Source organism: Podarcis muralis, chromosome 14 (assembly GCF_964188315.1).
Source record: "Podarcis muralis chromosome 14, rPodMur119.hap1.1, whole genome shotgun sequence".
NCBI classification, from domain to species: domain Eukaryota; kingdom Metazoa; phylum Chordata; class Lepidosauria; order Squamata; family Lacertidae; genus Podarcis; species Podarcis muralis.
Genome location: NC_135668.1, coordinates 7,151,310 through 7,674,744, shown reverse-complemented (window position 1 = coordinate 7,674,744; position 523,435 = coordinate 7,151,310). Strand labels below are relative to the sequence as shown.

Here is a 523,435-nt window from a genome sequence, read left to right as displayed (position 1 = left end):
TCAAAAAAATTGTCCTGATTAAATAACTGAATCAAAACTGAAGAGAAAATGATAACAAGCATAAACATTGAAGAATGGCATACAAAACTTCGCCTCATTCCAAGCAATGCCTTTGTTTCCAACGGTTAGATTTTGAGACTCATCTTTTCCAACATATATGTGAAGTTAGGCTTTTTGGAATGAGACCCAGTGGCATTTACTTCTCAGTAGACAGGCACACCACTTATTTTTATATTGCTCATTCAGCACAGTCATCTGAGCAGTTTACAACACTGTATAAAAGCACAATCAAGCCACATCACAAATGCATACTTCAAGCACATTAATACATAAAAATAAAACTGAAATCAGCAGAAAAGCAAGTCAATGTCCTTGTAAAAACTAGCACAGAAACAACATAAAATGAGCAGAGAACCAGCCTTAATCCAGTATAGGAGAATAGTGCCAAATTCTAGATGCAGGAAACTTTATAAATAAAAATGGTCTTTCTCTGGTGCTGAAAAGTCTGCAACATAGGAAACCAGGCAAGTCTGTCGTGAGAGAGGGTATTCTAGGGCTGCTAATAAAAACCTTAAATTTTCTTGCAAGACGGCATGGAGCAAAACATTCATAGTCATCAGGTTGTCTGACTAAGTTCATGTGATTGCCCTTCCCAACAAACACACACTTTGAGGGTCAATTGCTAACTGCTATTAAATGACTCTTCCCTTTTTTAAAAGAACAAAACAAGCAGTCCACTGTAGATAAATACAGGGCACAAAGTATGAATCAAAAAGACAACAAGGAAAAGCAGTAAGCATATGCTGTGTGGACTGTGAGGGAATGCATTTTGTGGCTTGACAGCAATTAATGTCTTTAAAAAGCAATACTAACGCACAGGTCCACTGAGAAACCAGTGACCTGGAAACATCTGACCTGGGAAGTGCTGTTTTCTCTGATCCTCGCTTTTGGAGGACTGGCTTTTGCTACTCATTAGTAAAGCAAAGTACCCAGCACATGCCCAGAGTAACTCTCTTCTTGGTGATGGCATCACACATGAGAGTTCAGCCTCAGACAGCTTCCTCTAAGCTCTTTGTGTCCACTCCATCTTTTTTATTATAAGTAAAAACCTATTAAGAATTTAAAATAACAAAACTACTACAACAATGGTTAATACCAAAATCAGAAAAATCATAGGGTATTCCAGATGCCCATAAATAAGTGAAGATTTATACCATTCATACTGATGTACCTGAAATTAACAGTAAAAGATTCCAGAAGCATTGCCAGGGATTCCAGATTTTGCATGATGTTGTTGCCACTGCAAGTCTTTACATATGGAATAAAGTTCCACTGAAAAGTCTCTGGGTCTTTCTGTACCTTTCAAAACATCAGTCGTGCTTATTAGAAATAGCAATGTTCCATATCCCATATGCTTCATATGTGATGCTTCCCCTTTCTGTGTGATGGAGAGTTTGGCTGCGGTACAGCCAACAGAAATTTTTTTAAAGCCTGTACATTTGATATTCATGTTTACCACCTCAAAGAGGGTAAATATAATCATAACAGGGCCTCTAATTATATTAAAATTCATGACATACCTTTGATCAAAACTCCTGCACAGGCATTCCCACCAAAGGTGTAAGTAGATGCCTTTTTTGCCCCAGCCACAAATCTGGGGTGAAGCCAGGTATTCCAGTTGTATCCACTGCTTCTGCAATGGGACTTGACTTACCGGTAACATATATTCTCTCCTGATTGCATGTACTACTTACCTGCTTTCAAAACTACAAAAACATAATTGCAGAAGTAAAAAAACTTCATAGTAAAAAACAATGTTCAGAATTTCCTCTCTGGTCTGCGTTGTCAGATACCTACACTTCACTTCTCTGCAATCAAACCCAACCTAGATTGGCATAGTGGTTAGACAACTTGGGAAACCCTAATGAAAAACCCCATTCAGTAAACCATTAATTTGTAACAAGACACTGGCCAGTCATTGCCTCTCAACCTAACCTACCTCACAGGGGTATTGTGAGAATAAAATTGGGGTGGAGAAAAAACCATGTTTGCCCTTTTAAACTCTTTCAGAATGCCCTCCTGCAAGAGATGCATCTGGTGCCACCAACATAGTCTTTTAAAATCCTGGTTGACTTTCCTGTTTGCCCAGGCATTTTTAGATGACATTTTAGTTGGAACAGCCTTTACTCTGCTCTTTTTTAGCCTGCCTCTTGTTGCTTATGATTAAAGTTATTCGTTGCTGTTTTCTCTATTCCGCTTACATGATTGTGAATAATTTTGGTAATACTTTGGTACACCACCTTAAAACTTTTAAATGAGCAGCATTTAAGAAATACTTTAAACAAAGTATTTAAACTAAGGGAAAAAAACATAATTTATTTATTCATTAAAATATTTATAAACCACAATTTCATAAATCAGTTATAGGCACCACAATTTAAGAAGGATATTGACAAGCTGGAAAATGTCCAGAGGAGGGCAACCAAGATAATTAAGGGTCTGGAAACCAAGACTGAGGTAGCTGGGTATGTTTAGCCTGGAAAAAAAGGAGACTGAGAGGAGATAGCCATCTTCAAATATCTAAATATCTAAAAGGCTGCTACGTGAAAGATGGAGCAAGCTCTGGAGGCTAGGACCCAAAACAATGGATTCAATTTACAAGAAAGGAGATTCTGACGAAACTTCACGAAGAACTGAGCTGTTCAACAGTGGAACGGACTCCCTCAGAAGGTGGTAGACTCTCCTTCCTTGGAGGTTTTTAAGCAGAGGTTGGATGGCCATCTGTCAGGGATGCTTTAGTTGACATTCCTGTTCAGTTTCTGTTAATTGATTCTCATGAAAACTTACAGATTCTGGCTTCACACAATTAACTCAAGGCAGTGTCAATTTACTCTTGGCAGAAAGCCAAGGTCTGCTTGACCTAGAAACTACTTACTCTGATTGGTTAACGACCAGCACTCAACTCTGTTATCTAGGAATGCTAGCACAGTTTGGTGTTAGGTGTGTTAGGAGTAGGAGTGCTGTGTATGGTTAAGAGAGAGAGAGAGAGAGAAAGAAAGGATTTATTTTGCTTTGTTTTGTATGCAGAAACTCTGCTGGTTTCATTTTTCCTTTTAATAAATCCTGTAAATAGTTATTCTGAGTCTAGCTGACTAGTCATTTCCACCTCAACTAGCTTCTTCGCTGTGCAGGAAAACTCCGCTACGTTTGGGCTAAAGCCATTAGAGCTATGCCTGACACTTCAAAGTTCCATGAATTCCTGCGTTGCAGGAGGTTGGACTTGATAAGCCTGGGGGTCCCTTCCAACTCTACAGTTCTATGATTCTACGAAAATATATCAAAAGTTTACTAGTACATAAAACCATACAGTAAAAAACCATATAAAACTATTTAAATCGAGCATCAATTAACCATTTTGGAAAGACATGTTATTAATTGCCTGAATAGGCCTGGTAGAAGGAGTTAAGTATAAATAAGTTTTAGGGTTTTAATGGTAAGATAAGGTTAAAGTAAATTAAGACAATTAAATGACAGAAAACAGTGAAAGATGGAAAGGATTTGCTGAAATAATTAATAACTAGAATACAAAAAAGGGAGGTGTGAGGAGGTCGATGAAACAAGTTAATGAATGATAAAGATATGGAAATATTTAATGTGTTTTTAATTGTTTTTGCTTTTGTTTTTGTTCTGATGTATTGTGACTTTTGTTTGTTTGTTTTTTATATATGTATTGTAATGTATTGAATTGTATTGTTTACTTTTTCTCTTTCTTTTTTACTTCTTTCTGTAACCTTAAACTTTTAATAAATATTATTTTTTTAAAAAATATGAATAGGCCTGGTAGGATAGAAAAGAATTCAGCAGGCGTTTAAAAGTTGAAACAGAAGAAACCTGCTGAATTGGGCATGATAGAAATATAAGGAGCAAACTTTGTATAGCATCAAGTTGCAAATTAGTATAAGATTTTAAAGACTCATTATGCTTTATTCCAGCTCCCAAGAGACTGTGATCTACTCACAGTATAAAAAAAAACAACTGGCAGTGATCTACCCAGAGTTGTTCAGCTTTTTTTAGGGAGCCAGAGTTATTGAGCTTTTTTTGGGGGGGGGGCAGGCTTTTCCCCCTCTTGGGTGGAGATCACAAAGGACATCCCACTATCAACCAGTATATCGTGGTTGACCTGTTGGACATGCCTGTAATAACGTAATTAATGTTTGTGGCAGCTCCACTAAACAAGATTCATAACTCTTAATGCAATTATTATAGCCCTCATAATGGGATCATCAATGCCTTCGTTATCTTTGTTTGTAAATTATATTTTATTGAGTTTTATGTGTGTATACAAACTCCACACAAACAATAACTGAGCACAATACAAAACATTTATAATAATTAGTCATGGTGCCAGCCAGGTCAGGAAAAAGAAGAAAGATTTGGAAAGATTAAGTCTTGTCACCTGTTTTTCTTACCAAGTCTCTCCAGAAGGAAACACCAGTCTTGCGGGTAGGGCAGGCGGGCAGAGTTCTAGTTACAAAAGATTAGGAAAGGGAAGCATCCAGAGTCAAATTTGTTCCTGTGAGATAACCCATGTACTACTTATGCCACACTCATTTCCAAATAGAGAGCTACGCCACAAAACCACCCAACCATCCTTTTGCTGAGAGATCAAAAAAACCTCCCTAACTCTTAACACTTAGGCAAGGCAACTCTTCTCTCCCTGCAGGGAAACCACCTAAGGCAGAGGGCTTCTCAAAGGCATCTATTTGGTGACTGGTTGGACTACATATGGACTTTGGTACTATCCAGCAAGTCTTTTCGTACACTGAAAGAGAAATAGATCCAAGATCTCCCGTATTCGGTTTGTACCTTTTGCTTGGACTACGTAGCTAATCGCCAGTCCCTAACTGCATAACCAGTACTTCATGTGACTTTCTTCTTCTTCTTCTTCTTCTTCTTCTTCTTCTTCTTCTTCTTCTTCTTCTTCTTCTTCTTCTTCTTCTTATTTCATCTATTCAATATCCTGCCAGTCCCCAAGGAGCCCTGGTTAGCAAACAAGTGATAAAACTCTCTCTCTAATATATAAAACATACTAGAATCAGATGGACAACAGTACAACAGTATTTTATCAAAAGCTTTATTTGGCTGTTATTTCAATAAATAGACAATACAATGCAGTTGTGAGGGGGTGTTTTTTAGAGGGGAGGTTAGTCTGTATGAGTCCCTTCTAATCCCTGGGGTCCTGGATCTAGCAATGGTTGCTCTATGCTAGAAGGCAAATGGGTGGGGCAAAGACAAAATCGAGAGATGTGTGTGAGAACTGGGCTGGAAGCAGGTAGAAGTCAGAGTGGGAGAGCCATGCTTGACTTCTGCTTGAATCCAGCATCCTGTCAGGGGCCTGACTTCGCCTTCCCAAAGCCCAGGAAGCTTCTGCCTGGTTTAGGGAGGGAGGCACAATACTTACCTGTGGGATGTTGTGACACCCCACCCACAAACCACCACCCTACCCCGACCGTCCTCTCAAGCTGATGCTTCTGTCTCTAACTGTTCCCCTATGGAAAATTTCACCGCACGCCACTGAGCGATCATCAGATCATACCAGTAAGAGTCATAGAATTGGAAGGAACCAGGATCCCTTCAGTGCTTCAAGCCGTATTGTAGCCTTATGAGGCTTTGCCCTTGGGTGGGAAAAATATTGCGCCCGGGAAAGGGAGAATGGGAGTCAACAGACACTCAAGGAATAGTTTCGGAGAAAAAGCTTTTATTTCTACCATCCATGGTAGAAGGAGCAAGTGTGATAACTCACAAAAACATGCACGAGTTCACAGTCATGTGCACAGAGTATATATTCCCCTTCTAGTTCCCTCCCCTTTCTCCTCCCTCAGGAGTCCTGCCCCATGAGTTCCTCTGAGCATGAACAGAAAGCTGTCTTGGGACTATTGTGGACTCTTGGCATCCTTCCTAGAAAAGGGGTGAGAAGCCAAAGGGGGGTGGGTCGAGGAGCCTTGTGGTTCAGCGTGTCCAAAGATGTTGCAACTAGAGTGAGATAAGATTCAGTTCTCAGGCCTGAATATTCTTGGCATTGACAGAATCTATTAATTAGCCTTTAAAAGTACAGTAACATTTTGCCTTGCAACAGCATCTTGTGAGAATAAGCAGAGGAAAGCTTTAGCTGTGGATTTTTAGAAGACAAAACAAATTTTGGACCGTTTTGAGGCCTGGTTGGGGGGGGGACTTCGGGCCTAGGTGGGGTCACCTGTCCTCACCTCCTACAGTATGAGGAGCAGTTGAAGGAGCTGGGTGTATTTAGCCTGGAAAAGAGGAGAGTGAGAGGAGATATGATATGATATGATATATTATATGATATGATATGATAAAGGTAAAGGTACCCCTGCCCGTACGGGCCAGTCTTGCCAGACTCTAGGGTTGTGCGCTCATCTCACTCTAGAGGCCGGGAGCCAGCGCTGTCCACAGACACTTCCGGGTCACGTGGCCAGCGTGACAAAGCTGCATCTGGCGAGCCAGCGCAGCACACAGAAACGCCGTTTACCTTCCCGCTAGTAAGCGGTCCCTATTTATCTACTTGCACCCGGGGGTGCTTTCGAACTGCTAGGTTGGCAGGCGCTGGGACCGAACAACGGGAGCGCACCCCGCCACAGGGATTCAAACCGCCGACCATGCGATCGGCAAGTCCTAGGCGCTGAGGTTTTACCCACAGCGCCACCCGCGTCCCTATATGATATGATAGCCACCTTCAAATATCTCAAGGGCTGTCACATGGAAGAGGGAGCAAGCTTGTTTTATTCTGCTCTAGAGCAGGGGTCCCCAAACTAAGGTACGCAGGCCGGACTATATTTTGAAAAGGGAAAAAAATGAACAAATTCCTATGCCCCACAAATAACCCAGAGATACATTTTAAATAAAAGTACACATTCGATAGAAGAATGGCAGATGAAGATGATGGATTTTTTGGAGCTAGCCGACCTAACCGGAAGAGTCCACGACCAGAAGGAGGAGGAGTATCAGGAAGATTGGATCAAATTTAATGATTACTTAGTTAAACATGTTAAGTTAAACTAAATGAAAACAGCTTGCAGATACTTAATTGGCTTAGGATTTTATTTAAGGTAAATGATGAATTAATATGTTTAATTTCATAATGTGAAGATCTAAGGATGTTAATGTTTAAGTTAAATTATTTTAAGAACTATGATTTGGAAAACCGTTAAAAGGACATGCAATGAAATTCAACGAAGGGGAAGTAAGTCACTTAACAATGTTAATAAGCGTAATTTTTAATAAGATTGTGATTTATGTTTGTTTGTTTTATGTGTTTGTTTGTTTATAATGTTGTGAAAACCAATTTTAAAAAAATGGAAAAAAATTAAATAAAAGCACACATTCTACTCATGTAAAAACACACTTGATTCCCGTACCTACCGCAGGCCGGATTTAGAAGGCGATTGGGCCGGATCCGGCCCCCGGGCCTTAGTTTGCCTACCCCTGACTTACATCATCGGAGCCTACACAACACAAAACACTGTTGCTGTATGTAGGTTTTATTTTATTTGGTTCTTATAATTTGGAAATGTACATCCAGTTTGTTTTTTCCTTTAATTGTTGGGCAGGCTCTCATGAGAGTGGGGCCCTAAGCTATAGCTTGTTTAGTTTTAGACGTAAATCCGGCGCTGGTTGCAGGCGGAGAGGGGGCTGCAAACCCCTCGTCCTCTCCCCCCCAGGCTCGTTTGCACGGGCGGCTCCCCGACTCCGCCTTGTCCCCGGGGCACCACCCGCTTCCCCTCCGACCGGTTTTTTTGCACGGTCACATGACCCGCCCACCCCTCCCGCTGCGCCGCATCCTCCGCTCGGTGGCGCTTCTCCGCGCGCTCGGCTGGCGACCATGGCGGCGCTCCGTTGCGCGCTGCTCTCCCTGCTCGCCGCCGCCGCCGCTGCCGTGTGGCCGCAGCCGCAGTCGCTGCTCCAGGCTGCCCAGGGCGGCTGCCGCCTCCGAGCCGGGAGCTTCCGCTTCGGCTATGCCGACTCGTCGGCCGTGGGGCCCGGCTGCTCGGTGCTGGACGAGGCGTTCCGACGTTACTGGGCACTGCTTTTCCTTCCCGGACTGGAAGACGCAGGTCAGGCGGGGTTGGGGGGCTAAGGGTGATTTTCAAGGAGAAGCAGCGCTCTTCTTTCATATCTGCACGCTTTGCCTTCCCGGACGGGGCTTGCGGGATTTGATCGCCGAGGGGAACTCTGCGCATGCCCAGAGACACGCCGCTTCCTCCCTTCCAAGCTGGGGAACTGAAAGCTCCGAGCGTGGCCGAGTCTGACCCCTGTTTGTAGAAAGCATTGCATCCAGCGGTTTTATTTCAGTTTTAAAACTGTGAAAAGTATGCAAAGGATTTTATTTGTACTCATTCTGATAAACTAAATATTATGGTACGAGGTGCTGCTGCTGTTTGGGATGTGTGTATGTGTAGGGGGAAAAAGTATCAACACAGTCATGTGCATTATTTTAAAATGTACCACTACACTAATAATGCTGTTGTCCAAAATAATGCAAGTAATGTTTATTTAGTTGCATTTCTAATACCTTTTATCTTATTTTTTATTTTATTATTTTATTATTTATATTATTATTTTATTATTTATTATTTTATTTTATTTTTAATACCCAGGACCCTCTGTAGGCCACGCCCCTTCACAGTCCCTGCTTTGCACCCTCCTTGCATTGTTGTTGCTGTTTGACTCAAATGAGTCCTTGAACTCTGGTTGCACCTCTTGCAATAAATTGGGTGTATGTGTGTAGCAACTAGCCTGGTATACAAAGGTCAATTTTATATTTCTTGCTCTTCCTGCATTAGCCTCTAGCCCAGCTAGAACGTGGATCATTATTTGCCTTCTGAACAACCTCAGGGCAATGTACCCTAAAGATAATGCAAAACAGTTAAAAGCACAAAAACAGCAAAGGTGATTCAAATAGAAGTAGAGCCATACAAAGCAGTCATTCGTAGTAAAGACCCATGTATGCAGTGGGGGAAACTTGTTGGAACAAAAATACCTCCAGTTGTTTCTGGAATGTATGCAGGTAGTAGTGGACACCTGTCATATCATTTGACAATGACACCTGCCAGAAGATCTCAGGATGTTTGAACGAGCAGCATCAAACGCCACGGACAGGAGGTTTCTTTTATTTCAGATAATAAATTGCATGGACAAGCAAAAGAAAAATGTGAATTAAAAACTCATAAATCTATGCCTAATGCCCATAGTCTTTATTATCTTATTGCAATTCAGTTTTATATTGTATCATCATCGGGAGAGGTTTCCTTCCTCTCTTTGCTCCCCTTCAGAAAGGGAGTGGTTGGGCGCCTCCATCTTGGGTGTGGCAAAAGGGGTTTGGGGGCAAGTAGCGCGCGGTTTGTGGCAAGAGTTTGCTAGAGAAGAATAACAATTAATTTCTCTTACCTGCGCATCTATCACTATTTTTTAAAAAAATCTTAAAATTTCTTGCAAGACTGCATGGAGCAAAACATTCATAGTCATCAGTTTGTCTGACTAAGTTCATGTGATTTCCCTTCCCAACAAACACACACTTTGAGGGCCAATTACTAACTGCTATTAAATGCTCCAACTACCACACAATTGCACTCATTTCACACGCTAGCAAGGTTATGCTTAAAATTCTACAAGGAAGGCTCAAGCAGTATGTGGACCGAGAACTCCCAGAAGTGCAAGCTGGATTTAGAAGAGGCAGAGGAACCAAATTGCAAACATGCGCTGGATTATGGAGAAAGCTAGAGAGTTCCAGAAAGACATCTACTTCTGCTTCATGGACTATGCAAAAGCCTTTTGACTGTGTCGACCACAGCAAACTATGACTGTAGCCTTATGAGGCTTTGCCCTCGGGTGAGAAAAATATTGCGCCCGGGAAAGGGAGAATGGGAGTCAACAGACACTCAAGGAATAGTTTCGGAGAAAAGCTTTATTTCTACCATCCATGAACTGGTAGAAGGAGCAAGTGTGATAGTTCACAAACAAGCACGGGTTCACAGTCATTTGCACAGAGCATATATTCCCCTTCCAGTTCCCTCCCCTTTCTCCTCCTTTTCAAAAGTCCTGCCCCATGTGTTTCCTGAGCATGTACCGAAAGCTCCTATCTTTGGGACTATTGGACTCTTCCCAGAAAGGGGGTGAGAACGGTTCAGTGTGTCCAACATATGTTTCTTTTCTCTTGATACAATGGTCACCATATTCTCAGCCCTAACAATAATTTTCATAATATTATAGGGGGGGGGGGAATAAGTGTAATCGTTCCCCAAATTCATTGACAGGTGCTTCCTGTGCTAGCAGAGACAATGATTTATCTTTCATTTGTTCTTTCTTTCTTGCTTCAATTGTGTTTCGCAGGGAACGCCCACTCTGAGGACCCCTGTAATGAGCTTCTTGTGAGTGTCGCCGAGCCAGGGTGTGATGGCTACCCTTCGCTGGACTCCTCAGAGAGCTGTAAGTGTCTTAGCACCACCTCCAGAGCTGTGGGGGCTACTGTGTTTGGGCAACTGTGCTCGAGAGCTGCTTCAGTGCAGCTGGAAAGTATTGCAAGCAGGTATTGGTGGCGCTGTGGTCTAAACCACTGAGCCTCTTGTGCTTGCCGATCAGAAGGTCAGCAGTTCAAATCCCCGCCACAGGGTGTGCTCCCGTTGCTCTGTCCCTGCTCCTGCCAACCTAGCAGTTCGAAAGCATGCCAGTGCAAGTAGATAAATAGGTGTCGCTGTGGTGGGAAGGTAAATGGCGTTTCTGTACTCTCTGGTTTCCGTCACGGTGTTCCGTTGCGCCAGAAGCAGTTCAGTCCTGTTGGCCGCGTGACTCGGAAAGCTGTCTGTGGACAAACACCGTCTCCCTCAGCCTGAAAGCGAGATGAGCAACCCCATAGTCACCACTGACTGGACTTAACCCCACCTTTACCTTTTGTAACAGGCATCGCTCACTGAATGCTGAATTAGGGTATGTTTGTTTATTTCAGAGACTGCCCTATGTACTTTAGGAAGAATAAGAGCAGGGGAGGTCAAACGGAGACCCTCTAGATATGACTGAACTTTTCATCTCATTGCTGACCTCTGGCCATGCGGGTTGGGGTGAATAGGAGCTGAAGTGCCAGACACCTCAAGGGCACCAGGTTGGGGAAGGCTGGCCAAATTGATGGGAGTGAATTTTTGTTGCTGCTGCTGAACATTTGGGAGTCAGGAACCCTTTCTAGGCTGCTGATAATCACATTATAGATCCCTTATTTGCCTTCTGCTGACCCCTGCTATAAACCTAGAAGAACAGACTTGTTATCTATCCGAGGTTCCCTATATCAGCGGCGTAGCGTGGGTTGTCAGCACCCGGGGCAAGGCAAGTAATTTGCGCCCCCTAACCCCTAACCTGCCGCCGCTGCCAGCTTCTTCTTGCTGCTGCCTGGGCTGGGGTATTTACGGTAAGGTAGCCATGGCGGCGGCAGCGGGTCCGTGTCAGGTGATCTGAGGCGAGTTGCCGCTGGCGCTGCCGCCCAAACGACGCCGCTTGCCCAGAGGAGGAGGAGGGCAGAGAGGCAAGGAAAATGCAACATGGCCCAGCAGCTGCAGCGGCGGCGGCGGCAGCAGCAGCAGCGGGGCTGTGAGGAGGGCTGCCTGGCGCGCCCTCCGCGGCCCTGACGCGCGGGGACCGCGGCGAGCGCTGAGAGCCGCTGCCAGCTCGTCGGTTCCGTGGCACATGGGGCTCTGCTACAGCCTGTGCCCGAGGCTCTTCGGCGACTCCGGAGGCGGCGAGCGCCCCCCCCCCCGATGTTGCGCCCGGTGCGGCCGCCCCCCCTGCACCCCGACGCTACACCACTGCCCTATATACAGTCATACCTTGGGTTACAGCTGCTTCAGGTTGCGTTTTTTCAGGTTGCGCACCACCAAAACCCAGAAGTACCGGAACAGGTTACTTCCGAGTTTTGGCAGTCGCACATGCGCAGAAGTGGCGGATTGCAACCCGCGTGTGCGCAGACGTGGGTTGCGAATGCTGCCGGTTGCGAACATGCATCTCAACACGGATCACGTTCGCAACCCGAGCGTCCACTGTACTGGCATAATTCTGAGAGAGGCTACATTTTAAGAAGTCCTAACAACTCTTTTGTTTGATGCTCTTTCAGATAAGCTGACCGTTTCAGAAGAGCAGATGCTTCTGACAGCACAAACTGTATGGGGAGCTCTCAGGGGTAAGGCAACTGAGCTTTCCCACGGTCCCTCTTCCTGGGTCTGTATAAGCAGAAGGTCCATAGCTCAGTAGCTGAGCATTTGCTTTGCATGCTGCAGGTCACAGGTTCAATCCCTGGCTTCTTCAGGTAGAGAGAGAGACTCCCTGCTTGAAATCCTGGAGAGCCACTCCCAGCTGGCTGAGCTCAATGGGCAAATGGGTCGACGCAGTAGAAGACAACTTTCTACGCTCCCATGTTTTGTTTTTAAACCATGTACATTTAAGTTGATCTTGCCTTGTTCCACAGGGCTGGAGACCTTCAGCCAACTCGCCTGGCGAGACGATTATGGGGCGGTGAGTGAATATGGATCTTCCGTGGTTGGTGATGTTGACGTAATGCATCTGGTTGGCCACTGTGAAAACATGAAGGACCACTGGCCTGATCCTGCAGGCTCTCCTTTCTCTGCACTGGAATCACAGAACATCTGAATTACAGCCCATGGGATATTCTTCCCCACCTCTACCCACAGTGAGGCTCAGCAGGGCCAGCTGAAAAAACGGCTGCAGAGGCTAAGTTCAAGAATGCCCAGTTCCTGAGTAAAAAGGGTTGCATTTCACTCCCACCATGCCCTCTGCCAGCTGTCATTCTTTCCCTCAGCCAAGGGATTTGAGATGACAGGGCAGAGGAAGTAGCTGCTAACTTCTGCTTTTGGGGTGTTTGATTGGACTAATCCAGCAAATACCATTTATTTTCAGGGCATGCCTGTCAGACTTGCAAACCTGGAGCAGCTGCCCCATACCAGGCAGAAGGCCCATGCTCAGATGTGATGAGAGATGTGAACCAAAAACATTGGGTGGGGGTGGAAGGAAGCATCAGGTTTGGGGAAGGCTGCAGTAGTAAAAACTGGCCTGGGCCCTGGGGGTGCTCTGTGCCATCGAAGGGTTTTGGAGACTCTCCTGACTGTCGTTCATCTTCTCCCCTGCACAGTTCCACATAAACAAGACAGATGTAGTCGACTTTCCCCGCTTTCCTCACCGAGGTCTGCTGCTTGATACGTCACGCCATTACTTGCCTTTGAGAGCAATTCTGGAGACACTGGTATGTGAATTTGGCTTAGTGTCGCTAGTCTTTCTGGAAAACTCACGAGTCTGGTTCAGATGATCATCCGAATCAGAAGTGTAGAAACTGTGGTCCTCCAGATTTTTCTGCTCTATTGCTGACATTTATTAGCAATAATCAGAAAACCCTTTTTGGACTTTTTTATGTGTGTAGCTTGTCCACTTCTCCCAGAGCTTCTCGGGGGAGCACCCCCCCCAGCCCCAAAGAGCAAAGAAGCCAAGACAGCGAGCGGGATCCATTCCGCTCGCTGTCTTGGCTTCTGCCATAGCCACGCAACCTCTCCAGCTGGGAGCTAAACCTCTTCTAAAGAAGAAGCCAAGGCAGCGAGCACAATCCATCCCGCTCGCTGCCTTGGCTTCCTCTTTAGCCTTGCACAGCGGGATGGATCGCGCCCGCTACCCACCGGGGCTGGACTAGATGACTCCTGGGGTTCCCTTCCAATCCTGCAATTCTATGACCTCAGAAGGTGTTGGGGGTCTCCACCACGAGGCTTTTAAGCAGTGGTTGGGGGACCATCTGCCTGGCGTTCTTTAGCTGTGATTCCTACATTGTGAGGGGGCTGGGCTAGATGACCCTCGGGTGGCCCTCCCAACTCTTTACAGTCCTACAATTCTGCAGCAGGAGATCCACAGCCACTTCATGCAATGTCCACTCCCAATTTTCATTGGAGAGACATGTGGCTTCAGTGTCTAGGTAGGTACCCCGCTACCTGCCACTCTTCCCCCACCCCACTTAAGCCGAGGGAATACCTGCCCAGAGAAGCTCCCAGGTGAGGCAAGGGTTAAGATCTACCTCTGGTAAATGGCTTTGTATCCTCCCCTCTTTCCCTTTTCTCTTCTTCTTCTATGCTATTTCCTTCTTTTGTGTTTTGTTTAATCTGTTTTTATTGTATACTAAAATAAAAGCTGCAAAGTTTCCTTTTTTATAATATCCCCCCCTCCAAACTAAAACGTTAATCTAGATAAAAACACTGATCCAGAGGAAAAGAAGGGGGTGGAGAAAGGAAGAAAAAAGAAAAAGAGGTAGAGATAGAGAGATTTTTAAAAAGTTGGCTTCTTTAGCCTTGCGCAGCCTCCCACGGCTGGAGAGGCTGCGCAAGGCTAAAGAGGAAGCCAAGGAAGTGAGCGGGATGGATCGCGCTCGCTGCCTTGGCTTCCTCTTTAGCCTTGCGCAGCCTCCCCCGGCTGGAAAGGTTGCGCAAGGCTTTTCTACGAGGAGGGAGAAGGGACTGACTGGCCACGTCAGTCCCTTCTCCCTCCTGGGGAAAAGCCCACAAGAGCTGCGCGAAACTTGTGTGCGGCTCTTGGGGGCTTTTCCTGCCTGCCTCCCCCCCTACATTCGCTTCATAGGGGGACGCACAGACTTTTCCCCTTAGTTTTTAAGACGGAAAAAGTGCGTCCTATGGAGCGAAAAATCCGGTACTCCTGAAACGGGCCGAGATCCACTTGCCATGATCTCTGCAGGCCTAATATAGTGCAACAGGGTCCTGCAATTCCGCAGTAATCCCAGTTTTAGCCTGAAGAATGAGAAGGGGTTAAAACTGGGAGGAAATGCACATGGACTGGAATGACCCCATCAGGGCAGGAAGTGGATCTGCTTTTTAAAAAAAGTGCAGAACCCTGCTATCTCTCTTTAGAAATCTGCTTCTGACTGCTGTGACTGTTGACTCCTCCCTCACCCACAGGCACTGCTGCATTTATACATGTTGTGTCTGGCAGCAAATTGTCTTGTGACGTAGCGCTCAGCACCAGAGGAAAAGGTCTAGGATGTTCCTTTTCTGCAATGTTTAGGATTAATTGCATCCAGGGGTTTATATATGGCATAAAACGTAAAAAGGAAGGGAGGGAGGATTAACAAACGAAACAGAACCCCTGAGAAAGCCTGGGCAAACTAAAGCAGTTTTGCGTGGTCCTGAAAAGAAAATGCAGGTTTCGCCAGGCAAACCTGCCTGCGAAGGGAATTCCAGTGGCAGGGGCCACAACTGAATAGGCTCTGGCTTTAGCTGCCTGCTTCGCTTTGGAAGACTTGTGGGACTGGATAAAGCATAACGTGGAGCCTCTGAAATCTCTCTGAATAATCTTAGTAATTGTAATAATTTATATATGAATGTGGGACGTGGGTGGCGCTGTGGGTTAAACCACAGAGCCTAGGACTTGCCGATCAGAAGGTTGGCGGTTCGAATCCCCACGACGGGGTGAGCTCCCTTTGCTCGGTCCCTGCTCCTGCCCGCCTAGCAGTTCGAAAGCACGTCAAAGTGCAAGTAGATAAATAGGTACCACTCCGGCGGGAAGGCAAATGGCGTTTCCGTGCGCTGCTGTGGTTCGCCAGAAGCGGCTTAGTCATGCTGCCCACATGACCCGGAAGCTGTACGCCGGCTCCCTCGGCCAGTAAAGCGAGATGAGCGTCACAACCCCAGAGTTGGCCACGACTGGACCTAATGGTCAGGGGTCCCTTTACCTTTACCTTTTATATATGAATGTAGACCATGTTGGAGTAGAAAGGTGATTTCAGGCATGGTTCATGCAGGGATGGGGAACCTGTCGCCTTCCAGATTTCGCTGAACTCCCATCTCCTGTTGGTCCTTGCCAGCATGCCCTTTGGTCAGGGGTGATGGGTACTTCGGTCCAACCCCATCTGGAGGGATCCGGGTTCTCCCCATCCCTAGATTTGTGGGTGGGGAAGACGTCCAGTGACAAACAGCACCCAGGGTACATCTCATTTTGGGACCCCATGTGAGCTCTGCAGGGCTGCTTCTTGAGAAAGCCAGCCAGCAGCTGTTGCTAATAAATTTCTCAGGACTGTGTGTGCTGCTCTCCAATTCCCTAGGATGCCATGGCCTATAACAAATTCAACGTGTTCCACTGGCACATTGTGGACGACCCATCCTTTCCGTACGAGAGCGTGACATTCCCAGATCTCAGCCAAAAGGTAAGTCAGCACAAGGAGTTTACCAAATAATCCCTTAAGGACTTGGCAAGGGATTTGTACATGACCTCCCTCCTCACCCCTGCTTTTGTTTAGGAAATTCCTGGGAATACAGTGTTTGTGTTGAAACCTAATGCTTGTGCCCTTCTGGAAAACTGCAGCGTTGCATGCATCTGAAGTATACAGTGGTACCTCGGGTTACATACGCTTCAGGTTACATACGCTTCAGGGTACAGACTCCGCTAACCCAGAAATACTACCTCGGGTTAAGAACTTTGCTTCAGGCTGAGAACAGAAATCGTGCTCCAGTGGTGCGGCGGCAGTGGGAGGCCCCATTAGCTAAAGTGGTGCTTCAGGTTAAGAACAGTTTCAGTTTAAGAACAGACCCCCAGAATGAATTAAGTACTTAACCTGAGGTACCACTGTATTTCCTATCTTGTCCTGGTGTTGTTTGCTCATTGGGAAACTGCCTTTCTGGGGCTGGGGTCAAGGTTCGGCTTGGTCAAGCATGTGTTGTGTGTCCATATCTTAGCAGGAGACCCATGGATGAGCTCCCTGGACCTGCTCCTCCTCCTATAGAAGCATGGGATCATAGTTGGAAGGGACCCTGGGGGTCATGTAGTTCCAACAATCTGCAGTGCAGGAGTCTCATCCAAAGCATCCATGACAGATGGCCATCCAAACTCTGCTTAAAAACCTCTAATGAAGGAGAGTCCACAACCTCCTGAGGGAGAGCGTTCCACTGTCAAACAACTCTGTCACCCCATTGAAACAGGCTTGTCCACCTGCCTTTTATCTGGACCTCCTAAATCATGGTGGCAATCAGGAGGAGTGGTAGATGCCACTGCCTCCTTGCTTACTGGCTCTCTGCCTGACAAGGAAAGCAAGTGGTAGACAAAATCTAAAGGTGAAGGACCCCTGGACGGTTAAGTCCAGTCCAAGGCAACTATGGGGTGTGGCGCTCATCTCGCTTCGGGCTGAGAGAGCTGGCGCTTGTCCACAGATAGCTTTCTGGGCCATGTGGCCAGCATGACTAAACCGCTTCTGGCACAACGGAACACTGTGACGGCACATGGAATGCCGTTTACTTTCCTGCCATAGCGGTACCTATTTATCTACTTGCACTGGCGTGCTTTCGAACTGCTAGGTTGTCAGGAGCTGGGACAGAGCAACAGGAGCTCGCCCTGTCCCGGGGATTTGAACTGCCAACCTTCCGATCAGCAAGCCCAAGAGGCTCAGTGGTTTAGACCACAGCACCACCGGCACCCCTTTTTTAAAAGTAGGTGGTAGCAATGAGGAAGAGGAGCAGCCTGAACAGCTGGTGAAAATGGCAGTGAAGGTACAGACTCCTAGAAGGAGGGTGTCTTTCCCAAAGAGTCTCCAAAGCCCGGAGTTGGCGCTATGCTTGTCTTTCTTTAAACTTTTGAGGGTGAGCAATATCTCTGCCAGGCTGAAGGCCCCATCTGCACTATACATTTATAGTGGCATCATACCACTTTAAACAGTACTGCCCCCCCCAAACATGGGAACTGTAGTTTTTCCAGGGTGCAGAGAATTGTTGGGAGACTCACATTATCTTCACAGAGCTACAGTTCCCAAAGTTCTCTGGGAAAGAGGGATTGTTTGCTAAACCACTCTAGGAATTGTAGCTCCGAGAGGGGACTAGGGGGTCTCCTAGGAATTCTTAGCACACTTAACAAACTACACATCCCAGGATCCTTTGGGGGAAGCCATGACTCTTTAAAGTTGCATGATACTGCTTTAAATGTATAGTGCAGATGGACTAGGTGAGAATTTTGAATAATCCACTTCTCTTAGGGACTCCAGTCTAGACACAATTTTAACAAGACTTGTAGGGCAGTAAGATGTTGTGACTTTGTGCCTTTCCAGGGAGCCTTCCACCCTACCACCCATGTGTACACCGCCAGAGATGTGAAGACAGTGATTGAGTATGCCCGGCTGCGTGGGATCAGGGTGATTTCCGAATTTGACACGCCTGGCCATACTCTCTCGTGGGGTCCAGGTAAGAGCTGGCCTGGAGCGACCAGCTGAATGGCGTACTTAGTGGTTCCTGGAGCCAATGTATATTCTGAGTCTAGAGTTAGGACCTGAACACAAACGAAAACCACCTGGCTGAAAGAGGTGTGCTACATGTGTAGCTCTTTGAGCCAGGTGCTTATATGACTCTTTCAGTGTGTAAATCTAATGTATTTAACATTATATGTAACATCTACAGTGGTGCCTCGCAAGACGAAATTAATCTGTTCTGTGAGTCTCTTCATCTTGCGGTTTTTTCGTCTTGCAAAGCGCGGCTATTAGTGGCTATTAGCGGCTATTAACGGCTTAGCAGCTTTAAGAAAAAGGAAACAAACTCACAAGCACTCGCAAGACGTTTCGTCTTGCGAAGCAAGCCCATAGAGAAATTCGTCTTGCGGAACGACTCAAAAAACGGAAAACCCTTTCGTCTAGGGAGTTTTTCGTCTTGCGAGGCATTCGTCTTGCGGGGCACCACTGTAATTCCTTAAAAATCAGCATTGGCACACCACAGGGATGTGTGCTAAGTCCCTACCTGTATTCATTGTATACATACGATTGTGTATCATCTGACCCGTCTACTGCAATTATTAAGTTTGCAGATGACACCACCATAATGAGTTTAATAACAGGTGGAGATGAATCAGTGTATAGAGGGGAGGTCCAAAAAAATCTACATGGTGCCTAGGGAACAACTTGCACCTTAATATCAGCAAGACAAAGGAGATGGTGTTGGACTTTCAGAGGAAGAGAGGAGAACTAGCCCCGCTGTACATCGGGGAGGGCTGTGTGGAGAGAGTCTCTTCCTTTAAATTCCTAGGAGTTTATCTCAGTGAAGACCTTACTTGGAAAATCAATACAACCCAGGTGGTTAAGAAAGCCCAACAGAGACTGCATCTCCTCTGAGTATTGCGAAAGAACGATGTCAATCAACATTTGATGATCTCCTTCTACTGGTCCACAATAGAAAGTGTCCATTCATACTGCATCAGGGTGTGGTACGCTGGTTTGACATCATCTGATAGGAAGTGCCTACAGAGGGTGTTGAATACAGCACAGGATATTATGGGCTGTCCCGTGAATCCGCTGGATGAAATAGCGGAAGAACGTTGCCTCAGGAGAGTAAGGAAAATTTTCAGGGATCATTCACACCCTGGCTGGCACTTTCTTGATCTCCTGCCCTCAGGCAGAAGATTTAGAAGCATGATTAGTTGCACCAACAGGGTAAAGAACAGCTTCTATCCGTGGGCTGTTAGGCTGCTGAATGAAAAGATAACAACAGGGCAACTGACTTTTGGGTTTGGTGGGTGTGCGTCAGTAAACGAGGGGAATTAAGACTAAGAGAGCTGAGTGGGGGGTGCTTGTGTAATCTCACTGTATACAAGTTGTACAAGTGACAATAAAGTATTTCAATTTCAATTAAATGTTCAGCAGTTAACAGGCAAGCTGCCCAGCGGGATGATGGTCCTTCCAAGGTGCCTTGATTTGTGTGTTCCATGCGTACTTGGGAAGCAGGAAGAACTTTCTTCCATATTGCTAGAATGCATGAATGTAGGGATAGGAAACCTGTGATGCCTCAAATGCTGGACTCTGAATGCCCACCAGCTTCGTGCAGCGTGGCCAGGGGGCAGGTCTGATGGGAGCTGCGTATCATTGTGGTTTGACCCACTTGTTTGTCATGTAGAGCAGGGCTAAGGGATACCGTATTTTTCACTCTATAAGACGCACCAGACCACAAGACACACCTAGTTTTTGGAGGAGGAAAACAAGAAAAAAAAATATTCTGAATCTCAGAAGCCAGAACAGCAAGAGGGATTGCTGCGCAGTGAAAGCAGCAATCCCTCTTGCTGTTCTGGTTTTCTGGGATAGCTGTGCAGCCTGCATTCGCTCCATAAGACGCACACACATTTCCCCTTACTTTTTAGGAGGGAAAAAGTGAGTCTTATAGAGCAAAAAATACGGTATATTTTGGCTATGTAGATCAGCTCCTAGTCTCCCAGGCCAAATTTGAAAGTTGGGCCAAGCCACTCACCTGTCGATCACCTGACGACACAACAAAGCCCTGAAGTCAGGAGTTCGGAGCAGCACTCAGAACTTCCAGAAAGGCCATTGTGGAGTTTCAGAGCACTTGAGGCCTCAGCTTTGCCACCTGCCAGCTGATGGGCAGTAGAGCTGCTGCCCACTTTCCCTTGCCAATGCACAACCAAGAGTGCACTTTAAGGCTCCAGATCAAACACTGGCAACCTCACATAGGAAATCAGGTGTGAAAGAGGATGGGCACAGTTTGGGGTTAACAGCCCCGCGGGTCAAATTTGAACCCCTGGTGGGCCAGGTTTAGCCTGTGGACCAGAGTTCCCCAACCCTGCAGTAGAACACTGAATGTTTTAGGCTGCCATCCTAACCCCATTCCTGGGAGCAGGCCCCATTGAATTCAATAGGGCTTCCTTCTGAGTATCATCAAAACAGAATCATAGAGTTAGATGGGACCCCATGGATCATCTAGTCCAACACTCTGCGATGCAGGAATATGCAGCTGGCCCATACAGGGATCAAACGCGCAACCAACTGAGCTAACTGGCAGGTATATAGATTCAGGTAGGTAGCCGTGTTGGTCTGACGCAGTCGAAATAAAAATAAAAAATTGTCCAGTAGCACCTTAGGGACCAACTACGTTTGTACTGGGTACTGTATAAGCTTTCGTGTGCATGCACACTTCTTCAGATATATAAACATGGTTAGGATTGGGCTGTTAGTGAATTGTAACTTTCTGCATGCTATTCTTAGCTTTACAAGTCTTTCCATTGGGTCCCTTTTGGCAAAGGGGACCAGTGCGTCATCTTCTAGGGCCACCCATGCAGAGCTTGCTTTTTTCTTTTGTCCACTGCTCCATGTGTTTAAGCAGACTCCCTGCCACCCCAATCCAACCCCTGCCTTTGTTTGTTTTTTCCTCATCTTAGGCATCCCAGGCTTGTTGACTCCCTGCTATGTGGGCCCAAATCCCTCCGGAAGCTACGGGCCAGTCAACCCCATCCTCAATAGTACTTACCAGTTCATGGCCAAGTTTTTTGCCGAAGTCAGTTCTGTGTTTCCAGACTTCTACATTCACCTGGGAGGAGATGAGGTTGACTTCACATGCTGGCAAGTCTTGATTTCTTGGAGGGATCTGGAGTGGGAGTGACAGGGAGGTGGGGGAAGGAGAGAAGCTGGCTAGTTTCAGTGACCTGTGTCTTCTGGGATAATAGTTTTGTTGTACATGTACAGCTTTCTTGTTGTGAACCATAAGTGTTTCTTCTCTTCTCTCCTCTGCGCGCGCTCTCTCTCTCTCTCTCTCTCTCTCACTCACTCACACACACACACACACACACACACACACACAGTTTTCTTGGGAGATGTTGTGAATCTTTCAAAAACTCCTCCACCCATCGTCAGAATTGCTGAAACTCTGTTTGGTCCTCCCTTTCTGACCTCCCTATCCCATAAAATTGACTAGATAAATGCATCCATGCAAGCAACAAATCAATGACTCATATTTTTAATATGTAATTGGCTGATTGTGTTATGCCAAAAGAACAACAAGTCATAAAACAAGCGCAATATATTTACATGTGTATCAGATACAGTCTCCCTTTCCATCTCTGTTACTTTCCATCAGACTACATATCCGGAGCATTTTAATTATAGATATCCACAAGAAAGGCAGATTTTCCTGACCAGTAGGCATGCTCTGCCCATTGTTTTCAGGTTTCTTCCTGTCATCTGGAGTGGCTAGAATCACAGAGAGATATAGTTGGCAGGGACCCCAAGTGTCATCCAGTCCAACCCCCTGCAATGCAGGAATCTCAACGAAAGCATCCATGACAGGTGGCCACCCAACCTCTGCTTAGAAATCTCCAAGGAAGGAGAGTCCACAACCTCCTAGGGGAGTCCGTTCCACTGTCAAATAGCTCATACTGTCAGAAAGTTCTTCCTGATGTTTCATCAGAAACTCCTTTCTTGTAACTTGAAGCTGTCCTACCCTCTGGAGCAAATCATGCTTGCTTAAAAAAGAAATCAAAATCAAAAGGGATTCTGCTAAAAGAAAGGGAGGATTCTACTTTGTATACTGCAGTTCATTGTGATTATGTAGTAAATCACCCGATGTGTGCAGGATGAGAGGCCCGTTCTTGTTTTTATTTTTGTTGAGCCTCGGAGAAAGCCATCATTCAGAGCCTTTGGTGGGTGCTACCTGTTCTGTGGTTCTAATCTGGCTCATCTCCTTACCATACAGGAAGTCCAATCCAGATGTCCAGGCGTTTATGCAGAAGATGGGGTTTGGCGAAGACTATACCAAGCTGGAATCATTCTACATCCAGAGGTAAGGACCGTTGCTCTCAGTTGCTCAGGGGCTTTCACAGAGCAAGAGCTGTAGGGACTGCTGCCAGATGTTGGAAGATCACCCCAGTCTTCCAGGTGATGCTTCTTGTACAGGTGCATTCCTCTGCTTTTAGCCTGCCCAGGGAAACGTAAATAAAAAAATACTTGCAGAGACTATCAAAACTCTGATCTTCCACCACCTCTCCAAATCTCAAGATATTTACAGGGAAAGTCCTTTTTGGTTTTGCCCCTTTCTTGAACTGTTTGGAGAACTGTACCAAGTTAGGTTGCAATTCTATACACGCTTATCTGGGAGTAAGCCCCACTGAAGTCAGTGGAAGCTACTTCTGAGTATCTGGGACTGGCTAGTAGCACTTGAGCCTCTTCTTTCTCTCTCCCCCAGTTGCTTTGGCTTTCGGTACAGTCCCTGGAATGTAACCCCCATGTAAGTTGTGGGCTTACTGTGTAGTTCTCCAATAGGAGACTATGGTTACCACTTTTAGAACAAACCATGGTTTGAAGTTAATAGCCTGACATGTTCCAAAGCTGGCGATTACAGTTTTTCAGTTGGATCAGGTGGGCAACCTGTTAATTAATTGCAGCTCATGCAAAATAAGGAGCAAAGGTGCTCTGTGGACTCATTCATATCTTGGTTTATTAAGCTAAGATATGACTATCCAAGCCAGCTTTTTGAGTTGGGAGTGCAAATGAAGGAACACAGGAAGGTGCCTTATCCTGGGCCAGTGTTCCGTTGAGCGTCCATCAAGGCTGCGAACAGCTGCACTGTTGTGGCGTCCAGTCTGCTTCTACTGTGCCAATCTGCTTCTCCCAGTTAGTGCAGAGTATCTTGAGCAGCAGTGTGCCTGTGCGGAAGGAATCTCAGCCATGCAGTAAAACTCTCGTACAGCAGCTTCCTCTATTCTACGAAGCTTTATTGTACAGCATCAAAACAACAAATCAGCCAGGAGAGAGCGGAGACATGATGCTTCGCCTATCGCAGCCAAAACAGAAAGTAAAAATGTTCACATCACAAAGTACAATACCCGTATGCAAACACACCCCCAGTGACAGGACGTCATTCCCCTTGAGCTGTTAACTCTGTAAGCTCTGGGTATCCTCCCAGTCAGACCATTGGTCCATCTAGCTCAGTGCTGTCTTACACTGACTGGCAGCAGCTCTCCAGGTTTTCAGAGAAGAACCATTCCTCGCCCTACCTGCAGAAGCTGAGGACCTTCTGCATGGAAAACAGATGCTCTGGCACTGAGCTATGGCCCTTCCAGGTACTTTGCCTGGAATATAGGCAAAGTAGGAATAAATGGGAAGGATGGGAAACACCTCCTTTTTTCAGTAGTTCTTTCTCTTTACTCAGGCTGCTGGATATAGTCTCCTCCTACAACAAAGGCTACGCGGTATGGCAGGAAGTTTTTGATAACGAAGTGAAGGTGAGAAGGCCTTTAGGTGAATTTCCAGGTGCTGTGTCCTATTCACAACTTTTTCTCCCCTCCACCAACCAATATATGGATCTGCTTCTTGCATGGTGCAGCAGAAATTCTTCTCCCCCCCCTCGCCCCCCACTCCTGCCTTCTCTTTTATGTGGACAGCTGGGCAAAAGTCATGGTAGCAAGATCTGTTAGCGGAGCAATTGCAATGTAGGAAGAACGTTTGCGTAACAGTGGATCCCTATGCCCCTCTCCCCACCAAATGCTGCTGAGCAGGAGTGTCGTTGAATTTGCAACCTTCCCACATACAGTGGTACCTCTGGTTGCGAGTGGGATCTGTGCCGGAGCCCCGTTTGCAACATGAGCAGAACGCAACCTGCATCTGCGTGTTCGTGGGTTGCAATTCGCTGCTTCTGTGCATGTATGTGACATCATTTTGCACATCTGCACATGCGTGAGTAGCGAAACCCAGAAGTAACCCTTTCCGGTACTTCTGGGTCGCCGCGGGACGTGTCCTGAAAGAACCTAACATGAAGCGGATGTAACAAGAGTTATGACTGTATTCCTTCTCAAGGCAAAGTACCTGGAAGGGCCGTAGCTCAATGGTAGAGCATCTGATTTGCATGCAGAAGGTCCCAAGGTCTATCCTCAGCATCTACAGGTGGGAAAGGGTGTAGCTTGGAGGGGTGTGTGGCCTGGGGAGGGTCCCAAGGGCAAGGTAGAGGGGCCTGGAGGGCTGCATTTGACCCCTGGATCAGAGGTTCCTTACCTCTGGGCTGGGTCAAGGTCGCAAAATTAAGTTCCTGAGAGGCCAGAATAAGAGCCATTTCCCCATTGGCGCATCCCCACTGTGGCTGCACCAAGCCTGGGCTTCTGGCTGGACTGCTGTATCAAAGTGCATCACTTAGGGATGAATGAATCTTTCATCACCTACAAGTCTCATCTTGGCCTTGCTGCCTGGGACCAATGGCACCTAGAGGGGCACTGATTCCTTAACCCAGGGCCTGCATGAGTTGGCAGCCAGCAGAGCTGAGAGAATATCACAAAAGGTGTGCTTGATCTCATGCGCTGCTTGGCTCTTTCTAGCTGCTACTCGTCTGCAATGCTCTTCTCTTCCTCCCCTCTTCCAAAGCCGCTTTGCATTTCTGACCCACCTTTTGTTCTCTTTAAGCACTAAGCTGTTCTGCTCTTGCTCTAAAGAGGAATAGGTTGCCACTCTCTTTCCCGTTCAGGCTGTTCCTGTATCACAAGAGTGCCTGGAACATTGAGCTTTGCATGTAGCCTGTGTGTGTTTGGTCCCTTTGGCTCGCCGCCTTCTTGTTTTGTGTTCTCATTTTGTATTTTTCTGTGGTGAACTGCCCTGGGATCTCTGGATGAAGGACAGCATGCAAATATTAATATTAGGAATATTAGTAATACAGTGGTACCTCTGGATGCAAACAGGATCCGTTCCGGAGCCCTGTCCGCATCCTGAAGCAAATGTAACACGCGACTGCACGGGTCGCGTTTCGCCGCTTCCGCGCATGTGCATGACGTCATTTTGAGCGTCTGCGCATGCGCGAGCAGCGCAACCCGGAAGTAACATGTTCCGTTACTTCCGGGTCACCGCGGAGCGCAACCCGAAAACGCTCAACCTGAAGCGTATTCATCCCGAGGTATGACTGTAATAATAATAATAATAATAATAATTCATACATCTGAGCAAATCAATGTAAGCATATCAATCACATGGTACGTCTGATTAAGCACATGCTACACATCTGATGAATGGTGGTCCTGGGATGTCCTGGGGTGTGCGTGAGGGTTGGGGTGGGGATTTAGTCAGAATCATGGTGGTGGGGAAAGGGTTATCCCCTCTCTGGTTTCCTTATTTTTTCCCCTAATTTATTACTATTATCATTTTAATTTATGCATTGCTTCCCATGGAACATGTCAAAGTGATTTACAATACAATAAAGACATATATAAAACACAAAAAAATAAGACATTGTCCAGTAGCACCTATAGACTTAAGTTTGTTCTGGTATAAGCTTTCGTGTGCATGCACACTTCTTCAGATACGGATGGACTTCCATTTCATGCAGCTCAATGTGGTGCCCTCCATGATTCTAGATTCAGGCAGGTAGCCGTGTTGGTCTGACACAGTCGGAATAAAAATTAAAAATTGTCCAGTAGCACCTTATAGACCAACTAAATTTGTTCTGGTAATAAGCTTTCGTGTGCGTGCACACTTCTTCAGATACCACATATATAAAATATATATAAACATATCAGATACATAAAACAGTTGCAGATATAAAAAGTGGTCGAAACCATTGCATATAAAAAGCAACAAGAAAGAAAGCAACTCTGCAGGTTGGAACAACAACAGCACCTGCTCATAAATTCAGTTCCAAGTCCGGTGCAGATACCAGCTGGGATAAAGATCTCCATTTAGAATGGCTGTAATTCACGTGGCGTCACTGTTGCGGCTTCCCATGATTCCATGGCCGCCCTGCTGTCTTAACTGAACACTGGGCCCTTCCCTGGTCTCTGGTCTCTGATGTGCTTACTTGCTTCTCTTTTGGGCAGGTGAAGCCTGATACCCTAATACACGTGTGGAGAGAGAATGCGGGGACATACCAAGCAGAGATGGCTCGCGTCACCAAAGCCGGCTACCGGGCTCTTCTTTCTGCCCCCTGGTATCTTAACCACATCTCTTATGGACAGGATTGGATGGCGGTTCACCAGGTGGAGCCATTGGCATTTGAAGGTACGTTCTTGGTGTTGGCTTTCCTGCCATCTCGGGTGCTGTGAGGCAGAGAGGTTGTGAGTCACCAGGCCCGCAGGGTGTCAGCCCTTGCATGTGAAGCCCTAAATGGCTTGTGACCCAACCACCTAAGAGCGCTTCCCTGAGTCTTGACCCCCTCAGGCCCTATGATTGGCAGGGGAGGCCTCCTAGTGGTGGCACGACTTGGTGTTGCCTTATTGGCACAGAACTGGGGCAGGGCCTTCTTGGTGGTGGCTCCCCATTTGTGGAATGCCCTCCCTCATGTGGTGCATCTCTCTCATCATCAGGAGGTAGTTAAAGGTATTCTGGTTCACCCAGGCAATTTCTTCTTATTATTATTTATTAAAGATTTTATTGATTTACAAAAGTGTGTGCAATGTCTCTCTCTCGTATTTTTTTTCCATGTAACATTTTTACAAATCAGTTTCATTTGTTGAGACATTAGGAAGAAAAGGGGGAAAGAGGTGGAGGGGCGGGAGATGGGTGGGGGTGCGGTCGGGTGGCGATGTTTCTATTTTACTTACTATATGTAGGGTCTGGTGTCAGCGTCGCTTTTGCAGGTTCTCTGCTGTTCACTTGTGTTCCTTTGGTGGTGAGAGAGGTTGGGGTTGGCCTAGGGTGTGGCTGTTCATTTGGGGTTGGCTGCGATGGTCTTTGTTTTCATATCTGAGAGGGGTGGGTGGGAGGTTCACCCAGGCAATTGAAATTAATGGTTGTGAGAGTATGTGACTGTTTTTAGATGTTGTTAATGTTTTAGATGTTACTGTTTTAAATACATTCTTTTGAAGAATACATCTTGTTGACAGGCAGCCCAGAACAGAAGAAGCTGGTGATTGGAGGAGAGGCCTGCATGTGGGGGGAATATGTGGATGTGACAAACTTAACCCCAAGACTCTGGTAAGATCAGCGGTCACTAAACCAGGCCACACCTTGTCTTGTAGGGGCACATTTTCTGACGGAGGTCCTCCTTGAGCTCATTTGCCTGGTTGGAATGTGTCCTTGACGCCTCTGGCTTCCCAGGAGGAGAGAGGTTTGCCGACGATACTAAGTTGGTTCACAGTTGTTAAAATACCAAAAAAAGAGATAGCGACGAGATGCAAAAGGACCTCTCCAAACACGTTTGGGCATTAAAATGGCAAATGTAATTCAGTGTAAACAAGTGTAAGGTAAAGGTAAAGGGACCCCTGATTGTTAGGTCCAGCCACGGACGACTCTGGGGTTGAGGCGCTCATCTCGCTTTATTGGCTGAGGGAGCCGGCGTACAGCTTCTGGGTCATGTGGGCAGCATGACTAAGCCGCTTCTGGCGAACCAGAGCAGCGCACGGTAACACCATTTACTCTGGCCTATCCCCCCTAAAAAAAGCTTTACAACTCTTGGCAATCTCTCCCCCCCCCCATTTTCTTAATTTTGAGTCCCCCAAAACAGGGGGCATCTTATACATGGGTGTGTGTGTGTGTGTGTGTGTGTGTGTGTGTGTTATACATGGAAAAATTTGTTAAGTCTCCTCCTGCCCTGCCCACATGACTAGGCCTTTGCAATTAAGCCCCTGCAGAGGATTTTTTTCCATTTGCTCTTAATATGTGTAGAGGAGATTCTTTTCTTGCCATTATATCTTGTCTGCCTATTTCTATTTTTATTTTACTTCTGGATTGTGGTGGCCTCTGGCTTTAAGGCTTAAATGCCGTGATTGCAATGGAGGAGGCGGCCTCCTTCGTGCTACCAGATCCATCATTGTGTTCGCTGGATTGATTTCTGTCCTGGACACGGAATGAAGAAGCAAATAGTGACAATTTCCGCTCCTGTTTCCGTTTTGGTCAGAATTCTCACGTTCCAAGCAAGCGTGCCATTCCTTAAGCTTAACCCAGGAGCCTCTCTCGCCAGGTTTCAGTGCTTGCTCCTCAGCTGTGACTTATTTTCACCAGCCCTGTCATAGTTTCTGACATGAGGGCTGTGCTGTTTTATTTCCTCAAGGCCTAGAGCTGGGGCTGTAGCAGAGAGACTCTGGAGCAACGCAACGGTCCGAGACCTGCAGGATGCATATAGGAGGCTGGGAGACTTCCGGTGCACCCTCCTCAGGTAAAACTCTCTGCTGGGTCCTCTGAAAAGTTTCGTTTGTACCCGTGGCTCTCAAGAACGGACGTGCAATGTGACCGTTGCATTAGCCATGGAGAGTGAAAAGGGCCAGACGAACCTGTGAGCTGTAGCTGGATATGCAAAGGCCTTTGTGCTTGATGTCCTGAGATTTCCATGCACCTCAGGCAGCAATCCTGCACCCTGGGGTGGGGAACTGGATCTGGCCATCTGTCAGTCACCGACTATGACACCAGGCAACCTGCTTTGGTCCCTGCACTGTTTGAAATCAAACCGTGTGGGTAAAAGCACAGTACATTGCAAACCTTAGCAACCAGCTGATTGTCAACGCTTGCAGAGCATAGATCAGTGGTGCCAGCAAACCTGCTTTGGGCCAAGCCCCACCTGTAACTGCCTTGCTCCTCGTATTTTATGCCAGGCGCAGGGCAGGTGGGCATGGCTTGGCCGATAAGGTTGGCGCAGTCTTGTGTGCCAGTTAGTGAGACTGGGCAGACCTTGTTAAGCTGCTGTCCATTCTTGACTGGGATTGATAGAATTACAGAGTTGGAAGGGACCTGAGGATCCTCTAGTCCAGGGGTCGGCAACCTAAGGCCCATGGGCCACAAGCGGCCCACGGGGGTCGTTTAACCGGCCTATGAGCCACCCCCCAAACCGAGCCACCCGCTCGGCGAGTCCCCATGCACTGCACTAGACCAGTACAGCACAGCGCGGGGACTCGCTTCCACGTCACTGGAAATTGAATCTGCGCATGCGCATACACCAAAAATCACATCTGCGCAGACACAGACGCTGGAAATTGCAGGCATGTGGGCACGATCCAGCCCACAGAGGGATCTGCGCTGGAGTGAACTGGCCCAGGCGAGGTAAACCTTGCCGATCCCTACTCTAGTCCAACCCCCTGCAATGCAGGAATATGCAGCTGTCCCATACGGGGATCGAACCTGCAACCTTGGCGTTATTAGCACCAACTGAGCTATTCAAACTTAAAAATGGGAAGCGTAATGCTGGTGGTCAACAAAAGCGGTTTAAAGACTCTCTCAAGGCAAATGTTTAAAAATGTAGTATAAACACCGACAACTGGGAAACACTGGCCTGCGAACGCTCCAGTTGGAGAACAGCCTTTTCCAAAGGTGTTATGGACTTTGAAGATGCTTGAACTCAGGACGCAAGGGAGAAGCGTGCTAAGAGGAAGGCATGCTTGGCACATCCACACCATTATCAACTCCCACCCAGAAACCTATGTCCCCACTGTGGAAGGACGTGTGGATCCAGAATTGGCCTCCACAGTCACTTACAGACTCACCGTTAAGACCATGTTCATGGAAAACAATCTTACTCAGCTACAAGGGATCGCCAAAGAAGAAGCAGCAGCTCTAACCAACTGAGCTACCCAGGGAGTAAGTCCCATTCATTTAAGTGGGACTTACTTCTGAGCAAGCGGGCATAGTGCAGTGTTACCATGGTTCCCGAACTCTCTTTGCACAGTGAAAGAAAACTAGAGATTTGCTAGAACAGAGCAAAGGCTCACATAATCAGTTTCCAGCTAATTGCCTCCGGGAAGCCCACAATATCATTCAATATTTGGACATGTAGGCTCAATTTATTTATCAGCCACAACTAATAAGAACATAAGAGCAGATAAGAAATTGCAAGAGGGGAGAGTGGCTCCTTTGCTCGGATCCTACTCGCAGGTTTCCCACAGGTATCTGGGAATGTTGTGCTTTCTGACAGCGGCCAACGAGATGCTTCTAGGATACCCCCAAGCTAGGGCGTGAAAGCTCCTTGCCCCCATATCGATTGGTTTTCAGAGTAGGCTGCCTCTGAACTTTCCCCCTCTTAACGCAAGCAGCTGTCAGTTGCTAAAAGGAGATCTCCATGTACCAAGGAATGGCTGCTGTTAGTTTAGAGCAGCTGTGGCTCTGCAGCTGTGGCTGGACTCCTGATCCCATCTTCCCTGGTCCTTGGCTATTCTGGCCAGGAGCTGATGGGACCAGGAGTCCAACAACATCCGAGGAGCCCCAGTCCTTCCCACCCTTGCTTTTCAGAGACTGGAGCAATAAAAGATAGACAAAATTAAAGCTCAGTTGGTTAGAGCATGGTGCAAGGTTGCAGGTTCAGTCCCCGTAAGGGACAGCTGCATATTCCTCCTGCATTGCAGGGGGTTGGACTAGATGACCCTCAGGGTCCCTTTCAGCTTTACAGTTCTGTGATTCAGTGACTCACCGGAATCCAAGTAAGGCATGTTTTCCGGCACATGTTCTCAGAATTCCCTCATCTCTCTGTGGATTGACAGATGGTTTAAAAAAGGCGTGAGGGGTGTCTTCAGAACGCTGTTAGTATGCAGTATGCTGACGTGTTTTAATTTCTTTTTGCACAGTGTTGATTGCATTTGTCCTTTGAATGTTTTTCGATCTCTTTGACGCTTATGGATCATTTTAAATGTTCTTAATTTTTTGGTAAACTGCTTAGAAGCTACAGTGGTACCTCGGGTTAAGTACTTACCGTATTTTTCGCTCTATAACACGCACCTGACCATAACACGCACATTGTTTTTAGAGGAGGAAAACAAGGGAAAAAACATTCTGAATGAAACAGTGGATGTATCATTTTTGTGCTTCATGCTGTGGCCACAGACATGTGATCTGATGGTGAATTTGGGGTGACCCAATGCAAAAATCCTGAGAATTCCTGTGGATCCATGCTTTGTAACCACGTTTTTGCACCATTGTGGCCCCAGGCAACAGTGGGTGCGTGATTTTTTGGGTGCAGGCTGTAGCCATGGACATGCTATGTGATCTGATGGTGAATTTGGGGTGACCCAATGCAAAGAGCCTGAGGATCCATGTGGATCCATGCTTTTTAACCACGTTTTTGCACCATTGCAGCCCCAGGCAACAGTGGGTGCGTGATTTTTTTGGTGCAGGCTGTAGCCATGGACATGCTATGTGATCTGATGGTGAATTTGGGGTGACCCAATGCAAAGATCCTGAGGATCTATGTGGATCCATGCTTTTTAACCACGTTTTTGCACCATTGCAGCCCCAGGCAACAGTGGGTGCGTGATTTTTTTGGTGCAGGCTGTAGCCATGGACATGCTATGTGATCTGATGGTGAATTTGGGGTGACCCAATGCAAAGATCCTGAGGATCCATGTGGATCCATGCTTTGTAACCACATTTTAAGTGGGGAGCGAAGGAAAAACAAAGAAGGGACATGAGAGGGGTGTGCAGAGAAGCAGCTGGCTAAGAATGCTGGAGAGGGATAACGGGTGGGAGGAAAGAAAGGCAAAAGTCCCCCCCCAAGCCAGCCATCTCTCTCTCTCTCTCTCTCTCTCTCTCTCTCCCTCCCTCCCTCCCCCCTCTCTCTCCCTCCCCCCCTCTCTCCCTCTCCCTCCCCCCCCTCTCCCTCTCCCTCCCCCACTCTCTCTCCCTCTCCCCCAGCAGCACCGGAGCACAGAGAGGAATTAGAAAGAACGACACTCTGCTTGCCTGGAGGGGAGGGGCTTTCCCTGCTCTTTGTTCCGTTTGAGCAAACACAGCAACGAAACAGAGGAGGGTGGGCAGTAAGACCCTGAGGCAGAATGCAGGAAAGCAACCACTTCCTCTTTTCAGGTTTCCCTTCTCCGTGACTCGCGATTTGACTTTTGCTTGATTTTTTGGCTCCAGGGACCACACATTCGCTCTATAACACGCACAGACATTTCCCCTTCCTTTTTAGGAGAAAAAATCTGCGTGTTATAGAGGGAAAAATACGGTAATTCGTTCTGGAGGTCTGTTCTTAATCTGAAACTGTTCTTAACCTGAAGCAACACTTTAGCTAATGGGGCCTCCTGCTGCCGCTGCACGATTTCTGTTCTCATCCTGAAGCAAAGTTCTTAACCCAAGGTACTATTTCTGGGTTAGTGGAGTCTAACCTGAAGCGTATGTAACCCGAGGTACCACTGTATATGTAAATATTGTGAAATGAAAAAACAAAAGCACATCTTCATTGAACATACTTAATTTTTGTTCTGTTTGTAAAGCAGTGTGATCTTCCATTGATATGCTTTTTCTTCTTCTTTGTTGCAGACGAGGAATCCGGGCAGAGCCACTGTTTACAGGATACTGTGACTATGAATACAATGCCTTTTGACTTCTACACCCTCGTCCTGTTCTCTGCCATATCAGTATGACCATTGTAGGCATGGAGAGGGTAGCACTGATTTAGTACTATTTTCAATAAAAGGGGAAATCAATCCACCATTGATCTTGGGTCTTAGCAAAAAAGCCACACCACTTAAAATAAGAATGATAATAAAAATCAGTTAAACAGACCTAGAGGTCTACTGGACTCTATGCATATTATGTGTGAATGTTGTGGGGGGGGGGGTCTGAACACCCTCCACCAACCCCCCCAAAAAACAACAACCCCCCTGCCCAAGAATGATGGCAGAGGCAAGGATGGCCCACAGGGGATATCTGCCCAAGCCCCCACCAAAAATAATAATTCTAGAGCTGTCACATCACAAAGAGAGCATCCCTATCTTTACAACAGGCACTGAGTCCCCCTACAGTTCTTTGTACTTTTTCCAGGGCCTAAAAAACACTGTTATACTCTGGGTTTTTGGCTACGTCACAAGTCAATGGTGGTTGTTCCTCGCTGCCCTCCGCGGGCAGCGGGGAGGTTCAGGCAGGGGAAAGCCAGGATTTATGAGGTAAAAATCCTGACACTGTTCCCCAGTGGGGTCTGCGGAGCTCACTGCACCCTGCTCAAGCCCATGTATGCCAACTTGAAAGGCAGAACAGGTGCGACCTGGGAGTGTGTCCCTGCCATAGACGAGCCTCCATCTCCGACATGATTTCCGGTTGGTTCTTCCATAATTTGGACAATTGGCATTAATTAAGAGGCACTCCTGGACGGATATATGCTAATAGGCTGCAGTCAGCTGCCAAAAGGACTATACTTACCTGGCAGGGGAGATACCATGATCACAAAAGGACTGGGCTTGGCTCTTTGAAGGTACAGTGGTGCCCCGCAAGACGAATGCCTCGCAAGACGAAAAACTCGCTAGACGAAAGGGTTTTCTGTTTTTTGAGTCGTTCCGCAAGACGAATTTCCCTATGGGCTTGCTTCGCAAGACGAAACGTCTTGCGAGTTTGTTTCCTTTTTCTTAAAGCCACTAAGCCGTTAATAGCCGCTAAGCCGCTAATAGTCGTGCTACGCAAGATAAAAAAACCGCAAGACGAAGAGACTCGCGGAACGGATTAATTTCGTCTTGCGAGGCACCACTGTATCTGAATGTTTTCTTTGAAGCTTGAGAACCCTTACAACAGCCGGGAAAGGAAGGGGGAAGACAAGGTGCTTTGTGCTTTCATTTGGTTTTCTCTCTTCTTGTCCTCCCCTGCAAAATGAAAGAGACTTGTGTAGCCACGACTATGTTATTCTGTCTGTCACCGTGGAAAAGAGGGGAGAGGCTTTAGATTTATGCTCAGCAAGGAATTTAACAATGTTTTGTTATGCCCTTCTCCCTCGACCGAGGTGGAATGGACTTTATTTAAAATTATATTTGGATTGAACCAGGAGTGTTATGGAGCAATGCAGAGCAAGGAGAATGAATGGCTGCCGAATACAGTCATATCTCAGGTTACGAACGCTGCGGGTTGCGGACCGCGCTGAACCTGGAAGTACCAGAACGGGCATGTGCGCAGAAGCACAAAATGACATCATGCACAGAAGTGCTGAATTGCGTCATGCGCAAATGCAGACGCGGTGCTCCAGGCTACGAATGCTGCGGGTTGCAAACGTGCCTCCCGCACAGATCACATTCGCAACCGGAGGTATGACTGTAGATCCAGCAAGAGGCTGAATTTGAGAAAAGATTATGTTTATAACTGTGTCGCAAGGAAGAACTCCAGAGCAGAATTTTAATGGCAGAGACTGGACATGTTTCTCTGTGAGTTATTTATGGCCGTAGCCCATATGCTAGTTGGTGAACAGTGGAAGGAATGGAATGAGACTTTGTACCATCCAGATAAACACTGCAAATAACTGAATAATGGAAGATAGTAATTAATTATCCCAGCACACCAGGTCCAAAACAGCAATGTATATGAAGGACTACACACGTGAAATGGATTTTATATTTATAAGATGTAGCAGAGGAGCTGTTTGTAAGGTGGTAAAATGCAGTCACCTGCAAGAATGATGTAACGGCTGTTACCGGAAAAATCCGAGGGCTCCCTTGGACAAAAAGTAAAGACACCAACCAGAGTAAATTGGAGCAAATCAGCAGCTTGTAGGCTTGGCCTTTATTGAACTGTTGCAACAGGGTGTTCCCCTCACTTGCAGGAGAGAGGAAAAGACACAGAAAATGGTGTGCAAGACCTTATAAAAGCTTTTGAAATTCCCATCCTCTAGGTCAAGCCCACCCCCAGAAACATCATGCATACATTACAGAAAGGAGGGGTTGAGGGAGGAGTTGTGGTGGTAACCTGAGTGTCCTGTCACCTGGCTGGTTCCCTTCTACCCCTCCCCATGAGTCATTTTGTGAAGACGAAAGGTAGTCACAGTTTCCTGCCCCCTGAGGGAAGATCTGATCATTGTCCTTTGTTTCAGTCCATGCTGAATCCACTCCCATATGCAAGTTCTTTGTGATCTTGATTGTCTTCTGTCTGGGATCATCAGGGTTGGCATAGCAACTGGGCAGGGCTCCTATGGATGTGCTGGTATGGTGAAGGGATTATGGTGCCCTGTATCAAACCTTCCCCATTTTGTGGTCTTTCCTTCATGGAGTAAAATAAAAGTGGAACAGTGCAAATCCGATGTATGGTTGATTTTCTATGAATTTATAACAGGTGTAGCGTATGTAGTGTGTTGAGTGTGAGTGTGTGTGTGAAGTTTGTACAAACTGAATGATGGGGGGGGGGTTTCCTGCTACACGGCAAATGAAGGTTGACAACTGGACACTAAATAAGATGGTGCAGCTATGGGAGGAAATGATTGACATATGTTTGCAACAGGAGCGGGAAACCTGATTTTAAGAAATTGTATTAAATGTAAGTAATTTGGTTTGATTTTTAATAATTTGGAAAAGTAATAAAAATAACCTGGAAAAGAAAAGAAACGAAAAAGAAAACACTGTTATACTCCTTTATGCAGTCCTGATATCTTGCATCATACCTTTCCCAGCGGACCTTAATTACTGCAAGCCCTCAGCCCCTTAACCCGCAGGGTCACAGTTTTGCCAAAAACCTGACGTCCAGTTCACTCGAAAGTGATGCCAAACCCCAGCAAAGGGCCAGTGCAAACCCCACATTTCATGGTACATTGTAAAATGAGCCCTCGGCACCCTAACCTGCAGGGTCACAATTTCGCCAAAATCCTGATGTCGGATTCACTCGAGAACAACACCAAACACCTGGCAAATTGCACCCTGCAATGTTTGGCAGTGTAAACCCCACATTTCATGGTAGGCCATAAAATGAGCCCTCAGCACCCTAATCCACAGGGTCGTGGTTTTGCCAAAAACATGGTATCCGATTCACTTGAGAGCAACACCAAACAACGGCAAATGGTCCCCTGCAATGTTTGCCAGTGCAAACCCCATGTTTTAACTTGCTCATAAATACAAGGAAGACAAAGGAGCTTGTGGTGGACTTCAGGAGACAGAAGAGCAATGTCCAGCCACTTTTGATTGATGGGGTCTGTGTGGAGAGGGTAACAACGTTCAGATTTTTGGGCATTGAATTACAAGAGGATCTGTCCTGGAGTGTCAACACAAGGGGGCTTGTGAAGAAGGCGCAGCAGAGACTGTACTTTTTGAGAATTCTAAGGAAAAACCATCTTCCGCAGAAACTGCTGCTTGCCTTCTATCACTGTGCCATTGAGAGCGTGCTCACTTATGGCTTATGTGTGTGGTACGGAAGCTGTACTACCCAGGACAGGATGGGGTTGTGCAGAGTTGTTAAGGCAGCAGAGAGCATTGTTGGCTGCCCACTCTCCACCTTAGAGCAGATTTATGCCACAAGGTGCCATAGGAAGGCACTGGACATAGTAAAAGATCCATCGCATCCTGGTCACTGTCTCTTCGAGCTCCTGCCGTCGGGACGGAGATACAGGACGATGAAGACAAGAACGAGCCGTCTTAAGAACAGCTTCTTCTCCAGAGCGATCTCGGCCCTGAATGGGAAGCCTGGACTTTGAAAGTCATCTAATCTTCCTTGCTGTATTATACTGTATTGTTTTAATTAGTGTTTTTATAGTTGTTTTGATTTTGTGTGGAGTGCCCTACCTGGGTGGATGGAGCAGCCAAGTAATTTCGTTGTCCCCGAGAGGGGGCAATGACAATAAAGATATTATTATTATTATTATATTATTTATGATAGGTCATAAAATGAGCTGTAACCTGTGGGGTCACGGTTTCACAAAAAACCTGACATCTGATTCACTCGAAAACAGTGCCAAACACCGTCAAATGACCCCCTGCAACATTTGGCGGTGCAAACCCCACGTTTCACAGTAGGCTCGGGACAATAAATATTTTGGGGAATAAATAAGTGTTTCCTTACCATCCTGACAGTCTGGCGGCTTTCTTCACAATGGGCAAATGCTGGAAACTCTTAGCATTCCTTGTCCTATATGCAGGTTTCCCCCAAGCCGTCTGAGATGGCTTTCTTCCTTGCACAAACCTGGTCTCAAATGCAGGCCACGATTTCCACTTGCAGAAAATGCAGCCAAGAGTATTGAGGCACGCAGGGACCACAGACATCATTCAGACCCTCATGCAAATTCATCATTACCCACGCAGGCAGAACTGTTATAAGACCTACCAATTCGGGGCTGTATGCCATCTCCTGAACCGAATTGGGCCGATTCAGGTTGATCTAGCTGAGGATAACTGTTCATGTATGTATCTGTCTGTGGTGCCCACCACCCACCCCCAGTTTATATACGTCTGCCCTTGGTATTGACATAATATAGGCCGTAGGTCTTCAACCAGAGGGTAGGTTTAAAGCCCCAAACGGCCTCGGTCCGGTATACATGAAGGAGCATCTCCACCCCCATCGTTCAGCCCGGACACTGAGATCCAGCGCCGAGGGCCTTCTGGCGGTTCCCTCATTGAGAGAAGTGAGGCTACAGGGAACCAGACAGAGGGCCTTTTCGGTAGTGGCGCCCGCCCTGTGGAACACCCTCCCAACAGATGTCAAAGAGATAAACAACTACCTGACATTCAGAAGACATCTTAAGGCAGCCCTGTTCAGGGAAGTTTTTAATATGTAAGGCTGTATTGTTTTTAACACTTGATTGGGAGCCGCCCAGAGTGGCTGGGGAAACTCAGCCAGATGGGCCGGGTATAAATAATAAATTATTATTATTATTATTATTATTATTATTATTATTATTATTATTATTATTATTATTATTATTATTATCATGGGACCTACTCATGAGTTTTGAGGCCATCCAGGTGTATTGCAGCAAAGCTGTTGCTGTTTCACTGGATTCTAGTTCAGGCTGACCAGACCAAAGGAGCACAGCCTGTGTGTCTGGACTAAGACGTGCTATTCTGATGAGATGCTCTTTTATTAGTTTCAGTGGGTGGTGCAATGTAGAAGAAAGCCACGAGCCATTTTATAAATAAGATATAGATTTCTGGCCAGTCGTATCCTCATGCTTCTGCCACATTGCAGGACTGGTTTTCCTTTAACAGTAATGCTAAGGTAACACGAAGTATATGAAGCTCTGTATTTCCATTTTTAGATTAAATAATGTGCATTATTAGCACTGTTAAGTGTAAATCAAAAGCGAAAAATGGGTTCCTTTTTAAAAAATAAACTTTATTGGATTTTACAATATTCAACCAAATAACACAATACAACATTTGCCATATAGACAAAAAAGAAAAAAACCCTCCCTATGACTTCCCTCAACTTCCCTTTCTGGTTCTTTAAACATTTATTACTTCTGCTTAATTTTTGTCTTATTTTTATGATCTTATACCTCAATACACTTAAATTCTTATCATTTTTATACCAAATTTTCTTTCATAATTACATCTTGCACTCAATTACATTTCATATTATTATTTCTTGACCTTTAAACATTTTCTTGTAAGTGTTCAATCAAACCCTGCTGGTGAGTCCATTTCTTTACAGTATTTCTGTAAGTACGGCATAAAAGGTTCCTTGTCTTTTTAAAAATCTTCATTGCCATTGTTTCTGATTCTTTCTGTAAGTTTTGCCATTTCTGCATATTCCATAAGTTTGGCTTCCCATTCTTCTTTCGTTGGCATCTTGTCCTCTTTCCATTTTGGGCTAGGATAGAAAAATGGGTCCCTTGTTACAGCTTGGGAGTCAGGAATCGCTAAATCGCAAAAATCCTTACAATATTTATGGGATACTCCCTGTAAAAAAAGATAAAGGACCCCTGGATGGTTAAGTCCAGTCAAAGGCGACTATGGGGTGCAGCGCTCATCTTGCTTTCAGGCTGAGGGAGCTGGCGTTTGTCCACAAACAGCTTTTCAGGTCATGTAGCCAGCATGACTAAACCACTTTTGGCACAAGGGAACACCATGATGGAAACCAGAGCGCATGGAAATGCTGTTTACCTTCCTGCCACAGCGGCACATATTTATCTACTTGCACTGGCATGGTTCCAAACTGCTAGGTTGGCAGGAGCTGGGACAGAGCCATGGGAGCTCACTCTGTTGCACGGATTTGAACAGGTGACCTTCTGATCGGCAAGCCCAAAAGGCTCAGTGGTCTAGACCAGGGTTTCCCAAACTTGTGCCTCCAGCTGTTTTCGGACTACAATTCCCACCATCCCTGACCGCTGGTCCTGCTAGCTAGGGATCATGGGAGTTGTAGTGCAAAAACAGCTGAAGACCCAAGTTTGGGGAACTCTGGTCTAGACCACAGCGCCCCCTGCTCTTGCCCTCTGCAAGAGAAGCTGTATTAACTTGCCTTGACGGAGCTGAAATCTGAGTCTGGTGTTTCTGTTTTTATCTTGCTGGCCTCATTCCACCTGGCCTTTGGCTAGGAATCAATTTGATTCCCTCCCCCTCTTTCTTTTTCCCTTTCTCCTTCTGTGTTGGAACTCCTATTTGGGGACTTCCCTGGCTTTTTTCTGGCCCATGTAGGACCAGTCTGGGTAGTTAGCCTTGGTGAAGACTTGATGTTTTTATCCCCAAAAAAGTTTTTTGATTGAGTTTTCACTGAAATGAGGCTGCATTCTAATGTTCTAATGTTGTATTTTAATCTTGTTTTTTAAGCTGTATTTCAATTAATTGTTTTTATATTTGGTGTTAGCCCGGTCTTGGCTGGGGAGGGCAGGGTATAAATAAAATTTATTATTATTTTATTATTCCAACGTTACCCCACCCACTGTTCTGTCACACACAAAAAATGCAGCAATCGGTTTTCCAACTCCATGCTTGCTACTTCTGCAGCTGCCTCAGGAAGCCTGGGTAGTTTATCTAAAACGCCAGCAGGTGGCAACGCTGAGCTGGGGATAGGATCCCACTTCCTCCCCTGGTAGAGCTGCTCACTGGGTTCCTATGGGGGCAGGAGGGATAATTATTCTGCCTTCTTCCTATACTTAAAAGTTGCTGTCACTTTCCCATGCAGTGTAAATTAGTACCTTTTAGTGTGCCTGCTTTTGTTCCAAATGCAGAGCTGGCAGGAGCCTGCAAAAGCTGAGCAGTGCCAGGAATACAGTGTGCCTGCTGTGGATTAACTGCAGGGCACCAAGGCAGGTTTTGCTGGATTCACAAGACCACTTGAATACAGGAATGTCTGCTTGCCCATTTCTGTGGCCGCTAATGCTTCTACTATATTGAGGCAGTAAACCCCCCCCCCCAAAAAAGACAAAAAACCCAGCAAACTTTGAAGGATGCTTTCTCACATTATGATTCTAAAGGGGGCTTTCAGACTGTTGCTATTTTTGGGTGGGATTAAACTGCCTATCTTCAAATTCAGGTTGCATAATTAAAGTTTGATTGGTAGGCTTGTGCAACAACAGTCCGTCCTGAATTCAGACTTTTCGCCATAAAGAAAGAGGCCAGAAAGTGCAGCAAAAGTATAACAGTTCTTTGATGCAACATTTTATGACCCCCATGCAAATTTTGGTCACTGAAAATTTTGGACTGGCAATATTTTGGTGGAGGGATTTAAGCGCATTCAGGAATTTTAGGTTTGCACAATTAAAGTGGATTAATGGGATGCCCTGGTGCAACAAATCCAATGTGTAAAAACAAGCCACAGTCTTTTTGCAGTTAGGAAAGTGATGGGGAAAAGTGTGGAGGAATGAGCGATTAACAGGAAGATGTGTAAACCCCCTGCCAATCAGAATGAATGCATGATGAATTCTCTCTGTCGTATGACCTCCGCACAAACAAATTGGAATGAATGTTCTGTAAGCCAGATATCGTCTAAGGATGGTGGGGAAATTTGGGTGGGAAGAAAGAGAGGTGGGTAACCTCTGGAAAGAGCAATGCAGAGCTCTTTGCAAGAGGGCTTTCAAGCAGCCCCACACTGTGCTGTGGCTGCATGTGCATGTTCCCAGTAATGGAACACATATTCATATGCAGTCAAAGTGAGCCAAACCAAACCATGGCTTAGCATGAACAAACAAGTGTGCTAGGTGCACATTTTTAAAACAGAAGCTGCTTTGCTCTACCCTCTTAGTTCCTAAGTGAAGGTTTGACTTGGCATTATGTGCAAATCCAGACTTGTGTAGCTAAGAATGAACCTAGATTACAGTTTGTGGTTTGTTTGGAGTGAGACAAACTGTGAGCCTGGAATCGGACATGACGCTAAATCAAATCAAGGTTTGTTCTTAGTTCCTGGCAGAGGTGCCAACTTGAATAAAATATTGTGGGGGCCCAGGTAAGTCCTGCCACGCACAATTGATCACATGATGCAGTGCACACCCCATTTGAAGGGGAATGCCCACCAACTTTGTGGGGGCCCAGCCCCCTCACATATTTTATTGTGGGAGCCAAAGGTCCCACAGCCCCTAGGAATTGGCTCCTATGGTTCCTGGTGGGGAGCAGGAGAGAGCAAAGTGTCTGCAATTTTCATACTATGCACTAGCATGCTTGTTCATTCATGCTAAACCAGGCATAGGCAAACTCGGCCCTCCAGATGTTTTGGGACTACAACTCCCATCATCCCTGACCACTGGTCCTGTTAGCTAGGGATGATGGAAGTTGTAGTCCCAAAACATCTGGAGGGCTGAGTTTGCCTATGCCTTGGTGCTAAACCATGGTTTGGCTTAGTGTTGCATGCAAACCAGAGTAGCATGGTGTTGGCCACTGGCTTATTTTCTTATTACTAACATGGGTGGCTCTGTGGGTTAAACCACAGAGCCTAGGGCTTGCTGAACGGAAGGTTGGCGGTTCGAATCCCATAACGGGGTGAGCTCCCATTGCTCGGTTCCTGCTCCTGCCAACCTAGCAGTTTGAAAGCGCGTCAAAGTGCAAGTAGATAAATAGGTACCGCTCCGGCGGGAAGGTAAACGGCATTTCCGTGCGCTGCTCTGGTTCACCAGAAGTGGTTTAGTCATGCTGGCCACATGACTCAGAAGCTGTACGCCGGCTCCCTCGGCCAATAAAGCGAGATGAGCGCTGCAACCCCAGAGTCGGTCACAACTGGACTTAATGGTCAGGGGTCCCTTTACCTTTATATCCCACCCCTCACACTATGGTTACAGAGCTGGCTATAACATCAGGTAATTAAATAAAATTGGTGGATAGAAAATTAAATCACTAAAACATCTAAAACCAGACTCAATAACCTCACATCCACAATATTTTTCATCTCTGATGAGCAGAATAATTATTAACATCTGCTGCCCTGCCTGAAGGCCTGATGAAATAAAACAGGCTCCAGCTGCGGTTAATATTCATTCTGGTGGGAGCTCCTTCCAGAGCTTGGGTGCAACTGCTGAGAAAACCCTGCTCCAGGTTTCAGTAAACCAGATCTCCCTTGGTGTTGGAACAATTAACAGGAATTGCTTGGCTGATCTCAGATCGCAAGGAGGAGAGTATTGGGAGAGGCATCTTTTCATGCAGCTGAACTCCAAGCCATTTAGGGCTTTGCATGCCATAGCCAGATATTTGCTGGATATTTGCTAATGACCTCATAGATTGAGTGGTTCCTCGACACCAATCATCAAAACTTCTGGGTTACCTTACTGAGAACAAGTAACATCATGGATGAGTCAGGGGAAGCAGGAAGAAGAGGGTCCATTAGTGCCAATTTGGGATTCTTTGTTCTAGAGGAGATCTGAAGGGAAGGGAAATTAGAACCACAACAAATGTAAACGAATCATGAACTAGCCCAGTCTGGCGAATGCAGTTTGCAGCACTGGCTTCAGCATCATTTCCTTATGTACAGGTGGGGGACCTTTGGTCCTTCAGGAGGTGTTGCTGGATGCTGTGGTCCACAATGGTTGGGGCTGGTGGGAATTGGAGTCCCAAAAACACCTGGCATGTCGTCGGCTCCCCATCCCTGCCCGTTGGGCAAGAAAAGTGCCAAAACAAATATACAGAACAAGGATAGGTTTATTTGTCTGGCCAGATCTACATCTCCAAAAACAATAAAAACTAAGGGACCTTCCTGCCATTTGCTCTGCACATCCTTTCCCTGAAGCTCATGCACTGATCCTTACCCATTAGGCTGTGGGGCCTGGTAGGGTAGGAGGCAGTGAGCCCCAAAAGTAGGTGGAGTCCAAGCCAATGACAGGCAGAGCCAACTCATTCTACTTTTGTCCCCCTCCTTCCTCCTGTTTCATTTTACAACAGGCAACGGAGAGGCTGTTTTCATGGACTGGCTGGATGCTGGGGGCGGGGGACCAACTCAGAAACCCCCATGGGAAAAAGACTCGGAGTCCAGGGGTTGATGGTGGGACGATGATGAGTGTTCAGAGGGAGAAGACAAGGAAGAGGAGGTGTCAGAAGCTGAAGAGGTAACAGGGTTTAGTGAGCAGGAAGAGGATGTGGCAGAGAGCAGTCAAAACCAGAGGTAGAAGTGGAGGCTGCAGGGGAGGGAGCCAAGAGGCAGAGATGAGTCAGGGTGTCTCCCTCTCTGGCTCTGACAAGTTCCCCTCCCTGCTGGTTTCCCAGAACCAGAAGTGGTATGAAGAGGGAGGAACAATGGCAGGCATGGTGAAGGAGTCTCAGATTGCTTGGGAAGGACCCGGTGGAGGAGAAGACTTAGACAATTGTAGGATGGCAGAGACTCTCAGTCCCCACAACTGTCTCATAGGGGCAAGATCTACCAGGACAAGTTGCTGTGCTCACTAAGCCTGGCCATGTTTTCTTGAATAGAGAGTTAGCTGCACTAACACCGTGTGATTTATTGCTGGCCTATTCCTGACACTCGTTCCTGACAGCAGTGGCTTCGCTTGGCAGGCAGATAGGGACTGGCAGACAAAAGCAGGTGGGGCAGTGCACCACTCACCCTAGCAGACCAGCTCCCACTGCCATCAGAACTGCCTTCCCCTGTGCAGGCATGAGAACGGGAACATCGGAAGGGAGCCTTGCGCTGCTTTTGACATATTCCGCACTTCTCAGTGTGCATGGAGGAGACGGGGGGAATAGTTCTTCAACTCTCATCCAAATGGGTGCCAGATCTCTCTGGCGACACATTATCTCATCATCCACACAGGCTAGTTGGAGATGGTACCGAGAGATGCTGAGAGTGGATGCAGAAAGGTCAAGTTGGTTTCTTAGCAACTGTTTGCCAATTGGACTAGCGGAGGACTCTCCTGGTTGCTATGACGGTTGCTGTGATACAGCTAGTATTAGCGAGCTGAGATAAGTGGCTGGAAAAGAAGGGAGGAGTAGAAGCAGCAGGTTTGTGTGTGGGTCTGCATGTGTGTGCGCGTGTGGCTATGGGTGTGAACGCAGATGAACAGATTAGGCTGCTACAGGTGTCGTGTTGATCCATCTCTGCCAGAATCTGGTTGCTATGTCCATACTTCCAGAATCTCTCAGATTAGAATCCTCATTATTGTCTATAACATCTAGAAATGCCAGACAGTAGCCACCCATCACTGCCCCTTAACTACAATCTCTCTCTCTCTCTCTCTCTCTCTCTCTCTCTCTCTCTCTCTCTCTCTCTGTCTCTCTCTCTGTTGCTGCATTAAGCAATCTCAAATATATGCCTCAAGAATGGAGGAGCAGCCAAGCTGTTCCATTCTTGACCCACCAACTTTCGGAAAGATTGAAAAGAAACCAAACTCAGTTCTAAATATTCTAGTTAATCTCTGGGGATACATACTTTAATACCCAAACCTTTGTTACCATATGAAATTTATTTTTAACATTACCAACAGTCCAGAATGAGGGGCTGGTTTCTCAAATTTATCTTACACTTTTGACTTATTTATATCCCCTGCTGCTGAGCTTGAAATCCCCCTGGGAGCGGGACTTGAGGAGGAAATTGAGATAAGTAGAATAGGACTCGGCTATTTTTTGTTTCATTTCAGAAACCATTAGAGAAAACTCTATGGAAACTATCCATAGGTGGTTTCTTACGCCTGTGGCGACACTGTCGAACTGCGGGGGCAAATTGGCACCTCCGGAGGTCCTGCTAATCAGTCCACACTTTCTGGCTCCCTGCGATTGCAGAAATTAGGACTGCAGAGGAGAGGCAGACTTGGCCTTGTTCCTTCTGTCCATTTTAAAAGGTGACAAATCTTCCACTCGGCTCAAGTCACTTATCGTCTTTACATGTTGGTGTCTGCTCAACTGCTTGTGACCTTGGTGTGGAAGGATGCTCTGCACATTGCAGTCATGGAAGAACTCACCCACTACCTGAGAGTTTTACATGGCAATGGAGAGGATGCTATAGAGGTGAACCGCCCTGAGGCCTCCGAGTATAGGGCGGTATATAAATTCAATAAATAAAAATAAATAAGAATAGAGGTGGCATGGTGGGGAGGAGGGCTGCTGAAGAGGCAGAAGATCTGGCCTTCAAGTAGCCCACTGCGGCTATTGCTATCACTTCAGCAGCAGCAGTGAGCCATGTACAGTGGTACCTTGATTTAAGACTGGAATCCGTTCCGGAAGTCCGGTCTTAAAGCAAAGTGGACTTAAAACAAGGAGTACTTTCCCATAGAAAGTAATTGAAAATGGATTGATCCGTTCTAGACAATGAAAAACACCCCCTGAAACAGCAATTTAACATAAATTTTACTGTCTAACAAGACCATTGATCCATAAAATGAAGACAATAATCAATGTATTGTACTATAAAATAAAAAGGACAATATTGTAGATGAAAAAAATTAACATTTTTTCCCTTACGTGCACTGATCATTGTTTGGATGGGGGGCTTTTATCCATTTCTGCAGTCACACAATCAACCAGTAGCTGAACTGGGTTCCACACAGTCACAAAAACGGAGTCACAAGCCACAGTCACAGGTCAGTCCCATAAAACGAAGTCACAGTCAAAAAAGCCACACAAACCAAAACGCAAATAAAATAGCAAAAACGAAACCTCCAAATATCACCTCTGTGTTGCGTGGGTGCTTGGGACTCCACAGCCGACAGACGCAACAGGAAGCCTCTGATTCGCAGCGAGGGACTCAATTAACAAATGAAACACACTCAACAGGAACCAGACGATGAAAAGTGACCCCTAAAACAGCAGCCGGGCCCTACTTATATATAAAAAAAGACAGCCTGGAGCACTCATTTCAGGGTTGCTATTGGACTTAGTCCAAAATGGACTTATAATAGACTGGACTTTAGTCAAGGTACAGCTATATTCCTTGGAGGCTGGGTCTCCTGCCCTGTGTGTATGCAATTTTGTTTAGCATCAGAAAAGCCCAATGGATCGGGCCTGTTGGCCATTCTATTCCTCTGCTGAAGCAAACTGGGACAGCTCCGTCAGTAGAGCATGGCACTCTTAATCTCAGGATTGGGTGTTTCAGCCCCACATTGGGCAAAAGATTCCACACTGCAGGCGGTTGGACTAGATGCCATTTCTAACTCTATGATTCTGTGACTATAGGCTTCTTTTTCTGCAAGCAATCTTTCCCTAACGCAATGCAGCTTTGTATGGAATGTTTATGAATATATGCATTTATATTCACACTTCCTCTAATAGAAACGTGTGTTTTTTTTGTCAGTACTGTATGCTTTTATTTGGGGTGTCTGAGGTATTGGAGAGTTGCATTGTAAAATTGGGAGAAGTGCAAGTTTCCAAGGAGAGCTGCAATTCGGTTTGTGTATTGTTATGGGAAACCTGAGGGCTACAGCAGAGGTTAAATGTGTGGATGCATGACCTCCAATATTTCCCCAATGAAAACAGAAACATCCTATACAGGAAACATTCAATACAGGATCTCAAAGCAGCTGTCCTATTACAAAATAATTTCAGAAACAGACTTGAAAGAGAAATTGCTGAATTACAACCTATCTTAAACTATGGAGAGACCTGGTCTTAATAGAGATATTGGATTCCTGTCTCATTCCATATACTAATCATCTGCATACTATCCCTTGCTTTTTCCTGTAGGACTAATTGCAGTCATTAACAGTCGTCAACAGGTTTACCATACCCATTGAATCAATCACCCATCTCCTACTACCCTCCCCAGAAAAACCCCACCCCACCCTCCCATTATATATTGTCAGGAGTTCAGCCTACACTCGAGTAGGACTCTGGCAGAGACACATGCCCGACTGGCATGTTCCGTCCCTCCTGGTCAATCGTTTGGGAGCTTCATAAGCTTTCTTCAGCCCAAACATCACAGCGACCGATGCCAACCGACACACTTAGGGATCCGCAGAGTTTGCGCACCTTGCGTGACAGCCCTCAGCAACTCAGCATTTTGGCTAATCTACTTTATTTACATATAAACACACACGGAGCACTGCAACATGGCTCCCTCTCTCTGTAGCATCAGACAGCAAAGAGAAAAAACCCCAAAGGACAATAGTCCCACTTCACGGAACACAGTAACACAAACATACTGTTTCCGTCACTTCCCACTCTGTGGAGTCAAAACATATACTGTCATGTGAAAGACAATAATCCCATGACTACAATCATGGACCAGGAATTCTAACATATATAAGGGTCTGGTGACTTCTGTTTCAGTGTATCTGAAGAAGTGTGCATGCACACGAAAGCTTAGAACAAGAACAAACTTAGTTGGTCTCTAAGGTGCTACTGGACCATTTTTTAATATATTTCGACTGCGTCAGACCAACACGGCTACCTACCTGAATCTAGAACCCTGCTCATCTGATTGGGTTGCCCCAGCCACTCTGGGCAGCTTCCAACATATATAAACACAACAAAACATTAAACATTAAAAAAATTCTCTATACAGGGCTGCCTGCAGATGTCTTCTAAAGGTTTATGGTTACTTATCTCCTTGGCTTGGGGGGTTGCATAACTCCATGCCGTCCAACATTTCTGTGATGAAAATAGGGGCATCATAAAGAAAAGCAGGACATTCCGGGATCAAATCGGCAACGGTGACAGCTTCTGTAAATCTGGGACTGTCCCTGAAAAATAGGGATACTTGGGGGGCTGGTGAATGCATTTAACATATCTGTTTCTGGAAGTGTAAGGAAAAGGAGGCAACATTTTACCATATGTGGTGGGATTGTAATGAAATTTAAAAAAATTGGGAAATGATATACAATGAATTGAAGAAAATGTTCCATTTAACATTTGTTTAAAAATCTAAAGCATTTTTGCTAGGGATTGTAGGAAAAGACCTGCCAAAGAAGTTGAAAAATATCTTCATGTATGCGACAACGGCGGCGAGAGTCTTAATAGCACAAGGATGGAAGAACAAGGAAATCCCGACTAAAGAATTATGGCAAGAGAAACTGATGGACTATGCAGAACTGGCAAAACTGACACATAAATTACGGGGCAAGGATAACTGTGACTTTAAAGATGAATGGGAACCTTTTACAAAGTATCTCAAGATCCAACAAAGTGAATTGGACTCTTTGGCAGGCTTGAATAAACATTCACAAACTTTTTATTGATAATAACCAGTTAGACAAATTAAGGATTTATACAATTCTGTAACATGCAGAGAACAGCATTTATAGAGAAACCAGAGATTGGAACTGAGGGAAGTCAGGGGGGGAGGGGGGTTGTTTTATGGGGGGGAGGGAAAAAAGGGGGGGATTTAAGGATGATATGTTTTAAGATAATATGTTTGGTTTAAATTCCTAATTAAACAACAACAACAACAACAACAACAACAACAACATATCTGTTTCTGCCCCCTTAACCATATCAGTTCCTGGGAATCACAAGTAGGGAGAGTGTGAGAACAGGACACTGGCTCCAGCAGGGCCTTCTGAAGTTCTTACTAACAGTTTGTGGGGGGCATGAGAGATTGAAATATGGGGAAGCACGGGGACAGGGCAAGCATGATTCTGATCCAGTGCCCCCACCCCCTGCTTTGTTGGGAGTGTGAATCCTGGACCTCCCTTGTCTCATTGAGTTTGACCCTCCCTGTGGGCCATTTTTCCAGACACCGTTTCACTGCCTAATTCCAGCTGCAAATGGGTCTTTACTATTGTAGTTATGGCTCCCAGCTTTTGTTTCTTGTTTGCATTTCCCTGCTAAATTAAATTATATGCACAATTAATGTTTATTAAGAAAATGTTAGGAAGATACACACGCCTGCATGCTGTCTCCTGTCTCCCACCCCATTTAAAAGTAGGAGCAGAAGGACAAACTAGGTCTAAATATGCACTGCAAATTGACTTATTCGGGGAGCAATACTTAGGCCTTTCAATTAGAACTCTATTTTTACACTCTCTGAACCTTTCTGCTTTGACCGCCTCAAGGAGCTGGAGTTGAAGAGCAGCTTGTTGTTACTGTCAATGTTAGACGTCAAATGTATTGATGAATCAATCAATGGGTCTATCTCCCAAGCTGCTTCCTAGCCATTTTGGACCCTGAGCTTTTCATGCACAGAGAAGTCTTTTGTGTCTTATTTTTCTCTCCTTTGCAGGCAAATCCTTTGTTCCAAATTGTGGTACCCTGGTTATTTTCTTGTCCTGATTTTTTTTTTAAAGCACCCACACTGGTGCTTCAGACCCTCTGTTATTTTCATTTTTAGCAGATGTTTAGCTCAGTTTGTTATATTTTTCTTTAAGCTCAGATGAACACCTCTGTTTCGTTGTGTGGTTCAGATATCTTATTGTTGTTTCATCCCATCCTTTCTTTTGGTGTGTCTGTGTTTAAATAATGAAAAGTTGAAAATATATTGGGGGGGGTGGAACAATGTGTTTTGTTAGATGTGATTACATACATAATCACCTTACCACATCGTTGTTGTTGTTGTTGTTTAGTCGTTTAGTTGTGTCCGACTCTTCATGACCCCATGGACCAGAGCACGCCAGGCACTCCTGTCTTCCACTGCCTCCTGCAGTTTGGTCAAACTCATGCTGGTAGCTTCAAGAACACTGTCCAACCATCTCGTCCTCTGTCGTCCCCTTCTCCTTGATCTTTCCCAACATCAGGGTCTTTTCCAGGGAGTCTTCTCTTCTCATGAGGTGGCCAAAGTATTGGAGCCTCAGCTTCAGGATCTGTCCTTCCAGTGAGCACTCAGGGCTGATTTCCTTCAAAATAGAGAGGTTTGATCTTCTTGCAGTCCATGGGACTCTCAAGAGTCTCCTCCAGCACCATCACTGCCTTGTCATGGCGAAGTGACTTGAATAACTCGGAGAAGCTATGAACTATGGCGTGCAGGGAACCCAAGATGGACAGGTCATAGTGGAGAGTTTTGACCAAACGTGATCCACCTGGAGCAGGAACCACATCTATGTACCAAACCCCATTCCAAGGTGGGGATCCACTAGGTGTAGCAAGAATTGATGGTGCCAACTGATTCTAAATGGCAAAGGAACATGCAAATACTTTTATTTAAAAGCTGAAAGACAGCATTATATTCACTGCCTTGAGTGACAGGAGACATTTCTGTGGTTCATTTCCCCCCTCCCTTGAAAGGTACATAAAGCTGACAGATGAGGCTGGAAGAGTTCCAGTCTTTCGCACTTTCTCTTTCAACTCTCTGTGCTTTCCAAGGCTCCTATTAATTTTACTGGGTAAAACCTTTGTCCAGATCTCTTGGAAAAATGAAGTCTGTATGTAGGGCTGTTTCCTCCCCCCTTCCTGCCTTTTGTGTGCTTGTGGCTGGGCAGGGAATAGAAGAGACCGTGACACAGCCCTTGCTCAAACATCCAAATGCACCCATGAGCCTGATATAATATACAGTGAGTTGAAAAAGATTTTCAAATATAATTTTAGTAAAAAACCAGAGGCATTTCTGTTAGGGCTAATTGGAGAGGAAATTCAGAAAAATGGCATAAATTTGTTTATGTATGCCACAACAGCTGCAAGAATACTCCTGGCCCAGAAATGGAAGCAGCAGGAACTTCCTCCATTGGTGGAATGGCGGATAAAGATGGTAGAATATGGGGAGATGGCAAAGCTGACGGGGAAGATCTGGAATCGGTGAAGCGGACTGTTTCAGAAGAACTGGAGCAAATTTATATTTTATATGAAAGAAAATTGTAAACATTTGAAAACGTTTGTAGGCTTGAATTGAAATGCTTTGTAATGAGAAAATATGGAACTGATTTTCATATAAGGAGATGTTTTAAAAAATAATAAGAAGATAATAAGAAGATTTAAGGTAAAAAAGTGGCTATGGAAATGCGAAGAATTTGTTAATAGATGTTGGGAAGTCAGATAGAGGGAGGGAGGGAAGTTGATGCTCTTGTTGGAGCAATGATTTATGTTATAGATCTGTGCAATGAATTGTAATTAAATATGGAAAACTCAATAAAAATTATTTTTAAAAACCACCAAATGCACCTGTAATGAGTATTGGGTTGCTCGTGCGTAAGCTGCCGCCTCTCCAGGCCGAATTGCCTTGTTAAACCTTTCTGTCTGGACAGCCCTTCTCTTCGTGGCTGCCTCAGTCGCTAGCAGAATCCGTCAGTGGGCGTTTCTTAAACCTTTTCCAACATAAAAGTTGTTTGACGCCCAGTCTCCTCCTACTCTCCCTGCGCGGAAGTCTTCTGCGCAGGGAGGGCGTGGGTAGCGGAGGACCTGTGCTCTCCCCACTGGTGTCCGGTGAAGAGTCCTGGAGCCCTCTCACCGATTCCCCCATCTGCCCCCCTTTATCCCTGGTGTTGCGCTGATTTGCTTCCCCCTCTGCTGAGCTGCCTCTCTCCCTGCTGGGCCCTTCTCCAGCATCATTTGAGAGCCTTCCCTCCGCCTCTAGCTCCGATGTCAGTTCCCTGACAGCACCCATGAGCCTAAAGAGGTTGATGACCCCTGCGCTAACCATAGCAGCGTAGCTAGCTGCTCGGGTGCCCGGTGTGGGGGTGTGTCCTGCAGCCGGGGGCGGGGTGAGCTGCGCCCATGGGGGTGGGGTGATTCGACCATGAGGACGGGGCGAGCCTCTCCTTCCTGTGAAGCCTCTCTGCCACCTCCCCCTCAGCTGTAGGGCGGCTGAGGGAGAGGCAGTAGGCAGACGCAAGCCCCACGCTGCTGTTTCAGGCAGCGCAGAACCTGCAGGCGCCTAAGCCACCACGTCACTCCTAAAAAGTTTCGTTCTTTATTTTTATTTTTTAGCTCATTTTGTCACCCCCTCAGTGATGACACCCGGAGCAGACCGCAACCCCCTTCCTCCGCCACTGCCTAACCCAAGAAGTTATTAGTGTTTGTTGTCATGATGAAAAAGCCAAGAAACAATGGAAGAGGAGGAGGAGGAGGAGGAGGAGAAGGGAATCAGCAACTTTATCGGTTGCGCTCCAAAATGCAAAGAAATTGCTAAGTTAGCAGAGGGACCGGCCATGTTGCCCCACTGCAGCCCACCTTAAGCTGTCTACAAATAAAGAGAGATCCCATCCCCACCACCGCCTGCAAATATTAAATGAACAGGAAGCTTCTTTAAAAAAAAATCAACCTGGACAGGCCTATAATGAAGAACAGAAGGATAACAGGTGCAGAAAGGAAATGCCAGATCAATACCCACAATCCAATTCATTAGCTGGCTTTTAAAGAGACACAACCTGTCAATACCCCGGTACTCATCCGAAGCCCATTTACTCTTAACTGATGGTCATTTGGCTGCCTTTGACCGGCAGGAATTGGATTTCTAGGGCCCTTGCCCTAAACGCCTTTTCAATAAGGGTTGTGGGGGCAGAGAGATCTGGTATGCTGAAGATCTGCAACTAGGGGAAGCGATAAGCAGAGATGCGGAAGCCTATACGAAATATTCTCACCCCAGAAATAAATTTTAAAAATAGGGGTCTAATACCATTGGCTTTCTAAGAGCTGTATGAAAAGAGATATTCAATCCAGGAAACTCTTCTCAAAGTCAAATGTGAGAAAAAACTACAATTCTGCCCTCACATACATTCGAACCCTAAGCCTGTATTAAAGGTAAAGGTAAAGGTAAAGGGACCCCTGACCATTAGGTCCAGTCGCGGACGACTCTGGGGTTGCTGCGCTCATCTCACTCTTTAGGCCGAGGGAGCCGGTGTACAGCTTCCGGGTCATGTGGCCAGCAGGACTAAGCCGCTTCTGGAGAACCAGAGCAGCGCACGGAAACACCATTTACCTTCCCGCCGGAGTGGTACCTATTTATCTACTTGCACTTTGACATGCTTTCGAACTGCTAGGTTGGCAGGAACAGGGAACAAGCAACGGGAGCTCACCCTGTCGCGGGGATTCGAACCGCCGACCTTCTGATCGGCAAGTCCTAGGCTCTGTGGTTTAACCCAAACCTGTATTAGCAGTGGATTAATATCTTTCATTACAACAATGCCAGTAGAAATGATAGAAATGGAAGAGAATAAGGTTTTTCATTTAAAAATCAATCAATTGAGACATTCTGAAAAATTGATATCTTGTACAGAAGTGTATTACGGTCTTGGGGCCAATTCTAGTAGTTGTTGGGTCAACGGTAGGCAACCTGTTCCAGCCTGAGGGCCAGGTTCACTCACAGACTTCTGGGGGCTGTATGTAAGGGATGGGCGGGGCCAGATACGAAAGTGGGTGGAGCAACAGATGAGTCTTCCTCCTTAGTATAGAAAAAAACGTTCCAGCGATGCAAAAGACACAGGTCTCTAAAGAGAGAGAGCACAAGTACAGTGGTACCTCGGGTTACATACGCTTCAGGTTACAGACTCCGGTAACCCAGAAATATTGCTTCAGGTTAAGAACTTTGCTTCAGAATGAGAACAGAAATCGTGCTCCGGCGGCGCGGCAGCAGCAGGAGGCCCCATTAGCTAAAGTGGTGCTTCAGGTTAAGAACAGTTTCAGGTTAAGAACGGACCTCTGGAACGAATTAAGTACTTAACCTGAGGTACCACTGTATTTGAAAATCTTTTTCAATTCATTGTATATTACCGGTATATCAGGCTCATGGGTGCATTTGGATGTTTGAGCAAGGGCTGTGTCACGGTCTCTTCTATTCCCTGCCCAGCCACAAGCACCCAAAAGACAGGAAGGAGGGGGGGGGGGACAGCAGCAGGAGGCCCCATTTGCTAAAGTGGTGCTTCAGGTTAAGAACAGTTTCAGGTTAAGAATGGACCTCCGGAATGAATTAAGTACTTAACCCGAGGTACCACTGTATAGACACACAAGCAAGAGGCATTACCACAGATCAAGGACACATTCCAGCCATGCAAAAAGCACTGAAAGAGGGCTGGTGAGAGCCAGATGGAGAGAGCTGGAGGGCCACATCCAGCCCCTGAGCATGAGGTTCTCTGTCTCTGTTGAAGAGCAGCAGAAGAAAAAAGTATGTCGTGGGGGATGCAAGAAAAGCACAAAAGGAGCTACAGACTCTTAGACTGGAAGAAACTTTCCAAAACAATAGGATACGAGAAGCTCGAATTATGACAACCATTTATGCATCACCAGAAAAAAGAATGCAAACAGGGACATAGGTTTGCATAGTATTTGCATACCCTAATTTATAGGTATAGATGCAAATGTAGAAATGATTACTATAATTTGAAGGGAAGATGGTGATCAAGCGGCTCGTGTGTGGGCTCAGTCTCTCCCCCAGGTGCCACTGTCCTCCTTTGCATGTGGCTATCCTAGAAGCCACGTCTTCAAGGCCAGTCCTGATGACTCCACTATGCTGCATGCGCTCAGCCTGCCCAGCTATTGACCCCAGTTAGCAAATAGGAGCTGAGAGCACGATAAAAATCACTGATCCTTCCCAATGCCTTAACCCGTTTCCTATAATCTTGTTATGCTGATTGACACGGGATTGGCAGGCAACTGACTCCCCTCTGTACGCTTTGCAGCAACGCCAATTCCCAGCTCACAAACACAACACTATTAACGATGCTATTGATTGGGCTCTGGCCGCCGCTTGGTGGTAATTGAAAACTCCTCCAGGCTTCAGGAGAGCAGGCAAAGTGCTCCTCTGAATGTAGCCCTTGGCCCATGACAGGCAATGGTTCAGAAGGAGGCAGTACTCACCTTCTGGCCTTGGCGAGGATGAAGTTCTGGGCACCCTTGTGGGTTTCATCTCTGCCGCATTATTATTATCACCTGACTGCTAGACAGCATGCTACTGCAGTGTCAGGGAGAGCACCCCTGCCCCACCTGGAGAATTCCTAAGGGCTCTTCTGGATAGAAAGGAATGTAGGTGGCGCTGTGGGTTAAACCACAGAGCCTAGGACTTGCCGATCAGAAGGTTGGTGGTTTGAATCCCCGTGGCGGGGGGAGCTCCCGTTGCTCGGTCCCTGCTCCTGCCAACCTAGCAGTTCGAAAGCACGTCAAAGTGCAAGTAGATAAATAGGTACCACTCCGGCGGGAAGGTAAACGGCGTTTCCGTGCACTGCTCTGGTTCGCCAGAAGCGGCTTAGTCATGCTGGCCACATGACCCAGAAGCTGTACACCAGCTCCCTCGGCCAATAAAGCGAGATGAGTGCCGCAACCCCAGAGTCGGTCACGACTGGACCTAATGGTCAGGGGTCCCTTTACCTTTACCTTCTGGATAGAGATAGTCTTGCCACAGTTGCCCACACCCTGGTATTAATTCTGTTGGGTTTACCAGCTTCCCATCTGCTGCTGGGTGCAATTCCAGGATGGAAGAATCATTTGAACTGAGGTTGCTCAGATATGGAAGCGGCCCTTTTCAAACCAGAGAACACCCCCCCCCCAATTTAAGGCAAGCATAGCTCCTCTTCAAACATTGCAGGAAGAGTGACAGGGCGGAAGGGTCTGGGTCTGTTAACCCCAGTGGCAAGCCAGAGAAAGGGAGAGGGGAGAAAAGGCAGGAAAAGGAGCTGCTTTAGGGAAGAGCGGGGAGGAATGATATGCAAGATAAGGGACATGGAAAGAGGAAGAGAGGAGGGGGGAAACAAGGGAGAAAACATTGTTGTTTAGTCGTTTAGTCGTGTCCGACTCTTCGTGACCCCATGGACCAGAGCACGCCAGGCACTCCTGTCTTCCACTGCCTCCCACAGTTTGGTCAGGCTCATGTTTGTAGCTTTGAGAACACTGTCCAACCATCTTATCCTCTGTCGTCCCCTTCTCCTTGTGCCCTCAACCTTTCCCAACATCAGGGTCTTTTCCAGGGAGTCTTCTCTTCTCATGAGGTGGCCAAAGCTTCAGGATCGGTCCTTCCAGTGAGCACTCAGGGCTGATTTCCTTAAGAATGGATAGGTTTGATCTTCTTGCAGTCCATGGGACTCTCAAGAGTCTCCTCCAGCACCATAATTCAAAAGCATCAATTCTTCGGCGATCAGCCTTCCTTATGGTCCAGCTCTCACTTCCATACATCACTACTGGAGAAAACATGTTGTTGTTTAGTCGTTTAGTCATGTCCGACTCTTTGTGACCCCATGGACCAGAGCACGCCAGGCACTCCTGTCTTCCACTGCCTCCCGCAGTTTGGTCAAACTCATGCTGGTAGCTTTGAGAACACTGTCCAACCATCTCGTCCTCTGTCTTCCCCTTCTCCTTGTGCCCTCCATCTTTCCCAACATCAGGGTCTTTTCCAGGGAGTCTTCTCTTCTCATGAGGTGGCCAAAGTATTGGAGCCTCAGCTTCAGGATCTGTCCTTCCAGTGAGCACTCAGGGCTGATTTCCTTAAGAATGGATAGATTTGATCTTCTTGCAGTCCATGGGACTCTCAAGAGTCTCCTCCAGCACCATAATTCAAAAGCATCCATTCTTCGGTGATCAGCCTTCTAGATGGTCCAGCTCTCTCTTCCATACATCACTACTGGAGAAAACATGCATAAAACAAAACAAGCAGAGTGGCATTCTGTGATGGAAGGGGGAACCAGTTTCTTTGAACAAGGTCTGCCCCAGGGAGGTGTCCTAGGACAAGGGACTACCTGAGGTTCTGAGCACTCCAGGGACCTGAGACAAGGATAGAGTTGGCCATATATAATACAATTCATTGTTGTGTTATAAAAAAATCTGTATCATATTAGCTGCCTTGGAAGCGTTGGCTGGAAATGGGCCTAGGAATCATGTGTGTGTTTGTGTGTGTATAATCTGTCCTCTTATTACCTGCTGAGTACCTCCAGCAGTTCTCTGCCGATGCCATTATTAGAATTGCAAAAATGCTCTGGCGCTCTGCCTTCCCCCAGTAGAGAGAGGCTTGGCTTGCTGGGGTGAGTCATTCTGACTCTTATAAAACCCGCAAAATACCTTTCCTGCAGCACACCTGCTCTTTGTTTGAGGCAGATGGATGCCTGGATTGTGTAGGCTGATTTTTGGTGTGGAGCTGACAAGAGGGTTGCCATGCCAAGAGGGGAGGCTTTGGGGTCTTCCTCTGTCTCTTAACAACCTGAGCAGTGGATTCGGGGCAGACCCACCTTGATTTGTGTGCCAGGTTTTCAATCTGGAGGCAAAGCCATAGTGAGGGCCGGGCTGGATGATATATAATGAATTGAAAAAGATGTTTAAAATAATGTTTGTAAAAAACAACACCCCAAAGCTTTCCTTTTGGGAATTATAGGGACAGAACTACTCAAACTGTATAGGAATTTATTCATGTATGTGACTACAGCAGCAAGAATGTTACTTGCCCAAATATGGAAAGAAGAAGTCCCAGCAAAAGAAGAATGGATACAAAAACTTCTGGAATATGCAGAAATGGCAAAACTTAGCAGAAAAATAAGAAATCAAGATAACAATTTTTAAAATAAAAGAATGGAAATGGTTTATTGAATATTTACAATTAAATTGTAAGCAGATAAGAACACCGGCAGGATTATTGTAATATCCTGCAGTTTTATAAGAGTATATGTTCATAGTAGATGAATAAATGAGCAAATTAAGTTAATTTGGAATATGCAGAAAATATTAAAAATAAATTTAAGGAACCACAGAAAGAGTGAAGTTTTGAAATGTTAAAATGATTGTAAAACGATTGAAATGTATAAAACTGAAAATCATAAATTATATATCAGAAAAGGGACAGTTGGTGTGTGTGTTCTTAAAGAGGAGGGAATTGTTGTTCGCAGAGCTCCTGGTAACTGTCCAACACAAAATGGAGGATTCTAGACTAGAGGACTATAGCCTAGGACAGGGGTGGCTACCTGTATCTTTCCAGATGTTGTTGGACTACCACTCACTGATCACGTGTTCCCAGTACATTTAAAGAACACATATAGTAGTTTAACAGTCATGGATTCCATCAAAGGATCCTGGGAACTGTAGTTTGTGAGTGGAGCTGGGAATCACATTTCTATGAGGCAGGGATAGCCAGATGTGGGTGGACTACAACTCCCATCAGCCCTAGCCAGCATGGCCAATGGTCAGAGATGGTGAGAGTTTTAGTTCAGTAACCTCTGGAAGGCACCACAGATGTGAGAGGTCTCCAAAGAACTCTCCACGACCTTCACAAACTGCAAGTTCTGGGATTATTTTTTGGGGGGTGGGGAGCCACTGCTATTAAATGCTTATAGGAGTGCATTAGATATATTGTTTATGTGACCACCTTTGGTTATGCTGGTTGGAGCTGATGTAGTCCAATAAGAGCTGGAAGCTAGTCCCCCCGGCCTTGGAGATCTCTCTCCTCTTTGAAGGACCTGCAGGTCTTGAGCGCCTCCCAGAATCTTGTGGGATTGATTGGCTCCATAATAAAATGCTCTTAAAATCAAGGGGTTGCAAGGAAGAAAGGGCTGGATGAGTGGGCTGCGGAGACGTGAGTAATTGGCTCTTCTTGTTCTTCCTCTTCGCCAGGGCCTTTGGCCTCCCTCTCCAAAGAGCTCTGCATTGCCATTAAGCTAACAAGGGCAAATTCTCCTGCTGTTGACCTTTAAGACTGCAGTAATTTATCTGGTGTTTACCCATAGTGACATGCGATCCCTGCTGGGGATTTAATTATTAACCCAGATTGCTCCAATAAAGCTGCAGGGTGGCAATTACTAGGTGGTATTTATGATCAGGTACAAACATCTTTCTCATCTCATTTGTTTGCTTTCTTTGCTTCTTCCTGGTTTGCCCTAGTGCTCACTCTCTCTTGCTCTCTGTGGCCAGATGGAGATGGCAAGTTGAGCATGAAGAGGCTTTCTGGGTGCGCGCTAGCCAAAAAAACTTTGAGTGAGAAAGAGCTGTTTGCTGTTGCTAGGGGTTGCCAACTGACCAGAAGAAGGTCATCCAGCCTTCTTATTCCCAAAAATAAAAACCAGCAACGGATGATTCATTACTGATCCAATGAACAGCTACAGGAGCCAATTCAACAGCTGGCAACCTCATTGGTTGCATCAACAAATGTTTCAAACTCCAAAAGACAAGAAGGACCTGCAAGAAATGGCAGCTCCTTGCTTGGGATATATTGACTACAGCTGTGCATTCATTGGCAACATCAAGGTTGGATTTCTTCAATGTGTTCTACGTGACACAACCTTGAGGCTGGTGTGGAGGCTACAGCTAGTGCAGAACAAGACAGCTAGGATATGAAGATAAATGCTCTTTCAAGCATTTGTGACTTAGCTCACTCCGGGCTTCAAACACCATGGCAATGGACCCAGCAGCAAATAGACATTTATCAGTGTGGAGATTTGACAGGTATGGCTCCTGACCGGGCTGAGACAACTACCTAAGGTGGGCCACAGACCAGGAGTCAGAGCAATGGGACAAAGCAGGGGACAGAACATAGAAGAAAGTCTAAGCTAAGGAACAAACAAGAACCAAAGGAACCCACAGAAGCATATCAGAGTTAGGACCATTGATACTGTAAGTTCATTGGTCTATCTATCTCAGTATTGTGTACTCTAGCAGTATGGAATCTTGGGTCCTCTAGCTGTTGGTGGGCTCCAATTCCCATCAGCTCTAGGCAGCATTTTCTTCTCACTTTCCTAACTGCAAAAAGTCCAGGCTTATTCACACTTTCCTTTCCTCGACTCTTTTCAGGCACAGGTCTGCAGTTTAAGGCTTCATGTCTAAGTACCCCCCCCCCTTTTGCCCCAAAGCTTTCCCCTTAAAATTCTACTCTTTAAAGCTCAATTGGAGCAAATATCAATTTGCGGAAAACCCAAATTTACAGTTGCTCCGATTCAGCTTTAAAGAGTGGGTCTCTGCAGGAAAAGCTCAGGGCAAAAACAACACTCAGGCATGGAGCGTGAATCAGTGAGGATAAGCCTTCCCTTTCTTAAAAAGTGGATTTGTTGTACTCGGTCAACTGAATGCACTTTAACTGCACAAACTTAAATTTCCAGTATGTGCTTGAATCCTATCTGTAAAATAATTATCACCCAGTGGCACCCTTAGTAGCTACTAGGCCTCACTAAACTACAAACTCCAGTGTGTCTCTGTGCTTGTGGGTATACAATCGGAAAAAGAAAAGCCACAGGTATTGCTCTAAATGGCTTACTGTCCAAGAAACAAGTCTCCAATCTGTTTCAAGCAGAGCCCTTAATTGGGGGCGGAATCCATAGCCTCATTCTTGCACAGCAAACAGAGAAGTTATCCGGGGCCTACAGTGCAGATAACGTCTGCAGTTGTCTTGAAGACTCGGAGACCTGCTACAGATAACTTCTCCCGTCGCTGCCTTGCGAATGTCACTGCAGATTCTGCCCCAATAAAGATCACTGCTTGAAATGTGCAGGAGGACTTTTGTGTCTTGGACATAAACCATGGATGGTACTGGTGTCCACCCCTCGTCTTTTGCCCCCCCCCCCAAGAGTAAATGCCCCACCAAGCAGGAGTCCCAAAGGATGCAGATCAATATAAAGATTGTGTAGGCTATAAAAAGGTAGAGGTAAAGGGACCCCTGACCATTAGGTCCAGTCATGGCCTACTCTGGGGTGCGGCGCTCATCTTCCTTTACTGGCCAAGGGAGCCAGCGTACATCTTCTGGGTCATGTGGCTAGCATGACTAAGCCACTTCTGGCAAACCAGAGCAGCGCACGGAAACGCTGTTTACTTTCCTGCCAGAGTGGTACCTGTTTATTTACTTGCACTCTGACGTGCTTTTGAACTGCTAGGTTGGCAGGAGCAGGGACCGAGCAACGGGAGCTCACCCCGCCGTGGGGATTCAAACCGCTGACCTTCTGATCGGCAAGCCTTAGGCTCAGTGGTTTAACCCACAGCGCCACCCGCGTCTCCTGTGTAGGCTATAGATGTACGTAAAACAGGAGACTTCCGGGTTGGCGCCATCGCCGAATGGCGGACTCCCTCCGAGCTCCGGAGGGAGCCTGCTCGGCAGGGGTTGGGTCCTCCCGCGCCGGCGACGCGGGGACCCTCAAAAACCATGGGCGCTGAAACCCATGGGCATGGTGACTCGGCTGGCACCTTTTAAGCCCCCCCTCGACCCGCGAAGGAGCCTTTTTAAAGGCTACGGAACGGGTGACAGGGGGGGTGGTGGTGCTTTGAGTACTCCGCTTCCCCTGCCGAGCGAAGCCACATGCCATTCGACGGAGAGCGCTGACTTCTTCCATTGGAAATTCGGACCTAAAGTATAACCCGTGAGTAATTGGAACTTGGATTAAAAAGGACAAAATTTATAAAAAATTTGGAACGAGCGGGGAGGGCGTAAAAAGGAAGTCAGCCCCCCCCCCTGTTGTAGAGGAGTTAAAGCAAAGGACTTAACATCTAAGATCGAGTGCAACCCTATTTTGAAAAAGTTATTAAATTTCGCGATGGAAAATTATAAGACTGAGCTGGAGGAGAATAGTGGAAGTGAATTAAAAAGCAACCCCCCCCCCACGGAACCTGGGAGCATTTTAGCTAGAGCGCCTGGAGAAGACAAGGAGAGGTTTTGACAGCTGTCAAAGAGCTGTCAAAGCAGAAGAACAAAAAAGAACTTTGTTGCAAGGACTTTACCGGTTACATTTGTTATAATTTGGATTTAGAATGTTTAAAACAAGGAATACTAAGTTACTATGATTGCTGGTTGTGATCTGGAAGGGAGCTGAGTTATTGCAAGTCACCTAGAGGAGCTGAGGGATATTACAAGTTGTCAGCACTGAATTTGAACAGAACTCTTTATCTCCTGGGAAACTGCAGAAATGGAACACTATTTTGGCTACAGAGGCTTACATATGTAAAGCAGACAATGGATTTTTCTACCGATGTTTGGTTCCTGAATAACAGAGCCTTTGCAGAGGAATTCAGAGACTTTTTGAATTGGAACATCTGTGCAGGAAAATAGGAAAAGAAAAGGATGGGAAAAAGAGGAGACAGATCAACAAGAACAACAAGAACAATCGACAATTGGATAAAGCTGGAAGCGGGAACATTTGGAACATCCAGAAAAAGTATAAAGAAGTAAAACTGGAGTTTTCACTCCCAAGTATAAAAAAGTCTGGATGGGAAAAATGGGCCCTTTCGAGATAGACTCCTTCCAAGATTGGATATACAAAATTAAAAATGACTGGTAAAGGACTATGGTTTTAAAAAAAATGTGGGAGCTACAGGAAGACATCAGATTCGAGAAATATTGGGGACGCAACCGGGGAAAGGGGGAGGGAAATTTGGAATCCAAAGGGTGTAAAACTACATTTTATTTTATTATATTTTAATCTATTATGTATATTAAAGGGGAGAACGCGTGGAAGGGACTAAGTCGATTTTAGGAGGTGGGCTAATATTTTTAAATTGGGATAATGACACTAAGTTTAAAATCTGGGATAAAAAATTGCTGAACCTATTTGTAAGAATTGGAATGCAAGAGGGGGAGGGGAGGGGAAGTCCTGGAAAGATGATATGGAAAATAAGATTCTAAATTGGGATGTTTTGTTTTTGATATTGTTATAATTGGAAATGCCTAATAAATATTATTAAAAAATATATATATATAGATGTACGTAAAACATTGTTACTATATTGTAAAGAGAAATGCAGAACATCTCACTATGGCAGGGAAGTCTGCGACTAGGTGACCTGCTCAGCCGGCTGTCTGGGACGGGCAGCTTCAAAGCCCTTGTTCTCTTTTCTTAATAGAGGGCATCTTTAGAGAAAAGACTGTCCACACAGTCATTTGAACAGAAGACTGCCCCTTGTAAAATAGGAGACTTGGACACTTCAGTACAGGCAGCTGGAAGCTTTTTCTCTCTGTGTATGTGTTCCTATGGGGGCAGTGAGGGACAGCAGTTGCTGCGTAGGCCACCTAGGACCTCCTGGATTTGTGACCAGATCTCCCAATGCTTTCATTTTTATCTAAAGGCAGCCATGGCAAAGGGCTCAGGGTTTCATTAGAGTAGGGGCTGCCAGTGTGGTGCCTCTGAGTGTGATGGTGCCCCTGAGGTCTTCTCCAGGTGCCCTCAAAGCCGTCTCACTGCCTCACCTGTGAGGTTTGTGGTTACCTTTCTCTCCCTTGAGATGTGCATAAGGCCGAAGAAGGAAGTTGGTAGAGTAATGATCTATCCAACTTCTTTCTGCTCTATGTGCCTTTGAAGATGCAGATTAATTCTACTAGGTCAGACTTTGATCCAGATCTCCTGGGGAAATGAAGTTTGTGGGCATGTGCTGCCTGTATTGGGTGTGTGCATGTAATGTAGAGTGGGTGGCACCTATGGCGCTTCCTTAAAAATACACCTGTGCCCATGGGCCTAAAATGATTGACAGCCCCTGTGTTCTGGGGGGAGGGTTCCACCTTTTCCCCTGTGCCATTTCCATGATCTAAATTGTCTCCTTTCCCTATTATTGCTGCAGGAGCAGGGGAGATGTTATTATCCCTTTGCAGAAAGGGCACCATTCCTCTCCCTTCTCCTGCACTGTTGCTCCAAATTTGGAGCTCCCCCATATCTGCTTTTAAGTGAAACTGAAAATGTTGAGAAGTCTGGTGAGAGGTCTCATCTAATCTGGCCTTGACTGGACAAAAAACCAAACAGTCTTCAATCAGCTTCAAAAGAGGTACATAAGAATGAAAAAATTAATTACTTTTCGTGACTGGAGTCACTTGCCAAGTCTAAAAGGCCCTAATCCTGTGCTAAACATGGATTCAAATCCTGTAAGGAATAACCTTTGGAGTTGTGTATAAACTTTGATTTCTCTGTGTCATGGAATAAACCTTGATCTGGGGTTGCCAACTTTTTCTGGCAAGGCATTTGTGCTTTTAAAACTCTACGATGAGCATGAATATTGCAAGATGAGCTTCCTTCTGTCATGGCAAGATCAGATGAACTTTGTTGGCTACAATTCCCACCCTCCCAGAAGTTGGTCATCCTACAGTGTGGGACCCAAAGCTTTGAGTTGAGACCTTTGGGACTCGTTCTCCTAGGGGTAACTATTTCTAGCCAAATGTGGAGGAAAGAGGTTGGTTATAAAGCTGCAAAACAATGCAATAATTGTGTAAAAAGAGAAAGGGGGGAGAAACAGCTGCATGAAGAACAACAAATAAAGAGATGTTCACATTTTTACTTCACTTAATGTATTCCACCCTAAAATATGCCTGATGCATTTAGATTCTGCAGACTCCTTTGTTCAAGGACAATTTCAAACAATCCAGTCTTACATTTTCAGCCCTTTCTCTTCCAAAGCTTTGTCATATTGATCTTGAATAGTATCAGCCTTCCCCGTTTGAGTTCTGCCTACATAGGAACTACAATATCTAGCTGCTGCTGGGAGTCACTGCAACTGGTTCCCCTTCCGTGGCTCCATTGGGGTTCTGCTTTGGACTAGCAATGGGGTGCCTATGGAATTTAGGATTTGAGTTACAGCTGAGTGACAGATCGTATAATTAGAATATCAATTATTTCACACATATTTATATATCTGCTCATTGTGCATATCACAGCAAGGAACAGAGGAGGAACTAGAGATGGACCAAACTCTCCCCCCAGCCTCACTCAGAAATGGCTTGGGAGCAGGCTTGGGAGAATCCATCAATTTGTCCTTGGTGTAATAATGGGATGTGCCCATTTCTCCATACCAGGCAGGCCTGCCTGGGAATGTGAAATTCTGCAGCGAGCCAAGCCTGCGTGGCAGTCATTACTCAGCTCCGCACTGCAATGACGGCTGAACTTTTGAGAAGGAGCCATCCTCTTCCAGATGGCGCCTGCTAAATATGCATGCCCACACCGTGTGGCACAGCGGCCAGCATGCTTCCAGCTGCCTTGCTCTTTGGCTCAGCAGGTTCACATGGGGAAACAGAGCGCTTCTACACACACCCCGCCCCCTCCGTCTCCCTTCCAACTTTGGCTTCCTTCAAGAATGTCTATTTTTAATTTGTATTTCTCATGTAGGGCTTGTCTGGATAATGTGCGAACATACAGCGTGTGAATCACTGAGGGCCCATGTGCTTAAAAATAGACCGAGGCTTCATTAAGGAACATCTGATGCTTAATGTGCGACATGGAAAAGGCAGCCTATTTAGGAGTAATTACACCCTTCCCTCTCATCTCTGCTGCGACAGGTTCTTTCTTTTTTGAGGAGAGGGATCTGTTGGCAGAGTGTGGTTTTGGAGTCTTAAAAAAAATAAAGCACCCTTTAGCAAGGACAGAGGCAATGCGAAAAGGCACAAGCAGTGCTCATTGGCACATGTGAGTTCACCCTCATCCTTTTTTAATATTATTTGTTTGCAACATTTGCACATCAGATCAGTCAAGGTGATTTTAATGTTGAAATAAGAATGGATGACATTCTTAAGAGAACGGGGCTGGGTTGAAGAATATTCCCCTGCTGCTTTGTTTATTTCGGGCTGTACCTAACGCTCTCTATCTGCTAGTGCAAAGGCTATTTTGCTAGCAGATGGGTGAGTTTTAATGCTGCCCGACAGAGGAGTCCAATGCAACAATTGTGTTAGTGCAAACTCATTGTATAATAGATAGTATAATTGGTTGTGAATGCTGTGAGGAATGAGTGGTAAGCCCTTTGGGGAAGGAGCAAAGGGCAGTCTTTGCTTTGCCACAAAGTTTGGTATTTCAGCATGAGATTCATCAGCATCTTAGTGCAAAATTATCCCAATTTACACGTTTTTAATGCAATTTCCCCTAATGCTCTGGCTCTTCGGTCATTAGATGCTGGTATAAACTATCCCCTTTTACCCTAGGATCTAACTCTTGTGCTGTTTACTTCTGCCCAGTTAGAGATTGCCTCCCATCGGAAAAAACACACCAAGGGGCCATCTCTAATGAGATGGCAAGAGAAAGTTTGGGATCTTGGCTCTTTCTGAGCATCTAACACACTCGGAAGGGTTGTTAGAGACCAAACTAAGAACAATCCTTTTGATATGGCACGGTCCCCATATTTCAGCTATGTAAATAGGAGTGATGTTAATCTAAAACCTCCAACCATTCGTGCCTACTTATGTCATGGATAGTTGAAGCCTTCCGGTGTATTCAATGGCTCAGTTATTTGACAGTGTCCCCACTCAGGTTTTCTTTTCATTATATGTGACTGATATAAACATGTAAAACCCAGCATGTCTTGTTGGAACTGAGCAGAGTCATGTTGCTATAAAATTTTAAATGATTGGTGTGGATGTGTTCCAAGTGATTTGTACGTCATGTATTCATTCAAACATTCCATTCTTGCAGGGGGTCAGGGCCAGAAATCTTTGCAGATGCAATCCCATGTCTGTTAACATGCCCCCTCCCTTTTTAAATGTATTTTTATTAAAGATTTCTTGATTTACAAAAGTATGTGCAATATCACTTTTTTTCCACGTTACGTTTTGTACAGATCAGTTTCATTTGTTGAGACATTAGTGTTACATTCAGAAGAAAAGGGGGAAAGAGGTGGAGCGGGGAATGGTGAGTGGGGGTGGGGCCGGGTGGCGATGTTTCTATTTTTCTTAATGTATGTCTGGGGTTTTTTATCAGCGTCGCTTGTGCAGGTTCTCTTTGCTATTTGTTTGTGTTCCTTTGGTGGTGAGAGAGGTTGGGGTTGGCCTAGGGCAGGGGTCAGCAACCTTTTTCAGGGGGACCTGACTATATTTTGAAGGAAAAAAAAGAACGAATTCCTATGCCCCACAAATAGCCCAGAGATGCATTTTAAATAAAAGGACACATTCTACTCATGTAAAAACACACTGATTCCCAGACTGTCGGATCTGGCTCCTGGGCCTTAGTTTGCCTACGCATGATCTAGTCCAGGGGTCAGCAACCTTTTTCAGCCGTGGGCCGGTCCATTGTCCCTCAGACCATGTGGTGGGCCGGACTATATTTTGAAAAAAAACATGAACGAATTCCTATGCCCCATAAATAACCCAGAGATGCATTTTAAATAAAAGGACACATTCTACTCATGTAAAAACACCAGGCAGGCCCCACAAATAACCCAGAGATGCATTTTAAATAAAAGGACACCTTCTACTCATGTGAAAACACGCTGATTCCTGGACCGTCCGTGGGCCAGATTTAGAAGATGATTGGGCTGGATCCATCCCCCGGGCCTTAGGTTGCCTACGCCTGGCCTAGGGTGTGGTTGATTGGCTGTGGTGAACTTTGTTTTCATGTGTGAGTGGGGTGGGCAGATGTTTTGGATGTTAACATGGTCCTTTGAGAACAGGCAGCGGCTCTTACATTCTGGTGAGTTCCTGTTGCTCTCTTGTTACTCAGTTGGGGAGTGGGGAGGCATCTATTCTTCTCTCCTTCTGCTGAGGTCTCCATCCCCCCCCCCCCAATCTGGAGACCCAAGGGCAGGTGACATTTTTTAAAAAAGCAAAGACTTCGCATTTTCAGATGGAGATTTTTTATTTAAAAAATATGGGGGAAATTATTGGATTTTTGAAAACAAAACAGCAAACCATGCTAATCATTATATTTATATATAGAGAGCTACCAATAAAATCAATGCAGAATGATTGATTATTATAAAAGGAAGAGGAAGAATTTACTCTTACAGAGTACACCCCACCCCCTGCAAAACCACATGGAACAATGTTCTTCCATGCTTATTCTGGAAGTCTCCTTGCATCCCTTTTGGCTGTTGCATAGCAACATGTCTCCTCTCTACACTGCCAGTTACTCCACTTGGTGATTTGCTGCCAATGGCACAATGCCCTGTGGCTTATTCAAAGGGTATATAAACTAGTGAAAACAGCCAAGTTGTCCAATTGCCCCACTGGGGGCTGTATTCAACGTGAACTGAAATGATGCTTAATAAGACTTTGCCGGGCTGCTTGTTTATAGCTCTTAACAGCCCCCTGGGAAGGTGAATCCATATCTTTGTAACCATGGCATAAAATCCATAACCATACATCAGTTTAAAGTGCCCCCTTCTGCTCCACTAATGCATTTATTAATTATCAACTGGGGTTCTCCACTCCATTGCAAACCAAGAGTCAGACCACCGTTGTCAAAGGCTGGATCTGACCTCCTCTCACTTTCCTCTGACTCCGACCCCCTTCCACGTTTGTCTGTGTAGGAGAGTATGAGATAGCTTTCAAACAAGGGTCTTTTGCTGTTGTTGAGAGAGGCTCAAACAGCAGGCTGCCAGTGCAACTGTTGTGAAAGCGTCCAAAGGATTGCTTGCTTGATTGTAGCCTGAATCACCAGATGGCGCTGTTAGACTATTTGGATCTGCTCTTGCCATACAGACAAACCCCATCATCATCTTGTAAGAAATGCTGTAATGCTCTCCCCCTTCCTTACAGAGACATTGATGGGGCGGCTGTGGGGGGAGAGTTTTCTCTTTGGTGGATGGCTTTCCAAGTGTCAATTTAAGTTTACTTCATTTCTCATTTTTCCAGTTTTAAATTCATTCCACGTACATACAGCAGTTTGTGGATCCTCATGAAAATTCGGCAACACCTTAGTGCAGATTTCTCCAAATTAATACATTTTGTGTGCACAGATTTGACTAATATGCCCCTTTCCCCACATGCAATGCATTTTGAGAAAATTCACTAATAAATTTCATTTGTGTGCAAATTCCCCCAATGTATGCATCTGTGTACACATTGTTTGGTTGGAGATTTGCATTGCAAAATTCAGAGACCTGCAAATTTCAGAAGATGGTTGTGTTTCAGTTCAAGTCTATGTTCAATAAGTGCAAAATAGATACTCTTTCATTAAAATGCAAATGAATTTGAATTTCATTCCTATCCCTAAAGTGAAGCCTGTCTCCAATTAAGTGTTTGTGAATAGGCTGTCCATCTGATTAGGAGTGCTCCATGGGCTTCCAGGTTGTATGAAAAGCACCCCTTTTAGGAACTGGGCTGTGTTCCACTCTGTAGACCCACTGAAATTAATGGACCTATGTTAGATATGTCAATTAATTTCAGTGGGTCTCCTGTGAGTTGGACTAGGACTAGATGTAAGTAAGCCATTGTGCTGAACGTGCAGGCAGTGGGCATAAACATGCAACACTTTCTGTGTGTTAAAGGTAAAAGTAAAGGTACCCCTGCCCGTTCGGGCCAGTCTTGCCAGACTCTAGGGTTGTGCGCCCATCTCACTCTATAGGCCGGGAGCCAGCGCTGTCCGCAAACACTTCCGGGTCACGTGGCCAGCATGAAAAGCTGCATCTGGCGAGCCAGCGCAGTACACGGAAACGCCGTTTACCTTCCCGCTAGTAAGCGGTCCCTATTTATCTACCTGCACCTGGGGTGCTTTCGAACTGCTAGGTTGGCAGGCGCTGGGACCGAGCAACGGGAGCGCACCCCGCCGCGGGGATTCGAACCGCCGACCTGACGATTGGCAAGTCCTAGGCGCTGAGGTTTTACCCACAGCGCCACCCGCGTTCATCTGTGTGTTAGATGAACCCTAAGGCAAAAGAGCCAACACCCTCTTGTGTTTTGAACACAGCTGGAGCAGAAGCCCATGACATGAGAATTAGGGCTTCACAATTTTTAGAAAACCCAAATTAAATGTAAACTCTCGCCTCCAAATTGACTCACGGCTGTTTCCAGGTTGGATGTTTCCATGTCAACCTGAGCCAGGTCAGGAATGATCTGGAGCTCTGCGTTTTGGTCTGCGCAGCCCTAATGCTTATTTATCTCCTCATTAATCATTTGTTTACCTGATACTTGAATCATCACTTTCCCAACCTCAAAAGTCCGCTTTTTAAAAAGGTGTACTTGTTGTGCCAGGGCCACAGAGTGCTTTAACCGGGCAAATCTAATTTCCCAGCCTTCGCTTGGACTCCTGCCACAGAATACAGAGAAGTCTGAAGGCGACATTATGAGCAAGTAAACATGGATAGATGCATGGCTGAAAAAACTCAGAGCCTACTAGCTGGGCTACAGGTGGTAGCCTGGTAGTGATCGGATGCTGCAGCCGTGAACAGGAGGACTCTCATTGGATGTTGCTATGGTGACATGCAACTGGTGCTGCTCCTGTTGCTGTGAATGGAATCTGAGGTTTTGTCTGCTGTTTCCAGGGTGGCTTGAAACAAGGGAAGATGACAGATACTGCCCTGTAGATGCGGGAAACTTCATCACTGTGCTGCAAGGTGGGGCTGCAGAGATATACTCCTCATTTTTGAAATGTCATTCTGGTATTTTGGTATTTCATTCATTTAAAATATGCACAACCCTCCCTTCTGTCACATATAAGGATGGGGGAGAAAGGCAATTTGGTTCACATGTAAAGGTGAGCCTAACTCATTTGTACTTTTGAAAACAATGCATGGGCCCTCCCTTGAAATCTTCACTTCTCTGAATTTTGCAGTTCCCCAGCCAAATCATATGTACTAAAATACTCCGGAGCGTATACTGGAGTAAAGTGTGCATGAAAAGGTGTATATATTGGTGAAAATAACATGCAAAAGTGCAAAGATGTGTATATTAGGCAAAAGTGTGTGGAGATGCTGGTAACTTTTATAAGAATTTTTAAAAATAATAATCTGCAAACTGTTGCAGAAATGCGGAGAGCTGAATTTAAGATGGGGAAAATGAGAGAAACCTCCATTGATGGATTTGTCCATACCTAGTCACGTACTAGTCCACTAGTCCAGAAGCTAGTGAGGTTTGTATATGCCACATGAGCATAGACACTGCAAGATTTTGTACCAGCTGAAGTTTTCTAACCCCCTAGAAGGGTATCCCTTTACAGCGTATAGCAGTAATCCAATCTTGATGCTACTAAGGCAGTTCTATGGCTTTGACTAACTCCATAAACAGGTGCAGTTTGTCATCAGCCGAAGGTGTGCACTAGCACTCCTGGCCTCAGATGTCACCTAAATCTCCAGGAGACCAATTCTAGAATCTGATTCTTCAAAGAGAGTGCAGCCCTAACCAAAATAGCCTGTTTCCCTATATCTGGATCCAACAGTCCTACTGTTGGAAGCCCTTCTGCCTTGTCTGGATTAAGTCTTAATTTTCCTGCCTACATCCTATCCAATCACTTAGAACAGGGCTGGGGAGCCTCAGGTCTAGAGGCTGAATGTGCCTCTCCAGCTTCTCTGTCTGGCCTTTGTAACTCTATTCACAGCTGGAGTGATTTGGCCTGGCTGGAACGCAGTGCTTTTTTGAAAGGGGGTACTCAAGGGTACTCAATACCAGCACCTCTTTTTTGTTGTTGTTGTAAAAAGATTTGAACTTACTGTAACAACTTCATAGCGAGTACCGACACCTATTTTTCTGGAAAAAAGCACTGTTGAAACGAGTCCATGGACTCTGATCATGACTTTTGCTTGCCTGGAAGGCGGATAGAGAAGGGTACCTGACTGTGTGTAGAAAGTAGCCTATAGAACAAAAGTAAAGTTTATTCATTGTCCCACCCACTTTTGCCCTCCGGCCCCGCCCACCAGGGGTGTAGCAAGGGGGGTGCGGTAGGTGTGTGTTCGCCCTGGGTGTCCCCACTGAGGGGGTGACAAAATGGTGGGCGGCACTCACCACGGGGCCTGCAGCGCACCTGAGCCATGCGCCTCTCCTGGGAGTGACATGGTGGCTCCAAGCTGCCCCAAATGGTCCGTCCACCGCCTCCCCCTCAGCTGTAGGGCAGCTGAGTGGGAGAAGGCAGGCAGACTCACCGGCTGGCCCCACACCCATGCGTGCCACCCCAGGCGCCTGATTGGCTTCCTCCACCTCTGCCACCCACCACTGGCATACGGCCCTTGGAAAGTTGCCCAGAAGGGAATGTTGCCCTTGGATTGAAAAAGGCCCTGTCTCCCTGTGATTTAGAAGCTTCACAATATTGCAGGTATGGCCTGATGGAAAGGAAAGAGAGAGGAGCTGCAGATCATCGGCATGTGGGTGATGCCGCCACACAAGACACTCCCAACAATTGTATGGTTGCGAACTATTTCATACTGGACAGGATGACACAGATCCACAACAGCATCTGAGTTGCGTCCATGCTGGCTCCAGTTTTGGGGGCAGGGATTTGGGCAAGTTGTATTCCGTGTCCCCTACCCTCCTCCCTGCTGTGACCACTGCCCATTCAGTCTGGAATCTCTGGGCCCAATTCCCAGAGAGGGATGGGTAAAAACATAAGGAGAGTGTGATGGCCTGGGATTCCAGTTCAGATGCTGGGGCATGAGCCTGAAGGGGCCTCACCTGTGCTGGATCCTCAGATACAGGCACCAGCTGAGTCTGTTCTGGCTCCTGAGGTGATGGAGGACCCATTGCCTGCAGGTGCTCCACTCTCAGCCCCGTCAGAGGAAGCTGAGGTTGCCTCTGGGTCCGGTAACCCTCCAGCCTCTCCTGAGCTGCAGAAGCTCAGGGCAGAGAGGCGGAGGGAACTAAGTTCCCTCAGGAGGAGTGCTCGCCTCCAGGCCAGGAGGGGCGAGTCAACTGCGGATCAGGGCCGCCCTATGCCTTGGGACAGATAAAAGCCAGCCAGCCGCAGTCCCAAGTTGTAGGAGCAACTTTGTAGGTTGCCAGTTCCTGCCTGAACCCTGTCCTGCTCTCCTGCCAGTGCTCCTGACTTCACCAGACTCCTTGCCCTGCACCCAGCTTCAGCTTTTACAGACTGCCTCCATATTGCTCCTTCGACCTTGGACTGGACTCGGACCTCACCTCTTGATTGACCCACAGGACTAGCACAGAGAGCCTGGCCAGATCATCTAGTCCAGCATTGTGTTCTCAAAGCAGCCAACCAGGTGCCCATGGGGACCCCACAAGCAGAGCACAAGCATTCTCCCCCCCTTGCATTTCTTGGCAACCTGCATTCAGAGGCACACTGCCTCCAACCGTGGAGGGAGAAGATGGCCAGTAGTCATGGAGAGCCTTATCCTCCATGAATTCATCTAATCCTCTTTTACAGCCGTCCAAGTTGGTGGCTATCACAGCTGCTTATGTGACGGAGGTCCACAGTTTGCTACAGAACTTATCTTTTCTCTGTCCTGAATCTTCCAGCACTCTGCTTCATTGGATGGACCTGAGTGCTAGCATTATGAGAAAGAGGGCAGAGGGGGACTTTCCACTGTGCTAAGGCATGCTGACTGGGTTGCTCCTTGCTCTTCTCACACTTGCTCATGCTGAGAAGGCAGGTGGACTGGAAGCAATGGCAAGGAGAAGGAGCCACAGGGCCAAGGGCTCCAGGGATTGGCAGGGGGCCCTTTCCTGGTGTGGCCCTCGACAGATGCCTGGCAATGCCAACTTCCGAGACCCCCTCCCAAAGTCTGTGCCTTCGGATCTTTCACTTCAAGCAGTCTCCTTTCACCCTTCTGATGATATTACTGAACGCTTCCAACAAGTTTGATTGGAGCCCATGGTCCGTCCATTTTGGAGCTCCCCAGCCATGGAGAAAGGTCAGCTGCCAGGGAAGCCATTAATTCTCAATGTCTTCCTTTTGCGCTCAAATAACTTAAAAATTGCTTTTTAAAGGCAGCAAATTTGACTGTGGTTGGCTGTCCAATGAGGCATGTGCAAAGGCATTTGGGTTAGAGATAAAATCACAGGCAGGCAGGATTATGGAGTGTGGTTTGCAACGTCCATCCGCCCGATGGATCATACCCAGGGACGTGCAAGCAGTTCCTGCCCAGTGACTGTGACTCCAGCTCTATACACCAATGGTGACCAGCAAAGCATAAAAGACAGTGAGGCAGGCTGAGGACCCCCGCAGGAAGGAACCTTGATCTGGATCTGTTGGGGGCACCACCGCATTTCACGGGCTGGATATTTAGGTTGTGTTGTGCCTTTGTTTGGCCTCTGGCGTAAGTTCCTCTCCTGTGCTTGGAAAGCAGTATTTGAACGCAATGCTGTGATTTTGAGAGAGAAGCTGCTCAGAACAAAATGCAGGAACCTCACACCTGTACCCAGAGGGCACACAGGACATCTTCAACTTTAGCTTAACTTGCTTCTAGGTGAGAGACTTACCTCATTGGCAATCGGAGCAGAGCTATGGCACTTAATTACAAGAGAATGACCTGCTTTTCCCGATAAGGCATTGCCGTGTCCTGACACCATGCAGGGCGGGTTGCGCATTGTATGACAATGCTTTCTCCAAAGTCCAAGCCAATGTCAGCATCGTGGACAGAGAGCAACATCTGACGCGCTTCATCATTTCAAAGATGAAACTAGAGACATGCTTGCAACGCTCCCTTTTCTCAGAGGACCACTCAAGGACCACTGCCAAAGTGCCACGCAGCCCTGCCACAGGTTAAGGAAACAAAAGCACAAGTAGGATCTGCAAGAAGATGTTGCCCCAAGGAGTGGTGGCTGTGGGCCAGTCTGTTCCATTCTCCCTCCCATCCCTGAGTTTTCAAATTTGTTCCCCTTCACAGTCAATCAGCATTCGGCTGCCAATGAGCATGTTGTGAGAAGGGCCATAGCTCAGTGCTACAGAACATGCTTTCCATGCCAAAAGGTCCCAGGTTCTATTCCTGGTATCTCCAGGAAGGACTGGGAAAGACCTATGTTTGAAACTCGGAAGAGCTGCTACCAGCCAGTGTTGACAATACTGATAAAAATGGACCAATGGTCTGATCTGGTGTAAGGCTTATGCCATAATAAATTCATTAAGGTTGTAGCCAATTTAAGCATTTAGGGACACGGGTGGTGCTGTGGTCTAAACCACTGTGCCTCTTGGGCTTGCCTATTGGAAGGTAGGCAGTTTGAATCTGCGCAACGGGGTGAGCTCCCGTCGCTCTGTCCCAGCTCCTGCCAACCTAGCAGTTCAAAAACATACTAGTGCGAGTAGATAAATAGGTGACGCTGCTGTGGGAAGGTAATTGGTGTTCCATGTGCTCTGGTTTCTGTCACAGTGTCCCATTGCGCCAGAAGTATTGTAGTCACACTGGCCACATGACCCAGAAAGTTATCTGTGGACAAACGCTGGCTCCCTCAGCCTGAAAGCGAATGAGCGCTGCAACCCCATAGACGCCTTTGACTGGACTTAACTGTCCAGGCGTCCTTGACCTTTTACCTTTACCAATTAAATCCTACTTTGAGTAGACCTATTGAAGTGAATGGTCCTGAGGCTACATCTACACCACATTTTAAAGCATTATTATCCCTCAAAGAATGCTGGAATTGTAGTTTATTAGGGGTGCCGAGAGTTGTTAGGAGATCCCTACTCCCCTGAAAACTACAAGTGCCAGAATTCCCAGGGAAGAGGGATTGATTTTGAAACCCCTATGGGAATTGTAGCTCTGTGAGGGGAATGGCTCTCAGCACCCTTAAGAAACTACAGTTCCCAGGATCCATTGGGAGAAAGCCATGATTATTTAAAGTGACATGATACTGCTTTAAACGAGGACTAGTTAGATGTGTCTCTTAATTTCAGGAGCTCTACTCTGAGACTGGAGGGACACGGGTGGCGCTGTGGGTAAAACCTCAGTGCCTAGGACTTGCCGATCGTATGGTCGGTGGTTCGAATCCCTGTGGCGGGATGAGCTCCCGTCTTTCGGTCCCAGCTCCTGCCCACCTAGCAGTTCGAAAGCACCCCTAAGTGCAAGTAGATAAATAGGTACCGCTTTATAGCGGGAAGGTAAACGGTGTTTCCGTGTGCTGCACTGGTGCTGGCTCGCCAGAGCAGCTTCGTCACACTGGCCACGTGACCCGGAAGTGTCTCCGGACAGCGCTGGCTCCCGGCCTCTTAAGTGAGAGTCGGACACGACTGGCCCGTATGGGCAGGGGTACCTTTACCTTTTACTCTGAGACTGAGTAGGACTAACATTGGCTACAACCCTTAGTCTTTAAGACTTTAAGTCACTTGACTTTGTATTTTCTGGAATATCCGGCTTCCATTCTGTCCTTTGCTGTGCAGAGATAAACCTTTTACATCTAGTAGCAGCAGTGGCAGATCATACTCTTGTGTCCTTGGATCTCTGTCTGGAGCTTGTTGGAGGAATGAAGCCAGTGGGTTGAATCTGGCGCAGCCGTCTTATTCACTGGAATCTGATTTTGGAGAGCTGCCCGTGTACACCAGGTGATGATGATGATGATGATGATGATGCGTTGCTTTTTCTGCCCACCTGCACAATGACTTTGTCTTGCCCACTCCAGTTTTAAGTTGCAAAAGAAAATCACACCGCCAGAATTTTATCTCTGGTTCTGTTCAGAAGCCGCTATTGATTTTCCTGCTTTCCTGTATGGTGCAGGTTGATACAAGGCCAGCTGATGTGATCTGATTTCACTCGGCAGTGGGTGGCTATCTGTGTGACTGACAGATGTACCGAGCAGGGGATTACACGTACTGCTCTGATTGCAACAATCGCCCAACCTGCAGATGTATCCTTTGGGACAGAGCTGTGAGCAGGCTGGCTGAGGACGCAGCCGTCTCCCATCCATCAGTTGACTGGGAAAGCTTTCAAGGAGCAAGTGAGGACGAGGGAGAGGCCTGTGTGGCAAAAGGCTGGGCCACTGTGACAGATTCAGGGGGCAGCTGGGGGCATGCCAAAACCCTCTCGTGACCTCCCATTCACAAGAGAGTCTACTCTTACCTTTGGAGATGTCAGGATTGGTTGGTTTCAGTTGGGTGGTCTTTGTTTAACCCATGGATAGGCAACCTAAGGTCCGGGGGCCGGATCCAGCCCACGGACGGTCTGGGAATCAGCGTGTTTTTACATGAGTAGAATCTGTGCTTTTATTTAAAATGCATCTCTGGGTTATTTGACTGCCTCGCAGAGGACCTTAAGGTCCATGAATAACCATAGTTTAGAGGTCCCAGGCTATACTCAGTCAGACTATACTCCACCAAGGCCAGGGCCTTTTCAGTGATGGCTCCGACCTGGTGGAATGCTCTGTTCCATGAGAATAGGACCCTTCAGGATTTAACCTCCTTCCACCAGGTCTGTAAGAGCTATTCCGCCTGGCCTTTAATTTGAACCCAGCCTGATCTTTTATTTCCCTTCCCTTCCCTCCTCCTCCACTTTTTATAAACCTGCTCTGAGACCCCACAGCTAATTCTCCCCTGGCCTCCTCACTGGCCCAAGTAGGACTAATTCAGCTAGCTGGTGACTATCTAATGCTTATTAGATGGATTTCCCCTAAATTGATTGCTGAATTTTGAATTTTATTGCTTTTAGACTGTATTTTATGCTGCTTTTACAACTGTTTTAAATTTGTTGTTAGCCGCCCTGATTCTGGTTTTTGAACCGGGAAGGGCGGGGTATAAAGAAAAAATTATTATTTATAATTTATTCTTACTGATAGGCCTAGGCAAGTTGTTTATAATTTTATTGCATAGCCGCTCATTTTAAGGATTGTTTTGTGTTATTCTAAATTTCCCCCCCATGTTGTTGCACACTTTCCTGATGTTTTTATGAGAGGTGGAGTATATAAATATTTTTATAAGTACCTATAGACACGATGCAAGCATACCTACAGGTATACGTACACATTTGCACATGGGAGACCTGACAGCTTCATTAGAGAAAAGAAGGCCATCAGCAGAGACAGACATCTGGCTAGCCAGGAACCCAGCCAGGTGCCCCCTTTAGGTGTATACCTGGGCATGTGTGTCACCATGTGCAACCTCCAGCGGGGAATGACACAGGGAATAAGAGTGGAAGGAGAGCAGAGGATGACAATGTTTGCACAAAACATCTTGTGTCCAAAAACGAGATTAAAAAAGTAATTACCGATGTGTGGAATGAAGGACAAATGTATTTCTTTTTTTTTTTTTTTTTTTCAATAAATTTTTATTGAGTTTTCAAATTTTTAAAAAGCAGACAAACTTATAAAAACAAGACAAAAACATACATAATTGCATAACATTGACTTCACCGCACCCTCCTTCCCACATTCCAGTTTCATTAATTATCTCAGCAAATTATTTGCTCTCCTCCCTTAAGTGTCTCATCCTTTCTTAAAATTTGTCACTTATGCTTAACCCAATTTGAACTTATCCAGTTTTACACAATAAATCTTTTCTCTAAGGACGGCCTAAATTCTTCTCCCATGAATTCCTTCCTTCACATATTGCATCAAAAAATCATAATATAGCAGTTCTAAATCTCAGATTTTAACTATTCTCCTCTCCCCTCCTGCCCTGCCCCGGTTTCTGTCCCTTCCCAAACCAATGTCCCAATAGATTGGCTGCTTTAGCCCGGGTTTCTCACATCAGAGGCTCTTAAGCCCCAGTTAGTCTCTCTCCACCAATTTTGTTGGTAATCCATTTTGTTGGCCCTCTCTTCTTGAAGAGGTTCTGTCACCAGCCTCTCATTTTTTCCTCCTTCCAATTCAATAAGTTTCAGTTTCTGCTCAGGACCACTCAGTCTCTCATACTCCTGCTTGATGAAAAAGCCCCAATCATACTTGTTTACTCTTATATAGTCCAATATTCCAGTTATTCTGGGGACTTCTTCCTTTGTCTTTCTCTCCTTTTGCAGATTTGTAATCCACTTGTCGTTTTCTTTGTTTCCTTTGTTCCCAGAGGTTGCAGGCTTTTGGTTGGTTTTTTCCACCTGAGGTTCCTCTCCTTCTTCTTCTTCTTTTTCCCCCCGCTCCAAAGTTATCTCCTTCTCTGCAGCTGCAGAATTTCTTTCCATCAACTTTGTATCATTGGCAGAGTTGCTCAGTTCCAAACCGAAAGTCTCCAGTTGTTTACTTATTGTGGTACTTTGCTCTTGTAAAGTTCCCACGAGAAAAAACATCCTTTCAATCTCTGCCCATAGTTTCCCTTCTGCAGCCATTGCAATGTCTTTAGTTCCCTCCAGGGGGATTTCCATCATGATTCTATTCCAACAATCAGTTTCTTTGTAGCTCCCAGCCACTTTGTTATTCCCAGTCACTTTGTTTCAAAAAGATCAATTTTAATGTAGCTTTTTTAGTCCGAAAAAGTACCAATAACACAGTCCCAAGTCTTTGCCTCCCGTTTGACAGCTCTTTTGACAGCTGTCAAACTCTTTATTCTTTTTCCTCGGGCTCTCACACAGGGCGCTCCCGGGTCCAAGGGGGGGGATTACCAGGAGAAAAGGAAACTTTCAAAATTCTCTCTTTTCCACTCCAGCACAATAACTTTGTCATCCAATTCGTGAGAGTTATCTTTTTAAAGCCAAAGTCTTTCCGCCTTAGTACTCCTCTCTTTGCTTTGAATCTTTCTGTGGGGGGGGGGGGGTGCGGACTTCCTTTTAACACACCCCCGATCGTACTCAATTTTAGGTATAAAAACTTTTAATGCCAAAATTCCCTTCTACTCACGGGTTATTTGTTTCAGTCCAAATTTCAGGAAGAAAGATAGCGCTCTCCGGTCATGGCTCGCGGCTTCGCTCCGCCAAGGCAGCGATCGACTCTCAGCACCACGCCACTCTCCGGTCCACTCCGTAGCCTTTAAAAAGGCTCTTCGCGGGTCAGGGAGGGCGATTAAGGTGCCCACCGAGTCACCATGTCCGCAGGCTTCCGCGCCTGCGGTTTCTAAGGGTCCCCGTGTCGCCGGCACGGCAAGACCCGTCCTTAGCGGAGCCGATTCCCTCCGGAGCTCGGAGGGAATCCGCCATTACCCGTTCGCGCTATCCCGGAAGTCGACAAATGTATTTCTCAGTGCAACAAGCGCTGGGGATCAATAATTCCCTGCTTAGGTTAAGATGATAAAAGATAAGCATGCTTTCCCTTTGGGTTTCGTTGTGAGTTAAATGGAGATTCGTGATGTATAAATTATTTTTATACATCTCCCTCCATCAAATTATTGCTCTGTCAATGCCTTTCATGAATTCCCACACATGCGCACTTGAGCATGCACACATTCTACCTTCCTGGGCAGCCAAAGACTCCTACTAACATACAGGGGTACCTCAGGTTAAGAACTTAATTCATTCCGGAGGTCTGTTTTTAACCTGAAACTGTGCTTAACCTGAGGTACCACTTTAGCTAATGGGGCCTCCCGCTGCTGCCACACCGCTGCCGTGCGATTTCTGTTCTCATCCTGAAGCAAAGTTCTTAACCTGAGATACTATTTCTGGGTTAGCGGAGTCTGTAACCTGAAGCATCTGTAATCTGAAGTGTCTGTAACCCGAGGTACCACTGTATGTGAATGGGACAGGCACATGGCCATTACAGGGGTACCTCAGGTTAAGAACTTAATTCGTTCTGGAGGTCCGTTCTTAACCTGAAACTGTTCTTAACCTGAGGTACCACTTTAGCTAATGGGGCCTCCCGCTGCTGCCACACCGCCGCCGTGCGATTTCTGTTCTCATCCTGAAGCAAAGTTCTTAACCTGAGATACTATTTCTGGGTTAGCGGAGTCTGTAACCTGAAGCATCTGTAACCTGAGGTACCACTGTATATTCTCAGTGGCAGAGCATGTGTTTCATAGGCAGGAGGCTAAACTGACTGGCTGTGGGTTTCTGGTGTTGCAGACCAGGGTTTCTCTCAGCCCTATCTGAAGACGCCAGGGATTCATCCAGGGACCTTTGGCATGCAGGCCAATGCTCTGCTATGGACCTATTATCCTTCCCCTTACTAACTCTGCACATCCCAGGACTGGCACTAGACATTTCATTTATGGCATAAGGCTGAGCTCTGGCTCCTTCTGCCCACTTGGTCTTCTACTGCTTCAGCTTCCACAGATGACCAATGTCACTCTTCCAACCCTGGAAGGAAGTTCTAGGCCCATGCGCCAGAGACCATAGAGACTGAGCTGGACCCTGCTAGGCGGCATCCATTGGTGGGGCATGGCTTTTGTCCAACCACCCTGACAGCACAGCACTGCGAGCGCCTGCCAGTGATTTCGGGAAGAGATGGCAGCTGAACTAAGCCACTATCTTTGGAGAAGTGGGAGGTGTCTGGCCACTTAAGAGGGAAACCATGCCAGTTCCTCCAGAGCCTGCAGGACTTGGCCAGGGAGAGGAAGCGAGGCCTCCATCTGCTCTGCTGGCCTCTGAGTTTTGAAGATGCAGTGAAACAAACAATCCCTTGACTTGAGCACTTGGCACAAATGGTGCTTGGCACAGCTGTCCAGTGCAGTCCCATGGACTGTAATTAAGTGGGATAAATGTGTTCTCTTGGACAAGGCTTTCCTGCAACTTGGGACCGCTCCTTGCTTAAGGTTGCCCAGTCGCAGAATGGCATCCGGCAACTAGGGCTTCTACTAGTCCCTGATGCCAACAATGCCTTTGAAAGTGGGCCAAAAGGCAAACAGGAGCCCGCAGCGTTGGCAAGGATGTGGCCTTGAAATGGTGATATCAGTGTCAATGCACACGGGCAGCCCGTTGAACCTTTATGCTACTTATTTTGAGTTTTTAGTGCTCCCTAACCCCCAAAACGTGGGTGGCGCTGTGGGTTAAACCACAGAGCCTAGGGCTTGCTGATCAGAAGGTCAGCAGTTCGAATCCCCGCCACGGGGTGAGCTCCCATTGCTTGGTCCCTGCTCCTGCCAACCTAGCAGTTCGAAAGCACATCAAAGTGCAAGTAAATAAATAGGTACCACTCCAGCGGGAAGGTAAACGGTGCTTCCATGCGCTGCTCTGGTTCACCAGAAGCGGTTTAGTCATGCTGGCCACATGACCCGGAAGCTGTACGCTGGCTACCTCGGCCAATAAAGCAAGATGAGCGCCACAACCCCAGAGTCGGCCATGACTGGACCTAACGGTCAGGGGTCCCTTTACCTTTACCTAATCCCCAAAAGCTTATCTTATCTACCTGGGCTTCAGTGATGGTCCCTCTAAAGCAGTGTTTCCCAACCTTGGGCCTCCAGCTGTTTTTGAACTACAATTCCCATCATCCCTGACCACTGGTCTTGCTAGCTAGGGATGATGGGAGTTGTAGTCCAAAAACAGCTGGAGGCCCAAGGTTGGGAAACACTGCTCTAAAGTATCCCTTATGCATCACCCCAAAAGAGAAAAGGTGTCATCTGAGAGGACAAAAGACAGATTTGTACAGAATTTCCATATGCTAACTTATGCATATACAATTATTATTATTATTATTATTATTATTATTATTATTATTATTATTATTATTATTGATCTAGCTTTCACCATAAGGTCCCAGGGCAGGCTACGATAGTGTAAAAATGCAATATTAAAATCATTTAAAGCCATTTCAAGTCAAAAGAATAGGGTAGGTAATATATTAGAGGCTGGGATAAAGAGGTGCCTCCTCAGCATGCAATGAAAACTATGCCATGAAGACACCAGACACACCACTATGAGGAATTACTCCTGTCAATAGAAATATACTCCATTTCACCATAGTGCAAAAGACCAGGTGACCTTTCAGCCTGCTCAGTCTCCTGCCCAGGTGTCCATTGCTGCTGGGCAGCTTCCAAATGCCTCCACCTGTTCTTTGTTATTGGGGGCTTCCTGCTCTCCCTCCTTATGGTTAATTTATTTATTTAACAAAATGTATATACCGCTTTGATCGTCGAAAACCTCTAAGTGGTATACAAGAATGTAAGAAGAGCCTGCTGGGTCAATAGCCCATCTAGTTCCAGCATCCTATTGTGTGTGACATAGGCCCATTCTCCCGTTCTTTTAAGGACATTTCATGCATTGGGTACAGCTAGGTAGGGGTAACCAATCCAGTGCCCTCGAGATATTTTGGACTACAACTCACATCATCCTTGACCATTGGCCATGCTGGCTAAGGTTGATGGGCATTGGAGTCGACCTGGAGGGCACATCATCAGCTACCCTTGTGGTTACGGTTGCTAAATTTTTGATTGCTCCTGCAACAGCAACTGGGCATACATGGTGAGATTATCAGACCACACATCTGAAGAAGTGGATTCTGGCTCGCAGAAGCTGATAAGAATACAGTGGTACCTTGGGTTACGGGTACCTCAGGATACAGGTGGTACCTTGGGACATGGGTGGCGCGGTGGGTTAAACCACAGAGCTTAGGACTTGGCGATCGGAAGGTCTGCGGTTCAAATTCCCTGGACGGGGTGAGCTTCCATTGCTTGGTCCCTGCTCCTGCCAACCTAGCAGTTCGAAAGCCCGTCAAAGTGCAAGTAGATAAATAGGAACCGCTCCGGCGGGAAGGTAAACAGCGTTTCCGTGCGCTGCTCTGGTTTGCCAGAAGCAGCTTAATCATGCTGGCCACACGACCCGGAAGCTGTACGCCGGCTCCCTCTGCCAGTAAAGTGAGATGAGCGCCACAACCCCAGAGTCGTCTACGACTGGACCTAAAGGTCAGGGGTCCCTTTACCTTTACGTTACCTCGGGTTAAGAACTTAATTCATTCTGGACGTCCGTTCTTAACCTGAAACTGTTCTTAACCTGAAGCACCACTTTAGCTAATGGGGCCTCCTGCTGTTCCTGCGTCTCTGCCACATGATTTCTGTTCTCATCCTGAAGCAAAGTTCTTAACCTGAGGTACTATTTCTGGGTTAGCAGAGTCTGTAACCTGAAGCGTCTTTAACCTGAAGCGTCTGTAACCCGAGGTACCACTGTAATAATCATTTATTATTTGTACCCCACCTATCTGGCTGGGTTTCCCCAGCCACTCTGGGTGGTTTCCAACAAAGATTAAAAATACATAAAAATGCCACACATTAAAAACCTCCCTAAACAGGGCTGCCTTCAAATGTCTTCTAAATGTCAGGTAGTTGTTTATCTCTTTGACATCTGGTGGGAGGGCGTTCCACAGGGCGGGTACCACTACCGAGAAGTCCCTCTGCCTGGTTCCCTGTAACTTGGCTTCTTGCAGTGAGGGAACCGCCAGAAGGCCCTCGGCGTTGGACCTCAGTGTCAGGGCAGAACGATGGGGGTGGAGACGCTCCTTCAGGTATACAGGGCTGAGTTGTTGCAAGAGGCTTGTTAGTCTTTAAAGGTACCACAAAGCTCTTCATTGTTTTTCAGCAAGTGACTTCTTTTCCCCCTGGAATGGAAAATTCCTAATCAAGCCACCACCAGCAGCCTAATTCACAAACAGCATCCCTTAAACGTCCAACATAGACCATTTTTTCAGACTATTGTAAGCCTACCTCAGACCTTGCCAAACTAATTGAACTCCCTGGGGCTTATCCTCTCTGAATTCCCTGGAGCACCACAGGGCTCCTAAGAGGCTAATTTCCTACGGAGCTCCACCCACAGCCTAAAACTGGTGGATGCGTCAGCTGGTTTCAGTGAAACTTTACCATGTAATGGTCTAGGCCTGTGCTATTCTGCTCTGCCAAGTGAAGAGATGGTCCTTTCCCCCCTCCCAGGTTCTTTTATATCCCGCTGATAGATGCTGAACAACAGATGTGTTCTTGATGGCCACTAATAGCTTGGCCCACTCATCTGTCTAAAGGCTTTTTATGGATGGCACCTGAAGCTATACCCACCTGCAGGGTGGAGAGGCTAAAAGGAACTGTGTGTGCTGCTTGCAGTGAGGAAAATGACTGCAGTTTGGAGCCCCTGGAAATGGGCCTCAGGGCTGCAGCTCTTTGGGCCTACCAAGCACAGTCCCTGAGAAGGCAGAGTGGGTGACTCAGGCATCTTCTGCTTTCCAGATGGGCGGCATGATTTTCTAACTCACTCTCCTTGCTTCTGAGTGCCAGGGAGCAGCCAGGGAGAGAAAGAGAGCCCTAGAAACTGCTGACTGCCAAGAAGGGATAATGGGCCAAGTGCCCTGAGAATGCCAGCAGTGGTGGTGCTATCTCCACGCATTGCAGAGACAGACACTGAGGCCTGGTTCATACATAGCTGCAGTTTATTAAACCACGGCTTAGCATTATGTGTGAACCCAGCCCAGCAGCTTAGTGTTGTTTATGAACTACATTTAAAGGTCACTTGTTAACCAAGGCAAGTGTGCCAGTTTGCCCTCACAATTGAGGGGGCTGGTGCCATGTGACATATGCACGCCGCTCAACATGCCAGTGTCATGTGTGCATGATGTGCATGATGTGCTTGCATTGTGCGCGCACACCATGCAACATGCTAACGCCATGTGTGCACGCAACAGGCTGACATGTCGCATGCATGCCACGTAAGAGCGTGCCACACAGCATGCGCAAGTGACGTGAGCACATTGCACTGCGTGCATGCACATAGTTGCCACAGAATTTGGGGGGCCCTTGGCCCTGCAGCCCTCCTAGATGGCACCCCTGAATCAAGGTTTGTAGCTAGTTTATAAGCCTTAGATAACGTTAAGCAGTGCTTAGTGTTACATGGGAAACTAGACCTCTTCATTAGTGATGGTTAAGGAGCTGTCTCTGTAGGAAAGCTGCAGTGGATAAGTCATTTCTTCTTGAAACTCCATCAGAAGAGCCCTGCTGGATCAAACCAAAAGTCTGTCTAGTCCAGTAGCCTGTTTACATGGACTCCAGATACCCATGGACAGCCTACAAGCAGGGCATGAGTACAACAACCCTCTCCTACTTATGACTGGCCAAGCTGGGTGGTGCTGATGAGACCTCAAAGACAACATCACTTGCTAGGACCCAAGATTTACCTGCTGCTGTCTGAAAGAGTCTCTGGCCCTTGGGGAAGGGCTGTAGCTCAGTGGCAGAACATCTGCTTGGCATGCGAAAAGGTCCCAGGTTCTATCCCTGGTGTCTCCAGCAAGGACTGGGAAGGACCTATGTTTGAAACTCTGAAGAGCTGCTACCAGCCAGTGTTGACAATACAGAGCTAGGTGGAATAATGGCCTGACTTGGTATAAGGCAGTTTCGTATGTCCAGGTGATGTGGCAAGGCCATTGGGAGGCAGAGCTCGGGGTGAAGGAAGCAAGTCAAGCATTCCCCACTCTGGGAGCCGACACAATGCCTCGGTGGCCATGCCGTACACATTCTTTCCAAAGATGCCAGCTATTTCTGGAGAGTCTGGTTTTCTTAATTAAATTCCTAATTATCTGGTTGCTTGTTAATTAGGATTGTAAGGATAACTGGCAGCAAGAGGCTGCTAAAGAGGCAATTACCCAGGAAGAAGCCATCTCACTATGGTTTTTCACTTGTGAGAGCTGGTTTGCTAAGGATCTCCACCAGCTGGGGACCTTCACTCGCTTCTTCCAGTCCCTTCTTGGCTCTGGGTTGCTTGCAGCTGGGGCTCTTCAAAGATGCAACTCTGCTCAGCTCCTCCAGCTGAGCCTGGGCGTTTGACAATAGTTTCTGGGCTGCAGCAGCTGACAGAAGCCCCATACCAGAGTTGGCGGTTGGAACAAGCCTGCTGCTGCTGCTTTTGCTCTCAGGAGGGAATCTGGAGAGCTGCAATCCAAATGGGGGAGGAAAAACTTACAGTGGCAAGAAAATGTGCATTTGATTTTTAAAAACTGGCTCTTTTCTGCTTTCGATCCCACCTGACCAGCATTCACACTGTGTACAAATAGCATGAAAGAGGCTCAGAAGTGCTTTTTGGGAATGGTTACACAGCACATTTCAGCCAGCCAAGAGCCTGCCAGGGAGCTGCAGTTCTGTGAGGGGACAAGGAATCTCCAGGAAAAAACAAACAAACTTCCAAAGGCTACAGATTGCTGTTGTCTTGCACGGGGGGGGGGGGGGGGGGCGGTAGCTCAGTGGTGGAACACCTGCTTCACATTCAGAAGGTCACAGGTTCAGTCCCTGGCATCCTTGCAGCCTAGGATGCATGTACCTATGGGACCGCCTCTCCTGGTATCCCCCACGGACGACCTTAAGGTCCACAAATGACAACATTTTGGAGGTCCCAAGCCGCAAGGTGGTTAGATTGGTCTCAACTAGGGCCAGGGCCTTTTCAGTACTGGCCCCAGCTTGGTGGAACGCTCTGTCACAAGAGACTAGGGCCCTGCGGGACTTGACATCTTTCCACAGGGCCTGCAAGGCAGAGCTGTTCCGCCTGGCCTTTGGTTTGGACTCAGTCTGACCCTTATGTTTTCCCTCCCCTTATGGTTTTGATTTATGGGCTACTATTAAAATGAGGCTGCATTTTAAATTGCATTTTAACCTGTATTTTAAATTGTCCCCGCCATTATGTTTTTACTGTAATTTTACTGGTGTTAGCTGCCCTGAGCCCGGCTCTGGCTGGGGAGGGCGGGGTATAAATAAAAATTATTATTATTATTATTATTATTATTATTATTATTACTATCACCTCTGGGTAGGGCTGGGAGGGAACCCTGCCTGGAACCCCAAAGAGCTTCTGTTAGTGAAGACGGTTCTGGACTACAGGGATCAATGGTCTAACTTGCTTGAAGGCAGCTTCCTATGTTCTCAAATCATACTAGTTCTTTCCAGCCAGATGCTGTAGATGTGTTCTTAATACTAGCAGTCACAGAACAAAGCAATGAATACACAATAAGTCCTGAGGCAAGTTAAAAGACCAACAGAGTCATTATGGTATAAGCTTTCATGGGCTAAAGCAGCCTTTCTCAACCTGTGGGTCCCCAGATGTTGTTGAACTACAACTCCCATCACCCCTAGCTAGCAAGGCCAGAGCTCAGGGATGATGGGAGTTGTAGTCCAACAACATCTGGGGACCCACAGGTTGAGAAAGGCTGGGCTAAGGTCAGTTTCAATCAGCTGCATGACTGTGGAGTAATAATAAGGAGAAGAACGGTTTGGATTTGATATCCCACTTTATCACTACCCGAAGGAGTCTCAAAGTGGCTCACAATCTCCTTTCCCTTCCTCCCCCACAACAAACACTCTGTGAGGTGAGTGATGCTGAGAGACTTCAGAGAAGTGTGACTGGCCCAAGGTCACCCAGCAGCTGCATGTGGAGGAGCGGAGATGCGAACCTGGTTCACCAGATTATGAGTCCACCACTCTTAACCACTACACCACACTGGCTCTCAAAAGGACACATTCTACTCATGTAAAAACACGCTGATTCCTGGACCGTCCGCAGGCCAGATTTAGAAGGCGAATGGGCCGGATCCAGCCCCTGGGCTTTAGTTTGCCTACCCATGCACTAACATGTCACGACACACAGTTTGGAAAGCTCTGCCTTAGAAGATCAATCAGTGGCTCCCCCCCCACTGCCCAAATAAGAACAAGATGGCATAGTGGAACGGCTGTTGGTTTTGCAAGAAAAGCTTTCAGTGCCTAGGAAATCTCCACTACTTCCTCTATCCGCACTGAATCCCGATGCTCAGGAGGTGTGACCATCTAAGCCTCCAAGGATCTATGGTCTCTAGAGTGTTTGCCAGCTGGGGGAAATTATGAACAAAAGGATTGCCTGGTGCAAATTATAATACCTGCAAATTAGGCTCTTTGTAGCATCCTCACATATGTGTAATGAAAGAAAAAGAGACTTGATGAGGTTTGAGTTCCTTTCAAGGCCCCTATAGTTTGGTCTGAAGCTGCAATCATCTACACAGTTACCTGGAATGAACACACTAGGACTTTCTTCTGAGTGGACATAGAAAGGGCTTGATTTTATTGGTTTACAAGACTTTATTGCTAGACCCATTCTTCAAAAAAGAAACGAGAAGAAAATGAAGTATATATTGAACTTGTATTTTAATGCATGTATGTCATTAATATTAGAGGAGAGAAATATAAAGCTCATCACATCAAAATCAGGTAATCAAAGTGTGTGTTACGCATGTGTGTTTCTGCTGATATGCAATTTAAAACTGAAACCTAATATGTTCCTTACAACTTTGATATTGTCATGATATTTCATAGGCCGTAACAAGCAAGAGCTGCATATATATATATATATATATATATATATATATATATATATAATGTATATTTCTGTGTGTGTCCCCACCCACTGCATTTTTAAAATCGTGTTTTATTAGCATTTCCTAAGAAACAAAATGTACAAAACTGCAACCTAAGAAAAACAATATGTTTTACATGATATTTTGAGCCTGACGATACCACCCTGAAGGGGCCATTTTCACTACAAAATGAATGAAAACCAGAGAATGAGATTACCATTATTAGTACATAGGAGGTTTTATTAAAAAACAAACAAACACCAGAATACCAGCCAGAATACCAAAAATCATAATAATGGGAGACCTGAATGGAGTGCCCTCATCGGAAATGGATAGGACCATTAGAAGAAAGAGACAAAGGGAGGGAAACTTCCAAAAAACTTTTTTTGTTATGGCCCAAACTTTGAATCTGGTAGACATCTGGAGAGTAAGGCATTTAATGGATGAGCAGTTCACGTATTATTCTCATATCTATGAGAGCAGTGTGAGAATAGATGTCATTTGGCTCACTAAAGAGTTGGAAATAAAAGTGAGGAAAATTGAGATAAATCCGAGGTTTTTATTGGACCATAACCCAATGTTTATTGAAATGCAAAAGGAAGAACAGTCAACTTTTAGATGGAGACTTAATGATGATTTATTGGATGATCAAATATAGTAGACAATGCAAAAACAAATAAATTAGAAGAATATTTCAAATTAAATTTAAATAAAGAAACTAAAATCCAAATGGTATGGGAGGCAAGCAAAGCAGTCACGAGAGGTCTTTTTATACAACAAAATACTGCAAAAAAAAAAAAAAAATCTAGGGAAACAAAGAAAAAAGATATTTTGGATGCCATATCAAAGAAAGAAAAAGATTTAGGAAGAAATCCAAACAATAAATAAAACAGGCCATAAAATTATTACAATCTCAATATTCAATGATAATTAATGAGGAAATAGCATGGAAGGTAAAAAAAAAAAAATGAAATTAATTTTTTTGAACATGCAAATAAGCCAGGAAAGTTGTTAGCATGGCAACTAAGGAGAAGTCAACTGATGTACCATATAGGAAAAATTAATTCCAATGGGAAAATTATAGAAAAAAGCAAAAGAAATAAGAGAGACTTTTAAAAAATATTTTCAGAATTTATATAAAAGAGGAAACGAAAAAATAATGGGCATTCAGGAATATATAAAAAAGAGTCATCTGCCAAAGATAAAACAAGAAGAGATAGTATCTTTAAATACGCAAAAAACAGACCAAGAAATTTTTGATGCAATAAATAAACCAAATAAAGGTGGGTAAATCACCAGGACCAGATGGATTATCAGCAAAGTATTATTAAAAAACTTAAAGAACAGCTTGTAAACCCATTAAAAGATATTATGAATGAAGTATTAACAAAAGGAAAAATTCCGGAAACATGGAAGGAAGCATACATTACTTTGATTCCAAAGCAGGCTACAGACCTGACCTTGGTCAAAAATTATAGACCTATTTCATTATTGAACAATGATTACAAGATATTTGCTAATATTTTAGCCAATAGATTGAAAAAGGTCTTAAAAGCTTATATGCATTCAGACCAAGCAGGATTCCTTCCAGATAGACAGTTGAAAGATAATATAAGAAATATTTTAAATATAATAGAATATTTAGTAGTAAGAAATGAGAAAAAAGCAGCAATGATGTTTATAGACGCGGAAAAAGCATTTGATAATATATCTTGGGATTTTATGAAGAAAGTGATGGAAGAAATGGAATTTAGAGAGAGGTTCACAAAAAGGATACAAGCTGTATACACAGAGCAGAATGCAAATTGATTATTAATAAGGTGATAACGAACCAATTCAAAATAGAAGAAAGAATGAGGCAAGGATGTCCGCTATCACCTTTATTATTCATCTTGGTCCTGGAGGTTTTGAATAGAAATATGTAAGAGAAGATAAACAGATTATGGGAATAAGAGCAAGGGGGGAATGAATTTAAGTTGAAAGCATTTGCAGATGATTTGGTAATTACAGAAGAAGAACCAAAAACATGTCTCTCTAAAGTCTTAGGAAAAATACAAGAGTTTGGGCAAGTGGTGGGGTTTAAATTAAATAAATTAAAGACAAAAAAATTAACAAAAAAATGTGACCGAAGTGGAGAAAAAGGAGTTGCAGGAGATCACAAAGATAGAAATTCATTAAAAAGTCAAATACCTAGGAATCTGGCTTACCAATAAAAAATTGAATTTTTATAAAGACAGCTATGAGGAAGTTTGGAATGAGATCAAGAAAAATTACTTTAAAAGTCATATATTCTCCTGCTATATGGGGAAACATTGGATGAGATGGCAAAGTCAGCCCAAATAAAGCAGGCTCAAGATTTAGGTCGTAATATACAATATACAAAATCCGGCTCAAAGGACAATCTGTTTAAGGGACGTGGGTGGCGCTGTGGGTTAAAGCCTCAGCGCCTAGGACTTGCCGATCGAAAGGTCGGCGGTTCGAATCCCCGCGGCGGGGTGCGCTCCCGCCGTTCGGTCCCAGCGCCTGCCAACCTAGCAGTTCGAAAGCACCTTCGGGTGCAAGTAGATAAATAGGGACCGCTTACCAGCGGGAAGGTAAACGGCGTTTCGTGTGCTGCGCTGGCTCGCCAGATGCAGCTTGTCACGCTGGCCACGTGACCCGGAAGTTTCTCCGGACAGCGCTGGCTCCCGGCCTATAGAGTGAGATGAGCGCACAACCCTAGAGTCTGGCAAGACTGGCCCGTATGGGCAGGGGTACCTTTACCTTTACCTTTTATACAATTTGAAGATTGGGAAAGGATGTGGAAGGTGAATTTAAAATTCACAGACTGTATTTTATTGAAAGAAAATTATATGAAAATGATGTATAGATGGTACATTGCACCAGAGAAAGGGGCTAAAATGTATAAGGGGATTAGAAATATTCTACAGTGACCAAGTGTCAGCTGACTGCTGTGCCTCTGTCTCCCTCCCTCCTTCTCCTAGAACTTCCCAAATTTTCTCTTTGTCTCTGAGCTGTGACCTTCCTCAAACTCCTGCTGTAAATCAATGCTGCATTCCTCTTCTCCTGCAGCGTCAGGAGGATGGGTCTGTGTGTGTGTGTTTCGATTTTGATTTATACATTTTTGCCAATTTATTCAGTGTTAGATACCATCAATAATATAACATTTTCACATTATTTTCTCTTAAACCACAGCATGCTGTAAATTTTATATCCACTTTCCTGGCCCCCTCAAGTCCCCATCAATGTTTGCAGTAGTTGAAAAATAAGTAAAGTTGAGCCCAGAGCCCAGATGGGGAGGTCAGTCTCTCATGGCTCCCCAGTCATCAGACCAATTATTTGATGAGCAGGCAACAACCTCCTATATTTATGCATTGATTCATTGTTTCATTCATTTACTGCTTTTACTGTGTGTCCCACCTGTTTCTCCAAGGAGCTCAAAGTGGTGCGCATGATTCTCCTCATTCTCATTTAAACTCCACAAGTAATCTCACAAATAGGTTAGGCTGAGAGGCAGTGACTGGTCCCAGGTTACGGAGAAAGCTTCTTAGGCCATGTGCCAAGGCTTCCGGAATTCTATTTCTTCCCCGTGGTGGCAAAGAGCAAAGAAAACAAGGAAGAGAACTTTTTAATGAGTTTATTCATTCCTAATTGCAAGAGACAACAGAACTCAGCGAGCCCTAACAATGGTGTTGCTCCAACTGGGCTCCTCCTCTGTCCTTCCTAGAAACAGCATCTCCCCTCACGGTGGCCACTCATGGCCAATTGTCAGTTGTTTACTGCACCCTTAATGAACACCGAGTTCTGCGAGAAGGGGGATCAGAAATATTCTCCCGTGACAATGTGTCATCTGACTGCTCTGCCTCTGTCTCCCCCCTCCTTCTTCTAACACTTCCCAACTTTTCTGTTCGTCTTTCTCTGAGCTGTGACCTTCCTCAAACTCCTGCTGTAAATCTATGCTGCATTCCTCTTCTCCTGCAGCGTCACGAGAACGGGTGGGTGGGTGTGGGTGTGATCTCCACCATTCCTCCTCCATCTCATCCCCTTGAGTCTGACAATCCCTGACACCAAGCGGGGATTTGAACCCCTGTCTACCAGGCCCCACTCTGATGCTTTATCCACTATGCCACAATGGCTCTCATAGATTATCTAGGGAGTGGGTCAGGGTACCTGTGCATGTGCCTGCTTCCGTGTGTGCATCTGCACATCCATGAAGGGGTGTGCATGTGAGAAAGCGTGTGGGGTGGCATGCAGCCCGTGGAAGGCTGCTCAAAGTTGGGCTTTGCCCTTGAGTCCAAAGATAATGAGCCACCCTTGTACTAATGTCTATTTATAAATGCCAAGTGAGGAATATGCAATCCCTCTCACTTTAGTGTTTACTGCACTCTTAACGAACACCGAGTTCTGGGAGAAGAGGGATCAAAAATATTCTCTATTTTAATAATAATAATAATAATAATAATAATAATAATAATAATTTTTATTGGTTTTTCAATAAATACATCCTTTATGATATATCTCTCTAACAATTTTCCATTTTTTCCTGCCGCCCTCCCCTGGACTTCCCTCATACTTCCACTTTGTTTTACTTTCAATTTATTCATCCTGCATATTATTTCCCCAGTTAATTCCTAATACATTTACAGCTATTTTTTATTGTATACATTTGTGAATGTTTACTCAAGCCCTGCCAATGAGTCCAACTCTTCATGTTGTCTCTTCATATATATTGTAAGTGGTTCCCATTCTCTTTTGAAGTCTTTGTTGTCCCTTTCATGTAATTTATCTGTTAATTTTGCTAATTCTGCATATTCCATAAGTTTCTCTTTCCATTGTTCTTTCGTTGAGATTTCTTCTGTCTAGTAGAATTGTTGCTTCTGTTGTTGCATACATAAATAATTTCCAGTTGTCTTTTCATATTTCTTGATCTAAAATCCCTAGGAGGAATGCTTCTGGTATCTTAACATACCGTATTTTTCGTTCCATAAGACACACTTTTTTCTTCCTCAAAAGTAAGGGGAAATGTTTGTGCGTCTTATGGAGCAAATGTGTGGTCCCTGGAGCCAAATTGCACAGGGGTGAACAGCAGATCATACTTCTTCTTCTTTTTTTTTTTAAAAAAAGAGGGAAGTGGGTGTTGAAACAAAGCCGCTAATCTGCAAGCGATCAGAGAGGGAGATAAGGGACGCTAGCAATAAAGGAGGCTGCCTGGGAAGAAGGAGGTAAAGACAGCAAACTTGCAAGGAGAGGAGACAGGAAGACTAAAGCAATGAGGAGAGAAATTAGAAGAAAAGGAGGAGCAAAAAACTGCTCCAGCTAAGGAAAAGACACTTTTCCTAAGTACTTTCAGTCCCCAACTTCAACCTTTGCTGTCCAGTATTTAGCAAAAATTAGCAGAGATGCATTTTGCGCATAAAATAGAGACTCCCTTAGGCAGTCCTATATTTAAACTAGGGCCCAATGGGTCTGGCCAGACATGGGAGCTTCCCATAGAGCTCTTGGTGGCCACTGTGAGAGCAGGCTGGTAAATTCAGGTTGCAACGGTCAATTTTTTGGAAGTGCATCCTTCAACGATTCATTGATGCAATGATAGTGCAATAGTGCTGAATTTATACTGGACTGGCCACACATCATTCCACATGTACCTCTAATGCTTCCCCGAAGTTACTGCATTATTGCTATCTGGAGGGTCACTCTTGCACTGTAGCGCAACAAAAGAAGGAACTCAAAACAAAAACAAACAACCTGCCCTGAACATTTCTGGTAAAGGAATTTATAGGATTTCAGCAGAAGGTTATGGGACATGCATGACCTGAAATGAAGCAATATGTCCACCCTAAAACTTTTGTAGGTGCAACAGTATCAAAAGGGATGGTGTGCAACTGCCATTGTACCATCATGCGCACAAATCATGAGTCTCCTAGGATGCTGACTGACTCCCTGCAGATCTGATATGGGAGCAATGGGCTTTCGCTGTCTGTTTTAAGCCCTTTGCCTCTACCTATGCTCAATGAATGTTAGCTGCTTTGAGACTCCTTTGGGTAGTGATAAAGCGGGATATCAAATCCAAACTCTTCTTCTTCTTCTTGCAAATAAACATAAATCTTACAAATTGTCAGTAAACCTCCAGAAACTTCCTTCTAAGTGCAATATCCCTAGATCTTCTCAGTGCTCACAGAAATGGTGGGAGTGTAACAATATTGATCAGACAACCACATATGTTTTTTTTTTAAAAAGCTTCCCCCTCCATAGTTTTCACCAAACCCTTTTAAAATTTGCGTTCCATTCAGGCAAGTGTTGCATGCCATCTGCTCAAAAACTTATCATCAACTTCCCCAAGAAAAATACCTAGAGAAATGGCTGCATTATTCTGCTCTACATCTGTTCTTCCCTTCTTAGAAAATGGTTTTAAGATGCCCCATGTCGCAGCATCTGGAAACTTTTTAAGGCTGCAATCCAAGCACACCTGGGGCATTTCCAGCTGACCCGTTTATTGAACATTCATCCTGATTTGTTTGCAGGGAGATTAGGTGATGTTGGCTATCGAATGAGGATTCATTCTGGTTTGTTTGATCCTGCAGTCTCCGGTGCATTTTCACCATCACTTTCCTCATCACAAAAAAGTCCGGTCTTTGGGGAGAAGCAAGCTTGTTGCTCACAACCTCCTGTTTACCTATGTGTGCAGCCATCTTCACATGCCATCTACAAATGTAGTTGCATGGGCAAAGGTCATTGTTCAAGGGCAAATAGGACCATATGCCCTAGCAGGGGTTTGCCAAATGTAAAAGAATTGGGTGGGTTGGAATAGCAGAATGAACAAGCACCACAATCATTGGTTTCACAAGACTGCCTGTGAAACAGGGCTGTAGGGAGAGGAGTCTGAGACTATTTCTTAAGAACTTATATCCATTATTTTTTAATTTCCTTCCAATTAAGCTTTATTAAACTTGTTAAATATTTCATTCTCTATTGCAGTAATAAACTGTTGCTGACTATTGTAATATTTGCCTGTGTTTAATATCCTGTTTAATGGGCTTTGATTGTTGGCCAAAAATAATAATTTAAAAAGTCCAGCTCTGATCTTAGGCCCAAATGAATGAATGGGCTGATCTTTCTATTCTACCCTGACACTGGTTCAGTGGCGTAGCGTGGGTTGTCAGCACCCGGGGCAAGGCAGTGTGGTGTAGTGCTTAAGAGCAGTAGTCTTGTAATCTGGGGAACTGGGTTCGCGTCTCCGCTCCTCCACATGCAGCTGCTGGGTGACCTTGGGCCAGTCACACTTCTCTGAAGTCTCTCAGCCCAACTCACCTCACAGAGTGTTTGTTGTGGGGGAGGAAGGGAAAAGGAGATTGCTAGCCGCTTTGAGACTCCTTAAAGGGAGTGAAAGGCGGGATATCAAATCCAAACTCTTCTTCTTCTTCTAATTTGCGCCCCCTAACCCATGGTAGGCTACTCTGCCAGGTAGGGGCAGAGAGTGCGCGCCCCCAGATGTTGCGCTCGGTGCGGCCGGCCCCCCCTGCACCCCCCACGCTATGCCACTGCACTGGTTCACAAATGTAATCTCTGATTCTGACATGGAATTAGGGTTAGCCCTGTATTCCAGAGGATGGCCCTCTATTTGAAAGATTTGAAACTACAACTCCCATAATCTCTGACTGGTCATGCATGCTGGGGCTGATGCAAGTTGTAGTTCAGCAACCTCTGGAGGGCCAAGGTTCTCCACACCTCTTTTACCTGAAGAGTCCCCTGGTTCAAGACGAGCTTAAAGATAAAGAAGCAAAATGTTTAGCCTGGTAAAGATATTCTTCAACTATCTCAAGGGCTGTCACATGGAGGATGGAGCAATATAGGTTTCTCCTACTTCAGAGGCGAGGACCCAAACCAATGCAATCAAGTTACAAGAAAGGAGATTCCGGCTAAACACGAGGAAGAACTTTTTGGCAATAAGAGTTGCTTGACAGTGGAATGGACTCTTTCGGGAGGTTGTTGCCTCTCCTTCATTGGAGGTTTCTAGCAGAGGATCATCTGTCGTGTATGATCTGGTTGAGATTCCTGCATTGCAGGGAGTCAGACTAGATGACCCTCAGATCCCTTCCAACTCTACAATTCTATGATTCTAGAATGAAGAGAGAGCAGGAGGGGCCTTGAATTTGCTTGTCAACACTTAGCATCTGAACCTTGGCTGACTGGGCACACAGATCACCTGGTTGTTGTCTTCCTCCCCACTAAAGTGAGAGGGGTTGAATTTCCATTTAAAAAATAGCCATTATTCCTCACTTGGCATTTATAAATAGACATTAGCACAAGGGTGGCAAATTATCTTTGGGCTCAAGGGCAAAGCCCACCTTTGAGCAGCCTTCCACCGGCTGCATGCCACCCCACACGCTTTCTCACATGCACACTTCTTCATGGATGTGCGGATGCACACACGGAAGCAGGCACATGCACAGGTACCCAGACCTGCTTCCTAGATATGAGAGCCATTGTGGCATAGTGGATAAAGCATCAGAATGGGGCCTGGTAGACAGGAGTTCAAATCCCCGCTTGGTGTCAGGGATTGTCGGACTCAAGGGGACGAGATGGAGGAGGAGGAATGGTGGAGATCACACCCACACCCACCCACCCGTTCTCGTGACGCTGCAGGAGAAGAGGAATGCAGCATGGATTTACAGCAGGAGTTTGAGGAAGGTCACAGAGACAGAGGAACAGAAAAGTTTGGAAGTGTTAGAAGAAGGAGGGGGGAGACAGAGGCAGAGCAGTCAGATGACACATTGTCACGGGAGAATATTTCTGATCCCCCTTCTCGCAGAACTCGGTGTTCATTAAGGGTGCAGTAAACAACTGACAATTGGCCATGAGTGGCCACCGTGAGGGGAGATGCTGTTTCTAGGAAGGACAGAGGAGGAGCCCAGTTGGAGCAACACCATTGTTAGGGCTCGCTGAGTTCTGTTGTCTCTTGCAATTAGGAATGAATAAACTCATTAAAAAGTTCTCTTCCTTGTTTTCTTTGCTCTTTGCCACCACGGGGAAGAAATAGAATTCCAGAGGCCTTGGCACACAACCTAAGAAGCTTTCTCCGTAACCTGGGACCAGTCACTGCCTCTCAGCCTAACCTATTTGTGAGATTACTTGTGGAGTTTAAATGAGGATGAGGAGAATCATGCGCACCACTTTGAGCTCCTTGGAGAAACAGGTGGGACACACAGTAAAAGCAGTAAATGAATGAATCAATGCATCAATGCATAAATATAGGAGGCTGTTGCCTGCTCATCAAATAATTGGTCTGATGACTGGGGAGCCATGAGAGACTGACCTCCCCATCCGGGCTCTGGGCTCAACTTTACTTATTTTTCAACTACTGCAAACATTGATGGGGACTTGAGGGGGCCAGGAAAGTGGATGTAAAATTTACAGCATGCTATGGTTTAAGAGGGGAAGCGGGTGGTGCTGTGGGTAAAACCTCAGTGCCTAGGACTTGCTGATCGTAAGGTCGGCGGTTCGAATCCCCGCGGCGGGGTGAGCTCCCATCGTTTGGTCCCAGCTCCTGCCCACCTAGCAGTTCGAAAGCACCCCTAAGTGCAAGTAGATAAATAGGGACCGCTTTATAGCTGGAAGGTAAACGGTGTTTCCGTGTACGGCACTGGTGCTGGCTCACCAGTGCAGCTTCGTCATGCTGGCCACGTGACCCTGAAGTGTCTTCGGACGGCGCCGGCTCCTGGCCTCTTGAGTGAGATGTGCGCACAACCCCAGAGTCGGTCATGACTGGCCCGTACGGGCAGGGGTACCTTTACCTTTTTATGGTTTAAGAGAAAATAATGTGAAAATGTTATATTATTGATGGTATTTAACACTGAATAAATTGGCAAAAATGTATAAATCGAAATCAAATAAGTTTTGGAAATGTAAAGAGAAATAAGGTTCTATGTCAAAGGTGTCCAAACATTTTTCAAAGAGGGCCAGATTTGATGAAGTGAACATGCATGAGGGCCAAAGTTGTTGACCTTTTTTAGGGTTAAAGTGTTGCAGGGGCCAGATTAACTGGATTAGGCCCCTGGGCCAGACTTTGGACATGACTGTTCTATGTGGTGGTCTGATAGTAAGGTTAAAGCCTACTGGGAAATGATATATAATGAATTGAAAAAGATTTTAAAAATAATTTGTAAAAAAAACCCCAGTAGCTTTCCTTTTGGGAATTAGGGGGCAGAATTACTCAAACTGTATAGAAATTTATTTATGTATGCAACTACAGCAGCAAGAATGTTACTTGCCCAAAAATGGAAAGTAGAAGTCCCAGAAAAAGAAGAATGCATACAAAAACTTACTTAATATGCAGAAATGGTGAAACATACTGGAAAAGTAAGAAATCAAGATAACAACTTTTTTTATATAAAAGAATGGAAATGGTTTGTTGAATATTTACAAATAAACTGTAAACAGATAAGAAAATTGGCAGGATTATTGCAGCAACCTGCAATTTTTAAAGAATATATATATAAAGTAAATTAATAAATGAGCAAATTAAGTTAATTTGGATTATGCATAAAATATTAAAAATAAATTTAAGGAACCGCAGAAAGAGGAGGAAGGCAGTTGAGTTTCAATATGCTAAAATGATTGTAAAATTATTGAAATGTATAAAATTAAAAATCATAAATAAATAAAAAATAAAAAGGGGGGCCAGGAAAAAATGCTGGTGGGCTGCATTAGCTCCCTCGGAAAAAAACAAGGGGTGTATAGACTCATATTAACAGACTCATATTTTATGCCAACTGATAATGCATGGAGCATGGCCAGCGATGGATCTGAGCTGGGATGGTGTGACCTAATGAGAGTGCCCAGGACCAGACAGAGAGGCCTAGATGGCTGCCTCTTGAGCTCAGACCTGAGCTTCCCTCCAAGGAATGCAGCCTCCAGGTTTTATGAATGCCTCCACCCAAAGAGTTAAAGAAGACTAAAACCTGAGCAGCTGTTGAGGCCTTCAGCCAAGGGAAGAAAGGGAACTCCACCTTCTCCCCATTGCTCATTTTTAATGGGTTCAATGTTCTGTGTAGGAACATTAAATTCCAAGCAAGCCATGCATGCCGGTTCATGGACACGCACATGGGCAGAGCCTTTGAGAAATGAGCAGTTCCTTCACCCAGCGTGCACACACATGAAATAAAATGAGGAGAGGGTCCTGGAGAATTTAGTTGGCACGGAGGTAACCACCATGCAGATCTTTTGGGATCTTATCGGTGGGCTTTTTTTGTGGGGAGGGGAGATGACCACGGCTGCTGCTCTTGGAATACTGACTAGATGGGCCATAGATGAGTTTTTCCTATGAAGACCACCCAAAAATGGCAAGGACTTGCTCTTCAGGCCAGAATGAGTGACCATTTTTTGAGTCATCCAAATGACATTTCAAACAAAGGGATCCTTTGGCAGGGAATTGGCCTTTTGAGGTAGTCCTCTTCGAAGTCTTGTGACCTCCTGTCCCTGCATCTCTCTAGGGCAGAAGTGGCAAATCTGTGGCCTTCTGGATACTACTGGACTACAACTCCCTTCATCCATGACCATTGGCCATGATGGGAGTTGGAGTCCAATAGCATCTGCAGGGCCATGGGGTCCCCATGACTGTTTTAGAGGCACCTGACACATCACATTAAATTGTGGCTCTTTGTAGGCCATTATTCAGCATGAAGCACTCAGGACAATAAGCTAGTCCCACCCTCACCATTCTGATGCCCTTCATATGTTTGGGACTCCAGCTGTTATCAGTCCAGAGCTGGCGGTTCTTATAGTCCAAACATCTTGAAGTTGGAAATCCTAAAGGTAAAGGTACCCCTGCCCGTACGGGCCAGTCGTGTCCGACTCTGGGGTTGTGCGCCCATCTCACTTAAGAGGCCGGGGGCCAGCGCTGTCCGAAGACACTTCCGGGTCATGTCGCCAGCATGACAAGCTGCATCTGGCGAGCCAGCGCAGCACACGGAAACGGCGTTTACCTTCCCGCTTGTAAGCGGTCCCTATTTATCTACTTGCACCCGGGGGTGCTTTCGAACTGCTAGGTTGACAGGCGCTGGGACTGAGCAACGGGAGCGCCCCCCGCTGCGGGGATTCGAACTGCTGACCTGACGATCAGCAAGTCCTGACGATCGGGAAATCCTAGACTAGTCAAACAAATGGGGAGAAGGAACTGAGGCACTCCTGAGCCTGCTGAGTGTGCCTATCCATGCACCCACCTTTTTGATCAAAACAAAGCAAACAAACAGAAAGCTAATTTTTCTAAACATTTATATCATTTCCTTTGAACATCACACAAGCAAACAGTTCAAAAAATGGGAGTGCAAGATAATAGCAACTAGGTAGGGTGGTCCCAGCTTTTAAAATAACTAGGCATGTAACCATCCCATCCATTGCTGATCCCCAAATTCCACCTCTGGTGTCTCCTCTGCCATGTATCTCAGCTGTTCCTTTTCCAGGCAGAAATGGCAAAATGTGGCCTAGGCACGACAGGGTGTCAATCTTGTTCTCTCCTGCGGTGGACAAATCTCTCTGCAGAGCCCTTTGGCTGGCTTAGAACTCTCCTATTGAATTATTGACTGCCTGGATTCACTTAATGAGCTAACCAGCTTTGCTGGAGGCAAGAGCCTGTCCTGTTACCCTCCCAACTGCGAGGGCACACAGCACGCTTATTTGCCTCTTGGGTTCCCAGGAGGACATGCTGAATCTATACAGAAGAAAAACACAAGTCAGACAACCTGGCCGTGTCCTGTTACCTGAGCCAAGGCACTTTAGCCACAACTCAGGTCTATTGCCTAGAGTCCTTCAGCAACTGATCACAAGGACCAACCCCCAGCTTCTAGGGGGAAGGTGGGGAAACTTTCAGCTTGAGGACCCACTTGTCAAAGAGATGAGAGAGTTCAGGATCTGACCCTCTGCCTGGATCCATTCCCCACTACTACTCGTACTTTGATCCTTAGAATTTCATTTCATTGTTGTTGAGTCAAGAGGAGTTAAAAATACTCATGGTTTTTAATCTTTTAATGTGTTAAACAGCTTTTAAACACTGTGATTACCATTATAATTTAGATTAGACCTGCTTTCCTCAATATGGAGCCCTCAAGGTGTTTTGGACTACAACATTCATCAGCCCCAGCTAGTATGTCTGTGTTGACTGGGCCTGATGGGAGTTGTAGTCAAAACATCTGGAAGGCACCAGCTTAGGGACAGTTGATGGGGACAGTGCCCTAGTTCACCCGTGTTTTTGTTTTCCTACACCAGGGATATAGAGCTACAGCTCCCATAATTCCTGACCATTGCTTATGCTGGCTGGGGGTCATGGGAGATGGTCTCCAACAAAACACCAGGAGGGCACCAGGTTCATCACCTGCCATATACAATGATGGCTAAAATGCACTGATTTTGTTGGCCTCAGAGGTTGCCAGTCCAGCTCTAGTAGCTCTTGTCTGTGTTATCAATAGTGGGTCAGCATTGTTGCTTACTTGGCTTCCCAATGTGGAGCAACTGAGAAAGTAATTGAGAAGGAGAAGGGGATGAGTGAAGCGGCAGGGTGGTCTGTGCAGTGCAAGTGCAGCAGAGGAGCCAATCCAATGGTCCTGCTGCTGCACCGTCACCGTGCTGACCTGCCCACTGTCTTGCCCCTCCCCTCTCTGTTTCCCACTGCTCTGCCCTGCCTGCTGCTACTGCATGTTGTATAAACTACCAATCACATAACCAGCAGATTATGTACGTTGAACTCCTGCTGTGTCCTCCTCCTGCCCAGTGCTAGATCATGCCATTGCCAGCTGCAGTGTCCAAAGAATCCCTTGACCTTGCCAAAGCAAGCCCTCCCCATTAAAGACCACTCCACTATAAGCAGCCCCAGCAACCTACCGGACTGCTTCTCTGGACATATTTTTCTCTCTATAAAAACGTTTCCATTATGTGAGATGGGGGGGAGCTGTCAAAGACCCGAGTATAGTAATTATGATGTCTTTTATTAGACTTGCCAAAGAAGATGAAGATTATACAGCCCTGGAGACCTCATGTGAGTACTTTGAGGTCTGGAAATCTCCTGTGCATTTGTCCTTTCTTTAGACTAATAGGAGATGTCGTGATTGCATTTCCCACATTCCCCTTAATTTTACAAGGCAGCATGTGTCTTGAATCCTGAAGAAAATTGGCATGCGGATCGGCACATCACCTCCAGTAGCTGGAGGACTAAGCAAAGGCAATGATGGCTGTGAAGACTGGAATGTTTTGAGGGCAGGTGGGAAGGGTGTTGTTTCAAGGTCCATGGTAGGAGTTTCCAAGCCCCAAGTTCATCTTGTTCCATCCCTCACCAGAACTCTACCACTATTGGCTGAGCCTGTATACAAATTTACACCAAGCATATGTGGCTCCCCCACCCCTGCCATCCACGACAAATAACACACTGTTCTCATATTTTTAAGATGGAAATATTAATGTGAAATGCACAGTCATGGGACTGAGGATTAACCCTCCAAGTGCCTTCCAGCTTTGCGGTTGATTGTGAGATTGTGGCTTGGCAAGAGAAGGTTTAGTGGAACCCTAAGAATTGGGGGCAGTTATCTCAATGGTGCTGGCAGGGTGGACAAATGCCTTTCTTTTGTTAAGGAGATTTCGTTAAGGGATGGGGAATTTTTTTCAACTGAAGAGCTGTATTCTCCATTCTGTGCAATCTTTTGGAGACCACACACCATTAGATAGCAGTGCCTGAGGCAAAAATGGGTGGAGCATTGAAAAATGGGTGGGGCAATGAATGTAAATTCCACCTTTCTACATTAGGCTGGTTTTCACCCACACTCACAAAGCCCTGTCTATCCAGACTCTCCAAGTGTCCCTATTTTCCAGGGACAGTCCCTGATTTACAGAAGCCATCCTGGTTTCTGATTTGATCCTGAAATGTCCCATTTTGCTTTTGGATGTCCCTATTTTGATTGGAGAAATGTTGGAGGGTCTAACTATGCCCTGTCCAGACAAGTGAGATGCATCCCTGGTGGACAGTTTCCAACCACCAGGGAGAAATAGCTGGGGGAGAAGGAGGGCCAGTGAGTGGTGTGGCTCTGAGGAAAGGGGCTGTGGCCTGGGAAGAGCTCTGAGGGCCAGAGAGAGGGAGGCCTGGGGGGCTGTGTCTGGCCTGAGGTTCTCCGCTCCTGTTCTGGATGGAGGGAACTCTTTGGGAACCAAGGCTTTGCCATCATCCCAGCAGAGAAATGAGTCCAGCCTGTCTTTGGCAAAAACACAAGCAGCCTGTAGTTTGAGACTGGTGCAGGCTGAGGATCAGAAAGCTTAGCTGGAGCTGGTAAGAGTTTGGGGCTGCCTGCTGTCAAGAGGCGCATTTAAGGAAGTACAGCCAGTTCTGTTGCACTGGGTGCGAAACCTTGGGTTTAAGGCAGCTTCTGATGTTCCTGTTCCGATTTGTAAATCAATGCAATATTTGTAAAATGTCAGAAGGCTCCAGTGACCTCATTAAAAGGAAAACAAGCCAGGCGAGCACTGCCCACCTGAAATTTATGCACTTGGAGAATAAGGACTAGTGTAACAATAGCATATTTCTGTTTTAGAAATCAGACATGTGGGCAAATCTTAAATCTGGAGATTCCCTTGCCGCCAGTAAGAAGCTCAAGCTCATGATCTCCTGTGCAAACCACCCACTTGCTGTCAGCTATGGCCAGGAAAGTTACTGTTAAAAAGTTAAAAAGTTATAATTAGGGTCGTCAGCACGATAACATCTGTCTGAGGATGCACATGTTGTTTCAAATGAGATGTGACTTTAAGCACATGATTCAGAAACACAAACTGGCCACATATTTCCATTTACCCAAAGGCAGCTATGATCTAAATTGGGAGAGCAGCACGGAGCAGAAGGAGTTCAACCCATCTCCTACTGCACCTCAGACCTGATTTGGGTTGGGGCTCCTGTGCTGCTTTTTGTAGAGAAAGAGATGTGACAAGTCCAAGCACATTTTTATAGAAAATGTTGTGCTTTAAAAAGCCACCTGTAAAATGGATTAAATGTCCTGGAGAGATTGCAGTTCTTTTGTGGCAACGGGAATATGTGAGGAGTGAGGGTGCTCTCTTTTCCAGAGGCCCAGCTTTTGGTGTGTGGAAATTTAGAACTGAAGAAGCTTTTCCCCTCATGGATATGAATGGTGGGGGAAAACTTCACCTGCCTGAAGTTAATGTGAAGGAATACCGGTACTCCTCAATACTCAAGGTCCTGCCAGGGTGGAACTCAGATAGACTGAAACAAAGATACACTATGTCCACAGCATTCCCTTGATCCACCAAGCTTGTAACTCCATCAACAAATGAAATGAGATTTGTCTGGCATGACTTGTCTTTGAGAAACCCATGCTGGGCTGCTGCTGCGCCACTCTTGGGACAAGGGGGGTTTGGGAGGGTGGGATGGGGTGGCCCCTTCTCTTGCAGAGAGGGTGGGGACTGCCCCCTATCTTGGGTTGGGGGGACTGGGCAGCAGGCTGCTCCTTCTCTTGGTGTGAGGAGGGTTTGGGGGGCTGCCCTTTCTATTGGGGTGACATGAGTGCTGCTCCTTCTGTTGGGGGCGAGTTCCTGGTAGAAGCTGCCCCCTTCTCCCCTGAGGGGGGGGGCTGTGTTGTTAGCTGCCCCCTTCCCTTGTGGGGGGGACCTGGGAAGGGGAGGGAGTCGGGAGGAGCTGCCTGGCCTCAGGGTCTTCCAGGCACATTCTGGGCTGAAAGGGAGAGAAAAAGAGAGAGACACTCCATTCATTCATGAAATTATTTCTGTACTGCTTTGTCTCTCTCACACACATTCATTCTTGGAAGCTGTTTACAGCAATCCAAGCCATAGAAGGATTAAAGACAGGCATGCATTAACCCTTTGTGGAGGGCTGTGTCATCCTCTTGTCATGAATATAATGCAGGGGGGGAAGTGCATGCTTACAAGTATACAGAAGCACAAACACAGCCCCATGCCCCAAAAGAAAGTGCTACAGAAAAATGGCGGTTGCCCTTTGCATTTTAAACTCCCTTAGGAAACAGCCTCTTCTATAGGAAAAACAGTGTAAGTAGCAGGCCGGGCTCTGCAAAAGGACTTGTCCACCCCTCAGCCATCAAGCAGCAGGGGGCAAAGCAGAGACACACACCTTGTGGAAGTTGTTATTATTAAATGTATTTATTAAAGGTATATACTGCCCTTAATCCACAGATCACAGGGCGTTGAGGGCATAAAAATGCAACATAAAAACACAAACTACATGAGAACAGCAAGAACAAAAAAAATAAACCCACCCCCATATAATAATGTTATTAATTAAGGCCTATAAACTCTCTTTTATGAATAAAAAAACACTGTAAATGTTTGAATAAAATGTTTTTATAACAAAAGACCTAAAGAAGGTTCTCTACCCATAAATATAGGACTATGTGAACAGAAACTAATTGCAATTGCAAAGAGAGATACTAATGTTGTATATGAGACGCGGGTGGCGCTGTGGGTAAATCCTCAGTGCCTAGGACTTGCTGATCGCATGGTCGGCGGTTCGAATCCCCACGGCGGGGTGAGCTCCTGTCATTCGGTCCCAGCTCCTGCCCACCTAGCAGTTTGAAAGCACCCTTAAGTGCAAGTAGATAAATAGGTACCGCTTTATAGCGGGAAGGTAAACGGCGTTCTGTGCGCTGTGCTGGTGCCGGCTCGCCAGAGCAGCTTTGTCATGCTGGCCACGTGACCCAGAAGTGTCTTCGGACAGCGCTGGCTCCCGGCCTCTTAACTGGGTTGAGCGCACAACCCTAGAGTCTGTCAAGACTGGCCTGTACGGGCAGGGGTACCTTTACCTTTACCTTTAATGTTGGCCCCAGAGGTGGAAGAGGCGCTTTGACTGGTCAGGGGCTTGAACTAGTCTAGAAAGTTGTGATTCCCCACTGGCACTTTAAAAATACTCTACTAAGGTCTTCACATCTTCCTTTTGAACAGCAGCAAAGATCTATCACAAACTCAGGAGGAGAGGAAGAGTCAGATAAGGCTAATCAGGGTGATGCTTTAACCCAAGAGAAGCAGAACAACCAGAAAAATTTGATGGAGTCTACTCAAGCGATTCAAGTGACTCCCTGCCAATCCACAAACAGCTGGACCCAGACCCATTTGACTGGGTGGAGCCAGCAGTAGAAGAATTGATATCCTCCTTCCTCAAAACCCCTGATGAAGAACAACACAGGATTATGGACAAATTAGACAAGCTACCATGAGACATTTACGGACATGTACCCAGCCCAATCTTGAAGGAACAGATGCAACGGAATCCCTTTGTGACAACACAAAAATTGATTCTAAGATCACTGTTGAGGCAGAGGTTGAAAATATCCCTGCTAGACACAGAATACCTAAATATCCTTGCTCTGGCAAGGAATGACTAGCCAGATATCTAGAACCACACAAACTGGGTAGCCCATTGGAATCAGCACAAGACACGGATGCTGAAGAGCATGAGAAGATGCAAATTGCCCAATTTCACACTAGCAGCATTTTTGGGGCACCACAGGTTGTTCAGATCCGATAGATTAGAAGTAAAGCACTCTGAGCGTTCTCTACATATCTTGTCGTGGAACATGGCAGGGTGGATGAACAAATTTGTTGATCCTGCATTTATTACTTATAGGCAATCATTTGATTTACTGGGCCTACAAGAAACTTGGCTAACAGATACCACCAGCATCCATTAAAATAGTTTCCCGCCCAGCTGTTAAAACAGGTCAATACAGATGTGGAAGTGGTAGTGTGGCTGTCCTCCTCTCTTGCGACACACAAATGGATATAAAGGAGCTGAAATTAACAAATAATGGTTGTATCCAGATTGTATTAGTAAACCTCCTTAAAATGAATTCATGTATCTGCTTAAGTGTATATAACTATCCTAAACACATAAGCCATTATGCAAAACAAGTCTGGCAGACCAAATTTATTTGGCGGGAGAAAAAACCCAGGGTGAAACTTAAATACCTGATGGATTCCAGGGAAAGAGGTGGTTTTGGGGTACCAAATCTAAGGCTTTACTACGAGGCGGCATGCCTACTTTGGATAAAAGAATGGGCCATTTTGAAGGACACAGATCTATTAGATCTGGAAGGATTTGATTTAAGATTTGGGTGGCATGCCTACCTCTGGCAGGAGAAGGATAAAGTTCATAGAGGTTTCCATAATCATATAGTTAGAGGGTCCCTTCTAGAAGTCTGGAAAAGGAAGAAAAACTTGATTGAACATAGTACTCCTTGGTGGCTCTCACCCGTAGACATTATTAAGATAAAGAAATTAAATATGATAGGCAAAAGATGGACGTATGAGGATCTGCTAATTAAATCGGAAGAAGGGTGGAAGCTAAGATCGTTAGATGAATTGAAAGAGGAAATTAAGGACTGGTTTTACCTTCAACAAATCAATGCAGTATGGAGTGAACATAAGAAAATAGGTATGGGGGCAAATAAATCTAGATTTCAAGTGGAGATTCTGGAGAGTAACAATAAATTACTCTCCAAAATGTATAAACAATTACTAGAAAATGAAAATAAGGAAGAGATGATTAAAGATGTAATGATCAAATGGAATAAAGACTTAGGATATGAGTTAGGATACGATAAATGGCAAATTTTGTGGAAGAAGGGTATGAGATTTACTGCGTGTGCAGATCTATGTGAGAACCTATATAAGATGATGTATCGTTGGTACCTGACTCCGGCAAGAATAGGTAGAATGTATAGAACAGCAGATAATACTTGCTGGAGGTGTAAAGACAAGGTAGGGACCTTCCTCCATATTTGGTGGACCTGTGAGGAAGTGAAGGGCTTCTGGGGACAGATTTATGAGGAGTTAAAGAAAATTCTGAAGTATAATTTCCCCAAGAAACCAGAAGCGCTTCTCCTAGGGGTGATTGGGGAGGAAATAAAAAAGACAGACCAGACCTTCTTCCAATATGCCACCACTGCAGCGAGGATCTTAATAGCAAAGAAATGGAAGTCTGATGAAACACCCACAATGAGAGAATGGCAGGTAAAATTGTATCAATACTTGGAATTGGCAAGACTTACACAGCATATCAGGAGGGATAATCCCGTTAAAAAGAAAGAGGATTGGTCCAAATTTTTAAGGTATCTTGAGATCAATTTGGGAATTAATAACTTAACAGTAGATGAGGCTTAACTCCTACGACATGTAAAGATAAAATGAAAATCACTGCAGAAGATTTATGTAGAATATCTAATCCAAAGCTGAGGTTAATGGAAGTCAAAGGTATGTAAGGGAATGATTGGAAATGTTGCTTTTTGGTATTGTTTCTTTTTTTGTTTCTTTCTTTTTCTTTCTTTTTTTTTTTAGATGTATGTGTCTTTTTAATGTATGCTTTGTATTTTCGACTGTACAATTTTTCTTTTCTATGTGTGGAAATTTTATGTGCTTGTAATAAATAAAATTAAAAAATTAAAAAAACAAAAAAAAAAACAAAACAAGTCTGGCAGGATCTAGAACAAGCGCTACAATGTATTGAGGTTTTGTTATGCGGGTGTTTCAATGCGAGAAGTGGGGTGGGATAATGATGAAATAAGTAAAGCTATTGCCCTAGATGATGACAATATTCACACGGCAGACAGATTCTCACAAAATAGGATTATCTGTAAATATGGGCAAATATACTTTTATATCCCAGAATGCCCCAACCTGCTTCAGAAGCGCCTCCTGCTGAGGAGCCAATGCAAATAGGGTGAAATCGCCCTCATCTGACACTGGCTGAGAATGAAAGGAGACACAGAGAGCTCCAGGAACGCTCTCTCTGCCAGGCCCATGGCACCACTGGACGACTTCAGGAAGCTGCCAAGCATCTAGCCCAGTCCTGCATTTACCCCCAGGCAGAAGGCTCAGGCAGCTGGATCTAGGCTCTCCTTAAGAGTTTCCCCAAACCCTCCCAGCTTGGCATCCCTCTGGATAATCGAGAAAATAAGGCAGGCCAGGACTGTGGTCCAGTTTCTGGCACCTCCTTAAAACTCACCTGTTTCCCCAGGTGTTGGCTGGCTAGTGGTCCATCATTTGGTCACGGTGTATTATAGTATTTTACATTTGCACACCTATGGATTTTTCTATGCCATTCCAACCAACCAATGTGTACAGATACGTATCACCTTTGGGGAAATTGCTTGCAAAAAATCTGTATATTTGTCAAAACTGCATCTAAAGATGAGTTTATGAGATGAAATTTAAACAAAAATTCTGATGAATTTTTATGAGTACAGACGTACTTTGGAAGTCGAACGGAATCTATTCCAGAAGTCCGTTCAACTTCTGTAAAGTTCAGAAACCAAGGCGCAGCTTCCGATTGGGCAGGCACGGAAGCTGTGCCAGACGTTTGGCTTCCAAAAAACGTTCAAAAACCAGAGCACTCACTTCTGGTTTTTGATCATTCAGGAGCCAGAACGTTCGACTCCCAAGGCATTTGGGAGCCAAGGTATGACTGTTTTGTTGTTTTGTGGTGAGGAAGCAAAATGTTATGGATATGTGGAAAACAGAATTGAAGATTGGAAAAAGGAGGAAGTGGGAGAAATTGGACCTGACAGATTCTTCAGACCACAAACCTTTTTCCCAACTCCACCTTTTCTGAGTAGCTTTTGACTAATTCCTTAATTGTCCTTCCCAACTGTAGCCCACAAGCCATTTTAAAACTAATTTCAACCCAATGTCCACAGAGCTGCCATGTTTTCTAATTTTCCTAAAATCAGGGGAAAGATTTTTATCATGTTAAAATATCGCTTTTCAAGGAAAAACCCAACGAGTTTTTCATCAAAATAATAAATGTCCTAGGTTGCCCTGTTAGATTGTAAGGTCATTGCATGGCACATATCTATTTTGCCTATGACTATGAGCTGATGGGACTGTATAAGTAAATTTACATTAGCTTTCTGCAGGGAAATTGCTGGAGGAATGAAAACACCACATTCCCCAGGCTGGCTAGACTAGTTATGCATTTTTTTTTTCCTGGAGAGCAATCAGTTTCTTTTCATCTTTAAGTACTGGCCATTGTATTGATATCTTGTAGACACTTCCCATTAAGGCCTCTTATTTTCATATCCACATGTCTTGTTTCCCCTGCACTTATGCATGTCAAAAGGTATCAGGGAGCTATTATTTAAAATTAGGAGCCAAGAATGGTTCATTTAAATCTTACCTGCCACTCAGGTGTCCTGATAAGATGGGTCTTGAAGCAGCCTCCCCCAACTTGATGCTCTCCAGATCTTTTGGATTACAACGTCCATCAACCCTGACCACTGGTTGATGAGAGTTGAAGCCCCAGGTATCTGGAAGGCACCAGGTTGCTGAAGGCTGGTCCCCCCCCTCCAAAGTCCTTCCGCTGCCCTTCCCAAAGGCTGGTAAGGAGGCACCTGGTTTTGAGAAAGAGGCGTGAGGGCTCTGGCAGGGTCCTAGATCTCCCCCAGCTCCTTCCCAAAGCTGGGAAAGCACTAACTAGGCTCTGGGAAGGAGGCAGGAGGACTCTCAGAGCCTGTCAGAACCTCACACCTTCTTCTGGGAGCCCAGCACCTCATTTACCAGGCTTTGAGAAGGCGCCCCCTCAGCTCAGTGCCCAGTTCCTGCACATCTCTTGCACAGGCCTAAATCCACCCCTGCAATGAGGAAGAATGAGTAAATCAGGTGGTTCTTTCTCCGAATTCTCAGCCTACATACAGTGAATGCTGACACCCAGATCTGATTCTGAGCTGAAGAGAAGGGAACAGAAGAGCTGCAACCTGGTTCTGTGTTGGAGAGCAAATGGGGTTTCAAGAAATGGCAGAGTGAAGGGTCTTCTGACTTCACGATCCACTACACCAGGGATAGGGAAACTCTGGGCCTCTCCACCTGACCCTTGCTCTCTTTCCAGGCCACCCCCCACCTCCAAGCCCTGCTTTCCACCATCCTTCAGTGTTGGCTTTGGTTGGCTGCAATGAATCATTGTACTTTGGTGGTGCTTCTTGCCTGCTTGGATAGAGGACATAGAGGGGTGGTTCAAGTGTGTATGGAAACCAGCCTACTGTAGAAATGTAAATTTATTTATTTTATTTTTATTTTTAAAACTTCTATACCACTTTATATTTTTAAGAAAAACCTCAAAGCGGTTTACAGCATTTTAAGTCAATAAAACATAAATAAAACAATCTGAAGACAGTAAAATATAGAATATACAGTCAAAGCAACGTAACAGAAAACTAAAATATTATCTTACAAATTTCAAAATAAAACATTACAAAGGAGGTCAACTACAGAATACATATTTAACATAGTAGGGCTGGTGAGTGTGGGCCCTGCCCCCTAGGCCACGTGGAAAGGGCCTTGCAGGGAGCAGCCTTCAGGCCCCACAGCTGGGCGATGTTCCTCTGGCCTCATAAGGAGCCTATAAAACTGTGCAAATAAAACTCGTATTTACTGCCCTGCCCACTTTTGCCTTGCCCACCACTGGCATGGGGCTCCTGGAAAGTTGCCCAGAATGGTAACCAGCTCTTGGGCTGAAATATGTGCCCTACACATGGGCTAAATACACTCTGCAGGAAAGGAAGTAGAACAGACACACTCCTATTCATACTGATGCATAAAGGAACATGCTTGAGGCTTCTCCTAAGGCTTTGTGAGCATTTTCTGTGTCAGTTAACCTCACCTTCTTTTTCACCAGCCCTGTGGATAGAGTCCAAAGGGGGCTCTCATCCGTGCACCCTTCCCTGGGGCTTGCTTTGGACTGGTCTAAGATGCCTGTCACATCCATCTTCGGGATGTGTGCGTAAGCTGCTCTATCCCCGCCCCCTCCACCAGCTGCCAGCTGAGCGCCAGTTTGGCTTCCCCACTGGGGACCTTTGTGAAACTGTGATTTGGAGGATTCCCACTAAATCAGGTCATGACACAATCCCTCAGCCACACTTTGGTGCTGGCATTTGCTATTCATGGAGTCTGTATTTATAGAGACGTGGGTGTGTGGCCTGCATGGGCACAAGTGATGCTGGGGCTGCAGATGCAGTTCTGCTGGCACAAGAACTGGCATGCTTGCCTTGGTGCAGGGAGAACCCGTTTCATCCCACTGAGGGTCAGGAGCTACTGTGGCTGAGAGAGGGGACCCTCAATTCTCTGTGCAGCCACCCTGTGTAAGCCTTCAAAGCTACCAGAATGGAGCAAATGTTGTTGTTGTTGTTTAGTCGTTCAGTCGTGTCCAACTCTTCGTGACCCCATGCACCAGAGCACGCAGGCACTCCTGTCTTCCACTGCCTCCCACAGTTTGGTCAAACTCATGCTGGTAGCTTCGAGAACACTGTCCAACCATCTCGTCCTCTGTCGTCTCCCTTTGGAGCAAATACCACTCTCTAAATCTTGCCTTTGGGAGCCTCAAACCTCTTGCTTTTCTAAATGGAGAAAGGAGAGGGGCACACGAGTCTACTGTGCAAAGGTAAAGTTTGCGTCCATTGCTGCTCTCACTTTTGCCTCAGGCCTTGCCTACTAGCAGCACATGAACATGCATGCACTTGTGTGTGCATGCATGTACTGTACACAGAATCCCAGAGGAGGAGTTCACATATTCCTGAAATGAATGTGCACGCATGTCACTTTCTGAGCAGGAAAATATACTCCTGAAATCAAGTCATTAATTTGTACTCCTCAAATGAATTCAGCCTGAAACTAATCTGAAACACGCATTCATATTTAACTGACTGAGTGTGGTTTGGTTGCGTGCGGTCCTCTTGCTGCTTCTCCTGCAAGCAGGTGAGTGAGCAGAGACAGAGAGCTCACTTCCTGCCCCCCCCATGGTGAAGGCAACTCCCTCCTGGTCTGTGTGACATGAAGAGGAAGCTCCTCTGGAACCTTGGAGACGAAGGATGAGGGCACAGCATTTAAAAGGAGAGAGAGAGAGAAAAAAACCCCATCCATATTTATAATGTGATTGGCTGAAACTGAGAAAAATAGTTTGTGTGCTTGGTCTGCTGCATTTTTAGAATACATAAAACCCTGCATAGACTGAAACCCATTCATCCCATCTCTTGTTGTTCACTTTGCATCTATAAGAAGAGCCCTTATTTCACTTAGTCCAGCATTCTACCCCCTTCCCTCTGGGCCCACCTGATGCTACTGGAAAGCCCACAAGCAGGATCTAAAAGCAATGACCCTCTTCTGCTGGTACTCCCAGCATCTGATAGTCAGTGGTATACTTCTTCTGAACCTGGAGGATCCATTGAGCCGTCATAACTAGGATCAGTTGATAGGCTCACCCATTGTAGATCTGCTTAATCTCTTTTTAAAGCCACCCAAGCTTGTGACCTTGATCACACTGCAATTTTGAATTGTGAGAAGAAGTACTTTCTTTTGTCAATCCACTGGATGTCCTAAAGTTCCAATATTAATTCGTTCCACTTCCTGGCATCACTGCATCACCCTCTATCTAGGATCAGGCAAGTATGTCAATTTCAGCTTCTTTCAGTCTCATATTTTTTCCAACCTTAAGTTCAGTTCTCCATGTTTCCACATTAGTTTGTAATTATTACCACTGTTGTTATTTTAAGAAGTCCTTGGAAAACCCATGAGCATGTTGGTGCAAATTTCCCATAATAAGAAATTTTTTTGCAAAGCATTCCCCCCCTACAGTTCTGTATGTTATTTTCACTAATGTACCTTACTAGGTGCATTTTTGTACATTTTATTTGTCTGGAGAACTGGAGAATTCAGAAAAAATGTGAATTTCAAAGGATGGCTGTGTTTTGGTTCAGGATGAGTGAATTAGGTGGGTTTGCCTTTGAATGTTAACCAAACTGAATCTCTCTCCCATAGTCAAATCATGTCCACATTTTCTACACTAAAAAGCCCCAAAGATGCAAGCTTGTGGTGGGGAATCTGTGGCACTCCAGATGTTGGACTCTACCAGCCCCAGGCAGCAAGGCCAACAGCCAGGCATTATGGGAATTGTAGTATAGCAACCTTGGGAACACCACACATTCTGCAGTCCTGATGTAGCCTTCCTGCAAAGGGAAAGGTGCTCCAGCCTCCCCATCAATCTTGGTTTCCCATTTCTTCAACATTTCCAGCTCTCACAACATCTCATCCACTGACAGGAAAATGCTTTTCATGGGGAGCAACCTGATTAGGCGAGCTCTCAAGCAGTATTTCATGCAGATGATGGATGGAAAGACACAGAATCAACATTCTCTTTATTATACAGGCATCACTACATACTAATAACAAGATAAGGCCCTCCCTGTTTCTTTTAACTATCTAGTATTAATTGTATTTTTGTGTGTGTGGCTTTACTGTAGCTGTACGTGGGCATTTTCCTTGTGCATAAGACCTACACATGAACAGGACAGAATGGTGGGTGAATGCCCTGATCTGCTCCTAAATAGTGAGGGGCAGCTCCATGAAGAGGCTTTCCATTTCCACAAGTTAGAGCAGGCCTAGGGAACCTCTTTGAGTTCAGGGTTAGCCTCCCAGGGACCAGAGATGGGTCAGGCCAGAGGCAAAAGTGGGTCTAGGGCTTGCCGATCTGAAGGTCGGCGGTTCAAATGAAGGATCTGAAGGTCGTCTCCACCCCCATCATTCTGCCCGGACGCTGAGGTCCAGCGCCGAGGGCCTTCTGGCGGTTCCCTCATTGCGAGAAGCAAAGCTACAGGGAACCAGGCAGAGGGCCTTCTCGGTAGTGGCGCCCGCCCTGTGGAACGCCCTTCCAGCAGATGTCAAAGTGATAAATAACTACCTGACATTCAAGAGACATCTTAAGGCAGCCCTGTTCAGGGAAGTTTTTAACATGTGATATTTTATTGTATTTTTGGTTTTTATGGAAGCCGCCCAGAGTGGCTGGGGAGGCCCAGCCAGATAGGCGGGGTATAAATAATAAATTATTATTATTATTATTATTATTCAAATCCCCATGACGGGGTGAGCTCTCGTTGCTCAGTCCCTGCTCCTGCCTACCTAGCAGTTTGAAAGCACATCAAAGAGCAAGTAGATAAATAGGTACCGCTCTGGTGGGAAGGTAAACGGTGTTTCCGTGTGCTGCTCTGGTTCGCCAGAAGCGGCTTAGTCATGCTGGCCACATGACCCGGAAGCTGTATGCCAACTCCCTTGGCCAATAAAGAAAGATGAGCGCCGCAACTCCGGAGTCATTCACAACTGGACCTAACAGCCAGGGGTTCCTTTACCTTTACTTGTTCCTACACACACGCACACCTCATCTCCATTCGCACGACCATGAGCATCATCCCAAGGTGGTGGGATGCACTCTGTACATGCTCATTTCCCAGGCTGAGTTTGTGCATGGAAAAAAAAGTCATTTGACTGCTTCGATTGGGGTTGGCACTACTACAGTGCTACATAATACCCATTCTGTGTCTGTCAGTATTCAGTCCTTTAGTGTGGCCACACCTGCACTTTGGAACTCCCTGCCTATTGAGATCAAGTAGGCACCTTCAGGGTACTGGTTTTGGCTGTTTAGGCATGTGTACCCAGGTGCTTTGAAAGTTAAGGACATTCTTTCGCACGTGGGTTGCGAATTCTTATTTCCTTGTTTTACATTTTTTGCAAACTGCTTCAGAGGTTGTTTTTTTTGTGTGTGTGTTTTTTCCAATCAAGCTGTGCGTAAATTTTATGACATATATTAATATTAATAATAATTTCCCAAGCCAAATCCTCCATGAATCCTGTCTCTGGGGAAGAACCCCTGCTCGCTTAGCCCGACTGCAAGTGGTCCTTCAGAGCTCCCCCCCACCCGCAGCCACACACCTTGCAACTTGAGGAGGGCCGGGCTTCCTTAGCAACCCTCCTTTCCCTCCCCTATAGCGGGAGGCGAGCCCTCTCTCTCCCGCCTTCCGCGACCGCCGGGCTCCGTGGGGGCTCCCTCTCCTCCTGACTCTGTCTCCCTTCCTCCCAGCGCTCGCCTGCCTGCCTGGCCAGCCCTGCCCCTCTCCCTCCCTCGCGCCCTGATTGGCTGCGGCTCCCCCCCCCCCAGCTCCGCTATGCTAATCTTATGCGAGTAGTTCGGGGGCCAGTCAGCTGACGTCATCCGGCCCAGTGGCAGCCGCCGAGGGAGGGAGGAGGGAGGGAGGGCGTGCGCGCAAAGCGAGGCGAAGCCCCAGCCAAGCCAAGCCAGGCGAAGGGAGGAGAAGGGAAGCGGCGGAGGAGGAGGAGGAGGGCGGGAAGGGGGGGTGGAGGGCGAGATCTGGGCTGAGCGCGGAGAGGGGGAGCCCGGGCTGGGCAGCCCCCCTCCCCCTGCTCCCGCGCGGCGCAAGCAGGCAGGAGCCGGGGCGGGGCGGGCGGGGCGGGGCAGAGCCGGCTGGGAACATCATGGCTACTCTGGCCAACGGGCTAGCGCAGCAACAACCTCCCCCCGGGCCCCCGCCCCCGCCGCCGCCGCCTCCTCCTCCGCCTCCGCCGCCGCAGGCGGAGAGCACTGCCTTCAGCACCACGAACAGCTCCGGGAGGATGAACGGGCTGACGACGCCGACGCACGGCCCGGGCGGCACCATCGCCATGAAGGACCACGATGCCATCAAGCTCTTCATCGGGCAGATCCCGCGCAACCTGGAGGAGAGCGACCTCAAGCCGCTCTTCGAGGAGTTCGGCAAGATCTACGAGCTCACCGTGCTCAAGGACCGCTTCACCGGCATGCACAAAGGTAGGGAGCCCCGCCGCGCGCCGCCCTCCTCCTCCTCCTGCCGCGCGCCGGGTGGATCCCTTTCTCCTCCTCCCGATGCCGATGCCGCCTCGGCTACTCCCACCACGCCTGCACCCCCCCCCCCCCCGCTTCCCGGCCAGGCGAAAGGGCCAACAAAGGGATGGAGAGGAGATGCTGGCCGCCGCCGAAAGCCGCGTTGTGTGTGTGAGGCTGAGGGCGGGTGGGGGGCGCGCGGAGAGGAGTAAGTGGACGAAGCATGCCCCTCTGGGCAGATTCACTCGAGAACCAGTCCCACAAAGCTCGGTAGGACTTGCTGCCATGTGTAAGAGTGGATATGGGATTTGTAGTGTGTGTGTGTGTTTGGGGGGGGATCCGTAAACAAGGAGGGGATTACACATCCTCTAAGAGAGGGAGAAGCGTACCCCCCCTTCTCCAGTACCGTCTCCCCCCTCTCTGAACATGCACACACACACGTAATGTGTATAAAGTTGGGTCACGTGTAATGACTGGATGAGAGAGAGAGATCAGTGGAAGGATGTGCACGCATGTGCAGGAGGAAAAGGAAGACAAACACAGACACTCCCTCCCCCCCCCGAAGAAAAGATCATATTTTGCATCAGGAGGAGATTAGGACTTCTGCCAATGGCCCCTCTCTCTGCTACTTTGTTCTTCTCATTTTAAGTTATTGTGGCTACAGTCCTAAGTGCCCGTTGCTGGGAGCAAGCCCCTTTGAGCGCAGGTGGGGTGCGGGGTGGGGGGCTTTTCCCCTGACTTAGCATGCATCGGATCACACAGCATGTGAAAAGTTGGGCTGGGTGGGAGAAAAAGTAAGTGTGCATGTGCGTGTCTACATGCAGGAGAGTGTAAGGCGGAGAGATGTGTGTCACAGTGTGAGAGAGTAAGTGTGGGAGGTGGAGACAGTGGAGGGAGATTTGTAAACAGAGACAGGAAACAGACATCTTCTGAATGGTGCTATGGTGGGGGGAGGATATGGCTGAAAGAGGCCCCAGCTCCCTGCAAACTTGTGTTACATACAAGAGACCAAGGAAAGCTGTATATACGTGATGGGGCTTCTATGCCATCGGAGAGGCAGATGGCACAGAAGCACTCATTAGACAGGGGTGGGGAACTGGTGGTTCTCCAGATGTTGCTTGACTCCAACTCCCGGCATGGGCAATGGTCAGGGATTATTATTATTTATTGAATTTATATATGATGGGGTGATGGGAGCTGGAGTCCAACAACATCTGGAGGGCCACAGGTTTTCCCACCCCTGGATTAGGAAATAGGTCTCAGCCTTGGCTGGATCTAGAGGAGTTAGCATGCCTATAAAGGAGCTCCCTGTTTCCTTAACCCTTTGCTGAGTTAGTTGGTGTGCAAAGTTGAACTGGATGAAAAGTGTGTGTAGGTGTGTGAGTAACAATGGGGTGACAGTGCCGATGTTGCCAGTAACAAGGAATATTATAGTGCTGGCACCTTGATAATGAATTTTACCAGTTGCTGGTAGTTGGACAGTTGAGCAAAAAGATCTGTGATGTAGTGGTAGACTCTGTATGGAGAGTCCATCTTGGCTTCCAGAATCAGTGTCTGTATCGTGAATCTTTAACCCAACTGCCTAGTTACCTGAAACATGCAGAATTAACATCAAGATCCTGGCCTTATAATATTCATTGTTACTGGCAACGTAACTGACAACCTCATATATCCTTCACAGATATGTATTTTATTAGCCAAGACATGTTATTCATGTACTCCAACTCAGAGTAGACCCACTGAACTTAATGGACACAGGCAACTTAGGTGCATTAATTTCACTGGTCTGCACTGAGTAGGGCTTAGTTAAATACAACCCAAGAGGGTGTTTTGTGCTATTGTATTCCATACCCCATACTGATATGCCTGGCCCAAGAAGAACAATTCTTTGTGCCTTCAAAGTTAGAAAATGATCAAGATGGTAAAAAGTGCTCATAAAACATCACATGTGCTAATATAAATCATAAAATTATTATAGGCTCAGTATCTTGATGTTAATTTAACTTTAAGGATAGAAGTTGACAGCCATGTAGATAGAGGAAATACCATGTATTTCCACACAAATATATGTGTATACACACACACACACACACACCTCTGTTGGTGAGTTCTAGTAACAGTTGCACATATGGGGCAGGCAAGAAATGAATGAGTGAATTCGCAGAGGAAGCAAGTTTGCATCTGGATGGATGCTTCCACTTCACATTTTTTTCATATGGTAGGTTGTTCTATACTATGTTTAGCCAACTTTTTAGAACCTAATAGTTGAAGGCTCTCTCATTCTTTAAGTACTGAGATAAAACAGTGTGCCATGTGTATGCCTAACATTTCTTTTGATATTAATCCCCGAGGCTGCATGCAATTAAATCTGACATCCCATACGCACTTACCTGTGAGTAAGCCCCATTAAGTGGCACTTAACTTCTGAGTAAGCATGCATAGGACTTACTCCCAATAACTGTGCATTGGATTTTACTCTAAAGTGGTGACACCCCACATATCTAAGGCACACCGACTAAATTCATTGCCTTCAGGTAGTTATATTTAGGGCTATTGGTTCCCTGTGAAATACAGTTTCCAGCTTTTCAGGTCGGTTGCCTTCTGGTGAGTGGCATCTGGTGGTATATAAATTGTTAAGTTTCAATGCAGGCTAGAGTTGGGATTTTAGATCACATCTTGTACCAGGGCATACCATTCTCTTAACAACAAAACAACACGCACAAAAACCTCCCTGCTTTTGCAACTTTCCCCAGGCTGCCTATTTTGAAATGTGTCCTTTCTGAATGGAAAGCAACAGCCTGGTAATGGATCATTTTTTCTGTGGTGCAGAAAAAGGAGAATGCAATACGTAGTCCACATGAAGATTATATCTTAATTTCTAACATTTCCTAGGTAGATTCTTGGAAATGACCTTTAAAAACTGCAGGCCTTCAGTTCAAATGTATAGACAAGATGATGGAAGCAGGCAAAGATGTAGGTTAGGGCAATGAAAGACTGAAATAATATTAACATTTGGAGAGAGCTTTTCTCTCCCCCCCCCCCCCCGCTCACCCCACCCCAAAGCAAGCAACCCAGTAGTCAGGCCAGTTTATCTCTGCTGCTTAACAGCAATGGAACAGGAGGTTCTTTGTCATTACAATAAACAAATACGACTATAACATTTCAAATATCAGACCTTGAGATTGATGGAGGAAGCTGAGTTGGATGCGAGAGTTTCTAGGAAGCGACATGAAATTTGACTTAAATATGATGGGAAGTCACTCGTGAAAATTGTCAGGTGCACCAATATTCTTTATGCATTAGCATGTTGAAAAGTCTCCAACGCTTCTTGCATTGCTGCTTAACTCTTCCGACACTCTCTAATCCAGTACCCTATGGAAGGATAGCAGTTGTGTATCTTCTCCCAGTTCCATTTATACCTTTACTGAAGTCTATACTTCACACTGCTTGAATTATTTTCTTTTTTAACCTCCTTAGCCCTGCCCTACATATTCGAAACTGTGCAGGCCAAAAAGAAAATTAAAACTCCCTTCTCCTTTTAAATACATAGACTGATCAACACAATTAAATGCCACCCTTCATCTAATTAAGGTCCTCATTAATTTTGCTCCTCTGTCCAAATATGCGTCTTCTGTGACTTTTTTGTTCACAAAGGCAAGTCAGTGGAATGGAAGTTTGAGGATTGTTTTGAATGAAGCACGGCTGCTGCAGCCAGGAGCAAGTGTCTGCCTGCTGATGGGTCAGTCTGCATTCTCCTGGCTACGAGGCTGGCTTCCTCTCGCTCGTGAATTGCTTCTATTTGAAGGCAAGATGGTTGCACTTATTAAGAGTTATTAATACTTAATCATCTGGCAGATTTAATTGTGCCAATATTAAAAATGCATCAATGTCAAATTTTGTTCATTAAATATTTACATTTTTGAAGGGAAACTGTTTTGCTGCTGTTTTAATATCGTTTTAGGAAGATTTATATAGGATCTATTATTTAAAAAACAAAACAAAGGGAAAAACACACCTAATAATGTGGATCGTATGCTGCAGACCGAGTGGAATTGTTGTTGCTCCTGTATTAGAAAAAGGCTAGCAAAGTACCCACGCTTGGATTTGTTTCCGTCAACAAGAGGGGCAGCTAGAGTTCCTGCCTGGGCTGCTACATTTCCACAGCAGCTTTGCAAAGCCGCGCCATGAATAGTACGGGCAAGAAAGCAAAACAAAATCTGTGCAAACCTTATATTCGTGGCAATGCGGACTTGCAAACCTTTAATCGAGCTCCTCCTGGGAGTAAGAGCTCATGAGGGTGAGTCAGTGCTGAGCAGTCTTCCACTCCAAGCCTTTTGATTCACAGCCTGCAGTGTGTGCAAAGGAGGGAGAGCATTTAGGAGTGTAACACACACACACACACACACACACACACACACACACACACCTCAGCAGTCCCATGAAAATTCCACAGAACTACTCACAGCATAAGGTGCTAGTAGACACCTCTGATTCAACCGAGGAGAGATTAGGACAAACGATAGTTCCATGCCAGCTGTGGATGGAAGAGAAATTTGATTCAGTTTGCATTTAATTCACACTTTTCTGAAACAATATGTAAGCTGAAACACAGCCATCCCTTGAAACTCACGCGTCTAATTTTGCAGTGTGGTTTTCCACCTAAGTAACATGTACAAAAATAAATTTACTAGCGTAAAACATGCATATTAATGCATATTTTAGTGAAAATAACATTTAAAAAAATGAATGGCATTAGGTAAAATTGCTTTGCAAAACGTTAGGCAAAAATGCATGTGCATTTTAGGAGAAATTTGTACCAAAACGCTAATGATTTTTCATGAGAAGCTTTTCAAAAAAAGATTTATTTTTTTAAAATCACAAACTGGTGGGGAAATGTGGAGAACTGAAGATTGTAAAAATGAGAAGCTGAGAGCAACAACAAAAATCCGCATTTGTCCATCTCAAGTGGTAGCTCCATGTTTTTGTTTTGTTTTGAGGGCTGGGGTACCATCCTGCAAGATGCTTCCAACTGGCCTCATCCTTCTCCTCCTCTCTCATCACCCACTTAGTCTCCCTCTGCCTCTGGGCCCAATTCCTACCACTACCTTAAGGGAAAGGAAAGTGAATTCGCAGGCAGCGGCTGATGCTGTTCCCAGCCCCCTTTGCTGCCAAAGGCCAGAGGCTGGTTTGCAAGCCAGACTCCAGCAATGGCAGGAAAAGTAGCGGCAAAGCCTTGAAAGGGGACCCTGGGGGGGGGGGTCAGCTGGGGGCGCATGCCCTGCCTGGCCTGTTGAAATAAAGAGTGTGTTAGTTCATTTCCATATGCATTTCTAGAATTTCTCCTTATATTGCTTGATAAATTTGTCTGTACATGCTTAGGCGCATGCAACACTTAAAAAAGAAAGTTATCTTGCCATCATGCAGATTGGGGGTGTGTGACCTACATTTCACTGCTGGGAGCAGAGCCCAGAAGGTGGCTTGACTTTATAAAGTCTTGCAGGACCATTCAGACACCAATTCTTTCTTTCATCAATTGCTGTCCACCAGTTGTGGTGTGTGATACAGGTTGTTTCATCATGCTGTATGGTGGGTGGTGGGCTCTGGAGATGTATAAGGTTAAGATTTCATTTTCAAGTCATTATGATTATTATTATTAATCCTCCCTTCATCTGTAGATCTTAGGGCGGTTCACAGCATAAAAATACAAGATTGAAGCACAAAATGCATAGTAAGAACAAGAACAAAACAATAGCCCCCAGCCCTCCCACAAATGCATTTTAAATTATATGGGCCAAAAGCCTGGTTAAAGGGGAACATTTTCCTTCCTCCTTCTGAATGCTGAACAGTGCAGGGCTTTGGGAAGAGATATCTCCCAGCATGTTCCTCTTGACATGCAATGCAAGTGGTATTGCCCAGGTGAGTTCCTCTGTGCAGTCTTTGGCAAAGTAGCTGGCCCACACTGCTTTTCTCCTTGCAGGTCATAGGAGCCAACTCCTAGGGGCCAAGCTCCCTTCAGCACACCCCCCATGAAAAATTTGAGGGGGCCAGCCCCCACAAAGTTGATGAAAATTATCATTCAAATGGTGTGCATGACCATGTTAGCCTCGGTAAATTTCATTGTACACAGGTTGTACATTGACAATAAAGGTGGTATTATTATTATTATTATTATTATTATTATTATTATTATTTGCTTATACAATACAATACATTTTTATTTATACCCCGCCCTTTTTGGTTCAGAAAACCGGGCTCAGGGCAGCTAACAACAAATTTAAAACACTTAATTGTGGGACTTAAAAATGGGACTTGCTTACATATTCCCTCTCTTTTATGCAGGTCAGGGCTTACCAGCCCCCCCCCCCATATTTATTGAAGTTGGCACCCCTGTTACAGGTCCTTGATATTAAAAAGAAAGTTGTGACTTTTACTCCCAAATAGCATCATCAGTGCTCATTTTCGGTGTGGGGGACAAGTAAAATGTATTAAATTAGTTTCAACTGGTTTTAATATTTTCACTTTTAAATTGTTGGAACCTCATGGTGAAGGATGGATGAGTAAACTACAGTGCTGCCCTGCAAGACGAACGCCTCGGAAGACGAAAAACTCGCTAGACGAAGGAGTTTTTCATTTTCTTAGCCGCTTCGCAAGACGCATTTTCCTATGGGCTTGCTTCGCAAAACGAAGCTTGCCCCGCAAGCTCCGGGGATAGCGGGGAAGCGCAGCGCGTCTTCCCCGCTGTCCCCGGACCTCTTTTGAAGCAAGGGGCGGCGGGGAGAAGATCGCTTCTCCCCGTTGCCAGCCCCGCAATCTCCGGGGACAGAGGGGAAGGCGCGCGTGCCTTCCCCTCTCTCCTCAGACCCCTTTTGAACCAAGGGGCGGCAACGGGGAGAAGCAATTCTCCCTGCTGCCCCTTCCCTTGCTTTAAAACAGGTCCGGGGACAGAGGGGAAGGCACGCGCGCCTTCCCCTCTGTCCCCGGAGATTGCGGGGCAGGCAACGGGGAGAAGCAATCTTCTCCCCGCTGCCCCTTGCTTTAAAACAGGTCCGGGGACAGAGGGGAAGGCGCACGGCGCTTCCCCTCTGTCCCCGGACGGTCTCCATAGGAACGCATTGATTGATTTTCAATGCATTCCTATGGGAAACCGTGCTTCGCAAGACGAAAAACTCGCAAGAAGAAAAAACTTGCGGAACGAATTAATTTCGTCTTGCGAGGCACCACTGTAATAAATAGTGAGTTGTCTGCAACCAACTAAGTTAGTCCCATTAATTTCAGTGGGTCTACTCTGAGTACGATTAACACTGGATGCACAACAACAACAACAACAACAACAACAACAACAACAACAACAACAACAACATAGATCAGAGAGTATCATAGGCAGTGAGTGCTGAACTTGTCCATTGAAGTATGTTGGACACCTGTCAATTCCTTTTGCAGTGGGTGATCAAGGCTGGACTTTGGGATTTCACTTACGCCTTGTTCCCTAAGGAGTTCTGGGCTAGTTGGGGTGGTCTGTCCTTGAAGGCTGATGAGCCCAGATAGCTTCCAGACTGGTTGGGCTAGCTGTCTTATTACAGGGGCTGCCTGCTGGTTGCGGGAGTGACCAGAGCGGCAAATGCGAATTCTTCCTTTGCCCCGTAGGCTAGTCTCCACCTGTCTCTATCCTTCATCCAGGCAGTGGTCCAGGAGGCATTATCACAGCTCAAGGACACATTCCAGCCAGGCAAAAACACTCAGGGTGAGGTTCAGTTCAGATGACAGTATCCTTTCGGATCAGCTCTGTGGATTGATGGTGGTGAGCAAGGAGTGCCGAGAAGCTTCTCTCACTGAGTGGTGTCAGAATGGGGCGATGGGTTCTTGCTTTTCCCCATGGGAATTATTCCACGGGGTTCTGTGCTTGTTCCATGGCTTTATGGTGGTAAGAAGAAATGCTGAGATTGGCCACAAGTGCCCCTCGTATGCCAATGATGCCCAGCTCTATTTCTCCTTTCTCCCCCTAGCCAGGTGAGGCAACTAGGTCTCTGAGTGACTACTCGAACTGTTCCAGAAAGTGGCAGCTCATTTGTTGCCTGCAGCTAGCCATGTGGAACGTAGAGAATCACTTCTAAAAGACCTTCACTTGATCTCATTTCGTTTCCAGGTTGAATTCAAAGTGCCAGTGTGGATCTTTATAGCCAAAAGCCTAGTACCAAGGGTGAGACCCTTCGGATGTTGAACTCCAAATTCCATCAGCTCCAGCCAGCATGGCCAGTGGTCAGGGATGGTGGAAGTTGGCTACCAATGGCATCTGGCGGGAACTATTCTGGTCATCCTTGCTTTTGGAGGGGGGAAGGGCCATGGCTCAGTGGTAGATCACCTGCTTTGCATGCAGAAGGTCCCAGGTTCAGTCCTAGCATCTCAAGGCTGGACTGGGAGAGACTCTCTTCCTAGACCCTGGAGAGTGACTGCCAGGGTAGCAAAACTGAGCTAGATGGACCAGGGTCTGTATCAGTAGAATGCAGCTTCCTGTATTCCTATTCATATAGGTCCCATCACAGGGATGGGGAAGTAGTGGCCCTCCAGATGTTGTTGGATTCCAACTCACATCAGCCCCAGCCAGCATGGCCAATGTCAGGGGCTGGCCGGAAGAAGACGAGTGGTGGGAGCACCCCAGGGAGGACACAGAAGATGGCAACTTAGATCCTGGATGGTGGTTGTGGGACACTGAAGAGCAGTCTGGGGAAGAGAAGAGCTGTGAGGTCTTAGAAGCAGGGGGTTGAGTGATCAAGGGGATCAGAAGGAGGAGGGCCTTTCGGCACAGGGTTAGAGGCTGGGAGTCACAGTGTGAGTGCAAACTCAGACAGAGGGGAGTCAGGGTTTGTCCCAGCTACCCAACCGCAGGGCAGTCCCAGTCCTCCTGGCTCTCCTTCCCCTTGGACACCCCGCTTGAGGAGAGTTAGGCCCAGAGAAGGAGCTCACCCCCTTGACACAGCCTTCATCTGCTTGGGAACGATCCATAGTGAGAGGCTAGGGCGGCGAGGGGTGGTTTTGGTCAGTTTCAGCAACGTCTGAGCTCGATTAAGGTGAACCAGAGGACTCTATTGTGTTTTTACTTTGTGTTAATTAAAAGCTTATTGCGTCCTGGGCCTCCCGTGCTTGACCTGGGCACGCTTGGCAGCTCCTTGACAGCCAATAGCCAGGGATGATGGGAACTGTAGTTTAACAGGATCTGGAGGGTACCAGATTGGCCACCCTTGCATTGCCGGGTTGTCTTATTACAGCTAGATAATGCATGTGAATGGCTTTGAACTCTTGAAAGTGTTATACAAATGTAAGGTGGTAGTAATAATAATGATAACTATTCTTAGCAAAGATGTGAGGAAATGTCGCTCTCAATAGTTACAACAGGAATGCACGCACATGTTTGAGAGCATGAGAGACAGTATGTACTTTCTTGCAGGGGGTTGAGCCAAATGGCCATCGTGGTACCTTCCAACTCTTTAATTCTATGCCTAAATGTGGCTGAAACCATCACCGAGAGAATTTTTATTTAATCAATGGATCTCTGCCCCCAACATTCTATCAATTGGTCTTCAGAGGAGTTTATGGACGAGTGTTCATGGCTTGAGCATTAAGTCAGGACAAAGATCAAAAGGAAGCCACAAGCACCAAGGACACAACAAGTGACAACAAGCTTGACAGCCAGCTATTAGCAATAATCAAGCAATTCCATATTGTATCCCATTGAAAGCTCAGGAAAACGGGATAGATTTCATGTACAGCTTAAAGAAAATAGCAGAGTAGGTACTGCCAAATGCATTTGGGGAGGGTATGCCATATTCAAGGTCTCACCACAGAAAAGGCCCTGCCCTCTGTTGGCCACCCACTATTTCTGGGGGTGAAGGCAAACAACATAGCACCCTGACTGATGATCTCAGCAAATGGGCATGTTCACATGTGAGAAGGTGGTGTTCAGAACCCATACCTGCTTGTGTATTCCAGTTTAAGGAGCAAAAGGGATGCGCAGGTGACAAATGCTTCAGCTTCCTGCCAGCAGCTTGCCACCCAAGATGATATTGAGCAAAAACAGAAGAAGCTGCCTTAAACTGAGTTAGACCATTGGTCCATCTTGTTTACCATTGTCTACCTTGACTGGCAGTGGCTTTCTAGCATTTCCCTGGCTGAACTAAAGAGGCTGTGGATTGAGCCTGGGACCTTCTGTATGTAAGGCAGATGCCCTGCCACAGAGGTACACTGAGCTATGTGTGTTATCATCATTCAAAGACACATAATTCCAGCCAGGCAAAAAGCACTTGATGAAAGCGTGGAACCATCTGCTGAGGTATGTGGCCTGGGGAGAGTCTAAAGGGCCAGGTAAAGAGGTATGAGTGGAAGCTTTTGGCCCCGGTCACTGGAGGTCCTCCACCCTTGCTGTAGACCCTCACATAATATGCTCCTCCAACCACAGCAACAAAACCCCTATAGCTGCTGGCATGGCAGGATGAAGATCTGATGTGCTAATCTGGAGGGCTTTTGCACTAATCCCAGTGTGTTTGCCTCTGCCTGCCGATTCCAATTAACCAGGCCCTGCTAATCCATACGAATTGCCTTAAATCAAATCCCCGCTGGGCTGCGGACTGACCTGCTGCTGGATTCCGCTCATCTCTTTGAGGCTAGGCACAGCTTCCCTGGAAAGGGAGTATCCAGCTGCTTTGCAGAGCAAGGGACATCGCAGGCGGTATTCCAGCTGTGCTGTGTAAGCTTTGCCTTTCTCTCTCCACTGCAAATGAAGGTGTGGACTGGGCAAAGCCGTCCCTTGCTGAGCGTGACTGTACTCGCACATGACTTTATGCAATAACACTTTCCCCTCCCTTCTTCTCTCCAGGCTGTGCCTTTCTTACATACTGTGCCCGGGATTCAGCCCTCAAAGCCCAGAGTGCCCTGCATGAGCAGAAGACATTGCCTGGGGTAAGTGATGGTGTTCTTCTCTGGTGCAGGCACGACTCACCTCCTTTGGCTCAGAGTCCTGGGCTAGAATTCAGCAAGTGTTGCTCAGTGTCCATTTGTGACAACAAGAACCCATTGCAACCGAGGGCAATCCACACTTACCTTTCCTCTATGCTTCCCAGAAATGGTCTGCACTTTAAAGCTCTGTATCCAAGCAGGGGCAAAGGAAGGCGTCGTGACACCCAGGGCGGGCATCACTACATAGAGCGCATGTGCGGTGACGACGCATGCGCCGTATGTAGTGACCCTGCACATGCACTGCATAGCGGTTTGCCGCCACCACCGCTCCAGTGCCGTACGGACAGTGCCGGGATCCCTCCGTTGCCGCTACAGCCACGACCAGAGGATCCTCCACATGCGGATGTGGTGGCGCGATGGCTGCTCGTGCTGCCATGAGCCCCTGCGGGGTGACTTCTTGTCATTCCTGCAGAAATGGTACCCGGGGTGCAACGCCCCCCCCCCCCGTCCCCCATTGTGACGCCACTGTATCCAAGCACCCGCCTTTTTTTTTGCTCCGGAGCTTTCCCTGCAGAAACCCACTCTTTAAATTTCAATGGCAATCCATAGGAAGACCGTTCTGCTGTTTGTTCTGATTCAGCTTTGAAGAGTGGGTTTTCATGGGGAAGCTCCTGAATGGTGGGGAAGGGTGCTTGGACATGAAGCATTAAAATGTGGGCCAATTCCTGGAAAGAGCGGGCAGAAAGTAAGTGTCATTAAGCCCCTAGTGAGTCCTGTAGCTTTCAATATGGAGGGTGCCATCCTAAGTATGTTTTGGGCTGGATGGATCAGTCCTCCTCTGCTCTGTGTCAGTTCCACACATGCTCAGCCACGTCTATTAAACTGCACCCAAACCAACTGTGTTTAAATGTTTGTATGCACTTTTTGTAAGATGCATTTTGCATGCATTGCGTCCAAATGCATGCATTTTATTCAATGTCTTTCTATGCTTTCCCCCCTAAAATATGCATTTCCCCTATAAGATACTCACATTTTTGGAACCAAAACAGCATTCTGAAATTCAGAGCAGTGCCCAGTGCCACTGTTACCCTCATTCCGATCTGCATATAAATCTAAGAGCTGCAAATAAGGTCAATTTGCTTTAAAATGCGGACTCAATGAAACTCTCCTCCATCGCTCACAGGGAGTACACCCTCTTGAGTGTAATAGGACTTACTTCTGAGTAGCGCTTAGGATTTTGCTGTAAGAGCTTTAAGGGGGCATAAGCTTCCATGAAGGCACAAAATTATGCATTTTGAACCCACAAAAGCTTATGCCACCATAAATGTTCATCATTAAGAGGCCTTTGGGTTGTCTACATTCCACTGACAAAATGTTTTGTACCAGCAGTACATTGTGTTGCTGGTAACTTTGCTGTGCAAATCTGTTGTGCAATGAGTTGCCACTAGCACCACTACTATGTTGGGTTTCTCTGCGGGGCATCATTAAAACTCACTTGTCCATGAGCATCAGAGCTCTTGCCCTGGTCGGAAGAGAACATTGGGCACAGCCATTTCTTTCTCTTTATTCTACGGGAGTATTGCATATTTTGAGAAATGGATAAGGAATAATTTTAAGGAAAAAGATTTCCCTTTGGATGGTTTTTGAGGAAGCAACATCAAACTTCCATTTTTTAGGTTTTCATAATCTCCCTGTGAACAGATTCTTCCTTATCGAAAACAAACTGATCAGTTTAATTGTTTAATCAGGTGTGGGACATCTGTCAGCAGGGCCTTATAGAACTAGCAGGCTTGCTTAGTTGGGTTTTGATGCTCCATGTCCTCTCTGAGTTGTTTGGGGATAACGTGCTGTTCACTCTTAGAGTTTTGGAGTGGCAGTAAGCAGATGGGCATCAGTTCCCAAACCTCTTCCTGAAATGTAGTGTTGGTAGGGATTTGTTTAATGTAGATGGGTGACCTTCTCCCTAAAGGCACATTTCCACATGTCTGCCTCCGGAGATCAAAATATGCATTCCATGCTCATCGAATCTCCTACCACACACAGTGCCTGCTTGCTGCTGCTTCTTTTCCACACAGTTAGGGATGTAAGAAGGCTTCAATTTCCATCCACTCCGTATTCGTCACATATAGCGCTGTTTCCGTTCCACTGCAGTTTGGCTTTTGACAAAAACGACATTCTTAAACTCGCTGTGGCAGAATTTTATGTAGCGGATTATATAATTAATGGTGTCATCGTCACATTATTCCACACCATTCATTTCAATGCAAAGGAAATGCAGTGCAAATGTCTGTGTGTGTAAGGGGCAGGTAATCGGTTCCGTATCATTTAAAAGAAGAAGAAGAGTTTGGACTTGATATCCCGCCTTTCACTCTCCTTAAGGAATCTCAAAGCGGCTAACAATCTCCTTTCCCTTCCTTCCCCACAACAAACACTCTGTGAGGTGAGTGGGGCTGAGAGACTTCAAAGAAGTGTGACTGGCCCAAGGTCACCCAGCAGCTGCATGTGGAGGAGCGGAGACGCGAACCCAGTTCCCCAGATTACGAATCTACCACTCTTAACCACTACACCACATTTTAGAGACCGAAAACAGCAGCAGCAATTGTGGATCAAACTGTTCTGGACTTGCGACAAATGAGTGAACATTGGCAATATTTGCTCTCATTTATGCCAGAATTCTCTAGCATCCTTCACTACAGATGTTGTGAGTTCTTAGTTCCTAGTTCCAACAACATTGCCAAAGGCTTTGCCTGTACTAGTACTGTAGTGTCGTTGCTTGAAGCGTATGTAACCCGAGGTACCACTGTATCTGGTTGCCTAGGAAGCTGCTAACAAACAAAGTAAAATACAGTGGTACCTCGGGTTAACATACGCTTCAGGTTACATACGCTTCAGGTTACAGACTCTGCTAACCCAGAAATAGTGCTTCAGGTTAAGAACTTTGCTTCAGGATGAGAACAGAAATTGCACAGTGGTGGTGCGGCGGCAGCAGGAGGCCCCATAAAGTGGTGCTTCAGGTTAAGAACAGTTTCAGGTTAAGAACGGACCTCCAGAATGAATTAAGTGCGTAACCAGAGGTACCACTGTACCTTAAAAGAGTATATTGATAGCCATCTAGCATTTTTGGTCTATTTAACTTGAAAGGACATTGAAAAGTGTGAGGCCAGATGAATCCAAGACCACAGGGCCAGGTTGGTTGCAGTAAGTGATTTAGAGATAGGACGATCCATTCAGAAGAAGGAGATAGGGTTCCCACTCCTCTAGTAGATTGGTAGTAGAGGGTAAAGTCAGATGAACCCAAAATGGCAAGGGCAGATTGGTTGGAGTCAGCGACCCAGAGACATGGTGACCTGATGGAAAAGAAGACTCCTGCACCTTTAATAGTTTAGCAGAAGAAAGTATTTTAGCAAGTGTGGCAGGTTTTGTAATGGTGCAATGATAATACTGTTGGAAGGGCCATGTAGTTCAAATCCCTTTGCAATGCATGATGGGAGTTGTAGTCCAGCAACATCTGGAGTGACACAAATCAGCTGCCCACCCCTTATCTGATTTTTACTGCCACCCAAATGCTCCAAGCCTGTGTCCTGTGAAACAGCTTTGGCCAGAAAGGGTAGGTTCGGACGTTCAAAGCAAGCACAGAGAAAGCACGGAATTTGACAAAGAATCTACATTCCTGGGAATCTCGGCTTTCTTATTGTCAAGCTTTTTTAAAGGAAACCACTGAAATTGTGGAGCTTTTTTTTAAACAAAACCCCCACAATTTTCCGATTGACTTGCCTAAGATCCAGACAACGCGCCACCTTTCGGAAGTTTTCCCCGGATGTCAGTTTCACCTTTGAAACCCCAGTAATGTCCGGGAAAATCTGGCTGTACGGCAAGCCCTGTTTACAGACCCAGGAAACACACAATGCTTCTACATATTTTTCTCTTATAATATTAAAATTTTGGCCCATATTATGCAGCTGATGATTCAGGGCACACAAAGGAGGTTACTTCTTCACACAGTAAGTTAAACGATGAGATTTGTTCCTTCAAGATGTGTCAGCGGCTATAAATTTGGGTGGGTTTGAAAGAGGATTAAAGATATTCATGGAGGAGAAGACTACCAGTGGCTCTTAGCCACAGTGTCTACGATCTGCCTCCGCGATTCGAGGCAGTATGCCTCTGAATACGAATTGCTGGAAATCACAGCTGGGTAGAGAACTGTTTTGCTCATGTCTTATCTGCATCTGGCTGGCCACTGGAAGAACAGGAAGCTGGAATAGATGGGACTTTGACCTGGGCTGTTCTTATGTTCTCTTCCAGAAGCAAAACAATATGCAAATTTGCTTCATTTGCATAATTTACTCAGATAGCATAATCCAGTTTTTCTGTTTCTTTTAAATCAGCTTTCTTTGGGGTGTTGCTTGGATTATGTTGGTGCATAATTCTGATTTGATCATTTTTCTTTTGGGGAGGGTACACAGCACTGACAATGGCACCTGCGTATATGTTTCTGTAGGTGTATATCGATGACACCCTTCAGGTTTTAGAATCTGCCAATGAGGTATCATGTCCTAGGTTTTGCCCCCTAGATCCAATTGCTCTCTCTTTCTCCAGTTGACCAAGCAAATGCTGGCAGTGGGGAATGCAACTTATGTAGCCAGAATGACACATGGGGAGAAGGTGATGGAAACATGTTCTTCTCTCCCACAACAACTCGCTTCCTCCCATCCAGTTCTTTTCTGAACTCAGAGTTGTATACCTCTTCAGGGGCACCCTGCATGGTTTGTTTGTGTTTAATTTTAGTATGAGAAGGAAGATCTCGGCTAGAATATTGTTTGGATAGCTGACTTAAGTTCCCTGGCATCCATACCTGCTGTTCTCCTCCCAGGCCTTCTGTCATCTCTCTAACCCACCAACATGCTATCCCCACCATCAAAATTGTGCTATAAAATTCAGCGGTGGTAAAACAAAATCAGGTCTGGGAATTTTAAAAAAAAACACACACACACACCGTATTTTGTTTTGCGATAAAAATACAACAGCCAAAAGGAAGAAACCGCAAGTAACATAAGGACCAAACAAGATCAATAATGAGGGGGGAAAGAGGAACGTCCATCATCGCCCACAGATTATGAGCCTCGTGTATATCATGCGGACAGTTAGAGTAAAACAGCCTGAGGAGCAGAATGCTGGCCATTGAGAGAGTTTGGATGTTAGTTATGTAACTGAATCGAAGTCAGACAAAATGCAAGCATTTGCATGCAGCTGGAATATGGTTAGAAGACACACCCTCCAACTACCCCCAAAATACAGGAATCATAATCAAAACCCTGAGCCATCACAGCTTCTCACTTTTTCACGCAGAGTCCCAAATTCCAGAGGGACCTTCCCTGCAGTACAGTATTTCAACGTGTTACAGGACGTTCAGATCCATTCGTCCCTCTAACACACTTCTTAGATCTGTGCCTCCTGCTCCCTTCCTCGCCCCACTCAATATGGCGCCACTTCCTGTTTTTACGAAAACAAGTTCTGGATCACTTGGATGCCCACAGCATGTTTTTCGCTGTTTCCATGCTCCTCAGTTGGTTGGTCTCCCACAAAGAAAGTGGTGGGTGGGGGAGCGAGGGGAATAGGGCCCGTCTGCAAGACAGCTGCCATGGCTGCGAGGGGTGCTGAGGGGTTGTGGGCGCAGAAGAGTGGCCATTATGATCACTTGGCTCTGTCTTGCTTCGTTCAGTCACTGTGTCTCCCCACCCTCCCCACCCTCAGAGGAGAACATGTAGAGAGGGGGGACACTGATGTAGAACAGGCATCCCTCAAAACTCTCCAGATGTTTTGGGACTACAACTCCCATCATCCCTAACCAACAGGATCAGTGGGCAGGGATGATGGGAGTTGTAGTCCCAAAACATCTGGAGGGCCGAGGTTGGGAATGCCTGGCGTAGAATATGTCTTTCGCAAGACGAAATTAATCCGTTCCGCGAGTCTCTTCGTCTTGCGGTTTTTTCATCTTGCGAAGCACAGCTATTAGAGGCTTAGCGGCTTAGCGGCTTTAAGAAAAAGGAAACAAACTCGCAAGAACTCGCAAGACGTTTCGTCTTGCGAAGCAAGCCCATAGGGAAATTTGTCTTGCAGAACGACTCAAAAAACGGAAAACCCTTTCGTCTAGCGAGTTTTTCGTCTTGCGAGGCATTCGTCTTGCGGGGCACCACTGTATTTTCATCTGAGGAAGGTTGGAGAGTGTGAGAAGCTTGAAGGAGTTCTACGTAGGAGAGAAGCAGAAACTATTGCACAGAGCTGGGGAAGCCTTTTGGGCCTGCATTCCTTCCTGAGCCATCTTCCAGGGGTCATATGCCAGTGGTGGTGGTGGGGGGGGGCAGATGCAAAAGTGGGTGGAGCAATGAATGCAGTGTTTCGTTTTCGTTTTTACCTTTGTACAGCAGCTTGGTTTCTACACGGTGTTAGAAATTAGCCAGGAGTGCATTCCTCCTGGTTTGGGTCCAGTTGCAACTATGTGGAGATTTCTGGGCACTGGGTTGGCGACCACAGTTTAAAAACCTCTGCCTTAGTCCATAGTTAATGCCATTTCCATTTCCACTGCGTGTGTTTCTCCTTCTTGCATACTGGGACAAGTGAATTGTTCTAAGAGGCAAGTTACAGTCAAGCAATGTGGTTGAGATCACAGAATCATAGAATTGTAGCATTGGAAGGGACCCCGGGGGTTGTCTAGTCCAACCCCCTGGCAAATAGACATTCCTCTGTGGTGGCCGTAACCTAGATTTAGCACCTAGCTCATATATCTGAATTTCTAATGTACCTCTCTGTCCTTTGTCTGGGCAAGAGGCATTTCTGAGTTCTGGGACATATTCCAGCTCAGCAGAAATACTCCAGCAGGGTGCAAAGCAGGGCTGGTGAAAATTCTAAGCTTAAGAAAATCTTTTCTGGCCACCACGGTATCAGCACAGGCATTCTCCTGGCCTCCTCATCCAGAAGGACCCCTTCTTTTGTTCTTTCTTAGAGCCCAGAGGTGGCAAAGAAACTTGCCAGGGCTACCACAATTGTGGTGCAAAGCAAGAGGATAGCACGGCTGCTGCAAGGAGGACCATGTCATGGGGTGGTGGGGAGTCCAAACGCTGGTGAGCGTGGCAGCTGGGGATGGTGGCGCTGGCAGCAGAGACATTGGCAAGGGGTGCCCATTGGCTAGACTATGCCAAGGGCATGGTACTGTGGAGTCAGGGACTGCAGAATGAAGATGCCAGATCAATAAGCAAGCCAACTATCGTGAGCCTTTCCATTAAGCTACACCCAGGGAGTAAAAGAGGCTTGAGTTAGAAGAAATAGTAAGATACCCAGATTGATTGAAGGAAGCTTGGGCCATGCATCTTGGATGCCCTGCATCTTTACGCCAGTTTAACTGTTAATGCTGTCCTTCAGTGTGGTGTAGTGGTTAAGAGTGGTAGACTCGTAATCTGGGGAACCGGGTTCGCTTCCCTGCTCCTCCACATGCAGCTGCTGGGTGACCTTGGGCCAGTCACACTTCTCTGAAGTCTCTCAGTCCCACTCACCTCACAGAGTGTTTGTTGTGGGGGAGGAAGGGAAAGGAGAATGTTAGCCGCTTTGAGACTCCTTCAGGTAGTGATAAAGCGGGATATCAAATCCAAACTCTTCTTCTTCTTCTTCTCCAAATAAGCTCTTGGGAAATGTCGCTGCATTAAGGGGTAGGGATCATTAACATATACCATTTTCTGCACTTTTGCAGAACTATGATTCCCAAGGTTGCTAAGGAAAATCCATGCAATTAAATCAATTTAGAACTAATTTGTGCTTGTAGCATAGCTCGGATCTCCCAGCTTTCTCATTGGACGCGTAGTACATTATTATTAGTTGTATTTCTAGTCTCATAATTATCATTATTAATGTACGTGCGTAAAGCCTTAAATGTCCCCAGATACCTGAAGGACCGCCTCCTTCCCAAGAGACTCTCCTGGGCGTCCGTCTTGGTTCTTCCAGCACCCTCAGAAGCTCAAGGCATGGAGGCCCAGGGGAGGGCATTCTCTGCGACAGTCCCTAAGTCCTTCCCCACAGAGGTACATCTGGCATTTCCACAATACAGCTTTCAGCAAATACTCTTTACCTTGGCTTTTGACGCTTGAGAGAGATATTTTTAGCACACACTTTATTTCTGTGGCGCTCAAGTACTTTAAAACTGTTTTTAATATTATGTTTTAGTTGCTGTAACCTCCCCTGCAACCTTAGGGCAAAGGGCGTGTAATAAATTGCCACCACCATCATAGCAGCATTGGGTGCCTAGTTGCTGAACAGTGATAACAGACTTCTTCCAACCATTGCCTCTTAAGAGGACATCAGGCATAAGAAGGAGCCTTATAATGAGTCAGGCCATTGGTTTGCCTTAGTTTGGTATTGTTGAACCGACTGGCAGCGGCTGTCCTGGGTTTTAAAATCACTGAGTTGGAAGGGACCATGAGGGTCCTCTAATCCAACCCACTGCAATGCGGGAATCTTTTGCCCCATGTGGGGCTCGAACCCCTGAACCTGAGATTAACAGTCTGGTGCTCTACCAACAGAACTATCTCAGTTCCTAGTCCTTAGCCCTTTCTGGAGATGTTGGGGGTTACAGTCATACTTCTTGTTACGTTTGCTTCAGGTTACGTCTTTTCAGGTTGGGTCCCGTGGCGACCCAGAAGTCCCGGAAAGGGTTACTTCCAGGTCTTGCCGCTCATGCATGCGCAGATGTACAAAATGACATCACACGCTTGCACAGAAGCGGCGAATTGTGACCCGCGTGTGCGCAGATGTGGGTTGCCTTCCTTTCAGGTTGCGAACGGGGCTCTGGAATGGATCCTGTTTGCATCCAGAGGTTGCTGTTGTTGTTTAGTCATTTAGTCGTGTCCAACTCTTCGTGACCCCCTGGACCAGAGCACACCAGGCACTCCTGCCTTCCACTGCCTCCTGCAGTTTGGTCAAACTCATGCTGGTAGCTTCGAGAACACTGTCCAACCATTTCGTCCTCTGTCGTCCCCTTCTCCTTGGGCCCTCCATCTTTCCCAACATCAGGGTCTTTTCCAGGGAGTCTTCTCTTCTCATGAGGTGGCCAAAGTATTGGAGCCTCAGCTTCACGAACTGTCCTTCCAGTGAGCACTCAGGGTTCATTTCTTTAAGAATGGATAGGTTTGATCATCTTGCAGTCCATGGGACTCTCAAGAGTCTCCTCCAGCACCATAATTCAAAAGCATCAATTCTTCAGCAATCAGCCTTCTTTATGGTCCAGCTCTCACTTCCATACATCACTACTGGGAAAACCATAGCTTTAACTATACGGACCTTTGTTGGCAAGGTGATGTCTCTACTTTTTAAGATGCTGGAAGAGGTACCACTGTATTATTATTTATTAAATGTGTATACTGCCCTTCATCTGAAGATCGCAGGACAGTTTACAACACAAAATACATAACATCATCATCATCATCAAGCAATACTCCCACCCCCAAGAGCCCCAGGCTTGAACATTGGACCTTCTGCAGGCAAAGCAGATCCTCTGTGTCGGGGCACAAGTTCCCCACCCCTGCTCTACACTAGGAGCACCTCTCCGGGGTTTCAGAAACCTGTCTTTCGCAGTCTTACCAGGAGATGCCCAGGGAGCAAGCCTTGGGGACAGTCTTTATGTCAAAGCTGTGTTCTGTCATTAAGCTACTTCCCCTAAGCTATCTATGAATTGCTTTTCCTTTCACTTTCATCCCCACTCTTCCCCCAAAGAAAGGGTACACACTCACCCCCTTCCCATTTGCCCCGCACAACAACCTTGCAAGAGTAGGTTTATTTGTTTATCAAAGTATTTCTATACCGCCAAATCACAAAACCCAACAAAGCGGTTTACACCATTAAATCAAGTTAAGATGAAAGGTGGTGATTTGCAGGGATCACCCAGCAGGGATCTGGTCACATTGTACTCATGTACTCATGTTGGTGCTTTGTTGCCAGTCGCTTCCAGAACAGAATGGTAGTTGGGGAACTTGTAACACTGGTACAGATGCAAGATGTTAACTAGTTATCCATTGGTAAGATTGACCATTGCGTTAAGATCTCAGGAAGAAAGAGAACTTGCAGCAGGGCCCCCCAGCCCCTTCATTCAGCCTTCAAGGAAGTTCACGACTGCTGCTAGCCTACAAAAAATTATATTAGCCAACCCTCCCAGTTTTATTAGTCACATGTGCCACATAAAGGCAAGCGGTGTTAGGGAAGAATCAAACTTTGTTCTACTAATTCCATTGACTTTAGAATTCCAGTTCTAATTCTGCCTTGCTTCCCTGACATAGCCAATGACAGCTAAAGGAACTCAGATGTGTCTACCTGCAAAGCTCCAGGGTAACATCAGAGGCCAGCTATTTCCAGTCATATGGTCTGTAGGCCCTGGATGTACTACTGAAATATATCCCAAACAGAGACTGAGATGCGTATTTTATGGATTCAAAAAGCCCGTTTCTATTACTCATGTGATACAGTTACTTTTTTAATGGGTTTCATGCTGGCTTTATTGCATTTATTTTTGTAAGCGGCTCAGATCTCTGGCAGGTAGAATGAAGCAAAATTTCAGAATGCCATGCTAATAGTTCAGTCCTACAGCTATGAACTCAGAAGTAAGCACCACTGAACTGAATAGGACTCACTCCCATGCAGAGCTGGAAGGGCCTGTCAATTTTTGTTCTCTGTTTCTCTCCTTTTCCATTCTTAAATTCAGTTTTTAACATTTCTGTATTAATTTGCAATCTTTGGGTTTTTGCTTTTTGTTTTTAAAAAACCTCATGAAAATTAACCAGCATTTTTGTTTGTTATTTTCAGTAATACATTAATTGTTATGCACAATTTGCCCTTAATAGATGTGATTCTCTAATTTTTTGGAAGCATTGATTGGAGAACTGCGCTGCAGAATTTGGATAAGTGTAACTTTCAAATCGTGGCTGGTTCTCATATTGGTTCAGATAGTGCGAATTTAATAGATGTGCCTTTAAGTGAGTTGACCCCCCCCCCATCTCTACTCCCACGTAAGCCTAAGATGCACACACACATGCACCAGTGGTTTACTTCTGAATAGGCATACATAGGATTGCACTGTGAGAGAGTTTTTGACAGGTATGGGCACCTGGGCTACTGGCTATATGTTTTTTAAAAAAATATTTTATTAAGGGTTTTCTTGTTTTACAGAAGTGTAGTGCCTCGTATTTTTTTTTTTCATGTAACATTTTTACAAATCCGTTTCATTTGTTGAGGCATTAGGGGGAGAAGAAAAAAAAGAAAAAAGAAAGGGGGGGTGGAGAGAGGGAAGATGGATGGGGTGGGGTCAGGTGGCGGTGTTTCTATTATGTTTAATGTATGTAGAGTTTGGTGTCAGCGTTGCTTGTGTTGTTCACTTGTGTTCCTTTGGTGGTGAGAGAGGAATGGTACCAAATAGTATGGGAAACAGCCCTACTAGAAAAATTAACTAATAAACTGAAACTGACACGGGGACAAACAGAAGAAGACGCCTTCACCCCGGTATGGCTCCCCTTTATCACACACACAGCCCAACAGGACAATCACAATAATCCACCAACAGCATACAAATCAATATGGCTAACCTGATCCAAAACACCCACCCACCTCACTCACACACGAAAACAAAGATCACCACAGCCAATCACAAGCAAACAATCACACCCTAGGCTACTGGCTATATGTGAAACTGGGGCTTCAGTGTGATTACCTGGCAATTATTCAGCTATTTACTAAATTCCTAACTTCCCAGGTGGCAAACAACAAAACCAGGCAAGTTTTAAGAAGCAGTGGAAAGGTTTTTAAACATCTGAAAGCATTTCTCAGACCCTTGCAGCTAATACGATGCCAGTAACAGTATCTTTCAGCCATCAAACGCCTGGGTGAACAGGAATGTTTTGACATTCCTGCTGAATGTTAACCATGTGGGAGATGGATGCACCTCAACCGAGAGGGCCTTCCACAAACAGGGAACCACTGCCGAGAAGTCCTGTCATGAGTCAGCACGCAGTGGCAGCATCAAGGACCAAGATGGTTATTCAAATCGAACCTCTTCTCCCTTTTACATAGCTCCTCAGTGTGGCCAAAAACCAAACAAACCAGAAATGACAGGTTCGAAATGATAGAATTTCGGTCTGTATGACAGTTTTTGGAAGGTGAGCCCACCGTGAAGGTGAAGCAAAGCCTCAAACTCCAAGAAAGGGCTGGCTTCTGTTTGGAGCCAAACTCTCCTCAAGGTGCCTATCAGTAAGTTCCCTCCTGCGCCACCACACGTAGTTTGACTGGATCCCAGAAGCCACCTGCCCTCTACAGTTCCCACAATGCCCTGGAGCAGCACTTTGTTTGGTGCCCCAAGGCATTCTGGGATATTGGCCGGCAGACTTCCAGCCCCAGCCCTACTGCTGCTTCGAATGGCAAGGGGAACAGGCAAGAAGGAGGGACAGGAACACAGGAAGCTGCCTTATACAGAGTCAGCATACTGGTCCTTCTAGCTCCCTATTGTCTACACCAGGCATAGGCAAACTCGGTCCTCCAGTTGTTTTGAGACTGCAATTCCCATCATCCCTGACCACTGGCCCTGTTAGCTAGGGGTGATGGGAGTTGTAGTCCCAAAACAGCTGGAGGGCCAAGTTTGCCTATGCCTGGTCTACACTGACCAGCAGTAGCTCTCCAGGATTTCAGGCAGGAATCTCTTCCATCCCTTCCTGGATATGCCAGCGGGGATTGAATCTGGGACCTCCTGCTTGCAAGGCAGACATTGCTCAGTGGTAAAGCTATGGCCAAAGTGGGTGTCAAGGCCTGGGGCCCCAAAGGGGGCATCTCTACTGGTGGGTCAAGTTTGGGTCCCCAGGGTAATATGGATGGGTGAGAGAACCATTGCGGTGTGCAAATAATAGTACTCAGGGGGAATACATTTCACTCCTTTCGTACCCAAACTGGTAAATCATTCTGTGCCGCTCAAATGATGTCATCCATTTAGCTCGGTTTATTGTTCAGATATCCTTTTAATCTGGCTGTTTTATATGATGGTGCTTTGCCGTCAATGAGGTTTCCAGGCACATACGGATTCCCAGAAGATGTCCCACAATGCACCAGAGAGAAAAACCTGGCAGTGACTCCTATACGTTTTTATGGGGGACTGTCAACTTCTTTGTGATTAAGGATCTACTTATTTAACCACGGCAGTGGTTTTCGACACTGATAGGCCCATATTAACACCTCAGACTGGTAGCAATTTCCTTCAAAATATCAGCCTGAGGTCATAGCCAGCTCTGGAACTTAACTACCATAAGTGGGGATGTTGGAGTTTGAACCTGTGGTCATAAACCTCGGTATGCAGATATGATAACAAACTTGGCAATAAATAAAACAAGAAGAGATATATTTCATGGATCTTTATGGTGTTGGGGATAAAGGTAAAGGGACCCCTGACGTTTAAGTCCAGTTGCAAACAACTCTGGGGTTGCGGGCGCTCATCTTGCTTTACAGGCCAAGGGAGCTGGCGTTCGTCTGCCACAGTTTTTCTGGGTCATGTGGCCAGCATGAATAAGCCACTTCTAGTGAAGCCAGAGCAGCACACAGCAACGCCGTTTACCTTCCTGTCACAACTGTACCTATTTATCTACTTGCACTGGCATGCTTTCAAACTGCTAGGTTGGCAGGAGCTGGGACCAAACAACGGGAGCTCACCCAGTCGTGGGGCCTTGAACCGCTGACCTTCTGATCAGCAAGCCACCCGCATCCCTATGGTATTGGGGATGGAAGAGGTTAAATCAGGATGGCCTGCAGATCTCTTGGTACTTTGCAATAGGTCAGGAAAGTTTTTTGTTGTTGTGCCCAGGGTGAAGAGTGTCTTGCCCACACAACCTTCCATGCTACGTTCTGCAGTGTTGCCAAGCTATGTGACTTGTGCAATATTGCAACAGGCAGGGCTGGCATCAAGGACTGGAACACATGGGCATCTGCTGAGAGCCCCACACGCCAGCACTGATCCAGTTCTGAATTTGACCTCTTGCCATGCACACCTTTTGGATCCTTTCCCTTAATTATTTATGGTGCTGATAGCATTTGCAGAATCTGTCGTGCTTATCGTGCTTGGTTAGGACAGCCTCTGAAGTGAAGCCGTCCTCTGCTGATTTTTATCTAGAACAAATGGCATCAAATTGGAAACCGGGAAGAGAAACACAGCCTTAAAGCTAATGGATGGAAATTCATTTTGTAATGGGTACCCAAGCAGCCTGCAGGACTTTGAAAAAAGTTCAAAGACGTTGACTGCTGGGTTTGTTTCTCTTTTTGCTCTATCCCAGTGCAGCATAAACTCAACAGATACTGAGCTACTGAGCTCAGTTTTAAGCCCCATTCAATTTCATGCCAACCAGTAGAGGCAGTTCCATTAGGGTAAATGGGACACTGGTCCACCAACCTTAACCTGCACTCAGCCAGTCCTCCCACCTGCTTGCTGTCTTACAATCAATCAGGGAGCAGCTCCACTTTCCATAGACTCTGGCTCTGCCTGTCATTGCCTTTGGCTCCACCTACTGTTGGCCTCCCAATTTTCTGCCCTACCACGGCCAGTGGACACTCGCCACCACTGCTGCTGAGTGTGAGTGCCCACTTCAGCCCAGCCAATCTTCTAGGTGCTAGTAGTGGTAGTGCTTTGTCAAACTATGGAGTCTGTGGCCCTCCCATTGTCTCTAACCATTGGTCATGCTGGCTGGGACTGATGGGAGTTGAAGGCCAGCAATCTTCTGGAGGGTCACATATTCCCCACCCCTGCTGGATGACATTTCTTGCCCCAGCCCCATGTTCAAATTGGCTCTGAGCATTGGCAGTTTTTAGGTCACTTTTTGTATCGAGAATAATTACTGTGTCACTCACGACTGCAAACTCAAGGAGCAAATGCCATGTCTCAAATGCAAGCAGCAATGGGCTCAGCCTCAGAGGAGCTCAATAGCCCTTCTACTCCTCTCGGTTTGTTGCTCCCACCAGGCACCTTAGGGTGCCCCTGCCCCTGGTTGGAGCTTGCTGGAGGAAGCTTACACCCTGCCTTAAAAGAGGTTACATGGAAAGCGATTGACCTGCTGTTCTAATTGCCTGACATTCTGTTTAGTAAACCCTAATTACTGGAGCGAGGAGTTAAATGGGAGGCTGTTAAATGAGGATTGACAGCTGTGGCCGTGGATCTAATTACAGGCATTCCTGATGCAGGGAGTGAGCCTGTGCTGCTTCTGTTGCCGTGGAAACACACAGGCTGAGCGAAGGAAACCATCAGCACCAGGCAGCCAGGCATGCGCCATGCCACACAGACTCATGTGACTCTCTGGTTTCTTGCTAATGCAAGCCTAAGGCCCAGAGTATGATGTCCAGTGAGTAACACCAACCCCGAGTAAGGGTGAATAAAATGCTACCATGGTGAAGGATGACTCAGAAGGCATTGTTTGCCCATGTCCACACATTGCACTCAGCACACTGGTTGTGCATAAATGCACAGTGCTATGATGTTTTGGCCTCCTCGCGAGGAGCTGAGACAGGTTGCTGGAGCCTTGGATTGTCACGCAATGCTTATAACACTTTTGTGGAAGACAAGATCATTGTTTTTTTCCTTCGTCTTCAAGAACATCTCAGATGACCTTTGCACAATTACAGCTTGGTGCAAGCCATACATTCAAAGCACATTTAAAACACATACTGCCCCTTGAGAATCCTGGAAACTGTAGATTACCCATCACAGAGATACAATTCCCAGCACCCCTAAACTACAGTTCCAAGGATTATTTTGGGGGGGAGTCATAGAATCATAGAAATGTGGACTTGGAAGGGACCCCAGGGTCATCTTGTTGAGCCCCCTGCAATGCAGGAATCTCAACATGTGCTTGGGTGCTTTAAATGTATGGTGTGCTTGCAGTCTTACATCTCTTGGGTCATGGCTGAGATGCCTGCAACCTCTCTTGTGTGGGGTAAGTCCACAGGAGGCAAGGCAATGGGAAGTCCAACAAGCTCTGATGTTCTACCTAGATATTCTTCAGCTGAAGGTTTTGCTGGTACCTCCCCCCACTGCAGCTCCAAAGGAAGGGCAGGAAAAGGTCTCCTCAAGAGCAAGGAGGGCTGGCTGGAAAGAAAGTCTTCTCCTCTCTCCAGTTCTTAACCTGACCTTTGCATTTGTCCTGTCATGCTCCCTATTCATCTGAGAACCACAATATGGAAACTGTAAATCGTTGTTTTAAGAACTAAATAAGAGAGTTGGGGTGTTTGGGGCTGGAGGGGGCATTTACTCAGCAACACAAAGGGAAGATGCAGACAGAGGGAACGGCAACCAGGAAGTGATTCAGCACAATAGGAGAGCAAAGGAGCAGGAGTGAAAGACTGAAGCATGTTCAGCAGACTTGAATATAATAATAATAATAATAATAATAATAATAATAATAATAATAATAATAATAATAATATAACCAGCAGCCTGCTGAACTTCCATCACCATAGCTGATGTTATTCCCAGTGGACTCTTATTGAATGAGTGTATTACAGAGGGTGAAAGCTATGCAAATATAGGAAAACAGAACCATAGAATTGTAGAGCTTGAAGGGAACCCAAGGGTCATCTAGTCCAACCCCCTATATCTTTCTAAATATCTCTTTAAAGGAGGGTGCATCTAAAATAAGTAAGTATCACATAACCCTGTGTATATTGATCAACACATTTCTCTCTCTCGCCTTCTCCAGATTTTTCCACAGAGCCCTCCTTTAAACGGTTAATGGCAGCTTCTGCCATTTGTTCTTTAGTAGGACTTAAAATTCTCAAAGTGCTTAATGCATGGGGTTTGTTTATCTTGTTTATCTTCACACCAGCCCTGTGTTGTGAGTCACTCTTGTTCCCGTTTTACTGGTAGAAAACTGAGCCAGTGCCTTGCCCCAGGCCAGAGCCTGTGCCTGTGGCGGCAGCTAATTCTCTAGCACTGGACTGTGGAGAAATGTCCCCAAATGAATAATAAATTATAGAAGTGTAGCAGCCTGTTGCGTCACCCCCACAGCTTAAAGAAGAGGGCAGGTGCATGTATTAAGAAACATCAGTTTGGAGAAAGAGAGAGAGGTGAGTTTAGCAAAGGTATTTTGGGGTGCAGGTCCTTGCCAGAAATCCAGTGTACGGTAGTAGTTCTCCTATCTAGTAGGAGCATCTTCTGTTTGATTCCATATATGCTCTACTCGTATATTACAAATAAAGGGGAAACACCATAACTCTGGAGGATGTGCTGTAGCTCAGTGACAGAGCATCTATTTTGCATGGAGAAGGGCTTGGATTCAATCCCTTACATTCCCAGGTAGTGCAAGGATAGACCTCTGCTTGGAGCCCCAAGAGAGCTGCTTCCAGAGGTGTACTGTCAGTTAAGTTTATTTGCTAAAAACCGGTGGTCACACAAATCAGTTGTGTTGCTCAGTATAAGGAGCTTTCTATGTTCCTCTATTATTCCATCTTTTAAAGAAAAGTGAACTCACAGAAGCAGTGCCTGTGGAACTTCTCCTCCTTCCAGACCTTCAGCACCAGTATGAGGTGGGGCTTTGCTTCCTTAGAGAGAAATAGCGAGCCTCTTCTGGACATCCTTGTTATTGTGCCTTCATGATGACTTGTGTCCATGATGGTATAGGTGCGCTTGAATGCGATCCTGCTTTCATTGTGCCTGCGAAAGTTATAGAGCAGACATACAGCTTCATGCCCAACTGGGGCATGCTCCATAGCTTCCTGCTGAAGTCCTGTACCTTCTTTTTTTGGCCACAGATGTTCCAGTTTATTTTTTTGTCCTGCTTTTCTTGCGCTATAGTGCAAGGGTGCCTCTCCAGATTGCAGTTGCACAAGGGGTCCAGGAGAAGGCATGTGGCAATATTTTTGGAGTAGCTTTTTGGACTGGCTTTGTGGCTTTTCCTAGACATTTCTTCCTTATGGTTTACATTTTAGGCTTCTGCAATTGATTTTGGGTGTTTGCTTCATCAACCAGCCCTTTCTTTTTTATGGGGGTGGGATAGTGATGGAATAAATGGGAACATTTCCACAAATAAAACCAGCATAAACCAAGTGGAAAAGAAGAACGCTTTATATTTTAAAAAAGAAATGTGCCTTCTATGGTGTAAACATAAATGTTTTCCCAAATTATCTAATGATTTTTTAAAAATGCATTTTCAATAGAAGGGTAGGAATGCTTCGCCCAAGTGCTAAGAATAGTATTCCCCTTCCTCAATGAGAACCAGAAATAGTAAACAGCAGCAAGGGAATGTTATGGGTTGGAGAAGATCTGAAATTGTTGGAAGGTCTTCTGTTCCTCAGCCACACCACAAGTTATTTTCACAGCAACCCTATGAGGTAGGTTAGGCTGAGGGAAGGAAACTGGGCCAAGAACTACATTCTGAATGAGGATTTGAAACCAGGGCTTCTCCTTGGTTTGTGGCTGATGCTATGATCTTGTAATTGCCTCCCAAGCTCAGCTGGAAAAAGCTGAATTCTGCCATGTTGGCATTCTGTTTCCCTGCTAGTGGGCGTGTTTTTCCCCAGGACCTGACAAACCCGACACGTTGGTGGTTCAGCTACATTGTTGCACATTCCCTTTAAGTGTGGGCGTGTGATGTGAGCATGTGCAAAGCCGAGGTTTCGATGAGGATGGCAGAGCAGCTTGGCATCCAGGCTAAATGCATGCCAGTCTGAGGCTGACAAAGATGCAGGAACAAAGGTAGGGATGAGGGATGACTGACTGTATGCGTGAAACTTGGATCTGCTTTGCCAAAGCTGAGGTGCAGTTCCAATAAGGAACTGTTCCAATAAGGTTTTCTGCCCTTGGCAGTTGAGGAGTGAAGTTTGTGCCTTGGAAATCTCTGGTCTTCTTCCTCCAGTGAGGCATTTTATTAACTCTCCCGATGTTTTGGTTGCACTGAAACTGACTCTGGTAAAGAGACGCAGATCTTTGATTAGCTTGCCCTCCGCTATGGCATTTTCCCTTCATACGATCCCTTTCAGAAGGGCCCATTTCAGAAGACTTTAATGAGGTGGGGGAGGTGGCAGAAGAAAAAGGGGGGCAGTTGCACTTGTGAGCATGCTCTTCCTTGCGCACAGGACTGTAATTTGTGCTTTTGCTTCTTGGTTTTCCCTGCTGAGTCTCACAGGGAGCTGTTCTTCAGCACTCTTGCCTGATCCATTCACTCCCCACCAGCAGCTCCAAGAATTACAATCCGCTCAAGTGGTTGCAAGGTGGGGAGGGAAGCCTCCTGCTGGTTTCAATAGAGATTTGGATGGGAGCCCAGTTCTCTGTGTGTGTGTGTGCATGCACACACGTGTGCGTGGGAGGGATTAGGCATAGCTGGGAAGGAGGTGGGGCAGGGGAAATAGCCAACCTCCCTCTGCCGAGGAACAGAGCTGCAGTTAGCTTGAAGAGCAGAGAGCTGAGCTGGAGGATGCGATGGTTTAAATGGAGCTCCCTGTAGGCAGACCCAAGTCTGCCAGGCTGTTTTCTGATGTGATTTGCCTGACACAAGGCCATTTGGCTGGGTGAAGAAGTAGCGTATTTCTTGCTCTGAATGTCTCAGCCGACTGGACCTAAGCAATTTCTTGCCCTCTGATCTATGGCATGGGTGAGCCCAATTGTCACAGGTCAGTGGTGGGCAGGACCAGAGACCAAAGGGGGCGGATCAACAAATGGAAATGTTAGTTTTGTACACCAGGATGTTTCCATGGACACTCATGTCTGTCTGCCTAACCAGGCAAGCAAAAGGCATCATTGGAGTTAAGGACACATTCTAACCAGGCCAAAACACTCAAGAAGAGTGCAGACAGGGTTGACGAGGGATATAGGCTGAGGAGAGTCCAGAGGGCCAGATAATGAAGCCTAGAGGGTTGCATATGGCCCCTGGTGTTGAGGCTCCCCACCATTGATCTACATAGTGTGTGGCGTGGCTTTTATTTTCTGGTGCCAGCTACATTTTTTAATGAGGAGGAAGTGGCAGTGCAGCCACTTGTTTTGGTTGTACAACTGAGAAGGCCAGTCAGCTGCATACCAGCTTTTACAGCCATGGTTGGGACCCTGTGACCCTCCAGATGGCGTTGGACTACAAACACCCATCACCCTTGACTATTGGCCATGCTGGTTGGTGCTGATGGGAGTTGGAGGCCATCAACTCCTGGAGGGCCACAGGTTGCCATTCCTGCTCTACTGAAAGGCTGCTCTTCCCTGGCAGTAGAAAGAAAAAGGAGGTTGCTTGCTTTCTCCAGTATCTAATGTTTTGTAAGTTGTAGGCACCTTGAAATAAAGGTTGGGCATGAGGATGGGGCAAACTCTGTTGGCTGTTTCATGCAATCTGTCTATTTTTGAGCCCCTTCTCTGATTCCCACCCTATTAGAATTCTCTGGGTTCACTAATGTTGGTCTTCCCAACTCAACTGCTGGGGTGAGCAGGTGTGTGTGTGTGTGTGTGTAGGGGGTCTCTTTGCAAGAGGCTCATTGGCCTTGGAGGCAAAAAGCTAATGGCTTTTACACATACTAGATGCAGCACACTGACAGATGGTAGCTTTATGGAATGAAAGAACTGTCCATAAATTACCAGTGGAACATCTCTCTGTTGCCACCCCCCCCACCGCCCCAGGTTAAGGCTCCAAGCAGAGAGCATCTGCAGCTGCGCTTGGTTCCATGCTGGGAATTGTTCCCCTTTGCTGCTTTCCAGATTCCTCTGGTGCAGGTACCCAAAGGATAATACACAACCACCTTTTGTGTGTGTGTGTTATAACTCAAGGGCAGAGTGCATGCCCTGCTTGCAGAAGGAAGTCCTGGCTTCAGTCTCCACCCAAAAATATTCCTGGGCAATGGAGATTCCTGGGCAATGACTGATTCCTAGGAAGTGCCACAGCTCAGTGGTAGAGCATTTGCTTGGAATGCAGAAGGTCCTGGGTTCAGTTCTTGGCATCTGCAGGTAGGACAGGTAATGTCTCCTTTCTGAAACCTTGGAGAGCCACTGCCAGTGCAGACAATACTGAGCTTGATGGTATAAGGCAGCTTCTTATCTTCTGAGAGGAACTACAGCCAGCTAAGCCAATGGTTTGATTCAACATGTTCTCTATCTTGCTCCAAAGGGCAGGGCTAGAACCAATGGGTAGAGAAATGGTAGGGAGGCAGGAACCAGGCTAAATAGTCTGAGAAACTTCCTAACTGTAAAAGTTACTCAATAATGGAGCCAGGTGCCTTGGATCTTTGTTGGAGATACTTTAGAATCTGGGCATCCATTTTTCACGGATGCTGTATTTTCCCACTGGCTGTTCGAAAGGATCTGATGCATAACCTCCTCCAGCAGATCCCATTTTATATCACAGTTCATTGGTTTGGTATGCTGGGACCAGCCATATATCCAACACAAAGAAGGCTGCCCTGTAACTTGCTGTGGGATTTCACCAAGTGTAATGAAGCACAGTTCATTCAACTATGATCCAACTGGTGGTCTGTGGCCAGTTGCTTATACCCACCCATGGGAAAACCAACCAGGAAGGTGATCCCAGCTGCTTTGCTCTGGGGAGACTTGGCCAAGCCACCTGTGTGAGGTCTGGACGAGGTCAAATATTCCCCAAACCACAAGCCATTGATCTTGCCTTGCTTGTGCACTGTTCTGCTTTATGTGGGCTTCGACCTCCTGAGCTTAACAAAGTGAAAATAAATATTTAATTATTCTCCTAAATAAAAATCAATAGAGCTGCTGGTTGGCTAAGTAAATCAGGGGGCCCATAAATTTTCCCCATGCGCTGCTTGGAGTTCTTCCATTAATGGCTGTTCTGCTGCGCAGAAGCAATAATTAAAAGGTGGGAGGGAGAACTGGCAGGGGGCACGCAAGGAAATGTGAGGCTGAACTGGAGATTCCTGCCCCTGCAGGATCAGGGTATCCTGGGATTGGATCCAAAAGGAATCTGTCGATGATGCTTGATCTGCTGCACCATCTGTTGAAATATGATGGAGTGAGCAAAGCGAAGAGTGAGCAGGGGAAAGTGTGACTCACACTAAGCAGAAACACCACTAAGCAAAGGTAGAAACACACCTAACTTGGTCCAACCTGGATAAGGTCCATTGCTTGGTGGCAGAGTGCATCCTTTGCATATAGGTGGTCCATTCAAAAATGTTTAGGTAGAAGGTGATTGGAGAGGCTTAGATCTTTGAGATCTACTGGCAGCCAGAGGAGACCTTACTAGGATAGGCAGCTAAGCAGTTTGACTACTAAACAGCTAAAAAGTTGGACACAGAAGCTTTCTATGTTCTTGTGCAAACTGGACATAGCAATGCCCAGTTCAGTTTATGCACTTAAAAACAACTATCTTCAAAAAGAGTTAAACACATACAACGTTAGGAATAACTTTTTGCATAGCCTTAAAAACCTTTCCATTGTACAAGGGTACCCATTTGCACAGTGTTTGCAAAGCACCAACATGAGTGGCCCCACATAGAGCTAATGTGGCACAATGGCTGGAGTGTTGACTAGGACCTGGGAGAGCAGGGTTCAAATCCCACACTCAGCCATGAAGCTCAGTGGATGACTTTGGGCCAGTGGCTGCCTCTCAGCCTTATCAACCTCCAAGGGTTGTTGTGTGAATAAAACAGAGGGGGGGAGGGATGTATTCTGCCTTGAGCTTCATGGAAGAAAGGTGGGGTAGCAATGTAAAAATCATTCTATGGAAATTCTCCTAAGAGCCATCTTGGATTTAGTTTTCTAGTGTGAGGTACAAATTCGCTCTTCTATCAGCAGACATTCTCTGTGCTTTGCATCCAAATCCCTAATAAAGTAAAAACTTTCCTTGGAGAAATGTTTGCATGCCTGGGTATGCGTTGTTTTTAAAGAAACAGCTGCTAAGAAAACCAAGTATTCTGGAAGTATTCTGTATCTGCTTGTATGGACATTATCAGCCTTTTTGCTCTGTCACAAGCCTAGCACAAAACCTCCAACATCTGGGCACCACTTACCGTATTTTTCGCTCTATAACACGCACCTGACCATAACACGCACCTAGTTTTTAGAGGAGGAAAACAAGGGAAAAAACATTCTGAATGAAACAGTGGATGTATCATTTTTGTGCTTCATGCTGTGGCCACAGACATGTGATCTGATGGTGAATTTGGGGTGACCCAATGCAAAAATCCTGAGGATCCATGTGGATCCATGCTTTGTAACCACGTTTTTGCACCATTGCAGCCCCAGGCAACAGTGGGTGCGTGATTTTTTTGGTGCAGGCTGTAGCCATGGACATGCTATGTGATCTGATGGTGAATTTGGGGTGACCCAATGCAAAGATCCTGAGGATCCATGTGGATCCATGCTTTTTAACCACATTTTAAGTGGGGAGCAAAGGAAAAACAAAGAAGGGACATGAGAGGGGTGTGCAGAGAAGCAGCTGGCTAAGAATGCTGGAGAGGGATTTAACGGGTGGGAGGCAAAAGTTCCCCCCCAAGCCAGCCATCTCTCTCTCTCTCTCTCTCTCTCTCTCTCTCTCTCTCTCTCTCTCTCTCCCTCTCCCTCCCCCCTCTCCCTCTCCCTCCCCCACTCTCTCTCCCTCTCCCCCAGCAGCACCGGAGCACAGAGACGACACTTTCCCCTCTGCTTGCCTGGAGGGGAGGGGCTTTCCCTGCTCTTTGTTCCGTTTCAGCAATCACAGCAACGAAACAGAGGAGGGTGGGCAGTAAGACCCTGAGGCAGAATACAGGAAAGCTGCCACTTCCTCTTTTCAGGTTTCCCTTCTCCGTGAAGAGCGATTTGACTTTTGCTTGATTTTTTGGCTCCAGGGACCACACATTCGCTCCATAACACGCACAGACATTTCCCCTTCCTTTTTAGGAGAAAAAATCTGCGTGTTATAGAGGGGAAAATACGGTACTTATCCTTTGACTGCTTATCAGGCTTTTGTTGTAAACCAACCAAACCAGCCACTTTTCCAGTAGTCTTGCCTCCTGCATATATTTCATGCATCCACCACAGTTGCAGTCAATGCATCTTTAATGCTTTGTGAATGTGGGCCGTAATTGAATGCAGAGACCTACTTCAGCTCTCAGCATTTGAGCTGGAGTGCTGCAAGGTAAATAGAGTCATAATGAAACTCGTGACTCTAAACATGTAAAAATATAAATTTTACTGTTTGATATCCTTAATATATGCAACTTTTGAAAACCACAGTGTTGCAAGAGCACAATAAGAGAGAAATGATTTGTTGTTTTTGTTGGTGGTTTTTTTAAAATGACTCCTAACTTGCTTTCACAGTCTTTTTTGTAAAATCTCTATCCTTCGTACACTCAGTGTTTACAGAGAAATCCAATCATGTTGCTGCCAGCCCATTGCTTTCTGTGTTGTCTTCCTCCTGTTGTTGTTTTTAGATTTGATTTGTGATGATTTCAATTTTTTAAAAAAACTTAAAATGCAGTTTTTAAGTGCCAATTGCCAGGTGTGAATTGACAAAGTGCTACTGAGACTCTTCAGAAATGCTGTTAGTTTATTTTAAAAGGGCTTCTGGCCTTGTAATTAATTGCTTCCTGTTCACTTGTGTGACCACAGCTTACTTGTAAGTGCTGTGCTTCTGTCCCTCTGCAAAAAGAAAGTAGAACTTTAATTACAGGCTTCCATTATGCAGCAGATTTTGATGTTGTATGGCAGGCATAGGCAAACTCAGCCCTCCTGATGTTTTGAGACTACAATTCCCATCATCCCTGACCACTGGCCCTGTTAGGTAGGGATGATGGGAGTTGTAGTCCCAAAACATCTGGAGGGCCGAGTTTGCCTGTGCCTGTTGTGTGGTCAAATAAATCCGTTATGTCCCCACAGGTAAAAGCAGCCGACATATTCAAATAACCAGCAGAGGAATGTCACAGCTATGCAAACAACCGGGAAGCAACTAATTACAAGTGTACAAGGGGCTTTAAAAGAAAAGGATAAGGAGGGGCGCACTAATTAAAGGGAGAGTGTCAAGGAGAAGCAGCAGCTTTCATGTAAAGGACCTGCTTACAACTAATTACAGGAACCTAATAATTAAAGGAGAGAAGCAAGGCTTTTCTTGGAAAGGGACCATCTTCTGAGAAAACTTACAGCAGGTTATTGCACATGGAGATGGGCACTGCTAGATTTTTATGGGGGATAGAACAGTACAGTAAGTGCCATGTTTTTACTTCGTCTTCCAGCTGAGTGTGTCAGGGTTTTTTAAAAACCTTTCTTCTGTTTTAGGTGTTTTCGTCCTGCAATATTGTATCCAGTGCTTGTTTTTGTTTTGTTTTTTGAAAAAAAAAGGTGCTGGAAGTCACCATGAACTAGTTACATTAAGTGCTACACTTTAAACATTTTGGGGGGAAAGGTGCCGTACTGCATACCCCTGAGTACTTCCAGAAAAAAGCACTGGTTGTATAACATATTATGTTATATTTTACATAAAAGGGATTACCGGTATGTATCTTCCATGACTACAGGTATGGGTGTATCTTTGCAGAGAGGGTGAGTGTGGGGAATTGAGATGCATTCCATGTGTTGGGTTGGGTTGCAAAGGGAATATACAAGGTGGAGGCTTAGTTAGGACTTAAATCCTACTGAAACTGTGTAAGTTTTTGTTGCTGTTGCAACAGAGACTGACATGGACTAACATCAGTACACAAATGCATGCAAACTAAAAAAACCACAAAAAATTGTATAGACCTTCAGTTTGTCTTCCAGTTTTGAACTTCACGGCAAAAACTAGATTTTGAGTCTTGGAGACTGAGAGCAGCTTCTTGAGTTTTGAACTACCACACACACAGATCCAGATTTATTTATTTTTTCATTTTTTCATTTGCAATGTCTGAATGGCTTTACCAAGAGACATTTGAGGTTAGCTGCATCTGTGTGAACGTAGCTGTTTTGAAACTGTGTGTAGCCTTAGCTTTTGGCCCAGTATTGATTATTAGAATTTAGAGTTTAGTTTTATGTGTCTCTTGCGTTTTAAAATTGCATGGCAACCTTCAGTGTCTGTGTTTGTGTGTGTGTGTTTGATCAGCTGGTGTGTGCATGCACCTGAGCAACAAATATTAAGTATGTGAATTGGGGGGGGGGGAGGTACAACAGGGAAGGAGAGAATAGAAGCTTCTGGGATAAAATATGTATAAATATGAAATATGAATTTAGGAAACGAACTCTGAGTATAGTACAATTCCTGGCCCTTATTCCTTAACCCAGGGGTGAACTACTTCCAGCACATCATTTCAATTAAGCCTCCCAGGCCTCCCGTTTGGTCCATGATGCAATTTTGGCCAAGGTGTGCCCATCTACCCTACACCTGGCATCATATATGACACCAGGTGTGGGGCAGGTAAAGACAAAGGGACCTTTGCTAAGTCCTGCCCAAAGCCCTGAGCACATTGTCATACCAGTTCTGGCACTCAGTTGAACAGCAGGGCTTGCCCTGTGCTTTACTCTTGGAGAAGGTCCTGTCTTAACTGGGTCATTTTCTCTCTTTTTTCTCCCTTCCCAGTTGGCATCATCAGACTTGGTAGGTAAGGCTAAAGGTAAAGGTAAAGGGACCCCTGACCATTAGGTCTAGTCATGGCCGACTCTGGGATTGCGGCGCTCATCTCGCTTTATTGGCCGAGGGAGCCGGCGTACAGCTTCCAGGTCATGTGGCCAGCATGACTAAGCCACTTCTGGCGAACCAGAGCAGTGCACGGAAATGCCGTTTACCTTCCCGCCAGAGTGGTACCTATTTATCTACTTGCACTTTGACGTGCTTTCGAACTGCTAGGTTGGCAGGAGCAGGGACAAAGCAACGGGAGCCCACCCCGTCGTGGGGATTCGAGCCGCCAACCTTCTGATTGGCAAGTCCTAGGCTCTGTGGTTTAACCCACAGCACCACTGCGTAGGTAAGGCTAGCAGTACCCAAATTTCCAGAGCTAGAAGGGGCTGGTTTGCAGAAGTGGGGATGCCATCCTCCAGGCTGTTGAAAAGGAATGCCCTTCCTCTTAAAAACTTAATGAGTACCTGTTCTCTTGGTACTGAAATTGGGGGCTTTGCAGTGCAACTGGCCAGGCCTGGAGAGTGGGCTTTCAAGTTTTTGCTTTGAAAAGAATTGAATCTGCTTTCTCTCCCCATTGTTTTCCTTCTTCTTCTTTCTCTTCTTGAAGTTTGTCCGTTTGCAACTGTCAGGGGTTCAGGAGCAGAGGCGAGGGCAAGGGAGGAAACAGAGAGCGAGGGGGAGGAGTCCGAAGAAAGGATGAGTGATGACGACGACCCGAGATCTCTGAGTCTTTCCAGTGAATCTGAAGATTCACAGAAAGGAGTGCCAGTGGCCAGAGCAAAGGGGGGGGGCCTAGGGGGACACCCCAGGAGGAAGGGACCAGCGGGGGTTCAGAGGGTAGCAGTTGGAAATCGGGGCCAGCGTCCCCACCAGAGCGCAGTGGAGAGGAAGGACGTCAGGGATCGAGCCCTGGCAGCTCGCAGCAGGGAGGAGGGCATGAGTCAGGAGTGACCACACCCCCATCGGGGAGCGAAGAAACGGTCAAGCGGAAAGTGGAAGGCTGGGCGCGCGCGCCAAGTTCAAATGCACGGGAAGGCGGCGCAGTAGGCAGCCCGGAAAGGGAGCCAGGTCCTAAAGCCCGACGCAAGGAGACAGGAGGGTCCGGGGGGTCAGCGTCAGAGGAGTCCCGGAGGGAGGAGACCACGGGGGGCAGAGGGACCCAGAGAAGGACGGTCAGGCGGAAAAGGTGGAGTAAGGCGAGGATATTAAGTTGGTGTACGAGGGGCGGAGATTCAGACGGAGCTTCGCCGGTCTAGCCATAAGACGTAGAGTTGCACGCAGCAGCTTGGAAATGGAAACTGTAACTCAATAAAGACTTTTATAAAGCGAACGCTGGCTAGCGTGATCCTCTGTGAGCTGGGATCGGGGAGCAGCTCTGACAGTAAGCTCCGTCTCCGTTCCTGTGGGCATCGAAAGCCTAGCGGAGAGGAGAGAAGGCTGGTGCCTACTCGAGAGCTCACGAACGGCAGAAAAGATGACGGCCGAACAACAGATAGCGGATCTCAGAGAAGCAGTGACACAACTGAATGCTGAGGTACTTGCATCCAGGAAGAGAGAGGAGGACGCAGCTGCCGCCTACAGAGATCTCCAGGTCAGATTGGAAATGCTTACGAAGCAAGGGCAACTGACACCCAGACCGGAGGGGATTGGGTTGGGGAGACGAGCAGGCGGTCTAGTCTCTCACTTCGATGGGAATTTGCAACAGTACCCCAACTTTAGAGCAGATGTAAAGTGTGCACTGCAACTGCTGGAAAATGACTTTAGAGATGAGCAAGAGAAGGTGGGGTTTATCATGTCCCATTTGCATGGAGATGCTAAATCATGGCTGCGCAATTTGTGGAGAGATAAGGATCCGGCTCTCCAAAATGCGGATGCCTTCATTAAAGCGATGGATGGGTGCTTCTTATCAAGCATAGACGTGGATCTTGCCCGGAAGGAGGTGCATGGACTTAAGCAGGGGAGGGCCAGTGTACGGCAGTATCATGCCCGCTTTTTTGCATTGGTCAGTGCCCTGGAATGGGACAGAGATTCGGCGCCTGTCAGAGACCTGTTTTGGGAAGGCTTGAGCGGCCCGGTTAAGGACGAAATTGCGAGGGGGGAGAGACCCCGGAGCACGCAGATCGTTCAGAGGGCGCTTGCAGTTGGGGTCCGTCTGGAGGAACGTCCTTGGGGCAAGGACGAAGGGCGCGGAGGGCGCGAACCAGCCAGAGGCTACTCCTTCGTTCCCAGAGAAGCAGCGCGTGCGCAATCCACGCCTCCGCCAGGAGGAGGAGCGGAACCTATGGAGGTTGGCGGTGCAAGGGCTCAGTCAGCAACCAGAGCCCTAGCACCGGGAGCAGTGAAAGCAAAGCCTCCTAGAGGGAACCGGAAGTGCTACATCTGCGACAATCCCCAGCACATGGCGAAAGAGTGTCCCCAGAGGCTCCACAAGCACACCGCAGCCTCAGCAATGGTAACTGCAGCGACTCAGCAAGGAGAACCACAGCAGGGAAACGAAGGAGTCTGGCTGGAGACAGAGGCACTGGGGCCCAGCCAGACGTGTCAGTGAAGCAGTCCCCAGAGATGTTGCAACCCACGGACCCCCTCCCGCCCAAACCAGTAGTACGGCTCACCGCATCGCTCCAACTACCCAATGGACTCACCATGGACGTGCCAATCACTATTGACTCCGGAAGCAATGCGGACTTTATAGGGCAAGACTTTGTCGAACAGCACGATATACAGTTGCTGCCTGCCACACTGCCCCTGCAGGTAGTCACGGTGGATGGCAGGGAGCTGCTCGGGGGGCAAGTCGTGAAGCAAACGCCACCAATGGTGATGCGACTTGGGAACCACAGGGAAGTCATCAGCTTCAATGTCACTCAATTATCGGACACGCCCATTGTACTGGGCATGAGTTGGCTGGACAAGCACAGCCCGGCGATGGCGTGGAATCAGAGGCAGCTGACTTTCGGCTCTTCCTATTGTGCTGAACACTGCATCCTGCCCCAGCAGGAGGGAGAGGAAGAGGAGTCACAGCTGCAGCTTGGGACGCTGCAAGCTGTTCCCCACAAGTACGCAGACTTTTTGGAGGTTTTCTGCGAGAAGGAGGCGGACAAGCTACCCCCCCACAGACCATACGACTGCAAGATCGAGCTCCTACCAGGGGCGGCGTTGCCAAAGGGGAAACTGTACTCCATGTCTGAGGACGAGCTACAGGACCTCAAAGAGTTCATAGATCACAATCTGGAGCGCGGTTTCATCCGAGAGTCCAAGGCAGTGGGGGGCAGTCCGGTATTCTTTGTCAAGAAGAAAAACACGCCCCAAAAAAGGCTCGTGGTGGACTATCGGATTTTGAACGCTGTGACCAAGCCATCGGACTTCCCCATGCCCAGGATCGACGACCTCCTCGCGACGGTGCGCAAAGGACGCGTCTTCACCAAGTTGGACCTCCGAGGGGCGTACAACCTCATTCGTATGCGGGAGGGCGACTGTAGGAATGAAAAATCACAGGAAACAAGAGAGGCGGGTTAACATGAGGCGTCTGGCCAGGGCGGACCCTGGGAGCCTGTTTTATTGAATATTACAAGCATTGCCACAGGTGTGCTTGTCGCTGATTGGTTGATACATACATACACAAAGAAACTTGTTGCTGATTGGTTAACGTAAGTACTAAGGCGGGAATTACATGTGAGAAATGGGGGTTACGTATGATCATTTATTATCGGTGGATTAAAGGCTGGGAATCGAAGGTAGAACTAGACAGGCATGAAGCCTCCTAATTAGATTGTAATGATGGATCATGGCATGAAACAATATAACAATCAAGTTCTGTAGATGTGGTCAGCTAGGCATGAAGAGCGGGTCATGTTGTTTTCCATGAGCTTAGGATGACTGAACAAGGAAAAGAATGTCCTGGTGTTTAGAACAGATCTGTACAGTGTGTGCAAAAGCAGGGAGAAGATTATAAACAAGACTTCCCAGAATGCAAGAGGAAAGGTGCAAGGCTTCCCCAAAATGCAGCAGTTTTGTGCAGTTTTGTGCAGAAGGAGAACTAGCAGTTATATGCAGAAAGAGGACTTCCCTTTATCTCCCCCTTTCTTTTCTTGTTTGCGAGGCATTCTGGGTAAATAAGGCAAAAATATTTCAGGATTAGTGGTGTGCCAGCAAATGCCCAAAATAAGTTCGCCAGGGTCGATGGGACAGAAATATTTCAGGATACGTGGTTTGCCAGCGCATGCCCAAAATAAGCCCATCCACATCTCACCTTAGGTTTACTGTTGGTGTTGCCATTTCGCAAAGTAGGCAGCAAGGAGTTTATTAGGTGGTTGAGGGGGAGAGAGAAGCCGAGAGAAAAGACTTATGAGGCCAGGAACGCATTGGAGGAAGCAACATAACAAAATTAAGATGCATATAATGACAAGGGCATATTGAAAGAGATTACGAAGCCAAGTAAGATTAGGTAGCCATGCAGTAAGCCACTGGGTGAAGGAACCCCAGAGGCCAGAAAGTCCAACATCTTGTGTAATGTGGTGTGTAAGATTTTGCAAATGATAAATCTGGCTTTGAATGGCTTTAGAATTATCTGTGATTTTAAAACAACACGTCGGCCACTTGTTCACAGCCATAATGATGAAACATGAATAAATAATCGATAGCACGATTTTTTTAAAAGTCCATTATATAGTCCACTCTGTTCTTTATTCAGAAGATGAAGAACTTGAGAAGTAAAATTCAGGGCTTTTGCTGCAGAACAAGCTGAAGAATTAATGTTTCTACTGTTGCGTACAGCCAATCCAGGAACTCCTAGGAGAGAAAAAGCTGAAGAGATATATTCAGACCTACTGAGAAGAGAAACAAAAGCATCACAATCGTTAGTCAATTTTTCAGAGCGGCGATTTCGAGAGCGGGATAAATGATGCTTCTTGGGTAAAATGATGGACAAACGGCTTAAACAGCAAGGTGTTCCATGGCTGATGTTTGCTGGAATGTAATTAAATGTATAGCCGGGACACGACCAGAACCAGCCTTCAGGCAGCTCTGTGAAATATTTACATAATCAGAGCAATTAAAATTATCCTTGCCCATTTGCACACAGTTGGGTTTTGTGCAATTCATCATACGGGCACAAGTGACATTAAATGAAGCCACGTATGGGGTTGATAAGTCAATGGCCAGAGGTGGGCGTCGGCGCACTTGGTTACCCCAGTTATGGTAACCATAATAACCAAGGGTGCGGAGAGAATCATTTTTGGGTAGGGATGAGTAAAACCAGGTATCATCTTGCATATCTAAAGGGTCATGGCAAACAGGGATAAGGCAGGAGCCAAGGATTTCACCAATTGATACCTGTTGGGTTAGACAAAAGGAAGAGACATTGAGTGTTTTTGCAAATGATTCCCACACATTCATTGATGTGTGGGTATTGCTAATAGGAGTGGAGGCCGAGAGAGGCAGAAACAAAACACTGAGAATGATTACTACCATTGAATTAAGGCAAGAAATAATGCACAGAAGCAAATGATCATTTCCCACTTTTTTTCTTTTTTCTTTCTTTCTTCTTTTTGACAAATATGGGGGTATTATCCGTCAGGGGGTCTGCATTGTTTAGCAAAATGACCTGGGCTGCAGTTGAAGCAATTGCCTGTTTGCTTATTGCCAGCTTGGATGGCACTGGCAAGCAAGGAAGGCTCTCGTACAACACCTGTTGTTGCGCAGTGCCTGGGTTTACATAAGAAATAGGGAAAGCAGATGGCAACACCCCAGCCCACTCAGACTCTTCCTCCAAGGAAAGAAGACCTTTCTGCCTTGCCTGAGAAAGTGCAACACAGACAGCTCCCGTGAAACAGGCAGGAGCTGAGGCAGGCAAGGGAGGGGTGGAAGGAGGGAGGGAAGAAGGAGGGGGGGAAGTGGATGTGGGCTGAGACATAGCTTCTGGAGAACCAGGCAAAGGAGACACAGAAGGGAGGGAATGGGGGGTGTTGGAAGCAGGCTGAAGCACAGGTTTTGAAGGCAGCAGTTTGGGATAAGGAGGAGGGGGATTGTCAGCAATAGTTAGAAGTGCAGGGGCCGTGGGAGACGCCTGGGACGCCTGAGGTCCTAATTTTGCCACGGCATCTGCACAAGTCTGCCAAGTTAGCAGACAATGAATAGGAGCCCTGGGTTCTTCAAAAAGAGTTTTTCCAATCTTTTGCCAAGCCTCTACCCCCAAGGAGCCTGCCTCAGGGTACCAGGGACATTGGAATGCGATCTCACCTAGCAATTGTTCAATCTCTTTTAAAGAAATATGTACACCCACCCCTCTTTGCCTAACCAGCTGCAGTAATTCTCTAGCATGCAATTTTTGAAGCTTACTCAATTCCCCCCCCATACTCACGAAACAGCGCGCTTGAGACTTCTCCAGTCGGGTGAAGTATGAGGGCTGGCAGGCTGCTCGGCTGCGCAAGGGATCTGGCACGTTGTGGGTCACCAGATGTAGGAATGAAAAATCACAGGAAACAAGAGAGGCGGGTTAACATGAGGCGTCTGGCCAGGGCGGACCCTGGGAGCCTGTTTTATTGAATATTACAAGCATTGCCACAGGTGTGCTTGTCGCTGATTGGTTGATACATACATACACAAAGAAACTTGTTGCTGATTGGTTAACGTAAGTACTAAGGCGGGAATTACATGTGAGAAATGGGGGTTACGTATGATCATTTACTTCCCTTTAGGCGACGAGTGGAAGACGGCCATGTTCACGCCCCTGGGCACCTACGAATACAGAGTTATGCCTTTTGGATTACAAAATGGCTCCCACTGCTTTCAAGCTTTTATGCATCACGTCTTGGCAGGGCTGCTCTACAAGAAGTGTGTCTGTTTCCTGGATGACATACTCATCTTTTCTGAATCGCAGCACGATCACGACAGAGACGTCAAAGAAGTGCTGAGCAGACTACAGCAGCATAGGCTCTACGCCAAGCTGGAAAAATGCCAGTTTGACGTGTCGGAGGTGGACTTCCTGGGCTACAGGTTGTCAGACAAAGGGCTCGCAATGGACAGCGCCAAGGTTCGCGCAGTTTTGGATTGGAAAAGTCCGCGTAACCGGAAGGAGGTCCAGCGGTTTGTGGGCTTTGCGAACTTCTATCGCAAGTTCATCAAGGGGTTCGCGATGCAGACGGCGGCCATCACGGACACGCTCAGCTCCAAGAAGAAGAAATTCATCTGGACGGCGCAAGCAGAGCAGTCTTTTCAGGCACTCAAGCGTCTCTTTGCGTCGGAGGAGCAGCTACTACACGTCAACCCCAGCAGACCAATGAGGGTGGAGACGGACGCTTCAGACAGAGCCGTAGGAGCAGTTCTGTTGCAGCAAGACCCGCAGGGGGCTTGGAGGCCGGGAGCGTTCTACTCCAGGAAGCTCACCAAGTCAGAACAGAACTACACCATCTGGGACAGAGAGTTGTTAGCCATTCATGCAGCCTTCAAGGCGTGGAGGCACTTCCTGATCGGAGCCAAGCACACAGTGCAGGTCCACACGGACCACAAGAATCTGGAGCACTGGCGCACGGCGAGGTTCCTGAACCAGAGGCAAATACGTTGGGCAGAGTTCTTTGCGGACTTCGACTTCCGTATAGAGTATGTCCCGGGGGACACCAACATCATGGCGGACGCCCTCTCCCATAAACCGCAGTACCTCGAAGAGGCGACGCCAGCGGCGGCCATGCATATCTTCGCACCGACAGCGTGGGCGTGCGCTTCGGCGACTGTTGACCTGGAGGCGGTACGACGTGCATTGCGGGACGACTCTTTCGCGCGAGCAAAGATGGCAGAGGCGCACAGGGGCAAGGCGGCGACTGACGAGTTCCAGGTTCGCGATGGATTACTCCTCCGTAAAGGGGCCATCTACGTGCCAGGGGACGATCTTCGCGCCAAGGTACTGCAGCAGTTGCACGACGCGCCCACTGCCGGGCACTTTGGCACAGAGAAGACGATAGAATTAGTCGCCAGAGACTTCTGGTGGCCCAGAATGAGAGGGGAAGTCGCGGACTACGTGGCGAGGTGCGACACCTGCCAGAGGGCCAAACCAGTACACAGACCGCTGGCGGGACTGCTGGAACCTCTGCAAACCCCGTTCGAACCATGGGAGAGAGTGGCTCTGGACTTTGTCACGGATCTGCCCAGCTCGAGGGGCAAAACGGCAGTGCTAGTGGTGGTGGACTTGTTCTCCAAGATGGCACATTTCATTCCGTGTGCGAAGGTGGCCACGGCGGAACAAACCGCCAAACTGTTCATAGATCACGTGTTCAAGGTTCACGGTCTGCCGCGGTCTATACTGTCTGACAGGGGGCGGCAGTTCATCTCGAACTTCTGGCAGAAACTGATGGGCTTCCTGAACGTCAAGATCAACCTGGCTTCGGCTAGACACCCGCAGACCAACGGGCAAGCGGAGCGGGTCAATGCCATCATGCAGCAGTACCTGAGATGCTACGCAAATCAACAGCCTGCGACGTGGGTGGACTACCTGCCGCTCGCCGAGTTCGCCTACAACAACACGAAACACGTGTCCACAGGGGTGACGCCGTTCTTCGCCAACAACGGAAGGCACCCCAGAACCTTCCCGGGACTGGAAAGAATGGGGGAGGGGGAGCCGCAGACAGCAGACGCGTTCGCGTCAGAGTTGCAAGAGGTCCACGACCAACTTCGGCGGCACCTGGAGCTGGCTAAACACGCATACAAGGTGCAAGCGGACAAACACAGGAGAGTCGGCGAAGAGATCCAGGTGGGAGACTGGGTCTGGTTGGCAGCCCAAGCAGTGCCGGCCAGGTCATTAGCGAAGAAGAAACTAGGGCATAAACAACTAGGGCCCTACCAAGTCGAAGAACAGGTCAACCCGGTGGCTTTCAGGCTGATGCTTCCGGAGGGTTCCAGAATGCATCCGGTGTTCCACAGGTCGGTACTCACTCCCTACAAGACACCTCACAGGTTTCAGGAACCAGGAACGGATCCGAGTACGCTACGAGAGGGAACCGAACAAGGGGGAGTGACACAAGAGGAGTCCATCAACGAGGTCACAGAGATTTTGGACTCTAGATGGGGAGAAGAGGGAGTAGAATACCTCCTCGCCAAGGAGGGCTTCCCAGCCAGTGCCAACAGCTGGGTGCCAGGCTACGCCTTGGAGGAACCTCTGCTCAAGGACGAGTTTCACGCCCTTTTCCCACACAGGCCCATGCCAGCAGACTTTTTCGACGATTGGCTTTTCACACCGACGCTTTCAGCCAGCACTTTCCACGGGTTCGACTCGGACGAGGAACCGACAATGGACACGTGTTCCCTGGAGGGGTCGCCCTCGGGATCTGCCTCAGAGCCCTCGTATTGGTGGGACGATAGACCAGAGGAGCAGTGGCGCAGGAAGTGGCTGGAGGTTCCAGGTCGAGCGACGGACCCGGGAACGACTGAGGCGGAGACGGACGTGGACATGTTCGGGGAGGACCTGGGCTTCGAGCACGGCGGCACAGAGATGGAAGCGGAGGTGACCTCTGTCGACGAGCGCAGGGAGGAAGAATCAGAAGTCTTCAGTTGGAGGCCCGCCAAGGGAAGCGAACTGTATCCGGCATTCGTCCCCATGACTCGGCAGCACCCAGCTCCCGCACCGGAAGGAGGGGAGGGGGGAAAGGGGGGCTTCGAGGGGGGGATGGATGTCAGGGGTTCAGGAGCAGAGGCGAGGGCAAGGGAGGAAACAGAGAGCGAGGGGGAGGAGTCCGAAGAAAGGATGAGTGATGACGACGACCCGAGATCTCTGAGTCTTTCCAGTGAATCGGAAGATTCACAGAAAGGAGCGCCAGTGGCCAGAGCAAAGGGGGGGCCTAGGGGGACACCCCAGGAGGAAGGGACCAGCGGGGGTTCAGAGGGTAGCAGTTGGAAATCGGGGCCAGCGTCCCCACCAGAGCGCAGTGGAGAGGAAGGACGTCAGGGATCGAGCCCTGGCAGCTCGCAGCAGGGAGGAGGGCATGAGTCAGGAGTGACCACACCCCCATCAGGGAGCGAAGAAACGGTCAAGCGGAAAGTGGAAGGCTGGGCGCGCGCGCCAAGTTCAAATGCACGGGAAGGCGGTGCAGTAGGCAGCCCGGAAAGGGAGCCAGGTCCTAAAGCCCGACGCAAGGAGACAGGAGGGTCGGGGGGGTCAGCGTCAGAGGAGTCCCGGAGGGAGGAGACCACGGGGGGCAGAGGGACCCAGAGAAGGACGGTCAGGCAGAAAAGGTGGAGTAAGGCGAGGATATTAAGTTGGTGTACGAGGGGCGGAGATTCAGACGGAGCTTCGCCGGTCTAGCCATAAGACGTAGAGTTGCACGCAGCAGCTTGGAAATGGAAACTGTAACTCAATAAAGACTTTTATAAAGTGAAAGCTGGCTAGCGTGATCCTCTGTGAGCTGGGATCGGGGAGCAGCTCTGACAGCAACAAATGCATTTTACTGAGCCAATAGCTCTCCGTGATCCTTTCGTTTGAAGTTGAGCCCTGGCTGAAGGGGAAAGGAGGAATATTTGTGTTAGTGCCCCCCTCGCTTGAGCTGCGCTTTCTCTCTGCCACCCCTGGCCTCTCCTCTCTGCCTTCTTTCTCCTTCATGTCTTTCTCTGAGAAATTCAAGAATACTCCACCTCTGCTGGAAAACCTGGCCCCCAAATCAGATGGCAATGTGGCAGATCTGAGCTGAAGGGAAATGGGACTTTCTTCCCATGGAAAGCCAAACAGGGGCACTGGCTCTTTGATATTCATGACATGCTGTGATCGGATTTGTAATAGCCCTGAGCAGCAGAACCTTAAATGCCCCTTGCCGCATTGCTCTATCTGTGACAACCACCATTTCCCCCTCTACGTGATTGTTATTGGCAACTTCCAAGTTGTTTGAGGTTTGTCACCTTTGATATTTTTCAGAGTGAGGACTTACTGTATCCCTCATCCTTCAACACAAGCCCCATTTTTTACTTTGGCTCCCTATTTGTCTTGTCTCTAATGTGTTCAGATGTAAAGGAGGAGCTCCTGCCTTTCTTAGTAAAAAGGTAAAGGGATCCCTGACAATTAGGTCCAGTCGTGGCTGACTCTGGGGTTGCGGCGCTCATCTCGCTCTATAGGCCGAGGGAGCCGGCGTACAGCTTCTGGGTCATGTGGCCAGCATGACTAAGCCGCTTCTGGCGAACCAGAGCAGTGCACAGAAACGCCATTTACCTTCCCGCTGGAGTGGTACCTATTTATCTACTTGCACTTTGATGTGCTTTCAAACTGCTAGGTTGGCAGGAGCAGGGACCGAGCAACGGGAGCTCACCCCGTCGCGGGGATTCGCACCGCCGACGTTCTGATCAGCAAGTCCTAGGCTCTGTGGTTTAACCCACGGTGCCACCCGCATCCCGATCTGCCTTTCTTAGTACTACCCAAATAGAGGATTTTGGAATAGGAAACTTTGGGTAACTTGCTGCAGGGGCCACAATGGCCTCTTCTGCAAAAAGTGCTAAGGCAACCTCTCCCCAAGTTGGTGCCTTCCAGATGTTTTGAATTAAGCCCCCATCAGTTCCTGTCAGGGATGATGGGAGTTGTAGTCCAGAATATCTGGAGGGCACCAGGTAGATGAGGGCAGCTATTAAAAGTACAGGAGCTCCACCCTCTTTTATATCAGATCTCTCACTGTCTTTCTGTTTCTGGTTTTAAAAAATAAAGGGGGGAAATAAATAGGTAAAAATGGTAGTGATTAATGATGTCACTTTTGCCACTGATTTTTGCTCTGGAAGGAAAGTATTTTGCTTTCACCAAGGTCCCAGTGTGGATCAGGGGTTCATATCTGCTGTTCTGTTCTTTTTAAAATAAAAAACCCCTAACCCAGGCATAGGAAAACTCCGGCCCTCCAGATATTTGGGACTACAATTCCCATCATCCGTCACTGGTCCTGTTAGCTAGGAATCATGGGAATTGTAGTCTCAAACATCTGGAGGGCTGGAGTTTGCCTATGCCTGCCTTAACCATCCACACTATTGAATTGTATGAAATGGTATCCTGTCTAGTTTGGCCCACAGTAATTGAGACATTTGAATAGCATTGACAGCTTACATGTCTCCTAAAGCTCTGATTTCAGAGTTGTTTTGTACAACCCAAATTGGTAAATAGGATCCATGCATAATTCACCACTGGAGGAAGAGGCTATGTAACTGTTTTGGGTCTGTGCCCACCGCTTCTCAGTTCTGTGCTGGTGGGGAAGATATGGATTGAGCTGCTTGCTGTCCTCATCCATTGTGATCTTGGCCACTGAGAGGAGGTGACTGCCCAAACAAGGTGGAGAAAAGCAGAACTGGAATTCTGAAGCTTGATTTGGTAAAGTCAGCATTCCTGACTGGATCAAAGACGCCAGTTCAGAGTCCTGTACCTAGAGTTCAGGACCATGGACAGCAATCTTGAAGCTAGGACAGAAGGAACTGACTGGAAGAGATGTTGATGGTCATTTCGTCCAGGAATAGCAAGAGAGGATCCCTGACAGATGGCCAACCAGTGAATGCATTGCTTCTCAATACCAACTATTCCAACTCTTACTGTTAGAAGTTTTTCCTATAGTTTAACCAAAATCTACTTACCTGCAATTTCCACCTGTTGGTTCTAATCCTGCTCTCTGGAGCAACAGGTAACAAGTCTGCTTCATGTTCTACACAACAGCCCTCCAGACAGATGTAGACAGCTTTTTTTGTCTCCCTTTAATCTTTTCCACTCTGGGCAAAACACACCCAGTTCTTTCCACCACTCCTCATACGACTTGCATTTCCAGACCCCTTAGTATCCTGGCCACACACACACACACACAGAGAGAGAGAGAGAGAGAGAGAGAGAGAGAGAGAATGGTCTCCAGTTTGTCAGTGTCCTTAAAATGTGTTCCCTAAGTGGTCTTCTAGTCTGCCATGGTTTCAGCAAAGTTGCTATCTTGTGGGTCTTCAAGCCAGACTCAGACTTCTAGAGGTTTTCTAGACTGCAGGATTGTTGCTGTTGTTTTTGAAGAGCGGTAATTCAGGCCTGACTCCACTTTAAACCCTTTTGCTCTCAATTCTTCATACACAAACAACTGGAAGTGAACACATGCCAAAGTGTTTTAAAAGCAACCCCTTTGTGTAAACACAGCCGAAGCTGAGCTGTGCTGAGCACCTCCTTAAATTGGACCTGTATTCCAGTCACTCATGGGTTTTGATTCATTTCTGTTTACCTGGTGATAAGGAGCCAGCTGCTCAGTTGCACTTTATTCTAGCATCTTTTTTGCATGCTTTGTAGAGAAAGGAAGAAGAACAGTGGTAGGGAAGGACAAAGCCAAGGCTAGGTGTGGAGATGATTGGGGAAGGCAGGGGTAACATTCCTGATCCTCATTGGTAGGGAAATCCTTTATCCTGGATTTCCTGTGCAAATCCTAGGTCATGGCATAACTCCTGAGGAATAAACTTGTGGTTTTCTAGATGCTCTTAGGTTCCAACTCTCATCAGCTCCAAACAGCATGACAAGTGGCCAAGGGTGATGCACGCTGTAGATCAACAATATCTGGAGAGCTGCAGGTTCCCCACCCTTGGAGTATCTGACCTGTGCTGTTCCATGCATAGTTTTGCACTGCCACTCTCATTGCATTGCTCACTGCCAACCCGGAATGCCTCTTACCCTTAAGGGGGACACTAGAGTAGATGAAACCATAGAGATCGCTTTGTGCCTGTAGCCGAGTAGTTCCATGGAGGTGATAGAAGAACAATAGACAGGCAGGCAGGCAGATAGACAACTAGCTCCATTTGGGGTGGTGTTAATGAGAAATCAGATCAGGACACAGCACTGAGCAAGTGGTGTTTGTACTTTTTTGCTATGCCATTTCCCCAGTTTAAGTGCTTCTCTCACCTGAAATTGCTATTTTTTGGGGGTGGGCGTGGTACAGTGATAGTACAGATATCTAAAATTGCATCTAGCTCGTACCTTAATAGGGTCAAGAGTTGCAATCCGCATGGATGCAAGGTTGCTCCAAAGTCCATCCATGCAGTTGAGATATTTCATAATATTCTAAATAAATTTCTTATGAATTTAAGCACCAAGGCACTTGGGACAATTTTGCAGTCATGTTGCTAGACCTTGATGTATATAGTTATATGCTTACTTGTATTTGTCTTTCGTTGTCATTTCAGTTGTCATTCATCCTTGCTTATTATCTATTATCATCATCAATGGGTTTTGTTTTTCTAATTATGTTGTGGCAACACTGTTTTGCCTTACACTTATTAGCTTCTAGTACATTTGCAGGGGAGGGTGTGTGTGTTGAATTTTCTTGTATGCACTTCCAGTTTGCTTTTGAGTTTCATCCTTCTCTTTTTCTCTTGCTTTGGGGATCATATATCTAAGCAACTTTGTGAACCATACGAAGAGGCAAAAATTGTGGTCCAGTAGCTGTGAGAGAGGGAGCCAGAGTAGAGTATCAGTACTTTCCACTCTTCAGTCCTGAAAGACCCTTTCCACTGAATTTGTGTCTGTTTTTTAAAAACATGCATTTCCCTCCTTCATTGAACTCTCCTCTGTAGTCACGAAGGATAAAAACTTGCCGAGATAGTCAAATGGAAGCTTTGTTTCTCAGGTGCACAAATACTATTTACAAATTCCTTTTTCTATCCTTCAGGAATCTGGTTTCAAGCAGAGAGGTGTGCTCCTCTTCCTCCCCCATCATTCGTTATTGCAGCATAATTGAGGCAGCACAGGTTTCGTAGCAAGTCAGTGTTCACAGAATTAAGTGGAAGTGTTCAGCATCCTGGCCGATGCCTCCAAGGCTACCATCCTAAATGCACACTTCAAGGGAGCATGAACAGAACTAGGCTGCATAGGTGGTTTGCCTCTCCCTGTATGTGGCCTTTCCCTGATGCTCTGAGCTGTGCACACTCACCCACAGCCCCAGCAATGCAAGGATGCATTGCAATCTGCCCGCCTGCCAACCCTTCCCCCTTCAGCCCTGCCTTTGCTGCATAGGAGCCCACTTTTTAGGATTCCAACCACGTGCCCAGCTGCCATGTAAACCCTGGGGTTCTGATAATCTGGTGCATTTTTACATCCCATTTGTGTCAGTTTATGTAAATTTGACATTTGTATCAAAGAGCCTCCCTAAGCCTCTCGGATCTGCTGAGCCAAATGAGAGCAGCTCAGTGTGTCAAACACCGGAGTGTCTGGGGGCAGCAAAGCTGCTCTGCAGCATATTGCCCTGACTCCCTCTTCCTTCTCTGCTCCTCCTCTGTCCGGCTCCTCATTGCTGGGGCTTAGGAAAGCACATCAGTCCAGAGTCTAAGGCCCTGACACGTAATGGTGTGGATTGTTTAATTTATAGCCACAGAATCATAGCAACTCTTTCTGTTGGAGCAGAGCCAGAATTCCCTGCTCTGAAACCAGAATTCTGTTGAGCACGAGGCACAGAACTGGCTGTGAAGGCACAGTGCATCATAACTCCCAGGAAATATAGTCTCACGAGGCTCCCCATTAATATTCTGACACATGTGCAGAGTTACCTATAATGTTCACAGGTGTTCATAAATCCATAGCTACAGAGAAACCTGCAGGGATTGCCACATGTGGGTGTGCATACACAGAGGAGAGTACAGGCAGGCGCGCATGCTGTGAGCTCAACAATTTCAAGTTCTCTCTCAAACTAAAGAGATTCACTCTTCAGCAATAAATAAATAAATCTCTGTTTACATTTATGCAGTGAAGTAGTGTTTATACATTGTGTTCTTCCTTTTGCAGAGCAGAGCTAAACATTACATTACCCAATAAAAGCTACTTCGGAGAGGGGACAATGTGGAGAAGGGAGGAGGTGCTTAACCATATTCCACTGCTGCTTTCCCATTGCAACTCCCTCTTCTAGCCACCCACTTCTTTAAATATTCCAGGTGTACTTGCAAGTTAAGCACGTATCTGCAACCCCCTGGGCAGAAAACCAGCAGTGGCAGGTGGTAGTGGATACTTGTAGCAGGAACATGTCAGCCAAGAAAAGGGCGAAGCACACACTCTGCACCACTGCTTCCCCCCTCCATATTACCGCCTCCTGACCTCCTCCACACAAATGTTGCCATGGGGCTATGCAGCTGTATGTAACTGTTCCTCCCTGATGTTTGGCTCATTGCTACCTGTTGAATGATTTGCAACCTGATTATGGGAGGCAGGGGGAAAGTATTGAGGAGGTGATGAGCAACATGGCATACTGCAGGTGGAGAACATGAGCAATGGGAATGTCCCAGACAGCGAAACAAGCGGGGAGAGTGCTGTTACACTCAGGTTCTGTTTGTGGGCATGGCATCTGACTGAGTGCTATGAGGATTGGATTCTGGATTAGATGGGCCTTTGGTCTGATTCAATTCCAGGACTCTTCTTATGTTCTTAATGAACAGCTAGACATATGAAGGCATTTGTGATGGGTTCCAAGGGCTCTTATCTGAGATGCAAATGACATTGCTGCAATACTATTGCTGTGTGTGTGTGTGTGTGATGTAAAAAATGGGGTTTGGCTTTTGCTGCCCAACTCCCCATGGGACTCTGAGTCCTCTAAGTCCATGACCAGTCAGAGAAAAATGAATGGAGGCAGGATCCAGTGGAAAGCAAAGCAGATATTTATTTTTCTGTTGCAACAGAGTTCCCTCCCCTCCTTCTCAGGAGGGAGAGACCCTGAAGAAAAGTATGCAGGAACCTTTAAAGACTTTTGACATTGCCCAACCCCCTTAGCCAAAGACCATCCCAAAATCATTGTACATACATCACAGGAGGCACTCTACAGCAGAAATGGTGGCTGGTTGCATTACCTGGGCAGCCTGGCCATTCTTTTGTGATGGTTAATACTTTAGTTGCTGAATCCAGGTCACAGGCTCACCCTATTCATGCACAAATTCACTCTTAAGACAGGATTTGTAAGTGAAAAGACAATGGGAAGGCTTTCTCCATTTGCCTCCCTTACTGCAGAGGAATATTTGAGGTCATTGGGAGAGTCAAAATGGCTTCAGGATTGCTCTCCTGTACTATTTCAGACACATGGTTTATATATTTAGATAGGTGTGCATTTATGAATATTTATTCTGTATCTGAGACCTTAGAATTCTTATAACAGCTGCCACCCAGAAATCATTCTCAAAGCAAAGTTCTCAAAAAGGAGAACCAGATACCATATTCCCACATGGCAACGTTAAGTCAAGTGAATCCTTATTGTACAGTAAATATATTAACCACAGTGTATCACTGACAAACAATTCCATAAGAATACAGAATAAGTCATTGATATCACATACTGTATATTACCATTGTGCGCATTACATGTGGCTCTTCTGTACAGTCTTATTAACTCATTCTTCAGGATGTACAAGTGAACAGTGACTGCACCCATTATAACTGATGTGAAAGGGGTGATTTTCCGTAAGAAACAGCATGAGAAACAGCTTGCTGTGTGGCCACTAGGAACATGGATTTGCTCTCGTAAGCAGGTGTCAGGAGCTGCTGGGATCTCTATGTAGCTGCCTTATGTGGTCAGCGACTGAACTCCAGATGGCAACATCACAGTGAATTGCTCTATGGGCATTAGATCTTTCTGGATAGGAAGGAGTATAGGGCTTCCTGTTCTAGTTGAACCTTGCGTGAGCTACAAGGTCTTCCTGAGCTCTGCCATGTTTCTGTATCTTTGGCAGTTCTTTGATTCTTATTTGTGGCTTCTTGCTTTTGGAATGCATAGCACAGAGTCTCTGAGACAAACATTCAACTACCCCTTGAATGACTCAGTTCCCAGCTGGTAGTGAGGTCATAGCCTGTTCATCATGAGTGACAGGTAAGTATTGCAGAGATCCTGGTGAATTTTTCCAAGTCTGCTTGACTTGAAGGGATGTCAGATTTTATAATCTAATGAGAGTGAGGCCAAGACTCCAAGCACCAAGAAGTAGTATTGGTGTTTCTATGTTTACTCAATAGATTTTCATTATACTTGACAGTGATGGGGGACTTGTGAAATAAATGTGACTCAACATGGTCCTTCTGAATACAATCCAGATGTAGGGAAATCAGGCTAAAGAAGGGCTTTGGGGGATTTTAAGGATAATGATTCTATATAAGACAGAGTGGGGAACACATAGCCCACCAAAGGTTGCTAGACTGCTACTCTCATCATGCTTGACCAGTGGCCATGCTCACTGGGGCTGAGTGGTGGGAGTTAACAACATCCGGAGGACCACAGATCTCCAACCCACCTTGGGGGAACATCTGGAACAATATTTCATTTCACAACAATACACAAAATGGTTACACCAATATACAGAAAAAGAACCAATACAAAAACAACAACTGCATATTGAATCAAAATCCCTTTTTTGCGTTAAAGTATTATCAGCTACATGAGGTCTGCAGGCAAGGGAACAAGAGGAAAAATTGACCAAATTGTAACAGATTATAAATATGCCACAGAAGTATATACTTGCTCGGGGCCAGGAACATTTATTTTGGGGTATGAGCCCTAGGGGAGCAAACAAATAGCAAATCATAGGTTGTCCATAAATTCTCCCCTCTTATAACACAGTCAGCAAGATCAAGATAGTAGTGAACACACTGCACTTACTGAAGAGAGGACCAGAAAGATTCTCCATCAGCCCTCTTCCAAAATGGGAGTGGAAAATATTTAGGGTTCACCAAATAGGCATTTGCCTCACTCCAAGAAGGGCAGAGTTTGGGATCTTGCTAGAAGCTACAGTTTTAATATTGCCAAGGACCTGGAATTCAAACATGCAGATAAAGATGAGGTTCAGCACCATGGACAGCAGCTCTCTGTTCCAGCCATGGCCATATTAGAAAACTTGGATCTTCCTGCAGAAAACTGCAGCAATTATCAGTAAAGGCAGGGTTCACATGTGTGCTTGCCCCTTCCCTCCAAAAGAAAACCTGCTGCCATAACGCATTCCCATATTCAGATCCTGCCATTGGCTTTAGAACTGGCTGCAAAGGAGAATGTGAGCCATTTGAATTTCAACCCCATCCTGTCCCAAACGCTTGGCATGTGTTATGACATAATCAAACCATCAATGTAGGTTTTCAGTTGGTTTGGATTTAAATGGTGATGAATATAAACAAGCAGGAGACAAAACATACAAATTGCCATTGCAACTTTCCCCAGTGCCAATGTTCCAGAGTGCAGTGGCTGGACTATGACTAACGCATGCGTCACCAACAATTTTTAGCCCTGTGGACAGGTACCATGAACACGACACCCTCTGGCCACTTCCCTCCCATATCTCCTAAATCAGCTCCCCAGAGAGAGAGAGAGAGAAATAAAGTGTGCACATAAACACTCAACTTTCCCGTGAAGACGGTAAACAGTTCCCCTTGCAGGGGTCTAGTATATTTTTCAGCAAGAACAACAAACCTTTGCATCCCAGGCAGCTCAAGCTAATCAGTCTGCTATAGTACACTTTTTATATCTGCTACTATACCAAAGGGGGTCAGTATATCTCTGCAGCTATTAAAGTTTTGAAACTAGGATAACATGATTTTTAAATAACATTGTTTGTTAGTTGTTTTTGCTGGTTGAAATGTATGCATGCGTGTTTTTTTTGCATAAAATATTGTAAGTCATTTTAAATTGCCATGCAAAAGGCAATTAACTAACTAATTATCAATTAATTAATAATATCAACCTCCCTGTTTCTTTATGGAGCTGCCATTTGGGTGTGCGGAGTGTCATCTGAATTGTTAAATTCCTGTTAAATTCCTGCAAGCCCTTCTATGGATCTCAAGATACGTTCCTAATGTAGCTGTACTTTCGGAAATGGGACTGTGTCCTTTTGAGATAAGAGCTTGGTTGGCAGCCTTAAAGCTTTGGCTTAAAGGTCCTTTTTTAAAAAGAGGAAGAGGGCCCTTAGCACATTTACCTGAGGACACCTTTTGTAGTGTTTGGAAAAAGCTTGTTGCCCCCAAAGCTGCCTGTATTGAACTCTCACTCATCTTCCTTCTTCACATGTGACACAACAAAGCATCTGCCCTGGAAAAACAAAGACCGTGGAGCGTTTCTTTTGAAGATCTTCTGATTCATTCATGCACAACCTGTTCACCTTGCTTCTTGGGTATCTCTCACAATGATCCTTGCCTGTTAGCTGTCTACTTCAGGAATCTTTATGTTGGCAAATATTGCAGAAATTTTACTCTGGCCTGATGTAATGTTCTTCCATCCTAAATGCTTTGGGGCAGGTGTTGTGCCATCCCTCTCTCCTCAAGGATATGTCTCTGTAATAATCAGGAGATAGAATCTATAGAATGTGTCCTTCTGTTTTGTAATTTCGATGCTGCAGTTTGGCAGCATGCGGTTGGCCCTTTACTGACCAAATTTCCGGAAGGTCAGTTCAATTTTATGTCAAATATCTGATGGCAAATAAGCCCCCCCCAAAATGTCACTCATAGTAGCCTTAAGAACAAGAGAAGAACTCACCATCTGAAACTGGAAAGACCACCTCCAGGGGCCAATCCAAGGTAGCTGTAGCTCTATATAATTGTTTTTATGTCACACTTCTGAATCTGTTTTGCTTTGAGATTCTAATGTACTGTATGCTTTTATTTCATTTCATTTTTGGTATGTGAATGTAATAAACCTGTATTGACTTTGCTTTCCCAAACAATCTGTGTAAAAGTCAGATCCACTAGAATTAATCTGAGCCTTGAAAAGCCCACAGAGCTGAAAGAGGAAGAGGGAAGGAGTGTCATTTAACTTGGTGGCCATCACTGGCTCTTGTGGGAGATAAGTCCGTACTTTAACTATGCAATGTGTGAAAAAGTATTTTGTCTGTCCTCAATCTTCCAACATGCAGTTAAATTGAATTTGACTGCGTTCTAGTGCTATAAGAGAGGAAGAAAATTGTTCTCCAAACCATGAATAATTTTAATACACTTATATCACGACACCTCTTTCTCACCTTGAGGAAAGACCTCAAGGGCACCGTTGCACCCATGGGTGCCATATTGGTGACTGCTGAAGGTCTAGCCCAATGGCTATGCAGCTGTTCCTATCCCTGGTTTTCTCCTTTCCCATATCTGGGAAGCTTATTTGTTAACAGTTGGCTTGTTGTTCTCCACATCAGTAGCTCTGGCTTCTGTGGAATAGGGGACTTTGCTCTTTATTATTTGCTCAGTGCCCTGACACAGGATATTGCAGGAGAAGGAGAAAGGAATTGACTCCCCCCCCCCCTTCCTTTGAGAAAGAGGCAGGGATGGCAGCAGATAAAGATGTTCCATGCAGCTTCAGTGGGTATTCACAGATCTAATAACTAAGCCTCCACCTGAGTGCCTTCCTGTCACTCATGTCAACATCACGGGCAAATGTTATTAAAGGGAAGGTCAGAGCAATCTGGCACTTGAGTTGTGTACTTGGGGGGGGGTGTAGAGAAAGAGGCAGTGAGAACTGTGCAGATAGTATGAGCTTCTTAAGGGTACAGCAGGACGTGGCAGCACTTCACAAGGGCTAATGGAACAGAGCAGGAGAACAAAGCTTTAGTCAGTGTCCAGTTGTGGGCGCCACATGCCAAGAAAGGCCATAAGGTAAAGGGACCCCTGACCATTAGGTCCAGTCATGGCCAACTCTGGGGTTGGGGCACTCATCTTGCTTTATTGGCCGAGGGAGCCGGCGTACAGCTTCCGGGTCATGTGGCCAGCAGGACTAAGCCGCTTCTGGAGAACCAGAGCAGCACACGGAAACACTGTTTACCTTCCCGCCAGAGGGATACCTATTTATCTACTTGCACTTTGACATGCTTTCAAACTGCTAGGTTGGCAGGAGCAGGGACTGAGCAACGGGAGCTCACCCCATCGCGGGGATTTGAACCGCCAACCTTCTGATCAGCAAGTCCTAGGCTCTGTGGTTTAACCTACAGCACCACCCATATCCCATAAGAAAGGCCATAAGGTAAAGGTAAAGGGACCCCTGACCATTAGGTCAAGTTGTGACCGACTCTAATTGGTCTGATTATAAGAAAGGCCATAATCAGACCCAATTAGATACCACCCTTTGCTTCTTAGCCTGCAATTCCAGCAGAGATGCCAGTCCTTTGAAATCATGGCATGAGAAGAATAAAGCACATGGGGAGACATTGGGGTCATTTTCAACAAGTTTACCATGAGGAAGAGGGATGATCATTTTTACCAGAACCACCGAATGAAGGCTGCAGGAATTAGTAAGCTCCTCAGGGCAGAGATATAGCCGACTGTGCTCTGTAGAGCACCTTGCATATTGATGGCCAATGGAGGTGGGTCCATTAGGGTGAATGAGGTGTTGACCCACTAACCTCAGTCTACCCTCAGCCAACCCTCACCTGCCTGCCAGGGTGGTGGTGCTGGCATTGCCTGTCAGAATCTTCCTCCTCAGTCTCACTGTTGCCCTTATTGAAGTTAGCTGTGAAAAGGATAGAGACAACGCCAGCATTAGCTGGCTCTGCCTGCCATTGGTTCTGCTGCCACCTGTTGTTTGGGTTCCCTGCCTTCCACCTTACCTTTCTCAACGGGCACCAACCATCACAGCTGATGGCACAATATAAATAATAACAATAACAATCTCATTCTCTGGATACAGGGAGCAAAGAACAAAGGTTGGGACCAGTATTTTAGATTCTAAACTCAAGAATATTGCTAGTACAGGAGCTGGGCTAAAAGAATTTTTGAGTATTTTCTACTTTCTTAACACTCTGATTTGAAAGACTAAATGAGATTTTCTGACCCGGTGGTTGCAAAATGGATTCTGCTGCTCATTATTGACACAGAAAGGAATAGTCAATGGATTTTTCAGGTTCATGCTGAGAGCAAACCTTGGGAAAACTTATTCAATCACAGCTTGTAATTTTTTTGGTGACATTTTGTTTGCATGGTATAGTCAACTGTGGTTATATAATTTCCATTGACACCTCTCCTCTACTTTATCATTTTACAAATGAACTTTGCTACGCAACTTTAGCTGCATGGTTTGTGATCCTATGAAACAATAAGATAAAATATAACCAAGACCCTCAGGGCAGGCCCCAATGCAAGCATCATGTTATAGAGGTGTTCCCACTTCAAGTGCATTATCATCATCATCATCATCATCATCATCATCATCATCATCTTCATAATCAGATTTGGAAATATTTGTTCTGTATTCCATATAAATGTTAAAGGGAATATAAATTGAGTGATTAATATGCATGTCTGCTGGCCATTGTGAACATTCCACAGGCCTCATGAAGTGTGTCCATTTTCTGGTCAAAACACATAATCCCCAACAAGCCTTGGAGAATGTGGATGTATTGTATCATGTATTGTGGATGAATGTTGTACATTCTTTGCTCATTATGCATAATCGCCACCAGGCCTTGAAGAAAGTGCAGATCTCAACGAAATTTTGTGCATTCTCTGGTCATTATGAAAAAACTCCAACAGGTCTTGAGGGACGTGTTAGATCTAAACCACATGATCTACCACTGAGCTATGGTCCCTTCAAACTGCAGCATGCTTTAGGTCTCCAAAGGTTTTGCTTGCACACAAAAATCAGCCTCTCTGGCCCTCCAGGTATATAACTTTCCATGTCCATACCATGGCAGGGGGAGGAGTATCCAAAGCAAAAATTGAGTGCACTTCAAAGCATGTCTCTGTAACTGCTAGTTAACTGATTGACGGCTATAGAGTTCCCATTCAAACCTTGATGACAGTCACCTGACGGCATTATGACATCAGGTGATTGACAGGTGGGCAGTTCCACACATCTACCAAAGTTGGTCCATTAAGGTTGAAGGAATTAGGGATTTGCCCTGCCTCCCAGATCAAATTCTCTCTGCAGAGATTAGAAACAGGGTTGTAGAGATGGGGCAACTTGGTAATAATAATAATAATAATAATAATAATAATAATAATAATAATAATAATAATTATACCACACCCATCTGGCTGGGTTTCCCCAGCCACTCTGGGTGGCTTACAGCACGCTACACCCTGCAAACATAGTTGCATACTATCTCAACATGTATACTATCTTATTTCAAATGTCTCCCATTTCCTATAATATATACTAATCACAGGTATACTTTTTCCTGCACTATTTTCAAATGTATACTATCTCCTATTTCATATATACTGTCCAATTTCACATCCTTACCATACTGTCCTTGCCATTATTATCATTCCCCCCCCCCTTACCATTTTATCATTCCTGGCTGGGTTATTGTCCCTTCTTCTGCATGTTACAGTTGCCATCTAATACAAGTCACTATTTCCTCCTCCTATCATTTTATGGCTAGCCCACCTGTCAATAGTTATTGCTACAATCCCCTCCTCCAGAATCCTCTCGCTTGCCAGAAACCAGAGCAAACCTTTTACAGCAAAGTTAACATCCATCCTACTTTGCTCCTCTGAATGGCTTGAATCGACATAAAAGTCCACCATTCCTTGTCTGAGCTTTGCTAGCAAAAGGTCATGTGAGCTTTTCAGAAGTGGCATGGTGACACAGACAAGCAAAGACAGAGGCAGTGAATGCAAAGGGGAAAAGTAGCTGAAAGTGGCTGAGACTGGAAGCCTAAATGAACTGTATGTATGTATGTTCTTAATGGCCTTTGTATGCACACATTAGGGACGCGGGTGGTGCTGTGGGTTAAACCACAGAGCCTAGGACTTGCTGATCAGAAGGTCGGCGGTTCGAATCCCCGTGATGGGGTGAGCTCCCATTGCTCAGTCCCAGCTCCTGCCCACCTAGCAGTTCGAAAGCACGTCAAAGTGCAAGTAGATAAATAGGTACCGCTCCAGCGGGAAGGTAAACGGTGTTTCCGTGCGCTGCTCTGGTTCACCAGAAGCGGCTTAGTCATGCTGGCCACATGACCCGGAAGCTGTACGCCGGCTCCCTTGGCCAATAAAGTGAGATGAGCACTGCAACCCCAGAGTCGGTCACGACTGGACCTAATGGTCAGGGGTCCCTTTACCTTTATGCACACATTAGTCCTCAGTTGCTCAGGACCCAATAAGTTTCACAAGGAAGACTTCCAGCCAATCCCCATGTTTTATCCACACAAACTTATCCACCAGGTCTTCATAGCTAGGACAGTGGGCACTGCTGACACCTCATATTTCTTGAGATTGGCAAACTCCACTTTGGCAATCAGCACCTTCCTCTTCTACTTGGCCCCCACCTTTTCTATCTGGGGGGCCTAAGATCTTGCAGGGACTGCACCACTGAGCATGGAAATCAATCCCCGCCGACTTCTTGCTCTTCAGAACCCTGTCTTGGAAGTCATCCCCATCCTGGATGTTAAAAGCAGACTCAAAGACCCAAGTAATGGGAAATGTCCTTGTAGTTGCAGGCACAGTGACACAGGGGAGGGGCAGGTGCCAACGAAGACCCCTCACAGATGCAGTGAGGTCTGGGAACACTGTGATTCAGGGAGCTGCTTTGGGAGGGATTTTTCAGTATGTGTTGTCCTCCCCACAGTTTTGCTGAACATCTAACCTGAAGAAGAGTTATGGTGAACCTGAAATCTTATTCACTCCTTTGAAATGTTTTTGTTGATCCTCATAAGCTCTCGGCCTGCTGTTACTTTTGGATCTTCTGTAATGGAGCCACACACCTAATTCTAACGCTTGGTTGCTACGACCTCGACAAAAGTTTTCTCAAGAGTTTCAGACGTGGTTGCGGGGAAGGGGGCAGAGAGAAATGTGACTATTTCCTGGTGAACTCAAACACCCTCTTTATTCCTGCTGTAATCCCCACACAGCTGCTCCCACTGTGCAGTTAGTGGAAGATTTTATGACCTCGCCCGATGTTATTAGATGGAGGCCACCCTGCTGCTATCCACTTCTGTCGCTTGTTAGCGTGAGCGGAGCTAATGAAGGAAGCCAGGATAGAGGCAAAACGGCTTCCTGACAGGACACATGCATCACAACCAAGTGTGAAGAAGGATCAGCTGTCACGTGGAGACCTCCTCCCCGAGAGAGTGTGTAATTACAGCCGTTTAGTGAACAGCTGGACTGCTCTGTATATTTCCTGGAACAACAGGACACCTGGCTTAGAATGCTCACAGCCAAGGGTCCATGAAACAACCCCTCTCTTTTTTGGAAGAGGCAGAAGTCAGTTGGCCCCAAGACTGCACAAAGTTGGCGATCCCACAGCTCAGCATCAGCCGTGGAGGTCCATTAATTTCAATATGGAAAGGACTGTTGCTCGGTGTTAGAACACTTGCCTTGCATGAAGAAGGTCCCAGGTTCAGTCCCTGGCATCTCCAGGTAGGGCTGGGGAAATATGTCTTTTCTGAAATCCTGGAGAGCTACTGCCAGTCAATGTAGACACAACTGAAATGGGTCGACCAATGGTCTGATGCAGCATAAGGCAGCTTCTGGCGCTCCTAATACCAAATTAGTATGTGGGATCCACAAGGTTTTAAATTGCTTCGTAGAGGATGGCTATTAGTCATGATGGCTACACAAAATGTCTGTATTCAGAGGTAGCACGTCACAGAATATTTTTCTTGTGAGCAATGAGGGGTGAGCTATTGCCTTAATATGTGGGGTTCTCAGAGGCAACTGGCTGGCTGCTGCGGGAAACAGTAAGATGGAAATGCTGGACATTTTAACTGATTCAGTAAAACTCTTATTTTATTATGTGGTTAAGAGATGAGTAGATGAATGCATTTATGGGCTTTCTTTGAAAGGCCTTGTGCTTTTAAAAAATTACATCAGAACTTCCATCTTAGCTGAAGAAATGTCTACTTTCATGGATTTTGGTTTTTTAAAAAAATATTTGTGTCAAATGTATCATCCTGATACTTGTACGTTCACAGTGACCATCAATTCACCCAATTCCCAAAACGACTAGTTCACTTTCAGTACCATGGACAGCAACTCCCAATTCAGTTGCATTGTAGAGTCCAGTTGCATTTTTGCCTCTTGGGGCAGTCATGCAAGCCCAAATGCAAAAGCGTGATATCCAAGCGACGCATAATAGAGGCTGGGAGAGTAACTTTCCTGTGGGAAATATAGATGTGCAGCTGTTCTGTTCTTTTTAAAAACAACAGCAACAGGAGATGCATGCACCCATCTGCTGCAGTAGAGGATAACCTTCAAATAAAAGAATAAAATAAATGGAATTATTTTATTTTTTGCCCCAGGGTTGCTGTGAGGTGTTAGGGGAAGCCTTGCTGGATGCTTGTCACTTTTAAAAAATAGCTAGTTGAGCATTACTGTGCTGCTGTAGTACTGAGGATGGGATACTGAGCTTTCAAATTAGGGGAAGTAAAGTAAAATGTTTTACTTGGGGATGAAGAACTTGTGGCTCTCAGCATAATGCATAATTTTATGTGCCCTCTGCAAGCAATCAGTTCAGAGCTGTGTTAATGGAGGGGTGCAAAAGGAGGCAAGAGGGGGAAATGGAGAGAAGAAAGAGGGAGAAGCACAGAGATAAAGTAGAGATAAAGGTAAAGGGACCCCTGACCATTAGGTCCACTCGTGACCGACTCTGGGGTTGTGGCGCTCATCTTGCTTTATTGGCTGAGGGAGCCGGCGTACAGCTTCCGGGTCATGTGGCCAGCATGACTAAGCTGCTTCTGGCGAACCAGAGCAGCGCACGAAACGCCGTTTACCTTCCCGCCGGAGCGGTACCTATTTATCTACTTGCACTTTGACGTGCTTTCGAACTGCTAGGTTGGCAGGAGCTGGGACCGAACAACGGGAGCTCACCCCGTCGCGGGGATTCAAACCGCCGACCTTCTGATCAGCAAGTCCTAGGCTCTGTGGTTTAACCCACAGCGCCACCCGCGGTAGCACAAATAGAGAGAAAAGGATGAGTGGCACAGAGAGAGGGAGGGAGAGAGGGAGTGGTTTTCAGTCCTGAACTGCTATAAATTGTGCCCACTGTCAACTCTAGCTCCACCCGCCACTGGATGCACATACTTTCTACTGACTTTCCTACCAGTCAATGGCCCTTCCTAGGAAAAAGGTTTCCTATCCCAGCGTGTGCACTGAGGATAGAAGCTGGGTTTCCACTCTGTAATGATGTCACAGGCAATGTCCAAATGGTACCCATGACATTCTCACAAATACATTCCAGCCAGTACTGGAATGCACTTCCAGTTTCCTAGTAGCCACATGTCTCCTTTTGAAAGTTGGGGAAATACGATATTCTTCACAGCTGAAGCACTACCTTGAAGAAGGACATATTGAGCCCCATAATCAATATTAAATGGAAAAAAACCAGTAATCCAGAATAACTAAAGGCTGTAATGACGATGCCATCCCAGTTGGTGACCTGAACATTTTGGGGGAGCGATACTTCTGATCCAAAAAAGGGGTGGTTCAAATGACCTCAGCAGATGTTTTTATTAGATGTTTAGTACAGAAAATAACAACCATGGTAACTAAAAACCAAACAACGATAAATAGATATTCATGTTGATACATTGCCATTGTAATATAAGGTCTCAAGTCCAGTTTAGCAATATACTTGTATCTTTTTGTGTTTTTACAAACCTAACCAGATTTCATGATGTTTCTGAGTTTGATTCTCAACATTTCTCATTAGAGTAGCCTTCCTCAATCTGGTGCCCTCGGAGTTTGTTGGAGTACAACTCTCATCAGCTCTGGCCATTGGCCATGCTGGCTGAGGCAGATGGGAGCTGTAGTCCAAAGCATCAGGAGAGCGCCATTTTGGGGAAAGTCAAACTAGAGCAGAGATTGGGAATCTGTGGCCCTCCAAGTGTTGTTGGACTCCAGCAAGCCAATTGTGACGGATGGTGGGAATTTATATCTAACAATTTCTGGAGGGCCAGAGGTTCCCCATTCCTACACTAGAGGATCATCCAGTTTGCCTGGTTGTAACTTGAGATTTCATTAATTGAACTATAGAAACCAAATGCTGTGGGATCTAGTGTGGGCCATATCGACCCTTTCAGTGACCACAGAGAAGAACTATTATACTATCTTGGTCATACTAATGAGTTGGAAATAGAACTTGCTATACCAGAAAGTGACATGAGCAGTTATTTCTGGAAACAAAACTTCAGTCCAGGAATGGCATTCCTGAGTGCCATTAAAATTGCATGGGGAAGGGGTGTTCATTCTCAACTTGAGTTCAGGTACAAAATGGTCTAAGGCCAGCGCTGGTTGGAACGGTTAATGGGATGGACTTTGACTTCTTATTCAAACCTTTGCTTGCTAATGGGAGATTATGAAAGCATAATGACTGTTCACCCAAGCCTGGAGATAATTGACCACAATGTGGATTACATAGCCCAGGCAAAGGTGAGGGTCATCTGTCTCATTAGAATCTGCAAAGGTGCTTGCTTCTACCAGAACATGTTAATAGCAAAATCAAGGATTCATCTAGTTGGAGGTCCTGTTCATTTGTTTACAGATGACACCTAAACCCAAGTGCTTCCTCTCATCTTACAGATGGGCAAATTCTGATCAACTGAGTCTGTTTTTTCTGGCATTCTTTTTTAACTCAACTGCACCAAGATTCAAGCCCGAATCTGGGGCCTTTCGGGCAACCCAGTCTGATGAGCTGCATTTTGCCACTAAAGACCATTAAGTACAAAGTCTAAAATTGTGAAATTGCACCACTGGTGAGGAAGGCAGGATCCTGAGGCTCTAAAGGTGAGTCCAGGGTTGCACTGGAAATTTTGGGGAAATTTCTGTCGAGCAGCCTTCTCCATCCTGCTGCCCTCCAGATGTTTTTGCTTCTCATCAGCTCTGGCTGTGCTAGAAGGCCCTGATGGGAGCTGTAGCCCCAAACACCTATCATAAGGTTGTGGAGGACTGCTTGATGGGACCTGCACTTCCTTGCCTCCAGGTCCTCATTCATAAGCCTCTCCCATCTGCACTGAGGCTGTCCTCAAAGAGGGTGTCAGCTTCTCTGGCTGTACCACCCAGGTCATGGAATGCTGTCCCCCAAAATGTTCTCTTGGCACCAGTATTACTGACTAGTCTTTAGGTGCCAGGCAAAAACATTTTTGTTGTTATTTCCCCAGGCATTTGAGTGTGAGTCTGTGTTGAGATTTTATCTGTTGCTTTTGTCTTTGGTCTGTATGTTTTATTGATTTTGTTTTAATGCTTTGTACACTGTCCTGAATTCTAATACGATGCAGGGCAGTGTAGAAATGTTTTAAATTACAAATAAATACAAATCCTCTGACATCTTCGTGTCGGATGAGTTATGGTCCTCTGAAACACAAGCTCCTTTGCTCCTGGCCTTGGTAGATGCTTCTGAAGGGGGACTGGTCAGGATTGGAGCCATCAGGCCTAGAACTGGGGGTACCTGGTTCCAGGTGTAGCTGCCTCATATGGTGAACCATAGGAAGCTGCAGCGTTCACCTATCCCAGTGCTCTGCCACTAAGCTCTGCTGCTCTTCTTGAATGTCACTGCACATGTGAAGCTCACCTTGAGGCAGACCATTGGTGCAGCCAGCTCAGAACCTCCTATACTGACTGGCAGCAGCCCTCCAGGATTTGTGACAGGAACCATAAACCCGGCCCTACTTGGAGGTTGGGCATGGGGCCTTCTACCTGCAGAACTCTCCCACTGAACGATGGACCTTCTTGCCCCAGGACTGCGATTTGGAGGATCTCATTGGACAGGCAAGTGTTCCTAGCTTTCCAGTTGGTGCTGCCTACTCAGACCAGCCATTAGTCCCTGTCCCCCCCCCCCCCCAAAGAAGAATGCTTCCTGCTTAGCCTGGGCAATAATAGTATTCCTGTCTTCTGGTGTGACACCTGGCATGTGCCACCCCACTCCCTAAAGCCAACCTCTGATAAAAATCCTGGCTTCATCACACAGCTACCTCTCCTTCCATTTTGATAGCACTGTTGTCATCCTCTGAAGTACCTCTACCTCAGAGCCAGTGTACAGTGTACAGACTTATTTTCTAAAGCATGTCAACAACAACAACAAAAAGCTAATGCAGTCTTGGGCTGTGTTCTGGGCACAGTGTTCTGATCACAAGAAGTAATGGTTTGGCTCAACTTTGTGGTCAGTGTAGACCAGTTTGTTATAAAAATCAGTTTGTAGCTGTAGTTTGGGGAAGTAGCCCAACATGTTTTGGAGCCACTGTTTTCCAATTTAACTTGCTATTTGGAATGGAATTAGATCTGTGAAAAATGGAAATCTGTTTCTACCCATTCCCATCAATGATGAAACTCCCCCCCCCCTTTTTTTCACAGAGGTGGATCATATTTACAGGTATTGCAGTCCACCCAGAGTGGATTAAGTCTGCCAAATTGTAGACAAAACTTTTTTTTTGTACAGGACAGCTTACAGTTAGATTAATAACAATACAGTGGTACCTCAGGTTACAAACACCTTGGGTTACAAACACTTTGGGTTACAGACTCCACTAACCTGGAAGTAGCATCTCGGGTTAAGAACTTTACCTCAGGATGAGAATAGAAATTGTGTGGCGGCGGCAGCGGGAGGCCCAATTAGCTAAAGTGGTACCTCAGGTTAAGAATGGTTTCAGGTTAAGAATGGACCTCTGGAACGAATTAAGTTCGTAACCAGAGGTACCATTGTAATTGGAGGAGGAGGAGGAGGAGGAGGAGGAGGAGGAGGAAGGAGGAGGAGGAGGAGGAGGAGGAGGAGGAGGAGAAAAAGAAGAAATTTATAACTTCCATTTTCTGCCGGTATTGGATACAATTTGTAGGTGTGGTCACCTCTTCTGGTGGGATGAAGCCTGCAGCGGTTTTCCTACAAGGTCACACTTTTGGGGTAGGTACAAGAGGAATCATGGAAGGGTGCAGGGTGGTGGTAGAAAAAAGAGCAAGGACCCCATTACCATAGGGTTCATTTGTGAGGTGCGTCTTTCTGTGCCACAACCATGGATTGTTGTGATACAGCCTTTTCTCCTTAGGGGGGGGAGAGAGATCACGCCATTGATTTGCAAAGAGGAATTGGGAATGGGAAAATAGCATAAATCCCTGAGAAAGAGTGGAGTAAGAAAAATGTCATCTCCCACCAAGGATGACAAAAATGTCATCTCCCACTTCCATGGATTTTTTGAGATACAATGGAGATTTTTCAGTTACGTGCATAGGGGAAGGTAGGCATCAAAAACAAACACAGTTTTTAATCTCTCTCCCCCAATCACTGTAATCTAAATGCCCTAGGAAAATAATTGTCTATCATTAAAAGTTAGGTCCCAGGTTCAATCCCTGGTCTCTCCAGGGAGAACCTGAAGAGACACCCCCCCATCTGAAACCTGGAGAGCCACTGCCTGTCCGTGTTGACAATACTGAGCGAGATGGACCCAGTAGTTTGACTCCGTATAAGGCAGGTTCCTATGTTGCATTGCTAAGGATAGTGTACCCATTCTGTAAGGTCTCTCTGTGACATATCCAAGGACAATGATAGCAGCTCTGATGCATATGCCACAGTGATGTTCCACATTACTCAGTAGGATGGCAAGAGCAGGGCAGGCCTTTGGCCAGACACTGGGAGTGAGGCATTCATCATTCCATCTGACCATCTCCTGGGCAAGGACAATGCCCAAGCAGGTCGGCAAGCGATGCACCCAAGTCAGTCACTTGCTGAAGGACACAGCAAGGGGGGGGGGGATTGAATCTTGATATCTGCCCTGTAGCATAACATTCAATAGAAGGACAGGAAATGACATGTAAGTAAGTGAGGGCTCCAGGATATTGCATTGTGGTTCTCTTGAAAATACCTTTCCATTGCAAGGTGCCATGATAAGATTCTTCATGGACTTATCCCTACATAGCCTCTCCTGTTGCTTGCAGCTCCTCCTCTCAGTCTGCTCCTTCTCCCTCTGAATACACATTGCCATGCTACCACTAATCCCCTGGCTCTGAGCCTTCCTCCCCAGGGTTCCCACCACTCCTCTATATCCAGCCAGGCCATGACACCCAGTAAAGCTTGTGGCTGAGGGATTTGAATCTGGGTCTCTCCTGCCCTCGTCTCGCACTCTAACCACTGCACAACAGCAACTTGCGAGCAAAACAAGCTGTTGGTCTGTCATGGGCTTGGGGATGGGTCCTGCAGCCCACAGGCAGTAGGGATTAGGTGAGGAATTTGCCTTTGCTCTTGAGCTTGAGTTGCATCCTAGTTAACTTTTTCTATTAAACTTGTCCTGGGGTGCCTGCCACCCATGATGTCTAAAGTCAGGACTGATGATGGGTGAATACCAGACCTTCCAAGTTTCCCTTTTTCCCAGGGATGTCCCTGATTTAGAGAAGCCGTCCCAGTTTCTGATTTGATTGTGGAATGTTCCACTATTCCTTAGGATGTCCCTATTTTCACTGGAGAAATGTTGGATGGTATGGAGTTATCTGACCCTTGAGCTGTCTGAAGGCAATCTTGTATAGGGAAGGTTTTTTTTAAAAAAAGTTTAATGTTTTATTATGTTTTTATATATGTTGGAAGTTGCCCAGAATGGCTGGGGCAACCTAGTAAGATGTGTAGAGTATAAATAGTAAAATTATCATTATGGAATGGGACGTTCCCTATTTTCATTGGAGAAATGTTGGAGGGTATGGAATATGTCAATTTTGGTTTCTGACCGTTTCTCATTTTTCCAGTCTTAAATTCAGTTCTTCACATTTCTATATCAGTTAGCAAATCCTTTTTTTAAAAAAGTTCTCATTTTTTAAATGTGTGAATTTCTCCTACTAGGCAATAAAATACCTAATATACACATTTTTTGCAAGCAGTTCTCCTAATATAATGCATTTTTGCATGCTATTTTCATAGATATATGTATTTGTATGCCCATTTTGTCCAACTATGTGCTTTTTGGTGCACATTACCTGGCTGGAAAGCTACATAGCAAAATTCGAGTAAATGCAAATTTCAAACGCTGTGTTTTGGTCCATGTATCACTTCAGAGAATGTGAATTTGGAAAGCTTGCCTTTAAATGAGAATTGCACTGGATTGCTCCCCCAGCCCTAGTCAGGAATGTGGAATCTTGGGTCCTGATGTTGCTGGACTCCAACTCCCATCAGCCCCTGCCCGCATGGCCAGCTGGTCAGAGAATATGGGAGCTGTATTTCAACAATATTAGCGTTTGTATTATTTTGATTTCTTACCCACCCTTCACCGAAAGGTCTCAGGGAAGGTTACAGCCTTGTAATAATACCATATTAAAAATGGTTTGAAGCAAAAACCTGGAGATCCACTGTTTGAAGTAAGTTCATGCGGCAGCAAGCCCATGGGCATCTTCACAGTTCCCAGAAGTCTCCGCTCTGCCTTGCAGTCGAGCATTGCAGTATTTTCACGGATCGGCACAAAAAGGCAATGAGACACCAGGTCTCACTCACGTGAGTTTTAAGGATATGTTGGTTTGAACTAGACTGCCCTGCTTTTTTGCCTATGAGTTCAAAAACCACTTGACATGGATCGAAACCCATCTTAAGCAAGCCACAGTTTCTCACTCTTCCTGTAGGGAAGTTGAAGCTTTTCACTGGCTTGTAAGAACAAACAGACAATTAGAGCAGAGGGCACATTTGCCTCTCTAGCAATTGTTTGCTGATTATAAATGCAAACTATTTAAAAGGATTTAAAGGGCACCTGGAGTGAGTTTCATGGTTAGTTCTATTGCACATATTTTCTCACTCTTTGGACAGTGAAATTCTGTCTATCTATCATCATCTGTCTGCCTGTCTTTCTGTCATTCCAAGACGTTACTAGACAGTGTTTTTGCTTTTTTAATTTATTTTGCTTCCTCGGGACTTGGGCCGTTTTGATTACTACCAGAAGTGGAGAACCTCAGGCCCTTGGGACTCTTCTCAGACCAGCCTTCTCACAAGCCTTGTTTTGTGCTGTCCTTGGCTCTCTTTGCTTGGACGGAATGCATCTTTGAACTCTGACAATGTTGGGGTTACAAGTGTTGAACTAGGACCTGGGAAACCCAGGTTCAAATCCCCACTCAGCAATGAAGCTCACTGGGGTGACTTTGGGCCGGCCACTGCCTCTCAGGCTAATCTACCTCACAGAGTTGTTGCGGGGATTAAATGAGGTGGAAATTGAACCATGTAAGCCACCTTGAGCTCCATGGAGAAAAAGTGAGATATAAACGCAACAAATAATAATAATAATTAGAGGAAAGACAGGGTGTCTGTAAATGCACTGTATGTAGAAAGCAGCTTACTGTACAAAGGCAATATTTACATCCTATACTCTGCCCACTTCTGCTCTGGCCCCACTCAACACTTGCATGTGGCCCCCGGAAGGTGGACCAGAAGAGAATGTGGCCCTCAAGTGGAAAAAATCTCCTTATCCCTGATTTAAACTTTCAGAGTGCATGCTCTTTTTGCTACCTTCTTATTCATACATTGTTGTTGTTGTTGTTGTTTAGTCATGTCCAACTCTTCGTGACCCCATGGACCAGAGCATGCCAGGCACTCCTGTCTTCCACTGCCTCCCGCAGTTTGGTCAAACTCATGCTGGTAGCTTCGAGAACACTGTCCAGCCATCTCTTCCTCTGTTGTCCCCTTCTCCTTGTGCCCTCCATCTTTCCCAGCATCAGGGTCTTTTCTGGGGAGTCTTCTCTTCTCATGAGGTGGCCAAAGTATTGGAGCCTCAGCTTCAGGATCTGTCCTTCCAGTGAGCCCTCAGGGCTGATTTCCTTCAGAATGGAGAGGTTTGATCTTCTTGCAGTCCATGCCTGCACAGATGCTATTCCTTTTATTGTATCCTACCCATCTTACAGGTTGCACAGAGTGGTGTACTTAGTTCCCACCCTTTGTGTTCTCACAACAACCCTGTGAGGTAGGTTAGAGTGGCTGGCCCATGGTTACTCAGCAAGCTTTTTTACTGGTGGAGATTTGAACCTTGATCTCCCTAGGCTAACTCTGATCCTCTAGTCATTGACTTTTTCATTCATAAAGCCTGACAGGTTTGTCCAAGTTCAGTACTGAAAGGAGGGGAGGGTCAAACTTGCCCCCACAAAACAAACCAGGTAGTGATCCCTGAAACGGGTTCAAGGTGAGAGCAGTTGTGAGGAGAGGCTTCTTACCTTGCCACTACCACAAGAATCCCCCTTCCGATGAAACAGTGCAAATCAATTAGCACTGTACCTGTCAGGGACTGGGCAGAGGAGGAATGTTGGAGACTACCTTCCCATCCTGACCCTTCCAGGGAGGAGAAAGAGAAAGACAGTATAGATTGACAACAGGGGTTTGAGGGAGGTAGCAGTTCAGAGGCCGATGAGGGGGAAAGTTGGGAAATCATGGGAGAGCCAGAGCAACACCCAGCTGACACGGTGTCATTAGAAAGCATTCCAGACCCATTTCTCAGAACCTGGCAAGCCTTAAAAGTAGGAGAGCAAAGAGCTCAAAGACAGAGGGCACGTAGCAGCACCTGTAGAAGAGATTATGAGAATGACAAATGAGGAAGTGGGAGAGACAGGGGTGGAGATTCACTGGGGAGAATGCCATTATCCAAGAGGCTGGGTTCTATAGCCTCTCTCTGTAAAGACTGAAATAAAAAAGGATGGTAAGAAACTTCCCCTTGTCTTTGTAATTTCCTGGGCAACCAGCCAGGAACTGCTGACAGCATCCTGACAGTACCTCTTCTCTTCATTTCTCTCTGAAATGCCACCCTAAATGATGGTTACTCTTAATTACGGTTTAGGGAAACAAGTCAACTTTATAAACTGTAGTTTGAAGTTGGCTTACTTTCCCAAATTATAGTTTAGACTGACTAGTTTGGGTTCAGAGAGTAGTTAATTAAAGATGGAAATGAAAGCACCCGGTCTCCTCCTTGTAGCTGTGTCAAAAAGGCTAAGGGGAGTGCACAGTTCCAGTGCTTGTTCACAGGACACTGAACCATAGTTTGGTATTACTTCTGATCAAAGCTGTCAGATGTTGATGGATCTGTGTGCAGATCCTACATGTCAACTTCTGAACTTAAAGTGGCAACTTCTTAGTAAAGTACCTTCAAGCCCTGGACTGACTAGCATCCAGACAGCCCAAACACTGGATATTTCTGGGCAGGAAGGAGTGTGAGAGGCAGCCTGTCACAGCTGAGCCTTGCTTGAGCAACAGGGTATTCCTGAGCTCTGGTGGTTTCCTGAATCCTTGCTGTGTTTTGGTCTGGAATTATAGCTTGCTCCTTAATTTTGTCCCATGGCTTCTGGTTCACCTCTGTGGCTGTCCTTCATGGAGCATTGAAGGAGGCATGTGGTACCATTGCACAAGCCCATCCCTCCCCACTCTAAGTGTCTGTGTAGGTGTACTTGGAAGTGTGGAGCTGGCAGTACTTTCACCAGTGATACAAAATTACTATTACTACTGCTGCTCATGGTTACAGCGAGAGCTTTAAACCCCTGAAGATCAATGCAGAGAGGTTACATAACAGCAAGCAAGGCTGTCCCAACAGATTATCTGTACACAAATGCACATTTGGTGGACATTTGCCTCTAGCATAGAGGTAGCCCTCCCTATGCTCTGTTGCTGAACGCATTCACTGCTGGGTTATATTAAAAGCAATGTAGTTCTCCTGTCTATTGGTTGCTCTATCAGTCTCTGTTTCTCTATCCGCTGACCCCAGCCCGGACATCCATCTCGTTTCAGGGGCACAGAATATCATTGCACTTTCCTGCTCATTGTCATGTTAGCTCTACACTCATATGAGTGAAGTGTTAATAGGATACAAGGCAGGAGGACTCTGGTGACAAATTAAAATCAGTTGCAGATGTAAGTGGCTCTTAAGCTGTCTTTCCCCCACTTTCTACTCACTGTATGGAATTAAAACTATGAAATGGTTTTCTAGAATTCATCAAAGAGGTGAGGATTTACTGAAATGGGGGCTTCTAGGTGAATGTTCCATTGAAGCCAGGGTTTAGGAGCCTATGGCCCTCCAGCTGACATTGGGCTACCACTCCCATCAGCCCCAGCCAGCATGGTCCATGCTCAAGGATGCATTTGTAGTCCAACAGCAGGGCAGATATACGGGTTCCCCACCTCTGATTTGAGCACCATGAGACTTGATGCGCACATGCAGGATTAGCATCAAAGGTTGCTAAGGTTGGTCTGGTGTCATGAGTTGGGACAAGTTGGACCAGCGAGTGCTCCTGAGGGGGGCACACAAAGAAGGGCTTCAGCTTATGATCACAGGCTCCAGGTTGGTTTATATGGGGAGAGGCAACCCTTGAGTTATTGTGGTCCTGAGCCATTTAAGCCATTTAAGCCATTAAGGGTGGTGCTGTGGTCTAAACCACTGAGCCTAGGGCTTGCCAATCGGAAGGTTGGCGGTTTGAATCCCTGCAACGGGGTGAGCTCCCATTGCTCAGTCCCAGCTCCTGCCAACCTAGCAGAGTGCAACTAGATAAATAGGTACCGCTCTGACGGGAGGGTAAACGGCGTTTCCGTGTGCTGCTCTGGTTTCACCAAAGGTGGCTTAGTCATGCTGGCCACATGACCCGGAAAAATTGTCTGCGGACAAAGGTCAGCTCTCTCGGCCAGTAAGAGAGATGAGCGCCGCAACCCCAGAGTTGTTCACGACTGGACTTAACTGTCAGGGGTCCTTTACCTTTACCTTTTTAGGTCAAAGCCAACACTTTGAATTGGGCCTGGGAACTACCGTATTTTTTGCTCTATAAGACGCACCAGACCACAAGACGCACCTAGTTTTTGGAGGAGGAAAACAAGAAAAAAAAATATTCTGAATCTCAGAAGCCAGAATAGCAAGAGGGATCGCTGCGCAGTGAAAGCAGTGATCCCTCTTGCTGTTCTGGCTTCTGGGATAGCTGCGCAGCCTGCATTCGCTCCATAAGACGCACACACATTTCCCCTTACTTTTCAGGAGGGAAAAAGTGAGGCTTATAGAGCAAAAAATACGGTAATTGGTAGTCAGTGCCGATGACATGCTGGGACAGCTGGGATAGTTGTTGTAGCAGTCATGAAGTTCTGAGCCACTCTAGAGCCAGACTCCTTGGCCTGGATGTTGAAGTCTCCCCAGGCCAGCTGTCTGATAGTCCTCAATACCGCCTCCAGACCAGAGCTGACAATTCAGACGAGGAGACTGCTTGGCAACGAGGTGGGTGATAAACCAGCAGAATCCTTAATCTGTCCCCATTACCCATCGCCAGGAACAAACACTTTAGATCCCCGCTCAGCTGGAAAGAGAGTCAGGAGAGAGAGAGATGGAATTTCTATAGACCATAGCAACTCCTCCCCACCAACCCTTAAGTCTGCCCTGATGCTACACCGAATGCCTAGGTGGGCACAGCTGGGTGTGACCAAGTCCATTCTGCTCACCCACTGAGGTCTCAGTGATGCAAACCAGATCCACCTCCTCATCCACAATCAGAGCATGGATGAGGGAAATCTTCTTCAGAGCTGACCTGGCATTCAACAGCAGCAGTCACAGACCCAAGGGCTGGCTGATAGGACAACCACAATCCCCTAGGTTGGAGTGGGGGCACATGGCACAGTCACTAACTGTGCTGCATACGCCCCAAAATATGAATCTTGTGAAGGAAGGTTTTGAGTTATGGATGCTGCAGTATTGAAGGTTTTTTGGGAAATGGAGTGTCCTATCTAGTATTGGAATTACCAGGTTACTGCATTAACAAAATCAGACTTTTTTAGTTTTTAAATGCAGATTGCTGAGCAGGATCATGCCTACATTCAAAAGCACTATAGCACCTGCTGGTCTCAGAAGAACGTCTGAGCTTTATCTGGCCCCGATATGGATTTTTGAAGCATTTCATTCCATCTTTAGGCAGCATTGACATGGATGCAGGCTAGGGATATCAATCAATCATATATTGTACATTCACAGATCTGTTAACAGGCTAGGGATAGATGAATCTGTCAGCTTTGGTTTCTCTCAGTCTCTCATTTTTCTAGTATTTAAGTTCAGTTCTCCACATTCCTGCATCAATTTGCGACTGGAGAAATTGTCAGCGTTTTAGTGGAAACACACATTTTTGCAAAGCAATTTCCCCTAATAGAATGCATTTTGATACATTATTTTAACTCCTGTATGCATTTTAGTGCCTACTCTCCCCACTAATATGCACTTTCTCTTGGTTGGAGAAGTGCCTCGTAAAATTTGGAGGAGTGAAAATTTGAAAGCATAGCTGCGTTTCAGTTTGCATATTGTTTTGGAAACTGCAAGATAGGTAAGTTCTCATGAAAACCCTAACCAAAATAAACCTCTCCCCCATCCCTCTGCAGGTGCTTTCTTAAGGTGTGTCTCCAGCACAGCATCCAACCCTTTGGGCTCTATGCTCTGGAGCAAAGCCAAAATTATAAAGAGCTGCACTCCAGACAAAGGTGACGTTGGGTTTCAAGCCCTTGCATGGCTCCTTCCTAGCATGGATTCTGTCTGCTCTGCCCATGACACCCCATGCCTGCCATGTCAGTTTGAGGGGATCAAGCACACTGGACATATACCCCCAGAGAGAGCACCCCACACAGAAGCACCCTCAGAGAAGCCAGAATCACTGCTGCACATGTCCAGAGCAGCGCAGACAGCTTTAACCCACCCAGGCAGTTTCTAAAATAAAGATTCGGATGAAATTCCCCACTAGTATCCTTGGAAACTGAGAGCATGCATAATCATCGCCATCATCCGAGCCAGATTAATCATTATGTTAAGTATGCTTTGGCGTCAGGCCGCAGCTAAGTAAGGATCTTGGCTATGGAGTGGCCTGCTTCCCCCTGTTTCTTTATATCCTCCAAAGGTCCCCAAGTGCAAATTGTTCCTTTACAAGAAGACAGAGACGGCATTCATTAGCGTGTCTTTAAGCCATCTGAATGGGAGTTTAAAATATCTTACCACCATGATGAGGAGAATAGCTGCAGTTGTTTGGCTGAGGCTGATTTCAGCTGTTCCTCATGCCCTTGAGGTTTATTTGGCCTTCACTAGGCACCAGGTTTTTAGTGTGTCCTGTGGAACTCCCTGCAGGTTGAGGTTTTTCAGGAACCAACCCTCCCTTCTTTCAGACATCTTTTGAAAACCGCACTGTTTCGACGGTTCCTTTTAACATGAATTTTCTTTTTGAACCAGTCGGTATTTATTGATGTTTTAAATCATGCACGTATATTTATATTTAAATATGTAAATAAAAAACATGGGCTATGAGGTTGGGGGGAAGAGGGTCTCACACAGAAAATAATGTTTTAGAGAAGGCTTCCCCTACAGTTGTGCCTGCCACAAGTTTTGCTCTGACCTCTGACCATTGCCCATGGTGGTTGGGGCTGATTGATGGTAGTTAGAGTGCAAAACATCTGGAGGGCACCAACTTGGAGAAGGCTGTTTTGGAACATTGGTCTTCAGTGACCTCCTTGCTGACATGACACCCTCTCTCTCTCATCACTCATCGAACTCTTTCAAGGAAGCTGAATGTTGGAGGATTCAGGATAGAGAAAGGAAAGTACTGATTCACACAGTGCATAGTTAAGACTATGGAATGGTCTACCACTGAGCTAGGATCTGCCCTCATTTTCAATAGCTTGCACCACTTAATTGAAAGGGGGGAAAACCTTTAAGAAATTTACATAAAATATTCCTAAGAAAAACACAAATAAAAGCAACAGACTTTAAAAGCAAGTCAACTAAATATAATTATCAAAATATAGATAAAACGAACCATTTTAAAAACAAATATGCAGAGTCAAATTATATATCTGGGTGGCCTTGCCTGAATGAAATACATTTTTTGCAGGTGGCGACAACAGTACAACAAAGGTCTGGCTGCCTAATATTAATAACAGTAAACATTATTATCATTTAGCCAGGCTTTGAAAATTATTTGAAAGCCTGGCTGAATGATAATAATTGTTACTGTTTTTAATGTCTGATTTTATCTCTCTCTCTCTATCATCTATCATCTATCTATCTACCCATCTGTCAGATTTGCTTTTCTGGTCTGCCATTTACATCAAATTTATATTGTTCTTTTGGAGTGTTTGTGGGGGTTTTGCCCAGTTCTCCACTGCCAGTTACCCTGGGAGTTGTGGAGCTGAAAGGCAGGATAGTATATTCTTGAAGTAAATAGGAATATGGAAAGCTCATACCAAGAACTAACTTAGTTGGTCTTTAAGGTGCTACTGGAAGGAATTTTTTTTTTGTTTTGACTATGGCAGACCAACACGGCTACCTATCTGTAACTAGGAATATGGAAAACTGCCTCACACTGAATCAGATTTACATGAAACATTTAAAGTGCTACAATACTATTTTAAGCAGTCATAGCTCCCCCCCCCAAAAAAAGGAAAGAATCTGAGGGCTGTAGTTCCTTAAGGGTGCTGAGAGTTGCTAGGAGACTCCCTGTTCTTCTCTTAGGACTACAGTTCCCAGAAGAGATTGGCAATTGATTCGTCTTCCTAGGAAATTCTGGGTAATGCAGTGTAAGAGGAATGTGAGAACCTGGGAGAGAAGCACTAGTATTATGACCAGGAAAATGAATGCAATAATCCTCATGTGTGAATGCACCCACTGACTAACCAAGCCATGCCTGTCTCTCAGTTCCAAAGTTAACAGCAGGTTAAGTGCCTAAGAGCCCCATGGGAGCAAACAACTGATTTGTTTTGTTCAGCATTTTGTCCATGGCAAGTGCCTCTGGGAAGCCTCCCCAGGGCTAGAGTGTGCTACTTGACAGAGGACAGTCCTCTATTGGAAGGCATCCTCTTATTTTAGAGGCATCCAACATGGTGCTCTCCAGGTGATGTTGGACTACAACGCCCATCATCCCTGATCATTGGCTGGCTGGGACTGATGCAAGGTGAAGTCCAAGAATTTCTGGAGGACACCAGTTGTTTCGAAGAACCATAAGAAGAAAAAGCAGGATAGGCCCATCAACAGTCAGCAGTTGGACAGCAGGCAGGTCGCCTGATGAGTCTTCAGTGCTATGGTGAGATGTATCGTATTTCCATTTAAATTACAGTGATTATTTCAAACATTGCATCTGTGCATATAAATCAGTATATAGCCATTTTATTGTGTCATTGTTTTCATCGGTGTCTTCTTTTTGGGCAATGAATGCAACAGCACTCCCTTGATTTTTTTCTGTGCCCAGCATCTAAATCCAGAAGTGTGTTGCTCTTGGACTTAAAGATCCCATTTAGCAATCATAACCCAAAAAACCCGTGACAAAGCTTTTATTTATGGATCTACTTCTTTAGAAGCCACGATGGATAAGATGCCTTCACTGCATCGAACCCACCCCTTGCTGTGTCAGGAGCAGCTGGATCTGTTTGCAACTTCCCCATCTGGTGAAGCACTGAACTGCCGGTGACAACTTCACAGTTCAGTACCCTCAGTCCCTGGACTGAAGCCATTGCATCCTCCTAGATAGGAAGAAATATAAAAGGTCTTCCCATTCAATTTGAGCCTTCCTTGAGCAATGAGGTCTTCTTGAGCCCTGGTGTGTCCTTGGTCTTTGGTACAGATGCCTGGCTTGCTCCTTGGTTTGCCCTTAACCCTTCATTTCACTGCCCTTAAGTCTTTGACCATTGCTTCTTGACCTGGTTTCCTTGTGCTTCTGACTTACTTCTTGGTCCTCACTACTAGCTGGCCCCACAAATCCTAGCCATAAGCTTCTACTCTCCCAAGGGTGCTTCTTCACAGCCCAGACCCAACTCTTGTATTCTCCCCAGAGAACAGAGCCCTTGCTCCCCGTGGCAGATCTGCACATCCGTGTTTGAATTTGATCTACCTCCACCAGCTACCACGTTGCAAAGCAAATACCTTGCTGACACCATTGTATTCAGACTCAGAATCTGCCTGCACACACAGGCAAGAGTTATATCCTTGATAGCCATTAATTTCATGTGAAGATTGGTGGAGGGAGTTATTGCTCGGAAACTGTGCTGCTGACTCCACACCAAACCTTTACAACGTTCTGCACTATGATACATCAGTGCCTGTTGGCAATGGCTGTATGGAGCATGGATTTCAATGAATGGATGGTGCTGCCTTTACATCGATGTCATAAAGGCAGAGAGCATTGGCAGAAATTAAATCTGGACACCTTTCCCAGAGATTTCTATGAGGAGGAACCAGAGTTAACTTCAGGCAGCTTGATCAACCAAAACCATTAAAGTCATTGGAGAGGGGGAAATGTATGGCACGTTAAGTGTGTTAAATTGTATAACTTGGCATCTGTTTGTTTATTCATTTTTAAAGTAATGGAGTCTAAAAATAGGAGGCACAGCCCAAAAGTTGACATGGAGTTCACATGGTGGTGGAGAGGAAGCAGGGCCAGATTTAGGTTTGATGAAGCCCTAAGCTACCGAAGGTAATGGGGCCCTTTATATGTCCAGCTGTCCTTTGTCAACAACAAATTGTCGCTGTTTTTTGTATTGAATATATGCTATATGGCAGCGGTTCTCAACCTATGGGTCCTCAGATGTTGTTGGACTACAACTCCCATCATCCCTGAGCTCTGGCCTTGCTAGCTAGGGGTGATGGGAGTTGTAGTTCAAAAACATCTGGGGACCCACAGGTTGAGAAAGGCTGCTATATGGTAATTTATGGACTTAATAGGTATCTAAAGCCATTTACACATAACAAAATATGTGTTTTATCAAAGTAATTGATGTAGAAATGAGCAAACCATTGATATTTTAGGTTAGCAGGCGGGGTCCATTTCTTACATCATAGGAGCCTACGCAACACAAAACACTGTCGCTGTATGTACGTTTTATTTTATTTGTTTTTTATCTTATATTTTGAAAATGTACATCCAGGTGTTTTTTCCTTTAATTTTTTGGGGGGCCCCCAAGAGAGTGGGGCCCTAAGCTATAACTTGTTTAGCTTATACATAAAACCGTCACTGAGAGGAAGCACGGAGCTGAAGGATGCTTGGCTGTGGAGGAGAGAAGTTAGAAAGGAACAGGATTTACTGCTTCTGCATCACCCAGTAGGGGAGGGGTGGAAAAATTGTTCAGCCCAAGGCTCCATCCTTTTCTGGGCAGCTGCCTGGGGACCATATGCGAGTGGTGGGTGGGTCCAGAGGCAAATGTGGGTGGGGCAATGATAGTCAGCCTTACCTTTGCACAGCAGGCTAGTTTCTCTCTAAACACAGTCACATACTGCTTTCTATCCCTCACCCAGGCAGAGGCGCCAGCTTGTGAGGGCGATTGGGAGGTGGGGGAACATTGCACATGTGACCTGGGCGCCCCATGGCAAGTCTGATAGGAGTTTAAGGAAACATTCCAGCCGAGGAGGAGGCAAAGCTATGGAGGGAAGCTATCGCCTCACCGATCCAAGTGGCTGAGGGAGAAGTAGGGTGGCTAGAGAGAGTCCCAAGAGCTGGAGTGTCCTTAAGGGCCACATTTGGTCCTTAAGGGTCACATGAGATTTTGCCCCCGTGCATTAGGGACAGCTCCACATTGGGTGGGGGAGAACTGGCCAAAGTGATCTCAGATAGTGTCAGGCACTGGGCAGAGGAGGAATGGTGGAGACCGCCTTCCCAGCTTGACCCTTTCAGGGAGGAGGAAAAGGAAGACATCTTAGATTTACAACAGGGGGTTGAGGGAGGTGCAGCTCAGAGGCAGGTGAGGAGAAAAGTTGGGAAATCATGGGAGAGGAGGAGAAGGATGAGGAGGAAGCAGCAGAGAGGTGGCAGCTGACGGACACGGTGTCTTTAGAAAGCATTCCAGACCCTCCATCTTCCAGAACCCAGCGAGCCTTGAAAGTAGGAGAGCAAAGAGCTCAAAGACAGAGGGCACATAGCAGCACCCGTAGAAGTGGTGAATGAGGAAGTGGGAGAGACGGGAGGAGGTAGAGATTCACACGGGACAATGCCATTATCCAAGAGGCTGGGTTCTATAGCCTCTCTCTGTAAATATTAAATAAAAAAGGATGGTTAGAAACCTTCCCTTGTCTTTATAATTTCCTGGGCAACAGCTGGGAGCTGCTGACAGCATCCTGACACATTTGGTCCTTAAGGGTCACATGAGGTTCGCCGCCACCCCCCAATGCATTAGAGACAGCTCCACATTAGGTGGGGGAGAACTGATCCAAGTTATCTCAGATAGGCTCCAATCCTCTCTCAGTGGTCACTTTGGGGCCAACATTCTCAGCAGCACTGCAAGCGACTCTAGCTGGCTGAGTCTAGTTGAATAATATACTGCCTTGACATTATTTTAATAAGAGGTGGTATATAAGTATTTTAAGTTCTTTGAAGTTAAATATTCTCCAGGCTATTGACTACTTCTGTAGGCAAGAATTTAGCTGCAAATGTAAGAGAGCCAGGGAACAGAGTAGGAATGAATTTATTATTATTACTTCGGTTAATTATTATTACTTCACAGGCTGAAAGCTGCCAAAGTAAGATGAGAAAAAATACACAAACAAAAAGATCAACCGTAAAAAAATTATAAAACCATTATGGATCAAACAGCACCCAATCAAGCAATCTAAGACTAAACGTCAATTAAAATTAGAGTAACACCTTATATTCCTCCAAAAGCTTTAGAAAACAAGTATATATTATATCAGGGTTCCTCAAACTTTGGAAATCTAAGGAACTGTTGTGAGCAGTACAAAAATACCCATTTAAAACTGGCATTCTCTTTACCCCTCAGTTTTCTTCCTTCATGTTGTGTGCTTATGATTTCTCAGGTCATCTTCCATCCAAGCACCAATGAGATCCAGATGTTGGCACCTGCAATGCCAATAATAGTCAAAATATATAGAAGTGCATGAGGAACTCAAGAGGGGTGGAGAATTTCTGCCAGAGACAGAGGTGGCTGGACTCTCTACCAGCTCACAGCGAAGAACTATTGAAAATCTTGTTTATATTTAAATCAAGCCACATACAGGCTTTTATTTCCTGTGGGAGAAGTGGCCTCTAGAGGCAAGAAAATGTATGGCTATTACAGGTATAGAAAAAGAGAATTCTGGAGTCCAGAATGTGCCACAGAGACTCAGTCTGCATGTCAAACCACAGTTTCCAACTCTGGCACAGAGAGCAAGCATACACCATGGTTTGTCCGTCTTGACATAATGATAAGCTATGATTTACTCTCAAGCTAAAGTCTGTATATGCAGTGAAAGCCTATGCATATTTGCCTTGTGTTCTGTTGTGCTTACTCCGCAGTAGGGCTGAACCAAAATTTCTCAGTTTTTGGTCATGCTGACAGGGGTGAGTTCAACATCTGGAGGACCATAGAGTCACCATACTCTAATTAAGTGGAAGTGGGATTAGAAGAGTCCTGTTGGATCAGACTAAATGCTGATTTAGGCCAGTATCTCATTTCCCACAATGGCCAGATGCCTCTTTGAAAGTCTACAAAGAGGCCATGTAAGTAGCAACTATCTCTTGCAATTTCATTTTTAAGGGTTCACTGCCTATGAACACGGAGGCTGTTTAGCTGTCCTGGATATTAGCTACCAATAACTAATCTGGTGTGGGTTTGTCAAACCCAGTTTTTACCATGAAGCCTGTCTTCCATATCCCAGAAGTGTGAGTTAGCGATGAGAAGGAATTAACTCTGCACATGCTCAGTGGCCTTTTTTATTCCCACTTATAGGCACTGAAGACACCTCCCCAAGCTGAGATATAGGGAACCCTGGCTCAAAATTGGGCAAGCTAAGTAGAGCATTGTCAGTACATTAAGGGGTTTTTTTTGGGGGGGGGGGGCAAATTCAGACCATGAGTAGGAACTTCCATCAAAGGTAAAAGTTGAAACTGAGAAGTAGCGAGATTCACATGAGGGATGCTAATTCAATTCCTTCCTCTTTCTTTCTTTCTTTCTTTCTTTCTTTCTTTCTTTCTTTCTTTCTTTCTCCCCCTTTCTTGCAGGAAACATTTCTTTTGCTCTTTATATGCTATGAATCTTCTGGGGGAGTATCAGCTGATCCTCCTGTTGCCAATAATAATTAATATACAGTAGTCTGGAACAGCAGTCACTCTCCTTCTACGGATGGGTCATGGACTGCATATTTTGCTGGTATTCCAAGGTCTTCATTGGCTGCTTTCAATCTACAAAGCTCTTGCATATGCACTAGGGCACCTCCTGGCCTTTCATTGGACTGTGGTTTCTAAGACTTTGGACTGTGGTTTCTAAGATCAGCTGAGGATGCTCCCTTTTGAAGGCACTTTGGGTAGTGTACATCTTGCACGTCTGCAAGCTCACAGTGCAATGGCAGAATTTTGCTTCTGGTATGAGATTCTGAGAGGAAAAACAGATTTCCCCCTCCCCCCCTAATAAAACCAAAGTAACTAGTCCTCAAGTTTCTTGAAGAAAACATACAAAACATTATACCTTTACCTTTTTACCTTTTACTTTTACCGTTACCTTTTACATTTTACCTGCTGCCAAACATACTGCCATTTAGTGAAGCATACAAAAAAAAAATATGTTTCTGGTATGACATATTGCCAGACCGGGGGACAAAGATTCTTCCCCTCTCTGAAAATTCAAGTAGCTAGTCCTCATGGGGGGGGGGATATAATTTTGATTGTTATGTGCTGCCAAATATAGCTCTGTTTAGTAATCCATGGATGGAGTTTTGCATGCTTTGTCTGACTCCTCATCACACAACCAAGTCCTTCCTTCACCAGCCTTGCAGTCTAGCCTCAGTCTCCATCCCCTCGCTCCCCATCTGCCAATGCAGAATTTCCTAAAAAAAATAAACCCCAAATTCTTCATTCTACTTCTGTATATTCTTCTCTCAAGACAGACGGATGCCAACTGATTATTCCTCCTTTTAAAAAGAAAGCATGCATGAATGCTTAATATGGGCATGGTTTATTTTGCCTGCAGAACCTAGATTTCCTCGGTGCCAAATTTTGGGGGAGCCTGGTAGGGAAAAGGGGGGCTGGCAAGTCCGTTGAAGCTTACTCAAGGCCACAACGAGCCCTTTTTACCTCTGGGTGAGCGCTCTCTCTCTCTCTCTCTCTCTCTCTCTCTCTCTCTCTCTTCCTCCTCTTATGCCACACAACTCAGGGATGGGGATGTTGGTGACTGGCGAGGGGTCTGCAAAGAGGTGGCAATCGGGGGGGGGGGGCATTGAGAGAGAGAGAAGAGGGAGAAAGAAAGAGACTGAAACATTTCATTCCATCCACCAAGCCAGCTGCACTTTCTTTCCTTGGCAAGGCTGGGAGCTGTTTTCCCCACGCCCACCCCTCCCCCAGCCCTGCCAGTGGCTGACACTGTGATGTATTCAGCAGCACAGCCAGCTCTCTATGTGTGTGTGTGAGAGAGAGAGAGAGAAAGAGAGAGAGTGCCTGCTTGTGTGTGTGTATGCCTATGTGCCTCTGCTTCCTCGCCGACTCCGAAAAGCGGCAGTGGCAGCCGAAGGAGCTGGGGACCATGCAGCTGCCCCAGCTCATGGTCCCCACTGCCAGCCGGGTGCCCCTGATTTGGATGCCAGCCGGCTCCAAGTTCCTCTGCATCGAGGTAGGCTGAGTCTTCTCTTTCTTCCCCCCTTTTTTATTTTACCCCTCCCTTTGTCTGGATCTGCTCTCTCTCTCTCTTTCTCTCTGGCCTTTGTCTGGAATCAAGCTGAGCCGGCGGACCCAACCTCTTTCCCCTCCCCAGGCAGGGGGCTGTCTGCCACTCAAACCCCCTCGCCCTGTTCCCGGGCATTGGACCTGCCAGATGGCACAGCCCCTCCCTAGAGGACCGTATCCATTTTGGGAGCAGTGGAGGGTTGAACTGGAGAGGCTGACAGCGAATGTGGCTGGGGTCTCTGGGGGTCTGTTTCTGAAAAGACCAGGGGGGTGGGACTGTCGCCAACACATTCAGGAGCACTGACTGGCTTTTTTTGGGTGGGGGGGTGAGAGTGGCAGGTATTTGGGCGGAGTTGGGTTTCGGGAGGGGGCAGGGTGGAAAGGGGGGGTGGAGATGCTAGCCTGCACATCTTGGGGTGTCCCAATAAGCAAGGGGGAGGGTTTGCCTAGCAGGACTAAAGCACATGCCTCCTGTGTCTGTCTGCATCCAGCATGCCAAGGGACAGTGTTTGTCTGATGTGTGCGTGCAAGAGATGCTTGATTTTCTTTTTCCTGGTACGGATGTGAAATTGCGGGGAGCTGACAGTTCAAGGTGTTTTGGGTGGGTGGGGGCAAGCGAGTGAGCATGCCTGCAGCTTAGGCCGGGCAGCAGCTGACCGAGGAGGACAAGGCCTGGGCGTGTGGGTGTGGTTGGTGCAACTTAGATTAGGAGTCAAAATGGAGGACAGAGACCCAAGACTATTGGAAAGAGCTGGACAAGAGCATCGGAACATAGAAAGCTGCCTGAGGCAGTTGGTTGGTCCATCCAGCTCAGTATTGTGTACACTGGCTGGCAGCAGCTCTCTGGGGTGTCGCTCCCTGCACTACCTGGAGATGTTAGGGATTGAACCCAGGGCAGATGCTCTACCACTGAGCGACAGCCCCTCCCCTTAAATCTAGCTACAGAGAGAGGGAAGGTGTGCAAGATGGGAAAGCCAGCGGTGAAGGCATGTTTGAGGGTGGAGGGAGAACGATGGGCAGGAAATGAACTGGCCAGCACAGGAAGTCCCTCCTACTCACCTGACCTCTGGCATGAAGGTGGGCAGGGAATTGAGTCATACAGGGGAGTCCGTTTGCAAACCTGTGAGGTGTGGGGCAGATGACAATGAGGCCGAGTAGAGGCATGATTTTTTTTCTGGTGCTGCAAATACCATATTTTTCCGTGTATAAGACACCTCCATGTATTTGGGGGGACTCCAAATTAAGAAAACACCCCTCAACACTACTCATGTATAAGACGAGCCCCAATTTTGACCTAATGTTTTGGTTAAAAAACCTAGTCTTATACACAGAAAAATACAGTAATTTTCCATTCTGCCCTGTTGCTCCAAGTTTCCTGTTGTCTTCACATGTTGGTTCCACACTACATGGGGTGATGGGGTGAGGAGAAATATGGACTGTTGTCTTCCATTTTTAGTATTCCGATAGATAGATAGATAGATAGATAGATAGAATTTTTTTAAAAACCAAACAGGTGCCAGTGTGCCACGCCACACAATGCCATCATGCACATGAGGGCGCCATGTTTTATTTGAATGTAAAAACACTGGTGTTGCTTTGCATGTTGACTCTGGTCCCCTGACTTATCACACTTGCAGGAGTCACTGGAAGAAGGCATGTAAAAATGTTGCTTGTACTGTCGCTCTCTCTGCTGTTGCTACATCAGCCTGAAGGATGATTCTGCTCATTTGTCCAAATATTGCCCAGAAAAGCCAAATTACTCTGTGTAATTGTTGCTAATGGGCACTGATGTAAGAACAGCCTTCTGGATCAGGCCAATGGCCCGTCTAGTCCAGCATCCACTTCTCCACAGTGGAGACACTATAGGAAGATAGGGAGCTGACTTGCACAGACTGTTGGTCCATTGAGCTGAGTGTTGTCTGCACTGACTAGGTGCGGCTTTCCATGGTTCTGCGCAGGTGCCTTTCCCAGGCCTACATAGAAATGCCAGAAATTGAACCTGGGTCCTCCTGCAAGCACGGCAGATGCTCTACCATAGAGCTGCCTTCCTCCTTCCACACCATACATTTAAAGCCCATTGCTTCTCCCAAAGAATCCCAATAACTGTAGGTTACCCCTCACAGAGCTACAACTCCTAAGCACCCTTAGCAAACTACAGTTCCCAGGATTGGTGTTTTTTGCTTCAAATGCATGGCATGGGTGTGGCCAGAGTCTGTTTCACATTTCCCCCCCCAAAATAGCTTCGTCCACTTTTCTTCACGCAAAATTTCGGCTTTCACTCTCTTGGACATCAGGTGTGTGTGTGTCACACCATCTATTAACACAACAGCTCACCCCAACACAACCTCCTGACTTCCATCACTGCCCCAAGCCCATTTGTTCTGGGAGGTAAGAGTCAAATTTCAAAGTAGATGCGTTCTTCCAGAGCACATTGGTCCAAAGAAAGAAGGGTCCTTAGGGTGAATGTGGGATTTGGGACAGAGGTGGCGGCCCAGTGATGATGTCTTGAAAAGGTATGCATAAAAATCTAGGTTAGATAGCTTTTGAAGGAATAAGAGGATGAAAGTCCTCCCCTCTGCTTCTTTGTGGGTATGTCCCTCTATTTTTACTTTGGGGGGCTAAATGGAATATGCAAATTCATACTGTGCCCATCTGACCTAATCTCTTGGCCATGGCAGCTAAAATAGCTAAAACGTTATGTATTTTTGGCTTTTGTAGTGTAAATAGGGACACAGGTGGCGCTGTGGGTTAAACCACAGAGTCTAGGGCTTGCCAATGAGAAGGTTGGCGGTTCAAATCCCTGCGACGGGGTGAGCTCCCATTGTTCGGTCCCTGCTCCTGCCCACCTAGCAGTTTGAAAGCACGTCAAAGTGCAAGTAGATAAATAGGTACCGCTCCGGCGGGAAGGTAAATGGCATTTCCGTGCGCTGCTCTGGTTCACCAGAAAGCGGCTTAGTTATGCTGGCCACATGACCCGGAAGCTGTACGCTGGCTCCCTCAGCCAATAAAGCGAGATGAGCGCCGCAACCCCAGAGTCGGCCACGACTGAACCTAATGGTCAGGGGTCCCTTTACCTTTACTGTAAATATATGCCCTTGATCCTCAGGCAAAGGGTGGTATATAACTTTAATAAACAAAATAACTAAACCTCCAGAACCAGAGGCAGTGTAGCTTGGGGCTTCAGGTACCAGCTGTAAGCAACAGGGAAATGCCATAGGTGAGGCCTGGGGTTGGCCGAAATTGTGCTGAACAGAATGCCAAACTAGGAATGCTTTTGGTCCCATCTAGCTGGACTTCTTACGTTCTTAACTTGCTGCTCACCCTGGAAGGGAGAGAGTCATGGCTTGGGAAGCAAACTGATTGGCTCAGCTAGTATTTCCCCCTTGGCTCCATTATCTTCCACTGTCACAGCCCAAGGGATGATCTCTTTCTCTTAGACTCAGGGCTCCCAGGCAAAGCAGCATGAGCGGGAGCCCTTGCTGAGCCAAAAGACAGCGGAAGGGAGGGTGAAGAGGAGAAATCACTCCCCAAACTAAAACAGTGCCTTTTAGGGTGGCCATTTGAACATCAACCCCCCAGTCCTAAGGACACAGAATTGCATAAAAACCACACAAGAAAACTTACATGTATAGGTTGTTGTTGTTGTTGTTGTTTAGTCGTTTAGTCGTGTCCGACTCTTCGTGACCCCATGGACCACAGCACGCCAGGCACTCCTGTCTTCCACTGCCTCCCGCAGTTTGGTCAGACTCATGTTTGTAGCTTCGAGAACACTGTCCAACCATCTCGTCCTCTGTCGTCCCCTTCTCCTTGCGCCCTCCATCTTTCCCAACATCAGGCTCTTTTCCAGGGAGTCTTCTCTTCTCAAGAGGTGGCCAAAGTATTGGAGCCTCAGCTTCACGATCTGTCCTTCCAGTGAGCACTCAGGGCTGATTTCCTTAAGAATGGATACGTTTGATCTTCTTGCAGTCCATGGGACTCTAAAGAGTCTCCTCCAGCACCATAATTCAAAAGCATCAATTCTTCGGCGATCAGCCTTCTAGATGGTCCAGCTCTCACTTCCATACATCACATGTATAGGTAGCCACCTGGAAAACATTTGCTATTATTTAAAGAGATGGAAATGCAGTCCATCTCACACTGTTGTAGAAGACTTTGACCAGGTGGCCTGTTTTTCTGCCTCCTCACTCTCCAGGAGCTATTGATGAGTAGCATCAGGGTCCCTGCTCTCCTTTCTTGTAGTAACATAGGAAACCGACTATTACTGAGTCAGACCATGGGTCCATCTAACTCAGTATTGTCCACCCTGACTGGCAGTGGCTCTCCAGGGTTCCAGGCAGTGGTTCTGCAGAGTTTCCATATTTCCAACCTGAAGATACCAGGAACTGAATCTGAGACCTTCTGCCTGCAAAGCGGATGTTGTACCACTGAGATGTGACCCATCCCAAAAAGACCATATGGTTGGATGGATGCCTGTCATGGATGCTTTAGCTGAGATTCCTGCATTGCAGGGGGTTGGACTAGATGTCCCTCGGGCTCCCTTCCAACTCTATGATTCTGTTTAGCTCTTCATCTAGAGGGCTCCTTCAAATAAAGGACCGTAAAACAGGACACATGGCCACCCTAATCTCTGTGTCTGTCTGTCTCCTCCCCCAGAGTCCATAATGGAAGTGAGCAACAGAAGCATGTTAAAGGAGGGAGGACTGAAGACCAGAGCAGAAGAGGGAAACGTCACCTTAGGCAACCTGCTCCCTTCCCCAGCCATCCTTGGTTTTTGTGCATCCAGGTCAGCCTTCCCCAGTCTAGTTCCCTCCCAATGTCTGGAACTAAAGCTTCTCTCAGTCCCAGCTCCTTTGGGCTGATAGGAGTTGTAGTTCGAATGCATTTGGAGGGCACCGGGTTGGCTAAGGCTGATACAGATTTCCAAAAGGGAAGCCTCTTCAGGAGCAGTGCCATCACCTGGTTGGAAGAAGGCAGGTAGGCAGGAGCTGGCTGAGGGCAGATTAGGGTTGAGGGGCAGTGCTCCATTCATCATAATGGGCCAGCCTCCCCTGCCTTCTCTGTCCAGCCAAGCAAGAGGCATCATCAGATTACCAGGGAAACAGCCTGGGGGGGGGAGCAGGGTGGCCTAGGGAGACTTCTGAGGGCTAGATGGAGAGGCATGGAGGGCCACATTCAGAGCCTAGGCCTGAGGCTCCCCATTGCAGCCTTCATCTTCTGTGTCAGACCCCAGATCCCCTTCATCTCCCTACTTCGATCTAAACTTTTTCTAAAAAAACAAAAACTCCACATCACTTATACAGCAGCTTCACTTGTTGCAAAACATAGATGCCAAGGAAGTATGCTAGATGCTAGCTAGATAAGGCTTGTTTTAGTTTTCACATGCACAAACCGAAGGAGCCGACTTAGAGTGAGGCAGAGGGCCCAATCCACGGTTAGCACACAGGGTCCTGGAACTTCTGTTGGCCCCTCATGCGACCCTCCAGATGATGGTGGACTCCCACCTTCCATCAGCTACAGTCAATGATCATGGTTGATGAGAGTTGTGTGCAGAAAAATCTGAAGGGCCACAGGTTTGCCAACCTTGCTCTATGGTGAAACATAAGACTGGCTGGAGCTGATGGGAGTTGTAGTCAAACCATCTGAAGGGTGACAGTTTAACTGGTGTAATTAGTTTGAGTGTTGAGTAGCAGTGGGCGAATCTGTCAATTTTGGTTTCTCGGTTTCTTCTTTTTCCAAGCTTAGGTTCAGTTCTTCACAATTTGTTTCCATTTAACTCAAAAAAAGTCATGAAAATTCACCAGCCTTTGTGCACCAATTACTCCAAATATACATGTTTTTGAAAAGCAATTTTTTCCTAATGCAATGCATTTTTCTTTGTCATTCTCACTAATTTATGCCTTTTTATGCACACTACCCCGTGTACATACTTTTATGTACATTATTTGGCTAAAGAGCTGCATTGCAAAATTCGGAAAAGTGCTGGTTTCGAAGGTTGGCTGAGTTTGAGTGGTGTATTGCTTTGGATAGTGCCCATTAGATGGACTCACAAGCTGAACTGTATTTCTCCCCAATCTATAGTGTTGAAATGTGTATGTGACAGACATGGTGCGTTCATGAGTGGATCTGCAGAAAAGTGTTCACACAGAAAAGTGCATCAGAAAAGGGAGAGGAGGATTCAAGGACTTTGTACTCCTTTGCCTTTTTGACTGTGACTGTTGGTTGGGCTCCTACAGATGCCATGGCTTTTTGACTGTATACCCCAGGGGCTGGCTGTGTCTTGCCATATTAACTTGAGAGGTGAGCAGAGAGTGGGAGGCAGGAGATAGTAAAAATAACTGTTCCTTCATGCCAGAGGAGGTGAGAAGCAACAGCGTTTGGCTCTGCTTCTGCCTCTCACTTCATTCTTTCCAGGAGTCAAACTCCCACGGGAAAAACAGAAGTGGCCTATGGGTTGATATTCCAGCACTGATTATAAATGGCTGGCATTAATGGTGTAATTTATATAGGCCTTGTATACCTGAATGGTCCATCTTGTCCATTAATAGAGGGAAAACAGGAAGGAACATATTTGATGATAGAACAGCATGTTCCGTGCCCTTTGGGTTGTGGTGAGCACCCTCTGGCCTGACATTGTGACACCAGGTGTGGAGTAGGCAAAGAAGCAGCTAGGCCAAAAGGGGATTTGCATTCACCCACCAAATACTGTGCAATGCCCATCCCCCACCCCCCGGGTGCTGCTCTTTGCAAGCCTGGCAGTCAGCTGATCATTGGGGTTTGCGTAGAGCCATATGCAGCTCTTTGAAGCCCCAGCAACCAATTGATTGTCAGGGTACCACAGCACAGCACAGTTCTATGCAAGGGCTGACAATCAGTTGATGGCACTTCAAAGTGTCATGCATAGTTTCGTTTATCTGAAAGGCTTTGGACACTGAGTGATTAGAAGGGCTGTGTGTCGGTGACCTATCTGACTGCAGTTGGTTACAAGTCTGTGCCCATTACAGACTTGTTGCCCATTACTACCCTTTCAACGTATCATGTTACACACTCACAATCAGGATAATTTAACTTTTTTTATGATTCTTTTAACAAATTAAGATATGCATATACCACTTTTCAGGTGAACCTCACAAAGGAATTTGCACAGATATGTTCGAAAAATAAGCATAAATTAAAACTATATGCAGATAACAAGTCCTTTTGAAATCCAGCTCTCTCCTCCCTTCAGGGCAAGATGATCCTTAGGTAGCCCTGTGGTGAAAGTTGATGGAGGGCAAGGCCACCTCATCTGGATCACCAGCTACTAGATGGTGGACCATCAACAGACTGAAGAGGTGACAGATGGGTCCCCATTTCATAGGACCATGCCTCCAATGGCCATAAGAAAATGAAGGGCAGAAATGACACACACAAATGGTATATATGGCACTGCTAGGAATGTTGACTGTTACACATATAGATGTGGTGGTTAAAATGAGAAAGGGAAAGAAAGAGGAAGGGAGGAGGGGACGGGAAGTTGGTTTTTCCTGTTTTGGCTGTAATACGTGAAGGATGTGTGCATCCTCCCATAGCAAGACCCATGAACAAGAGTGAGATCTACAGATCCCACTTCAGGAAAGAAGAGGTATGAGTCTCTTGCATGCCTTTTCTCACACCAACATAAAGGATGAATCAGCTTAGCTTGTGAATATTGAAGTGGGGGAGGCAGTTGTTGAAAATTAATGTTATGTAGGAAAGTGTGGCCGATCTAAAGGGAAGTTTAGCCAGCATGTGTTGACAGCAGTGCCATCAGAGCAGGATTTAGAGGCAAAAGTACAGGGCATTTCTCCTCAGAATGAGGAAGGGCCAAAGCATCTGCATTTGTGGTAGAGCATCTATGTTGTATTCGGCCAGCAAGATCCCCACCACCCCATTCCATGCAGAGAAGGTGACCAGACTGGTGGCTGAATCTTACATCAACATTGGTAGTGGGTCAGTGTCCTCAACTGCACCTGAGGGAAGCAGGCTACCTCAAGGAGAACAGGGGAGATCACATGGTACACATACAACTCTGTCCTGCAACATCTTGCCACCAATTCCCATCCCACAGCACCTGCAACTGAGAAGGCTGCCTCCCTCTGCCTAATAGTAGGGCCAGCCCTGCTAATCAATACCAAGTCTGAGAAATTTCGTTCCAAGTGTCTCATTATGGTCACCATGAATAGCCAACATAGCATGCTCCAGAAGTTGGACCCCAACTCCCACCACCCCAGGCTACCAGGGATGATTGGAGTTGGAGTTCAACATCTTGAAGGCACCATGTTGGCTACCCTATAATGGGCATCTTTCTCCTCCACTTTGAAAGTGGGTGCAGTCAGGTCAAGGTGATCTTTGAACCTGAAATCCAGATTGTTGTCTTGAATGTCCACTCTAACTTCCATTGGGGCGCCTTAGTTCTCAGGGGAGCTATTGTACGGTTGTGTTGCATATTTCTGCTTGAAAATGTAGGGGTCATGCTGGCGTTCACACATGCTAATCCTCAACTTGCACAGCAACCTTTGCTCCAAAAACTCTGTCATCAAAGGAGATGCGATTGTGTTGCGCATAATTCTTTTGCTGAACCTTTTGGAAAACAGCAGCTGGAAGCTGAGTTGAGTTGCGGTCCATGCATGCAGAATATTTTTCCTCAACATGCATGCCAACTCTGATCTGATTTTCAGAGATCTTGCATTATATTGCATTGCATTTTCTCCCCTCCCCAGCTGGGTTGAGCTGCCCTTCAAATCTAAACCATAGAGTTCTGCTCCGAACAGGGACCCCAAATGTCACTGTGATATCTGACTCTTCAAGAGAATCACCATGTCACAGTCAAATGGAATGCTGAATGAAGTCCGTTAGGGACATAGAAAGCTGCCTATACTACGTCAGAGCATTGCTCCTTCTAGTTCAGTATTGTCTCTACCAGTGTTTCTCAAACTTGGGTCTCCAGCTGTTGTTGGACTACTCCCATCATCCCCAGCTAGCAAGACCAGTAATCAGGGGTGATGGGAGCTGTAGTCCAACAACAGCTGGGGACCCAAGTTTGAGAAATACTGGTCTATACTGACTGGCAGCAGTTCTCTGGGGTTTCAGGCATGTTTTTCCAAATCTTGCTTGGAGATGCTGGGGGGTTGTACCTGGACCTCCTGGCTGCAAAGCACATGCTATATCACTGTGCCTCTTCCCGTGAAAACTTAAACACAAGGCACTCACTTTGGTCAAGCAATTAATCCTCCAATGGAAAGGGGAACTTGACGAACTCTGTGGCTCACAACAGACCTGGGCTATGGACGATAGCATTTAAAATGAACTCATTAGCTGCTGTTTCTGTTGTACCCTTCAACTCTCTCTTCCCATTAATCTGTGGCAAAGGAATATAATCAATGCTGTTGGGTATATCCCATCCTGCCTCCCCCTTTTTCTGCTCCCAGCTGTGTTTTTGATTCCCACCCCATCACATCTCTGCTCTGTGGCCCCTGTGGTCCAACTTGGCTCTTGTGGCCTCTCCATCTCTCTTTCTCTCTCTTTCTCTCTCCTGCATTGCTTCTCCACCTAGTCCCAACTCCCCGCTAGCAGAGCCAGCTATTAATAGAGCAGTGGATTTATCGAAAGAGGCAAGCTGACTGCAGCACTCCCCTTGCAAGAGAATGCCCTGAGCTAATGGCAGGCATCCATTGGGCAGCAGCTGAATGCGCGTGGCCACTCAGAGGGCGGTGCAATGTGGCTGGCAGGTGTAAGAGAACCCATGCATGGTGGTAGGCCAAAGGGCATCTGTTTCATCAGAACACGGAATAACCAGGAGCTGAAGAATGAGAAGCACAGCCAGTATTTGGAAGGACAGGGCCGTAATATTCATGGGTAGCAGAAGGATGCAGAGTTAACATCAAGAATGACAAGACATTCATGAAGAACATCAAGTTACTAGATATTCATGAGTAGCCCATACCTTCACAGGTGTCAGACATTCACAGCCAGGAGATCTGTGGATAACTAACAGCAAGGTTTCTGCCTCCAAATTTTTAAATAGTAGCAGCAATAAAGGTATTTTAGAAGGGAAGAAAGAGAAAATGTTGAGTAAAAGGGTCCCTCCAATTTCCTCAAATTTACATACAAATTGCAGAGAAAAAATGGGGGTGGTCACCTGATTTTTTTTTAAAAAAACCTTCTCCTTTTTTATGCTTTCACCCCTTTTTTCCTATATGTCCACCCATCTAGTTCCACCCCATTAATGCTGGGCGAGATCTCTTGGCCCAACCAAGATATCAGATCGTCCTGGTCATCCCATGGCATCATGAGGCCCTGCCCCAAGATCCTCAGTTGTTTGGGGCACCAGAGACCTGAGAACCCTCCTGCCCACTCCTGCTGCATGGAATGCTAAGCAGTATCAGACAGATAAGTGCCCTTTGGGGTTTCTTGGAGTCTAGAGTACAGCAGGGAGGAATTTCTCCTTGTTCCATCGGACTGATGGCCATCGAAATGGAATTTATACTTGCCTGGCCTCTTCTTTCCTGCCTGCCAAAATGGCCAAGGATAAGCTTTCTTATTCTCTTCCAAGTCTGGGCTCTGACATTTTGATACTATACAGTCCCAAATATATCCACCAAATTCTACCCGTGGCCAGTGAGATTCCTGGTTAGAGCCTCACATATGCTAATATAGATGTTGCTGGACCACAACTTCCACAATCCCTGAACCATTGACCATGATGGCTGAGGCCCATGGAAGCTGGAGTCTAGCAATACCAGGGGCCAGAGATTTCCCCATCTTGTTCTAGGACAGCATTGACTCTTTGGGCTGGCTTGACTGCCACCCTGCAAAATGGGCACAGGGCCTTTTGGTTTAGCATCCAGTTCCCCACTGTGACCAACCAGGTCGATCTCTGAAACCTAGAAGCAAGGCTCGATATCAGTAACTTTGTCCCCAGCAGCTGATCTTCAGTGGCCTAGCGTCTCTGATTCTGAAGGTTCCATAGAGCTATCATGACCAGTAAGGATGGATAGATGGGTTCCTCATGAATTTGTCTAATCGCCCTTTAAAACCATATGAGAAAATGCCCAATCCTTCATCTCATATCAGTGAAGGAGCTGTGTGTGTCTGAGAGAGAGAGGTGGGGGAAATGGGGGGGGGGGGAGATAACAGGAGTCAGAATACATAGAAGTATCCAGCAAAGCTCCCTCCAGATATTGCCCAACGAAAATTCTCATCAGTCCCAAGTAGCATAAGCAAAGGTTAGGGAAGATGGGAATTGTAGCACATCAACCTCTGGAGGGAGCCAGATTGGCTACTCATGGACTTACACAAGGCGGAAAGCTGAGTTGCCAGGAGAGGGAGCAGTAAAGTGGCAAAGAAGCCAAGCAGAAGTTCTTAAAGTTGCTCAGCTATGTGCCAATATGACCATCAAGAGTACAGGGACCTCTTGGTAGCACCAGAGGATTGCAAGCAGTGAGAAAGCCTCCTTTGAGTCACCAGTGTTCCTGACAGATTGCTCCCCTCTTGAGGTTGTTTGCAGATGGCCAAAGTCTTTGACCGTGGACCTGCTGAATATGATTATGTCCTCAGCGCAAGGAATTCAGAACCCTTGAAGGGGGGGGGATCGGGCAGCCAGCTAGTCGCTGAAATGTGGCTACAGCCCCCTGGAGGTTAAATGGCACCTTAAAAGAAATGTGTTGGTTTTTTTAAAGATGGAATTGGATGTAGCAGTATTTGCCAACAGCTTTGCTTTAAGACTAGACGAGAAGATCACTGTTAGGCCTCGGATTCTCTACACATCGGCACATTGAGCTCCTGAAATCAGGCAAAAATGACTAAGCCTCCCCAGATATAGCTAATCTAAAGCAAGGCATGGCAGTTATGTTCGGTCATCATCTTTAAATGGTGTGTGTTGGATTTTGTCGGTTTCGTCCCCCTTGAGCTTTTCTGTGTGAACACAGCAGAACAGACTGTGTTACATGTCGCAGGTCACTTGGAACTCACATGGGATTTGGTGGGACTGTAGGAAGGAATAGCAAGAAATAAAAAGATGCAGTACTTCCTCGGAAGTTGAACAAGTGAGACATGCAACAAAATCTTGCAGCCCAGAGTGCTCCTCTTCACTTTAGAAGCCAGCCATACCCTAGTCAGTATTTCATGGCCACTGAGCATGCTCAGTCCTCATGGAACTATTTTTTGAGGGGTGTTTGTTCCACCTCTCATGTTTTTCTTTCTAAATATTTGTTTCTGTGCCTCCTCAAACCTTGGAGTTTTCCCAAGCCTGTTGAAACTTCCCACTTGTGTGCTGTTTTGGTTCCATGAGGACCAACATCTACCCTTAAACAGCAGAGAAAGAGGGAATGCCATTTCATACAGGCTATGTGAGCCAGTGCAACATGCTGCCAAGAGTAAGATCCAGGTTTAAAACCCCACTCAGCCATCAAGTTAATCAGGTGACTCTCTTAAACATCTCCAAGGATGAAATAAAAAGGTAATTACATTTTATTTAGAATATTCTCAACGAAACTTTCTAGACACAATTTCCAAAATTTGTTCCTTGGATCTATTTTTCTTTCCCCCTTTTCTGTTTCTTCATTTCTTCTCTTCTCTTCTCTTCCTTCATGTGGCTGATCTTAGGGCTCATCATGCTTCAGTTGATCGGTGAATGGTTTGTTGGCCCCTTGATTAGTGGTCAAGCTGCTGCAGGGAACGAAAGGCAGCAAGTTGCTAGAAAGTGACTCTCTCTCTTAACCCGAGGTCTTAGTGAGGGTAGCTTCACGCTCAGAGAACATAATGCTTTTCTGGAGCGGGTGCTAGGGCAGTTTGGCAGTGGGTGGGTGTGAAGAAAAAAGTCCTCAGCCACCAAAGGCCTGAGAAATTAGCTGTCCCCACAGTCTCAGATAAATGGTCAAGATGATGGACCATTCAGATCTGAGCAATCTTCACTACTGTTTGATTTATTTATCTAAGCAGGGTGGTTTCCAAATAGCTTGTTTAGTCAGTACAAGGATTTATCCTTGTGCAATAGAACTTCCCCCCTCCCCTCACGAGCCCCTTAAATCTATTCAGGGTTCACCTGTAACCCTTCAGAGCAGGTGTACATTTGGAGAAGGCATGCACAGGGACACGAGTCCAGTTATATAAACAGAAATCCTTATCCCGGTGGAACATGTTAGTTGGAAACAACCTCTAATTCATATCACACACATTCAACGTAACTTTTTGTTCTAACAGATTTGTAAGTTGGGGTATGTGTGTTACAAATACATGAAATTAGCACTGTAAAGCAGGGGTCAGCAACCTTTTTCAACCGTGGGCCAGTCCACCGTCCCTCAGACCTTGTGGGGGGCCAGACTATATTTTTTTGGGGGGGGGGAATGAACGAATTCCTATGCATCACAAATAACCCAGAGATGCATTTTAAATAAAAGCACACATTCTACTCATGTAAAAACACCAGGCAGGCCCCACAAATAACCCAGAGATGTGTTTTAAATAAAAGGACACATTCTACTCATGTAAAAACATGCTGATTCCCAGACCGTCTGTGGGCCAGATTGAGAAGGTGATTGGGCCGCATCCGGCCCCCAGGCCTTAGGTTGCCTACCCCTGCTCTAAAGCAGCGAAAGCCCTTTCAAATATACAACAAAATCAGACTTCTCTAAATTCAAGAATGCTCACATCCTTGTGCAAATGTTTATGTTTCCCATTTTCTCGTGAGTACACATAGCCAGAACAAACGATTTACAAACAGGGCAGGCCCAACTGTTAGGCAAAAGGATGCAGTTGCCTCAGGCAGCTGGTTTTATGTGTCCCAAAAGAACAGCAGATGATTAGTTATTTAAGGTTTTATTATTGGGGTTTTTTTTACTACTTGGAAAGGGTCGGTGCATTTGTGGGATGTTCCACCACAGATGCTATAATAATGTGACTAACCTCAGATACCTTCAGCTCAGTGGGGATGACTTTCATTGCTCTGCCTTAGGCAGCAAAATGTCTTGGGCTAGCCCTGGTCGTGAAGGCTGTCTGAGGAACATCAGGATAGTAAAATTGTCAGATGTTCATTTGCTTGATTGCTTGTTTGTAAAAAGAACACTTCCCGCCTCGCTTAGAATATAGAAGGTGCCCTCTCCTATTTTAAAACATGACAGCATCAAACAAACAAAAAATCCACAGCTCCAGTGTTCCCCTGTTTTCATTGGATAAACTTGTCATTTTTCCACCCAGAAGCAGGACATAGGACTCAGAACTGGTCAAATTCCAGGCCCAAGGAGCTTCTAGAGACAGCCTTGCCAAAAGTCCCAGGAGAGGTAGAAATGGCAGTAGTCAAACTGGGAGCCCCATATCCAAGCAGAAAACCAACCCACCCAGCCAAATACATAAACAGGCACCTAGATGTACAATACATGCTGGGGAAAAGAGCCCAGCAAAAAAGAGGGTCCAGCAAAAGCCCAGTCGCTACACTTAGTGTTATGAAATGTGATCCGGCATAGACAGGCAGTGCCTTATGTAGTGTGGCATAGAAAGTGAAACTAGAGCTATGACTAGAGCACAAGTCTTAGTGTATTTGCTAATTACTTTCAGACAATAAGAGTTACTGTTAACGTGCTACAATCTCTGACATTCATTTAACACAGGATGCAATTTGGTAAGCATGTTCAGACCTAGGGATGTCATTGTCATTTTCAGCTTCTCATATTTCCCATCTTAAATTCAGTTCTCCACATTTCTGCAGCAATTTTCAAGCCACTCACCAGATGCTTATTAAAATTCATTCTCATGCACAAATTGTTGAATGCAATTTTGACTAATATACACATTTTTGCTAGGAATTTCCCCAAATGTTTCCGTTTGCTAAATGCATGCATTTTTATGTACAATTCTCCCCAAGATATATGCATTTCTGTACACAACACATTATTGAAGAACTGCATTGCAAAATTCAGAGAACTCTGAATTTCAATGGATAATTGGGTTTCGGTTTGCATATAGGTTTGAGAAGTGCAAACATTTTCATTAAGATGTAAACAAGACTGAATTTCTCCCCATCCCTATTCACAGCACAAGTCTCTTACCCGTTTTCCAAAAGGGAGGAAAATGCCAAAGACTGAGACAATGGGATATTGCCTTTGAAAATATTGGAGCAAGAGTCGAACAGCATTGTGTTTAGAGAGCAAAGCTCAGCTCAGCTTCTGCACACATTTACAGGGAGTCCACGGACAATTTTGGACATATAAATGGTATCTTAGAAATTCTGCTTAAATTTAGGAAATGGTGTAACTGCCTCCCCACACTCATATTTCAGGGGTGGGTGGGGTGTCTTTTGAGAGTGGGGGGCTGAACGTCACTGGTGTTCCTGTGGCTCTTTGCTCTGCCAGCCACCAACTTTAATATTCCCACAATGCACCTGGAATTGTGCTATATCACAATGTAGCATCATTCTGAGGGGCATTCTGAGTGGGGGGGATGACAGCCCATACTGGAGGTTGAAAATTTCTCCCAAGAATGCTTCCCAGAGTAATGCTATGAAGCAAGGAGGTTACTCTGGGCATGTTAAAGACATTGGCAATGAACCAGATGGATGCTGTTCGTTCCACAGTTCCCCTAGCTTCAAAATTTACCCACCTCCTAAAAATACTGGAAATATTCCTTTCTCACCTGTATGGCTTCTGAATACAGCTATGAAAGCCATTTTGCCTCACTGCTAGCATATACAGTGAGATACTTTCCTTGAAGACAGGATCGTGATAAAAAGTAGCCTATCTGCAATAAAACAGCAATAAAAACAGCCAGATATTTTTTACAATTAAAAACAGCTCTGCACAGCCGTCTGTCACTGGGAGTTTATGGAGATCATCCATGCTGTGTGCTGTGGTGGTGCCACCTCCTGTTCTGTGCGCTGGTTTTGCAACTGAGTCACCTGATAGCCAGGGGAGTATTGTGGAGATGCCAGTGTCCAACAATTCTAGTGGTATCGGAAAGTGTGAGAGTGAGAGGTGTCCAAACTAAAATAGGGTTGCCAGGGCTTTAACTCTGGGGTTTGGCAGCACTCTTATCCAGTGGTTTAGAGGTGAATTTAGAAGTGCAGAAGCTCATCATGAAGCCATTGCCCTTAACCGAGTTCCCAAGGATAGCGCAGAAATGCAGACAGCCGTGCAGATCCATTTTATGTACACCCGCACACCAACAACAGCACTCATTGAATAGTAAGCTAGGCTCATGCTCTGGCTTCTCCTCTGCTAAAAAAGGTAAAGGGACCCCTGACCATTAGGTCCAGTCGCGGATGATTCTGGGGTTGCAGCGCTCATCTCGCTTTATTGGCTGAGGGAGCCAGTGTACAGCTTCCGAATCATGTGGCCAGCATGACTAAGCCGCTTCTGGCAAACCAGAGCAGCACATGGAAACGCCGTTTACCTTCCTGCTGGAGTGGTACCTATTTATCTACTTGCACTTTGATGTGCTTTCGAACTGCTAGGTTGGCAGCAGCTGGGACTGAGCAATGGGAGCTCACCGCGTCACAGGGATTCAAACCAACGACCTTATGATCAGCAAGCCCTAGGCTCTGTGGTTTACCCACAGCGCCACCCACGTCCCTCTGCTAATATGCCACAAACAATGGTAAACCTTGAAAGCCTTGTCATCCCCTCATCCACTTGAGTGCCAATTAATTACCTTGGTGCTCTGGCAGGTGAGGTCATTGTTCATTATCTTGTAAGGCCAGAGGCAACAAGTTGGTGGAGCAGCAGAGATTACCCTTAATGTTGTTTAGTAGGCTGTATCCCAGCGCCCAAAAGTCAGGGGCTTCTTTCCTCCACGTGTCTCATCAGAAGTAAATCCGTTCAGTTCCGCGAGGCTTACTCCCAGATAAGTGGGCATAGAATTGCAGCCTAAAAATGCTTTTAATATTTAGCCTTCTTAGAAGCAGACTTTTCTAGCGCCTCTGCAATAAGCTGAAATGCCTTTGGCATATTGCATTTTCCAAAATCGCAAAAATAAAACAATTAAATAAACATAACAAGCAGCTGCAAACAGCCTCTAATTATAAAAATAAGAGAGAGTGCCAGACCATAAAATGTGTCAATCAAAACCAAATGCCTTTGCAAAAATAAAAACAACTTTACATATTGCCTTGAAGCTTGTACTGTGGAAGCAATATGAAGCCGGGAAGAAGGGATGCCTAGAAGCCACCACTGGAAAAGCCCTGTTCTGTGTTGCCACCAATCATTTTCATGATGCTGGAGGAACACAAAGAAAGGCCTTTGCCAGAGGTCCCAACAAGTGGGAAAGTTTATATGGGGGAAGGCAGATCCCGGTTCCAGACTTCTCCAGTCCTGCGCCCTCCGGCTGTTTTGAACTACAACTCCCACCAACAATGAAAATTTCCTATGCTGGCTGGGACTAATGGGAGGTGTACTCCAAAACATCTAGAGGGCTCCATGTTGAGGGAAGATTCCTTAGTCCAATTCATTGATGCCTTGAACCATGCCCAGGAACAAATCAGGAATCAATGTAGCTCAGACAAGAAAGCAACATCATACTTACATTAGGCCCCTGAAAGCAGTCTGGCTGCAGCATTCTGCATCAACTAAAGTTTTTAAACACTTTTCAAAGATTGCCCCATAGAGAACTGCAGGCTTGGAAGTGGCTGCCAGCCATCGCTGCTTGTTTCATATGCAGCAAGCCTATCCAGACCATTTCTATTTTAGCAAGGCTATCCAGATGTATAATTTAGTTATGTAAGCCTGTCTTAAACTTTTGCTGCTTTTATCTGTATCTTATTGATAATTTATAGGGTTCTATGTGCGCCACTTAAGGAATTTTTGATTAAGCGGTTTTCTAAGCTAAATAAAGGAACTAGTAGCCACTGATAGCTTTGTTCCGCATTTGTCTACGCCCCTTTTAAAGCCATCGAAGTTGGTGGCTGTCCCCACATCTTGCCACAGAGGTTTACATTGTTTAACCATGTGCTGTGTGAAGAAATGCTTTGGTGCGTCCTGACCCTCTCGCCATACGGGTTCATGGAGTGTGCATGCCAGTAGTCTAAACTGAATGCAATCAAGGCATGAGTGATAGCGGTCAGTTCTGACTTCTGGAGAGGTCAGACAGGGTGCAACGGGGGTACCAGACAAGGTTGTGCAAAGGCTCCCCCATGGGTGCCCATGCGCTGAAAAATCAAGCAAGGGTGGTTAAAACAAGAAACAAACAAATGTAAACGCAGCAGCCATCTTTTCCCAATCGCTATCCTTAGGCTTTGAGGTGGCATGTCTTTTAAAACCAGTTGTTATGGACTTCCCAGAAGCATCTGATTGGCCACTGTAGAAGCAGAATTCGGATGAGTTGGGCTTTCGGTGGGATCCATCAGGGATCTAATTCTGTTACTAAGCCTCTTTACAGGGATAAAACCTGCCTTCAAGAGACAGGTATGAAATCTTGGTGTGGGGATTGGGCTTTGTTTCTGCTAGAACATTCTCTGCTTTTGTGTTCGGATTCCGTGCCAAATGAAAAGCAATTCTGCGATCAGAATGCATTGTGGAAGTGTGCATGACGGAACCGCGTCATGAAAAGTGAGCCTAATCCTAAATGCACACTGTTCTTCCCATGGGAAGGCAGCATCTAGATTCTAGACAGATGGTTGTTTTCTGTGTGTGTTGGCATAGGATTACATCTTGCTGACTGTTCAAGGCCTCATAAGGCAGTGTTGGTCTTCTGCAAGAGTGGCATCTCCATTCTCTGTCACAAGCCTCGCACCTTGCCTTATAGACTTCGCCCCCAGGACCCAGAAATTGGCCCCTGCGAGCTGTGAGCAGGGAAGGTTGCTCTTTACTTGTTTGGTCAGTGAAGGGCAAATCCTTTTGGGAAAGGAAGGATCCCAAGAGAGAGAAGGTACAAGCCAATGGTGCATGCTTTGCAAAGTGACAGCTCTTCTCATATTAAGCACTTAGGGGGCCTCCCCACCCTTCTTGATGTAGCCACTCTGTATATGGATTCTACATACAACTTGTTCTTTCTCAAAGAGAAATAAAGCAAAAGGCAGGCATTCATCTGCATATGTTAAGGGTATACACTTTTTACTTTTTTTTTTGAAGAAAAGTCCAGTTTCTGCATTACAGATTGTCCATTTGCTGGCACTAAAGCTGTGTGACAATTGTGAATGGATGAAATCCGTCTGCCGACCAGACTGGCCGTAAGAGAAAGCTGGTTGCGACTCCCCGAGCAGGACCCTGGTGCAGGCTGGGCGGGGGGAGGGAATGCATAAAGGTATGACTCAAACTTGCAGCTTCCAGTGCTGCAGTGGAGAGAACAGCCTCCAGACTACAGGCCTGGCCTTCAGAGAATAATCTTTCTTGCTCTCCTCTTGCTGGGACCTGGGCCAGTGGCCATGCTGTGAGCAGGTGAGAGGCAGCGCCTTGTGCAATGCAATCCCATGCATGTTTACTTGGAAGCAAATCCCTGTGTGTTCAGTGTGCATGGGATTTGAGCCTTCAGATGCAATAGGCAAGCCCTACTGAATGTGATGGGACTTTTAAGTAAACAAGCACAGGATTGCACCAAAAGTTTCTCATGCCATTGGACAATCTTTGCCCATGTCAGAGCTAGAATCTGTTGCAAGCGGCAGCTAATTTTGCACCGGGTATGAATATAGGAAGCTGTCATACACTGAGTCACACCTTTGATCCATCTAGCTCAGTGTTGCCCACACTGGTTGGCAGCAGCTCTGCAGGATTTCAGGCAAGGGTTTCTTCCAGCCCTAGCCAGTGATGGTGGGGATTGAACCTGTGGCTTTTTGCACACAAGGCAAATGCTCTATCACTGAGCCATGGCATTTCCCATGGCTCAGAATCATCTACACCAGGGGAGTGGGGTGAACCTTGGGCCCTCCAGATGTTGCTGAACTACAACTCACATCAGCCATAGCAAGCACAGACTGGCAGCGTTTCTCCAGGGCATCCTTCCAAGTCCCACCTGGAGATGTCAGGGACTGAATTTGTTTCAAGAACTTTGCAACTTCCATTCTTGTATCCATGTATGGAATTTTCAGGAATGGTGAAACTTGCCGGAAAAATAAGAAACCAAGATAACAAACCTTTTTTATAAAAGAATGGAAATGATTTATGGAATATTTACAAATAAACTGTAAAGGGATAAGAACATTGGCAGGATTATTGCAATAACCTGCAGTTTTATAAGAGTATCTATTCAAAGAAGATGAATAAATGAGTAAATTAAGTTAATTTGGATATGCAGAAAAGATTAAAAAATAAATTTAAGAAAGCACAGAAAGAAGGGGGAGGAAGTTGAGTTTTGAAATGTTACAATGATTGTAAAAATGTATAAAACTGAAAATCATAAAAAAAGAACTTTGCAACTTCCAAGCTGGGTTACTCTAACATGCTCTCTGAGAAGACTGAGACCTACCTGCAGATCACTGGGTGATTGCCAGTAGATTGGCAAGGGTTTCTGATAGTGTTGAGTAAAGTTGCAGCTTGTGGGATGAGGGATCCTTGCGCCTGTGGGCCTTCTGTGCTAATCACTGCTCTCTCAGCCAGTGATCTCTCTACTGCGCCAGATCATTGGTCCATCTAGTTCAATACTGTATACACTGACTGGCAGTGGCCCTGCAGGATTCAGGCAAGGGTCTCTCCCAGCCCTAGCAGGAGATGGAGGGGATTGAACCTGACTTACCACTGATTCCCAAAGCGAAGAATACAGCGTACAGCCTGGTGTGTAACCGTGGAGTGAGAGTCTCTTGAAGAGTCCCCTGGTATGGAAATAGGGGTGTTGAATGCTTGCGCCCCAGTTTGCATCTTTGAAATGTTGAAAGGTGGGGAAGCAGGGTGCATTTGGGGAGCCTGCAACAGCCATTTCTGTGATTGTGCGTGTGAGGTTGGGGAGAGAGAAAGAGAGAGACAGAGAGACGGAGGAATTGGCAGCTGGCTGCCCTGTCGGTAACAAGCAGCCGGTCCATTTGTATTCAGAGGGTGGTGCCAGGAGAGAGATGTCTGGCTACTTTGCTACGGGCGCTGCAAGAACGGAGGAGGGAAACATGGGGAAGCTTGAATGGGATGTGGCGAAAAGAAGAAGCGGAAGGGAGACCCAGCAGAGGAAGAGCTGGGAAGAGAGGGAGCAAGGGTGGAAGGGGGACCAACATAGTTTGCTGTGCAGCTACATCCACAATCCCTTGATACGTTGCATCATCAGCATCATTTTTAAAAACCTGTCATTCCATCAAGTGGCTGAGAGCGGCGCTGCACACAGGGTTCGGCACAGCTTAGCTTCACAACCACCCTGTGAGGTAGCACATTTCAGAGAGGGAGCCGTGTTAATCAGTCCCGGGAATTCCAGAAAACAAGAAGCATGTGGCCACTAAAACAACCTGCTGATCTCGAGTTTTGCAGCAAGTTTGTTCCTGTTCGTTTAAGACTCGATCTAAATGGAAAGCACAAGGGTGGGGGAGAGTGGCTCTTGTACTGGGGTCCTGCTTAAGGGTTTTGCCTGGCATCTGGGTGGCCACTGTGAGGACAGGATCCTGCAGGGGGTTGGACTAGATGATCCTCTGGGTCCCTTCCAACTCGATGATTCTAGAGGGGTCATTGGCCTGATGCAGAAGGCCCTTCCTATGTTCTTATACTAAGTGAAGAGCAGGTTCCATGGAGTAGGAATGAGAGAGAATTTACTCAGTTTTGGTTCTCGTTAAAAGGTTAACCTGATTAATCCCCACTTTCCAAAATAAGAACTGAAGCACAACCGTCCTTTGAAATTTACACACCTCTGAATTTTGCAGCCAAACAGTGTGTACAAAAATACATATGTTAGTGAAAATAACATTCCCAAGTGCTTTTTTATTAGGGGGATTTGTTTTGCAAAAATGTGCATCTTAGCCATAAAGTACATGCAAACATGTATAGGTAAAGGTAAAGGGACCCCTGACCATTAGGTCCAGTCGTGGCCGACTCTGGGGTTGCAGCGCTCATCTCGCTTTATTGGCCGAGGGAGCCGGCGTACAGCTTCTGGGTCATTCGAACCGCCGACCTTCTGAACGGCAAGTCCTAGGCTCTGTGGTTTAACCCACAGCGCCACCCGCATCCCATGCAAACATGTATATTAAGAGAAATTAACGCTAGCATGCTGGTGAATATTCGTGAGGAGTTATTTTTATTTTTAAGAAAATTGCAAGCAGATGTGGCAATCAGAACTTAAGACTGGGTAAATACAAAACTGAAAGAAAACCTAAGCCAACACGTTCTCTCATTTGCAGTGCATGCATATATAGAGATCAATTGTGGATGGTGGTGGTCTGGGGACCACAATAGCATGAAATGGGGGTGCAGGGAGAATCTAGCGTGTATCCCCCAGATGCACCAGCAGCTGCCTCTCCTGCCTCATTTCCGCCTCTCTCAGAGGTTAGTCAGCCCCCAAAGTTCAGCTTACACAAGGCAGGCTTGACATTTATAAACATCAGACAGTCCCAGAGAATCAATAGAGTTTAATAACCAGCGAGCAAAGCAGTGAGAGACACATCAAAATGACATTGGCCTGTTCAGTAAATGTTATTCTAAATCATACTCACTGGAGTTTTATTACATTAAGCATATAGCAGAGAGACAGATTCCATCAAAGGCCATTTCGCTCATAAAGGTGATTGGCAGCTCAGCAGCAGTGGGCCTCACCTGCTCCCCTCCCTCCCCGTTTCAGGGAAGAAGGGGGGGGAAGAGACCCACAACCACCACTGTTTGTTTCCTCGGTGCTTCATCAGCTGCGAGGATTCTTGATGTAGCGCATGCTGATGACTGGGCTGTCGTCTGAGATTTCACTCCCGACATGCAAACACAGATATCTTTGGCCACCCAAGCAGGAAGCAGAAGAATCGCTGCATGTCTTACCCACTCCGAACATTTCCCAGAAGGAAACCTGTGCAGTAAAGGAGAGGGGGCCCCAAAGTAAGAAAGAGGGAGAAGCTATTGTAGAAGGCTGATTACTTTGCTCCATTACCCTATCCAAGTCACATGTTCCGAAACAGTACGCAAACTAGAGCGTGCAACAAAATAAATGCTAAATAGAAGCATATTTCTGCATTGAGGGTTGTAGAGAGCTTTAAATGTGCTTTCAGGAGTTGCTGTTGTTTGCTTTCTTTTCTTAAAAAACAAAAGCCTGTTTCCCTGCCCTCCCCAACCAGGAATCTTTCTTAACCCACACAAAATCAGGTGACATTTTTCAGTGGATCAATGTTATGTTGGTGCAAGATAGCCTTTGCCAACCTGGTGCCCTCCAGGGGTTTTGTGCTACAACTCCCAGCTGGCGGCAGCTGAAGACCAAAAACATCTGAAAGGCACCAAGTTGGCAGCGTTTGGTGTACAAGCACACAAATTTCTAGTTTTGTGAAAAATTTTGTCAGAATTTGCACCCACTTTCCCTTTGGAATTAAGCATCTCAAGTTCCCCCAACCCACAAAAACAAGAACAAAATTTGAGATTTGCATGGCTGTTTAATGTAGCATCTTTGTAACAAGAATTGTTGTTCTCTGACAGCTTATCCTTTCGAATAAATTTGTCTTTACCTGAAATTTCCCCCAGTATCTTTTAAAATTCCCCAGGCCTCCCTATTCCGGCATCTGATCAACACACTAAGAAATTGAATCTCCAGTTTTTAGCTCCCTACACAGACCTTTGTAATCCTGAGCCTCAAAGAGAGAACTTTAAGCCTTCCTTACACTGCTTCTGTGGTGTTTCTGAGACATGGATTAAATGAAAGCCCCAATCCAGATGTCCACATGATCTCACAAGATATTTGGTCCTGGTTCATCCAGGTACATATCTAGGATTTGGGCTTGTTCGCAAGGTAGCTGCGGTCAAAATTATCAGAACTTGCTTCGACCTTGGAAGTTGAACGGAATCCATTCCAGAAGACCGTTCAACTTCCAAAACATTCAGAAACCAAATCATGGCTTCAGATTGTCTGCAGGAAGCTCCTGCAGCCAATCAGAAGCCATGGAAGCCCCTTGGATGTTCGGGTTCCAAAAGAACATTCGTAAACCAGTACAATCACTTCTGGCTTTGCTGCGTTCGGGAGCAAAAATGTCCAAGTTCCAGGGCGTTTGGAATCCAAGGTATGACTGTATTACAAGATGGCATTCACCACACCAGGGCAAATTGGTACAGTGGTACTTCGGGTTAAGAACTTAATTCATTCTGGAGGTCTGTTCTTAACCTGAAACTGTTCTTAACCTTAAGCACCACTTTAGCTAATGGGGCCTCTTGCTGCTGCACCTCCGGAGCACAGTTTCTGTTCTCATCCTGAAGCAAAGTCCTTAACCCGAGGTATTATTTCTGGGTTAGCGGAGTCTGTATCCTGAAGCGTCTGTAACCTGAAGCATATGTAACCCGAGGTACCATTGTATCCTGCTTTGCCATGGCAAATGCAAGGATGTGTTTCAAAGAAAATAACTTGCAATACAAATGGCATCAGAAATAGCCCCGTTCTTTTCAATGAGGCTGACTTCAAGATTAGTATGTAGACTACAACCAACTTGAGAGGGTCAAATCATAATGTGACAGTGAATTTGCCACACTAAGAGGTAACTTGTGTCACCCACACCATTTAGCTTCCAGAAATGTTTCTCTATCGTTCCTTACGTTGCTGTTCTTAGCCTGGCATGTCTTTGCCACTGATTCCCTGCCAGCACTTTCAGTGATAGACTGAAAGTTGTCATCCTGAACTTGGGATCCATTGACCACAGTCAAATTGATCTCTGAGTAAGCACACATAGAATCACACTGGATACCAGCGAGGTGCCAGTTTGGGAAACGGTTTGTAATACAGTGATACCTCGTGTTAAGAACTTAATTCATTCCGGAGGTCCGTTCTTAACCTGAAACTGTTCTTAACCTGAAACACCACTTTAGCTAATGGGGCCTCCCACTGCCGCTGTGCCGCCAGAGCATGATTTCTGTTCTCATTCTGAAGCAAAGTTCTTAACCCGAGGTACTATTTCTGGGTTAGCAGAGTCTGTAACCTGAAGCGTCTGTAACCCGAGGTACCATTGTAATGGAATCTGCGTCCGTAACTAGGATTCAGTTTTCATATATGTATTCATGGAAGGATAGGCTCATTGTGAGCGGATGCCAAGATGATATCACCATCTGGAAAGGAGGCTCCGCCTACAAGGTATCACGCATTCATCCACCTTATTGTGTGAGGCTTCCTGTCCACTCCCCTTTCAGCTGTGCTCTGTCAACCACAGTCAAGACACTCGCTCAAGGCTGGGAGCTCTGTGCCCCATATCCACATACAAAAAGCCATCTTACTTGTACAAATCAGTGCAATGAGCTGAATATCCCGCCATTCAACCCTACCCATCCCTGCCTTAATGTTCATATTGCACTTTGCTGTTTGTGTTTTAATTTGCCCTGAAAGTCTCTGTACATCTTTGACTTTCTGGGGTCGTGTGTGTGTGTGTGTGTGTGTTATTCGCATTAGCCAACGGCCATGGCAACATAAAACAAGCAATATATACAAATAAAAAGACAGCAATGGGTAAAAAGGGCAATCAAATGACCAAGATTATCGTTCAGATAGTGTCCCTTAATCTCATTGCACCCTCTATAAATTTAGCAACCTTTGCATCTGAGGATGGGCAAGTCTGTCTGTTTTGGTTTCCCAGAGTTTCTCATTTCTTCAATCTTAAATTAAGTTCTCCACATTTCAACATTAGTTTGAGGATTTATTTATTTATTTAAAGTGCAATTCTTCCCCCCAAATATACACATGCTTTTATGCAATTTAGTCTAATAAACACATTTTTTTTGCAAAGCAATTTCCCTAATATAATGCATTTTTCATACTTTCCCCAGTGATATATATGTTTTCATGCACACTTGACTCTAGTATACACAGTTTTGTACATATTACTCACCGGAAAATTTTGAAGGTCAGTTTGCGTATTATTTCGGAAAGCGTGGATTTGTTAGGTTTTCCTTTAAATGTGAACTAAATCTAATTTCTCTTCCCATCCATCTCCCATCCCTAGTTACACATAGATAATGCGCATGCTGAATTAAAGTGTTCAGAATGTACTTAACATCATTTAATATGCACAATTAATATCTTTAAATATATATAATTAAATACACAAGAGACGTAATATATTAAATTATTAAACAAATCCAATACACAGATTGCATGTGCTTTTGATCACAATGCATGACACACAATTTTTTTTAAAAAATGCTTTAAGATGTTTTTTCTTGAATGTTGCCGAGGGCCGCCCAAAAAGGCTTTGTGGGCCACATGCAGCCCTTGGGCTGTGGGTTGGACCACCCTTACACTCCTTTAATGTCTTTTTCCATCACTGCTGCAATCCCTTGTTGACACCAGAAAGCAGCTGACCAGGTTCTCCCTTCCCCTCACACCATATTCTTCTTTGTTGGCTGGACTGCATGCACTAATTTGTTTAGTCTTTCTTGTGTACATTCACACCCCACTTGCCCCATGAAATCTTGCGGAAGGGCCCTAGCTCAGTGGGTGGAGCACCTTTGCTTTGCATGCATAGGGACCCAGGTTCAAATCCTGGCCCCTCCAGGTAGGGATGAGAAAAGACTCCTGCCTCAGACCCTCAAGAGTTGCTGCCAGTCTTATGTTTTTTTTATGTGCCATAAAAACACAGAGATTACAGGTGTAAAAACTGGGGAAAGTGAATTCAAGTTAAAAGCGTATGCAGGTGACCTAGTGATAACAGTGGAAGAACCTAAAACTTCACTCCCTAAAGTAATAGAAAAAATTCAGAATTTTGGGAAAGTGGCAGGGTTTAAGCTAAATAGGAATAAAACTAAATTATTAGTTAAAAACAATCCTGAGCTGGATAATTCAATGGCCTGTCTCTGTATAAAGCAGCTTAGTCGGGAGTGAAAAGGCTGTTAAACAACTCATGGGGAAGGCAACGCCTTTTCTGTCTCTTGCAGCATCTAAAATCCTGCACAATACGGCTTGCTGTCCTGGGCAGCTTGCTTGGTCCAGCTGATTATTATGATTTCCCTGCCACTGTGTGTTTATTGGCCGCTGACTATGCCTGAAGGGACACCCGGCGTAATCTGAACCATAATTCTCGGCACACTTTTCCTACTCCACCTGCGCCTTCCTGGACCCCGTTACCCCCCGACTCCGCCCGAGGACCCCCGCAATTATAATCAGCTCACAAAGTAAATTGTTCATCTGTGGCTTGCCTCCCCGGTTGCCATGGCTACCCTTATCAAGCACACGGCACGTCTCCATGGCAACGCCAGGGAAGCACTGGCTGTTGCCCGAGCAACGGATATAATTGTAGTGCTTGTAGGATGAGGAGGGAGGATAACGTGTGGGGGGGAGAGAGGGGGGGAGAGAGGGCAGGCGACAAAGCATGAAATTGCTCGGTAGGTTCAGCAGAAGGAACAATGAAACAGCAAAAGAGCCACGTCCCCTTGGTGTGTGTACAACAAAAGAAGTGACATCCCCTCGATGTGCCTGTGTTATGTGCCTACAAACACAACAAGCAGCATTCTTCTTGTGTGACAAAATTGGAAGCCTTCTGTTCAGTGGGCAAGCGACCTGCTGGGAGAGCGGTTTCACTTCTAATAAAATAAGGTTCTTTTCAGAATTGTGATGTCAGTTGTGCGAAGTTCTGTGGGGCTCCTGCCCTGGTTTCTGGTACATTCTGTAGGGCCAGGATTTCTCTGGGATTCACTGGGATTTTGCTGGGTTTCAGGCATCCTTCTGAATGAAGGAAGGACAACAAACTGTAGGGATGGGTAGATCTGTCCATTTTGGTTTTTCATTTTTCCACATTTCCCCATCCGTTTGCAATTTTCTTTTCAGTCTTCATGAAAATTCACCAGGATTGCAATGCACATTTCTCTTAATGTGAATATTAGGCAAAAATGCATGTCTAGTATTCACATTTCCCAAAAACAACTTCCCCTGATACGATGCAATTTCGTATGCTATTTCCAGTGATGCATGCATCCTCACACACATTTTATCCCAGTCTATGCATTTTTGTACACATTTCTTGGCACTGCAAAATTCAGTGAAGTGTGAATTTTTGAAAGAGGGGAGTGTTTAGGTTTGCATATTGTTTTGGAAAGTGTGGTTGCGGAAGAGTCACCTTTAAATACGAACCAAATCAAATTTCTTCCTCATCCCTACCTACCTAGGAGCAGGCTTGCTGGGGAGGTGGGTGGTAACACCCAAGCAGTGGGCTGCAATGTATTTGGAAGGGAATAGTGTAAAAGGGACGCGGGTGGCGCTGTGGGTAAAAGCCTCAGCGCCTAGGGCTTGCCGATCGAAAGGTCACCGGTTCGAATCCCCATGGCGGGGTGCGCTCCCGTTGCTCGGTCCCAGCGCCTGCCAACCTAGCAGTTCGAAAGCACCCCCGGGTGCAAGTAGATAAATAGGGACCGCTCTGGCAGGAAGGTAAACGGCGTTTCCGTGTGCTGTGCTGGCTTGCCAGATGCAGCTTTGTCACGCTGGCCACGTGACCCGGAAGTGTCTCTGGACAGCGCTGGCCCCTGGCCTCTTAAGTGAGATGGGCGCACAACCCTAGAGTCTGGCAAGACTGGCCCGTACGGGCAGGGGTACCTTTACCTTTACCTTTTTAGTGTAAAATGTCCCATGTGTCTTTGATATGTGGCTCTGTGCAATCCTCAACCTATCTGATCAGAAGTAAGCACCATTGAGTAGGTGTAGGATTGCAGCCTGTGAGTCTGTCAGTGTGTGTGAACAGCAAAGTAAACGATCATATCAGGGAGCTAGAATGAGCCAGTATGGTTGGATTGGGACCTGGGAGGGTTCAAATCCCCACTTAGCCATGAAGCTCACCAGATGACCTTTGGCCACTCATGATCTCGTGGCCTGACCTACCTTACAGGGTTGTTGTGAGAGCAAAATGTAGAGTGGGAGAACCATGAGTCCTTTGGAGGGGAAGTGGGATATACAGGAGGTGGTGGTTGTGATAGAAATCAGGTTCACAGCGGGACTGGCTTTGATTAGGACAAAGAGATGCATATGGGGATATCAACCAAGACAGGATCTTCACCAAGGCTCTGGAATTTGCTTCTTAGGGAGCCGACGCCTGCTCTGCTTTTCAACAACTGGTAAAGCTGCTGTTTTTCCATACTGCTTTTTGTGGTAAAAGATGTTGGCATGCTTATCCTCTGATTTTGTGTATTTATTTTCCACCGTTGTGTTTTACCGATCTTAGAAGAATTGTTTTACTTTTGTGCTTCTTTCTTTATTGTACTATAATTTATTGTTCAATACTTCGTGGGCCCTGGGATTGGGGGGGTGGGTGGGAATATAGAAACGCATAACCAATCAGCTTCGACAAACAATGGCCAAGGAAGCCAGTTGAGGTGGCCTTTGTCTTTTGTGTCTTCAAGGCAATAGGGATTCAGGGTCGAAAGAGTTCTCCCTGTTGGAACATGCAGGGAGTTTTCTATCTAGCTGGTCAGTTCTGGGCACCTTATTTTTATACCGAGAATGTTTCAGGGTTATTGTGTTTTTTGGGGGAAGGGGGTCTTGCTTCTGTTGCACTGTAGTGCCAGAGTGAACCTCCAGATGGTTGTGGTGCTGTAACACTGGGGAAGTATTACAGAACAACTAACAAAGCAGAATGATGCATGGTTGGTCAGTAAAAGATTTACCACTATTGTGCTATTATTGCACCAATGAGATATTGCTGGATGCACTCCGATGTTGTGGTGGCAGAACCTGGGGCAAGCCAAGCCTCCTCAGCACTGCTGGCTGATAGCATGGAACAAAAGGGCAATAGCTCAGTGACCTACCTGAGAAGCAGCCCAGCACCCTGTGAGCATCAAGTACAGTGGAGAATGAACCTGGGGATTGGTCGGGAACGGGTGAAAAGGTAAAGCTATAGGAACCCTGTATGGTTAAGTCCAGTCGAAGGCAACTATGGGGTTGTGGCACTCATCTCACTGCCAAGGGAGCTGGCCACAGACAGGGCATGACTAAACCGCTTCTGGTGCAACGGGACACCGTGACGGGTACCAGAGCGCGTGGGAATGGGTATCTTTCTAAAGCCCGTGCAGAAGGCACCCTAGCAACTGTCCGTCTCCCAAATCTGCTCCTCAGTCTGCCCATATAAACATTGGGAGATTTTCTGTGTGGGAGGATGGCACACTATTTTATTTATTTTTTATTACTACTTTCTCTTTTTTGCTTCTGAAATTTTGTGTCCCTAAGAACTTTGTGCCCAGGGCAACTGCCCCATGGCCCTTTCCACGCTACGCCCCTGGGTGGTGGTGAATCTGGAGAGGCTATTCCGAGGGCAACACTGAGAATAAGGAGGGGGAAGCAGTGCAATCCACTGAATTGGAGAAGGCAGGCTGGTGAAGGCTGGCTGATGGTAGACTGATGTTGGTGGAGCAGGGCCTCATTCACTCCAGAGGACCAGCCTCCACTGGATTCTAGCACAAAAAGGCTATGGATACGTCTGAAGCCCCTTTATCGCTATTTTTCCTCGCGAGCGCAGTAGGTTGGCCTGCCGTCAGTCAGGAGCTGCTTGGGCACATTTGGGAAGCTATCTGGGAACTGCCCATGTTGGCCCCCTCTTTGCCTTCCCATTGCTGGGGCACAGTGAGAGGGAAGATTGATAGTGTTAGCCTTGGAGAGTATGTCGCTCGGTGTTAGCTCATTTGAGAGCAATTTATCTCATTTCCTGCAGGGCAATACAGACCTGCAGAGGCCCACATGGCAGGCAGGTTAGAAGAGCATGCATTGAGGATGCGCAAGCGCCATTAATGCTCTCCAGCCACAGCAGGCCATTAGGAGACTGGCACGGTGCCCTGAGCCACTAGGACAGTCCCAGGCACAGGAAGGACCCATTGGACAGAGCTTTATCTCAGGGTGCTAGCACTACCAATCGGCTACCCTTCTCCTTTGTTATCCTCTGTTTGTTGTTGTTGTTGTTGTTTAGTCGTTTAGTCGTGTCCGACTCTTCGTGACCCCATGGACCAGAGCACGCCAGGCACCCCTGTCCTCCACTACCTCTGTTTATCCCAATGGCGCTGTGGGTAAAAGCCTCAGCGCCTAGGGCTTGCCGATCGAAAGGTCGGCGGTTCGAATCCCTGCGGCGGGGTGCGCTCCCGTCGTTCGGTCCCAGCGCCTGCCAACCTAGCAGTTCGAAAGCACCCTCGGGTGCAAGTAGATAAATAGGGACCGCTTACTAGCGGGAAGGTAAACGGCGTTTCCGTGTGCGGCTCTGGCTCGCCAGGTGCAGCTTGTCATGCTGGCCACGTGACCCGGAAGTGTCTTCGGACAGCGCTGGCCCCCGGCCTCTTGAGTGAGATGGGCACACAACCCTAGAGTCTGGCAAGACTGGCCCGTACGGGCAGGGGTACCTTTACCTTTACCTTTTAATTTAACCTGCTCCAGGTGAAGGGCAAAAACCTGTCCGACTTGTTGCATCAGTATATTCATGATTTCCTGAGACTAAGAGCTCCAAGACTTTGTGTGCTGCCTCTTCTGGAAAGGGAAGGTGTAGGGATTGCAGTTTTGTGTTGAGTAGCAAATAACACTTTACTTTGCTCCCTCTTATACAGCTCTATTGAGGGACACGGGTGGCGCTGTGGGTTAAAGCCTCAGCGCCTAGGGCTTGCCCATCGAAAGGTCGGCGGTTCGAATCCCCGCGGCGGGGTGCGCTCCCGTTGCTCGGTCCCAGCGCCTGCCAACCTAGCAGTTCGAAAGCACCCCCGGGTGCAAGTAGATAAATAGGGACCGCTTACCAGCGGGAAGGTAAACGGCGTTCCGTGTGCTGCGTTGGCTCACCAGATGCAGCTTGTCACGCTGGCCACGTGACCCGGAAGTGTCTGCGGACAGCGCTGGCTCCCGGCCTATAGAGTGAGATGAGCGCACAACCCTAGAGTCTGTCAAGACTGGCCCGTACCGGCAGGGGTACCTTTACCTTTTTATACAGCTCTATTATCATTAGCGCCAACTAGCGAGACTAACTGTAACTGCACTTACTTTACTACTACTACTATTAAAAATTGTATACCGCCCTATACCTGCATGTCTCAGGGCATTTCACAGGATAAAATCACAATAGAATCAGACCCCGTATATTACATGGGTATGTTCGCAACACCAGCTGATTTCCAAAGGTTAACAGGGGCACTGAATCGGCATGGAGTCACTGAGAAATATTCTGTTTCCAGGTCTGGATGCAGAAAAGTCCATTTCTCGTTACAGTGGAGCTCAGCTTTGCATCCGAGGAAATGGACTCCGTGTCATGATGTAGCACAGGGTGTTTTGCTCAGAGGGATGTTGTGCAGGCTGCTTGGTGTGCACCCCCCTGGCACTTTTAAGTTGGGGTGGGCAACCCATGGTCTTGCAGATGTTGCTGGATTGCTGTTGTTGGAGTCCAATTACATCTGGAAGACCACTTTCCCCTCCACCGAGGTAAGAAAGGAGAGGAAGAAAAACAACAACACAGCACTCATATTTGAGAAGTGAGACATGCAAACCTCTGAAACGTATTAGATCTCTCCCCCCCCCCCAAAATGAAATGAATTGTAGAGTTGGAAGCAACCACAGGCAACCTTGCTATTTGCTGTGATGAAATTGCATAACTTATGTAATTAATTAGGTAAATTACAAAAGTTACATGGTCATTCCACTATTCTGCCCCATGGGTTTCAAAGCAAAGGAAACACAGTGCATTTGGGGAGAGGGGATGTAATCATCTATATATCATTTGCGAACTGAAAGCAACAGCAGCAGCAAATACCAATCGTATCTGCTGGATTGATTTCCGTGCCAGACATGGGACAAATAAGCAAACAACAGCAATTTCCACTCCCATTTATGTTTTCAACAGAATTCTCTGGCCTCCCTACTCTAGGGGCATGCTCACCCCCACAAAATTCTGGGCTGAATTCTCCAATCCAGTAGTCCTATTTTGCATCTGGCTCTGGTTGGTGGACTTTGGGGTTCTAGATAACAACAGCAACCACCACCACAAACCCGTAAGCACGACATCTGTCTTAGGAGGCCAGAGATGGGTCTGTTTTGTAGAGTTGTGCCTCGGATCTGTACTTAATCTTGTTAATCAATATGTTATGTTACCGACACCGGTGAGGATCCTAAAATCAGCATCCAGGGTCCAATACACGAGCACCACCCAGGCTCCACACCCCAAGAGGCACAAGCAAAAATAGGCAGGCAAAGAAAAATGGCAGGCTTTGCCCATCAGAGTGAGAGGGAGGAAACAAGCAAACTGGACCACTGGAACACAAGAGAGAAACAAATCATTAAAAGTGCCTAACTTTATTTTTTGAAATGTCATTTTCCTTAGAGTCACCCAGTGTCTCAGGCTTCTGTTGGAAGGTCCTCTGTTTGAAGGACTGTCCTGTCCAAGTATGGATTCAAGCACCCTTCCCTGAGTGGTGGGACTTTGGATGGTGTTGGGTTGACTCCCATCAGCCCCAGCTATCATAGCTGACTGAGAAGGATGATGGGAGTTGTGGCTTAAAGTTGGCTTAAAGAGAAGGAATACTCTGAGAGGAGAGAAGGCACACAGGTCACCTGGGCACAGTCTTCTGCGTTATGGCGAGAAGTATTGTATTTCTACTTACACGACAGTTACTTTCTAAATTTGCATTTATATACATACATTAACCCATGCAAATTTCATGCAAATCTGCATCTTTTAAAAACTTTTTTAAATCCTTCTCATACTTTAGCAATGTATTCCCCCTTTGGGAGGTGGAGTATGGCATTAGCGGCAGTCTGAAAACACTGGGAGAAAACACTTTGGAACAGACTTGTAAATAGTAAACTAAAATAGAGTACCCAGAACAACCATTTTAAAAAGAAGATTACACAGCTTCTTCATATATCTTCATCTTGTAGAGTGTTTGCATTGCCTATGTTAAATCTTTTAAAAGACAGAATGGTGTTGGGAAAAGAGAACAGTGTGAGTCTCTTGTTGTGGCCATAAGTGCAGTCACATAGAAGCTAACTCTAACTGGACCAATCGCTTTTCTCCATATAAAGCAGTGGTAGGATATATCCTGATTTGCAGACCTGAATTCTCCCTGTGCTTTAGTGTGCTGTCTTGTGTTGCTAAAGGGCTGCCGGGCTGCCTCATCCTCCTGGGGACTATATCTTGCTGCCAATGTAATCTCTGTCAACAGGATTTGGAAAATATCCTCTGGGAACACAAGAGCTGGAGAAACAAACACAGAGAGAAATAATTATTACTGATTAACCATTAGCTACATCTCCACATGGTGCTCCACTTGCATAAGTGTGCCAGGGAGAGGGTGGGGGAGATCCCAGGTAGGGGTTTTGCCCTCCCCCTTCCCCAAGCACACACATATAGCTTGAACCACAAGAGGGGCTGCCCCCTCTCTTGACATCTTTTGCTGACAGGCAGTTTTGCCTGGTCTCCATTGAGGCTGATGGAGTGGGAAGCAGGGAGCCCAAAAAGTAAGTTGCACCAGAGACAATTACAGGCACAGCCAACTAGGTCTAAGGATGCTGCACCCCTCTGTCCAGCTGGGGTTGACTGAGTGCACATTGGGGGTGATGAGGCAGCTCTCAACTCACCCTAACAGACAGGCCTGCACTGTGACAGGGGAAAGAAAATCTCACTGGGCCTAACTTTATGTGGGGCACCAACTCAGGGCAGTTATAGAACAGGAAGGGGTTGAGACCATGAGGGTGGTGGAGGGTGAATGAGGTGAATTGGGGTGAATGAGACATCACCTTACCAACGTCAGCCTGCCCTCAGCCAGCCCTTGCTTGCCTGACTTGCAACCAGTCCAAGGGGTGGCCATGACTTCCATCTTCCTCCCCCTGAGTCTCAATGTTGCTCCTTGCAGAACTCAGCAGGGAGGAGGATTGAGGGGGGCAAAACTATATCCAGTTGGCTCTGCCTGTCATTGGTTCTGGCACCACCACTAGGCATTGCTTCCTTGGCTCAGTGGTGTGGCGTCCTTTGCTGGTGCCCAGGGCACGCATGTACACATAGGCACATGCACCAGGCAAAACCCCCACTGTGCTAGCCTGCTGCTTGCCGCTGCTGGGCACACAGAGGGTTCATGGGCCAGCCGGCCCACCCACCCACCCACACAAGGGAGAGCCCAGCAATCCAACATTGCCCTTGGCAAGCACATTCCCCCCAACCCTGGTGGGGCAGCCATTCAGCGAGGGGGCCAGGGGCACAGCGGCAAGGCAAGGCCAAGCTCTGGGGCCCAGAGACTCCAGTGGCAGGCAGGGATCCCCGTGTGTGGGCGCCTGGCTCGTGCTCCCTCTAAATGCACCCAGGGCTACGGCCCTCTGACCCTCCCTATGCTACACCCATGGGCACCACCTACTGCCATTGCATGAGGGATGCTAATGACCTCCCTTTCAAGAAAATAGCACACTACTGGTACATGATGGGGAAGAGCACACCCTGAAGCAGTGGGTTTTGTACTGGCCAGTAGGCCTTACTGATCGCCAGAACTAGGGGGCTAAGCTGGGCTTGGTAAACCAGAGCCTTTTCTAGCTTGAGATGCCAAAATGTTGTTTTTGTAAGTTTTTCAAAAGATAGCGGGGGGGGGGTGTCTACAGTTTGTATGTTTTTGGTTTAGGCTTTTAAATTTTTTTCAGAAGGAATGAAAGAAATGGAAATTGAGGTGGGAAATTAAATTACTCTTGTGTTTACTTGACTCTTGGTACAAAACATGGCAATATCCTTTGGGCTCACCAGGCTGCCCTGATGATATTGCGCAGGTATAAAAAAAAAGTTTGGGGACATTTAATATTATTCTGGTCTCACGGTGAGAAAAACTAGAAATCTGTTTTCAGTGTGGCCTCACCTCTGAAAATCTTGTCCCACCCCCCACCTTTAACAGATCTTGGGGTGTGGTGGGGGGCAAGTGTGTGTGTTTTTGTTGGTTGTTTTCACACCCCAGATTCTTATGGCGATTCCAGGTCAGTGTTTTGCATGCCCTGACCTCTACATAATGGGTCTTGATGAGTTCATTTCTTTCTCGACTGCTTCCCAGGAAATACTCATCCATTACGCTGCCTGGGTGTGTAAAAGTGTCCTTTTCCTCCCTGACATGGGGAGAGGGCTTGACATATAATCTTGCCACACACAAACACACGAGTGCCGGTCGGTGGCCGGAGGGAGGGGTGATGCAGGGACACCCCCCCCCAGTATGAGTGGGGCCACCTTAGCACTCTGAATGCTCCCTGGCCGAGGAGCAGCGGAGGCACGAGACAGGCTGGAGCCCGTCCTCGTAAAAACTCCCCTCGGTGTCAGTTTGACTAATTTGCTCGTCTTATCGCTGGCAGGATCCGACGTGCCCATCGCAGGCACAGGGCCATAAAACTAATGTAGTGAGGAGGCAGGCCGCAAAATGATAGATACGGCCCGTCGCTTGGAACAAGCATTAGCTTTATGAACCAGGGGTAATTGAAAGGAAATATTTGTCATTGGTCTCCGGTGGACGAGAAGTTTGCAGCAAACTTTGCGGCGACTGCCTCTGTTGGTCGGTTTGCCCGCCATCCCAGTGCGCAGGGACACAGGGTGTTAAGAGCCAGTAGTTACTGGGGAGTGGGGCAAGTTGGTCTCCACTTGCTATCCTGGGCTTCGCTCCTTCTTTGTTCCTTCAGGAACAATTAACCCCTCAATGGCAAGCTCAGGTGAGGTGTGCCAACAGAACTGCAGCCAGAACGGGGCCACTGAGAAACAAGAGGGGGGTATCGGCATAGCCTGGGAAACCCCAAAGTTTGCTAAACTACAGAAACAAAAAACCTGCAAAGTGGCATGGGGAGAAAGTCCCAGAACAGCCGAATTAAGACTGAGCATGCTCAGTGGCCTGAAATGTTGTGCATCTGTTGTGGCGGGTGGGGGGCAGAAAACTGGGGTAGTGGCACAATAGGGGACTCTGGAAGAGGGTGTGGCTTGCTGACTGGCAGAAACAATGAACTGGGTAACTCCACGCTGCAACGTTTTGTTGCCAGCCTCACTTGTATAGCAGTTTTGGCAGAGGTCATGCATGTGTCTTGTTTAGAACGAGCCCTAAAGGTAAAGGTAAAGGGACCCCTGACCATTAGGTCCAGTCGTGGCCCACTCTGGGGTTGCAGCGCTCATCTTGCTTTATTGGCCGAGGGATCCGACGTACAGCTTCCAGGTTATGTGGCCAGCATGACTAAGCCGCTTCTGGCGAACCAGAGCAGCTCATGGAAATGCCGTTTTCCTTCCCACCAGAGCAGTACCTATTTATCTACTTGCACTTTAATGTGCTTTTGAACTGCCAGGTTGGCAGGAGCTGGGACCGAGCAACGGGAGCTCACCCCGTCGCAGGGATTCGAACCGCCGACCTTCTGATAAGCAAGTCCTACGCTCCATGGTTTAAACCACAGCACCACCCGTGTCCCTGAGAATGAGCCCTAATAGCCCTAAATATGGGGTGGGGTGCCTCTACCCACAAGCCGTTCTTTGCCCGCCAGACAGTCCAGTTTGACCCACGAGTCCAGTTTCCTGAAGAAACAGGCCCACCTGCCCATCAACAGATGTCAGCAGGATTTCCTCTCTAGTCACCAGTGTGAGGATTAAAGCCTGTTCCCTTCTCCTTTAAACAAGAGGGGGTGGCAAGGGAGTGGGGGGCTACCTTATCCCCGCCACTCACTGCTATCGCCCACCCATTTAGAGGAGAAGCAGAACAAAGGTGCCCTTTGAAGATGCCCCGCCCCTTTAAGGGAGCAGTGTATGGTGGCAGTGTGTGGGGAGGACTCTTCCACCTCCACTGCTGCCCATTCACTCACTTAAAGGAGCAGGGAGCCTGTTTCTAAGGGTGCTTTTGCAAAGCGCTTTAAGTCCATCTCTGCACTCTTATCTGAGTCTCCATAGGCTCAGACAGAAGTGCAGGCACTGGCTGAAAGCTGCAAAGCACTGTTTGAAGCAGCCTAAACACCACAAGGAGGGGAGCTGCTTCAAAGAGTGCTTTGCAGCTTTAAGACAGTTTTCTTGCTCCCAACAAGAGTGTAGATTCTGTCTTAAAACGCTTTGCAAAAGTGCTATTTGAAGCAGCCTCCCCACCACTTCTTTAAGCAGCTGGGAAGCAGTTTGGGGTCTGATACAGGCACGATTGAGCTGTCTTAAACCCTTTGGAAGTTTCCCTGTGCGCCCCTTTAAATCTCCAACATCTGAGCTATAGGGGGGAGTGTGGGGAGATCTCCCCACCTATCAGTCATTTGATATCATAATGACAACATATGATTGCCCCCACTCACCTGTCAAATTTGGTCCTTAGGGCATAGCTGTCTACATTTTCCCTTTTAAAAGAAAAATTCCCTTATTCCGAATAGGATTCCTCGCAAGAAAAGGGGAAAGTTGACAGCTATGCCTCAGGGCCGAACCTGAGAGTGCTGTGGCCAGTGGAGCCAAAAAGGTGACCTCCCTAAATTAATACCTGTTTATTTCATTAAGGATCATTAGCTCAACCCAACATGTGTTTGTGTGTGTGTGTGTGTGTGTGTGTGTGTGTGTGTGTGTGCATAGACCCTCAGGGCAGGGTCTAACAGTATTCAACAGTTTTTTTTAAAAAAAAAATCACATGAGAAAAGAACACTGCCAACAGCAGAAAATATATTCTGTTAAATATATTGCTATCAAGAAAGCAAGAAGTAGAGATGTTAATTTAGCACTGCCACAGCCTGCCCAAATCCCAGCCAGAAAAGCTATGTTAAGGCTGCAATCCTAAACAAGCTGGGAAAGGAACACAGCGAGACTTCCAAGTTGCCCTGCCTTGATTCATTCTGTAAATGCTGGAGACGATAGCCAGATTTCACCTTTTCTTTCTTGGTCTTTTATTTTTATCCTTGTTTTTAAAGACCTCAAGCCCCACAAGTTTCCTAAGCATAGGATGGGTGACACTGTAAACAAACCTCGCACATTCACAAACCTCGTCCCCAAATATGGGCTCTATACTAGACGGTTCCGTAGTGCAAGGATCACTCGGATCACATCCTAACCATAACATTTAAAGCTTTTCATACCACTTCAAGAGTCATAGCTCCCCCCCACACACACACAAAGGATCCTGGGAAGTGTAGTTCATTAAGAGTCTCCTAACAACTTTCAGCATCCTCAGCAACCTCAGTTCCTCAGGAATCTCAGTTCCCAGGATTCTTTGGGAGGAAGCCGTGGCCCTTGAAGTGGTATGAAAGTGCTTTAAACGTGCATCGCGGGTGTGATCTGTGTTACCCATTATTGATCACTGTGGGCATGTTGAATTTTGCAACTTTCACATCCCAAAAATGAAGGGTTCCCAAATGTTGCAACATGACTTGGGAATCCAAAAGATATTTGGGTTCAATTAATATAATTTAGTTATGCCTAGTAAGTAAAACATGTGTCAAGTTGCATAGAAATCGTTAAGAATGATCATGAAGTAATTGCAATTATTATTATTATTATTATTATTATTATTATTATTAGGCATTACCTGACATTTTCAGAAGTTATTTCTTCATCAGACTTAGACTTACCAAGTTAAATGTTGTCCAGTCACAAAATAATAGCAGTTTTGTATTCCTCACACCCTAAACCATATTTTTAAGAAGAAATTTGCAAAAATTAAGTTTTACCCCCTAAAATGAGGCCTAACTCTGTGTACAGACGAGGATTTCTTACATCTGACGTATGTGTGGACCAGGAATCGGCGGAAGAACCAAACCAGGCTGTGTCCAGGCACTATGCCATTTATGGCTCATGGTTGCATTGCATAAACAAGCAAACAGAAGAATTGATTTAGCTATAGGGACCTCTTAAGGAAGGAGAACAAACATCCTTTTACTGCCAATAGTTCCTGGTTTCTAGATGCTGTGGCTGTCTTATCACAAATTTACCTTTGCATGCTCACTTGGAAATCCCAAGGCAAACAGAAGCTATACACGTGGTTGAGTTCCTGGTCCCCTGGAAGATTCAAATGGCATCTGAATCTTCAGAATGGCCGATCCAGATGACTTGCAGCTTTTCCCTGCAGAGGTTCCCCTGCAGAAAGCTCTGCAAGTTGGGGATGTATGCAGTTGCGATATTTGTGTGCCCCCCCGCCTGTCCAGCGAGGCATTCAGGGGTGGGGGTGTGGAGATGAATGATTGGATACATCAGCATCCTTTCATCTGTCATCCTGATGAGGCAAAGGAGCTTTAATCGACTTTAATAGCCATCAAATGGCATCAACAACTTCTCCTAATACGCAAATCAATTAGCAAGATTGATTGGCAGGAGGAAAGTGGTCAGGTGGCTCTGGGAGGCAAGGAAGGAGGGCTGCAGCCGTTTTGGAAAATCCAGAGCGATGGAGAAGACTTTGGAAACAATACTGTTGGTGTGCTGTGGTGCCCTGGGGACTTGTGCAGGCATTCCTGTTACTCCTCGTTTGCCGATGTAACTGCTGCATTCCTCTTTTTTCCGTTCGCTGCAATCCTGTCTCCTTAGTCTGCGGCTTAGAATGGACAAGTGGGAGCCTGCAACAAGCCGTTGCAGTGGTGTCATGCTGTTCGGCATTCCAGCTAGGCACCCATGCCCTTTCCCCGAATACACCGCTCCATTTTCCCCACTCCACGTAACTCTGTAGTTCCCATCTATGGCTGCTGCTGCTGTGATAATGATATCTGCGTACATGCAAAGGCAGGCTCCTGCGGATGGAGCAGATGAGACCATCCGACGGTCAAGAAGGCAGATACCGCAAGTGCCGTAGAGAAAAATGAGGGATGGATGGGGTTCATCAACCTGAGAAGGTAACCCATGTAGGAGAAGGAAAACTCTGATCCTCCATTGTGGGATATCTTCAGGAGAAGAAAAGGCGAAAGAGTAAACCCTACACATACTGTATTTTTCGCTCTATAAGACGCACCCGACCATAAGACGCACCTAGTTTTAGAGGAGGAGAACAAGGAAAAAAATGTTCTCTCCCTCTCTGCGCGGTGCCTCTCCAGCAAAGCGGGAGGAGAAACGGAAGGGGCTCCCTTTCTCCTCCCACTTCGCTGAAGGGGTGCTGCGCAGAGAGGGAAAGCTGTGCAGCGCCTCTCCAGCGAAGCAAAGCCAGGAGAGAAAGAGGGATTGATCCCTCTTGCTCTTCTGGCTTCAGCGATAGCTGCGCAGCCTGCATTCGCTCCATAAGACACACATACATTTCCCCTTACTTTTTAGGAGGGGAAAAGTGCGTCTTATAGAGCGAAAGGTACCTGGAGTGGAGTTCCTAAGGCTGTTTGACGGCACCTTGTATGCCTCCTTCTGGCAACAGCTGCCGCCAAACTGTTTGCTCTGCTTTCCTTTGGACCACGTCAGCAAGGCCGAGGGGGGTGGGTCTTGTTGTCTGAATAGCCCAGGACCTCCATACACACTATCCAGGCTTGCGCCCCAGGGAGGTCACTTCATTGCTGCTAACACAGCGGTTTGACTTCACCCCCAGAGGCACACTCCATTGACTCTCGAGAAACCTCTCGAGGCACAAAGAATGGCCTCAGGTGGTGATCACAGGGTCCAGGCTGGCTCTATGGGAAGAGGTGGTCCTTGAGGTATTGTGATCCTGAGCAGTGTAAGGCTTTATAAGTGAAAACCAGCACTTTGAATTGGGACCAGAAACTAATCGGCAGCCAGCGCAGTCACACCAGGATCAGTGTAGTACAGTGGTACCTTGGGTTAAGTACTTAATTCGTTCCGGAGGTCCGTTCTTAACCTGAAACTTTTCTTAACCTGAAGCACCACTTTAGCTAATCGGGCCTCCTGCTGCTGCCACGCTGCCGGAGCCCGATTTCTGTTCTTATCCTGAAGCAAAGTTCTTAACCTGAAGCACTATTTCTGGGTTAGCGGAATGTGTAACCTGAAGCGCATGTAACCTGAAGCGTATGTAACCCGAGGTACCACTGTATCATCAAACCATCTTGCCCCAGTAAACAACCTGGTTGCCGAATTCTGCATCAGCTGAAGTTTCCAAATGGTCTTTAGAGGCAGCACTGTGTATAATGCATTGCAGTAATCTAACCTAGAGACTACTAGAGCATAGTCAACAGTTGTTAGGCTACCCTTGCCCACACAGGGGTGCAGCTGGGCCACCAGCCCAAGCTGATAGAAGACGCTCTGTGCCACTGAGACCACCTGAGCCTCAAGAGACAAGCTGTGTGCCTTCTCCTTTGCAGGGACTGTAACCCCACCGAGAGCAGGCAACCTCCCATCCCTTTCATTTTGAGCATCCTCTGATTTCTTCCGCCGAATCACTAGGCTTCTGACTAACCAGCTAAGCTGATCTGAGGAGTACTGGATGGCTAGACTCTAACCAAGGCTGCCTGTGTTTTGTTTGACAGATGAACCGCCCAATCCAAGTGAAGCCAGCAGACAGCGAGGGCCGAGGAGGTAGGTTGCTCTTCATTTTCAACCCATTCATCCATGCTTGACTAACTAACCCTGAGGATCTATTTAGTGTCTCGCCTGCGAGCACAGTTGCTCCACCACCCGGTAACGGCCGATCAGGCACTTCTAGCACTGCAGCTGCACTGTGCCAAAATCCCCTCTGCTTTGCCCGTTCCCCTCTCAGTCAGCGGCAGAGATGTGAGGTGTTCGGAAGCCAAGAGATCAGTGCAGCCCCACCGACCACCATCTCCTTATTAAAATGAGTGAACAGGATGACGGTCCATTAATTTAAATAAATCTCTCCTGAGTAAAACCACCTTTTTGTTCTTTCTGGGTTTTAGTGTTTAGTTTTGTTAATTTAAACTGCATTTTCCGTCTCTGTTTTCTTTTTGTGCATCCACCTTGGGGGCCCTTATTACAGCTTAGATAATAAAACGTTTAATTTAAACAAATAAATACCATACTCAGAACATAGATGCTTTTCTTGCTGAGGCTGATGCTCCAGTCTGCACCCTTTACTTCAGTTGATCTGGCTAACACACTCTAAATAATTTCACCTGCCTTTTAATGTGGTTTGCCCCCTTCCCCAAAGTGGCTTTTCCTGTTATTCATCTCTCTCCCAAAAGTGGCTTCTCAAGAAAGGATTCTGAGAGGTTTGCTGATGTAAACAGATTGCAGACATGGGCTTCCTGTTTCCAAGGCTCTTGGCGTGGTGCTTGCAGCTATAGCTCAGCTGGCAGATCATGAGGCTCTTAATCTCAGGGTTGTGGGTTCGAGTCCTGCATTGGGCAAAATATTCCTGCCTTGCAGGGGGCTGGACCTTCCAATGCTACAATTCTACAGTCATACCTCGGGTTGAACGTGCTTCGGGATGAGCACGTTCGAGTTGCGCTCCGCGGCAACCCGGAAGTAACGGAGCGCGTTACTTCCAGGTTTCGCCACTTGCGCATGCGCAGACGCTCAAAATGATGTCACACGCATGCGCAGAAGCACCGAACGTGACCCGCGCACACGCAGACACGCGGACACAAGTTACATTTGCTTCTAGATGCAAACGGGGCTCCGGAACGGATCCCGTTCGCATCTAGAGGTACCACTGTATTATCCTTTGCTCCCTTTTTGTGGTAGTACTTCAGCCATGAGGGCTGCATCTAGCATAGCCAATGGGAAGCATAGCATAGCAGGACACTGTCATTGGATGGGGTGGACCTTGAGGGATGGGTGGGAACATGTGACTGATAGCTGGATTTGTTTCATGCCTGGCTGCACCTGCTAGATAGGCAGACATTTTTGGATGCCACAGATACTTTCTGTGAGGCAGTCTTTCTGTTAATGAAAATATTGTTGATCATAGCACAGTCCTGCGCAATCTACTCCATGCATTTAAAGCACATGACTTCCCCCAAAGAATCATGGGAACTGCCGCCTGTTAAGGGAGCTGAGAATTGTGGGAAGTCATGCACTGTAACTGTGCATCGTATGTGCTTTAAACGCTTGCTGTGGATCACAGTGGTGCATCAACTTTATACATAAGAAATCGGAATACTGTGCCATGGATAGGGATACAGCCACCTGCATGCATAATGCAGATTTTGCATATTTGCATGCTTTTTTCTTATTTTGCATAATGTATTCTGTTTCTGCTAGTCACAGGGAGGGACCGAGGAACAGCACAAAGCACTGAAACTCCACCCCTTCCCCTGAGCAACCGAAAACAGTCAGCTGCCCATTGGGCTTTTTGCATTTAGCAGATTTGCATTCTACCAAGCCTCTCTTCCAATCCATAGGGGCTGGCAGCTAAGCGGCTAGCTTAAAACAATCGAAAGCTGGGAGTCTTGCGACAATGGATTTTGTACGTAATACCATGCTTTGTACCTTTTCTAGTCTCATGTGGAACTGCGGACTAATGATAATGAAAACCAGCGTGGCCTAATGGTTAGAATTTTGGACTAGGACCTCACAGGGTTGTTGTGAGAATAGAACAGAGAGAGGGAGGAGAAATGTTTGTGCTTCCTTGAGCTCTGTAGAGAAAAAGTGGGATGGAAACGTTACAATAAATAAATAACCTTGCTTACATAAGCAAATGAAGTCCGCCCCTTGCCAGGTTTTCTGTCCATCTGGCTCTCCTTCGAAGTAGTTATAACATTGCTAAATAACATTGCTCACAGACATAAAACTATCATAGAATTATAGAGCTGGAAGGGACCTTGAGGGTCATCTAGTCCAACCCCATGCATTGCAAAAATGTTTTCCCAATGTGGAACTCGAACTCATGACCCTGAGTTTAAGAGCCTCATGCTAGCTCAGTCGGTAGAAGCATGAGACTCTTAATCTCAGGGTCGTGGGTTCAAGTCCCTCATGGGGCAAAAATAAATAAATCCTGCATTGCAGGGGATTTGACTAGAGAACCCTTGTGGTTCTTTCCATTTCTACAATTACCGTATTTTTCGCACCATAGGATGCACCGGACAATAGGACGCACCTTGTTTTAGAGGGGGGAGAACCAGAAAAAAAATATCTCCCCCTCTCTGCCCAGCGCCCCTTCAGCGAAGCGGCAGGAGGCGCTGTGCAGAGAGGGGGAGAATTTCCCCCCCTCTTGTTTTCCCGCTCTAAAACAAGGTGCCGTTTAAGGCCGTTCAGGCGGCTACCTTGGAAGCCTGGAGAGTGAGAGGGGTTGGTGCGCACCGACCCCTCTCGCTCTCCAGGCTTCAGGTTCCTTTCGACCTGCTCTTTGGGGCTGGCAGGGGTAAGCCCACCAACAGCCCCAAAGATCAGGTCAGGGAGCAGCGGAAAGGCGCAGCGGAGAGGCTGCTGCCATAGTCGCGCCTCACCTCTCCAGCTGGGAGAGGGTCGAGGGGCTATGGCTTCTTTAGCCCCGCATGTGCTCTCCCGGCTGGAGAGGTGACACGCGGCTATAGAGGCTCCTGCCATAGCCGCGCGTCACCTCTCCAGCTGGGAGAGGGTCACGGGGCTATGGCTTCTTCGCTCCATAGGACGCACACACATTTCCCCTTCATTTTTGAAGGGGGAAAAGTGCGTCCTACAGAGCGAAAAATACGGTATATGTGCCTATGCTAAGACACAGTATCATAAAACAACAAATCGCAACATTAAAAAATATATCGCAGTGAGCACTTTTTACAGCTTACCGGGGCTGGCAGAGAGAAACCTCATTTAAACAGTATTTTGAAACACCAAGATCAAAGTTTCTTGAAAGGCCTGGGAGAATTTTCTTTTTAAAAGTCTTCACCTGGTAATGCCAGAAGGACATAGCAGAGGAGCCAGGATCGCAACGCTAAGGATGCCCTCCTCCCGGGTATCTGTTAATTTAACTTTGCTTAGCCTCAGGGGTCCTTTTGTTCCCCCTCCCAGCCAGCCACATGTTCTCAGTTTGAGACATTTCGGTGCTGCAGCCAATGGAGCTGCCATGCTCTCCTTTCATCGGGTGGCTTTTAAAGGAGCAAGAGCCCCATCTGAGCCTGGACGTCTCAACCACATCAACCCCCTTCTTTCTCCGGCTGATCTCATTACAGGCTGGGCTGGGGCCAATGCTGGGATCTTAAAGGCCACTGCTCTGATGCTGCCTTGTGGTGGTTCTGTCACTCCTGCCTGCAGTTAGACCCGATTCCTCCCCTCGAAATGTCAGGCAGTCGTGGATTATTGCATTTGAGGCGCAGCACAAGTCAAGATAAAGCGCCCTGGGAATCAATGAGGAGTTGGCCTGGTTCCCCATTGATTGATGAACCTGTTCCTGCATCCAGCACAATTACTCCTGGGGTGGCGGTGGCAAGAGCCAGTCGGGACTTAGGTGCTGCTGTGAAACTTCCTCTGACGCTCCCAGGTAGAGGATGCTTGGAGAGGCAGCTTCTGTGCCTTTCCTCTGTGAGTTTGTGACAAAAGCCTGGCTATATCTTGTGGCAGGCAGTCATCAAGATTTGTTCTTCCACCTTTCATGGTGGTTTGCCTGCTTTGTCTACATTTCGTCACTCTCGTACCTATGGGACCGCCTCTCCTGGTATGCCCTGTGGAGGACATTAAGGTCCACAAATAACAACACTTTGGAGATCCCGAGCCGCAAGGAGGTTAGATTGGTCTCAACTAGGGCCAGGGCCTTTTCAGTACTGGCCCCAGCTTGGTGGAACGCTCTGTCACAAGAGATTAGGGCCCTGCGGGACTTGACTTCTTTCCTCAGGGCCTGCAAGACACAGCTGTTCTGCCTGGCCTTTGGTTTGGAATCAGTCTGACCCTTATGTTTCCCTCCCCTTATGGTTTTGATTTATGAGCTAGTATTAAAATGAGTCTGCATTTTAAATTGTATTTTAACCAGTATGTTATTAAACTGGGGTTTTTTTGTTTGTTTGTGTCCCCGCCCCATTATGTTTTATTGTAATTTTATTGGTGTTAGCTGCCCTGAGCCTGGCTCTGGCCGGGGAGGGCGGGGTATAAATAAAAATTTATTGTATTATTATTATTATTTGGTCCCGTTGAGTTCTGTTTTCTCCTAAGCTGTTCCAGGAGATGGACCTCAGCATGAAGACAACAGAAAAGTCTAATGCAGAAATTTTAGGCATTTCCTGTCTCTGAGCTCCAAGGCAGGCAATACAAGGTTATGCCCAGAGCATTTTTTAAGCTAGAACGTGCTAGAACTTAGTTCCAGCACTTCTCAGGTGGGTTCCACTGCCATTATAAGTGAACAAGGGAGGCGTTCATGGTGAGTTCTGGCCCCTCTTTTTCTGGAAGAATAACACTGGTTATGCTCTTATCAAATTGGTCTTATTCTCGAGGCAATTGTTTGGGGTTTTTATGTAAAAAAAGGGGAGGATGAGGACATGGGCATAGCCAGGATTTATTTTAGGGGGGGGGGGACAGGCATTATGTTGGATGGGGCAGAACCAAGTTATCTGCGACACAATTGGTCAGTTAAGTATTTCTATTTCTTTACTTGATTTGGGGGGGCAGCTGTGCGCTCCTGCACTCCCCTGGCTACATCCATGGATGGGGAACCTGTAGCCCCCCCAGATGTTGGATTCCAGCCTCCAGGAGCTCCCGTCCACCTGGCCAATGGTCAGAGAAGATGTGAGCTACAGTCCAATGAGATCAGGAGAGCCACAGGTTCCCCATCTCTGATTCAGAATACGTATATCCTGCTCTCAAGGCATCTTACAAAAGATTTGCACAATGCAACACAGACTGGGCATAGTTTAAGCGAGAGAAATAAACATGCTGTCCACATGATTAATCCACTGAAATTTCCTGCCTTCATTCCCTGTGACCCTTCAGCCTCCACCTAGTAGACAGCAGAGCCCACTGATGGCCTCTGTGCTAGCAAAGTTACTTAAATAACACAGGCAGTGCCCAGAGAGAAAAGAAATCCTGATAACACTTTACTGAGGAAACTGATCAAAAACAGTATATAATTTGAGCAGAAAGAAACCTAGAGTTTTTTTCTTTCCTTGTACATACCGTATTTTTCGCTCCATAAGATGCACCTGACCATAAGACGCACCTAGTTTTTAGAGGAGGAAAACAAAAAACAAAAATATTCTGAACGAAACAGTGAATGTATGATTTTTGTGGTTCATGCTGTGGCCACAGACATGATATGTGATCTGATGGAGAATTTGGGGTAGCCCAATGCAAAAATCCTGAGGATCCATGTGGATCCGTGCTTTGTAACCATGTTTTTGCACCATTGCGGCCCCATGAAACAGTGGGTGCGTGGGGGGGGGGGGGTTGGTGCAGGCTGTAGCCATGGACATGCTATGTGATCTGATGGAGAATTTGGGGTGACCCAAGGCAAAAATCCTGAGGATCCATGTGCTTTTACCTCCCCCCCTCCCAGGCAGCCTCCTTTATCTCTAGAGTCCCTTATCTCCCTCCCAATCCCTTGCCGATCAGCTGCTCAGCGGCTTTGTTTCAACACTCCTTCCCTCTTTCTTAAAAAAAAAAAAAGCAAAAGCATGATCTGCTTTTTGCCCCTGGGCAATTCGGCTCCAGGGACCATGCATTTGCTCCATAAGACGCAGAGACATTTCCCCTTACTTTTGGGGAGGAAATAAGTGTGTCTTATGGAGTGAAAAATACGGTAATAGGGGATACATTCAACCCAACATCATAGCATGTGTAACCTCTCTAGAGATCATGCAACTGTGCCTGCTTGCTCAGTAGCATCCTCCTCCTCTTGGCTAGTTGACTTTAACACCAACAGGGTTAACCCTTCAGTTACAAACCGAATGATCCTTGCTGCTGCAGTTCCAACAGCCTGAGGCAAGGGAGTGGGGGCTGAGCAGCTTTCCCTCGCTGGCACTTGGCAGTTGCCAGGCAGTAGCTCCCTCTGAGGGCTTCTGAGGCAAGAGGGGAGGCCAACCAAGCAGCTGGGAACTCCTGACAGCCAATGATTAGGGATGCTTGAGGAGTTTTATTTCTGCAAAGTGACCTAATCTGCACCTCCTCAACTAATGTGTGGTTCAGAACTTAATTATCCATTGCACTTCACTCCTCTCTTCCTTTTGTGGTACTGTTCTAAAAAAAAAAAAAAAAAAGGAACCCCAAAAACACCATACCAAAATGTATTTTTAAAGATACATATTTTAGGATAAAATGCATTTGGAAGTGCATGCATTGAGATAAAATACATCTTTAAATGGGAACATAGGGTCTTGAGAAAGAACAATGTCAAACCAGAATTGATGATCTCCTTCTACCGGGCCACAATAGAAAGTGTCCTTTCATACTGTATTACAGTGTGGTACGCTGGTTTGACAGCCACGGACAGGAAGTCCCTACAGAGGGTGGCGAATACAGCACATGACATCATGGGCTGTCCCCAGAGTTCGCTAGATGACATCGCGGAAAAACCGCTGCCTCAGGAGAGCGAGGGAAATTCTTAGGGACGACTCACACCCTGGCCAACATTACTTTAATCTCCTCCCTTCAGGCAGGAGATACAGAAGTATATTCAGCTGCACCAACAGGTTAAAGAACAGTTTTTATCCGTGGGCTGCTGAATGGGGGAAAAAATAGTGGTGTAATTGACTTCCAACAAGCACACAGAGCACAAACAAGGCTGAGTGTATGGGGTGGAGCTCGTTTAATTTCACTGCACACAGGTGGTGTAGTGACAATCAAGGTTTATTTATTGTATTTATTATTTATTTAACATAAGAAAGAAGAGCCTGCAGGATCAGACCAGTGAGCCTTCCAGCCTAGCATCCTCTTCTTGCACAGGCCAAAAATCTGCAACCACAGGCGCACTCTCCCCTCCTGTGGTCTCCAGAGCAGAGCCATTGTGGCTGGTAGCCATCGATAGCCCTCTCTCTGTGAATTTGTCTAGTCCTCTTTTAAAGCCAACGGGCATTCAGAGTTTGTTGCTGTCGTAGTTTGTGGCCACCGATAGCTTGATCCTCCCTGAATCTCTCCGCTCCTCTTTGGTTGGAGGAAATCGCTGCCCCTTGTGGGAGTGAGTTCCATAGGTTAACTGCATGCTGTGTGCCAAAGCTCCATGCCCCGCAGTTCCTCAGTGATTAATAAGCATGCAGACATAGGTATTTAGAATTACAGTGGTACCTCGGGTTACAGACACTTCAGGTTACCGACGCTTCAGGTTACAGACTCCGCTAACCCAGAAATAGTACCTTGGCTTGAGAACTTTGCTTCAGGATGAGAACAGAAATCGTGCCGTGGCGGCAGGAGGCCCCATTAGCTAAAGTGGTACCTCAGGTTAAGAACAGATCTCCAGAACGAATTAAGTTCTTAACCTGAGGTACCACTGTATGGGCTAAAACAGGCCACAACTTTATTGGTTACAGACGTGAGCAATTTGGCTTAAGCTTTGGGTGAAGCCAGGCTATATCTCGACTCCCGCCCGTCTGCAGGGAGTCAAATTAAGAGTAAACCACCAGAAGGGGGAGCCCTATGACTTACATCAAATAGGGGCACCTCCAGGGGTCCCCATTGGGGTCGTGGCATGACCCTGGCCCATGCCTGGGCTTCAGACAGGAACCACACCACCAGATCTCTTTAACAGGGTACCCTTAATGAGGAGGGGCAGGTGGAGGCTACAACCTCACCTCCATTAAACAAAGGCTTACCCAATGCCTAACCTTGCAACGTTGTGACGATCGCTACAAGGTAGGCGGAAACCAAGTGCCAGGTGCCAATCTACCAAGTGGAAAAATTCCTACCTGGCCCCAACAACAAGGCGGCTGACATTTGTCCGTAGCGAGGTCATGCATACCAAAGTTTAGAAAGAGAGTGAGTGGGCTGGGAGATCCAGCGAGGAGGCAAGAGAAGGAAGCCACCGGCCGAGCCACAGTTTATAACACCCACAGCCACCCCCACCGGCACAGATTGGCTGAGTGGGGATGACGCGGCCGGGGCAGGCACAAAAGGGGGCGTCAATCCCCCATCCCCGAGCCGGGTCACCGCCAGGACCCAGATGCCCGGCCACAACACCGCCCACCACAAAGGTGAGCTGTCTTACTTGTCATGAATCTTCTAATAGTCAGGTTCACTGGATGCCCACGAGCTCTGGAGATATGCGAGAGGGAGATGCTGGCCACGTTCCACCTCCACTATCCAAGGCGGTAATGCTTTCGAATACCACTTGCTGGATTCTGCAGGAGGTGAGAGTGCTTACGTGCTCAAGCTTTTCTTGAGGGTTTCCCATAGGCATTTGGTTGGACACTGTGAGAACAGGATGAGGGACTAGATAGACCATTGTCCCAATCTAGGAGGGCTCTTCCATTCCTATAGTCTTCACAGAATCATAGAATTGTAGAGTTGGAAGGGACCCTGAGGGTCATCCAGTCCAACCCCCTTCAATGCAGGAATATGCAGCTGTCCCATAAGGGCATCGAATCTGCAACCTTGGCATTTCCAGTACCATGTTCTAGCCAACTGAGCTATCCAGGCTTCTTCTTCTCTTTTAAAAAAGCCCTAAATAAAGATTGAAGAGCAACAGTGAAACCAATTACAAAGAGACCCCACACAGTTTTGCTAATGGCATGTGGTAGGACAGATCTGAGGAACGCATGATACAGAGAATAGAAAACCATTCAGTTAAACAACTGATGGATTATTAACAAAGGCTTAACAGCAATGCTTGAAGCAACACACTGGGACCACCAGCATTGTACATCCAAAGACGTTGTCCTCAATATGGCTTGGTGCTGTGTTCAAATTTGACTCCTTTTACAGATACCTTTCATGTTGTTTGTTGTAGTTGTTGTTTAGTCGTTTAGTCATGTCCGACTCTTCGTGACCCCATGGACCAGAGCACGCCAGGCACTTCTGTCCTCCACTGCCTCCCGCAGTTTGATCAAATTCATGCTGGTAGCTTCAAGAACACCATCCAACCCAACCCAAGCCCAAGAAAGTGAAATCTCTTACTGCCTCCATTTCTTCCCCTTCTATTTGCCAGGAGGTGATGGGACCAGTGGCCATGATCTTCGTTTTTTTGATGTTGAGCTTCAGACCATATTTTGCACTCTCCTCTTTCACCCTCAATAAAAGGTTCTTTAATTCCTCCTCACTTTCTGCCATCAAGGTTGTGTCATCTGCATATCTGAGGTTGTTGATATTTCTTCCGGCAATCTTAATTCCGGCTTCGGATTCATCCAGCCCAGCCTTTGTTGTTTAGTCGTGTCCATCTCTTCATGACGCCCTGGACCAGAGCACACCAGGCACTTCTGTCTTCCACTGCCTCCCGCAGTTTGGTCAAACTCATGCTGGTAGCTTCGAGAACACTGTCCAACCATCTCGTCCTCTGTCGTCCCCTTCTTCTTGTGCCCTCAATCTTTCCCAACACCAGGGTCTTTTCCAGGGAGTCTTCTCTTCTCATGAGGTGGCCAAAGTATTGGAGCCTCAGCTTCAGGATCTGTCCTTCCAGTGAGCACTCAGGGCTGATTTCCTTAAGAATGGATAGGTTTGATCTTCTTGCAGTCCATGGGACTTTCAAGAGTCTCCTCCAGCACCAGAATTCAAAAGCATCAATTCTTTGGCGATCAGCCTTCTTTATGGTCCAGGTCTCACTTCCATACATCATGACTGGGAAAACCATACCTTTAACTATACAGACCTTTGTCAGCAAGGTGATGACTCTGGTTTTTAAGACGCTGTCTAGGTTTGTCATCGCTTTTCTCCCAAGAAGCAGTCATCTTTTAATTTCGTGACTGCTGTCACCATCTGCAGTGATCATGGAGCCCAAGAAAGTACCTTTCATACCTGGTTGTATTTCTAGGCAGAGATTTCTACTGACCACATTTAAACTACTCCTTTTGGCACCTGGTTGTGGGTCTTTGTTTGTTGTTGTTTTCTCCGGAAAGGATCTTCATAAGTGACGGGCACTGAAAGGAAGGTGTAAAATGTCATGACAACTGCCGTAACTGGGTCAGGAAAACAATGATGTCCCCTCTGGTACAGCACCAGCAGTAGCCCATCAACGATAGAAGCCCAGCTCTGCTGGTTCTTCCTCCTTTGCCGGTTTCGAGCATCTTCACCAGCGCAAAGCACATGGAATTGTAACACGAGCTTAGGTAAATAGTGTATGAAGAGGAAAAAGAAAATAGCCATTCAAAGAAAATAGCCATTCACTTATCAAGCTGCATTAGAGAAAGCATGCACTGCATGGTTTATAAAGCAGTGAACATTTGAGCAATTAAACTAAGCTTGTGAAAAGGGCCTAGACTAGAGAATGATTTGATTCATTTGCCTTGTCAAAGCCAAGCAAGTCTGGCCTGGGGTAGGGGCTGGGTGGGAGGCCACATGGAAAACTTTCTGTACCATTGTAATAAAAAGTGTACCATGAAGCAGAGTAGAACATTGGGGGGGGGGGGAGAGAGACCTCACACTGTGCTGCACTGGGTCACATAGCCTCATTGACTCAGAACCCGATGAAACGATTCAGATGCTGAGTCTGTGCTAGAGGCTCTCAATATCCTTTGCAAACTACAGTTCACTGGACTCCTTGCAGTGTTGGAAGCCATGACTGTTAAAGCGTTATAACAGTGCTTTAAACGTGTGCTGTTGATGTGGCCAAAGTATATGATATGCAAGTGATTTTGACAGCTGAGACAGAAAACAATCTCTCCTCCTCTCTGGAACTAAAAATACAACAATATCAAATTAAAAAATCAGTGCTTTTGTTGAGTCAAAATGGTGCCAGTACTCACCATGAAGTTGTTGCAGTAAGTGTCACACTTTTAACATTTGGGGAGGAAAGGTGCTACTGCTATCTACCCTTAAGTATCTCCAGAAAAAAGCACTGTGAATAACTAACACTTTGTTGTCCACCCAAAACCTGCCGTCTGAGGCAGCCACTTTACTTTGCCCAAGGGTAGGGCCAGCCTTCCAGCATCCCAGGTATGCACTTTACTAGGGTTGCCGTACGCCCAGAATTTCCCCGACATATCCGGAATACTGTACTCAGAAGCAGCGTCCGGATGGAAATTGTAAAAATGTCCTGGGAAATCTGGATGTATGGCAACTCACGTTGGCAGTGTCGTTTTTGGCAATTTTCCTTCAAATTAGCTCAACAACTTTGGGCAAAACTTTAAGAAGCTCAATAAATTTGCACACACACCCCCGCCCAAAAAGCTGTTTGAAATATGGCAAGCCTAACTTTACAGGGTTGAGATGCACCTGTTGCTCTTTCTTTCAGCCATCTTTTCATCCCAGAGGAACTTTGCAGAGTAGAGCAGGAATTTGGGTTTTTTGAACCAGAGCTGTGAGCAACACCCTCTGGTCATTTATCTCCCTCCATCTCTGAACCAGCCCTTCCCATAGAAAGAGAAACCCACGTACACACAAATGAGCACACATTCTGCTTTCCCAAGTGACAGCCAGTGAAAAGTAATCGGAGACTTGAAAAGCCCATAGAGCTGAAAGGGGAAATAGGAAAGACTGTCACATTTCCAACTTCCTTCCTCCGATCTATATACTTCAAGATAAAGGCAACCACTCTATGACCAAGTGGGCAGGGAGAGGGGTCTCAGAGGCCTCATGGGTACCAAGGGAAGACCTCAGACGCATTGCTGTGCCTGTAGGTGCCACATTGACAATCCTTGCAGTAGACGTTGTGAGTGCAGCATTTGCAGCGATAAACCAAGAGACAGTTGGAGCAGATCGTACTCTGGAGATAGGAGTCTTTGCAGCCCTTTCCATGAGCCAGAAGACTGAATCATACTACAAGTATACTGAGATGTTTGAAAAATGTTGTTCTAGTTACCTGTTGTTGCTTTTAGAAAACTATTGAAGGCTTGTCAATATGCTGACCAGAATACCATAATCTGGCCTTGAAAGTATGGGTCTAACACCCAAGTTCAGCTGGCTGTGACCCCCTGCCTCTGCTCTTTCTGCATCTCAAGAAGCTGCAGGGATTGTGGCCAATGGATGTCTAGCACCCTCTAGGGGAAATACCAGGCCACTAGCTCACCCTGGAACAAAGATTGGCTTCATGCTTGGCATCAAAAACCACATTGGAAAACTTTTTCCATAATCTGTTCAAACCGAACTCTACAATCATGAGAGATGGACTCGTACTTTTAATTAAAACTTATACATACATGCATTATTTTAGAGGTGAACCAGCGCTCCAAAAGTTTCTCAGATTGACTTTTGAGAATTTTCTGTGTTTTCCTGGGGTGGAGGAACGGAAAGAACGTTCACATCTCCAAAGTTAATACGAAGATAAGAAAAAGGTTGCAACATGAACACCAGGCACGTCCCTGAACAAACCACAATTGGTAAACCGAGAACAAGTCTTACTGCAGCGCATGGTAGCGCAGCAGCAGCAGCAGGAAGAATGAGTTGCTGATGGGATTTAAAAGTCCAACAGCATCTGGCAGGAAACTCATAGGAATAAGTGAATCTGTCTTTCCCATTTTTTCCAGCCTTCCATTCAGTTCTACATATTTCCATATCAGTTTGTGGGGGGGGGGGGGAATGGCAATTTTTAAAGGTTCTCACGAAAATTCATTAGCAAATTTCTCCTGATACAGTGGTACCTCAGGTTAAGTACTTAATTCATTCCAGAGGTCTGTTCTTAACCTGAAACTGTTCCTAACCTGAAGCACCACTTTAGCTAATGGGGCCTCCTGCTGCTGCCACACTGCTGGAGCACAATTTCTGTTCTTATCCTGAAGCAAAGTTCTTAACCTGAAGCACTATTTCTGGGTTAGTGGAGTCTGTAACCTGAAGCGTGTGTAACCTGAAGCATATGTAACCTGAAGCGTATGTAACCCGAGGTACCACTGTATACACATTTCTGCAAGCACTTTTCACTGACATAATGCATTTTTGCATGCTGTTTTCCGTAATGTATGCATTTTGTGCATAGTTTGCCCTGGCATATGCATCTTTGTACACAAGCAGGCTGGAGAATGGCACTGCAAAATCTGGGGAAGTAGAAATCTCAAAGGATGATGCTGTTTCCTTTCGTGTATTGTTTTGAGAAGTGTGGGTTTGGTAGGTTGCCCTTTCAATGCAAACCGAGCCAGAACATTCTGAGCAGCACTCATTCATGAATTTACTGCAGTTATAGTCCATTTTCCCCCCACAAGGAATTCAAGGTGGCATACATGATTCTCCCCCTCCTCATTTAATCTCCACAACAACCACCCAGTGAAGTAGGTTAGGCTGAGAGGCAGTGACTGGCCCAGTGTCACCTAGTAAGTTTCATGAGCGAGTGGGGGGGTGTTTGCACCCTGGTCTACCAGGTCCCAGTCCAACACTAACCACTATGGAACACTGCCTCTCCTTGCTTTAATGGCCTACATCAAACCAGACATAGGTAGATTTTGGCAAACCTCTAATGCCCCATTTCTCCTCTCTCTCTCTCTGCACCTTCTTCCCCATTTCCTATGGCGCCTGTCTGCAGACAAATGCACACGAGGATCGGTATTTTAAACCCAGTGATGTTTTATTCCCAGGGTTCAGTTGCTTGAGCAGGGTAAATAACAGTGTATTCAGAGAGAGATGTAGTTATTAAACACGACTCAGCTGGTGCCAGCAAAAGCTCCGTGCGTCCCAAAGGGAACTGGGAAATAAATTACCCACTTACAGAATGTAATTGGTGAGGGATTAAAAATCAATAGACAGGCAAGAACAAGCAAGCTGCCTCAGCCGGGCTCTGTGGAGGAGGAGAAATCCCATTGCAGAGAGGATGGCACTCTCGTTGCCCAGGAGCACGTGCCCAAGAGCACAGTTTCTGGCCATCTGGGGGCTCCTCTGCCTTTTAAGAGGTCAGTGGCAAAGAGATGTTTGATAGGTAAAACGTGCTGTGGCAGAATGGCTGGCCCTTTCCACCCAAGTCCCACAAGCCCACTGGAATGGACTGTTGGATTTAGATGCAAGAAACCTTAGATTCAAAGCCCAGCTCAGCAGTGCTCTGTCCCTTTGGCCCTGCACTGTTTTCCCAGGGGATCAGATGAAATATACCAAAATACAGTGGTACCTCGCAAGACGAATGCCTCGCGGGACAAAAAACTCGCAAGACGAAAGGGTTTTTGGTTTTTTGAGTTGCTTCGCAAGACGATTTTCCCTATGGGCTTGCTTCGCAAGACGGAAATGTCTTGCAAGTTTGTTTCCTTTTTCTTAACACCGTTAATACAGTTGCGACTTGACTTCGAGGAGCAACTCATAGCACGCAGTGTGGTAGCCTTTTTTGAGGTTTTTGAAGACTTTGGTGATTTTTGAAGCTTTTCCAAAACTTTTCCGAAACCGTGCTTCGCAAGACGAAAAAAATCGCAAGACGAAAACTCACGGAACGAATTAATTTCATCTTGCGAGGGACCACTGTATGCCTCTATCTCGCCTAGGAATGAAATCATTAAAAGTGCAGGAGGCCACTTTGAATTAATAGCTCCCCAATCCGGCCGGCACAGTTGCATTGGTCTGTGGGGTGGGCTTATGAAAAAGAGCAAGCCCCTCTTTGGCTTTTTGAAATGAAGGAGAACCAGAATGAATGCATACAAAAGGGATAAGAAGGAATACAGCCTTCAGCAGGGCTTGGAAGAATGAGTATAGACAGAACTGGATCGAGGTCTGAGGGGGCAAGGGGCAAAAGGTCCTTTGGCAGTGGGCTCAGGTGGGTTTGCCCTGCAGTAATGGCATGACTGTGAGCAACACAGGGCAGCCGTGATTTCCCACGATGCTCCAGGGTGATGCTGCATCAAGAGCATTGTGGGAAATTAAAGGGGTGGCTTCAGTCAGCTGCCACCGGGAGTGCTGGGTCAGAAAATAATAATAAAGAGGATTCCAACATAAGCATTAGCTGTGCACCCTGGTGGGGCATTTGAACCCTGACAGCTGCCCCCAAGATGTCAGGTGCAGATATTAGCCTTGAGGATCTGTCAGTTTCAGTTCTCATTTTTCTAGTCTTCACATTTCCACATCTCTTTGCATATTTTTGATTTAGCACCTCATGAAAATTCTTATTGTTATTATTAATGATTTTCAGGTTTATACATTTCAATAATTTTACAATCATTTGAACATTTCAAAATTTGACTTCCTTCCCCCACTTTCTGCAGTTCCTTAAGCTCTCTTTTTATGTACAGCATTGTAGGTGCCCAGTCAATCATTGCTTTATTATTATTATCTTTAATAATAATAATAATAATTTCAATTTTATACATTTCAATAATTTTACAATCATTTCAACATTTCAAAACTCGACTTCTCCCCCCCCCCCTTTCTGCGGTTCCTTAAATTTATTTTTTAATATTTTCTGCATATCCAAATTAATTTGCTCATTCATTCATCTACTTTAAATATATACTCTTATAAAACTGCAGGTTATTACAACAATCCTGCCAATGTTCTCATCTGTTTACAGTTTATTTGTAAATATTCAGTAAACCATTTCCATTCTTTTATAAAAGGTTTGTTTTCTTATTTTTCCGATAAGTTTCGCCATTTCTGCATATTCCATAAGTTTTTGTATCCATTCTTTTTTCGCTGGGACTTCTTCTTCTTTCCATTTTTGGTCAAGTATCATTCTTGCCACTGTAGTCACATACATGAATAAATTTCTGTACAGTTTGGATAGTTCTGTCCCTCATGTAAATTCAGCATCATTTCATAGCAAACTGTTCCTTACACATTTTTCTATGCAATTTCCCCCAATACAGTATGCACTTTTTTTCTTTGCGATTTCCCCATATATAATGCAATTTTGCATGTTATTTTCACCCATATTTGCATTTTAATGAACACTTTGCCCCAGTATATGCATTTTTGTATGCTGTAACCACCCTGAGACTGGCAGGTTTAGGGCAGTATACAAATTTTAATTCATCATCATCATCAATTTTTGTACATGCTACTTGGCTAGAGAACTGAACTGCAAAATTTAGAGAAGTGCACATTTTAAAAGATGGCTCAGTTTGAATATTGTTTCAGAAAATGCAGGTTTGATAGGTTCCCTTTTTTATTTTATTTTTATTTATCCATTTTCACAAACTTAGTATACACACCTTACATTTTCATTCTCTAATTTCTTATCAAAAGTCTTCTCAATAGGTTCCCTTTTAGATCTGAATTAAACTCCCCCCTCCATCCCTACAAGAGGGTCCCTATTTTTATCTATGAAGTGTTGGATCCTTAAAGGCCGCCGCTTCCTCAAATTTCACATTATCATTCCCTTTTTGGCCAGCAGACCAGCAAGAATTTGGCTCGGAGCAAGACTCCGGCTTAGGCCATAAGTGAGGCAGAAATTCGAATCCTCTTTGAAGAAGCGCTTGCGGTGAGGAGAGAAGTGTCAAGGAAATTTAAGCTAAGCCAAAGACTACAACACTATACAGGGACAGGTGTTGTTGTTTTTAATAGAGATGGTTTATGTTTTACTAGACAATGTATGAGCCCTGGTCTCTTAACTAATTTTCCTAGTGCCTGACAAAGCGTCCGCTGTGCCCTGCTGTTATTTATTTATTTCCCGCCCTGCGCACTCTGACAGGCCACCTTATTCCCGTTGTCAGACGCCGTTAGAGCCCAGCGCTGGTGCGAGGGCCGTGGAAGACAGATGCCGGCAATAATCGCGAAACACTCATTATTTACCATCACTCCAATGATGTTTAAGTTATTTATGTCCCTTGGGCAGGGCTGGCAGTGGAGGGTTATTTGGGTAGTCAATCATAACCATGAAACGGCTTGCTACTTTACTTAACCGTCTCTCTTTCTCTCGGAGCCTCGTTGCCTCCATCTCTGTCTTTCCCATTCCAAGTACCCCTTTATTCCCCATTCCTTCTCGTCAACCTCCACCCCCACCATCCGCTCCATCTTTCTCCACATATTCCCCTTGGACCTCTCCCTCTTTGTCTCCTGCAAACTTAGGAAATGAAATAGTGCAGGACCCCAGTGATCACCGCCTTGTACTTTGTTTTAAACTGTTTTTGGTTTTTTTTAATTGTATTTTTAAATTGTTATAATCCACTCTGGGACTGTATGGTGAGGTGTAGGTAAGGAAGTGTAACAACAACAATAGGTAAAGGTAAAGGTAAATGACTCCTGAACATATAAGTCCAGTCAAAGGCAACTATGGGGTTGCGGCACTCATCTCGCTTTCAGGCCAAGGGAGCTGGCGTTTGTCCACAGACCTTTACCTTATTGTTTAGACCACAGTGCCACTTGGGCTTGTCGATCAGAAGGTCAGCGGTTTGAATCCCCGCAACAGGGTGAGTTCCCGTTGCTCTGTCCCAGCTTTTGCCAACCTAGGAGTTTGAAAGCATGCCAGTGCAAGTAAATAAATAGGTACCGCTGTGGCAGGAAGGTAAACAGTGTTTCCGTGTGCTCTGGTTTCTGTCACGGTGTTCCGTTGTGCCAGAAGCGGTTTAGTCCTGCTGGCCACATGACCCGGAAAGCTGTCTGCGGACAAACGCCAGCTCCCTCGGCCTGAAAGCGAGATGAGCACTGCAACCCCATAGTTGCCTTTGACTGGACTTAACTGGGATCCTTTACCTTAATAATAATAGCAGCTCTTTTTTGTTTTAATGATGAGGTGCCAGTGCTCCTATCTTGATAAAAGTGCTGGGGGTGCCCGCACAAAATGGCAGCCACGGGCAGCAAAAACATAAATGATAGTACTCTGTACAAGTGAGTACTGTCACAAAAAGCCCTAATGATAATAATAATAGTAGTAATGATAATAATAATAATGCAGTTAAAAACATTCCTTCTGAGGTGTAGTGGGGCACTGCCTCATTTACGCTAGTGGGCCAATCACCACTGAGTGAATGAGGGCAAAAATTTGTTCTCTGCTGCTGCGGAGGGTAGAACTTGATCTAATGGGCCAAAGTTGTAGGAGGGCAGATTTTGGTTGGCTGTTAGGTGATGGTAAAGGTGACCAGTTACTTAAAAGGATGCTGGGCTCTCTTTCATTGGAGGACTTCAATGTCTGTAGGGGATTCTGTACCTCTGGCCTCCCCCAAGTCCATGAATCGAGGAATCCCTAGCATGCAGACACTGCGCCCACTGGATTTCTCCTAGTTGCTTGACAATTTATATACCCCTGGTATTTAAACAGAACATCTAAGCCACTGACAAAATGTTAAAACATCTTCAGTAGACAGCAACTATGGAAATACCAGAGAAGGCCCACATTCTATAAAGCACTACAATGGTACCTCTGGATACGAACAGGATCCGTTCCGGAGCCCATTCATAACTAGAAGCAAACGTAACTAGCAACGGCACATCTGTGCATGCGCGTGTCACTTTTCGTTGCTTCTGCGCATGCGCATGACATAATTTTGAGCACCTGCGCATGCGCAAGCGGCGAAACCCGGAAGTAACTCACTCCGTTACTTCCGGGTTGCCGCAGAGCGCAACTTGAATGCACTCAACCCGAAGCGCATTCAACCCGAGGTATGACTGTATTAGCAACAAAACAGAGCATCATCTCGGACACTGAAATAAACATGGCACGTAAGAAATCAGCTATGAAATTGCAAGGAAATTGTAAACGTGATACTGTCCTGGCCCCCACTGCTGCATGAATGACTCAAACTTGGGTTTCTGTTTCTACCAAAATCTTGACGGTGAAGATGAGCGCAGTACATAGGGAAGGCAAGGGTGAAAGGCACATGGCTAAGCATGAGCTAAGATACTGACCCAACAAGACACCCCCTGTGCCTTCTTTTTAAAGGATGGGACAGGCACTTAGTGTGGCAAATGGTCCGAGTCTCCAAACTGGGCAAGCAAACAGGCATTCCTCTCAGTGAGTTGAGCTCACAAGGTCTTTTTGCACCAACACTGGCATCTCTGTGTCCTTGGAGACCAAGTTTCATCTGATTTATGCTCAGCAGCCTCCTTCTTCAAAGGAAGCGCATCACTGATAGCAGAAGGCACCAAAGGTGGCTGCTCAACAGGGGAGAATGGGCTGGGGGGGTCTCGTGATGCTGGATTAGAATGCCCCACTTGGTCCCTCCTTAGGATCCAGCTCACTATCCTCCAGGCCAGCCCCTCCCCCCAGCCCTAGACTCTTAACAGAAGAAGAAGAAGAAGAGTTTGGATTTAATATCCCGCTCTATCACTACCTGAAGGAGTCTCAAAGTGGCTAACATTCTCCTTTCCCTTCCTCCCCCACAACAAACACTCTGTGAGGTGAGTGGGGCTGAGAGACTTCAAAGAATTGTGACTGGCCCAAGGTCACCCAGCAGCTGCATGTGGAGGAGCGGAGACGCGAACCCGGTTCCCCAGATTACGAGTCTACCGCTCTTAACCACTACACCACACTGGCTCTCTGACACTTCTTAGGTCCCACCCATCCTTCTCCCATCCTGCTGGGTCCCACCTAATGGTCCCTCCCATCCCTTCTTTGTCTCAGACACCCCACCCCCATGACACCTCTTTGGGACTCGTGACAAATTCACAATGCTTGCAGGCTGAGAACAGGTTGCTAGGCTTGGTGGGTCAGGGTTGTTCTTATGTCCTGATGTACTCAGAAATACACCCCATTGAGTTCAATGCAAGTAAGTATGATTCAGAACAGCAGCCCAGACACAAAGGCCATTCGCCCGTCCGGCAAGCCCCTGCAAGGGTTCATAGTTGTCGTCCAAAGCCCTGGCCTGGACCAGCCGCCAAGTCAATAAGCCCCCACCTGTGCTCCTGTTCTGCCCTACTAATCGCGTGTGGCTTTGCGTGGCTCTTGCTAATGAGGAGTGGTTTGTTTTTAGAAGACAGGAAGCTTTTTGTGGGCATGCTGGGGAAGCAGCAGAGTGAGGATGACGTCCGGCGACTCTTTGAGCCCTTTGGCCAGATCGAAGAATGCACCATCCTCAGAGGCCCCGATGGAGCCAGTAAAGGTGAGGAACAAGAAGTGGCGGAGAATGACATCGGCAACACCAGAAAGGGGTGACGCAGCTCGCTGTTTCCTACTATGGGGAAGGGCCACAGCTCAATAGTAGAGCATCTGTGCTCTGCAGGCAGACGTTCCCAGGTTCAATCCCTGCTGGCATCTGCAGGTGAAATCTGAAATCCTGTAGAACGTCTGCCAGTCAGTGCAGACAAAACTAAGCTAAATGGACCAGTATGAGGTACAACCTTGTAAAAGGGAATGGGAGGAGTTATTCAGGGCTGAGATCAAGATCCTCCCTGCAATGTCTGCCATGCAAGCATATCTCGGCCAGCTATTATTTTGCACAGGAGAATCCAGAATATAAATAATAATATAGGTAAAGGTAAAGGTAAAGGTACCCCTGCCCGTACAGGCCAGTCTTGACAGACTCTAGGGTTGTGCACCCATCTCACTCTATAGGCCGGGAGCCAGCGCTGTCCGCAGACACTTCCGGGTCACATGGCCAGCGTGACAAGCTGCATCTGGCGAGCCAGCGCAGCACACGGAACGCCGTTTACCTTCCCGCCAGTAAGCGGTCCCTATTTATCTACTTGCACCGGGAGGTGCTTTCGAACTGCTAGGTTGGCAGGCGCTGGGACCGAGCGGGGATTCGAACCGCTGACCTTTCAATCGGCAAGCCCTAGGCACTGAGGCTTTTACCCACAGCGCCACCCGCGTCCTTACAGCGCCACCCGCGTATAGAGGGGTATAGAGGGGTATAGAGGGGTGGCCAAAAGAAGTGGGTCCGAACGCTGGGATCTACCTGTTCCAATCTGGGTCTGGACTTGCCTTTTGCTTCAGCACATATTCCCTATGCAATAATAATAATAATAATAATAATAATTATTTATTTGTACCCCACACATCTGGCTGAGTTTCCCCAGCCACTCTGGGCGGCTTCCAACAAAGATTAAAAATACATTCAAATGTCACACATTAAAAACTTCCCTGATGTCTTCTAAATGTCAGGTAGTTGTTTATTTCTTTGACATCTGATGGGAGGGCGTTCCACAGGGCAGGCACCACTACTGAGAAGGCCCTCTGCCTGGTTCCCTGTAACTTGACTTCTTGCAGGGAGGGAACTGCCAGAAGGCCCTCGCCACTGGACCTCAGTGTCCAGGCAGAACGATGGGGGTGGAGACGCTCCTTCAGGTATACTGGGCCAAGGCCGTTTAGGGCTTTAAAGGTCAACACCAACACTTTGAATTGTGCTTGGAAACATACTGGGAGCCAATGTAGGTCTTTCAAGACCAGTGTTATGTGGTCTCGGCGGCCGCCCCCAGTCACCAGAATAGCTGCTACTTTCCCATTGCCTGATACTTGCTAGTAATATGCTCCAATGCTTCTGAGCACCTACAGTATTATTATTATTATTATTATTATTATTATTATTATTATTATACCTCCCTTCATCATAAGAACGCAGGGTGGTTCACAGAATAAGATGCAGGATAAAACAAGTAAATAATTAAAACTAAACAGCAAAACAATACCCTTCTCATAGACACATTTAAAAGGCTGTGGAATATTAATCAGTCAAAGGCCTGGTTGAAGAGGAATGCTTTTGCCTGCTGCCTAAAAACATATAATGAAGGCACCAGGTGAACCTTCCAGGGGAAAACATTCCACAAATGGGGAGCCAACACAGAAAAGGTCCTTATTCTCGTGTTGCCAGCCTCTGGACCTCACGTGGAGGAGGCACACGAAAAAGGGCCTCAGAGGATGATCACAGAATCTGGGCATGTTCTTATGGAGAGAGGCAGTCCTTGAGCTATTGCAGTCCTTTACCCTGGTTTTGACATCTATTGTCAGGTGTTTAAACCGATTTTAACATTGCATTTTCACTTTGTGGGACCTACAGTGAAGGGTGGGTCTGAAATTATTATTATTAAGAAAACCCACTGATTTAAAGGTTGCAGTCCTATGCACATTTGGACTAAGCCCAACCAGGCGTAGTGAACTTTATTTCTGAGCAAACAGGCAGCTAACAGAGTGCAAAAACAAAACACAACACTCTGTGTTGTCTGTTGTGAATGCCCACTTTGAATTGGTTTTCATATATTATGGATATTGCTGCTGAATTGCCTCTTGTTTTACACTTTTGTACATTTTAATTGCTGAGAGTCACACTGAATCCTTTTATTGGGTGGGGGGGAAGGATCGGCCCAAAATTTAATGATTTGAAACATAACTTTTTGTAACCCTGAAACACACACAGGAAGAAGCAGCCTCTCTCCCTGTTTATTATGGGCAAATCTGGCCACTTACCGTATTTTTCGCACCATAGGACGCACTTTTTCCCTCCTAAAAAGCAAGGGAAAATGTGTGTGCGTCCTATGGAGCGAATGCAGGGGGGGAGGCAGGCGGGAAAAGCTCTTGCGGGCTTTTCCACAGGAGGGAGAAGGGACTGACTGGCCTCATCAGTCCCTTCTCCTACCTCCCAGGAAAGCCAGGAGAAGCCGCGCAGCCCCTTTAAAGAGCTCATGGCTTCTGCGGGCTTTTGCGAGAGGTGAGGGAATCCCCCCACCTCCCAGGAAAGCCAGAAGAAGCCGTGCAGCCCTTTTAAAGTGCGCGCGGCTTCTGCCGGTTTTGCGGGAGGTGGGGGAATTCCCCCACCTCCCAGAAAAGCCAGGAAAGCCCTGCGCAGCATCTCCCGGCAAGGAGAGGCTGCGCGGGGCTAAAGGGGAAGGCAAAACAGCGAGCGGGATCCATCCCGCTCGCTGCCTTGCCTTCTTCCATAGCCGCGCGCAACCCCTCCGCAAGGAGAGGCTGCGCGGGGCTAAAGGGGAAGGCAAAACAGCGAGCGGGATCCATCCCGCTCGCTGCCTTGCCTTCTGCCATAGCCGCGCGCAACCCCTCCGCAAGGAGAGGCTGCGCGGGGCTAAAGGGGAAGGCAAAACAGCGAGCGGGATCCATCCCGCTCGCTGCCTTGCCTTCTTCCATAGCCGCGCGCAACCCCTCCGCAAGGAGAGGCTGCGCAGGGCTAAAGGGGAAGGCAAAACAGCGAGCGGGATCCATCCCGCTCGCTGCCTTGCCTTCTGCCATAGCCGCGCGCAACCCCTCCGCAAGGAGAGGCTGCGCGGGGCTAAAGGGGAAGGCAAAACAGCGAGCGGGATCCATCCCGCTTGCTGCCTTGCCTTCTTCCATAGCTGCGCGCAACCCCTCCGCAAGGAGAGGCTGCATGGGGCTATGGCTTCTTTAGCCCTGTGCAGCGTCTCCCGGCAAGGAGAGGCTGCATGGGGCTAAAGGGGAAGCCAAAACTTGGCTTGCTCCATAGCTGCTCGCAACCCCTCCGGCAGGGAGAGGTTGTGCGCACCCTGTACGCTGCTCTTTGGGGCTGGGGGGGGAAAAAGATTTTTTTCTTGATTTCCCCCCCTAAAAACTGGGTGTGCCCTATGGTCCGGTGCGCCCTATGGTGCGAAAAATACGGTAGGCAGGTGCACGCTATTCTCAAGTGATGGCGCTATGCTTGTCTTTTGCTAGTGGAACATGGGATGCTGTTCAACCCACGTTACCAAAAGCAAACTGTGACCTGACTCTGCAATAACGGCAATGCATTGCCTTACAGTGGGGAGAAAGAATCCTAGATGAGCCAGACTTCAGGCTACCGCTGCATTTCCCCACCTTGACTGGCTTTGCCAATATGGAGATCCACTCTGGGTTTAGTTTTGGGGGTTTTGGATCTGCCTCTGAGCTGACCATTGATCCTTTCTTTCCTCTTAGGATGTGCCTTTGTCAAATACGGGAGTCATGCAGAGGCGCAAGCCGCTATCAGTAGTCTCCACGGCAGTCAGACCATGCCGGTAAGTGCTGGCCAAATGGCCAAATCAGTGGGTTAGAGCGTGGTGCTGATAATCCCAGGGTTGCAGGTTCGATCCCCTCATGGGTCAGCTGCAAATTCCTGCAATGCAGGGGGTTGGACTAGATGATCCTCAGGGTCCCTTCCAACTCTACAGTTCTATGATGGGGGATTGGTTTAGGTGTTCCCTGTGTTCAGCCAGAGGGCTATGCAGAAGACATCCACACCTTTGCCCTTGTTCTTAAACTTCTACTCCTGTGGTGTCTTGCGTGGGAAGAAGTTGGCTGAAGTTTCTCTTCACCATAAAGCATCTGAGATAGTGTCAGGGAATCCAAGGGCATTGCTGAGGATACAGCATATATTTAAACCACATGGTTCCTCAAAAAAAGAGATACCTGGGAATTGTCATTTGTTAAGGGTGCTGGGCATTTGAGCTCTCCGAGAGCTGCAGTTCTTTATATGTTTTGTGGTTTGTGCACAGTCAGAGAGAGAACATATTTATTTGAATATTTGAGGCATTTAACCTTGTGTATATTGATACAAAATGACCAGACCCACATATCCTGGATTAATTTGTAGAGTGGAACTTAGTTACTCACAGGCTTTTGTGCTTCCTTGATGCAATATGATAGATAGATAGATGATAGATTAGATGATAGATAGATAGATAGATAGATGATAGATAGATAGATAGATAGATGATAGATAGATAGATAGATGATAGATAGATAGATAGATAGATAGATAGATAGATAGATGATAGATAGATAGATAGATAGATAGATAGATAGATAGATAGATAGATATAGATAGATAGATGATAGATGATAGATAATGATGATGATGATGATAGATAGATAGATAGATAGATAGATAGATAGATAGATGATAGATAGATAGATAGATAGATAGATAGATGATAGATAGATAGATGATAGATAGATATGATAGATAGAGAGATAGATATAGATAGATAGATAGATAGATAGATAGATAGATAGATAGATAGATAGATAGATGATAGATAGATAGAGATAGATGATAGATAGATAGATGATGATAGATAGATAGATAGATAGATAGATAGATAGATGATAGATAGATAGATAGATGATAGATAGATAGATAGATGATAGATAGATAGATAGATAGATAGATAGATAGATAGATAGATAGATGATAGATAGATAGATAGATATAGTTCAGAAATTTTGAGAGGAAATATATATTTTATGAGAAAAATACATTGAAATGCACATGCAAGTTTTACTTAAATCTTCATTTTCATGCAGATACTGGGGGAGGGGGGAATTGCAGATTAATGCAGAAACGGGATGGCTCAATGAATGAACACATGCAAAAATGAAATAGGCTGAACATCACCTGATGTGCCCAGAATGACTGCAGCTCCTATCATTCCTGACCATCGGCACTGCTGGCTGAGGCTGATGGGTGCTGGAATCCAGCAACATCTGGAAGGCCACAGGGTCTCCTGCATTGGGACCAGCAGATATCAACCCAGATAGCCTCACTGTGGCTATCTGGATCTAGCCATTATACACCCTGCCCTTCAACTTCAGCAGCCCTTCCCTTCCTGCCTGCTGTGGGATGAAAGCTAGAGCATCCTCATGAGCACAGCTGCAAGAGGAGGGTGGTAGACGAAGGAACTAGCAGAGTGGGAGAGAGCAAGCACAGCGATCCTTAACTGCTCTGCACCTTTTGGTTGTAGAGGTTGGCACTTGGTGACCCTGTCAATTCCACAATACCAAAGAGGAGGACAGGGACTAAAAGGTCCATCAGGAAACAGGGAATATTCACATGGCAGTGGAGTCTGGCTCATTGGGGGAATTGGGGCACTTCCCCACCAGCCTAAGACCCTGGAGCGAGGACCCCGAAGTAGACCAGCCTTCTCCAACCTGGTGCCTTCCAGATGTTTTGAATTTCAACTCCCATCAGCCCCAGCCAGCAGGGTTAATGGTGACGCATGGTGATGACTTTCGCCCAAAATGCCTGGAGAAGGAAGGCTGGAGTCTGCAGTACTAAGCTAGATGCACCACAATTTGACTTATGGTGGGGAAGTTTTGTACGCCCTGCAGATAGAGAAGAAAAACAGAGGCGGCCAGCTAACCGCTTGGAAGCTATATTGAAATTGACAGATAAGCAGTGCTAGTCTCTTTCCCAGGCTGCTCTCAAGCAGCCAGAAGCCTTTGTCATTGGCCCTGTTCCTGTGTTTTCAATCACAGCATAACACGCAGCAATTAAGCAGCTGGAATTCCCTCCCACTCTCCTTTAACTCATCATCTCAGCTCACCCACATCTGAGGAGCATAAAAAATACATCTATTACCCATTTATTGTTGTTGTTTAGTCGTTTAGTCGTGTCCGACTCTTCGTGACCCCATGGACCAGAGCACGCCAGGCACTCCTGTCTTCCACCGCCTCCCACAGTTTGGTCAGGCTCATGTTTGTAGCTTCGAGAACACTATCCAACCATCTCATCCTCTGACGTCCCCTTCTCCTTGTGCCCTCCATCTTTCCCAACATCAGGGTCTTTTCCAGGGAGTCTTCTCTTCTCATGAGGTGGCCAAAGTATTGGAGCCTCAGCTTCACTATCTGTCCTTCCAGTGAGCACTCAGGGCTGATTTCCTTCAGAATGGATCGGTTTGATCTTCTTGCAGTCCATGGGACTCTCAAGAGTCTCCTCCAGCACCAGAATTCAAAAGCATCAATTCTTCGGCGATCAGCCTTCTTTATGGTCCAGCTCTCACTTCCATACATCACTACTGGGAAAACCATGGCTTTAACTATACGGACCTTTGTTGGCAAGGTGATGTCTCTACTACCCATTTATTATTGTGTTTTTATTCCAGCCTTCCTCCAAGGAGCTCATGTCACAAGGGTTGTATTGAACAAGTTACTGTCCACACACTTTCACTGTGCAGATACTGGACCTCTTTTAAACTGTTTTAGCAGAATTTATCTTCTTTCTCTCTCACGCGGAACAATGACAAAGTTTTTCAAAAGATGACTCACCAAACTGTGAAGACTTGGTCAAAATGTTTTATTCCCAGACTGGTTACATGCATTAAGGTTGCAAAGGAAATCTTTTGACTGTTAACACAAACAGTACAGTATCAAACAAAAGTTATCTCCAGGACGTTGTAAATCACAGCAACAGACTTCATAGGCAACACTCTTCTGACAGACGTTTGCTATCAGGTGTCTGCAAACACAAAGCTGGAGTGGTCTTTTTTTTATCACTTCCAGCTGACACTAATTAAGATCAGAGTGCCACTCCCAAATTTAAAGGAAAAACTCTGGGACCTTCTAGAAACTTTTGTTCCTTTGCAGAACGATTCCCTTACACCCCCTCTCATTCGCACAGAAACAAAACAGTATTATGAACATATACAAAGTATTCGCACACCATGCAACACAATTCCCAACTTCTCAACTAGTTGTGCATGTCTTTCAAACGTAAGCAATTTTGTAAATACACCTGCCACATTTTGCCTGCTTTCATAATATTGTAGCTTTATCAGATTTTTGCTTCACATTTTCTTTTATGTTTTGATATTTAATCTCCACGTGTTTTGTTCTACCTTTAAACAGTTCAAACTCCACCATTGCAATGACTGCCTGATTATCCTCCTGTACTTGTACTGGATAATTACATTTTACACCTAAGTGTAAAATTTACACCTGAGAATCTGTACATAGTATTTCAATTCATTACATAAGTCTGATAGAGCACTGTATTCAGCCTCTGTGGAGGAAGTGGCTGCAGTCCTTTGTTTCCTGGACTTCCATTCCACCAAAGAATTACCAAACTGAAGCACCATCCCAGACACTGATTTTTTGCCCAACCACTATCAATGAATGAACTTCTGATCCTGAAGATGATAATTTTAAACAATAGTCAAGTGTATTCTGTAAATGAAAAATGCATTTTAGTCCTTTCCATGTATTTTCAATAGGATTACTTACAAGTCTACTCACAATACCAACAGAATAACAAATCTGATCTGCTCCATTGTGAAATATACAATAAACGTCCAATAACAGAATGATATGATTCTGGATTCACAGGCTCTGAACTATCCCCTTCGTTTTTGAAAAAAACTATTTCCATTGGGGTTTCCACACCTTTACAATTCTGCATGTTGTTCTTTTCCTCTGGAACCTTCTAGAAACTTTACTTGTTTCTTTGCAGAGTGATTCCCTAACAAGTTATCCACTTCCTGCAGGGAATTCTACTTGCTCAACAGAACTTTCCCTCCCTCTCCTCGCCCTGTGCCCCTGCTCAGAGGGGGGAGGGGTTGCAAGAAAACCCAGACAAAATGGGGGGGCACATGGAGGAAGGAGAGGGAAGGAGAGTTCCTTTGCACGAGGCAAGCAGATAAACTTTGCATGAACAGGGTGACTAGTTGAAATTTGCTGTTCTCTATCATCTCCATTTTATCCTCACAGCTGCCCCAATGAGATAGGTTGGATGAAAAGATTTCAGTTGGCAGTAAGTTTTAAAGAGGGTTTTGGTCCTGAGGACCAGTCGAGAGTCCCGAAGAGCTGCATTTGGCCCCCAGGGACTGAGGTTCCACACCACAAGCAATAAAGCAATCTCTCAGAGACAGTGCCTTATGAAAATACCATTTTCTTTCCTTAAAACAAAACAAAACTAGAAAAGCAATCTCAGGAGCCGCTCACAGCCATATAGAAAAGGGTAGCCCCACAGAGCAGGCCCCCACCCCTCACAAGACAGTGTTTTTCTCCTTAATCCAATCACCGGCTAATTTATCCTCTCTTTGATTGGATCAGAATCTCGGGGATCAAATCACTTGTTGTAAAAATAACGCAGGGCCCATCGTTTATTCTGATCAGCAGCTGTGCTCTCTAGGCAGGTGTTAGGAGGTAATTCAATCACTGGCTTGAGAAAACTGCCATTTAATTAACAATGAAGGTCACAGTTCTAAATGAAGGCGAAAGAAAGGGGAAAGAGCCCAGGGAACCGGCCGTGATTATAAAAGAGGTCTGCATTGATCAGAGATTGCTCCTGGCAGGGAAGCTGTGCTGAAGATGAACTCTGATCTGGTGTGGTTGGTTGGAACAGCAGCAGTCTTTAGAAAGGGGGGGGCTCACGCACGCACAATGGTACGTGCTAATCACAATTATCTCACTCTATTGAAATCAAAGAGATGGGATAAATACTCAGAGGAGCAAAGGAGATGCTTGGCTGTTTCTGAATCTCCTCACATCCCGCTAAGGTGACTGAGGTTAAAGAAATACATTTTCAGAGGTTCAAAGTCCAAGTGCCTTATCCGTCCCTCCTCAAAAACTTTTTCCCCAGAAGGACTTCTTCACCTACACCATACATTTAAAGAACACTTATACCACTCTAACGGTCATGGCTTCCCCTGCACACAGTTCCTGGGAACTGTAGTTTGTTGTGTGGAGGAAATCATAGCACTGCCAGGCATCTCCTGCTAACAGTCAGCACCCATAACAAAGTACCAAGGGGGCCAGCGTTGTTTGTCCATGAGCACAAGAGCTCTTGTGCTAGTGGATGGCAGACTTTAAAGGTTGTTCAAGAAAGGAATCCAGTGCAATTGCACTAGAGGAAGCTTATTGCACAGGAGCTGGTTCTTCTTGGGAAATCTGTTGCAGAAAATCTTTGGTAATGTTTTCCCTTGCACTATGATGCCCCACAGCACAACAAATATATCACTGCAATTGGATACAACCCGTGCTGGATTTCAATGAATTGTTTGTGCACTGTCCTGGGAAACTTCAAGTTGAAGGATGGCTTACAAACAGAATAAATTACAATACAGAGGATGCTGTTTTAAAAGTGGACCCATATTTGTGAACATTCGTTGATCACCATCGTATTTGTAGAAGTACCAATAACTCTTAAAAAAAAAAAAAAAAATAAACCGGAACAGCTAAATGAGAAGTGAGAACGCTCAATGGCCAGAAATACCAAAAAAAGAAAAATACAAAACTAAGAGGGAGGCATGGAGAATAGAGTGCTCGGCTGGAGGAGGAGGCCAGCATAAATGCCTGCCTGCCTGGAACATGAAAATACTCAAACGTTGCAACATTTTGTTGCAGGTTCTGCTTATGAATCAGCTGGTTTTAATTTTGCCACCTTGGCCATGCATCTAGGCTGACTGGTTGCAAAAGAGGAGAGAGTTTCTGTTGTGGGAGGATTTTGGTAGATGAAAGAGGTCAGACAGACAGTGCTTTCTTTTTAGGAAAAAAGGGTGCTGGTACTCACCATGGTTGTCACAGTAAGTGCCACACTTTTAACGTGGTGGGGGTGGAGCTGCTAGTACTGCGTACTCTTGAGTACCCCCAGAAAAAAGCACTGCATACAGAGGTTTTACTTTATCCAGTTTGCCTGAGCCCAGAAGTAAATGGAAGCTTATTTGCTTGTTGTGTCCTTTTATTTACAAATGTCTTTCTAATTTATTTAAACCCTAATTTTGTAGATGGTTGACTGGTGACCATGGCTGGGGTAGTGGGAGCGGGACCAGGGGCATGGGCAGGGAGCTCAGGAGACCGGGCCAAAATCTCCTGAGAGCCAGTACCATGTAGTGGCTAATGTGTTGAACTTCCATCTGGTGAGACCCGGGTTCTCCTCCCACTGAAGTGATCCTGGGCCAATCATTCTCAGCCTAACCCATCTCACAGGGCTGTTGTGAAGATCAAAGGACGATTGGCCATGCATGCCCCCCCTGAATCCCTGGGGAAGAAGGGCAGGAGAAAATAACACCACTCTGGTTTTCAAAGATTGGCAGGTATGCTTGTAAACCAGTGTCCTTCCAGGTGTTCTTGGGCTCCAGCTCTCATTGTCCACACCCAGCTTGGCCAATGGGCCAAGCATTGAGGGATGTAGTCCAAGACAACCATCTTGCTACATGCAAGTGCCAGGATGGCTCAGTCAGAAGAACATGAGACTCTTAATATCTGGGTCATGGGTTTGAGCCCCACGTTGGGCAAAAGGATTCCTCCATTGCAGGGGGTTGGACTAGTTGACCCTCATGGTCCCAGCTCTGCAAGTCTATGATTCAGTTTCTCAAAGGATCCACTCAAACCACTTTTTCAGCACACCTGTTTGGCTAGCCTAACGCCTGCCTGTGTCTCTCTAGCAGAAATGATGTGCCCTAGTTGTTATCCTTATGCCATCATCCGTATTGCTTGTCCTTGCTGGAGGGGTGGGGGTGGGGATGTGAATTATGTGCCAGCTGCCACCGCTTCATACAGGAGCAATGGATACACTCTGCCCCACTCTCTCTGTTTGTGCCTCTGTTTCTCTGTCCACTCTGCTAGGGAGCATCGTCCAGCCTGGTGGTGAAGTTTGCTGACACGGACAAGGAGAGGACCCTTCGGCGGATGCATCAGATGGCAGGACAGCTGGGGATCTTCAATCCAATGACGATCCAGTTTGGAGCCTACGGGGCATATACGCAAGCGGTAGGAGATGCTGCAATACACTGTCAGGCCTATAAGGTGGACGCATTTAGAACTGGACAAGCCAGAGGGGGCTAGCTTAGCTGTAGGTGGGCGGTGAACTCACACTGGATGGCAGAGACAGCTTCCAAGGACGACAGCTGGTGCTCCTGCTATGCTTTGTACCACAATTCCTATCAGCCCCAACCAGGGTGGATGATGGAAGTTGTTCTCCAAAAAATCTGGAGGTTGCCTTCTTGGGAAAGCAGGTTTTGCATTAACTGGGAAGACAAGTCAAGAGGTCTGATGGGCCCAGGTGGCTTGTTGACTCCTGTGTAAGCTGAAAGATTAGCTGGGAGCTGAACAGAGTAGGAGTGTCAACAGTGGAGAGAGATCACCAAAGGAAAAGGCCTTGCAAGCTCTAAGAGCCCAGAACAGAGGTTTGGAGGTGGAAGATATGGATGAAGTGTCAACCTCTGGAGGAGATGCTGCTGCTCTTTGTCCTGGTAGCTGTTCCAAAGGAAACTGTTGCCAGATAGCAAAGAGAAGTAGGCAGAAGGCTGCAGTGTCAGAGGCAAACATCACAGTCCTCCTTTATACAGTGTTTAGCCAAGCTACATGATTAGCTCCAATAACATGTAGCCACCAAGTTGGAATGGCTTTAAAAGAGGGTTAGATAAATCAATGAATGAATGATAAGGCTATTAGCCAGAATACATACATACTACCTCCTCTGTCAGAGGCAGTTCACCTCTGAATATCACTTCCAGGGAAGCCCAAATGGAGAGGGCACTTCCCATAGGCATCTGGTTGGCTGCTGTGAGAACAAGATACTGGACTAGTTGGGGCCTTTGGCCTGATTCAGCTGCAGGACTCTTCTTACGCAGTCCAATCAGTCTAGAGCAGATAGACAGGGGTCTGGTGATGAGATCTAAGGCAGGCTGGTGTTCCTGTTATAGAGCAGGCAGGCAAGTGGCCACATAGCTCGGTTTGCACCTTCTCTCACTCAAGTGCAGGTGGAACAGAGGACACAGGGCCTGCAGCTTTCCTTGCTGTGCAGGAGAGAGGGCTTTGGCAGGTGCAGTTTGTCGGGCAAGCTGAAATCTGCCCTTCTGCACAAGTGGTGAAGGTGCTGGAACCCTGTGCTTTTCTCTATTACTTAGACTAAGGAACCATTCCTGAAACATCATCATCATCATCATGATCATTATTATTATTACAATTCATATACCACCCTTCATCTGAGAATCATAGGGTGGTTTACAGTATCAAAAGACATAACATAATAACAAACAAAACAACAAACTGTGTCCCCCACCCACCCAGTCTGAAAGGCCACAAATTGTTTAACCAGCCAAAGACCTGGTTATAGAGGCCTAAAGATATGTAATAGAGATGCCAGGCAAGCCTCTCTGGGGAGAGCATTCCACAAACAGGGAGCCACTGCAGAAAAGGTCTGTTCTTGTGTTGCCTCCCCCTGGACCTCTTGTGGAGGAGACACACAAAGAAGGGCCTCAGAGGATGATCACAGGGTCTGGGCAGGTTCATATGGAGAGAGACAGTCCTTGAGGTATTGCAGTCCTGAACCATTTAAGGCAGTCTTTCTGTGGGTCCCCAGATGTTGTTGAACTACAACTCCCATCACCCCTAGCTAGCAAGTCCGGAGCTCAGGGATGATGGGAGTTGTAGTCCAACAACATCTGGGGACCCACAAGTTGAGAACCGCTGATTTAAGGCATTATAGGGCAACACCAGCACTTTGAATTTGGCCAACCCAGAAACTAACTGGCAGTCAGTGCAGTCTGCCAAGGGTTGGCATTATATGATCAAGCTGTTTTGCTTCAGTAAGCAACCTGGTGGCTGGATTCTGCACCAGCGGAAGTTTCCAGTCCATCATCAGAGGCAGCCCCATGTATAATGTGTTGCAGTAATCTAGCCTAGAGGTTAGGGCAAGCCAGGTCTCTGTTGGTTCCTGGACTGAAACAACTGCAGCACCATCTCTGGCCATTCCATGGGTAGCATAGCAGAATAGCAGGTATCCAACTGGGAGGTCCTTTTGCCTGAGAGCTGCCTCAGTGGTGCCTCAGGGAAATAAGGTGCCTGGGTCCTATTGCCAGCCTTCTCCAACATGGTACCCTCCAGATGTTTTCAACACCAACTCCCCTCATCCCTGATGGTTGGCTGTGCTGTCGGGGGCTGGTGGGAGTTGTAGTCCTGCAACACCTGGAGAACATCAGTTTGGGAAAAGCTGTTGTACACAATACTGTTAGACACACTACTCAGCATAAGACATCTTCCTACATTCCTGCCCTGCCTGGTGTCAACAGCTGGAAAAGGCTCTTGGGTAACAAAGGCAAAACTAACTTGCACCTTCTTGTTTCTCCCCTTCTTCCTCCTCCTCCTCTGTGTCCTCTGCTTCCTGTTCTTGGTTGTTCCTTCTCCTCCTCTCTCTTCCCTGCCTCCACTGCTGCCCCTCTTGCTTCCTCCATTTCTTTTCCTTCTCTCTGCCCCCATGCCTGTCTTTCTTTCCTTAAGATAATGCAGCAGCAGGCAGCTCTGATGGCTGCAGCACAAGGAACTTGCCTCAACCCCATGGCGGCCATTGCGGCGGCACAGATGCAACAGATGGCGGCGTTTAACGTCAGCGGGTTGGTTGCTGCTCCCATGACACCCTCATCAGGTATTTGCCACTAGGGATGGTAGAGAAATTCAGCGCAGTTCACATTCAAAGGCAGACATACAGGACAGACAGTTTCCAAAACAAAAATGGACCAAAACATGGTCAGAATTCAGAGCTCACACTTTTTCCAAATTTTGCAATGCAGTTCTCCTGTGAAGTTACATGTACAGTAATGCGCATACTAGCCTAAAGTGTGCGTTCAAATATGCATTTTGGGACCAAACTGGCAATGACCAGGACTCATTCGCTCTTGATGACTGCAAAACAGCCCAGATGAAGAAGTGGATTGGTTTTTAACACCTAACTTCAACCAACCAGATTCCTACCTGTTCCAGTCAGAGACCTCACCCATCCTCTGTGTTTGAGAAATAGCCAGCATCAAAGGCCATCTCTAATTTGTCTCTTTCTCCCCAACTTCTTGGTGGTCCATAGGTACAAGCACACCTCCGGGGATCAGCACAGCACCTGTTCCCAGCATAGCCACACCCATCGGGGTGAATGGATTCAGCCCTCTCCCACCACAGACCAATGGGCAGCCAGCATCAGAAACTATTTACACCAATGGAATCCATCCATACCCAGGTAAGGTTTTTGGTCTAAAAAAAAATGGAGGTGGGAAATAATGGGTGTGCTGTTAAAGCTCCATACCATTTGGCTGCAAGAGGAAAACTAGTCCTTTGGGACCCCGGGAGGACTTAAATGCCCAGCTGGCACAGTATAAAGAGCAAACAGGAAACTCAGCCCTGTCTCTCTATGTGCAACTATGCCCCTATGTTGATGCATATGCACTTTGGGAGATTATGTATCATTTTTTTAAAAGTGACCTGCTCACTTCCTTAGTCCGGTCTTGTAAATAAGCTTGCAAAAGCTACTACCCTGACCTATTTTTGCTAACAGGCTAGTATCCTGTGTCCTATGCTGGATGTCTTGGATGGGAAGCTTCCTCTTTCTCAGCTAGCATGAAAATGCAGGACACCAGCCTCTTAGAAGTCTAGTAAAAAAGAAAAAAGCTTTCTACAAAGCAGGCAGATGGAAGAGGAACAGAGCTGAGGGACAGGTTCTCTTTCTCTACAGCCAGCGGAGAAAAACCAAGAGGACTGATGGAAGAGGAATGGAGAGATCCTTCTGTCCTCCACCTCTGCTTGCTCCCTTGATAGAATTCAATGCACTCACCTGCATGGGATTTCTGCTCACCTTTGGCTACCAAGCAGTGCACGGCTGCCTTGGTTCCTAAGCCAGTTTCACAGCTGGTGTCAGTCACAACTAGAGAATTTACATGGTCCAAGCCTTTACTGCCTTTTTCAGGTATTTGCCTACCTGCACTGAATGGCTGTTGAACTAAAACTAATTTCCAGCAACCTTCTAACGATGCCATTGCCTTATTGCAGACTTTCCCAACCTGGTGCCCTCCAAATGTTGTTGGGCAACAATTCCCAGATAGCATGAGCAGTGGGGAGGAATGATGGGAGTTGTAGGCTAGCAACACTTGGAGGGCACCAGGTTGGGAAAGGACTCCTTAGGGGATGAGATCTCAGGGAGCTGTGTTGCATCCACAACCTGCAAGTTCCCTCCATTGCTCACTCTGAGCTAGATATGAGATCTTAGGGCTCATTCAGCTTGTCACGTGCCTAGAAAACACAGGTCCAGGTTGTTTTCCACTTGCCCTGTGCTTTCTAGGTACAGATCTCCAAGCCGTTTGCATTTTCTTTGCTCTGGAAAACCCACTCTTTAGTGCTAAATTGGAGCAAACGACAATCCCTGGAAAACCCTATTTGTTCCTAGTCAGCTCTAAACTGCAGGTTTCCCCAGGGGCAGGGGAAGCAAATGGATGTTTGGGCAAGTCCTTAGAGTGCCTCTGTCCACAGAGAAGGGCAGCAGGCCTATTGCCATAGAGCAAATGTTTGCACTGGACCCAGCCTTTTGTTCTCAGATATGTGGCCATTAACGGTGACAAATAGGGCAAAAGTTAGAGGATAGAGGATCCAAGAGGTCCAGGAGGATGAGGAGCTGGATCAAAGAACCAGAGTCGTGTCATGCAGTTTGTGTAGTTTGCTCTCATGTAGTTTGTGGCACATGTAGCTAGACTCTGAGGAGCGACCGAGGAAGAGGAACGTAATGGGAAGCCAAGGAGATATCTCGAGTGGTTTGCTGCCTGCCTCAGTGATTGTGCTGCTCTGAAAGCTGTTCTCCTTTAGTTGCACTTGCTTACTCTCTTCCTTCTTCCTTCTTTTCTCTTCCCAGCTCAAAGTCCCACTGTGGCAGACCCCCTCCAACAAGCCTACGCAGGCATGCAGCACTATGCAGGTCTCAAACATTGCTTTGCCTGTCCTCCTCACCTCCCCTCTCTGTCTGCCTTTCCCTCTTTCCCTGCATCTTTCCATCTTTCCATGGCATCTTTGTGACAATGTTGAGCATGAGCAAAAGAGCCAGATGCAAGGAGGATGCTGTGGGGATATGGATAAAATTTCTCCACTCCTCCTTAAGGAATCCTGGCTTCTCCATTCTGTGGCCCACCTGAAGTAGGAGTGGGCAGCTTTGGGGGAACGTGTCTTATACTAGGAAGGAAGGGTGGCGCTTGATGGAATATATCAGGGCCCAGCTGCTGCAGGTTTGGTGTCAAGAAACATGCCAGAGAAACTAGGAAGGGAGTGTTTGAGAATAAGCAAAAACAGGATGTCCTGCCCATGACAGTGGCAGAATGTCAAGCCCCCACAGCAGGATGAAAACTCCACATGTCCAGAAGCTGAAACGCAACTTATATGAAGCCCCAAAATACCCACAGTTGAGGCAACAGTTTGTAGCAGTGGCCCATTATTTGTCCTAATGGTGACACGTGGTCCTTTTGTGCCCATGGATGGTACTGCTGGGCTAGTCAACTGCTAGTCTGATGAGTGGGTGAAATGAAGGGCAGGGCTTCTTTTCTTGTTATGTAGAGGAGGGCATATCAGCAAGAGCAGTGTTTGTTGACCCTGCAACCCAGCAGAATTTCTTCCCAGTCTGATGGATGGAACCAAAACAAGCTTCCCTTCAACTTTGTAGTCCCAGGACCACCAGGAGTTAGCAGCAGGCTTCCTGCAGCTACTCTTTCTCTGCCCAAATGATGGCACCAAGTTGGTCTCCCACCTTGCCATGATGTTCTTCCTGGGACACAGAGACCTTCCTTCGACCTCCCATTGGTACCTTAGCTCCCTGGTTGATGGATGGAGCCAAATTGTAGTGCTGTGCTGAAAGTTTCTTCTGCGTTTCCCCCCATTTTCCATCAGATCATGGGAAAATAAATGGCATATTGAACATTATCAAAGGAGAAGTACATTTTTGGTAACATTCACATGCCTTTCTGCCCAGGCTTCCCATGACCTGTAAAATCAGACCCTCTTGTTTGTTGTTTGTTTGAATTCCCTTAATTCTATTTTATACATGCTTTTATACTACTGTTTTACTGGTTTTATGTTGCATTTTTGTTTTTATGGTAATATTTATGGTTTTTAGGTTGTACACCACTTAGAGATTTTAAAAATACTAAGTAGTTTATAAACAGTTTTAAAGAAATAAAGACATTTGTAATGTGCCAGGGTTTTGTTGTACCTGCCTTACAAGGGAATTAATGAGTGTTAGTGGCTGTTTATTTTTCATGGGTGCTCACACTTGGTGAGAACCCCCTTGATGTCCATAGGTGGGTTTTCCTGGAAGCATAAGAAACACGAGAGGCTGTCTGCTGTTCTCCTGACAGATGTTCATTGTTAATTTTTCTTATGTGAGGTCTTTTTCTTAACCTTTTAAAGAAATCAATACAGAAAACAATAAGTAAGTGGGATTCCCTTTTTCAAAATATGAAATCACACCAGCCTCCACAGTGTCCTATGCTTCAGTCAAAACCCAGAAGAAGACATCAAGTGGTATCTCCTCCATGGAGATTTCTCAGGCCAGGAAGGACAGAGAGGTTGAAAAGTGCTGGAAAAGTTTTTAAAGGACAGAAAAACACCCACCACCCTCATCTACCTTGCAATTATAAGGCAATCTCAACTTCACACACACCCAGATCCTAGACATTGCTACAAATGAGGCAAATGAACTAGAGGCCTCATTTTCAGAAGCAAACCTTCGAGAAATGGAGAACAGATTCCACTTCTGCTTTCCTTCAACAATGCAGTCCCAGGGCAAGTGGCAGTTAGACCCCTTTTTTTCTGCCAGGGAAAGGTGAAAGCAATTATGCACTGCAAGCTGGAGGTCAGGCCTGGAAACGATACCTGAGAGACGGACCGACATGCCTAGTCAGCCACAAACCAGCAAGTCCCCTGCGCTGGCCAGTGATTAGTTTAAATGAGAATGCCAATTCAGGCAAGCAGTATACACATCCCATTAGAAGGGATGTACAACCCTGCATGTCAGGCGGTTTGATCTAAGGCAAGTCTTTGGAACAATATGTTGGAACATGAAGAAACAGCTCGTAGAATGTGAAGAAGAGAGAATGCTTGGGTGGACCTGCCAGAATCTCTACAGTAGTAATGCACTGGGGCAGCCATGGTTCAGAGAAGAGGAAGTCAAAGCCAATGTTGCTGGACTTCCACTCCCATCGTCCCTGGCCATTGACTCTGTTGGCTGGGCCTGATGAGAGTTGGAGACCAATAGCATCTAGAGGACACCATTTTGGCTGCCCCTGCCATGCTTTGCATGTCTGAAATCCCATGATTAATCCCTGGCCTTTGCAACTCAACGCTCTCACATAGCAAGGGACAGGAGAAACATCTACCTGACACCCAGGACACTGCCTGTCAGGGTGGACAACACCGGGACAGATGGACCAACGACACCAGTGTAAGGTGGCTTAAATACGTTCATAATTTGGTGTGTCTAAAATGCTCTTTGTGCTAGGCTTCATATAGCTCCAAAGGTTTCATTCAGACCTCCTGAACCACACAAGTGGCCTGTGTCATGTACTCTTTGCAGCTGTTCCATGAATAGAAGCCAACTCGATCGTGGAGGCAGCAAAGCAATATTTTTGTATGTGATCCATGCATACATCTCTGGAATTGAGTCATGCTCAGGATCCACTGCTGAGCATCCCACTTTTGTCCCCCATTGGTTTTGCTTTACCGTGCTTTTCTCGGCACTAGCAGGAGGCTCTGTTTGCCCTGACCATTCTGCTTTTGTGTGTTCCAGCAGCATACCCAGCCGCCTATGCACCAATCAGCCAGGCCTTCCCCCAGCAAGCTCCCATCATCCCCCAGCAGCAGAGAGAAGGTAAGATGGGTTGTGGGCATTTCAGAGAGCAGGGATTCCCGAAACTGCTGAGTCATACAGCTGAGGTCAATAATGAATTGCTTTGTGCATGACTGATATCAACATTGCTATCCAGGATGGGGTGGCCTAACACAAAATAAATAACCAAGATGAATATATGTAAAATAAGTGGGTCTTTTTTAAAAAAATAGGTTTTCCCGCCCTTCCGTAGAACAAACTATCAAATTTAAATGCAACTTTAAATATGCAAAACACTAAAATAATAGCTGTAATGCTATTTGTGCTCATGTCCTGCTTCCCAGAGGCATCTGGTTGGGCACTTTGAGTACAAAATGCTGGATTAGATAGGACAGGGGTAAGGAACAGGACCCAGCTGGCAGGCTGGATCTTGAGTTCCCCCATCCAGCATGAACCATTTTGGCAGGGGGGTGGAGCCACCTGCCTCTCAACCACCATTGCATCAGATAACTCAACTTGGGAGCCCACTGTGAGTGAGTGAGTTCCTGGTTCTCTTCTGCCTTCTTTTGCAGCCCTTCTTGAACTTGACAGATTAAAACAGATATGACAGCTGAATACCTATCATGTGCATTCAACTCACTCCCCAAAAGACGTGTGAACAGGAAACCTGACTATCCAGTGCTGCTCTTTTGGGATTTGATAGGGAGAAAGATGCATGCCTGACTAGTTCATATACAGTGGTACCTCAGATTACATACGCTTCAGGTTACAGATGCTTCAGGTTACAGACTCCGCTAACCCAGAAATAGTACCTCGGGTTAAAAATTTTGCTTCAGGATGAGAACAGAAATCGGGCTCTGGCAGTGCGGCAGCAGCAGGAGGCCCCATTAGCTAGAGTGGTGCTTCAGGTTAAGAACAGTTTCAGGTTAAGAACAGACCTCCAGAACTAATTAAATACTTAACCCGAGGTACCACTATAATGCATTTGGATGCATGTTTGGACAAAAAAAAGACGTTTCTTGCAGTCCCCCTCTTCCTGGGATCTGTAATGTACAAACTGGCAGCTACACAAATGGTGCCGGTGATGATTAGATGACAATATGCAAATATTGACAGAACTGCAGGTGGCTTGGATGATTAAATCAACATGTGGGTTGGTAGAAGGGTGGCAGAAATTCAGCAAAGAGAAGATAGAAACAAGGCTACAAAGAAGTGTGAATGAGGTGAACACAACAAAAAGAAAGGTGGAGAGTTGAATTGGAAGGAGGCAACACCAGAGTTCTGAGTGTGAGGTGCTGATTGAGTCAGACCTCCTGGGGATGCGTTAATGAACAAAGGAACATGGAGGGTGGGCTCACAGTCCTTGACTCCGTGGTTCTCCATCACATCAGAAAGCAGAATGTTGATACCTTCTCCTATGAAATAAACTTAGGTTAGTTTTATTTATATTATGCTTTTCCATAGGGATACACAACAAACAAAACAAAGAGTTGCATTGGAAAAATTATGACAAAATGTGTCCATGCATTCAAAATAAAGCAGGGGTTAGGAACCCCTTTTTTGGAATGCTCTTCGGAATACACCCCTCACCAACTCTCACAAAGCCCTTCTGCATGACTGGAATGTGTCCTTTAAATGTGGCAATGCTCCTTGCTTGCCTCCAGATGTTGTGGACTGCAGCTCCTATCATCTTTGACCATTAACCAAGCTGGAAGGAGTTGATGAGAGGTGTGGTCCACAACATCTGAAGGGTACCATTGTTGGCAACCCCTCAGTCAGGGGAAGAAATATACATCTCTGCATGTGCCTCCATAGCTGAATAAGTGTGAGGACAGAGGCCTAGATATGTTGAGAGGTATGTAGAAATACATTTCCCTGTTTCCCCTTAGAAGTAGATGGAATCGGAGCACTTCAGGCATCAGATTCTCCCACAGATGAGTCGGCACTATAGTTCTAAACCATGAGGATGAGTGTGCAGATTACCGGAAGAAAGAGGTTGTAAGAGCAACTGTCTCTGTCTTCAGCTGATCCCATGTGATCAACCTCCTGATCTCTCCCATGTGGTCTCTCCACTAGCAGGAGATCACCATGTCCCTATGCAGTTTGTGGGTGTCAAGAAATGCTAGTAGGCAGCTTTCATAAAACTAGGGAGGTTTTACAAAATAAATGAGTGGGTAAGCAGCGGTGCATTTCTGCTTTAAGACAGGGGAACTGCAAGTTGCAGAATGTTAATTTGCTGGGCTGAGAAACTTTTGGTCTTGACTGCAATTGCTGTTGATTGAGTGGTTCGTTTCTATTTGCCCGAACAGTCATTTCTGTTGACTGTTCTGCTTCCAGTTGTTCATCTGACTGATCAGCTGAGGCTCCTTCCCTTTGGCAGTAGGATTAAAGCCCCCACCAGACAATATACCACTGACACAATAATAGCACTTTGATGATGGACTGACACTGGGCTGTCCACACATCATTCGGCTTTATTAGTTGTTCTGCAAAGATTCACCAAAGTTGTTGAATTATTTCCATCTGGAGGGACAACACCAAAAACAACAAAAACAGGACAAAAAACAGCAACCCTAGAACATCTGTGGTATAGAACGTTTTGACAGGAAACCATGGGGCCTGTACCTGTTGCAAAAGAAGCAGTATTACAGACCCCAAAATTGTGTATAATTGTGATTGTGTATAACTGCCCCCCTAGCCATCATGAGCATGAATTCTGGTGAATTCTTAATAGAGGACGTCTGGAGGGGCCCAGTGTAAAAGCCCGGAAGGAAAGGATACAGAAATTATCCCCTTATATCTTAAAGACTGACCCTGAGGGTAATAACAAGACTCTTCGGTGCGGAACTAAGGGTTCATTCAACACTTCCACTTGTCCCATGCCTAGCCAGCATGGGGCTGAGACATTTTCTGCTTCTTGCATGCTTTCTAGGCCCAGGTCCAAGCGATTTTGCCATTGTCCCACCACTTACCTCAGAAAACCCGCTCTTTGGTGATAAATCGGAACAAACAGCGACCTGCAGAAAACCCAACTGCTGTTTGTTCCTGTTCAGCCCTAAACCACAGGTTTTACTGGGGGAAAGCAGTGGGGCAAACAGAAGTGTGGGTGAACTGTTGGACTGCAGCTGAACTAGAAATTATTATTTGAGTAAGGACACTCTGTTATATAGCCATTCTGAGACTATGTTCTGACGCTCTGGGAAAGAACTCTCTGTATGACTGGAATTGATTTTAATATACACCTAGATATCTGCTCAAGATGTGTCATGATTCTTTTCAGCTTTATGTTCTAGCAAGCTGATGGATATTAGAAAAAAAACAATTGCAATGAACTGATTTTTTAAAAAACTTTTATCTGCTGAACTAGCAGATAAGCGAACTGCAACAAGCAGTGCATTGTGAGAAAGTAGCCAAACATGTTGCGCATGGCCTCTTTGCTGCTAACACGTCTTTTCCTTTGTGTGTACACCTTTGTCATTATCCCAGGTCCCGAAGGCTGTAACCTCTTCATTTATCACCTGCCCCAGGAGTTTGGGGATGCAGAACTTATGCAGATGTTCTTGCCTTTCGGCAACGTCATCTCTGCCAAAGTCTTTGTTGACCGTGCCACCAACCAAAGTAAATGCTTTGGTAAGTAGCTGGCGTGCTTCCTTTGAGATTCTAGGAACATAGGAAGTCATCCTATACTGTGTGAGAACATCTGTCAGTCTTGCTCAGTATTGTCTATGCTGTTTGGCAATGGCTCTCCAGGGTTATGGTCTCTCCCAGCCCTACCTGGAGTTGCCAGGGATTGAATCGGGGCCCTTTTACACATGCTCTGTCACTGAGCCACACCGCCCTTCTCCATTGTGTTGGTAGCTGCTGAAACATGTGTGTTCTTCCTGCACTTCGCACCACAAATAGATGGCAAGTAGGATTTTGCTATATAAGGAACTCTAGCTCCCAGGAGCCAACATTCAATTCTGCACATTTCAGAATAAGATGTGACATAAGGGGAGAATAAGGAGGGATAGGATTGACTTTTGTCAGGCCTCAGCAGGGGTCAGACTCCAGGCAGTGGAGTTCCAGGATCCTGGGCAGCTGTCATAAGTAGAGCTGGAGCAGATTCATGACCCAAAAGCATCAATCAGGGAATGGGAACAGGAGATCAGACGGGGTCCTCATACCTGAGACAAGTGGCTCAGACCAAGGATTTTGGGAGGTGTGATAGACAGGGTTTGGCCCTTGGGGGACAACTGATGGGACAATGCTCAAGCAAACTTTTATCTGCTTTGGAAGGGAGGGTAACTGCAGAGAAGAAAGGCATTAGTAGGGGTGTTTTTTAGCGTTCCTCAAGAATACTTGCAAGCGTGGAATTGGAATTGTTTGTGTATACTCAAGGAGCACAACCCACCCCCCTCATAATTTCAAGGCGAGTTCAAGGAATTGTGCCCATCGCTAGTATTATAGGCAACATCCAATCATGAGGCTCACTCATATGTTTGTTTCCACTCCAACATCTGGAGAAACTTCTCTGGTTGGTTCTTGTATATGCCACCACTGTAATGTAAAACCAGGCCACTTAGAAGCATTTTTTGGGCAATTGCTACATTGCCCAACTGTAAAAAATTGGTCTTTGATAATGATACAGTAGCTTAGGAATGGGGCATTCCATCTTGGTTCACAAGGCTATCATGGACTGTTTCATTCTTTTAGTGCCATATATCTGAGCAGGGGTAGTCAACACAGTGCCCTCCAGATGTCAGGAAGCTGCCTTTTACAGAGTCAGACCATTGGTCCATCTAGCTCAGGGGTCAGCAACCTTTTTCAGCCATGGGCCAGTCCACCATCCCTCAGACAATGTGGTGGGCCAGACTATATTTTTTTGGGGGGGGGCGAGGATGAACAAATTTCTATGCCCCACAAATAACCCAGAGATGCATTTTAAATAAAAGCATTATTTACTACTCATGTAAAAACACGCTGATTCCCAGACCATCCGCGGGCCGGATTGAGAAGGCGATTGGGCCGCATCCGGCCCCCAGGCCTTAGGTTGCCTACCCCGATCTATCTCAATATTATCTGGACTGACTGGTAGCAGCTCTCCAGGGTTTCTGGTGGGGGACATTCATGGGCCTGGCAAGAGATGCTGGGAATTGAACCTAGAACCTTTTGCATGCAAAGCAGATTTTATTCCACTGAGCTGTGGCCCCTTCCCATAAGGTGTGGCCTCAGCTCCTGTCTGCCCAAGTCAGTGTGGATGATAGTCAGGGATTATGAGAACTGTAGTCCAACCACATCCAGAGGGCACAGTGTCGGCTGCCCCTATGGAAATGTTACTTATATTGTATCCAATTAAGTGCTACTCAGAGTAAACTCATTTAAATGAATGCTCTAAGCCTGTTAACTTCAGTGGGTCTACTCTGAGAAGGAGAGGCACTGGAAGCAACCCTTATTTTCTTGCATTATTAACGTGCCTTCCTTCCATCACAAAACCAATTGGTTTAGCTTCGTTTCAGCAAGGTGGTGGCCTCAAGCGCCTTCAGATCATTTCCTGGGACTGCATTAGGAACAATCAGAAGAGTTTCTATAAACACACTGAAAATATCCAGAAAGTGAAAAAAAAGCCCATTCATTAGAGGAAAGACTACTAGTAATCCACAGTACAATGAAAGCTAAATTGCTCAATGTCTACTTCACTTTGGTTTTCGCCAGTGAGATAAATTGTGACCAGATGATTAGTAGAATCGATATAAACAATGAGGGAGAGACAAAGGTTAGGATAGGCAAAGATCTGTTCAGAGAATATTTGACTATCTTAAATGATTAGAAGTCAGCAGGTCATGATGAATTGCGCCCTGGGATGCCGAAGGCATCTCCAAACCACAAAGCAATCATTTTTGAGAAATCATGCATGACAGGTGAGGTTCCAGTGGAATGGAAAAAGGCAAACATAATGCCCAACTTTAAAAGCAGGAATTTATAGGCCCATTAACTTAACTTCTCTCCCTGGGAAGTTACTAAACCAAATCATAAAGCAATTCATTTGTAAGTATCAAAAAGAAAATGGAGGGCCAAATTTACTAATATGCAGAGTAGGCACTAATCTATGGCCTCAAATTACCAGACCCCATACTAAAATGCAACGGAGGCGTTGCTTTGCAAGCATAATTTGCACCTCATGTTGCTGCAAATAAAGTCTGACCACTTAATTTAACTTACAGCCACCAGCTTGGGAGTTTCGGAAGCCAAAGTTCATTGTCTAACGTAGCCTGAATATTTCTTAGCTGCAAGGCCCTGCACATGTGTGGCCAAATCCAGCACCAGCAGTTGTCATCATCCTACACCAGCACACCAGCAAGGTCCACCACTTATGCCTGTCCGCTACACACACACACACACAGAGAGAGAGAGAGAGAGAGAGAGAGAGAGAGAGAGAGAGCTTAGTTTGAGAACTACTCTTTTCATTTCCTGCAGTGTCACTGATGTAGCATCACTCCAATGCATTGTGGAAGGTTAAAATGAACCTCATACCCACCGAGGGCTGCCTGGTGCTCATCAAAGGCAGTGCTGATGCCTGCACCGCTGCCAGATTAAGCCTGCCAGTGGGCAGATCTAAAGGAGTGTCCTCCAGCGGGCACTTTGCCTCAAATCTGGAGCCAGCCTTGAATCTGGTACCTGGCCTCACCCACACAGCTGATGTAGTGGCACCATAGACTACAGTAGCCATTGCTCCAACCTGGTGCTCTCCAGATGGCTTGAAGTACAAGTTCCATCAGTCAGGGATGGTGAGAATTGCCGCCTAAAACATCTGAAAGACCACAGGTTGGGTGAAACCAGACAGCAACAATGCATTAGGCATGGGGATGGTTTTGCAGACTACCTTGTTCAAAACAGAGCCACTAAGGTAATGTCTGGAACTGAGCATTGGGATCACATCCTGCTGGTGCTTAAAGAGCATCATTGGCTTCCAGTCCTTTCCCAAATACAATGCAAAGGGTGGGTGCTTACATCTTAAGACCCTATGCAGCTTGCAACCTGGATAATTGAGGAGATGTTCTCTCTCGCATCAACTTGCCTGTATGTAAGATCTTCTTCAGGTAAGCCTCCCTAGAGGAAGAGGTGCATGTGCAAGGGGCCATAGCTAGAAAGGGTCTCTCTCCTCTCCATCAGCTTATGCACCTCTTTCCCTAGGGAGACTCACCTGACACCTGTGGCAATGTCTTTCTCTCCTGGGTTTGCTTTTAGCATGGCCTTTTCTTGTGTTTGTATTAGTTACTGTAAAGTGCTCTGGGATTTCTTAATGGAAGGGCAGTATGCAAATATTTCAAATTAGGGGTTGGCAACCTTTTCAGGCCTGTGGGCACTTCTGAATTTTTGAGTGAGTGCTGTGGGTGCCACGCACCTCCAGGGTCACTTCTCTCTCCCATCCCCTGTCAGCCGTTGCTTACTGAATAAATGTTGTGGCTATAGATTTAAAATATATATATATATTTTAAAGCAATGCAACTGTTGTTGGTTGTTGTTTTTTTAAGCAATGCAGACTGGATCCTTTATCTATGTATTAAGAGCAAAAATAAGTAAGGGCTTGCTCAAACACTGCTTCAACTTATTTTGATGTTGAAAGGTCAAACGAATCATACAGCATATTCTCAAACGGTTAGCACATCCTTCCAAACTTTTCAAAGTCCTGTTGAGTGAGGACATGCCAGTACATTATTTTGAAGTGTGTTAGAAACATCCCACAGACTACTAACACCCTGTGAAGTTAACTAGCAGGCCATGATTATAAGATGTTCTCATTGCAATGAAAAAATATGGTGTATTTTGGCTTTAAGGCAGGCACCCCCAACCTTCGGCCCTCCAGATGTTTTGGACTACAATTCCCATCATCCCTGACCTCTGGTCCTGTTAGCTAGGGATCATGGGAGTTGTAGGCCAAAACATCTGGAGGGCCGCAGGTTGAGGATGCCTGCTTTAAGGTTTTCCTCCGTGTCTTCACAACACCCCAGGTGACCCAAAACCAAACCTACTCCATGAGTTAAATGGATTGGATTTCTTAAATTTTGCTTTCAATGACTATTGTTAAAGAAGAATCTTGTGTGGCTGGAAAGTGAGCAGTGGCCTAAAACAGCCTTCCCCAACTTAGTCCACTTCAAATGTTTTGGAGGACAACTTCCACCAGCCCTTTGCAAACCCATCCTGCCATCACCATTAAGAGCAGCTTCCCCCAACCTGGTGCCCTCCAGATATTTTGAGTAACAAACTCCCATCAGCCCCAACCAGTATGGCTGTGCTGGTTGGGGCTAATGAGAGTCGCAGTCCAAAGCATCTGAAAGGCACCAGGTTGGGGAACCTGCTCTTAAGCAACCAGCTAGCTCCGACATTCACCTGTTTTGAGTTCCCCAGGATCTATTTTCTGTGAAAGGCTTGCAGTGAAACAGCAACATGGAGGGAGGGCTGCTGCTGCTGTCCTTGGTGCTGAACTGTGTCCTTCCTTTCCTTCTCTGTTCTCACCCCCTGTCACCCCACTTTCCCCCTTGACCCATCCCAGGTTTCGTCAGTTTTGACAATCCAACTAGTGCTCAGGCAGCCATTCAGGCCATGAACGGCTTCCAGATCGGCATGAAGAGGCTAAAGGTCCAACTAAAGCGGCCAAAAGATGCTAACAGACCCTACTGACCCGTGTTCACCTTGGCCCTGAAAGCAGGTAAGACATTGGCAGGCAAGACTGTCCCAGCTACACTACCAGCAGGAAAAGGGGTTAGCTTTCCTCAAGCTTTTGCCACAAGGCTGGTGTTAAACCTGGAGGAAAATGGAGCGAAAAACCACAAATGGTGTGTCTAGTTCAAAACAGCAAATACAGTGCATTTTGGCCCAGCCCATGTCCATCGCATGAGAATAAGCTAAAAGGTAATAAATGATGCATAGCCTTCCCATAGGGGATTGATTACCCAAATAAACTTTCAGTGGTTTATTATTCTAATAATGTACAGTGTCAACGATCCTTATTGTTTGTCTTTAGGCATAGAGAATGACCCCAATCCAAATAGAATGAATTTATTTTATTTATTTATTGTCCTAATGTATCAGCCAATCTTCGTTACACAGTAATCCCATGGAGGTTTCCAGCATATCTTAAAACCATAATACAAACAAACCAAACCATAGGATACCAATAAGATAAAAACTAATATAAAACCACAGTAAATGAACAGATAAGAGACAGATATGTTCAGGTCCCACTCTCCAGACACAATGCATTCTCAGGAAATTGTTTGTTAAGTGAGTGTTTCCATAACAAGCTGGTGATTTCCATTATTTCCTATGGGAACATTTCTAATCCGTGATTTGTCCATGCTCCCTCCCTGGTCTCTGCCTGAAACTGTTGCAGCCAGTCAGCAGAAGCCAAACAAAGGAAAAACTTATTTGTTCAATCCCTCCTGCTCCCTGATTTGTTCAATCTCCCTCCCTCCCTCCCTCCATGGTTTTCTGCCCCAAATGGCCACTAGCCAGCAGAACACAAACAACTAAGGAAGTGGGCAAACTTTGACTGTTTGGATATCTGAACTAATCATTCATGTAGCAAGGTTTGGGCATAATTTTTTGTATTCAGATAACAGAGATTTTGGATAATGAGTGTTCTGATAGTGGGACCCGTGTGTATTACATTGTTTAAGTTGTTGAGTGTCATAGTTGATCCACAAATAATCTGCACCCAAAGTGGTTCACACATAGAAGATAGTCTAAAAACAGTGGTACAATATCAGTACATAAAAATAATATGTATAATATCACTACACTGAAAAAAATAATAACAACAAACAGTTCATTTAACATGCATCAAAATTTAAATGAGCATAAAATTACCAATAGGTCAAGTCATCCAATAGCTTCACATCCAAAAGCTTTCATAGTTATGTAAAAAGAGACAAGAATAGAATATCTGTGGCCGAAACCTAAATCTGTAAATAGGGAAGAAGGAAGATAATCTAACATGCGTTCAGACCAATGAAAGGGTAAAATCTAAAGCATGATTATGTGGTTCCATTGAAGTCAATATACCCAAGAGCACCAAACAGAATACATGTGTTTATTTCTTGAAGCCATTATTACCCTGCCTTTTGGCCTGAAACAGATACTTGGGGTAACTTAAAGGCTAAATTCCAACAACATGCCACCCTTAAAAGTCCACCTCAAATGTTTTGATCTGATTGGGATAGTCTGAAGTCATCACCAACTTGTTTATCACCTCCTGGCTCGGCACATAGTTTGAGGGGGTTTCCAGGGTGAGGTGAGTTACATTCACAAGGCCCTCGCCACTGCAAAAAAAGAGAAAGGAACACCCAATTTAACCATATCAAGGCAGTGTGTAAATCAGCCGCAGAGTTAAACTGAACCAAAAGATCCACACGATGCATTTAAAGCATGCCCAATGCACATTGAAATCACATGGATCCTGGGAACAGAGTGAATGTAGCTCTGTGTGAGGAAACTACAGTTCCCAGGATTCTTTAGGGGAAATCATGAGCTTTCATTTTGCTCTTACTTTCTGAGAGTAAGAGCACTTCAACTGTGGAACGGACTGCTTTGAGAGGTTGTGGACTCTCCTCCCTTGGAGGTTTTAAAGCAGAGACTGGATGGCCACCTGTCATGGATGGTTTAGTTGAAATTCCTGCCTTGCAGGGGGTTGGCCTAGATGACCCTTGGTGTCCCTTCCAACTCTACAGTTCTATGGATTATGGTTGGGTATGCTTTAAATGCATGATGCAAATCTCCCCAACTTTTGCGTAAGTCATAGCTTAGGCTGTATGCTTATTAAGGCTACAATCTTATACCTAGGTAAAGCTAAAGGGACCCCTGACCATTAGGTCCAGTCGTGGCCGACTCTGAGGTTGTGGCGCTCATCTCGCTTTATTGGCCGAGGGAGCCGGCGTACAGTTTCCGGGTCATGTGGCCAGCATAACTAAGGCGCTTCTGGTGAACCAGAGCAGCTCACGGAAATGCCGTTTACCTTCCCACCAGAGTGGTACCTATTTATCTACTTGCACTTTGACGTGCTTTTGAACTGCTAGGTTGGCAGGAGCAGGGACCAAGCAACGGGAGCTCACTCCATTGCGGGGATTCGAACCGCCGACCTTCTGATCGGCAAGTCCTAGGCTCAGTAGTTTAACCCACAGCGCCACCCGCGTCCCAATCTTATACCTACTTACCTGGAAATTCTGTGGAATTAACTTCTCCATAGACGTGTATAGAATTGCAGTGCAAGCAGTTTGCAAGAGTGAAATCCCACAGAGGGCTGCAGGATGCAATAGCATGACAAACAGATCTGCTGGAACCGACCAGAGGCCCATCTGCTATTACAGCAGGGGTGAGGAATCTGTGCCCCCCACCACACATTGTTGGACTCCCAACTCCCACCAGCCCCAGCTAACAATTAGGAATGCTTGGAGTTGTAGTTCAAAACCTAGAGAGTCATGGATTACCCACCCCTGGCCTATGGGATGCCCAGAATAGGACATGAAAGCAGTAGCACCCTGTGCTCATCTTCCCCAGCAATTCATTGGCCTCATGAAGGAAGCGATTTTCAGGCTCACCAAACATGTAAAACACTTTAACCCCCTTTGGCAATCATGGCTCCCCTGCAAAGAATCTTGGGTACTGTAGTTTGTGAAGGGAGCTGGCCTCAGAGACCTAGACTTCCCAGCGCCCTGCACAAACTACAGTTCTCGTGATTCCCCATGACTGCTAAAGTACTTTCTCTGTGCTTTAGATGTACCATGTGAATATGACTTCAGAGGACTCCTGCTCCATTTTGCAGCTATCAGAAGAAGCAATGACCATTAATACTGAGAACTCGCATCAAACCGATTCATCTTTTCTTTTATATTTTTTGTTTCCTCCAACCCATCCACTACTTTGTCTCTAACCAGACCAGGCCAATCATAGCTCCAAGGATGACCCCACAGTTGCCTAGCAACCCTCTAGCTGTTATGGGAGACCCAAACAAAAACTCTCCCTCCCAAATTATCTGAAACTGTAAGTGACTTAACTAATGTTGTCATCGTCCTTCTCGATGACGCCATGTGGCCGGTTGTAATCTTGTTGCATGAACTTGACGTTGATCTTTCTACATCTCTGCTTTATTTTTATTGGTTCTTCTTCCCACCCCTTCCTCCTCTCTTTTTGGCGGTTGTGCAGTGCCATATTGATGCCCATGGTGGATAGTTTTTGGAGTGCTGATTGGTCAGTCTTTTACTAGTTGTGGATTTTTTGAGCCCATAAACTCCACTTTGTCCTTCTTTGTACCTCCTTTTCTCTCTGTTGTGATGTGACAATTGATGTGTGTGTCCTCTATATTTACTGTGTGATGATGATGGCTGAGTAACTCAGTCCTGCACAAGAAACACCAAGTTGTGCTAGCTCTCCCCACCCCCCACCCCCCGGGCATCCCAGCATAATTTAGAGTCTCTATATTACCCCAATGCTTGTGGAAATTCAAGCATTCCACAGTCTCAAGAGCATGTAGGCTTCGCTGCTAAGGATTGACAAAAAATGCTCCTTGGTTGTTGGAAAGCACATGTTTTGTATGCAAAACATCTCATGTTCAGTCTCTTCAGTAATATCTTCAGCAGGGCTGGGAGAAACCTGTCTGAACCCTTGAAGAGTCGCTTCCAGTGAGTGTAGCCCATCTTTGCTCAATCCTGTGTCCTCCAGATGTCTCAGCCTACAATCCTCATCATCCATGACCATCAGCCATGCTGGCTGCTTCTGATGGAAGTTGTAGTCCAAAACAGCTGGAAGGCACTAGGTCAGGGAAGGTTAGTGTAGAAAATACTAAGTTAGATGGACCAGTGGCCTGACCTGTTGTACAGTAGCTTCTCACGTTCCTGTTTGGAGATAATGAACCCGGGTCGCCTACTCCAGGATAAAAGATATGTAAAGCAAACAAAAGCCCTGTTCTGTTTCATTTTCTTTTTGCATAGAAAAGGTCCTAGTCCTGATTGCAGGCATGGAGTGTGGTACCTTAGCAGAGGAGCAGGAGAGTGTTACTGGTGTAGCATTTCATGGGAGAGGACCCTTCATCAAGCAGCAGAGCATATAATTTTAATGCAAAAGATCCTCAGTTCAGTCCTTCGAAATTCAATTAAAAGGACCAGGTAGCAGGGGTGGGAAATATGCTGTTCTGCTCAAGATCCCTGGAAAACCACTGCCAATCAGAGTAGACAATATACTGGACTACATAGACAAATCTTCTGACCTGGTCTAAATCAGCTTCCTATTAAAGCACACATTGGAAGCACATGACTTCTCCCAAAGGATCGTGGGAACTGCTGTGTTTTACGATTGCTGGGAATTCATAGCTCTGTGAGGGGGGAAACCACAGTTCCCAGAAATCTTTGGGGGAAGGCATGTGCTTTAAATGTATGGCATGGTTCTGCATATATGCTCCTAATAGGGCAGGAATGCATCAAGAATGGAACCTGCTCACAATGGTCACCAGTTCCATCACATAGGGAGCTCTTGGTCCCTCCCTCTCCTCCTCAGGCCATGCCCCTCCCTCTTGGCTCCACCCCTTTAAGCTAAGACAAATCTCAACCCATATGACATCCCTGGCCTCCTGCAGTTGCTATGCTAGCTTCTAGCAGCAGTTATCTGAATTTTGGCCAACAATACATTGACCATCTTGCTCCATGAAACTTGTTCTGTATATGGAGCTGTTGGGATAAATTGCATTTTCATTTTTATTTTACACAGGCCCTGCTCTTTTAACAGCAGCCTGACACAGCAGTGGAAGGGGGGGGGGAGCTTGTTCAACATGAGTTTCACGTCTGGGGTGGGGGGTGGAGGGGAAAGAAGAAGTGGTTGGAAATCAGGAACCCTCACTATGCGGCCTAAGTGTGTTACATACAGAAAACAAGATAACTGGTGCGGCCAAGTGGTATTTTGCAGTGTTTAAGGTTGCTAAGTATGTTTATTTCGCAAGCCACATTGGCCCATCTATCTCAGTACTGTCTACACCAGGGGTAGTCAACCTTTTCATACCTACCGCCCATGAATGCATCTTTCTTAATGGTAAAATTTTCTTACCGCCCACCAGTGCTCGAAGGGGGAAGGATTCAGCTTGTGCTGTAGAACCCACTACCGCCAACCTAGAATTCTGAAACGCCCACTAGTGGGCAGTAGGGACCAGGTTGACAACCCCTCGTCTACACTGACTGGAAGCAGCTCTTCGGGGCTGTTGGGACACCCACAACAAATGGAAGGTCAGACCTAACCTAGAACATTTCAGAATTCAACATCTTCTGGTACCGAATTGGGGAGTCATTTGATATATATTTTTTACACACTGAATAGAGATGGCCCTGACAAGAGCTTCCTTTCTCTCCTAACGCCATCACTCGCTACTGGGGATGGGGCTTCCTGCTAGCTCCTGGCACTTCCTGCCTCTTCTTAACATCCCTTCTCTCTCTTTCAGATGGGATGCCATGCGGCGTACGAAGAGTATTCCCCTTGTCCCACGTGCAGTATCCAGACTTGTAACTCTCTTTCTTTGCAACATATCACGGAGGAGGAGGAGGAGGTGGAAGAGGAGGCAGGATGCTCGTGAAAAAGAGGAGAGCCAGTTTGGTTGTACCTTTTTTATTTTTATTTTTATTTTCCAAATCGGTTGGGGTTTCGGGGGGGTGTTTCTTTTTCTTTTTCCTTTTGCCGCTTTAAGGCGAGAGAAAGCAAAGAAGGTGGTTGTGACGATATTGGACAAAAGGGAAAGAGGCATCGCTATTTGCCGACTCTAAACTCCATGACGGGAAGGAGCCGCTGGAGAAGACGTGTTTTTTTTAAGACCCCTCACGAGGAGAGGGGTAGGATTTTGCAACAGGAAAAGGTTGCAGGCACAGAGCCTGCTGGTGGGACCAGCCTCTCTCTAAAGCACTTGACCGATGCTCAAGATTTCAGAAGAGGGAGGCCAAACAGATCTAAACCAAAGCCGGTGGGTTTGGACCAGGCCTGTATGTTACACCTGGGAAACGCTTTTTGTTTTTAAAAAAAGGGGGAAAGAAAAAAGGGGAACTTTTTTTTCCGCATCCGTTTGGGAAAAGAAAAATCAGTTGCTAAGAGGATGTTGAACTTAACAGAAGATATATATATAAATAGGTCTATATATCTATATCCCGTGGATTGGGGGTGGGGGTTTCTGTCCCACTTTGTCACCAGTCCAAGGAGATTGGATTAACTTCTTTCAAAGTCATATCATTCCTTAGAGTTTAGGGACCAAAGGACTATTGCTTTTTTAATATATATATAAATTAATTAATTTAAAAAACAAAACAAAACAAAAAAAAGAAACTCAAAGAGGTTTAAAAAAACTAAAAAAAAAAAAAAGCTTCATGTCAAAGCTGCAAGTTGTTTCCAAGAGAAGCGAGCTCAAGCAAGCAAGCAAGCAAGCAAGCAGATGTCGCCTTGTGAGCAGTGTGGCCAGTGCTGGTGGCCTTGTGACCGCATTGAACACTATGGGGTTCGGGTGAGTAGTGAAGCTGGCAGGAGGGGCCACTTTGGCAAGGGGGGGGGGTCTTGGCAACAGCTCTCTCCTCCTCCTCTCACCAGATAGGCACTTGGATTTCAGAAAATTGGGGGGTTGTAATCACAGTTCCTGATCTGCTTCTCCCATGCATTGAAAGCTAATGTAAACCAGAGTAAGAAGAGACACAGGACCATATTTTTTTGCACGAGAAGCTGCCTTGCGCCAAGGCAGATCATCGGTGCGACTAATTCAGTATTGCCTACACTAGGGGTGGACTCCAGCTGCTGTCAGCCCCAGCCAACATGATCAGTGGCTAGGGATAATGGGAGCTGGAGTCCAGCAGCATCTGGAATGCCACCGGTTTCCCACCCATGCTTAGATGGCTGTGTAGAGGAGCTGCAACGTCTCTCCACACTTGGACAATGCTTTGATTAGGACCACCCAAAGTGTCACAGAACGTTGGGCCAGCTCTTAGTAGGCTGAACATCTAGCAAAGCAGAGGAATGGAGAAGGTTTGGCTTATGGTAGCTTGAAAGTCTGCATTTGGTGTTAAAATAGAGGTGCATTAGGAAGTTGCAGGCATAACTGGATGAGGCTTGGCGAAGGTGTTATTCAGGTTTCACAGTGCGCCCAGGACTGATAGGACAAAGAAATGACTGAGGCTGGGTCATGGGCAAGTCTGGAGCATGACAGCAGCCAGGAACTGGGGGTGGTGTTCAATACTAGTCCTGTTCAGAGTAGATCCACCAAAGTTAATAGACATGACTAATTTAGGTTCCTTGATTCCAATGGGCCTACTCTTAGTAAGAGTTTGAGCCAGATCAGAGGGCAAACCAGCAGGCAAGACCAAAGAATAAAGTTGGAAATGCAAAAGGCACCAGAGCTTGGGTACACCTTGTTGCACCACAGTGACAGGAAGTCCTCTTAAACTCCTTCCTGCCCAGGAGGAGCCAATGACCAGCCTAATGGGTGGAGTCAGCCCACAGCCTGGAAAGTTCTTTACTGAGAGGCTGCAATTATGCATGTCACCACATGGGACAGCGGTCAGCAATTGCTGGCAGAAACACAGTGGCGCATGAGCTCATGCACGCACAATTTTTTTAAAAAAAGAACCTAATAAAGGACGTAACCCTATCATTAGGCAAAACACACTGGTTCCTTCTTAGAGCGCCAAAGTAAAAAGGAATATGGCTGGAGGTTGATTTCAGGTGGAATGCTAGGTCTTTAAAAATGTCAAAAGAAGTCAAAGTGGGTTACATTACCTGGTGGTTAGAGGGAATGTGTAACCCTTGAAAAGTAAAGTGCCATCTTCAGGTGGTAAGAAATCATATTCCTTCAGTTTTAGGGTCCCACTTCTGAATGGTTAAATTTGGTTATCCAAGTCACACATAAAGCAAGAAGAAGTCCATAAGAAAAAAAATCTGAACTCCACAGTCAGGCAGCAATACCCTTCTTAGCCCTTGCATATTTCCTGGTCTCAGTAGTCCTTAGTTGCACCCTGATGCCTGCCTAGCACCTAGTCAAGCCTAATGGACTTGGTGTCTGCAACCTCCTCCTACATTCAATCTTAAGACTGTCAAAAAATGCAGAGTGACCACAACATGCTAGATTTCCCCCCACTTCCTCTCCCCACTTTGCTCAACATCCAGCCTGACAAAGAGCTTTAGAAAACTCAAAAGCCTACTCACTGCTTTGTGGCATTTTGGCCTGACCCAGTAGAGGTATTTCCGGACTGTGGGTTTTTCTAATGCACCAACATGGCTTCCTTTTCTTAATGTGTATCTTGGAGAATTCCCTCCCTGTCTGGGATAAGACCCAGAACTCTTTCAGTCAGAGAGCTCCCAGGATGGAGACAGTGGAGTCCTTCAAAACTCCCCAGGAGATATCATCCAACGCATTGACACCAGTAGAAGCTTTCATGGAGGAAGAGCCCCATCAGACAGTGGGGCCAGCATGCCTTGCTTCAAGGGATGTAGCTCTGCTCTCCTTATCTGACTCAGATGACTCCACTACCTGCACTCCAGAGGGGCTGTCATGGGAGCATAGGAAACTGCCTTATATTGAGTCAGACCCATTGATTCAACTAGCTCAGTATTGTCTGAGCCAACTGACAATGGCTCTCTGGGGCTTCAAACAGGGGACATTCCCAGGACATTCCTAGGGGTGCAAGGGGTTGAACCTGGGATCATCTGCATGCAAAGTGGGTGCTCTGCCACTGAGGTACCACGCCCTTCACCCTGCCATGTCCAGAAGCCAGGGGAGGTGCTCCAATCTTGCCCGAGTGCACACCTGTATATTAGAATACTTTAACTACCAATCAGGCTCCAGGGAAGCCACGCCAAACAATAAAGCTTCAGCCAGCTCCAGACCAATGGTGAAGCAATATTCCTAGTTCTTGCAAGAACTATTCTGCTCCACAGGGAGCTCTCTGTGGTCCTGAAGCTTAGCCATCTACTACAGATGTCCTCCTTGAGCTCTAGCCTTGAACCAGCTCACTCTGTGAGCAGGTGCTGTTTGCAGATCACATGGGATGGGCAGGTGGGTGGATTATTCCCTTTGTAGGAAATTTCTCTCTGTGTGTCTCTCATTGCCCTGGTGTAACATCAGCCAAATTCTCTATTACTTTCAAGAATCTGCTGGGGAAGAGGAGGAGGTCAGGGGGAGGGGGTCAGGTTTAAGGAAGTGCCAAATAGAGTGAGCGAAATGTCACGGTACATGAAGGATCTGGGGTTGTCTCATTGTCCTTCGTGGTTCACATTCCCTAATGCGGTCGCTTGGCCACTGGACGACTTCTTTTTCTTTCTTCTCTTCTTTATTTTTATTTTTTTATTCTTTCTTTCTTTTTCTTAAGAAAAATTGTGCTTCATTGTTACATTTCCTAGTGGTTTAGAACAGAATGCTTTTTGTAGAGCGGTTAGCGTTTAACATAGGAGAGCCCTCCATTTGAAACAAATGAAACCTAAAAAGAAAAAGGAAAAAAAAGACAATCGACTTTAGTGACCTTGTGAAAGTGACTTTTTTATATAAAAAAAAAGAAAAGAAAAAGGCAAAACAAAACTATATATATATATATATATATATATATATATATATATATATATATATGAGAGAATGACACAGAGACCTAAATTTGGGGTGGGGGAAGAGAGTTGTGAGCACTGGGACTCAAGCTGTGTTTCAAATGCTGCCTGCTTGTATGAAATGGGAGGGTGAAGGGTGGTATATTGGGGCAGAGTCCAACTACATCTGCTGTAAGGAAAGCAATTGCAGGAAGCAAGGATATTGGGTGGAAGAACGGGCAGGTGTGTTCTGGGGCAACTGGTCCAAGCAGCCCCATGAACTGTTTCCCATCTGGTCTGAACCAGAACGAAGTTGATCATGTTCTCACAAGTCTCCTTTGGAACCCTGGCAGGGAGGTGTACATGAAGCTGTGGGTTGCAGCAGGATCTCAGCCGTAGTTAGCTCTTGGGACCACCCACATTGGGGTGAGGAACCTGCGGCCAGTGGCTCGACTCCAACTCCCATCATTCCTGTCCATTGACCATGCTGCAAGGGGCTGATTGGAGTTGGATTCCCACGTCATTTGGAGGACCACAGGTTCCGCATTCCTGATCTAGATCAAGGTTCTAACCAACCTGAGAGAATCACATCCCTGTGCTTGAATACAGAGGAATTTCTTGGCTTCGGTTGCCTTCGACTAACAAGCCAGCTGGCTAGACCAAGAACCAGGTCTCTTTATTCAGGAGCTCTGGTTTACTTTTCCGATCCTGCAGAGGTAACCTTTTCTCTTCCTTGTTCCCCTGACTTGGGAATTACCCTCTGCGAGAGAACATTAATTCGGGATTTGCTTTAATCATGCAGCCACCTCTGTCGTTTGCCCTTGTGTGAGATGGGGAGGGCCCAGTCTACACTACAGGCTTTAAAGTGATGCCAACTGCCACGTCTCCCTCCCTGGGAAGTGCAGCTTGGCAAAGGATGCTGAGATTCCTGGTAGAAAGTTGGGGCGGATGGTGCTTATGCATGTCGTAAGCAGATACGGCTGGAGATTACATCAATGAAAGGTCCCAGACACTTTGCACTTCTTATCCTTACCTTGGAGCAAGCATGAGGCAGGTCCTCTTTTGTCAGCACCTTGAAAGGGTTCATAGCTGTCAACTTTCAGATTTGGAAATAAGGGATCAGCAGCCTCGAAAATAAGGGATCAGCAGCCTCACCTGTCCCGGGGACAGTCTATGGGATATCTAACAATCCGGGACAGCAGCAGGAAGCAGCAGGAAATGGCGCTGGAATAAGGGAATTTCCCGCAAAAAAAAGGGAAGGTTGACAGCTATGAAAGGGCTATGGAAGCACTGGTCGGTACCATGTCCAGGGAACCTGTGCACCAGCAGATGCTTTGCTGGGCTCCCAATGCTCATCAGCCCCGGTGAGCAAGACCAGTGGTCAGGGCTGGGGGTAGTTGCATTCTGAGAATCTCTGTGTTAATGATACTGAGCTAGCAAGACCAATAGTGTGGCTTGATTAAAGGTGGCTCCCTGTATGCTCCTAAAAGCCAGCGAACTGCAGGCCCATTGCTTATGATGCCGTAAATCAGACAAAACCGTGGGCCTACCCATGCTACTCATGACCTAAAGCATCCCAGGGCTACTCTGGGAATGCACCAGCCCTGGAGATTAAGGCTGCCAGATCACAGCCCTGCATATTACTTTAAATGGGGAACAAGGTACAAAATACAGCCATTTTGCCTCAAGCGCCATTCCTCCACCAGTCGATTTTACTTTGCAACAGGTAGCGGGGAAGGTTGAGCAAAGAGACTGCTGGACCATGGTGCATTTTGTGACCCCCTCCATCTGGGGCTGATGGGAATTGGGAGTCCAACAACATCTGGAGGGCCACAGGCTTCCCATCCTTGATTTTTAGATGGATGGTCTCATGGAGAGAGAGAGAGAGAGAGACCCTCTTTAGACATTTCCACATGTGGAAAACCAGCTCTGCTGGGAGTGAGGCCCCTGATGGCACTGCTGCTGCTGCTGGAGCAATGTCACAAGAGGGTTGCACAGTTTGTGGCAGAGCTTGTAAGGGGGAGGGGGAGGCCAGCCTGAGTTAGGAAGCAAAGAGGGGGGTGATACATCTTGATGGGATGCCACCATGTGGGAGAGATGAGATCTAACCGTTCCTGCACCCGATCAAATGCCGGTGCTGCCCGTTTGCGAGCGATCCAGGTTCATGGTTACATTCCCTGCAGCTAAGGGCTAGGGGAAGCCTCTTAAGCACCACTGTGCCTTTCATTCCCTGCATTAGCTAGCCATCCCTGTGCCAACAGGTCTGCGACAGTTACAGCCACAGGGAAGGATTCCCATGTTTGAAGCAGCTGACGGTGTCCTCCTCAACCCAAGCAAAGCAAGCCAGCCCTACCAGCAACACAACTTCTGTGTCTTAATACCGGTGTTTAGTTGTGAAAGTGCCAAGACATGGAGCAGATGACAGGAGGGGGCAGCAACAGCATCAGGGGTGGGGCAGCATTTGCAGTGGGGCCATTTGTTTGCACTGGAGAGAGAGGCACCAGGGACTCTCAACTTCTCCATCTTCCCTTCTCTGGCAGTTTTTGAGCACAAAGCAGGGGAACCCTTGGCCAGGGACATTGCTAGGTGCTAAAAAGGGCAGAGGCCCATGACACGAATAATTTGCATAACATTTGCCTATGCAATAGTTTAGCGATTTCATTCTGAACACATTGAGGTGGCAGGTGGTCTCACTGGCCCTTTGCCAAATGCCCAAGAGCCCTCTAAGCATAGATCAATAAATAAAAGGGAGGCCACCCCTAACCAGACCCTTGCTGTTAGCAGGGGATGCTGCTCACACAATACTTTTGTGAATGCCCAACATCAAAACCCAGTCCAGCCCTTTGGATTGCATCCTGGGCAGTTTCAAACCAACCCAGGCTTATAGCCATGAGCAGGTGTGAATGTCCAGGGATCCCAGTTCAGAAGGGAGCTCAACCCAAACCTTTCTTGGAATGGCTATTATTATTATTATTATTATTATTATTATACCACAAGAAATGTAGATTTCTATTTGGAAACTCAACGAATTTCCATTGAATTGCCAGAATGTTAAACTGATCTGGCATACAGTAAAGTATTGAGCTTTTAAAAATAGTGCTCTGGTGTTAAGCTGCAGGTCATATTATCTAAGCATACATTGAAATGGAATAATTTGTAAATGAACCACACACCTTCCTCCCCGCCTGGGTGTGGTGGCAGTAGCCTTTTCAAGCCCTGGTGGTGCAGATAAAAATCCATTCTCCCCACCCCCTTCCCAAATGATAATGAATGTTGCAGGGGTGGCTCCATGCTTGAGAGAAGGCATGGCTTTAATGCCCTATTGAGGGCTCCCTCATCTGCCAATGGGTCTTAGAGAGCTTTGTTTGTGCTGGCCAGGGGTTGGGGGGGTGGCACTAGGCAGCTTGATCTAATCACCATTTTCATTTCCCCACAATTCTCAAGGAGAGCATTCACCATGCCAATGTTTTGGAACTACAACTCCCATCATCCTCAGCCACCAAAGCAGAGGCTGGTGGGAGTTGTAGTCCAAGACATTCGCAGAGTATGTACCAGGTTGGTGAAGGCTGCCCCAGAGCAGAGCACTCTGCTGAGATTTAAATGGAGGCTAGTCCCCACTGTTGGGTGCCACTTACAGTGCGGGGCCAGAAAAGAAGAATTAACAGGAGGTGCAGAGTAGACAACAGTGCTGGGCCCTACCTGGGAGCTGGCAGCTGCCCAAGGACACCTGTTGGCGCTGCTGGTCCTGCCTTTATGGTTTCAGAGAATTCCTTGCTAAACTTTCCTTAGCATTTGCAGTGGCCCAAGAAGACCCTCGGCCTGCATGGCTTGCCTTGATTCAGGGAGGACAATGGGCTGCAGCAATCCCTTTGCAACAACAGGAGACCGAGTGACTTTGCGTGATACTCAAGCTACGCTCAGTAGTTCGGTCTTGGCCTGCATCACACACCCCCACCCATAGCTCCATGGACCCACCCAACCCAACCATGCTTTTCACAGTGGTGGGGATTCTCTGCACATGTGTGCAGATCTACAAAGAGCTACGGTCAGCAGGCTGTATTGCCCACTCAGCAGTACTTCAGTTGGGTGGGAGGCTACATCTGTAAGAAGGGCGAAGGTGCCTTGGAGCATGTGCAAAGTACACTGCTCTTGACAGCTCTTACTACTGTGACCGTATGCAGCTGCGCAAGTGGCAATTGGTGTGTGTGTGTGTGTGTGTGTGTGTGTGTGTGTGTGTGTGTGAGAGAGAGAGAGAGAGAGACGGACTGACTGACTGACTGACTGACTGACTGACTTCTATCATTCCCTCACTTTTGCCCATGGACTTTTGGGATTACAGAGGAGGTGGGAGAGCTCCCTGCAGGGTGAACACTCCACAAAATCTATTGCTGTCTGGGCATGTACAAAGCACAGCAGCACCAAACTGGAGGAGACCATTCAACAGATGGTGGTGGTTGCTGATTCCCTCTGCCTTTGCATGGGCTGCAGTTGGTTTTCTTGAACTGTCTGTGAAGGGACCCCTTTCCCAATCCTCTCCAAGCCCTTGCCAAAATACCGGTGGATCTGTACAGCAGTGTCCTGGATTCCCATAAGTGAATCAAGCTTGCAGACCATGCATTTGCCTCCTGGTCCAGGAGATGTTCCACTGGACTTCTGCAAAATGCCTCCCTAGCCTGGAATGACAGGTGCCATGTCTGGCCCAGAACGCCACTCCCTTTCAAATCTTACCTTGAGGTGTCTGCTCCAGATGACTGCCAGCTACCTGCAGCAGCTGTATATAGCAAAATAATCATGGGTTTTCTTTATAAATTATGAGCTTGTAAATGCAAGTGATTCCATTGGGTTTGTGAAAACAAAATGCAAGCCAGTGACGGTGGAGGGGGATAATCTTTCCGGTTCATACGAAACGCCTGCTATTTGTGGATAAAGGCTGCAGAGAAGAGGGGAGAAAAGGGAGAACTCTTCTCAAGGCGGGATGGGAGATGAGAGAACCCTTTCCTGCTCCTTTAAATGAGAGGGAGTCTTCTCAGCTCAAGGGCCACATTCCAGGGGTGGAGGCAGCCAGAGGCAAAAGTGGGTGGACCAAAAAGAAAGGGAAATTTTACCTTTGCACAGCAAGCTAGTTTCTACCTGCATATTCACACACACACACACACACACACACACCATCCTCCTTCCATACAAGCAAGAGGCATGATCAGAAGTCGGGGACACACTCCAGCCAGGCACAAACACTCATGGGGCACAGGGAGGGGTGTGGCCTGTGGAAAATCCTGAGGACCAGATAAAGTGGGCTGCATAGAATCGTAGAGCTGGAAGGGTCCCCATGGGATCATCTAGTTCAACCCCCTGCAATGCAGGAATCTCAGCTAAAGCATCCATGACAGGTGGCCATCCAATCTCTGCTTAGAAACCTCCAAGGAAGGAGAGTCCACAACCTCCCAAGGGAGTCTGTTCCACCATCAAGAGCTCTTACTGTCAGAAAGCTCCTCCTCGTGATTAGTCAGGATCTCCTTTATTGTAGCTTGAATCCATTGGTTCAGGTCCTGGCATGTTGGCGTAGTCCAACATGCAAGTATAAGACTACAGTCTTCTTTAGACAGAATGCTGTGGGTGCAGGATCTTGCTGTGCTGCAGTCTTGAAGGCCCCTTACAAATCATATCCTTTCGAGGTTCTGCTTGGGCACTCTTGTGCCAACTTAAAGTAAGGAAGACTGCCTCTTTCAGCTGCAGCCTGGAGCCTCCATCATCCCTGACTTGGCTCTAGATGTGGTTCTCTAGGTGCGGTTTTCAGCGGTTCTCACTCCCCTCTCCTCGGCCTGCTCTGCCTCCTGCCGCAGCCGCCATTTTAATCCACAGGCTCCAGCTAGTACTTCTCATTGTAGCCAAATGCCCACCAAGATCATTTTATTTTGTTGTTGTTTTTAAAAAGAATCCACAGATTAACAGTCATGGACACTGGGTTCCATGCAGGGTGCAGGACAGAGAAAAGTGTGACTTAGATGTGCAAGAGACAGGATGGAGGGCACACTTTGGCCTCTCCCCATCTAAACTAACCATGTCTACAGGGTCTTTCCCCAAGACCCACTATTCCATTGACTCCAGCTCTCATAGCTCTAACCCTCTCTCCCCCAGCTCCCATAGAGCACAAACAGCCTACAGCAGTGACTGCCGTCTCTAAGGGCTACTTTTTTGCTACCATAGTCTTATTGCTACCTTCGAAGGGATGCACGGGGTGGAAACTGTAGGAGTGTTTCTTATTGCAAAGCTACCTCTGATGCCAAAGCTGGTCTGTCCCGCCCTCCTCCCTTGCCATTCTCCAAAACTCACTAGAAAGATATCCCATTCATCGTTTCCTGCAAGCAGAAATTCTCACGGCAGGGAGGCTCGAAGAAGACGACTTTGCAGGCTCAGGCCAATGCAAACCTCTCAAGGGTCTATATATGAGCCTGAGATCTCCTTTGCACCCACTGCCTAGTTCTTGGATGTGATGAGTGGGGATTTAAGTTATTTAAATGGGAGAAAACGTGTACCCATTAAAGATTTGTTCTGGACATTATTATTTATGTGGGGTGTCCCTGGTATGGGGGCAACTGTGCGTAATTTGAGCTGACGCTTTGCTGAAATAAGACCTCATTCATTGTTTCAAAAGGCAACGGGGTTCTGGAACTCAAAAACTGCTGGAACTGTTTGCCATATGCAGATTGTGTCCCGTTTGCAAGAGAGGCAGACAGACAGATATAGGAGCAAGTGTGCCTTCCCTTCTCCATTTACTCACTAAAAAGTCTCCTACATTTCTGGGAATATAGGATTTGAACTTCTGGATGAGAGCTCCCAGCACTCCAGAGAAACCCTTCCCCCCAAATTAGGTACTGATCAGTCACCTCCTGATCCAGAGGTGGGTTGTGTCTGGCTTTTGGACATTTGAGGGGCACAGGAAAAACAATGTTGCAGGCAGGATTGAGTTCTGGCCCATGCTATATATATATCTGTCATGACATGAACATGCCGGACTCCCAAGTCAACTCTACAAACAGGTTGGAGAGAAGACTCGCCTGGCTGAACTGTCACCCATATTAGAATGAGAAAGATGGCAAGTAACAAATGCCTTTCTATCCTGCTGCTCTTAAAAGTTACTGGGAAGTTGTTGAGATGTGGCATTTTCATCTTCCCACTGTCCCCTCCTGGTTCTGCCTAGGCAACAAGAGCCAAGGAACTAAAGAACATCTTTCAAGTTCTGCTTGTGGGTTTCTACTAGGCTGTTGGAACAGAATCCTGGACTAGGTGACCTGATCTGATCCAGCAGGGATCTGCTTATGTCCACTGCACCTCAGACAAAGCTGATTCTAGGATACTTCCCACCCTCATGCCTCAGGCATCATAGAAGGGTTATACAGAAGGTGAGTTCACCCCAGTTGCAGCAACACCAGAAAATGGCTTCATGTTCTCACAATGAGTTTTGGAAGCCATCGCATTCACTTGGGTGGAACGGTTACATGGCTGGGTCACATCTAAGCAATGGAAAACCCATTTCAATGTAACTTTTCCTCAAAGACTAGCTCATGTGAGAATTTCCAATTTAACAGTAATTGCATGGACTGCAGAATCTACTCCGAGAAGGAAAAGGTATTTCCCCCAGGCTGAGCCCAATATTTCCATGCATATTCCTTGTTGCAGTGTCTCACCTGATAACCCCGGACCCAGGCATGGGGAGGTGGAAATGGGTGGAAATCTGTTGTGATGCATTGGGATGAAATGTGAGGAGGTTTGTGCCCTCCAGACGTTCCTCACAATTTTACTGTGTCTGCTTAACTTTGCCCCAAAATGAGGGTCTTTGGGGCAGGCAGAGATTCCCACTCAGACTCCTTCAGTCCTGCCTATCTCACAGTTCTTACAGTGGTGCAGCCACCCAAAAAAGAATCGGGTTGTGCTCTTGCATTCTTAACACATCCTAAAATTGGTGGCTTCAGCAGGGGTGTCACTAGATACGCAAAAGATTCAGGGCACAGGCTTGTGGCACAAATTTGCGTATGTTGATTCATATGTACAAATGCAAATTTGGGTCTCAAGATGGTGAGTGGGTGGGCTGTTGTTGGCACTGCATTGATGCTGAAGAGGCAGGAGATTTAGAACCCAGAGCAAAAGATATGGAGCTTGGACCCTCTGAGTAACCTCCTGACACTTTGACAGGAGGCCAGTGACAAAATTGTCCTAGGCACTCCAAAAATGTTACCTGGGTCTAGCAAAAGCCAGGGGAACGAGGCAAGTGGGAAGACTAGTAAGAGGTAAGTAATTATTGCCCAAGGATAAGTGGAGGACATAAAGAGGGTTGAAGCCCCAGTATACCCCCAGATGAACGCCCAAGGACAAAGGCTGTTGCTGACTCCTACTGATGACTCACCAAAAAGCTAAGATCTAATGAATTGCTTTGCGCTACTATTCTCTTCCTGGTCAGTCTTGGTTTTATGTAGGAAGGCTACCTGCCCAACTAGGGTCTCAGGAGGACAACACTTGCTGGCCTCTGAGCATGTGTCTTTTCCCACCGAGTTCCACGACTTTGGGGGGGAGGCATCTTGCCCCGCCCCACCCCAAATGGGCTTTCTGTTTCAGCCATTCCAAAAAGGAACGCTGCCTCCCGGGGTTTGCAGGGGGAGCAGTTTTGGCATTCCAGTGGATTTACGATTCTTTTGACGGATCTTTCTTATGATTTCTTGTAGTATAATAAAGAAAGACAAAATGGACATTGTTATCTCTGTAGCTCTGTAGTTAAATGATATTCTGCTTAGACTGAAATAAAGCACAGTCCAGTGGGAATTTGCCCGGATTCTTCGTGTGTGAGTCTCTTCTTGAGAGTTGTTCTCTGAACCTCAAATAAAATAAAGACTACAAAATCAGGGAAAGCATCACTAGGAGATCGTGTAAGGCAGCTTCCTATATTCCTAAATACAAATTGGTGCATCTACTTCAGTAATGTTTACACTGACTGGCAGCAGCTACCCAAGGCTTCAGGGAGAAGTCTTTGCCATCCCTACCTGGAGATACCAGAGGTTGTCCCTGCGGCCTTCTGCATGTGAAGCAATTGCTGTACCATTGAGCCAAAGACCTTCCAACTGTTAGTTCTGCTTTCATCCTTAGGTGAAAGGTACAGGCTTCTTTAGCAGATGGAGAATAGGAATGAAGAGTAATTATGTAATCCTATAATGCAGGGAAGTGATGTATGGAAGTGAGAGCTGGACCATAAAAAAGGCTGATCGCTGAAGAATTGATGCTTTTGAATTATGGTGCTGGAGAAGACTCTTGAGAGTCCCATGGACTGCAAGAAGATCAAACCTCTCCATTCTTAAGGAAATCAGCCCTGAGTGCTCACTGGAAGGACAGATCCTGAAGCTGAGACTCCAATACTTTGGCCACCTCATGAGAAGAGAAGACTCCCTGGAAAAGATCCTGATGTTGGGAAAGATGGAGGGCACAAGGAGAAGGGGACGACAGAGGACAAGATGGTTGGATGGTGTTCTTGAAGCTACCAGAATGAGTTTGACCAAACTACGGGAGGCAGTGGAGGACAGAAGTGCCTGGCGTGCTCTGGTCCAGGGGGTCGCGAAGAGTCGGACACGACTAAACGACTAAACAACAACAACAACAACAATGCAGGGATGAGGAACCTGTTGCCTTCCATATGTTGCTGGGGTCCAACTCCCATCAGCCCCAGGCAACATGGCCAATGGTTGGGGATGCTGGAAGTTGTAGCCAAGCAACACCTGAAAAGCCAAAGGTTCTACATCCCTGAGATCAACATTAGATGGTGTAAAGGTAAAGGGACCCCTGACCATTTGGTCCAGTTGTGGCCGACTCTGGGGTTACGGCGCTCATCTCGCTTTATTGGCCGAGGGAGCCGGCATACAGCTTCCGGGTCATGTGGCCAGCATGACTAAGCCATTTCTGGCGCACCAGAGCAGCACACAGAAATGCCGTTTACCTTCCCACCAGAGCGGTACCTATTTATCTACTTGCACTTTGATGTGCTTTTGAACTGCTAGGTTGGCAGGAGATTAGATGGTGTTTTGTCTATTAAAAAGTCTACAGAAGCCAAACTGGGTAACTTTACTTAGGCATGGGAGTAAACATTCTCACAGAGAACACGTTTCAGAGTAATCCTTTGGAAAAACACAGGGCTGGCGCACCCATGAGATGTGCTGAGGTAGTGGCCTCAAGCAGCGTAAGCTAGGAGGTACCCTGCCCACTCAGCTGCCTCCGTCACCAACAGAAAAGCAAGGCAGCAGCAGTTTCCAGAGAGATCTCACTGAACCCTTGCAAGGTATCGCTAAAATCTCCCAGTATCTTGTGCACTCTGCAAGATATTGCCAGAACCCACCACCATCGTTGCTGCCTTTGCGTGGGCTCTGCCACGCAACCCAGGGAAGGGTGGTCTTTGGCGAGGGTTTCCGCCAACTCCTATGGTTGCTATTAAAAATGTGTCCCCAAAGGGTTGTTCCAAAATGTGTCAGGCCTGAAATAAATATTTCTTCAGGCACCTGGAGTTCCTTGCTCTTCACCCCACTCCCAGTTGTAACCCCCTATTAAAGCTGCCTTTAATAACCAGCGCTCTAGAATCCTCACCCTAATCTTCTATTCCGCTAGACAAAATGATGCCACAAACCCTCCAAATAGCCACATTTGTGTTCCAGCATCTCTACGATTCATTGCCAGTCCCTGGAATCCAATCATTGAGGCAGCAGCTTGCAGGACTGAAGCATTAATTGCCCTGGTGATGACACAACAGGTCCCTTTGCACCCGTGTAAGGATCCATGGGTGGTACTGCTTGGCATGTAAACTGCTAGCCTGAGCACTATTAATGTGACCAGATAAAGGAGCAGACAGGGCTCCTTTAATAGTTGTGCAGAAGAGGACGTTTCAGCAAGAGCAATGTGTCAGCTGGCAGTTGCAGAAGAGAAGGCCCCACTGCATTTGATCAGGCTAACCCCTAGTCATGGTGCAGCCTAGCCCCTCGTCACTGAGCCATTTGGGGGAAGGGCCATAGCTCAGTGGCAGAGCATCTGTCTTGCACATGAAAGGTCCTAGGTTCAATCCCCAGCATCTCCAGGTAGGGCTGGGTGGTGTAGTGGTTAAGAGCAATAGACTTGTAATCTGGTGAACCGGGTTCGCGTCTCCGCTCCTCCACATGCAGCTGCTGGGTGACCTTGGACCAGTCACACTTCTTTGAAGTCTCTCAGCCCCACTCACCTCACAGAGTGGTTGTTGTGGGGGAGGAAGGGAAAGGAGAATGTTAGCTGCTTTGAGACTCCTTAAAAGGGAGTGAAAGGCGGGATATCAAATCCAAACTCCTCCTCCTCCTGGGGGAATCGCCTGCCTGAAACCTGAGCCAGATGCTGCCAGTCAGTGTAGGTGAACCAGATGGACCATTGGTCTGACTCAGGATATGGCAGCTCCCAACATTCATGAATCAAATATGGTTTTGCACAAGAGGAATCTTGATGTGCTTACTGACAACTGGGGGAACAATGGTATTTTGTAATCCCCTTTTCACCCACTGGCGCTGTGAAGCCTTCACAATCCACAAAGGTAAGACATGGAGATTGAGTCTTCCTGATTATAATGCTAGCACTTTTATTCCACTTTCTAATGTACTCCTGCACGGCATTGCCAGTTGCATTATGAAACTGTGGCTTTTTTATTCGACATGCCACCATGCCATGCTAAATTTTGTGCGGCAGGAAAATACCGAATGCTAGAATACCGCCCCAAATTTCATCACATGAAATTACAGTGCCAAACTCCCACAATTTTCTTGGTTAATGGGGTTGCAAACGGGTTTTGTTTTTTTGAGGGGGGGTGGAGAGAAGCAAATAACCTAGAGATGAATTATAAACTGCTCAATTCTGCTAGTTTTTCAGAAGTGGCTAGAATGCCATGTGAAAGATCATGTAAAATATGGAAGTTATCAGGTAAGGAAATGCTGGGGGGAATCTTAGTGGTGCGGCAATAAAACTACAAGCAGGTTTGCATAGCTAATTAGGGTCCAGTACGGTTTCAGATTGGATGGGGGACTGAGTCTTGAGATTCCTGCATTGCAGAGGGTTGGACTAGATGAACCTGAGAGTCCCTTCCAACTCCTCAATTCTATGGTTGTCTGAAGGCAGCCTCAGTCTTGGGTCTCTGCTTTGCTTCAGTAGATCATCATGGGAAGTCAGACCACTGGTCCATGCAAGTCGGTATTGTCTCTGCATTGACTGGCAGGGGTGCTTCTGGCTTTCAGATGCCAGGGCTTGAGCCTGCAAATCTTGTGATCTACTGCTGAGCTGCTACAGTCCATGTGGACCTGTAACTTGAGTCATGCCATCATACACCCTTCGCCTGAGCACATATGCTTCGCCATGTCCTTCAAGCGAATCCATCCCAGATAGAGACTGGCAGCCGTTTATGAATGGTGCAGACTTAAAGGTTTGCAGATAAGATGGCATTTGGGTTCCTGAGCTGTCATCCACACACATTGAGAGTGTGCAGGTAAACAGATGGCACAGTGTACCTGTGAGTCTCTCTCTCTCTCTCTCTCTCTCTCTCTCTCTCTCTCACACACACACACACACACACACACACACAGCCTTGTTGGGGGCAGAGGAGAGATGAAGGAGACACACAGGCTGCATCCACACTAAAAACTGAAAGCAGTGTGGTTGTCACTTTCCCCCAAGGAATCTTGGGAGCCAAGGGTGCTGGGACTTGTAAGGAGACTCCTGTTACCTGCCCACAGCTTCAATTCACAGAGTTCCCTGGGAAGGGGAGGTTGATTGTAAAATTACTCTGGCAATTATAGCTCCATGGAGGGGAAAGGGGGTTCCCTAACAACTCTCGGAGCCCTTAACCTAATGTAGTTCCGGGATTCTTTGTGGGAAGCCATGACTGTTGAAGGGGCAGAAGAGCAAGCCTGCAGGATCAAACCAAGGGCTCATCTGGTCCAGCAACCTGTTGTCCCACCAGATGTCCGTGGGATGCCTCAAAGCAAAACCTGAACATAACAGCTCTCTCCTCACCTGCAGTGGGTGCAGATCGCAGCCATCATGGTTGGCAGTCATTTATTTAAATGTATACAGTGGTACCTTGGGTTAAGAACTTGATTCGTTCCGGAGGTCCGTTCTGAACCTGAAACTGTTCTTAACCTGAGGCACCACTTTAGCTAATGGGGCCTCTTGCTGCCGCTGCACCACCACCGTGCAATTTCTGTTCTCATCCTGAAGCAAAGTTCTTAACCCGAGGCACTACTTCTGGGTTAGCGGAGTCTGTAACCTGAAGCATCTGTAACCCGAGGTACCACTGCACACCGCTTGATTGTAAAAAAAGAAACCCAACAAACCCACACACCTCAAAATGGTTTACAAAAAGCCAATCCATAGTCTTTGCCGCCATCCAAATTGGTGGCCGTCTTTGCCTCTTGTGGGAGGGAGTACCATAGTTTAACTATGCACTGTGTGAAGAAGTTTGTTTGGTTTTTTGTCTGCCCTAAATCCTCCAACATTCATTGGATGCCAGGGAGTTCTAGTGTTACAGAATAACCACCTTTCTCTGCCCACTCTCCCCACACCGTGAATGATTTCGTATGCTTCCATCACATCGCAGATTACTTGCCTGTTCCCTAAACTAAAAAGTTCCAGATACTGTAACCTTCCTTAGTAGGGGAGTCGCTCCATCCTCACTGTGATAGGATTCACTTGCCCTTTCAACATATGCCATGGATATAATGCAGGTGTTTAAAAGCACCCCAGGAAAGCTGCCTGATGCTGGGCCCATCAAAATATTTCTCCATCTATCCAGAAGCAGCTCGCTGGCTGAGGTGGAGCCACTATGCTCACTTCCTTGCAGGAGAGTCACCGCTGTTTACTGGAATGGGAAGAGGGAAGGGACAGGGAGATCGGGCGCTCCTGCCAATGCTTTTGCACCACATTCACCTTCCCACACCCAGCAGCTAATCTGCTGGGAAACAAGGACTGCAGCTCCACAGCACCCAGCAAAGCACTTTCACATCTAACCCAGTATGATCTACTCTGCAGGCCCTGGGTAATAAACACCCAGCATCCTCAGCAGGCTGCTGGTGGGACCTGCTGGGCCTTCAATATTAACTCCTGAGAGAACAGAGAGAGTGGCCAACTCATCGGCCAGCATCTGCAGGCAAGGCATGTGGTCCACCACTGAGCTGCTTTTCAGTGAGACAAGTTCCCTTCTTCACATCTATGGCACCCCCCACTTTAGTATACACTATACAAAGAGGTTGTCTCTTTTTCATTCAAACACAATTCAGCTTGGGAGAGTGACGGAGATCTAACACACTGGGCACTTCAAGGCGGTCGCTGTTCTCAGACGGGGTCCAGCCACATGCTGGCAAACTCAGGTTGCACAACGGAAATGATGTGGTGCTCTGGAGCAATAAACCCCCCTTCCTAATAATAATAATAATAATAATAATAATAATAATAATAATAATATTGGGATTTTTTTTGCAATAGGGACCAGAAAATGCACTTGAAAGTGTGGCCAAACACTTGCTTGATCTTACGACCTCGCCTGTGGACAAATCAGGATGAATGCCTAATGAACAGGTTGTTTGGAAGAGGCCACTGTCCAACGTATAGACCCAAAGCTACAGTTTTCAGATCTACTGCCAGTGGAGGTTAATCCATCTAGGTGAATGGGGCACGTCCTCAATCTGCCCTCACCTGCCTGACTTCTTCCTTGCAGTCAGTCAGGGGGTGGCACTGCCTGTCAGCCTCCTGCTCCTTTGCCTCACAGTTGCCCTAACAGAACAGAGCAGAAAGAAGGATTCGTTGGCTCGGTCTGTCATTGGCTCTGGCGCCACCTGCTGTTAGTCTCCCTGACTTCTGCCCAACCACTTCCAATGGCTGCCAGCACAAGCACAAGTGGACAGGGACAACACAAATACATATCATACTTGGGTTGGTGCCCTTGGCCACTTCCAGACAGGCAGTATTTTGTGGGAGGGATTCCATATCACATACCAGAGAAATAGGCCTGAATAATTTAAGTGGATTAAAATACACTGGTACAAGAAAATCTTTTTTTTAAAAAAAGAAAGAAAGAAAAGAAAACCCCCGACTTCTTGCAGTTAGGAGAGTGACAGGGAAATGCAGTAAAAAGTGTGAGATAAAAAACTGATTAGTGGGAAGTTGCAGAATCAGGGTGCAAGCAAATCAGGATGAATGCTTCATGTCATCTTACAACCTCCCCGTGAAGGAAGTAGAATGAATATTCATTTTAAAGATAGAGCATCGTCTAACCTGTGTATAAGTTTGGGGCAATGACCACACAAAAAACAGGTCACATCGAGGTCACAGGTCTGACCTCATGGGCAAAAGGAAATAAAGGAAATGGCACATCTGCTGGGCACACACACAAGTGCCTGCAAACACACATATATATACACACACACAGAGTCTGTGCAGGTGCAATCAGAGCTTCTTCTTTTAAAGAGAATTTTAACAAGCTAAAACCATTTGCGCTCTCTCACTCTCTCCCATTCTCTCTGTCTCTTCTTGTTTGTTTGTTTTTTGCTTGTTTTCATTGTTAAAAATGTTGTCACTGTAAACGTGGGAGCGCAAAGTCAGCCACCCCAACTGTCCTTGGGATTTGGTCCAGGTTTCCCCATTGGAGAGTCTCTCTGTATATTCTAGGTGCAGGCTTCCACCCTTCCAGAGGCGCTCCCGGGGCCTCTGCTGCCCAGAAATGACGCTGGTTGCCCCTTTGCCCCCTCCTGTGGATCCAGGTCTCCATCCAGCCAGGGTTATCATCGCTTCATTGGCAGCCTCTGACCTCTGGCTTCCCTTCTACCCATGGAGGGGCAGGGGCAACATTGGCACAAGCTGAAGGAACAGGGTCCTCCACCCCCTCAATTTGTATAGACCTGAGTGCCAATCACACGCATTATCTCCTTTTGGATTTTGGGGTCCTGAGTATTGATGTTGGCGTCTCCAACTTGGCCGTCTTCATACCTGGGAGGGAGACAGAAACTGCTTCAGAAATTGCCTTCTTCCACCATACCTTTCAAGATGGTGCAGGGCTATTGCCAATCCCAGCGGGTAAGGTGGCACCGCCCAAGGCTACAGCCTTGGCATTGCCATCTCCCTATTCTGCAAAATAGAACAGCTTCCCTTTCCCTACCCAGGAAATGTGACCACTCACACGAAGAAAAAGCGGGTGCAGACGTGGTCCGACACTGGACACACCCAGATGTTGCCGTGCTTCTGGAGATCCTTTGACGTGATCACTGCAAACGAGAAAGGCATCAGTCTTCTCATAATCAGAACACAACACACAAGGCCTGCCAATATCACCCACTAACCAGGATGATCAGGTACTTTGGCACCAGAAACCCTGGATATTGCCTCCGACTGACCCATTTATGCAGTTATGGACAGGGAAGGGAAGGGCAGTGAGTAGCATCAGTCCTCTTGCTTGTGATATAGTAGAATGAAGGACCATCCAATGAAACAGATTGTCAAAGGTTTCAGGATAAACCAAAGGAAAATGCATAATTTCACTGATGGAATTCACTGGTAACGGGTACCAGATTAGGTGCCTTCAAGACAAACCAGAGATGGGGTACCCATGGCTCTCCAGATATTGCTGGACTCCAAATCTCATCATCCCTGACTCTTGCCCATGATGGCTGGGGATAATGGGAGTTGGAATCCAACAACATTTGGAGGGCCACAAGGTTCTTCATCCCTGATTAGAAAAAGCAAAACCAATGGAGGATGGCAATATCAATAGCAATTAGCCCTGAAAATTATAAACATGTAGTCTCCAAGCTCAGAAAAAGATGCTTCTGAATCAAAAATGTTGGAGTCAATTATTTCTATTTTGTCCTGCTTTTAATATTCCTTCCTTCCGTGGGGCCTTAAGGTTCACGTACATTTGGTGTGAAGAGCCTTCTCCGCCCACCCCCTGCCTGCCAATGTTGCCAAACTGCAACTCCCATCATCCCTCATCATGGGTCATTGCTGGGGCTGACATTTCGAAGGCAAAGGTTCCCCTCATCTGATGTACGTGCACATAGATGTGCATTAGAGACAGGCTAGACCCTGAACAATTCTAGCAATTCATACAAACAGAATACAGTGGTGCCCCGCAAGACAAATGCCTCGCAAGACGGAAAACCCGCTAGACGAAAGGGTTTTCCGTTTTTGAGTTGCTTCGCAAGACGAATTTCCCTATGGGCTTGCTTCGCAAGACGAAAATGTCTTGCGAGTCTTGCCATTTTTTTCCGCCCCCCCCCTTTTTCTAAGCCGCTAAGCCGCTAATAGCCTTTTAGCAGCTAAGCCGCTAAGCCTTTAATAGCCGCTAAGCCGCTAAACTGCTAATAGTGCTAATCCGCTTAGCCGCTAATGGGGTTGCTTCGCAAGACGAAAAAACCGCTAGACAAAGAGAATCGCGGAACGGATTCTTTTCGTCTTGCGAGGCACCACTGTATTGTCATTCCCAGGAGGCAAAAAAACAGACAGTCTGATTCTTATCCCATACATTGCCATCCTTTGTTCCTACTTGCTATACCACTTCTGACGCTTTTTACACAAAAAGAATGTTCATCATTTGTAGAGCAGGAACAAAGAACCTTGTGCTGTCCAGATGTTGCTAGACTCCAGCTCCTATCACCCCTCACTATTGGGCAAGCTCGCATGGAGCTGATGGGAGTTGAAGTCCAGAACAACTGCAGAGAACCAAATTGGGAAGTGCTGTTCTAAGGGCATGGAACTGGCTGCTGTTGGAGACAGTCTGCTGGACCTTTGGTGTGAGATGAGTTTCCGGTTTCCCCGGCACACATTCCTTAAATTGGTATTTGTATTGGCATGGCAGCCTGCATTTGGGCTCAGGCAGGAGTCAGGACAGATGTGGAGAGAAAGGAGCTCCAAGAGAGGGAGAGACATTGGCTGACGTGCCTCTCTCGCCCCATCGCTCACCTTCACAAAGTGCGATGCAATTCAGATTGCGACTCTGCAAGAACCTGGACTGGATGGATCGAGTCTGCAAGCAAACCAGAGAGATCTAGAGTTACACAGACCAGAGGTGGGGAAGCTTTTGAAAGCGTAGGGTCACCACATTCTCTCATGGGCAGCCTTCCAGAAGTAACCTACCCCCATCGTGAGTGGAGACAGTTGCCAAAGTGGGCAGAGCAAATGGATATGACTTCCACAGATGACATTCCAGTCATGAAAAAGTCAGAGGTTTCTACACACACAAACACACAGGCCATTTCTCTCTTCACCCTCCCAGGCAAGCAAGTGTTGTCACCAGAGTTCAATGACATATTTCAGTCAGGCAAAAGCACTCAAGGGCTTATGAAAAGACTTGTGGCCTAGGGAGAGTCCCAGTGTCCGAACAAAGAGGCCTGGAGGGCTCCATGGATGAGAGCAGGGGCTCCCAAACTCCTGCCCCTGGACCACCAGTGGTTCGCAATATTCGTTCAGGTGGTTACTCTTCCCCCTGCTCCAAAGCGTATTGCTGAAATAAAGCAAGCTTAGAGTTTAGTGCAAAATACGCAGGTGGTTACCTGGGGGATGGTGTTCATTCGGTTATACCTCTGCACCAGCTCATCCTTGGAGGGCATCCTGTGCTGGCCTTTCCCCATCCCTGCATTGACAATAAAGAGAGTAAGAACAGCAACCCACAGTGTGCCAGGACCGGCTGCTTGCATGAGCGAGGAATTCTGCCAGTTGCTGGGGCAGTCTGTGCAGGGAGGATGGTGCAAACGAGCCCAGAGACACAAACAATGGCCCATGATCTCCAAAGATGTAGCAATGAGAAGACAGACATTCAGCCCTTATCCAGTGCGGTGTATGCTGATTGGGAGCAGCTCTCCAGGAGTCTTCATCTGCACAGCTTCCCAACGTCCTTTAACTGGGGAGTCTGGGAACTGAACCCAGGAACTACGGCATAAGGATCTACCACCAAACTACAGTCTCAGCTCAAGTAGCAAGCTCATCAGCATGTCTCTTCAAGAGAAGCTCACATCATCCACTAGGTAAGGGAGAACACAGATAAAGGTTGCCCAGCCTTCTACCTGAGATGGAAGAAATGAAGGTGTTCTACTTAAGTCTTATCACTTTCCTTCTCGTGCACACAATACAAAAACACCAAACTTGTCTGACACGATAAGCACCAGAGAAGCCACCTATTCCTATGGCCCGCACCTCTCCCAAGCAATGGAAGGAACTCATTCCTGGGGACAGAGAGAACATCAGGCCTGCTTGCAGCCCATCAGTGCTGTGATGAGGGCACATCAAGGGCTTGTGCCTTCCACTGAGTTTGGGTGCCCAGAGGAGAAACTAGGGAGATCACCATCAAGGTCTACTCTATAGCAATCCCAGCTCCAGGCAGCGGTTGGGCCTAGCTGAATCTCAAGACAATGCCTGCAAGGCTAGTGAGTCCACAGCTAGGCTGGAAATCAACGCACATAGGCAGCCAATCTCACCACCACCATCATCACCACCATCATCACCACCACCATCACCCTGAGAATTTTAATCTCCCCAGGAGCCCAGCATGTGGATGGAGAAACACACACAGCGGGGGTGGGGGGAGCGGCTCTTGGATGCGCGGCAAGCATGTCTGCAGGACGAAGGGGTGCACTGACAGATGGAAGGGGACAAAGAGAGCCGCTTACCTGAATATCCAAAGGAAATACTGGAGATGGGGCTCAAATAGATGCCTTTGCCATAGGCTGCTCCATGCAGCTTGCAGGAAAACACCAATGTGAGCCAAAAATAATTTGGGGGGAAAGTGCAGGCCAGGGAAGGGGGCACAGCACGGTGAGAGCATCAGCAAACCCTGGGGTCAGTCTGTCCTTCCTGAACATTTCGCTTTCCCGTAAGGATGTACAAAGGATCTGCTGGATCAGGCCAAAGGCCCACGTGGCCCAGCATCCTGTTCTCATAGTTGCCAAGCACATGCCCCAACGGGACCTGAGTGCAAGAGCAAGTGTCCCCACTGGAGATTCCCATCCACTGGTATTCAGCCTACCTCGGATGGCAGAGGTATTCAACTGTGCCACCAGGGCAGGATTTGGGGGCAGACAGCAGGGGTGCCACGGACCATCACCCTGTGCAGCAGGACTGGCTTCACACATTTGGAAATAAGTGACACACATTGTTCATTGAAGTGGAGGGTGGGGTAAAGGGTAAAGGGACCCCTGACCATTAGGTCCAGTTGTGACTGACTCTGGGGTTGTGGCGCTCATCTCGCTCTATAGGCCGAGGGAGCTGGTGTACAGCCTCCGGGTCATGTGGCCAGCATGACTAAGCTGCTTCTGGCGAACCAGAGCAGCACACGGAAACGCCGTTTACCTTCCCGCCAGAGTGGTACCTATTTATCTACTTGCACTTTGACATGCTTTTGAACTGCTAGGTTGGCAGGAGCAGGGACCGAGCAACGGGAGCTCACCCTGTCGCGGGGATTCGAACCGCCGACCTTCTGATCAGCAAGTCCTAGGCTCTGTGGTTTAACCCACAGCGCCACCCGCGTCCCTAGCTCCATTCAGAGTCGCCTACTAATCACGGATGTGCATACAAGCCTAACCACAGAAGACTGGTTTCTTTAAGCAGAAGAAGGTATATTTTGCTTTCAAAACAGAGAGGACCAGGACAGGGGGACAGGGGGACAGCCCCTGACTCCAGCTGAGATGGGGATCTATTGCCATCTGCTGAGGGGAGCAGGAGGCAGGAGCAGGAGCAGGAGCACCTGATAGCCCCCTGCCAGCACATAGGAGCACTGGGAGCTGCTTAACGCCAAGTCAGACCATTGGTTTATCTAGCCAGCGTTGACTCGCGGCAGGTGTAAGGCAGGAGGGCAACAGCAGGGGGAGCTAGAACAGGCTGAGCCAAGTAGTCTTCTCCTCCCGGCTGAGTTTGACAAGGGCCACACTGAGGCAAATCACACAGCAGCGCCACCTCCTAGACTGGTAATAGGGCAGCTGGCAGGTAGGGGCTAACTGGGACAGTTGGTGGGGCAGTGCCCCATTCACCCTCCTGGACCAGTTTCCAGGGCATCTACCTCAACCTCAATACTGTCTGCACTGACCAGCAGTGGCTCTCCAGGGCTTCCAATGGCTGACATTCCCAGCCCTACCTGGGGAGGCCAGGGATTGACCCTGCATCCTTTCGCACACAAAACAGAGGCTCGGCCCTGCCTCCCCTCCCCCCCCCAAAAAAAATTTGATGGCACCCCCTCCCAGGAGAGCGGAGCTGTGTGATACCATTGTTTAACCTTACAGACAGTGCCTGATATTTCCAGATCTATATTATTATGGCAGCGATATCACCCACTTAAACATTTCTGATATTAGAGTGTTGGACTAGGACTGCAGAGACCAAGGTTCAAATCTCCACATAGCCAAAAAGGTCGCTGGGTGACTTTTGAGCCAATCGTTCTCTCTCAGCCTAACCTACCTCACAGGGCTGTTGTGAGGACCTGTAGGGTAGGGGTGGCCAGAGGGATCATGTATGCCACCTTGAGCTGACTGGAGGAAATGCAGGATAGGGTTGTGGGGCAGAAGTTGTGGGGCGTGGGCTGGTTCTTGGAAGAGCCCCCAGTAGAGATGCAAAGTTGCTGGCCAGTGTTGGGTGGCTGGTGTTATGTATTAAGATTAGCTGCAGTTCTCACTCAGGGCCACCAGTATGCAAATGAAGGATTGAGAACTGTCGCTCACTGATTGGTTAGCTAGTTGGAAGTTGTTACTGTTTCAACTTAGTATTATATAAAGAAGCCAGCTAGGCTGCAGTCAGTCTGACTCCAGGAGCAGTTCTAACTGCTGTAATAAAGAGCTGTGAATCTAACAGAGCTGTGTCCTTCGTCCATCTTTCCCACTGTTTAACAGCTAAAACCTCAAAGAAGCAATTCTGGCCTTCAGAGACACCATGCTGTTGCTTGTTCCCACGGCCCACAGGAGTGCAAATATGGCAGGATGGCAGCGGTGTGCAACCATGCGCTGCCCAACTAACCCCACTGAGTGGCTCAGAGTCTTGGGACCTGCCTGAGCAGTACAGGGAGGGAGGACTGTACCCAAGGTGCGCTATGTCCCCCAGGCCGACCAAGTGGCAGTTTGTGCCCTTTGGACAGGGGAAGCCCATCTCGTTTCGCTGCCGGAAGTGAAAATGGGAAGGCCCTGCCCCGCTGCCAAAGCCCCTGTCCTCCAGGTCATGTGAGATCACATGAGAACTAGCAGAGCCCTCGCAAGATCTCATGGAGAGCATGAGATCTTGCTAGATTTCGGTGGCAGAGGCAGCGGGGCGGGACGCCTGCAGGGGTGCTGCCTATTTAGTTCTGCTGCCCGAGGCGGTTGCCTCAGCCTGCCTCCTGGGTGGGCCAGACCTGCCCAAGAGGAGGTGGAGCCAGAGCCAATGGCAGGAGGAGCCAGCTAATCTTAGTTTTGTCCCCATCCTCCTCCTCGCAGAGTTGTAGAAGGGGGGGGGGGACACTGAGGCAAAGGAGGAGGAAGCTCTCTGTCATGGCCACCTCCGGCACAGATGGTAAGGAAAAAACCAGGCAGGTGGGGGCTGGTTGAGGGATGAGGAAGGTTGCTGGGGTGGCTCCACTGCTTGGGGCTGTTCTAGCTATGGAGAGTACCAGGGGTCTGTGGAAGTCGCTTACCTGCAGTTTGGTGTAGGATGCATTGACCAGCCCGTTGCGCAGAATGGAGTGCCAGTTCTCAATGTGAGAGCCACTGCAGGGGGAGAGAAATGGTTCAGCTCTCAAGCCCCTGGCCTTACCCCAGGCCAACACACACAATAAAAAAAACATTTAAAATGGTGGCATGTTTATTCCATTCCCTAGAGCTTGTGCATCCACAGGAACGTCCCCTGTCTCTGGACACCTTTATATCCAGACCGTATCTTTATTTTTTTTTAAAAAAAAACTATTCAAATTTGGAGCTGGGGGTGGGATAGAAACTCAGCTATGCAAGCAATAAAGGGGTTTGCTATTTTATTCAAGGTGCCTAAGGTTGGTTCCACACAGCGCTAAGTTAAAAGCCACTGAGCAGAATCCTTGTTCCACTGGCAAAATGTTTTGTATCAGATGAACACTGTTGCCTAAGGGAATGCATAAATAGTTCTCTGATAACTCTGTTGTACGGTCTGTTTGACAACAGGTTTCCACAAGTGGACAGGGAAACCCTTGCACTAGGGAGGGAGAATGCTGGAGACAGCCCTTAAACTTTGAACACACTTTATCCTCTTCAAATCTGTAATATTTTCACTTTCCCTTCCAAAATGAGGAGTCTGCGCAATTGCACTCGTGCAAACCCCCAGCAAATTTCATGCTGGAAAGCAGCAGAATGAAATCACAGGGTGCCTTTCAGAACAGGTGCAATGGGCAGCAGATAAAGACATTGCCGGGAAGAACATTGTGCAGCTAAGGAGGTCTGGGGCTGGTAAGTACCTGGATGAGAGACCATCTAAGGAACCCCAAGGACAGCCTAGAGTCCCTTGTTGAATAAAAGGGTGGGTATTCAATATAATCCCAGAGACCCACCTTCCCTAACTTGATGCCCCCCAGGTGATTTTTATAACAACTCAACTATTGGCCATGTTGGCTGAGGCTGATGGAAGTTGTGATCTGTCAACATCTGGAAGACACCAGGCTGACAAAGGCCATTAGCAGAGTTGTTCTCTTGGGATGAATCTTTATGTGTTCATGTGCAAGAGAGAGATATCCGCAAGTCTAGGGGAACCTCAAGCTTAATACTAAAATTCCTTATGGCCGAAGCAAAGGGCAAACCCACACACCCCAAAGATGAGGCTTTGGGCAGTGGCCACAGAATGCTGAGTATCTGGAGAGAGAAAATGGGAATCTGGGGGTGGGGAAGGAACAGAGTATCCCGAGAAAGGGCCAGCCAGCCACAAACATGCCACACTGCAACTTATTTTTACACTTTCCGCTTATAAGTGTCATAATTCCCTTTCAGCATATATTATTTTTAAAAGTTCCAGCAGTGATTTGAAGAGAAGCAGGACAAAGGCCAAGAAACGCTATTTCAAGGAACGACAAGCTTTTAGCCTGAGGGAAATAAAACAAAACAAAACAGTGGGGTGTCCAAACTTACTGGAAGGCAAAAGTGCTGCCATAGAGCTTCTTGGCTGTTCGGAAGCGGGCTTCCTTGGCAGGGGGACTGCTCAGGAGGAGGAACTGGTGAGAGGTGTGCATAAATTTCAGCTGCTACCAAGGGAAACAGACCCACAGGAAACGGAGAGGGGCAGCCAGGAGAAGGAACAAAAACAGGAGAGAGAGAAAGAGAAAGAGAAAGAGAGAGAGAGAGAGAGAGAGAGAGGGCCATCATGCAAGGAAGTTTATTCCTCCCCCTCCAGAACCAACTGTCTGCCTTTCCCTATTATTATTTTCATTTTGAAATGCCCCATAACTGAGAAAGCTTGCCTTCACGCCCTGACCGTCTGCTAATTACACAGGGCATCCAAGCAGTGGCGCATTGTGGGTGGGTGGGGGCACGGGGCACTGGCAGAGGAACGGGGGTGCGGAGGGAGCAGAGCACCCCCGGCACCACTATTCCAGTAGGGTGCCATCACGGCGGGGCCCCTGGACATGCGCCGTGCACACACACACAACCCACACACCAGGCGCCACACCTCCACAGGTGGCACGCCATGCCCCCAGAACGCCCGCCACACCCCTGCGGGTGGCGCACCACGCCCTCATGGGCGGTGTGCCACACCCCCGGGATGCGTGCCATGCTCCCGGGGGGCCCCAGCCACACCCCCACCTGCTCTCCGCCCCCAGTAGCAGAGCATGCAGCTTCGCCACTGCACAGGGCCAGCTCCCCCGGGCGCAAAATTCTTAGGGGCACAACATTTCCGCTCTTCACTTGTCCGAGGCCTTGAAGCAGCTGAGCTGCACCTCAGAAATCGCTTCAGCAGCCCCCAAGGCTGGGACAGCAGAAGGCGGACTCCACTAGCCAATGGCAAGGCAGAAGGAATGGGAACTGGGCTTGTGAAGGGCCCATAACAGCACCAGCTGCCAGTTAGGCTCAGGGTGGGGACAGAACAAAACTGGGGAGCGGTAGGCGGGAAGAATTATAACGGATGAAGCAGAGCCATAACAGACTCACAAGGCGGACCTGGCCGACCGATTCATTTTGTGTCTCTCTCATTCTATCCTCCCAACTTTGCACTTACATAAAACCGGGGTGGGGGGGAGAGCATGGCCGGCGACTGTGGCAGTGACCGTGAGAGCTGAGACAGCGCTTCTCCCGCTCAAAACTGTCATCCCAAAGGGACAGAAGAGGCTGAGGCGCCCAGTCAGTTAGCACAGGAGCAGTTGCCCCCTCAGCCCCTTTGAAGGAGGGAGTTACTGGACTGGGTGGGAGTTGAGGGGAGAAAGAAATCGCTCAACACCCTCCTTCCCTGGTGAGGGGAACCGAGTCGGAAGGGACACTGAGAATCATCTAGTCCAACCCCTGCAGTGCAAAAATATGCAGCTGTCCCATACAGGGATCAAACCAGCAACCTTGGCGTTATTGGCAACCCACTCTAACCAACTGGGCTATCCTGTATTTTTCACTCCATAAGACGCACCTGACCATAAGACGCACCTAGTTTTTAGAGGAGGAAAACAAGAAAAAAATATATATTCTGAACGAAACAGTGGATGTATGATTTTTGTGGTTCATGCTGTGGCCACAGACATGTGATCTGACGGTGAGCTTGGGGTCGCCCAATGCAAAAATCCTGAGGATCCATGTGGATCCGTGCTTTGAGCCCAATTTTTGCACCATTGCAGCCCCAGGCAACAGTGGATGCGTGATTTTTTTTGGTGCAGGCTGTAACCATGGGCATGCTATGTGATCTGATGGTGAATTTGGGGTGTCCCAGTGTAAAAATCCTGAGGATCCATGGGCTTTTACCTCCCCCCTCCCAGGCAACCTCCTGTATCGTGTCCCTTATCTCCCACCAATCAGCTGCTTCCTTTCAACACTCCCTTCCCTCTTGTTTGCCTCGGTGTCTTTTCCTTAGCTGGAGCAGTTTTTTGCTCCTCCTTTTCTTCTAATTTCTCTCCTCGTTGATTTAGTCTTCCTGTCTCCTCTCCTTGCAAGTTTGCTGTCTTTACCTCCCCCCCTCCCAGGCAGCCTCCTTTATTACATTTCCCCTTACTTTTTAGGAAGAAAAATGTGCGTCTTATGGAGCAAAAAATATGGTAAGTCTTGTATGTGCTCCTGAGCTATGGCCCCTCCCCACAATTGTCACACCTTGTGGATGGGATGGCTGAACGCAGGAGTGCTCACTTACCCTGCTGAGAGGTAGCTTGACGATGTGAGACCTGTTGCTGGAGATTATCCTAGGGACGACACAGAACCTGTTAGTATGCCGGCAAAAGCATGCTCACTCTGCCATTGGTCAATCTGAAGGCCAGATGAGAAGACCGCAGCCCTTGCCACTGGTGCAGCTTCATGCCATGCGCTCCAGTGGAGCAACCTATCAGCACATCCACATCTGGGGAGGCCCGTGGTGTGATGGCAGCTAGGCAGAAAGACCTCCCAAGAAGGCAGCAACGTGATCTGGTGCTGTGAACCCCTTTAGAACTAGGCGATCTCAGGATGGAGATTGCAGGACTTTGCAATCTACGGCATCCCTCCACACCCCAGAAGTCAAGATTTTCTGAGCTGTAACTCAGAAAAGCAATCCTGCTTAGGATCTCATAGCCGTTGGGGACCAAAGTCTATTCTCCATTTGCTATCCATTCCTGCACTTCTATCCCTTTTGAAACAGAACGCAAGGCAGTGGAGCCCGCCCTGTGGAACGCCCTCCCATCAGATGTCTAGGAAATAAACAACTATCTGACTTTTGGAAGACATTTGAAGGCAGCCCTGTTCAAGGAAGTTTTTAATGTCTAGTGTTTTATTGTATTTTTAATATTTTGTTGGAAGTCGCCCAAAGTGGCTGGGGAAACCCAGCCAGATGGGTGGGAAATAAATAAATAAATAAATATACCGTAATATTGTTATTATTTAAATTGTGCAAACATTTTTTGCTATTGTAATTCTGCACGAGTTCCATTTCAGTTCTGACCCTTTTTTATTTGCTTTTTGAAAAATTGTAATTACAGTGGCACCTTGGGTTACAGACGCTTCAGGTTACAGACTCCGCTAACCCAGAAATAGTGCTGCAGGTTAAGAACTTTGCTTCAGGATAAGAACAGAAATCGTGCTCCAGCAGCACAGCGGCAGAGGGAGGCCCAATTAACTAAAGTGGTGCTTCAGGTTAAGAACAGTTTCAGGTTAGGAATGGACCTCCGGAACGAATTATGTACTTAACCCAAGGTACCACTGTATAGGAATTGCTTTTTTAAAATTTCAAAAAGTGGGGAGGGATTTCGGAAAGCCAAGTTTTAAAATGGGGTGTAGTTAAAAACAATAGGCTTGCTTTGGATCTCATAGCCACTGGGGATGACAATCTACCAGGAAGCAATGAAGCAGCCTTATGCCCCGCCAGACTATTGGGTCCATCTAGCTCAATACTGTTTATACTGTGTGGCAGCAGCTCTCCAGTGTTCCAGGCAAGGGACCCTCCTAGCCCTCCCTGGGGATGCCAGAGATTGAATCTGGGACCCAGCCAATGCGCTATGGCTCTTGCCTATGCTCCAGTCACTCACTGTACCATGTGCTGTTCTTCTTTCCCCTGGCACTGGACAATATCTGCACAACATTCCCCCTTCCTGTTCCCGTCTTCCCGGGGGCAGTCGTTGCGGCCCGGCATGGTTGTGGGGGCAGAGGTGGTTCTAGCAGAGCATGACCAGTTTGGTCATACTGGGTGCCAAGCCGAGAGGGCGCCATAGGGGGGCTACGACTATGTTGTAGACTAGGAGGCAAGGGGCAGGGAGGGGGCACAGAATTATGGTGTCACGCAGGGCACAGCTGAAACTTGAGACCCCAGGGTCTGCCACTGGTGGGGGAAAGGGCAGGTATAATAAAATAATAATAATAATAATAATAATAATAATAATAATAATAATAATAATAATAATAATTTATTATTTCTACCCCGCCCATCTGGCTGGGCTTCCCTAGCCACTCTGGGTGGCTTCCAACAAAAATATTAAAATACAGTGGTACCTCGGGTTACATATGCTTCAGGTTGCATACACTTCAGGTTACAGACTCCGCTAACCCAGAAATAGTGCTTCAGGTTAAGAACTTTGCTTCAGGATGAGAATAGATATCGTGCTCCAGTGGCGCGGCAGCAGCAGGAGGCCCCATTTAACTAAAGTGGTGCTTCAGGTTAAGAACAGTTTCAGGTTAAGAACGGACCTCCGGAATAAATTAAGTACCCGTATTTTTCGCTCTATAACACGCACCCGACCATAACACGCACATAGTTTTTAGAGGAGGAAAATCCGTAGGCATGCCACCCGTAGGCATTCCCTCCATAACACGCACAGACATTTCCCCTTACTTTTTAGGAGGAAAAAAGTGAGTGTTATGGTGCAGAAAATACGGTACTTAACCCAAGGTACCACTGCACAGTAATGCATCAAACATTAAATGCTTCCCTAAACAGGGCTGCCTTCAGATGTCTTCAGGAAGCATCAGGTATCTCCTATCCTGGGCAAGAAACTCCATCAGCTTTGCTGCTGGGCTCCTAGGAGGCAGGGCTTCTGAGGCAGACCAGACCAGAGGGAAGACTTTGGTAGCCTGGTCTGCTGGGGGAGTACAAAAGCAGCACACGCCCAGCCTTCTCCACTGCAGTCCATAGTAGATACATGCCCGTTGCTTATGCCAAGCCTATGGCACTGTGATCAATAAAACTGTGGCCGGCTTTGATCCCGCTTAGATTGTGTCTGTCTTCCTGCCTCCCGCCCAGCTGCACTGTGCCCGGGTCCACAAGGTCTTCTGCTTCTTTACCATTGCAGGAGAGGATGGGCCAGAGGGTCCAACTTGTCCATTTGTTTCTTGATCTCCAGGTAGGAACCCTGTGGAGAAAGGGCAGCAGGGAGCAGTTGCAGCAGGGTTATCATCAGTGCCGGATTTGCGTATAAGTTAAACAAGCTATAGCTTAGGGCCCCACTCTCTTGGGGGCCCCAAAAAAAGTTTAAAAGAAAAAAAATAGATGTACATTTCCAAAATATAAGATAAAAAACAAATGAAATAAAACCTACATACAGCAACAGTGTTTAGTGTTGTGTAGGCTCCTATTTGTTATGTGCAAATGGCTTTAGATGCCTATTAGGTCCATAAATTACCGTATTTTACGCCCTATAGGACACACTTTTTCCCCTCCAAAAATGAAGGGGAAATGTGTGTGCGTCCTATGGGGCAAATGCAGGCTTTCGCTGAAGCCTGGAGAGCGAGAGGGGTCGGTGCGCACACTCAGCACAACCCTCGGGAGACCGGCGCCACTTCGCACCCGCCTCCCGATGGCTGTGCAGAGCTGCCTGCAGTCCCGGGGGGAGTGCAGCTCTGCGCAGCCATGGAGAGGGGGAGTGCGAAGTCGGGCCCGCCTCCCAATGGCTGCGCAGAGCTGCCTGCTGTCCGAAGCCTGGGGAGACCGGCGCAACTTACCGCTGGCCTCCCTAGGCTTGCGGATAGCAGGCTGTTCTTGGGGCTGGGATTGGGGGAAGCTCGGGCTTCCCCCGCGCCAGCCCCGCGCCTGGGGGGGAAATAATTTTTTTTCTTTATTTCCGCCCCAAAAAAACTAGGTGTGTCCTATGGGGCGGTGCACCCAATGGGGAGAAAAATACGGTACCATATAGCATATATTCAACACAAAAAACGGCAATTTGTTGTTAACAAAGGACAGCTGGACATATAAAAGGCCCCATTACCTTCAGTAGCTTATGGCCTCATCAAACCTAAATCCAGCCCTGGTTATAATCTCACCCAAGCTAGGAATTCACACCAATGATTAATTAAAAGGCCCTGATAGGAAGGGTGATGTGGCTTTAAATTGGTTTCCTGGAACATAGAAGTTTGGTTTTTTTAACACTTTCTCTGTCTTTGTCTTTGCCAACTCCCAGTTTCTCTTACGCATTTGCCTTGCTTTAAATATACCAAAAAATTCTGTCGGCAGATATTTTTCCAGGGCCCAACTTTTTCTCTTGAAAGGCTTCCCCAAACCTTACATTTTCTTGATGGTTCACTCCCATCCATCCCCCTTCATAATACCATTTTGTCAGCACCATTTTGTTGTTTATTCTCATTTGCTACATGATCCAGTCAATCAAGGTTCACAGCCTGTGTGATGGCATCATGGCATGACACAGCCAAGTCAGAGCTGGCTACGGAACCAAATCACAAAGTCAAATCAGAGGGACGGTGATGTTTCTTGCCTTCACTCTGAGTAGACAAGCCGTTTCGCTCCGTTACAAAACCTCACACACTCAAACGCAGGCTTGGGGCAGAGATTTCTATGCTTTGTGTCAAGTTTTCTAGGCGTTCTTGGGATATACATCAGGGCAGGCAGTAATTTACGCATCCCTGCCTAGTGATGGTCTTAAGTCACTTCAGACCCAAGGGGGAGGGGCAGACAAGATGAAGAAAAGGCCTAAATGATATCAAGCGTCAGAACAACTTGGCCACCATAAGGAAATTTTGCCCATGGTATGACTATTTTCCACCTTCCCATTGTGACTATCTGGCACCCTATCTGCATAACCTAGCAATTCTAAAATATAAAGGTAAAGGGACCCCTGACCATTAGGTCCAGTCGTGACTGACTCTGGGGTTGCGGCACTCATCTCGCTTTACTGGCCGAGGGAGCCGGTGTACAGCTTCCAGGTCATGTGGCCAGCATGACCAAGCCACTTCTGGCGAACCAGAGCAGTGCACGGAAATGCCGTTTACCTTCCTGCTGGAGAGGTACCTATTTATCTACTTGCACTTTGACGTGCTTTCGAACTGCTAGGTTGGCAGGAGCAGGGACCGAGCAACAGGAGCTCACCCCGTCACGGGGATTCGAACCGCCAACCTTCTGATCGGCAAGTCCTAGGCTCTGTGGTTTAACCCACAGCGCCACTCGCGTCCTATTCTAAAATATAGATGCACTTTTACTCTTGCAAGATTGAATGTATTGCCCTCAGCTGCACTTGAGGGATGATTCCAACAGATTCCACACGAATAACGCTTACGTCCCTGTGGAGATGGCAGTACCGGTGGTGCATGCCCTTTTGGCCTGCACTCTTTATAAACACTTGAGGAATGAGATTGTCACCCCTCTTTTACTGTCCATTCTGGGTCGCCCAACTGCTGCCAGTGTCCTTTCTCTTGGCAGATGAAGCTGAGCAGGTGACACAGCAAAGGCTGCAAGGTTTTTAGCTGGGGCAATCAGAATAAGATCCCCTATTTGACTATTGATTCAAAACCCTAAAATGTATTTTATATAACTGACTTTTTATTTCTATTCTTTGTACATCGTATTGTTGTTTTGTTGCTATGGCTGATGGCTGACGCAAATAAAGATTCATTCATTCATTCAAGGGCAAGATGCGGAGAAAATTTGTGGGCACCTACTTGGGTCATTTCACGGATCGACATGACACTGTCCAGAGCCTTCTGCAGCCTCTCATAGTTCTTTTTCTGTGTGTCAGGAAAAAGAGAGAGAATGTGCATCAGATACACAAATAGCTCTGCCCTATTTCCCTGGACCCATTGCCAGGAAACCGCATGGCTTGAGTGTTGAGAAGGTCCCAGCGTATGCAAAGCATGCTCCAGAGTTAACTATTCTCTGCCAGTATTGCTTCTGAATACGTGTTGTTGGAGAGCAAGGCTTTCTTCTTGCAAGGCTTCCCTAGGGAGCCAGCCTCCATATATCATGGGTCCCACCCCAGTCTTAAGAATCCCTCGCAGCCCTGGGCCTGCTACCTTACACCAACCTTGGGGTTGAAGGCAAGGGTCTTAGGGTCACTGGGGTCCACAACAGAGGGGTAAGGCTCAAAGATGATGCTCTTGCGGGGAGACTCCAAGGCAGCTCGGCACATCGCCACCAGCAGGTCCACTACCTGAAAGAGAGAAGGAACTGAAGAGGGCAGATCCCAACACCTCATCTCATCTCCATCCTGACTTGCCAGAGGTAACGGGGCATTGTTTAATTTTCATGAAAATAAACCAGAGTCCTACAACCCAACAGGGCTGAGAAGCTTCCACGTGGGGATGGATAGCTTCCGAGGCCGCATTCCCAGGGAGATGTTCCAATAAAGCTTTTCCACCCTTCTCAATGAGTAGCTAGGCGTACTCATCCATAGTGGCAAAGGAGAGCTTTGATTCCATTCACATTTAAAGGCAAATATATCCAGTTCCCACTTTTCAAAACAATATTTGAACTGAAGCACAGCTGTCCATCAAAATTCGCACTTCTCAGGCTTCTGTAATGCACTTCTTCCACCGGGTAACGTCTATAAAAAAACATCTACAGTGGTACCTTGGTTTAAGAAAATGTCTTAGTTTACCATATGAACAACTTGGATTAAGAACACTGCAAACCCGGAAGTAGGTGTTTTGGTTTGTGAACTTTGCCTTGGAATAAGAACATGTTTCGCTTCCTATTGAGTGTGTTCCATTTGTAAATTTAGTCCCCTGCTGCTATGGGAAAGCATGCCTTGGTTTAAGAACGCTTTGGTTTAAGAACAGACTTCCGGAATGGATTAAGTTCGTAAACCAAGGTACCACTGTACTAGGATAAAGTGCATAATTTAAAGTATGCCTTAAAGGGCATATCTTCATGAAAACAACATACAAATCACTATGCCCCAGCTCTCTTTTTATGTACATCATTGTAGCTGCCCAGTCAATCGTTGCTGCTTCTGCTGCTGCTTCTATTATTATTATTATTGTTGTTGTTGTTGTTGTTGTTCTCAATTTTATACATTTCAATAATTTTACAATCATTTCAAAACTCTACTTCCTTCCCCCTCTTTCTGCAGTTCCTTAAATTTATTTTTAATATTTTCTGCATATCCAAATTAACTTAATTTGCTCATTTATTCATCTGCTTTAAATAGATACCCTTATAAAACTGCAAGTTATTGCAATAATCCTGCCAATGTTCTTATCTGTTTAAAAATTATTTGTAAATATTCAATAAACAATTTCCATTATTTTACAAAAAAAATGTTATCGTGATTTCTTATTTTTCCGGTAAGTTTTGCCATTTCTGCATATTCCATTAATCCATTCTTCTTTTGCTGGGACTTCTTCTTCTTTCCATTTTTGGGCAAGTAACATTCTTGCCACTGTAGTCGCATACATGAATCAATTTCTATACAGTACAGAATCCTTGCTTCATCAGTCAGCTTCCATAGATTGCCGTCACATTTGCATGGATGAAAGAGTGACACCAGAAGATCAACAGAATGAGAACTTTCAAGAATCAGCCCTGGCTGTAGGCGAGCCCTCAATTATTGTTTGGTTCCCAAGTTCTGGCCCCAGACAGTCCTCCCTTCCAGCTCAGCATCCCAGCCCTTTTACCTCTGCTCCTGTGGCCACCTCTTCTGCAGCACCGGACATCACACCCAGAGTGTAGAAAGAGAAGACACACAGCTCCCGTGTGCACACAGCTGGCTGAAGAAAGGCAAAAATAAAAGATTTTAAAAGCCGCGGAACTAGTGTGTGTGTGTGAGTGTGTGTGTGTGTGTGTGTGTGTGTGTGTGTGTGTGTGAGAGAGAGAGAGAGAGAGAGAGAGAGAGAGAGAGAGAGAGAGGTGTCAAAGTCCATCTGCATGCCAGAATAACACTTCCTTGAGGCTACCACCAATGGCCAGGAGAGACCTCTGCATGCAGAAGGTCCCTGGTCCGAGAACCCAGGGAGCTTCCTCGCTCTGCCCAATGGTAGAGCTGCCCCTGCCTCATGCTCCATTAACATGACCTCCAGAGCCTCCATTCTTTTTTTTAACCAAGACAAATCAAGGACTACACAACGCCCCCCAATTTTTTTCCTGCGTCCACTCAGCTCCCCCACCAAGAAATCCAACGAAAGGACCACAAAGTTTTTCAACTCTTGAGCTCAGGGATTTTATAACCGGTGAAGAAAACCTTTCCCATAATGACATTTCCCCCAGTTTGGATTTATATTTTCTTCTGAGTATTTTATAATATTTTATGGAAATAAGTCAGAGGATTAGGGTTTTTTTGGATTTTAATTAAGCATTATGTAAACATTGTTAAATACACAAAAACTGTTTTAAAGGGGTAGATTCTACCATATATCTTGGAAAGTTTTTGTTCACTATGCATTTGGATGGCTCCTAATATATCATAACCTACCATAATTTTACCCGGTGGCTCCAGAAATCAAGGAGGAAGTTTTTGTCTATGTTTGGATGTGATTGGATGCCCTTTTGAATCAAGATGGTGGGTTGCTCCATTCAAAACTGCACTGATTTAAACACTGGTTTTGAAATAGCACTGTTGTTGTTTTGTTTTGTTTTGTTTTGTTTTGTTTTGTTTTGTTTTGTTTTGTTTTGTTTTGTTTTGTTAGAATTCCCGCGCAATGCCAGGTATGAAGCTACTAGTTTATTTTTATTTTGAACATTTTATTATGTAGAGTTTTTAAAGTCTCTTGATTTTATCAGTATTTCTTAGGAATTACACACACACACACACACAGAGAGAGAGAGAGAGAGAGAGAGAGAGAGAGAGAGAGAGAGAGAGAGAGAGACTTAAACATTCATTCATACTGACAGACAGAGAAAGAGAGAGAGAATCATAGAGTTGGAAGGGACCTTGAGGACAATCTAATCCAACACCAACGTGGGGCTCAAACCCACAACCCTGAACTTAAGAGTCTCACGCCGTGCTGACTGAGAGTAGTACTGTACCTTCAGCATGGATCCATTCTGGAAGACGTGCTGTTCGTCACACACAACACAGTACTCATTCAGGGTAGGGATCCTCTGCTCGGCATACTTCATGATCTGAGTGAGAGAAGGGAGACCACATCTAGATCAGACAAGGTGGACACTTCGACATGGCCAAACACAGAGGAGATCTGTCACATCACACACAAAGTGGAGGCCAATTTGCATAAAATCTGCACACATGAATTTCTGTGGGCAGATGCAAATGTAGAAAGAAATCAATCTTCACAGAAATAGAACAAAACAAAAAAAGACTGTGAGCAAGTGCTATAAGTCCAGGTGCTACTTCTGCCTTCTTAGGGTTCACTACGCAAGACTTGAATCAGTCAGCCCTTCAGATAAATGACTGTCTTTGGACAGCCCTCTGTAAAACAGGACACAGGGCCACCTCCAGGTCAAAAGAAGGACTCGTTCTGCGGAATGGGGGCCACAGCTCAGTACATGCCAGGGCTGGTTCACTCCTCCATGAGGAAACGCCCTTGTGGACATCTGGCCTGCCCCTGCTCTGTCACTGGCGTCTCACCACGGCAGCTTCCAATGAGATCTTGTGGAACTCTCGCGAGATCTTGCTGATCTCGTCGGAAGCTGCCACTGCCTTGAGGCCCCAATCAGTGGGGGTAAGGAGGGCAGCATCTTCTCGCTTTGCCTTAGGCAGCAAAGCGGGATGGGCTGCCCCTTTGCCTGCAGAAAGTCCCGGGAAGATACAGTCTCCCATATCTCCCCTTCAAGGATCTCAGCAATGGTGGCTGGTGCCCATTGGGGTTGGTGGGGCGAAAGCCAGGCCAACAGTCAATGCAGCCAGATTTCAATGGCATGTGGCATTGTGGCCAACAGCAGGCAGAGTGAAATTGTTTTAGTTTTGTCCCCATCCTCCTCCCCGCTGAGTTCTACAAGCAGCAACACTGGAACTAAGGAGGAAGCTGACAGCCAGGACCACCTCCTGGATTACTTGTAAGTAAGAAGGCAGGCAGGTGGGGGTTGGCTGAGAGGAACCAACTGAGGTTGGTGGGGCAGTGCCCCATTTGCCCAATGGACCAGTCTCCACTGGATCTCATGTAACAGACTTAGCAAAGTGTGCAGGGCCCAGGGGTAAACCCAAGCAACACGGTCCAGGTCCGGTCCCGAATCCAAGGATTCCGAGAGGAGACAGTCCAACAGGGCCAAGGCAAGTCACAAGGCAGGCTAGGTCAGGCACAGGGTCTCAGGCAGGTAGAAGCAATGTTGCTCCTGCAACCAGGGGCAGGGCCCGATAGCCTTTTATCTCTGTCGGGGTAACGGCCAGTCCTGATCCCCCGGTGACTCACCTCCCTGTCTCACCCGAAGGTGGGCACTCCTCCTGTGAGTACTCAGGTCTCTCCTTCTCTCAGACCTGAGTCTCTGCAGCTCCGGAAATGTCGGTGGGTTACTAGACCCAGAGGCCGCCTCAGCCTCTCCTGACCCAACTGGTAGTGGAGCAGCTCTAAGTGATGGCCCAGCTGGAGGCAACGAGGTCATCCCCGCATCTGGAGCCAGGGCAGGCTCAGGCCCCTGACTCGGCCCAGCTGGTGCTTGTTGCAGGGGAACCTGTGCAGACTGGGGGTTCAGATGCTGGGGCCCCAGACTAGGTTCAGATGCTGCCTGAGGCAGAGGATCCGGTGCAGACTGAGACTCCTCCAGTTCCAAGTCCGAGCCTGAGTCCCAGGCCATCACACAAAGACAGCTGCCCAAGCCCCACTGCCAGTCAAATTAAACAAGACTCAGCTACATGGACCATTGATGGAGCTGTGCTGAAGGGAAGGGTGGGAGATCTCGGGCCTTGGGCCAACCACAGCCCCCCAGATCTCTCTTGGGGAAGAGCCATGGCTCAGAATATGCTATTGCATTTTTATTAAAGGTAAAGGTACCCCTGCCCGTATGGGCCAGTCTTGACAGACTCTAGGGTTGTGCGCCCATCTCACTCAAGAGGCCGGGGGCCAGCGCTGTCCGGAGACACTTCCGGGTCACGTGGCCAGCGTGACAAGCTGCATCTGGCAAGCCAGCGCAGCACACGGAAACGCCGTTTACCTTCCCGCTAGTAAGCGGTCCCTATTTATCTACTTGTACCTGGGGGTGCTTTCGAACTGCTAGGTTGGCAGGCGCTGGGACCAAGCAGCGGGAGCGCACCCTGCCATGGGGATTCGAACCGCCGACCTTTCGATCGGCAAGCCCTAGGCGCTGAGGCTTTTACCCACAGCGCCACCCGCATCCCCCGCATTTTTATTACATAAATGCAAACATAAAAGAAACGCAGAAATGTAACAATAGCCAAGGAGGTAATGTTAAATCTCATGAGACATATTCCACATTAAGAGGAATACAAGAAGAATACATAAGTGATGTATGTGAGGTGGAGGAAAGGCGGAAAGTATCTCTGTAAAAATATCTATCACTATATCTGAAGTCAGAACGCAATTCCAGATTTCCATAGATACTGCTGAAATCTGGTGCTGCAAAGTGGCACCATTAATATCCACCAAGTTGCATAAAAAGCCTGTGGTCATTCTTGGCCTCGTATAACTCTCAAATTCTGTATCCTTTTCTTTCTTTCAGAAATGGTCAGGTTCCATACATCTGATACCATAACGAAAGTCCCAAAGTGTCTAAGGTTTTCCATCTTTGAGCAATTCAAACCCACGTGGCCGTTAGTGAAAGGATAAGAAGTTCCTTAGTTTTGCTGTCTTCATTAATGTTGTCAAATAAAGATAATAATGACAGCCGTGGTGCACTTTGCAATGGTTGTTTCACAATTCCCAGATCAGTTTAACAATCAATGCCTCATCCCAGGGAACTGAATAGGGGTCGCTCTCCTAACAGTTCTCAGCTCCTTCAACAAACTGCAGCTCAAAGTATTCTCTGAGGGAAGCCACAACTATTTAAAACGGTATAATACTGCTTTAAGTGTATGGTGCAGCTGTGGCCTTTATCTCAAATAAGCCTCCTCAGAACCCTGCCCAAAGGAGAATATTCCACAATGTGTGTCTGTGCTTCATCAAACTCAGTTCTCCAGATCTCCAAAGTGACAGGAGCCACTGCAGATCCATGGAACCACTTTGGCTCTCAGATGTGCCGAATCGGAAAACATAGAACAAGGGTTACATACCTGCACGAGGAACCCATACTCCAAGGTAGGAATGTTTTTGCAGTGGCCACCAACCTGCAAAGTGAGCAGACAAAGAAAGAGCCCAGCCACATTACTCTGCACCTGTTCATTCATCACCAATAGGACACATTAACTTTCTTCAAGCACGTATCTGCCGGCCACCAATTACATGTAAAGGTATCTAGAAGGGTGTCTCTAAGCCAGACCCTCTGGAATTCCTATTCCGGTTGGGACCTTGGCATATGAGAAGAGGCTGCAGTCTCTCTAGGTCAGGGATAGGGAACCAGTGGCTCTTCAGGTATTGTTGAACTACAAATCCCAGGCTACTGGCCATTCTGGCTTGGGTGGATGGGAGTTGGGAGCCCAACATCTGGGCACTTGCAAACTTGCTAGGACCACTTGCTGATTCTTTCCACAGGATCATGAAGAAAGGAGCCTGTTACTGCAAGGGAGTTGAGGCTGAGAAACCTTGAAAGCAACAGCCAGGCTACAGAACTGAATCTCAAAGCCAACCTGCAACTTGTCTTGAGGAGCACTCTAATCATGATGGGTTCCAGAGATGCTGGCAAACTCAGATGGCGATGCAACCAAATGCCAAACCTCTGAGAGGTACGGGTGTGCCCTTTCCGGCTCAGAAAAGCCTGTGGCTTTCCACATGTCGCACTCCAGTTCTCATCAGCCACAGACAGCACGGCCAAAGATCAGAGATGATGGGAGCTGCAGCCCAGCAACATCTTGAGGGTTGCCAGCTCTTAGTCCTTGGTCTAAAGCAGTGCTTCCCAACCTTGGATCTCCAGCTGTTCTTGACTACAACTCCCATCATCCCTAGTTAGAAGGACCAATGGTCAGGGATGGTGGGAACTGTAGTTCAAAAACAGCTGGAGACTCAAGTTTGGGAAACACTGGTCTAAAGTAACCTAGCTGCACCAACATCCAGAGTATAAAATCTCATCTTCAAGAGGTGTCAGATCAACTTCATCCAATTTAGGATTCTGCTTTTTTATGGCTAAATTTGGTGTTTTTTTTCAAATCACATTTAGAGTGTTCTCTGTGTGAATGCTTCCTCCAACTATTTGGTATAGCTACCCAATTTGGCTTCTATTTGACTTTTTGTTTTTAAGATAGCACAACTTTAATCTCTGCATCTGTTTACATAAGGGCTAGTTAGCTTCTCTTTGTTCCTTTTCTGAGCCTAGCAAAGAAACATGTGCATGTCACCTATAGGTAGAGGCAGAACGGTTAGAAGGACCATGGCTCAGTGGTAGAGCTTAGGGCTGTGCACTGGATCTGGCTACAGCCCAGATCCCAAAATGAATCAGCCCACTTTGGGCTGATCTGGGCTTTAGCCAGATTGGGTTGAGATGTCCCCAGATCAGGTTGACGCACCTGGAGCGACCAAGGGCTGTCAAAAGGCAGGGTGGCTGGACAGCAGGAGAGGCAGGCAGTCTTTGCAGCACCTTCCCCACAGGGAATTCTCTGGCAAAGCAACACTCAGCAAGACCAAATGCTGCAGTCATCAGCTGGTGAGCAGAAGATTCAGTCCGAAGGCTAAACCCTAATTCGACACTGAGGCAGGGCCCGGTTCAGGGTCAGCTCAGGCCAGCTCCAGCTTTGCCCAGGTTGTATTGGGGCTGATTCAAAGTGCTGGGTTGGGCCCTGGATCGGATTGGATTGGGGGGGGGGTGCACAGCCCTAGAAGAGAATCTGCTTTGCATGAAGAAAGTCTTGGATCTGGCCCCCGATATCTCCAGGTCGGGCTGTGAGAGACCCTTGGTCTGAAACTCTGGAGAGCTGCTGCCAGTCAGTGTAGACAATACTGAGTTAATTGAACCAATAATCTGAATCAATGTTAAGGTAGCTTCCTATATTCCTGTGGTGGTTATATTTGAAGAGATGGGGATACAGCCATTATGTGCTGCTGCTTCCCATGAGGCTGTGGTGCAACTTCAACCCGAAAGCACCTGAAAGCACCTCTTTTGAATGTCTGCTGCCTCCTCCCATATTCCATCCACATGAATGGCTTGGCAAACACCAACAGCCTTTTCTCTCTCTCCTCCAGGCCACCTACCACCACCAACACCACCAGCATTTTTAACATCTAGCCTGATGAAGAGTTCTGTGGAACTCAGAAGCCGGCACACTATGTTATGAAACTTTGCCATTGCCCTGATAATCAGAGCAGACAGTACTAGGCAAGATGGACTGACTTTCCATTCTTGCATAACAAGGCAGCAGCTGCTGCTCCAATGACATTCGCTGTCACTTTTCCCAAGGCAGGCAACCTCCCGCATATCTGAGATGTAAGGACAAGAAAAAAAGAGGCACTGCCCACTTGTTTTGGAAGAATAAAGAGAAGGGAGGCTATTTTTGGCCTGGACTCTAGAACAAAGGGCCTCCTTTCCTTTGCTGCACTCAGTTGCCAACAGAGACCAAATGTCTCCAACGAGCAATAGATGAAAGCCAATGCAAATATACCCTTGTAGGTTGCAGCCAAGCTATAAAATAAGCAGCATCACGTGGGTGCAACAACTACCAGATCATTCTCTTTCAAACAGGAGGTGGCAGGTCATACTTGAATGTTACTCCCAGAGAAAAGCAAAAACAAAAAAACCACCAAGCTCTCTGCACAAAGAAAACTAGAAAGTCAAGGAGAAAGGTTAAACCCCAAGATGCTCCTTGAGATGCTCATTTTCTACTTGCAGGGAGCTTTGTGGCTCAGGGGTTTTGGGTTGCATTCAATGTAGCACCAAGTTAAAGTCATTGTCAGCATAACTGTTGCACTGGATTATTTTGCAGACCAACCTTTAAACTCTGCCATCCATTAGCACAAGGACTCTTGTTATAGCAGACAAAGAATGTTGGGTGCAGGCAATTTTTTTAATGTGGAAAAGAATCTACATATGTGATTCTCCCTGATTGGAGGTTTTTAAACAGAAGTTAGATGGCCACCTGCCAGGGAGTCTTTAGTTGTGATTCCAGCATTGCATGATCTCCTCGTCATTTATCTCACCTCCAACTGCTAACCACTAGGAGGAGGAAAACATTATCAAGAGCCCTCCAAGAGAAAACCCATAGCCAGCCCCAAGGGACAAGGCCAGAGAAGAAACCCACCAGAATGTTGAATGGGGCGACACCTGCCTGGGTGCTGGGAGGGTAGCCAAACACTTCCACCTTAGGGTTCTTCATGGTGCAGGAGATGGAGCGGTTCATGAGGCGATTGACGCGCAGCTCTGGGACGCTGAGTTTGCCCTTCAGCATGGAGTCCTGGATGACAGGGAAGCTGGGGGACCTGGAGACACAGAGAGATCGGCCCTCACAATCGGAGGAGCAGTCGCGACTGGCACCCATTGGGACGGGTAGGATAGAAAGTAGGGAGCCCAACAGGAGGGGGCGCCAGAGCCAATGATAGGCTCAGCCAACTCATTCTGGGTGTACAAGGGCAGCCCTGACACAAAGGAGGAGGAAGCCGACAGACAATGCCACCCCCTTGGGTTGCTTGTGAGAAGACAGGTGGAGGCTGGCTGGGGGCAGATTGAGGCTGGTGGGGCAGAGCCCCATTTGCCCTTTGCTGACAAGGAGGGGTCTCCCATCTGGACTTTGGAAAGGAGGGTTGCACAACTTTTCAAGACCTTCTCTGGGCTAATGTTTGGGCTGGGCTTTCCATGTATGGACACCCCAAACTGGAGAGCTTGCTTGCTCTCTTCATCCCTCAGAGAGAATCACAAAGTAAAGGAATTATGAGGAAGAAAAGAGAACTGCTCCACCAGGCTCGTCCCTCAATTGTCATCTGCAGCAGCCATTCCACCAGCCTGTGGGACAGGGAGAAAGATGGGGCTTGCAGGGTCTCTCCACTGCAAGAACAGACAACTTTTGGCTCATATCTTTAAAAAAGATCCATTCCTGCTGCTCACTACAAAAGCTCTGCCACTAGGAATTAGTGCCTGAGCTTGCTTTTTTCCTCCTCCTTCCTCATACCTTTCCCTTTTGTGTCATGTCTCTTAAGAGCCGTGAGCCTGAGGGAAGGGACTGTTTTCTCTCTGATATCTGTAAGCTGCTGTGGGAGCCCTTTTCAGCTGAAGTGCAGCATAAAAATTATTACAAATAAATAAATAAATAAATAACAAGCCACTCTTGGGAGGAGACGGCGGAAAAGTGGAGTCATACTTGGGGATGGGTGAGAAGATGCTGAGACCGGCACGGAATTTCTTGATGGTCCCACTGGCCTTGAACCAGCTGTGCCGCTTCTCCTGCTGGGTCTTGAGGAAGTCGTTGCTGAGGTGTTTCCATTGCTGGGATGTGAACATTCCCAGGATCCTATTGGGAAGAGAAACGGTGATTGACAGCATCAATATCATGAACCCAGAAACTGGTAGTGACCACAACACCAAGTCAGCGGCTAAATAGGTCAGAGGCTGAAAAGCTGGACCAGGTCCCTGGCTCTGAGACTGAAGCTAGTGATCAGAGGCCCAGTGAACTCGATCCTACAATTTTGGGGCCTCTGGAGCCAGAGCTGGGACTCTTATGAGTGCCTTCTCCTGGACTGGAGAGGTGGACTGGAGACAGAGCCTCAAAAGGCCTCCTTTAATCTCCAACCCTTGTTGGAGTAAGTGGCTCACTGGGAGCTCTCCATGGTGCTGAAGCAGCTGGCCTGCTTCAGCCCCAACATGTCCTGTGGGTGCCACGTCAAGACCAGAACAGGCCAATCCGATGGCAAGGAAGGCGATGTGGCAGGGCACTTACTCATTCCCAGCTTCCCATCAATGGGACAGGTAGAAAGGAGTCCGAAAAAAGATATTGGAAATGTTTTATCCCCATCACTGAACCCCAAAGCACACAATACATTACTGTACTGCTTTTAAAGTAAAGTGCAGATAGGGTTGAAGAGAGGTGTGTTTGTGTCTAGAACCCTCTGAATTATGTAAGACTTATATATATGAATATACATACAGTATAACCTAGTGTAGAAGGGCAGAGAGTCACGCCCATTGTTCCAATCACTTTCCCTTCTTACCCCACCAACCACTGGAATGTGGCCCCTTGGACTAGACAACCCTTGTTCCAGAGCAACACTTTGTGCTTCATGACTCAGCTTAAAAAAGCCTTACTCACTTCTTCAGCTGTAGGCCCAGTCCAAACCCTTCCTTATTGGATGGCTGGAAAACTTCAATGGACGGTTCTGAAGAACAAGAAGAGTTAAGAGTCAAGGAAAGAAGGTAACGTCTAGCCAGGGAGAGAGACTTCTGAAAGACTGGACCAGCTTCAGTGCTAGGCGCCATAGTAAGGCATCACAATAAATGAGCTACAGGGGTGGTGTATCGCGTTTCACCACTTGAGATGAAATGGGAAGTTCTGCCCAACCCTGCTGTCACCAAACCGCCACTGCGGAATCACCCCTTAACTAGGTTGTGCAGCGGCAGGTTCCGATGAGATTTCGGCAAGATCTCATGTGATTTTGATAAGACCTCATGAGATCTCACCAGAAATCAATGTCTTTAAAAAAAAAAGTTTTTCAAATTTTGAAATTTACAAACAATTGTCAAACAACCAAAATAAAAAGAGAATTCCATAAATTCCCCTGGACTTCCCTCCTCCACTTTGTGGGTCCTTGTGTTAACGTTTTTCCTCCTGCATCTTCTCCATTAATCCAAATCTATTACATCTCCATTACAACCATAGTTCAACCTTAAACTACAAGTATCATTCCAATCCTACTAATAATTTAAATTGTTTACAATGAGTTTTAAGGTAAATTATATATTTTCCTTATTAAAAAATTTGGTCTTCCTAGTTTCTGATTCTTCCGGTCATTTTTGCCATTTTGTCATAATCCATCAATTTAATCTGTCATTTTTCTCTGGTAGGGACTATGTCTGCTTTCCATCTCTGGGCTAGTAACATCCAAGCAGCAGTGTTCGCATACATAAATAGTCTTTTCTGATCCGTTGGTATTTCGGCACCCAGAATTCAATGTCAGTGCTGCTTCACCTCATCTTATGGGTGGGCCAGCCCTGGTGAACTTTTTTTTTTTTAAAGATAATATTTATTGATTTTATGATTACATACTATACATATACACATTACTTTACATTTACATTTACTCCTAAGAGTTGACTTCCCTCCTTCCTTCTTCTGGCTTTTTTATGTTGTCTCTAAGCTTTTCACGTTGTCTTTATCGATTTTGTATATTGTTGTTCTTCTTTCAACTTTATCCATACAGTGTCTATATGCAAATAAATCTTTCTGTATACAGTGGTGCCTCGCAAGACGAAATTAATCCGTTCCGCGAGTCTCTTCGTCTTGCGGTTTTTTCGTCTTGTGAAGCACGGCTATTAGCGGCTTAGCAGCTATTAGTGGCTTAGCGGCTTAGCGGCTATTAACGGCTTAGCGGCTTAGCGGCTATTAACGGCTTAGCGGCTTTAAGAAAAAGGAAACAAACTCGCAAGAACTCGCAAGACGTTTTCGTCTTGCAAAGCAAGCCCATAGGGAAATTCGCCTTGCGAAGCACCTCAAAAAACGAAAAACCCTTTCGTCTAGCGAGTTTTTCGTCTTGCGAGGCATTCGTCTTGCGGGGCACCACTGTATACACGTCTTGTTGTTTGTCTATATTCATATACAGATACAATTAGTTACCTTGACTGTATTTTACATTTTAATTCATATTGTCATTAACATCCAATAAAGTTTCTTTTAATTTCCCATTATGAGGTTTATTTCCATTCTATTGATCTCACTATTTCACCTTATCCTATGTATAACATAAATTTTCCCATTCTTTTTGAAATGTTTCATCGCCCTGTTGTCGAATTTTCCCTGTTAACTTGGCTATTTCCCCATATTCCATGACCTTGTACTGCCACTCTTCTACTGTTGGCAATTGTTGTTGTTTCCACACCTGAACCAGCAGTAACCTCGCCGATGTTGTTGCATATAGGAACAATTTCTGAACCTTCTTATCAATGGTGAACTTTATTAGTCTAGCAGTACAAACTGCATCCTTCCATCTCCCTTCAGAAGCAAGTACTTCTTTGTATGGTGCATAGTTAACACTATGGAATTTGCTCCTGCAAGAGCTAATGATGGCCACTAACTTGGATGGCTTTAAAAGGAGATCAAACACTTTCATGGAGGATAAAGCTACCTGTGGCTACTTGCCACAATGGCTAGTACTGAAAGGATGTCTCTGAATACTAGTTGCCAGGAATCCCTGGTGGGGACGGTAGCATTGTGCTCAGATTTTGCTTGTGGGCGTCCCATGGGCCTCTGGTTGGCCATTGTGAAAACAGGACGTTGGACTAGGTGAACCTTTAGACTGACCCGGCAGGGCTATTCTTATGTTCTTCCTTGTTTAGAGGCAAATGTGATACTCACCGGGGCCATCCAGGTACTGGGAAAGAGAGAACCGCAGTCGGAGGACAATGGGCTCGGTCCGAAGGACCTTCCAGGCTGTTGCCACCTCTTCCTGCAATGAGAAGGAGAGCATCCTCATTAGTTAGGGCTGTGACTATGGAAGAGGGGAAGGACCAAGGGCTCAAAGTGGAAGTCAGAAAAATACAAGGAAGCAAAACACTGCGGTGGATCATGGCACTGGATCGGGAGACATTGTCCTCCCTTTCTCATATTCCTAATATTCAGGGCTCTCCAGTGAAGCTTTTTTGCTGGAGATTTGAAACAGACAGAACAAGGAAGTAGATCTTCACTCAGTACACAGTTGACCTATGGAAGGCATCCCCAAACTTGGCCCTTCAGATATTTTGGGAATACAACTCCCATCATCCCTGACCATTAGTCCTGTTAGCTAGGGATAATGGGAGTTGTAGTCCAAAAACATCTAGAGGGCCAAGTTTGGGGGGTGCCTGATCTTTGGAATTCACTGTGACTGTGACAGGCATGCACTGGCGGACGGGGGGGGGGGGGGAGGTCCGCCCCAGGTGTGCTCCGGGTGGGTGAAATTGTGGCCGCCCACATCCCCACCCCCTGGGATGCTCGGCACTTGCGCACCCCTTGATGCGCACCACACACCCTGCGGGCAGCACACCAAGCCCCCTGGGACGTGCGCCACACCCCCTGGGATGCGTGCCAGCCACGCCCCCGGATGTACACCGCTCCCGTTGCCAGAGCAGGTAGCTTCACCACTGTAGGGGTGGCTGCTCTTTTAGATCGCTTTAGTTGGGAATTAGACAAGGGAATAAAGCTATCAACAGTTGCCAGTCTCATGCATTATATGGGTACTAGATGCCAAGGAGAAACTATAAGGATCATTGCTTTTAAGCCTTTCTTTGTGGGTTTCCCAGAGGTATGTGTTCTGATGTCTCTGCTCTGTCTCCATAGCTGCAAGCAGCCATGCTTCTGAATACTAGTTGCTTGAAACCCCGGGAGGAGAAACTGCTCTAGTGTTTGAACCCTGCTTGTTGGTTTGCCACAGGCACCTGGTTGGCCACTGTGAGAACACGATGCTGGACTGGATGGGCCACTGGCTTGATCTAGAAGGACTATTCTCTCTTCTCCACCCCACCCCCATAAAATTTATATGCTACATGATTGTAAAACGAAAACAGAAACAAAACCTCAATGTGATTTACAAAGAGGATAAAACAATAAAATTATCAGTGAAAGCCACTCTTTAAAGCACTTTTTTTAAAAGAACAGAATCAGCAATAAACTAAAAACAGATTAAAACATGCATCAACAGTCTAGGTGTCAATGGATCTACTCCAAGTCTGAACTCTAGCTGTCCAACCCATTGCACCATAAAAAGTGTGAGAATTTCCTGTTGCTAACCCAGGAGGAATCAACCTTCCTGACAGTGTCAGAGTTGGGGGAATCTTTCAAGCTTCTGGGTCTGCAGATATTTGGAAAGTGGGGAGTGCATTTAAGAATGTGTGTAGCCTCTTTCTGCCCACAACACCCATGTGACTGTGTCCCAAAACTTACATCTAGAAAGCCGATGTTTATATGCAGGTCAATATCCACGTCGTCAATGGTCCCATATTCGCTGAGGAGGAAAGCAGGAGCATTAGGGAAAGACCAGTTTGAGAAAAAGCAGGAGGGAGAAGAGCAAAAGGCCGGGGCCACATGGAGCTAGCTGATGGCAAAGAAAGTAACACGGAGAAGCTGCCCCTCTGTTGATCTGCAGAGCTTTCTGCCCCCCTGCCCTTCTTAATCCAAACCTGGAGTTAAATTTGTGCCAGCTACACTAGGTGTCAGGGATGTGGGTGGCGCTGTGGGTTAAACCACAGAGCCTAGGACTTGCCGATCAGAAGGTCGGCGGTTCGAATCCCCACGACGGGATGAGCTCCTATTGCTCGGTCCCTGCTCCTGCCAACCTAGCAGTTCGAAAGCACGTCAAAGTGCAAGTAGATAAATAGGTACCGCTCTGGCGGGAAGGTAAACGGTGTTTCTGTGCGCTGCTCTGGTTCACCAGAGGTGGAAAAGTGATGCTGGACACATGACCTGGAAGCTGTATGCCGGCTCCCTCGGCCAATAAAGCGAGATGAGCACCGCAACCCCAGAGTCGGACACGACTGGACCTAATGGTCAGGGGTCCCTTTACCTTTTTTTACTCTAGGTGTCAATGCAAGCACTGTTGTTTTTTGCACTTACATTCCACCATGTGGCTCTGTGGGACCCTTGCCATGGCTCGGGCTGTTTTCCTGACTATTAAAAACCATCTCAGTGTTACGCAGACTCCCAGTCCCTGAACAGCAAGGATCTTGGGGATGCAGTGTTTGGTTCCCTTTGAATGAAGTCTACTGGAGTCAGGCAGCTATTGCGGTATTTGCATTTGTCTACAAAGATACAGGTTGAGCATAGATGAAGGTTCCAGCTTAAACCGGGTAGTCTAACACAGGATAAGGTACCTTCCTGTGTTCCTGTTGGTTAAACCAGTTTGGTAGATTCTTTACAATAAAGGATCATAGGGCCAGAAAGAACCTGGAAGGGACCTCCAGCCCAAACCCAAGTCTACAACTCCAGGACTGGAATTGAGTTTTAAAAAACCTCTTTGCTCATCAAGAGCCATTCATGGAGTCAGATCCTAAGGTCCATAGTTGTGCAGAAGGACCTTGCGCCTTTCATAGTTGCGCAGAGGAGGGAAATTCTGCAGGTGCCACGTGGCATGCAAGCCACACCTACTGTGCTAATGCTACACATCTGTCACCTGGCAGCAGTCATTACATCTGGTTGCAATACAGGAGGGGAGAGGAGCAGGACCACTCCATCAGTGAGAGACCAACAACTTTTTGTGCTTGTCCTTGATCTGTGCTTTGTCCTTGATCTGCTTCACCCCAGAATGTGCTTATGTCCTCTTCTCTCTAATTTTCCTTTTGCACCATATCTTTTTAGATTGTGTGCCTGAGGAAATGAACTCCCTTTTTAAGTTCCTTTTTAAGTGCCACTCTAGGAGTCTTTTTTGGCTGAGGACTGAGATAAAAATTCTTTAAAAGAAAAAACAAACAAACCCTGAACTATTAAGGGTGAAGGGTTTTCTTTTGCATCTGCCCACTCAGCATCTTTGCTTCTAGGGATATTTCTTCCCACCATTACTGTCCAGCCTAAAGCGCCAACCTGTATGCACAAGACCTACAGAGTCCCTCTATTGCCGTTGGACTCCACTCTCAGTCACTAGGGGTATGTGCATTGCCCTGCTTGGCTTCAATGCAGCAGCTGAAAATCATCTCTAGTTTATCTCCCTGGGCACAGGTTTGCTGATGATGCTATTGCTAACGAGTGCTTCTGCTTCAGAAAACTGGAGAAGAGGTAACTTGCCCTAAGCTATGGTCAGCTCACAAACACACACACACACACGTGTCACAATTACAGTGGTGCCTCGCAAGACAAAATTAATTCGTTCCACGGGTTTTTTCGTCTTGCGATTTTTTTCGTCTTGCGAAGCACGGTTTCGGAAAAGTTTTGGAAAAGCTTCAAAAATCACCAAAGTCTTCAAAAACCTCAAAAAAGGCTACCACACCGCGTGCTATGAGTTGCTCCTCGAAGTCAAGTCGCAACTGTATTAACAGTTTTAAGAAAAAGGAAACAAACTTGCAAGACGTTTCCTTCTTGCAAAGCAAGCCCATAGGGAAAATCGTCTTGCGAAGCAACTCAAAAAACCAAAAACCCTTTCGTCTTGCGAGTTTTCCGTCTTGCGAGGCATTCGTCTTGTGAGGTACCACTGTATGCCAAAAGATATCCAGCAAGCACTCTGCATACATGGAGAGCGTGCTTAAATTCTTCTAAGATGGATTTGTCATTCTCAAAACATAATAAATCTCTTCTTCCTGTTATTGGTAGTAATGAATGTCAGATTTTTTCCCCCATGGGGTTAAAAGGTACCTAAGTATATGGTTGCAAAAATGGGGGGGGGGAATAGAGGACAAGCTCTTCATTTTCATTTGTGTGTGGATTTTTAATATAAACGTGGGGACATATAATGCATTATTGCTATCATAAACCATTTCAGGGAACATATTTCAGCAGTTCAACTTTATAACAATTATAAATATGCCAGTCAAACTTTTCTGGACAATGCCAGCATTTGGATTTTTTATTTTTTTTTAAATAGGTACATTTCTTATTGATGGCAACTATATGGTGTCTGTAACATTTTTATCATACAGTAGATTCCATCCATTCGCTATACTTTTCTAACTTAAGTTGTCCTACATGCAAGTACATGTTTTTAATGTTGTCTGTCTTCTGTGCTGTTCCTGTAAGTTTGCTATTAAAATACATGAAATAAAACACACACACACACACACACACACACACACACACACTGTAAAGGGGTCTTTGAAAGAACAGAGTAAAGCCCTCAAATAAGATTGCATTGCTCTTTCATTGTTAACTATAAGTCCATGGAGAAGGCAGCACTTCTTTCCTATCAGAGTACTCGGAAATATTTCCATTGAACAGCAGTATGGTATCCTATCCTGTTAGGCAAAGGTTAGTTTTCTGTGCAATTCAACGAAGGCAGTGGTTAGTTGCAGCCGGCGTGGCAGAAGAGGTTGCCATTTTGGTGAAGAAATGCCTGTCTGCATATATGCTTCCCTCCCGCTTTCCTGTCCTCAGAAACGCCTGAGTCTTGAGAACTATGTCCCATTCTAGAAGGCTCTGAATACTTGGTGGAAAGACAGGAACAGTGGACAGACAGCACTGGATACAGCCCTAAGAATGCATTTCCCCAACCTAAGGAATCGAGAACTGATGATCTCCAAGGGGCTCAGGTCACCTCTCCAGCTTCTAGTAATATTTCCAGTGTCTTATTTTTAGTGCATCCACTTAAAGATTTGAACACAGGTGTCAGGCAGCAGAGGAACCAACCCCCAAGGCAGGTTGCCAGGAACGGATAAGACAAGGGAAAGTCCTTACCATCTGCTTTTTGTTCACTATTCACAGAGAGAGGTTTGGGAATAATAATAAAAAATTTTATTTATACCCCGCCCTCCCCAGCCAAGACCGGGCTCAGGGCGGCTAACACCCAATATAAAAACAATTGGTTGAAATACAACTTAAAAACAAGATTATAATACAACATTAAAACATCATTAAAATACAGCCTCATTTCAGTGGAAACTCAAATCAAAAACTTTTTTGAGGATGAAAAGTCTTCACCAAGGCTAACTATCCAGACTGGTCCTACATGGGCCAGAAAAAAGCCAGGGAAGTCTCCAAATAGGAGTTCCATCACAGAAGGAGAAAGGAAAAAGGAAAGAGGGGGAGGGAATCAAATTGATTCCAAGCCAAAGGCCAGGTGGAACAACTCTGTCTTACAGGCCCTGCGGAAAGAAATCAGATCCTGCAGGGCCCTGGTCTCATGAGACAGAGCAGCCTCTTGGATGATGGTGTTGTCCCGAGTGAATCTCCACCCCCCCTCTCTTCCACTTCCTCATTCGTCAACAGCACCACCCCTTCTACGGTTGCCGCTTAGGGCTATCTGTCTCCAAGCCCTTTGCTCTCCTACTTTTAAGGCTCGCTGGGTTCTGGGAGATGGAGGGTCTGGAATACTTTCTAGTGATAACATGTCAGCCAGCTGCTCCGGCTCTGCCACCTCCTCCTCTCCCATTATTTCCCAACTTTTCTCCTCATCTTCCTCTGAGCTGTGACCTCCCACAAACCCCTGTTGTAATTCTGAACTGTCTTCTTCTCCTCTGAAAGGGTCAGGCTGGGGAGGTGGTCTCCACCATTCCTCCTCTGCCTAGTCCCTGACATCAGGTCCCTGATGAGAACCTCATAGCAAGACAGGTTCGGCTTTGGGGTCCTGAGTTAGTGCCAACCTGGACCACAGAACTCACCGGACAGACACAGAATTCTCACTGTACAGTTCCTTCACGGCCTCGATGTCAGCATCCAACTGCGGGTGACGGTACAGGTCCGCCGCACAGGTCCCCTGCAGAAAACCAGCACAGGGGGTATATATTCAGAGACAGCGAATGAGTGAAGCATGAAATCCTCTGAGAAACCAAGCCTGATGAGGAATGGTCGAGGGAGTTGGGGTAGGTTTAGCCTGGAGAAGAGAAGACCTTGAGAGGTGATACGCTCGCCATCTCCAAATATCCAAAGGGCTGCCGCATGGAAGATGGAAGAGCTTTCTGCTTCTCCAGGACCCAAACCATTGGATTTGAATGGCAAGAAATGAGTTTCTGACTAAATGTTAGTGCCTCGGAAGGTGGAAGACCCTTGGAAGTTTTTATGCAGAGGTTGGGTGGCCATGGGTCAGGGGTTGCAGGGGGTTGGACTAGATGGCGCTCTGGAAACCCTCCCAACTCGACAGTTCTATGATTCTATGAGCAAAATTGAGGATTTCGGCTGCCTGTAGGATTGTGGGCTTTGGCAAGTGCCCAGTAGTATGGACCCATGAGAGGAAGCCTGTACATCCTTGTTTCTTGCTCTGAAGCTCCACAGGAAATTGAACAGAATCCTGCAGCCGTTCACTGCTGCCCACATTTCCCCTCCACGAGCCCCGGGAACCTCACCTGTACTCCATACAAGAACTCCTCCGACTCATTTTCTCCATCAGAATCATCATCAGTCCAGTACTGACCTTTGATGTCCTAAAGTCAAGAAAAGTGCCAGATGAGGAAGGGTGAGGACTCTGCAAGTATAATGTTTCCACAATGGCACATTTTGAATCACAACATCTGATGCTTCACCCAATATTCCAGGATTTTTTTAAGCTTTCTTTTTCAATAATAATAATAATAATAATAATAATAATAATAATAAAGTTGCCGTTTCTCGTACATGAAAATGAAGCCATGTTAAATGATCCTGAGGACGCGTCTTTATGAATGGAGTGGCATTTATTTCCTCCTGTTTGCTTTCAAAACTCTGTGTTCCTCTCCTCTCTCATGTTGCTTCTGTTGAACTTTACACTGTAAGCTCCTTAAGGCAGGGACCTGCCTCCTTCTGATTACTGTTCAAAGTGCCAGCAGCACGTTGATGGCATATACGATATGATCATCATTCCTCCTATTTCCAGTGTTCGGGTGGTGAGTGGCAGTTCTTACGTGGCCAAAATGGCACTGCCTGCCCAAGAGGGAGGCAGCAGCAGGTTAGATGGAACCCAAAGGTTGCGGAAATGCAAAACACCTTTAAAGGTAAAGGTAAAGGTACCCCTGCCCGTACGGGCCAGTCTTGACAGACTCTAGGGTTGTGCGCCCATCTCACTCAAGAGGCTGGGGGCCAGTGCTGTCCGAAGACACTTCTGGGTCATGTGGCCAGCGTGACATCGCTGCTCTGGCGAGCCAGAGCCGCACACGGAAACGCCATTTACCTTCCCACTAGTAAGCGGTCCCTATTTATCTACTTGCACCCGAAGGTGCTTTCGAACTGCTAGGTTGGCAGGCGCTGGGACTGAGCAACGGGAGCGCACCCCGCCGCGGGGATTCGAACCGCCGACCTTTCGATCGGCAAGCACTAGGCGCTGAGGCTTTTACCCACAGCACCACCCGCGTCCCGCAAAACACCTTTAGGGGAGGAAAACTCTAAGGGCGGATCTCGAAAATATCCCAGGATGCTCAGGGGCTGTGAAATGTTGACTGACTGCTGTGGTGGCAAATGGAAAGCCAAGAATTCACACAGGTGTTATAATAATTTTAAGGTCTTATATATATATAATAGATGTTCATAAATGTACCAAGCAAACACATACAAATATGTAAACCACATGTCTGAAACCCACAGAAAAGTCCTGAAACCATTTTTCTCTCCCAAAATGACCTCAAATATTTCTCTGCAAGGTTGAAGGAAATGGGAAATCTCCCCATTGTCTCTTTCACAAATCCTGTCTCAAGGACACATTTAAGATATGAATAGGGTGAACCTGTGACCTGGATTCAGGAGTTGAGTAGTTATCATAACAAAAGAGTGGCCAGGATGCCCAGGTAATCCAATCAAGTAACCTAGCAGACAGGAGAAAAAACAACGCACTCAGATTTCTGTTGTAGTCCGCCCCTTCTGTGATGTATGTATGATGTATCTGGGGGTGGTCTTGGACTCCAGGGTGAACAATTTAAAATGTCTATATAAGGGCTTGCACACCTTTGTCCTGGGTCCCTCCCCCCCCTCCTGGGGGGGGAGCACCCTGTTGCAACAGCTTTAATAAAGATCAGGCTTACTAGCTGCTTTGCTTCTCAATATTCTCTGGTTGGTCTCTGTTATTTTCTCCTACCGATAGAGAACCTACAAAAGGACTCTATATGGGCTCTTGTGTTCCCCATAAGGGAAAAGGAGCAGTTTTATTCTCATAACACAGACACACAGGCACCTCCCTCAGCTTTCATTTAGCCATTTCATGCAGGATTTAACTCGAACAACTCATTTTAATGCTACCAATTCTCCCAACCCAAACAACACCCCACAATGCACTCCCTACAATTCATCATCGCATGCAGATGGACACAGCAATGTGGGAGGAAATCACACACACACACCCCAGTGATCCTTAGCACAACCACCCCCTTGCATCCGATGAAAAAGGAAATACATACGTAATACATAAATAGATACACACGGGTCACACCCACCCCTACATTTAAAGCAGTCTTCTACCACTTTTACAAATATAAAAGTATTATCAAAATGTGCAAAATGCTGTTGGAGTGGGGAACTAAAGAGGAATTTGTGAAATCGAGCATGATTAAGTGGGCACAAGATGTGGGTCACAATATGGATGATGAATTACGGGAAAAGTTGTGGAAAATAAATATGAATTTTACGGCATGTTATGCGAGAAAAGAAAACATGATGAAACTGGCCCACAGATGATATTCGACACCCACCAGATTGGCGACTATGTCTAAAAAAGAAAAAGTTGAATGAAAGTGATCTTTTATTCACATGTGGTGGCCCTGTAAAATAATGAAGGAATATTGGGAAATGATATATGATGAATTTAAAAATATACTTTTAAAAACTTTCCCCCAAACACCTGAGATTTTCCTCTTGGGGATGGTAGCAATGGAGGTCCTCCAAAAACAAAAGTTTATTACTATACGCTACTGCCGCGGCTAGAACCTTATGGGCACGAAGGTGGAGAACAAGTCTAGTACCCACTCAGGAAGAATGGCAGTGTAAAATGTTTGAATACGCTGAACTGGCTGGTCTGACGAACAGGATAAGATAAAACAAAGATAAGGAATACAGTGGAACCTTGGTTTTCAAATGTAATCCGCTCCGGAAGTCCATTTGACTTCTGAAACGTTTGAAAACTGAGGATCAAAGGGCTGTCAGCAAGTTCAATGGGGAAAATTGAGAAACATGGGGGAAATTGCAAGGCTCGATCGAAAATGGAAGCGTTCACTTCCGGGTTTTCGGCATTCAGCTTCTATAACGTTCGGCAGCCGAGACGTTCCAAAACCGAGGTTCCACTATATAAGGAAGAATGGATAATGCTTATTGAATATTTTAAGAACTGGTATAGACAAATACATAGGTTAACACAGTGCTTTTTTCTGGGGGGGATGCAGGGGTATGCAATACCCCTAAACGTTTTGTGAATCTAAGTTTGGCTTCATTGAGGGGCAGTATTTCAATATGAGTAAGAAAATGAGAGAAACCCTAAACATTTTTTTAGGGGGGAAAGGACTGGGTTAGCAGGTCTTGAGTAAATCCAACAAAGCTGAAATAGATAGAGTATTTAATAGATTACAAATTGGATGATTAAAAAGATGTGGAATACATGGAGTAGTAGAAAAGCAAAGGAACCAGGAAAAGGGTGGAAGGGAAGTCATATAGAATTATTATTATTATTATTATTATTATTATTATTATTATTATTATTATTTTATTTATTTATTTATTTATTTATTTATATCCCGCCCTCCCCAGCCGAAGCCGTGCTCAGAGCGGCTAACAACAATAAAAGTAACACAGCATTCTAAAATCAATTCATTTTAAAATCAATTCAAAAAATCATAATAAAATACATGCTGTATTTGGTACAAAGTTGTAAATGGGACAGGCGGAGGGGAGGGGGGTTAAATATGCTCTCTGTTCCTGATTTGAAAATGCAAATATATATATATAAATATTTAAAAAATAGAGCAGTCTTCTGTCACTTTAACAGTTACAGCTTCCCCCAAAGAATCCTGCAAACTGTAGTTTGTTAGTGGTGCTAAGAGTTGTTAGGAGACTTCTCAGAGAGCTACAATTCCCAGCATCCTTAACAAACTACAGCTCCCAGAATTCTTTGGGGAAAGCCATGACTGCTGAAGTGGTATAAGAATTCTTTGACTGCATGGTGTGGATTGGCCATACAAACACCTAGGACAGAGGGATCGGGTTACACTGCCGCATTCATTGCAAGTCCCACCCATTCACTCCATTTCCAATGTTCAGGCATGACTGCAGTTGCTTATGCACTCAGAAAGTCAGCACTACATGACAAGAGAGGACCCTAAGGCTTGCAGATGAATGTAGACACACAACCAGACATACAAACATGCGCTTAAGGGGTTTTTTAAACTCATTAAGAGGTTTGCAAATGGTTTGAAATAAAAAGAAAAGAAACAAATAAGCATTAAAATAAGGTGGTGGCTGTCTAGATTAATAAAGCTAAAGCAAAACCATGATGTGGTCCCTTTTTGGAGAAAAAGGTGGGATACAATGAATAAAATATTGCACTTGGTCCACCTATTCTGCATTTCATTTTTCCATTTAATAACTGACCTTTGTTTCCAAGGATGTACACACACTACACAATTATAAAGCACATTTCTTTCCCCCAAAGAATCCTGGGAACCACAGTTTACAACCCCCAGAACCCTGAACAAACTTCAGTTCCCAGGATCCTCCGGGGGAAGCCATGTGCTTTCAATGTACGGCATGTATGGAGCCCACTGTCAAACCTCCAACCCATCTCTTATTTTTGCAGTTTAACCGGGCAACCTTCACTCCTCGCTCTTCTCCTCCAACACACGCAGAACATCCCTTCCCAGGCGAAGTCAGCGTTGCCATCCGTGGTCCAGCCGTCGCTCGACCCCCTCACACCACCGCAAACCCGTCCTGTGAGCCTCATCCTGCTTACCATTTGCTTTGTGGTTCACAGGCACTCCTTCCACAGGGCTAGGCCTCTCCTCTCCATGCCACCAGCCAGCCTGGGAGCTGCGAGACAGACATCCAGGCGGAGTTACGGCCTCCAGCAGGGAGAGTCAGCCTGGGGAGTATGTTCTTCCGTCACCCTGGCAACCAAGTCACTGTCCTCGAGAAAGGCTGAGAGCGATGGGGCTGACGTCAGTGCCGTGCAGAGGCCTCCTCATTGGCTGCCGGAGAACTGAAAAGGGGAAATCCAAGACAGTTTGGGTGTTTACATTGAAACCTATAGTAAATACAGAGTACGAGGCAGGGGGGACCTATGAGGCCTTGTGCTTCCAGAATGTAGCATCCTTCAGATGGCTGCCCACCTGCATGCAGCCCAAACAGCTCCTGCTGCAATAAAAATCAGCATGCACATGCACGCACGCACGCACACATACCTTGATCTCAAGTGCACAACCATTTTCGCAGCGTTAACAATGAGGCTTTGATGCCTAGCCCTTTTCAGGTGTGTGGAATTGTGCTCTGCGCTGTCCTCTGCCGGTTATCCTTAACATTTTCAGAAGCAAGATGGAAATGTCTAAGGAGTGTGCCATCGAAGGCTTTCTCATATGTGAAGGCCAGCCCTGCCATTAGGCAGAGAGAGACAGCTGCCTCAGGCAGCTGATCTTGTGTGTCACGGAAGGGCAGTAAATTGTTAGTTACCCTAGTGACTTGTGTGTTGGGGCAGCACCGCTCTCCTGATAGCAGCCTTGCTGCAGCTTGCCTGGGCAGGGGGAGGTCAGGGCTGCCCAGGCACAGCCAGTGCTGTCTCTGGTGCACCTCCACAACTGTGATCTCGCTGCTGCCCTGCCCCGTCCCCATTTAGGTCAGCCACAGAGGGTGGGGCCCTCCACATGCTGTTGGACCACAACTTGCATCAGCCCCTGCCAGCATGGCCCACCATCAGGGATCCAGCAAACAACAGTGATAAGTGAGGAGCAGGAGCCAGGATAACTGCAGAGCAGCTAAAACTTTTGCGACACTTTGCTTTGCTACTGCTCCCCTATGAAGGGAGGTGCTGGACCATCCCTGGAAGACGCTGGACCCACCCACCACTGATTCACAACAGCTGGCCTTGACTCCAGACTTCTAGGTGGGGTGGGGAGATTAAAGGGGGTGAAATGTTTGTTTGATGTGAATGATTTTGTACACATATATAAAGGTAAAGGGACCCCTGACTATGAGGTCCAGTCGTGGCCGACTCTGGGGTTGCGGCACTCCTCTCGCTTTATTGGCCGAGGGAGCTGGCATACAGCTTCTGGGTCATGTGGCCAGCATGACTAAGCCGCTTCTGGTGAACCAGAGCAGCGCACGGAAACGCCGTTTACCTTCCCGCCGGAGTGGTACCTATTTATCTACTTGCACTTTGACGTGCTTTCGAACTGCTAGGTTGGCAGGAGCAGGGACCAAGCAACGGGAGCTCACCCTGTCGCAGGGATTCGAACCGCCGACCTTCTGATCGGCAAGTCCTAGGCTCTGTGGTTTAACCCACAGCACCACCCGCGTCCCATATATATATATATATTTCATTTTAATACATCACACACAAAAAAGAAATCTAGAAGTAAACAAATATCCATCACCCCCTAGCAACTAAAAAGGAGAAGTAGAAAACAATAATATATTAAATAGTTCTCACAATACATTTAACATAAAAATGACTTTTTTCTATATAACTGATGTGAATGATTTTGGAGGAGGGAGGGGGGTTGAAGTTTTGTTTGTTTGCTAATGAGTGGTCCGAGTATTGCTTTGCTTATTATTTGACTATTGTTAATGTCATTTGCTATTATTTATATGGCTGGTATGCTACTTTTGTTTTCCATTAACGTTATGCTATATGAAATGTTAATGTATTATATGATTCCCTCCTTTCCCCTCCATGATTTTATCCACAGCATAATTTTCTTTGCTGTAAGTCGCTTGGAGACCTTCGGGCGACAAGCAACTAATAAGTTTAATAAATATTAATAAAACAGGAAGACTCTGGTGAGTACCATGTTGGCTGTCCCTGAGCTGCCTGCAGCGCCAGAGCCAAAAGTGGGCAAAACAATGGGTGTCTCTTACGGCAGAGACATAGAACTGTTGAGCTGGAAGGGGTCCCGAGGGTCATCTAATTCAAACCCCTGCAATGCAGGAATCTCAGCCCACAGTCCCCCATCCAATCTGAAACTATACCGAACTATGCGCAGCTTTGGAAATGCGGTAGCAGTTTCAGTATTGCCCACCACACAAAGTCGGAGGTTTCTAGTCCCCCCACCCCCAATATCTCCATCTTCCATCCCAGTAATAATGGCTCCATCATCACAGCAGCATGGGCGGCACTGCCAGCTCCTCCCTCCTATGTTTCAGCCTGTCAACACAGACAGAATATGTTTCTTTGGGGTTTGGCATGAGATCACCAAGGCAATCCTTCTTCTCACTGCTCAGCCCCTGGACGATGGTTTATTGCACTCAGCATCCAGCGTGACAACATCTTTAAAATGTTGTCCCACGGGTGCACAATCCTGATGTTCTATCATCTGGACTCGTTTTATTTATTTGTTTACTTGCTTATTTGCCTGCAGAAACTTATCAGTCACACAAGTGATCATGAGTCTGAAACAGGCTGAACATGGCCGAGGGATGGAGCCATAGCTGTCAATGTTTCCCTTTTTTTAAGGGAAATTCCCTTATTCTGAATAGGATTCCTCGCAAGAAGAGGGAAAAGTTGACAGCTATGGATGGAGTACAGGCAGAGGAAGAGGCGTGCAGGGGGAGTGCACCACCCCCGGCAGCGCGATCCCAGCGGGGTGCCATTGCGGCTGTCTCCCCCCCCCGCCCGCGCTGAGCGCCACTCCCCTACAGGTGGCATGCCACGCCCCCAGGATACGCGCCACACCCCTATGGGCAGCGCGTCACGTCCCCAGGATGCGCGCCAGCCCCGCCCTCACCTGCTCTCCGCCACTGGGATGGAGGAGGAATTTAATTCAGTTCACATTTAAAGGCAAACTTCATTCATTTGCACCTCCTGAAACAAGGTGCAACCGAAAAACACTCGTCCTTTAATATTTGCACAACAGCAACAGCATCTCTCATTCATCTTTTCCATGTCCGAGTTCAGATGTTCAGCCAAGCAATGTGTTAAAAATGCATAATACTAGGGTCAAGTGTGCATAGAAATGCATATAATAAAAAACAGGTGGAAATGTATTAAATTAGGTAAAAGGGAGTTGCAAAAACATGTGTTTTTGGCAGAATTGCATACCAACATTTGTGTATAAGGAAAAAATCACGATAAAGTGCTGGTGAATTTTCACAAGGACTTTAAAGAGATAATAATCTGCAAACGTGTGGAATCAAATTTAAGACAGGAAAAATGAGAAAGTGGGTGAAACCGAAATTGTTGGATTCAACCATCTCTAATGTGGCTTCACCGTCATTATCCTCATTATTATATAATAAACAACCACATCAGTTAACCCTTTCTTTCACACCCAAGTCAATGTGCATAGTACTCAAAGCTAGTCAAGCTATTTTGGCACCAGAGGCAGAAAATCCCTTCTCTCTGGCCGTAAAAACACAATGGTAAACATGGTGACCAACCATTTACTGTCCTTTCATGACCTTCATTCTGCCTAATGGCAGGGCCAGCCGTGCTTCCTTCGGCACTTTGTATCATGCAAAGTGCTTTACGGTCACTGTAATTCTCTCTAATCCTTACCAACTCCCTTTGGAAGAAAGGCCATTAATATTCCCGTTTGCCTGATGAGCAACTGAGGTTAAGAGAGAGAGGCACTTACAACAATAAGTTCATGGCTCAACAAGCATAAAAGCCAAATTCGCAGGCACTTTTTAGCCACTTCATAAACATTTGCTCAGCGATCTTCCCTTGCTTTAGTTAATGTGCATTAGAACAGTTCACAAGTTAATCTTTTTCCACTTTCAAATGTCATCGCATCTTCTCCAGCTTGTAGAGAAGACATTCCCTCACTAGCCTAGCCTGGATATTGGCCCAGTCTGCCCTGCAAATGGATTTGGATGTGTTCCTACCACGATGGGGACAGGCTGAGCATGTGAATTCCACCTTTTTGCATTACCCCGCAATTTTCTAACAAAACTGACAAGGCTGGAGGAAATGCTGCCTATTTGCCCTCTTGGGTATCTGACAAAGCCGGGAGAAAGCTTGTCTGTTTCACCCATTTGTATGGTTGCTGTTGTGTTTTTGTTCAAACAGACGTGGTACATACAGTAATATTAAAAATACAATTAAGTGAAATGGAAAAGGTTTCACTGGAGGCCAGACAGAGGGGACAATGAGGGAAAAGGCCTTAAACCTGATATTTGAGTCAGCATAAAAGAAGGAAGAATCAGGTATGGGGGCCATGATGTGCCGGTTCAGAGGCCCAAAAGAGACATTTTGCCACAGGGAGAAGAAGTTAAAAAGAGACAATTATTATTATTATTATTATTATTATTTATACCCCGCCCATCTGGCTGGGTTTCCCCAGCCACTCTGGGCGGCTTCCAACAAAATATTAAAATACAGTAGTCCATCAAACATTAAAAGCTTCCCTAAACAGGGCTGCCTTCAGATGTCTTCCAAAAGTCTGGTAGTTATTGTTCTCTTTGACATCTGGTAGGAGGGCGTTCCACAGGGCGGGTGCCACTGCCAAGAAGGCCCTCTGCCTGGTTCCCTGTAACTTGGCATCTCGCAGTGAGGGAACTGCCAGAAGGCCTTGGTGCTGCACCTCAGTGTCCGAGCAGAACGATGGGGGTGGAGACGCTCCTTCAGATAGGATAAATAGATTCAGTCAGGGACTTTGTAATTTGTAGTTATGTCTCTTAGCCAGCATTTATCCTTTGAGATATCCTCTACTTCAGCATAAGTACACTGTAAAGGAGCTACTGCTGGGTTTTTGATGACCCAAGTGCTAGCCAATCAGTACTGTGCACAGACAATTTCTGCAAGACAGCAGAACCAATTTCCCCTAAACTCAATCCTGGACAGGGAATTTTACATGGTGAATACACTTCCCCAATGGAGCAACTACTCGAACATACTCCTGCCTCTTCACCATCAAATCTGTCCTTAAATGGCAATCATCTTGCACTTCTCTAATCTGCACTGACCCGGCTGCATCTAGAGTTCTATATCCAGTTCTGGGTCCTGGATTTTAAGAAAGATGTTGACAATCTGAAGCATGTCCAGAGAAAGGCAACCACCACCATGGTGAGAGGTCTAGAAATCATGTCGTATGAGGAAAAGTTGAAAGAGATGGGTATGTTTTGCTTTGGGAAGATTAAAGACAGGCATGAATGATAGCTGTTTAAAAATATCTGAGTGGCCGCCATGCAAGATGTGGAGCAGAATGAAGAAGCAGAAATTGTAGGGACGCGGGTGGCGCTGTGGGTTAAACCACAGAGCCTAGGACCTGCTGATCAGAAGGTCAGCAGTTCGAATCCCCGCAACAGGGTGAGCTCCTGTTGCTCGGTCCCTGCTCCTGCCAACCAAGCAGTTCGAAAGCAGGTCAAAGTGCAAGTAGATAAATAGGTACCGCTCCAGCAGGAAGGTAAACGGCGTTTCCGTGCGCTGCTCTGGTTCACCAGAAGCGGCTTAGTCATGCTGGCCACATGACCTGGAAGCTATATGCCGCCTCCCTCGGCCAATAAAGGAAGATGAGCGCCACAACCCCAGAGTCGGCCACGACTGGACCTAATGGTCAGGGGTCCCTTTACCTTTACCTTACATTTTGTGTAAACATGAGGCGAAACCGTCTAATGGTCAGAGTTGTTTGACAGTGGAACAGGCAGTCCCAGGAGGGGTGGGCTCTCCTTTCCTGGAGATATTTCAGCAGAAGCTGGGAGACCTTTCAGTTGCTCCAGGCCAGTGCTGAGGCACCTTGTTCTGTCTGCCTCAGCTGCGGGATTGCTGTCCATGGTCCTGAACCCTAGGCACTGAACTCTGAACTAGCATCTCTAACCGTGCCCTGGAGTGCTAATTCCAGAATCCCAGACCTGCCTTTTGTCCATCTTGCATGGGCCTCTGCATTCAGCACAGCAGGCCCTGCGCTAAGCTGGGGATTGGACTAAGATGACTTCACTCCAAGATTCTTTATGTGCATATAAAGAACGAACAAATAATAATTATGAACATGCTTTCTCCCTGGTAGACATTTATATGAGAATACCAGAAACATCATTGATATTTTGGAACTTTTACAAACCAACATGAACACAAGGGCGGTGTTAATCTTTATTGATGCGGAGAAAGCATTTGACAATATATCTTGGAGGTTCATGAAGAAAAACTTGGAAGGGATGGGAGTGGGGCGGGGGTTTGAAAATGGGTTACGAGCAATTTATTCAGAGCAAAAGGCTAAATTAATAGTGAACAATGTGGTGACGGAGGAGTTTAAAATTGAAAAAGGGACACGACAAGGGTGCCCTCTATCCCCTCTTTTATTCATTTCAGTCCTGGAGGTGCTATTGAATATGATAAGGAAGGACCGGTTGGTACAAGGGATAGAGGTCGGAGTGAAACAATATAAATTGAAAGCTTTTGCAGATGATCTAGTTTTGACACTGCAGGAGCCAGAATCCAGTACAAAAAGAGCTCTTGAACTTATATCTGAGTTTGGTCGGGTGGCGGGATTTAAGTTGAACAAACAAAAAACCAAGGTTTTGACCAAGAATTTGACACCTACAGAAACAGAGGGGTTTCAGAGAGAAACAGAACTGAATGTGGTAAAAAAAGTGAAGTACCTAGGGATCAATTTGTCTTCCAAAAATTTGAATTTATTTAAGGACAACTATGAAAAATGTTGGTCGGAAGTTAAGAAGGATTTAGAAATTTGGTCAAGATTGAAACTTTCCTTGTTGGGAAGGATTGCAGCAATAAAAATGAATGTGTTGCCGAAAATGTTATTTTTGTTTCAAACCCTACAGATCGTGGACAGAGTGGAATGTTTTGGAAAATGGCAGAAGGATATATCTAGGTTTGTCTGGCAGGGCAAAAAGCCCCGAATAAAGTATAAAATATTAACAGACTCAAAAGAAAGAGGGGGGTTTGCCCTGCCGGATTTGAGGTTGTATTATGAAGCTGCAGCCTTCTGCTGGTTGAAAGATTGGTTTTTGCTAGAAAACACCGATGTCCTAGATCTGGAAGGTTTTGATAATGCTTTTGGCTGGCACGCATACCTATGGTATGACAAGGTTAAAGTTCACAAATTGTTTAAAAGCCATATTGTCAGAAAAGCAATTTTTGCAGTCTGGACGAAATATAAAGACTTATTAGAGAGTAAAACACCGAGGTGGCTGTCACCGGTGGAGGCCAAGGCTCAAAAAAGACCCAATATGGAGGCCTACTGGCCGAAATATTGGGAATTAATTGAAAAAATTGGAGACAGTTGGAAGTTGCAGAGCCAGGATAAACTAAAAAACAAGGTGCGAGATTGGTTACATTATGCTCAAATGCAAGAGGTTTTTAAAATGGATAAAAAAGTTGGTTTCCAGGAGGAGAAATCGAAACTAGAGACAGAATTGTTAGAACCAAAGACCAAGATTCTATCTAGAATGTATAACTTGCTGCTTATGTGGAACACACAGGACGAGTTAGTTAAATCTGCTATGATAAAATGGGCACAGGATGTTGGACATAATATTATGTTTGAAGACTGGGAGAGGTTATGGAACACCGGAATGAAATTCACGGCATGTAGTGCCTTGAAGGAAAACATTATGAAAATGGTATACCGGTGGTACATGACCCCAGTCAAGTTAGCTAAGATACATCACCTGTCTGACAATAAATGTTGGAAGTGTAAGGAAGCAGAGGGGACTTTCTTCCATCTCTGGTGGACCTGCCCAAAAGTGAAGACCTTCTGGGAAATGATTTATAATGAATTGAAAAAGGTATTTAGGTATACCTTTCCCAAGAAACCAGAGGCCTTCCTGCTGGGCATGGTAGACCAGAAAATGCCAAAGAAAGACAGAACCTTGTTTATGTATGCCAGCACAGCAGCAAGAATACTTATTGCTAAGAGCTGGAAGACACAAGATTTGCCCACGCTGGAGGAATGGCAGAAGCAGTTGATGGACTACATGGAGATAGCTGAACTGACCGGCAGAATCCGAGATCTGGATAAAGAAACAATCGAGGAGGACTGGAAAAAATTTAAAGACTATTTGCAAAAATACTACAAGCTGTATGAATCTTAAGATAGTGCATGATTAGGAAAAGTTATGCTTTAGCAATCATGATTAAGTAAATTGTAAAATAAGTGATAAAAGAGAAAATGAGACAATTTGAATCGAACATGTTATGTTTATTTTAAAGGTATGGAAACTGAGATACAATATATCGAATTTGGGTACATAACATTTGAAAGTTACAATAAGGCATGAAATAAGGTAACAAAATGCTGACATTCTTAATTTAAAGAACGCAGAATCGGAAGGGGTGGGGAAGTCCAAGTTGTTTTTGTTTGTTTGTTTTGTTTGTTGTTAAAAAAAGGGGAAAATTTGTTTCTTGCAATTATGTTATTTGTTTGTAACCTATAAAACTATGGAAAGAAACGCAATAAAAAATTTATAAAAAAAAAAAAAAATTCTATAAATCACAGGTCTTGGGATACTGGAGACTTGGCAACGCTTGTGGGAACCTGGGAATAGGGATGGGGGAGCAATTCAATTCAGTTCACATTCAAAGGCAAACATACCTAATTCACGCTTCCTGCAATAATACGCAAACCTAAACACAGCCATCCTTCAAAATCCACGCTTACCCGGATTTTGCAATGCAGGCCTTCAGCCAAGGTGTGTGAATGGACATGCATATAAAGTTGGCATTAAAATGCATATGACAGGGGAAAGAACATTATATTAAGAGAAATTTCTCTGCAAAAATATGTCTATTAGGGAAAATTGCATACAAAAAAGTGCATGTTGGAAACGCACTGAGATGCTGAAGAACTTCCATACAAACCCTTTAAAAGGAAGATTGCAGAGCGATGTGAAAATGTGGTGAACTGAACTGAGCATTGGAAAAATGAGAAATGGAGAGGAACTGGAATCAAGCGATTCACCAGTTCCCACCTGGCAGGCCCATCTCCAGGGCTCTGCAGTGCCCTTGTCCTGTCCGTCCCCCTGCCCCCCATCACCATCAGTACTGGTTTTCCGACAGCCTCTCTTACTGATCCTTCCTTTGCCACAGTGGCTAATTGGAGAGGCAGCAACATGGGTGCAATTAGGGACCCCAACTGACCAGAGGCCTCTTCTTGTGCCTTTTAAGAGCAGCATAATATGGGGAAAGCAGCAGGTGATGCTTTTCAGGGAATGGAGATCAAACATTTCATCAGCTGCCAATCAAGCTGCTGGAAAAGAAACAGATGGAATGATGGGGGTCGGGGGTGGGGAGTTCAAAAGGTCTCTCTGCTAGTGGGAAGGAAGAGGCAATCCTAACCTTATAAAGGAGGCGGGGAGCTGTGAATCATCACCGATCTGTTATTGACAGACACGAATGTGTGAATCAGCTCTTCCGTAATCTGCAGAGAGAAACATATGGGGCAGGTTGTGCAACAGGACCTGGTGGGAGAGTTAAAGCATTCTGGGAGAATTTGGGAGATCAGCTCTCAGCCTCTTCAACAGAGACTAGGAGTTTGAACAATAACTTCCCAGCTTCTTGGGAGAAAAGCAATGACAAACCTAGACAGCATCTTAAAAAGCAGAGACATCACCTTGCCAACAAAGGTCCATATAGTTAAAGTTATGGTTTTCCCAGTAGTGATGTATGGAAGTGAAAGCTGGACCATAAAGAAGGCTGATCGCCGAAGAATTGATGCTTTTGAATTCTGGTGCTGGAGGAGACTCTTGAGAGTCCCATGGACTGCAAGAAGATCAAACGTATCCATTCTTAAGGAAATCAGCCCTGAGCGCTCACTGGAAGGACAGATCCTGAAGCTGAGGCTCCAATACTTTGGCCACCTCACAAGAAGTGAAGACTCCCTGGAAAAGACCCTGATGTTGGGGAAGATGGAGGGCACAAGGAGAAGGGGACGACAGAGGACGAGATGGTTGGACAGTGTTCTCGAAGGTACCAGCATGAGTCTGAACAAACTGTGGGAGGCAGTGGAAGACAGGAGTGCCTGGCGTGCTCTGGTCCATGGGGTCACGAAGAGTCGGACACGATTAAGTGACTAAACAACAACAACTTCAGGTGCATGTGTAAGGATGGCCACAAGTCCTACTTTAGAGAGGGCAGTCCTCTAAGGCGTCCTTTGTTTGAAGGGCTTCCCAGGCCAGGTGTACTTTAAAGAGAAAGAATCGTAAGAAGGAAGAGCAGGAGGGACCTTGAAGTTGTCCATCAAAAGCAGTGCAGCTTGAGCAGATATAACCAGGGTCCCCTGGCCACATTCTTCACCCGCCATCGCAAAATACATTGTAATTCTATTCAGATCATAGCAATCGTTTCTGAATTTGCATCTCATCTCCACTGCATCTTAGCAATGCAAATGCAGATTTTATGCAGATCTGTATCCTCATTTGTCCTCTTCTGTGGTGATGTAAGAGTGGCGATGCATAAGTGTTTACTAGTATAAGAGGAACCTAGAATATTTTGCCTGCCCATTTGAAAACCAGGCATGTCCTTTCCTCTCCCAGAATACAGCCTCACAGGGCCACCTCTGCAGAAGCCAAAGAAGTCAAAGGAACATCGCACACCAGAACAGCTTTAGGGTCAGACTAAGCAATATGCTAAATGCATTCATGTACCTTTAATTTTTAATAATAATAATAAGAAGAAGAAAAAGCAGTCAAGATGTTCCTGCCCCAATTGGAATCAGGACCATGGCTCAGTGTGAGAGGGAATTAATCCTTTCCTTCCCCTCCCCCTCATGCTGTTTTCCCCATGAAAATATCTTGCCCACCCCTCCCAAATTTGCTATTTGCTGCAGGAGGGAAGCTTCTATTGGTGCAAACGCACTTTTCCTCCCAGGCAAATAGCAGCTTCCAAGCGGTGGCTTTTATCACAAAAAAAGCACAGAGAACAAAGGGCCCCATCCAGGGGGTCTTGAGGCTGCTTTTTCAGGGGGTGGATTAAGATACACCAGTCTGATTGTGTATATAATACAGGGGTGGGCAACGTGAATCCTTATGGTCTCGTGTGGGCCTTGGCCTAACTGCAATAGCTCAAGGTGCAGGTGGTCAGTTTGGACCTCTGGCAAGCTGGTAGTTGGTTGGGTGGGGAGAAAAATCGAAAGCTGGTGGTGATTGTGAAGTGGGTGGCATTAAAAGAAAGAGGGAGAGAAAAGGGTGCACATGCTCACTTTTGGTTCTCAATTTCTCGTTTTTCTGGTCTTAAATTTGCTTTGCCCCCTTGCAATTAAAAGATGGGGGGCATATTCAACACTGTCTGTATATCCAGCGGTCTCTGTCTACTAGCACAAGATCCCATGTGCTGGCAGATGACAGAGTTCAAAGGCTGCACAAAAGCATCCATGCAACAGTTGCCCTAGCGGAAGCTTATTGCACATTTATTGGTTCCAGTTGTGCAATCTGTTGTGAAGCTACCTTTAGAAGGCGAATTGCATTTTCCCTTGTGCAATAACATTCCTCCAATGCAAGAAGAATACTGCTAAGTGACTTTAACACAGCGCTACCTTGGGTACAACTCAATGTCTGCATGAAAATTCATGTGTTGTTGTTTTTTTGGTGAAATTATATATAAAAAGTTTTGTCTAGCAATAAGCATTTTCGCAAGCAACTTCTGCCATATTAATAATGCACTTGTGTATCACTAATATGCACATGTTTGTAAGCAGTTTTAGGCTGGATAGCTGCACTGCAAAATTAGGCACCGGGCACATTTCACAGGAGAGCTGCTTCACTACACAGCATTGGTTCAGGAAGTGTAAATTTGGGGAGTTCACATTGAAATGCAAGCAAGGCAGGTGTCTCCCCATTCCTGTTCTGTCTCTGCTGCTGGCTTCGGCCCTGCCCACCTCCAGCATGTGACCCCTGACAGATTAGCCTCAAGGAAAAGTGGCCCTCAACAGAAAAATGGTTTCCTGCCTCTGGTTTTATATATTGACTACTCCAGTTTAGGGTCCATAGATAGTGGTCAGCAAAAAGCTGACAATGGCAGACAGTTCCTCCATATCCAAAAAGTACCCGCATCCAAAGGGGATTCAGGTGCTAATACGTGTTAGTGATCTTGACAGCACTCAAACACAATTAAAACTCGCACCAATTAGTTTCGGATTTAAAAATGTTTCCATGTAGTTGCTAGTTTATAAAAAGAGACAGCAAAGGCTGAACTATGAATGGAAATAATATTGTTGCTTCCTAATCCACATGATCAGAAACATTTTTACTATGATTTTTGACATGTCCTGAGAAATGGGAGAGTTGGAGAGCATGTAAGGAAGCTCAGAAGTAAAACAATGGTAAGCAGAAAGAGAGGTTAGGGGAAGCTTGTGGCAGTGGACAGAGGAAGACTGCTATGGGCCACAAATAGAGAAGGAAAGGGGTCTAAAGGAGAATGAATGAAAACAGCACAGCCCAAGAGACTTCATTACACGAGGCAGGACCTCCCTTCATCCAAACTCAAGATCCCTACCCAAGACTGATCAAGTTATTTCAGCACGTGAGTCAGAAAATCCCACAAGCGCCTCTGTCCCTGGAAGCAAAAATGCAATAGGAATAAATCAAGTAACTTAACCATTTTGTTCCCCTTTCGTGGCTCCCAAGACCAGAGTGACATGAGACAGCTGCCTTAGCTTGCCAAATTAGGGGTGGGATGGGCTGGGTGGGGTGCACCACCCTGGTGTGAAAAGGAAAACACAGTCCTAATTTTCCAAAGCCTCATTTTTCAGTGGTTAATATAGCAGCATAGTCCCCATCCGTTAATTTTATTTTAAAAAGTCAAAGTGGCCCTCCGAGTGATTTTGAGCTGTGCATACCAGCTCTGGACAGACAGGGCCCTTGCCAAGAAGTGAGAGCAGGCCTATCAGAGAGCCACCTGTTGACTGTCATGGAAGCCTTTGGCTCTCCAGTCTTGGCCTGGTTTATTTGTCACTCTGGGCTTTTCCATGGGGCAGGGGACTGCAGAAATCCCTAGCTCTAGACTCTGAAGCTCAAGTCTCCAGCAAAACACACACAGAAAGAGGGAGGGAGGGAGGGAGGGAGGGAGAGTAAAGGCCCTGATCAACCCAGCCGAATTTGCTCCATGTATGTACGTGCACAAATGCGCAGCAGTCAAACAGGCACAATCCTTGGCTCCGATCTTGCTCCCAACCCGGCTAGAGATAAACTGCCGCAAGCTCTGGAAGAGCAGAAAGGGAAGGGGCCAAGCACAGCTGGAGTTCGGGGTCCTCGCCTCCCGCCTTCTCTTCTGCATCTCTCGGCCTCGGTACCCGCAAAAGGCAAATCCATGCAAACGTCCGTCCCCCGCGCCCCGTTCTCCATCATACTTACCTGCCTCCACGGCTACGGAAGGCCTGGCGAGACGGGGACCGGGATGCTCACGAGGCTGCGGGTGGCAGGCAGACGGGCATGGCGCAACGGAAGGGAAACCTGGACGGGAGATCAACGGCCAGCTTCTGCTGCGCAAGGAGCCCGGCGAATTGCGTGCGCGCTAGAGAGAGCGGGGATCCAGCAGGGCAGAAAACAAAAGGCTGGTCGGCGGCTGCTGGCTTTGTCGCTCTCATAAAGGAGCTCTGTGGCCCCGATGCTTTTGCCCATGCTCAGTGCAGCTCCGGGATGCTGTCATGTGATGCTTCGCAGCGAGACGAAAAGGTTGGGGGGGGGGGGAGAGAGGGATGCCGGGGAAGAGCCAGGCAGCCAGGCGCCCGGGGGCGCGCAGGCGGGGGCGCCACCAGACGCGCGCTACCCATCCGAGGAGGCTGCTGCCGCCCATTTGCCAGCCGGGCACTGGCAGGCAGTGCCCCTACCAGCCCAGCCCTGGCTGCGTGTCTCGCACAAAGGAAGAAAAGGGGGGCGCTTTTGCCTAAGCATTTGTTGTTATTATTAATTGAATTTATATATTGCCCTATACCCAGGAGTCTCAGGGCGGTTCGCAGAACAAAAGCAAGATATAAAACCATGAAATGCCTAATAAAAATAAAACAACAACCCAATAGCGCCCCCCCACACACACAAATGCATTTTAAAAGGGCATAGGATGTAAATCGGATCAACCAAAGGCCTGGTTGAAAGGGAACGGTTTTGCCTGGCTCCTAAAGGCGTATAATGAAGGTGCCAGGTGAACTTCCCTGGGGAGAGCATTCCAGATGGGGAGCCACTGCAGAGAAGGTCCTGTTCTCGTGTGGCTGCCCTCCGGACCTCTCGAGGAGGAGGCGCACAAAGGAGGGCCTCAGAGGATGATCTCAGGGTTCAGGTAGGTTCACATGGAAAGAGGCGCTCCTTGAGGTATTGTGGTCCTGAGGTGTTTAAGGCTTTATAGGTCCACTTGAAAGGTGTGAAAAACAGGCCATCCTTGGTTAACTTGGCAGTCCAGTTGCAATTAAGAAATCTGCTGAAAAGGAACGCAGTTGTGCTTTCTGCACAATTCCACAGGAATGTAGAAAAATAGGGGTGGTTGGCTTTTGCTGCCTAAGTCCCCAAGGCCCCTAAGTCTATGATTGGTCAGAGATGAATGGATGGAGGCAGGATGCAGTGAATGCAAGGCAGATCTTCATTTTTCTGTTGCGACAGAGTTCCCTCCCCTCCTTGCAAGGAGGCAAGAGAGACCCAGAACCAAGAAGAAACATCTCTTTTAAGGGTTTGCATTTTGGCATGGAGAAGGAGGACATCCCTCTACAAACAGTCAGCAATTACATTACACCTAAGGTGGGGCTACTGTGGCTCAGGCAGGCCAAGGTGTGGTTTAGCAAGTTTCACATCTGTTCCAGACACAGTTTGCACAAAATATTAGCATTTGATAAGACAATCAGGATCCCTCAATGCAGAGCATCTGGGTAAATAATGACAATTAATAGAAAGGAGGTTCATAGACAGAGGAGAGGAATCCTTTCAGGAACTTCCCCTGACTGTTCTCAGACAAGGGAGATTAAGGAGGCAGCAGGAATATTTAGAGTCTTTTGGAGAGCTAAGGTGGCTTTTGGATTACTCTCCTGTGCTATTTTAGACATGTGGTTTATATACTTATGTATGTGTGTTTACCTTGTGCAATGATCAACATTTATTCTATATTCCTATAACAGCTGGAAGGATGAGGTAGAAGTGGGAATCCTACATATTTATTTATTTACCTATTCCCCCTCCCCTGCCTGAAGGCACAAGATGCATTGCTAACTTGCTGAAGCTAAGCAGGTCTAGTTCTGGTCAGTGCCCGGATGGGAGACTCCCTGGGAACTCATTTTACGCCACCTTGAGTTCCATGGTGGAAGGAAATGGGGATATAAATAAACCAGATGAATAAATAATTAATAAAGCTGGAAAGACTTTAAAATGTGGGGCGAGGAGGAATGGGGGAGAAACTGGATTCAGTTTGCACTTAAAAGCGAAGCTACATAATTCACACTTTTCAAAACAATATGCAGGCTGAAATGAAGCCATCTTTCAAAATGCACACATCTCATTTTATAACGGGTACAAAAAATGTATATACTTGGGTAAAGTGTGCATGAAAATGCATATATTTTGTGAAAATAATATATAAAAATGGTTAGTAGAGAAAATTGCTTTGCACAGATGTACAACTGTCAAAACTAAATGCAAAAACATGTATATTAGGAGAAATTTGCACAGACATGCTGATAAAAAAAATCCTCATGAAAATTTAAGAAATTCCTAAACTGAAGTAGAGCTAAACTTAACATTGAAAATATGAGAAAGTCAGAGAAACCAAAATGGACAGATTCCCCTGGTGGGAAACTAGCGGGGGGAAACTGAGTGGGGGAGATCAACCAGATTTCCAGTGGCCAGTGACTTATGAATAAATGCTGCTGCTGTCGTGTTTGGGGCAGGAGCCATGACAAAACCCAAATTTTGGTATGCTTTAATTGTTTAGAACATTTATTAAAACTCACAAGTAAGGCAAATCATCTACAAAACATTAAACTGTTGGATTGTTAATATGCATTGTTTATTTTTATCATCAACTTTTAAATTCAACGTTCACCACACACTCAAAAGAGAAGGGGGGCGCATAAAGGGTCCGGGATCCATTTTGCAATTTATTCAGTTATGTCTACTGGCACCTCATATTTAACATACACAGAAAAGGCATTCAGTGTGACAGTGTGCACATCTGAATGTAGAAATGCATTGGCTATATTTTTTGTCCCTTCTTGGGGAGATGCCAAAGGTTCTGTCATCACGGGCTGCTGCGCTTCAACATTTACCCGTACATCGTATTCAGATTGTCCGTGAGTTGCCTAAGCCAGTGTTTCCCAACCTTGTGCCTCCAGCTGTTTTTGAACTACAATTCCCATCATCCCTGACCACTGGTCTTGCTAGCTAGGGATGATGGGAGTTGTAGTCCAAAAACAGCTGGAGGCCCAAGGTTGGGAAACACTGGCCTAAGCTTCCTTTAACTGGTGACCTCCCTCATTGTAACAGAGCCATATTGCAGGGTAGCTTCCGTGGAAGTGAGAAAAATCCCCTCTGCAATTAAATGATTAGGAACAGATGGGTAGCCGTGTTGGTCTGCCATAGTCAAAACAAAAAAAATTCCTTCCAGTAGCACCTTAAAGACCAACTAAGTTAGTTCTTGGTATGAGCTTTCGTGTGCATGCACACTTCTTCAGATACAGAAGTGATACTGAAGAAGTGTGCATGCACACGAAAGCTCATACCAAGAACTAACTTAGTTGGTCTTTAAGGTGCTACTGGAAGGAATTTTTTTTGTAATGATTAGGAACTCATTCTTGCACAGTCAGGGAGAGAGAAAGTCTGTGCTGCCACCAGCCTCTCTACCAATCCAAGAAATGATTGATTTCAGAAATGGACCTACCTGTTTGTTTTCTTTCTAAGGAGCTATGACAGGCTTCCAAACACAGCTTTCCCTCATCCCCCACATAGCAGCAGGGAGGCTGCTGAGTCGTGACAGGTCCTGCCCGCCTGCCTAGAGAAAGGGGTGTACCAGTGGAGCTGATCGGTGGAGCATCTGCTTTGTGGACCAGGTCCCAGGTTCAGTTTCAGACACCTCCAAGGGAGACTGGGAGTGCCCGCTGCCTGAAACCATGGAGACCCATTGCCAGACAATACGGAGCTAGATGGACCAAGGGCCTGACTTTAGATAAGACAGCTTCCTGTCTTCCCTTCCAGGGCTTAGTGGCAATCTGCCTACAGTATCTAGGAAGAACTTTGAGCAGATGGGGGCAGCCATGGCCTGCCGGGAATGCAGAGTTGGAGAACCTTTCCTGCAAGTAAAGGCTAAATCTTTTGGGAGATTTGAGTTTAGCTTCAGGGGAGTGGGGAGAGAGGGTTTGAGTATGGTCTTCTAAATAATAATAATAATAATAATAATAATAATAATAATAATAATAAATAATTTATTTATACCCCACCCATCTGGCTGGGTTTCCCCAGCCACTCTGGGCAGCTTCCAACAGAACATTAAAATACAATAACCTATTAAAGATCAAAAGCTTCCCTAAACAGGGCTGCCTTCAGATGTCTTCTAAAAGTCTGGTAGTTGTTTTTCTCTTTGACATCTGGTGGGAGGGCGTTCCACAGGGCGGGTGCCACTACCGAGAAGGCCCTCTGCCTGGTTCCCTGTAGCTTGGCTTCTTGCAGTGAGGGAACTGCCAGAAGGCCCTCAGAGCTGGACCTCAGTGTCCGGGCAGAACGATGGGGGTGGAGGCGCTCCTTCAGGTATACTGGACTGAGGCTGTTTAGGGCTTTAAAGTTCAGCACCGACACTTTGAATTGTGCTCGGAAACTTACTGGGAGCCAGTGTAGGTGTTATATGGTCGTGACGGCCGCTCCCAGTCACCAGTCTAGCTGCCGCATTTTGGATTAGTTGTAGTTTCCTGGTCACCTTCAAAGGTAGCCCCACATAGAGCGCATTGCAGTAGTCCAAGCGAGAGATAACTAGATATTGTTGCAGTACCATTCCCATGCAGGGAAATGTATGCAAGGACAGGCTCCAGGCAGATTGAGCAGACGAGACCAAGACTGGGTCCAACAGTCAAGAAGGTGGTTTCTGTAGAGGGAAGTGAGGGGGCAGATGGGGCTCATTCACCTGGGAAGGTAGCCCATCTAGGAGAAGGAAAACTCTGACCCTAAACCTCTTCTGTCCTGCAGCTACAGTGGAACCTTGGTTCTCGAACAGCTTAGTTGACGAACATATTGGCTCCCAAACGTCGAAAACCCAAAAGTAAGTGTTCTGGTTTTCTAACATTTTTTGGAAGCTGAACATCCGCTGCGGCTCTCGGCTATTGTTTCCAAGGCACCTGTGCCAATCAGAAGCCATGCATTGGTTTTCAAATGTTTTGGGAGTTGAACAGATTTCCAGAACAGATTAAGTTTGAGAAAACAAGGTTCCACTGTATATTCGTTTGTGAGAAAGGCTTTGGGAGTAAGCTCTGAGGGAAAATCCATACCTGCTGCCTTGTGGGACATCTTCGGGAGAAGAAAAGGCTAAGGAGTAAACCCTACAGAAATCCATAGGGGGGTCCCTAAAATGGTCGGATGGCGTCTTGTGTGCTTCCTTCTGGCACCTGCTGCAGCCAAGCTGGTGCCAAACGTATTGCTCTGCTTTCCTTTGGACCAGGGACACGGGTGGCGCGGTTAAACCACAGAGCCTAGGGCTTGCCGATCAGAAGGTCGGCGGTTTGAATCCCCATGACAAGGTGGGCTCCCGTTGCTCGGTCCCTGCTCCTGCCAACCTAGTAGTTTGAAAGCACGTAAAATTGCAAGTAGATAAATAGGTACCGCTCCGCCGGGAAGGTAAACGGTGTTTGCGTACGCTGCTCTGGTTCGCCAGAAGCAGCTTAGTCATGCTGGCCACATGACCTGGTAGCTGTACGCCGGTTCCCTCGGCCAATAAAGTGAGATGAGCGCCGCAACCCCGGAGTTGGCCACGACTGGACCTAATGGTCAGGGGCCCCTTTACCCTTACCTTCCTTTGGACCCCATCAGGAATGCCAAAGGGGGTGGTCTTGTTGTCTGAGCAGTCCAGGACCTCCAGACACACTGCCCTGGAGAGGTCCCCTTTGCACTGCTACTGCAGCAAAAACAACACAGGAGGCAGCAGTTATGATTTATCAGTCTCTGCAGCCACAACAGGTGCTGTGATTCTCTAATTGTTTGGCTTCACCCCTGGAGGTGCACTCCATTGTCTCTCAAGACATACAGATGCCGACAACCACTGCTTCCATCAACCCTGGCCATTGCTTATGCCAGCTGGGGCCAGTAGGAGTCGAGAGTTGATTAACGTCTGTAAGGTACTACATTGGCTACCCCATGTTTATTTGAAGAATTTAGAACACGCACATCTCTTTCTGCCTGTGTCTCAAAGCAGCTTACGAAAAATTAAATCCCACCCAGAATGTATGAAATTCAAAACACAGACTAAAACATCAGAAAATAAAAAGAGCAGAGCAGCATTCAGTGGTGTCAAGGCATCCTGAAATAAAATGGCCTTGATCTGACACTTGAAACTTTGCTGGGGCAGTGTTTGCCTTGTTTCTGCCTTACAAGAAATAATGGGTAAGACTGACCTACCTATGCACACTTACCTGGAAGTAAGAGCCATTGAAGATAGTAGGAATTTCTTCTGGAGGTGAGGAGCATGAGGAGTTTTTTAATAATTATGTGAAGGGAAAAGACTGAGTAGAGATTAATTTCCGCTCCTAATACCAGAATGCAACATCGCCCAGTAAAATTGTCTGGCAGCATGACTCAGGACAAAAGAAATTATTTATCCTCCTTATGCATAATTCACTTACAGAAGGGATGCGGAACCTCCAGCCCTCCAGTTCTTTGACCGCACCTCCTCTCAGTTCTGCCCAGCAAGGATGATGGGGACTTGTTTGTTTGTTCATATATATATATATATATAAATAAAAATGTACAATACACAAAATCTTAAACATAATCTGGCTGGACTACAGGTTTCCCACCCTTGGCTTATCATATCCATTGCAACAAGTTCCATGGTATGGGGGCTATTAGCAATGATAGGTAAATGGAACCTCCATGTCCATAAGCAGTGTACCTGTGAGTGCTGGTTGGGCTCCAACTCCTATCAGTCCTAGACAGTATGGTCAGAAGTAATGGGAGTTGTAGTCCACTGGAGGGTCACAGGTTGCCCAACCCTACTTTAGGCTTTACTTGTGGGTTTCCCAGAACGTCTGTGTAGCTACTGTTGAAAACAGGATATTAAACAAGGTGGGTGGGGACATGTGACCCTCACAATATTTATTAATTTTTTAAATGTTATTGAATTTATATGCCGCCCTATACCCGCAGGTCTGAGAGCCACTTCCATCATCCGTGATCAGTGGCTGGACCAAAAACATCACGGTGTCCAACAAAATCTGGACAGTCCCATCCTTTCCCCACTCCTGGACTAGGTAGATTTCAAGTCTCGTCTTGTGGGACTCTTTTCTTATATGTTTAGGGACACTGGTAGGTGGAAACAAAATTTTAAAAATACCTTCCAGTAGCACCTTAGAGACCAACTAAGTTTGTTATTGGTACGAGCTTTCGTGTGCATGCACAAACAAACTTAGTTGGTCTCTAAGGTGCTACTGGAAGGATTTTTTTTTAATTTTGTTTCGACTACAGCAGACCATCACGGCTCCCTACCTGTAACTGGTAGGTGGATGAGAGAGAGACAATTTGTGAGTCAGTGGCAGACACACATACTGGACCTGGGCACACATTCGGTTACAGATGGGCACAGATGGCCCACACCATTTTGGTGCCCAAGACAGAAATGTCTAGATGGCAGCTATCCCACCCCAGATGGTATAAACTAAATAATAAACCATTTCCTGCTCTGATGTTGCATCTCCAGAAGACTAGCAGCGGTTTTTTAAATTACTTGCTCCTTTTAACTGCAGACTGAAACTGGTGCCGTCCTACAAGCAAAGCACAAAGTAGATTCCTGCCTTGCAGGGGGTTGGACCCTCGAGGTCCCTGCCAGCTCTACAGTTCTATGATTCGCTGAGCCATGATTCATGCTCCCATGGAGCTATCCCATACTGAATGATCCCGCAATCCCTTTCGGTCTTAAGGGAGGGAGGGAAGGAGCCAATGCAGCACAATGAGCAGAGCATGTGGACTGCAGAGTACAGATGGGTCTCAATGTCCTCCCCGTAGCTGAAAGTCACTCTTTGTCAGCAAAGATGTGAAAGTCACCCAGAGACTGCAGTGGCAAGAGGAAAGACCATTTTGGTTTTTGGGCACAGGAAAGAGGAACATGGGTCACTTGCACACACGCACACCCGAAGAACAACGTGGCCTGGGGAAAGCCAACTCCGCTAGAGAAAGAAGATCTGCAGGGAGTTTGTTTTACCCTTCCCCTTTTTGATACAATCCTGAGTTTGCAATGAGAGGGGAGTGATTTGCTGGTAGCACCATAATATGTGCTGCAGCCCTCAGAGATCAACGGGCAGGTATAGCAACCGCCTGTCAGGCTCTAAGTAGATTTAAAAGGCACAGGAGAAGGCAGGCCTCAGTGGAACTAACAAGCCCAAGGAACAGGGATGCTGTGTGAAGATGTGCTGCCAAGTCTTGACCACAGCCATGAGTGTAACCAGATTCACACCATCCACATGTCCAGCAGGTGGTAGCAACGTAACCCACAAGGCCGCAAAGCAAACAACACACTGAAAACAAAGACCTCACAGGATTTCTCGTTATGATATGCCCCTCTGGGAGTTTTGCACAAATCCAGAAATTTACTGAATAAGTTAAATAATAAGCCCTACGCTTTCAGCAATAAGAACTAGATGGTGCAACTGTAAGCATGAGAGAGATCATTCAGGCATTCTCAGCGGCTAGCAAATTAAGCACAAAAAATTAGAGGAGTCTGGGGCAAGGGGAGAGTGCAAAGATAAGCTCTGAGTGCCCCTGTTTACTGTTGACGGTGCAGAGGACAGCAGCAATCAAGGCATGCCATGTCATTTGTTTTTTTATTTGAAGGAGCTAGAAACAAAAGACCATCTGACTAGTACCAAATGAGGGTTTCACAATGCATCCTGGGTAAACTCATTACACAAGGGATCCTGACACATGCAAATCTTCCCACCATAGGGACATAAGAAGCTGCCTTGTACCAGGTCAGACTACCCATTCCTTTTGGTCCACGCCACTGTCTACCACAAGTGGTAGTGGTTCTCCCGGATCTGAAACACAGGACTTTCCTGTCCCTTGCCCCATCTGATCATTTCAGCTGGAGATGCTCAAAATTCAGCCTGGGACCTTCGCATGCCTTTGCACCGAGCTCTAGTTCCTCTATCTTTCTTGTCATCCATTCTTTTTGTCTTCTCAGTTCACTGAATCTTTGCCTGGAGGCTGGCTGATGGGGCCTTTTGGAAGATGATGAGGTCCAGTCATCGGGAGAGCTGGCTGAAGGCAGGCTGCTCACATGACTGAGGGCAGAGACCTGGATTTGACCGATGAAGCAACATCAGGAGAGACAACTCCATTCGGGGGAAAGGCAGATCCTATTGAACAGCAACCAGTCAGAAATCCCATGGATAGTTTCGTCTGCTTGCAGGAAACTACCAGCTTTGAAGCTGCCGCAGATAGAGGTCAAAATAGAGAGAGGGGAGTCAGCAAGTTGTGAAACCAAGAGGAAGTTGGTGGCTGGTTGGCCCATTTGCACACTCCCTCTCTTGATTTCTCGGCCCCTTACAACTCTCAGTCAAAACAGGAAAGCTATCTCCATTGAACAGTACCATGCTTCATGTGACGTTGAATGATATGAATGCTTGATCTGCGATGTGCAGGCAACATGTGGCAAATAGGCCTGCTGGAAGTGGCCCCAAAGGAGTCAGATGGGAATAATGGTGTAGGTGGTTAGACTCCTTCACCCTCGAGGTGCCACCCAGTTTTGTAATTCCAAGTCCTCCTCCCTGAGAACTGGTTTTCTCCTACTTTGGGGGCCTGCCCTGAAGATGTCAAGAGAGTTAACTGGCACCCAACGAGGAGGGCCTGGAGTCCCAACATGCAAAAAGCCTGGTTCCTCCTGCAGATGCAGAGCTGAGGATGCAACAGTTCAGAGGTCCGTTTGGGTGGCCTGTGCCTTCCAGCCTCACCTTGGACGCCTCCTCTTCCAATCCATGCAAGCAACTGCAATCCAAAAATGTTCTGCTCTTGTCCAACGCTCACCCGTCCTCCGCAAGAAGTCACTGCTCAGCTGCAAGGCAACTGGAGGGTTGTGTGGTGACGGGATAGAGCAGGGACATGTGCTCTGCTCCCTGGATGGGCAGCTTGTGGCTGGCGTAGTGGTGGATGATCTCAGGGACGTTGTCAAACGGAGGGCTGTGCTGGCCCAGGACAAACTTGTGGTCTTCAGTCTGCAACAGCTTCATGTGAAGAAAGCCTTGGCTGCTCCTAGGGGAAGGAATGGTAGGAGGGTGGGTCAGCAGTGGGTTGGATCAGAGGTCCTGGGCCTCTTTCTCTCCTAGCCCTCTTCTCCCTGCTGCGTAGCCCTCTCTCAGCTGGTTAAATCCTCCCCTCTCCCTGCAATTCCAGTGCTGATTGACCCCCATGTATTGAGCTTTCTCCTAAGCTTAAAAGCAGCATGGGATAGGGAATTTCCATCAAAATCCTCTTGTGTAGCTCAGTGGGGAAAAGGGAATTGGATCTTTATCTGGAGCTCCATCCCTTCTTCCTGCTGCTCAGTGGAAGAGTATAACGTGGGCTCTGAAATATTAAGCAGTGGGCAGGAAGCAGACCAGAGGTGCAGATTGCATATTTCTGTAAAAGAGGCAAGATTCTTGGAGACTATGCATCCTGAACAGAAAATGTGCATATTGCCTAGAAAATGTACAGAAGACGGTTGATATATATGCACATTCCCCAAGGCTTGTTGGAGATTATGCGTACCCAAAGAATGTACAAAATTCATCCACGATATGTACATTTACCCAGGGGTCAGCAAACCTTTTCAGCAGGGGGATGGTCCACTGTCCCTCAGACCTTGTGGGAGACTGGACTATATTTTGAAAAAAATAATAATGAATGAATTCCTATGCCCCACAAATAACCCAGAGATGCATTTTAAATAAAAGGGCACATTTTACTCATGTAAAAACACACTGATTCCTGGACCGTCCGAGGGCCGGATTTAGCAGGTGATTGGGCCAGATCTGGCCCCCGGACCTTAGTTTGCCTGCCCATGCGTTTACCCATGCCAGTTTGAGAGTACAGTGGTGCCTCGCAAGACGAAATTAATTCGTTCCGCAAGTCTCTTCGTCTTGCGAGTTTTTCGTCTTGCGATGCACGGTTTCCCATAGGAATGCATTGAAAATCAATTAATGCGTTCCTATGGAAACCGCCTTCAGACCAGGTCCGGGGACAGTCTGTCCCCCAACCTCTTCTGAAGGCTGGGGGTGGGGGGGACAAGGGCTTTTCTTCCCACCCCCAGCATTTTAAAAAACCCCGGGACAGTGGAGGACTTCTCCGCTGTCCGGGGCGATCTTAAAATGCTGGCGGGCGGCATTTTAAAATCGCCCCGGGACAGTGGAGGACTTCTCCGCTGTCCGGGGCGATTTAAAAGCCCCTGGGAAGGCAGGCAGGGGGGACAAAGACTTTTGCCCCCCGCCAGCCTTCAGAAGAGGTCCAGGACCTCTTCTGAAGGCGGGCGGGGGGGCGAAAGTCTTTGCTCCCCCCCGCCTGCCTTCAAAAGCCTTCCGGGACAGCGGAGAAACGCGCTGTGTTTCTCTGCTCTCCCGGGAAGGCAGGCAGGGGGGAACAAAGACTTTTGCCCCCCGCCGGCCTTCAGAAGGTGTTCCCGCCCCGCCGCCCGGCTTCGGAGGAGCCTTCCGAAGCTGGGCGGCGATGGGAGGTGTTCCTGCCCCGCCGCCCGGCTTCGGAAGAGGTCCGAGGACAGTGGGGAAGACGCGCTGCGCTTCCCCGCTGTCCCAGAGATTTCCCTATGGGCTTTCGTCTTGCGAAGGAAGCCCATAGGGAAATTCGTTTTGCGAAGCGCCTCCAAAACGGAAAACCCTTTCGTCTAGCGGGTTTTCCGTCTTGCGAGGCGTTCGTCTTGCGGGGCACCACTGTATGTATATTGACCGAAAAATGTGCACATTCCCCTCTTCATGGATGGTTTATGTGCAGATTCTCCATGAGGTCTGGCGAATGTGCAGTTCTAATGCATATTAACCACTCAAATTACACTCCCCTTCCACTTACTATTCTTTCCAGATGGTCTCCCATCCACCTACCAACCACACCAAGACCTGCTTAGCTTTAGCAAGTTCTAGATTGCAACCTTTTTGTTGCACGGCCCCATTTACTTCATCCTAATGCTCCCTGAACGCCTCCAGGCTTTCCCAGTGAAATTCCATGAACTACTTTAGTCAGCTCAGAACAGTAAGATGCATACAGAATCCTCAATGCTCGCTCACTCACTTCAGGGAGAGGGAGAAGGCATCATGGCTGCTCTCGCTGTTCCGCACCAGGTAACTGGCTTCTCTGCAAAGTCGCAGTAGCCCCTCGGCACCCACTCGGCTCAAGGTCCCATGATACCACCTGTGGAGGAGAAAGGAAGTCATCCACACATACCGCTATAGAGAGGTCCTTCAGGAACCTTCAGCTGGAGACGTGAGATACTAACCTAATTTTAAAATAAACTAAATAATAATAGTTTGTGGTCCACACGCACCTACATACCAAGGCATGAATTTCTCCACAAGGAGCCATATAAATAGAAGACACCTGAAGGTTTTCAGCCTGGATTAGGTACCACCTTTGTCACTTCAGAAAGATTCAAAGGGAGGCTCCAGAATGAAACTCATGATCTACAATGCACAACTAAAATTGACGGAGTGGGCTTAGGACTCAGTTGGAACAAAGGTTCTCTCCCCCGGCTGTGGATGTTAAATTAGCACAGCAAAGCTAAGACAGGTGTGAAAATCACCCGTTGTTGCTCTTGTGTATGGCTATTGTTCTTCTATTGTATGGGTGTGGGGAGCCTATACTGGCCTTATCTCTCCACCCATGCTGAACCAAATGTGAGAGGTGGGAGGCCCCCTGTCCACTTGCCAATCCCCTGGTGTCACTATGATGTCAAGCGATGCTGCACTTTGAAGCTCCGGTTGTCGAGACTTCAAAGCACAGCACGGGAACACCCAGAAGCCAGTGTGGTGTAGTGGTTAAGAGCGGTAGTCTCCTAATCTGGGGAACCGGGTTCGCGTCTCCGCTCCTCCACATGCAGCTGCTGGGTGACCTTGGGCCAGTCACACTTCTCTGAAGTCTCTCAGCCCCACTCACCTCACAGAGTGTCTGTTGTGGGGGAGGAAGGGAAAGGAGATTGTTAGCCGCTTTGGGACTCCTTAAGGGGAGTGAAAGGCGGGATATCAAATCCAAACTCTTCTTCTTCTTCTTCAGAAGCTCACTTTACACTCCTAACTGTTATTTGGGGCCCTGCTCTTATCAGCCCCACAGCATCTGATGAAATGGGTTTTATCCACACAAAAATGGATGCCACGATGAATCTTTGTCCTTCAAAGAACCATTGGTCTCTTTTTTTGAGCTCGTTTCACTACTGCCATTCTTGTCCAGATTGTGATCATCAGTCCCTGCTTATTGGCTAAGAGGCCCAGAATGAGTTCTGGGGCGGGACATTAGGTTGGTGTCTCCGTCAACAGAAATGGCCAGAGCAGGGTTTTGCTGAAAGTTGTATTCCTACCACGCAAAACTCAGCAGAGGAAGGTGGACGGGGTCAAGTATGTGGTGTTGTCAGTGCCCTGGTGTGTGATTAAACATGCAATAAAGATTGCCAGTGTCCCTGTCCCAGCCTCTTCTCCTACGCTCAAGCTACTTACGCTTGGCTCTCCAGCGGCAAAGTGGGATTGACGCGTTCACCGAAAGCTAACCCGTGCTCCATGCTCAGCCAGCATGCGCTACTCCTCTTCTCTGGGCAAGGCTGGTTCTTGACAGCTCCCTTGCCTTGGGGCAGAAACACATGAGTGTGCATGAAACAAGGAACACGTGGTGGCAGGTCCCAAGGTGCAGAACAAGAGCGACTCAGAAAGCAGGATAACAGATTGGGGAAGAGTGCAAGAAACTTGGGAGCCCTGAATTCATAGTGCAGCATCAGAGCGTGAGACAAAAAAGGAAGAAGGTGGAGGTGGGGAAAAAGTGACAGGAGATCACACGGCAGGGCTATCCGGTAAACATGCAAAGGAACTGAGCTAATAAAATGCTGTCCTGATGTTGGGAAAGGTTGAGGGCACAAGTAGAAGGGGAAGACAGGGACGAGATGGCGGGACAGTGTTCTTGAAGCTACCAGCATGAGTCTGACCAAACTGCGGGAGGCAGTGGAAGACAGGAGTGCCTGGTGTGCTCTGGTCCAGGGGGTCACGAAGAGTCGGACACAACTAAACGACTAAACAAAAAACCCCACTGAACAGCATGGGACTCGCTTCTGAGTAAGCGTGCACAGGGTTGCACCACAAGGCCTGTTATGTAGTCTGGGAGATTCACTGCAAGCAGGAAATCTACCCCCTGATCACTGGAGGCCCCATCCTCACCTTTTTTAGTATCTCAGGACCAAAACATGTTTTGTCTACTTCCATGAGTCCTCCCCCCCCCCCCCCCGCGAGTTTGGTGTGTTTTACAAAAAGGAAAAAGCAACTTCAGGGAGCTAGAGGGTTAGGGAGACGAAGGCTCTTTAAATCTTTCACTGCCAGCCACTCTAAAACTACATATCCCTCCAGCAGCTTCTCAACAGGGAAAGGATGTGGGGACCACATATGCTTTCTACCATGGAGTGAGTCAACCAACTCAGGAGGAGGCAATTTTGAGTGGACAAATTGCTGGCCAGAAAAGGGTTCAATGGCCCCTCGCATTCCTCCCTGGAAACTGATGCCCCCTGCGGTTACTTCCCTTAAAAGCATAAAAAGGAGTCCAGTAAAAAGTATCAGTCACATAACTGTGCTGTGTAGCCCTCAGTTTTTGAAGTAGGAGCTGCCCATTTTTCAGATTCACCATGAGGACCACGAACTTTATCTTTAAATACAAGCTAAAAAGAAGAGATTTTTGGGACCCTGTGTTGTCTTGCATGTCTGCGGAGAAATTGCCCAGACCCTCTGCCTATATTATCTCAATGGCTGGAGCATCCATATTCCCATCCCAAAGCTTGTGTGGTTTGTGGATACCCACTACTGACATCCAGGGGTCTGGCCAGAGCTTCAGGGTCCTGGAGGCTGGCGCTGGTATCCTGGAGGCTTGGCGGCGCATCAGCCGGCAGGCATCTGGCGCTGATGCTCTGAAGAGTGGGTGGTCCCTCAGCATCCATGTGGTTCGCAGAGCTGTCTAGCTGCCCAACGGGCGGGGGCCATGGCAGCTCCTGAATTCCTTCGATTTCAACTGGACGGATCATTAGGAGAGAAAAGAAAGATTTCTGGAAGGAGGCTGGCTAGATATTCCCAGGGAGCAGAAAGGGCTTAAAGCCCCCTCCCAAAGAGGTGCTCAGATCAACCTGTCAGTCCCCACAGCAACATAAAAAAGACATTAGGACATCCAGACACCCAGGCAAAGTGATGGAATGGCCAACCATCAGGGATAATGGAAGCTGCGTCCAAAACATCTGATGCGCACCAAACTGCGGAAGGCTGGTTTAGCTTGGCTCTCCATCCCACCATGAAAACATAAATAAAGCAGATTCTGTTAGGGACGAGCAAATCTGTCATATTCAGTTTCTCAGGGTTTGTCAGGTTTCCAATCTTACGTTCAGTTTGCTACATTTCCATATAAATTTGTGATCTTTTGGAATGTCCTTGTAAAAATTCATCAGAATTTTAGAGTGGATTTCTCCTAATACACATACTTTTGTATGCAATTTTGCCTAATATACGCATTTTCCACAGCAAGATTCCCTAATATAATGCATTTGGTATGTCATTTTCAGTAATATGTGCATTCATATGCCTGCTTTGCGCTGCTATCTGCATTTTTGCGCATGTTACGTGGCTGCAGAACTGCATTACAACCTCGAATAAGTTTGAAAAACAGCTGTGTCTCAGTTTGCCTATTGTTTCAGGAAGTGTGAATCTGGAAGGTTCGCCTTTAAATGAGAGCTGAATTGAAATTCCATCCTGGCTCCCTGTCTTTTGTCTTATGCATGCCTAATCCCACCTGTCAGGGAACTGCCATCGGAAGGACAGGAGGTGCAAAGGCTCCCTCAGGTTGAAAGAGACGGAGCAGCTGAAGAGGGAACCAGTAGGGGGCGAGCAGGAACTTCCAGGGAAAGTGAGTCGGAGGGGTGGCTCAGAGACGTTTCCAGCGAAAACAGTGGAGAGGTCTCAGGACCTCCTATAGGGACACCCACGCCTCGCCGGAAACTGTCACGCAGAGAGTCCAGAAGACGTGTTTCCGTGAAAGAGCTTTTATGTTGGAAACGTTTCCGAAAGCAACCACTTTCGGATTCTACTAGCGATTGACGCAGCCATGCCGGAGGGGCTCCGTCACAGGCAGAGGTTTGAAAACCTGATCAAACTCTGAGGGACTTGCATTTTACGCACAAGCAGCTCATCATCCCACCACAGCAATCCGAAAGTCACTGAAAGCCAGCTTGTGCAAGCAGCGGCATCATGAGCGACCCAGCCGGAACCGGAGGAGCAGGAGCAGCTGGAGGAGGTCCAAGCCTGGAAGAAAGGTACAGGGCGTTGGAGATCCAGCTGGCCATGCAAACGGCGAGGCTTGAGGAGAGGAGGGCTCAGGATGCAGAAAAGGGAAAGGAGAAAACCACCTCGATAGCCAGAAAGGTGCCAGGATTGGTGCAGAAATTCGGGGGAGATCCCAGAAACTATCATGCCTTTAGAACTGAGATGCAATACGCTCTCAACCTGCAGTATGATGACTTCCCCGACGAGGAATCGCGAGTGGCTTTTGTAATTGGCCATCTCGAAGGGGGGGCGAAGGATTGGGTTCGACCCCTGATGGCAGTGAATAATGAGATACTAAAGGACACGAGGAAGTTTTTTCGTGCCATGGACCTGATGTTTTCCAGTGACATTGAGCAGGGGGTGGTACGAAGGCAGTTAATGGCTTGCAAACAGGGGAGCCGATCTGTTCGTGAGTACTGGACTGAGTTTACTATGCTGATTCATAAATTGGGGTGGGACCTATCGGCGGAACCCATCCAAATGCTTTTTGAAGAGGGGCTTTCTTCGGCCGTTAAAGATGAACTTTCCCGGGGGCCAAGGGCGGAGTCTATGGACCAGCTGACCAAATCCGCGCTGGCCATAGGAGCGCGCCAGGAAGCGAGAGCTTTGGAAAGGCGGGAAGGGAAAGGAGAACGTTGGAGGGAACTGCGCATTCCGGACATTCCAGAGCCACCTTTCCCGCCGGCAGAGCCGATGGAAGTTGGAACAGCGCGGGCGCGCGCAGTTTCAAATCCCAGTGAAGGGCGGAAGAAGGAGGGAAAGAGCGCCAAGAAATGTTATCTCTGCCAACAGCCAGGGCACTTTGCCAGAGTCTGCCCACAAAGAAAGGAATGGCAAGGGATGGCAGGAGCTGTGGGGGAAAGGGAGGAGGAAAACAAGGAGCAAGTAAAAGCCAACGCCTGGCTGCCACCGTCGGGGCACAGCAGCCAGGCCAAAGAGCAGTGAAAGTGCCCACGCCAGAACCACCCAGACCTGCTTTAGTGATAGAAGTGTCACTAGAGCTGCCAAATGGACACCCCCTACAGGTCAAGGCGCTTTTGGATTCAGGCAGCTCCTGTAATTTTATGAGTAAGGAGTTTGCAGCTGAGCACCAGATACAGACCATCCCTTTAAGTAATCCCTTGCAGGTGACCACGATTGATGGCAGAGAGCTGTTGGGAGGAGAAGTTAGCCAACAGACTGTCCCGATGATAATGAGGGTGGCAAGGCACACCGAACGGATAGCGTTTAATGTGGCCACCTTGGGAGGAGCTCCCATCATCTTGGGGATGAGCTGGCTGGCGCTACACGATCCGCTAGTGGGCTGGCATCAGAGGGTGGTCTCCTTTGGGTCAGCGCATTGCCTAGAACACTGCAAGCAGGGGAAGGTTCAGGGCGGAGACAAAGTCACCCTAGCCGGGATGGAAGTAATGGGCAGAGGGAAGGTGCCCCCGCAATACGCAGATCTGAGCAACGTATTCAGCGAAAGGGAAGCAGACAAACTGCCGCCGCATAGACCCTTTGACTGTCAAATCAACCTACTCCCTGGGGCCCAACTCCCAGTGGGCAAGCTGTACGCCATGTCCGACAGGGAGATGCAGGAGCTGAGGGAGTTCATTGACAAAAACCTGAAGCGAGGTTTCATCAGAGAGTCCCGAGCGGTGGGGGGCAGCCCAGTGTTTTTTGTGGACAAAAAAAACACAGATAAGCCGAGACTTGTGTGTGACTTCAGGGCCTTGAATGCAGTGTCGGAACCCCTGGCTTTCCCTATGCCCCGAATTGATGACATTTTGACCAGGGTAAGGAAGGGAAAGATTTTTACAAAGCTGGACCTGCGGGGGGCGTACAATCTGATACGCATAAGGAAGGGAGATGAATGGAAGACCACCATGTTCACCCCTTTGGGAGCCTTTGAATACCTCGTTATGCCCTTCGGTCTACAAGGAGGCTCCGCGTGCTTTCAAGCGTTTATTAACCACGTTCTGGGGCCTTTGCTCTACAAGAACTGTGTGGCCTTTTTAGACGACGTGTTGGTGTATTCGGAGGATGAGGAGCAGCATGTGAGGGACGTTCGAGAAGTGTTGGGCAGGCTGCAAGCCAACCAGCTGTGGGTGAAACTGGAGAAGTGCCAGTTTCATACCAAGGAGGTGGAATTCCTGGGGTACCGCTTGTCAGACAAGGGATTGGCCATGGATCCAGGCAAGGTCCAAGCGGTACTGGAATGGAAGACACCGAAGACCAAGAAGGATGTGCAAAGATTCTTGGGGTTTGGGAACTTTTATCGGAAGTTCATCAAGAACTTTGCCCACTTGACGGCGCCCATCACCGACTGCCTCAGCAGCAAGAAGAAATTTGTTTGGACGGCGGAGGCGGAGCGAGCATTTGAAGAACTGAAAAGGGCTTTCGCCTCGGAAGAACAACTTCTGCATGTGGATTTACGAAAACCCATGAGAGTGGAAACCGATGCGTCCGACCGGGCGGTAGGGGCGGTACTTCTTCAACCGGGGAGGAGTATGTCAGAGTGGAGACCGTGTGCCTTCTTCTCGCGGAAGCTGAATAAATCCGAGAGGAACTACACGGTGTATGACAGGGAACTACTTGCCATTCACGAAGCGTTCCGGAGGTGGAGACATTTATTAATTGGGGCACAACAAAAGGTGCAAGTGTGCACCGACCACAAGAATTTAGAGTATTGGAGAACAGCTCGAGTGCTCAACCAACGACAAGTGAGATGGGCACAGGAATTCTCTAAATTCAACTTTGAAATTTGTTATGTGCCAGGTCCAGAAAACGTCAGGGCGGACGCTCTCTCACGCAAACCAGAGTATTGGGAGGGGGAGGGGGCGATTGAAGAGAGACATGTCATCCCTGAGGACCGCTGGGTGTGTGGGGCGGCGCTGGTGGGGCAACGAGAACTGGTAGAGGAAACGGAAAATGATGAATATGCCCAGGATAAGCTCAGAGGACTCAGGGGGGAGGGCGAGAGCCCCGAAGGTTTTGAGGAAAGAAATGGGGCATTGTATTACAAAGGGGCACTGTATATACCCGAAGGTGAATTGAGGGGGAGAGTACTCAAGCAGTTGCACGATAGCCCCACGGCGGGACATTTTGGGCAACACAAGACCATGTGGTTGGTTACCAGGGAATTCTGGTGGCCCAAGGTGAGGGAAGATGTAAGGGAGTATGTAAGAGGGTGTGACCAATGTCAGCGAGCCAAAGGGGAAAGACGGGAGCCGGCAGGGTTATTAGAACCATTACCCACACCAGAACGGCCTTGGGAAGCGGTATCAATAGATTTTATGACGGATCTGCCGAAGTCCAAGGGGAAAACAGCCATCATGGTAGTAGTAGACCTGTTAACAAAGATGTGCCACTTTGTAGCATGCTCACATGCAGTCACAGCGGAAGAAACAGCGAAGTTGTTTGTAGAACACATCTTTAGGTTGCACGGGGCTCCCTTGAGGGTGATCTCGGACCGCGGCAAACAATTTACTTCCAGGTTCTGGAGGAAGCTCATGAGCTTGCTGCACGTGGAAGTCAATTTTTCAACGGCCCGGCACCCTGAAACCAACGGGCAGGCGGAAAGAGCAAATGGCATTCTTCAACAATATCTGAGGTGTTATGTCAATGACAGAGAGAACGATTGGGTCGAAAAGTTGGCGCTGGCAGAATTTGCCTACAATAATGCGGAGAATGTGTCCACAGGGATGAGCCCCTTTTTGGCTAATTACGGGTGTCACCCCAGGGCATTTCCAGGGGAGGGAGGGGAGAGATGGAGCGTTCCAGCGGCTGAACATTTTGTAGAAGAGATGGAAGCGATCCATCATCAGCTCCAGCTCAACTTAGAAAGGGCCAAGGCACAATATAAGAAGCAGGCAGACAAGAACAGAAGGGAAGGTGAAACCATAAGGGTGGGGGATCAAGTGTGGCTGTCAACCCAAGGGTTGCCGTTCAAAGGGGGTTGTAAGAAATTGAGGCCCAGAAGATTGGGACCCTTTGAGGTCATTCAGCAGGTCAACCCGGTGGCTTTCAAACTCCGGTTACCCAACCACATGAAATTGCACCCAGTGTTCCACAGGTCGTTACTGTCACCATACAGGGGGGGACGTGAAGGGGAGCACGTCAGGGGACCAGCCTTGGAAGAGAGGGAACGCAGCAACCATGTAGCGGAAATCCTCGATTCCAGGTGGAAGGGAAATCAGGTAGAGTATTTGGTGGCGTGGGAAGGGGAACCGGAGTCAGAAAACACCTGGGTGACTGCAGGGGAGGTCAATGACGAGGTTTTAACAGAAACGTTCCACCAAAGATTCCCTAGGAAACCACAGCCGGTAGAAAGGTTTAGGAGGGAGTACTTCGGCACCACCGACGAGGAACAGGAAATGGAAGGATTCACGGAGTCGGAGTTGGAAGAGGGAATAGACTCCGAAGACGAGGAGTATCGAGAGACGAGGGACAGTAGCAGGTGGAGGGAAGTGTTCGAAACTTCGGACGATGAGGAAGGTTCTTTCAGGGGTTTTACTTCCTCCCAGCCCGGAGGGGAGGAGACGGGAGGGGGTGAAGGGGGCCCTGGAGGGGAGGTGGATGTCAGGGAACTGCCATCGGAAGGACAGGAGGTGCAAAGGCTCCCTCAGGTTGAAAGAGACGGAGCAGCTGAAGAGGGAACCAGTAGGGGGCGAGCAGGAACTTCCAGGGAAAGTGAGTCGGAGGGGTGGCTCAGAGACGTTTCCAGCGAAAACAGTGGAGAGGTCTCAGGACCTCCTATAGGGACACCCACGCCTCGCCGGAAACTGTCACGCAGAGAGTCCAGAAGACGTGTTTCCGTGAAAGAGCTTTTATGTTGGAAACGTTTCCGAAAGCAACCACTTTCGGATTCTACTAGCGATTGACGCAGCCATGCCGGAGGGGCTCCGTCACAGGCAGAGGTTTGAAAACCTGATCAAACTCTGAGGGACTTGCATTTTACGCACAAGCAGCTCATCATCCCACCACACCACCTATCCCCCAAACCAAAAAAAGTCCCTGTGCCAATGCTCCCTTTGGCTACTTGCCTGCAAATACCCTGGAGATACGCTCCTTTTTCCACTCCCAGGGCTGATCATATTCCTCCGGTGGCCGCTCATCGTCTTCTGGCAGCCACGAGTATCGGCACTGCACGCCAGGTGGTTGCTGGAGGTCGGGGTCCATGCAGTTCTCAGGTGCTTCATAGGGAATGTCATATAAGTGCAGAGGTTTTTGAGCAGCTAGGGCATCGTTGGAGCCGGTTTTCTGGATCTCTGGTAGCAAAGAAGGAAAGATTTCACTTTAAAGCAGGCTTGCAAATAGTTACTAGCCTGCAAAAGAATTTTACCTGCCTGCTGGGAGCTGGCAGAAGAGGGATAGAGAGCTCCCTCCCTCCCGCAGCACTTTGTGGTATCTTTTTGCAGGGCACAGAGAAGGCATAGAGTGCTCCAGCCCACTCCTGTGTCTGCATGGGTTTCCACGCACTTGTTTGCATGCCATTCTTTTTCGCTTCTTATGGCTACTGCTTAAAATGCAAGGCCATTTTAATGTCCAAGCACAATTCCAAGCACAATTCAAAGTGTTGGTGCTGACCTTTAAAGCCCTAAACGGCCTTGATCCAGTATACCTGACGGAGCATCTCCACCCCCATCGTTCTGCCCGGACACTGAGGTCCAGCACCAAGGGCCTTCTGGTGGTTCCCTCACGGTGAGAAGCAAAGCTACAGGAAACCAGGCAGAGGGCCTTCTTGGTAGTGGCGCCCGCCCTGTGGAACGCCCTCCCCCCCCAGATGTCAAAGAGAACAACAACTACCAGACTTTCAGAAGACATCTGAAGGCAGCCCTGTTTAGGTAAGCTTTTAATGTTTAACAGACCACTGTACTTTAATACTTTGTTGGAAGCCGCCCACAGTGGCTGGGGAAACCCAGGTAGATGGGCGGGGTATAAAGAATAAATTATTGTTATTGTTATTGTTATTATCCCTCCCTGGATTCCAGATTTGCACCTCTGGGATTTCACATGTCCAGTTAGAAACTACCCAGTTCCTTATAGCACACTTGAATTAAGGGCTTCTCCAGTGACCTGTTGAATACTGAATATTCATTGACTGCACAAAGCATACATGGTGTTTGGAGGCCATTCAAGTCTTTATTGAGCCTTCCTTCTGATTTGTTTACGGGGCAGTTATACCACAACGGGAATTCCGCCTGTATCCATCCTGATTTATTTGCACTGTTTGCACACCTTCCTACTGACAATTCGTAGCAACCCTGGCCGGCATCTGGGACGGAACTTTTATTAGGAGATTGCCCAAAGTTTTTGAGCTTTTTTAAGGAGACCAGCCAAAGTTGCTGCTTTTTTTAAAAGTGGATTTGTTCCACTAAGGTAACAGAGCACTTCAACCCACTTGAATTTCCCAAACCTACAGTTCAAGTATGGATTTGAGCCCCTCCTGCAAAATACTGGCAGTCTGGACTGCTGCAGGTTGCTTTTCGTATGAAGTGACAGGCAGAGACAGCAGTGACCATAATTTAACTTTCATATTTGGGGCAACTGTTAAGTGACATGGTTAGGAGGAGGAAGAGAAGGAAGAGAATTTCTTCCAGAACAGGACTGCCTCCTTCCGTGTTTGTTTTTATTTTTAATGCAATGCCACATTTCTGGTGTTGCATGAGAACAGGACTTGAGGAATCCACATTCACTCAGCCATGAAGCTCCCTGTGGCAACTTTTGGCAGCCACCCAATCTTTCACTGGAGTGAAAGATTATCAGTCATGGGGGCATGGAGAGTGTGCGTATGAATTTAACAGCGCTCAGCTTTTTATTTATTTTTAAGTTGCTGTTTTGTTACTGTTGATAATATGGTTTTATAGATTATAAATGCCATATTGATTTGTTAATCACATGAGTTTTGTTGTAACTGTGATATTTAGCTTATTTTTAGTAGCTACTTTGTTTATAGCGTTTTATAGATTGTAATTGTTTTCTTGATGATTTGTTCCTTATTTTATATCACTGTATTTGTGATGTTCCATTATGTTTTATTGGGACACGGGTGGCACTGTGGGTTAACCCACAGAGCCTAGGACTTGCCGATCAGAAGGTCGGTGGTTCGAATCCCTGCGATGGGGTGAGCTCCCGTTGCTTGGTCCCTGCTCCTGCCAACCTAGCAGTTTGAAACCACGTTAAAGTGCAAATAGATAAATAGGTACCGCTCCAGTGGGAAGGTAAACAGTGTTTCCATGCGCTGCTCTGGTTCGCCAGAAGCAACTTAGTCATGCTGGCCACATGACCTGGAAGCTGTACGCTGGCTCCCTCGGCCAATAAAGCGAGATGAGCGCCGCAACCCCAGAGTCGGTCACGACTGGACCTAATGGTCAGGGGTCCCTTTACCCTTTACCTTTTATTATGTTTTATTATGTCTTCATCCTTTCATTAAGTTGGAAGGGACCCTTAGGATCATCTCATCCCACCCCCATATTTTTGGTAAGCCGCTTTGGGATTCATTTGAATGAAAAGCGGCATAAAAATACAACAAATCGAACCAAATCAATCAAAATCTCAGCCTAATCTTCCTCGCAGGGTTGCTGTGAGGATAAAAGGCGAGGGAGGAACTGTCTATTCTGCCTCCAGTTCACTGGAAGAAAGATGAAATTTAAATGTAGTAAGTAAGGGACACGGGTGGCGCTGTGGGGTAAGCCACTGAGCCTTGGGCTTGCCGATCGGAAGGTCGGTGGTTCGAATCCCAAAAAACAGAAAATATCACAAAATTGTGAACTCACAGCTAGAACAATGAGCATGCCACTACTGCGATTTTTTTCTGTTAAATACTTTCTACTAGCTTTGTGAACATACAGAAGCCAACCTGGAAACACAATAAACTGAAGGATGAGGTTGAAACAAACAAGTACTGAGTGTAGGAAAATAGAAAATAATGAAATAAAGATCATATATGACACTCAATAGACGTCTTTGCACTAGCTCAGCCTTCCCCAAGCCAGTTCTCTCCAGATGTGTTGGACAAAAGCTCCCATAGTCTCAGACCATACTGGCTGGGACTGATGGGAACTGGAGTTCAAAATACCCAGATTAGAGAAAGCTGCATCAGAGAGCATCATTATGTTCCCTATTTCAAAGTTTTCCATCCAACACTGCAAGGTTAGTCTCACTCCAGATCCGGGAGGTCAAGAAACACAGAAGACTTAGCATCAAAACGGTACTTTACCCGCCAGCAACTTCTGAGCTTCATACGGTTCCATATAGCCTTCGCTTTTCACCCTTTCCTGCTCCCCGGCTTGAGAACTAGTTTCTTGTCTAGTATCAAATGGATCTGCGTAGTCCTCCACTATCATCATCTGAAAGGGAGAAGACGACCCAATTAGTTATAAAAATACGGTGCTGTTTTATACAGAGTCAGGCCATGGCTCCATCTACTTTGGTACAGTGGTGCCTCGCAGGACGAAATTAATCCGTTCCGCGAGTCTCTTCGTATTCCGGTTTTTTCGTCTTGCGAAGCATGGCTATTAGCGGCTTAGGGCTATTAGCGGCTTAGCGGCTATTAACGGCTTAGCGGCTATTAACGGCTTAGCGGCTTTAAGAAAAAGGAAACAAACTCGCAAGAACTCGCAAGACGTTTCGTCTTGCGAAGCAAGCCCATAGGGAAATTCGTCTTGCGGAACGACTCAAAAAATGGAAAACCCTTTCGTCTAGCGAGTTTTTCGTCTTGCGAGGCATTCGTCTTGCGGGGCACCACTGTACTGGGTTTCATTGTATTTTACCTATTGTTTGTAACATGTTTGCTCTTTCGCTTTGTGCTTTAAATCCATAATTTTGTGGAACCTGAAAGCCAAGGCAGCTAGTTTCCTTCACCTCCTAGAGGATAGTCGTGATGGCAATGTTCAGAAAAGGTTATTTATGTGTGCACCAACTGCGGCCCGTGTTTTGTTAGCCCCAAAATGGAAAACGAGTGAGGTCCCAACCAAAGAAGAATGGCAACTTAAGTTGACAGAATATGCACAACTTGCAGACATAACATATAAGAGAACAAGAAGAACATATGTTTAAAGAAGATTGGAAAACATCTACTGAATATATGGGAAATAATTGTGTACAGCTGAAAACACTGACAGCATTAAGATAAATTCAACAGCGTAAGTAAGTTTTGATGGATGCAATAATGGAAAACTGATTGGTATAGTTTTTGTAAAATATGCAGGGATTTATAATATGTAAAATGAACCATGGAAAGTGAAGAAAGGAAGTCATTGATATCTTAAGGATGTCAAATGTTTATTTTAAACTGTAAAACAGAAATTTTTATATATATATATAAAGTTCCGAGTCTGCCTTCACAGACTTGGAACAGACACTGAAACAGCAAGCAGTCGACATGACTTCTCCATACCTAGGAAAGCATTTAGACTTACTTATACAAAACCAAGCTATGTAAACTGGCGTCTACAGCCCAATTAACTCGCCCTTGGCTTGCAGGCCCTTTCCCAACTCTCACCATAGGAGCCGACTCCTAGGGGCCAAGGTACCTTCAACCCCCTCCCCCCAATAAATTTCTGAGGGGGCCACCTACCCCAAAAAGTTTGTGGGCATTGCCATTCAAATGACGTGCACACACCATGTTTTGTGATCAATTATGTGGGTCGAAGCTTACTGCCCCTACCCCCAATATTTTATTAAAGTTGGCACCCCGACTCTCACCCATCTCCCCGATAAGGGAGAAGCTGGCAGGTGGGCAGTGTGAGAAGCCGCCCCTCTCCCATCTAGCTAACCACCCCAAGCCCACCGATCAGCAGCGCATCAGAGCAAGCCAAAGAGCACATTGAAAAGCAAAGGCTTAAACATATGTGAACTCATTCATGCAGCAACTAACAATTAGTCCCAGTGCTATCTTGTCTACCAAGGTGGCATTTACAGGCCTTCCAGAACATTTTCGCGGTTTGGTTCTGCACAGGAGAGCGCTGTTGCACAGCACTCAGAATCCACTTGTTGATTTCCCAGAGGTATCTGGTTGGCCACTGAAGAACAGAATGGTGGACTAGATTGGGCCACTGGCCTGATTCAACTTGGCTCTTCTGAGTTCTTATGCTTATTCTTTATTGAATTTATATACCGCCCTATACCCCCGAGGTCTCAGGGCGGTTCACAGAAAAGATCAGCATAAAAACCAGAATATACAGTGGGCGCTCGGGTTGCGAACGTGATCCATGCAAGAGGCACGTTCGCAACCCACAACCCACGGGTCGCGATTCAGCGCTTCTGCGCATGCGCAAAGCGCGATTTAGTGTTTCTGCACATGCACAAGCGCCAAAACCTGGAAGTAACCATTCTGGTACTTCCGGGTTCAGCGCGGTGCGCAACCCGAAATCACACAACCCAAAGCGTCTGTAACCCGAGGTATGACTGTATAATCAAAATAAACAACAACAACTCAATAACACACACACCCCAAAAAGGAGCCACACAAGAAGTAACTTTCTAATGCAGGGGTAAGGCAGGAGCCTGTGGCCTCCAGGTCTTGCTGGACTCCAACTCCCATCCTCCCTGACCATTGGCCATGCTGGCTGGGACTGATGGGAGTTGGAGTCCAGCAACATCTGGAGGGCATTGCATGGGCTACAGGTGATCTAGGGGGCGGGGGGGGATAAGCAAATCCTGGTAACCTGCGGTGCCCAAAGGGCCATCAATCAAAAAGAGTAGCCAAGGACGTGTCTATGCAAAACAGAACACGACCACATTGATTCCTGCCTTGCAGGGGTCGGACTAAATGACCCTGGGTCCCTTTCCAACTCTAGAATTCTGCGATTCTAACAACCGGGAGACAGACCCGTTTCAAAACTGCTGGCGAGGTGGCCTCCGGTCCATGCAGGGCGAGGGCACGGTCCTATACACGTGAACTCGGAGGTCGGCCCCAGTGGGCTCCCGGCTGCTTACCTCCGGGGAAACGTGTCTGGGATCGAAGCCGAGAAGTCTTTCCCCGCCCGTCCCCAGGCTCATTTTTGCTGGGACAAGGAGAACAATGGGGGCTTACTTCCGAGTAAACAGAGCCAGGCTGGAGGCTGAAACGAAAGCCTCCCCTCCCCACCCTCCGGAGGAATTGCATCGTGTAAACAAGGGCACCTCCGGCTCCGGCCCCGGCAGCCCCCCGACGGAGAGGGCGGCCCCACCTTTTCTCGCTGGCCCTGCGCATCGCCGGTCCCGGAGGCCGCGGCTGTTTCGGCCGCCTGCGCCGCTTCCACCCGGATGAGGCGCCTCCGGGGCGATCGGCAGCGGCGGCCGTCGGGGTCGGCGGCGGGCGCGGAGGAGGCGGCGGCGTTGCCGCCCGCGTAGGGGTCTTCGAAGTCCCGCTCCCGCTGCAGCCGGTAGGCAGCGAGCAGGTCGGGCTGCTCGGGGCCCGCCGCGTAATCCGGCTGCGGCGGCGCCGGCTTGGCGCTGCGGAAAAGCAGGCGCTCGCGGAGCCAGCGCGCCATGGTGCGCCCCGGGGCGGCGGCGGGGCGCACGCGGAGCAGCGGCGGCGGCGGCGGTCCCGGGCCCGCCGCGGAAGGGCCGGTCGGAGCTCCTGCTCGCCTAGCCGGCCGGTGCGGAAGCGCTGTGCCCGCCCATCGCCCCCGATCTCCCCCTCCTTTCCCGGCGCGCGGCTCCCCGAGACGCATCGGGCCTTTGGGGCGCAAGCTTGGCGACGGGGCGGCGATCGCCACGGAGCGCCCCCGACCCCGATCGCTCCCGTGCGGAGCCTTGGCCTCCCAGTGAACCCACAGCTTTAACAGGGCCTTGGGGGCGGGGGGTTCCTTTTCCACGTCCCCCCTCCCCATCGACGCGCCCCGTTTCCTTTTTTTTTTTTTTTTTAACATTGTGGAACAATTTATTCTTTTTTTTAATAACTTTTTTATTCAAAATTAAAACAAAACATATTATCCAGAAACATATCATCCTTATTCCCCCCCATTTTCCCCCTCCCCCCACAGAACCCACCCCCCCGACTTCCCTCAGTTCCAGTCTTTGATTTCTCTAAATGCGCTGTTTTCTGCATGTTACGCAGTTGTATAGATCCTCAAACTATTTAGCTGATTATTGTCAATAAAAAGTTTGTGAATATTTATTCAAAGCCAGCCAAGGAGTCCAGTTCGCTTTGTTGCATCTTCAAATACTTTGCAAAGGGTTCCCATTCATCTTTAAAGTCAGTTATCCTTGGCCCGCAGCTTGTATGTCAGTTTTGCCAGTTCTGCATAGTCCATCAATTTTTCTTGCCATGATTCTTTAGTTGGGGTTTCTACAGTCTTCCATCCTTGTGCTACTAAAATTTACTCTCGCAGCCGTCACATACATGAAGATGTTTTTCAGCTTTTTTGGCAGATCTTTGACACGCCCCATTTCTAAGCATAGCCCCGGATTCCCCCCTTTAAAAAACATGGTCCATGTTTTGCTCGGATCTCTGACAGTTGTTACCGGGAAATTGGAAAAGGGGTGAGAGACCTCTGCCCCACCCCCAGCCTTGCCTCTCCACACTAGAAGGCAAAGACAAAGAGCCTCAGCTGCACATTACCAAATATAGCAGTTCACTGATAAATTTATCTATGTACTGACTCAGTGGGGAAACTTTAGGAAATCATAAGAAAACGCATCTTGGTGTCAATGTTCCAGTGGCATTTAGGACCCAGGGAAGTGAGGTGTAAGGGGAGGGGTGAGTGAGGCCACCACAAGCCCTGAAATGTAGTCAAGTTCAGGGGTGATATCCTGCCCCAAGAGTGTCAGGCAGATAACCATCTCAATCACAATGCCTACCCACCCCATAGTGGGATGAAGCCCAGAAAAGACAAAGGGGGATATTTGACTTGACTCAGGGACCAGGGAACTATAAATGCTTTCCTTTGTACTGTGATGGGAGTATATTTGAGTGACAGGGCCATGCCTGGATCTCAGGATCTACCTGAGACCACAACTTTTTCTGTGACATATCTATGATGTCTTGATGATGCTTCTGGAAATGGGAAACTTTGGGAAACTATAAAATACAGTCGTACCTCCGGTTACAGACGCTTCAGGTTACAGATGCTTTAGGTTAAAGACTCCGCTAACCCAGAAATAGTACCTTGGGTTAAGAACTTTGCTTCAGGATGAGAACAGAAATCCGGCGGCGGGAGGCCCCCTTAGCTAAAGTGCTGCCTCAGGTTAAGAACAGTTTCAGGTTAAGAACAGACCTCCAGAACAAATTAAGTTCTTAACCCGAGGTACCACTGTACTGATGTAACCATTGTTTGGGGCTTCTCTCTGCCTCTTCTGTGTAATAGTTTGAAGTCTTGTTTCAACAATCAAGATCAGGCCTACTGGCCACTGTTTTGCTTTGCCCCAAATGTTTTGCTTCCATCTCCTGGCTGAAGTCTCTTGCTTGTGACCCCCGACCTGAACGTATGGGAGCAAAGGGTAGGCAATTGTGGGGTTGCTCCAAGGACTGCCTTATACACAGTGAAATCTTGCGCACATGTAATCAGATCCCGTACGGAACTACTCAGAAGAAAACCCCATTCACTGCCAGGGTAAATATGTGGGATTGGAGTGTGGCGTCACAACCCTAGACGAGTTGCGATCAGAGGAGAGTTGTTCTCTAGTAAGGACATGCCAGATTGCAGCCGTGTGTACCTTGACATGCATTGAGCTCTGTGGGACTTAGCTGCATGCACATGCCATACAATGAAAGCACATTGCATCCCCTCTGAAGAATCCTGGAAACCATAGTTTGTTAAAGGTGCTGCGAGGCATAAATTACAGTACCCAGGATCCTTTTTTTGGGGGGGAGGGAAGTACTTTCAATGTATGGTGTGTACAGGTGTGGATATTCCCAACAGGTGTGGATATTCCTGTTAATGCACGTGCATAGAATATACCCCTTTTATATTGAACACATGGAAAGATGGGGACGGGAAAGAGAGGAGCATAACGCACACCATTTTCACTCTTGCCTGCCATGTATTGTTCAGCTAAACCTGCCCTTAGATTCTGGGCACATGACCAGGAACACTGGAAAAACAGGCTTCCTGAGATTCCTGATACATCACCAGAGAGTTTCGGATCACACATGTGCAACTTCTGTGCACATGCACAAAGCTGAACATGTCGAGTTGGTGCATGCATGGAGATGGTGCATGAAAACCTACTGCTCCACTCATGTGCTTTCAATAAATTGCCGTATATGAAAATGTGTTCATCTTCCAACACCAAACCTGAGCACATTTGAGAGCCATGTATTCTTCCCCTGTTTATCCCTGCCTCGACTTCCCCTATTGTTTCTTCTGTGCCAGGTTTTAGATTGTATGCTCCTCAGGGCACGGCACTCTTGCGCCTGTAAAATGCCACGTACAGTGATATATTAATCGTAACCGTAACCTCCTTGAGATATTTTTTGGGAAGTGAGTAAATAAATTAAAATAAATCACACTGTTTTTGTTTCAGCTGTTGAGTGGGAAATGGACAGCCTGCAGCAGGAGTCTCACAAATGCAGTATGCCTGTGTTGCCTAGATCTCAGAGGCAGGGAACCCACAGCAGGGTCCTACAAGATAAATAAAGTTGTCCAGCATATTTATATGGAGGAATACCATTCTTGAAATATTCTGTTCCTGGGTGGTTTAGGGCTTCACGGTAAAAACAGCCCTTGATTTGAGCCCAGAAACAGACGGACAGTGTTGGTTCAAGATCTGTGCAATGCAAGCTGACCATCCAACCAGTTTGAAGGAGCCTGGCAGCCACCTCTTCAACCAACTAAAGTTTTCATGCTTTCCTTGAGAACATCCCCAGACAGAGGGCATCAGGGGAGTCAGATCTGGAGATGCCCACAAAAGCATGAATGCAGGGAACAGATAGCTGTGTGTCCCTACAGTATTCTCTTTATGAAAGTCCTTTCGATTGAGGACCCAGCCAAGCCCAAGCCTGACCATTGCAATACTGTGTGCCACCCTAGGTGTTTGTTTTTTTAACTTGCTTTCTTTTCTTTTTTTACTGACAAGATCTGTTTAGGCTGGTCTTTGTGGGTCAAATGCATTTTAATAAAATTCATTCTATTTGTGGCGGTGGGGAAGCCTTTGTTACTAACGCCGCTCTTTGGGGATGGAGCAGGCAAGAATGCAAGAATGCTACGAATGGAAATCATGTGCAGCAATCTCAAAAGAGCCTAAATACATAGTACCTGCATAAACCAAGTCTAACCTGGTGCCATGCTTGGAATCCGGGTGCAACGCTAAGTTTTTGCATTATAAAGACACAAATGAAAACCAACCAACCGCTCTTTTACCCGTAAAAAGCTAAAATAAATCGCACAGCTCAATTCAGCGCTAACTCAGATACACCATTGCGACTCCAAATGCCTTCCCGCAAATCGAGCATGGCATTGGGGAGCAATGCTTAGGTTCCACGTTACAAAAGCACAATTAAGCAAAACCAACCTTTCCTTTGAACCATTAAAAAAAAAGAAAAGAAAAATATCCGCCTTCCTGCCGTGACTCGGATTCGAACCGAGGTTGCTGCGGCCACAACGCAGAGTACTAACCACTATACGATCACGGCGAGCTACCAGGGAAGACGAGAGCGGAGGACGCAGCCGCCCTCTTCAGTGTCACAGTCAATGATGTCACTCGCTCTCGAGCTAGGAATGGTCGTAACCGCTTTCACCGCCCTCCTTTCGAACGCATGCGCTTTTAGCGCGGCTGCTCTCAAGGCGCGCGCCTGCGCTTTAGGGCGCCTTCCGCCTTCAGACAGACGCCGGGCTGCCTGCGGGTGGGGCGAGCCTGGAGGGAGCCGCTTTATATAAACTAATCCACCGCTCGATTGCAGTAGGAATACCCTCAGAAGCTCAAAAAAAAAAAAAATCCCCTAAAGATAAAAGGAGCCTCTTGTACTTTCCTCGTGGCCTAGATGAGGCGTTGCGCCACTCTACACTTTTACAGGCTCTACAGTCACTTTCCTCGCCCAGCCCATCCTGGGCTGAGCACGCCGCCGTGCTGACGTTGACACCTCGTATTCCAGCCCCGCCCCTTCCGAGAGCGGCCGTTGCTGTCTGTCTCGCGCGCTTGATTTGAACGTGAGGCGACGGTTGGCCGTCGAGGGGGCGGCTGAGGCGGCGCGTCGCTCGCGGTCCTTGGTCGGCGGCTGAGGGCCTTGCTCCGGCCCCTTCCTCCGAGATGGTCGGGGAGGTTGTGGTCAACGTCTCCCCGCCCGTCGGGTTCAAATCCAAATCCAAACTCTTCTTCCCGGCTTTCTTGGCTCGAAGGGTAGAGGCGAGGGCCTGCGCCGCCGTCGCTTTCCTGAGGTGACACACCCGTCGTGGGAGCCGCGTCGTACATCGCAGCGCCTCCAAGCGGTGGCCCAGCTGCCTCTCGTTTCCCTCGGCGCTGGGCAAGGGAAACGATGGCCGTTTCCAACGCCTCTTGGAAACGGTGAGGTTTGGGCGTCAAATGTACGCATCAAGTTACGGACACGTTGCGTTCTGTTTACCATTTTTTAAAAAAAACTAAGGGTCACTGTATGTTCCAGCAGATTCTAAAGCTGCCCCAATAATAATAATAATAATTTTTTATTTATACCCCGCCCTCCCCAGTCAAGGCCGGGCTCAGAGCGGCTTACAAGCAATAATAAAAACAAGAAGAATGATTACAACTTAAAAACAAAAATAAAATACAACATTAAAATAATGGAATATTAAAATGTAGCCTCATTGCAGGAGGAGAAGGAAAAGAAAGAGAGGGAGGGAGGGAATCAAATTGGCTCCAAGCCAAAGGCCAGGCGGAACAACTCTGTCTTACAGGCCCTGCGGAAAGAAATCAGATCCTGCAGGGCCCTGGTCTCATGAGGCAGAGCGTTCCACCAGGCCGGAGCCAGAGTTGAAAAGGCCCTGGCTCTGGTTGAAGCCAATCTAACTTCCTTAGGGCCTGGGACCACTAGGGTGTTGCTATTTATGGACCTTGAGGCTCTCCGTGGGGCAGACCGGGAGAGGCGGTCCCATAGGTATGAGGGTCCTAGGCCGTGAAGGGCTTTAAAGGTCAAAAGCAGCACCTTAAATCTGACCCTGTACTCCACTGGGAGCCAGTGCAGCTTGAAAAGCACTGGGTGAATATGCTCCCATGGCAAAGACCCCGTGAGGAGCCTCGCTGCAGCATTCTGTACCCACTGGAGTTTCTGGGACAGCTTCAAGGGCAGCCCCGCGTAGAGCGAATTACAGTAGTCAAGCCTGGAGATGACTGTCGCATGGATCACTGTGGCCAGGTTGGGGCGGGAAAGGTAAGGGACCTTTAATAAGCAGGGATGTGAACCTAAACAAACAATCCCTTCCATAGAAAAAGCTCATAATAACAGAGCCAGTGCAGGTGCGATGCAAGGAATTCTGATTGGATCTCCCCTCGTTCATAAAGTAGCCACAGAGGGATGTCAGGATGTTTTCATTTTGATTATATATACAGTGGTACCTCTGGTTGTGAACGGGTCCATTCCGGAGCCCCTTTCGCAACCTGAAAGGAATGCAACCCGCGTCTGTGCACACACAGGTTGTGATTTGCCACTTCTCCACATGCGTGTGACATTTTGTGCGTCTGCGCGCGCGCAAGTGGAAACCCGGAAGTAACCCTTCTGGGTCACTGCGGCACATAACCTTGGAGGAGGAAATTGAGACAGCATTTCCATATCACCTAAATTGTAAACCATTACAGGTGTCTTAGCAGAAGAGTGATACATAAATGCAATTAAAAAGGTACCGCCTTTCCTCCAAGCCCACCTAATAGCAGCATGGAACTAGTAAGTTGGGAAAACAGCACTGGAATTACATATTCCATCTCCAATAAAGGCCCCACTTCAAACAAGATCCCTTGAGGAAGGGAGACAGGATCACGTGTCACACCTACTTCATCCCTTTGTCAGTTTTCTTTGCCCGGCAATAAAATTAGTAATGGTCTGTATATACTTGTTGCAAATCATAAATTTGCCAAAGATCTCATATTCAAATCAGGGATACCCAGTAAGCACCAGATGTATTTGCCCCCCCCCCCCGCCTTCATTTTAAAAGCTCTTTCAAAAAAATATATTAGGAACATTATATAACACTACAATACAAAATATAATGAATTGTGTTCCTGGCAGGTAACCTAGTGCAGGAGTTGCCAGTGTGTCTGCAGGTGCACATGTGCCTACAGAAGCATTACCATAGTTTTAGCTCCATAAGACGCACCTTTTCCCTCTAAAAAGTAAGGGGAAATGTGTGTGCATCTTATGGAGCGAATGCAGGGGGGAGGCAGGCAGGAAAAGCCCCCAAGAGCTGCGCGTGGCTCTTGCGGGCTTTTCCCCAGGGCTTTTTTCCTCCTCGTAGAAAAGCCCGCAGGAGCTGCACGCTCCTTAAAGGGTGCGAGGCTCCTGTGGGCTTTTGTGGGAGGTGGGGGTATTGCCATAGCCACACGCAGCCCCTCCGGCCGGGAGAGGCTGCGCGCGGCTAGGGCTGCGTGCGGCTAAAGAGGAAGCCAAGACAGCGAGCGGGATTCATCCCGCTCGGTGTCTTGGCTTCTCCCATAGCCACACGCAGCCTCTCCCAGCTGGATTTCCCCCTCTAAAAACTAGGTGCGCCTTATGGTCCGGTGTGCCTTATGGAGCAAAAAATATGGTACTTGGTACCCACAGCGCCTCCTCCCTTTGCTGAAATGTGGGTTGAAATAAACATTCTGTTGTAGCCAATAGACTGCAGCATGTGCTTGACTGTGGTGTAAGTGTGGTACCTGTGACAGTTTCTCCTGTTTGCAAAAATGCCCATGAATCAAAGAAGTTGGTGACTCCTGATCTAGTGTATTTGAAAAAGGTCCAACCTATTATTTTCTTTAGCATGCTACATTAATGGGGTCACAGTTTCACCAAAAACCCAATGTCTGATTCACTCGAAACAGTGCCAAACACATGCAAATCGCCCTCTGCAATGTTGGGTGGTACAAACCCCATGTTTCATGATAGCACACGTGCAGTGCAAGTCCCACATGTTTTAGTGCCTGAAAATCATAAATTGCACTCTGTCTTGGGAAAAGCAAAAGCAAAATAAGGGGAATTTACTCTACTCCAAAGAAACCATCCTTTTGTTTCTGTGAGCTTTCTCCTTGCAGCTCTTGAGTTGGGGCATTACATCTGCACTGTAGTGTAATACGTAGTTTTCTATTTCCCCAGAGTTCTTTCTTGTGAAGTTAGTGACCAGTAGATGGCACAATTTTTCCATAGAAAGCTGGGAATCCAAACCGCTGACTAGTTTGAAGGATTCAGCCAACTTGTATGTGATGGTCAATTTTTCAGTTTTCCAGGCCACTGTGTAAAGGATAGCTATTCCAGTAGCTTTCTTAGAATAATTGATGTGTGCTGCCATTACCCTGGACAAGTAAGAGGGTTGTGTTTGTGGCAGGAGGAGAAAACAAGATTGCTGCTGTTGATATTTTAATTATTATTCTCTTTCACAGCACCACAGCTGGAGCTAGTGAATTACCTTTCTCTGGAGTTTGGACCATGGTGCCTGTTAACAAAACTTGGACGTATATCAAGCAGTGCTGTGCTCGCTAAAGTGACTTAGTCTGTAAAAATGCTTAGCTGCCAAGGGTAGCAGGAGGGGTCATCTCACAGTGTAGAACCTGATCTGGTCCCACAGCCACTGCTTCCCTTCTGCCGCCACGAAAAGATGGAGAAGGAGGTCTTGCCGGCATCATTCTGTCACCTGCAAGAGAAAAATGGTAAGCAGGACGCCAGGAGTGCCTGCTTTTCTTGCAGATGAAACAGGGCATCTCTAACTACAGATGGGCTTTTGAGAAAGTCTTACCTGCTGAGTGCATTTGGATGTTGGCCTCTCTCTGGTATCCAATGGAGCCCGAGGTCCGCACTACTTATATATCTTCAATGATGATGTCATCTGGATGGAAGAGAATGAGAAGAGAATGAAAATGAAAATGAGATTTTCCCACAGGCCTTTAGTCAAAGGGCGCTGTCTCCAAGGTGTGGGGCTTACCTTCTTTCGGCTTCAGGCGGAGGCAAGCCAGGTCCGGCCGAACTATCATCTGCAGAGGAAAGAAAAATTGGGGTCAGATGGGAGCAAGAGAGCACAGAAGCAGCGCCAAGTCAGGAAGAATGGGTCTCCCTCTGTCTTGGGCCCAATCCCTTGTTCCAGAGGACCTCCCTGGGCCCTGCAGCCTCCTGGGCAGAGGTGAAAGGGCAGCAGCAGGAAAGGGGGCAGGAAAAGCCTCTGACCTCGTCCTGACCCCCAGAGACACACCCTGCATCATCTGCGCTAAAGATCACTTGGGGATGTGATCTTGGGGGGATGAAAGTAACCAAAGAAATGAATAGAAGAAGGCAAGGTACTTACTCTGAGGTTGGGGTATTTCCGGGCAATGGCCAGCAGCAACGAAATGCTGCTGGCCGCTAGTTCTTGAGCCTCCCCACTTTCCCCCAGGGTGTATCCTCGGAGCTCCTGCAGGAGGAAAGAGCGTCTGAGAGTCAGGGGCCAGTCTGGGTCAAAGCGGCCCCCACCACGGAGTCCTTGGTCCTCTTTTGCATCCTTGGACTGGTTGCCCCCCATGCCCATTCCTGCCCTCCTCTATCCAAAAAAGGAGGGCCACTTGCTCACCTGGCGCCATGGGCTGCTCTGGGTCTTGCTGGGGGGCCACCCTGTGGCATCGCCTGAACAAGTGCCTTAAGCACCTGATCATAGAAGAGATGAGCGGAAAGAGCGACTCAGACGCCAGCAGCCCCAATTCTTGGGGGGTGTTTGTGTGTGAGGAGGGGCGTCTGGAGAAAACAGTGAACCACTGCCAAATTGGCAGAACAGAAATACGTATGTGGAGCCTAATCGATCCTTGCTGGCCCATCATGACCAATTCCTTCCACCTCTCTGCAGTTCAGTGACCTGAAGGGGCATCATCAGAGCCTGAAAGAGGCAGCCCAGAGCATGAAGGGCTGGCAGAGAGAGAAAGGCAGTCCCAAGTGCTCTGGGTTCAAGAGCTACGGCCATGCCAGGACCCAGAGAGCCTGGTCCCCTCATTCATGCAGTCAAGCAGTGTATAAATTTCATGAAGCAAATGAAATGAATAGGGAGAGGGGGAGAGCTTTGGGTCATCCATTAACATTGTTATCAAAAGTTTTGGAAAGGGTATCGGGGGGGGGTTCCCCCTCCAGCAGGCACCATACCCCCCTCTGACTGTACCCCAAATCAACACCTTCACTTCTGCAAATGTCCCCACAAAACACAAATAAGGATAGAACATTTGCCCTAATGAAGGCTGAGCCTTTCGCTCACAAGCCACTCAACCAATCTGCTCAGACTATCCAAAGAACTGTCCAATAGCAACCAGTGAGCGACACAAAACAGACACTTGAACTCAGGACACAAGGGAGAAACGAGCTAAGAGGAAGGCATGCTTGGCAAACCCTCACTGTGATCAACTCCCACCCAGAAAACTATGTCCCCACTGTGGAAAGACGCGTGGATCCAGAATTGGCCTCCACAATCACACACTCACGGTTAAAACTCACTGTTCATGGAAGTCAATCTAACTCGGCTACGAGTGGAAGAAGAAGAAGATGATGGTGATATCTGGTCATAGCACTCGCCTACTCTTGCAGTGGGAAAACCTTCAACTATTCATATAAAAGCAATCCAACATCGGATTGACACCATTCCAATGCTGTTCTGCTCAGAAGGAAGATAGCTACCAGAGGAGGCACTTGGGACATGGCTAGGGGCAGCCATCATCCCTGAAGCATGAGACCACGTACACAGGAACCCTTCTGCTTGGGTGATAATCACTGCCCTCCTGGTCTCTGAGTGCCAGACATGTAGCCATCTCAAGGACAAGAGTGGATCCAACCTATGTGGATTGGGGACTTGACCAGGACAACTTGGCTGGGAAACAGACTCACACCCCCCCCCCCCGAAATGAAGAGAAAGTGATGGTACTTACAGCCTGCCCATGTCGTCCACGAAAGATCCCACCCTCCTATCTAAAGTAACTATCTGAAATGCCCACACAAGCCTAAATCTGACCCCAACCCCAACCCCTGCTCTAAGTCTATACCTAACCCCCACCCTAACCTTACACTTAACCCTAACTACTACTCTATATAAAAAATAGAAATTTACAAAATATATACAGAATATGCACAGATGTGCACAAAAAACAAAAATAATAAAACAAACAAAAAATAAAATAAACAAAAGTGTTAAAAGAAAAGAATAAAATAAAAATAAATCAAATCAAATAAAAATAATAAATGAAATCAAAATAAGAAAACGGAAAAAGAACAATTCACTAATCCTCCGTCTACTCTCCACCAACCGCCACCACCTCCTCTCTCTTCTGACCTCTCCTCACTAACCCACAATGGCCGCCTGCAAGTCAGTGGCTTTTAAAGGAGAAGCAAGAGATGTCACAAAGGAGGGCTTGATCTGGCATGTGAAACACAAGAGAATCACGTACAACATTCCTAGAGTGAACATGTTTTCACATGGTGAGGAATGTTTGTCCAGCCAGCAGAATGTTTGTCCTGTTTCCTTCTGGGCTGGGACAGACTTCCTCTGCATGTGACTAGAGGTGGGTGTGACCTCACCTGTGCAGGTAATCACAAAAGCACAGGGCAGGGCAGCCATCTCTCTTTCACTACATGCATTGAAGAAGCAACATCTGCTTAGCCAAAGATGCCCCGTTGGCTCCAGCCAAGAGAGGACAAAGGGACTGTCTTATGGAATAGTTTCCAAGTGTATGTTACTTTTCTAAGCTAAGTCTGCCTTCTGGGATCCGATTGTGAACAGAATGATATGTGAGTAAACCTTTTTATGAGGGACACGGGTGGCGCTGTGGGTTAAACCACAGAGCCTAGGGCTTCCCAATCAGAAGGTCGGCGGTTCAAATCCCCGCGATGGGGTGGGCTCCCGTTGCTTGGTCCTAGCTCTTCCCAACCTAGCAGTTCGAAAGCATGTCAAAGTGCAAGTAGATAAATAGGTAAACGTCGTTTCCGTGCGCTGCTCTGGTTCTCCAGAAGCGGCTTAGTCATGCTGGCCACATGACCCGGAAGCTGTATGCCGGCTCCCTCGGCCAATAAAGCAAGATGAGTGCCACAACCCCAGAGTTGGCCACAACTGGACCTAATGGTCAGGGGTCCCTTTACCAGAACAGTTATTATAGAGGCTTTAGCGAGCCTGAGCAAACGCATCCACTGCAAGTTTAAAAGGGGGAATGTTACTCTGCTAAAATTGGAAACTTGTTAACACAAGTTGGAAAGGGTATTATCAGACTATATCCTCTCCTGCATCCCTGAACATTCCCACACTTGTCACCGTGGCAACCCCCCCCCCCCCAGGACCTGGCCCCTCCTGAGTGGTGATGCTCCTCTGTCAGAACTCGGAGGCATGTGCTGTTCCGCCTGCAGCTGCGCTCCATGTTCATTTCACATCCTTCTTCCTGCAGCCCCATTCCCAAAGGGAGACCAGCCCCACGCCCTTCCAGGCAGGCTAGGCATCTCCATAGCGCATCTCCTGCTTGGCATGCAGGTCTTCCGTCCTGGGCGGCATCTCAAGGGGGGGCTGGGAGATTGGGAATGTCCCCCCCTCCAAACCCTGGAGAGCTGCTGCCGGTCAGTGCAGGCGAGTTGAAGAAAGATATTGAGCAGCTGGAAAGTGAGCAGAGGAGGGTGACCAGGATGATGAAGGGTCTGGAAACCAACCCTTATGAGGAACAGTTGAGGCTGTTAGAAACCAAGCCTGATCGATATTATAGATATGGAAGTTAACATCAAACAGAACTGTGTGTGTAAAAAAAGGAAAAAGGGAGGGAAACTATTTTGCAAAAGGTTTACGATGGAGTCTTAGAGCTGACTCTTCCCCATCCTTTATTATTTATGGAGTGAATCTTGCAGTTGTTGTATAAGGGATTATTTTTTTTTACTGGAATGTAATTGAAATTCGTAAGATTTTGGAACGCAGAAATAAAATAATCAACCATCAATTCTAGCAAATGGAAGGCCGCCTAAATTATATAATTTTGTATTTGAACAATAGGTGTTTGTATTATAGTTTGGTATCGTTACAATGAGGCTATTATTGAACTGAAATTGAAAATTAATTTAAAAATTATTATCGAATATGTTAGTCCCTTTTATTGCTTTGCCAGTGCTCGCCATTTGCTAATCTGCATGCAAGTCATATCCAATTGCTAATCATTCATTTTACTGGATTTTGTGTGAATTGCCATATATTCATATTTCCCCTTTTCTGTATACATTCTGTATTGTATGTAATTCCATTTCATATCATCTCCATTTATCATTTCTATTAAGCGTTGTATAACAACAGAGCCCAGAGATTTGTTTCTCTGCAACCCCGCCCCCCTTTGGAGGCTGTAGGGGGGAGGGGCATCAAATTCCCCACAGATTGATGGGGGGGGAACCCTGTGGATTTGTGTTTTTTATCAGATATGCAGAATGCTTTAATCCCAAACTCTCTAGCCCAGGCATCCCCAAATTCGACCCTCCAGCTGTTTTGGGACTACAATTCCCATCATCCCTGACCACTCGTCCTGTTAGCTGGGGATGATGGGAGTTGTAGTCCCAAAACAGCTGGCGGGCTAAGTTTAGGGATGCCTGCTCTAGTCCTACAACTGGCTCTGCCAGTTGTAAATCTATTTGTTTCTAAGGTGCTTGGTGGCTCTCTTTTTCTACGTTTGCTGCAGGGGGCATAATAATATCACTACCCTTCTGCACTCTGTGAATTAAGCAGGGGCATGGATTTGCAAGCATTCGTAACTTCTGCCACATAATTTTCAGGTGGAACTCAAATCGGGAGAGAAAAGGGTAAATGCAGCCTGCTCTTTCCATGTGGGTGGCACATTTTGTGCTGCATGCAAGTTTAATGGTGGGCCATAACATTAAAGGCAGACTGGTGGGGGACCTGTCTGGCCTAAGTGGGGAAAGGAACCATCAAATTCACTCATAAAACCTCTCTGGCATGGGAGCACATGAATTCCAGAGCCATGGGCACATGGGGCACATGAATGCTTCACAGTCTGTTGTTTTTCTGCGGAATTCACATTTGGAAATATGCCCAGTCGACTGCAAAGAGCACATACCTGTTTGTTTCCAAAGGAGTGCTAAAATAAATTAACAAGTCCTCAAAGTGGCAGGCCTGTTCCAGTCCCCACCTCAGATAGTCTCGAAGTGCGAGGTAGTCAGTGCAAATTTATCAGCAATTTCAGCAGACGCTGTGTCTAAAGAGTGCAGCAGCTACCTTTGGGCTGACAAAATTCTGGCACCTTGGTTGAGTATCCTGGAGCATGCACAGAAATCCTTGATCTCCAAGGGGGATGTAGCATTTCAAAGACCGCAGGGCAAATGTGCTCCTGAGCATATGCAGAATCCTTTTCCTCTGGTGAAGTGTGGGGAACCTTTAGCCACCTCAGCTCTTGCTAGACTGCAACTCCTGTCAACTCCAGCAAGCAGGAGTTCAGCAACACCTGGAGGGCCAGAGGTTCCCCACACCTGAGCTTGAGACTGTGCAGGTATCTGTGGATTCTGGAGTCCCAGAATTCACCTTAGGTATATTTTTTCATGGATGTTAGTGACTTCACCTGCCTGATGCTGCATAGGAGGTGACCTAGGATGAGATGGCTGGCAGGTACTCATGCTATGGCCTGGCTGACTTGCTTGCACAGTAAACGGGAGACAAGAACTCAGTGTGTAATCTTATCACAGTGATGAACGGTAGCAACTTCCCCAAATCTCTTGCTAAGCAGCAAAACTGTATTGCTGGGTCTGCCTGCTGGCAAATATAACATTGAATCACAATGGTACAAAATAACTCAGCAAGCTGACATTTATCAAGAGTTAAACAAAGGTTAGTGTACTAAATATTATTTCCAGTTCTAGGTAGTTTGCTATTGGAGAAATACCATATATGATTATAAAAATCTAAAGCAAAAATTATTTTAAAATATGATTTCATTTCTAAATCAGACAGACAAGATTTCTTCTACTATATATTTATTTCTTTATCATATACACACAAAGCTTCTATTTTTAAACAGGAAATATTTTTGTAACCTAAGGTCTATTATACAAATCCATACAGATGTTCATTTTGTTACAGTTCTGTTAAGTTGTATACAAATTATAAAGATTCCAAGTTTTTTTATGTTCTGCCATGAGTCTATCATTTACTAAATTCGCAAGTTTTGCCATTACTGCATATTCTGATAGTTTCTCTTTCCATGCATCTATTCCAGGACATATGTCAGATTTCCATATGTTAGCCAACACCACTCTGACTGCTGTGGTCATATAAAAAAACCCAACTACCACTGCTTACAGATAACAGAACTGCCCAGATCAGTATGACTAAAGAGGCTGCTAATTTGTTATCTGTGCCTTCCAAGGTTGGTGGTAAAGCAGTTGGCACCAGCAGCTCTCCAAAGGGACTTTAGCATGTTGTGTTTTCCGCAAGTGAATTTGCAAGGATTAAAGGTTATTCTTTTCCTGATTGCAGTCAATTGAATCCCTTTTTTGCATTTGTTGTTAGAAACAGGAGCTTCTAGAAACAGGAATGTAAATCTTCCATTTATTCATGGGATTTGTAGCCTATTTTAGACCTCGGCCTTCCAGAATGGCTTACTTAAAATTAGGTTTAAAACACTAATAAAATAACAATCATACAAATAAATGAAACTACCAGATAAAAAATGGAGTGGCAGAAAAGCCCAGTCATTGATAGATAACTAAATCTGAACAGAATGGGAGAAGAAAAAGGTCTTCACTGGATGTCTGCGTCAAGCAAGTCTTCGAGTGCAAGGATGCTCCAGAGTTGGCATGCACCCACCGAAAAGTTCCTGTCTGCATTTTGTTGTTGTTGTTTAGTCGTTTAGTCGTGTCCGACTCTTTGTGACCCCATGGACCAGAGCACCCCAGGCACTCCTGTCCTCCACCGCCTCCCGCAGTTTGGTCAAACTCATGCTGGTAGCTTCGAGAACACTGTCCAACCATCTCGTCCTCTGTCATCCCCTTCTCCTTGTGCCCTCCATCTTTCCCAACATCAGGGTCTTTTCCAGGGAGTCTTCTCATGAGGTGGCCAAAGTATTGGAGCCACAGCTTCACAATCTGTCCTTCCAGTGAGCACTCAGGGCTGATTTCCTATCTCTAATATGGAGGGACCCGCAGAATGGCTCCTGAGGCGGACCTTAATATCCAGGTGAGTTCTTGTGAGAGAAGGCGGTCCTTAAGGTTTGCATGTGAGCAGAAACCAGTTCTGCTTGTACTTTAAAAGTTGAGACCAGCATACCATGAACTGGTATCTTTTTGAGAGCAGGTTGCACATCCCTCTGACTCCAGTAGGCAGGGCTATGCATATCAGACTTGTCCACACAATGTGTTACGAAGAAGCCTCTTCCCATTTCAGTTCTGGCTTGCTCTAAAGAACAGGAGTTTTAACGGAGCTCTGTCATTTTCTGACCAAATTTCCTTTCCCATCTCTCCTGGATGAGTCAGACAGGGCAAGAATAGAGCACTGTCTTCTCCCAATTGACCAGCACATCAAATGACACTGTACTGTTCTTTTGCAAATAACATCCGGAGGACCACTGCTTCCCCATCCCTGTGCTAGATAAAGGGATCAGAGAAGAGTTTGGTCAGATGGTTCTCTCATCCATCTGGAGGAACCTGCCTTGCTGTTTCCCAGAAAACGATACTTATCAGCAGGAAGTAATGAGGCTGAAAATAAACAATCCCTACATGAGTGAAGAGGAGCAGGACTTTGCTGTGATAGGAGATCTGCCTCCAGTTCTTTGGACTGTTCTGTTAATTGATAACTTTCCATTGCCTCGCCTGAGGCATGAGTGGATCTGACCAAGAAGGAATTCCCTACGTCTCATGAGGAGCAGGACAGAGTTCGATATTGCTGTGAGTTATTTGCCAGCCACTCAGGATGAGATCACTAGGGTGGGCAGCATTTATTTTGAGGGAAGAGAGCATTTAATTTGGGAGAAGTCGGACAATCGAGCGTTGGGGGGGGGGGCATTTCTATACCTGGTCCAGGAGACCAGAGAGAGAAAAACAATGGCCATCTCTGGTGCATTTGTATCATTTGCTTTCAAAGCATTTCTGTGTGAAGAAAAGAACGTGCAGCCCTGTGTGTGCATTGTCAATGTGGGGAATCTCTTTTCTTTGAGGGTGATGTTTTGACTTTTTCAAGGGCCTCAACAGACTGCACCTTTTACTTACCATGTTGAAAGAGGATCAAGCAAATTCATGGAGGAGCGACTAGCTGCAATGGCTATAATCTACCTCCATAGGCAGAGGCAACAATGCTTCTGAATACCAGTGGCTGGAATCCACAGGAGAGTGGGCTTGTCCTTGGGTTCTGCTCTGTGGGCTTCTCATAGGCATCTGGTTGGCCACTGTGAGAACAGGATGCTGGACTAGATTGGCCTGATCCAGCAGGACTCTTTATGTTGTTATGTTCCTACTCCTGGGCAATGCAATATATGATTTTATTAGTGGGCCAATTCTTTTCCCAGCTCGGACCTTTTGCAGCCCATTCATGTCTGCACTCCGATTTATAATCAGTACAAGACCAGACAGAAGGATTGGTGTGATCCTGAGACAGGAGGGTGCCGAGGGCTCCTTTGCTTCCAGACTGACTATGCACTGTCTTTGCCAGCAGTTCAACTTCAGGTAGCTGCAGAGTGCCGGAGAGATGGGAGAAGTCAGGATTTCACTTGGAGCTGGCGACAGAGGTTTGGAGAATCCAGCGTTAGAGCTCACGGTAACACGGCCACTGCTTCTTAGCTCTGCCCTTTGCACTTTCTCAAAAGAGGACCATGTTGTTGCTGTCATTGTTTATTAATTTATATAGCGCTTAATGATAAAATAGGCTTCTAAGCAGTAGAAAAACTGTACCTTTGTATGCCTAGACCAGAGAGAGCAAAGGCCACCTCTGGTGCATTAATATCAACTGCTGCTTTAAAAGCATTTATGAACAGGAAATATTTCCCTGTGCTCTTTGGCAGGAAGCAGACAGAAATCCGCAGGTGGCAGAGAACCCTTGGCCTTCTGAGATCAAGGAGGTCAATGATGCGCATGATACTTCTTTCCAGAGGTATGGAAAATATATTCTTTATTGATTCATTCTGCATACAGTTGTTAGACACTTTTATTTGCATTTGCTTTTATGTGCAAATAAAAATAAAGCCACAATAAAGCTTAAAAATCTAGCCCAGCTTAACCCCCAAATGTAAGAAGTGATCACAATAAAAGACCATATAAATCGTAGGCTTTGAAAACAACCAGCAAATGCAGGATACCTTAAGGTTTGGACAGGTACTTACAGGAGGAGGTATCCCTTCTAGACTCCCCCAGCAGCCTCAGAATTGGAGGGAAGGTGGTTATCCAAAGTCATACTGCTGCATCTCTGGTCCCCACAGCAATGACTTGAAGGGGCATCAGGTAAGCACCCTCATCTGCCATTCCCCCTCACCTTTTAACAAGAATGAAGGGAGCCACACAGCTGCAGAAGCTCCTCCAGCCTCTTGCAGGGACACCTGGGACTACTGGAGCTACAAATGGCAGCCCCATTCCCCCTCTTTCAGACATGCACCCAGGCTTATTCTCTTGGTGTGCTTCTCTTCAGGATCAAGAATGCAGCAGCTAAGCCTTTCTCTAAAGCAAGGTGCTTTTGCAAGGCTCATGCCAAGATACTACGGAAGATCTTCTTGGGCATCCTGTGTGCAGGTGAGGCCTATTATGCATACACACACCTTGACACCTTTGTGGCACTGGAAGGAGTGGGGCGACACTCCTAAGAATTTGGGTTTTCTTCCCTTTTGGTAAACCTCTAGGCCACATGAACCGATCATATATGATCCCTCTAAAAGTCTCCACACCAATTGTGGATGGTGACATTGGGGGAGAGCACTCTGCTGAATAGTGTTTGGGAGGGGGAGAAGTGGGATTCTCTAACAGCTTTCCCCCCATGGAATTGTAAGGATTGTCTAGTCCTGCAGTACAGGAACTGCAGCACTAGTTCCTGCAGTACAGGAACTGCAGCATTCTGAGCAATTTCAGCTCGTGTCATGCTGAATGCAACATGATTGTTAAGTTCAAGCCGGTGTATGAAGGAAGCAACAGGTTAAGACAGAAAGGTGTAGGAAGTAAGCCCGTTGCTTTCTTCACTAATATGAAAACAATGTTCCCTGGGGAAGGCCAAAATTCTTGCAGTGTTTCAGGAGGAGCTTTTAAAAAAATCCAAATAAATTTTGGCTCAGATGGAACACTGGGAGGGATCTTTGATTGAGAGCGAAGTGATGAGCACTTGAAGGATATAGCTCCCCTACAAAGCCCTCTAGAAGCAGTTGTGCCTGGTGCCCATTGGGACTGGTAGGGCAGAAGACAGGGAGCCTAACAGTAGGTGGCGCCAGAGCCAATTACCTCAAGACTTAATTCTGCATTTGTAACCATCTACCTTCCTGCTCGCCTGCCAACCTAGCAGTTCGAAAGCACCCCCGGGTGCAAGTAGATAAATAGGGACCGCTTACTAGCGGGAAGGTAAACGGCATTTCCGTGTGCGGCTCTGGCTCACCAGAGCAGCTTCGTCACGCTGGACACGTGACCTGGAAGTGTCTGCAGACAGTGCTGGCTCCCGGCCTATAGAGTGAGATGAGCGCACAACCCCAGAGTCTGTCAAGACTGGCCCGTACGGGCAGGGGTACCTTTACCTTTTTTACCTTCCTGCTAGGGATGCGGGTGGTGCTGTGGTCTAAACCACAGAGCCTAGGGCTTGCCGATCGGAAGGTCGGCAGTTCGAATCCCTGCAATGGAGTGAGCTCCCATTGCTCGGTCCCTGCTCCTGCCCACCTAGCAGTTTGAAAGCACATCAAGTGCAAGTAGATAAATAGGTGCCGCTCCAGCGGGAAGGTAAACGGTGTTTCCGCGCACTGCTCTGGTTCACCATGCTGGCCACATGACCCGAAAGCTGTCTTTGGACAAACGCTGGCTCCCTCAGCCAGTAAAGCGAGATGAGTGCCACAACCCCAGAGTCGTCTGCGACTGGACTTAATTGTCAGGGGTACCTTTACCTTTTTACCTTCCTGCTGAGTCCTACAAGTGCAACACTGAGAATAGGAAGCTGGTTGTTAAGTAGGGAGTCAGGGGTTGGCAAAGGGCAGGCTGAGATTGATGGAGCTGTGCCCCCTTTGTCCTAATGGACCAACTTCCACTGTCCAGAATTGCCCACAGCTGTTTGCTATTGAATGCGGCCTAAATACCGAATGAGGTGGGGCGACTTGCTAGATTTCAACATTGCAGTACCTTACCTCAGTGCAATGGTCTGGAGAGAATAATATCTTGATAACTACAGGGAGAAAGTGGGGCCCAGCCCTGCACTGTTGGCAAAGGACTTGACCCACTGGTGCATTTCTGACCTTTTCATCTCTTCTCTCTAGGCTATGTGGCCTACTTCATTGCAGCCTGTTGGCTGGACTTTGACCGAGCCTTGGCTTTGGTCGTTTTGACTGCCCTGGTGGTTTGTTTGATAATCTATAGCATGGTCAAGAAATTCTGGGGTTCCAAGATTTTCCAGATGTTCAGCCCTTTCCGAAAATGCTGCCGGAGCATCTGGCCATGGCTGAAATGGTGAGTTAGGGGCTTGCTGCACAGATCCGAATAGGAGCGATCTCCGCCCTCGTAACCATCCATTGTGAAAACTGCAAGGGAACCTTTTGCAAATATGCTCAGGATGGTGCAGTTCTCGACACACTTAATCTAGGAGCAAACCCCACTGAATAAAATGGGACTTACGTCAAAGTAAACCTGTATATGTATCTTGCTGTAGATGGACAGCTCTGTAGCGATTTATTCCACACTAAAAATTATCATTTTTCTTAAAACAACTCATTTTTTCAGTCTTAAATACAGTTTTCTACATTTTGTGGCATTTCTTTCTTTCTTTCTTTCTTTTGGTGGGGGGTAAACACTCATGAAAATTAATCAGCATTTTAGTGCAAATATCTTGTAATGAACACATTTGTATGGGCAATTCTGACTAATGTACACATTTTTGCTAGCAATTTTATCCAATATAATGCATTTTTGTATGTTATTTTTTACAAATACCTCCAGTTTTATGCACACTTCCCCCTAAAATATATATTTCTGTGAACACCATTTGTTTGGAGAACTGCATCACAAAATTCCAGTAAGAGCAAATTTCAAAGCCTGATTGCGTTTTGGTTCATAGATTGTTTGGGAAAGTACAAATTTGAAAGATTCAGCATCAATTGCTTACTGAATCAAATCTATTTCCTGTCCCTAAATGCAATGTTATACAATAAAATGGCAAAAAAAAACCCAAACCCAATAGAAATGGTAGAGAACTTCAACCAAGTTCTGTTGGCAAGCGATGTGCCAGAAGGAAGAGCTCAAAAGGCAACAGTTCAGTTCTATAACCCTTCAATCCAGCAGGCCACATGCTTGCTAGAATAAAACTATCTTAGCTAGGCAGTGGAAGGGGATGAGGAGGGGGATGAATCCCATAATCATGGATGGACACGGTCTTGCATCCCAACCATCAGGATCCCATCAGAACAGCCAACAAATCTCATTCATTTAGCAAAGCCTGTCTGGGTGTATCTCTGCAGTGATGGTGATCTGCTTCCCTCCTAGGGTGCTGTGTGCAATCATTTTGATCGGCCTGGTAGTGTGGCTGGTTCTTGACATGTCCCAGAGGCGAGAGCAGTTGGTGTCACTGGGTGGCTTCGCTGCGCTGGTGCTGGTGCTCTTTGTCTGCTCCAAACACCACAGAGCCGTAAGTAGCTGCATTCTCTTTGGCCTGGGGTCCTTAGATGATGTGATACACCTGCAACCCACACTTTCCCGCAGATGATTTGATACACCTGCAACCCACAATTTCCTGCCACCTTCCCAGTCTATAAAACCCGCAGTCCTATGTATCTATCCCTTGGAGTAATCTTCTCGGTGTTCAGTGGGGCTTAACTTGAGAATTAGCAGTCATAGAATTGGGCTGAGGTTCTGCTAGAGCTCAGGCGCCGGATTTTAAATAAAACCTGCAGAGTGGTTGGGCAAGATAGAACTTCGTAATGATAAAACAGTTACGGTGGGGTGGGTGGGTTGTAGGCCTTGCTTGATGCCAGAAGTCCAGAACTGGAGCGTTCCAATAAATGGCAGTCCAGCATCTGTTTCTGAAGACATGCAATACAGTTTATTTATGCCCTACTTTTCCAGGCAGTCTATGAGGCATGCCTTTCCCCATTTTAATCCGTGTGAGGTGGGACTGCCTGAGAGGTCATTCAGCAAGCTTTATGGCTGAGTCAGAGTTTGGACATAGACCTCCCCAGTGTTAGCCTGGCACTCTAACCACTAGGCCACACTGGGTTACTCCATCTGCTCTGCTTTTTCCCTTTGGGGGCAACAGCTGACAAGTTCAAATGGCTCTCATTCAGTTGATTTGCTCACTTAAGACCCTCTCTCACAGAATCCAATTGAAATATGTAGAATTTGAGCTGATTTTTTGGACTTTGCATAGCAACCACCCTATTCATGCTGGGGAGCATTGGTGCCTCCTTCTCCAGTGAATTCAAGAAATCAATGTGCTTTGTTAATCCTGAGGTTAGCACTTCTGCAACCTGGGGCTATCATTGATTCTCACTGACTTGTCCCTTGGTTTCTGTATTCACAAGATTCCCTCTTGTGCTGTGTTGCAGGTGTCGTGGAGAGCTGTGTTCTGGGGGCTTGGCCTGCAGTTTATCATTGGAGTGTTCATCATCCGGACAGAACCTGGATTTCAGGCCTTCCAGTGGCTTGGTACTCAGATTCAGGTGCAGAGCAGTGTTGTTGGAAGTGACTATATCTGAGTGCATTCTTTGCACTCACCGGCTCCCACATTCAGCCCCAATAGCATCCTCTACCCAAGATCTTGGGGAGCAGCTGCTAGATGGAACGAACAGGACTGGTTTGGTTCAAGTTCAACCAATGTTCAGACTCAGTATTAGGTAGAGGTAGCCAATGTAGAGCCCCGTGAATATTGTTAGACTCTAAAATCCCATCCAGCTCAGCCAGCAAGGCCAATTGTCATGAACGATGGGACTTGCAGCCCAAGAACATCTAGAGGGCACCACATTGGCTACCCCTGGTGCAAGGCAGCTTCATGTCCAAACATCCTAACTTAGGGGGATGAGAGCGGCCCTTCCTGAGACAGGTGGGAGAGGCAGGCATCTTGAAAATGTGAAATAAAGACCCAGGCAAATGGAAAAGGCAATGCAGGGTGTTCACAGTATATAATAATGCATTCCATTAGGGGTGCATCAAGCTGCTCCAACCAGTGGCGTAGCGTGGGTTGTCAGCACCCGGGGCAAGGCAAGTAATTTGTGCCCCCTAACCCGTGGATTTTAGCACTGATTTTAGCACTGCGAGTGCGAGCGCCCCCCCCCAGATGTTGCACCCAGTGCGGCCGGCCCCCCCTGCACCCCCCACGCTACGCCACTGGCTCCAACACCACCCTGGTCCACAGACAGTGAGCTAGCATAGCAGTTTGATTTCCCTCAATGGGGTTGAACAGAACTGATGGCAGGGAGCTACCTAACTTTGGTGGTGGCAGCAGTGGCAGTGCAATGTCAATACGGCTCTCCTTCTCTTAATACCACCACCTATGAAGGGACTTCCTCTTCCCTTTCTCCCACCACTGTCACCATAGATGGCCAAAGTAGCCAGAAGTCTTGCTCTCTGACTGTTGCCATCTTTCCTTGCTCCCAGCATGCCGGTTAGCCATAATGTTGTATGCAGAAGGCCCCCAACATCTCCAGGTAGGACTGGGGAAGATCCAATCTGAAACCCTGGATAGCTGTTGCCAACCCTCAACTAGATAATCTAATATAAGGCAGCTTCCTAATGGTGGTGGCAAGGCTCTTTATGGGGGAAGTGGTGGGCTTGTTAAAAAAAAGAGAGTCTCTGAGCAGCAGTGGGGAAAAGCTATCTATTGTGTGGTGACCAGGGTCATGAGCCCTGAATAAGACTTGCACAGGTAGCACCTCTGGCTTCACAACGATGCTTGAACTGTCCACTGTAAAATCATATGTACATTTCAGGAAAGATGTTCCAAAATAAGCACTTAGGTTTCCACCTTATCCAATGCAACTGAGTAAAGTCCTGTGCATACTCATTCTCCCCAATGTTCTCTCTGTTCCCTTATAGATATTCCTGAACTACACCACAGCTGGTTCCAGCTTCGTCTTTGGAGACAAATTGATCCAAGAGGCGTTTGCCTTTCAGGTCAGCTTAAGGGGCATGTTTGACCCTAATTTCTCACTCACTCTCTCTCTCTCTCTCTCTCTCTCTCTCTCTCTCTCTCTCTCCTCTGGTCTCATCCTACTCTCAGTCATCTTTGCTATTGAGTCCTTGACACAAGAGGCTGGCTTTTCATTGCGTGGTTGGACTGGGATAAGATACATCTGAGCTGTGGGCTACAGTCTGGGCAACAGGCCTAGTGTCGTTATCTGGCATAGTGGCACAAAAAATGTCAGGGTTCATGGAGCCCATCTGTGGTTGACATCAGCATTCTTAATTTTTATTTCTTTTAAGAGCTATGTCCTTTGGAAAATTCATGCCAGGCCAGGTAGTTTTAGCTGCCACCATCTTCCCTGTCTCCAATGCTTCTGGGTTCTGTTCTGATGTGCACTGCGCATGTTGGAGACATTGGGGAAAGTGAAGAGGGCAGCTAAAGCAGCTTCACTGAGTGCTACTCTTTTCAGCACCAGGGTGAGGGAATCCTGGGAGACGGGAGCTGCTGTGCTTTCCCCACCAACACCTGTCCCTGCTGCTTTCTGCCTTCTTGTCCCCCCGATAAGCTTGCAGGTGGCAGACACAGGAGCAACACTTAGGAGGCATCAGAGGGCACCTTGCCCATAACCTCCACAAAGCTGCTGCTGTCTTCCTGGAATTTGTACTCACAAATGCTCCCAAACAAGCCAAGTGGTGAGTTTCTGGCCATTGTGTTAACTCCACAGATGTCCAGCCATGTTAAGTCTACTTCACTTTGCCAGTGTGGGCCATTGGACTAGCTCACTGTGCCCAGGATTTCTATAACATTCTGCACCTTACAAGCTGCTCAGACCTTCTGTGCTCAACTTTATAATCAACCCCTATATATGCTGTGTTGTAGGTTGTCTAGAACTCCCTAAAGCCTGACGTTCACTGTTTGCTTTCTGCCTCCAGTCATTGCCCATCATTGTCTTCTTCAGCTGTGTGATGTCCATTCTCTACTACCTGGGAGTCATGCAGTTCATAATCCTGAAGGTAATGCTGAGCACAAGGCTCTGGGCAGTGGAGAGATGCTTTTGAGCCCCCACTGTGTAGCTGAGGAGGGTCAACCATTTCTCTCTACCATGCAACTTATTATACAAGATCATGAAAGATCTCTGAGCTCCAGAGAAAAACTCCCAAGATAAGTGTGCGTGAAGATTTTGGACGATGTGGGAAACCTAGGTAAGGCACTGCTGCCTGCTAGTGGGGAGGGAGGTCATGCCACAAGGATGGAGAAGCAGTTGCTCTTGCAGGGAAGATGAGGCAACCAACATGGCTGTGGTAGAGAGAAGGGGGCAGGAAGAGTGGCTGCTGACACAAAATGCAGTGGGGAGGGTTTGCTGATGGAAAGTCAGTACTAGGACATGTGTGATAGAGGGGACGAGAAGCAGGGACCAACTATGCTGTCTGGAGAAAAAGAAGGAATACAGGAAGCCTTCTTATACTGAGTTAACTCCTTGGTCTACATAGCTCCATCTTGTCTACTGGCAGCAGCTCTCCGACATTTTACGAGAGGGGTCTTTTGACCCTATCTGGAGACACCAAAGGCTGAACCCAAGAAGTTCTGCATTCGCTCATTGCTAAGCTTCATAGCTCCAAGGAATGGGTATGGGGAATGGCTGTGCTCGCAAGGTGAGCCAAACAAGAGCAGGAGGAAAATTCATAGCTACTGAAGATCTTCGTTGTCAAGTCTTGGGGCTCAGGTGGTCTCAGTGGCACAGAGTGCCTTCCATCAGCTTTGGCTGGTGACCCAGCTACCCCTTATCTGGACAGGAATAGCCTAACTACCGTTGTCTATGGTCTGGTAACCTCAAGGTTAGATTACTGCAATGCGTTATATGTAGGGCGGCCTCTGAAGATGGTTCGGAAACTTCAGCTAGTGCAGAATTCAGCAGCCGGGTTTCTCACTGGGGCAAGACTTTGAGCATATGACACCGATTCTGGTCTGACTGCACTGGCTACCAATTAGTTTCTGGGCCCCATTCAAAGTGCTGGTTTTAACATATAAAGCCTTAAACAGCTCAGGACTGCAATACCTCAAAGACCGCCTTTTTCCATATGAACCTACCTGGACCCTGAGATCAACTTCTGAGGCCCTTCTTCATGTGCCTCCTCCATGAGAGGTCCGGAGGATGACAAGACGAGAACAGGCCTTTTCTGCAGTGATTCCTCTTTTGGGGAATGCTCTCCCCAGGAAGGTTCAGCTTTAGGAGCCAGGCAAAAATGTTCCGCTTTAACTAGACCTTTGACTGATCGACATCCAATGCCCTTTTAAAATGTGTTGGGGACGTGGCGGGTTATTGGGTTGTTCTTGTTTTTATTTTGATTCTGTATTCTGTGTTTTTCTATCGTGATTTTATCCTGTGAACGGCCCTGAGACCTGCGGGTGTAGGGCAGTATACAAATTTAATAAATGACAATTATTATTAATAATACTAAGTCTTGCAGGCTGTGTGACAGGGCAGTAATGCCCTCTGACCGTCTCCTACTCCTTCCTGCAGTTGTCCTGGCTCCTGCAGATCACCATGGGCACAGCAGCCACGGAATCTCTGAGTGTGGTGGGGAACGTGTTTGTGGGAATGGTAAGCAGGGCTTCTCTTGTTTTGACCCCTGCCCCAGGCAAACCTTCATTATTCACCTTTAGGGACCAGGGGAAAAAACATTCCTCTCCAACCAGGCTGATTAACGTCCTATACCCTTTTAAATGTGTTTGTGGGAGGGGGTAGTGTGTCTGGGGGTAGTGTGTCTGTTGTTCCTGTTTTTCTTATGCATTTTGTGTTTTCATCTTGTATTTTTATGTTGTGCATTTCCCTGAGATCAACGGATGAAAGGCACTATACATCATAATCTCAAAATGCCCCAAATTTGAGCACATCAGATCAGGAACGTTTTACTTCAAGACTGTGATTTGTTCTGTTTGCTTGCATTTGCTCTGGAAGCAAAAATCTCTCTAAATTCACTACTTCTGAGAGTGCTGTTTCTAGGGCTGCAAACTAGAGGGCAAAAACTCTGCAACATGTGCCTCTCCCCTTTTTTCCCCTTCTGCCCTCCAGACAGAAGCGCCACTGCTCATCCGTCCCTACCTGCTGGACATGACACGGTCAGAGGTTCATGCTGTGATGACTGGTGGCTTTGCCACCATTGCCGGCAGTGTGATGGGAGCTTACATTTCGTTTGGGGTGAGTCAGCAATGCAGAGAGCTACCCAAGTGCAAGGGGATTCTTCTAGACTGCGGATGGGGAACTTTTGGCTTTGTCAATGTCCCTGAACTCCCATCAGCCCCAGAAATTATGGCCTCTGGCCAGGGATGCTGGGAGTTGAAGTTCTGCAACATCTGGAGGGCCAGAGTTTCTGCACTTCTGTCCTAAAGAGTTGTGTTTGGCCTGCTGTTCCTTATTTGCAGCACACTTTGCAGATTAAATTGCTCACATCCAATCTAACCAGGATGTTACATTGGCTATTAGTTTTGTACCAAAACACCACTCAGCCCCTGCCACTTGCAGGAGTTTGGATGGATTTTGGTTAATGAAGTACGCCAACAAGATTCTTGGAGAAGTCCATTCCACCACATGACCTTTCCAGCTTTGCCCATCCTGGATGGGGACCACTGAAGAAGTCTGGCTGGCTTGCTCAGCTTGGTGGTAAATTTTTCATTGTTGTAGGGGCATGTACCTGATTCCTTCGAAGGAGACAGTTTTTCAGCTCCTCCTGAAAAAAATCTAGCTCCATTATTGTTTGCACTGACTATCAGGCAGACAGGGGTCTTTCATCCCTACCTGGAGATACCACGGTTTGAACCTGAGATGAACTTCATACAAACAGTGCCAAGGCGGAGGGCCATAGCTCAGTTGCAGAAAGCATGTTTTGCATGCAAAAGGTCCCAGGTTGACTCCCTAGCATTTCCAGGTAGGTCTGGAAATGTGCGCTGCCTGAAACCCTGGAGAGCCTCTGCCAGCCAGTGTAGACAGTTCTAAGCGAGGTAGACCAAGGTCCTGGTTGTAAAAGGCAAGTTCCTTTCTGGAGGGCACAGTACTTGAGAGAGTAATGGCTGGACAACTCCAAGGGCTCTTGCATTTAGCTTATTGGTCTGGAATAAATATGGTTTCATGCTGAGGTTCACAACAGAAACTGCCACCGCCAAACAGGCCCTGTTTCTCATTGTCCACCACATGTCAAAGAGCAGTGGCTTGCTGGATTTAATATGTAACATTTTTTAGTTCTTTGGAGACACCAAATATGCCTGCCATCCCATCATTCTACTGTATTGTGGTGCTACTGAGATATGCATCCAAGATCACAATCCTGCATTTACATCCTGCTACAGATTGATGCCTCATCCTTGATTGCTGCTTCAGTAATGGCTGCACCTTGTGCTTTGGCTATGGCTAAGCTTGTCTACCCGGAAGTGGAAGAATCTAAGTTCCGGAGCCAGGAGGGCGTGAAAATTGCTTGTGGGTGAGTGTAGTCAGAGCACATGAGGATCACGAGGCTGCCCAAAGGATCCTGGAAGGGTGTAGGATTAAGTGGGAAGAGAGGTGCAGGAGTGGGGAGCAGAACTCGGGGAGTCAACATCTGAAAGGAACAGGAGCATATTTGCACAACTTCTGCATAGCAAAGAGAAACAGAGAAAGCTGTGGAAAAGAAGCCAATATGAAGTAGGGAGAACTATTGCAGTGTTGCACTCAGTTGGTGAATCTTTGGCTCTCCAGATGTTGTTGAATTCCATCTCCCATCAATCTGAGCCAGCAATGGCCAATGAGGAGAGCTATACTTCAACATCTGGAGGTTCTACCCACCCAGGCGTAGTGAGCAGCATGTTAGCCAGAGACTGCATGCACACCCTGCCAGTAATTATTTGGCATGAGTACTTAACTGCCCCAGTGGAATCAACAATTTAGGCCATTTACTGCTATAAATGAGAACGACTGGAGTTGCTCCTCATATACGAATCAAAATATGCGCAGGTCTAAGTCAAATGGGAAGAAAGTGGATTAACAGCTAAATAATGCTCAAATGTGCACAAGCCCTCAGATAGTAGGATGCAGAATTGTCTGCTGAGCTCTACATGGTGGAGCTTTGTATGTCATTGCTGCTTTGCCAAGGGAGTCAATCTCTGGGCCTGTTTTCTTCTCACTTGGTGTATTGTTGGTGCAGGGAGGAGAAAAATGTCCTGGAAGCTGCCAGCAATGGAGCAGCCGTCTCTGTGGGGCTGGTGGCCAACATCGCGGCCAACCTGATAGCATTCCTGGCTGTACTGGAGTTCATCAATGCTGCCCTCGCTTGGCTAGGAGGCATGGTCAATCTGCCAGAACTCTCCTTCCAGGTACCATCCACAAGGCAGCCACCCTGTGAGTACACCAGGGTGGTCAACAGATGCTAAGAGGGAATGATATGTGTATTGTCACTTATCAGCTCTCTTGCCCTCTCACTCAATGGGTTGCCAGGGCAAAGAAAGGTCAGACATCTGAACCGACTGGTGCAGAGGGCTTCCCCCTACTGCTTTCATCTGTCAGAATGCTGTCAGCGGCTCCCAGTTGGTTGCCCAGGAAAGTATAAAGACAAGGGAAAGTTTCTTGCCGTCCTTTTTTATTTCAATATTACAGAGAGAGGCTATAGAACCCAGCCTCTTGGATAATGGTGTTGTCCCAAGTGAATCTCCACCCGTCTCTCCCACTTCCTCATTCATCACTTCTATGGGTGCTGCTACGTGCCCTCTGTCTTTGAGCTCTTTGCTCTCCTACTTTTAAGGTTCGCCGGGTTCTGGGAGATGGAGGGGTCTGGAATGCTTTCTAATGACAACGTGTCAACTGGGTCTTGTTCTGGCTCTCCCATTATTTCCCAACTTTCCCCCTCATCTGCCTCTGAGCTGTGACCTCCCTCAACCCCCTGTTGTAAATCTATACTGTTTTCCTCTTCCTCCTCCCTAGAAGGGTTGGGATGGGGAGGCGGTCTCCACCATTCCTCCCCTGCCCAGTCCCTTACACCATCACTCTGCCCATTTCAACTTTCTGTCCCCATTTTTTCCCATTTCACTCTCCAGGCTCCCCTTACCCACATGAAATTAGGCTGAGGGCCACAGGGGTTGCCCATCCCTAATCTTGCCCTCTCCTATAATCTTAGTGTGGAGGATTTACTGTGGATTCACGACAGATGTGGGGGAGGGGGTAGCTGGGCAGGAGTAGAGATGGGAAGTGAGTTTGTGCCATGGATGATATGGGTGCCAGTGAGGATGGGTGGGGAAGGTGGCCTGGGATGGCAGAAATCATGTGGTTAACTGAGCATTGATTTTATTTCTAAACCTTTCTTTTCCCTCTGGCTTCCAGTTGATCTGTTCCTATGTCCTGGTGCCTGTAGCATTCTTGTTGGGAGCAAGCTGGGAGGATGCCCCGGTGGTAGCTGAGCTTCTAGGAATCAAGATATTCTTAAATGAGTTTGTGGCTTATCAACAGCTCTCGGGCTACAAAGAGAAACGATTGAAAGGACTACCCGAGTGGGACGGGACACACAAGCAGTGGATTTCGGCAAGTGCGCCAGTCATATGGTGGAGGGGAAATGTCAGTTCAATGGACTCACACACCAACACCTGGTGTGTACAACTGTCCTCCAGACCCAACCATTGCAGCAATACCTGACTGTTGTGCAGTTGGGTTTGAGGCTAGGGACACAGCACAGCAGAAAGTGGTTGTACATTGGACTGAAGGAGAAATTGGATTCAGTTTACTTTTAAAGGCAAACCTGCCCACTTCTCATTTTCCAAAGCAATACTGAAACACAGCAAATCCTTTGAAATTTGCACTTCTCTGAATTTTGTACTGTAGTTCTGTAGTCAAGTAATGTGTGCAAAAATGCATGTTCAGTACCTTGATTTTCAAACAGCTTAGTTCTTGAACATTTTGGCTCCCAGACGTCACAAACCCAAAAGTGACTGTTCCGGTTTGTGAACTATTTTTGGAAGCTGAACGTCCAACTTCGTCCAACTTCTGCGGCTTCTGATTGGCTGCAGGAGCTTCCTGCAGTAGCAAAAAAAATCACTAACTGAAGTAGCAATGTGTAGTAACAAACTGAACTAAAGACTAGGCAAATGAGAAATGGAAACTAAAATGAGAGAGTCACCTATTCCATTTGCACATCAGCAACCTTGTGTGTGCAACAGCCCCATGGTTGTATAGTAATATATGCAGCCTTGGTAGCTGTGTACAGGAAAGCGATGAAGCCCTGGCACAGGAAACCAGTATGAAAACCCTGCACATCCCGAAGCTCATTGCTGCTTTCTGTGTTGGCAGTGGAACTCCTGATTACCCAAATCCAACAAGTCATTTTTCTTTTGTTCCTTGCTCATTTTCTCTTGGGTACCCAGGAAGTTTCCCTATATCAAGTCATCCAGCCCAATATTGCCTGTTGTGACTGGCAGCAGCAGCAATTCAGGGTTTCCCACCGCCTGCCACCTACTCCTTTTAAACTGAAAATGCCAGGAACTGAACCTTGCATTTATGTCATGGAAAACAGGGGTGGGAGACCTTTTAGTCTTCATGGGCCAAATCTGACAGGTGTGTGGGGTTGCCCACACATCAACTGCCTCTAGTCGAAGACATCAGGTAATTTGGGACTTTGAAGTCCTGAAGTTGAGACTTCAAAGCAGCCCATGCCGCCCCAGCATTGGGTGTATGAGGGCGTTCCCCAAGGGAACACTAGATCCAGCAGGATTTGACTCTACCACCTATCTGCAAATGAATACCGTTTGCCTTGGCAGAGCCAAAGCCCACTTTTCCTTGCCAGTGCACAACAGAGAGTGCACTTAAAGGCTGTCAGTTGTGACCCGGTAGTTGCATCTCTACCTGCTCCACCCTCGATCGTATATGACACCAAGCACCAGGCATGTAGGTATAGTTTGGGGGAAACAGCCTCATGGGCCAAATATGAATTCCTGGCAGGCTGGAGGCTCCCCACCCTGAAGCAAAAGCATTTGCTCTGCTCCTGAGCTAGTGTCCTCCTCCAGAATCACAAGGAGCCATGCTGCTTCTCAAGTCTATCGCTCATCTGGGCGCTGACTGAAGCCCAGCTCTGGTCCCAACGGCCATTGCTCAGGTGCTCCATCATCAGGCTGTTTGGGATCTTGGCTCCATTTACTCCACCCAGGCAACAGACTTAGAGTAGGTGAAGTCTTCTCCATTCAGCACCCCTATTCCCCCATATTTGACCTTGAGTCCAATATTTATATAGTAAAACAAACACAACATTTATTCAGGAAAGTAATGAAGTTACATAGGTTGGGTTAGGTTTGAGAGAAACTAGGAGGGCTGTTCACAAACGGTCAACAATTAAAATGCACTTTCCATTATAGCACTTAGACGGCTGCCTTAAATTTGCACACGAAATAACTTTCAACCCGTTTGAAGGAAACCAATATTCCTCATTTGCCATATATGTTTTGATTCCTTGTCCACAGTCCTCCCGTTGCGGGATGCTGTTTTGGACTCACATGCAATACAAAGGCATGAGTTTTGGTGCAAACAGCGAAGTAGGGGCCTCAGAGTGAACCTAATGCTCACCCAGCCCTTGGATTTCCATCAGAAAAATGTGCCTTCATATTTCCCGAGGAATCACAGGGCTGGCCCCTCCCTCCCAAAAAAGAAAATACATGAAGGATTCTGACAATGCATCCTGGGTAATCCATGTTTAGGAGGTAGGTAAGCTGTCCAAGTGAGGCAATGAAGGGGCAGAGTTTGCTAGACTTGAAAGAAGCATGTTCTCTTGTGTACGCTACTAGCCAGACTAGGGTGAGCCTTGCAGCTCCCAAACTCCTGGTGAGCAAAGATGGAAAAATACTATTTCTTGCAAAGATCTGGGCTTCTACACTCCAGCTTGCCGTGCATCTTGGTGTAGAGGCGGTCAATGTGGTGCCCTACAGATGTTGGACTACAGCTCCCATCATCCCTCACCACTGGCCACATTGGCTGGGGCTGATGAGTTGCGAGTCCAACAAGGTCTAGACGGCACCCCTGATCTGTTGATCCAGAACTCAGAAACAAGGAGCAACCCCTCAACTAGCTAGCACTGAGTTACTGTATGCACTTGATTGCATTGGGATGCTGATGCTGCTTCCCACAGAGCATCCCTGCAACAAGGCAAAGAGAGGGGCCAGTATTCAGTATGGCAGGAGTGATTGGCATGGGGCCACTTGTGCTGTTACAGCAGAACTGATCACATTGTCTCTCTTGTTCCCCAGGAGAGAGCTGAAATCATAACAACCTTTGCTCTTTGTGGATTTGCCAATCTGAGCTCCATTGGGATCATGTTGGGAGGCTTGAGTAAGTTGGCCATCCGGTGAGGAACATGTAGGCTCTGAGATCAGGAGGAGAAAATGTCCAGCCCATAGCTATGTCTCCAACTGCTGTGGCTTCCTGGAACTGCCTGCCCCGGCTAGCACACTGGAGACACTGGGGGGGGGGGTTCGACCTGGTGTGAACAAATCAGGAGGAAACCCCATATATAGTCACTTGATCCAGTTCATCCTGCTCATCCAGCTATTTTTTTGTGTGTGTGTTAAGCGTCCATGGCACCGCAACGCAAGGGTGAATTTTCCAGCATCGTTCCCCGGGCTTTGTTCACTGGCGCCTGTGTGTCCCTGATCAACGCATGCCTTGCAGGTAACATATGGGTGGGTTTGGTGGCAGAAAGGGGCCAAAGGGTTCAAGGAAAGGGAGCCTATGGCTCTCTGGGTGTTATTGAACTCCCAGCTAGCTCAACCAATGGTTAGGGATGATGGGAATTGTTCCAGCATCTGGGAGGCCACAGATCCCCATGCCAGGATTAGAGGAAAGGGTCAGGTTGCCCTTGTCACATTCAAAACCAGGAGCAATAAGGATCCTGGGAGAACAAAAAGAGGGGGAAAGGAGAAACTAACTGTTGGAAATGGGAAAATGTCGGAAGCTGCCTTAATCTGAGTCAGACCATTGGTCCATCTAGCTCAATACTGTCTACTCTGACAGGCAGTGGCTCTCCAGGGTTTCAAGCAGGGGACCTTCCCAGCCCCACCAGGAGATGCTGGGGTTTAAACCTGAGATTGATTTCTGCACACAAAGCAAATAGATGCTCTGCCACTAAGCTACCTCCATTCTGGAGATTATTTGAGAAGGGAGAGGTCAAACTAGATGCAAGGGCTAGGATTTATGATAGCCATACATGGAGAAAAGGGGTGCACTCAGTCAACCCCGAATAACCTTGCTTGTCCCATCAATATACTATGCAAACAACAATGCCATACAAAAGGCTGGTGGACAAAGTCACTCCTTTAGTGACAGTATGTCTCCCAAACATGAGTACTAGCCCAAAGACATGCAGATCTCCTGGACACGTGCCACCAATCGTATATAACTCTCACCCACTTCCCAGCCTTCTCTCTGCAACCCACAACAGGTATCCTTTATGTGCCCAGAGGAGGGGTGACTGACTGCCTAGACTTCTTCAGCAAAACCAACCTAAACTCTACCAGCTACCCAGTCTATGTTTGCTGCCAAGACTTGTTCACCTGGTGAGTGTATTCCTCTTACCCATTGCCCTTGCAGTTCTGATGTTTGCAAAAGCTACATGGCCACCTCCAGCCAGCAGGGGAAGTGGGAGCAGTAAGTTATAGGGAAGCCAGGAGATGATCAGATGCCCATGCAAGTGTGTGCAACATCGCCTGGCCAGCACCAATGGAAGGCATAGCCAGGCACCTGCCAAGGGCCCACAGTCTAGCAGGGGTTCTGCCAATCAGAGCTCCCTGGAGCTGCTATTTCTCTTCAGCACTGCAGGCCCCGTTTACCCACTTCTGACTCGGATCCAAGGGGAGTAATGATGCAAACAGGGAGCAGGAACTGCTGCCAGCTTGCTCACTAGTTCTCGGCCCAACAAGCAAGCAGGCAGTAGCAATGGCGCAGAAGAGAGCAGCTGCCTCTGGTGACAATGGCGGTCGTAGGGGAGCAGCATCACAGAGAGGGAGCCCATTGAAGGTATCTTGCCTAAGAGCCTCCCTGAAACAGGTAACTTGGCACTGCCTGGCTCTGTGCATTTCTGTGCTGGAGGCAAATATGTGGCGATGCTCTCATTCTGCGCTCTCATCTCATTTGCCACCTGGCCAGTCTTAAACCATCCTCTCAGAATGTGCTACTATTGGGAGAATTATTCTTTTTTTAAAATGCACATATATTTAAATGAATTAGATGTGCTCATGTCTTTTTTGCTTCTACTTTTGGGGCAAGCCAATTATGGTAGCTGCCTATTCCTTTGGTTGGGAGTTGGGAGTGTGAAATCTGAAAGCACAGGAGATGTCCCTGGAAAAGACAGAGAGGGAAGCCAATTCAACGACATACCGTTGTTTGCCTTGGTCTCCCAGTTGATGTGTTTAAAGGGTCTTAAGAGAGCAGGTTTCCTGGAAGGGATCTGTTTCCAGACAAAGAGCTTTTAGCTGTCAAATATTTGGTACATAGCTCTCTGGTTCAATGAAGGTTTTTGGCAGGCCTAGCTTCTTCCGAATCTCTCTCTTTACAACTTAAAAGACCTGCTGTGTCAGACCAAAGGTCCATCTAGCCCAACATTCAACAAGGCGGCAAACTACTAGATGACTCTAGGAAGCCCACTGGCAGGATGCAAGGAAAAGACCCCACCCCACTCATGTTTCCAGCAATTGGTACCCAGAGGCAGCCTGCCTCTGATATGGGAGGTAGTATACATTCATCATGACTAGTTGCCTCCAAAATCCTTATCTTCCATGAACCCATCTAATCCCTTTTGAACACTGTTCAAGTTGCCAACCATCACTACACCTTAAAGCTTAAAACGTGGTGGCAGCAGCTGAGTTCTGGAATGCAACAGCCCCGGAGGTGCCTGATCTTCTGGATTTTACAGAAAGAATCTCAGCTTGGCAACGAAGCCGGTGGAACTATGTTCAAACTCTTCACAGAGCTGGTCATGTAACAGAGTGACTCTCTGCAGGAAAGTGAAGCTTTTGTCCTTATCTCTTAGAGAAGCTGGGCAGAGGGGTTTGCAGTGTTCTAAAGTGGAGGATGATTCCACACCAACACCATTTCTGGGAGCCCTACGGCTTCTTGCCGCCCATTGGCCCCCCAATGAAATGGAGATATTTTTTTCTCCAAAGAGCAATCTGAAGGGGGAAAGCATTGACTCTTATGCCATTGCCTGCCTTGTGCACTGCTTGCTATTTTGAAGATTGAACCAATTATTCTATTAGGGAAAAGAGAGTCTATGGGAACTTCCTGTCTGTGGACAACTCCCTGTGAGAATGGCTGTTCAGGGAAGGCGATTTGATGCTGGACTGGTGCCTGCACACAAAAGACTGAAAGCCCTTAAAAACATGCAGCGAGGCAACATGCCGAAGTAAAACACCCACTGATAGATGTATAGGAGACAGCATGAAAGAGTAGTGCCTGGTACCAGAGCTGTGCTTCCAGGAATGCGACAGGCTCAGTCCCTTCAATGCTATGTGTGGAAGCCAAAGGAAGCCCATTAGAGACAGGTCAAAGGATGACCTGGAGGGGCGAGACACAGACATCAGACAGCACTGGTGGCATTGCGGCTGTCCTCAATCCACAAAAATAGATTGAGGTTCAAACTGTTGGGTCACAGGCAGAGAAGCATCACAGCAGCTGCAATGCAACAAGTGGGGCTTCCTGCAATTCAAACTGAATCCCACACGTATTAAACAGAGTAGACGCACAAATTATGTACAATGACAACACAATGCAGCCAATGGAGAAATGCAACTGTTGTGGAAAACCAGAAAGACCTGTTGTGTAGAGTTCTGCAATGGAGGCCACGGGCATGATCCAAGGCCTAGCATCAGAATTTTCTTTCCTCCGTTCAGAAAAAAAAGATTGCTTCTTCCATGTGCAATGGGGATCTTACAAGCATACTAGGATATTGTCCTTAGTGAAGAATGCCTGGATGGTGCAACCTGAGGTAGACTCAGCAGCAGGAGTAGTTTACATGCCATGAAGAAGACTCCTCCTGCTGCATCATATAATCCAGCAAGAGAGCAACTCAAATGCTCCACAGCAGTGATATCTCAGCATCAGCAGAAGCCACTGCTTCCTGTGTATACACCACCTTAGTGGTAAAGAAGTGATCAGGCAAGCTGCACTGACCAACAAAGGCCTAAACTCGAACACTGGAGAAATGCCAAGATCCAGTACCTACAGTAGATAAAACACTGCCAGAATTTCCTATCAAGAACTGCTGTGGCTTGAACTAGAAACCTTCCCGTCTGTGTAGAGCTGGCCCATGTGCCAAGCCGCAGAACTGCAGGTAGGAGCATCTGCCTAGCAATTAAGCATTTGTAGGCCTGACTCTGCCCATCCATACTGGCCATTGGACCCTCCTGGTCAGGAAGGGCTATAAAGAGCTTTCTGCTTTGGTTAGACCTTTGCCTGAGCAACAAGGCCTATCAAGCTCTGATATGTTTTTCACCTTTGGTCCTGACTTTTGGCTTGCTTTTCAATTCTGGCTTTGCTCTTCAGACCTGCCTTCTGGCTTTGCCCTTTGGCCTCCTCGATTGCTCCTTCCTGCTGGCTTTGGCCTCAGCTCTGACATCTAGATAGCCCTTTGGTTGTGATTTCTGCTTGATTCAACTCTGCCTCCCCAGATTGCGTCTTGGTTTCAGCCTCACAGCTCAACTGTTAGCTCCTGGTTCCCTGTCCCTGGTTCCTCTGACTTTCAAAAGCTAGAATCTTCTATGCTCTGTGGTACAAAGAACAGATTTTGGCACACGTTACTAAATAAGGATTCCAGCATGCTTGCAATCTCTGCAACTCCATTTAGTCACTTTGGGCGGCTTCATATGCCAGTGGGGATCTATCCAGCATTACAGAGGTCTTTCAGAGCAGACCTAGAAGGGTGAAGTGAAAATAAAAGAAGAGACTATCCCCATAGTAGATGACGGCTGTGCAGGATCATGGCAGGAAATCAAAAGCTTCCCACAGCGATGCAAAGACAAAGACATTAAATGGAATACAGGGAAAAAATGCAGGGGAGAAAGATAAAGTTAACATATGATGGACAGGTATGGAGGCTGAAAAGACCCTCACACAGTTGAGGCAACCTGAGCCATGCCAGCTCCAGCAGACATGAAAGAAGTGCAATACATTATTGGAATGTTTTGTCACCCAAGTTCTGTCTTCATTTGGCCGCCAATGTGACAACTTACCAGAAGGAAGTTCAGTAGGAATGGAGAGGTCCACAATACCACACATTCATTTCAGAGAAACGATTGCTAATGCCCCAGCCTTGCAGGACTGTCAGACAGAACAACAAACAGACACTCCAATGTAATGCGTCTGAGAAAGGCCTCAGTTCAGACCTTTCACGTGGCCACCTAATGGCCTTTGTGAGCACACCCTACTGGGGACTGGACAGAGTTATACCCAGACACAGAATTCCTTGCAATGATTTTTTGGAGTTTAGCAATTCCAGCAACAACCTATGGTCATGCAGTCAATGCTATCACTTTGGACAATAACAACAAAGCCAGCTCCTGAGTGCTCAAAGAGATTACTGTGCAATACTATGATGTCCAAACTGATGACAGGTAGTTAGCAGACATCCTTAGCAAAGCATATACAGCCAGTGGCAAAAAAATCTACAGAAAGGGGCAAAGACATTGAAGGGATCAATACATTGCACTATCTCCCAATATCCATGAAATTGAGCAGGCTACTGAAGAATACATCTAGGGGCACTGTTAAGGAAGCAATAGTAAAAGGATGGACTGAAGACAAGAATCAGCTACCATCAGGAGAAGAACAATATTTCCTAATCAAAGATGAGCTCACTGTGGAAGAAGGAATCTTTCATTTCAAGGGCAGAGAACAGTTGTTCCAGCCTTCTTGCATGAGAACGTTGGGAACAAACTCTTGGCCAGAGTGTGTTTACTGGCCAGGGATGAACACGCATCAGGACTTAATTCTTGATAGGAGGATGTGACTCCTGTTGATCATGCATAAATCAACAACATAGATTCTTCCACTGCATGTGCTACCCATAAAATCATGGGGAAATGTTGGAGTTATGTTGCTCACCTTCAGGGAGCAGGAGTTATCTGGTCACATTACTCCCAATTTCTGGGAGACTGAAGGCAATTCAGATGCTAGAAATAAGTCAGTCACCAGTAAACTGAAGGCTCATTTTGCAAGATTTGGTGTCCCCAACACAGTGTGTTCAGATGGGACTCAGTTTGCAATTCATTTGCAAAGAAATGGGAGTTCTCCAGCATACTCACAACGTAATGGCAACCCAAACTGCTATGTAAGCAGCTAAAGCAATTTTCTAGACAAGGCAATGTTATGAGACTCTGACTCCTTCTTAATCTTCCTGGCACAGACCCAAATGGTGTTGACAGGAGACATTCTGCAACTAACAAGAGGAGTAATGCAGAAAAGAAATGGCCAGAAAACAATCAGAGGAAGCAAGCATCTCTGCACACTAGAGCAACCAAGGAGTCTCTCTCTCTCTCAGACTCCAGGCACTCCTAACTACTTGGCATGAATCAGAGGAGGTGCCCAAAAGCATCATGAGGAAGCAGCATGCAGGTCCCAATTTCACTGAATCCCTTTTTTTACAAATTGCACAATCTCAATGAGCATGTGGACCAACCTGGGCCAAGCCTGCCTCCTGCACTTGTGGATTGCGTGGATTAGGTGTCCTGTACCTTTTTCATAAATTAAGCCAGATTCCCACCATCATTTGAAGATGTGATGGTGGGAGAACTAGGACCCTCCATCCTTTCGAAAAGCTGGGGGTAAAGGGACCCCTGACCGTTAAGCCCAGTCGCAGACGACTCTGGGGTTGCAGCGCTCATCTCACTTTACTGGCCGAGGGAGCCAGCGTTTGTCTGCAGACAGCTTACAGGTCATGTGGCCAGCATGACTAAGCCGCTTCTGGCAAAACCAGAGCAGTGCACGGAAACGCCGTTTACCTTCCCGCCGGAGCGGTACCTATTTATCTACTTGCACTCTGACGTGCTTTGAAACTGCTAGGTTGGCAGGAGCAGGGACCGAGCAATGGGAGCTCACCCCGTCGTGGGGATTCGAACCGCCGACCTTCCGATTGGCAAGCCCTAGGCTCTGTGGTTTAACCCACAGCGCCACCCACTGGGGGTGGGGAATAGATTATAGTGTCCTCTGGTCAGAGGATGGTGTCTCAAATGGTCAAGTTGACTACATTGTCCATTTGAACTAGTACTGGCTACACTGACTGACAGCAGCTCTCAAGAGTCTCAGGCAGAGCAAGGTCGTCTCACATATCCTGCTCCCTGGACCTTTTAGCTGAAGATGTCAAGGATTGAACCCGAGGTCTTCTGCATGCAGCGCATGTGTTTTGCCACTGCACTATAGGCCCTCCGGATTAGATCAGACTAATTCAACTGCATTGCCACCACTGGGAACTGCAAGTGTCATGGAGGCGGGGGAGCAAGTCTGCTTGCCTGCATCCACCTAACCAAAGGTCAAGGCAGCACACTTTTAAAAAATACAATTTTAAATGCAGGAGGGCCCATGAATGCATGCTGGTGATGCCTTTCTTCATGGCCACCTGTGCATACATTTGCAATGATGAACTAAGCTCCTCAGCGATCTGTGCATTATATTCCGTTTTGACCCCATATGCTGCTTGTGGTGTAACTGTTGCCATTTCAGTGTCTCTGAAGATCTTTCTTGTGAAGATGAGCATGACCAGCAGATGGCACCCATTTTCCTTTGAAAAACATTTATTGCTGGCTGGTTTGGAAGATTCAGCAAACCTGTAATAGTGAAGCAACATGAGGACCACAAGTTCCCTACTTTTAATCCAAGAGTCTTTCTCAGCCCTACCTGCAGATGCCAGGAACTGAACCTGGGATATTTTTCATACAAAGCATGTGCTCTATCACTCAACGATGGGGCTTTCTCCAAATGACAATATATGGCCAATGGCATGAGAAAAGGAGCAGACCAGAAGTGCCACCTCCATTCTGAGTCACAACCAATTAAAATGTTTGCATCTGCCTGTACCTTCAGATGCATTCAAGATTTTCTTAACCATGAGGTTGAGAAAATGAAAGTTGAAAGTTTCTGGATTCTAAAAAAAATGACATGTCGGCAGCAGTCCTACCCACACGTGCCTAAAAGTAAGCCCCATTAAACTAAGTGGCATTTATTTCCAAGGAGACATGAACAGGATAAAGCGGCATAGCTACCAGAATTTGCAGTGAAGTCAGAAGCTGCACAACAGCATGACGACAATGTAGGTTACTTCCTCCAACACCATTTTTACTTCGTCATCTTTATTCCAGTAGTTCTTAATCAGAGCAACATGGTGGACTTTCCAGTTTCAGAAGATGCACATCTTCACCTGGACTTTTGATACTTGAGATGCGTATGTTTAGGACCCACTTTATTTCTGCAATTTTAATTTCTACTGGACTTTATTTTGTGCTTTAATTGTTGCCACCTGCCCTGAGAACACAGGATGAAGAGTGGGTCAATAATAATAATTCAGTGGTGCCCTGCAAGACGAATGCCTCACAAGACGGAAAACCCGCTAGACGAAAGGGTTTTCCGTTTTTGAGTTGCTTCGCAAGACGATTTTCCCTATGGGCTCGCTTCGCAAGACGAAAACGTCTTGCAAGTCCTGCAATTCCCCCCCCCCGCTTCCCCCCTTTTTCTAAGCCGCTAAGCCGCTAAGAGCCTTTTAGCAGCTAAGCCGCTAAGCCTTTAATAGCCGCTAAGCCGCTAATAGGGTTGCTTCGCAAGACGAAAAAACGGCTAGACGAAGAGAATCGAGGAACGGATTCTTTTCGTCTTGCAAGGCACCACTGTAATAATAATAATAATAATAATAATAGCTGTTATTATTGTTGTTGTTGTTATTATTATTATTATTATTCCTGAGCAACGGTGTTTCTTATTAAAGCACTTAAGCTAATGCATGTGTGCAGGAAAAGCATTAGATGTGCCTCTTTGATTGGATATGAATCGATGGGCCAAGGTTGCAAAGCAGCCATGCTCTCGCCAGGTCCCTTTTATCAAAATAAATGCTCTTAATTAGAGCAGGCAGATTAGAAGAATACTTTGGTGCCAGGAGACAGCAATCCTGATGCTGTTACTTTCTCATATATTTTTCTTTCTTTCATAGCACTTCAACTGCAACAAATGGTTCCCTTTCTTTCTCTGGCATTTGGGAAAGCTTGGATGTTGGGACTTCGGCGATGTATCTGCAACAGTGCTGCGCTCACTATAATGCCACAGCCTGTCCCAAGCCATAACAGCTCTGGAGCACAGCACAAAAGAGGGTCTTGCTTGGACAACAAAGATGCAATAAAGTATTTATAGGGAGTGTACTGGTCTGATTGTGTGTGTCAAATTGTAATGCAGATCTTGGCTAGCAAGGGCAAAAATATCAGTGTCAAATGTAAGAGCAACAGGGGAAGATGTCAGCCCTTCTCTAAAGAGTCATTGAAAAATCCCAGTGAATTTTCAGGTCACATTGCCCCCAGTCACGTCCAAGAGGACATGGCTATTTTCTGGCATGTCCAGTGCAAGAGCTGCTGCCTGCTTCTCTGTTTTGTGGTGTAAGAAAAGCTGGACAGGCAGGAAGAGTTGGCTGGCGAGATACTCACAAGATTTCCCAGCAATTTTGGACAGACTGTTCAGCCAAGAAGTATTCGCTGCTCTTCAGTCAAGCAGAAAGAGGATGTCATTATTTTCATGGCTTTTTGTGCTTTGGTTTCTATGAACTAACTTGAATCTCCCTGTGACTTATAGTGTCACCCTAAGCGTCTCTTCTCAGAAGCAGGTTCCCTTGAATTCAAAAGAGCTTGCTCTCAGGTGAAATGGGTAGAGGAATTGCAGCAATCCTATGAACACTCCCCAGCAGTAAGAACCACCAAATTCAGTGGGACTAACTTCTGAGTAAACAGGCATCAGCCGCCAGTTAGACCTTTAAAAATAAAGTAGCATGCCTCCCATGTTTTTGTAGGGAAGATTGATGCTCTCAGGTTTAGTTTCCATAGTTTTACAAAAAGCTTGGAAAAGGACGTACATGTGCATACCCAGAAATTCAACAGACAGCTCTCAGTCGCCTTCATGAGTGAAGTACTTTCCTGCTCTCTTTATATTCAATCAGCAATTATTGGGCCACAAACCTAGAACTTCCCATCCAGTCCATCTCTCCAGAGAATCAACTTTAAGCTGTGTCAAGGCAAGAAGTCTTACAAGGTAGTGCCTGCAAAAGAGGCCGCCTTGTAGCCAGGATTTGGCCCATTACTGCCAAGATCCCAGCTTCAGCAGGCACTTTGATGAGCTGCAGAACAAAATTCTATACTCTTGCTGCATGGCCCAACAGGCTGGAGTCTTCTCCACAGCTTGAACTAACGCTGTTCTTTTGCTTCTACAACCAACAAGCATTATTGACACTTACTTATTGCGCAAAATCCTTAGCAAAATTCTGGAAACGCACCATGCGCCGACCTGCAAAGGAAACCCTCCTTGCCAGAACCACCACTAACTCTTTTGCATCACCCTGCGGAATATTCCTCGCCCCTAAAGTAGGTCTCAGTCTAGGCTTGTTCCTAGGAAGGGTAAGGAAAGGTGTCATTTAGTAGCAGGAATAAAGAGACCCGCATCAGACGTCAATGGATCAGAGTCAATGGTGATAGGTTAGTCTGTGGCATCTATGTTCCAAATGTCTTCCTAAATGCTTTCGGTTTACTGCTCCAAGGTGTCCTCTCTGAATTGCCCCTCCACCAACATCTCACTTGTTGGATTTGGAGGAAGCTCAGAAAAAACAGTTGCACAGTACGAGAGGAAAAGGAGAAGCAGAAGTGCCACCGAATATTTCAACAGAAAGCGGGTTCCTTGTTAAGGAAGAGCCATTTCTATCTGACTAGGCCAGAGGTAGAAAACTAGTGACCTCCTGATGTTACAGGACTCCAACTCTCATCAGCCCCAGGCAGCAGGGGAGTTGTAGCCCAACATCTCAAGGGGCACAAGTTCCCTGCACCTAGATTAGAAGGTCACACTTCTCCCATCTTAGAACGTAACAACATGGTCAGTGATCAGGGATGATGGCAGATGAAACCCAACTACATTGTCAGGAGTAGCCAGACAGCAGAATGCAGCACAATGACGGGGTGTGTGTATTGCTATTTGAGGACAGTAGCAGCTTACAGACATCTAGAATGGCATCATCCATGGGGCCCAGCACTGTGATTGGCAGCAGTTTCAAGAGGATCAGATCTGCTGAACCTGGAGACCACGGGGAAAGAACCTGGGACCTTCTGCGCACAACCCACATGCTGCACAATGAGGCACTAATGGAAAGGAAGCAGCAAGAAGAGTCAAATCTGGGGGATGAGAGTCTGGGGCCTTCCAGGTGTTGTCAGACTCCAATTCCCATCAGCTCCAACTGACAGGGCCAGTGGTCAGGACTGAAGGGAGCTGGGTGCCTCAGACCTGATCTAAACCTCAGTAAAGCCTAAGAAACCCCCCTTCTCTCTTCTAAACACATGAAACCACTTGACATTTTTATTGCCCTAAGTGCAGGCCCAGGAAGACAGAACCATACCCTCCTCAGACACAGCCCCGTCAAGAAAGCTGCTTCTTCGACCCACGGGAAAAGAAAAGAATCCATCCTCTCTTTTCCGCCACATGGGAGATCAGTAGGGTGGGTGGACTGGCCAGACTGCACGTCAAAGGGCTTGCTGTGGTGATGGGCCCAGACAATCATGGGGAAAGCAGCGAGTGACGGCTCTTCTGTGGGGAAGTGCTGGTGTTGGGAGTCAAATCGACAGGGCCCTCCCTGGAGCCAACAGAACACAGGGCCCAGCCGCCATTCCTGCCAGGGCTCCATGCCCGAGGAGTTTAGCCCCTGCTTTTGGCTGCATCCTTATGGGACCCAGAGGAGCAGCCCATGTCCACAGGACATCTAGCGCACACAGCTGAGATGCCGCAAATGCGCACAAGGGGTGAGTGGGGCTCCGGGTCCCACACAGCGCTGGTGGCATTGGGCATCCACACAGTCCGTCCTTTTCCCGATCCCTTTCCAAGCCCCCACCCCTGAGGGCAGTGTGTGGGCAGGGTCCTCTCTCTGAGGCGCATCAGCGTGGCTCCCTCCCTCACACACCATAAGCCGCACACACTGGAGGGGAGGAGCCACGCAGGAGGGTACGGCAGGGCAGCAGCAGCAGCACCCCTTCCACCAGGCACACACAGCGCACTTCTACAGAGGGTCCCCGCGCCTGTTCACTGCAGCCAGCTGGCCTTGCCACTGTCCCCTCCTTTGGGCCTTGCTACCGACTGCAACTCTCCCACGTTTTCAGGGCACTTCCGGGTGCTCTTGGGGCTCACAGAACCTTTCCTGGAGGCCTGGGGGCTAGCCAGGCCTTTCTTCTGCAGCTGGGGGCTGGACTGGGCTGACGGGGTCTTCCTGCCCATTATGGGGCTCCGAGAGCCCTTGCCTTTCGGCGGAGGCTGGGGGATTTCAATGCTCTTCAGGCCCAGGAGATGGCAGAAGTGGTTACACTGGTGAGACGCCTCAAAGTGGTCGATCAGGCTGGGGGAGCAGCTCTCCTTGAGGCCTTGGTACCTGGCAATAAAGAGAGGGTTACACACCTGGGCAAGCTCACTCCCAGCCCTCCCCACCCAGCTCATACGGGTCGATGTGGAATGTCGAGAGAGTGCCGTGGGCATCAGCCGCAAAATGGCTGCCATGGGTTACGTGGCATAACACAAAATGCCTCACAAGAAACTGAGCGGGAAGAGCAAACACTCTCCTGTACTGTGTGGATTGTTGAAGGGATATTTATTAAGACCTTTAGCAAGTCCCATAAGAAGTTCTAAGTATCAGGGAAATTGCCTCCAGATTAAGGAAACGATTCTTAATTCACAAATTCATATATAGTATGAGCCAAATATGCACACTAAATGAAAATGCCCAATAATGGTCCACGTATATGGCAGTAATACTCTTGATGCTTACTGTTTGCAAAACATTGTAAACAGAAGCATTTTAGTCAAAGTATACTATTTAAATGTGGAGTTGTTCTTTCAGAGGTTGAAAGTTGCTTTTAAAAAATATCTATATGCATTTTCAGTTCTGCTGATGCCGTAAGAATATGTATTTCCATACCGCAGATTTTCATGTTGTTTTGTAAATGGATATAGATCTCAGTTTTACTACTGAAAAGATCTGTATGGGTTGAAACATGTCGAGTATTATATTATCAGATGTATTATTGTCATGTACTACTCAGGGACAGTTACAATGATAATGGGCAATATCAAACGTTAGCCTGTCATACTCAAGAGTAGACCCACTGGAATGAATGGACTTGAGTCACTTAAGTTCAGTTAGTCTAAGTATGACTAACATTGAATATCACCTTTAGTCTTTATATTTTGCTGACTTAAAAGATGAGCTTGTGAACTAAGAATTGTTTTCTTAAATTGTATGTAGGGACTGCGGTGCTTCTGTTAAGGATATTCCCTTTTGAATCTCTGTGCACTTAAGTGCATAAATCAGTTCTCCCCCCTGAGCCCCCCAAGCTTGGATCATATAGCAGGCCACCAGGAAGCCAGATTGTCCCTCTCCTTTGCTGAGCAATTGTGACCAAAAGCTTTATCTGGTCTCAATTCTAGGTCCACTGCATTCTAGGTCCCAACCACACCCAAATCTTCTGCAGCGGTGGTGAGCCAGCTGTGGCTTTCCAGATGTTGTTGGACCACAGCTCTCATTGTCCCTAGCCATTGGCCATGCTGACTGGGTCTAATGAGAGTTGGGGAGTCCAGCAACCCCCAGAGTTGCCGCAGCTCCCCCCCCCCCCCCCGGTCTACAGCAGTCTGCAGACTCTGAAGATGGAGATGGAAGCCATAGCTGTTCAGGGTAGTGCCATGGGACACTCTAGGAGCCCCATAGTGGGCATGAGCCTGTCAATTTGGCCAGGGGTGGGAAGCAGCCATTGGTGCCAATGACAGCTTCCTTTTCATTAGGGCTGTGGCACAAGGGAAAGAGCGAAGCCCCCTTTTCCCTGCACACCCCCGTTCCAATCTCGATGGCCTGCAAGCACACATGCCCCGCTTGCAGAATTTCCTGAGGCATCTGGTTGGGAGCAAGATGGTGGACTAGATGAGCCTTTGGCAACAGGGCTCAGGTGTCCTGATTCAGCCCTCTGTCCCATGGCATCAGGGTCGAGAAAGATGTCCCCAACACACTGCGTTGCTAGGTGGTCACTTACCCCTTTGTTTTGGTAGCAATCTTGACATTGGTAACTTTCCACTCAACACCTGTAAGAGACACCCAACCTCTAGGTCATGGAGTAGATCGGCAAAGAGGTAAGCAGCCCCTACATTTTGCAGAGCTAATGGGACCTGGCAAGTCTGGACTCCATACGCCTAGCCCAGGCTTCCTCAACCTCAGCCCTCCAGATGATTTTGGCCTACAACTCCCATGATCCCTAGCTAGCAGGCCCATTGGTCAGGGATGATCGGAATTGTAGTCTCAAAACATCTGGAGGGCCGAGGTTGAGGAAGCCTATCCTAGCCCAACCCAAATCAATTCTGCTGCAGCGCTTACTGGGGGCCTAGAAGATGTAAACCCTAACCCTAACCCAACCCTAACCCTAAACTCAACCCTAAGCCTACTCATGGTTCAACTGACATATCGAACAACAATGTTGAGCAGAGAATGGGACTGACTGCATCTGCTGGTCCTTCTGTGCCCCCGTAAGGGACCGGGCAGAGGAGGAATGGTGGAGACCACCTCCCCATCCTGACTCTTCCAAGGAGGAAGAAGAGGAAGACAGTACAGATTTACAATAGGGGTTTGAGAGAGGTCACAGCTCAGAGGCAGATGAGGGGGGAAAGTTGGGAAATAATGGGAGAGGAGGAGAAGCAGGCAGAGACAGAGCAGCCAACAGGCTGACACGTTGTCATTCGAAAGCATTCCAGACCCTTCATCTCCCAGAACCTGGCGAGCCTTAAAAGTAGGAGAGCAAAGAGCTCAAAGACAGAGGGCACGTAGCTGCACATGTAGAGGAGACGAATGAGGAAGTGGGAGAGACAGGGTTAGAAATTCACTTGGGACAATGCCATTATCCAAGAGGCTGGGTTCTATAGCCTCTCTCTGTAAAGATTGAAATAAAAAAGGACAGCAATAAACTTTCCCATCTTCATACTTTCCTGGGCAACCAGCCGGGAGCATCCTGACAGCCCCTTGCAGATTGACTGCTGTCAGGGTTCCTGATCACAAGCAGAGTTCCTATGCACGAGCTACTGCATGCACATCAAGCCTCTTATCACCTTGGACCCAATGCACAGAAATTGGGGGTGGAGGGGTGGGCAGGCAAGACCATCCAGCAGCACCCCCGTCCCGCTCACCAAGACTCCTTACAAAAGAGATTGAAGGCTGAACTGCTAATACTGTAATGCCCTGATGCAAATCTGTGGCGCGACTAACGTTTGGAAGGTTGCGAACATCTGTAGGTCACGGCAGGGTATGACACTGCAGAGATGGAGATGGTGTAGAAGTGGGCAACCCAATGAACGCAACCCCCCCTCTGGATACACTCCTAAGAATATGGCACCCAGAACTGGACTCCATACCCCTTGACAATTAACAGGGCTTCACCCTCCGCCCCCACTGCCCTGAAGCCATTCCCAGAGAGTGAGGGGACAGGGACGTGAGCCTCACCTTCCAAGTCTGTCACCAGGATGTTGCCATTTGTCCACTGGTACAGCCAGTGCTGGAAGGCGCAACACTTTTGCCCAACCTCGGAGAGGCTGGCTGGAGCCAGGCCGCCATTTCTTCGCCCACAGTAGCACTGGAACTGGCCGGGCAGGTCCTCCTCCATGGTGGCATAGGGAATATTGTTTGCCGGGCGGTAGATCAGGTAGAGAGGGATGATTCTGTCAAAAGCAGATTCCCACTTTGGTTGGTGCGGCTGCTCAGAGCGTTGCAACCAGGTCAAGCGCTCCCACACCTGGACAGAGCTGGCATCAGAGGGGCAACTCTACCAGGACACCTACTAATTCCCAGCAAAGGAGCCACTGTGACCTCCAGAGCCTCCTGGTCCTGGTGTCAGCTGCTGCTGCTGCTGCCTAGACACCGGACACATGAGCAGGGACAAGAGCAAGGAGCCACAGCCTCTACTGGCATTGCCCTCTGGTCCTTGGCAGCACTGCCAATTGGGTGCAGAAGGAGAGGAGGCAGCCATCATTCCTGACCGTGCTGTCGGGCTGATGGGAGTTGTGGTCCACTAATTTCGGGGGGGCACAGGTCCTCGCTCCTGCTGCAGAGAGAGACTGGCTCCTTTCCGCCTACCTGCCCATTGTTCCTATCAGGGTATCAGGATTGCAGGGTTGGATTCAAAACCTCCGAGATAGCATAATTGGTAGAGCATGAGACTCTTAATCTCAGGGTCATGGGTTTGAGCCCCACATTGGGCAAAGGATTCCTACATTGCAAGGGGTTATACTAGATGAACCTTGTGGTTGCTTCCAACTCCACAATTTTTTGATTCTATGAACCCTTTTCAGTGGGACTTGCTGGCTGGGCTGCAGAGATACAACTTACTCAGGCACCGGACCAAAGGCAGGGATGGCTTTGGCCTCGGCAGCAAAGATCTTGCAGTATTCCCGACTCGAATTCTGGATCTTGCATTCCTACGGAAAGCAAACAAACAATCCTCCATGAGACTTTTAGACTTTGCAGGCAGAATGGAGGGGTGATACACTTGTGGACACAAAATGGGTAGGTCAGATCGGCAGGCAGAGAGGATGCTTAAGCAAAGCGACCCAAGACAGGCAGTGGTCTAAGCACTTGCACAGCCTCTCCTGATTCAGATGGGATGGAGAGACAGATCTTGATGGCATCTGCACACTGATGAAGATCATCTCTGGGTGACTCCCCGTAGCAGCTGCATGTAGGTATTAAGCCACAATGTGTCAGGGACCGTGCTGAGGAGGGCTGCAGTGAGGAGCAATGGTGGGAGCCTCCTCCTCCTCCTGCTCCAGATCCCGAATCTTCCCAGGAGCAGGAGGACAGTATAGATTTGGAACAGTGGTTTGCAGAGGGACATAGTTCAGAAGGCAGAAGGTGGGAAATACTGAATGGGGAACAGCTAGGAAAAGAAACACTTGAAGGGAGAGGGTTAACAGATTCACAGCCTTCCTCTACTGCCCTCCCCAAAGTCGAGAAGAGCTCAGAAAGTGGCAGAACAGAAAGCACAGAGGGGACAAGCTCAGATTACGAGACGTAGAAGTGATGTAGGTTCACAGGGATAGAAGGGGGTGGACTCTTTAAATTGGGAGCACTGCCATTACTCGGAGATAAGTTTCTAACTGGTAAGAAGACTCCTTTTCCTTTGTTCTGCTTTATCTACAGCCACGGGGAAGGAAGCCGATTCCCTGAAGCCTGACACAATGGGAGCAGAATGAAAGCTTCGGCGAACCCAGAAGCCATGAAGCTATGCAGATGCACCCCCAGTGCTTTTTACCTGGTAACAACCCTGCAGGAAACAGTGGGATGACGGCAAAGCAGCGCCCCCAACCCCCAGAGCCATTCTAGGAGGATACCTTGGCCAGGATTGAACCTGGGACCTTCTGCATGCTAAGCGAGGGCTCCAACTCTGAGCCAGCCAAGGCCATTTGGCAAGCAGCAGAGCACCAAGTCTCCCTCTACCCACCTGGATGGTGATGTCATAGTTCCTCTCCACCAGCGTGTTCTCACTGCGCCCACCAAAAGCGATGAGGTTGCGGACCTTGATGATGCCTGTGTGCCCAGACTCAAACACCGGCTCGAGGCCGTAGATGGCACGGGCGCGACATGCCTTGCGCAGGTAACCTTGGCCCACCTCCAGGTCCTCCATCATGATCCGGCCAAAGAGCTTGTCCCCCCAGAAGCCGGAGTCAGCCAGGCCTTTGGCAAACACCATGGGCGTCATCTCAATCTCTTCACCAACTGCAAGAGAGGGAGAAGGTGTGGGGCTCAAAGAGTGGGGGAAGGAGACGATGACCAACCTGACAGGACTCAGTTCTCGTGGTGGAGACAGGGGTGGGGGAAAAGGTCCACTGAATGATCTAGGAGGCATGACTTGTTCTTCAGCAACAGGTGGAAGGGAATCTCTCCTCGGCACACCAACCAGTGCGCTTGTTCCTTGATGCTCAGATGCAGCTGTTGGGTGATAATAGGAAGCCAAGGGAGAACAAGGCAAGGGACAAGGAGAGGCAAAAGGCCCAAGGGACCCAAAGCCAGCCAGGTGAGTGGATGAGCAGGATGTCCTCCATCAAGATCACGGAACAACATGGAGGGAAGAGGGTGGTATGTCTGGGTATTGTGACTGTGGGGCCCATAGGGATGGAGGTCTTGCTAGGACCAGGAAGGATGACTGAAGATGTGTCACTTGGAGAAATAAGGAAGCTGAGAGGCTCACCTCAAAACAGCACCCTCTCTCTGCCTTTCGCCCCAAAGAGGAGACCATCTCACTGATCACTCCTTTAATGCTAAACTTTGCATGTGACAGTGGCGACACAGCTGCAGCAGGTGGGAGGGGGGTCCTGTTACCTGGAGGGGCACAAGACTCGCCACGCCATCTGTGGGGCACAATTTACCTTCTATTTCTTCCTTGGAGATAAATCCCGATAGCACTAGGAAGGAAGAGAGAGAGAGAAAGACACATTTATCAGTTATGGAGCCCCACATACATTCACACTATACACTGTGAAAGCACACCTTTTTCCTAAAGGATTCTGGGAACTGTAGTTCACCCCTCACAGATCTACCATTCCTCACACCCTTAACAAACAACAGTTCCCAGGATTCTTTGGGGGAGACGCTGGGTGTATTAAAAGACAGCTGAGAAAAGGGAGGTGGAATCTTTCAGCCCATTTAATCCAAATTTTAATTGTGGTCCAGCTCCCTTTTCTTGCTGGAAGGTCTGTGTAAGTCTAGCTTCTATTGATGCCCTGTTTCCCCAAACATCATATCTGCCGCCATCCTCAAAAGTACATTCTCACCATTCTCGCAGCTGCAGGTGGGCTGCTTTGCACCCTGAGATTTTGTATGCTGAACCAGTGGCGTAGCGTGGGTTGTCAGCACCCGGGGCAAGGCAAGTAATTTGCACCCCCTAACCCGTGGATTTGTGCCCCCTAACCCGTGGATTTGCGCCCCCTAACCCTAATCCCCAGATGTTGCGCCCGGTGCGGCCGGCCCCCCCTGCACCCCCCACGCTACACCACTGTGTTGAGCGGCTTTCCTATATTCATGCGCGATAACAATTCGCCTGTGTCTCTGCTGAGGCTCCTGGCTCTGTGGCAGATTAGGACACACTCATTATTATTACTATTGCTTCATTTGTTTATATCCCACCTTCCCCCCCCCCCCCGAACCAGGACTCAAGGTGACTCACAAAAATTAAAACAAACATGGATAAAACACAGAAAGCTAAAAATAATAATGATAAATTAACATTAAGGTAAGGCGGGGAATATGCAGGAGAAATGATTTAGAGGAGATATGGAAGGTGTTTGTAGAATTTATACTGTTAAAATGGAAAGGGGTCAAGCCATCACAAGATGTGTTGAAATTTGGGGAAGTTGGATAGTTACAATGGAATGGTCTTGGGGTGGGGTGCACATTTTTATTCTTATTTATTTATTATTATTACTCTGTCAAAATAAAAAATAAAATTGTAAAAAAGAAACAAGTATAAACGGCAGCTCTAATAAATAGTAAAGAAAAGAAAAGAAAAGAAAAAAGCTAAAAAAAGATAACAGATAATGGTTTAATTACTTTTTATCTGTTAAGGTTTGCATGTTTTTAGCTTTCTGTGTTTTATCCAGGAATAGAATAGAATCAAAACAATGTAACAGAATCAATACAATTCTAATTATAGAATCCTATAATTAAAATGATATAAAATCAAATCTAGAAGATGCAGCAAACCAGTCTAGTAGAAACAGCTCAGCACTGCTAAAAGCCCTTTCCTTAAAAGCAGCCAGCTCCCAAGTACCTATCAGAACAAAACAGTCTCCACCTGCTTGGTGGAAGGACAACAAGGAGGGAGCCTGTCTAGTCTCCCTAGCATGGGAGTTCCAAAGTTTGGGAGCAGCCACCGAGAAGGCCCTCTCCTGTGTCCCCACCAGGTGTGAACTAAGAGCAAGGCATCCCCTGAAGATCTCAGAGCTTGGGCCGGTTTGTATGAGAAAATGCATCTGTACAGATAGCCTAAGCTGTTAAGGCTTTATAGGTCCTAAGGTAAAGGGACCCCTGACCATTAGGTCCAGTCACGGACGACTCTGGGGTTGCAGCACTCATCTCGCTTTACAGGCCGAGGGACCCGGCGTACAGCTTCCGGGTCATGTGGCCAGCATGACTAAGCCACTTCTGGCAAACCAGAGCAGCGCATGGAAATGCTGTTCACCTTCCCGACGGAGCGGTAGGTATTTATCTACTTGCACGTGCTTTCAAACTTCTAGGTTGGCAGGAGCAGGGACCGAGCAACGGGGGCTCACCCCGCCGCGGGGATTTGAACTGCCAACCTTCTGATGGGCAAGTCCTAGGCTCTGTGGTTTAACCCACAGTTGCCACCCGTGTCCCTATCGAGCACTGTTTGCACATGCATGCGCATGCACTTAACATGCACCCCACACTGTGCATTGTACTGTGCATGCACAGCAAGCTCCCCACGAGAAGCCTTTGTGCTTCCAAACAGGTGCATCAGCAAAAAGCGGCCCAGCAGACCAACGCCGTGATGTGCAACGGGATGAAGCTAAGCGCCTGCGGAGCTCAAGCACCCTGTCCACAGCCCCGGGTGTTTTCCTCTGCTGCAAACGTCTTGCAAGGTGAGCACCACCTCCGAGGAGCAGCCGGGCCTGGCAGCAAGGGACAGACTCACCTTCAGCGCTCAGGAGGAAGTCTGTGGAGTCGGTGCCGTACTCGTTCTGGATGGTGCACTGGTAGACCCCGCAGTCCTTGAGGGAGACCTGCACAATGGCCAGGGCCGCTTGCCCTTCGTCTCCAGAGCTGGAAGAGAGCCCACCGAGAGATGAGAGCAGGGCACGCTGCAAGGAAAATGGGTGCATGTGGCCTTCAAGTGGTCACGAGACAGAAAGAGGGGAGAGGGGCCTGGTGCAGATCTTGGCAAGATCACTGTCAGGCTTTGGAGAATCAGCTTCCTCGGCGCCCGCCCCCGTGGCAGTAGATAAAAAGATCAAAGAAAGGCATGTCTTACCAGTTAGAAACTTTAATAATCACAGAGAGAGAACAAAGAATACATCTCCTAGAAAAGGCGGTGCTCCCAATTAAGGATTACACCCCAATATATGTATTAAGGAGGGACCCCAGCCAACAGGGCTGGTCCTCTTATTAGCTGGAATGAAGGAGCAGGTGAAAGTGGGCATGGGGCAGGGGCAAGGGCTGGAGAGGACTGAGCTGTTGCCCTGAGGCAAGATGGAAGATGCTCTCCATCATCAGTTTGGACGTCAGATTCAACAAACTGTAAAAAGTAAAGGTAAAGGGACCCCTGACCGTTAGGTCCAGTCACGGACGACTCTGGGGTTGCAGCGCTCATCTCGCTTTATTGGCCGAGGGAGCTGGCGTACAGCTTCCGGGTCATGTGGCCAGCATGACTAACTAAGCAGCTTCTGGCGAACCAGAGCAGCGCACGGAAACGCCATTTACCTTCCCACCAGAGCGGTACCTATTTATCTATTTGCACTTTGACGTGCTTTTGAACTGCTAGGTTGGCAGGAGCTGGGACCGAGCAACGGGAGCTCACCCCGTCACGGGGATTCGAACTGCCGACCTTCTGATCAGCAAGCCCTAGGCTCTGTGGTTTAACCCACAGTGCCACCCGCATCAATTTCAGTTTCTCTCAGCTTTTCATTTTTTCCAAATTTTAAGTTTAATACTCAGCATTAGTTTGTTTGGTTTTTTTAAAAAAAGCCCTCAAGAATACATCAGCATTGTGCTGCGAATTTCTCAAAAAGACTGATACGGATGAATTGGAAAAATTAAAATGCAGCTCTCTTCTACGAATGGTTTGAAGACTTGTACAAACTCGCAACATATGAACAACTTGCATATAAACGCAGACTTGCCATGGACAAATCCAGTGATATTTGGAATCCATTCTTACAAATACTGTAATATTTGGTTATATATTATATAATATAGGTTAAGATCTGACGAAGTACAAGAACAACTTTGTAAAGTATACAGTCGTGCCTTGGGAATCGAATGTTTTGGCTCCCGAACGCCGCAAACCCAGAAGTGAGTGTTCTGGTTTGTGAACATTCTTTGGAACCCGAACGTCCGACCTGGCTTCCGATTGGCTGGAGGAGCTTCCTGTAACCAATCGGAAGCCGCACCTTGGTTTCCAAATGTTTTGGAAGTCGGACGGACCTCTGGAACGGATTCCGTTTGACTTCCGAGGTACGACGGTACCGTTTTGGGTTTTTCCCCCTCCCTCCTTTATTTTCCCTTCTGCACAGCTGCTGCTTCTCTTTTTCTTTCTCTCTCTCTCTCTATTTACGTCTCATCATGTTTAGTGCACATATAATTATATACTTTTTCAAATTTCAACAAAGATGTCTTGAAAAAATATATATTCACATTTATATGTAATTTTGGCAGCTATATTTGTGCACAGCCATTTTCTCTAATAAAATGCATTTCTGTTCTGAACTTTATGTGTTTTTAAACTTTTTTGTTTTTTCTTTTTTGAGGGTTTTTTTAATGTATCAAAGTGGAAAATTTCAATAAATATCTTATTTAAAAAAATGCATTTCTGCGTGTTCTTTTCATTCATCTATGCGTTCTTATGCCCAATTCACCCTTGTACGTGCATTTCAGTGCACATTACTTAGCTTAAGATTGGGGTGCATTGCAAAATTCAGTGACCTGCAAATCTTGAAAGACAGCTGTGTTGTGGCACGTGTGGCGCTTCAGAAAGCGTGGATTTGGCAGGCCCGCCTTTAAACGCAAACTGAATTGAATTTCTCCGCCACCTGAATCAGCACCCCTCACCTCCTTTTGGCATCTGTCACAGGAACCTCATCCTTATACCAGGTCAGCTTTGAGTCACCCAAAATGTTGAAGAACTGGCACCAGAGCTTCAGATTTCCAGAGGCATCCGAGAACTGCTCCGCTCGGATTTTGCGAATCACCTGGGGAGCTGCAAAGAGACAGTGGCTGATTTATCGGCTGACTGGAAAAAGTGTGTCCTGGTAGACGAATAAATGAGCAAAGTAAGTGAATTTGGATATGCAGGAAATTTTAAATATAAATTCAAGGAATTGCAAAAGGAAGGGGAAGGAAGTTGAGTTTTGAAATGTCAAAATGATTGTAAAATTATTGAAACACATAAAACTGAAAATCATGAATGAATGAATGACTGAATGAAAGAATGAAAAAAGATGTACCCAGTTGTAGTGGTTGGAGATCAGCCGGCCCCTGCAAGGGCTCCAACGCCACCCCTAAACTGGGAGGGGGGTTGTTGTTGGCTGTTCTGCACCAGGCAGCAAAAAACAGCGTAAATTTTCAGGGCCTGTATTGTTTCGGAAAGTGCAAATGGCGCAAGGCCACGTTTCTCCTTCCCTCGTCTTCACTCTTTCTACCAACAGTGCCCCTGCCAGGTACCATCTCCTGCACCTCAGGGTGCTCCAATGCCCACCCCCTCCTGGCTACGACTGCGGAAGCCTGAGGGGGGGAGAAAGCGTTGGTTCTTCTAACTGAAAGCATTGTTGGGGGGGGGGCCCTTGGGCAAGACCTCTCCCAACCCTCAGCGAGTCTCTCTCCTCCCTGCCATTCTCACCAGCTGCCGCCTGCCATCTTGAGCTTGTTTTGGAGGTTCTAGCAGGGGAGCGCAGCTATCGTATACCCTTGACCGAAGAACGGTACACTCCTCCTATCTGGGATGGTCGTCCTCTTCCACCGAGCGCGCAGCTTCGGGAGGGACGCACATGGAGCGGTGAGGGAGGAAGGGGACACCCGCCTAGCCAGCCAGATCAGCCGTATCAACCCTGGCGATCAATGGGGTGACAGATGTCGCAGCCAGATCGCCCTCACATCCACCCGCCTGCCATCTTTGCCACACCCTGCTTCCATCGCTCGCCGGGCACCCAAGGAACAAGCAGCCAGTGGCAGCAACTGCTCTCCCTGCTCCTCGCCACCAGCTCCCTTGTGTGAGCAAAGGATGGATGAAGAAGCAGGTTGTTGTGGCAAAGAGGAGAAGCAGGACCCGAGAGAGCTTTTCCCGGGGACACCCCCCCCCCTGCTGGGGAGGGGTGGGGTACAGGCCTCCAGCGGATGCCCAACCATGCCGATCCTTGGTGCAAGCCTTGGTCCCTTGGGAGCCTGAGGAAGTGTGGCCAGAGTGGTGTGGTGGTTCACCTCTCCACTAAGCCATGAAACTCACCGAGTGACCAGTGGCCACCTGTCTCTTTTTTTATTAAGTTTTTATTAAACATTTCAACATAACAGTTTGTCAAAAACATATCATACTCATTCCCCCCCCCCATAAATTTCCCTCCTCCGTCCCTAAGAAAACCCCACCCTCCCACCCCCTCCCGGACTTCCCTCAGCTCCTCTCTCTGGTTTTTAAGCACAAGTTATTCTCTGCATGTTATACAACTGTAATACAGTGGTACCTCGCAAGACGAATGCCTCGCATGACAAAAAACTCGCAAGACGAAAAGGGTTTTTGGTTTTTTGAGTTGCTTCGCAAGACGATTTTCCCTATGGGCTTGCTTCACAAGACGGAAACGTCTTGCAAGTTTGTTTCCTTTTTCTTAACACCGTTAATACAGTTGCGACTTGACTTCGAGGAGCAACTCATAGAACGCGGTGTGGTAGCCTTTTTTGAGGTTTTTAAAGACTTTGGTGATTTTTGAAGCTTTTCCAAAACTTTCCCGACACCATGCTTCGCAAGACGAAAAAAATCGCAAGATGACAAAACTCGCGGAACAAATTAATTTCGTCTTGCGAGGCACCACTGTAATCCTAAATTAATCTGTCTATGTGTTACCAATAATAAATTTGTGTTTGTTTATTCAAAACCCGCCAAGGAGATCAGTTCATTTTGTTGTTTCTTTAAACCAGTGGCCATCAGTCTAAAGTGCCTCACAAGGCGAGGACTCAGGCAAGAAGGTGGTCCCTGCAGGAAAGGGGGGGGGGAAGGTTCTCTCAGGGTGGGAGACTGGGAGAAGAGGTAGGCTCCCAGGTGGGTCTACTTTTCAGCGTGTGGATAAATATGACATATATTATATGAATGTGATAAAGGACCCCTATAGTTATCGTTCAGCCCGGACACTGAGGCCCAGCGCCGAGGGCCTTCTGGCAGTTCCCTCACTGAGAGAAGTGAGGTTACAGGGAACCAGGCAGAGGGCCTTCTTGGTAGTGGCGCCTGCTCTGTGGAACGCCCTCCCATCCGATGTCAAGGAAATAAACAACTATCTGACTTTAAGAAGACACCTGAAAGCAGCCCTGTTTAGGGAAGTTTTTAATGTTTGATGTTTTATCATGGTTTAAATATTCTGTTGGGAGTCTCCCAGAGTGGCTGGGGAAACCCAGCCAGATGGGCGGGGTATAAATTTACTATTATTATTATTATTATTATTATTATTATTATTATTATTATTACTACTACTACTACTATTTCCTTTCTTTCTCTCTTTTTCTTTCCCCCCTTTCTTCTCCTTTCTTGGTTTCTTATTATTTCTGTTATTTAGATTAGTTTGATTTCTATTTTATGTCAAAAACTTTCAATAAAAGTACTTATTAAAAATAATAAACTACCTCACAGGGCTGTTGTGAGGATAAAATGGGTGGGGGGGGGGGTTCGTTTATACTTCCTTGAGCTCCTTGGAGGAAAAGTGGCAAATAAACCTCAAAACGAATTAATTACTAGCTGGGAGGCGGGGATTTCAACTGGGAAAGCTTCTTCCCCTAGATGTGACTTTCCCTCTCAATGTGCAAGAAGAAACTTTTCTCAGGGTGGGGCTAGATGCCCTCCCAGGAAGCCTGAAAAGCAACACACACACCCCTGACCTTTAAATGGGTCGTTTGCTTTCCGGGATTCGCCTGCTTGGACTTCGGCCGTGGTCTCTTCCAACTTCTCTGGAGCTCGCGGGGAGCTGCCTTCCACATTCTTGTTTTCTTCTGCTATTTCTTCATAAATCTTGGGCACTTCTAAGGTTGCCATCTTCCTGGCCGTGGTAGGGGAGCGCTTCTCCACGGGAGGAGAAGCCGGGGCGGGGCTTTGCAAAAGTGTTGCGTTCTTGCGGCCCTGCTGTGGGGACACGGTGGGGCTGCCCCGTTTCGCCCGTGGCTGCCCATCTGGGGCCGCCCCTTCCATCTCGTCGGCCTGTTTGGCTTTGGTGAGGTATATTTTGCGACGTGCCCCGGAGGCCAGTTCCTGAGGCGTGGCGCTCGGCAGTGCCGACGGTGCCTCGCCGGAAACCTCCGAAGACGCATCTGGGGGGCCTGTCGGCTCGCTGGAGACACTCCCCACCACAATCGAGGGCACGCAGGGCAATGGGGCAGCCTCCGGTTCAGCCACCAAGCTCTCTTTGCAAGCAAGCAGCTCTTGGTTGATCATCCCTGTGATCCTCCGGGAAGTCTTGGGAGTCAACTGCAGATTCTCTGCGCTTTGGAAGAGCTGGTTGGTTTCTACCCGCTCAAAGATCTTCCTCGATGTCCTGGGAGTCAAGCCAGCTATGCCCACATCCGGCAAGTGCTTGGGAATGGCAGTCGGCGGGGTCCTCTCCTCCGCAGCCTTGGCATCTTGCTTCTTGCTGCCCTTGCTTTTGTCGGCCTCCGTGGTCATCTTTAAGAGCAGAAGCAAGTAATTTTTCAGGGAAGACACTAGGTTCGTGTTCTGTGCCTTATCTGCGGTTTGATCCTCCTCCATCGCGGTCTCTGTTTGGCCCGAGTCCTGTATCGCAGGTGCCTCAGAGACTGTTCTCTCCCTCTCCTTAGTTCTGGTGTCCATCTTCCTGCCCAGGCCAAACGACTCCTTCTGATTTTCCTCACCCCTCAGTGGAGTTGGGGGCTCTTCCTGGACGCGGACCTCCGTGTTGCCGACCTGCCGTTGCTCCGATTCTGAAGCTGCAACCTTTGATGGCTGCCAGGTTTCCATTTCTCTCTTCACATCCCTCAGCAAATGGGCCACGGACTTCTGCTTCTCAGTTGAACCTTCTTCATCCGGAGAAAGTGGAGCAGATTCTTGGAATGCCAGAGGCATTGCTACTGTGAGAACCGGATGAGGTTCCTCCGAAATACTTTGATGGGAAACCGGGGCTTCTACAGCAACTTCTGGGACCAATAATGGCCTTGCTGTCACTGCGGGAGGCCTCTCGCCCTCAAGCCCTAAATCCCTGTTTAGCCTAGACCTCTTGTCTCCCTGGACCTCAAAGGCTTCTTCTTGCTTTACTTTGCTCGCCGTGTCAATTTGAGGGGCATATCGCTCCAAGACGACTTTAGGTCTAGGCTCAAGACTAGATTCCTCAACCAATGACCCGGGAGCAGCCAGATCCTTACTCTCATGACTTGGAGCTGGTTTGGCTTGGGTTCTGTCACTTCCAAAACGCGGGGAACGCCTTTTCACATCTTCTCTCAAAACCCGCTGTTCCTTCCCAATGGGCAATGTGGTGCCAAGGGAGAGAACTGGGGGATTCTGGGAAGTCACTGAGAAGTGCTGGCTGCCATCCTGGCTTAGCACCATCACGCTTGGCCCTTGGGCCTCTCGGCTAGGATCTTCTTGCTCCTCAGCCTGTTTGGTCTCTGGCTCTCTTGGGGCACCTTCCCTTATTGCAAAATGGCGGGCATCCTGGCTTGTTTCTTCTCCAAGACCCACATCTGGAGTTTGCAGGTTGCGGGCAGTGGGCAAGGCTGGCTTTAAGGTTTGCGGAGCCTAGGAACAAAGAGCACAGAGTTTATTGGTAGCAACGGGCACATTCCCCCCTCATCTCAACTTAATACTAGCTTGGTATATTTGATTATTTTCAGAGAACACTTTGAAAGGAAAGCTCATCTTTTCCTTGGGAGTTCTCTCACAGCTTGGAAGGTTGGCACTCTTTTTAGCTCTGCTTTATTAAAAAAAATAAATCACTTCTGTTTTTCAACTGTGACTCAAAATTCCATCCAAACCCTTGACACTAATCACAGCTCAGGCAAAGCTTGTGTTCGGGGAAAAAGCTCATTACTTGATGCATTAATTTGTGTTCCAAACCCCAAACAGCAAAAGGTCAAGGATTTCCTCTTTCTTGCAAAGTGTTTCACAGTTCTTCCCTACAGAGGAGAGAGCACTTAGAGAATGGACAGGATTTCATGATGGCTTAGGCCTCTTCGAGAATTCAGTGCTAACTAGAACCACGAGCTAGGTAAGATGAAACTTGCTATGTTTCTTTTTCAACTAGTTTTGGTTTTGTTGAGAAACAATTCAATTGGCTGCACATTTCCAGTTCCCTTACTAAAACCACTTAAAAACAAACAAGCAGCACCACAGCAGCCTATGCAGAAGGGATTTTATGCTCTGTAGCTCTGCCCAATCACCCTCACATTATCAAGAAATTTCCAAACCAGGAAATGATGAACTTTGAAAAGATAATTAATCTCCTTGTGTGAGCTTAAAGCAGGCGTAGCCTGGGTGTTGCTGGACTACAATTCCCATCATCTTTGACCACTGACCACGCTTCCTGGCGTTGATGGGAGTTGGAGCCCAGCAACATCGAAACGCTGCCACGTTGGCTACTTTGGCTTAGAGAGAAAACATCATTGTAGTCCAGGGGCCATATTAACACCTTCAAGCAGCTGCTAGGGTACCAGGATGCCAGGACCTAGGTGGGCTCGCCCACCCCATCCCCCCATCTGGTCCAGCATTCTGAGCAGCACTGGGTGAATGGGTCACATATAAAATTTCCCACAATGCCGCAGAAGTAGCATCACTCCAAGGTACTGTTGGGAATCAAAATGGTGGCTACACCCACCCAGCTTGTAGCGATGCTGCCAGGTGAGCCTAAAGGATGCTACTGGCAAAGGCTGGGGGCTACCAGGGCCCGCTCAAAGCTGGCGCTGGTCCTGAGATGGGCTTCTCCATTCTGCAGAGGACCCTTGCTTGGAATAGAAACGAGCTCTTAGGGCAGGAGTCAGGAACCGGTGGTCCTCCATATATTCTAGGACTCCAATTCCCAGCAGCCCCAGAAAAGTGGCTAATACAGTGGTGCCTCGCAAGACGAAATTAATCCGTTCTGCGAGTCTCTTCGTCTTGCGGTTTTTTCGTCTTGCGAAGCACGGCTATTAGCGGCTTAGCGGCTATTAACGGCTTAGCGGCTTTAAGAAAAAGGAAACAAACTCGCAAGAACTCGCAAGACGTTTCGTCTTGTGAAGCAAGCCCATAGGGAAATTCGTCTTGCGGAACGACTCAAAAAACGGAAAACCCTTTCGTCTAGCGAGTTTTTCGTCTTGCGAGGCATTCGTCTTGCGGGGCACCACTGTAGTGAGGTCAATGGGTGCAGGTTTTCCACTGCTGTCTCGGGGCCAGTATGTGAATGAATCACACATGTATCAACTCCACTAGTGGGAGTTTAGTGTCAGAAACCATCACTGGCATCAAATCCAGATCAGTGTTTTGCCCTGCACCACAAAGCTCAAAGGCAAACAATGATTAATCAGCCACCTGGTAGACAACCCTAAATATACAAATCCCCAGCTGAGATTGTGATTATGATTGACCTCAACTCTCCAGAGATCTTGGACTTCGGTTGTGAGCTGTGATGTCTATCGAGGGCACTGTTACCCATAAAGCCAACAGAGCAGCTTCCCTTCCACCAGGAACTGTCTGTGTGGTCGAAGGAAAGGGAGCTGTGCTCTAGGTGTGTATGTTGAGGTCTGGGGCGTCTCAGGGGTCAATTTGAAGAGAATCATAGAATCATAGAGTTGGAAGAGACCACAAGGGCCATCGAGTCCAACCCCCTGCCAAGCAGGAAACACCATCAGAGCACTCCTGACATATGGTTGTCAAGCCTCTGCTTAAAGACCTCCAAAGAAGGAGACTCCACCACACTCCTTGGCAGCAAATTCCACTGTCGAACAGCTCTTACTGTCAGGAAGTTCTTCCTAATGTTTAGGTGGAATCTTCTTTCTTGTAGTTTGGATCCATTGCTCCGTGTCCGCTTCTCTGGAGCAGCAGAAAACAACCTTTCTCCCTCCTCTATATGACATCCTTTTATCTATTTGAACATGGCTATCATATCACGCCTTAACCTCCTCTTCTCCAGGCTAAACATGCCCAGCTCCCTTAGCCGTTCCTCATAAGGCATCGTTTCCAGACCTTTGACCATTTTGCTTGCCCTCCTCTGGACACGTTCCAGAGGAGAAAGAAAGAGAGCCGCTTCCAGGGTTCAAATCTTGTTCCAAATCACACATAACTCTGGAAAGGGTTCCCATACAATACGCCCGAAGCTTGCAAAGAGAAGTTTGAAGAGGAACCATTGCAAGTAAAGGCCCAGAGACTTAAAAAGAAACACGAAGAACAACTTTTTTGTTGTTGTTCAAGGAGCAGGCGGCTAACAAGTTTTGGATGGTTTGGTGTGGCAGCTCACCTGACTTCCGGACAGCTGCTTACCAGAAAGGCGAGGGGCTGGGTGGAAGCAGCATGGATGTGGTGCAAAAGCACAGGCGGGCGCAGCAGTTGGGCTCTGCTGGTGTGTTTGCACTGCACTGATCTCCCCACAGCCTCAGTCCTCCAAGCCTCCTTCCCAATCAGCAGCAGAGACTCAGCTGCCCGGTCAGGTGAGTGCTTTCTCCCCATCACAACATCCACTACTGACCCCATCCCTCCCAACATCTCTCAATCCTCAGAGCTGTTCCACTGCAATCACAGTTCCTTCAAAGCCATCTTCACCAACCTGGTGCCCTCCATCAGTTTTGAACTACAGTTCCCATCATGCCTGACCACTGGCTATGCCAGCTGGGGATGATGGAGCTTGTAGTCCAAAAGATCTACATACAGAAGGTGCTCAGTTGGTGCGTTCTGCTTTAACGTGATCCTGAAACCTAACCAAAGAAGTTTGGCAACTTAAGTTGACAGAATATGCACAACTAGAAAACTTAACATGTAGAATAAGAGCACAACAAGATTGGAAAACGTTTATTGAATATATGGGAAATAATTGTGTACAGCTGAAAACACTGGCAGCATTAAGATAAATTATGCAATAGTGGAATACTGAATTGTTTAGTTTATGTAAAATATGCAGGGATATAAGATATGTAAAATGAATCATGGAAAGAGAAGGTCAGTCACTGATATCTTAAGGATGCAAAATGTTTATCTGAAATTGTAAAACAGAAAATTTAATAAAAATCATTTTAATGTGATCCTGAAACCTCACCTCCTTTGAATATCCCCAAAGCTTCCAATTGCACTGGGAATAAATTCTCTAACTCTGGCTCAGGATTAATTCCCAGTTGTCGAATCAATACCTTTTCTCATTTAAACAAATAAACAAAAAACCTGGGGCCAGAGTATTGCCAAATCTCCATAGGAAATCCAAGGCTGCCATTCGGCTAGCGAAATGACCTGCGAGGGTCCATCTGTCAACTTTGAAGGCTGGTGCAACGGCACCAGGAATAGCTGCCCAGAGGATGGGCAACATCCAAGCCACACCGACCGACTGAACAGGAGCGTCGAGATCAGGTGGCTGGAAGGACTGACGTCTGGGAGAGATTAAAAGAGCTATATCTGTCCAGCCTGACTGAGCAAGGGCAGAAAGGAATTGGGGGGGTGGGGTGTGCAGACTTATGGATATGTGTCAAAAATACAGTCATCAAAGCAGAGCCAAGTAATCTGTAAGGCTGGGGGGGGGGGATAAAAACAGGGGGTTTAAAAAGACAGAAGGAAGGAAGGAAGGAAGGAAGGAAGGAAGGAAGGAAGGAAGGAAGGAAGGAATCAGCAGTTTCCCCATCAATGGCTATTGAAACATGATAGCTGTATGGTCCCTCCATGTTCAGATGCACCTTGGCCTCTGAATACTAGTTGCTGGGGAACTTTGGCCTTCCTAGAATCATAGAATTGCAGAGTTGGAAGGGAACCCAAGGTTCATCTAGTCCAACCTTCTGCAATGCAGGAATCTCAACACGTGGTCCCCGCCTCCAATCTGAAACCTCACTGGACACTGCTTAGCTTTGCAAATGCGCCAGCATGGATGCCCAGCTTGGGGTTCCCAGAGGATACTATCAGGGATGTCTTTACCATTGGGAGTAGTGGCGCAGTGAGCCAGGGAACCAAGCAGTGGAGGGCGCCAGGTGGAGAGTCCAGGGAGGGGAGAGCAGGGAGTTAAGTGAGGCGGAGCAGGGGCTTGGTGCCTGTGCGCCTCCAGCGCCCTTCAGAGGCACTAGGACCCTGTTCCAGGGTCATTCCTCATCCCTCATTTAGCACCTGATTGAGCTCCCAGTGCAAGAACAAGAACAATGGACTGAGTCTACCAAAACCTCGTTATCTTGTTAACTCTATCATAACCTAGATGTAATGTAACAAGTCAATGTCAGAGTATTTCCAAAAACCTGTTGACTTTAGGAATACAGTGGTGCCCCGCAAGACGAATGCCTCACAAGACGAAAAACCCGCTAGACGAAAGGGTTTTCCGTTTTTGAGTTGCTTCGCAAGACGATTTCCCCTATGGGCTTGCTTCACAAGATGAAAACGTCTTGCGAGTCTTGCGATTTTTTTAGCCTTTTAGCCGCTAAGCCTTTAACAGCCGCTAAGCCGCTAAACCGCTAATAGCACTAATCCGCTAATAGGGTTGCTTCGCAAGACGAAAAACCCGCTAGATGAAGAGACTCGCGGAACGGATTAATTTCGTCTTGCGAGGCACCACTGTAATAATAATAATAATAATAATAATAATAATAATTTATTATTTATACCCTGCCCATCTGGCTGAGTTTCCCCAGCCACTCTGGGCGGCTCCCAATCGAGTGTTAAAAACAATACAGCATTAAATATTAAAAACTTCCCTAAACAGAGCTGCCTTCAGATGTCTTTTAAAGATAGGATAGCTGCTTATTTCCTTGACATCTGAAGGGAGGGCGTTCCACAGGGTGGGCACCACTACCGAGAAGGCCCTCTGTCTAGTTCCCTGTAACCTCACTTCTCGCAATGAGGGAACTGCCAGAAGGCCCTCGGCGCTGGACCTCAGTGTCCGGGCTGAACGATGGGGGTGGAGACGCTCCTTCAGGTATACAAAGCCTCAAAACTTTGGAAATTCATATAAAATCAGTAGTTCCACCAATTTGCTTCATTCCAACGCCATTTAATACCTTTGGCCGAGGACTTCAAAGCCCATCAGTTCCCGCCATGATCCCTCAGGTGTGCAGTCACGCCCTCCAGTGCAGGAATCACAGCACAAGCATCTCTCACAAAACAAGTCTGCTCCATCTTCCCTGTGAACAGCCCTTCAGATACAGCAGAATCATTCACAGAGCTGGAAGGGAACCACCAGGGTCATCTAGTCCAACCCTCCGCAATGCAGGAATCTTTTGCCCAACATGGGGTTTGAAACCACAAACCCTGAGATAAAGAGGCTCACGCTTTACTGGCTGAGGTGTATCTAAGTTCAGCATTTATTTCTTATTTTGGTGCCAGGTTAAGCAATGCCATTTTGTTTGGACAATTTAAGACTAGGAGTGACTTGTTAGATTTTGGCTGACCCACCTGCATCTGAGACTACTTAAGTGTGTATACAGGTGCATTGTTAATAAATGAGCAACTAAAAAAAGTTTATTTATGTTTCCTGTTTTCTTTTCCCAAGCAGAGATAATGTGTAAGTGTGCCATGTCAGCTCCCTAAAAAAGGTGAACAACTCTGGGGAACCTTTCCTAACAAAGGTCAACATCTTTGGGTGTCCCCCGCTTAAAAGGGTCAACAACAGGGGAGGCACCGTTATGCTTAAGACGGCCCTAGATCCTATGGATCTTCCCCACCACAAAACGACAATTGTGCTTGTGTGTGTGTGTGTGTGTGTGTGTGTGTGTGTTAGGGAGGAGAGACACCGCTTGGCAACACTGCTCTGCAAACCCAGGCAGCTTCACTTGCAAACAGACCCCCCCCCCCCCAACCCTACTTCCTGGTCAATGGGAACAGAAGAGAGCTTACATGCTTGGCAGTGGGAGCGACGCTAAATCTCAAGACCAGAGGCTGGAAGATGAGCCTCAGGGGATCTGTGGGGCAGAAATGACGTTGCGCACACTTGTGAGCCTCTCCATTCTGGCACTGCTCTTCAGTGGGGAGGGATGGGGCAAAGGAAGCTATAAAATGAGCTCTGTCTTATGATGCCGTAATGTATTTAGCACTGCTTTGTGTAGTCTTGTCCTTAAGTACTTAATTCGTTCTGGAGGTCCGTTCTTAACCTGAAATTGTTCTTAACCTGAAGCACCACTTTAGCTAATGGGGCCTCCCGCTGCCGCCGCGACGTCAGAGCACGATTTATGTTCTCAACCTGAAGCAAAGTTCTTAACCTGAAGCACTATTTCTGGGTTAGCGGAGTCTGTAACCTGAAGCGTATGTAACCTGAAGCGTATGTAACCCAAGGTACCACTGTATATGTGTCTTAAATAAATAAACAACACAGCCATAGTATCCAAAATAGGTGTTGCCAGAGTAGTCAGTTTCTGGTCCTTGGACAATTTCATTCATAGGAAAATTTGTGGCTGAATATGTATTTTATCACAAAATGCACATTTATAAAGGTATTTTATATCAATGCCTTTTTAAAAAACCTGTATTTATTATAAAATATATTTTTAACGCATTAGGATACTTTTTAAAATGTTTGGAGCTAAGGTCTGTTTCACAAAATTCAGAGCAGTGTGAAATCCAAAGGATAATGAAGTTTCTATCTAAACATCTAGTACAGAAGGGGCAATTCATGAGGGTTGAATAGGTGACTAAAGACTAAAGAGTCCATTAAGAAAGATCTAGACATATGGTCAAGGCTGAAACTTTCCTTGTTAGGCAGAATTGCTGTTATCAAAATGAATGTATTGCCTAGAATGCTATTTCTGTTTCAGACACTACAAATAATAGACAAGATGGACTGTTTCAAGAGGTGGCAGAAAGACATATCTAAATTTGTTTGGCAGGGCAAAAAGCCAAGAATAAAATTTAAGACATTAACACATGCAAAAGATAGAGGAGGTTTTGCCCTGCCGGACTTAAGACTTTACTATGAATCAGCAGCGTTCTGCTGGTTGAAAGATTGGCTGCTCCTCGAGAATACAGACATTTTGGATCTTGAGGGATTTGATAATAGATTTGGTTGGCATGCATATATATGGTATGACAAGGTAAAATCGCATAAAAGCTTTAAGAACCATATGGTCAGGAAAGCATTGTATAATGTTTGGATATGGTATAAAGACTTGCTTGAAAGTAAAACCCCCAGATGGCTGTCACCAATGGAAGCTAAAGAGGTGAAAAAACTGAACATGGGTTCAAACTGGCCTAAATATTTTGAAATTATAGAACAGGATGGTGAAAAAGTAAAACTGCAAAGCTTTGAGAAACTGAAGTTTAAGGTGAGAGATTGGTTACATTATCGACAGATAAATGAATTATTTAAACAGGACAGAAAGAAAGGCTTCCAAGTGGAGAGGTCAAAACTAGAAACAGAATTGTTAGAACCCAATACTAAAAATTTGTCAAGAATGTATAACTTGCTGTTGAAGTGGAATACTCAAGACGAAATGGTGAAATCAAGTATGATTAAATGGGCACAAGATATTGGACATGACATTGAACTCGCAGATTGGGAGCAGTTATGGACCACTGGTGTTAAATTCACGGCATGTAATGCCTTAAGAGAAAACATTATGAAAATGATCTACAGGTGGTACATGACTCCTGCTAAGTTAGCGAGGATTTATCATTTGCCCAATAATAAATGCTGGAAATGTAATGAAATGGAGGGAACCTTCTATCACCTTTGGTGGACCTGCCCAAAGATTAAGGCCTTCTGGGAAATGATCTACAATGAAATTAAGAAAGTTCTGAAGAGAACCTTTATTAAGAAACCAGAAGCCTTTCTCTTGGGTATGGTGGGCCAAATGGTGCCAAAGAAGGATATGTATGCCACAACAGCAGCAAGAATCCTTCTAGCAAAGTATTGGAAGACACAAGAACTACCCACGTTGGAAGAATGGCAGACGAAGGTGATCGACTACATGGGACTGGCGGAGATGACTGGCAGAATTCGAGACCGGGGAAAGGAGGCGGTGGATGATGACTGGAGTAAATTTAAAGTTTACCTTAAAAATTGTTATAATTTGGATGAAAACTAGAAGATCAGGGAAATAAGAGATAAAGAACTACAGCTGTTTTAATAACTTAAGGAAGTTAAATTTATGAAACATAAAATAAGTTCATGACGAAAGGGTTGCTGAAAAATTTTGAAACAAGGATGCAGAAAAGGGGTGGTACGGGGAAGTCGATTTTGTGTTTGTTTACGTTTTTGTTTTGTTTCTTTTTATCTATGGAAAATCAATAAAAATTTATTTAAAAAAAAAAAAAGACTAAAGAGTCCTGAGGGGCTGAGAGAAGGATGCATGGAAAGAACGAAAGAACGAAAGAAAGAAAGAAAGAAAGAAAGAAAGAAAGAAAGAAAGAAAGAAAGAAAGAAAGAAAGAAAGGTCTACTACACTGTCTGAAAAGTTGGGGTTGTACAGAGGTGATACATTTTAGCTTTCCTCTTCCCTGCCCTTCCGTTTTTCCTTTTGTGTCATGTATGCAAGCCACTCTGGGAGCGTTTTGGTCTGAAGTGCAGGGTCCAAGTTGCTTCATATATTTAAATAAATGCACAAGGAGCATGGGTTCCCCACATCATGTATGTTTTCACCCAGGCATAGGCACACTCGGCCCTCCAGATGTTTTGGGACTGCAATTCCCATCATCCCTAACCACTGGTCCTATTAGCTAGGGATGATGGGAGTTGTAGCCCCAAATCATCTGGAGGGCCGAGTTTGCTTATGCCTGTAATTAGACCCATGGCCATTTTATTATTATTATTTAAAAAACCCCAGAATGTGGAATTAGCTCCCACACCAGGGCTTCGACAGGCGTGCCAGGCCATGCTCCCATTATTAGCTAAGAGGGTCTCTTCCTTGTCAAAGGCAGAGATTATTTCGCATCTCCTAAAATGGAAACACATCAAGCAAATTCCAACAGGACTGTGCTGCCACGGCCAGCACCCGCCCAAGTGCTGAAAGCAACTCCAAGAGGCTGATAAGAGAGGGGGAAGTCAAGCGGCAAGTCCTGAAATATTCTGAGACAAAGGCTTCCTTCCTTGCCTCTGTCTGCTCCCTGCAACATGGAGACGCAGCCAAAGTGCGCGCATAGCAAATACACCAAGGTGGACAGTTGTCATAAAAGGGACAGCAGAAATTATACGCAATTGTTTTCTACAAATGCCAATATTTTCACTGTGTCCTTATGGCATTGTGAAATCAGAGATGCTACATTGGAAGTGATTAATAAATGAAATTTATTTAGCTACATCGCAGAGCAGAACAGATACATCTGGCCTTTCTGCTATGGAAGAAAGGGGCATGCATAAGAGTTTTGCTCTCTCTTTTTTACGCAGGCCTAACAATCGTCAAAGGCCTGGAAACGATGCCTTATGAGGAACGGCTAAGGGAGCTGGGCATGTTTAGCCTGGAGAAGAGGAGGTTAAGGGGTGATATGATAGCCATGTTCAAATATATAAAAGGATGTCATATAGAGGAGGGAGAAAGGTTGTTTTCTGCTGCTCCAGAGAAGCGGACACGGAGCAATGGATCCAAACTACAAGAAAGAAGATTCCACCTAAACATTAGGAAGAACATCCTGACAGTAAGAGCTGTTGGACAGTGGAATTTGCTGCCAAGGAGTGTGGTGGAATCTCCGTCTTTGGAGGTCTTTAAGCAGAGGCTTGACAACCATATGTCAGGAGTGCTCTGATGGTGTTTCCTGCTTGGCAGGGGGTTGGACTCGATGGCCCTTGTGGTCTATTCCAACTCTATGATTCTATGATTCTAATGCATTTTCTAAAAAGCTGCTTCCACATGATGACCCTTCAGTGCTGTGGAAGCATCACTTTTCTGCGGTACCTGTGACCAAGACCCTTCTACGACATTTATTCAGAACTGAGGTCTTCTGCAAGTTTAGGTGAAAACTTCCTCCTTCTTGCTTCTGCCCCTTTTATTGCTTCTTGTTCAAGGGAAATGTGGCATGAGTCAGTTGCCTCTAAATGGCTCTTAAAGCGTTAGTTCTCTGTGGGAAGGAGTTACTGGTTTCCACTGAATTATTTTTTGTTGCAAAACAGTACTTTTTCATAATTTGAAAAAGGTAATGGAAGCAAACCAGGAACATAACCTTCCCCCTTTTTTTGCAAGTACAGTGGTACCTCGCAAGACGGAAAACTCGCAAGACGAAAGGGTTTTTTGTTTTTTGAGCTGCTTCGCAAGACGATTTTCCCTATGGGCTTGCTTCGCAAGACGGAAACGTCTTGCAAGTTTGTTTCCTTTTTCTTAACACCGTTAATACAGTTGCGACTTGACTTCGAGGAGCAACTCATAGCACGCGGTGTGGTAGCCTTTTTTGAGGTTTTTGAAGACTTTGGTGATTTTTGAAGCTTTTCCAAAACTTTTCCAACACCGTGCTTCGCAAGACGAAAAAAATCGCAAGACGACAAAACTCGCGGAACGAATTAATTTCGTCTTGCAAGGCACCACTGTAATAGAAAGGGAAGAATTCTGGGGCAATTCAGTAATGTCCACTTCTCACCTCTGGAAATTGGAAAGCGGGGGCAGGACCAGTCAATGCAGCCCCAGTCCTGCTCATCAGGAATAATTACAAAAGGGGCTGGAGATAAAATTGCTAATATGGTAATGGTTTGATGCAAATATGTGGTTCAATTAACCTTTGGAACACTTCTGAAAGAAGCAATGACAAGAGCAGAATGAATAAAGAGGAAGTTTCTAATTAAAGACACATTTGCCCCGAAAAGCTTTGATAGTGCTTTGCCTGCACATACTGAAATTATGCTTTAGAGTGGAGAGGAATGCCACAAATCAGAGCTGGGGGGAATGGGAGTCTAACCCCTAAAGGTTATGCACAGATTTATAGAAATGAACAGGACCCTAGAGACCATCTGGGCTTGTAAGGCAAGGTACAATTACAGTACTGCTAACAAGACTGCCTCTGGCCTCAGCAAAGGAGAGCTCACCACCTCCCAAGGTGGCCTGTTTGACTGTCAAAGCAGTCCAATGGTTAGGAAGTCTCCCCTACGATGTTGAGCCAAACTCTGCATCCTTACAGTTCCGACCCACTGCTGGACCAAGAGGGGGCAGAAAGTCAATTGGGAGCCCCAGGTGCTGTGCAGCAGAGCTAGCTCAAGTCTCTGACTCTCAACGGTTTAAGGAGAGCAACAACAAAACCGTTCCCCATTCCACCACCCCCACCCCGCTCTGAATTAGGCAGCTGAGAAATGAAGGAAGCTCGGAAGGAAAACCAGGAGTGGATTTGTGTGTGAAAGGACTGTGCAGTCAGTTTGGGTACTAAACAAAAACCTGGATTAAGTGTGTGCTTCTTGGCACCCGGCTCCTTAATTCCGTGGTCTATACTCCAGAACCCCTATTTTGTACCTGGATCCGGTGGAGGGCAGGTTTCTAGGTGTTTAAATAACAAACAATCCACCCCACACACTAGATCCCAAAAACATGAAGTGCCATATTTTTCGGTCTATAAGACACACCCGACCATAAGACACACCTAGCTGTGGGAGAGGAGAACAAGAAAAAAAATATTCTCTCCCTCGCTGCGCAGCGCCTCTCCAGCGAAGCGGGAGGAGAAATGGAAGGGGCTCCGTTTCTCCTGCCACTTTGCTGAAGGGGCGCTGTGCAACTCTTCCTCTCTGCGCAGCGCCTCTCCAGCAAAGCGAAGTCAGAACAGCAAGAGGGACAGCTGTCTGGGATAGCCGTGCCAAGCCTCTTCAGGGCAGGGGGAGCGTTCCTCCTGTTGCCCTGAAGAGGCTTGGCGCAGCTATCGCAGAAGTCAGAACACCAAGAGGGATCGCTGCTTCCACTATCTCTCTTGCTGTTCTGGCTTCTGGGATAGCTGCGCAGCCTGCATTCGCTCCCTAAGACACACACACATTTCCCCTTACTTTTTAGGAGGGGACAAGTGAGTCTTATAGAGCGAAAAATACGGTAGATGATACTGGCCTGGAAGGGTCTGACTCGGCAGCTCCCCTTTTCCACATTCCCAAGGGATTGACTATGTTCCCTCTGCCTCCACTGTCAGAGGCATTGTGCCTCTGAATGCCAACTGTTGGGAACCGCAAGTCAAGAGAGTGCTGTTGTGCTCCAGTCCTGCTTGCAGGCTCCCCATAATGGGCATCTGTGTATCCAGTGCAAGGAGAGGATGCTCAACTAGATGGGCCACCGGCCTGAATCAACAGGCTCTTTTTGCACTCTTAGATTTAGCTGCCCACCGAGCCCTGGAGCTCCCAGGCAGGGCAGGCTGACATCCTCTGGAAACATGAGCCAGAGTCTGTTTGCAGTTGCTGAGGCCTTGCAGCTCGTTGGACCACTCTGAAGTCCTGCACCCAGAGCCCCAGCTCCTCTCTGCACACCCACGCAGCCCACTCCTCAGCAGGGATCCTTCAAATGCCAATCCCGTGAGGAGCAGCATGAAATCCCCCACGCACTGAATTAGGAAACCCCCTGTTAACAAGGCACACACTTGTTCTTTCCTAATGAAGAATTACATGGAAAATGCTTCAGAATAAGCAGCAAAAAATAGACCCCGGCCAAACCAGGATGTTGAGTGTCAGGGACAGCTGCAGCCAAGACTGCGGGCCGGCAATGCAATGACGCTTGTCGGGAAGGCCAACACATGAGGCTGGGTCCCAACCCAACACCAGCCCATAAATAAACCCAAGTGCTTGCTGGCCACAGATCACCCAATGCATCTGGCTCATTTCTGACCAGCTGCAGAAATAATAATATTAAAACTTGGCCAATGCAACACTTTACAGTCAGGGGTCAGAGCTAGACTGGCGAGAGAGACCACCCTGCTTATTGCTAGTCATGTACATCCCCGCATTCTCAGCTATAAATAGCAGGCAGGGCTCTGGCAGTTGCTGCTTAACAGATTTGGGAAACATTTTGCATGAGGTCAGTCATAGCAAAAAAAAAAAAAAAAAGAACTTACAGTACCTCACAAGGCCCTTGGCCGGGCAGCTGCTCTCCCAAGGAGGCCTCCTTCAAGTCTCTCGCCGCTTCCTGAAAGCGCACAGACGACTCCAACCCCTTCTGGGGCTGTGGGGATGGCTCTGCTTCGGGGCAGAAAGAGTCCAGCAAGTCCGTTTCGCGCAGGTCGGCAACCATATCCTTCGAAAGGGGAGCCCACACCCCAAGGCCAGTCTCTGAAGCCTGGTTAGGATGCTGAAAATCTGTTTCAGGAATGTCTGCCCCATTTCCCATCCGAAGGGGACCAGGCACCTCTTGCACGGCCTCTGCGGTCCAATTAGGATACTGGGATAAGTTTGCATTGACATCCCTGCCAGCATCTGTGGCTGCCATTGTTTGAGCTTCCTTTGTTTCCACAGCCTCTTTTTCCTCTGTTTTCTGCTCTTCGCGTGGCTCTTTTTGCCCTTCCTCTGGTTTTGCCCTTTTCAAAGCCGTAGGGGCTGCTGGGAGCATCTCTCCTAGGATGGAAGCACCCTCCCCTGGCTGGTTCCGATCAGCCTCGCCTTCCTTGGCTTCTGGCGCCTTCTGCTCAGCCTCAGCTTTCACCCCCATGTCAAAATACATGTCTTTTAGAGAAAAGTACACGTCTGCTTTAGGGGGCATTGAATAGGGTCGGGCAATGGGCTTCTCCCCCACCTGCCTAGGAGGTACTCTGGGCTCCGTGACCACCAGCCCATTTGTTGCAAAAGGTGACGTGCTGTAGGCCAAAGTATTAGGCGTGGCATCTTCATGCGCCGAGCTAATACTCCTCTGTTGTGTCCCATCCTCTTCTCTGGAAACATCCTGGCTTGCATTTGGCAAGGCAGTGGTGACCTCCTCTTTCTTCTTCTTCTTCGCGGAAAACTCTTTGGCCGCCGTAGGCTTCGCTTTGATGATCTCCACCGTCTCATAGATATAGGTAAGAAAGCCGTTGGCATTTTCGTCTCCGTTTTCCTCCACGCTCTCCAGAGAAGAGTCCCCATTGGTGGTCACCTCTGCTTCCAGGTGCCCCGTTATGAAGTTGTTTGGGAAGAAGGTCTTGGCGTTCACGGAAGTCTCTTTGCTCTTCTCGTCCTCTCCAAATCGTGGTTTCCCATCTGGGATGCGCACCTTGGCCACCTCCTCCTTGTCCCAGAGGGAGGTGCCTGATCGCATGCCCACTTCGCCGGTCAGGCGGCGCTTCCGCTGGAACCTGTCCGGGCTCACCCTCCTCAGCTGCTCCAGTTCCACGTTCTCCTTCCCTCGCTTCCTGCTCTGCTCGATCTCGCGCAGCTTGGCCTCGGCATTTCGCTTGAGCTTGGCAAACCATCGCTGGTGGATTTTGTACTCTGTCATGGTTCCCACCTCCAGGACCCCCGAGCAGGACACGATGCCCTTGTTGTTTCTGGCCGAGGCTTGGTAAATGGCTGCATCTTCCTCTCTGCACCTGGGGGCAAAAAACAACAGCGCCATGTGAAAAAACACACACAATTCAGGGAGCACATTGTTCTGAGCATTAGTGCACACAGGTGCAAAGTTGAGGGCTGTGTACATGCCGTACATTTGAAACACACACACACACCACCCCAAATAAACATGGGAACTGTATTTAGTTTCCAGGCCCAATTAAAAGTGCTGGTTTTGGCCTATAAAGCCTTAAATGGCTCAGGACCGCAATACCTCACAGACCGCCTCTTTCCATATTAACCTACCTGGACCCTGAGATCATCCTCTGAGGCCCTCCTTTGTGTGCCTCCTCCTTGAGAGATCCAGAGGGTGGCAATGCGAGAATGGGGCCTTCTCTGCAGTGGCTCCCCGTCTCTGGAATGCTCTCCCCAGGGAAGATCGCCTGGCGCCTTCATTATACACCTTTAGGCGCCAGGCAAAAATGTTCCTCTTTAACCAGACGTTTGGTTGATCCGATTTACATCCTATGCCCTTTTAAAATGTGTGGGTTTTTGGGGGGGGGCTGTTTTTATTTTTATTAGGTATTTTGTGGTTTTATATCTTGATTTTATTCTGTGAACCGCCCTGAGACCGCTGGGTATAGGGCAGTACATAAATTCAATAATAATAAAAATAGTTTACTCCACACAGTGCATCCAACACTCTTACAAAACTACAGTTCCCAGGATTTAGAGGTGGAGACAAATGTGCTTTTAATGTGCCTTAAATAAGTAGTCTCTGTCATTTTCCCAGCTGCTCATCCATGGGCAGCTCCTATGTGTTTGGTAGAACGCTAGAAATGAGCCGGCCATATGAGTAGAGAGCAATCTTGTGTGTTTCTCCATTACATTTGCCTCTGCTCCGGACTGCCGTCTTCGTGAGACAGGCTCATGCAACTGAGCAGAACAGGGTCATTCAGCTGACATCTGCGCACACATGACGGGGTCATTTTGACTGCTCAGGGTTGCACAAAGGGGCATTCTCCTGACCCCCCATTATCACAGGAAAGGACAGTCACAGCACCCAAGCTGGGAATGGCAAAACTACAGAAAAACTGTGGAAATCTACCCTGTACACCATTTCTTAAAGCCAAACTAGTCATTATGGCATTCACATAATTGGCAATTGTGTCCATAGCATCCAGAGCATCCGCACAGGTCTGAGTGTTTTTCTTCCATGCTTTCCAGGCACAAGTCTCAGTGGTTTTGCTTTGGCCCCACTGCTTTCCCCTGGAAACCCCCCTCTTCCGTGTTAAATCAGAGCAGATGTCCATCTGGAGAAAACCCAGTTGCTGTTTGCTCCAATTCAGCAGTAAAGATTGGGTTTTCCCAGGGGAAAGCAGTGGGGCAAGTCTGGAGGAGCCCTCACAGAAGCGAGCAGGGGGCAGGGGGTGGGAACGTAACCCAAACTGGGACCGTGGCAGTAAGATCACTTTAATACCACCCTGCTGTAACCCCGATTTGGGTTTAAAAAGCCATTTACACCATTTCCAGATGCAGGGAAAGTCCTGAGCCCAGTTTAGAAAAAGATTGTCTATATGGGAACTGCAAGGAACTAGTCTCTGGGCAAAATGTGGGGACCCCCAAATTACAGAATTCTGAGCATAGTTGCTAATAATAATACTCACTACTTTTTTTAATAAAGAGGTGTCAGTACTCATATCTTGAAAAGGCACCATGGGCCACAAAAAGAGGAGTGCGTCCAAGGCCGGATTTAGGTCTGATGAGGCCCTAAGCTACAGAAGGTAATGGGGCCCTTTATATGGCCAGCTATCCTTTGTCAAAAAAAATTTGTCGCTGTTTTTTGTGTTGAATATATGCTATATGGTAATTGATGGACCTGATAGGTATCTAAAGCCATTTGCACATAACAAAATATGTATTTATCAAAGTAATTGTTGAACTGAAATACAATTAAGAAGAAGTATATTAATAGTGGTAGTGATATTTTAGAGAGCAGGCTAGCAGGCGGGGCCCATTACTTACATCATAGGAGCCTGCACAACACAAAACACTGTTGCTCTATGTAGGTTTTATTTTATTTGTTTTTTATCTTGTATTTTGGAAATCCAGTTTTCCCCCTCTTTAAATTAAGCTATAGCTTGTTTATATGTAATTCTGGCACTGAGTGTGTCGGTACTCTGTACTAATGAGTACTGTCACAAAAAAAGCACCGATAATACTCATCTGCCTTCCTTTGTACCAGGCATGGGAAGCCTGTGGTCTCCCAAATGTTGCTGGACTACAACTACCAACACTCATGGGTCATGCTGGTTGGGGCTGATGGGAGTTGGAGTCCAGCAATATCTGGAGGGCCACAGGTTCCCCGTGTCTGATGTAGGCTTAGGTCCAGAAATGGGGGAGCCTTGACCTACATCCAGCCCTGGCCCCACCAAACACACCCATTGCCAATCTACGGACAGAGGAGGGGTCTCAGTGAAGCGGTATTTGTGTGGCAATAGTAGGAAGCCACTAGGAACTCTGTGGGACTTACTTCTGAGGACACATGGCTACGATTGTGCTCCTTCTGTAGCTTCATTCCAAGAAGCCATATCAAAATCCGTAATATACAGCACAGTCCTGCACATGTTTACTCAGAAGTTCCATGGAGTTCGGTGTGACTTACTGGAGAAGTGTGCACAGAACTTCAGCACATAGGGACATCTGTCATCACACCTAAGTGCAATATCAATATGCTAATACTTAGCATTCACGCAGTACTACCAAGGGTTCAAATTGCTTCGCATGCCTTCCCTAGTTCTAATCCTCACAAGTACCCAGTTATTAGTAGAAATGGAGGATCAAGAAGATCAATTAAAAGAGGTGCGGGATTATTGCAAAGTATTGGAAGACACAAGATTTGCCCACTCTGGAAGAATGGCAGGTGAAGGTGATGGACTATATGGAACTGGCGGAAATGACTGGCAGAATCCGAGACCAGGGAGAAGAGTCGGTGGAGGAAGATTGGAAGAAATTTAAAGACTATTTACAGAAACATTGTAAAATTAATGAGTGTTAGAATGATGTTGGAATGAATCTATGTGATTTTAGCAAAAATGTAACAAAGATTTAAGAAAAATAGACTGTTAATTGGTGAAAAGAGGGAAAGTAAACTTATATTAAGATCAAGATAAATTTTCAGGATAAAAATTTTGAAGAGAGGGAAAGGATTTGCTGAAATGGATAATTGACTTAGAATACAAAAAAGGGAGGTGTGCGGAGGTCAGGGAAACAAGCAAATGAAAGATAAGTTATGGGAAGGTTCGATTTGTTTTTTTTCCTTTTCCTTTTTTAATTGTTTCTATTTTTCTGTTTTTTATTGTGATGTGTTGTTTTGCTATTGTTTAATTTGGTGTTTTTTCTTTTGCCTTTTTGTAAACTTAAAACCTTAATAAATACTATTTAAAAAAATAAAAATAAAAGAGGTGCGGGAAAAGGAGACAACAGGTCAGATAAATAGTCAAAGCTGGGGGAGAATATGGGACAAACACTTTGAAAATGTTGTCTAAGGATAAAAGAAAATTATTATTAGTTTGGAGATGGTATTTAACACCAGTCAGATTAAATCAAATAAACAAGAACTATTTGGTGTTATGTTGGAGAGGATGCCAGGAAACCAGCACTTATGTTCACGTGTGGTGTACAATTTGGGGGGCAAAGGAGATAACAGAAATCACTGGGTTAAAGCTGGTCGAAAGTCCAGCGGTAGCATTGTTATCAATTCACGACGGGGTGGAAGGTTTGCAGGCTATGAAGGACTTGCCCACAGATTTATTGACAGCTGCACAAGTTATGATAGCTAGGAAATGGAAGGAGCAAGGTGAGTATCAAATGGAAGAATGGTATAAAGAAGTGTGGCATATAGCTAAAAAATGATAAATTAACATGTGCTATTAAGGTAAGATTAAGCCTAGGACTTGCCGATCGCATGGTCGGCGGTTCGAATCCCCACGGCGGGGTGCGCTCCCGTCGTTCGGTCCCAGCGCCTGCCAAACCTAGCAGTTCGAAAGCACCCCCGGGTACAAGTAGATAAATAGGGACCGCTTACTGGCGGGAAGGTAAACGGCGTTTCCGTGCGCTGCGCTGGCTTGCCAGATGCAGCTTGTCACGCTGGCCACGTGACCCGGAAGTGTCTCCGGACAGCGCTGGCTCCCGGCCTCCAGAGTGAGATAAGCGAACAACCCTAGAGTCTGGCAAGACTGGCCCGTACCGGCAGGGGTACCTTTACCTTTATTAAGGTAAGATGGGGAATATGCAGGAGAAATGATTCTGAGGAGATATGGAAGCTGTTTGAAGAATTTGTATTGTTAAAATGGAAAGGGGTCAAACCATCGCAAGAGGTGTTGAAATTTTGGGAGGTTGGATAGTTACAATGGAAGGGTCTTGGGGGTGGGGTGCAATTTTTTTCCTTCTTTATTTATTTATTTATACTTTGTAAAACAAAAACAAAACAAAAACAAGTACCCAGTAAGGTAAGCCAATATTATTTCCTCCCTGCCAAACTGCAGACAGAGAAAAAGTTTCTCCTTTTCCCAGTCTTAAATTCAGTTCTCCACAGTTGTGAATTATTATTTTCAAACAATGCTCATGAACATTTGTTGGCATTTCTGTGCTAATTCTCCCCCTGTGAATGCATTTTTGTTTTTACTTTTGACTAAAAAAAACAACAACACGTTGCTAGCAATTCCCCCAAATATAATGAAATTAATGCATGTTCTATGCACACTTTCCCCACAAAATTCGAGGAACTGCAAATTTTGAGAGTAGCTTCATTTTGGTTCCCATAAGGTTTCATAAGAACATAAGAAAAGCCTGCAGAATCAGGTTTGGGGTGTTCATCTAGTCCAGGACTCAAGCACAAGAGCATTTGCCCCTTCAAATATCTCAAGGGCTTGTCACGTGGAAGATGGAGCAAGCCTGTTTTCTCCTGCTCTAGAGGGAAGGACCCGAACTGATGGCTTCGAATTACAAGAAAAGAGATTCTGACTAAGCATCTGGAAGAACTTTCTGATGGTAAGAACTGTTATAAGTAACAGAACGTCAGCAATGTCTAGGCAACACGATGACCATGTACATACGCAATAGACAATCTTTTATAGAATTCCTTCAAACCATAACAAGTCCAAAATGAAATCTTTAGTCTCAAAGTCTCTGAAAATCTTTAAATAAAGCGAGGTACCAGACTTTGTCCGATGAAAGACAAGCTGTGAAGCTTTGTGTATTCAGCAGATATGATTCCAAAACTGAACAACGATTCTGGATATTGACTACTGTTTCGTAGAATTCTTTGTCAGTGTGGTGGGAGGATATAGAATTGCTTCATAAACCCGTCTTATTTCAAATGAATGTATGTGAATGAAAATATCAAATGCTGTGGAACAGTGCTCATGTAGTAATACAAAACAGTAGTCAATATCCGGAATCACTGTTCAGTGTTGGACTTCACAGCTTGTCTTTCATTGGACCAAGTCTGGTACCTCGCTTCATTTAAAGATTTTCAGAGACTTTGAGACCAAAGATTTCATTTTGGACTTGTTATGGTTTGAAGGAATTCTATAAAAGATTGTCTATTGCATATGTACATGGTCGTCGTGTTGCCTAGACATTGCTGACGGTAAGAACTGTTTGGCAGAGGAATGGGCTTCCTTGGAAGGTGGTGGACTCTCCATCGTTGGAGGTTTTTAAGCAGTTTGGATTGTCATCTGTCATGGATGCTTTAGCTGAGATTCCTGCATTGCAGGGGGTTGGACTAGATGACCCTCAGGATCCCTTCCAACTTTGCAATTTTATGGTTCTACCATTCTGCAGTTTCCAGCAACTGGCATTCAGAAGCATACTGCCTCCAAAGTGTAAATCGGCCAGTTTCTCCTTAAAATGTGAACATAATCAAATTTCTCCCCATCCTAACTTATAGTGCAATTCCATAAGCATCTGTGAATAAACAAGGCAAGTGTAATGGAATGTGCTTCCAGGTAAGTAGGCACAGGATTGTAGTCTTGGCTGCTACGCTACTTACTGTAGTCAGAATTACATAAATGCTATGCTAGTTACTGTTGTCAGAATTACATAAACAGATTTACTTTTCAATTTGAGGAGGAGTGGGAGAGATGCTTAGTGTCTTACTCCTTTAAAAATGGAAAACAGCACCACACATGTCACATATTGAACTGATGCGCTAATGCATTTGAATGGGCACTTGCTAGATTACCTCAGGAAAGCTAATAAACTGCAGCTGGGCTGTAGATAAGCCCTGAAACCCCTCCTTCGTACAGGCTGTCCTCTTTGCACATTCTTGGACAGCAATGTGCATGCGCCCTGGATCCTGAGTGTGGATGTAGGGATTAAACCAATACTGAAGGAGCCAAGAGACATTTCCTTCTCAGTCAGCCCAGTTTAGGAGAATGACCACACATAGATCTGTAGTAGACAGGGGTGGGCAAATCTGTCCATTTTTGTTCTCTCCTTCTCTCGGTTTTTTAATCTCAAAATCCAGTTCTCCACATTTTTGCAGGATTTTTTTTTTAATCCTCATGATATTTCACCAGCATTTTAATGGAAAGCTCTCCTAGAATATACATTTTTAAAAATACGGTTTTGACTAATACATCCATTTTTGCAAGCTGTGATGTATTTGGGCAGCCTATTATCACTTAATGGCCCCTGTATCGGGAAGTTTTTAATGTCAGATGTTTTATTGTATTTTTAATATTTTGTTGAAAACTGCCAAGAGTGGCTGGGGAAACCCAATGTTATGCACTGAGTTGAATAGGATCCAAATTGCAGCAATCTGATTGGTCCTAGAACAATAGGATCCAGAATGCAGTAGTCTGATTTGTCCACAGGAGCCACCCAATCCAACTCCAGGTGGAAGTGTAGCTGCAAACTTATTGGCCTACAGGAGAATCCCAGAATTAGCCAATCATGTGACACCCATTGTGTAAATAATGTATATAAAGCAGATAATTGGGGGAATTTGCATTCCTCACTACTATGAGCTGAATAAAGAGAATGAAATCCACTCTTGACTCCAAGTATATTTCACCCAGCAAGATGGGTGGGGTATAAATAAATTATTAATTATTATTATTATTATTATTATTATTATTATTATTATTATTATTATCGTCATCATCACCACCACCACCGCTACTAATACTACTATTTAGAGGGCTGTTAGCTCACCAGGAAACTAGTCTAGCTATTCCAGGAATTGAATCCATGCTGGATCTAGGAACTAGAAGGGGCTCAGGCATGCAGCCAACCCCCTCACCCAAACTCGTAACAATATGTGAAATGCCAGCATTCAACATCTTGCATCTCTAACACAGACTGCTGGCCTTTTTATATATACGGTTGAGACAACCTGGTGTCAAACACCATCCAAAAATCATTTTACACCAACTTTGCTTGAGCCTTACATCAACAGTCCCATTTAACCCTCCCGTCCAAAGTATTGAGAGTCTGGGTGGGGAAGTACCGTCAGGGGGAAACCAGGAGCACTATGCAACTGGCAGTACGGAGTTTGCCGCACATGACACTCACAGTGCTGGCTCCCACACCATCACTAACACCATCTCAAATGACAGGACTGCTTCAGTGTGCAAACATGTGTGCCCACATTTTCCAAGTTACAAGAAAGGAGATCCCAACTAAACATCAGAAAGAACTTCCTGACAGTATGAGCTGTTTTACAGTGGAACGGTCTCCTTTGGGAGGTTGTGGACTCTCCTTCCTTTGAGGTTTCTAAGCAGAGATTAATCTGTCATGAATGCTATAAATAAGATTCCTGGATTGCAAGGGGTTGGACTTGATGACCCTTGGGGGTGAGGTGTCTCTTCCAACTTTTCGATTTTATCATCCTAGCAACAGAAAACAGACGCTTTAGTATTACGGGGGGGGGGAGGATATAGTTTTTGTGCAAGGGACCATCCTTAATGAGGAAAAGGTATAATTCATTATAAGCATTTCTACAGCATCCTTCGAAGGGACGCTGGTGGCGCTATGGGTTAAACCACAGAGCCTAGGACTTGCTGATCAGAAGGTCGGCGGTTCGAATCACCATGACAGGGTGAGCTCCCGTTGCTCGGTCCCTGCTCCTGCCAACCTCGCAGTTCAAAAGCACATCAAGTCCAAGTAGATAAATAGGTACCACTCTGGCGGGAAGGTAAACGGCATTTCCGTGCGCTGCTCTGGTTCACCAGAAGCGGCTTAATCATGCTGGCCACATGACCCGGAAGCTGTACGCCGGCTCCCTCGGCCAATAAAGCGAGATGAGCGCCGCAACCCCAGAGTCGGTGACGACTGGACCTAATGGTCAGGGGTCCCTATACCTTTACAGCATTCTTCAGCAGGAAACCCCCAGGGCCATTGACATAAAAGAAGAATTACAAAACAAATCAGAACACTAGAACACTTGGGAGACACAGGTAAAGCAATCTGAACCATCAAAAAGCAAAGGAAGTGAGCTGGGAAAAGAGAAAAGTGGCTGAAGTAATATTCTTATTTTTATTTAATTTATGAATCACTTGCTACGTGCATCTCAAGGTAGTTTACAAATACATCATTTTTTACAAAACAACAACCTTAAAATAGTTTTTAAAGCAGTGCAAACAGAATGCTGAAGGTACATATGGGAAGGCTTCACCGATCAAACGCCCATCTCAAAAAGAGCACTGTAGAACCAAAAGGGGGGCAGAAAGGAGCAACCCTAATGATCAGGGGTTTCTCCCATAGAGGGAAAGGCTGCAGCATAGAAACATAGGAGTGGCTCTCCTGGATCAGTCCAAAGACCCATCTAGGCCAGCATCCTTTGCTCACAATGGCCAACCAGGAGCCCATGGGAATCTCAGAAGGAGGAACGCAACAGCACTCTCTGCACTGATGGTTCCCAGTGGCTGATATTCAGAGGCACCCTGCCTCTGATTGTGGAGGGAGAACTTCGCCATCCTGCCTAGGATACATGGGCAGCTTTATCCTCCGGGAGATTGCCTCACCCTCTTCTAAGCTACCCAAGGTGGTGACCATCACAAAAACTGGAGGGTGATTTTAGTTTAGAGAAAAGGTGCCTTAAGGGTGATGGGGGAGACATGACAGAAGCTTATATAATTGTCCTCTAAAAACACTAGAATAGAACTCAGAGTCATCCGAGGAAACTGACCGGCAGAAGATTCGGCAGAGACAAAAGCGGGCACTTCTTCACAGGGCAGGCCGTGAATTTATAGAATTGGCTGCAATAAGAGACGGTGACAGCTGACAGCTCAGATCAGGAGGGGAGAACCTGTGGCCCTCCAAAGGTCGCTGAGCTGCAACTCCCACCCGTCGCTGACCACTGGTCGTGCTGGCTGGGGCGGCTGGGAGTTGGAATCCAGCAATATCCGGAAGGCCATATGTTCCCTATCCCTGGCTCAGATGTCTTCAAAAGGAGACAAGGCAAAATCACGCAGGGGACGTCTGCCAATGGCCACTAGCCACCATATCTTCAATGAAGGGCTTGGAAAGGGGAAGCCTGCCACTCAATACCATTTTCTGGGGAGCAAGGGTGGGCGGTCAGACACTTCACCCCCTGTTTGCGAGCTTCTCAGAGGCATCTGGTGGAGCGTTGTGGAAAGCACAACGCTTTGCGACAGCGCACTTTTTTCACACGAGGTTCCCTGCTCCTACTGATATGTGAATGGGACAGGCACATGGCCATTACAGTGGTACCTCAGGTTAAGAACTTAATTCATTCTGGAGGTCCGTTCTTAACCCGAAACTGTTCTTAACCTGAGGTACCACTTTAGCTAATGGGGCTTCCCACTGCCGCCACTGCACGATTTCTGTTCTCATCCTGAAGCAAAGTTCTTAACCCAAGTTACAGGGAACCAGGCAGAGGGCCTTCTCGGTAGTGGCACCCGCCCTGTGGAATGCCCTCCCACCAGATGTCAAAGAGAAAAACAACTACCAGACTTTTAGAAGACATCTGAAGGCAGCCTTGTTTAGGGAAGCTTTTAATGTTTAATAGGTTATTGTACTTTAATATTCTGTTGGAAGCTGCCCATAGTGGCTGGGGAAACCCAGCCAGATGGGTGGGGTATAAATAATAAATTATTATTATTAATTATTATTATTATTATTAACCTAAGGTACTATTTCTGGGTTAGCGGAGTCTGTAACCTGAAGCGTATGTAACCTGAAGCGTCTGTAACCCGAGGTACCACCGTATCTGGTTTGCTCCTCTGGGCCACCAACCAAACCTGGCTGAGAATCAGGGAGGAGAGGGCTATTGATGGCTACTAGTCATTACAGCTAGGCTCTGTCTCCATAGCTAGAAGCAGCTGTGAACACCAGTTGCTGGAAACCACAGGAGGGGAGAGGGCCCTTGCGCTCAAATCCTCCTTGCAGGTTTCCCACACACAGGCATCTGGCTGGCCACTGTGAGAACAGGATGTTGGACTAGTTGGGCCATTGGGCTGATCCACCAGGCTCAACTTAGGTTCTTATGTCTTCTGTGAAAAAGAAAAGGGAGTGTGCAAAACTGACCGGAAAAATAAGAAATCAAGATAACAAACTTTTTTTAATGAAAGAATGGAAATGGTTTATGGAATATTTACAAATAAACTTTGAACAGATAAGAACATTGGCAGGATTCTTGTGGTAACCTGCAGTTTTATAAGAGTAGATATTTAAAGTAGAAGAATAAATGAGCAAATTAATTTAATTTGGGTATGCAGAAAGTATTAAAAATAAATTTAAGGAACCACAGAAAGAGGGGGAAGGAAGTTGAGTTATGAAATGTTAAAATGATTGTGAAATTACTGAAATGTATAAAAGTGAAAATCATCATCATCAAAAGGAGTGACTGGACCTCTGAAGCATGGCTTTTATTCTGTGAACTGCCCTGAGACCCCCAGGTATAGGGCAGTATATAAATTCAAATAAGAATAATGGCAGTTCCATGGATCTGGGAATTTTTATCTCCGCATGCAAAGGATGCAAGAGCCCCTTTGGCCTTGAGTCTAGGAAGTGATAGAGGCCTGAACAGATTGTATATTTCAGAAGGCCAATGTTCCTCAACATTCAAACCAGCCACAGCTAGCTAACAGGTATCCCCAACACACACACACACACACACACACACACACACACACACACACACACACACTTTCCTTACTTGTACAACTGCAGCGTGTGTCGGTTCCCGTGACGAAAGATCTCGTACTTTGGCAAGCCACAGTATCTGTCCATCTCTTCATCATCTTTGTACCAGGTCACTTCCGGTTGCGGGTAACCTGATTAGGACATGACACATTAGCAGGAATTGGGGCACGGGAGTCAAGGAGCGCATAACCCCGAGATGAACATCATTCCAAGGTGCATGCGGGAAAGCCCCACATTCTGCAACATACAGGTTGATACCAGAAACTGCTCTGTTCTGCGTGGCTGTCCTGGTTGCAAAAGAGAGATTGATTCGAGCTGCAGAAGTTTGGGAACATGGTCCAGTGTTTATAGGGCTGGGGCAAAGAGAGGCTGAGGCAAAGAAGCAGCAACAAGGGCTGCAACTAAGCACGACTAAAGGAAAAGTCTGGTATCTGCCCACTGTTGCTTGAGGCTTAAGTGGCCCCGGAGGAACCCACCAGCTTTGGGTGATGCTCCAGCTGTGCCCCAATCTGGACAGGGATAACCTAATTTCTATGGCTGACACTCTAGTAAACTTTAGGTTAAATTACTGCACTTTGTTATATGTGGGCTGCCTTTGAAGGTGGTTCAGGAACTCCAACTGGCCCAGAATTTGGCAACCAGGTTGCTCAATGGGGCAAGAAGGTCTGAGCACGTTAACACTGATCCTGGCCAAGAACTGGCTGCCAATTAGTTTCTGGGCCCAATTCCAAGTGTTGGTTTTGACCCCTTGAAGTCTTATGTAACAACAACAACAACAACAATAATTTATTATTTGTACCCCGCCCATCTGGCTGGGTTTCCCCAGCCACTCTGGGCAGCTCCCAACAGAATATTAAAACCACAATAAAACATCAAACATTAAAAGCTTCCCTAAATAGGGCTTCCTTCAGATGTCTTCTAAACATCAGGTGGTTTTTTATCTCTTTGACATCTGATGGGAGGGCGTTCCACAGGTCGGGCACCACTACCGAGAGGGCCCTCTGCCTGGTTCCCTGTAACTTGACTTCTGGCAGAGAGGGAACCGCCAGAAGGACCTCGCCACTGGACCTCAGCGTCCAGGCAGAACAATGGGGGTGGAGATGCTCCTTCAGGTATACTGGGCCGAGGCCGTTTAGGGCTTTAAAGGTCAACACCACCACTATGAATTGTGCTCAGAAAGGTACTGTGGCTCAGGACCCTAATACCTCAAGGACCACTTTCCCCATATGAACTGACCTGGACCCCGTGACTGCTGTCCAAAGTCTTGCATCATGTGCCTCCTCCATGGGAGTTGCAGAGGGTAGCGACATAAAAATGTGTATTTTCTGCGGTGGCTCCCCACTTGTGGAATGCTCCCCCTAGAGAGGCTTGCATTACTGATCTTTAGGCACCAGACTAAAACTTTTCTTTTCCGCAAAACCTTTGGCTTTTAATTATCTGTAGTCTTTTTCAGTGAGTGGGTATTTTAATCCTGTCTTTTTAAAAATATGCCAGTTTAGTAAACTTTTATGTTTTATTTTATGCTGGTTTTAATGAATGATTTATTTATTGTTGTAAGTCCCTTCGATTTATTCTGTAAAACTGTGCAACTAATAAGCTAAATAAACAAACAGCAGCAATAATAAAAATATAATGGTGCCTGTCCTCCCCCCATCCCCAAAGTTACAATTCTCAGAGTGGTTTAATAATCAATAGCTTTTCCCATGGAACTCTGGAAACTGTAGCTCTCTGGATACTCCCAGTATCCTTAGCAAACTACAGTTCCCATAATGCTTTGGGGGAAGCCATGACTGTTTAAAGTGGCACAATATTGCTTTGCATGCATCATGCAGATGAGGCCCAAAATCCAGAAATTTGGGGGAGACAACAGAGGAAGGGGAAGGATATAAAGGAAGGTAAAACAAGGAAATAATATTCCTGACCGTCCAGATGCAAAAGGAGGGTAGGTTGACCCAGACTTACAAACGTTGCATCAAATGTCCAGTTTGCAACTGAACCACATGCTAAACTATCTCCCAAAAGCAGGTTAAATTGGGACATGGCAAGTTGCGATCTAGACGTATCAAAAAAACAAACTACCCTCTGAAACCTGATTCATTGGGATTCCAGCATGGCCTGCCAAAGTCAACCTGTGCTTAAATTAATTGCATGTTAAAGTGGAGAGGAAACCCCTTTGCTGCTAAATCATATGGGAGGTTTTTCACCATACGGCAGGTTTTCACTCGTCGGAACAAACAACCGTTCGTAAGCATGACTTGGGAAGAGTGTAGTGCAGATCAGGTGATCTTTTCTTGTCACATCTGACATAAATGGGCGATGAGAACATCCCCGCTGTTCTAGGAAGTGAGCCTGCTTTGGGGGGTGGAAACCTAAGGTTAAAAAACAGACACTTAGCAGTGGACCAGAAGCTCCATGGAGAACCAAGCATCACAGTCTGTAAACTGAACCCAAAGTTTCCATTGGACAGAAGCAACAGCGGTTGCATCACAGCCTGCTTGTGCCCTCCAAATGCCATTGGATGACAGATGCCATCTGCCTTTTCAGTACAATGACATCATGATAACATGTGTGACTGGCTGCTTCTGAGCCAAAGAGGCTATATTCTTGCTAGGATCAGCTATGGGCATACGGAACTAAGATGGGCCAGAGGGGAGGGGAAGGAATCGCTCATCTCTAAACTTGCCTACCCCTCCAAGGAGAGTTAAAGTTGCCCGCTTGCCTTACAAAACAGCTTCCTCTGGGTCCAGTCCTCCCTGCACCAACAAGTAGAGAGGGCACAGAGAGATGGCTCCTGCAGTGTAGCTTTTGCACCCATAGCTCCTCATGGAGCAGGGGCTGGAGAACCTGTGACTTTCCAGACAGTGGAGGCTGATCCATGAGGGCAAATGGGGCAGTGCCCCACCAGCCTCAGCCTGCCCTCACAGGTCTGTCTCCATATTTGCATCCAGTCTAGGGGATGGCATTGCCTGCCAGCTTCTTCCTGCTTAGGCACTAGATGGGCCAACCACCAACTGCTCACTGCCACCCATTGATTGAACCCTCTTCAACTCATCCATGGCTGGCCCTCACCTAAATTCCTGGGACCCACAGCTACTAGAAGATCTTACCCTTTGTGTTGACAGCATGGAACTCACTAGGGGCAAAACTAGAACAGATTGGCTTTGTTTGTCCTTGGCTCTGGGCTCCAGCTACTGCCAGGCCCTCTCTCTTCTGTCTCACTTGTCCCAATGGGCACCATCCACCACAGATTCTAGAATCATAGAATCATAGAGTTGGAAGAGACCACAAGGGCCATCGAGTCCAACCCCCTGCCAAGCAGGAAACACCATCAGAGCACTCCTGACATATGGTTGTCAAGCCTCTGCTTAAAGACCTCCAAAGAAGGAGACTCCACCACACTCCTTGGCAGCAAATTCCACTGTCGAACAGCTCTTACTGTCAGGAAGTTCTTCCTAATGTTTAGGTGGAATCTTCTTTCTTGTAGTTTGGATCCATTGCTCCGTGTCCGCTTCTCTGGAGCAGCAGAAAACAACCTTTCTCCCTCCTCTATGTGACATCCTTTTATATATTTGAACATGGCTATCATATCACCCCTTAACCTCCTCTTCTCCAGGCTAAACATGCCCAGCTCCCTTAGCCGTTCCTCATAAGGCATCGTTTCCAGGCCTTTGACCATTTTGGTTGCCCTCCTCTGGACACGTTCCAGTTTGTCAGTGTCCTTCTTGAACTGTGGTGCCCAGAACTAGGCAGTTTTGGGATTCCAATACCCATCAGAACCCAGCATGGCCAATGTTGGATGATGGAGCTGTATCCTAGCAACACAAGTTCCCCCACTCCTTCCTTACAGCCTAATTGTCCCCGGGGGAACTGAGAGGACATTTGGGATCAGTGTGTGGTACACAATGCTAGATATGCCTTTGACTCAGAGGAGTCAAGGCTCATATTTCCTGACTTGCAAGCATAAGACTCAGGAGCCGATGATGCTTGTCTCAAATGCGCAACAAGCACCACACTCCTGAATTCTGATTCCCCAAAGAGCCCCCACCCCACAAAAAAACAACAGCCTCATCTTGCCAGCCATATTTGCCCACCTCCGCCCCCCCCCCCCCCGGGCAAATCCTAGCCTCCTAACAAACAGGAGGGAAATACAGCAAATAATCCCTGAGAAATGTAGTTTCCCCAAGGACTACAGCGATTTAAGGGACCGAACTAGTGAATGTTGGCTTCGGAGATCAGTTTAGCTTGCCTCAGAAATCATTCGAGCTATTTCGTGATGTTTGAGGAAAGCGTTCGGCTTATCCTGAGCCGAGCCAAAGTGAGCCAAGAGGGGAGCTTGGCCATAGCTAATTCTCAAGAGGCAGCGTTTCTCCAGCAAGCAACCTGCAGGCAACTCCTGCCTTCTCCTGCCTCTGGATTCGAGAAAAGCTCAGGCTGCATGAATATACCCAAGGAAAGCAGCTCAATCCCAGACAGTTTCATCCTTAAGTGGCTCTTGAACAGTGCCCATTCTGGGAACCCTGCATAAGCTTGGATCATATTCTTGCAAAGCGCGTTCAGCATCCCCTCTAAGCTTCAGGGATGTTTGCGCAGTGATAATTACAGCTTTAAACCCGAGGCATTAACATAAGACTCGTTTCCTAAACCCATTCCTATTGATTTACACACTGTTTGCACTGTGGGGGGAAAGCGTCCAGGGAGCAGCTTGGTTTTCCTTTCCGCTGTGCTTCCCTGGTTATCTCTGGTCCACAAGAGGGAGGATTAAGCTCCTGCCAGAACAGGAACACACACACACACACACACACACACACCCCACCCTGCTGAAATAGGAGTCAAACTTACAAGATATTGAATGGCTATAGGAACAGTTCTGCAGTGACTTGTCCAGAGGGCCTTAAGGTGGTAATCAAGCAGACTAAGGATCTCCAAGGTCACTCACTGGCTCTAAACTCTGACTTAGGGACTGTGGAAAAATAAGATGACCAGAGCCTCTGGTCGCCTCTTGCTCCAAGCAGGTGCGCTTTGGGAATATAAGAGGTCAGCTTTGTAAACAGGAATGCGGTTCTGAGGACCTACACACACTATGCAAATACACAGGTGTATCCGCCTGCCATTATTTATTGCACATAGCCTTTATCTTAACCACAGAATCCCAGAGCCTGGATTTGCAGGACAGGATTCGGAGGCAACCAAAGAGCCAACAACGGCTCCTCCGCCAGAGCCAGTTTTCACAGGAGATAGGGAGGCCAGATGCCAAGGAAAACAAGGCTCCTGCGGCCTTTTAAAGCCGTGCAAAGGGATTTCAGGGGTGTAGATTTACCTGCTGAAATTCCCTCATCTCTACAGAAAGGGGCACATGCCCCTGTCCTCTTCCACATCTGGTTATGCAGTTATTGGGACATGGACTGGAAAGATGCAAGTTCAAGTCTCCCTTCAGCCATAAACCACACTGGGTGATCTTGAGCCACCATTGCTTCTCAGCCTAGTCTACCTCGCAGGATTGTTGTGAGGATAAAATGAGGACATCCACCCACCCCAATGTGCATAGGCAGGGCAGTATAAAAACAAGTGCACACATGTGCAAACAGGGGACGAGCTAAACCTTGCTTGTTTTTCCTCTCTGGAGGTGCCTGCCTCTCTCCTCCCAGTTTCCAAAACCAGCCTCTCTCTTTCTCTCGCAACTGTCCTTCCAATTTGCCACAACCAAGGTGACCTCCAGTGTCTCTCATTCCATCCTCTCCCTTCCCCTGCTTAGGTCTCGGCACTTGGGCGAAGTTCAAAAAGTTATCTCAGCTCACAGGCACACACCGCCTTGCAGAGAGGCCACGGCAGGGCTGCCTGGGGGGCCGAAGTCCCCGCACACAGAGAGGAATGCGCAAGAGAGACCCACAAAGAGAGCAAGGCTCTCTAACCAGATTTGGAGCCATCCTCTGCACTGCAATGAGTCCTGGGCAAAGAGTGCAACTAGCCAGGAAGCAGTTCTGTTGCAGGAATGGCTTTTAAAAGATGCAATAGCAACTCTTTCCCTAACTTTAATCCCCTCCTTTCGAGGCTTCAAACCAAAATCCTTCGCCAAGCTTCCCTGGAGGTGCCAGGGATTGAATCTGGACCCTTCTTTCCTTTGGGGAGTTATAGGGACAGAACTATCCAAACTGTATAGAAATTTATTATGCGGCTACAGCAGCAAGAATGTTACTTGCCCAAAAAATAGAAAGAAGAAGAAGTCCCAGCGAAAGAAGAATGGATACAAAAACTTATGGAATATGCAGAAATGGCGAAACTTACCGGGAAAAATAAGAAATCAAGATGACAAACTTTTTTTATAAAAGAATGGAAATGGTTTATGGAATATTTACGGATAAACTGTAAACAGACAAGAACATTGGCAGGATTGCTGTAATAACCTGTAGTTTTATAAGAGCATGTATTTAAAGTGGATGAATAAATGAGTGAATTAAGTTAATTTGGATATTTAGCAAATAAAAATAAAAATAAATTTAAGGAACTGCAGAAAGAGGGAGGAGGAAGTCAAATTTTGAGATGTTAAAATGATTATAAAATGACTGAAATGTATAAAATTGAAAATCATCAATCAAACAATCATCTGGGACCTTCTGCCCACCAAGCAGATGCTCTACCCTTCTCCAATTAAATGAGAAAGAGATCTTTGCCAACTACTCTAACTGGGGTAGCAACAGGTCCATTTCCACATCAAATTGCCCATTAAAACCATCCTTTCAAAGGTGCCCTGGGAGCCTTGCCTTGCCCCTACTGAGATCTCTGACTGGTCCAGGCGGACGCGGTGGCTACAGAACGCAGCAGAGAGGCCAAAGTGAATTGAAGGGCCGGCCGGTTTGCCACCCCTGCCCCTTCAGCAGTTCTTCTGGCCAAGAATCACAGGAGTGACGTGGTCAGAGGGAGCTGTAATAGGAGCTGCCTCTCCCCCCCCCCCCACCGCCAGCATGTGGAAGATCTGCCCAAGAACTTGGTTAGACCGTTTCCCTCCAGGGACTCTGATTACATCTCTCAGACACATCGCCAGTAGTCACAGGTGCTGCTGCTGCTGGGGGCATTCTCTATAACTGAGGATATCATGCACAGATGAGGCTGCCAGGTTTGGCGCGGGGGGGGGGGAGGGGAGAAGCCATGCGCACACTTTGCATATACCATGGAGGGATTCTCACTGTACACAACACGCACACACCGTGCGTTTAAAAAACATTTAAAGTCCTCTCCTGCCCAGGAATCCTGGGAACTGTAAGTTGTGAAGGGTGCTAGAAATTGAAGCTCCGTGAAAGGTAAACTACAGCTCCCAGAACTGTTGGGGGCATGTTTTGAATCTGTGGTGTGTACACAGCCAAAGACCCCCCTCCACAGGTCCTTGTGCATGCATGATTATTTGTGCTCACGGTGGTGTTGGGGGGGGGGGTTATACGTCACCCCACTTTCAACACTGTTTGTGCCTGCAAAAGCTTTGGGGCAGACATATCGCTTTGTTTCCCATCAGTGCAGACAGTCCAGTAGAAATCTACCCACAAGTACTATTGTTCCACTCTGAATAAACCAACCACCTAAAGGTAAAGGTACCCCTGCCCGTACAGGCCAGTCTTGCCAGACTCTAGGGTTGTGCGCTCATCTCACTCTATAGGCCGGGGGCCAGCGCTGTCCGCAGACACTTCCGGGTCACGTGGCCAGCGTGACAAAGCTGCATCTGGCGAACCAGCGCAGCACACACGGAAACGCCGTTTACCTTCCCGCTGGTAAGCGGTCCCTATTTATCTACTTGCACCCGGGGGTGCTTTCGAACTGCTAGGTTGGGAGGCGCTGGGACCGAGCAACGGGAGCGCACCCCGCCGCGGGGATTCGAACCGCCGACCTTTCGATCGGCAAGCCCTAGGCGCTGAGGCTTTTACCCACAGCGCCACCCGCGCTGCAACCAACCACCTAGAGGAGCCCATAAACCTGAAAACTCATCTGCCCTCTGAGCCTTAAACTGCTCAGGACTGCAATACCTCAAGGAGTCTCTCTCCATATGAAGCTACCCAGACCCTGAGATCATCTTCTGAGGCTCTCTTTCGTGTGCCTTCTCCTCCAGAGGTCCAGAGCATGGGCAGGCAAACTAAGGCCCGGGGGCCAGATCCAGCCCAATGGCCTTCTCAATCCGACCCACAGATGGTCCGGGAACCACCGTGTTTTTACATGAGTAGAATCTGTGCTTTTATTTAAAACACATCTCTGGGTTATTTGTGGGGCATAGGAATTTGTTCATTCCCCCCCCCAAATATAGTCCAGCCCCCCACAAGGTCTGTGGGACAGCGGACCGGCCCCCTGCTGAATAAGTTTGCTGACCCCTGGTCCAGAGGGTGGCAACACAAGAAAGGGCCTTCTCTGCAGTGGCTCCCCATCTGTGGAATGCTCTCCCCAGGGAAGTTTGCCTGGCGTCTTCATTACAGACCTTTAGGTGCCAGGCAAAAACGTTCTTTTTTAACCAGGCCTTTGGTTGATCTGTTTGATATCCTATACCCTTTTAAAATGTGGCTCTTTTCTTGGGGGGCGTATTGGGTTGTAGTTTTTATTCCGATTATATATGTTGTGATCTTTTCTGTGAACTGCCCTGAGACCTCCAGGTATAGGGCAGTATATACACTCAATAAATAATAAATAATAATAATATTTCCAACATGCAGGCAGCAAATGTCACAGGTGATATAGCTCAAACAGTACCATCCATGCACAAGAGCAAAGTATCAACCAGCTTGGGGAAAACACCAAGGTTTGCAGAAGTTGAGAAAAGTTTTTGGGGGAAATCTTGCTAGGTAGGAGAGGGAGAACGCAGCAATAGCCCCATGCTCAGCAGCTTCTGAATTTTGACTTATGCGGGGGCAGAAACCCACAAGAACAACATATGAAGCTGCCTTGCACTGAGCCAGTCCAGACCACTGGATCCAACTAGCTTAGTGCTGTTTACACTGGCTGGCAGCAGCTCTCAAATGTTTTGAGCAGGGGTGTCTCCCAGTCCTACCCAGAGATGATGGGGATTGTACCTGGGACCTGCTGCATGCAAATTCTAACACTGAGAATCTATTCACAGGTAGGTAGCCGTGTTGGTCTGCCGTAGTCGGGGAAAAATTAAAAAATTCCTTCCAGTAGCACCTTAGAGACCAACTAAGTTTGTTACTGGTATGAGCTTTCATGTGCATGCACACTTCTTCCGAAAGCTCATACCAATAACAAACTTAGAGGGCCTTCTCGGTAGTGGCACCCACCCTGTGGAACGCACACCCTTCAGATGTCAAAGAGATAAACAAATACCTGACATTCAGAAGACATCTGAAGGCAGCCATGTTTAGGGAAGCTTTTAATGTTTAATAGGTTATTGTATTTTAATATTCTGTTGGAAGCCGCCCAGAGTGGCTGGGGAAACCCAGCCAGATGGGCGGGGTACAAATAATAAATTATTATTATTATTATTATTACAGTGGTACCTCGGGTTACATACGCTTCAGGTTACATACGCTTCAGGTTACAGACTCTGCTAACCCAGAAATAGTACCTCAGGTTAAGAACTTTGCTTCAGAAATTGTGCAGCGGCAGCACAATGCCCCATTAGCTAAAGTGGTGCTTCAGGTTAAGAACAGTTTCAGATTAAGTACAGACCTCCGGAATGAATTAAGTACTTAACCTGAGGTACCACTGCATTATTATTATTATTATTATTATTATTATTATTATTATTAGTTGGTCTCTAAGGTGCTACTGGAAGGAATTTTTTTATTTTGTTTCGACTGAGAATCTATGGCCTTTTCCAGGAGGGAAACAAAACAGTTGCTTTTAAAGTAAATTGTTAGACATCACAGCTGCAGGAAAGAGCCTGGAAACATGCCAGCCATTTCTGCTTGGAGAACAGAGGACATCCAGTTTGAAGACTCCGTGGCCCCAAGAGTATTCACCCCCTCTCTCAGCCCAGGAACCCACACAATCCAAGCAGGATAGCCAAGGTGAGGTCCTCCAGAGATCACTCGATTCCAACTCCCATCAGCACAGCCAGTGGTCAGTGATGGTCAGCCTGCCCTAGGCTCTTCTGTGAGGAAGGTTGGGGTGATAATTTAATAAACCCAAAATTAATTAATCTCAGGAGTGCCAGTCCAACAACATCTGGAGGAGACCATGCCCATGAGATGCAGATGTTTCTTAATTTTTATCTGGCTGTTTTGGGGAGAAAAAGCCAGGTTCCTTGCATAGAGGAAAGTGCCCTTTTTCAAAGAGGACAAAACCTGCAAATGACATGCAATCTCATCTCACTCGAGAAGTTTATCACACTTCACGAAATTAAATTATGGTGGGGGAGTTGGACTGGGATTTAATTTTGTCTGCTTCTTTGCAAATTGAGGCTAGGGAGGTGTAATTTGCAGCAAAAAGCAAAAAAAAAAAAAACTGTCAAGAGAGGAGCAGGGGGCCACTTAACTCTTTCCTAGATGGCTAATTCCCCCCTCAAATCCCCCACCCTCCTGAATACATATTCAGTTTCAGGGGGTCTGGGTCCATGTTTACTTGCAGACATAGGCTTAGAGCCCAGTGAGGGAGACAATTCTCCACTTATATTTATTTACAAATTTCTATCTCACTATTCTACACCGCACAACAAATGAAAAGAATGATGATTATAAAAATCAAAAGACCAAGCCATGCATTAAAAGGACTGGAGAAAATTCATCAACATTTTACTGCAAATGTGTGCTAAAATACACACATTTGTGTGTGCAATTTTGTCTGTTATACTTACATTGCAAAGCAATGTCCTCTAATACACTCCAGGGCTGGGCGATATATCAATATATTGTCCAAAACAGGTTTGAAATCCATATTTTTATATCGGTTTCATAATTTTTGACCTGGCAATATATTGCAAATCAGTGTGTGTGTGTGTGTGTGTGTGTGCGCTCGCTGTGCAAAGATCACAATGTGGGGAAAACCATGAAACTCCATCCTTATTTCAGACGTTGTGATATATCAGTATATCAAAATATTTAGCTGCTGATATATCGTGATGTTGAAAGCCAGATATGCCCAGTCCTAATACACTCCTTTCACAAATAATAAATTTATGCTGCTGCTTCTTTTGCACATTTTACCCTAATATACACCTTTTTGAGATCACTGCAGATGGTGACAGCAGCCACGAAATTAAAAGACGCCTGCTTCTTGGGAGAAGGGCAATGACAGGCCTAGACAGCATCTTGAGAAGTAGAGACGTCACCTTGCCAACAAAGGTCTGTATAGTTAAAGCCATGGTTTTCCCAGTAGTGATGTATGGAAGTGAGAGCTGGACCATAAAGAAGGCTGATCGCCGAAGAATTGATGCTTTTGAATTATGGTGCTGGAGGAGACTCTTGAGAGTCCCATGGACTGCAAGAAGATCAAACGCATCCATTCTTAAGGAAATCAGCCCTGAGTGGTCACTGGAAGGACAGATCGTGAAGCTGAGGCTCCAGTACTTTGGCCACCTCATGAGAAGAGAAGACTCCCTGGAGAAGACACTGATGCTGGGAAAGATGGAGGGCACAAGGAGAAGGGGGCGACAGAGGACGAGATGGTTGGATAGTGTTTTCGAGGTTACCAGCATGAGTTTGACCAAACTGCGGGAGGTAGTGGAGGACAGAGGTGCCTGGCGTGCTCTGGTCCATGGGGTCACGAAGAGTCGGACACGACTAAACGACTAAACAACAACAACAACACACCTTTTTGTACACATTACTCCACTGGAGAACTGCACTGCGAAAAATGTGGAGAAGCACAAATTATAGAAGATGGCTGCGTTTCAGTTCCTGTGCTGTTTCAGAAAGTGCAAATTGGGGAGGTTTGCCTTTAAATGCAAACAATTGAATCTCTCTCCATCCTAACTCTGGGCTGAGGAATATGACTCCAGGTGAGTTTGAGGTGTGTCAACTGTTTGGTCCCATTCACACAGCCACAAGCGGCTGATTCCTTGGAAGCTACACAGAGTGAAATGAGAATCAGCAATTTCATATCCCTTGGGAAGCCTCTCCTATGACAGTGGCTGCAGAAAGATGATGGCAATTCTCTGTAATCCCACAACATGCCAAGTGTTCCTGAACCCACCAACATACATTGGGTACCATTTTTTAATTTATTGAAGGCATTTGTATGCTGCTAAATGATGCACACCCAGCCCTAAAATGGAAAACAAGGCAATTGGGAGGAAGGGTAATAGAACTGTAAGAAATCGTTTTGCTCAACATGATGCTTTACTATGTTTTTATATGTGCAGTAAGTGGCCCAGAGTGGCTGGGGAAACCCAGCCAGATGGGTGGGGTATGATAATAATAATAATAATAATAATAATAATAATAATAATAATAACAACAACAACAACAACAACAACAACAACAACAACAACAACAACAACAACCACCACCACCACCACCACCACCACCACCACCACCACCACCACCAAAACAACAACATGGGGCTAGAACCCACGACCCTGAAATTAAGCATGTCATGCTCTACTGTTTGAGAAAGGAGAAATATTATACCAGCCTTGCCCAACCTGGTGCACTCCATAAGTTGTGGGACTCCAGCTCCCATCAGCCCCAGCCAGCAAGGCCAATGGTCAGGGACAATGAGAGTCAGATCCCAACAACATCTGGAGGTCACAAGGTTGGGGATGAGTGGATTATTCACTTGTCAATTTTGTATTTGTCTGCATAAACTTCAGCAGGCTTGCCTGTCTTCCCACCCCTCTTTGGCTGTGTGGAGGAAGGTGATTCACTCTCCTTTGTCTGTGGTTTTAATGCAGAGGCTGAACAGTCACTTATTAGAGATGCTGTAGCAGCAGATCTGCCTCGACACAGGTGGACTAGTTGCTCTTTGAAGTCCGTGTAGTTAAAGCTAAGGTTTTCCCAGTAGTGATGTATGGAAGTGAGAGCTGGACCATAAAGAAGGCTGATTGCCGAAGAATTGATGCTTTTGAATTATGGTGCTGCAGGAGAGTCCTATGGACTGCAAGAAGATCAAACCTATTCTTCATTCTGAAGGAAATCAGCCCTGAGTGCTCACTGGAAGGACAGATCCTGAAGCTGAGGCTGCAAGACTTTGGCCGCCTTATGAGAAGAGAAGACTCCCTGGAAAAGACCCTAATGTTGGGAAAGATGGAGGGCACAAGGAGAAGGGGACGACAGAGGACGAGATGGTTGGATAGTGTTCTCGAAGCTACCAGCATGAGTTTGACCAAACTGCGGGAGGCAGTGGAAGGCAGGAGTGCCTGGCGTGCTCTGGTCCATGGGGTCACGAAAAGTCAGACACGACTAAACAACAAAGTCCCTGAAAGCTCCAGGTTCTTACACCAAAGATGCTAGTCATCACAGATACAATTGTGCCCTTGCCTAACCTCCCTCTCACTGAGCAGAGATAATTTATTCCAGTCGTTTCAGAGGAAGATACAGGCTGTCACTGAACTCTTAGGAGCAGTGACCAGGCATGCTAGCCAAGCCCACAGCCTCCCCAAAAGGAAGGAAATGCTTTTTAAAAACGGAAGGGGTGGGGATACTGTAAATTGTCTGAATATATGGGGAAAGCCAGACATGCATCTGGGAGGTGCTATTTTTACTTTGCTTTGGGGACAGCAGAGAGATCAAGACAGCAGCCGTTGGTCAAGGAATGAAAGCAACAGAGAGAGAGACAGAATCCTGGAGCAGAAAGGGCATTTGAAGCCCACCAGGAGGCCAAGGGGAGAGAGGTGAAGATGAGATCACCCTGGGTGCAAAGGAGCATCCAAGTCCACAGTTGGTGTGCAGTAAAATCAAATTATAGACCGGCCCAAATAAAATGCAAGTGTTAAGGAAATCTAGGTGCGGAGTAATCTGTGCAAATCTATTTCACTATTTGGGAGAAATTTTTACCATTTGCAAAAGTGTGATTTTAAAAGGGTTTGGGATTGTTTTTTGAAACTAGAGAGGTTCCTCTCAAAGACTACCCATCCTTACAATCCCTATTTTTGGCCGAGACACAGTCTCAAATTCAGGTTGGACAATTACAGTTGATTGAGAGGCCTTATGAACCAAAGATCAGACTTTTTAAGACAGGTGATGGGGAAATTCCCTGGGAAGTGTGGGATAATACTTTCTTCGGCGGTCATCCCCGCCCCACCAACAAATCAGAACGAATGCTCATTAAATAGCAAGTCAATCTCCCTGCAAACCAATCAGGATTTATGCCCAATAAACAGCTCATCTGGAAGTGCCCTAAGATGAAAAAATGGCTGGAGGGAAAGAATGGTGCTGTGCTTGTTTCAGGGTGTCTAAATAGCAAAAAAGTGTGGTTCAAATGCAAGTAGCAGGAGGCATCAACTCTCTGCTGCAACTACCAGGTTTAGGAATTCAGCCACTTGGAAGGGGATTAAAAAAACAAAAACACCCTTGCGCATTATTCCAAGCCATGAAAGAAGGTGTCACAAGCGCACAGATCCGGCCTGTTATCAGAAGAAGGGCTCCAGCCTGCAACTATTTATCTTGGTCTCTCAAGAGAAAACTGAAGCGCCTCTAAGAGATTCCGCCACAGTGTTTGGGAGACAGAAGCAAACATTTGAGATTGAGAGAACTGGCTGTGAGGTGTTCTTGCACCCAGAGCTAGGAAACTGACTGGAACTGGATAGTACCACAAGCTCTTTAGGCAAGTGACTAAGTCACTTGCTGGGTGATTATCTCTTAAGACTTTTAAGAGAACAGATCCTGGTAACGGATAAAAAACTCTCAGGGTTGAACTGGGAGAGCCTCCAGACATTATTTCTTTCATAATAATAATTTGTTATTTATACCCCGCCCATCTGGCTGGGTTTCCCCAGTCACTCTGGGTGGCTTCCAAGGGAATATTAAAAACAATACAGCATCAAACATAAAAAACTTCCCAAAACAGGCAAGTTCCCAAAACTTCAGTTGTCTTTTTGTGCTTACAAAAGGTTTTGGGGTGGTCATACCGCTTTGTTTCCAATTGGTGCATGCCCTGTAATTTCCTGCTAAACCCTTGTAACTTTTTGTGCTGCAAATATTCTGGTTTATTCAGTGCTAATTTTAGATCTGACATCATGCACAAATGGGGCAGACACACGAACACGTCTGCCACCATCAGCAGGACCCTGAGAAAGAGAGAGAGAAAGAGTGCTGAATTTGGCAGCCAGGTTGTTCCCCAGGGCAAGAAGGTTTGAGCAAATAATGCCAATCCTGGCCCAACTGCAGGGTGTGCCAATAAGTTTCCAGGCCCACTTCAAAGTACTGGTCTTGACCTATAAAACCTTAAAGGGCTCAGGACCGCAATGCCTCAAGGACTGTCTCTCTCCATATGAACCTATCCAGACCCTGAGATCATCCTCTGAGGCTCGCCATTTGTGGAATGCTCTCCCCAGAGAGACTCACCTGGCACCTTTATTGTACACCTTTAGGCGCCAGGTGAAAACGTTCTTCTACAACCAGGCCTTTGGCTGATTGACATCCAATGCCCTTTTAAAGGTGTTATGGGAGCGGAGATTATTCGTTTGATCTTGTTCATATTTTTACTATGTATTTTTTGGTTTTTATATTGTCATTTAGGGACGTGGGTGGCGCTGTGGGTTAAACTACAGAGCCTAGGGCTTGCCGATCAGAAGGTTGGTGGTTCAAATCCCCATGACGGGGTGAGCTCCCATTGTTCGGTCCCTGCTCCTGCCAACCTAGCAGTTCAAAAGCACGTCAAAGTGCAAGTAGATAAATAGGTACCGCTCTGGCGGGAAGGTAAACAGCATTTCCATGTGCTGCTCTGGTTTGCCAGAAGTGGCTTAGTCATGCTGGCCACATGACCCGGAAGCTGTACGCCGGCTCCCTCGGCCAATAAAGCGAGATGAGCGCCGCAACCCCAGAGTCATTCACGACTGGACCTAATGGTCAGGGGTCCCTTTACCTTTTACCTTTATATTGTCATTTTATGTCGTGGACCGCTCTGAGGTCTATGGCTGAAGGGCGGTATACAAATTTAATTAAGCAACAACAGCCATTGCATTTTATCTGAATCCCTGCATCTTGCTGCTGAACAAGAAGCAAACACTCCCCCCAGTGTGCTAACGTACCTGTCACGATGCAGGTGAACTTGGCATCTGCATCCTCAGAGACGGCGTACGACTTGAGAGTGGTTTCAAAAAGGGGCTGGGTTTCCTCGGTCAGCTGAGCAATGATCGCACAGAAGGTGCTCCTAGAAGCAATTCAAGGAATAATATTAGAACACGGTCGAGGTACGTGACGAAGAACTGCGAAGGCATTCTGTGCCCTTGTCCCCCCCGCCCCACCGCCCTCCCGGCTCACAAGGATCTACCTTACGAAGCAGCCTCACATCCCAGTTTGACTCCCACTGAGAAACTGCTGGCCGAGTTAAAAGAGGCATGGCTCTGGGAAAACTGATCATGAAACTGCTCCCATTGGTTATCAAACAATGATTGGGTCGCATCAGACTAAGGTTACATGCCATACATTTAAAGCACACTTAAAGCACATCCCCCTGCCCCCCCCCCCCAAAGAAGCAGCCTGGGTACTAGTTTATCACACACAGAGCTACAATTCCAAGAACCCTGAACAAACTACAGTTCCCAGGATTCTTGGGAAGGTATGTGTGCTTTGAATATATGTTGCACATGCTGCCCAAGTCCAACCACTGGTCCACCTAGGCTCTGTACGCACCATACACTTGAAGCACATCATTCCCCCTTGCAAAGAATCCTGGGAATTGTAGCCCTGTGAGAGGCAAACTACCATTCCCATGATTCCGTGGGAGAACTGATGTGCTTCGAATATACAGTGTGCGTGGGACCCCACACTTTTAGTTTTAGTCGAAAGGTCTTAGTCATGTCCATCCATTTAATTGGGTCTATTCTGATGAGGCATAACCCTAACCCATTGGAATTATAGCATGGGGAGTCATCCACGTTATCAACATGGGCCAGAGTTCTGCTGTTGCCTCTCTTTGCAACATCCATCTCTGGGGGGAAAGGCTGGAGGGCTAGAATGAACCATAGTTTTTATATTCAGACATGCCCTGGCAGTCACCTGATGGGCACACATGTCCTAACCACACCCATGCCTCTGTGATTTTACACCCAAAATACTTTTGATCCTGGACCTCTTCATGGGTCTCGGAGGATCAAGAGGACATGCAACTGTTTCTGCACCAACATATTAGACAACACATATCATGTGGGCACGTCCATGAATTAACTCAGAGGTATGTCCACATGTTTGACAAAGATCTGTGGATGCACTTCAAGCCATCAAACAGTGTCCCGTCTGTGAATTCTTCTTCTGTCTATTGAAAAGAGGCATGCAGTGGTGCGATGCTAGACATATTTATTCAGAGAAGTCAATCTAATGCAGTGCTTCTCAAACTTGGGTCCCCCACTGTTGTTGGACTACAGATCCCAACATCTCTGACCACTGATCCTGCTACCTAGGGATGATGGGACTTGTAGTCCAACCACAGCTGGGGATCCAAGTCTGAGGAAGACTGGTCTAAGGGATTTCAGCAGACCTGACTCCAACTGGTAAGTGTACAGTGAATTGGGGGCGGGGTCCTCCCCCAAAGTAAATACCGGAATTAGAGGTGGGGTTATCTTTGGGTCCATGCATAGAAGGGAAAGGGTTAACCCTCTCCCCAGCTCCATCTCTACAATATGCCTCCCGCTGATCTGCTATTTGCATTGAAAAAATAATTAAGTGGAAAGCGAATGCCAGGTCTACTTTTGGCCCCCAGTTAGAAAGACTTAATTGCATCTAAAGAGTAAAAGGTAAAGGTAAAGGACCCCTGACAGTTAAGTCCAGTCTCGAACGACTCTGGGGTTGCAGCGCTCATCTCGCTTTACTGGCTGAGGGAGCCGACGTTTGTCTGCAGACAGCTTCTGGGTCATGTGGCCAGCATGACTAAGCCGCTTCTGGCGAAACCAGAGCAGCGCACAGAAATGCCGTTTACCTTCCCGCTGGAGTACCTATTTATCTACTTACACTTTGGAGCGCTTTCGAACTGCTAGGTTGGCAGGAGCAGGGACCGAGCAACAGGAGCTCACCCCGCCGTGGGGATTCGAACCGCCATCCTTCAGATCAGCAAGCCATAGGCTCTGTGGTTTAGACCACAGCACCACCCGTGTCCCTTCTAAAGAGGTAAGGTAAAGGTAACGGGACCCCTGACCATTAGGTCCAGTCGTGACCGACTCTGGGGTTGCAGTGCTCATCTCGCTTTATTGCTGTACTGTTTTTAACATTTGATTGGGAGCCGCCCAGAGTGGCTGGGGAGACTCAGCCAGATGGGTGGGGTATAAATTATTATTATTATTATTATTATTATTATTATTATTATTAGCCGAGGTACATGTTAATATTATCTCCTCCCCATTCACTGCTTCAGTCACCTGTGCTGTTGAGAAAAGTATCACACTGGTTCCTAAGTTGCTCCCCAGGGAACTGGGGGGGACAACACCTATTTCTCCCCATGGCTATTATGGAACTATGAAACAGCTGCAGTTCAAGCAGCCATGGCATCTAATGCACCATCTGCACTATACATTTAAAGCAGTATTATACCACTTTAAACAGTCACAACTTCCCCCAAAGAATCTTTGGGACTGTGGTTTTTTAAGGGTGTCGAGAGTTCTTGGGAGACCCTTTGCAGAGCTATGATTCCTGGAGTTTCCTGGAAAGAGAGACTGATTGTTGAGAATGCAGGTCACAAACAGCTAAGCCAGAAAAGCTGGAAAGAAAGAAAAAAATCCAAGCCCCCTAGAAATCTGATGCCGGTGGCCAAGAATTCAAAATATTTTTCAAGCCCCCACAACAAGCTTGAGGGCTAAATATTTGCTTTGAGGAGGAAAAGATAAGCCACACAAGCTTCTCAGGGATCCACATTCTTCATCCAGTATCAGATTCCCATGCAATTTGGTATGCGCAAAACTACGGAGACCAATGGAGAATGCTCTTGGGGTGCAGCCACACCACACGCTTCATCACTGTTTCGTGTGCATGTTTTCCCCATCCCCACTTCCTTCCTTGGTTCCAGCCTAGGACATTTCCCCAGGACATTTCCATCGCAAATTGCAGCCTGGAGCTTTGCTGAATTGCATGACTGCTCTTGTGCGTTTATATACTGAGTCCAATCAGTTTGCTGGAAGGAAAGGTGGGAGGAAGCAAGGGAGATTGGGGGGGGGGGGTTGCAATCAGGCTCACCTTGTGTTTAAAGAAAATCAGCAGAAAGTCTAGGTAAATTGGTGCATGGATGGGATGGTGCAAATTTACCGTGGCAGGCAGGATGGACAACAAGGAATGATTTCGATCCAGCTCCATGGTGCAAAAATGTCTATTACCTTAATAAGGTTCAAGATTTTGTGCAAAGACACAGACACACAAACACGTCCAGTGCAAACCATGGCAGATCAGGAAGTGTGTGGACCGCTGAAGTTTTTCTTAAATGCATTTAAATCATGAAACCTCCCTGTCTTTAACACAGCATAAGAGCCAAATTTTAATATACGCCGTCAGAGAGCTGCTTCTCCCTTGTAAAGCCCCTTTTAGGAGATGGCCCACAGCTTGGTGGCAGAGCGCATGCTTGCATGCAGAAGATCCCAGGGTCAATCCCTAGCATCTCTGAGTAAAAGGATCAGATTGCAGGAAAGGGGCAAAACCTCCACCTGAGACCCTGTAAGAACTGCTGCCAGTTGTAGTGCAGGTCACTAAGTTAGATGAACAGATATTCTAATCTGTTGGAGGAAATCTTCCTATTTTTCTAGAAAGGGGTGGTAAAGAGTTGAGGGTGTGCTTAACACAGGCATGGGCAAACTCGGCCCTCCAGATGTTTTGGGACTACAACTCCCATCATCCCTAGCTAACAGGACCAGTGGTCAGGGATGATGGGAGTTGTAGTCCCAAAAGATCTGGAGGGCCAAGTTCGCCTATGCCTGGCTTAACACTTTCCCTTCCAGCCCTTTTCCGCCATGGATCTCTGTCTCTACAAACGCACTCCCCAACCTTGTTGCATGTCTCCAAACTCATTTTTATCTTTCAGGAACCCCACAGTAGAGAGAGTTTCAGGAGGAAAGTGGTCTGGCAGGAAAAGGGTTCAGCATCCCCTCCCCACTCCAAATTGCCCCTTCCTCAAGGTGCTTTGTAAAAGAGAAGCAGTCCTCAGACTAATGTACATCTCATCTAGCTTGGAATTTACTCATCTCTCCTTCTCCTGTTGGGACAGGAAGGAATCTGAAGAAGATGGGTCATTTTATTCACAAAGGAGAAGTTTCTCCCTCCCCTATAAAATCAAACTCTCTGCTATTCTAGCAGGCCCCTCGTCCAACGCTGAAGCATTGCCAATAGCCATATTCAGGAGATTTGGTGCCTGCTCCTCAGCGAGTGATGACAAGTCTGGAAAAGCCAGGTAGCCTTCCATAACCTTTGTCAAACCATTTCACAAAGCAAACGCAACTTATTAAAGCCAGCCTCTCCCAACCTGGTTCCCTCTAAATGTTGCGGACAATGACTGCCAGCAGCGCTGGTGCGTCTCGTAGTTCCAAACATCTGGAATAATGTTGGGTGGTGCCCATTTGGACCAGTAGGGTGGAAGGGAGGGAGACCAACAGTAGGCACAGCCACCGCCTGATTGGCTGTAAGAAAGAAGACAGGCAGGTGGGGGCTGGCTGAGGGCAGACTGTGGTTGGTGGGGCAGTGCTATGGGGCCCGCCTCCAGTGAGAAGGCACCAGGTTCGAGGGAGCTGACTTGAACCAAATAACAAAAGCATCCCAGAGTGGGGGAACAGCATCCTCCTTCTTTAAAACTATCCCGTTGTGTATTCCACACACCTTTGCGGAGTTTCTTCAGTACAAGCAAGCATAAGCATGCAGGATCGAGGCAGCATTGTCAGTGCGGTTAGTACCCCTGATCTCAGTGGGTGAGTTGCACAGACAGTCTTCTTGACCCCGGAAGTGTGCAGTCAGACAAGACTAATACAATATCATTTACCTTCCAAAGCTGGAGGGAGATAACCGGCTGGCTGATAAGCTAAGCAGAGACAGCAAACAAAATAATTAGAATTTAAGAGTAATAATAAGTAATAATAAGAAAGCATAAAAGGGAGCTCAAAACAACAGTTATTGGGATGTATTAAATGAGTCCTCGCAACACGAGTCAAGAGACTATTAATAAAATTCAGCTGCCTTCTACCGCCTGCCAGTATAAACACACGACGCTGTAAATTGCAACCAAAGGCTATGAATGAAAAGGGTCGTTAACAGCAGGGGAGAAAAGCAAGGGCAGTTCTGTATATCCCCCCAATGCCACTTGGAAGTGTTAGGCAGGCATCGCACGGTTGTGGGCACAAAGCAGCGAGGGCTGGCACAGTTGTCAGAATGAGATTCGGGGCAGCGGATTGGCAGCCCACCTTCTCCACTGTGAAGGATGAGGATGGGACTGGGTTCCAGGCCCCATTTCCTCAGCACTGCAGGAGAGTAAACGGTGCTGGATTCACCCAGGAGAGAGCCACCAGGGACTGCACACCGGCCGGGCTGGGTGACCTCTGCACAACTTGACCCCAAGGTGTCGACATACCTCTCGGGGAAACCAGAGACCTGTTTGAGCAGGATCTGGTGGTAGCTCAGCTGGAGCACGAAAGCATTCCAGAAAGCAGCTATATATAAATAGCCCCGCTCTTTCTTAGTCAGCTGTTCACCTCCCTAACAGCCCTGCTTGCGAGCCATTCCAGACAATAACGTCTCCTTGCAATAGAGCCGTCGTTATTAGCTCATTTATTAAGGTGGTTCCAGAAGTCCATCCCCTGGAGAAGTGCCACCATGGCACATGGGACACAGCGTGGGTTGAAGGAGTCAGGTGATACAAGGGGCTAATTGGGTTTCATTTGGTGATATAAAGTTTCCAGTGTTGACCTGCTTCTTCAGTTAGCGTCGTTCGTTGTTCAGGTGCAGAAGAGACCAGGGAACCTGTTTTGCCTCCAGATTGTTGGTGAACATCAACTCACACCAGTTCTAGCCTTCATGGCCAATAGTCCAGGGTGAAGGCAGTTGGATTCTCACATCTAGGAGGGGGGTATCACATGTTCCCCATCTCTGAGCTACTGAGCTGCTCTCAAATGACCATCCCACCTTACCTTAGCTACTTACATGACTGGTCCCAGCCTGCCTCCAGACTGCAGCTCTATAATATGAGCGAGTAAAATCCTCATTGATACACTGGGCAATAGATATTGGTCATAACATAGATATAGAAGCATGGGAACGATTGTGGAATACGGATAAAACATTTACAACATGTTACAATCTAAGAGAAAATTATTTGAAAATGATGTATTGATGGTACCTAACACCGAGTAAATTGGCAAAAATGTATAAATCCAAATCAAATAAATGTTGGAAATGTAAAGAGAAAGAATGTTTTTTTTTAAATCATATGTGGTGGTCTTGTAGTAAGGTTAAAACTTACTGGGAAATGATATACAATGAACTGGAAAATATGTTTAAAATAAAGTTTGTGGGGGGGAAACCAGAAGCCTTCCTTTTGGGAATTATAGGGACAGAACTACCCAAACTATTTAGAAATATTTATGTATGTGACTACAGTGGCAAGAATGTTACCTGCCCAAAAATGAAAAGAAGAAGTCCCAGCGAAAGAAGAATGGATATAAAACTTATGGAATATGCAGAAATAGCTAAACTTACCAGAAAAATAAGAAATCAAGATGACGAACTTTTTATAAAAGAATGGAAATGGTTTATGGAATACTTACAAACTTTAAACATATAAGAAAATTGAAGGATTATTGTAATAAACGGCAGTTTTATAGGAGTATATACCGTATTTAAAGTAGATGAATAAATGAACAAATTAAGTTATCTTGGATATGCAGAAAATATTAAAAATAAATTTAAGGAAGTGCAGAAAGAGGGGGAAGGAAGTCGAGTTTTGAAATATTGAAATGATTGTAAAATTACTGAAATGAATAAAATTGAAAATAAAATAATCATCATCATCTGATTGTCACCTCTACCAGAAAGTCTGATACAAATCTGTAGAAGATGGGTCACAAATGCTTCCAGTTGCTGTCCTCTCCTCTATTAAGAGCCAGTGTGGTGTCATGGACTAGGACTGAGGAAACTCAGGTTTGAAACCCCCCTTCTGCCTTGAAGGTCAGAGTGTGACCACGGGCTGGGGACTTAACTCTCCCCATTGACCAGACAAGGGATGATGGGGGCTGGAAGCCCAACCACATCTGGAGGGTACAAATTCCCCATTCCAGCTGTCAATAAATACATACCTATCGCCAACCTCCACCACTCCAGATGTTGTTTTCCCTGTCTGGGCTCAGAGACCCAGTGTAAACCTGGCTCAAAGGAAGACGCAGCTGGGAAGAAGTGGTTGCAGGAGCAAAACCAGTGAGCAGGGGAGTTGAGCCCCTCTGCTCTGCCCATCCCTTCCCTGCTTTGAATCACCCACTGTTGCAGCGTGACTGTTGCAGCGTGACTGTCCCCATTTCGAAAGGCCAAAGTAGACATGACATTTGCCGTGTGGTCTGGCATTGCGTATTTCATTTTTCTTCAACCAAGAGCTGGCACAGGAAGCAGGCGCCGATCTTGATCAGGGCTGTGGCGTGGAGGAGGGAGGTTGTAAGCCTTTCCCCACTGAGATTTCGACTGAAATCGGGGGGGGGGGACAGGCTGAGAGTAAAGCCCCCACCGGTGTCGATAGGAGCTTTTCCCCCATTGCAAACGGGGGGGGGGGGTGTCTGCTCAGGCCTGTATTGGGCCCAAAGGGTTAAAGCCCCGCTTTCCCAAGCCGCAGTCCCAACCCAGCTCGCCCCCCTTCCCCAAAGGAAAATGGAACTCAGTGCTTTGAACGTTTATTTTTTAAAGCATTTTTTCCAGGTCAAGTTCAAAAAGGAACAAGTTCCATTTCAGTTCAATTCACAGTTCTGTCATGTGGTCCTCCGCGTTTTTTTCTTCTGCCTTCAGAAATGTACCAGCTGCTTTGCTAAAGTGCAAAATATACTTAAGAAGACCAAGAAAGCATCACAGAATGCAAACGGGTACATATTGTGAACAACTGTTCTGTTTCATGTCCCCAACCATTATGATATTCAAGCCAAAACAGCAGAGCCACTTTTCAGACAGCTAAAAATTGTAATTGCAATGGCCACAATCATACACAGCGAGGTGTGATGAAATCCCTATCTACCAACTATTTATCTGTGCATCTATCTAGTATTCGATTAAAATTCAAATTGGATTGGATTAAATATCACCCAAAGTGCCACAGCAAATGGAAATTAATTCATGTTCAGTTCACCTGGGAATTGTAGGAACTCATTGCAGGTATATCGTAATTTTGAGATTTTCGAATTAATTCATCAAATTGGTTAAACTGAATTAGATCATTGCAAGCACTGGTGGAACATCACAACGCCAAATTTCATGTCCAACATCATGTCTCATTCGGCCCCATGACACAATTCACGCTATTTCAGCTAGCTAAAGCTTTGGGGAAACAAGCCTGTCCCTTTAGTCCTTTGAAACAGGACCACTTAGTGGACAAGCCACCACATTCCCAGTTCACAACATGGAAAGTGCAAGTGGAGGAGCCAGAGAGAGCGACTCCAAGGAGAGCCTTGCAGGGAGCTGAGAGCCAGGGGGCTGACACAAGAGACATTCTACACAACAACCCTGGAGCATCACCACTGCACGGGGCAAAGCTTAAAGACCTACACTGGCTCCCAGTACGTTTCCAAGCATAATTCAAAGTGTTGGTGTTGACCTTTAAAGCCCTAAAAGAAGAAGAGGAGGAGTTTGGCTTTGATATCCTGCTTTATCACTACCCCAAGGAGTCTCAAAGCGGCTAACATTCTCCTTTCCCTTCCTCCCCCACAACAAACACTCTGTGAGGTCAGTGAGGCTGAGAGACTTCAGAGAAGTGTGACCGGCCCAAGGTCACCCAGCAGCTGCATGTGGACGAGCGGAGATGCGAACCCGGTTCCCCAGATTACGAGTCTATCGCTCTTAACCACTACACCACACTGGCTCTCTCTAAACGGCCTCGGTCCAGTATACCTGAAGGAGTGTCTCCACCTCCATCGTTCTGCCCGGACACTGAGGTCCAGCGCCGAGGGCCTTCTGGTGGTTCCCTCGCTGCGAGAAGCCAAGTTACAGGGAACCAGACAGAGGGCCTTCTCGGTAGTGGCACCCGCCCTGTGGAACGCCCTCCCACCAGATGTCAAAGAGAAGAATAACTACCAAACTTTTAGAAGACATCTGTAGGCAACCCTGTTCAGGGAAGCTTTTAATGTTTAATAGGTTATTGTATTTTAGTGTTTTGTTGGAAGCCACCCAGAGTGGCTGGGGAAACCCAGCCAGATGGGCAGGGTATAAATAATAAATTATTATTATTAAAGTGGGTCTGGGTCAATCTGTTTGCAATGCAAATGTCTTTTTAAAAAAGCCAAAAAGCTCATCTCCATTACAGATATTTCTCTTCCACACCAAAAAGTAATCCTCAGCCTGAGAGAAGCTCAAAGGGGATGCCCACAAATGTTCTTGGGTAGTAAAGGTAAAGGGACCCCTGACAATTAAGTCCAGTCGCGAATGACTCTGGGGTTGCAGCGCTCATCTCGCTTTACAGGCTGAATGAGCCCGCGTTTGTCTGCTTCCGCAGACAGTTTTTCCGGGCTGCTTCTCGTGAAACCAGAGCAGCGCACGGAAACACCGTTTACCTTCCCACCGGAGTGGTACCTATTTATCTACTTGTTACTGTGTGCTTTCAAACTGCTAGGTTGGCAGGAGCAGGGACCGAGCAACGGGACCTCACCCTGTTGTGGGGATTCGAACCGCCGACCTCAGCAAGCCCAAGAGGCTCAGTGGTTTAACCCACAGCGCCACCCATGTCCCGTTTCTTGGGTAGTAGTGCAATTAATAATAATACAGAGGTACCTCAGGTTACAAACACTTCGGGTTACAGACTCCGCTAACCCGGAAGTAGTACCTCGGTTTAAGAACTTTGCCCCAGGATGAGAACAGAAATTGTGTGCTAGCAGTGCGGCAGCAGCGGGAGGCCCCATTAGTGAAAACACACCTCAGGTTAAGAACGGTTTCCGGTTAAGAACGGACCTCCGGAACAAATTAAGTTTGTAACCCGAGGTACCACTGTAATAACAATATAATATCATTCATATAATTATTTATACAATTGCTGTGGCCAGCAACATGAGCGTTCACATAGCTGCAAAGGCACTGGAGAAAAGAGAGTGTTGTGCTTTCGCAATGTGTTGACTCTTCTCTGTCAAGTTTGAAGAGCAGGATTTGAATCCTAAATATCTTTGAAGCATGCAGACCATCTGGGAATCATGTGATTGGGGGGCACAACCGGTTGAGGCAGGCCCAGTGCATGTTTTCGCATATTTACAAGAGAGAAAAAGGCAATAGCATGGCTTCTAATGCATCAGAAGACTGGTCCATCTAAGCCAAACAGATTGGCAAGTGGTCTCTCCATCCTCCAGTGAATGGTCCCTCCTAGTCCTGGTAACTTGAACGGAGGAAGTTGCCTTACAGCAAGTGGGACCATCTAGTTCAGTAGCATCTATACCAGAAGTAGGGAGCCTGTGGCCTTTCAGATGTTAGCACAGAGGTACAGAATCAGGGTTGGAAGGGACCAGTGTTCAAAATTCCCCAGGCACCAGGCGTGTTTTGTGACTGGCACAGGCTCCATTGGCCACCATGGGTAGATCGCTGGATGCCAGGTTGGCAACTGGCTGGCTGGCGTTGTGATGCTGGGTGCAATGGCAGCACCACAACAAAAGATGTGCATCAAAAGATGAGCATCTTGTGCTTCTGCGCTGCCGCACAAGTCAGCTGGCTCACTAAAGGTTACCATTTCCCCGAGAGCTTCCTATGCAGCAAAATCCCCAACATGTTTCATGTAGGAACATTTATTGCATCACTATCCTGCCCTTCATCCAATTAGCTCGCAGCAGCATACGCACCGTCAACAACCCTGCAGGGTAAGTTAGGCTGGGGTATTATAGCTGGCCTAAGACTGCACAATGAGCTATATGGGGTGATGGGGATTTGAATTCAGGCCTTCGCCACATCACCCTTGATTGCTACTGATGACAGTCAACAAGAGTGCTGAAAAATCATTTGCTACATTGGGGGTGCCTTTAGGGAAGAATGCCATAATACGTGAAGCAGCTCTTTATCTATAGACATCTTAGACCTTGGGGGTGAATCAACAGATTCCAGAGAAGGTGTGGCAGTCCATGTTTGGAATCTACAAGTTTGTCTTGCAACTTGAGCTAGCCTATGTCACGCAGCATCGCTGGGGGAAAAGCCTCCTTAAAAAGAAATCTGAATCTACATCAAGTAGATACAGCTATCATACATTTTAAAGTCAAATCACCTCTGTGACTAAACCCGCGTTCCCCAACCAGGTGTCTTTCAGGTGTTGTTGGACTACAACTCCCATCATTCATTCATTTTCATTTATTTATATTCAAACAATTCCTTTACCACTTCATCACAGTCGTCTCTAAGTGCTGCGCAGACAAACCCATTACAAGACGACCAAACATGAGTTAAAACTATAAAATCCAATTTTAAAGACTGCTGGATTTATTTTTGGTTTTTTTAAGTTTTCAGTTGGCGCTGGACATTCAACAGGAACGAGACTGGTCTGACCTCAACTGGAAGGGAGATCCACAAAACTGGACCCACAATGCTGAGCACACGTCTCCTTGCATCCAAGCCACCCACAGGAGATGGGGAGCCCTGAATCCCTAAAACTACCCAGAGATCAAGGAGGGATGCACCTGGACCCAAGTTGTTAAGAGCCTTTGTATAGAAATCACACCCTCGGCCCATCTGGTGAACCACTGTCACTGCCAACTGGCTCTTACCACAAATGATGGGCAGGCGTCAAGAGAGCAAGATGCCGGTCACATCATTGCAAGAGTCCTTTCTACAACATAGACCAATATGGATCCCATAGAGTGTGGAAAGGCACTGCATTGAACACCTTAGCTGAAGGTGCAATGACCCTCAGAGCACCAAGCAAATTGAATTTATCATGCTGCTGAGTGATCCAGAGGCCCGCCCACCACTGCTGGTACCACCAGCCTCCAGACCACCTGAAGCAGCTCTGCTGGACGGCTCTTTGAGGATGCAACGGAGGTGGCAAAATAATTCTTTGCCACCTTCTCTGCCGCTTGGTAGGCAGAGGTGTGACCTTCAGGGTTCAAAATTTATGTTTGTTTAAGTGTTTTATGTTTTTGTTGTGTTTCTTATTTGTGGAAAATTAATAAAATTTATTAAAAAAAAAAGAAGAGGTGTGACCTTCAGGGTTCAAAATTCCCCGGGCACCAGGCACGCTTTGCAGCCGGCAAGGCTCCACCTGGACCACGTGGAGATCTGTGGATGGCAGGTTGGCTCCTGACATCTCCACCTGGCTGGCTGGTTGGCACTGTGGTGCTGCACATCTTGTGCTTCTGCGCTGCCGCGCAAGACAGCTGGCTTGACCGGCAGCAAACTTTGATCCTGCGCTGCCACGCGAACTGCAACCCTAGGCGCATTTTCTTGAGGGTCAGAAAGCCCCTCTTGCAGCAGGACTTACTTCCCCAAAAAACGTGTCCAGGGGAAAAGTTCCTTGTGCTAAGTTTGCCCAGCCTGGTGCACCCGTCTCTTTTCGTTGAAGCTTGAATTTTTCACCCCCTGCGTTCCAGTCGCCTCCCGCCTGCTGCACTGCCCACACCTTTCCTCAGTAAACCAAGGAAAACAGCAAGCTCTGCAGCACCAGAGAGGAGTCTAGTGAGGGATCATGTCAACAGCCCTCCACGCCTCACCCTCCCACAGCAAGACCAGGGCTGTAACAGGATCACCCGCTCAATCCACTGGGAAATCCAGCAGAGCATTTGGGAACATATTCAGTTCCATTAGTCTCCTGGGGCAGAACATCCACATTGCCCCCCCCCCTGCTGTCCTGCAGGGTGAGGCTGCTGCCAAAAGTCCAGACTTCATCCCTGCTGCCCGGGCTGATGGGAGTTGTAGTTCAACAATATGTGGAGAGTTCCAGGTTGGACTCACCAGCTGCAGTCACCTGATTAATCACTGTTATGTACTGAGTTGAATAGGATCCAAAATGCAGCAGTCTGATTAGTCCTAGAACAATAGGATCCAGAATGCAGCAGTCTGATTGATCCGCAGGAGCCACCCAATGCAACTCCTGGTGGAAGTTAATCCGCAACCTGATTGGTTTACAGGAGAATCCCGGAATTAGCCAATGTGGTGTAGTGGTCAAGAGCGGTAGACTTGTAATCTGGGGAACCGGGTTCGCGTCTCCACTCCTCCACATGCAGCTGCTGGGTGACCTTGGCTAGTCACACTTCTCTGAAGTCTCTCAGCCTCACTCACCTCACAGAGTGTTTGTTGTGAGGGAGGAAGGGAAAGGAGAATGTTAGCCGCTTTGAGACTCCTTCAGGTACTGATAAAACGGGATATCAAATCCAAACTCCTCCAATCACGTGGGGCCCATTGTGTAAATAATGTATATAAAGCAGACATTTCGGGGGAACTTCCATTCCTCACTACGATGAGCTGAATAAAGAGCATGAAATCCACACTCGACTCTGAGTATATTTCAGTCACCAAACGCCAAAGCTGCCCAGGATTTTTGTAATCCAAATGTCCATTGACTCAGGTGATCGATCTCCAGGCAGAGCAGGACTCGCAGATCTAATCATCCTTAACCATTTGCCATTCTGCTTCCCCATCCCTGCTCAGATGTGCTGTTTGTAGTCTTGCTGTCCCGAGCACAGCCTCACAGGGCAAATCTTATATACGTCTACTCAAAAGTCAATGTGGCTTATTCCAACATATGTTGGTATGAGATTGCCGTCTTAAAACAGCTCTTTCAGCAACTGATCCAATAACTAGGAAACCCAGCACACCGTTCCCAAGACTGTGTGCCGTTGTCAGTTCAGAAACTCTCAGAAATTTACACATAAGAAAAATGGTCAGCACCGATGAGAAATTAGGGCTGCGGGCTGGCATTGATTTCTGTGTTCTCCGAAGTTCAAAAACCACTGCAGTCATCTCAAAAGTTGCCAACAGTCCACGAGGATGACTCACTGGCTCACTCATTAGGTTGACTCACTACAAGGGAGGATGGCTAAGCTAAGACTTCTTATGCAAGCATGAACTGCAAAGTGCCACATGTTCCATACTCACAAGAAAGCAATATTTTAGTGTGGCACTGGATTTCTCTGGAAATCCCTGTCTACACCTTCACTGTACTGCTTTGTGATGCCTGCTAAATACATTTTTTTGTTTCGGTAAGCCTAAAACCCAGCCATTTAGTCCTATTATGCATACGTGCTTTTAAAACTTGAGTTTGGTCATTTTGTTGTGTCAATGGTTTTTAAAGTCTGTTTTTAATTGCTATCTTTTAAATGAATATTTCATACTATTTAAAACTGCTTCGAGATTTATTTCACTGATTAAGTAGTACACAATTCTTGCTTTAAAAGAGGGGAAGATACAATATCAACATTTGAACAAAGTATTTAAGAAAGATAGAATGCGAGGGTTTGGGGAACAAATATCACAACTGGAGCGAGATCTGTTGGAATGGAATGTAAAAGTGCTGTCTAAAATGTAAAAGATATTATTGGAATGGGAGACAAATGATGAGCAAGTAAAATCCCCAATGATACACACTGGGCAATAGATATTGGTCATAATATAGATATGGAAGCATGGGAAAATTATATGAAAATGATATATCGATGGTACCTAATACCGAGTAAATTGGCAAAAATGTATAAATCCAAATCAAATAAGTGCTGGAAATATAAAGATAAAGAAGGTTCTTTTTATCATATGTGGTGGTCTTGTAGTAAGGTTATACCTTACTGGGAAATGATATATAATGAATTGAAAAAGATGTTTAAAATAAAGTTTGTAAAAAAAAAGACCTGAAGCTTTCCTCTTGGGAGTTATAGGGACAGAACTACCCAAAGTGTATAGAAATTTATTCATGTATGCAACTACAGTGGCAGGAATGTTACCTGCCCAAAAATGGAAAGAAGAAGAAGTCCCAGCAAAAGAAGAATGGATACAAAAACTTATGGAAGATGCAGAAATGGCGAAACTTACCAGAAAAATAAGAAATCAAGATGACAAACTTTTTATAAAAGAATGAAAATGGTTTATGGAATATTTACAAATAAACTGTATTAATATATTAACCTGCAGTTTTATAAGACTATATATGTAAAGTAAATGACTATATGAGTAAATTAAGTTAATTTGTTTATGCAGAAAATATAAAAAAAACAAATTTAAGGAACTGCAGAAAGAGGGGTAAAGAAGTTGAGTTTTGAAATATTGAAATGATTGTACAATTAATGAAATGCGTGAAACTGAAAGTCCTAATAAAAATAAATAGAGGGGAAGAGAGAGTTCTCTAAATCAGCCCTTTTACTTGTATACGTAGAGCTTCCATTACTGGCCCGCAGCTTAATAATAGCCATTTGGCAGCTGGTGCAGAGCCAATTCCGAATGCCCAGGCAGAAGTCGCCTCTGCAAGCCTTGGCTTGCCCCGGTTGCTCTCTGTCCTCCCAGGTGATTCTCCTCTTCCTCTTCTCCTGGGTATCCCTCAAGGCCAGCGAGAATGCCTGGCGCATCGCGCTCGCTGATCAGCTAGGTCCTTTGCTAGCAGCAAGGAACGAAACAGACCTCTAGGAAATCGCTGTAATAAAACAGCTTGCTCCCTCCTCCTGGTCCATTGGCCAAGTTCACCAGGGCACCCAAAAGCCCACGAAAAATAATCAGCTTTATCTCTTTGTCGGCCTCGATGAGGAGGTTCATAGCCTCACAGAACTATCAACTGTCCACAAAACTGTAGATTTGTGAGTGCGTTGTCCCGAGAGAGAGAAAAAAGTGCATTTTGCACATTCTCCAAGGCACCTTTTCCTTCATTTATACTTCCAATGCGGAGAGGGGAGGGAGGCAAGGCCCAACGCTGAAATCTGCACAATTTAAATACCTCTGGTGCTTTAATAAGTACATAAGGTAAGAAGAGCCCTGCTGGATCAGGTCCATCTGTAGCCCAGGGCTGGGGAAGGGTGCTGGAATACCTCTCCCATTATCCCTGAGTCCACGGGCCAGGCTGACTGGGGCTGATGGGAGTTGGAGTCCAGCATCCAGAGAAGCAAACCCCACCCAGAGGAACCACAAACCAGACGCATGGGAAACTGCCCTCCCCGATTTCATGCCCCAGGTCGCCTGATCCTATGAGACAGGCTGCCACTGGATGTCGAGGCTCCATGGAGGGACTGCCACGGCGGTTGTCGGTCCACCTCTCCTCCTTTCCAAGCCCTCTAAGCGAGCGGTCCCATCCCTACATCTGGTGGCGATGAGTTCCACAGGTTCCTTCTCCCTCCTTTCGACGTGCCCTTCCTCTGACCATCCGCAGTCTCTCTCTCCCGAGCATCCATTCGCTTCCCAGCAGGAAAGAAAAGCGCTTGGTGCCCATCTGTTTCGTGTCACCTCGCGGGCAGGAATGCCCCCCGACGTAACCACAAACGCTTAGGGGGCCTCCACCTTTCCCCTACCCCTACACCGACCCCCCACCCCACCCCACCTCCGGGCCTGGATGCCAACAGCGCCCCACATCTCCCTCCAGGGCACCGATTTCCCCCGCGCGCCCCGACGGCGCGTACCTGTTCTCGGGGCGCACGCTCAGGAAATAGCTGCGCCGCTCGGGCCGGTGCTCCACCAGGGGCCCGTTGTCCTCGCCGTCGCTGCCCTGGCCGGGGCTGTACGCCGAGTAAGGGCCGTTGCCCGAGTAGGAGCGGCCCAGGGGCCTCCGCCTGGAGCCCATCTGCCCCGCAGCGAAGAGCGACGCTCGGTCTCTCCCGGCCGGGAAAAGTGGGGAGCTGGTGGCGGCGGCAGGGCGCGCCGGGGTCCCGGGCGGCTCCCAGTCCGCTTCGACGCCGCGCAGCGCGGCAGCCGTCAATCACGCGCGGCCGGCCGCCGAACCCGCTATTTATAGTGGTCCGCACATGGGGCTGTCACTCAGGGACGGCGGGGCGGACCCGCGCCCGGCGCGCTCCCTGCCCGTCGGGGCCCCCGCGCTGTTGGCTGGCTGCGAGACGGAGCCGACGGCACGGCTGTCCTGGCGCAGTGCCGGATTTACATATAAGCGAAACAAGCTGTAGCTTAGGGCCCCACACACTTGGGGGTCCCCAAAAAAATTAAAGGAGAAAAAAAACCCTGGATGTACATTTCCAAATTATAAGGAAAAAAACCAAATAAAATAAAACCTACATACAGCAACAGTGTTTTTGTCTTGTGTTGTGTAGGCTCCTATGATGTAAGTCATGGGCCCTGTCTGCTTGTATTAACTACAGTTGCATTGTACAGGTTATAGCACTTAATTTCATATTTATAAAGCTGTTTACAATTATTAGTAGCTTGCAACATATATCACCTGTTATTATTTCATGTTATAGCAAGTTTCTAGAGACTAGATTATGAGTCTTTGTAAACTGTGTTTCTAAAGGAACTTTTGTTACTGCCAAACTCCAATATGTTTGCATTATTAAGTTATGAATAAAAATCATTTTAATAATTAATAATTAAATAATTAGATAAATAATTTAAAAAATAATTAAAAAATAATTAGATAAATTAATAATTATTGATCAT

At 46.7% G+C, this 523,435-nt stretch overlaps 6 protein-coding genes and 2 non-coding genes across 24 annotated transcripts; 4 read left to right on the top strand and 4 right to left on the bottom strand.

Annotated features, from left to right (window-relative positions):
- Positions 1-7,837: 7,837 nt before the first annotated feature.
- On the top strand, positions 7,838-35,742 carry HEXA (hexosaminidase subunit alpha). Of its 3 annotated transcripts, none has more exons than XM_077918455.1 (14): positions 7,838-8,129; positions 10,405-10,500; positions 12,170-12,235; positions 12,521-12,567; positions 13,202-13,312; positions 16,160-16,261; positions 18,149-18,281; positions 21,250-21,434; positions 22,564-22,646; positions 24,015-24,087; positions 26,656-26,836; positions 27,661-27,751; positions 28,827-28,931; positions 33,014-35,742. In XM_077918455.1, the coding sequence occupies exons 1-14, from the start codon at positions 7,898-7,900 to the stop codon at positions 33,075-33,077; spliced, it is 1,569 nt and encodes a 522-aa protein (XP_077774581.1). In that variant the 5' UTR covers positions 7,838-7,897; the 3' UTR covers positions 33,078-35,742. The 3 variants fall into 3 exon arrangements, with proteins under 3 accessions (XP_077774581.1, XP_077774582.1, XP_028562209.2); XM_028706376.2 differs by having other exon boundaries at positions 7,839-8,129; positions 21,250-21,430; positions 22,560-22,646; XM_077918456.1 differs by lacking the exons at positions 28,827-28,931; positions 33,014-35,742 and having other exon boundaries at positions 21,250-21,430; positions 22,560-22,646; positions 27,661-27,755.
- An 81,724-nt stretch (positions 35,743-117,466) lies between these two features.
- On the top strand, positions 117,467-313,959 carry CELF6 (CUGBP Elav-like family member 6). Of its 10 annotated transcripts, XR_003703713.2 has the most exons (14): positions 117,467-117,842; positions 128,743-128,825; positions 247,071-247,119; positions 267,288-267,416; positions 271,172-271,251; positions 278,576-278,719; positions 281,231-281,375; positions 281,808-281,957; positions 283,617-283,679; positions 286,536-286,616; positions 290,061-290,204; positions 295,108-295,263; positions 298,487-298,592; positions 301,033-313,959. XR_003703713.2 is itself a non-coding variant. In XM_028706970.2 (13 exons), exons 1-12 carry the CDS (start codon positions 117,512-117,514, stop codon positions 295,233-295,235), a joined length of 1,524 nt encoding a protein of 507 aa, XP_028562803.1. In that variant the 5' UTR covers positions 117,468-117,511; the 3' UTR covers positions 295,236-295,263; positions 301,033-313,959. The 10 variants fall into 10 exon arrangements, 9 of the variants coding, with proteins under 9 accessions (XP_028562807.1, XP_028562803.1, XP_028562804.1 ...); XM_028706970.2 differs by lacking the exon at positions 298,487-298,592 and having other exon boundaries at positions 117,468-117,842; positions 267,291-267,416; XM_028706971.2 differs by lacking the exon at positions 298,487-298,592 and having other exon boundaries at positions 117,468-117,842; positions 286,539-286,616.
- TRNAK-CUU (transfer RNA lysine (anticodon CUU)) lies at positions 249,407-249,482 on the top strand. The gene has a single exon. It is a non-coding gene; the product is annotated as a tRNA-Lys (tRNA).
- Positions 313,960-320,170: 6,211 nt separating the features above from the next.
- Positions 320,171-375,511, bottom strand: PARP6 (poly(ADP-ribose) polymerase family member 6). Of its 4 annotated transcripts, none has more exons than XM_028706575.2 (23): positions 375,148-375,511; positions 361,646-361,891; positions 357,093-357,170; positions 356,412-356,506; positions 352,057-352,117; positions 350,494-350,584; positions 348,235-348,301; positions 347,290-347,439; positions 346,237-346,414; positions 343,126-343,179; positions 339,969-340,064; positions 338,621-338,713; positions 337,030-337,155; positions 336,668-336,733; positions 334,064-334,131; positions 331,452-331,500; positions 329,258-329,370; positions 327,805-327,877; positions 324,824-324,893; positions 323,711-323,790; positions 323,121-323,184; positions 321,343-321,427; positions 320,171-321,152 (listed from the first exon to the last, which is right to left on the bottom strand). In XM_028706575.2, exons 2-23 carry the CDS (start codon positions 361,646-361,648, stop codon positions 321,050-321,052), a joined length of 1,863 nt encoding a protein of 620 aa, XP_028562408.1. In that variant the 5' UTR covers positions 361,649-361,891; positions 375,148-375,511; the 3' UTR covers positions 320,171-321,049. The 4 variants fall into 4 exon arrangements, 2 of the variants coding, with proteins under 2 accessions (XP_028562408.1, XP_077774908.1); XM_077918782.1 differs by having other exon boundaries at positions 329,258-329,367; XR_013390622.1 differs by lacking the exons at positions 320,171-321,152; positions 324,824-324,893 and having other exon boundaries at positions 321,358-321,427; positions 375,148-375,509.
- Positions 375,512-383,766: 8,255 nt separating this feature from the next.
- On the bottom strand, positions 383,767-403,189 carry LOC114584493 (SH2 domain-containing adapter protein F-like). Its single transcript, XM_028706412.2, has 7 exons — positions 402,650-403,189; positions 399,697-399,826; positions 396,521-396,745; positions 389,989-390,195; positions 388,650-388,773; positions 387,235-387,354; positions 383,767-385,209 (listed from the first exon to the last, which is right to left on the bottom strand). The coding sequence occupies exons 1-7, from the start codon at positions 403,133-403,135 to the stop codon at positions 385,002-385,004; spliced, it is 1,500 nt and encodes a 499-aa protein (XP_028562245.2). The 5' UTR covers positions 403,136-403,189; the 3' UTR covers positions 383,767-385,001.
- Positions 403,190-406,965: 3,776 nt separating this feature from the next.
- Positions 406,966-407,037, bottom strand: TRNAH-GUG (transfer RNA histidin (anticodon GUG)). The gene has a single exon. It is a non-coding gene; the product is annotated as a tRNA-His (tRNA).
- Positions 407,038-418,814: 11,777 nt separating this feature from the next.
- On the top strand, positions 418,815-445,185 carry LOC114584933 (sodium/nucleoside cotransporter 1-like). Of its 2 annotated transcripts, none has more exons than XM_077918780.1 (18): positions 418,815-419,412; positions 420,176-420,277; positions 420,522-420,610; positions 421,142-421,242; positions 422,952-423,141; positions 424,171-424,312; positions 425,229-425,342; positions 426,715-426,792; positions 427,735-427,815; positions 429,324-429,404; positions 429,876-430,001; positions 431,147-431,277; positions 431,977-432,145; positions 433,146-433,343; positions 436,049-436,130; positions 436,371-436,469; positions 437,239-437,353; positions 444,985-445,185. In XM_077918780.1, exons 2-18 carry the CDS (start codon positions 420,209-420,211, stop codon positions 445,112-445,114), a joined length of 1,995 nt encoding a protein of 664 aa, XP_077774906.1. In that variant the 5' UTR covers positions 418,815-419,412; positions 420,176-420,208; the 3' UTR covers positions 445,115-445,185. The 2 variants fall into 2 exon arrangements, with proteins under 2 accessions (XP_077774906.1, XP_077774907.1); XM_077918781.1 differs by having other exon boundaries at positions 420,173-420,277.
- Positions 445,186-445,778: 593 nt separating this feature from the next.
- On the bottom strand, positions 445,779-522,735 carry ALPK3 (alpha kinase 3). Of its 2 annotated transcripts, XM_028707135.2 has the most exons (14): positions 522,448-522,735; positions 510,699-510,737; positions 505,783-505,904; positions 489,682-489,799; positions 477,097-478,534; positions 461,893-463,756; positions 458,872-459,019; positions 456,740-456,867; positions 454,455-454,490; positions 453,530-453,804; positions 452,419-452,507; positions 451,537-451,751; positions 450,083-450,131; positions 445,779-448,434 (listed from the first exon to the last, which is right to left on the bottom strand). In XM_028707135.2, the coding sequence occupies exons 1-14, from the start codon at positions 522,606-522,608 to the stop codon at positions 448,092-448,094; spliced, it is 5,025 nt and encodes a 1,674-aa protein (XP_028562968.2). In that variant the 5' UTR covers positions 522,609-522,735; the 3' UTR covers positions 445,779-448,091. The 2 variants fall into 2 exon arrangements, with proteins under 2 accessions (XP_028562968.2, XP_028562969.2); XM_028707136.2 differs by lacking the exon at positions 510,699-510,737.
- Positions 522,736-523,435: the final 700 nt, after the last annotated feature.

Bases quoted from the DNA above. Each gene is read 5' to 3' on its own strand.
- HEXA (XM_077918455.1), top strand. From the start codon at position 7,898: ATGGCGGCGCTCCGTTGCGCGCTGCTCTCCCTGCTCGCCGCCGCCGCC. The intron at 8,130-10,404 runs GTCAGGCGGGGT...TGTGTTTCGCAG, and splicing joins TCCCGGACTGGAAGACGCAG to GGAACGCCCACTCTGAGGAC. The intron at 16,262-18,148 runs GTAAGTCAGCAC...GTGCCTTTCCAG, and splicing joins TCCCAGATCTCAGCCAAAAG to GGAGCCTTCCACCCTACCAC.
- CELF6 (XM_028706969.2), top strand. From the start codon at position 117,512: ATGGCTACTCTGGCCAACGGGCTAGCGCAGCAACAACCTCCCCCCGGG. The intron at 128,826-247,070 runs GTAAGTGATGGT...TTTGTTTGACAG, and splicing joins AGCAGAAGACATTGCCTGGG to ATGAACCGCCCAATCCAAGT. The intron at 247,120-267,287 runs GTAGGTTGCTCT...GTTTGTTTTTAG, and splicing joins AGACAGCGAGGGCCGAGGAG to AAGACAGGAAGCTTTTTGTG.
- PARP6 (XM_028706575.2), bottom strand. The intron at 329,371-331,451 runs GTAAGTGAGCAC...TTCCCTTGGTAG, and splicing joins TCAAGCTACCTCTCAGCAGG to CAGCTGAAATTTATGCACAC. The intron at 323,185-323,710 runs GTAACCACCTGC...GTTTGCTTGCAG, and splicing joins GAATGAACACCATCCCCCAG to ACTCGATCCATCCAGTCCAG.
- LOC114584493 (XM_028706412.2), bottom strand. From the start codon at position 403,135: ATGCGTCTCGGGGAGCCGCGCGCCGGGAAAGGAGGGGGAGATCGGGGG. The intron at 387,355-388,649 runs GTAAGTAGCTTG...TCTCCTCCACAG, and splicing joins TTGCCGCTGGAGAGCCAAGC to GTGGTATCATGGGACCTTGA. The intron at 385,210-387,234 runs GTGAGTGAGCGA...TCCTTCCCCTAG, and splicing joins GCCTTCTCCCTCTCCCTGAA to GAGCAGCCAAGGCTTTCTTC.
- LOC114584933 (XM_077918780.1), top strand. From the start codon at position 420,209: ATGGGAGAAGTCAGGATTTCACTTGGAGCTGGCGACAGAGGTTTGGAG. The intron at 429,405-429,875 runs GTAAGCAGGGCT...TCTGCCCTCCAG, and splicing joins GGAACGTGTTTGTGGGAATG to ACAGAAGCGCCACTGCTCAT. The intron at 430,002-431,146 runs GTGAGTCAGCAA...ATCCTGCTACAG, and splicing joins GAGCTTACATTTCGTTTGGG to ATTGATGCCTCATCCTTGAT.
- ALPK3 (XM_028707135.2), bottom strand. From the start codon at position 522,608: ATGGGCTCCAGGCGGAGGCCCCTGGGCCGCTCCTACTCGGGCAACGGC. The intron at 459,020-461,892 runs GTCAGGGGTGTG...GTCTCTTTGCAG, and splicing joins AGCAAACGACCCATTTAAAG to CTCCCCAGGTGATTCGCAAA. The intron at 451,752-452,418 runs GTAAGTTGTATC...TGCTTTTGACAG, and splicing joins GCCTTTGGTCCGGTGCCTGA to AATCATCCCTCTCTACCTGA.